General features: G+C 39.3%; 5 protein-coding genes, 1 non-coding gene and 2 pseudogenes across 58 annotated transcripts; 5 read left to right on the top strand and 3 right to left on the bottom strand.

Moving 5' to 3' along the window:
- Positions 1 to 6,686: 6,686 nt before the first annotated feature.
- On the bottom strand, positions 6,687 to 37,972 carry WDR12 (WD repeat domain 12). Its single transcript, NM_001246511.1, is given in 13 exon segments — positions 6,687 to 7,024; positions 8,806 to 8,878; positions 9,704 to 9,836; positions 10,294 to 10,399; positions 10,491 to 10,631; positions 18,397 to 18,482; positions 20,359 to 20,404; positions 21,837 to 21,991; positions 23,052 to 23,167; positions 25,292 to 25,398; positions 26,783 to 26,877; positions 33,638 to 33,732; positions 37,217 to 37,972. Coding segments are annotated over 13 exon segments (1,272 nt in total). The 5' UTR covers positions 37,258 to 37,972; the 3' UTR covers positions 6,687 to 6,946.
- A 36-nt stretch (positions 37,973 to 38,008) lies between these two features.
- CARF (calcium responsive transcription factor) lies at positions 38,009 to 125,604 on the top strand. 32 transcript variants are annotated; one of them, XR_010150213.1, is made up of 21 exons: positions 38,021 to 38,106; positions 43,341 to 43,507; positions 67,410 to 67,530; positions 68,289 to 68,516; positions 78,088 to 78,208; positions 79,866 to 79,995; positions 81,532 to 81,616; positions 87,117 to 87,306; positions 92,871 to 92,991; positions 95,804 to 95,947; positions 97,399 to 97,632; positions 100,230 to 100,392; positions 103,170 to 103,233; positions 107,436 to 107,566; positions 107,953 to 108,322; positions 109,388 to 109,565; positions 111,995 to 112,023; positions 120,356 to 120,476; positions 122,679 to 122,773; positions 123,691 to 124,877; positions 125,114 to 125,365. XR_010150213.1 is itself a non-coding variant. In XM_063791581.1 (17 exons), exons 4-17 carry the CDS (start codon positions 67,453 to 67,455, stop codon positions 109,504 to 109,506), a joined length of 2,178 nt encoding a protein of 725 aa, XP_063647651.1. In that variant the 5' UTR covers positions 38,021 to 38,106; positions 43,341 to 43,507; positions 49,837 to 49,895; positions 67,410 to 67,452; the 3' UTR covers positions 109,507 to 113,720. The 32 variants fall into 32 exon arrangements, 9 of the variants coding, with proteins under 9 accessions (XP_063647653.1, XP_063647651.1, XP_001173058.1 ...); XR_010150217.1 differs by lacking the exons at positions 120,356 to 120,476; positions 122,679 to 122,773; positions 125,114 to 125,365 and adding exons at positions 38,818 to 38,898; positions 49,837 to 49,895 and having other exon boundaries at positions 38,062 to 38,106; positions 123,691 to 124,476; XR_010150216.1 differs by lacking the exons at positions 120,356 to 120,476; positions 122,679 to 122,773 and adding an exon at positions 49,777 to 49,895 and having other exon boundaries at positions 123,691 to 125,604.
- LOC107973671 (UPF0729 protein C18orf32 homolog) lies at positions 113,133 to 121,459 on the top strand (annotated as a pseudogene).
- Positions 125,605 to 140,672: 15,068 nt separating the features above from the next.
- On the top strand, positions 140,673 to 351,026 carry NBEAL1 (neurobeachin like 1). Of its 17 annotated transcripts, none has more exons than XM_054680089.2 (56): positions 140,714 to 140,852; positions 142,026 to 142,306; positions 167,600 to 167,691; positions 175,660 to 175,821; positions 182,242 to 182,323; positions 183,436 to 183,563; positions 194,526 to 194,608; positions 203,860 to 203,945; positions 209,319 to 209,625; positions 210,571 to 210,677; positions 223,806 to 223,892; positions 225,888 to 225,971; positions 233,686 to 233,784; positions 233,874 to 234,454; positions 236,435 to 236,567; positions 238,266 to 238,385; positions 239,302 to 239,605; positions 242,268 to 242,353; positions 248,544 to 248,633; positions 251,643 to 251,811; positions 252,251 to 252,384; positions 252,848 to 253,007; positions 253,115 to 253,217; positions 254,072 to 254,228; positions 256,614 to 256,772; positions 258,269 to 258,428; positions 259,354 to 259,442; positions 261,976 to 262,551; positions 262,898 to 263,073; positions 264,466 to 264,619; positions 264,924 to 265,052; positions 268,711 to 269,016; positions 269,122 to 269,271; positions 273,094 to 273,251; positions 275,568 to 275,692; positions 281,782 to 281,908; positions 290,224 to 290,372; positions 291,304 to 291,437; positions 293,830 to 293,934; positions 296,024 to 296,119; positions 296,825 to 296,949; positions 299,249 to 299,389; positions 304,479 to 304,609; positions 307,371 to 307,480; positions 312,534 to 312,651; positions 314,342 to 314,439; positions 317,202 to 317,318; positions 323,451 to 323,540; positions 325,497 to 325,606; positions 327,700 to 327,872; positions 328,845 to 328,939; positions 333,351 to 333,467; positions 333,875 to 334,036; positions 335,681 to 335,829; positions 338,230 to 338,365; positions 350,854 to 351,026. In XM_054680089.2, the coding sequence occupies exons 2-56, from the start codon at positions 142,256 to 142,258 to the stop codon at positions 350,932 to 350,934; spliced, it is 8,151 nt and encodes a 2,716-aa protein (XP_054536064.1). In that variant the 5' UTR covers positions 140,714 to 140,852; positions 142,026 to 142,255; the 3' UTR covers positions 350,935 to 351,026. The 17 variants fall into 17 exon arrangements, with proteins under 17 accessions (XP_063647642.1, XP_063647646.1, XP_054536064.1 ...); XM_009444030.5 differs by lacking the exon at positions 350,854 to 351,026 and adding an exon at positions 341,962 to 349,913; XM_063791573.1 differs by lacking the exon at positions 350,854 to 351,026 and adding an exon at positions 178,817 to 178,950 and having other exon boundaries at positions 140,742 to 140,852; positions 338,230 to 338,604.
- On the top strand, positions 165,542 to 167,177 carry LOC107973893 (ribosomal protein uL30-like). The gene has a single exon (XM_054680095.2). The coding sequence runs from the start codon at positions 165,893 to 165,895 to the stop codon at positions 166,550 to 166,552; it is 660 nt and encodes a 219-aa protein (XP_054536070.1). The 5' UTR covers positions 165,542 to 165,892; the 3' UTR covers positions 166,553 to 167,177.
- LOC112208489 (small nucleolar RNA SNORA1) lies at positions 178,130 to 178,263 on the bottom strand. Its single transcript, XR_002942967.1, has one exon. It is a non-coding gene; the product is annotated as a small nucleolar RNA SNORA1 (small nucleolar RNA).
- An 11,101-nt stretch (positions 351,027 to 362,127) lies between the features above and the next one.
- On the top strand, positions 362,128 to 428,816 carry CYP20A1 (cytochrome P450, family 20, subfamily A, polypeptide 1). 6 transcript variants are annotated; one of them, XM_516042.9, is made up of 13 exons: positions 363,715 to 363,870; positions 370,588 to 370,637; positions 371,497 to 371,663; positions 376,708 to 376,850; positions 391,236 to 391,403; positions 397,413 to 397,491; positions 403,478 to 403,593; positions 404,964 to 405,018; positions 410,518 to 410,638; positions 414,695 to 414,806; positions 417,202 to 417,266; positions 421,394 to 421,483; positions 421,676 to 428,816. In XM_516042.9, the coding sequence occupies exons 1-13, from the start codon at positions 363,799 to 363,801 to the stop codon at positions 421,824 to 421,826; spliced, it is 1,389 nt and encodes a 462-aa protein (XP_516042.2). In that variant the 5' UTR covers positions 363,715 to 363,798; the 3' UTR covers positions 421,827 to 428,816. The 6 variants fall into 6 exon arrangements, with proteins under 6 accessions (XP_009442310.1, XP_054536068.1, XP_516042.2 ...); XM_009444035.5 differs by lacking the exon at positions 371,497 to 371,663 and having other exon boundaries at positions 362,128 to 363,870; XM_054680093.2 differs by lacking the exons at positions 370,588 to 370,637; positions 371,497 to 371,663 and having other exon boundaries at positions 363,609 to 363,870.
- An 11,483-nt stretch (positions 428,817 to 440,299) lies between these two features.
- Positions 440,300 to 440,795, bottom strand: LOC747143 (large ribosomal subunit protein mL50-like; annotated as a pseudogene).
- Between the last annotated feature and the right edge of the window lie 1,102 nt (positions 440,796 to 441,897).

Consider the following 441,897-nt stretch of genomic DNA (forward strand, 5'->3'; position numbering starts at 1 on the left):
CCAGCACTTTGGGAGACTGAGGCAAGCGGAGCACTTGTGGTCAGGAGTTTGAGAACAGCCTGGCCAACATGGTGAAACCCTGTTTCTACTAAAAATTCAAAAATTAGCCCCATGTGGTGGCGTGCACCTGTAATCCCAGCTACTTGGGAGGCTGAGGCACGACAATCACTTGAACCCAGGAGGCATAAGTTGCAAGCCGGGATTGTGCCACTAAACTCCAGCCTGGGCGACAAAGCAAGACTCTACTTGCACTAGTCTCTTAACAAAAGGAGGCAGCTCAGTCATTACATTTTAGTGTTGCATAAAACCTCTTTAGAAAGTGAAATAATTTAACACCTTTAAAGTACTTTTAAATTTCATTTAGAAGTACATTTATTGAACTGTTATTTAACTTTCTATCCTTTCTATCAACATATAATACACTTATACTAAGGGGAAAAAAGGGGTTTTCCTCCATTGTATATAGACTTTTACAAGCTAACTAGACAAGAACATTAGATGACTTGGAATGTAGGGCTCCACAAATGGGATCCAAACCTAGAGTCTTAGTTTCGTTAAAGACTAATGGTCTTCACTTTTGTTTTTGTGCAAACCTCTGGTTAATCTCCCAAATAAAACCTCAGTTGATATTAGAAAACACTAAAAATTATTCTACTGTTTTGTACTGTTTTACTAAGGATTAGAGGTCTATTGAATCTGACATCATACAAAAAGCTCTATTTCTTCAAGGCATTCCAGTTTCTTTGTAATCTGTTGGATTTTACCGAAGACGTCAGGAGAAGCATTATAGGTCAGTGACAGTGGGGCCATGGAGAGCTATCTTCCCAGATATCCAAATGAGTAATTAGATACTGCAAGCTAAACATTCTGTCTCTTCCCTACTACATTTCTGTTTATTCAAGTAAAGCTACAAACAGTATTAGAATTAGACACAATTCTAGAATTAGAATTATTACGATGATTTTAAATGTGAAGTGTTATCGACATCGTTTTAAAAATTATTTCCTCCCCCTGAAACCATTGAACTTCATCTGGTATTAAGTCTCAGCCATGTTATTACACTTTCACCAACTATACATAGAATTGTTTGACATGTTTCTAAACTTTGTATCAGATAGTACCTAACAAGATACTTTCTCTGTAGTCTTTATTACTCAGATGTATGTCGCACAGCTCCATTAATTGGTTACATACCTTCACACTAGGTACTTAACCTGTCTGGATTGTGGTTTCCTTTAAATAACAAGAATGACATAATTACATGAATAATAGGATAATTTCTAAAATTCATTTTTGCTTATATACAATTCCTATTAGAATATACAGAAATTGATCTTTATACATTTATATACTATTACAATAATACGTTTAGTGGTACGCTAAAATTGAAATTAATTTTAAAGGCAAAAAAATGCAAAGCTGAACATATTATTGTAATTTAGTACCCACAAATGTCACTTAAATTTATGTATTACTTTTTTTTTTTTTTTTTTTGAGACGGAGTTTCACTCTTGTTGCCCAGGATGGAGTGCAATGGCGCGATCTTGGCTCACCACAACCTCCACCTCCTGGGTTCAAGCAATTCTTCTGCCTCAGCCTTCCAAGTAGCTGGGATTATAGGCATGTGCCACTATGCCTGGCTAATTTTGTATTTTTAGCAGAGACGGGGTTTCTCCATGTTGGTCAGGCTATTCTTGAACTCCCGACCTCAGATGATATGCCCACCTCAGCCTCCCAAAATGTTGGGATTACAGGCGTTAGCCACGGCGCCCAGCCACATATAACCTTTCTGTTAGGCAAGTGAAGACACTTCCACACTCATTCTTTCCATTTATAAAAACATCATTCTTGTGCACGACATAAGATTGACAAAATATATACCAGTTAAGAGCTTGTCCAAGATAAGTCCAAGTTCAAATTCACTGCCATTTATTTCCTGCCTGTGTGACTGTTCAAAAACTTTAACATATATTTTTCTCTTCTATAAAATGCAAATAATTTATTACCTATAGAGGATTATTATGGTAGGATATAGTTTCATTGTTACTTTTATGGACACTGTAAGAAAATAATTTACTTCCTCAAATCTGCAAATCAATGGAACTGCTATTAGAACAACCATTAGGTTTAATTCTGTAAAACCAACCAGCCAAAAACGTTTCTCTCCTAAGTTATAATAAAGATATATTTGGTTCAGTCTGGATGCAGTGGCTCATGCCTGTAATCCTAGCACTTTTGAGGCCAAGGTGAGATGATTGCTTGAGGTCAGGAGTTGGAGTCCAGCCTGGGCAACATAGCAAGACCCCATCTCCACAAAAATAAAAAAAATAGCTGGGTATGGCAGCATGCAATTGTACTCCCAGGTACGTACTCAGGAAGCTGGGGCAGGAGGATCCCTTGAACCCAGGAGTTGAGCCTGGATGGCAGAGCTAGACTATGTCTCGTAAAAAGAGATATATTTGGTTCATATAACAAAATACTGTTATTGTGTTTGATACTTAATCTATGATAGTCAAAATGTCAACAATGAAGTGACTAAAATGTTCTTGCTGTTTCTACACCTGGCAGTTTCTGGCTAGTAAAATCTGGATTTCACTTGCCTAATGAAATCTGATTCTAATTAGTGGCTTTTTAAATAAAAAAGATATTATTGGAATATCCCTTGCATATAGTCTTAAAATGTCATATTTTTTCCTTTAAGAATAGGAGCCATAGTAATATCTATTAAAAATCTGTATTTTTGGCCAGGCACAGTGGCATGCCTATAATCCGAGCACTTAGGGAGGCTGAGGCATGAGGACTGCCTGAGGCCAAGAGTTCATAACCAGCCTGGGCAACACAGCAAGACTGTCTCCACAAAAAATTTTAAAATCAGCCAGATGTGGTGACATGCGCCTGTGGTCCTAGTTAGGAGGATGAGGTGGGAGGATCCCTTGAGTCCGGGAGTTAGAGGCTGCAGTGAGCTATAATCGGGCCGCTGCACTCTAGCTTGGGCAACATAGTGAGACCCTGTCTCTAAAAAATGAACAAAAATAAAAATTAGTATCTTTCAAAAAATTTAATATTTTCCTTATATTTGTTATATATAGTAAATTGTTACCTTTTTTCAAAACTACGATACATCAAAAGAATTTTAGACTGTGTGAACAGATTTCAATGTTACTATCAGAAATTCCCAGATGGTATATATATATATATTTTTTGCAGGGTTGCTTGTTCCATTATATGCATTTTATATCAATTTAAACTTTTGTTTGTTCTTTCTCCAATAATATACTAGGAAGCATTCTGATATATTATTATGCATTGTTGACAACAGTTCCAAAATGGTAATTCCAAATTCAAAGGAAAAGAAAAGAAAATATTGATCATCTTCTCATAGAAAAGCTATGTTTTTCTACAAAGGCCCCACTATGCCTGGCCAAGTAATTTCTTAAAACTTTATTTGGGCTGGGTGCGGTGGCTCATGCCTGTAATCTCAGCACTTTGGGAGGTCCAGGTGAGCAGACAGCTTGAGCCCAGGAGTTCAAGACCAGCATGGGCTACATGGCAAAACCCTCTCTCTACAAAAAAAGTAATAATAAAAATAAATTAAAAAATAAAAAATAAAAAATTGACTGGGTGTGGTCCCAGCTACTTGGAAGGCTGAGGTGAGAGGCCAGCTTGAGCCCAGAAGGTGGAGGTTGCAGTAAGCCAAGATTACACCATTGTACTCCAGTATGGGTGACATAGTGAGACCCTGTCTTGACAAAAAAACAAAAAAACCAACCTTTGATAAGAGAGCAAGTATCAACGTTTTAAAGAACTGCACTACTATGGCAAGACAGCATAACTAGTACTGGTCAGCAGGTTCTGAGCACTGCATTGTCAGGTTCCTAGCTTTTCCCCAACCATGGGAAAGCAGCACCACTCATTTATCCAAGTGATTCTTGGGAATATATAAGTCCATGTAAAGCAGGCATCTCTGGTGTTCTGGTAGAGGAACTGGGACCATTGAAAGGTCTCATGGCTTTTGAGGGAAAGGGTGTGGAGCAATATCAGAGGACTGAATAGTCTAGGCATGTATTGACCTCTCATATTCCTTCTGTTCAGGGAGTAAGATCTAACCACTTGAGTTAACCAAGGAAAGGAGTTTGGCAGGGATTGATCAGAGACAATATTTGTCCAAGAGACTTGGTCACTTACATTATATCTATCTCAAGGAAGAATGCCTGAACTATGAATGTATTCTGCTGTGGAACCAGGATTGGGAATAGGTGGGGACCAGTTCTGGATGCCATTTTATTCTTTGTCTATGCATCTGATATATAGGCTTCTTTATCTTTAACCATCTAGTTTATACAGACTACATTCGGTCAGCCTAGGTTGGGTGAGTTAAGAAAGACATTTTAAATAACTGCCCTTAAGGATCATTCGAAGACCATCCAAAACAGGACTAGGAATTCATCTTTGTCCTCTCAAAGTTAGAAGATTTCCAGAGACTACAAATACAATAAAATTTATACCAATCAGCACAAAATGAGAAAAACAAGGATTCTGTGCATGAATTTTCTGGCCACCTTTATTCACTATTTGGCATTAAAATATACTTTAAGAAATGGTAACTGGAGCTCTAGCTCTTGGTCTATATGAAAATGAGGACCACATACCAGGGATGGAGGGAGCCTAGGATCCTAAAGAATGTGGAACAAAAACTACATCAGCCCTGGACTGCCTCTGGTTTTCTACAGAGAACTAAACTCCTAACTGGTTCAATACACTGTTTAGCTCTCAACTGCAGCCAAGTTTAGATATTGTTTCGCAGACTTCTGCAACAGGAACATCATTTGAGATGTAATACCATCTAATAATGAGACCAAACATATTTCCCAAATATTACTAAAAGGTTGTGAATGCTCTACTTAAGGAGTATCAATCCATTAATAATGGAAATAACATTTAAAAAATAAATTTACTTTAAATATTTTTATATAACACATGCATAAAGATAAATGCTAATGATATCATAAAATCTGTAGAATGTTTAATACTGATGAAAGGTTTTGTCTAAAGAATTTATTCTTATCTACACATGAGGAAAGATTAGGAGGTTACAGTGAAAACTGTACGCAATGCAATTTTTTTTTTTTTTTTTTTTGAGACAGAGTCTTGCTCTGTTGCCCAGGCTGAAATGCAGTGGCACAATCTCAGCTCACTGCAACCTCTGCCTCTCGGGTTCAAGCAATTTGACTGCCTCAGCCTCCGGAGTAGCTGGGACTACAGGCACATGCTGCCACGCCCAGCTAATTTTTTGTATTTTATTAGAGACGAGGTTTCACTGTGTTGCCCAGGCTGGTTTCGAACTCCTGAGCTCAGGCAATCCGCCCGCCTCAGCCTCCCAAAGTGCTGGGATTACAGGCGTGAGCCACCGTGCCCAGCCAACTGTATGCAATTTCTAAAGGATCTGACATATATTTAATATAAAGTGCCTTCCTTAAAATATCTTGATGAATTCTTCAAAAATTGGCAATCTACTTGTCTTTATTTTGAGATAGAGTCTGGCTCTGCTGCCCAGGCTGGAGCACAGTGGTATGATCTCAGCTCACTGCAACCTCCACCTCCCGGGTTCAACCAATTCTCCTGCCTCAGCCTCCCAAGTAGTTGGGACCACAGGAGTGTGCCACCACACCCGGCTAATTTGTTTTGGATTTTTTTTTTTTTAGTAGAGACAAAGTTTCACCATGTTGGTCAGGCTGGTCTCGAACCCCTGACCTCAGGTGAGCCACCTGCCTTGGCCACCCAAAATGCTGGGATTACAGGCATGAGCCACCGTGCCCTGCCGAATCAACATTTTGTTATCGTTGTTGTTGAGACAGAGTCTTGCTCTGTCACCCAGGCTGGAGTGCAGTGGCACAATCTCAGCTCACTACAACCCCTGCCTCTCGGGTTCAAGCAATTCTCCCGCCTTAGCCTCCCAAGTAGCTGGGATTACAGGCGGTCGCCACCATGCCCAGCTAATTTTTGTAGTTTTAGCAGAGACAGGGTTTTGACATGTTGGCCAGGGTGGTCTCAAACTCCTGACCTCAGGTGATCCACCTGCCTCGGCCTCCCAATGTGCTGGGATTACAGGTGTGAGCCACCGTGCCCAGCCTACATTTTTTTTAATGTTCTGAGTACCCTCACAGCCTAATTTTCTTGAACATTTATTCTGCCAAAAGGAACTGAATTTCTAACTTTTTCTCTATTACAATTTTCATTAATCTTTTTGAATGCTTTTTTAAAATAGCTAACTTAAAAAAATCTAAGTCTCTAACAGAAATAAAAATCTCAACAATCAATTACTGGATTTCCAATATAACCTTTGACAGCATTTCAAAAACAAATCTTAATTTGGCCAGGCACAGTGGCTCACTTTGGGAGGCTGAGGTGGGCAGATCACCTGAGGTCAGGAGTTCAAGACCAGCCTGGCCAACATGGCAAAACCCCGTCTCTACTAAAAATACAAAAATTAGCAGGACATCGTGATGTGTGCCTGTAATCCCAGCTACTTGGGAGGTTGAGACAGGAGAATCGATCGAACCTAGGAAGCGGAGGTTGCAGTGAGTTGAGATTGCGCCACTGCACTCCAGCCTAGGCAACAGAGCAAGACTCCATCTCAAAAAAAAAAAACAAATAAAAATAAAAAAGCAAATCTGAATTCAAACCAATACCTTTAAAGAGAAATGTAAAACTCAGTTTAATTTCAAGTTTGTATAGAGAATGTATGCCACAGTTTGTATTTTATAAACACAACCTATCTTATTATAAATACAAAATAAGAAAAAGTGATACGTTAGCTGTTATGAAGGGTGAAAACATTACATAAACTTCAAAAGGCTGCTTTCTGCATCTGCATCTATGTAATTTCATGGTTCTCTACCAATTTCATTTACAGAAATAATCTCTATAGTCAAATTATTGTTCACTTTCATGCCCCAACATGGGAAGTGGTAGGTGAATATCTGTAGGAATACAATTTATTGTCTGCTCCTCCACTCAGAAGTAGCTGTGTAAAAGGAGAGAAAAAGACAAGAAAACATAAATAAATATAATTATTTCACATCATAGCTAAACCTAATTAAATACTAATGATTTTCATTACAAAAGGAATTATGGGTGAGCAGTTAACTTGCATTGAGAGTGAGTAAAGGGACCAACATTGTTTCACTACTATACTATGATACAGTTTATTAAAACATTAAAAGCTATCATTTAAATTTGGTTGAGACACAATATGCTGTTGCACTTTCTATAAAGCATCTGCCAAGATACATAAGTTTGAAAGGGATACAGTTTTACCTATTAAAGAAAATTAAAAATTTTTAAAGGACAACACATTAATTGTATATTACAAATTATTCAAGTAGCCCTAGGCCTTATATTTGGAAAGAATTCTTAGGCAGTAAGAGCTTACGTATATACATAAAAATAATTAAATTGTAATTCTTTAAACACATTTTATAATGCAGACTTATGCAAGATTTTTCCAACTGGTAAACACTTTGATCCAATTAGTCTTAAGTAGTGAGTTTTTGGATGTAAAATGTTTCATGAAGATACTCGTGGGGGCTAGGCACAGTGGCTCACACCTGTAATTCTAACACTCTGGGAGGCTGAGGCGGGAGAACTGCTTGAGGCCAGGAGTTCAAGACTACCTTGGGGAACACAGTGAGACCACGTCTCTACAAAAAATTTAAAAATTTGCCAGATATGGTGGCACCCACCTGTAGTCCCTGCTACTCAGAAGGCTAGGGCAAGAGGATCACCTAAGCCCAGGAGTTCAAGCCTCAATCTCTAAAAATAAATAAAGAAATAAAGAAGAAACACATGGGGGCGGGAGAATTGCTTGAACCCAGGAGTTAAAGGCTGCAGTGAGTCACGACTGCACCACTAACATTCCAGCCTGGGCAATAAAGGACCTTGTTTCTTAAAACAACAACAGCAAAAACAACAAAAAACCCACTATACTCACAAGAAAAAAAAATGCTCCAAAATTTCAAATTTACTATTCCTAGTATTATTATTATTTTGAGACAGGGTATCACTCTGTTACCCAGGCTAGAGTGCAGTGGCGCGATCATAGTTCATTGCATCCTCGACCTCCCAGGCACAAGTGATCCTCCTGCTTCAGGCTCAAGTAGGCTCAAGTAGGTCACACCACCATGGATAGCTAATTTTTTAATTTTTGTAGAGACATCATCTCACTATGTTGCCTAGGCTGGTTTTGAACTCCTGGGCTCAAAGAATCCTCCCCCTTTCCCTCCCAAAGTGGTAGGATTACAGGCATAAGCCACCATGCCTGGCCTATTAAAGGACAAATGTGTTTCTTCTTTGAATGAGAGGTGACATTTTATAAATAATACTAAGTGAAATAATACAGAATTATAAATATCAAATATATTGAAACTAATAAATGTTTTTTTTTCTTGAGATGGAGTCTATCTCCCAGGCTGGAGTGCAGTGGCTCGATCTCAGCTCACTGCAAGCTCTGCCTCCTTGGATCACGCCATTCTCCTGCTTCAGCCTCCCGAGTAGCTGGGACTACAGGCGACCGCCACCATGCCCAGCTAATTTTTTGTGTTTTTAGTAGAGACGGGGTTCCACCTTGTTAGTCAGGATGGCCTCGATCTCCTGACCTCGTGATCTGCCCACCTTGGCCTCCCAAAGTGCTGCGATTACAGGCGTGAGCCACTGCACCCGGCCCGAAACTAATACATTTTATAAACACAAACACCAGATTTATTCTAGTACACTTTCCTCTTCATCAAATAACTAATAAATTCTTACCCCTGTGTCTGTCCAGTCTACACTCAGAACTTTGTCTTCATGAGCAGCCAGATCATAGAGAGGAGCCTTACAACTAAAAGATGAAAATATTAACATGTTATATGCATTCACAGTGTTAAAACAAACATTTGAATAATCACTTATACTTATCTGAAAACTTTACAGGGTTTACCAACCTTGCCCCAATAACCACTTAATCTTAAAATTCTGTTTATTTGATCACCTCTCCTCTTTTTCCTGTATCATTGGTAGACCACAGACATTTATTATAATAAATATATTCAGAAAAAATGTTATTTCATTTTAAGAATTTATTTATAATTAGGCCCATTTTCACACTTCCTTGACTACTTTAACCCCCAAACTATGGCCTTATATACTGTTTGTCTAGCTATCTATATGCAAACAAAACAACATATTAACATGAATTTCTTTTTCTTTTTGAGATGGAGTCTTGGTCTGTTGCCCAGGCTGGAGTGCACTGATGCAATCTCGGCTCACTGCAACCTCCGCCTCCTGGGTTCGAGCGATTCTCCTGCCTCAGCCTCCTGTGTAGTTGGGATTACAGGAGTGCGCCATCATGCCCAGCTAATTTTTGTATTTTTATTAGAGACAGAGTTTCACCATGTTGGCCAGGATGGTCCTGAACACCCAGCCTCAGGTGATCTGCCTGCCTCAGCCTTCCAAAGTGCTGGGATTACGGGTGTGAGCCACTGTGCCTGGCCAAAAATTTTTCTGATCCTGGCTTTTCTTTTGCATATCAGTATTTGTCACATGAGGTTGCAAAACCATGAGGCTTTTTTTACTCTTCTGGTTTTAGATAAGAATTTCAGTATTCATTTCCTTTCTATAACAGGTAATTGATATGTTTCTCTTGTAGATCATAAATAGAATTTACCTTCTTGTATCCCACAGCTTAACAATGTTATCTAAAGATCCTGAAATCAGCTGCTGTTCATGGGTAGGAGACCATTTTACTGATGTCACCCAACCAGTATGTGACGTTAGGGACAGCGACACCAAAGAACCATCTGAACAAAGCAAAAAAGACAAGCGTTGAATTTTAGAAAAGGGAAGTAGGTAGAATGAACCCAAAAAATATTTGTAGAAATTTTTTTTTTTGAGATGGAGTCTTGCTCTGTCATCAGGCTGGAGTGCAGTGGTGCAATCTTGGCTCACTGCAACCTCTGCCTCTGGGATTCAAGTGATTCTCCTGCCTCAGCCTCCTGAGTAGCTGGGATTACAGGCACGCGCCACCACACCCAGCTGATTTTTGTATTTTTAGTAAAGGCAGGGTTTCTCTATGTTGGCCAGGCTGATCTCCAACTCCTGACCTCATGATCCGCCCGCCTCGGCCTCTCAAAGTGCTGGGATTACAGGCATGAGCCACCACGCCTGGCCAGAAATTCCTTTTTTTGTACATCTCCAGAGAGATGAGAAATAGATGTTATTCACACATATATTCCCCCAGTGGTTTACATGACTCACCTTTAGTTCGGGGATCCCACAGTCTGATATGCCTATCTGTGCTTCCAGATGCTAAACGTTTACAAAGTGGAGAATAGGAAATACAATTAAACACTTTATTTCCTGTCTGAAAAAGAAAAGGAAAGAACATTAACCATGGTAGACTAAAAACCATCTCTAGAAGTTTATCACTTAAAAGAACACTGAATTTGTCTTACCAAAGTTGACTTAAGACTGCCAGACTCAACATCCCACACTCTAATTGTATGGTCCCAAGATGCACTGCAGATTTCTTCAGCATCTGACCACAGAACTGAGGAAACTGCCTCCATGTGGCCAGAGAGGGTCACTATGGGAGTCTAGAAAGGAAGAACCCCAAAAGGGGAAAGTGTTTTCATTACAGAATAATTGAAACAATAATAGTACTTATTACTTACAAAGCCCACATGACAGAGACAAACTGCCCATCTTTCATATCCTGACTTATTTCTTCTTTCTTTACAATGGAATGGATATTTCTGTTTTTATTTTATACAAGACACTGAGGCTGATAAAGGTAACTTGCCCAAGGTCATAGAGCTTATAAGTGGCAGACTTGAATTTGACCCCAAATATTACTCGTCTGTAGTCTTTCCACTATATTCTGCTGCTCCTCATATGTTCTAATTTTCATTTTGATCAGCATTAACACAAACTTAACTCTCCCAGCTGACAAATGTTGTATTAAAGATTAGTGCTGGATGGTTTCCCAATGGCCTTGGACTGATGGATACAGTTTCTCCCCCCTCTTTTCTTCTTGCTTGTAGTTCTCAAAATGACTATAGAATATTCTGGGAATATAACATCCTGAGATAGGGAGCAACTGGCCAGCATAGCCTGGGGGCTCTATTCCAGCTCTTAGAAACAGGATGTCCTTCAAACTTTGCCCAGAGTCAAGTGACCCCAGGGTACAAAAACCAGGGCAGGCTGTTTTTTTGGGATCCCTCAGCTGTACTGCAAGTGAGGCATATGCAGTTAACACTCCATTTGCCCCTGGCAGCTTTCTTGAGCCTTGGGGGACTGGCTCACAATGGATCCTCGGCTTCTGTTGTCCCTTGCTGCCTATCTGTAAGTAATAAACCCGTTTCATGTAATGTGTTGCGTGTGTGCTCTTCCTCACCAGATTCAGGCAACTGGTAAAACTGCAGCCCAGGATGCGGTGGGTGAAAGTATTCACACTTCTATTCCTGGTGCCTGGCATACGATGACCTTTACTATCCTCCAACCAGTGGGAATCCTCCCTTAGACTGGTTATTAGTGAAACTGCTTCACAGTTAACACAAAAACCTTTGTGATCAGACAGATATAGGTTTCAGCACCTTCACACAAAATATGCTGCCAATTTCTACACAACTCCTCCAGGTAAATTAATCTCAGTAAGTTATTCTTACCACCTCATTCCTCAGTATCTTTAAGTCCTATTATTTAATCTTTAAATAATGTACACAGTTCACTTATTAATACTCCACAATCTCTAATGTCTTTCTAAACTAAAAGCCCCAAACTAGGTAACTAGGTAGAGTACCTACCTTAAATATAAGGAGTATATAAAAGAGAGTGGGAAGAGCCAGGCACAGAGGCTCATACCTGTAGTCTCAACGCTTTGGGAGGCTGAAGCAGGAGGATCACTGGAGCCCAGGAGTTTGAGAACAGCCTAGGCAACATAGTAAGACCCCGTCTCTACTAAAAATAAAATTAGCTGGGCTTAATGACACATGACTATAGTCATATCTATTTGGGAGGCTGAAGTAGAAGGATCACTTGAGCCCAGCAGTTTGAGGCTACAGTGAGCTACGATCACGCCATTGCACTCCAGCCAGGCCCACTCCTGCAGTGGGCCACTGCACTTGGCCCACAGTTGTTTTAATAAGGGGTTGTTTTTTACAACACTTTATAATTGTAATTTAGGTTTTTGTGTGAACAAGAGAGATCTTGTCTCTAAAAAAAAAAAAGAGAGGAGGCCACACACGGTGGCTAACACCTATAATCCTAGCACTTTGGGAAGCCGAGGTGGGTGGATCACTTGAGCTCAGGAGTTCAAGACCAGCCTGGGCAACATGCTGAAACCCTGTCTCTACAAAAAAATATAGAAATGAACTGGCTGTGGTAGCACACTCCTGTAGTCTCAGCTACCTGAGAGGCTTACATGGGAGGATTGCTTGAACCTGGGAGGTGGAGGTTGCCATTAGCTGAGATTGTGCCACTGCACTCTACCCTGGGCAACACAGTGAGAGTCTGTCTCTTAAAAACAAACAAACAAACAAACAAAAAAACTAGCTGGGTGCGGTGGCTCACACCCGTAATCCCAGAACTTTGGGAGGCCGAGGCGGGTGATCACCTGAGGTCAGGAGTTCAAGACCAGCCTGACCAACATGGAGAAGCCCCGTCTCTACTAAAACTACAAAATTAGCCAGGCGTGGTGGTGCATGCCTGTCATCCCAGCTACTCAGGAGGCTGAGGCAGAAGAATCGCTTGAACCCAGGAAGCAAAGGTTGCAGTGAGCCGAGATTGCGCCACTGCACTCCAGCCTGGGCAACAAGAGTGAAACTCCATCTCAAAAAAAAAAAAAAAAAGAGGAAAAGAATTCTGGAATAGGGGATAGTCAATCTACTTTTATATAACTTTGCTACATTTAACTTCCTTAAATATTGCCTCATCTGTAATATTTAGGAGTTATAACTGGATCAGAAAGCAAACTTTTTCAGTAAAGAACCAGCAAGTAAATATTTCAGCCTTTGGAGACCATATACAGTTTCTGTTGTATATTTTTCTTTGCTGAGTAGTATTCTGTTGTATGAATAATACCACAGTTTTGTTTTTTGTTTTTTTGAGATGGAGCTTCACTCATCGCCCAGGCTAGAGTGCAATGCACAAGCTTGGCTTACTGCAACTTCCACCTCCCAGGTTCAAGCGATTCTCCTGCCTCAGCCTCCCAAGTAGCTGGGATTACAGGCGCGTGCCACCACGCCTGGCTAACTTTTCGCATTTTTAGTAGAGACGGGGTTTCACCATGTTGGTCAGGCTGGTCTTCACTCCTGACTGCAGGTGATGTGCCCGCCTCAGCCTCCCAGAGTGCTGGGATTACAGGCATGAGCCACTGCTCTTGGCCCACAGTTGTTTTAATAAGGGGTTGTTTTTACAACACTTATAATTGTAAAAACCATCCTTAGCTCTCTGTAGCACAAAAATAGGTGACAGCCAAACTGGCTGTTGGGCTGTAATTTGCCAACTCCTAGACCAAATGATCCCTGAGGTCTCTTAGCATTTTCCTGAAAGAAGTAAAGGAACCTGATAGAGGAGTGAGAAACAGAACAATCTCTGATGTCATCTAAAACAAAATGAAAAGGTGACATAGAGGTAATCAGAAGGCTCTAGAATAGAAAATGACATGGTAAAAACAATAGGCAAACTTATCATATGAATAAGCTATACCATTCCTAGGCATTTATCCAAGAGAAATGAAAACAGGTTCACACAAAAACCTAAATACAAATGTTGATAGTTTTACTTATAACTGCCAAACTGGAAACAATCAAATATCCTTCAGCTGGTGAATGATTAAACCAACTGTGGCATATCCATACCACAGAATACTACTCAGCATCAATAACCCCCAACAACCTCAAAAAATGTCAAATGCTTTATGCTAAGTGAAAAGGGCCCGATACAAAAAGCTATATACACTATACTGTGTGACTGCACTTATATGACATTCTGGAAAAATTATAGGGACAGAGAACAGAGTAGTGGTTTTCAGAGGATAGAGGTGGGAGGAAAGTTGACAAGAAGGGGCAATATGAGTTTTCAGGAATGACGGACTGTTCTATATCTTGGTTGTGTAGCAGTTACATGATTCTATATATTCATCAAAACTAAATAGTTATACACCAAAAAGTGAATTTTCCTCTAATAAAACTTTTCTTTAAAAGTAGAAAAGTCAACATTGACATTGTCACTACAAACTAAGTGGAACAGAAGTACTGGAGGGAAAAAAGCAATTTTGAGAATTAAGGAGGAAAAGGCTATTGTATGTTAATATATCAAGCAAATGACAGGTAAATGAACTGGCAGCATTATTCACATTAACACATTTCAGGCAGTAGAAAGAAATGCAAAGAGAAGATACCTATTTTTGATATTTTTTTCTCTTTTTTCTATTATTTTGCTAAAATCCAAATTTTTCTTTGCTTTTTTTGAGACAAGGCCTCACTCTGTCGCCCAAACTGGAGTGCAGTGGTGCAATCGTAACTCACAGCAGCCTTGACTTCCTGGGCTCAAGTGATCCTCCCACTTCAACCTCTCAAGTAGCTGGGAATACAGATGCACACTACCATGGCTGGCTAATTTTTAAATTTTTAGAGATGGGGTCTTGCTATGTTGCCCAGGCTGGTCTCAAACTCCTAGGCTCAAGTGATCCTCCAGTGTTGGCTTCAAAGTACAGGTGTTAGCCACCTTCTCGGGCCCCAAATTTTTCTATTATTTCTAACGCAGCAACATTTTCATTGTAATTGGCACTTCAAAGGTTTCTGGCATGACTTAAATTAATAATTTATGAATGTATAAATGTAAACCCTATAAAAAGCTAAATGATTTCTCAGGAAAAATCAGTGAAAGGAGGAAAAAAGCTAAATGAGAAACTCAATATACTATTATTTCTCTCAAACAAAATGAACTATGGGAGCAAGCTTACGAAAGTATGCACCTAGAAATAAATGGTATCAGCAAAGTAGAGTGGGAGAAAATACTTAAATACATATATTCAGCAAAGAACTTGAATCCAGAATACATAAATAACTCTTACAAATCAGTAAGTAAAAACAAAGCAAAACAACAACAACAAAAAAATCAATAAGTAAAATAGAGCCAACACTCTTTTAAAAAATGGGCTATGAGGTGGGAGGACTGCTTCAGCCCAGGAGTTTGAGACAGCTCGGGCAACAAAGCAAGACACCATCTCTATAAAAAAATGAATAATAACAACTTAAAAATTAGCTAAAAATATGAACATTTCATAATTATCAAAGATCCAGGGCTTATTAAAAGTTAATCATGACTTTAATAAGTAACCATATCAAGTGCTGGTAAAGATGTGGAGTAACAGCCAGGCATGGTAGCTCACGCCTGTAATCCCAGCACTTTGGAAGGCCGAGGTGGGAGGACTGCTTGAGGTCAGGAGTTCAAGACCAGCCTGGGCAATATAACAAGACCCCATCTCTTTAAAAAAAAAAAATTAGCCAGGGCATGGTGGCATGCGCCTGTAGTTCCAGCTACTCAAGAGGCTGAGGCGTGAGGATTGTGTGAGCCCTGGAGGTTGAGGCTGCAGCTGAGCCATGATTATGCCACTGCACCACTCCTCTCAAAAGGGGGGAAAGAAACGTCCATCAAAAGAATAATAAATAGCCTGAGTGTATTGGCTCAAGTCTGTAATCCCACCACTTTGAGAGGCTTTCGGAGGCTGAGGCAAGCAGATCACTTGAGCCCAGGAGTTCAAGACCAACCTGGGTGACATGACAAAACCCAATATCTACAAAAAAAAAAAAAAAAAAAATTAGTTGGGTATGGTGGCATGCACCTATAGTCCTAGCTACTCAGGAGGCTAGGGTGGGAGGATCACCTCAGTCTGGGGAGGTTGAGGCTGCAGTGAGCCATGATCAGGCCACTGTACTCCAGCCTGGGTGACAGACTGAGACCCTATCTCAATAATGGATAAATTGTGGCATATTGATGCTGCAATGGAATGCTATATATTAATGAAAAGATCTATCTTACAGATATCATATGAAATTTTAAAAATAGGTAAAACTAATCTAAGATGGCATAACTCAAAAGTGATTACCTTTAGGGAGCTACTGGTTGAGAGGCAGGCTAGAGGCAGACATCTAGGGTACTGGTAAATCTATATTTTTATTTGGGTAGTAATTACTTGAGTATACATATTTATAAAAATTCATTGAGCAGGCCGGGTGTGGTGGCTCACGCCTGTAATCCCAGCACTTTGGGAGGCCGAGGCGGGTGGATCACGAGGTCAGGAGATCGAGACCATCCTGGCTAACAGGGTGAAACCCCGTCTCTACAAAAAAAATACAAAAAATTAGCCAGGCATGGTGGCGGGTGCCTATAATCCCAGCTACTCAGGAGGCTGAGGCAGGAGAATGGCGTGAACCCGGGGGGCGGAGCTTGCAGTGAGCCGAGATCACGCCACTGCACTCCAGCCTGGGTGACAGAGCGAGACTCTGTCTCAAAAAAAAAAAAAAAAAATTTTTTTTTCATTGAGCAACATTTAAGCTGCATGCCAAACTTTAAAAAGAGAAAAAATTGGCAGAGCATGGTGGCTCAAGCCTGTAATCCCAGAACTTTGGGAGGTGGAGGTGGGAGGATCACCTGAGGCCAGGAGTTTGAGGTTATAGTGAGCTATGATTGTGCCACTGCACTCCAGCCTGGGCAACAGAGCAAGACTTTGTCTCTTTAAAAAAAAAAAAAAAAAAAAGAGAATAAAAGAGCTACCTTCTCAGTAAAACATTTTTATAACTCAGGAAATCTTTTCCTACTCAGATATGTTCTTTAAAAGTTTGACCAGGGACATGCATGAATATAAACTCCCACTGGCACAATATCCAAATGGTAAGGCATTTCTAGCTGTATTTTTTATTTTATTTTTTGAGACAGGTCTCACTCTGTTGCTCAGGCTAGAGTCCAGAGGCGCAATCTTGGCTCACTGCAACCTCTGCCTCCTGGGCTGGGCGTAGCTGGGACCACAGGTGCAAGCCACCACATCCAGCTAACTTTTAAAAATTTTTTTGTAGAGACAGGGTATCACCATGTTGCCCAGGCTGCTCTCAAACTCCTGAGCTCAAGCAATCTGCCCGCCTTGGCCTCCCAAAGTGCTGGGATTATAGGCCTGAGCCACCACAGTCGGCCTCCATTTGTAGCTTTAATTTAGCCTACCAGAGTAAAGAAGTTGAGTAAGTGCCAGATCTTTCCTCTTGCAATTCATCAGTCTATGTTTAAATGTATTAAGAAATTATAAATCATTACTTTCAGCTGGAACCAGTAAGCGCTAATATTACATTCTATTTGATAAATAATTTATGATCCCATTTTATTCATTTTCAACAATTTTTACAAGATATTTTATTGGTGACTATAAGAATTAATGTGCAAATGTGTGCTTTATTTACTGCACATTCATTATAGCTATTAGAAAATGAATGAAAAGTGTTTTTCTAAACCTGACTCAGTATTGCCCTTCACAAAAAGTATATAAATACAGGTCAGGTCACATTATAACAAATATCTTTGTAACACGATAAATAATAATCTGCATGAAAAGTCAAACTCATGGAAGCACAGAGTACAACAGTGGTTGCCGGGAGCTGGAGTGTGAGGAAATGGGGAAATGTTGGTCCAAGGGCACAAACTTTCGGTTATAAGATGAACAAGTTCTGGGGATCTAATGTACAGCATGGGTGGTGATGGATGTGTTAATTAATTTGATTGCAGTAATCATTACACAATGTTTATGTATATCTAATCATGTAGTACACGTTGAATATATTCAATCTTTATCAATTAAGTATTTTTAAAAGTAAGAAAAAATCTGGATAAACTTTCTGAGTTTGACTTAATGGAATCTAACAGCTAAATGACAGAATCAAATCCCAAATTAAACTCTTGGTTTCTAGTGATTTAGAAGATATAACTAGGATCCCTTATAAAAATTACATACTCAGTGCATGAAACAGATAATATTATCCAACAGCCAGGTAATTAGATGCTTCACTTTAGTGTAAGTTTTAATAATTAAAAGGTCCAGAATGCAACATGAGATCAAACATAATAACTAAATCATCAACCTAGCAACCATAAGCCTGGCTCAATGCCACTACATTCAAAGATACAAATAAATGTAGCAACAATACTTTGCTTACAATAAAAATTTACAAGTCTACTGAAAAAAAGGATAATCATGGTTAAAGCAGCAAGGTAAGACAGAAGGCAACATAAACAAAAAAGACCATATTAAATTACCATATATTTGTCAACACAGGCCTAAGGCAAGTACAGTCAGTTCTCACAAATACTGACCCTTGTTAGTCCCAACTGTTCTGTCTTCTGTTTCTTTCTTGGTCGATTTGTGGACTCCTCCATTTCATCTTCTTCATCTGTAGGGACTGTGTCATAGAGAATTAGATTTGACATTTTAAAAACAGTATTAATCGTGAACTGTCTGAAAGAATTCTTTACATTTCCAGATATAGTTTTTCCACATTATCACACAGTTAGGGAATGAATATTCCTCATCATTTTGGTTAACAGAAAGTTATATATAAAATATTACCTAGATTACCAATCTCTAAAAATAAAAAATAAAACATAAACTACATTAGAAAACTAAAATCTAAGTAGTTAAAAATCTTGCTATCTTTAAGGTCATCATTATAAATATTTATCATTTTATCATAGCTATGAAAAATTGCTTACTGTTAGTTGTAGGAGAGTTATGACATTACATGTACATTATGAAGGAGGGAAGGATAAAGTAAACACGTGATAAACGCACATACATTTCAGCCATGTTTATTCTCTTAATTTCATTTTTCTACCAAAAATGTTTCTGGTTTTTTTGAGTTTTTAAAATCTTTGTTATACATCACTTGGTTAGGCAGCAAACCCAGACTGAAAACTACATAAAATATGCAACATTAAATATGTAATGTATGTTACATTATATGTTATAGTAACATGCATATTATGTTACATTAAATATGTAACATAAAATATGTAAAACATTAAAATGTTTTGTGGCTTTTATGGATATTAATATTTCTCAAACTAGATTATAAACCACTTAAAGTTAATAGCTAATCATATACAATCTCATTTACTCAGCCCTATCAAAAAATAAAAAATTCTACTAAAGAATTTTCTAAACTAAATCACTTTTTGCCACCAAATTATTTGCTTTCATCATTTTTGTAAAATCTACTAAAACGGATTATATATTTCCCACCATCTTACACATAATTATTCAAAACTGGTTAAGCTTTTCTTGCTCCCCCTCAAGTCTTTGTGAAATACATTTGGGGTATTATACTGTGTAACACAGCAATTACCTAAAAAGTAACAGAGGTATTCTGATCTGTTTACACCTATGCAATAAATAGTTGTAGCTACTAGGTCTTAAAATGTAAGTATCTATGGGTGTGTGTTTTTTCCTCTTTTCTTCTCATCAGTGTCTTCTTACTACTATGAAAGCACCTTCCTCTAAAAGTCCTTCCTCCTCCTCCCTCAATTTGTTCCTTTTAATCTATGCTTTCAGAGTAAAAATATTAATGTTGGTAAAACTGCATTGAAAAATTTTTTTAAGTAAACCAGCTTACCTAAGAAATTAACAGTAAAATGACTCAAAAGTCATTCTTACATTACTTAAGTCCAAATGGCTCGGAAAGTATTTTTATTTACTTCCAAGTTTCCTGAATAAGAGAACTTTGAGAATCAAGGTATTTATGTCCTATTGCACCAAACATGTTTTTGATACTTGCAATTCAGTGACACTATCCTGTAAGTAAGGGGGTGGTGGGGTAGGAAAAAAAAAATCTTGAAACACAAAGAAATATATGAATTTGTTGCCATACTGGTCTCTTTTTATGGCAAAATATGGGTTAAAAAGTCCCCTTTCACTAAACTGATTTTTTTTTTTTGAGACAGGTTCTCACTCCATCACCCTGGCTGAAGTGCAGTGGCATGGTATCATAGCTCACTGAAACCTCAAACTCCTAGGCTCAAACAATCCCCTTACCTCAGCCTCCCAAGGAGCTAGGACTACTGGTGCATACCACCACACCTTGCTAATTTTAATTTTCTACTTTTAGTAGAGACGGGGTCTCACTATGTGGCCTAGGCTGCTCTTGAACTCGTGGCCTCAAGTGATCCTTCTACCCTGGCTTCCCGAAGTGCTGAGATTATAGGCGAGCCACAATACAGCCTCCGAATTTAAATTTTTGAAACAACATTATTAAGTCAAGGTAAAATAAATATTTAATTTACCTGTAGACCAGATCTTTAGCATCTTATCCCAGGAGCCACTGCAAAACTAAACAGATGTATATGAAGGGAAAAGACATATGTAATATGATTCATATTATTTGCCTACAACAGTAGGTCTCTTCCTCATTCAGGACCTTTTCAAAGAACTTGTGTTCCACAGAACTGAAATTAGCCTTTTTCCAGGGGCAGATAGGACAGAACATAAAATCTGGGAAATCTTGAAGGCCAAGCTTATTGCCATGTCTTTTGAAGAAAGCCAATCTGAAGTGAGAGAGAATAAAGTCAACTTGAGGGACAAGACAGCGAGAGGGTGTGCGGACCACATTCAAGCCTCTATTCCACTGGTTCCTGAGGCCCAAATGCACCATTACCCTTCTTGTGATGTGGTTGTTCAATCTTTCCTTGGATCTCACAATCCATTTACTTTTAAGGTTAAATAAGTTCAAGTTGAGTTTCTATCTCTCCTTAACCAAAAAGAAGAGGTACAGTTAATCCACTAAAGTTTGGACTAAACAACATATAAAACTTCTCGGCTCAATATGAAAAATCATAAATCTTCACCTTTGAATACAAGCATCCTGTTACCCTAACTGTCAAAGAAACACTCTTAAGTCCAGAATACTTCAATGTGGCTTAGGAAACTTTCAAATTCTAAGTGGATTTATAACCCTTCATATTAATAAATCAATATGGTATTGCCCTCAGGTTTGTTACCTTTTAACTAACTTTTACCATTTTGTCATGATAAAGAGTAGATTGATACTATAGTAAAACTCTATTAGCACTAACTTTAGTGTATGCTAACGCTCAGACTATCAACTAGGCATTTTCAGTTGATGACAGCACTTAAGAGTAGCTGATATAGACTGGAAATATGTCAATTACTATGAGGTAAGAAGGTTATATAAATGAATGGCTTGTTTACTTCATTTCTTTTTTTTTTTTTGAGACTGAGTTTCACTCTTGTTGGGCCCAGGCTGGAGTGCAATGGCGCAATCTCGGTCACTGCAACCTCTGCCTCCCGGGTTCAAGTGATTCTCCTACCTCAGCCTCCCGAGTAGCTGGGATTACAGGCATGCGCCACCATGCCTGGCTTATTTTTTTTTTTTTTTTTTTTTTTTTTAGTAGAGACAGGGTTTCTCCATGTGGGTCAGGCTGGTCTCGAACTCCTGACCTCAGGTGATCCGCCCGCCTCGGCCTCCCAAAGTGCTGGGATTACAGGCATGAGCCACCGCGCCCGGCCCATACCTCATTTCTTAAAATTTCTGGAGTTTATATAAGGTTCTAAACCAGAGATTCAAACTGAGCAAGTGACTATCTCCTATTGTATGAGTATTTACTCTTGCTTTGAAATCCTATCTTTTGTCACCGATTGTTAGGAAACTAGGCCAACACAATGAATATATGCAGAAAAAAATGTTTAGCAACAAGCTCAAATTCAAATTTAACACAGTACTAATAATATTCTAGCTACTTACTTTAGTTCCTGAGCCATCAACAGCTATAGAATCTACACTTCCAGCATGACCTCTACAGCAGTGTAGGGCTTTCACTTTGTTTCTCTCTACATTCCACTCCCATAAGAGAATAGTCTGATCCATAGAAGCACTCAATAATAAGCAGGACAAACTATCTGGAGAAAGGAGAACACAAGAATAAGGAACAAATCAGTATACCATTTAGACTACATCATGTTCTGAAACCAAAGAACTAAATTTTTTTGTTGTTATTGAAAAAGATGTTAAAAAGATAACTCATATGGCCAGGTTTTAAAAGGCTGATGTGGTATAAAGAAAAGATTCTTCAAAAATAGATGATGATGGCTGGGTGTGGTGGCTCACGCCTGTAATACTGACACTTTGGGAGGCCAACACAGGCGGATCACTTGAGGTCAGGAGTTTGAGACCAGCCTGGCCAACATGGCAAAACCTTGCCTCTACTAAAAATATAAAAATTAGCCGGGTGTGGTGGCAGGCGCCTGTAATTGCAGCCACTCAGGAGGCTGAGGCAGGAGAATCACTTGAACTCAGGAGGTGGAAGTTGCAGTGAGTTGAGATGGAGCCACTGCACTCTAGCCTGGGCGACAGAGTGAGACTCTGCCTCAAAAAACAAACAAACAGGCTGGGTGCAGTGGCTCACGCCTGTAAACCCAGCACTTTGGGAGGCCAAGGTGGGTGGATCATGAGGTCAGGAGTTCGAGATCAGCCTGGCCAAGATGGTGAAACCCCGTCTCTACTAAAAATACAAAAATTAGCCAGGCGTGGTGGTAGGTGCCTGTAGTCCCAGCTACTCGAGAGGCTGAGGCAGGAGAATCACCTGAACCTGGGAAGTGGAGGTTGCAGTGAGCCGAGATCATGCCACTGCACGCTAGCCTGGGTGACACAGCGAGACTATCTCAAAAACAAAACAAAACAAACAAACACAGAAGAAAATAAAAGATGAATGTAATACATTCAATATTAACTTCAAAATGTATATTATCTGATGTAATTTTAATAAAGATACACTTCTAACAATTTATGAATTTTTTATATAATCTTTTTCTTCTTGAACACTATACTTTTTGAAAGACCTCATAATAACTGAGGTATGAGATACTTCCCACCCACTCCCCATTCTTCCCCAGCACCAAAAATGGCTTATTTCCAAATCCCTATCTAGGATTCCTCTAAGTGTAGGCAAACTGTCCTAACCTTTTTTCACCCAGGCCACATCTTTTACAACATCCGTATGTCCCACAATTGTCATTATTGACTTTCCTTCCAAGGACCAGATCCGAGAAGTCTTATCATAAGAACCAGTCAAGATCCTATGAGAAAAAAAAATCTTATGAAACACAAAAAGCAGTTTTTCCAAACCCTGAAATGTTTCTTTGGCAATGACAAAGTAACTTTGAGGATTATACTTTTAAACTTTTCTTTGATATGAAGATTGAGATTTCAAGCCATACTAGATCAGATCACTCGACGTTTCTCAACCTCCTAAAAATAATACCTGGCATGGCTGGGCGTGGTGGCTCACGCCTGTAATCCCAGCACTCTGGGAGGCTGAGGCAGGCGGATCACGAGGTCAGGAGATCGAGACCATTCTGGCTAACACAGTGAAACCCTGTCTCTACTAAAAATACAAAAAATTAGCCAGGCATGGTGGCGGGTGCCTGTAGTCTCAGCTACTCAGGAGGCTGGGGCAGGAGAATGGCGTGAACCCAGGAGGCAGAGCTTGCAGTGAGCCGAGATTGCGCCACTGCACTTCAGCCTGGGTGACACAGCGAGATTCTGTTTCAAAATATATATATATATATATCATATATATATATAATACATATATGATATATATATAAAATATATATGATATATATAGTATAAAATTACTTTCAGGCTAGGTGTATAAGCTGTATATGAAACATAAATGAATTTCATGTTTAGACTTGGATCACATCCCTAAAATATTTCACTATGTATATGTTAATATTCCAAAACCACCCCCCCCCCAAAAAAATCCTAAATCCAAAATACTTCTGGTACCAAACATTTCCAGATAAGGAATACCCAACCTGTAGTACTCTTTTTTTTTTTTGAGATGGAGTCTTGCTCTGTTGCCCAGGCTGGAAGGCAGTGGCACGATCTCAGCTCACTGCAACCTCTGCCTCCTGGGTTCAAGTGATTCTCCTGCCTCAGCCTCCCGAGTAACTGGGACTATGGGCACAGACTGCCATACCTGGCTAATTTTTTATATTTTTAGTAGAGACAGGTTTCAATATGTTGGCCAGGCTGGTCTCAAACTTCTGATCTCAAGTGATCCACCTGCCTTAGGCTCCCAAAGTGCTGTGATTACAGGCGTGAGCCACGCGCCTGGCTGTCCACCTGAAGTACTTTGTACTTAACCAGTGAAAACCATTTAAACTAAAAGTAAAACTAGGAGAAATATAACTTTATGTAATAACTCCAAGAAGGCATTCTTTGAAAGAAGCTCCTACCATAATCTACTCTTGAGGTGTTTTCCTACAAGTAAGGCCAGTGAGGATTTGCCCTAAGATATCTGTACCTTCTTTGCTGAGTCCAGTCTGCTCCTTCTAGCCCTAAAATAGTATGCTATGCATCTTTACGGTATTAGGCCAGGAGATCTATGGCTATAAAAGTTACTTTTTTCCTTTATGAAACAAACTATATCCTTGGTCTTAAAAGCAACATAATCGAACCAAATAAATTAAATGCTCTAAGATACATGACTTATTCAGAAGACAAATATTGCTGGGTGTAGAGAAATCCCACCTATTCAGGAGGCTGAGGCAGGAGGACTGCTTGAGCCCAGGAGTTTGCGACCAGCCTGGGCAAGAGAGAGAGACCCCGTTTAAAAAAAAAAAAAGGCAACAATAATTGTTACTACCACATATTGAACAGAACAGAAAAGAGTACCTATTAATAAATACCTGTGGTTTTTTGTTTTTGTTTTTGTTTTTTTTTGAGACAGAGTCTCATTCTGTTGCCCAGGCTTGAGTGCAGTGGGGCCATCTCAGCTCACTGCAAGCTCCACCTCCCAGATTCACGCCATTCTCCTGCCTCAGCCTCCCAAGTAGCGGGGACTACAGGCGCCCACCACCAAGCCCGGCTAATTTTTTGTACTTTTTTAGTAGAGACAGGGTTTCACCATGTTAGCCAGGATGGTCTCGATCTCCCAACCTCGTAATCCACACTCCTCGGACTCCCAAAGTGCTGGGATTACAGGCATGAGCCACTGCACCCAGCCACCTGTTTCTTCTTGAAGACACTGAATGAAAAGATCTTTCTGTTTGGCATGGCCACTGATACAGAGATCACAAAATTAATTTACACATAACATTAAATCACAGAAAAATATGTATATATGGATTTAAAAAGACTGAAGGAGGTAAAAACAAAACAAAAAAAAGAGAAGGGCATTAATCTGGCAATACCATTCCTCTGCCCCTTTAATTGAACTGATCCAGTCATCATGGAACATGCATTGCTCTGGCTGGGGCGCAGTATACTTCTCCACGTATTCTATTTCCACAACTTCTTCCTAATCACAAGAGAAACCAGCAACAAGTCAGGTGGTCTAGTTTTAAAATATTACATTATGAAGATAACCCCCAATTTAATATATCTCCTTTATATCCTTCATATTAGTCCCCTTTATAACTCAGCAAATTTGGAGCCATTCAAAAAGTCAAGAACTTTATTTGACCTAACTGTAAGCTAAGAGTGATATTAGGAAATAATAGCTTGGCATGGTGACTCACACCTGTAGTCCCAGCTATTAACATTAGGAAAGCTGGGGCAGGAGGACTGCTTCAGCCTAGGAGTTCAAGTCCAGCCCAGGCAACAAAGCAAGACCCTGTCTCCTAACAAAAATTTTAAAAAGAAGAAATATTAATCACCTTGTACAACTTATGCTGAAAATGGGGGGGAAAGGAATATAAGAAAGCCTTAGGCCAGGTGCAGTGGCTCACACCCATAACCCCAGCACTTTGGGAGGCCGAGACGGGTGGATTACCTAAGATCAGGAGTTCAAGATGTGCCTGGCCAACATGGTGAAACTCTGTCTCTACTGAAAATACAAAAATTAGCCAGGCGTGGTGGCAGATGCCTGCAATCCCACTACTTTGGAGGCTGAGGCTCAAGAATCACTTGTACCCAGGAGGCAGAGGTTTCAGTGAGCCAAGACTGTGCCATTGCACTCCAGCCTGGGCAACAGATGGAGACTCTGTCTCAGAAAAAAAAAAAGAAGATATAAGAAAACATTAAAATTAAGAAAAAAAGCACATTGTTTAATGGGTACAGGTCTTCTGTTTAGGATAAGGAAACAATTCTGGAAAATGGTGATGGTTGCATAATACTGCAAAGGCACTTAATGCCACTGAATTGTATACTTAAAAATGGTTAAAATTCTAAATTTTATGTTATGTATATTTTACCACAATTTTTAAAATCACAAAACAAACAACAATTATAAGTTATATTTTTAATCATAAAAGCAATATAAGGAAACTTTGAAAATAAAAGGGAAAAATAACAGTAACTTAACCCATAGTTTTTATATTTGCCCAGTTATTTTGTGCACCAGTATTTGTACACACATATTTGCTATTCCCTTTCTTGCCAGTTCTTCCACAAATATAAAGAATGTGTTCATTTATTTCTTGAATAAAACACTCTCACAAAAAAAGAGGGCTTCAAAATTGAATATACAGGAATATACATATATATACACACACACACTATATATATATTCAATACACACATAAAATATACACACAATACATGACACACACAATATATATAGCCAATATATTAAAAAGAATCTTTGCTACTAAAGATAGATTCAGTGTGATTCTAAAAGGAGTTTACCTACAATAGCCGATAATGCCTCAAGTGAAATACAGAAGGTAAGAATTTGAACTTACTGATGAGATGTTCTCCATTTCCATGTGTTTGTCCAAGGGCATTCGCAGAAACTGGCCCTTAATAAGGAAATCAAACTCCACATGTTTGTGGAACTCTGAGGAAAATACATAACAAAATTATCACTCTTAGTGTCTAAAGTAATATTGGCAGAGGTATATGAGAACTCCCAAAACAAACAGGTACCTATTATCCCAGTGTGGCCTCTGAGTTTCTCTGCGATTTTTAAGATCAGAAATACTTTGTTCTGTTAGTATAATGTCTTTTTACTGTTGTTGGTGTAATTATTTTGGTTTAGAAAACTTTTATTATTTCAAACATACACAAAAGTAGAAATAACAATGAATCTCATCACTATTGCCCATTTTGACATCCACCAACTAATGGAACATCATCTATATTCCACCCTCCATTCCCCGGCTGGTTTATTTTAAAGCAAATCTCAGAAATTATATCATTTCATCTGTAAATACTTTAGTATGTATCTCTAAAATATAAGGACTTCAAAAATTTGTCACAATATTTTAAAATTTAACAATCACTCCTTCTAATATTAAATAGTCAATGTTCTTTTACAGTGAGCTTTCAAAAATCAGCATCCATAATCCATACATTATATTTGATTAATGTTTCTTTTAATCTTTAACAGTTCCTCCTCCTTTTTCTCCTTGCCATGTATTTGTTGATGAAAGTGGGTCATCTGTTTTGTAACATTCTGGGTTTTGTTGACTCCATCTCCAAGGTGTCCTTTAACATGTTTCTTTATCACACAAATATCCTATAAACTAGTCAGAGGTAAATGGTAAATGCCTGGTTAGATTTCAGGGTTTTTTGGGGTTTTTTTGACAAGAATATTCACAGGCAGTATTGTCTATTTCCTGTTACATCCCATCAGGATGTAAATAGGTTCTGGTTGTGTCTCTTTTTAAGATATTAAGATCCATCATAGGGCTTGGATTATATCAGTCTGATTCTATCCACCATAATGCTCCTTGTCAGTCTTTTACCTAATTATCGGGATTAACAGCTATTGAGAACCACTACTGTACTTACATTCATTTCTTTCAGAGTTGCAATATGGTAACAGTCTATACAGAAGGAATAATGTTCGGTCTATATGTTTAGAAAAATGTTACCCAACTATTTGGGTAACATACTGGAATTGCAAAGCTACTCTTACAGGAATAATTCTTTCCTCAACAAAACACTTGCAAACCAAATTCAACAACACATTAAAAAGATCATCATGACGACGTAAGATTTATCCCAGGGATGCAAGAATAGTTCAACATACACAAATCAATGTAATACACTGTGATGGTTAACACTGAGTGTCAACTTGATTGGATTGAAGGATGCAAAGTATTGTTCCTGGGTGTGTCTGTGAGGGTGATGCCAAACGAGATGAACATTTGAGACAGTGGAATGGAAGAGGCAGACCTACCCTCTATCTGGGTAGGTACCATCTAATCAGCTGCCAGCATGGCTAGGATAAAAGGAGGCAGAGGAATGTGGAAGGACTAGACTGGATCAGTCTTCAGGCCTTTATCTTACTCCTGTGCTGGATGCTTCCTGCCCTCAAACATTGAACTCCAAGTTCTACAGCTTTTGGATTCTTGGACCAGTGGTTTGCCAGGGATTCTCAGGTCTTTGGCCACAGACTGAAGGCTGTACTGCCGGCTTCCCTACTTTTGAGGTTTTGGGACTCGGACTGGCCTCCTTGCTCCTCATCTTGCAGACAGCCTATCGTAGGACTTCATCTTGTGATCGTGTGAGTCAATACTCCTTAATAAACTCCCTCTCGGCTGTGCACAGTGGCTCACACCTGTAATCCCAGTACTTTGGGAGGCCAAGGCGGGTGGCCTCATGAGGTCAAGAGTTCAAGACCAGCCTGACCAGCATGGTGAAACCCCGTCTCTACTAAAACTACAAAAATTAGCCAGCCGGGTGTGGTGGCACGCGCCTGTAATCCCAGCTACTCGGGAGGCTGAAGCAGGAGAATTGCTTGAACCCAGGAGGTGGAGGTTGCAGTGAGCCGAGATCGTGCCACTGTACTCCAGCCTGGGCGACAGAGCAAGACTCCGTCTCAAAAAAAAACAAAAAAACAAAAAATCTCTCTTTCATATATACATCTATTCTATTAGTCCTGTCCCTCTAAAGAACCCTAATATATACATCATATCAACAGAATGAAGGACAAAAAGCATATGATCATTTCAATTGATGCTGAAAAAGCATTTGATAAAATTCAACATCCTTTCATGATAAAAGCCCTCAAAAAACTGGGTATAGAAAAACATACTTCAACATAATAAAATTCATATATAATAGACCCCCATACTAAGTGGGGAAAAAACTGAAAGCCTTTCCTCTAACATCTGGAACATGATAAGGATGCCCACTTTTACCACTGTTATTCAACACAGCAATGGAAGTCCTAGCTAGAGCAATCAGATGGAAGGAAGGAAGGAAGGAAGGAAGGGAGGGAGGGAGGGAGGGAGGGAGGGAGGGAGGGAGGGAGGGAGGGAGGGCATCCAAATTGGAGAGGAAGAAGTCACATTATCCTTGTTTGCAGATGATTTGATCTTATATTTGGAAAAATCAATGATATAATGTTATATTTGATATAATCTTTATTTTACCAAAAACCAATTAGGACTGATAAATTCAGTAAAGTTGCATGATACAAAAATCAGTAGCGTTTCTATATGCTAACAGCGAACAATCAGAAAAAGAAATCAAGAAAGTATTTCTACTTACAGTAGCCACAAATAAAATACCTAGGAATTAACCAAAGAAGTGAAAGATCTCTACAACAAAAACTATAAAACATCGATGAAAGACATTGAAGAGGGCTGGGTGCAGTGGCTCACGCCTGTAATCCCAGAACTTTGGGAGGCTGAGACGGGTGGATCACCTGAGGTCAGGAGCTCGTGACCAGCCTGGCCAACATAGTGAAACCAAGGCTCTACTAAAAATACAAAAATTAGCTGGGCGTGGTGGCAGGCACCTGTAATCCCAGCTACTCAGGAGGCTGAGGCAGGAGAATCGCTTGAAACCGGGAGGTGGAGGTCGCCATGAGGTGAGATTACGCAATTGCACTCCAACCTGGGCAACAAGAGTGAAACTCCGTCTCAAAAAAAAAAAAAAAGAAAAGAAAAGAAAAAGAAAAAAAGAAATTGAAGAGGACACAAAAAAATGGAAAGATATTCCAGGATCATGGATTGGAAGAATTTAATATTGTTAAAATGTCCATAGTACCCAAAGCAACCTACAGATTCAATGCAATCCTTATCAAAATACCAATGACATTCTTCACAGAAAAAAAAAATCCTAAAATTTACATGGAACCACAAAAGAACCAGAATAGCCAAAGCTATCTTAAGCAAAAAGAACAAACTTGGAGGAATCACATTACCTGACTTCAAATTATACTACAGAGCTATAGTAACCAAAACAGCATGATACTGGCATAAAAACAGACACATACACCAATGGAATAGAATAGAGAAGCCAAAACAAATCCACACATCTACATTGAACTCAAACCTACACTGGGGAACAGCCAGTCTCTTCAATAATGGTGCTGGAAAAACTGGGTATCCGTATGCAAAAAAAATGAAACTAGACCCCTATCTCTTGCCACATACAAAAGTCAAAACAAAAGGGATTAAAGACTTAAATATTTGTAAGACCTCAAACTATGAAACTAATACAAGAAAACATTGGGGAAACTCCCCAGGGCAGTGGTCTGGGCAAAAATTTCTTGAGTAATACCACACAAGCACAGGCAATCAAAGCAGAAATAGACAAATGCGATCCCATCAGGTTAAAAAGCACAGCAAAGGAAACAATTAACAAAGTGAAGAGACAACCCACAGAATGGGAATAATTATTTGCCAACTACCCATCTGACAAGGGATTAATAACCAGAATATATAAGGAGCTCAAAAAGCTCTGTAGGTAAAAATTTAATAATCTGATTAAAAATTGGGCAAAAGGTTTGAACATACATTTCTCAAAAGAAAATTCAAATGGCAAACAGGTAAATGAAAGGGTGCTCACCATCATTGATCATCAGTGAAATAAAATCAAAACTACAATGAGATATCATTTCACCCCAGATAAAATGGCTTTTTTTCCCCACCCCTCCCAAGACGGAGTCCTGCTCTGTCACCCAGGTTGGAGTGCAGTGGCGCGAGCTCGGCTCACTACAACTTCCGCCTCCCGGGTTCAAGCAATTCTCCTGCTTCAGCCTCCTGAGTAGCTGGGTTTACAGGCACCTGCCACCATGCCTGGCTAATTTTTGTATTTGTAGTAGAGATGGGGTTTACTATTTTGCCCAGGCTGGTCTCAAATTCTTGACTTCATGATCCACCCACCTTGGCCTCCCAAAGTGCTGGGATTACAGGCATGGGCCACCACGCCAGGCCAAAATGGCTTTTATCTGAAAGTCAGGCCATAAAAAATGCTGGTGAGGATATGGAGAAAAGGGACCCCTCATAAACCTTGGTGGGGATGTCAATTAGTACAACTACTATGGAGAACAGTTTGGAGATTCCTCAAAAAACTAAAAATAGAGCTACCATATGATCCAGCAATAGCACTGCTAGGTATATACTCAAAAGTAAAGAAATCAGGAAATCAGTACTTCTACACAATGGAGTACTATTCAGCCATAAAAAAGAACGAGATCCTGTCATTTACAACAACATGGGTAGAATTGGAGGTCATTATGTTCAGTGAAATAAGCCAGGCACAGAAAACAAACTTTGCATATTCTCACTTATTTGTGGGAGCTAAAAATTAAAACAATTGAACTCATGGAGATACAGAGTAGAAGGAGAGTTACCAGACACTGAGAAGGGTAGTGGGGGAAGTGAGAGGCAAGTGGAAATGGATGGTTAATGGGTACAAAAGAATTGAAAGAATAAATAAGATCTTGTATTTGATAGCACAACTGGGTGACTATAGTCAATAATTTAATTATACATTTAAAAACAACAAAGAGTATAATTGGATTGTTTGTAACACAAAGGATAAATGCTTGAGGTGATGGATACCTCATTTACCCTGATGTGATTATTACACCTTATATGCCTGTATCAAAATATCTAATGTACCCCATAGATACACCTACCACGTACCTACAAAAATTAAAAAGAATATTTCTTATTCTAGTTCAAAGACTTGTTCAACAAATAGACTATATAACAGTTTTGAAATTTATAAAGGTAACTATGCATCAGAATCTCTATATATCCATGATGAAAACAAAAACAAGGAGCAACAGGAAATGCTATGTAAATATCCTTGAATATTGAATATTGAACTGTAACTTGCTAGCAATAAAAAGATTGCAGACCCTGTCCCCTCCTCCCCCACCCCAAGCCAATAAAGTTGCTCAAAAACATCACCTCAAATTTCACAAAAAAATTATGTGATTATTTGAAGACGAAGATGGGGAAAATATTACACATTAGTTTATAACTCTTACCTCCTCATTCCTCCAACTACGGTAGAGTCAGAAGAGCTCTACAGCATTGGAAACATCTGCATAAAAATACACTTGCCTCTGGCTGGGCATGGTGGCTCACACATGTAATCCCAGCACTTTGGGAGGCCCAGGAGGGTGGATCACCTGAGGTCAGGAGTTCGAGACCAGCCTCGCCAAATGGTGAAACCCCGTTTCTACTAAAAGTACAAAAAATTAGCCAGGCATGGTAGCGGGCACCTGTAATCCCAGGTACTCTGGAGGATGAGGCAGGAGAATCACTTAATGTTTCATGTTTAAATTTTCTCTATTTTATGTAATGTTTCACTTTTTAAAAAATATTTTATTATAGAAAATTTCATACATATGGAAAAGTTCAGAAATATCAATCAAAACTACAATGAGATACAGAAAATAATATAAGGAGCCTCCTTACACCTATCACCAAACTTCAACATTTTTTTTTTTTTTGAGACTCCCTCTATCACCCAGGCTGGAGTACAATGGTGCGATCTTGGCTCACTGCAACCTCCGCCTCCCGGGTTCAAGCAATTCTCCTGCCTCAGCCTCCTTAGCAGCTGAGATTACAGGCATGTGCCACCACGCCCGGCTGATTTTTGTATTTTTAGTAGAGACGGGGTTTCACCATGTTGGTCAGGCTGGTCTCAAACTCCTGACCTCGTGATCCACCCGCCTCGGCCTCCCAAAGTGCTGGGATTACAAACTTCAACAATTATTAACTCATAGCCAATCTTATTTCATTGATATTTTTACATACATTGTTCATATTAATTTAATGGGTAAATAACTTATATTAGTACAATAGTATATATTTAATATTTGTATCTTTTAAATGTTTTATATTCTTGCATGTTTTGTTATATCCTTTTTTTATGAATTCTGGACACAAAAAATAAAATACTGGTATTCATACTGTCATTTTGATATTACACTAAACACTCAAATACTGATATTGTCATTTTGCTTTGTGCTTCACTAGTAAGTGGGGCCTAAGCACTAAAACGCTTGTTTTATGCCTGCATAACTCAGCCCTCTGTAGAACAATCAATGTCTTGATTACCTCTATATTACAACTTTATACCAAAATCTTTATTCCTTAACTACAACCACCATATTTCCACATGGCCTTAAAAACAGATTAAACAGAAATTTTTTTCTGAAAACTTTTCTCTCAAAGCAGTATTTACAGTATCATCCAGCAGAAGAACCTGTACTTTATAACTTACAAATTTTACCACTACAAAATTCATACAGTATCATAAGGCCAAAAAAGGAACTAAAAACTTAATGCATTTTAGAATAATTAGGGGCATTGTGCCCTCTCCTAAGCATATATACCCACCATTTTTGTCCTTTAGTAGTTTATTGATGATGTTACTAAGGTCGGCAATTTCAGAGGCAGCAGGGATTGAGAAGGGAACATCATCTACGGCATATCTATAAAAAGGAAATGATATGTCAAGATCAAGTCTACAGATATTTGAACAAACATGCTTTTACGAATTCAACATACATTTATTGGGTAAATAAATGCCAGACATCCAGACATTTTGCTACATGTTGTAAACAAAAATGAATTAAAACATGGTCTCTGTTCTAAGATGAGGTTGAAGTTTAGTAATCAAATAGAATGAAGTTATATAAGAACAATGCCATTAGGTGACGTGTATAAAAAGAACAAAGACACCATAGGTCATTTTAACCACAGAAAAGGAGGGCAGGGGAGCAGGGCCAGAAACGATCCACAAAAAAGATAACTGTTAAGCAACATTTAGAAAAGTGATTAGCCAGGCGTGGTGGCATGTGCCCGTAGTCCCAGCTACTTGGGAGGCTGAGGTGGGAGGACTGCCTGAGCCCAGGAGGTCGAGGCTGCAGTGAGCTGAGATTATACCACTGCACTGCACTCCAGCCTGGGTGACACAGCAAGACCCTGTCTCAAAAGAGAAGTGAGTTTTTGCCAGGTGAGGGAAGGGTAGGCTGGAAGAAGCAGTGTGGACGAAAGCAGAGAGAACATCAAAACAATAGCTAGGAGTTGTTAAACTGCCCAACCAGCCACTTCCAGAAAATCTGACTTTGCTCCAAAGTGACCAAAGGCTAAAGAGATACACATGGAGTGCTTTATATATCATGTGAAATCATTTTTACTTCTTTTTTGTGGGTAATGAAGAACTATCACAGCAGTGCAAATTAGAAGTATCATCAGATTTTATTTAGTTAGATCTTTCTGGCTGCACAATGGGCACTGAAATAGAGGAACAGATGACAGGAGGCAGATTAGGAGACTCTTATAAGAGAGACTGTGAGAAAATATTTGCAAATCATGTATCTAATAAGGAACTTGTATCTAGACTATATTAAGAACACTTACAACTCAATAATAAAAAGACAACACAAATTTTAAAATGGCCCAATAGGGACATGCAAATGCTCATTATTAGTCATCCGGGAAATGCTAATCAAACACAATGAAATATAATTTCACATCCACTAGGGTGCTATAAGTAAAAAGACAGCTAATAACAAGTGTCAGTGAAAATATGGAGCAATTGGAACCCTGATTATTGCTGGCAGTAACGTAAAATGGTGCAGTTGCTTTGGAAAACAGTCTGGCAGTTCCTCAAAAACTCAAACATGGAATTACATCTGACCCAAAAACTCCACTCCTAAGCATATATGCAAGAGAAACGAAAACATACATCCACACGAAAACTTGTACGAGTGTTCACATAACAACTATTCATAATAGCTAAAAGGTATAAACAACCTAAATGCCCACCAGCTGATGAATGGAAAAATATGGTACATCCATTCAATGGCCTATTATTTGGCCATAAAAAGGAATGAAGTGCTAATATATACTATGATATAATGAAACCATTTTTTAAAAATCATAGTAAGTGAAAGAAGCCAGTCACAAAAGATCACATTATATAATTCCATTTATTCAAAACGTCCAGAAGAGAGAAAGTTACAGAGCTAGAAAGTAGATCAGTGGTTGCCTAGGGCTGGGGGTATTATTTAACAAACAGCTCAAGGATGATGAAAAATGTTCTAAAATTGACTGTGGTGATGGTTGCACAACTTTGTAAATATGATGCTGATGATCCTCAAACCACACTTTGAGCAATAAGGCTATAGCTATATATTTATGTATATAATTCACATATATGTATATTCTTGTGTGTGTGTGACAATTATATTAGCCCCCCCGCCTCCATTTTACTGACCATAATATTAAGCAAAAAGAAAAAGCAAGAATTTTATTATTTATTTATTTATTTATTTATTTGAGATAGAGTCTCACTATGTTCCCCAGGCTGCAGTGCAGTTGCATTGATCCTGGCTCACTGCAACCTCTGCCTCTCAGGCTCAAGAGATCCTCCCACCTCAGCCTCCCAAGTAGCTGGGACCACAGGTGGGCACCACCATGCCTGGCAAATTTTTTGTATTTTTGGTAGAGACGGGGTTTCATCATGTTGCTCAGGCTGGTCTCAAACTCCTGAGATAAGCGATTTGCGTTCCTCGGCCTCCCAAACTGTTGGGATTACAGACATGAGCCACAGCACTCGGCAAAGAATTTTAATTTCTACGTTTTTTTACCTTTTGGATGGCCTAAATTCACACACACACATATGACATGTATCCATTCATTTCAGGGGTTAAAACACAGTGGCCTATTATCTCTTACAACTTCATGTGAATCAACAATTATCTCAAGGCTGGACGCAGTGGGTCATGCCTGTAATTCCAGGACTTTGGGAGACCGAGGTGGGCGGATCACTTGAGGCCAGGAGTTCGAGACCAGCATGGCCACCAAGACAATTCCTGTCTCTACTAAAAATACAAAAATTAGCCAGGCTTGGTGGCACATGCCTGTAATTCCAGCTACTCTGGAGGCTGAGGCGGGAAGATTGTTTGAACCCGGGAGACAGAGGTTACAGTGAGCCAAGATCCCACCACTGCAGTCCAGCCTGGGCAACAGAGTGAGACTCTGTCTCCAAAAAAACCAAACCAAACAAACAAAAAAAAGCCCCACATATTTCAAAAAATTTTATTTTAAGAAAAACAAAAAAAACCTACTTTCAATTAAAAAACACAGCGGTTACGTTAATGCATCACCACATTCCTAGAGAAGTATTAAGGCAATGTATGTAAGTACATATACTCAGGTGCATTGATAATACGATTTATGTATACTTTCAGCAACAACACAAGGGGAGAGAAGATGATTTACTAGCTCTCCTCATAAAGCTACAAACAAAACCACAGATATAACTCAGGTGGGAGTTTCCTAGTTTATGGCTAACTTTAGCTTATTAACACGACAAATATTTATTATCATTTTCACTGAAAAATTTGACATTTTTTGTTGACTCAGCCAATCCAAGAAGCTTAATATATAGTCCCTGCCCTCAAGAGACTTCCAATATAGTTGGAAGAGACCAGGCAAACACAAAGAAAACTAACAATGCAATATATACCACAAGGCAGCATATAATTAGTTTTCGAATGAGTGCTAACAGACCTTGAGACCACTGGTTAAAATGTTTATATATCTATATAGATATACATAAATGGTAAATATGTTTTTTCATTTTCAAAAACTTTTTTCCATTTTCAAAAACGTGTTTTCAAAAACTGTGAACCACCACTAGCAGACACCCTATAACAAGGCCCACTGTTCATTGTTAAATTACACATATAAAATGTTTCATTCAGAAAGCAAACCTGAAGCCCTTCAGCCTCCTCCACACTCACAATTCAAATTATATAGAACCTACGAAGCTGGTTAGAAAGGAGGTAATCTCAGAAAAAAGGGTGGGGGTGACAGCAGAAACAACCAGGGATCCACAAGGTCATACCAAAGGGGTGGTCGGAAAGGAACCTGGGGAAGGGAGAGAAGGGTGGAATGCTTACTTACTTCTTGTTATCAGTGTAGAAGCGTGTTTGGAGCTGAGCCATGGCGAGGAGTACACACGACTTGCCCACGGAAACGTACGGGTTAGCAGACCCACAACACGAAGCTCCTGCCTTTTAAGACTACAAAGACGCAGCTCAAAATTAGACTGCACAGGTAAGCGAGGAGCTGCAGTCTAAGCCTGGACTCTGCTTTCTGCCCTCCGGTCTCCTCTGCAGAAAGCACGCGGTTGCCCTTCTACAGACGCCCAGACCACAAACATCGACTACCTACTCCTAGATTTAGGAGTCATCGATTAGAAAAGCATAGTCGTAAAGGTAGCATGTCCCTTTAATCATTGTTAGAATTCTTCCCATACGTGTGGGCCAGTAATCGATTAGGAAAAAGATCCCACTCAAATCCGCTTTATTAATAAAAAAATTTTTTTCAAGAGGCTGTCCTGAGCCTGGATAGTTCAAACACAGCTCCTAGTTACTACAAGTCTCAGAAAGCATCGCTTCTCAAACGCTGTGACCACCGGGAATTGTAGTCTTTTTTTTGCCACGCTGCCCTCAGAGTATCTTATTTGCATTAAATCCTCTAGACTCCAGCCAGATATCAAATTTCCTCTGCCTTCAGCTTTGCTTGACTAACGCCTTGCCAGTTTTTTTTTCTCATACATATTCCCAACCAGAGGCTCACTCGGCAGAGGTTTTTCCCAAATCTCGCCTCTAACTGCGGCTTTTAGAGAGAGGCGAGAGGCGGAAATACGAAGAAAAGAACGGATGAGAGAGGAAACGGTCGACGGTGGCCGATAGTGGTCCTACTGTCGTGGGACTGCTCTGCGGGCTCCCGGTGGGGCGCGCCTGCGCATTATGCTGGTCTCCATGGCGGGGCCTCGGAGCCAAGACGAGGTTGAGTAGACTCGTTTTGAATTTTCTCCCCTCTGCTCCGGCGGACTTCCCATGTCGCCTTGTGGGGCTATCGGCGGCGGCAGGACTGGGGGAGTCAGAGGTCTGGCAGCGCTGTCTGCGCAGACCTACCGGACGCTACCTCCCAACCCCCCTTTCTTCCTCCTGCCTCCTCCTCCTCCCGTCACCTCCTGACCCGCCGCAGCTCCGAGCAACTGCCGGCCTCCGCCCCCAGCCGCAGCCGGTCACTGGCGGCGCCTTCCGCGCCAAGCTTGGGGGCCTTTTCGGGGTCCTACATGGCACGGCTTCCGACCCCCGGCCCGGGACGGGGCTCGCAGGCCCCAGAGGGGCAGGCTGGAGAAGGAGGAGGTTAGGTGTCTTCAGGAGGGTTGCTGAGCCCAAGGACGCGCCATCGCCGCGGAGAAGGAGCCGGACCCCTTGGGCGGAGCGCCCAATGTGTGGTCCCCTCACGCCGTCCCGCACCTTGCTTTTTAGGGTTCTTTTTCCGCTTTCTGAGCCCTTTTATACCTTACGTTTAGAAGGGGAAAATCATCCTCCCACACCTTCTCCCCGACTTTTTGCCTTTTTTGTCTTGAAGTTACCCAAAGGCCTGTGTATTGTTCTCAATGGTCCCAAGAATTACTCTAATATAGTTGTTTTTCTGAGGGAGGATGGATGGAGATAACTATCCTGATCCCAATGTCACTTTTTAAGGCATTCGCTTCAAGAGACAAGCAGTTTAGAATCAGGCAGAACTGGATTGCAAAATTTATGGGCAGACCGGTATGTGTGCAGGTGAAGACAAAGCTTTCCTTTTTTACGTTGTTTAAAGATGTCCTACTGTAAGGTAGACGCCTAATATTTAAATGAACGCCTAATATTTAAATAGAGAATGAGAAGAGATTTAAACAATTGGAAGAAAAAAATAATTTTTATTAGAGAGCAATGACAATAAAAGTAGGACTCTTTTCAGTTTACTCACCTTTGTAGCTCCGAATCCGGGCCCTGGAACCAGAATTCCTGGGTTCAAATCCTGCCTCTGCTACTTGATTAACCTTTTTGTGCCACACTTTTATCAACTGTAAGAATTAACTGCGGCATCGGAAGCACTCAGTATATGTTAATTATTATCATCAAATAGTTACTAATTCCAGTTTAACTAGAAGCTTTGCCAGCGTGAATAGATAAGGGAGAATAGCCACATTGAGTGGAGGAATAAAATTAGAAAACCTCTGTGCTGAAGTCCCAGGAGATCACTTATTAGGCTTGAGCTTGCTAATGGAAGTGGTGATCGTTTAACCATGTGGTTATTGTAGTGGTGAGAATTTACACATTAAATAAGTCTTGGGCATCTGAAGCTTGAAACACTTTCTTAATGAAATCTTGCCGTTGAATCTGTACTTACTGGTAATATGTCATTGGTTAAAATATATTTATAAAATGTATAATTGACCAGGTTAATACATTTTTATCATTAATTTGAAATTTATCAAAATGAGAATATACAGTACCTGACAGTAGAGTTTGATCTTAATTTGATTTGAAAATTATGATCAGGAAAATAACCTGAATATATGCTTAATAATATAAGACTTTCAGTTTGCAAAACAGAAATCCTGACTTGACTAAAATACACTTTTCATTTGACGGAGACCTTTAGTTAAGGAAAGATTAGTTTTAGCATTCAACATAACTAAATACCCAGCATTATGTTTTACGGTTTTTTTCAACAATGATTTATGTGTCGTGTTTGGTGTTGCCTCCAAGCAGTACTAGGATAGCTGATGCTTTTACTTTGAGTCTTTTTCTTTAGTTGGAACATTAATTGCAAGCTTTTGGTTGGTAATCATTTTTTATGGGATGTATTTACTATATGGTCCTCATGGAGACACATTGTTATCTGGAGAACCACAGTTTGGAAAACACATTTCTCTTTATTATAAAGTTTTTTGTTTTATATGTATAATGCCACAGTGTGATAGGATACAAAGACTATGCATTAGGGCTTTGGAGTCTTAATTGTTCTTTGTGTTTTTCTTTTTTTCCAATTTGATTATGGATCTGAACCTAATGCACTCTGTGATCTTAAGCAAGTTTCTTGACAGTTCCAGTTTTCTTATCTACAAACAGAGACAAGAAGATCTACCTCAGAGTCATTGTAAGGATTAAATAAATTTGTAAAGCTCTCAAAGAGCAGCCTAATCCCAGCATTTTGGGTGGCTGAGGCGGGCGGAGCACCTGAGGTCAGGAGTTTGAGACCAGCCTGGCCAACATGGTGAAACCCTGTCTCTGCTAAAAATACAAAAATTGGCCAGGCATGGTGGGGGGTGCCTATAATCCGAGCTACTGGGGAGGCTGAGGCAGGAGAATTGCTTGAACCTGGGAGGTGGAGTTTGCAGTAAGCCAAGATCATGCCACTTCACTCCAGCCTGGGCAAAAAGAGTGAAACTCCATCTCAAAAAAAAAAAAAAAAAAAAAAAAAATCAGAGCAAAAAGGTAAAAAGTTTGTGCAGAGTAAAAAATGGGTAGAAATGGATTACAGGGAAGCTTATAGTGAGAATAAACCATAAATAAAATTGACATTGTGAACACCAGCCTTAGATTTTTTTTCCCTGAAAATTAAAAAGTGCTTTTTTTTATTTTTTTATTTTTTGAGTTGGAGGGTTTTTTGGTGGTGGTGGTGGTGTTTGTTGTTTTGTTTTTGGTTTTTTGTTTTTTTTCAGAGTCTCCCTCTGTCGCGAGGCTGGAGTGCAGTGGCGCTATCTTAGCTCACTGCAACCTCCGCCTTCCAGGTTGAAGCGATTCTCCTGCCTCAGCTTCCCGAGTAGCTGGGACTACAGGTGCCTGCCACCATGCCCGGCTAATTTTTTGTATTTTAGTAGAGACGGGGTTTCACCATGTTGGCCGGGATGGTCTCGATCCCCTGACCTTGTGATCTTCCCACCTCGGCCTTCAAAAGTGCTGGGATTACAGGCGTGAGCCACTGTACTGGTTGAGGTGGAGTCTTGCTCTGTTGCCCAGGCTGAAATGCAGTGGCATGATCTCATCTCACTGCAACCTCTGCCTTCCAGGTTCAAGTGATCCGTGTTTCAGCCTCCCCAATAGCTGCGATTGCAGGCTCCTGCCACCACTCCCAGCTGATTTTTGTATTTTGTTTTGTTTTCTTTTTGAGATGGAGTCTGGCTCTGTTGCCAGGCTGGAGTGCAGTGGTGCAATCTTGGCTCACTGCAACCTCCAACTCCCTGGTTCAAGCAATTCCCCTGCCTCAGCCTCCCGAGTAGCTGGGATTACAGGCACACGCCACCACGCCCAGCTAATTTTTGTATTTTTGGTAGACACAGGGTTTTATCATGTTGGCCAGGATGGTCTCAATCTCCTGACCTTGTGATCCGTCTGCTCAGCCTCCCAAAGTGCTGGGATTACAGGCATGAGCCACCGCACCTAGCCTGTTTTTTTTTTTTTTTTTTTTTTTTAAGTAGAGACAGGTTTCACTATGTTGGCCAGGCTGGCCTCCCAACTCCTGACCTCAAGATCCGCCCACTTTAGACTCCCAAAGCGCTGAGATTACAGGCATGAGCCACTGCATCCAGCAGAAAATTTAAAAATTAATATAGGTTATTGTTTATATATAATTGCATGCATTTAAAGTTCGATATTTAACATAACTTTAAAAACTGATTCTTAAAAAATAAATTATCCTATTAAAATATTTGTGAATTAGTCTTGATTTCATTTTTGACACCACTGATTCATAGTAATTTTGTACATATTATAAAAGGAATGTTATGTCATTTACCTCTAAAAGATGCGGTAAATTTTATTTTCTAAAGTACTTTTGAGCAATATTTTATTTATTTATTTATTTATTTATTTATTTATTTTTGAGACAGAGTCTCACTCTGTCGCCGGCTGTAGTGCCGTGGCACAATCTTGGCTCCCTGCGACCTGTGCTTCCCAGGTTCAAGCGATTCTCCTGCCTCAACCTCCCCAGTAGCTAGGACTATAGGTGCGCACCACCACACCTAGCTAATTTTTTTGTATTTTTAGTAGAGATGGGGTTTCACCACGTTGGCCAGGATGGTCTCAATCTCTTAACTTCGTGATCTGCCCACCTTGGCCTCCCAAAGTGCTGGGATTACAGGTGTGAGCCACCAACATCCCGCCGAGCAATATTTTTTAATGTAGTTAATACGATCTGGCGCTGATAATGAATAGATTTAAAGATCTTTTACATCTTAGGACATTAACCAAGGTATCTGGAATTTGAAGAAACAACTTCAAACTGCTTTCTCTTTAATTATCCTATTTGGGGATTTATTCTAAGGTTATTGGTTGTAACAATAATATTTTAATACACAGAAGTCTGTGAAGGATACTCAACAACATGATTGGATGTTAAGACCATTTTTTTTGGATATTACACATAAGAAATTACCTCCAAAATTTTGAACTGATAGAATTGCTGTTGAATAAGATCCTAACAGCAGTGGCCCAAGTATGGTCCTTGAAGGAGACATGACAACAACCTGAATCGTCTCTACCCCTCTGCCATACATTCACTGTCTAAAAACAATAAAAAGCCCTTTCTTCCCAAAATAAAAACGCTGAGCTGCTAATTTTACAGATGCTTTCCAATCTTTACTTTTGATATAAGATAAAATCCACTTTTTAAATGTGATAACAAAACATTCTAGAAAGCAATTTGCCAGCAAAATTTAATGCTTTAGTGTGTTTTCTGAAATCCAATCATTAACTGTTTAGGCTCCATATTTAATATTTTCTTTTTTCTTTCTGCTCTCTTTAATTGTAATACGCTTGCTTAAGAAATAAGCCTGTCAATTCTAGGGTTTGGGAGGTAGGGCATGGGGAGAAGAGCTTTTATTTTCAAGCTTCTTGTGGCTCCAAAAGATACCCTAGTAGTATTTTCATTGATGAAAAATGTAATTTGCTAGAGATCTTTGTTTTAGTGATAGTTATAAAACGTGAGAATTTAAATATTCCAAATACCTGATTTTAGACAAGGAAACAGGCACAGAGAGATTGTCACCTGTCCCAAGATACATGTAGTTACCTGTAAAGTCAGTCCTCATCTTTAGTTCTCTTAAATGAATCAATTGATGGTTTTACCACACCAGGCTGATAATGGTTATTTTAAAATAAAACCTGCATAACAAAATGTAATAGTTATCTTTATGTGTAGGAAAATAAAATATACATTAAATACCTTCTCATTACAGAGAAAATGCTGCTGTGAAGACCCAATTAAAGCTTTCACATAAATGAAGCTACAGCTATCATGATTTAGTGCCCCCAAAAGGAAGAACTTCAGTGGACAAGAAAGGACATTTCTGGGGGTAGTAGAATGCTTGAGGCCTGGAATTTAAACCTGAGCCACTATCTGAAGGTAATTTTTTTTAACTAATTGAAAGTAACAACTTTATTTTGAAAAGTTAACTATTATCTATTACATGTTTAAAAAGTCAGATTACCCTTTGTATATAGGTGCTTTGTTCTATTTATGTTTATCAGTTGGAAAAAACATTTTATACTTAGCTATTTAATATTAATATCTGCATTCTTATAAACTTCACTTTGACAGGGCCAGGCGCGGTGGCTCATGCCTGTAATCCCAGCACTTTGGGAGGCCGAGGCGGGCGGATCACAAGGTCAGGAGATTGAGACCATCCTGGCTAACACGGTGAAACCCTGTCTCTACTAAAATACAAAAAAAATTAGCTGGGCATGGTGGTGGGCGCCTATAGTCCCAGCTACTCTGGAGGCTGAGGCAGGAGAATGATGTGAACCTGGGAGGCGCAGCTTGCAGTGAGCCGAGAGCTCTGAGAGCTTGCAGTGAGCCGAGAGCTTGCAGTGAGCGCCACTGCACTCCAGCCTGGGTGATAGAGCAAGACTCCGTCTCAAAACAAAACAAAACAAAAAAAACAAAAAAAAACTTTACTTTGATGGAGTTAATTGGCAGTTAGGGATAAAAATTTATAGCATATACTGACATTCAGGATAGTTGGGAAAATCAGCTATTTTAAGTCACTCTGCAGTTGTCAGGATTAAAGAAGGTAAAGCAAATTGATGGAAGAAAGGAGGAAGGAAGAGGTAATACTTTTCACTGCATCCAAATTATTTTTTTAAAGTGTGTCTGTAACTTAAAAATGTACTTTTAATCTTCATTTCAACAATGGGTTAGGTCAGTCGTCATATTAAAACCAACTTTTCCGTATAGAAACTACTTTAATATTTTCTCAATGTAACCACAAAAAATCTTTAACCCATAGATTTTCATTTCCAGAAGGCAGTAGAAATTATAGTTATTTTTATTCCATTGGCAAAATCTCAATATGGGCAAAATTCTGCAGTAGGTGATTTGTGTTTGGCAGTCTTCCTCTGTCAACATACTCCCCACCCCTTAACTAGTGTACTTACCTAAGCCAGTCATACTTCCCTCAGTCTTCACTGCAGCATCCTGTGCAGGCCTGCTGAATCCCTCTAAGTTCTTTGAGGCTCACCTGTACTTGCTTTCTCACCTCCAAGTAAAACTTTTCACTCCCTCAGGGTAGCTCTTTTTAACTCGTTTTAAAGGAAGAAATCCATCCTTACAGAAATTTATACCAATTTGTTAATGGCTGATGTTCCCTCCAAAGTTTTTTCTTTTTAAGAAAAAGGGCTTATTAACGTCAATGAAAATTTTACTGATGAAATTTCAGAGTGAGTGAGCAAAAGTAAATAAAGTAAAAAAAATAAAATTAGGCTAGTAAAGGTAACTTGCAGTAGGATCAGAGTACCTGTCAGGAAACTGGGAATATTTGGAATTCTTACCCCTAAGCTATTGGCACTTTTTACAACTTCTTCCTAAACTCCACTTCTCAATCTGTTCTACCTAATGTTTTTTCAGTGGCTACAATGCCTGCATAGTTAGAGCTCTAGCTTTTGGGTGGTGTCGGAGATAGAGTTTTTTGTATGTTACGGTACTGCTTCTAATTAAATTTCAACCGGCAAAAGTTGAAAACATAAAGGAACAAATAATTCCTTTTAACATCTTTAATTTGTTAACCTATCCAGAAAAAGATTTAAAGCTATGGATTTTTGACTAATAAAGGCAGAAGAGAGCTTTGTTTATTGGTTTGAAAACGTTCCTATTGTAATAATAGAGTACGGGCTTTGAAATAAACAGATGTAGGTTTGAGTTCTTGCTCAGCCACTCAGCATATTTGTAATCTTGGGAAAGTTACTTATCTGCCTATCCTATATGTAAATTGGAACAGGTAACTGAATCACAGCATTGTCAAAAGGGTTAAATGATATAGGTAAAACACTTTTAGCATAGTACCTTACTATGGTAAATGCTCAATAAATGATAACCTTATAATTTTGAGCAATGAACCTCATCATCTTTTTCTATAAAATGATGGTAATAATAGGTCCTATATCACAGAATAGTAGAGTGATTGTTGATAATTCTAGCTAATAATTATTTAGGATAGTTGAGATTCAATACATTCTATTTTATAACTATGACAATTAAATTCATAATCTTTTTTTTTTTTTTTTGAGACGGGGTCTCGCTCTGTCGCCCAGGCTGGAGTGCAGTAGTGCACTCTCAGCTCACTGCAAGCTCCGCCTCCCGGGTTCACGCCATTCTCCTGCCTCAGACTCCTGTAGCTGGGACTACAGGTGCCCACCACCATGCCCGGCTAATGTTTTTTTGTATTTTTAGTAGAGATGGGGTTTCACCGTGTTAGCCATGATGGTCTTGATCTCCTGACCTTGTGATCCGCCCGCCTCGGCCTCCCAAAGTGCTGGGATTACAGGCGTGAGCCACCGTGCCTGTCCTAAATTCATAATCTTAATTGATCTATCATAATAGTGCTTATATTTTAAAAGTCAAAGAGCTCTCAGAAATATTAAGAAATTTTTTTGATCTTGATGTCATCATGTTTAGACAGTGAATATTCAGATTACTTTAAAAATTAAGCCAGGTGCAGTAAGCCAAGATCGCATCATTGCACTCCAGCCTGGGCAACAAGAGTGAAACTCTGTCTCAAAAAAAAAATGGGAAAGAAAGAAAAAGAAAATTAAACTGTATTTAAATCGTATTCTTGACAATTTACTTTAGAATAGTAAATTGTATTCCTAATAGGAAAAAAGCAAGAAAAAGATAAATTTTTAAAACGTTATATTCCTAATAGATATTTCATTTTTAATAAGCCCCTCAATAGGACCTTATTTGCAGTTGAATCTAACTTTGTAAAAAGTTTCCTATTTTAATAGAGTTCTTTTGTATTTCTGTGTAGTGCATATTGGAAATCAGTCAATAAATAATAGTTAAATGAATTTTATAAATCAGGATAATCAACTCTTAGAAACATAAAATCTTAGTATTATTATTATATTTTTTGAGACGGAGTCTCACTCTGTCGCCCAGGCTGGAGTGCAGTGGTGCAATCTCGGCTCACTGCAACCTCCGCCTCCCAGGTTCAAGCAATTCTCCCGCCTCAGCCTCCCAGGTAGCTGGGACTACAAGTGCGTGCCACCGTGCCCGGCTCATTTTTTGTATTTTTGGTAGAGACGGGGTTTCACCATGTTAGCCAGGATGGTCTTGACCTCCTGACCTTGTGATCCGCCTGCCTTGGCCTCCCAAAGTGCTGGCTGGGATTACAGGTGTGAGCCACTGCACCTGGCCCAAAGTTCTTTAATTCCAGAAAATTTTAGATCTATGTAAACACCTCAGTAAATTGAAGAAATTTCTATTACCTTGCCATCAGACAGCTTTGTATTAAATTAAATCTCTATATTCAGGTCAGTTTCTTTTGCATTTTCCATAATTGCGTTAGTTAATTAGCAAACATGAGTTCACTTAAAATGTTCAGTTCCTCTGTGATATCATGAAATAAACCTGATATTAAAAATTCAGATATAGTTATAAAACACACAGAATATAAATTTTATACATAGAGACTTTAAGTGTCTTGATCATCCTTGTATCTCCAGCACATAGAACAGTCACTTGGATGTGTAGTAATAATTCATTTTGTGAATGAATATCTGCTTATAAATATATATGATTAGAAAAAATCTGGAAGAATATGCAAAAATGTCAATAGTGATTTCTATAAAATTATAAGTGACTTTAACTTTCTGATGTTGCTATATTAACATAATATTTGTTTTAATGACATAAACAATAAAACTTAAAATTTTATTGAAAAAATTTTTTTTCCTGAGATGGGGTCTCACTCTGTCACCCAGGCTGGCGTTATGACTCACTGTAGCCTCAAACTCCTGAGCTCAACCAGTCCTCCCACCTCAGCTTCCCAAGAAGCTATAGGGACTATAGGCACTCACCACCATGCCTGGCTGATTTTTTTTTTTTTCAATAGAGACAGAATCTCATTATATTTCCCAGGCTGATCTTAAACTCTGGCTTCAAGCCATTCTTCCACCTTGGCTTCCCAAAGTGCTAAGATTACAGGGATTAGCCACCACACTGAGCCCTTAAAAAGAAATTTTTAATCTTTTGAGACAGGGTCTTGCCCTGTCATGATCATGGTTCACTGCAGCCTCAACGTCCTGGGCTCAGGCAATCCCCCCACCTCAGCTTTCTAAGTAGCTGGGACCACAGACACATGCCACCACACCCAGCTAATTTTTAAAAATTTTTTTGTAGAGATGGGGGTCTCACTATGTCAGCCAGGTTGGTCTTGAACTCCTGGATTCAAGTGACCTGCCTGCCCCAGCCTCCCAAAGTGATGGGATTACAGTAGTGAGCTACCAGCCTGGCCTGGAACAAGAAAAGGATACCCACTCTCACCACTCATCTTTAATATAGTACTGGAAGTCCTACTAGCCAGAGCAGTCAGACAAGAGAAAGAAATAAAGAGCATTTAGGCCAGTTGCTATGCCTCACGCCTATAATCCCAGCACTTTGGGAATCCAAGGTGGGTGGATCACCTTAGGTCCAGAGTTTCAGACAAGCCTGGTCAACATGTGGAAACCTCTTCTCTTCTAAAAATACAAAAAAATTAGCTGGGTGTGGTGGCAGGCTCCTGTAATCCTAGCTACTTGGGAGGCTGAGGCATGAGAATCACTTGAACCCGGTAGGTGAAGATTGCAGTGAGCTGAGATTAAGATCTCACCACTGCACTCCAGCCTGGGTGACAGAGTGAGACTCTGTCTCAAAAAAGAAAAAAGAAATAAAAGAGCATCCCAGTTGGTAAAGAGGAAGTCAAACTGTCACTGTTTGCAGATAATATGATTGTTTACCTAGAAAACTCTAAAGACTCCTCCAGAAAGCTCCTAGAACTGATCAAAGAATTCAGCAAAGAAGGCCAGGCGAGGTGGCTCACGCCTGTAATCCCAGCACTTTGGGAGGCTGAGGTGGGCGGATCACCTGAGGTCAGGAGTTTGAGACCAGCCTGACCAACATGGTGAAACCCCATCTCTACTAAAAATACAAAATTAGCCAGGTGTGGTGGTGCATGCCTGTAATCCCAGCTACTTGGGAGGCTGAGGCAGGAGAATCGCTTGAACCTGGGAGGCAGAGGTTGCCATGAGCCGAGATCACGGCCATTGCACTCCAGCCTGGGCAAAAGAGTGAAACTCCATCTCAAAAAACAAAAAATAAAGAATTCAGCAAAGTTTCCGGATACAAAATTAATGTACACAATTAATTTTGTGCAGTAGCTCTCCTGTACACCAACAGCAGCCAAGCTGAGAATGAAATCAAGAACTCAACCCCTGTTACAATAGCTGCAAAAAAAGTCAAATACTTAGGAATATACCTAACCAAGGAGGTGAAACACCTCTGCAAGGAAAACTACAAAACACTGCTGAAACATAGACAACATATACAAATGGAAACATATCCCATGTTCATGGGTGGGTAGAATCAGTACTGTGAAAATGACCATACTGCCAAAAGCAATCTAGAAATTCAATGCAATTCCCATCAAAATACCACCATCATTCTTCACAGAATTAGAAAAAACAATCCTAAAATTCATGTGGAACTAAAAAAGAGCCCGCATAGCCAAAGCAAGACAAAGCAAAAAGAACAAATCCGGAGGCATTACATTACCTGATTTCGAACTATACTATAAGGCTGTACTCACCAAAACAGCATGGTACTGGTATCAAAATAGGTACATAGACCAATGGAACAGAATAGAGAACCCAGAAATAAACCGACATACATAACAGCCAACTGATTTTCGACAAAGCAAACAAAACCTTCAAGTGGTGAAATGACACCCTATTCAACAGATGGTGCTGGGATAATTGGCTAGCCACATGTAGGAGAATGAAACTGGATCCTCATCTCTCACCTTATACAAAAATCAACTCAAGATGGATTAAGGACTTAAATCTAATGTGATGTTAATTTTTGTTTCCCTAATGACTAATGCTGATCAGCATCTTTTGTGTGCTTACTTGCTAGCTATATATCTTCTTTAGTGAAGTTGTATCGTCAAACATCTTGCCAATTTTTTTAGTTGAGTTGTCTTACTGAGTTGTAAAAGTTCTTTAGAGTTTGAATATAAGGTCTTTGTCAGGTACATGTTTTGCAAATATTTTTTCCCATCTGTAATGAGAACACATTTTAAATTTTGACAAAGTCCAATTCATAGATTTTTTTTCTTTTATATTTTTTACTGTTTGTTTCAGGTTTAATATATCTTTGCCAAGTCCAAGTGTACAAAGATTTTCTCCTGTGTTTTCTTCTAGAAGTTTTATCATTTGATAGTCTGTGATCCATTTCAAGTTGATTTGCTATCTGGTGTGAGGTAAGGGTCAAGGTTTATTGTTTTACATACGGCTATTTAGTTGTTTTAGCACCATTAGTTAAAAAGTGTCCTTTTTCTCTTGATGTATTGATATATTTGTCAAAAAGCAATTGACTACCACCTAGAAATAGCTTCTCAGCTCCATCTCGAATCTGTTCAGTTCAGCCTGCTTGCCTCTACTCCATCCTCCACCATATCTATCAGGGTGACCCAGAAGTCCTACATGGTATCCACCTCTGGTCCCTTGGTGGCCAAGGGCCTCCTTGGCAGCTGCTTATACAAGAGTGGGCCAGATGTCTGCATCAACTCCTAGAATTTCTCCTGGATGGGCAACAGCAGCAGCTTCTGGGGTAGCCTGGACACTGGCATGGGTCTGGAGGGAGGCTATGCCAGGTCTGGTGGTATGGAGGAGCATCACAGCTGCCACAGTGACCCAGAGCCTCCCGAGTCCCCTTAAGCTGGATGTGCACACCAACACCCAGGCTGTATGCACCCAGGAGAAATTGCAGATCAAGACCCTAAACAAGTTTGCCCCCTTCATTGAGAAGGTACCCTTCCTGGAGCAGCAGAACAAGATACTGGAGACCAAGTGGATCCTTTTGCAGCAGCAAAAAGTAGCTTGGAGCAACATGGACAGCATGTTTGAGAGCTACATCAACAACCTAAAGCAGCAACTGGACACACTGAGCCAGGAGCAGCTGAAGCTGGAGGCAGAACTTGGCAACATGGAGAGACCAGTGGAGGACTATCAAAAGTGTGAAGTTTAAATAACCAAGCCTACAGAGATGGAGAATGAATTTGTCCTCATCAAGAAGGGTATGAATGTAGCTTACATGAACAAGGTAGAGCTGGAATCTCACCTGGAAATGCTGACTGACAAGATCAACTTCCTCATTCAGCTGTATGAAGAGGAGATCTGTGAGCTGTAGTCCCAGTTCTTGGACACATCCCTGGTCCTGTCCATGGACAACAGCCACTCCCTCAATTTAAATGGCATCCTTGCCGAGGTCCGTGCCCAGTATGAGGAGATCACCAGCTGCAGCTGAGCTGAAACTGAAAGCATGTACAAGGAGTATTAGGAATATGATCAAGTGTGAGGAGCTGCAGACGCTGCCTGGGAAGCCAAGGATGACCTGCGTCACATGAAGACAGATCTCTAAGATGAACCAGAACATCAGCTTGCTTCAGGCTGAGAATGAGGGCCTCAAAGGCCAGAGGGCTTCCTTGGAGGCTGCCATCCCAGATGCTGAGTAGCAGGGGGAGCTGGCCATTAAGGATGCCAGTGCCAAGCTGGAAGCCGTCCTCCAGAGAGCCAAGCAAGACATGGCCTGTCAGCTGCTTGAGTAACAGGAGCTGGTGAATGTTAAACTGGCCATGGACATCAAGATCTCCACTTACAAGAAGCTGCTGAAAGGCAAGGAGAGCCAGGTGGAGTCTGGGATGCAGAGCATGAGTATCCATACAGAAACCACCAGTGGCTACTCAAGGGGCTGAGCTCAGCCTGCGAAGGCCTCACAAGCTTTGGCCACAAGTATGACCTAGGGCCCCTTCCAATCCAGCTTAGACTCTGGCAGGGGCTCCACCTCCTTCAGCTGCACCAGCTCCTTCAGGGCCGTGGTTGGGAAGAGGATCAAGATCCACAATGGGAAGCTAGTATCTGAGTCCTTTGATGTCCTGCAATGAATGCCACTGCAACTCCTCCCAGCCTACCTACCTCCTCTGGCCGACCAGAGCCTGTGGGGGAGGCAACTGTGCAGGGAAGCATAGGGAACAGGAGACCACCTGAGGCCCAATTGTGGACCTCAGCCCACCCTTAAGGGAACCTAGGGTGGTTCCTAGACGACTGCCTCTTTTTCATGCTCACAACTGAAAACCAGTTTATACCTTTGGGAGCCTTCTGGTTAAAACAAAATTTTAAAAACAGACAAAACCTAGTTCAATTGTTTTTTCAAAATAAAGCCTCAGCTAAGCCAAAGAAAAAAGCAATTGGCCAGATAATGTGTGGGTCAATTTCTGGATTGTCTATTCTGTCCATTGATCTATTTGTCTATTTTTACGCCGATACCATAATATCTTGATTGTTATATCTTTGTATTAAGTCTAAAAATCAGTAGTAGTGTAAGAACTCCAACCTTGTCTTCTTTTCCAAAGTTGTTTTGGCTGTTCAACCTTTGCACTTCCGTATGAATTTTAGAATCAGATTCTCAATTTTAAAAAACCTACTGGGATTTAGGTTGGGATGATATACAATACATAGATCAAGTTGGAAGATATAATATCTTATTGAGTCTTCCATTTTATAGACACAGTATATGTCATCACTCATTCAGATATTCTTTAATTTCTCCTACCTAGGTTTTGTAGTTTACGATACATATATCTTGCATATCTCTTGTCAAGTTTATTCCTAAATTTTTATTTTTTTGAGACAGGGTCTTGCTCTGTTGCCCAGGTTGGAGGGCAGTGGTGCAATCATAGCTCACTGCAGCTCAGGCTCAGATGATCCTCCTACCTTAGCCTCTTGAGTAGCTGGGACTACAGGCATGCACCACCATGCCCAGCTAATTTTTATATTTTTTTGTAGAGATAAGGTTTCATCATGTTGCCCGTGGCTGGTCTCGAACTCCTGAGTTCAAGCAGTGTGCCCATCTCGGCTTCCCAAAGTGCTGGGATTACAGGCATGAGCCACAGTGCCTGGCTTATTTGTGCTTTTTTTTCTTTCTTTCTCTGGAGGCCTATCCTTCCCTTTCTCTACAGAAAACCAGTTTGTGGCGTTGTTGACATCTGCATTATGTCTTTTTATTCTGTTTCATTGAATTACATCCTTTAATATGGCCTTCATTTTTATGTGCTCACATTTCTTAGTTTCTGGCTTTTCAAAATGGACACATAGTTCATTAATTCAGTCTTTTTTTTTCCATAAAAGCAAGCTTTTAAAAATATTTTTAATTGACAAAAATTGTGTATATTGATGATATACAACATGATGTATGTATATATCCTGGATGGGTTAGAGCAGGCTAATTAACATATGTATTACTCATATACTTTTTTCGTGGTGAGAATATTTAAAATCTATTCTTGCAGCAGTTTTCAAGTGTATAATATATTGTGGGGTTTTTGGCTTTTTTTCTTTCATTATTTTTAATTGACACATAATTGTATAAGTTAATGGGGTATAGTGTGATATTTTGATACATGTATAAAACGTGTAATGATCAAATCAGGATAGTTAGCATATTCATCATCTCAAACATTTTTCATTTCTTTGTATTGGGACCATTCAAAATCTGCTCTTCTAGCTATTTGAAAATATACGATATATTGTTAATTATAGTCACCCTATAGTGCTATAGAACACTAGAACTTATTCCTCCTATCTAGCTGTCTTTTTTTTTTTTTTTTTTTGAGACAGGGTCTCACTCTTGTCCCCTAGGCTGGAGTGCAGCGGCGTGATCACAACTCCCTGCAGCCTTGATCTCCCAGGTTCAAGCAATCCTCACCTAAGCCTCCTGAGTAGCTAGGACTACGGGTGTACACCACCATGCCCAGTTAATTTTTTAATTACTATATTTGGTAGAGATGGGGTCTCACTATGTTGTCCAGGTTGCCTGGGGTCAAGCTTGACCTCCCAAAATGCTAGGATTACAGGCATGAGCAACCACACTCTGTCCTAGCTGTACTTTTGTAACCATCAACCATTTGGCTGTTCCCTTCCCTACCCTACCCTTCCCCACCTCTAGTAACCATTATTCTACTCCCTACTTCTATGAAATCAACCTTTTAACTTTACACATGAGTGAGAACATGCAGTATTTGTCTTTCTGTGCCTGGCTTATTTCTCAAACATGATGTCCTCTAAGCCCATCTACGTTGCTGTGAATGACAGAATTTCATTTTTTTTTATGGCTAAATAGTATTCTATTGTGTATATATACCACATTTTCTTTACCAGTTTATCTGTTTACGGATACTTAGGTTGATTCCATATCTTGACCATTGTGGAATAATGATGTAATAAACATGGGAGTGCAGCTTTCTCCTTGACTTACTGATTTCCTTTCCTTTAGATATTTACCCATTAGTGGAATTGCTGGATCATATGGTAGTCTATTTTTAGTTTTTTGAGTAATCTCTATACTGTTTTTCATAATGGCTGTACTAATTTACACCAACAGTGTATGAGTTCCCTTTTCTCCAAATCCTTGCCAGCATTTGTTATTTTTTGTCTTTTTGATAATAGCCATTCTAACCGAGGTGAGATGATAGCTCATTGTGATTTTGATTTGTATTTACCCGATTCTTAGAGATTTTTTTTTAAAGATATATACCCGTTGACCATTCGTATGTCTTCTTCGTGAGACAGGGTCTCATTCTATCGTCCAGGCTGGAGTGCAGTGGCTCAATCTCGGCTCACTACAGCCTCAATCTCCCGGGCTTAGGTGCGAGCAGCTAGGACCACAGGTCCGTGCCACCATCCCTGGCTAATTTTTTGTGTTTTTGTAGAGACAGGGTTTCACCATGTTGTCTAGGCTGGTCTCAAACTCCTGACCTCAGGCAGTCCTCAAGCCTCAGCCTCCCAAAATGTGGGGATTACAGGTGTGAGCCATCATGCCTGGCCTGTATATCTTCTTTTGAGAGATGTCTGTTCAGCTCATTTGTCCATTTCTAAATGAAATTATTTATTTATTAATCCCTCATGGAATAGTTTGCAAATATTTTCTTCCACTCTGCAGGTTGTCTCTTCACTCTGTTGCTTGTTTAGTTTGCTGTACAAAAGCTTTTTAGTTTGATACAAATCCATTTGTCTATTTTTGCTTTTGAGGTCTTAGCCATAAAATCTTTGCCTAGACCAATGTCCTGAAGCGTTACCCCTGTGTTTTCTTCTGGTAGTTTTATAGTTCCAGGTCTCACATTTAAGTCTTTAATCCATTTTTAGTTGGTTTTTATATATGGTGAGAGCTAGGGGTCTACTTTCATTTTACTGCATACAGATATCCAGTTTTCCCAGGACCTTTTATCAAAGGGACTGTCCCTTCCCCAGTGAATATTCTTGGTACCTTTGTTGAAAATCAATTGGCTGTAAGTGCGTAGATTTTGTTTGTTTGTTTGTTTTCTATTCTCTTCCATTGGTGTGTCTGTTTTTATGCCAGTACTGTGATGTTTTGGTTATATAGCTTTGTAATATATTTTGAAGCCAGATAGTATGATGCTTCTAGCTTTGTTCTTTTTGCTTAGGATTGCTTTGGCTAGTCAAGGTCTTTTGTGGTTCCATACAAATTTTAAGGTTTTTGTTGTTTCTATTTATGTGAAGACTATCATTGGGATTTCGGGGCTTTTGTTGTTGTTGTTGTTTTGTTTTTTAAGAGATAGGGTCTTGCTACAGTACCCAGACTGGCCTTGGAATCCTGGGCTCAAGCAATCCTCCTGCCTCAGCCTTCTGAGTAGCTGGGACTATGGATGTGTGCTATTGTACCCAGCTCATTGGTATTTTTATAAGGATTGCAGTGAATCTGTTGATCGCCTTTGGTAGTATGGTCATTTTCACAATATTAATTATTCCACTCCATAAATGCGATGTCTTTCCATTTTTTGTGTGTGTTCTCCAATTTATTTCATTCAATGTGTGTGGGGGGGTTTTTTTTGTTTTGTTTTGAGACAGGGCCTCAATCTGTCGCCCAGGCTGGAGTGCAGTGGCTCGATCTCGGCTCACTCCAACCTCTGCCTCCTGGGCTCAAGCGATTCTCATGCCTTAGCCTCCTGAATAGCCGGAATTATAGTTGTGCATCACCATGTCTGCCTAATTTTTGTATTTTTAGTAGACACAGGGTTTCACCATGTTGGCCAGGCCTGTCTCAACTCCTGACCCCAAGTCATCCACCTGCCTTGGCTTTCCAAAATGCTGGGATTACAGGCCTGAGCCACCACACCTGGCCTCGTTCAGTGTTTTACAGTATTTAATGGTATCCCATAATTCTTATAGACTTTCTTTGTTCATTTTCATCGTTATTTCCTTCTTTTCTCTCTCTGGGTAATTTCAAATGACCTATGTCCAAGTTCAGAAATTCTCTCTGCTTGATCAAGTCTGCTATTGAAGCTCTCTATTGTATTTATTTCATTCATTGAATTCTTCAGCAGCAGGATTTTTGTTTTGTTCTTTTTATTATTTGTATCTCTTTGTTGAATTTCTTGTTCATATTGTGAGTTGTTTTCCTGACTTCATTGAATTATCTATTTGTATTTTCTTGTTTCTTGTTAAGTTTAAGACCATTGTTTTGAAAAATTTTTGGCAACTCGTAGCCTTTTTATCATTAGAATCTGTTACTAGAGTTACAACTCCCTTGATCAACATGGGTTTAAACTGCACAGGTCCTGTACTCAGGTTTTCTTTAGCCTCTACCATCCCTGAGACAGTGGGACCAACCCCTCCTCTTCTTCCTCTCCCTTAGCCTATTCAACTTATATTTAGATGATGAGGATGAATACCTTTATGATGATCCACTTCCCCTTAATGATTAGTAAATACATTTTCTCTTCCTTATGACTTTTTTTCTTTTTTTTTTTTCTTTTTTTTTTTTTTTTTGGCGACGGAGTTTCACTTTTGTTGCCCAGGCTGGAGTGCAATGGTGCAATCTCGGCTCACCGCAACCTCCACCCCCCGATTCAAGCGATTCTCCTGCCTCAGCTTCCTTAGTAGCTGGGTTTACAGGCATGTGCCACCATGCCCGGCTAATTTCATATTTTTAGTAGAGATGGGTTTCTCCATGTTGGCCAGGCTGGTCTCGAACTCTCGACCTTAGGTTATCCGCCTGCCTTGGCCTCCCAAAGTGCTGGGATTACAGGTGTGAGCCACTGCGCCCGGCCATGACTTTCTTCATAAATTTTTATTTAGCTAACTTAATTATAAGAATACAGTATATAATACATATAACATAAAACTATATGTTAATTGACTGTTTATGTTATTGGTAAGGCTTCCAGCCAATAGTAAGCTATTAGTAGTTAAGCCTTTGGGCAGTCAAAAGTTATACACACATTTTTGACCGTGTGAGCAGTTGGTACCCCAATTCCTGCATTGTTTGAGGGTCAGCTGTATTATGTTCCTTTGGTAGCGTCATACTTCCTTGTGTTTCTGTGTCAATGTCTGTTTATTTGGTGGAACAATGGCCTTTTCTAAACTTTCTAGAGTAGCTTTGTAGAGAAAGACACTCACCTGCAGTTGGGTTTTATCGTGCCAGTCAGGAAGGGTATAGTGTCTGTTTGTGGATAGGTGCAGTGGTATAGTTTCCATGCAGCTTTTTCAGCTGCATTCAACGTCAGCAATAACTGGGTGCTCATTCTAATTTTAATTAATAACGTCACCAATAACTGGGTGCTCATTCTAATTTTCTCCCCAAAGGGAAGACTTAACCAAAATGTCAGGTCTGAATAGACTACAAGTAGCTACAGTAGCGCTGGGTTCCAGGTACTGGTGCTAGGCACAGGGTCTGTATTAGTCTGTTCTTGCAGTGATATAAACAAATACTTGAGACTGGGTAATTTATAAAGAAAAGAGGTTTAATTGGTTCATGGTTCTGCAGGCTGTACAGGAAGCATTGTGGCTTCTACTGGGGAGGCGTCAGGAAGCTTCCAGTCATGGTGGAAGGCAAAGGGGGAACCAGCATTTCACATGGCAGGAGCAGGAGGAAGAGAAAGAGTGGGGAAGTGCCACACACTTAAACAACGAGATCTCACTATCTCAAGGAGAGCTCTGGGCAGATGACGTTAAACCATGAGAAACCCCCACCATGATCCAATCACCTCCCACCAGGCCCCACCTCCAACATTGGGGGTTATAATTGAACATGAGATTTGGGTGGGGACACGGACCCAGACCATATCAGAGTCTCACAAACCTGTTATGGCACCTGAGTTTTGGGGTACAGGTTAGCACTCTGTGGCAGAGTTGAATGTAGATTGACCACAGAGCTAGGGTCTGTGACTCTCAGATACCCTCTAGCAGCTCAGGCCCAGGGAGCTAGGTTATAGCTGTGATTCTACCTCTGAGAGGCAGGGCACAGAACTGGCCCAAGCCCAGGGGAACGGAGGGGGTACCCTGGAGGTTTGGGAGCAGGGTACAGCTACAGTTTGGGAACATGAGCCAATAGGGCTCGGTGGTAAGTCAAGTCCCAGGGGGGATGAAGCACTGTGTAATAGTAACTGTAGTCCCTGGGAACTTGGCAGTATCTCAGACTCTGTGAGGCCAGTTGCAGCAGCAGCAGCAGCAGCAGCAGCAGCAGCAGCAGCAGCAGCAGCAGCAGCAGCAGCAGCAGCAAGTGCCCCAGAATGGTGGAGTACAACTGTTGTTTAGGCCCTGGGGGTGTAGGGAACAGCATAGCAATGACTGCACTCCCTACGGAGAAGGGTGTCTTAGCAGCTCAGACTCTAGGGGGCTAGTCCAGCTCTAGGGAAGATGAGTACTAGATAAGTTTGGTCTGTAGGGCAGAGTGTCTCAGCTCAACCACTGCTGTGTTTCCCTAGGACACAGGATACTGTCAGCTCAGCCCTGGGATGGGCAGCTGCTCAACTTGGCCACAGCACCAGTTCTCCAGGGGCCCATGTGCTGCTTCAGCTTAAGCCTGGGGGGCATGACTGTTCTGGGAGGCCCAGGCATCATTTCCTGGAATGTGGGTAGTTGCTTCACCTTATGCACTGGAGAGGCATGACTGCTCTGAGCAGCTAAGGTACTGTTTCCCTAGGAGGCAGGATACTGCTTCAGCTCTGGCCTGAGGGGGTGATAGGAGGGGGAGGTGGGGTGGCTCCACCTCTGCTTCCCCCGACCCCTGTACAGGGGTATAAGAGCTGTTTGCAGCTCAACTTGGGGATGTTGGGCCACTGGGCTAGTGTGGTTCAGTCTTGGCTTAGCCTCAGGGATAAAGGGGAACTGTGGCTACTCAGCTCCAGAGCAAGACACACTCCAGCCGTAGTTTGGATTCCAAGATGACATAGCACAGTAGCTACATGAACTACAGTGCCTGGGACACAGTGTCGGTTTCTTCTCTTGGGGTAGCACAGCAGTGTGGACTCCAGAGAGCTTCCTCAGCTGGGCTTGGTGCCTGTGAAGACTGCAGGGAACCTCAGTGGTGAGGTCTATTGGTAGGATTGGTTACTGGAATCCTCTTGCTTCCCTCCTTGCTGCAGGGAGTTCTTCCTGGTTCCTAGCTCTTCCCAGTTGGGGGATTGGGTGGTGGAGGCCGGATGCTTCCTTCCATTCTCTATGTGGCCATCCCGAGTTTCTGTGCTCGTCAATGCTCTCCCTCATTTATTTTTGTTAAAATGTAGTTGTTTATTCATTGTTTTGATTGTCTTTGTGGGGGAAATGAATGCTAGGGACTTCTAGTGGGCCATCTTGCTGATGTGACATGACTACAGTATATTGCTATTAACTGTAGTCACTATGAACTTATTCCTCGTAATTGAAATTTTGTATCCTTTGACCACAGTCTGCTTTTCTTTTCTTTCCTTTCTTTTCTTTTCTTTTCTTTTTTTAAATTTACACACCACTATACAATCAGGGAACACAGCTTTCTTTCCTAATATGAGGGTTTAAAGAAGGAGTGTCCAATCTTTTGGCTTCCCTGGACCACATTGGAAAAAGATGGATTGTCTTGGGCCACACATAAAATACACTAATGTTAGCTGATGAGTTAAAAAAAAATAGCAAAAAAAAATCTCATAATGTTTTAAGAAAGTTTATGAATTTGCGCTGGGCTGCATTTTAAGTCGTCCTGAGCCACACCACGGGCCACAGGTTGGACAAGCTTAGTTTAAAGGCTATAAATTTCCCTTGAAATTTTATATTAGCTGTATTCACAAGATTTGATACATGACATGTTCTTTATGGTTCAGATCTAGTATTTGCAGTTCCATGTGAATTTGAGAGGAACATACGTTCTTTAATTGTTTGGAATGAATTTTAAATATATCCAGTAATTCAAGCTTATTCTGTTTCCTTAACTTGGCTGAGATAATTATCATGAGGTCTTGCACTATGTAATACATTTGTCAATTTGGCTCTAAGTTCTATCCACTTTTTTAAAAGTTGGTTTTTCTTGTTGCTGTTTGATTGTTTTTTGAGACAAGGTCTTGCTTTGTCACCTAGGCTGGAGTGCAGTGCTATGATCACAGCTGACTGCAGTCTTAACCTCCCAGGATCAAGTGATCCTCCCACCTCAGCCATCTGATTACCTGGTACTGCAGGTGAGGGCCACCACACCTGGCTAATTTTTTGTGTGTGTAGAGACAGGGTTTCAACATGTTGCCCGGGCTCGTCTGGAATTCCTGGGATCAAGCAGTCTGCCTGCCTTGGCCTCCCAAAGTGCTAGAATTACAGGCATGAGCCACTGCACCTGGCCTAAAAGTTTTTAAAGGGAAATTTCAAAAATATACAGGAGTAGGCTGGGCAGTGACTCACGTCTGTAATCCCAGCACTTTGGGAGGCCAAGGTGGGTAGATCATTTGAAGTCAGGAGTTCGATACCAGCCTGACCAACATGGTGAAACCCCATCTCTACCAAACAGTACAAAAATTAGCTGGGCATGGTGGTGTGCGCCAGTAGTGCCAGTTACTTGGGAAGCTGAGGTGGGAGAATCGCTTGAACTGGAGAGGTAGAGGTTGCAGTGAGTGGAGATTGCGCCACTGCACCCCAGCCTGAGGGCCAGAGTGAGACCTTGTCTCAAAAAAAAAATACATATTATATATAATATATAATTATATATAATTATTTATAATTATATAATATAATTATAATATATACTCCTGTATATATTTAAATATAAATATAAATTTTATAAATATATAATATATATATTCATTTACTATACTAATATATATATTATATATTGTATATTATATATTTATATATTAGAATAGTAGAATATTCTACTTATATATATTATATTTATATTTATATATTTTTATATATATATATTAGTAGAATAGTAAATGAAGCCAGTGTACAATTATCAGTGTATGACCAATCTTGTTTTATTTATTTCTCTATCAACTGTACCCTTTTCTCTGACTTTGGTATTTATTTACTTTCTTGAGACAAGGTCTCATTTTGTCACACAGGCTGGAGTGCAGTGGCACAATCACAGCTCCTGGGCTCAAGTGATCTCCTGCCTCAGCTTGCCGAGAAGCTGGGACTACAGGCACACACCACCATGCCCAGCTAATTTTTTTGATCTTTAGTAGAAATAGGGTCTTGTTATGTTGCCCAGGCTAGTGTCAAACTCCTGGGTTCCGGTGATCCACCCACCTCTGCCTCACAGAGTGCTGGGATTACACGCATGAGTCACCATGCTCAGCCTGACTTTGATATTTTTTAAACAAATCCTGGACATTCTAATAATTTTATCTATAAGTATTAATATTATCATACCATTCACATACCTAAAAACACCAAAAATACTTTCTTTAGGGACAGAGTCTCACTCTGTTGCACACGCTGAATTGCAGTGGTACAGTCACAGCTTACTGCAGCCTCAAACTCCTGGGCTCGTGCCATCCTCCCACCTCAGCCTCCCAAATAATTACAACTACAGACATGTGCCACCATACCCAGCTAATTTGTTTTTATTAAGTTTCTTGTAGAAATGGGATCTCAGGCTGGTCTTGAACTCCCATGCCGGTCTCAAATTCCTGTTCTCACGTAATCCTCCCACCTCAGCCTCCCAAGTGTTAGGATTGTAAGTGTGAGCCACTGTATCCAGCCCCAAAATTCCTTTTTTTTCGTGGAATGCCTGAACATCCCAAGAAAAATTCCTTAATATCAAATATCTAGTCCACGTTCATATTTTCCTGCTTGTGTATACACATGCATATATATGTACACACACATCGTGGTGGTACTATTTTACTTTTTTTAATTGAGGTGAAATTCATATAACTTAAAATTAATCCCTTTAAAATGAACAATTTACTGACAGTTCATTCACAAAGTTGCAAAAGTGCCATGTAGAGCTTCAAAACATCTTCATCACCTCAAAATAAAATTTGGTACCCATTAGTCCATTATACCTTCCCTCAAGCCTCTGGCATCCACCAGTCTACTTTCTTTCTCTATGGATTTACCTATTTTGGATATTTTATGTAAATAGAATCATATAATATGTGACCTTTTGTGTGTGGCTTGGCTTCTGTCACTTACCATAATGGGATTTTGTTTGTTTGTTTGTTTTTAGACAGGGTCTTGATCTATCTTTGGGCTCTACCTTTGCCCATTTTGTAATTGGGTTATTTTGGATTGTAGTCTTTTTGTTGTTGAATTGTATGAGTTCTTTACATATTCCAGACCCTTATCAGATATATGATTTGCAGATATTCTTTCCCATCTATGGGTTGTCTTTTAACTCTTGTCATGGTGACCTTTGTACAAAAATTTTTATTTTGATGGTGTCCAATTTATCTGTTTTCTCTTTTACTTGTCCTATTGGTGCCATATCTAAGAAACCATCACCAAATGCAAAGACATGAAGATTTACCCCTATGTTTTTCTTCTAAGAGTTGCATGGTTTTAGTTCTTATATTCAGCTCTTTGATCCATTTTTTATTTTTGGTATGTAATATGAGGTAGGAGTTCAACATCATTCGTTTTCATGTGGATATTCAGTTGTCCTGGCACCATTTGTTGAAGATAGTATTCTTTCCTCATCAAATGCTTTTGGCACCCTTGTCAAAAATAATTTAACCATAGGTATGTTATTTCTGGACTCTCGATTCTGTTGTATTTATTGCTCTAAATTTCCCTCTGAGCACTGCTTTTTTGCAGCCCATAGATTTTGATATATTGTGCATATTATCATTGCTATATTTTATAAATTGATATATTATCTATCATCACACCCTCTAGAGTTACATGCATTTTTTTAGTTCTATAGTATTTTATTTCTGTCCTTAAAACACACATACAAAATTACAATATTGAGATTATTATTTTATACAGAGAGTGTTTATTTAGATTTTTATAGAGTTGTAATTTGTTTGCTTGCCATTTTTTCAAGCATTTCAGGACTTTTTTCTGCTATAATATTTGTTTTTTTGAAATTTTTTTTTTTGCTAAAATAATGTGCTTTATTCAGTTACCTAACAGGTAAGAAATACAGAGGTAATTCCTGTACCAAATATTTTATATTTGGTGTATATTTTTTCTCTTCCCTTCTATAATGTGCTTGCTTGTATGGCATGACTTAACTGTTCCTTTTTTTTGTTATTTGTTTATTTATTATTTTTTTGAGACAGAGTCTTGCTCTTCTTGCCCAGGCTAGAGTGCAGTGGTGTGATCTTGGCTCATTACAACCTGCGTCTCTTGGGTTCAAATGATTCTCTTGCCCCAGCCTCCCAAGTAACTGGAATTATAGGCGTGCGCCACCACGCCTGGCTAGTTTTTATATTTTTAGTAGAGATGGGGTTTCACCATGTTGGCTAGGCTGGTCTCGAACTCCTGACCTCAGGTGATCCACCTGCCTCAGCCTCCCAAAGTGCAGGGATTATAGGTGTGAGCCGTTGCACCCAGCCAACTGTAAAAAAAAAAAAAAAAAATGTTTTAATTGTAGTAGTTGTAGATATTTACGGGGTACATGAAATGTTTTGATACTGACATGCAATGTATAATAATCATATGTAAAATGGGGTATCCATCCCCTCAAGCATTTATCCATCCCTTCAAGCATTTATCCTTTGTGTTATAAACAATCCAATTATACTCTTTTAATTATTTTTAAATATAATTAAATTATTGACGGTAGTTATCCTGTTGTGCTATCAAATATGAAGTATGTTGTTTAGAAATGTCTTTCATATACGAGACATTGATTGTAAACTCTCAGTTTTTTGTTTTTATTTTTTATTATGATTCTTTTTGAGACGGAGTCTTGCCCTGTTGCCCAGGCTAGAGTGCCAGGGCACGATCTTGGCTTACTGCAACCTCCACTTCCCAGATTCAAGCAGTTTTCGTGCCTTAGTCACTCGAGTAGCTGTGGTTACAGGTATGCGCCACAACACCCAGCTAATTTTTTTTATTTTTTATTTTTTTTTATTTTTAGCAGAGACAGGGTTTCGCCATGTTGGTCAGGATGGTCTTGAACTCCTGGCATCAAGTGATCCGCCTGCCTCGGCCTCCAAAAGTGTTGGGATTACAGGGTGAGCCACTGTGCCCAGCCAACTTTCAGTTTTTTTTTTAATCTTAAAGTATCTTCCTTTCACTCTCTTTTCTGAAAAAAAAATGGGGGGTTTTGTGGGGGGTTTTTTTTGTTTTTTTTTTTTTGTTTTTGGTTATTCTGAAGGTAAGACAGTGGAAAAAAATAGTTTGGATCATATACAATTGTTTATTGATAGTTACTTTTCTTTTTTTTCTTTTTTGAGATGGGGTTTCGCCATGTTGGCAGGCTGATCTCAAACTTGTGGGCTCAAGCGATCCACTCTCCTTGGCCTCCCAAAATGCTAGGATTACAGGCATGAGCCACCACACCCAGCCAATCTACTTTCTTAAAACCTTAAATATTATTCCTATGACTTCTGCTACCATGTTGCTATTAAGAAGGCCACTGTACGTCTAATTTCAATACTCTGTAGGGAGTCTGTCTTATCTCTCTTTAATTTGTATTTTTTGTTACCTAGGCTCAGGGGTGTTTTTATGGTCTGTCTTATCTGTCCAGCTGCATTTTGCTGTTCCTCTTTAGAATGTTGCACGATCACTACATTGAGTATGGGTTTCTTTTTATTTCTCTTGGAATACTTAAAAGTAAGGCTTCCTTTATCTGTGGATTCATGTCTTTAGTTTTGAAAAATTGCCAGCCACTATCTCTTCAAATACAGATGATCCCTGACTTATATTAATTCAACTTATGATTTTCCACTTTATGATGGTGTGAAAATGATATATATTCAGTATACCCCTTAACCTATGATGGCGATGGCATTACATCTGGATAAACCCATTGTAAACTGAAAATACTGTAAGTCAAAAATGCACTTTCAACTTATAATAGTTTCCACTTAAGGTATTTTCAATGCACAGTGTGTTTATCGGGATAGTAACTCCATCATAAGTTTAAGAGCATCTATATTGTCTCTCCTCCATTTTCCCTTTTCTATTCTTTTGAGACTTATATGCATACTATACTATTTTTCTTATTTTTAAGTCTTTGTCATATATTTTATGTTCTGTTTTTGCTGTGATACAGTCTAGATAATTTAAAAATCTATCTTCCAATTTAATAATTATTTCTTCTGCATCTAATCATCTATTTAACTTACCCATTGCCTTTTTTTCTTTTTTTCTTTTTTTTTTTTTTTTTTTTTTGAGACAGGGTCTCACTATGTCACCCAGGCTGGAGTGCAGTGGCACGATTATGGCTCACTGTGGCCTCAGACTCCTGGACTCAAGAGATCCTCCCACCTCAGCCTCCTGAGTAGCTGGGACTGCAGACCCACACCACCAGACATGGCTGATTGTTAAATTTTTTTGTAGAGACAGGATCTCATTATGTTGCCCAGGCTGGTCTCAGATTCCTGGTGTCAAGCAATCCTCTTGCCTTGGTCTCCCAAAGTGCTGGGATTACAGACATGAACCGCTGTTTCTGGCCCATTGACCTTCTAGTTTCAGCAGTTTTTCATTGTTTTTTTGTTTGTTTGTTTGTTTGTTTGTTTGTTTGTTTGTTTGTTTTGAGACAAAGTCTTGCTCTGTCACCCAGGCTGGAGTGCAGTAGCGCCATCTCGGCTCACTGCAACCTCCACCTCCTGGGTTTAAGCAATTCTCTGCCTCAGCCTCCCAAGTAGTGAGGATTACAGGCATGCATCACTGTGCCCAGCTAATTTTTGTATTTTTAGTAGAGACAGGGTTTCACCATGTTGGCCAGTCTGGTCTCAAACTCCTGACCACAAGCGATCCACCCACCTGGGCCTCCCAGAATGCTGAGATTACCGGCATGAGCCACTGTGCCCAGCCTGTTTTTTTAAAAAATTAAACTTTTGATAGTTTTTATTATTTGCTTATCTCTGTGGTTCATTTTTTTAGACATTGAATAATTATATTCAATCTTAGATGTTTCCAATATGGGGAGTCTTTAGGGGCTGTCTGAATCTGGTGACTCAATCTCATGGTGGCTAATTTCCTGTTTTTTTGGTATTCTTTGATTGTTAGCTTATATTTGATTGATCTTAATATGAAAGGATACTGGAGTCTTAATTGGGTTTGTTTTTCTCCAAATAGTAGCTGCATTTTTTCTTACCAGGAGCCAGGTTACACTCTTCACCCAGAACCTTTCAGATTGTTATCCTTATCTTGGGAATTTTAAGTTTTCCTCCCCTACCAGCTATTTGTCCCAACTTCAGTTTCTTAGCCACAAAACTAATGTATTAGAACTACCCTTGGGGAAAGTTTCCTCTTTGTTTATGCTCAGCTCTTCTTTTTTTTGCTCTTTTGGAGTTGGGGGGAGGGGAGGGCGGTCACTGGAGTGGGGAATGGGCTTTGATTGTTGGCACTTCTTGTAGCAGAGCCTGGACACAAAATAAAGATTTTATTTTCGGTCAACTTTCTGTTTTTTGTTTTGTATGTTTTGTAGCAAGACAGTTTTTTTTACAGTATCTATTTGCCATATTGACACTAATGGGAAGCTCTTTTTATTTTGAAACTCCTTCTAAATAATTTTATTCTCAAATAATATAGGTATAATATATAAAATTCAAAAACCATCCAGAAAGTTATAAAATAAAATTGCTTTTACTTCTATAGCCCAAGGTAACTACAGGCTTTTTGGAATTTTTGCAATTGATTTTTTACTTGATTAGGATATAAGTGATAATTTAAAATCTTAAAAAGGAGAAGCAATTAAAAGATATTTTGTAGCCATATATTAAAAATGGACTGATTTTGTAGCTTTACAAAATTGCCCCAATTGAGAACTACTGTACTAGACCTAAGTGGCTCGGAGTTATTGGTATATATTTCTTCATTTTCTTTTTTTAAATATATCTTCCTTTTCAAAGCTTGTCAAACTAATGTTAAGTGGGATGCTTGTCTATTAATGGTAAAAATTGTATATATATAATCTCTGTCTACACCAGGATATCTATTTTAAAATTATATACTGCTACAATAGGGCATACCCAACTCATAAAGTTGAAAAACTTTATTTTCATTAAATCTCTGGTAATATGAGAATTTTAGAAGTATTTGAAAGGGTATACCAGTACCTTGTCACATAAAAGCAATCTTAAAAAGCCAGTACAGAAGTGTAGTTAAAGATAGGATGAGGGAACTATATAACACTAATTTTTGCCCTGCATTGAATGTATTCTGGTGCCTTGGCAAGTCATTTTAAAAAGTGTTAATTTTTTAATCTATAGAATGGAATTGATTTTACCTAAATTATATAGGGTACCACAGTAGTGAATATGAGAGATTTGTTTAAGATAAAACAGTCCACAAAAATACTAAGTGCTTTAGTTGATCAGCTATTTAAACTCTTTCAGCTATTAAATAATAGAAGAAAATGGAATTGAATATGATGTCAGCATGGAACAATCTAATGATTCATTAAGAGTCAACCATAATGACGGTGAAGAGTCAAAAACCAGTGCTCAAGTATTTGAGGTATGGATTCAGCTGGGAACTTTTTTCCATCCTAGGGTAAAACAGCATGCCATTTAACAGCTCTTTATGCTCAAGGGATAGCTGCTATATTTAGCGTATTCAAGAATTTTGAGCTGGGCGTGGTGGCTGACACCTGTGATCCCAGCACTTTGGGAGGCTGAGGCGGGCGTATCACCTGAGGTCAGGAGTTCAAGACCAGCCTGGCCAACATGGTGAAACCCTGTCTCTACTAAAAATACAAAAATTAGCTGGGCGTGGTGGTAGGCGCCTGTAATCCCAGCTACTCAGGAGGCTGAGGCAGGAGAATGGCGTGAACCCAGGAGGCAGAGCTTGCAGTGAGCTGAGATCACGCCACTGCACTCCTGCCTGGGCAACAGAGTGAGACTCCGTCTCAAAAAAAAAAAAAGAATTTTAATATTTAATTATACACATATTTTATGATATATTTAATATAATACAGAACTTAATGCTAAGATATATTCATAAAAATTTTATATACAGAGAAAAATCTATAGGTTGAATTATGTTATTTCAGGTTCCATTCCTGTGGACAATTTTGGTAAAATTAAGATAGTAAGTATAATAATCAACAATTTTACTTAAGAAATACTTTCTGTGTATAGCAATTTGTGTGAATTGACAACTCTTACAAAAAAGTAAAAACAACTGAAAAATGGATGTCTTTTCATTTTTATTATACACATCTTTAAAAAAAAAATGGTGATAGACTGAAGTGATTTTTTTTTTCCTTACAAAAGCGTCTAACCTGTATGGACTCCAGGGATTCTTCCTTTGGACAAAATGATTCTCCTACAGTTTTGCCCATCACTACTCCTGAAGCAAATAATTCACTCATATCACAGAATATACCAGGGCCCCTGACTCAGACACAGACTCTTTCTGCAGAGCAATTCCATCTAGTGGACCAAAATGGGCAGGCTATTCAATATGAACTTCAGTCATTGGGGGAATCCAATGCACAAATGGTGAGTATATTTTATAAGTAACCAGTTTTATGCCGTTTAGCAAAATGTATTAGTCTTACTAAATGACCTTAATTTCTTGACACTTTTGACTTACATTGTGTTTATTTATTTATTTATTTTTGAGATGGAGTTTCACTCTTGTTGCCCAGGCTGGAGTGCAATGGCACAATCTTGGTTCACTGCAACCTCTGCCTTCTGAGTTCAAGCGATTCTCCTGCCTAAGCCTCCCAAGTAGCTGGGATTACAGGTGCCCACCACCACACCTGGCTCATTTTTTTGTATTTTTAATAGAGACAGGATTTCACCATGTTGGCCAGGCTGGCCTCAAACTCCTGACCTCGGGTGATCCACCCGCCTTGGCCTCTCAAAGTGCTGGGATTACAGGCGTTAGCCACCATGCCCAGCCACAGTGTGTTTAAAATACTGTTTCCATGACTTTCATTTTTATGTAAGGATTTTAAAAGATTTGCATTCAGGACTACAAATAGTACTTTAAACAGTACTTATGAGTCTCTGTGTTTGGGCACACTTGTGCTTTGAGATCAATTGGAAATGTAACATATTCTGTAACTAGTTCTGAAGTGCCAGAGTTGACATGGAACTTACATTTAATGGAATGTACACACACACACACACACACACACACACACACACACATATTAGGCTAACTCCAGTTTTTTTTTTTTTTTTTTTCTGAGATGGAGTCTTGCTCTGTCGCCAAGGCCGGAGTGCAGTGGCCCGATCTCGGCTCACTGCAACCTCCGCCTCCCGGGTTCAAGCAGTTCTCTTGCCTCAGCCTCCTGAGTAGCTGGGGTTACAGGCGCCTGCCACCACACCCGGCTAGTTTTTGTATTTTTAGTAGAGACAGGGTTTCACCATGTTGGCCAGGCTTGTCTTGAACTCCTGACCTCGTTATCCACCCACCTCAGCCTCCCAAAGTGCTGGGATTACAGGCATGAGCCACCACGCCCGGCCTAAACTCCTGTTTTTGATTTATCAACATCTCACTGACCTGCAAGCCACTTTCTGGTATGTTTTCTTGAAGAAATAGAAAGTAATGGAGGTACTGCAATGGAGGTACTACTAGTATATGGGGAATTAGACATATCCTTGCTGATTTTTGTGGGTAAATGTGTGCCACGTGAGTAACAATGCATAAAGATAAAAAGATGAGGATGGCTAAATACTTTTCAAACTGTTGGCTAAAAGTATTTTTGACCAAGTTGATAGTTTGAGCCAAAGAGGTGAAAGATTGTTTTGACTGACATATGGAAAATTACTAAGAAAACCTCTAAGTTGCTCTCTGGTTATTTAGAATATACTTAACATAAGTAATACTGTGAAGGATAATGTGTTTCTTGTTTACTTGAATTTTCTGAATTTTCTACAATAAATATTTTATTACTTTCATAATAAAATTAATAATTTTAAAAGCATAGTAACTTTAATTATAAATTATACCACAGGTAAACATTTTACCTAGAATTAACCCTTGTTTCTGTTCATAATCTAGAGCATTCTAGAGTTAATCTATGCCATTTTGCTCCTTTATGATCCAGCCAAATTGAGTTTTCTAAATTCTAGGGTTAACAGTAATTGGTTGAGAGGTGACTGTGTGCAGGGGAATCCTTTTTGTTTATGTTCAGGTTTTCTGGGCCTATGCCCAGAACCATACTGCATCACCGGCAGAGTTTAATATTCAACAAATAATTTAAATGTTAACCAACTACATTTTAATTTTTCATGTCCAGAATGAAATACTTCTGTAGTTTCCCCTTTATTTGACATTTATTCTAGTTTCTATCAGAACATTTAGAAAGTTTGTTTTTTTTTTTTTTCCAACAGGAAGATCAAGGAGTCTGAATGTGTAAAAGGGTTGTCATTTTACCTAGGGTACCTTTCCGAGCAAAATTGTTTATTTGAGTCCAAAAAAAAGTTAATTAACACTCTTTGTAATTGGATTAAACTTTCTATACAAAGTAAGTACAAAGGTGGTTTTACATTGTTTAGGTAGGCGATGACACAGAAGGTTATTTGAAACCATGAAATAGGAAACATGGTATGAAGCATGGAAAAAAAATGTGAGAAACAGATTATAAGAAAGAATTTTCTTCAAAGAACTGAGGATCAGAGAGAGAATATTCCGGGAAACTTAGTGGAACTTTTGGTTTTGTTTGTTTCAGTGGACTGTATTTTTTAGAGCAACTTTAGGTTCATGACCAAAGTGAGCAGAAGGTACACAGATTTTCATATATATATATACTTCCTGTACCTGCACGTGCTACAGTATCTCCCTTTATCAACATCTCCTACCAAATGGAGCTATTTGGTGTTTTTTTGTTTTATTGTTTTTGTTTTATTTACTTTTAACTTTTACTTTAGGTTCGAAGGTACATGCGAAGGTTTGTTATGTAGGTACACTCAGATTGTACAAGTTATTTCATCCACCCATGCATTAGGCCTAGTACCCAATAGTTATTTTTTCAGCTCCTCTCCCTCCCACCCTCCACTCTCAAGTAGACCCCATTGTCTGTTGTTCCCTTCTTTGTGTTCATAAGTTTTTATCATTTAGCTCCCCCTTGTAAGTGAGAACATGCAGTATTTGGTTTTTTGTTCCAGTGTAGTTTGCTAAGGATAGTAGCCTCCAGCTCCATCTGCGTTCCCACAAAAGACATGATCTTGTTCTTTTTTATGGCTGCATAGTATTCTGTGGTGTATATGTACCACATTTTCTTTATCTAATCTGTCAATGATGGGCATTTAGGTTGATTCCATTTATTTGCTATTGTGAGTAGGGCATTAATGAGCATTCATGTGCATGTGTCTTTATGGAAGAATGATTTATATTCCTCTGGGTATATATCCAGTAATAGGATTGCTGGGTTGAATGGTGGTTCTGTTTTTATCTCTTTGAGGAATCACCATACTGCTTTCTACAATGGTTGAACAAATTTACACTCCCACCAGAAAGTGTATAAGTGTTCTCTTTTCTCCACAACCTCACTAGCATCTGTTATCTTTTGACTTTTTAATAATGGCCATTCTGACTGGTGTGAGATAGTATCTCATTGTGGTTTTGATTTGCATTTCTCTAATGATTAGTTATATTGAGCTTTTTTTCATATGCTTGTTGACTGCATGTATGTCTTCTTTTTGAAAAGTTTATGTTGAAACTAGATAAAACTACTTTAAATTTCATATGGAACCAAAAAAGAGCCTGTATAGCCAAGACAATCCTAAGCAAAAAGAACAAAGCTAGAGGCATCATGTTACTTGACTTCAAACTATACTACAAGGCTACAGTAACCAAAACAGCATGGTACTGGTATCAAAACAGATATACAGACCAATGGAACAGAACAGAGGCCTCAGAAATAACACGACACATCTACAACCATCTGATCTTTGACAAACCTGACAAAAACAAGAAATGGGGAAAGGATTCCCTATTTAATAAATGGTGCTGGGAAAACTGGCTAGCCGTATGCAGAAAACAGAAACTGGACCCCTTCCTTACACCTTATACAAAAAATTAATTCAAGATGGATTAAAGGCTTAAACGTAAAACCTAAAACTATAAAAACCCTAGAAGAAAACCTAGGCAATGCCATTCAGGACATAGGCATGGGCAAAGACTTCATGACTAAAACACCAAAAGCAATTGCAACAGAAGCTAAAATTGACAAATGGGATCTAATTAAAGAGCTTCTGCTCAGCAAAAGAAACTATCATCAGAGTGAACAGGCAACCTACAGAATGGGAGAAAATTTTTGCAAGCTATCTATCTGACAAAGGTCTAATATCCAGAATCTACAAGGAAGTTAAACAAATTTACAAGAAAACCCATCAAAAAGTGGGCAAAGGATATGAAAAGACACTTTTCCAAAGAAGACATTTATGTGGCCAATAAACATAAAAGTTCATCATCATCGGTCATTAGAGGAACGCAAATCAAAACCACGATGAGATATCATCACACGCCGGTTAGAATGGCGATTATTAAGAAGTCTGGAAACAACAGATGCTGGCGAGGCTGTGGAGAAATAGGAACGCTTTTACACTGTTGGTGGTAGTGTAAATTAGTTTGGCCATTGTGGAAGACAGTGTGATGGTTCCTCAAGGATCTAGAACCAGAAATACCATTTGACCCAGCAATCTCATTACTCTGTGTATACCCAAAGGATTATAAATCATTCTTCTATAAAGACACATGGACATGTATGTTTATTGCAGCACTGTTTACAATAGCAAAGTCTTGGAACTACCCCAAATGCCCATCAATGATAGACTGGATAAAGAAAATGTGGCACATATATACCATGGAACACTATGTAGCCATAAAAAAGAATGAGTTCATGTCCTTTGCAGGGACATGGCTGAAGCTGGAAACCATCATCCTTAGCAATCTAACACAGGAACAGAAAACCAAACACCTAATGTTCTCACTCATAAATGGGATTTGAACAATGGGAACACATGGACACAGGGAGGAGAACATCATACACCAAGGCCTGCCGGCGGGGGTAGGGGGAAAGAGGATGGAGAGCAATAGGACAAACACCTAATGCATGAGGGGCTTAAAACCTAGATGATGAGTTGATAGGTGCAGCAAACCACCATGGCACATGTATACGTATGTAACAAACTTGCACGTTCAGCATATGTATCCCAGAACTTAAATTAAAACAAAAAACAAAAAACCAGAAATGTCTGTTTGTGTCCTTTGCCCACTTTTCAATGGTGTTGTTTTTCTTTTGTAAATTTGTTTAAGTTTGATATAGATGCTGGATAATAGACCTTTGTCAGATGCATAGTTTGCAGATATTTTCTCCCATTCTTCAGGTTGTTTGTTTACTGTGTTGATAGTTTCTTTTGCTGTATAGAAGCTCTTAAGTTTATTTAGATCCCATTTTCCAATTTTTGCTTTTGTTGTGATTGCTTTTAGTGTCTTTGTCATGAAATCTTTGCCCATTCCCTTGTCCAGGATGGTATTGCCTAGGCTGTCTTCCAGGTTTTTATAGTTTTGGGTTTTATATTTAAATCTTTAGTCCATCTTGAGTTTATTTTTGTATATGGTGTGAGGAAGGGGTCCAGCTTCTGTCTTCTGCATGTGGCTAACCTGTAATCCTGGCACCATTTACTTAGCAGGGAGTTGTCTCCCTAATGCTTGTTTTTGTCAGCTTTGTTGAAGATGAAATGGTTGCAGGTGTGCAGCCTTGTTTCTGGGCTCTCTCTTCTGTTCCATTGGTCTATATGTCTGTTTTCTTACCAGTACCATGCTGTTTTGGTTACTGTAGCCTTGTAGTATAGTTTGAAGTCAGGTAACATAATGCCTCCAGCTTTCTACTTTTTGCTTAGGATTGCCTTGGCTATTTGGCCTTTTTTTGGTTCTATATGAGTTTTAAAATAGTTTTTTTCTGGTTCTGTGAAGAATGCCATTGGCAGTTTGATAGGAATAGCATTGAATCTGTGAATTGCTTTGCGCAGTGTGGCCATTTTAATGATATTGATTCTTTCTGTCCATGAGCATGGATTTTTTTTTCCATTTGTTTGTATCTTCTCTGATTTATTTGAGCAGTCTTTTGTACTTCTTATGGTAGAGATCTTTCACCTTCTTGTAATCCTAGGTATTTTATTCTTTTTCTGGCAATTGTGAATAGGATTGCCTTCCTAGTTTGGCCCTTGTCTTGGTTGTTGTTGGTATATTGGAATGCTAGTGATTTTTAAACATTGATTTTGTATACTGAAACTTTGATGAAGTTGTTTATCTTCTGGAAGAGCTTTTGGATGGAGAATATGGGGTTTTCTAAATGTAGGATCATGTCGTCTGCAAACAAGGATAGTCCAACTTCCTCTCTTCCTATCTGGATGCCCTTTATTTCTTTCTCTTGCCTGATTGCTTTGGCCAGGACTTCCAATACTATGTTGAATAGGAGTGGTGAGAAAGGGCATCCTTTTCTTGTGCTGGTTTTCAAGGAGAATGCTTCTGGCTTTTGCCCATTTACTATGATGTTGGCTGTGGGTTTGTTAGCTAAGCATCTTGTTTTTCTTAATTTATTTTAATTAAATAATTTATTTTTTAAGAGAAATGTCTCAGCTGGGCATGGTGGCTCACGCCTGTAATCCCAGCACTTTGGGAGGCCGAGGTGGGCAGATCACGAGGTCAGGAGTCCGAGACTAGACTGGTCAACATAGTAAAACCCCATTTCTACTAAAAATATGAAAATTAGCCAGGCATGGTGGTGCATACCTGTAATGCCATCTACTCAGGAGGCTGAGGCAGGAGAATCACTTGAACCCAGGAGGCAGAGGTTGTGGTGAGCCAAGGTCGTGCCACTGCACTCCATGCACTCCAGCCTGGGCAACAGAGCAAGACTCCATCTCAGAAAAAAAAAAGAGATATGTCTCACTCTGTCACCTAGGCTTAACTGCAGTGGCATGATCATAGCCTCCAGAGTAGCTAGAACTACAGGAATGTGCCACTGCCATCAGCCAAATGGAGCTTTTTAAAGAAATATACCTTCCTTTTTTTTCAATATGACTTTTTGTTATTTATTTATTATTATTATTATTATTTTTGAGACAAAGCCTCACTCTGTTGCCCAGGCTGGAGTGCAGTTGCGTGATCTCAGCTCACTGCCACCCGCACCTCCTGGGTTCAAGCGATTCTCCTGCCTCAGCCTCCCGAGTAGCTGGGATTGCAGGTGCCTGCCACCAAGCCCGGGTAATTTTAGTATTTTTAGTAGAGACGGGTTTCATCATGTTGGCTAGGCTAGTCTCAAACTCCTGACCTCAGGTGATCCACCCACCTTGGCCTCCCAAAGTGCTGGGATTACAGGCGTGAGCCATCGTGCCCGGCCCAATATGACTTTTTATATAAAAGTTATTAGTAAAGATTCTGTAGTGGGTGAATCTGCAGTGGATGAAGATGTTTTGGAGTGAAGCTGAATTGGTCTTTTGAATTTATTAGAAATATTGTACACAAAGGGCCTAGTAGGTAAAAGACCACTCAGCTAAAGTTTTCTGATAATTTTCATGGTCTGCCTGAAATAGAATGTGTTGTAGCACATGACTCTTCAAAACCATGTTTGCTTTCATAGCAAAGATTTTAGGTAATTAGCTGGGTTTTCTTTAAATAGGAAAAGTAATATTAACATTGTCATTGTCAGATTATATGAATTGTAAATAGTTTTTTAGGTACCGGGGGACTAAGCTAAGAAGGGAGAAAATAAATGAGACTTTTATCTACTATGCTTGGGAAACATAGTTTCAAAATTAAGAGGATATTCCACAGATCAGTCTTAATTATGAAACTTGTATATGATTGAATAACTTATAAAAACTTATTTGTGTTTAATTTTGATTTAAAAATAACCACAGCACTTATTTTCTAAGAATGAATAGAATATTTTTCATACCCCCATTCCTAAAAGTTAGAAAATTTGTATATACATATTTTTTTCACAGATATTTAATCTTATTATAAGGGGTAAAGAATTTAAAACAATATTATTACTGTTGCCTTTTAATGTCCAGCAGGGTTTTTTATATTGTTTTGCTTTTGTCTTTTCTTAGGTTAAGTAGCATTGTCAAATATTGGGAGCTAGTACAGAGGGGTAGTTTGAAGGAGTCAGATTGCTTGAGTTTCAATTATAGCCTACCACTAAATAGCTCTGTGTAACCTTCTATGAGTTTTGTAACCTCTGTGTGACAGTTTCCTCATTTATAAAATATATATACTTGAGATACACATGATGAGGATTAAATGAGGTAATACATCTGAAGTGCTGCCACTTCCTATGAACTGAGCACGTGTAAGCAGTTGTCATCAGTTTGCAGTTGCTGTTTCATGCTAAAGTGATAAGAGTTATGGCAGGACATTTTTATCTCAAGAAACTTGTTGAACATTGGGGAAGGAAGGAAACAATTCCCATTCTTAATTTTGGGAACTATCTATGATTATATTAATATTTAAAGCATTCTAGTTTGTTGAAGTTTTTCCCCTAACATTAAATTTTTTAAAAAAATTTTTTCAAATTTATATTTGCATTTTTTCAAATGGCCCTTTTTTTTTTGAGACAAGGTTTTGCTCTGTCACCCAGGCTGGAGTACAGCAGCATGATCATGGCTCACTGCAGCCTCGACCTCCCAGCCTCAAGTGATCCTCCCACCTGAACCCCCAGAGTAGCTGGTACTACAGGCACATGCCATCACACTCAGCTAATTTTTAAAATTTTTTGTAGAGACAGGTAGCCCAAGCTCAAACTCCTGGGTTCAAGTGATCCTCTCGCCTTGGCCTCCCAAAGTACTGGGATTACAGGCATGAGCCACTGTATCTGGCCTCAAGTAACTCTCTTAAAAGTTGGAATACAGTCCCTGTCAAGCATCAGCAATATTTTCATGTTTTACCTAGCAAAAGAGGAGTCTGGGAACGTGGGTTGGAATGATTAAGGATTGTTACCTGCACTAAAGAGGTAATAGGAGAGTAGTATGTTAAGTAATAAAATTTTTGTGGTGCTGATGGAAGTCTGATGCTTCCAGACTTTTTGGAAGTCTGGAAGCATCAGATAGACTTAAATTCAAATACTGTATTAGCTATACTTCCAAATGATAGGCCCAAAAGTTTTTGTTCAACTTCGTATGTCTTTTTAGTTGATATTGCTCTAAATTTGATAGAGTAGGTTTAGTTGTTAAACTGAAAAAAAGTACAATAAATATACTATTTTCCCTGTGTTTTCAGACTTTTGAGGCACTTTGTAGTACCGTTCTTTATGAACCATAGAGGCTATATATAAATGCTGAGATACCAAAATAAATCCTATTTAATTAGACATTTATCAAGTTACCTTTTTTTTTTTTTTTTTGAGACAGAGTCTCGCTCTGTCGCCCAGGCTGGAGTATAGTGGCGTGATCTCGGCTCACTGCAACCTCTGCCTCCCAGATTCAAGTGATTCTCCTGCCTCAGCCTCCTGAGTACCTGGGATTACAGGCGCGTGCCACCATGAGCTAATTTTTGTATTTTTAGTGGAGACAGGGTTTCACCATGTTGATCAGGCTGGTCTCGAACTCCTGACCTCGTGATCTGCCTTCCTTGGCCTCCCAAAGTGCTAGGATTACAGGCATGAGCCACCACGCCTGACCAACATGTTACCATTTTTAAACTAAGGAAGATGACTTTAAATATAAGACAAATGGTTGCCACACAAATAGGTGAAACATGTATGAATAATACAGTAAGTGGCAAAAGGTAAATGTATTATGTCCAGACAGACTTGTTCAGATTACCAAGTAATTAGACTTCATCCATGTGTAATGATTAAGACCATTGGTGGTTAAGACCCTAGGATTAGGGTCAAATTGCCTGTTTTTAATCCTGGCTTCACCACTTATAAGTTGTGAGACCTTGGAAAAAAATGTTTATGTGCCTCAATGTTTTCATCTATAAAATGGGGGAAATCATAGAATCCATCATAGAGCTAGGTATGTGTTTAATAATTTATTTAATTAATAATTTTTGTTAAATCAGTCTAGGCATATGCATTTGATTTTTTTTTTTTTTAATGCTTCCAAGATGATCGTTGCCAGCCCAACAGAAAATGGACAGGTACTTCGTGTAATTCCACCTACCCAGACAGGAATGGCACAAGTGATTATACCTCAGGGGCAGCTTGTGGATGTGAATAGTCCTCGGGGTGAGTAACAACGGGATATAGGGGATTTGAGAGTGTTTTAAAAACATAAATATTTTAGAAAAATCACCTTATGAAAGTCAGTGCTAAAGTTGATTTCTTTAGGTAAAAGATTATGAATTAAATAATTAGAAAACAGCTCTTTGCCCAAATAAATTCAAAGTTCATTTTTCAACTCCTGTCTAGGTTAGCTATTTCATTTAAGAATTCTATGAAGCTGGCCGGGCGCGGTGGCTCACGCCTGTAATCCCAGCACTTTGGGAGGCCGAGGCGGGCGGATCACAAGGTCAGGAGATCGAGACCATCCTGGCTAACACGGTGAAACCCCGTCTCTACTAAAAATACAAAAAATTAGCCGGGCGTGGTAGCGGGCGCCTGTAGTCCCAGCTACTCGGGAGGCTGAGGCAGGAGAATGGCGTGAACCCGGGAGGCGGAGCTTGCAGTGAGCCGAGATCGCGCCACTGCACTCCAGCCTGGGCGACTGAGCGAGACTCCGTCTCAAAAAAAAAAAAAAAAAAAAAAAAAAAAAGAATTCTATGAAGCTGATTGACTGCTGCTTCCTCCCAAATGACCAATGAGCATAAAATAAATTATTATTAATGATAACAGTAATAATAACAGCAACAATAGCAAGAATATAATGTTAATAGCTTCAGAAGTTTTTATTTATATCTTTTTTTTTGGAGGCAGAGTCTCGCTCTATCCCCCAGGCTGGAGTACATTGGTGGCATGATCTCGGCTTACTGCAACCTCCGACTCCCAGGTTCAAGCAATTCTCCTGCCTCAGCCTCCTGAGTAGCAGGGATTACAGGCGCCTGCAACCATGCCTGTCTAATTTTTATATTTTTAGTAGAGACGAGGCTTCACCATGTTGGCCAGACTGGTCTTGAACTCCTGACCTTGGGTGATCCACCTGCCTCCGCCTCCCAAAGTGCTGGGATTATGCACGTGAGCCACTTCGCCCAGCCATTTATATCTTTATCAATATTTTTATTAGCCATGTGACTCATTACTTTTTTTTTTTTTTTTATCCTCTTGCTCTTTTCCTCTTTCCTTGGCTCCTTCAGATTCAGAAAAGAGAATCATGCTCCCTATTTCTCCTTGTATAGTCTTTCTTTACCTGTTTGGTAATATGCCTATTACTCTTTTTTTGTTGTTTTTATTTTTTTGCTTTCCTCCCTTTTCCCTCTATTTGAATCTCTTTTCTAACCTCGTAGCTATACTGTTTTGTTGCTTCTTCATAGCTAATGGTTTAGGGCAGATATTTTTACCTTAGTGTTATCATTCTTTGTTAATAGTCATTAAGACATTAAGAGAAAAACATAGATTGCAGAAAACATTATGAGCACAGTATATAAACAAAATTAGTTTTACATTTTCCTATATATTGCAGAACTCTTAATATACAATTATTTCTACCACTTTTATATCCTGGCTGTTCAATATAAATTCTAAAACTTAATTATAAAATTACAGTAGTCAGTATTATAATTTAAAGTAAACAAGTGTCAGAGAAATTCTTAATAAAGCATTATTCCTTTATTCTCAATAAAGCATAAATTTTCTTTACCGATTACAAATACATAAGTTTTAGTTAGGTATATTCTTATGGTCTTATTCAAGATATTGACGTTACTTTGTTCTTGTTTTTGTTGTTAAGATGTCCCTGAAGAGAAACCCAGTGACAGAAACTTACCAACTGTAAGAGTGGATACTCTAGCAGACAATACCAGCAATTACATTCTTCATCCTCAAACATCCTTCACATTGCCCAAAAAGTCAGTGACCGGGTGAGTCCACGGGAAAGAGAAGCTCATCTTTTAATATCACCATGGAAATCTTTTTACAAATTACACATTTAAAGCTGGCAGACTGTAGAGAAAATCAGAAGATAGAAGGAACTATCATTGAATATATCTTTAGTTATTTTAAGGCATCTTGGTCATAAGGCGGCTATTCTGGAAGCTATAAATGTCAAAAGTGCCACTTTTCCTCAGTGACATCTGTTATCTTTTGAAACAGTATGAAAATTTTATTAGTTTATTTAGTCTGACATTAACAGACTTTTCAGAATAAAGAAACATTCATGGCCAGGCGCGGTGGCTCACTCCTGTAATCCCAGCACTTTGGGAGGACAAGGCAGGTAGATCACGAGGTCAGGAGTTCAAGACCAGCCTGGCCAAGATGGTGAAACCCCATCTCTACTAAAAATACAAAAATTAGCTGGGTGTGGTGGTGGGCACCTATAATCCCAGCTACTTGGGAGGCTGAGGCAGAGAATTGCTTGAACCCGGGAGGCGGAGGTTGCAGTGAGCTGAGATTGCACCACTGCACTCCAGCCTGGGTGACAGAGCAAGACATCATTTAAAAAAAAAAAAAAAAGACTGGGCACAGTGGCTTATGCCCGTAATCCCAACACTTTAGAATGCCAAGGCAGGCGGATCACAAGGTCAGCAGATTGAGACCATCCTGGCTAACACGGTGAAACCCCGTCTCTACTAAAAATACAAAAAAAAAAATTAGCCGGGCCAGTGGCCGGCGCCTGTAGTCCCAGCCACTTGGGAAGCTGAGGCAGGAGAATGGCGTGAACCTGGGAGGCGGGGCTTGCAGTGAGCCGAGATTGTGCCACTGTACTCCAGCCTGGGTGACAGAGCGAGACGCTGTCTCGAAAAAAAAAAAAATTCATTATAGTTCCTAAATTTTTAAAATTGTTTTATCACATTTTTATGCATAGAATTCCTCTGTGGCAAAATGTTTAAAATGCTTTTTGCTAAATTTTATTTCAGTTTTTGTTTTTGTTTTAAAATAATACTATGATATTTTAGGGAAATATGTACATGGCTTATGTATTGTTTATGTTATTTTAATTGTTCCATAAAAGTATTTTTGAATTAAGACATTATTTTTGACATTTAATTTCAGACCTTAATAATGTTGCTTTTCACTTGATCTTAGCCAAAAGTCCAAGAAGTGACACATAATGTTACTTCAAACTAGTCAAATTTATCAGTTTTTTGATAAATGAAAACAGTTATATAATAAGAGCACAAAATAAGCTTTGGGAGAGATATATAAAACACTTAAAGTTGTTGGGACTACGTGTATCTGGAAGAAGAAATTTAGGTCTTTGACTTAGCAGTTAATAAAATAGCAGTGGTTAAAGAAAATAATAACTAATGCACCCATCAGATCAATCTGTAGTTATTGTTAAAATTTCTTATTGATGACTTCAATATTTGTCTTTGATACTAAGAGGATAAAGCAGTTGAATGCATTTTGTGTGTTCATTGAACTGCATATTTATATATATTCCTCTCCTATCCCAGAATGCTGGAAGAACCCCTTCTGGCGCCTCTTCAGCCACTTTCTTCTAATACACCTATATGGGCCTGCCGTCTTAGGAGCTGTGAGGTGAGTTATAAATAATCATTACGTAGAATTACTTAACTGATTATAACCACAGGTCATCCCCAAATGCCACTTTTGAGTACAACTAATATAGGCTATAGTTACAGTATTTTGTTTGTGTTTATGTTAAATCTGATCTCATCTATTGTTGAATTCTTAGAGATTCTAAGCTCTGTTAAAGCAGAGGTTATATAAATCTCTTTACATTTCACTATTATTTCTTCTCTTGCAACTCTCTTCCCTCGTAGTCCATGAAACTTCACTATCATGTTTCTCTACTATTTACTTTTCAACCATTTATTTTCTTTCTTTGCTTGCACTTATTTTTTTTTTTTTCATATTATCAGTAGAAAATTCTTCAAGGCTCACTTTCTGACTTTGTCTTTTTTCTCTATATTTTGTCTTTTGGAGCACTTACCTACTTTGTTGACTTTCAGCTGACATCTACAAAAATGATTTTCAAGTCCGTATCACCAGTTTATTTATTTATGTATTTATGTATTTATTTATTTATTTATTGAGACAGAGTCTCACTCTGTCCCCCAGGCTGTAGTGTAGTGGTGCAATCTCAGCTCACTGCAACTTCTGCCTCCTGGGTTCAAGCGATTCTTGTGCCTCGGCCTCCTGAGTAGCTGGGACTACAGGCATGTGCCACCACACCTGGCTAATTTTTGTATTTTTAGCAGAGATGGGATTACACCATGTTGGCCAGACTGGTCTCAAACTCCTGAGGTGATCTACCCACCTCAGGCTCCCAAAGTGCTGGGATTACAGGTGTGAACCACTGCGCCAGGCCAGATTTTGAATTCTGCCTTCCTCTTGTCCCAGATATCTGGCTACTTGCTTGAAGGTTTATTTGAATTTCACCTCAAATTCACCATATCCCATACTGAAATCATCTACCATGCAACAACTAGCTCCACTTCCAAAATTCCATGTCTGTGTAATGACAAATACCGTTTCCTTAGATACCCAGGCATAAAGTTTTGTACTAATTTCTTGCTTTCCCACATTTAGGTAGTCACCAGATTCTTTTTCTTTTTTATTTTTTTGAGATGGAGTCTCGCTCTGTCACGCAGGCTGGAGTGCAGTGGTGCTGTCTCAGGTCACAGCAACCTCCACCTCCCAGGTTCAAGCGATTCTGCTGCCTCAGCCTCTTGAGTAGCTGGGACTACTTGCGCGTGCCACCACGCTCAGCTAATTTTTGTATTTTTAGTAGAGACAGGGTTTTGCTGTGTTTGTCAGGCTGGTCTCGAACTCCCGACCTCAGGTGATCCTCCCGCCTCAGCCTCCCAAAGTGCTGGGATTACAGGCATGAGCCACCGCGCCCAGAAGTAGTCACCAGATTCTTTTAGTTTTTCCTTTAAAGTATCTTTTTCTTTTTGGCCCATTTTTCAATAGGCCTTTGTCCTCTTGTGCTTGATTACAGGAATAGCCTGCCCCCTAACATCTTTGACCCTCCCATTTCTGGTCCCTAATGTATATTTTTCTAAGGCTACTTGTATTTGAAGATTGTTTTAATTGTCTTTTCTCAGTGCCCAATAAGTCATGTTATTTTTTCCACATTGTTTAGCCACTGTAGCTAGCTTCAAAGGCCTTTCATAATCTGGTATCATCCTACGTTGTCCTACTTTATTTCCTACTTTTCTCAAACTCATCTTCATTCTTGTTAGCCTAGTCCTCCTACTTATGACAGATACTCCAGAATTTTTCTTTAGCTCTCCCTTTACCCATTTTTATTTCCTTTTCCTATATGTTACTTTTTTCTTCTACTTACCATTTCTAACTATTCTTCAAATCCCAATGCAAGTCCTACATGTCTTTTCTATAAATTATCTAATGATTATTTTAGCCTTTATCTATTTCTCTCTTTAAATTCTTCAGTATTAATTGTCATTCTTAATTATTTACTAGCTTAGGCTGGGTGCGGTGGCTCACTCCTCTAATTTTAGCACTTTGGGAAGCCAAAGCGGGCAGATCACTTGAGGTCAGGAGTTCGAGAGCAGCCTGGCCAACGTGGCGAAACCCCATCTCTGCTAAAAATACAAAAATTAGCCGGGCATGGTAGTGGGCACCTGTAGTCCCAGCTGCTGAGGCAGGAGAATCGCTTGATTTTAGGAGATGGAGGTTGCAGTGAGCCAACATCACGCCACTGCATTCCAGTCCGTGACAGAGCAAGACTCCATCTCAAAAAAAAAAATTTAAAAATAAAATTATTTACTAGCGTGGGTTGTTCACTGTTACATAAAAATTAGACTTTTTGAGGAAAGGGACCATGCCTACTCTATATACAAACCATAGATGGTAGTGAATATTTAACTATCAGAATGCTTCATTGTTTTAAACAAATCTTAAAATGTGGGAAAGAAAAAATATTCTATTTTAATATTTTGAGAAAATTTCTCATAAAAAACCTTGTGCTATATGTATTACATTTGTTAGGACACTATTGTTGTTGCTTTTCTAAGTAGAGTACATGTATGTATATACATATATATGTGTGTGTGTGTGTGTGTGTGTGTGTGTAGTTTTAGCTTTTTCTCCCCCTACCTTTTGTTAGTCATGGTTTTTCAGTGGTTTCCTAAAGTTACTGTTGTGATTGTTTGATGAGGGTTTTAAAAATCATTATTACAAGCCTCATGGAATGCTATGGATATTAGAGCATTTATTAAAACAATCATGCAACCAAATCACCTTATGTTACAACTATAGTGCATTGTGTGGCTTACCTAAAATCATCGTATATCTTGTAAGAAACTGAGTACTCCTGTCCAACAGACTTGAGTATGGTTGTCCAAGATGAACCACTTCTTTCCCAGTGAGGGGTTCTTTCTCCTCTCCCAAGCTGTATCAGTGATAAAAAAATTTTTAAGTTGGCTGGGTGCGGTGGCTCACGTCTGTCAGCACTTCAGGAGGTTGAGGCGGGTGGATCACGAGGTCAAGAGATTGAGACCATCCTGGCCAACATGGTAAAACCCTGTCTCTACTAAAAATACAAAAATTAATCTGGCATGGTGGCGCATGCCTGTAGTCCCAGCTACTCGGGAGGCTGAGGCAGGAGAATCGCTTGAACCCAGGAGGCGGAGGTTGCAGTGAGCTGAGATCATACCACTGTACTCCAGCCTGGTGACAGAGGGAGACTCCGTCTCAAAAAAAAAAAAAAAAAAAAAAAAAAAATTGGGTTAATGGCTGAGGAAATATTTTCTGCATTTTGGTTCAAAATATTGTTTAGTAATCTTTTATTTTTTGAATTTCTCATTTAATGATGTTTTACTATAGGCATTTTTTTCAGATTTGACTAAAGTGTATTAACTGGACAAATGTCAATACTGTATTAAAATGTTATCTGTAAGCCTATTTATAAGTATATATAGTTCTGATTATATTATACTGATTTTTTCTTTATTGACATATATTCTAATTTTATTTATAAGTAAATTATAGTATAGCTAAAATTTATATCCATTTATTTGTGGTGAATATTTTGATAAAGAGTTGTCTAGGTTAGCAGAAAAATTATAAGCATTTTCATTATTTTAGAGGAAATTGCAGATAATGTATTGTTTGGCATCAGATTATCTCTTAACTATTATAACCAAAAGTACAGCCACAACAGTATTTTGATACCTTTCTATTTGTTAAATGTATTCTTCCTTTCTGCCCACATCTCTGTTCTTATTTCCTCTAAGGGGGAAACATACATGGAGTCAATTCTAGGTCTCTGCATTTCATTGTAAGAGATCACAGTTAACATGTTTTTTCTGTTGGTATTGAAAAAAAAGTTTCTCCCCAGCTGGGTGCAGTGGCTCATGCCTGTAATCCCATCACTTTGGGAGGCTGAGGCAGGCAGATCACCTGAGATCAGGAGTTTGAGACCAGCCTGGTCAACATGGCGAAACCCTGTCTCTACTAAAAATACCAGGCATGGTGACGCACGCCTGTAATCCCAGCTACTTGGGAGGCTGACGCAGGAGAATCATCTGAACCCGCGAGATGAAGGTTGCAGTAAGATGAGATAGCGCCATTGCACTCCAACCTGGGCAACAAGAGTGAAACTCCATCTCAAAAACAAAAAAAAAAAAAGAAAAGAAAAAGTTTCTCCTCTAGTACGAGGATACTCAAATGGTTGTATATAGATAATATCAATTAATTTACATTATTTATTTACACCTTTCCTTGTTTTAGAAGGAATTTAAGAGAGCTTACAAAAAATACGTAAAATATATTAGCAAGGTAGAAATTAAAAGTGGGAGCTAAACAATAAAGAAAGACAAGGATGGGAACATAAATGGAAGTAAGAAAATACATGTCTTAACCAACTGTGTGTGTGTGCATGTATACATGTACTTGTCTATAATCTAGGTATATGCTTTTCAAAAGGGGAAGCATAGTTACTAAATTCTGTGCCTTTTAGATTTAAAAATTATGCTAATTTCCATAAGATAAAAGCAAACCATTAACTATTTTTGGTACTAAGACCAGACAGAAATTTCTCTCAGAGAAGGATCTTCTTTTTTTTTTTAGACAGAGTCTTGCTCTGTTGCCCAGGCTGGAGCACAATGGCACAATCTCAACTCACTGCAACCTCCATCTCCCAGGTTCAAGGGATTCTTGTGCCTCAACCTCCCAGGTAGCTGGGACTACAGGCAAGTGCCACCACGCCCAGCTAATTTTTGTATTTTTCGTACTGATGGGGTTTCACCATATTGGCCAGGCTGGTTTCGAACTCTTGACCTCAGGTGATCTGCCCACCTTGGCCTCCCAAAGTGCTGGGATTACAGACATGAGCCACTGTGCCCGGCCTCAGAGAAGGATCTTCATAAAAAGAATGTTGATATAATGAGCAAATTTTTCTACAGCCTTTTTATCAATCACTCACAGTTTTCATTGGGTTTCTAACAGATGCATGGCATCCTATCAAAATTAATCTCAGGCCTTCCTGCCTTCCTGCCTTCCCGCCTTCCCACCTTCCCACCTTCCCGCCTTCCCACCTTCCCGCCTTCCCGCCTTCCTGCCTTCCCTCCTTCTCTCCTTCCCTCCTTCCCTCCCTCCCTCCTTCCTTCCTTCCCTCCTCTTTCCTTTCTCCTTCCAACCTCACTCCACCAAAAAAAATCAGTTTCAGTAAAGGAGGCCCCATAGGAAATGAGTACTTTGTGGCTAGTTTTACACTGATCTGGATTGATCCAGGATAAAGTTTTAAATATCTGAAAGAATTGATATACATTATATGTTCTTGCAAGTTATCTTTTCTAAATATTCTTTCTCTCAAACAAGACGTTGATAAAGATAGTATGGCAATGAGTTTGGCATTATATTCCCTAACAAACACCTGGTTGAACTCAAATCAGACCCACTGATTGTAATAGACCATTGATCTGAGGGCACAAATGACATTCTCTTGTGAAAGGTGATGAGTCTTCCATTTTGGACAACCATCTCATTACATTTATTATGCAATGAAGTGTATTTGCTAGTAATTTTGTTTAATTTCTACCACATGCAGAAAATTGGAGATTCATACCGTGGCTACTGTGTAAGTGAGACTGAATTAGAAAGTGTCCTAACATTTCACAAGCAGCAAACACAGAGTGTTTGGGGGACCCGTCAGTCTCCAAGCCCAGCCAAGCCTGCTACACGCTTGATGTGGAAATCCCAGTATGTTCCATATGATGGAATCCCATTTGTTAATGCAGGTACTTTTTTAAAGAATTATTTTAAAAGGTTCAGCAGCAGCCATAGTCCATTGTCAAAATGTGATTTTCCTAAGGTGATAACATTTTTATTTTGGTAGCTGACAATTGAATGCTAATTGATTAAAATGCATATTAAATTGAAAAAACTTATAGAAAATATAATCAATTACTTTATAATATTGCATTTTAATATATCAATGAATAAATAAGACTTCTTTCATATATTATACTGAAAAATAAAATGTCGAAGTTTCCATTAAACCTATTTAATAAAATGTTAAAAGAGCAATTTTATTTTAAATATGTACATCAGCTGTGTTTTTCCCCTTCAGATTAAATATTTTAGCCTTCTCTCTTAATTTGTATTGTGGGAGAAATTTATGTCTATTTTATGTAGCTTGTAACTCTGGAGTTACTGTATAGAATTTGTATACAATCTAGAGTTATAGAATTCTGATACTAAAGTTCTCAAGCATTAGGTATGTTATATACAGTATTCTCAGACACTGGGTTAGTTGTTTACTAAGGGAGTAGAGTTTCAAGCAAATCTCTTAGACTAGTTAGAGCCCCAAAGAATCTAAAACTAAGCAATTTATTTTAGGACTATGAGGGCACTAATTTAGCTGAAAGAGTTGCAGTTTCATCCTGGACCTCTGAGGTTAATGAGAAATACTTAAGATGAGATAAATGTAACCACTTCTGCCTGAGTTTCATCAGTATTCTATAAAAGAAATGCAGCATTAAAAATAAATGAGCTGGGTTATTTATTTATATATTTATTTATTTATTTTAAACGTGGTGGCTCATGCCTCTAATCTCAGTACTTTGGGAGGCCAAGGCGAGAGGATTGCTTGAGCTCACAAGTTTGAGACCCACCTGGGCAAAACAGGGAGACCTCATCTTTACAAAAAATAATAAATTACCTGGACATGGTGGCATGGGGCTGTAGTCCCAGCTATTTGGGAAGCTGAGGTGGAAGGATCACTTGACCCTTGGAGGTCGAGGCTGCAGTGAACCGTGATCATGCCACTGAACTTCAGCCTGGGTGACAGAGTAAGACCCTGTCTTTAAAAAAAAAAATTAACAAATAATAAAATGAACTTGAAATCCTATAGTCTTCCTTTTTCCCATACTAGTTTTAATCTCCTTAACCCTCCATAGGTAGCTACTACATGAATTTCATGTGTATCGTTCTAGTCTGTATTTTTATACTTTACCTTACATATTGTATCTACAATAATACATTTTATTGTTTTGGATTTTAAAAAAATGTATAAATAGTAAAGTGTAGATATTGTTTTGCAAATATTTTCATTCACCCTTTTTTTTACATCTATTGGTATTGATAGTTATAAATCCTAGTTAATACAATTTAATCATTGTATAATATTCCAGCATGTGACCAAACCACAAGTATTTTTCTATTGATCATCATTTAGGTTGTTTCCAACTTTTCATTATTACAAAGAATGCTGTAGTCAAACCTCCACACTATATATACTCTAATGAAAAGCTGTAATTAGTTTTTCTAGAGTATATGCCTTAAAGTAGAATTGCTGGTTGTGAATTATGCCCATTTCATCTTTACAAGATTATCTTAAAATTGCTCTCAAGGCCGGGCGCAGTGGCTCACGCCTGTAATCCCAGCACTTTGGGAGGCCGAGGCGGGTGGATCACGAGGTCAGGAGATCGAGACCATCCTGGCTAACACGGTGAAACCCCATCTCTACTAAAAATACAAAAAATTAGCCGGGCGAGGTGGCGGGTGCCTCTAGTCCCAGCTACGCGGGAGGCTGAGGCAGGAGAATGGCATGAACCCAGGAGGCGGAGCTTACAGTGAGCCGAGATCATGCCACTGCACTCCAGCCTGGGCGACAGCGAGACTCCGTCTCAAAAAAAAAAAAAAATTGCTCTCAAAAGTGATTGTACAGGTCCAGAATCCCTTTGAATTTTTTTGGACCAGGTATATTTCAGAATTCTGAATTTTTTGAATGTAATATGGTAACATTATGGAATACTCCTAGCAGGTATTCTATAGACCAGCAGTCCCCAATATTTTTGGCACCAGGGACTGGTTTTGTGGAAGACAGTTTTTCCACGGACCAGGATGGGGGATGGGGGATGGTTTTGGGATGATTCAAGCACATTACATTTATTGTGCACTTTATTTCTATTATTACTACATTGTAATATGTAATGAAATAGTTACACAACTCACCAGAATGTAGAGTCAGTGGGAGCCCTGAGCTTGTTTTCCTGCAACTAGCAGGTCTGAGCTGGAGGTGATCGGAGACAGTGAGAGATCATCAGGCATTAGATTCTGATAGGGAGCCAGCAACCTAGATCCCTTGCATGTGCAGTTCATAATAGGGTTCGTGTTTCTATGAGAATCTAATGCTGCCACTGATCTGACAGGAGGCAGAGCTCAGGAGGTAATGCAAGTGATAGGGAGTGGCTGTAAATACAGATGAAGCTTTGCTGGCTTGCCCACTGCTCACCTCCTGCTGTGTGGCCTGGTTCCTATCAGGCTACAGATTGGTAGTGGTCCAGTCTGGAGGTTAGAGACCCCTGTTATAGCCAATATCACATAATCAAACACCAATTCTTTAATTAGATAGATAGCCACACCAAGAGAAACAAATAAAGACTATAAATAACCTCACACAGCTCAGGCCTGGTTTCGCAGCCAAGTGAGTCCTGAAAAAACTGTTTTCTGAGCTTTTTGGATTTCAGATTTGTACATAAGGGTTTGACAGTTGTACCAATTTTCACTCCTGTCAGCAGTGTGTGAAAATTTCATTTCCCCACTTTTACTTCATGACTTAGCATTGCCAGATGTTTAAAAATCTTTTTTTGTTTGTTTGTTTGTTTTTTTGAGACGGGGTCTCACTCTGTCACCCAGGCTGGAGTACAGTGGTGTGATCTCAGCTCACTGCAATCTCAATCTCCTTGGCTCAAGAGATCCTCCTGCCTCAGCTTCCTGAGTAGCTGGGACTACAGGTATATGCCACCATGCTCAGCTAATTTTTGTATTTTTTTGGAGAGATGAGGTTTTGCCATGTTGCCTTGGCTGGTCTCAAACTCCTAAACTCAAGCAATCTGCCCACTTCAGCCTCCCAAAGTGCTGGTATTACAGGCGTGAGCCACTGTGCCCACACCTTAAAAAGGTTTTTTAAAGCCTTAAAAAACCTTTACATTATGGAAATTTTTACATGTGAATCAAAGTAGAGATAATAATATAAGAAACCCCATGACTCTAGGTATCTATCTTCCAGCTTCAACAACTATCAGTATACGGTCAATCTTGTCTCATACCCCTTACACTTCCTCATTCCCTAGATGGTTTTATAGCACATTTCAGATATATCATTCCATCTGTAATTACTAAAGTATATGGTGTATACTAAAGTATATATCTCTAAAAGATAAGGACTCCTTACATATGTATATACATATATGTGTATATATATATATATATACACACACACACATACATATATGAGAATCCTGTGATCACACTTAATAAGAAAATTAACAGTAACTTTGTAATGTTATAAAATGTTCAGCGTTTACATTTTCCCACTTACCTCACAGGTTTTTTTTCCTCTCCTCAAAGGTTGTTGAAATTCAAATCCAAACAGGGTCCACAGACTGCATTTAGTTAATAAATCTCTTAAACTTCTTTTCATTTGAAGATTTCTCTCCTCTTCTAGGTAGTTTGTTCTGTAATATTTGCCATATTCTGGGTTTTGCTTATTCCATCTGTGTGATGTAGTTTTTGTTCTTTATCTCTTGTATTTTCTGTAAACAGTTCTAGAGCCTTGATTAAATGCAGATTTGATTTTTGCAAGAATACCTCCTCGGTGTGCTGTGTACTTATTGCCATCTGTGTGTGTCTCTCTGTTTGTGGTGTTCAGATTGATCAGTGGATTCAGTTTTTATAGAGTATTATAGAATGTTTTTATTTTTGCCGTTCCAAGGAGTATGAAATAGTATTTTACTATTGTTTTAATTTGCATTTCCCTGTTTACTAGTAAAGTTGAACATCTTTTTCTTTGTTCATTTACTACCTTTTTTTTCTTTCTGACTTGGCTATTCATAGCCTTTGCACATTTTTCTGAGTGGTTGTTTATTAATTATTTATGATTGTTTGTAGTCTACATAGTAATTCTACATGGGGAATTACTATGTTATATATCTTATAAAATGCTATTTCTCACACTATTACTTTTATATTTACTTATGGTGTCTTTTAAACAGAAGTTTTTATATTTTAATGTCGGCTTTATTAACATTTGTATTAGTAATTGGTGTTTTTATTTTATATTTTAAAAGTTTGTTGTATCCTACAGTAGTGTAAGATATTCAACTTAAAATTTTAAGTTATATAATTTTCACATCTACTTATTTGTATTATCTATTGCTGTGTAACAAATTATCCCAAACGTAGTGGCTGAAAACGACAAACGTTAATTATCTCACAGTTTCTGTGAGTCAGGAATCCAAGAGTGACTCAGCAAAGTGGTTCTGCTGCAGTCGTCTCATGACTTGACTGAGGGAGGGTCTACTTTCAGATTCACTCTTGTGGCTGTCAGCAGGCCTTATTCCTTGCCACGTGGACCTTTCCACAGAGCTCCCTTACCACTTGGCAGCTGATTACATCCAGAGAGAGCAATTCAAGCAAGAGTAAGAGAGAGTACCCAAATGGTAGTTACAGTCTTTTTGCAGCCTAATATCAAAAATTACTTCCTACCACTTTGGCCATATTTATTAAACGTAAGTTAGTAAGTCTAGCCCATATTCAAGGGGAGGGGATTACTCAAGGACATGAATGCTAGAAGGCATGGATTACTGGGGGCCATCTTAGGGCTGGCTGCTGTATTAACAGCCCAAATAAAAACAAGAAAATAATTATAAAAGGAAATAAAATTTTAAATGATACCAATATTTATTAACCAAATGTAACATTTGCTCACTATTTATAAAATGGTATAAAAACCATATGTCAGGTGGGATGCAGTGGCTCATGCCTCTAAATCACAGCCCTTTGGGAGGCCAAGGCAGGCGGATCACTTGAGTTTAGGAGTTCAAAACCAGCCTGGACAACATGACAAAACTCTGTCTCTACTAAAAATACAAAAATTAGCCTGGCGTGGTGGCACACGCCTATAGTCTCAGCTACTTGGGAGGCTGAGGCAGGAGAACTGGTTGAACCCAGGAGGTGGAGGTTGCAGTGAGCCAAGATTGCTCCACTGTGCTCCAGCCTGGGTGACAGAGTGAGACTCCGTCTCAATAAAAAAAAAAAAAAATTATATGCCAGTAGACATTCAGTAAATGTGATATTCACTAATTTTCTTACCATAATTATGGTACCTTTGGTAAATTTTAAAATAAACTTTTAAATTTATATGTTTGTATATGTAAGTAAGACTTACTAATGTTTTCTTTCCTTAAAGCTGTATATTTGAAAGATTTTGACATTGCCACCACCAAGTTACTTTTAATCTAGTGTCTAGAATAGATGGACACTTGAATTAATATCAATAGTTGGTTTTGGCCCACAGGGAGTAGAGCTGTGGTAATGGAGTGTCAGTATGGGCCAAGAAGAAAAGGTTTCCAGTTAAAAAAAGTCAGTGAGCAGGAAAGCAGGTCTTGTCAGCTCTACAAAGCCACTTGTCCAGCTCGGTAAGCTTTATTTTCTTTTATTTGTTTCTTATTAAGAACTTATTTTTGAATAGCTAATACACATATTTTTATTAGGTTTATACAGTACCAAAAAGTATACAGTGAATTCTAAGTTTTCTCTTACCCACATTTGTTCTGTCTTTAAAGCAACAACTCTTACTAGTTTTTTGAGTCATCTTCCAAAGATATTCTGTGTATATGGATGCATATAAAGGCAGAGAGACAGAGATCTCCTTCTTTACCCCTATAAATGTTGTTGAAAATCTCAGTAAAGCTCACTAATATTTTCTTTCCTTAAACTTACATAGTAGTGTACCTTTTTTCTTGATATGAATTCACATAGATTTATTCTCAATCTGAATGCCTATTGTGGTTATCTGCTGCACAGATATGTTACATACTAGTGTGAATGTAATGACATACTTTCCTTTTTTTCATTCTCAGTGTATCTCAAAGCTGACTCCATAGATGTACATAAAAGTACTATTTTTAATAGCCATATAATATTCCATTTATGGATGAATTATCATTTAATTCATGTAAGATGTGAAAGGTATTCCTTATTAGTATTATACAAAGCTGCAGTTATTAACATTGTACATATTTGTGCACTCCTACAAGTGTTTCAGTAGGAAAAATTCCTAGAAATGAAATTGCTAGGGCAAAGGCTGTATCTTTTAAAAATGTTGACAAATATTGCAAATTGCTTTTTAGAGCGATTTTATCAATTTAGCAGCAAATTATGAGACCAACGTAGTAAGTTTTAGATAGATTAGGACTACAGAGTAGTCATTGCTCTTGGTAAGAATGAAAAATGTGAACCAATGAAAGATTTTACAATGTCCTTTATGAATGTAAATTTTTTAGACATTGAAAGTATTTTAAGACTTAAAATATATTGAAAGTGTTTTAAACTATTAAGTAAAATAAAAAATTTAAAAGATAATATGTAGTGGTTGGACTTAGTTGATCTTTGAAACACTTTTAGCATCACATCTCACATTATAAATACCTTAGCATTCTTGGCCGAGCATGATGGCTAACGCCTGTAATCCCAGCACTTTGGGAGGCCGAGGTGGGCGGATTACAAGGTCAGGAGTTCAAGACAAGCCTGGCCAACTGGTGAAACCCCGTCTCTACTAAAAATATAAAAAATTAGCCAGCCGTGGTGGCGGGCCCCTGTAATCCCAGCTACTCGGGAGGCTGAGGCAGGAGAATCGCTTGAATCCAGGAAACGGAGGTTGCAGTGAGCCGAGACTGCACCACTGCACTCCAGCCTGGGCAACAGAGCAAGACTCTGTCTCAAAAAAATAAAATAAAATAAATACCTTAGCATTCTCAAGAAGTTTTTAAAGCCCATTTACAAGGCTTTTCATATTTAATCCTGCAATATTAACTTTAGGTAATATTTAAACCTGACTGTGAAACAAACTTTCAGTTGCTTTTTTTTTTCCATTTAGCCTTGACTTGAAACTTATCAACTGCTTCTTAAATATAAGCATTATAAAAACTTTAGGTATAACTTGGGAGAAAACCTCTACATGTGAAGAAATAATTTTATTTTCCATCATTCTACAAGTACTTTTTGACTGTCTACTCTGTGCCCAGAAACTACATTGGGTGCCATAGGAAGGAGGGAAACCAAAAGAGGAATAAAATTTTACTTAATCCCGGGGAACAGATCAGGAAACAAAAACTAGTAGACAACATGATAGTATAGAATATAGTGTGAAATATATGATTTAACTACCTATTTAGGTATTTAAAGAAGGAATATATCCATACAAATTCATGGCAGGAAAGAAAGTACAATTTAAACTGGATGTTGAAGTTTAAATTGAATTTGGGTGGGTAGAGAGTTAGAGGGATGATATTGTAGGTTAGGAGAACCATATAAATAAAGCTATAGAGGCCAGGTGTGGTGGCTCACGCCTATAATCCCAGAACTTTGGGAGGCTGTGGTGGGCAGATCACTTGAGGTGAGGAGTTTGAGACCAGCCTGACCAACATGGTGAAACCCCGTCTCTACTAAAAATACAAAAAATATTAGCCAGGCATAGTGACACATGCCTGTAATCCCAGCTACTGGGGAGGCTGAGGCAGGAGAATCACCTGTGACATTGAATTATCAAGTGGATTTAAGTAATGAAAGATTGGAGGCACAGGCCTGGAAGGAGGCTATGAAAGTAATCCAGGGCCAGGCATGGCAGCTCATGCCTGTAATCCCAGCACTTCAGGAGGCCGAGGTGGGCGGATCACCTGAGGTTGGGAGTTCCAGATCAGCCTGACCAACATGGAAAAACCCTGTCTCTACTAAAAATACAAAATTAGCCAGGAGTGGTGGCACACGCCTGTAATCCCAGCTACTTGGGAGGCTGAGGCAGGAGAATCGCTGGAATCCGGGAGGTGGAGGTTGTGGTGAGCTGAGATCATGCCATTGCACTCCAGCCTGGGCAACAAGAGCAAAACTCCATCTCAAAAAATAAATAAATAAATAAATAAATAAATAAATAAGTAATCCAGGCATGAGGTGATTATGCCTTCCAGGAGAATGAAGAGAATGCAAATCTAGGGGAAAAAAATAGTGAAATCTGTAAGTACTTAGATATTTTTAAATAATGTTTACTTTTAATTTGCTAAGTATTAATACAACTGAGAATATGGCATATATTTTACATAAGCCTCTGAATACTTTACAGATAAATTGAATTTTCTCTAAGCTTAAATGCTTAAAGTAGACTTGTGGTTGATAAGATAGATTATCTTGAGATTATAATATAATGAAACAAATTCTTCTTTATCTTGTATAAAGGATTTACATTAAAAAGGTACAGAAGTTTCCTGAATATAGAGTTCCTACAGACCCCAAAATTGACAAGAAAATTATCAGAATGGAGCAGGAGAAAGCTTTTAACATGCTAAAGAAGAACTTGGTAGATGCTGGTGGTGTTCTTAGGTATGACATTTTTATAGTTCTTTTATTTTACAAATTAATTAGCTCAATTTCCAAGAATTATTTTGTAAGGGAAATTATAGTTTTCCAACTATATCATTAAGTAACAGTTTTATAAGGTAGAGATATCAATAGTTCCCTAGGTATTAAATTGATTTGCCACTGTGTAAGCCATTGAGTTTCTTAGCCCCAAGTTGTAGATAATTCAGACCAAAGAATTATTCCATACTGTATAGCATATACTCTGTATACCATATACCATGTAAAAGCTTTTTCTCAAAATGACAAAGACATACTTAATACACTTTATTATATATTTAGTACTTTGTTTTAGCTACTTACTATGAGCAGAAACTTCAGCCGCCTGTCATTTTTTAAAAACTAATCTTTGATTACTTACGGCAGCCAGAAATGAATTCCAAGCCGTAAATAAAATTCCATTTCACACCTTTTATGCTTTAGGTTTTAAATGTGAAATATTAGCATTCTTTTTTACTTTCCTTTATGTGTCAGTCTGGGTGAATAATTTGTTATTGTATAATGGATTTAAGTGTATGGAATATCGTTTTCGTGTGATCTTTAAAAAAAACTTTTAGGTATGTGAAAAATAAATTGAGTCAACAATTAGATCCTTCAATGAAAGTCAAAAATATCACTAAAAAAATTAGATCCTGCAGTTCGAAGAGCATTGCATATAATTTTTAAGTAGGCATTGTCAGTCATTGTAATAATTTTATACAGAAATATCAATTAAAGCAGTATCCTACCAGATTAGTTCATTTTCCTACCGTCTACTTTTCTTTTCTTTCTTTTTTTTTTTTTTTTTCATGGCTCTCCAAGAGATCTGCATTCACCTTTAGTTAATTCTCTTGCTCACTTGGCCAGCAGGAGCTGGGAGTGCTGTAGAGGCAGTATGTTGAGCTCCTGTGAGGAAAGAATCAACCATAAAGTTCAGTCTTGACAGGTTCTATCTTTGGTTGGAAGGATGGTAGGTGTAACAGAGAAGTGTAATTTGGGACGAATGTTTGATGAATGGGAAAATACACAGTTCAAAAGATGATGATTTACAATGTCTTCTCTTTATTTTGAGGTAAAATGTACTTAATATGAATTTTCTCATGAACCCAAAATAATACAATTAATATGAAATTTAAAATGCCATTTTCATATATACTTAAAATCCCTGTATCTCCCTCAACTGTAGGACCACAGTGAAAGTCTATAAATATTTACAAATATTTTAATTTAATTGGATATAAAGCAAATCTTAGAAGAGTTAAGAGATCATTTTAAATTTTATTTGATATGAAATAACCATATATAATTTTTTCTTAAAGGATTAATCCTTTTTTTATGAGTATTAACCTAAGTAATTATGATTCCTACTTTGGTCTAATAATATTAAATAATTTATTGTTTAAATTTTAGTAATTTTAAATATTTTCTCTTACCAGGTGGTATGTACAGTTACCTACACAGCAAGCTCATCAGTATCATGAATTAGAGACTCCCTGCCTCACTTTGTCACCTTCTCCTTTTCCTGTGTCTTCTCTTGAAGAAGAGGAAACTGCAGTTAGAGATGAGAATTGTGCATTACCCTCACGTTTACATCCTCAAGTAGCACATAAGATTCAAGAATTAGTATCACAGGGAATAGAACAAGTGTATGCAGTAAGGAAACAGCTAAGGTACAATAGAAGAGCATTGTTCTTTTACGTTTTTCAGTTTTGTTTGTTGCTTTAAATAATACAGTGAACATTGGAGATATTTTCCAAAATATATGCTATCAGGGTAGATAAGGAATATAGTTTATTAATTTATTAAAATAATCTTATTTATAAACTGATCGTTTTCTAACAAATGCTTGGCAAGCAATGGTGTAATATGGTTTATTATAATTCTGATTACTCACTTGAGACATTCTATATTTGGATTTGGCAAATTGGACTATGTCTAAATGATGTATAAAGTGAAATAGTTAATAAATACTTTTAGAGAAGAAAACCTTTGTAGCACCAAAGATTTTAAAACCCAGGCCAAGATACTATTTGAAATGCAGTTAAATTTTATTACAACACAATAATTTGGATAGTTCTTTGTCTAATGAAATTTTATTTGTAGTACTCTGGTCTAAGTTTTTTGATCCTCAGGAAATAATAATAATTATATAAGTAATTATATAATTACTTATTTTGTGTGTGCCAGGTACTGTGCTAGGCTTTTTACATGTATGATCTCATTTAGTCTAACAATAGCACTATTAAGTTGGTATATTTATCCCAATTCTACACATGAGAAACTGGAGTCTCAGAGTGGTTAAATAATTGGCTTAAGAGGCAGTGGCAGAGTCAGGCGCAGTGGCTCACACCTGTAATCCCAGCACTTTGGGAGTCCGAGGAGGGCAGATCATGAGGTCAGGAGATCGAGACCATCCTGGCCAACATGGTGAAACTCCGTCTCTACTAAAAATACAAAAACTAGCTGGGCATGGTGGCACGCACCTGTAGTCCCAGCTTCTCGGGAGGCTGAGGCCAGAGAATTGCTTGAACCCGAGAGGCGGAGGTTGCAGTGAGCCGAGATCGCGCCACTGCACTCTACCCTGGCTACAGAGCGAGACTCCGTCTAAAAAAAAAAAAAAAAAAAAAAAGGCAGTGGCAGAACTGAAATTTAGGCCTAACGCTATATAGCCTGTGCCTATTACCATGATTTATGATACTTAGCCTTGCTCTTACTGATTATTGTGTAATCTGATCTGAATAACAAAATAAATATAGTAAGCCCCCTCTTAAAGTCATGAATAGGTTCTTGAAAACTGCTACTTTAACCAAAAGGAAATACAGCAGGTCCTTGAGTTATATCGTTCTGTTCAACGTCTTTTCTTTTGTTGTTTTTTTTTTTACTTTTTTTGTAAAAGAAACAGGGGTCTTGCTATGTTGCCCAGGCTGGTCTTGAAGTCCTGGCCTCAAGTGATGCACCCAAGAAGATGGGATTGCAGAAGCAAGCCACTGCACCTGATTCAGTGTTTTCTTATAGCATTGGAGAAAATAATTTGGTTTTGTTGTATGTCCTTTCACTTAAGGTCTCAGTTTCCAGGAACCTAACAATGATGTTAACTGAGAGCTTACTGTAATTCCTAGAATTATTTCCTAATTAATACATGACTTTTCTATTTAGCAGTTTTCTTAGACATTTTATATTTATTTCCACTGGGGCATCATTAGCATAAGGCAAAAATTTAGTAAAGCCATTCACTATTTACTAAACCTGAATCTTAAGAATGGAAGTATAATACAGTTCTGCGATTTGGTCCACCAAATGTAATAAGCATATATATGTTAAATTTTATCATTTCTTTTATATATTGATTTTTTATACAATTAAATAACAGTGCTGCCTTCTATTTCTATCTTCTTTTGTCTCCGTGTAAAATTCAAGCCCATCATATTTCATATAATATTAATTGATACTTTTGGAAGCAATGTAACATGATGTTTACGCACATAACCTGGGTATAGGCCCAAGCTCTCTTGTTTACTAGGTAGGTGTATGATTTTGGGCAAATTATTTCACTTCTACAGTCCTTAGTTCTATCATCTGTAAAGTGGGAATGATAATTGTACGTATGTCGTTGATCATTAAGGGTTAAAGGAGATATTTGATGTGAAGTGTTCCATACAGTGCCTGACACAGCATTAAAAACATTATTATACTTAAACTGAAAATAATGATTTCTTTAAATTCATAAAAATATCAAAGCTCAGCTGGGCGTGGTGCTCACGCCTGTAATCCCAGCACTTTAGGAGGCCGAGGCGGGCGGATCGCGAGGTCAGGAGATCGAGACCAGCCTGGCCAACATAGTGAAACCCTGTCTCTACTAAAAATACAAAAAATTAGCCGGGCGTGGTGGCACACTCCTGTAGTCCCAGCTACTCGGGAGGCTGAGGCAGGAGAATCGCTTGAACCCGGGAGGCAGAGGTTGCAGTGAGCCGAGATCACACCACTGCACTCCAGCCTGGGCGACAGAGCGAGACTCCATCTCAAAAAATAATAACAAAACTCACTCTAATATATTTAGATGTTTTACCAATGAAAATATTACATTTCTATAGTCTGCAATAATTCTATGTTGTATGGAAAAAGTTTAAATAGGAAAATATAAATTACTTACAGGGCTATAAACCATACTTTATAGAAGTTTATACTGAAAGAGAACCTTTCTGTCTTTTGATCTAAAGGCATATTGCTAAATGGTTTATGTCTTTATTCCATTTTGTATTCTTTACAGAAAATTTGTGGAAAGGGAACTGTTCAAACCCGATGAGGTACCTGAAAGACATAATTTATCTTTTTTTCCAACTGTAAATGATATAAAAAATCACATCCATGAGGTACAGAAATCCTTGAGAAATGGAGATACGGTATATAACTCAGAGATTATTCCAGCAACGGTATGATTACAACCATAATTCCTTATTACAGAGTCTTTCTCAGCTTCTATTAATATTTAGTCTAATAAGAATGGCTAGTGTTAGGCCATCTGAATAACTGCAATATAAGCAAATACAATAGGCCGGGCGTGGTGGCTCATGCCTGTAATCCCAACACTTTGGGAGGCCGAGACGGGTGGATCACCTGCAGTCAGAAGTTTGAGATCAGCCTGGCCAACACGGTGAACCCCATCTCTACTAAAAATACAAAGATTGGGTGGGCGTGATGGTGGGTGCCTGTAATCCCAGCTACTTGGGAGGCTGAGGCAGGAGAATCACTTGAACTCAGGAGGCGGAGCTTGCAGTGAGCTGAGACTGCACCACTGTACTCCAGCCTGGGAGACTCAGCGAGACTCCATCTCAAAATATATATATATATATAGCATCTTTTTCTTAAAATGTAAATACTCAATGTTTAGAAAATGACTAAAAGTTTTTTATTACTTTCACAAGAAGAAAAATCAGTGAATTCCCAACTCCATAATAAAAACACTGGCCAGGCACAGTGGCTTGTGCCTGTAATCCCAGCACTGTGGGAGGACGAGGCGGGCGGATCACCTGAGGTCAGGAGTTCGAGACCAGCCTGACCAACATGGCAAAACCCCATCTCTACTAAAAATACAAAAAATAGCTGGGTGTGGCCGGGCTCAGTGGCTCACGCCTGTAATCCCAGCACTTTGGGAGGCTGAGGTGGGCAGATCACAAGGTCAGAAGATAAAGACCATCCTGGCTAACACATCTCTACTAAGAATACGAAAAATTAGCCGGGCATGGTGGCAGGTGCCTGTAGTCCCAGCTACTCTGGAGGCTGAGGCAGGAGAATGGTGTGAACCCGGGAGGCGGAGCTTGCGGTGAGCCAAGATCGTGCCACTGCACTCCAGCCTGGGCAACAGAGCGAGACTCCGTCTAAAAAAAGAAAAAAAAATTAGCTGGGTGTGGTGGCGTGCGCCTGTAATCCCAGCTACTCGGGAGGGTGAGGTAGGAATCGCTTGAACCTGGGAGGCGGAGGTTGCAGTGAGCTGAGATAGCGCCACTGCACTCCAGCCTGGGAGACTGAGACTTCATCTGAAAAACAACAACAAAAAACCACTAATCTTTATTTTAAAATCAACATGTATTTTCTCTGTAAAAATTATTCTTACTCATTTAACAGACATTTATTGAGTACTATTGTATATATTTCCCCTCCCTTTTTTTAATAAATGGGCAAATTTAAATACAGTTGTTTGGGCCGGGCGCGTTGGCTCATGCCTATAATCCTAGCACTTTAGGAGGCTGAGGCAAGTGGATCACCTGAGATCAGGAGTTCGAGACCAGCCTGGCCAACACAGTGAAACCCCATTTCTACCAAAAATACAAAAATTAGCCCGGCGCGGTGGCAGGTGCCTATAGTCCCAGCTACTTGGCAGGCTGAGGCAGGAGAATCACTTGAATCCGGGAGGCGGAGGTTGCAGTGAGCCATGATCATGCCGTTGCACTCCAGCCTGGGTGACAACAGCAAAACTCCATCTCAATAAATAAATATATATCCATCTATCCATCCATCCATCCATCCATACATACATACATACATACAGTTCTTCGTACTTGATTGCCCAAAGTGATAATGTTGGTTCCATATGCCATCTGTGGATATCAGTTTAACTCATACTTTTTTTTTTTTTGAGACAGTCTCTCTCTCTCTTGCTCAGGCTGGATTGCCGTGGCATGATCCTGGCTCAGTGCAACCTCCATCTCCCAGGTTCAAGCTATTCTCCTGCCTCAGCCTCCCAAGTAGCTGGGATTACAGGTTTCAGCCACCATGCCCAGCTAATTTTTTTGTTTTTATTAGAGACGGGTTTCACCATGTTGGCCAGGCTGGTCTCAAACTCCTGACCTCACGTGATCTGCCCTCCTCGGCCTCCCAGAGTGTTGGGATTACAGGCGTGAGCCACCACACCCGACCTTAACTCATAGTTTGATATGGTAGTTTCTCCCTGAATATTAGTCATCTCTGTGAACATTTTCCCTACTATGAAGAGATTAATTACCCAGAAACAACTAATTACAATACAGCCAGTGATTATGCCATTAAAATCTGAAATGTAGTATATTTTGCTTTCCTAACTTGTTATCCAAATGCAGTATCTGAAAAAATATGGATATTTTAAAAGCCAAAACTATTTCTTACAATCCATAACTCTTTGTCTTTTTTTTTTTTTGAGATAGAGTTTCACTGTCACCCAGCCAGAGTGCATTCACACAATCACGGCTCACTGCAGCCACGACCTCCAAGACTCAAGCAGTCCTCCCACCTTAGCCTCCTGGCAGCTGGGACTACAGGCACCAGCCATTACACCCAGCTAATTTTTTAAGTTTTTGTAGAGACTGAGTCTCACTTTGTTGCCCAGGCTGGTCTCAAACTCCTGGCCTCAAGCACCTCTCCAGCCTTGGCTTCCCAAGCCTTACGGGAATGACCCACTGTACCCAGCCCAATAACTCTTAATTATTCACTATCTAAATGTTAGAAGTAGTCCTTGTCATCTACACTGTTGTCTAAATCCTTGCTATCTGAACTCAGGAATTTAATGTATTTGTATAGTAAAGTATACTTGTGCTTGAAGAATATGAACAAGTGAAGAGAGTAGTTGCAGAATAAATCACATACTGTGAATAAAATATGACAGTCGTAATGATGTCTTAAGATATTTTTCAATATAAGAGCTTTATTTTTACTGAAATAAATGTTCCCATTTCAGCTTCAATGGACTACAGACAGTGGGAATATTCTCAAAGAGACCGTGACAGTTACATTTGCAGAAGGTAGGTTTTCTTGAATACCTTTAAAATATAAATTCAAATGGTGTTTAACTGGAAGGAACTTAAGATATTATCTCATCTAATCAAATTTTATAGATAAGGAAACCAGGATCCAAAGACGTAGGAGCAGCTATGTTATGGTTTATCAACATACTTCCTACTATTTTAATTTCCTCTTATACTTTGTTTTTAATGCTTTTTTATGACTGACATTTTGAAGCTGATAACTAGCACAGTTAACTGTAGCTAATTCATTATAAGTCTGGCTAATTCCAGTAGTAATAACCCTAAGATGCCCTGATCTGGGAACTATGGTCCATTTTTTATGGTTGCTTTTTCTCATGTGTTCTTACTGCTGGGCCCTTTCAATATTCCAAACTTATTTCCACCCTTTTGCATTTCTTCTCTGTTCTGGAAATGTCTTTTTTCTTATGCATGGCAAACTCCTCTTAGTACTCAAATTGTAATCTCTTTTAAGTACATTCATAACTTCACCCCCTATATAAAGTTAAACCTCTGAATTTCTTTTTTTGTTTTTGAGACAGTCTCACTGTGTCACCCAGACTGGAGTGCAGTGGTGCGTTCTCGGCTCACTGAAACCTCAGCCTCCCGGGTTCAAGTGGTTCTTCAGCCTCAGCCTCCCGAATAGCTGGGATCACAGGCGCACACCACCATACCTGGCTAATTTTTGTATTTTTAGTAGAGACAGGGTTTTGGCATGCTGGCCAATCTGATCTCAAACTCCTGACCTCAGGTGATCCACCCACCTTGGCCTCCCAAAGTGGTGGGATTACAGGCGTGAGCCACTGCACCCAGCCAAACCTCTGAATTTCTATAATGAGCATCTGACTGATAGCATTTACTGAGCTCAGCAACACTGGCAAAAGAATAGAGCATTGGTAGGACAGGAGAGAGAATAAAGGACTTACTAGATTTGTAAAGTTGAGTATCTGAGCCATTTCAGTGGCGTGGATTGGGAGGAAGCCATATTGGGGTGATTGAAGGGTGAATGGGAGATGAGGAAGGAGTAGGGACTCCTTAAAAAGTGTACCACTTTTTCAGGAATTTTGCAATGGCAAATGGGGTTGAGGGAACGTATTTTAAGAGTAGAGAACTGAAAAGATAGATGAAGATGGTGATGGGAAGTTGAAGAAACTTCTGTTGGCTTTCCTTTTCTCTGTAAGAGTGCTAAGGATAAGGAAAGGTTTCAAGAAGGGTGGCATGGATTTGAGGGAAATGCAAATTAGAAATTATCCTGGATAGAGAGTGAAACATTGCCAGATACAGGTGAAGGTCCAATCAAAGTTAATAGTGAATTGGTATTAGTAGAATTAGTGAGTTTCTTTTTCAGTGGCACTCAGCTTCCCATGTATTGGTGCAGGAAAGCCATTTTTATGCAGAGTTAGGGTTTTACTGGAGGGATATGACCAAAGGACAGAGAGGCAAGAGAGTTTAGGTACTTGTAAAAGAGTGACTGAAATTTTATAGACCTAGGACTGTAAGCTGGATGGGGGAAGAATTTTATTAAGAAAGAGGTTGATGGATCTGAAGAAAACTGAGGGATTAATTGACTGGAGGTTCACATGAGGTTGAAGAACAATTGTAGTGAAATACATGAGCAAAATCTCTGGAAGAATAAGAGGTTGTAGCTGGGCACGGTGGCTCACACCTGTAATCCCAGCACTTTGGGAGGCCAAGGTAGGCGGATCATTTGAGGTCAGGAGTTTGAGACCAGCCTGGCCAACATGGTGAAACCTGGTCTCTGCTAAAAATACAAAAACTAGCTGGGCATGGTGGCACATGCCTGTAATCCCAGCTACTCAGGAGGCTGAGGCAGGAGAATCGCTTGAACCTGGGAGGCAGAGGTTGCAGTGAGCTGAGATCATGCCACTGCACTCTAGCCTGGATGACAGAGCAAGACTCCATCTCAAAAAAAGAATAAAAATCTAAAAATAAGAATAAGAGGTTGTGATCAGAGAATGAGATGTTTGAACTTGAGATTTTAGAGGTAGGATCATCCAGAGTATGATGATAGTGGTGGGTGACTACAGTAGTGAAGTAAAAGGACATTAATAACGAAGAAGCCAAGAAATGCATGATTGCTGTTTAGTCCTCTCAGTGGTCCATTGAGAAAGGTCTCTTAAGCTGATTTTACAGATGAGGAAGCTGAAGTTTAGAAACTCAGTTATAGGATGGGTGCAGTGACTCAACGCCTGTAATCCCAGCACTTTGGGAGGCCAAGGCAGGTGGATCACCTGAGGTCAGAAGTTCGAGACTGGCCTGGACAACATGGTGAAACCCTGTCTCTACTAAAAATACAAAAATTAGCTGGGCATGGTGTCACACGCCTGTAGTCCCAGCTACTCAGGAGGCTGAGGCAGGAGAATCACTTGAACCTGGGAGGCAGAGGTTGCAATGAGCCGAGATTGCGTCACTGCACTCCAGCCTGGGCAACAGAGCAAGACTGTCTCAAAAAAAAAAAAAGAAAGAAAAGAAAAGAAACTGAGTTATATAGCGTATTGAAGGTGACACAGAAAGCCAGTGCTTAAATCCATTCTTCTCTGATACTCTGGCCATTTTAAAATCAGTCAGTTGTATTATGGAAGCAATAAATGTTCATTGATAATTAGGTTTTCTCTTTCTGTTTTGAGACAGGGTTTCACTCTGTCACCCATGGTTGAGTGCAGTGGGACGATCTTGGCTCATTGTATCCTCTGCCTCCTGGGCTCCAGTGATCCTCCCACCTTAGCCCCCCAAGTAGCTGGGACTACAGGCACATGCCACCACGCCTGGCTAATTTGTGTATTTTTACTAGAGGCAAGGTTTCACCGTGTTGCCCAGGCTGGTCTCAAACTCCTGGTCTCAAGTTATCCATCTGCTCTGGCCTCCTAAAGTGCTGAGATTACAAGCGTGAGCCACTTCGCCTGGCCGATAATTAGTTCTTCACTGACTTAAAGAGATTAATATATTTGGGTTAACATATAAGAATTACATGAGAATGATTCAAATTCCCTACAATTAGTTTAAATTTGAGATACTAAGAAAACAGAGTTTTTATTTTTATTCATTTATACCAAAATGAGTTATTGAAATAAATTTAATGCTGTTATCATTAAAGACCAATTTTTCCAGGTATTGTCCTAGTTACTAGGGCTACAAAAGGTGAATTAAGTTTGGTGTTAATTGAGAAGCTCCTTAGATTTCACACTTCTAGAGAAGTTTAGTATAGTCCAGCATTATAGTACGGAGAACACACTAGATTCGAGTTACAGATATAGCGTCTTTCAAGGTAAAATATATATATATATATATAGTTGTGCCTCTGTATCTATGGGTTCTGTATCCATGGCTTCAACAAACTGCTGACCAAAAATATATTTTTAATTGGATGTATACCAAACATGTACATATTTTTTCCCTATTATAATCTAGAGATGATTTAAAGTATATTGGAAGACTTCTACATTGTATTGTGTATTATAGGTAATCCAGAGAGGATTTAAAGTTTGTGGGAGGATATGCTTAGATTTTATGCAAATACGATGCCATTTTATATCAGGAACTGAGCATCTGCAGATTTTTATTTCTGATGGAGGTCCTGGAACCAGTCTTCCATGGATATGGAGGGACAATCCCATTCTAGATCTACCGAATTAAAATTAATGGAGGTTAAACCTAGGAATCTATGTTTTCTTAAACATCCCTTAGAGATTCTTATTATCTGCCAGGTTCTGCAAATAGTGGGCTACATCAGCAGTCCCCAGCCTTTTTGGCATCAAGGTCCGGTTTTGTGGAACACAATTTTTCCACAGACCCAGGGTGGAGAGTTGGGGGGATGGTTTTGGGATTAAACTGTTCCACCTCAGATCATCAGGCATTAGATTCTCATAAGGAGTGTGCAACTTAGATCCAAGAATCTAATGCTTCTGCTGATCTAACACGAGGTAGAGCTCACGCAGTAAGGCTTCCTCATGCAGTAAGGCTTGCTTGCCCCATGCTCACCTCCTGCTGTGCAGCCCAGTTCCTAACAAGGCACAGACCGGTAGGGTCAGGGACCCTTGGGCTAGATGACTTATTGAAGTCCTTTGCAAAACTTTGAAATTATTTCCTATTTTAGTTCTGATAGAAAGGGTTGTAATAAAGTATTTTTATGACTTCATAGAAGCCATAAAAATTATTTTAATAGTTTCTTTAATATAATTTAGGAAATTCACCAGGAGAATCAATTACCACCAAAGTGGAAACAAATCAGACCAGGGGTTCTTTGTCTCCTGAGCCAACCCACTTGCTCTCCTCACTCTCCTCATTTCAGCCCAAAATATTTACACAACTACAGGTAGGTATCCAGTAAAATATCCAAATTTGAGGTCCTTCTCTTTATTCCTCCATTTACCTCTTCTTCTCCTAGGGATTTTAGAGAATTGTTACAGAATTATAATAATGATGAAATATGTTTTCATTGTTAATTTCCTGATCTTTTTGTTTCTTGATTTAAGATAATTCAAACAGTATGTTTTTTAAAAGTTTAAGGTTGACTATGAATGCAGTAAATTTAGTTGTACTACTTTTCCCTTGATTCTTGTTTCTTTCTTCATTTAATAATTATTTTTAACCATACTCTTTTTATTTGTTCGGATTTTTTGTCAAAAGAATTGTATATCCTATGAGAATATCATACATAGGAAATTCAAACATTTTGATGTACTCTTTTTGGTTTAAAAGGGTTTGCAGTTACAACCAAGGTTCACCTCTCCTGATGAATCACCAGCTGTGGTATCAGTAAATAACCAGCCGTCCTCTAGTCCTTCAGGACTTCTGGATACAATAGGAAGTGCTGTAATGAATAATAATTCTCTACTGCTTGGTCAAAGTCATAGCCTTCAAAGAGATACATGCTTAACCCAAAACAATAGTACTGCCTCCACCATGGGTAACCTTCCAGAACCAGATCAAAATCTAGTTGCAATGGACGAGCTGGTAGAAGTTGGAGATGTTGAGGATACAGGGAATCTGGAAGGAACTGTTCATCGGATTCTGTTGGGAGATGTGCAGACTATTCCAATACAGATTATAGACAACCACTCAGCTCTTAGTAAGTTGAAATCAATTTATGATGTTATTGTTGTAACCTTTGTGGATTATCATCACTATATTATACTATAGATAAAACTATTATTTCTACCCAGTGGGTCTATGATATTATGTAAATGAAGCAAAATTATGAGAGAGAAGGAGGAGATTTCATTACCCTGGGTTTCAGAACTTTTAACCTTAAATTTTCTTCTTCTTATTTCTAATTATTTAGTACCATAGAAATTACTTATTCCCTAATTACCTGTTTTCCATGGAAAATCTGTGGTAATGTGAAATCAGGAAGGTCATTTTAGAGTACATGAAAAAATTAATAGGAAAAAATTAAACAAGGAAAAATATTTTCATGCAAAGGTTATTATGGAAGAATTGATGTATGCAGACATACACAAAGAAAAATGAAAGAAGTAGGCATATATAAAGGTTAAAAGGAAGATTTTCATTTTTGGTTTTTTGTTGTTTTGAGACAGAGTCTCATTGTGTCACCCAGGCTGGAGTACAATGATGCAATCACAGGTCACTGCAGCCTTGACCTCCTTGGTTCAAGCGATCTTCCCACCTCAGCTTCCCAAGTAGCTGGGACCACAGGCACATGCCACCATACTGGGCAAATTCTTTAATTTTTTTTTTTTAAACCAGCCTGTTGCCCAGGCTGGTCTTGAACTCCTGGGCTCAAGCAATCCTCCCACCTCAGCCTCCCACTCCTCACGCAGTGAGCCACTGCACCTGGCCAAAAGGAAGATTTGGAATTACAAAATAAATGTTGAGTTGAAAGGGAACTAGTAAGACTTGGGCATTTAGGTTTAGCCCAAGACCTTCTTACCTTCACTTTATTACTAATCTCTGTCAACATGGAAGTAAACTCTGTTAACTCCTACTTTATCTGTTACTTCTTTGCACACAAATTGTTCTGGATTGGGCACTTTTTGTGGGAAAAGATTTGCAGTTTGCTTTGAAGAACAAAAGTTTTCACAGAAGTTATTTTTAGAATATAAAATATTTTTCCCCTCTCTTCCAGTGTCATGAAATAGATTAACTTTTAGGATTTTTCTGTTTGTTTTTAAAGTTGAAGAAAATCCAGAAAGTACCATTTCTGTGAGCCAAGTTAAGCAAGAACCCAAAGAACCAGCATTGTCTATGGAAGCGAAAAAAATTGTGGACTATAAGAAATTATCTGCTACATAAATTATTGAAGCTTTTCAGAATTTACAACTCTGGTGACTTCTGATGTCTTAGAAAAGAAGGTGAATATAGTCAAAGCGTGGCATTGAGATAATTGGACTGAAGACCAGTTTGATGAGAAGCTTTTATTTAAAACTGATATATTTGTTGCCAGTTCCATATTTTTACCTTCCTTAAGAGATGTTTTACTCTTCTTATTTTGTATAATTTTTATGCTCTTTGATTATCTAATAAGGCCAGTATTTCAAAAGCTGTTCTGAATTTATCCACAGTAATATAGTCTGAACACAAATAGTTTACTTAACTTATCCTTGGAAATATTCAATTTTGGTTATTACAAAACAGAAAAGAACAACAGCAACAAAAACATTGTGTGAATGTATGTTTGTATGTGTGTATGTATATCATGAATTTTTTTTAAGTTCTGAAAAAGAACTTGTTCTCTCTTTAAAGTTGTGAAGAAATTGTTAATTGCCAGACAGGTAAGAAAATGTTTATAATCTATCTCATTAAGAAAGATGAAGTATTAGATTTTACATCATAACACAAAGTCCAGCAGCTACATCTGTGGAAACTGTGCAGTTGCATTTTAGCCTCTTCCCTTCTAATTTTTGTACTTTTAACTACAAACCAGTAGTATACTAATGGTTATCTAATAGAAATTTAAAGTGTCTTGGTAAGTACTGAGAATTTTTACTTGAATTAATCAGATAAGCAACAGAAATCAACATATGTAGCATGGATTTGTGCTATATTGGAAGTAAAACACTATAGGCAGAAAGATGTAGAAATTAAGAGAATTGAAAAAGAATAATAGAATTCCTTGGTGTTTACAGATAATTTGGAAAACTTTTTGATGACAGCAGAGGATTTTTTTCCCTCTTATTTTGTAATGAAGATCCAGCACTGGTTAAAAAATAATTTGATTTGTAGTTACATTTTTCTATGCCAGAGCTCTTACTGAATTGATGATATTAGGATTTCTAGTATTTTAAGGTAAGTATTTATAGTTTAAAATTTAGTTTATATTTAAAACTTTAAAACATCTGATCTGGGATTTTTTTGTTAAGTAAGTATATTAACTTCAAATACCAAATTACTGCTAAGCAGTATATTCATTATAAGCATCTGTTGTCTAAAGATTGGTACTAGGCTGGACATGGTGGCTCACACCTGTAATCACAACACTTTGGGAGGCTGAGGTGGGTAGATAACCTGAGGTCAGGAGTTCGAGACCAGCCTGGCCAACGTGGTGAAACCCTGTTTCTACTAAAAATACAAAAATTAGCTGGGTGTGGTGGTGGGCACCTGTAATCCCAGCTACTTGGGAGGCTAAGGCAGGAGAATCGCTTGAACACCGGAGGCGGAGGTTGCAATGAGCCGAGATCGCGCCATTGCACTCCAGCCTGGGTGACAAGAGAAAAACTCCATCTCAAAAAAAAAAAAAGATTGGTAAACTAGAAATATCAACTATAATTGTCAGGAAATTAACCTAAAGGCTTTTGTTTCTCCAGAGACCATTTGTGGGTATATTTTATATTTTAAAAATAAAGATTTTAAATGGATATCAATGTTTAATACTCAAAACATGCACAATATAATATCAAATTTAACATTAATACTTTACATGAATATGAGTCACTTTTGGCTTTTCTAAGTCCAGCCTCCCATTCTTAATTGACTTTGTTTCAGGTACATGACATGTATCTAAATATAAAGTACTGTTATAGTAGAGGTAGGTGGAATTCTAATATTCCTTGCTCTTTAGATTTATATTTTATTTAATATAAAGTTTATTATTTATACCCTTTTTAATGCAAAGCTAATATTTAGTTATATGTATGATTTTTAATAAAAATTACTTTACTTTTTCCTATGAATTTAAAACATTTGATGTTGGCATTTTATACAGGCAGGTTGCCAAATTTGATTATGTTACACTAAGTTAAACACAGCACTTAATTACCTCAAATCCAGATTTCTCTTAGTCTGTGTGTACATAAAAGGAATAAGTCCAAATTAATTTATAGTTTAGTGTTGCACTATAGGTAATATTCTTTTCATTTGTTATTTCTAGTTTTTATGGAATCCTTTTCTTTCAAGATTCTAAATAATAAATCTTTACCTCTCAATAGTGGTAATAGTGGTAATGGTTTATTATTAGCTATTTCACCAATTGAACTACATTCTTTTGGAGACATTCCTTTCTTTTTTGATGTTGATTTGCAAAGGAGAAATGCTTGTTAATATACAAACTCTAGTCAGTTACCTGTGAGGATGAGATGTGTCAGAGGACTCAGACTTTGGTATAGTTAGAAAAATAATATTTTTCTCACTTGATTCTGTGTGAATGTCTCTTCTGATACTGTTTTTTAATCAGAAAGTTACAGAGCAACTTTCCCACAAACAAACCAATAAAACAAAACCCCACAAAAACCAAGAGCATGAAGAAAAGTTTAAATCCCTAATTATATACTCTTTTGGTTTTTAGGTAGAAACTGGAGCTATCAATATTTTCATGTAAGTATTTCAATGAGTAGCTCTTTAAAAATGGTTTCTAAATTAGATTTTAAAAATTCATTGTCATCTAAATGCATGTTTAGTCACAATGTATCAGTATTGTGTTTAAAGGTGCTCAGCATCACTTTTTGAAAACTATGTTTACATATTTAAAATGTTTAATTATTTTGAAATGTATAGGGTATTAAATACAAGCTTCTAAAATTTTCAGTATCTATATTGGCTTTCTCTAACAGCTCTACAGCAAAGTTTGACATGTTTTTTGTGTGTGTCATGTATTGTAAGTTGTAATATCTGTAGGAGTGAGTTGGACATTCTAAATTAGCAGTAAAAAATTCACAATTACAGCTCGGCTTGTTTATTCATTATAGTTTCCACATTTCCAACTTCCAAGTGAACTTTATATATACTACAGTGAATTATAGATAAATACAGCCATGGTGGACCTTTCCCTCAATAGTGATTTTTTGTACAAACAGTTAGTATAATTAAAAGGAAAAGCTTTTATATTTTATGCAAGGTAAATGTTTCCTAAACGTCACAAAAGTGATAGAAAACATAGCTTTTGGGATCTGGTCCTGCATTAGAGTTTCTAATTCTGAGACCCACCAGCTTGTGTTTCATCTTCTTTATATCCTGTCAGAATACATACTTAATCATGTGGGTATGAGAAAGATGTTGTTTAACTTGTACCAGGTTTAAAAAAAGAGGTTTAAAAAATGTCTATGCATATATATATATATATATATAGCAACTTGATGTATAGTGTCCTTGTTACCATGTATTTTTTTCATTAAAAATCCTGCTTTTTTTTTATACTTGTTAGTTTTCTTTTTATATTTTTCTTAGAGATAGTGGCAATTTTGTTCATCTTGAAGATGCTGAATAAACACTTGAATACCCGAGAATTTTGGCCAGAGATTTATGTCCAATTTGGAACCTGAAAGTTTTAAGCATAACTACAAGTAACTCCTGTTAGCATTACATTTTGGGGAGATATATATGCATTTAATACCCTGCAACTCAGCCAAGCATCAACATTTTAAAACAATATGTGTAATAAGTAATTCTCCACGCCCACCCCCCCAGCCCCCCGACGTTTTGGCACCATGACATTTTCAAGTATAGCTTTATATTTTAGGAGTAATGACAAAGTATGTGATCAAAAGAGAAGGGATTATTAATTTTATCCCTCTTTGCTTTTTTTTAAACTTTATTCCACTCTGTACCTATTTTTGAGGACCTTGAAAATCTTAATCTCTCCAGAAGGGATACTGCATTGGTTCTTCTCCATCAGCTGGTTTAGACATCAAACATCTTAAATGATACACTGTTTTAATATCTAAAAATCTGTCATTCTACTTAATTAACTTAGTCATAAGGACAAAGCCTTAGTATATTTTTGCCACATACATGTTATGTATAAATTTTACTGTTGAATAATACAAGTATTCATTGCTGACTGAATTCTTAAAACTTTGGGAATAGAAAAAACACATTTATTAATGGATGCTAAAGTGATTCCTGAGAAAAATAATTTGTATGGTTAATATGGAAAACCTTTGGTAATGTGATTTGGGTATAAGAATACTAAAACCAGAGCACAGGGTGTGAATCATGTACCAGGAGGGATTTTATTTTTAAATATCTTTATTGAGGTATAATTGAAATACAATAAACTGTACATATTTAAAGTACCCAATCTGATAAGTTTTGTCATATGTATACAGCCATGAAATCATCACCATAAGCAAGGTAATGAACATATTCATCACTCTCAAAGTTTCATAGTACCTCTTTGTGATCCATTCTTACTTAATCCTCCTTACCACCTCACCATCACCAGACCACTGATCTGCTTTCTTTATGATCAGTTTGCTACAAATGAAATCACATAATATGAACCTTTTTTGGTCTAGCTTTTGTCACTTAGCATAGTAATTTTGTGATTTGTCTATATTGTTGCATTTATGAATAAATCATTTATCTGCTGCTGAGTAGAACTGCATTTTATGAATATATCAATTTGTTTATTCTTTTGATGATGGACATTAATAATTCTAGGCTATTATGAATAAAGTTTCCATGAACATCTATGTACAAGTCTTTGTACAGACTTATGCTTTCATTTCTCTTGGGTAAACATCTAGGAGTAGAATGCCTGGGTCATATGTTAGGTATATATTTAACTTTTTAACAAACTGCCAAAAGATTTTCCAAAGTAGTTGTAACAATTTATATTCCCACCAACAGTGTATGAAAGTTCCAGCTTCTCTATATCCTAGCCAACACTTGTTATGAACAGTTTTTAGGTTTTAGAGATTTTAATAGGTGGGTAGTACTATCTTACTGTGGTTTTAATTTCCATTTCTCTAATAACCACTATTGAGCATCTTTTCATGTTGTATTTGCCATCTTTATCTCTATATCTTCTTTATTGATGTGTCTGAATCTTTTGCCCACTTTTTTTTTTTTTTTTTAAGACCAGGTCTTGCTCTGTCACCCAGGCTGGAGTGTAGTGGTGTGATCTCAGGTCACTGCAACCTCCACCTCCCAGGCTCAAGCAACTCTCCTGCCTCAGCCTCCCTAGTAGATAGGATTACAGTCATGCGCACCATGCCTGGCTAATTTTTTGTAGAGACGGGGTTTCACCATGTTACCCAGGCTAGTCTCAAACTCCTGGGCTCAAGCAATCCACCCACCTTGGCCTCCCACAGTGCTGGGATTACAGGCATGAGCCATCGTGCCCAGCCTTGCCCACTTTTATTTTTGTTTTCTTATTTGTTTTTTATTCTTTTTTTTAACCACAGCCAGCATCATAGCTCACCCACTTTTAAATTGTTTTCTTTTTTTTTTTTTTTTTGAGATGCAGTTTCACTCTTGTCGCCCAGGCTAGTGTGCAATGGCATGATCTTGGCTCACTGCAGCCTCCACCTCCCAGGTTCAAACAATTCTCCTGCCTCAGCCTCCCGAGTAGCTGGGATTACAGGTGCCCACCACCACACCTGGCTAATTTTTGTATTATTAGTAGAGACGAGGTTTCACCATGTTGGCCAGGCTGCTCTCGAACTCCTGATCTCAGGTGATCCACTCACCTTGGCCCCCCAAAGTGCTGGGATTACAGGCATGTGCCACCACACCCAGCTAATTTTTGTATTTTTTAGTAGAGATGGGGTTTCACCATGTTGGCCAGGCTGGTCTCCGAACTCCTGATCTCAGGTAATCTGCCCGCCTCCCTAAGTGCTGGTGCTGGGATTACAGGCGTGAGCCACCACTCCCAGCTCCACCTGCACTTTCAACTGACTACAAATCTGAGAGGTTCTCACATCCCCTTTTAGGTTTGATAATTTGCTAGAACAACTCACAGAACTCAGGAAAGTACTATACTTACAACCACAGTTTTATTAGAAAGGATACAAACCAGAAATGACCAAATGAACAGATACGTAAGATGAGGTCTGTGAGGGTCCTGAATGCAGAACCTCTGTGCCCTCTCGTAGAATCAGGACATGTTATTCACTTTTCATATCAATGTATTCACCAACCAGGAATATCTACTGAGTTTCATGTCCAGAGTTTTCAGGGGGTTTTATTACATAGGCATGATTGGTTCAATCATTGGCCCATGATTGGACTCATTCTTCAGTCCTCCTGTCATTCCTGGAGGACAGGAGGCTGAGTTGATATCATTGGCTCAAAGCCCCAACCCAACCCTCTAATTAGATGTTTGGTCTTTATAGCATGACCAGCTCCCATCCTGAAGCTATCTAGGGGCCCACTATGTGTCATCTCATTGCATATACTCAGGTGTGATTCAAGGCGCTCATGAATAACAAATACACTCCTAGTACTTGGGAAATTCCAAGATTCACTATCAGGAACCACAGATAAAGGAAAGTCAAATTATTTATTATATAGCAGTGTAATGCATAGTTTTGTTGTTTTAATTGTGGACACCTACTTTAGTCTGAGATTTGTTACCATGTCACACTATACTAGGTTCATCTCATTTTTCTTCAAGGCTATTGTTTGAAGTGCAACATGTTTTATATATTAAGTGTATCAACTCTCTGCTACTTTTCCTGGTTTGTAGTTTGCCTTTTAATTTTGATGACTTCTGTGCTTAAACAATTCTCCTCCAACTAGATAGCAGATAAACATTTATCTAAAATTTCCTATAGCTTTCTTATGTGTTGTTTTTAGTATAGTGAAATTATTTTGTTGCAGAGGATAAGTTTAAGTAGATATTTTTTCAATTAACCAACTCTCCCAATATGATGGGTTTTTTTCCCCCTCTCTTCCAATAGAAACCTAACTCCCAACACAATGGAATGAATTTTTCACTTTTTAAATTCACCTTTGAAAGGAGTAGGCAGGTTGTAAGGAATTGGAGATTTTGTGTCCCATTTTTTTTAGATGAAGAGGTCCAAAGTGGTAAATAATTTTCCCCAGGTCATCTGGAAAGGGCAGAATTGTCTGACTCCAAAGTCTTAAAAAGACGTTTACTTAGTGTCACTATTGCATCACATGTAATTACCCAATGACTTCAAATGTACCTAACATTATCAAATAATTTGTTCTGATACGAAAATTGAAAATTAAGTGGAACACAGAAGAAAATATAGTTATGACATTAGACAAGACAATGACATTAAGTTTAAATCTGGATTGCCAAACACAAGGTAAGTTTCCCTTGAGTTGATCAATTTAAGTTAAATCAAGTCTCTATTACTGAATCATACAAAAATGACCAAAAATGTTCACCAAACTTAGGGGCATATGTTTATGATGATCCAACTTGTAGATTTTGTGGTTCACATGAAAATCCACTTTAGGAAGTTCAAAGAGCCACATCAAAAAGATAGCCATCTTCCAGAGCAGCTAAAATTCAGATACCCCTGTATAATAAAGAACTATTCAGAGACACATATCATGCATTAAGATAAAGAACTGGCCGGGCGTGGTGGCTCATGCCTGTAATCCCAGCACTTTGGGTGGATCACCTGAGATCAGGAGTTCAAGACCAGCCTGACCAATATGGTGAAATCCTGTCTCTACTAAAAATACAAAAACTGGCCGGGCGTCATGGCATGCGCCTGTAATCCCAGCTACTCAGGAGGCCGAGACAGGAGAATTGCTTGAACCCAGGAGGCAGAGGTTGCAGTGAGCCAAGATCACACCACTGCACTCCAGCCTGGGCGACAGAGCGAGACTCCGTCTTAAAAAAAAAAAAAAAAAAAAAGGACTGAAATAAGTGGGTTCACATAGGAACACCAAATTGAAGGTCACAGGGAAGATGCTGATTTGTGATCATGTGGCTTCACACAGGCAAATCCATGCATTGTGCTTTAGGGTGAGCAGCATGGATTCATTTGTTTGAATGATGTCGATGGTTAATGAATTTTAGGAGGAACTCTGAGGAAGCCAGCTAGTTGCTAATACAAATTTCAGTGGAATAATATCTTTTCCCTTTTTTCTCCTCTTAACTCTCAATGCCAGGGCACTTTGGGAAACATTTATACTTAAAACATTAGAATATTAAACTGAAAAGACGGAGCAAAATAATTCAAATTACAGCAGTTGAATCGAGTAGTTAAAATTCAGAGATATCAAGCCAATGAATAAGACAGCATTTGTGAAATACTACATTAGCAATATTGGGATGAGTTGAAGAACTTTTAAAAAGGTGAACTAAGGATGTAAGATTTTTGAGAAGTTGAATCAAATCCAGAGTGGCATGCAAGGAAAACCTTGTGTGTTTTTACTGCTGTACTAATAGTTAAAACTAGCTATTGTATTCTCCAGGGCAGATATGAAATGGCCTTCAGTCCTAGGAAACTAGCAGAGCAGTTTATCAGCTGGTATGCCATGACAGCATTGAAGCGTGGTTTGTAGAAAAACCTGTTATATATACTATACATCATTTGAGTTTTGTGTTTTTCTCATAAGATAGGATTTGTTACTTTATTTCAAAGTGTATTCACATGTTGCTCAATTTTTCTTCACAAAATTTCTGTGGATAGAGCCAAGTGTAAATATTATTTTCTTATTTAATAGCTGAAGACACTGAATTGTAGGGAATAAGTGACATGTTTATTAGTATTACATGTATAAATAATTAGGAGTTGAAATTATATAGACATAAGAACTTGCAGATAGTATCAGACAGCTACTACTAATACTTAGGTGAGTAATTTTTATATTTGAGATTAAGCCACAACCATTATATCTTAGATTCTTAAATTTCCTTACTTGGCCTAGATTTGAAATAATTCTGCTCATAATAAAGGATTGAAGACATTTATTTTACAGAGAAAATGAGCAGAAATGCACAGAATGACTTGTTATAAAAAGGGAATTATTTTAACTTCTGAAATATTGCATGGACTTTGTACATAGACATGAAATTACACAGCAAATGACAATATATTTAATGATTTATTTTTTCAGTAACATGTAAAACCTACAATACAGCCAGGGGCGGTGGCTCACGCCTGTAATTCCAGCACTTTGGGAGGCCGAGGCGGGCGGATCACGAGGTTAGGAGATGGAGACCATCCTGGCTAACATGGTGAAACCCCGTCTCTAGTAAAAAATAATAATAATAATAATAATAATAATACAAAAAAATTATCCGGGCATGGTGGCGGGCACCTGTAGTCGCAGCTACTTGGGAGGCTGAGGCAGGAGAATGGCATGAATCCGGGAGGCGGAGCTTGCAGTGAGTCGAGATTGCGCCACTGCACTCCAGCCTGGGCGACAGAGTGAGACTCCGTCTCAAAAAAAAAACAAAAAAAAAACCTACAATACAAACCTTAGTGTTTCAAAAAGTTGTTTAAAAAGAATTACCTAGCCAGGCATGGTGGCGGGCGCCTGTAATCCCAGCTACTGAGGAGGCTGAGGCAGAGAATTGCTTGAACCCGGGAGGCGGAGGTTGCAGTGAGCCGAGATCGCACCACTGCACTCCAGCCTGGGCAACAGAGCGAGACTGCATCTCAACAACAACAAAAAGAATTACCTAATGACTTGCTACCCAGCAACATGCACTTTCCTTTTAACTTGCCTACCCTTCCCTAAGCTTAGCAGCATTTGGACTGTCAACAATGCTGTAAAGTAAAGATGTTCTTCATTTAACATATATTACTTACATAGTTCCATAAAATAATAGATAACTTTTCCGTTTTTTAGAAAAAAATTCAGAGTCTCACTCTGTCTCCCAGTCTGGAGTGCAGTGGGGCGATCATGGCTCGCTGCAGCCTCAAATTCCTAAAGTCAAGCTATCATCTCACCTTAACCTGCTTTTTATTTATTTTATTTTTTATGTATATTTTCTGAGATGGAGTCTCGCTCTGTTGCCCAGGCTGGAGTGCAGTGGTGCGGTCACGGCTCACTGCAACCTCCGCCTCCTGGGTTCAAGTGATTCTTCTGCCTCAGCCTCCCGAGTAGCTGGGATTACAGGCATGTGCCACCGCACCCGACTAATTTTGTATTTTTATTAGAGTCGGAATTTCACCATATTGGCCAGGCTGGTCTCGAACTCCTGACCTCAGGTGATCTGCCCACTTCGGTCTCCCAAAGTGCTGAGATTACAGGCAGGAGCCACTGCGCCCGGCCCTTAACCTGCTTTTTAAAATTTTGTGTAGAGACAGGTCTCTCACTGTGTTGCCCAGGCTGGCATCCAACTCCTGGCCTCAGGTGATCCTCCCACCTTGACCTCCCAAAGTGCAGGGATTACAGGTGTCAGCCACCATGCCCAGCTAGATAACATTTTTTGAGTGCCAGATGCTTTATAACTTAATCCTCACATCTGGCCTGAATATTATTACCCCAATTTTATATAAAAGCAAATAAATTCAAAAAGATTAAATACCTTGCCCAAGATCATATATCTAGAAAGCCAGGAACCTAGGATCTGAACCCGAGACTTTTTATTCCATAGACCATGTTATAACCAGATTTAACTCTTAACAATTCATGAACTATTAAAATGCGTCATAAGGAAGAATACATTATTTATTTATTTATAGACTGAATCTTGCTCTGTCACCTAGGCTGGAGTGCAGTGGCGTGATCTTGGCTCACTGCAACCTCCATCTCCTATGTTCAAACGACTCTCGTGCCTCAGCCTCCCAAGTAGCTGGAATTACAGGCGCCCGCCCCTGCGCCTGGCTAATTTTTGTATTTTTAGTAGAGACAGGGTGTCACCATGTTGGCCAGGCTGGTCTTGAACTCCTGACCTCAAGTGATCTGCCCGCCTCAGCCTCCCAAAGTGTTGGGATTGCAGGTGTGAGCCACTGCGCCTGGCCAATAATTTTTTTTTTAATGTTTGTAGAGACATGGGTCTCCCTATGTTGCCCAGGCTGTCCTTGAGCTACCGGCCTGAAGGGATCCTCCCACCTCAGCCTCCCACAGTGTTGGAATTATAAGCTACCGCATGGGCTGCAAATTTTATGGTATGTATTTTACAATTAAAAAAAAATGTCCTACCCAGAGATCATGCAGATATGATCTGCTAAATCTTTACGGTTTTGCCTTTCTTATTAACGGTCTACTGTCTACTTGGAGTGGTTTCCTGCATATGGTTTTGCATGGCAGGTGGGCCCCAAAATCGGGGCTCTGCCTGGGGAGGTTCTTGGCTTTGCCTAGGAAGGAATTCAAGGGCTACCCTATAGGCATTGTGTGAAAAGTAGCAGCTCAGGGGCAGTTCTGAAGTCACATTTATACCCACTTTTAATTACATGCAAATTAAGGGGCAGGTTAGTCAGAAATTTCTAGAAAAAGGGTGGTAAATTCCAGGTCGTTGCCATGGAATGAGTAACTGTCATGGCACTGTTGGCTGTGTTTTATGGAGAAGTGCTTTCGCCTCTTCCCTGTGTCAGCCAGTCTTCAATCTGGTCCAGAGTTGAGTCCCGCCTTCTACTTTAGTATCAGAGGGGGTCAAATTTCTTTCTCTATTTTTTTCCCACATGGAGAGTAGTTTTATCACATGGAGAGCTTGGGCTCTCATGTCTAGGAGCTCAAGCCTGGGACAGTGGTGTGCATTCTTTGAATCATCATTCTAGCCCTGCTCTGGATCTACAAAAAATTCCTGGAGCCATCCACATACTCTCTGATTTCTCCTTTTGTTCATCATTTATGGCCTAGAAAAGCTATGCAGGAATCCAATGGCAAAGTAGACTGTAAGGATGCAGACATAAATGGATTACCAACAAAAGGGCCAACAGACATCTCTGATAAAAAGACTAAAGTGATTTTCCTAAAGGATTTCATCATTTTAAAAATGGACCTGATTGCCGGCATGGTGGCTCACACCTGTAATCCCAGCACTTCAGAAGTGTATTAGTTCGTTTTCATGCTGCTGATAAAGACATACCTGAAACTAGGCAATATATAAGAAAAAGAGGTTTAATGGACTTACCCTGGGGAGGCCTCACAATTATGGCAGAAGGCAAGGAGGAGCAAGTCACATCTTATTTGGATGGTGGCAGGCAAAAAGAGAGAGCTTTGTGCAAGGAAATTCCCGTTTTTTTAAACCATCAGATCTGGTGAGACTTATTTACTATCATGAGAATAGCTCAGGAAAGACCCACCCCCATGATTCAATTACCTCCCACTGGATTCCCCCCACAACATGTGGGAATTGTGGGAGTTACCATTCAAGATGAGATTTGGGTGGGGACACAGCCAAACCATATCAAGGGAAGCCAAGGCAGGTGATCACTTGAGGCCAGAAGTTCGAGACCAACCTGGCCAGCATGATGAGACCCCATCTCTACAAAAAATACAAAAATTAATGGATGTAGTGCAGCACACCTGTGGTCCCAGTAACTCAGGAGGCTGAGGTGGGAGGATTGCTTGAGCCCAGGAGGCCAAGGTTGCAGTGAGCAGAGATCACACCACTGCACTTCCGTCTGGGCAACAGAGCAAGACCCTGTTTCAAAAAAAAAAAGGACTTGATAATATGAAGCACCTTCTTTGTAATCCTCTCTGACCTTTTTCTCTGAGACCAGAATTCAGGATTGATGGATTAGATATTTACCTGATACTAATCATGAAATTGATGGAATCCATATTTAAAGTGTTGTTAGTTATATTTAATGACTTCACTCCTGAATTCCCTTTTCATTAAGGTAGCTTTCATTTCTATTATTGCTGTTTTAATAATATTATTAAATAGAAGGTTTGTGCCAGTAGATGCTCTTGTTACTAAATCAGTACTTTAAAATCTTTGGTCCTCTGTCATTCGTGCCTATGAATTTGACTACTGTTTGCTCTAATTTATTTGGGCTCTTCTAATTGGAGTGGAGCAGAGTTTTACTGTGAAACAGTGCAGTGAGTCTGTGCAGTGAAATGAAGGGTGGAGTTTTGGGGGGTGGTAATGATGTGAAACATAAAGATATAATTACCATCTAACACAATGAAGCTGCTTGTCCATAAGAGTAGTAATTATTAAACTTTTATTTTATTTTACTATTTTTATTTTATTTTATTTTTTTAATTTTTGAGACAGTGTCTTGCTTTGCCACCCAGGCTATAGTGGAACAAACACAGCTCGCTACAGCCTTTACCTCCTCAACTCAAGTGATCCTCCTGCCTCAGCCTCTTGAGTAGCTGGATATGCCACTGCACCTGGCTAATTTTTGTATTTTTTGTAGAGGCAGGGTTTCAACATGTTGCCCAGGCTGGTTTGGAACTCCTGGACTTAAGTGATCCTCCTGCCTTGACCTCCTAAAGTGCTGGGATTACGCAGGTGAGCCGCCAAGCCCTGTTGAAACATCTTCTATATAAATGTCTAATGTAATTACAAAATTCTAATTCTTGTTGCATTCTTTTTATCCCTACAAATGTATTAAACATTCGGTTTTAAAAAGTTTTAAGGCCAGGTGCAGTGGTTCACACCTGTAATCCTAGTACTTTGGGAGGCTGAGATGGGTGGATCACTTGAGGTCAGGAGTTTGAGACCAGGCTGGCCAATATGGTGAAACCCCATCTCTACTAAAAAATACAAAAATTAGTCAGGCATGGTGGTGCGTGCCTATAGTCCCAGCTACTCAGGAGGCTGAGGCAGAAGAATTGCTTGAACCTGGGAGGCAGAGGTTGCAGTGAGCTGAGATTGCACCACTGTACTCCAGCCTGGGTGACAGAGCAAGACGCCGTCTAAAAAAAAAAAAAAAGTTTTAAGTATACAGTTCATTGATATTCAGTACATTCACACTGTTGTGCAACCATCACCACTATCCACTTCCTGAATTTTTTCATCCCAAACTGAAACTCTTTATGCATTAAACAATAACTCCCCATTCTACCTCCACCCCAGTGGTTCTCTTTTTCTAAATAAAGTGATCTTTCAATATCCACTATAACATCAGAAATCTTTTAATAGGGTAAGAGTGGATAACTGCAAACACAAAAAGATATCATTGGGAAACTAGGCTTTTGTGATGTTATTTTTATTTCTAAAAAATATTCAAATAAGGACATGTCCTTTACAGAGGCTGTTTGATTTCTCATTGGGAAACTTAAAAAACAAGTTAAAAAAAAAACAATTTTTTTCTTAAATGTTCTATCCTTTTCCTTCTAAATGTACACTGAAACAAGCTTTTGGTTCATTCATATTTATTTTTCTTACAATTTCAACTTTTCTTTTCTTTTCTTTTTACAACACAGGCTCTCACTCTGTTGCCCAGACTGGAGTCCAGTGGCGTGATCATCGCTCACCGCAGCCTCTACCTCCTGGACTCAAGGGATCTTCCACCGCATCTTCCTGAGTAGCTGAGACTACAGATGTGTACCACCATACCCAGCTAAATTTCTTATTTTTTATTTTTTGTAGAGACAGAGTCTCACTATGTTGCCCAGGCTGGTTTCAAACTCCCGAACTCAAGCTGTCTTCCCAAAGTGCTGGGATGACAGGCTTGAGCCACCAAGGCCTGCCCTCAACTTTTATTTTAGATTCAGGTGGTACAAGTGCAGTTTGTTACGTAGGTATATCGAGTGATACTGAGGTTTGGGATACGAATGATCTGGTCCCACAGGAAGTGAGCATAGTTCCCAATAGTTTTTCAGCATTTTCCCCTATCCCACCCTCCCCACTCTAGTAGACTCCAGTGTCTATTGTTGCCATCTTTATGTCAACAAGTACCCAATGTTTAGCTCCCACTTATAAATGACAACATGCATTATTTGGTGTTCTATGTTAATTCACTTAGGATAATGGTGTCCAGCTGCATCCATGTTGCTACAAAGGACATGATTTCCTTCTTTTTTATGGCTATGTAGTATTCCATTGTATATATGTACCACATTTTCTTTATCCAGTCCACCGTGATAGGCATGTCTTTGCTATTGTAAGTAGTGCTGCAGTGAACATAATGGGTGCATGTGTCTTTTTGGTAGAATGATTTATTTTCTTTTGAATAGATGCCCAGTAATGGAATTGCTGGGTTGAACGTTAGTTCTGTTTTAAGTTCTTTGAGAAATCTCCAAACAGTTCTCCACAGTGGCTGAACTTGTTTACATTCCTACCAACAGTGTATAAGCATTCTCTTTTCTCCACAGCCTCATTTGTTATTTCTTTCTTTTTTTTTTTTTTTTGAGACAGAGTCTCATTCTGTCACCCAGGCTGGAGGGCAGTGGCGCGATCTCAGCTCACTGTAGCCTCTACCTCCCGGGTTCAAACGATTCTCCTGCCTCAGCCTCCTGAGTAGCTGGGACTACAGGAGCGCGCCACCACACCCGGCTAATTTTTTGTATTTTTTTTTAGTAGAGATGGGGTTTCACCATGTTGGCCAGGATTGTCTTGATCTGACCTCGTGATCTGCCCGCCTTGGCCTCCCAAAGTGCTGGGATTATAGGTGTGAGCCACTGCACCTGGCCCCATTTGTTATTTCTTTAGGGCACCATTTTTCATCTGATTATTCACAGCTGAAAAACCATAATCTTCTTGACCTACTAATCTATTTTATGGTGATGAATCATATGATAAACAAAATCTAATGGTCCTTTTGGCAGAAAATAAATATGGGAATGTAATAATAAACAAAGATCTTTTCCCCTACGTTAAATCCATTATAATAAAATAGGAGGCCAGGTGTGGTGGCTAATGCCTGTAATTCCAGCATTTTGGGAGGCTGAGGCAGGAGGATTGCTTGAGGCCAGGAGTTTGAGACCAGCCTAGGCAACCATAGCAAGACCCCATCTCTAGAAAAAAATTAAAAATCAGCTGGGTGTGATGGCAGTGAGGTGTGATCCTGTCACTGCACTTCAGCCTGAGCAACAGAGCAAGATCCTGGCTCTAAAATACAAGAAATAAAATATGTAACTTTGTTCAGAGATGTCTTTTAAAAATTGTGGCACATTTGCTATTTTAATCACTGTTGACCGCCTTAATATGTGTCAAACTGTCAATTTAAGTAGGAACTACTAGATCTCAGATCTATTCTTTTTAAAAAAGTGTTACCTATTTTATTACTGTTAAAATTTTGATGTAGTATGAAAAAGCCCTGAGTCATAGTTACAGCCATTTGCCACAGAAATTCTAAATCTCGTAATTTTAATTCCAAATAAATTGATAATTGTTAATCGCTTTATTACTCAAACAGAAAAACTAAAAGGAGATATTTACCTGATACTATCTTACCTGATAAATCAAATGAATATACAAGTCAAAACAAGTATCTAAAAAACTAGGGGCTGGGCTCGGTGGCTCACACCTGTAATCCCAGCACTTTGGGAGGCTGAGGCGGGTGAATCACCTGAGGTCAGGAGTTTGAGACTAGGCTGGCCAATATGGTGAAACCCCATCTCTACTAAAAAATACAAAAAAATTAGCTGGGCATGGTGGTGCACGCCTGTAGTCCCAGCTACTTGGGAGGCTGAGGCAGAGAATCGCTTGAACCCGGGAGGTGGAGGTTGCAGTGAGCTGAGATCGCACCACTGACTCCAGCCTGGGCAACAGAGCAAAACTCTGTCTCAAAAAAGAAAGAAAGAAAGAAAGAAAACACAGTGCCAGATGTAATTCCTAGGAATGCTGATAGATTAATGTCAAGAAATAATGTGCATTATTTGCTCTTACTATGGAAAGCAAAGGGAAAAACTAATTGAGATGAGCAGGTACGGTGGTAGAAATTACACGAAGGTTTTTTTGTGTTTTTTTTTTTAAACGGGTTTTTTTTTTCTTTTTAATTATCTTAGTATTATAATACTGAAAGGAAAAAAATGTTCCTTGATGCGTAACAAGAGATCTCAGATATCAATTAACTTAAATTTGAACTAGAATGGTTGAACTTCAAGAAAGCTACTTTTTTTAAAATTCATTTTAATTTTATTTATTTATTTATTTATTTTTTGAGACAGAGTCTTGCTCTGATGCCAGGCTAGAGTGCAGTGGTGCGATCTTGGCTCACTGCACCCTCCACCTCCTGGGTTCAAGCGATTCTCCTGCCTCAGTCTCCTGAGCAGCTGGGACTACAGGTGTGCGCTACCACGCCCAGCTATTTTTTTTTTTTTTTTTTTTTTTTTTTTTAGTAGAGATGAGGTTTCACCATGTTGGCCAGGATGGTCTCCATCTCTTGACCTCGTGATCTGCCTACCTTGGCCTCCCAAAGTGCTGGGATTACAGGCGTGAGCATCGCGCCCAGCCGAAAGCTGCTTTCTTAAGAGAACAAATGTCCCTAGTCTCAAATTTTTCTTTTCTTCACATTTGGAAAGAAGAATTTAAAATGAGAAAATGCTAATTTTTAAACAAGAATTTCCAGTAATTCATTTTTTTCTCTTGATTAAAGAATTTTTCCTACTGTAGAATGTGGAAGTCCTAACTTTCAATTAACTTCCCAGCCAGCATGGGAAGTTTATTACAAATGAAAGTGAAGTGGTTTTCTTTCATGTTTCAACTTAATTTTAATTACTGTATTCTATGTGTGTGCGTGTGTGTGTGTGCGTGCGTGCGTGCATGCGCACACACGCATGGTTACATGTTGCCCTGGGGAAGATATCAGAAGGTCTAGTACAGTAAATATATTCTTAATCTTATTACATCCCTGCCTAAAAACTTTAATTTTACACAAAGTGAAATGTAAATTACTGAGCTGTATTCAGGGACCCATGCTGAGTTGGTTGCAACCAAGCTGATTGCCTTGCTACTTCTACCCCAGATAGACTCATCAAGTAAATTATGGTTTTCTCAAAACACAGAAGAGAATTTTCTCAGGAGTCAAGCTTTTACCCAAGGCATTCTCTTTTCAGAATTATTATTTCTTTCTGGACACTGGAATTCTAACATTCCTTCAAGACCTAGCTCAGATACACTCTCCACTGGAAAGCTTTCCTAAGCATATGAATTACTTGGTGGTATCTCTCAACTCTCCCCATCCTCTATCCCCTGTGTTTTCTACAATGCAAATTAGCTCTGGAGTTTCACTGTCCAATACAGTAACCATTAACCTCATGTGGCTATGTACATTAAAATTAAATAAAACAAAAAATTTATTTCTTGGTTGCACAAGCCGCATTTCGATTGTTTAATAGCTATACATGGCTAGTGCCTACTGTACTGAACAGCACAGATGTGGAACATTTCCTTCACTGCAGAAAGTTCTATCAGACAGCACTGGTCTAGAGACTTGGTTAGATTCAGATTCAGGCCTTGATTTTTTAATATTTAAAATTGGGCCACTAAATTACATGATCTCTACAGTAACTTTCAGTTGTTTAGTTCTGTGATTCTACAGAAGAATACATAATATATTTTAGTTTTAGTTTTTTTGAGACAGAGTCTCACTATGTTGCCCAGGATAGAGTACAGTGGCATGATCAGGGATTACTGCAGCCTCAAATACCTGGGTTCAAACAATCCTCCTGCTTCAGCCTCCCAAGTAGCTGGGACTACAGGAATAAGCCACCATGCCTGGCTAATTTTCTTATTATTTCGTAGAGGCAGAGTCTTGCTATGTTGGCCAGGCTGGTCTCAAACTCCCGGCCTCAAGTGAGACTCCCACCTCCGCTTCCCAAAGTATTGAGATTACAGGCATGAGCCACCACACCTGGCTTCACAATCTACTTTAATAAAAGAGTCTGTAAATGGGTAACTGAGGAGTTCTGATAACACCCACATTCCAGTCAATGTAATCATACTCACAGTGTTTTCATGAGCATGTCTGACATTGTAGCGTAGACAACTGTGTGGTATCATATGGACAGCAATTCTGGTGTCCAGGAGCTTGGAAGACTCTATCCCAATAAATAAAAAGCTGAACAAATGGAGAAATCAACAATTCTTCCTAGATCCACCAGAGAAATGAAGTCACAGGGTAAACCCTTGCCACCAAAATTGGAGAGAGAGAGAGAGAGAGAGTAAAAATACAGAGAGCATAAAAAAATAGAGAGAGAGCATAAATCTCCACAGGAACTGGAATGAGGGCAGGCAAACCTGAACTGCAACTGACAAATTATTGGAGGCTCAGAGTGGACATGCCTGAGAGTAAAAAGCTCTTGGGGGAGGGAGGGCTAGTTATGGAGCAAGCCACAACACTCCTGTGAGTTTTACCTGTAGGAACTTGACCAGGTTCTTATGGTAATTATTACAGGAAAATTCCCCCTTGTTTTCAGCAGGTAGAAGGAAAAAAAAGGACCCACTTAAAAATAACCAGGGCAGCCAGGTGCGGTGGCTCTCACCTGTAATCCCAGCACTCTGGGAGGCCGAGGCAGGTGGATCACTTGAGGTCAGGAGTTCGAGACCAGCCTGACCAACATGGTGAAACCCGGTCTACTAAAAATACAAAATTAGCCAGGTGTGGTAACAGGTTCCTATAATCCCAGCCACTGGGAGGCTGAGGCAAGAGAATCGCTTGAACCCAGGAGGTGGAGGTTGCAGTGAGCCAAGATCACCCCACTGAACTCCAGCCTGGGCAACAAGAGCAAAACTCCATCTAAAAACAAAACAAACAAACAAACAAAACACACACACACAGAAAAAACCCAGGGCATTCTGTTTTTGTTTTTGTTTTTTGAGATGGAGTTTCATTCTTGTTGCCCAGGCTGGAGTGCAATGGCGCGATCTCAGCTCACTGCAACCTCCACCTCCCAGGTTCAAGCGATTCTCCTGCCGCAGCCTCCCAAGTGGCTGGGATTACAGGCATGCACCACCATGCCAGGCTAATTTTGTATTTTTAGTAGAGACGGAGTTTCACCATGTTGGTCAGGCTGGTCTTGAACTCCTAACCTCAGGAGATCCGCCCACCCCGGCCTCCCAAAGTGCTGGGATTACAGGCGTGAGCTACCGCGCCTGGCCTTTTTTTTTTCTTTTCTTTCTTTCTTTTTTTTTTTTTTTATAGAGACAGTGTCTCACTATGTTGCGCAAACTGGTCTGAAATTCCTGGGCTCAAGTAATCCTCCCGCCTTGGTCTCCAAAAGTGCTATGATTACAGGTGTGAGCCACTGCACCCAGCCATTCTATTTTTCTTAACAAGGCCTGCCCTCAAGAGAAACTGTCTTACCAGAGCCTAACCGTCTTAGGCAAAGGGAGATACCCAACTCCATTCAGCTCTAGACGTCCACATGGGAGAAGGGAAATAACCACAGCACATACTAATCATCCTGTACCAGCTAAGGTGGGGAAAAACTGAAAAGCACAGTTCAGAGGCACAGGCTCACTAAAAGACTGAGATCTAATCACAGGACTATAGGAAGCCTCCCTTTCCTCCACATTTTACCACTGCATTACTAAAGTCCTATTTACTGCAGTTCCGTTTACCTAGTACATCATGTTCAGCTATCAAGAAAAAATTACAGGCCGGGCCCAGTGGCTCACGCCTATAATCCCAGCCGAGGTGGGTGGATCACCTGAGGTCAGGAGTTGGAGACCAGCCTGGGCAACATGGTGAAACCCTGTCTCTACTGAAAAACAAAAACAAAAACAAAAATTAGCCGGGTGCGGTGGCACGTGCCTGTAATCCCAACTACTCGGGAGGCTGAGGCAGGAGAATTGCTTGAGCACGGGAGGCGGAGGTTGCGGTGAGCCAAGATTGTGCCATTACACTCCAGCCTGGGTTACAGAGTGAGACTCCATCTCAAAAAAAAGAAAAGAAAAAATTATTACAAAGCATCCTAAAAGGCAAAAAACAACCTGAAGACATAAGGCAAAGATCAGAACCAAATTCATATAAGACAGGCATGTTGAAATTACCAGACTGAGAATTTAAAACAACTATGATTAATATGCTAAGGGCTCTAATGGATAAAGCAGACAGCATGCAAGAACGGATGGGCAATGTAAGCAGAGATGTAAATTCTAAGAAAGAATTTTTAAAATGCTACAGATCAAAAACACTATAACAGAAATGAAGAATCCTCCTTAGTAGACTGAATGAAGATGAGCTCATTAGTAAACTGGACATGGCTAAGAGAACATTTCTGAGTTTGAGAATATGTCAATAGAAACCTCCAAAATGGAAAAGCAAAGAGAAAAAAGACAGAATAAAATGATTCAGAACATCCAAGAACTGTGGAATAACTACAAAAGGTATAAATGTGTGTGATAGGAATACCAGAAGGAAAAAAAAGGAAGCGAAGCATATTTCAAGCAACAGTGACAGAGAATCTTCCCAAATTGGCAATAGACACCAAACCAGAGATCCAGAAAGCACAGAGTACACCAAGCAGGATAAGTGGTTAAAAAAAACTACACCTAGGCTATCATTTTCAAATTACAGAAAATCAAAGATAAAGAGAAAATCCTGAAGGAAGCCAGAGGAAAACAAACAGCTTTCTATGCAGGAGCAAGATAAGGATTATATCCAACTTCTCATCAGAAATCATGCAATCAAGAAGACAGTGGAGTAAAACATTTAACATATTGAGAGAAAAAAAAAAAACACCAGCCTAGAATTCTGTATCCCATAAGATTATCATATAAAAGTGAAAGACAAAGACTTTCTCAGATGAACAATATTTGAGGGAATTTGTTGCCAATAGACCTTCCTTATAAGAAATAATTAAAAGAACTTCTTGAGAGAGAAGGAAAATGACACATAGGTCAGAAACTCTCTGCATAAATAAATGAAGAGCATCAGAGAAATAATAAGTGAATATAAAATATAAACTCTTATTTTTCTTATTCTCAGTTAATCTAACAGACAACAGTTTGTTCAAAATAATACTAGGCAACAATGTAATTGTGTGTGTGTGTATACACACAATTGCTTAGGTGTAAGTGAATGGCAGAAATGACATAAGGAACAGGAGAGAGGAATTAGGAATGATTAGGAATGCTTTGTGATAAGGTTCTTGCAATATCTGTGAATTGGTATAGTGCTATTGGAAAGTGAACTTGGAGTGGTTGTAAATGTATACTGCAAACTCTAGGACAACCACTAAATAAGGTAGGAAAAAAAAAAAGAGTAAAACTGGGCCGGGCACAGTGGCTCACACCTGTAATCCCAGCACTTTGGGAGGCCAAGGTGGGTGGATCACCTAAGGTCAGGAGTTCGAGACCAGCCTGGCCAACATGGGGAAACCCCATCTCTACTAAAAATACAAAAATTAGCCGGGCATTGTGGTGGGCGCCTGTAATCCCAGCTACTTGGGAGGCTGAAGCAGAATTGTTTGAACCTGGGAGGCAGAGGTTGCAGTGAGCCGAGATCACGCCACTACACTCCAGCCTGGGTGACAAGAGCGAAACTCCGTCTCAAAAAAAAAAAAAAAAGGTAAAACTGATATGCTACAAAAGTAGAGGAAATGGAATCATATTAAATAATTAAGATTTTAAAAGGCACTGGCCGAGTGCCATGGCTCATGCCTATAATCCCACCACTCTGGGAGGCCAAGGTGGGAGGGTCATTTGAATCCAGGAGTTCAAGACCAGCCTGAGCAACATAGCAAGACCCTGTCTCTACAAAAAATACAAAAGTTAACTGGGCATGGTGGAGTGTGCCTGCAGTGCCAAATACCTGGGAGGTGGAGGTGGGCAGATCACTCAAGCCAAGGAGTTTGAGATTGCAGTGAGCCATGATCATGCCACTGCATTCCAGCCTATGCAACAAAGACCCTGTCTCAAAAAAAAAATTAAAAAATATATATATGTATATGTAAAAGGCAGAAAAAGAGTGAAAGACAAAAATAGGAACAAAGAATAAGTACAATGTATAGGAAACAGTAATGAATATGGTATACATTAATCCAACTATGTCAATAATCACTTTATATGTTAATGGTCTAAATATGTCATTTAAAAGACATAGTGGATCAAAAAACAAGACCCAATTACATATTATCTACAAGAAACCCACTTTAAATATAAAAACACATATAGATTAAAAGTAAATGGGTAAAGAAAAACATACCACGTTAATACTAATCAAAAGAAAGAGGAAGTAAACATATTAATTTCAGACAGAGCAGACTTCAGAACAAGGAAAGTTATCAGTGATAAAGAGGACCATTACATAATGATAAAGGGGTAATTTCTCCAAGAAGACATAACAATCCTTAACACATATTTCCCTAACAACAGATATCAAAATATGTGAGGCAAAAACTGATAGAACTCCAAGGAGAAATGGATGAATCCACTATTATAGTTGGAGACTTAAGTACCCCTCTATTATATAAACGGACAGATCCATCAAGCAGACATAAGGACATAGTTGAATTGAACAGTAACATCGACATCTGTCGACTACTTATCCAACAACAGCAGAATACACATTCTTAAGCTCACAAGGGCTATTCACCAAGCTAGACCACATTGTGGGCCATAATACACATCTTTTTTTTTCTTTTTTTTGAGACAAGAGTTTCGTTCTTCTTGCCCAGGCTGGAGTGCAATGGCATGTGACCTCAGCTGATGGCAACCTTCACCTCCTGGGTTTAAGCGATCCTCCTGCCTCAGCCTCCCGAGTAGCTGGGATTACAGGCGCCTGCCACCATGCCCAGCTAATTTTTTGTATTTTTAGTACACATGGGGTTTCACCATGTTGGCCAGGCTGGTCTCGAACTCCTGACCTCAGGGGATCCATCTGCCTCGGCCTCCCAAAATGTTGGGATTACAGGTGTGAGCCTGCGCCTGGCCCATAATACATATCTTAACAAATTTAGAAGAATATATATCATATAATGTCTGCTCTCAGACTTCAATAGAATTAAGCTAAAAATCCATAACAGAAAGATAACTGGAAAATCCCAAAATACTTGGGAGATTACAAAACACTTTTTTTTTTTTGAAATGGAGTCTCTCACTATCACCTGGGCCGAAGTACAGTGGTGCGAACTCGGCTCACTGCAACCTCCGCCTCCCAGGTTCATGAGAGTCTCCTGCCTCAGCCTCCCAAGTAGCTGGGATTACAGGCGCACACCACCACACTGGCTTTTTGTACTTTTAGTAGAGACGGGGTTTCACTATGTTGGCCAGACTGGTCTCGAACTCTTGACCTCATGATCTGCCCGCCTCGGCTTCCCAAAGTGCTGGAATTATAGGCATGAGCCACCATGCCCAGCCTTTTTTTGTTTGTTTTTGAGACAGAGTCTTGCTCTGTCCCCCAGGCTGGAGTGCAATAGGGTGATCTCAGCTCACTGCAACCTCCGCCTCCTGAGTTTAAGAGATTCTTGTGCCTCAGCCTCCCGAATAGCTGGGACTACAGGCATGTGCTACCACACCTGGCTAATTTTTGTATTTTTTAGTAGAGATAGGGTTTCACCATATTTGCCAGGCTGGTTTGAAACTCCTGACCTCAAGTGATCCACCCCCCTCAGCCTCCCAAAGTGCTGGGATTACAGGTGTGAGCCACTGCACCCAGCTGACACAACATACTTTTAAATAATACATGGGTCAAATAAGAAACCTCAAGTGTTGTGGGAAGTCAGGGACCCCGAACGGAGGGACCGGCTGAAGCCATGGCAGAAGAATGTGGATTGTGAAGATTTCATGGACATTTATTTGTTCCCCAAATTAATACTTTTATAATTTTTTATGCCTGTCTTTACTGCAATCTCTAAACATAAATTGTGAGGATTTCATGGACACTTATCACTTCCCCAATCAATAACCTTGTGATCTCCTATGCCTGTCTTTACTTTAATCTCTTAATCCAGTCATCTCGTAAACTTCGGAGGATGTATGTCACCTCAGGACCCTGTGATGATTGCATTAACTGAACAAATTGTAGAGCATGTGTGTTTGAACAATATGAAATCTGGGCACCTTGAAAAAAGAACAGGATGACAGCAATGTTCAGGGAACAAGAGAGATAACCTTAAACTCTGACTGCCAGTGAGCCGGGCGGAACAGAGCCATATTTCTCTTCTTTCAAAAGCAAATGGGAGAAATATCACTGAATTCTTTTTCTCAGCAAGGAACATCCCTGAGAAAGAGAATGCGCCCCTGAGGGTGGGCCTCTAAAATGGCCCCATTCGGTGTGGCCGTTTTCTATGTTCGAGACTGTAGGGATGAAATAAGCCCCAGTCTCCCATAGTGCTCCCAGGCTTATTAGGACGAGGAAATTCCCGCCTAATAAATTTTGGTCAGACCGGTTGCTCTCAAACCCTGTCTCCTGATAAGATGTTATCAATGACAATGGTGCCCGAAACTTCATTAGCAATTTTAATTTCCCCCCAGTCCTATGGTCCTGTGATCTCACCCTGCCTCCATTTGCCTTGTGATACTCTATTACCTTGTGAAGTATGTGATCTCTGTGACCCACACCCTATTCGTACACTCCCTCCCCTTTTGAAAATCCCTAATAAAAACTTGCTGGTTTTACGGCTCAGGGGGCATCACAGAACCTACCGACATGTGATGTCTCCCCCAGATGCCCGGCTTTAAAATTTCCCTCTTTTGTACTCTGTCCCTTTATTTCTCAACCTGGCCGACGCTTAGGGAAAACAGAAAAGAACCTATGTGACTACTGGGGGCAGGTTCCTCGATACTCAAGAGATATTTTAATATATTTTAAAATAAATGAAAATGAAAATACAACTGATGAAAATTTGAGGAATGTAGCCAAAACAGAGGGAATTTTGTAGCATTGAATATTAGAAAAAAAAAGATCTAAAGTCAGTAAGCTTTTACTGTAGGAAACCAGAAAAAGAAGAGCAAATTAAATCCAAAGTAAGCAGAAGAAAAGAAATAACAAAAATTAGAGCAGAAATAAATGAAATTGAAATAAGAAATTAATAAAGGTAATCAGCAAAACCAAAGGTGTTTTTTAGAAAAGATCAGAAAATCTGAATGCATATAGACAGGCTAGCTAAAAAAGTGTGAAAGTGTGGATAGAAGAGAAAGAGCTTCGATGGGATTTAGGAAAGGAATGTCAAAGAACAAAAACTTGACCATATGTCTCCAGATCTGCCCAAGGGAAACTGCTCTATCTAGCAGAACCAAGTATCTGCTTCGATTGGCAGGTTGCACATAGTGGAAATGGCTGCATGAAAGCTATTATAAAAGATGATACTACCATCACATTAATCCAATTAGTTGTACTTGTTATGACTCATGATGAAAAAGCAACCCTGAGAATATAATTTACTTCCCTATACATTTTTTTCTATGGGGAGATAATGCCCTGACCAAGAGATATGAATAGTCCAATTGCCTTACCAGGGTTTTTTGTTTTTTTTTTTTTGTTTTTTTTTTTTTTGACAGAGTCTTGCTCTGTCACCAGGCTGGAGTGTAGCGGCAAGTTCTTGGCTCACTGCAACCTCTGCCTCCTGGGTTCAAGAGATTCTCGTGCTTCAGCCTCCCAAGTAGCTGGATATTACAGGCGTGCACCACCATGCCTGGCTAATTTTTGTATTTTTAGTAGAGATGGGGTTTCACCGTGTTGACCAGGCTGGTCTTGAACTCCTGTCCTCAAGTGATCCACCTGCCTCGGCCTCCCAAAGTGCTGGGATTACAGGCATAAGCCACCATGCCCGGCTGGCAGGTATATTTTTTCATTGTTAATAAATTTAGTGGCATTCTAAGGTTATATCTGGTGAGATGAACTGAAACTCATAGCTCTGACATAAACTGAGACGCTGAGTGCAAGACCATTTAAATTAATGTGGAGGCCTTTTTCATGAAAATCAGGCCACATATATACTTTTAACATAAAAGGACAGGCTATTTTAGAAGCTGCTGGGTCATATAGTCTTATGAAAGAAAATGTTCTGAAGGCGGTAAATGTGTTTATCTTAAGGTACACTGGGAGAAAAAGTAGCTGTAGTTTCATTGGTAGAGAAACATCTCAATGTTGTTGAGGGGCTCACTCATGAAACCAAAGCTTATCCCCACTCCTGGGAGCCATCAGAAGCCTCAACAGAGGAATAATGTTGGCATCTAGCTGACACCTAGATGTTACCTAAATGCGGCAGAATTTGCCAGGCTTAAGAAGGGGCTGGGATCCACCCTTTCTTATTCTGTGAGTATAATGCAGACATTATAGAGGGGAATGGTTTAAAGACAGGACTATGGGGAAGAGACACAGGCGAACTGAGAACCAAGAAACTAGGGATTATCCAGGAGGGACATCTTATTAAACCCATGCAGTGTGGTGTTGTAATTATTGCCTTGTATGTGGTACAAAGGAAAGAATTATCTAAACAAAGGCATAACTCCTCATCTCCCCTTACTCTCTGTAGCTTTAGGGAACATTTGCACCCTTCAGAAAAATAACTACTTAATTCTCTACTAATATCCATTGGGTATTTTGTCTAAAGGAAAAGGGAAAGAAGATATTAAACTGGGGTAATCCTGGTTCACAGAAGTTTGATGGGCACCAGCCTTAGTTGAATTATCATACGGAAAAGAGAATCAACTAGTAGACTCCTAGAGACAATACGGGTAAGTTTTCTGAGTTTCTCCTTGTCAATGCATAGCTTGAGATCTCCTAGGAGACAGAAAGAAGGGACACACAGGTTACATGTTTTAGTTCTTTGTGTGTTTATTAAGGGTCAGTCCTCTGGAGTCTTCCTATTTGCTGGCAAAGCTGAGGACTGCCTCTATGATAGACACCAAAGCAAAATACTGCTATCATTTGAGTCCCAGTAGGGACTGTCATGTGGCATCTTAGACAATGTATTTCTGTCTTTCTAGCTGTAACTGCAATAATGTCATGCTTGGAGATTCAATGCCTATATGCAGCAATTGGTTTGGTTTTGTGTCACAGCCACAGATTATACCTCTACAAATCTGTGTCACCAGTCAGACGCAAGGGGAAGAAAATAAGAATAGATGGATGAATCCATGCAAATCTATCAGTACTGCCTCCAAAACCAACCAAATGCATTTTGTATTAACTGTAGGAAACTTTCAAAGTGTGGTTGTGAATTAGCAGCACTGGCATCGGTTGGGAGCTTAATAGACTGCTGACCCACTGAATCCCAGCCCTACAGAATCAAAATCAGCATTTTAACAAGATCCTCAGGTTATCAGTATGCACGTGAAAGTTTGAGAAGCAAGTTGTACCATATTATCAACTTTTGTTTATAGACAACACATTTATTACTTTTTGCTCTAGTTTACAAATTATGTTTTATAGTGCTAGTCTTTTGAAGAGTCCAACATGCTGTAAATTAACAGTTTATAGAAAAACTGGACGGATTCAGGATATAGAGGCATATGGTGAAAAAGCTAATTTCTTTCATTCATATTAGCCTGGAAATATTTATTGAATTCCTACTGTGTGTTCCAGAACTGTTCAAGAACCTGAAGATATAGCAGTGAACAAGTCCCTGTTTTCATGGTGCTTACATTTTATTAGGGGGAACACACACTGGACCAACAAATGATATATTAATATCAGCTGATACGTGCTACAGTGAAAGAGAAGGAAGAGACGTTGCTATTTTGGCAAGAAGGGTCAAGGAATGCTTCACGGATACGGTGATTCTTTTCATTTTATTTCACTTTTTTAGAGACAGGGTCTTGCTCTTTTGCCCGAGCTGCAGTGCAGTGACATGATCATAGCTCACTGCAGCCTTGAACTAATCTCAAGTGATCCTCACGCCTCAGCCTCCCAAGTAGGTAGGGCTGCAGGCAAGTACCACCACACTGGGCTAATTTTTTTCTTAATTTTTTTATAGAGGTGGGGGTCTCACTGTGGTGCTCAGTCTGGTCTCGAACTCCCAGCCTCAAGCAATCCTGCCTTAACCTCCCGAAGTGCTGGGATTACAGGTGTGTGCCACTACACCCAGCCTGGATAAGGTGGTTCTTAAAGATTTTGTGCAGCCCGGGCACAGTGGCTCACACCTGTAATCCCAGCACTTTGGGAGGCCAAGGCTGGTAGATCACCTGAGGTCAGGAGTTTGAGACCAGCCTGGCCAACATGGTGAAACCCCATCTCTACTAAAAATACAAAAATTAGCCAGGCGTGGTGGTGGGCGCCTGTAATCCCAGCTACTCAGGAGGCTGAAGCAGGAGAATTGCTTGAACCTGGGAGGTGGAGGTTGCAGTGAGCTGAGATCACACCACTGCACTCCAGCCTAGGTGACAGAGTGAGACTCTGTCTCAAAACAAAAAAAAAAAAAAGAAAAAGATTTTGTGCAGACATCTGGGGAAAGAGACGTCCAGGTAGAAGGGTTAGCATGTGAAAATCCCTGAGGCTGGAGTGTGCTTTGTGCCTTTGAAAAGCAGCAAAGAAGTCATGTCTCAAGTAAGGTAAGAAAGGCCAGAATAGTTAGAGAAGTCAGAGAGGAAAATGTTGGAGGAAAATGAAGTAGGTCCTTGCAGGCCTTTTAAAGTGGAATGGGAAGCCATTGGAGGCTTTTTAGCAGAGAAGTGACATCTTACTTCCATGTTAAAAGATCTCTGTGTTTGCTATGTTGAGAATAATCCACGGATTGGGGGTAGAGTCACGGGCAGAGTCAGGGAAACAAGTTGGAAGGCTATTACAATAAACTAGAAAATATTTTGTATAACTTAAACCATTTTAAAGACAGTAGCCACGGCTAGGTGCAATGGCTGACGCCTGGAGTCCCAGCACTTCAGAAGGCCGAGGCAGGAGGCTCCCTTGAGCCAAGGAGTTCGAGACCAGCCTGGGCGACATACGAAGCCCCTGCCTCTAATTTAAAAAAAAAAAAGGAAAAGAAATAAAGATAGTGGTTACTACTACTATACCACCATCCATTTAAGGAAGAAAGTGTGGAGAGATGGTTAGGTATATTTTGGAGATATAGCTGAAAAGATTAGATTGGAAGTGAAGTACATGAGGAAGACAGCAAGCACACTTCCTAGGTTCTTGTACTGAGCAAGTACAAGAATAGAGTTGCTAAGTACTAAAATAGGGTATCCCAAAGGAAAAGTATATTTTCCCCCCAAAATTTTGACATATAAATTTCACATGCCTAATGGACAACCAAGGAGAAATGCTGAATGTAAAATGTAATTTCAGGATAAAAAATTGAAGGTGTAATTTGCAAGCAACTACTCTCAATTCTGCCATGGTAGAGTGAAAGCAGCTATAGGCAATACTAAAGGAATGGGCATGGTTGTGTTCCACTAAAATTTTAGGACACTGAAACTTGAATTTGAATTTCGTCTAATTTTCACATCTCAAAATATTGTTCTTTTGATTTTCGTTAAGCAAGTTGCAACCAGAATGGACTGCAAAGCCTATAACATTTACTGTCTGGCTCTTTTTATTTTATTTTTATTTTTTGAGACAGTGTCTCGCTCTGTCGCCCAGGCTGGAGTACAGTGGCGCCATCGGAGCTCACTGCAACCTTCACTCCCAGGTTCAAGCGATTCTCCCACCTTAGCTTCTAAGTAGCTGGAACTACAGGCGTGCACCACCACGCCAAGCTAATTAAAATTTCTTTTGCAGAGACAGGGTCTCATTCTGTTGCCCAGGCTGATCTCCTGGGTTCAAGGGATTCGCCCGCCTAGACCTCCCAAAATTCTGGAATTACAGGCGATAGCCACTGCGCCTCGTCTCTGGCTCTTCACAGGCAATTTGTGGATCCTTGTTACAAATGAAACAAGATGGGACATTAGTTGATCATTTTTGAAGTTGGGTGACGGTATACAGGGTTTCGTTATACTAGTTTACTTTTGAATATACTTGAAATCTTTCACAATACAAAGTTATGGAAATGTTTAGGTTTAACAAAGGTGAGTTATCTTACGCGTTTTTCTTTCCTTATACAAAAACCAAATCTCTCTGAAAGTTGTCTATAGTTAGTAAACGCCTTTTGCTTCTTTTCTGAAAAAGAAAAACCCTTTCGAAGTCTTTAGTGGTGGTAAAATAAGCCCTTTGGATATGACACTCGGTGACGACGAAAGCAGGCACAAAAGGAAAAGAGGAGTTTTTGGGGGGGGGTGTCTGTGTGTGTTTTGTCTTTTTACATTACTCTAAATTCCCAGAACCAATCCCGGTTCTACAAATAAGTGAAACAAAATCCCCTTTAACACCGTAGGGTCTCACGCCCTCAGATGACTCACGGAAATGACGCCATCAGCAAAAGCGGGGCGGGCGTAGACGTCAGCACGTCAGCCCTCCTCCATGTCCAGTTGAGGGAAGGCTCGTTTCAGTGCCGCGGTCGGCGCCCGCCAAGGGATGGGCAGCCAGAGCCTGTCGACTGCGGCTGCGCAGGTATGCTGGGGCGGGGCTTCAGGTCACCCCGCCCATCCCCAGCCTACGCGACCATTGAACAGCTGCCGCTCGAGGGCTGGGTAAATCCTCAGCGGCCGAAATGATTAGCCCAGGGGGAAGCCCCGCCCCTTGCTCCTCCCGGCCTCCCGCCCCGCCCCCATGTCCCGCCCGTCTGCCTGGCTGTGGGGTGACACGGGGCTTCGCCTTGGGAAGGGGTCGAGGGAAGCAGTTAGACGGCGGCCGGGCGGCGGCTGCCGCGCGGCACACAATGTGAGCGCGGTGATGGGGAGCGGGCCATTGGGAAGAGGGGGCGGCATGGCAAGAAATGGGAGGGCCCCGGTGTTTGGTGGTGGAGGGGCTGCAGAGTGAGGGGGGGCTGTGAGTGGGCTAGGCTGTCAGGGAGTGTTTCGATACTGTAGTGCAGGCTGGGATCGCGGTCGGGAGACTCCGAGTCCGCATTCCTCAGTTCTAGAGCTTCTCTTGGCAGCTCGGCACACCTTAAGTTTGCCTCTGTTTGGGTTGTCTTGGGATGTGAGGAGGAAATTAAAAGATTCCCCCAAACACTTCGATGCTTCTTTGGGAAGTTCCTCGCCGGTGTGTGCGTGCCCACTTCTCTTGGATGGAAAGGTGGAGAGGCCAGGTGGGCGGGTGGACTTCCACTCTCCGAGGATTGTTAGAACAAACGAACTGGGAATTCCTCCCCCGCCCCCACGCCCTGCCCTGCAACACAGCAAACAGTCCCAACTACTCCACCCCCACCCCACCCCAGACGGAGTCTTGCTCTGTCGCCCAGACTGGAGTGCAGTGGCGTGATCTGGGCGCACTGCAGCCTCTGCCTCCCAGGTTCAAGCAATTCTCCTGCCTCAGCCTCCTGAGTAGCTGGGATTACAGGTGCCCGCCACCACGCCCGGCTAATTTTTTGTATTTCTTTAGTAGAGACAGGGGTTCACTGTGTTGGCCAGGCTGGTCTCGAACTCCTGACCTCAGGTGATTCACGCACTTGGGCCTCCCAAAGTGCTGGGATTACAGGCGTGAGCCACCGCGCCTGGCCCCAACAACTTTGAAGAGGAGACCAGAACAAGAACATTCTGAGAGCTTTGATGTATTTGAAATGTCTGAGATGTGGGCCTTTTCCTTGTATCTGTACAAAAGGTATGAGTGGGAAGGGAGTCTTGCTCCTTATTCTCACTGGACGCATTCTTGGTTATGAACATGTACCCATCTCTAGGAGTCTGTCTGCCCTAGAGGATTCTATGGTGGACATACTGTGTTAGCTGTGATGTTTTCCTGAAACACAAGTTTCTATGAAATCTAATCAGTCCATGTGAAAGTATAGCGGGTTGTTTGTGGGAAGTGAAGAAGATACATCTTTAGTTTTTGATAAGTCTAGATTTTTTAATATGGCCTCTTTTTCTAACCTGTGGATGTTTTTCTCTTTCACAGATTTATTTAATTGCCCAACTACCACTGATGAAGATATATTGGAGTGACTGCTGAAATTGCCTTTTTGTTTTTAACCAGAGGACAGTCCATTTGTTTCACTTCTTTTTGCTTTCCTTACTGCTATGAGCTTTACTGTAACGGCTGAAAAACTTGGAAAATAAAATGGACATGCTGTAGTCTTGAACATAATTTTTTTAAGGAAAACTTAAAGTGCCAGAGTGAAAGCCAGAATGGCATCCAGAGAGAGGCTCTTTGAACTTTGGATGCTTTATTGTACAAAGGTAATTGCTTTCCTTTTTATTTTTATGTTTTAAAATACTTTATTATAAAATTTGTGACTGGCAGTAGTAACACTTTATTTAATAGATAATAGTGTATTTAGTCATAATGAATAACCCCAAACTTAAAAGCATTTAAAGGATTTTCTGTTTTCCTCTTTTTCAGGTTTGAACACACATACAATATTGGCATACTGTTAAAAACTGTAGGGTGCGGCTTTTATTTGATACTTATCCCCAAATGATCCTAAAATTATATAAGTAAAGTTATGCCCTTAAGAGAAAAATAAAATATTTTTATTTTTGTTTGTGCTTTTCATTTTCTCCCACAAGTGAGTGTAGGATAGAGACATTTTTATGAGAAGGGCATTAAGCATTTTTCTTGGAATGAACCTTTGAAATTGCATCACAAGGTTATTGATTGAACTGCGTGCTGTGTGACTGCCACTAAGTTAGCACTCTTTGAGCATTGTCTCATTTCCTTCTCACTACAATACTGTGAGGTGAATATTGTGATCATCCCCTTTTACTGATGGGAAAACTGATGCAAGGGTTACAGGAGTACTGAGTAGCCGAGAAACACAGTACTACCTGACTCAAGTGCATACTTTTATCCATTTTTACTCCTTAATATTTTTGTCACTCAGAAATAATGTTCTTTCCCCTCCTTGTCTTTATGTGAATTTTTACTTGATAGCTTTGATTTTAGGTTATTGAGAAGAGTACTCCTTAAAAACATGTTTTTCAAGTGAGGAGGTACATTATTACTTTGAAGATACTGGCAAGGGTCAGAGAAACACCCCTAATGTACTATTTGAGTTAATTTAAGTATGTGTGGTGAAATTCTCAAGTCACAGCTTCTGTTTCTGCATTATCCTTTCATGCTCCTTAAAAGGCAGATTATTATTTAACAGTGGTCTCATTTATCTGTCATATTAAATTTAGAGATTACACTGGAATTTTCTTTGACTTCCTGGTTTGATATATATTATAATTGCTAAAGGACATACACTTTGAAATGCTTAATATGAATTTTTAAAATAGCTTTTAGTCTTGCATAATTTAATACCAGAAATGTCTTTTTAAAAATAGACGCTTCCAATAAAAAAGGAATCCAAGTCACCACTTTTGAAAATAGTCACTAACACGTTAACCAAAAATTAAAATTAATTTTTAGTATGAATACCTAGTAGTTTGAAAATGATTTATTTAAAAATACATCAAACTTACTAGGTTTTACTGTTTTCAAAATGATATTGGTGAATGGGGTTACGTGTCTCATTAATAAGTTACATTCTTTTTAGGTATATTTACTATTAAATTTAATATTAAAGCTTATTAAACAGATAGTATAGTTCATTGGCATACACTGAATTTTATTCTTAATGGCTTTTAATATAAACATGCATCCCTTCTCCTTTGAAATGTTAATCCTCAATAATGAAGGCCCCTCACTGTCAGATTTTGAAGCCTATCTCTTCTTGGACAGGAATATAAATCTCATTTTTAGGTTTAATATTTAAATAATTTGTGTGCTTAATAAGATTTAAAATTTTTTCACTTGTTTTGAAAGAATATTTATTTAAAACCGTGATTTTATATTTTACCAGTTAACGGATAAGCTTTTTGTAAGGTAGACAACATTCTCTTCTGCAGACACCTTGAATCAGGTAGCTACCAAATATACCTCATAGATTTAAGTCTTCTTTCTAATGAGGATGACTACCAAATACTGTACCCAGTTGTTCTCTATACTTTTTGCCTTATTATTCTCACTCTAGAATTTAGCCTCTCAAACCAGCTGACTTTTTTTTTTCCCAGCTGACAAACTTTTAAGGCTTTTTTTTTTCACACTTTTAATGAGCTTTCAGACCACTTGAGGACTCAGATCTTCTTATGAAAATATTTTCTACCACTTAGTTTCAAAAGCTTCTTAGACCTCTTTGTGAGCTTGAAATTGTAGTTTAGTTTTGGCTCTGCTGCTGCTTTGTTTTGTAACCTTGAACAAGACTTACCTCTTTGGGTCTCAGTTTTTCTCATTTGTTGAGTAAGCATGTGTGCATGTATGTATATACAGGGAGAATGCTTATCTAACTCAGTATTCAGGTTTTTGTTTGTTTTTACCTCTGAGGGACAAGCAGTTTTTTTTGTTGTTGTTGTTCTTATTCTGTAGATGGTTATGTAGAACTTTTTAGTTCTTTCTTTTTAAAACTTTTATTGTGGAAATTCTCAAGCATGCACCAAGTAGAGATGTTATAGTGAACTCTTTTGTGTCTGTCACCCAATTTTGACTATTACCAGCTCATGTTCAGTCACAGTTTATGTATAACTGTCAATTTGCCCTATCTCCTAATTATTTTAAAGCAAATCCCAGACAATTTATGATCTTATCTGTAAATATTTAAATATGTGTAATAACTCCTCTTAAAAACAATCATGACACAATTTTTAAAATTATCAAATATGTGATCAATGTTCTTACTTTCCTGCTAGTTTCTTAATATTCGTATTTTCCCACTGTTTGGCTCAGTATTTAAAACAAAGTATACATGTATTTTGTTGAAAATATCCGCTAAACATTTTCATGTATAGGCTCCCCTTCACCATATTTTTATTCTTTGCTGTTTATGTGTTGAAGAAACCAGATTTTGACCTTAGAGTTTTCTACAGTTTGAACGTTTTGCTCATTGAATTCCCTTGATTTTATTTAATTGTTCCTCTCTTCTGGTATCTGGAAACTGACCGAACAGAGGCCTGATTGATTTGGGTTGTTTTGGGTGTGGAGGGCTAGAATAATTTATTAGTGTAGCGGCCATCTGTGATTTTTGCCTGTATGTGTTATTTTATTAGGATTTTGCAAAACTGTATAATTTATATTGAGAACTGTCTCTATCAGCATTTGATTACAGTTCCTTAAAGGGAAGGCAGGTGGCATATATGTTTGATTCTCTTTGTCAGTTTTCACAATGACTTAATTTACTAGCATCCTCCCAAGATGATCAATTGTTTTTCTTGAGTATAAAGTCCATCTTTAATGATTAAAGTGTCTGCTGTTTTGTTGCCCTGCTTGGTTTGATGTCTACACAAAACATTGTATACATACCTGATTAAAGAAGACACCTTGGAAGATTTATGAAGGACTGCTTCCGGGCAGTAAGGTTAAGACCTCCTCCACATTTGCCACAGTGCTAACCTTGGCACAGATATTCCACAGTGTATTAACAATAGGTCAATATTAAGGTACCTACCATCACAGCGTTTCTGTCAGGTTTTAAAGTTGTCCCTGAACATTGCAAAAGTTCAGTAGGTCTAGTAGTAGTACTACCTCAGAAATAACCCTTGGGTAATACTGCTTGGTCACAGCAATGCTAAAAGAACGCTAATGGAATATATATGTCTTCTGCCTGGGTTCAATTGTAAGCTTAAATACTAGTGACTAAAGTCCTTTAAGTAGAATTAAAATAAATTACCAGTTTCAGTTTTTAGCAGATGGAGTCCCAATATTTGAAAGAATTTGAGTATAAAACTTGGCAATTTATTTGATTTTATTTTTAATTGATAATAATTTTATCTGATAATTTTAATTGATAAATAATTTTAATTGATAATAATTTTAATTGATAATAATTTATGGGGTACAATGTAATGTTTTGATACATTGTGGAATCATCAAATCAGGCTAATTAACATATCTGTCACCTCACATACTTACCATTTCTTTGTGATGTGCAATTTGGTTTCTTACCAAACTTTTCAGGTCTAACTTCACTTTCTCCTTCTAGGAATAGGCTTTAATTAAATTGTTAGAAACATGTGTCTTCTTCCTAATAGGTTACTTTGTAAACCTTATGTTGTTATTGCATAATACAAGCAGGATGATTTCTAATCACCCAACAGTCCTGCTTTCTAAAGATTCTTTCACCAGTGTATAAGACTATGAATTCAAGTTGTATAGTCTGAACCTAGGCGCAGTGGCTCATGTCTGTAAGGCTCACTGGAAGGCTGAGGTGGATGGATCATTTGAGATCAGGAGTTTGAAACCAGCTTGGCCAGCATGGTGAGACCCCGTCTCTACTAAAAATACAAAAATTAGCCGGGCATGGTGGCATGCACCTATAATCCCAGCTACTCAGGAGGCTGAGGCAGGAGAATCGCTTGAATTTAGGAAACAGAGGTTGCAGTGAGCCGAGATTACGCCATTGCCTTCCAGCCTGGGTGACAGAGTGAGACTCTGTCTCAAAAAAAAAAAAAAAGAAAAACCCCAAATTATATAGTCTGAACTCTTCTTGCCTTCAAATGGTTGTCCCCACCCAGGGTCAAGGATTTGATTAACAGCACATTTCTTATAGCTCTTATAAGTTAAACATTAATTTGAACAGGTTTAATCTTGTATCTGGATTTTAGTTCAGTAGTTAACTACTTCTTGTCTGAGTGTATTTTTCTTAAGTATAGAAGTATTTTAATACTAGTACTTAAGTATACAGTTTTTTGTTTGTTTTGGAGACGGAGTCTCACTCTGTGGCCCAAACTGGAGTGCAGTGGCCCAATCTCAGCTCACCACAACCTCCAGCCTTCTGGGTGCAAGCTATTCTCCTGCCTCCCTCAGCCTCCCGAGTAGCTGGTATTTACAGGCACATGCCACCAGGCCCAGCTAAATTTTTGTATTTTTAGTAGTGACGGGGTTTCACCATGTTGGCCAGGGTGGTCTTGAACTCCTGTTTTTAATAGAGATGGGGTTTCACCATGTTGGCCGGGCTGGTCTTGAACTCCTGACCTCAGGCGATCCACCCTCTTCAGCCTCCCAAAGTGCTGGGATTACAGGCGTGAGCCACTGCGCCCAGCCCAGTATTTTTTTTAATGTCTAAAGATTTCAGGGCAGGTGTGGTGGCTCATGCCTCTAATCCCAACACTTTGGGAGGCTGAGGCAGGTGGATCACTTGAGCTTGGGAGTTTGAGACCAACCTGGGCAACATGGTGAAACCCCATCTCTACCAAAAATACAAAAAAATTAGCCAGGCATGATGGTGCACACCTGTGGTCCCAGCTACTCAGGAGATAAGGTGGGAGAATTGCTTGAACCCGGGAAGTGTAGGTTGCATTGAGCTGAGATCGTGCCACTACACTCCAGCCTGGGTGACAGAGTGAGACCCCATTAAAAAAAAAAAAAATTAGTTTATATATATGTAGTAGGCACCATGTTATTCACTGTATTTTTTGATAATTCACTTTTAACATACAGTAAGAGAGATGGGGTGCTGAGAACAATTTTTGTTTATTATTATATACAAAGTTTTGAGACTCATATATGTGTGTAGAAAAAGACATGTATCGGCTGGGCACAGTGGCTCACGCCTGTAATCCCAGCACTTTGGGAGACCAAGGTGGGTGGATCATGAGGTCAGGAGTTTGAGACCAGCGTGGCCAAAATGGTGAAACCCCGTCTTTACTAAAAATACAAAAAAATTAGCCAGGCACGGTGGCGGGCACCTGTAATCCCACCTGCTTGGGAGGCTGAGGCAGAAGAATCGCTTGAATCCGGGAGGCAGAAGTTGCAGTGACCTGAGATCTCGCCACTACACTGTAGCCTGGGCGACAGAGCAAGACTGTTTCAAAAAAAAAAAAGAAAAAGAAAAAGACATGTATCATAAATTCCCTATCTCAACTGCAACCCTTGGACAGACTTAAGGACGTATTTCTATTAGACACTTAGCCTTTTGGGAGTGCTGCAGTTAGTTGGTCACTAGAATATGTAGAAGAAAGAAACTGAGCCTCTCAAAGTCTTAGATAAGATTAAGCTATTTTTGTTCTGTCTGGTGTAAAGTATCAAATGCGTTAACTGAGTAAAAACATACAAAGTGACTCAAAAGCACAGCATTTTGAAATGTGGCAGTGTAGATTGAAAACCATGGTTCATTTTTGTCATTAGCTTTAAAAATTTTTTTATTTTATTTTATTTTATTGAGATTGAATTTTGCCCTGAACAGTTTTGTGAAGCTGCAGTATTAGAGGTGATATTTAGTCCCAATTCTGTGTCTGATCTTAAGGACCTAAAAGGTTAACCTAGTTTCTTTGTATCTCAGTTTTCTCATCTGTCAAATGGAAAAACATAACTATTTTACATATCTGTCAAAATTTTTTAGAAAAGAGATTTTATTTAAATGTATTTTAAGAGGAAGAGAGAGAAAAATGTAATCTTTATAAGTATTTTGCAGATGTGTGGGTGTGGACATGTGTGTATCAGGATTACTTCCATTTGCCCTTGTATTAATATAATAATAGAGGGCAATATTCTCTTACTATTTTATCAGTAGTAATGAAGCTGTATTCATTAATGTCTTAACCGAGAATGTCTTAACTGATTTTAAATCTGTACTTATTTTTGCTTTCAAGGATAGTGCTTAATTATCTTGAATAATGATTTGAGGGTCCTCCCTACTCTAAACCAAATTTATTTTGGATGTTGATGATGCTCCATTTCCTGCTGTTGCCCTTTGTCCTGCTAAATCTGGAATATGACTGAAATAGATAGTTTTGCAGTGAGCTCAGAGTAAACTTCCTTTTCAGAATAAAAGTTTTGTTTCAAAAAGAAAATAGAATTTAGAGGTGTTTTATTCAGTTAAAAGGCAAGTATCTCTTTTTATACATAGATTTGGGAAAATGGAATTAGTGAATATCTGTTTAATGAGAAAATTATTAACTTGTTAGTACAATTTTGGTTATAATCCTAAATAAGTTTTTAGTAAGATGGACCAATACATATCAACCCTTATAATTTAAGCCACATTTAATAAGTCTCTGGTATGTGCAAAGTGTGAAAATGGCTCTTGATTTTCTATGGCTTAATAACGGCTTTGTATGTAAGGAAGGTAATGTTCTTTGACTCTAAAGAAAAGAAAACAAAATCATTGACAGCCTAGTACTAGTAGTTACCACTTACATGTTTATTTTCAGAATTTAGGTATGAAAGCAAGAAATGTATAGTTTATATCAGTGGACCTGAAATGAAAAACGTTGTTAAGATGCATTAACTTTTTAAATTCTTTCCTTTTGAGCATCAAACTTTAAATTTCCCTGGAAGAAGGTGAAATTGATAGTACTTAAGTGTAAGTGTGGAGTATAATGTGCAGATGTGTAAGAGTCTGAAATAATTTCTTGTGTGGTTTTTTTTTTTTCTGTTTGTTTCGGACAAAAAAAAAACCGTGGTCTTCCCATGCACAGTTAGCTAGACAAGATCACTAACTAGGTTTTCAGGTAAGCATGCTGACTTTTCCATGTTTGTGGGACATTCAGGTAGAAATACTCAATATGTGGAGTTCAGAAGAGAGGTCTGTGCTGGAAATAAAGATTTGAGAGTTCTCATATTGGGAATTATTGGAGGGTTATTATGAGAATAAGAAGAGAAGAAGGTAAAAGGAAGTCCTGAAGAACATTGTCATTTAAGAAGAAGACAGAGTTTTGGAACCAGTCTGGGCAAAACAGTGAGATCACGTCTCTGTTATTTAAATAAATAAATAAATAGGTGACAGAGGAAGAAGAGTTTGTAAGTTTAAATGAGAGAGGAGCCAGGAGTGACTGGGTTGCCTCAGAAAGTACAGGGATATTGGCTGGGTGCAGTGGCTCATGCCTATAATTCTAGCTCTTTGGGAGGGCAGGGTGGGAGATTTGCTTGAGCTCGGGAGTTTCAGTCTACAGTGAGCTGGGATCATGCCACTCTAGTCCAGCCTGGGTGACAGAGTAAGACTCTTTCTCACACAAAAAAAAAAAAAAGAAAAAAAGAAAAAAGTAGTCAGGGGTGTCAAATTCAACATGGCAGTCAAGAAAAGTATTACGGTCCGCGTCTGGTGGTTCACACCTGTAATCCCAGCACTTTGGGAGGCCAAGGTGGGAGGATCATTTGAGGTCAGGAGTTTGAGACCAGCCTGGCCAACATGATGTAACCTCATCTCTACTGAAAATACAAAAGTTAGCTGGATGGGGTGGCATGCACCTGGAATCACAGCTACTTAGGAGGCAAGAGAATCACTTGAATCCAAGAGGCCGGGGTTGCAGTGGGTCAAATTTGTGCCACTGCACTCCAGCCTGGGCAATAGAGTGAGACTCTGTCTCAAAAAAAAAAAAAAAAAAAGGAAAAGCATTATGGAGCATGTATTGGATTTGACAGTTTACATATTATTGGCGGCCTGAGGTGGGCAGATCACTTGAGGCCAGGAGTTCGAGACTAGCCTGGCCAAAATGGTGAAACCCGTCTCTACTAAAAATACAAAAATTAGCCGCGTATGGTGGTGCAGGCCTGTGGTCCCAGCTACTCAGGAGGCTGAGGCAGGAGAATCGCTTGAACCTGGGGGGTGGAGACTGTAGTGAGCCGAGATCGCACCACTGTACTCCAGTCTGGGCAACAGAGCGAGACTCTGTCTGAAATAAATAAATAAATAAATTGATGGCTTTTCCAAAAGCAGTTCTGAAAAGAGTGAAAAAGTTAAAAATGCAAGTCCTTATATTATTAATTTTTTATTATTAAATTCAACAGACTTAAAATTACTACCAAACTGCTACTAAAGTTTGTAGATAGATATTTCCTCTTTATCTTTGTACTAACCTGGCCAAGGACCTTTATTGGTCTGTGTACCACACTTTGTGTGGCACTGCTGTAGAACATCTGAAAATTCTCAGATACCTTAGAATCCGTCTGTAAATCCAGAGATCTGTAATTTGAAACATACTGCTTTATAAATTGAACTGTCACTGATGATCCCTTGGTAGCAATCCAAATGTGACCTTTGAAATCGAGTAGCAATACTAGTCATGAGGTAGTTTTCCCTAATATGCTTAAAGTAATTTAAAAATTAATAAAAACAGGAGTGCAAACTTTAAAAATTTCTATATGGAGCTTATAGACCTCTGAAAATATTTCTGATAACTCCGAGCATTCTCGGACCTTAGTTTTAGAAACAAGTCTTGAACAATTATTATATCTGAAATACTTTGATTGCTCTACATTTGCTACAGCTTTTTTTTCCTTTCTGCAAAATTACGTTGCAAGTTTTGTTACAAGCAAGTAAAGAATTGGGACCAAAGATCCAATCTACTGCAGTCTTCTTTCTAGGCACAATTATTCATATTTCTCCTATATGCAAAATGTACTTCATATCTATCTCAAGAACTCCAAAACTCTCATCCAATCATGACACCAGTCTTGAAACATGGGATCTGTGGTATATATAGATCCAGTTGTGGTTTTTCTTGATATTATGGTCTGTGAACTCAGAGGACACTTGGTATCTGTCCTCTGCAAATCCAGTTGGGCAAATATTGCCTGGTTTCTCTATCCTCAGGGAAGAAATGTTCCATGATATGAGTCAGTACCTGCCCTGGCTACTCTTCTCTCTTGCTCTTGGCTGTGTTTTCTTGGAGGTTCTTTTTTTTTTCCCCATCACTTTCCTTTTGCTGTATCTGAAGTGGGCATTGGAGACTACACTTCGTTGTGACTGAGCAGCTCTCTCAGCAGCTTGCCTTCTGTGTTAGGAAGTCCCCTACAGAAAATGAGGACTTCTCTCCCCTTCTAATTCTTCTGCTTCTAGTTCTCTTTTGTTTAGTTATATTATCTTATAACTCCTACATAATATTCTATAGTAATGGAAATAAGGGATATACTTGTCTTGCTCCTCATTTTAGCAGGAAAAAGATTAGGTTTTCCTGTTATGTTAGCTTCAGAATTTGGGGCTGAGACATGTATATTTATGTCTGTTTTTTTGTGTATAACCACTTTAAATCATAGATCAGTGTAATTTATAATGTTAGATATTTTATTACCTTATTCATTTTTTTCTAGGTCTGCTGATATTTCTCATATTACCTGTTTGCACCTCTTAGAATATATTATACAATTACTAAGAATAGTTTTATGTGTGTATACATTAAGATGTGGATAATTAGTCTATTATGTTATAGAGAAATGATATTCTTAAGACTTCACATAATTGAAAAGAATCACTGTTATTACTTGCTTTAATTATTGGTATTCAGTAGTTGCCATTTTAATTTTTTTTTTTTTTTTGAGACAGTCTTTGTCTTGCTCTGTCTCCAGGCTCCAGGCTGGAGTACAGTGGTGTGATCTCGGCTCACTGCAACCTCCACCTCCCGGGTTCAAGCAATTCTCCTGCCTCAGCCTCTCAAGTGTCTGGAACTACTGGTGTGCACCACCATGCCCAGCTAATTTTTGTATTTTTAGTAGAGACAGTGTTTCACCATGTTGGCCAGGATGGTCTCAATCTCTTGACCTTGTGATCTGCCTGCCTCAGCCTCCCAAAGTGCTGGGATTACAGGCGTGAGCCACTGCCTCTGGCCTAAATATTCTCCTTTAGTAGAATCCTCATTATGCATTTTAAGTAGGTTCATTTGGAATCAGGTGTTCCACTTAATTTTCAATAGTCTTTCATTGTTAAAGACGTACAGTAAAATGCTTCTAGGTCAAAGTTTAATGCCTTGTAGTGTTTTAATATACGTTCAGCCTGGCTGTTGACAAAAACCCTTGATTTCTTCTTCTTATTTTTAACTCCTCCACCCCCAACTCTTGATTTCTTTTGTGGAAATATAATTCAGTTTTTTTGTGACAATTTTGTCCTGGTCATTCAAAATCTATTAAGATATAGGGAACTATGTAGACTGACTATGAAATGTGCCATAGCCATATTTGAAATCCTTTGAAGGTATCAGAATTCAGGCAAGGGTTAGTAACACTTGCTTCCTCATCCCTTTGTCAGCTTTTATTTAAAATAATGGAATTTACATTATAATGTGCCACTTTGTTTTCATTAATGGAAATGAGCTCTACTCAAATATATTTTATACAGACTCTGCTGTCTTAAAAAATGAAAAAATAACTTATTCTTAGCCATATCTAAGAGATATCAACATTTTTCTTGATGTTTTGTGACTTACCTTCAGGCTGGTAGTGGTATCTACCCAGATTTAAAGAAGATTAAATGATATACCCATTTCACACAAAAGTCAAGCATTTCAAAACAGTTTACCTCTGTAAAAAAAAAAAAAATGTTGTTTGATGCATTTAACTGCTACATAATTTTTACTGACACTGAACATTTGAATGGTAGGAAAGGTGTGTAATTTATGATGCCACTGTGAGGTGAATTTATACCTCTTTTTTATTGAGTGATTTTTGTCTGTTCAAAATACAAAATTTAACCTTTCTAGTGAATGAACTTTATTTTATGGAGAAAAATGAAAAATATATGGACTTTCTGTTTTAAGACACAGGGCATTGCTCTGTCACCCAGGCTGGAGTACAGTGGCATAATCGTAGTAGCTCCCTATAACCTTGGACTCGTGAGGTCAAGTGATCTTCCTATTTCACCCTTCCAAGCAGCTAGGACTACAAGTGTGTGCCACCACACCTGGCTATTTTCTGAACAATTTTGTTTTTTTTTAAATGGAGTCTCGCTCTGTCACCAGCCTGGAGTGCAGTGGCGTGATCTTGGCTCACTGCAGCCTCCGCCTCTGGGGTTCAAGCAATTCTCCTGCCTCGGCCTCCCGAATAGGTGGACTACAGGCACGTGCCACCACGCCCAGCTAATTTTTGTATTTTTAGTAGAGATGGTTTTTCACCACATTGGCCAGGAAGGTCTTGATCTCTTGACCTAGTGAGCTGCCCGCCTCAGCCTCCCAAAGTGCTGGGATTACAGGTGTGAGCCACTGAGCCTGGCCCAATTTTTTTTTTTTTTTTAAGAGACAGGGTCTTGCTATGTTGCCCAGGCTGGTCTTGAACTCCTGTTCTAAGCAATCCTTATGCCTTGGCCTCCCAAAATGGTGGAATTATAGGTGTGAGCCACTGTGCCTGGCCTGACTTTTTGATTGGATTTATGTTCTAAGAAAAAATAGTAATATTTTACTTTTATGCTGAGCTTTAATTTTTTAATTAAGATATATAACTTAATTGTAGAATATTTGAAAAATACAGGTATGCAGGAGGTCAGTTACAGAAAATCTCATTATTCAGAGACTTTTAGTTCTTTATGGATGTGTAAATTAATTACATTTACTACTACAAATTATTAATATATTTAATTTGAAAAACTTCAACTTGACATGAAACTTGAAGATCATTTCAAGTTTCATGGAATGTTTTAAACTCCATTTGACAAGTGTCAATGTTATATTAATATGTCTATATATTAATATATACATGTTAATATATTTAATACATTTATAGTAATAATATTTTTCTTTCCTAAAGAATTAACTTTAGTCCCGTTTGACTCATTTTTATTGGGTGCCTGCTGTATGCACATGTCCCTTGAATTTTATATTTTCCTATTTTTTTATTTGGTTAATTTTTTAAAAATTTATAAATTGTATTTTTAGAGCAGTTTTAGGTTCCCAGAAAAATTGAGCAGAAAGTATAGAGCATTCCCATATACCCCCTGTCCCCACACATGCACAACCTTCCCTACCATCTATATCCTGGACCACAATGCGCCCTTTTGATAACTCGACTGACTTCCCAGAAACACCTGCATCAGAAACTTTTGAGTCAGAGTCTTGCTCTGCTGCTCAGGCTGGAGTGCAATGGTGCGATCTCAGCTCACTACAACCTCCACCTCCCGAGTTCCAGTGAGTCTCGTGCCTCAGTCTCCTGAGTAGCTGTGATTATAGGGTGGCTAATTTTTGTACGCCTGGCTAATTTTTTTACTTTTAGTAGAGATGAGGTTTTACCATGTTGGCCAGGCTGGTCTCAAACTCCTGGCCTCAAGTGCTCTGCCCGCCTCAGCTTCCCAAAGTGTTGGGATTACAGGCGTGAGCCCCCACACCCAGCCTGCATCAGAAGCTTCTTTACCTGACCACCATGTGTGAAACTCCAAGATAAACAGAGAATTCATGCAAGAGGACATATTTTACCTAACATTGCAGATGTGGGCCAGTTCTGCTGATTTTAACTGTGATTTTTCTACAGTATATTGTTCAGACCTGGAACTTTATTAGTTATCTGAATGGATAGTTACATAAACTTTTAAGAAGTTCTAGCCTGGGGCAACATGATGAAACCCTGCCTCTACAGATAATACAAAAATTAGCCGGGCATGATGGCATGTGCCAGTGGTCCCAGCTACTCAGGAGGCCGAAGTGGGAGAATCACTTAAGCCCAGGTGGTTGAGGCTGCAGTGAGCCATGATTTTGCCACTGTACTTCAGCCTGGGCAATAGAGTGAGACCCTGTTTAAAAAAAAAAAAAAGCTAATAAAAACATACAAAAAGTAAAATTTGAAACCTTTCTCACTAGGAATTGGTGTATTCTAAGCCTATTTTGTATATATACACCTCTATTACAATATTACTACTTTTGTTTATGTTAAAGTGGCTTCCAAACCTCTCTTGGATGTGATGGGTTTTCCTTTCATTAAAATTTTTGCCTTCATCTATTTAATTGACTATGACTTCATCTGAGGGCATGCTTTTCCAGCTAGAATCAGTTTCCCACTTAGACTGTAGGTCCAGATAATAAGTAAACTAAAGCAAGATGGAGGGATGAAGTCATCAGGTATAGCTTAGTGGAAAAGGTAGCATCGATCAAGGTTTTAAAGGATGTATAGTAGCTTAATAGTTACAGAAGATGTTCCAGGCAAGCGTAAGGCATGACCGAACAAAGGAAGAGTGGTCCTTAAGTATAGATTTTCATTTCTGGTAATAAGGTAGACTTGGTTGTTTAGACTTATCCTTCTGAAAATTACTAGAAATTCTGGATAAAATTTAAGAAACATCTTAAAAGCATTGAAAAACTGGCAACATGGTAAGGCATCATGAAACCAAATCTTAATGAAAGCAGAAACTTAGGTAAATGAAAGTCTCTTTTGCTTGGTGAACTTGAGGTTTTGTTTTCATGGCCTTGTAAGTGGGTAGGAGTTAGAAGAGGCTTCTGTTCTTTTCAAGATGGACCTCTCCATAGTACTGAACTTCTAGATTCCCCCAGAGTAAGTGATCAAATAATAATAATAATAAAGAACAATTTACAATAATAATAACAAATATCAAATGTAAAGCCAAGGGACTAACCGGAATGAGAAATCTAAGAAAATTTCCCTTCTGATTCCCAAAGCTTACACCTTTGGCATAAGGATCAACTAGATTCTAAGCAAACACACTTAACTCTCCTCCCTCCACTAGGACTTCAGGGGAAAGTGCATGAGTGAGAACCAACAGAAGTAGACAGTAAACATGGATCTAGAAAGACTTCATATGTTGATATTAGAAGGCAGAGATTATAAAATAAATATACCAGGTACAGTGGCTCACACCTGTAGTCCCAGCACTTTGGGAGACTGAGATGAAAGGATCACTTGAGACCAGACTGCGCAACATAGTGAGGCCCTGTCTCTACAAAAAAATTCAAAAATTAGCCAGGCATGGTGGTGCATGCCTATAGTCACAGCCACTTGGGAGACTGAGGTGTGAGGATCACTCGAACCCAGTATGTTGAAGCTGCAGTGAGCTGTTGTTGCTATCTCAGAAAAAAAGTTGAACAGATTCTATATATCACGGAATCTGAAAACATGGATTGTAAGATATGCCATTACTTTATGTAACATTTAGAAAAATGCTGGCAGTTAAACTGCAGATTTATAACTTATTTCCTGATGTATGAATCGACCATACCAGGTTCTCATTGTTTTGAAATTTCTCTCATCTTTTCCTAGTGATTTGGCAGTTTCTCTTGTCTTCGTTTGCATTGTTTGGCTTATGATAGATAATCTTTTCACACGTGTATTTCCTTTTCATCTATTTGAGAGTATCTCTCATTTTCAAGTTTATAAAGCACTAAGCTTTTCGTCAGAAAACATACAATTGTGATCGTTCCTATGGTAATGAATATTTGCTTCGTTAATGTCAAATTATATCCTGTTGCTCTGTTCTCAATGCCTTTCTTTGTATACAATTTCATTTTATTGCCTAATCACAGTATAATTTTTTGAAGACATTTTGAATGGTAGTTAAACTTATGTGTAGTACTAACTATACATGTTAATCTAGTGAAGGAATGTCAATATGAAGTCTACTACCAGGTTTGCACATGAACAGGCAAGAGCAAATGTCAGCTACTTCTCTAAGGGCAATTTTGAGATGCATTTTAATTTCAAAGATGTCAAATGTTAAGAATCTTAGAATCATAGAAATATGAAAAAAGTGACCTGGCAGTTTTGAAAAAGAAATAGACTGTCTTGAAATGGGGGAAAAATTGGAATTTTAAAAAATTGAATGATAAAAGTACATTTTAGAACTTGGTAGCTACAGAATTACTTAGGAAAATTTAAATACATATGTTAGAAATAAAAAAGACTAAAACTTAATGAACTAGTCATTTGTGGTAGCCAGTCTTCAGATTCCACCTCCTGGTATTTACACTCTAGTGTACAATCCCCTCCCACATTGTACCATTGTTGATCTGTGTGATCAGTAGAATTTGGCAAAAGTGATAGTATGTCATTTCCGAAATTAGGCTATGAAAGGCACTACTGTTTCACCTCAGTTGTTCTTTATTATTTTTTGATTGCTTACTCCGGGGGAATCCAGAAGTTCAGTAATGAGTAGCCCTACGGAGAGGCCCATCTTGTAAAGAATAGAAGGCTCTTGCGAACTACCATATAAGTGAGCTTTTAAGTGGTTCCTTCAGCCCAGTCAAGCTTTGGTATGACTGTGTCCTTAGTTGGCGTGTTCATTACTAGATCATGAGAAATCCTGAGCCAGAAGCACCAACCTGAGCCACTCTTGAATTCTGACCATAAGAAACAGTGAGATAATAAATGTTTGTTGGTTTAAGTTGCTAAATTTTAGGGTAATTTGTTATGCAGGAATAGATAACTATTGCATCATCTGTTTAAGAAGATAAGAACAGCTGGGCACGGTGGCTCACACCTGTAATCCCAGCACTTTGGGAGGCTGAGGCGGGCAGATCATGGGGTCAGGAGATCAAGACCATCCTGGCTAACACGGTGAAACACCGTCTCTACTAAAAATGCAAAAAAAGATTAGCCGGGCGTGGTGTCGGGCACCTGTAGTCCCAGCTACTCAGGAGGCTGAGGCAGGAGAATGGCGTGAACCTGGGAGGCGGAGCTTACAGTGAGCTGAGATTGTGCATAAGAACAAAAAACCAAAGAAAGAGCGAAGGGAATTGTAGCTTTTTTTTTTAGACAGAGTCTCACTGTTGCCAAGGCTGGAGTGCAGTGGTGCCATCTTGGCTCACTGCAACCTCCACCTCCTGGGCTCAAGTGATTCTCCTGCCTCAGCCTCCCGAGTAGCTGGGACTACAGGCACACACCACCACGCCTGGCTAATTTTTGTATTTTTGGTAGAGACAGGTTTTCATTATGTTGGCCAGGCTGGTCTCGAACTCCTGACCTCGGGTGATCCACCTACCTTGGCCTCCCAAAGTGCTGGGATTACAGGCGTGATCCACCATGCCCATCTGGAAGTTGTACCTTTTTATTTTATTATTTTTTTAAATTTTATTTTATTTTTTGAGACGGAGTCTCGCTCTGTCGCCCAGGCTGGAGTGCAGTGGCGCGATCTCGGCTCACTGCAAGCTCTGCCTCCCAGGTTCACACCATTCTCCTGCCTCAGCCTCCCGAGTAGCTGGGACTACAGGTGCCTGCCACCACGCATGGCTAATTTTTTGTATTTTTAGTAGAAACGAGGTTTCACAGTGTTAGCCAGGATGGTCTTGATCTCCTGACCTCGTGATCTGCCCACCTCGGCCTCCCAAAGTGCTGGAATTACAGGTGTGAGCCACCGCGCCCAGCCAGTTGTACCTTTTTAAATGTGAAAGTTCCCAAATTTATTGTATGTATTTTCAGTTGTTGTGGGAAATATACATATATCAGAAAGTTGGCATGTACTAAGGAATAGGTTTATATTGAACAGGCCAGTATCCATTACATAACATCTTGGGATTAGTAGCATAAACACAGTCTGTATCTGGATATACTTTTAATTGAGAATCTGCAAGTGGGATTGAGAATAATAAATAGCTCTTTCTTCTGCAAATCTTTCTAGTAGTAATGGTGTTATTATGAGGAAATTATCAGGTTTTTGCAGAAATTACTCATAATGAAATACCAGATCTAGGAAATGATGATCAGTAGTTTCTAGTGTCACAACCCCCACCACCCTTTTTTAAAAAACTTTTCCAATTGTATCTATTATCATCCAAGTGAAAAGTGTTGGGATGAATACTTGGTTAGGAAATGCTGACTTCTCCAGTCTTATAATCCTATATGATTATCCACTGTTTCCTATCATTTCCACACTGGAATGATACCAAATGTTATACATCTTTGAACATATCTTGATGTTTTCTCTCTGTCTGGATTCCTCTCTTCCCCCGACCCTCCCTGAGAGTATCTGTTTATGATTCTTTGAAAACTTTTTTGAGCATTTGGGACTACACATTTACCTCCCAACCCTTGACAGAATCAATAACTCCCTTCTTTGTATTATTTCAGTATTTTTCACAACTGTTGCTTCACAGGCTGTTTTGCATTTACTTGTTTATACCTCTTTTCTCTTGAACAATGAGCACTTTGAGGACAAGACTCTATTTTATTTGTCTTTATATTCATGGTCTAGCATGGTCCCTAGTTCGTACATGGTTGGCCTGTACTTTTTTTTTTTTTTTGAGACGGAGTCTTGCTTTGTCTCCAGGCTGGAGTGCAGTAGAGCGATCTTGGCTCACTGCAACCTCCACTTCCCGGGTTCAAGTGATCCTCCTGCCTCAGCCTCCTGAGTAGCTGGGACTACAGGCGTGTGCCACCATATCCAGCTAATTTTTTGTATTTTTAGTAGAGACAGGGTTTCACCATGTTGGCCAGGATGGTCTCGATATCCTGACCTTGCGATCCGCCCACCTTGGCCTCCCAAAGTGCTGGGATCACCGGTGTGAGTCACCACACCCGGCCTTTTTTTTTTTTTTTTTTTTTTTTTGAGATGGAGTTTCACTCTTGTTGCCCAGGCTGGAGTGCAATGGCACAATCTCGGCTCACTGAAACCTCCACCTCCCATGTTCAAGCAATTCTCCTGCCTCAGCCTCCCGAGTAGCTGGGATTACAGGCATGCACCACCACACCTAATTTTGTATTTTTAGTAGAGATAGGGTTTCTCCATGTTGGTCAGGCTGGTCTTGAACTCCTGATCTCAGGTGATCCGCCTGCTTCGGCCTCCCAAAGTGTTGGGATTACAGGCCTGAGACACTGTGCCTGGCTGGCCTGTACTTATTAAACATTTTAAATAGTTGCTAGGTTGTATCAGAAAAACTTGAGGGCTGACCTGCAAGATTAGTCACTTTTACAATGTTTCTGTGGGGGGAATTTATCTTCTTTTGGTAGGATATTAGAAAATATAAATATAACTGACTTAAATGAACTTTTAAAATTCAATTCATATTTAAGTTAGGAACTGCCCATCATATCACTGAAATATTTATATGCATCTAAAATTTGATAGTTTTAAAACTTGAGTGAATACTGTAATCCAAATATCATTGCATAGAGCAAATAAAGCATTCCCCCTATTCTTAGCTGTAACCCTGTCTCTGAAGAACTAGGGGAAATTGCATGGATCATTTAATTCCATTATCCTCTCTAAAGCCTCCCAAAAGGTTAGTGGGTGTTATGAGAAGCTAAACGTCTGCTGTGCTTTAACATAATTTAAGTAATCACATGTGACTAGTGGCCCCCATATTGGACAGCACAGCTCTAAGTTAAGTGTTCAGACTTCATCCTTTACTAATAGGGAGCCATTGAAAGTATTTGGGCAGGACAGAGGAGAGGACTGGATTTAAATTTAACACATCTCATTAGTAGGTGTGTATAGGTGGGAGAAATTGTAGGGAGCTACCTAACAGTCCAAAAAGAAAGATTATTTGTCTTAATTAATGGCAGATGGGACGATTGGATGAATATTTAAGTACAGAATCAATGAACTTGATTTTGTAATTATTTTGCTTATTTTCTTATATTGGATCATGACCAACTTGATGGCAAAGTCTATATTATAATAATTGTGGTAACCAACATGTTTTGAGCATTTGCTAAATGTAAGGCACTGTTGAGTGCCTTTTGTGCATTATCTCATTTAGTGCTCTCAACAGCCCTATGAGGTAGGAAGTATTATCTTCATCTTACAGACAAAGAACAGCTCAGAGAGGTGAAGTAACCTGCTGAAAGTCACACAGATAGTAAATGCAAAGAGATTTGAGATGAAAAGAGTAAAATTTAAAATCAGGTGGCAAAGGAGATCATGAAACATTTAGATATGTGTAGCATAGAACATTACTGTTTTGTGGGAGTTTCCTGATTTGGGCACATAGTAGATTATGAATATATTTTTTATTGATACTTATTGAGCATATACTATGTGCTAGGCATTCTAAGCCCTTGACATGGGTTAAATTATTTAATTTTCACAACAGTCCTGTGAGACATCATTATGTTCATTTTTATAGAGGAAGAAAGTGATGTACAAACATAGGCTGACTTGTTTAAGAAAGTAACAGAGCAGGGATTAGAGTCCAAGTAATTTGGCTCCAGCACTCCTGCACTACTTAATACATTTGTGTGTTGTGTTAGTAAATAAATACTGTACAAATGGCAAGATAGGCCAGACGCTGGTGTTTCAATAAAGCAAACTCATCTTAACCATGAAAGTGACTCAGCTTGAGATTTAATTAATATTGTTTCTATGTGTGAGGATCTTTCTTTTTATGGCCTTTGGCAGTAAAATGATCTAAGCGTTTTTATAGAATGTATAAAATGTGGCTTTTTTTGTGTGTTAAATACTTTATGACCTTGAGTTTACTGATCCTGACGAAGCTCCTCTTTTCCTCTTTTTGCCCACTAAAGATCCATTTTATTTATGCACACAGTTAAAGCCACTGTAGTGTAGTGGAAACAGCACATACTGGATTTGTGTGTTCTTACATTTTAATTCCAGCATTATCCATTACTAGCTGTGTGACTGGACAAATTATACATCTTTAGAACTTCCCTTTTCTAACCTGTAAAATGAGGGAAATTAAATCTTCTTCATTGGATAGTTGTAAGGAGTAAATGGGATGATATATTTTTTAAATGCCTGCTGTACTACTTAGTGTATGGCAGATATTCAAACAATTGTGAGTGCTTTACTTCTTAATAAATGAAACACCTCCAAATTTAAGTACTTTTTTTTCCCTTATAGTTGCTCAATTTTGTAGGTGAACTCTGTGCTTGCCAAACACTTGGTAGCCAGACCTTTAGAATTTGAACCGGATACTATAGAGTTCCTAAATAAAATATGCATTAGAAGAGAAATGCATTAATTCTTTATGGTGTTGTGTGACTGTTTTGTGTCTTTTGCCAAGAGGTAATTCTCTGCTGTATTGGAGAGGAACAATGGTAAGGAAAACTTAAGCTTCTTGTGTTTCTGGAGTTCTATCTTGAATGGATAAATGAATGAATAAATGAATCACATTCTAGTTGGACATGTAAAAAGCAAGTAGTGAAACTTGAGAAAATTCTCACAAAAGGTAGCTCTTTTTCTAAAATATTTCCTTCTGATTTCTCAGTAATGATGTAGAGAGCTGTAGTTTACAAGCTGATTTTAGAACCGTATATTAATAGAAAAAGCAAATAGACAAAAGGTCAGTAGTCCCTGCATATTCTGGGAACATTCTTTTAGATTTTGATTTGTAGTGTAATGCTTTTATTTCGGGGAAATAAGTTCCTTGAGTTCGCTTTAACCAAGAGCAGTACTTAAGCAATGATATTTAATGACTACATAACTGAGACTCCTAAATCACATATTGAAATCTGACTGACATAAGGAAGTATTGAGGAGGCAAAGGAAAAGAATTGAGCATCATTTTTTGAGATACAGTTAATGTACTTAAAAATTTCCAAGGGATCATAGTTTTTTTTTGAATTCAGCTTTATTGAAATGTCACAAAGCATTAAAATGCACAGATTTTAAGTGTCAAATGTGATGAATTTTGATACACGCAAACATTTGTATAAACACTACTTTAGTCAAGAAATGGAAAATTTCCATCAGCTGGGAAAGTTCCCTCTGTGCCGTTTTGCAGTCAGTCCTCCCAGAGGCAGCCATGTTGTCTAATTTCTGTTACCATAGACTGCTCTAGAACTTCATATAAGTGATATCAGGCTGGTCGAGGTGGCTCAACCTGTAATCCCAGCACTTTGGGAGGCCAAGGTGGGAGGATCACTTGAGGCCAGGAGTTTGAGACCGTAACAAGACCCTGTCTCTACAAAAAATACAAAAATTAACCAGGCATGGTAGCTGTAATCCCAGCTACTTGGAATGCTGAGGCAGGAGGATTCCTTGGGCTCAGGAGTTTGAGGCCATAGTGAACCGTGATTGTGCCACTGCACTCCGGCCTGGGTAACAGAGTGAGAACCTGTCTCATAAATAAATAAATAAATACACAAATAAATACATGAATAAATAAATAAGTAGTATGTGCTTTGATGCCTAACATCTTTTGCTCAATAGATTTTTGAAAAATTTTTTTGTCATTGTAGGTATCAATAGTTCATTTTTATTCCTGGAATAGTATTCCATTGTACGAATGTACAACGATTTGTTTATCCGTTAACTTGATAGAATTTTTGTTTTCAGCTTTGGGCTATTATAAACAAAGTTTCCGTAAACATTTTTGTACCAGTGTTTTTGTGGATATTTGTATTCATTTATCTGGGAGAGGAATGGCTGGGCTGTTTGATATGTGTATATTTAACTTAAACTTTTCTAAGTGGTGATCCTATTTCATACTGCCACCAGTAATGTATGAGAGTTACAGTTACTGCACGTCTTCACTAACATGATATAGTTTTTCTACTTTTAGCCATTCTAGTGGGTATATAATAGTACCTTATTTGGCTTTAATTTGCATTTCTCTGGATAACTAATGATATTGATCACAGATTAGGATGCCGTTTGGCCGTTTGTATATTCCCTTTTGTGAAGTGTCCAAGCTTTTTGCCCATTTTTAAATCGAATTGTCTTTTTGTTATTGATTTGTAGGAGATCTTTATGTTTTTCATACAAGTCCCTGAGAATATTTTCAGCCAGTGTGGTTTGTCTTTCCATTTTCTTTTTTCTTTAGAGTCTCACTCTGGCACCAGAATATAGGTTTCACAAGTGCAGAGATTTTCATCTTTTCGTTTGCTGATGGCATGTGTCACTCAGTGGCACGATCACAGCTCACTCCAGTCTTGACTTCCTGCACTCAAGAATTCCTCCAATCTCAACCTCCTGAGTAACTGGGACTGCTGGCATGCGCAACCACACCAAGCTAATTTTTTTCTATTTTTTGAAGAGATGGGATCTCACTATGTTGCTTAGGCTGGTCTCGAATTCCTGGGCTCAAGCGATTCTCTCACATCAGCTTCCCAAAGTGCAGGGGTTACAGTCGTGAGCCACTGCACCCAGCCTCCATTTTCTTAATAGTGTCTTTTGATGAGTAGAAGTTTTAAATTTTGATTAATACCAGTTATCTTTTTTTTCTTTTTCAGTTTATGATTTTTTTGTCCTAGCTAAGAAACCTCTGTTTATCCCCAGGTAGAAAAGTGATTCAGTCTAATGTTGTCTTTCTTGTCTGTCTTGTCTTGTCTTGTCCTGTCTTTTTTCTTTCCTTTCCTTTTCTTTCCTTTCCTTTCCTTTCCTTTCCTTTCCTTTCCTTTCCTTTCCTTTCCTTTCCCTTCCCTTCCCTTCCCTTCCCTTTCGCTTCCCCTCCCCCTGGCCCTCCCCTCCCCCTCCCCTCCCCCTCCCCCTCCCTCCCCCTCCCCCCTCCCCTCCCCTCCCCTTCTCCTTCCCTTCCTTTCCCTTCCCTTTCCTGTCCTGTCCTGTCCTGTCCTGTCCTGTCCTGTCCTGTCCTGTCCTTTCCGAGACAGAGTCTTGCTTTGTTGCTCAGGCTGGAGTGCAGTAGCATGATCTCAGCTCACTGCAACCTCCGCCTCCTGGGTTCAAGCAATTCTCATGCCTCAGCCCCCCGAGTAGCTGGGACTACAGGCTTGTACCACCACACCTGTCTAATTTTTGTATTTTTAGTAGAGATGGGGTTTCGCCATGTTGGCCAGGCTCGTCTCAAACCCCTGACCTCAGGTGATCCGCCTGCCTCGGGCTCCCAAAGTGCTGGAATTACTGGCATGAGCCACTGTGCCTGGTGTATTTTCTTCTAGAAAATTTGGGTTTCAGTTTTTATGTTTACGTTAATGATCCATTTCCAGTTTGATTTCATTTATGCATGTTACTCTTAATTCATGGAACAAGTATTTATTGAGCACTGTCTCAGTACCAGCCACTATTTAAGGTACTGGTGTTCATTAGTAAACAAACAAATGAAAATCTCTGCACTTGTGAAACCTGTATTCTGGGGAAGTGACAAAAAATAAACTGATAAGTAAATTATAGATGAAAGGTGATAAAGGACCATGGTGGAGGGAACATGATAAGGTAAGGTAAAGGGGTGGTGAGGTTTCTGGTTTTAAGAAGGAGTAAAAATAGGCCTCATTGAGAATATGTCATTTAAAAAATGACTTGGGGTGGGGTTGTGCATGATCAGTCCTTCAACACTAGAAAGATGGCAGAGCAAGAGCAAAGAAAAATCCATTTGGTTCCAGAAAATCTCCTGAAAAAGAGGAAGGCTTATCAAGCCCTCAAAGCCACTCAGGCAAAGCAGGCACTTTTGGCAAAGAAGGAGCAGAGGAAAGGAAAAAGGCTCAGGTTTAAGCGACTGGAATCATTCCTACATGATTCCTGGAGGCAGAAATGTGACAAGGTGCATCTCAGACAACTAGAAGTGAGACCTCATGCCTTGGAATTGCCAGATAAACATGCCATGGCCTTTGTTGTACACATCAAAAGGATTAATGGCATGAGTTTACCGGTGGAGAGAACCGTTGTAAGACTTCGCCTGAAGAAAATTTTTAGTGGTGTCTTTGTAAAAGTCAACCCCCAGAACCTAAAAATGCTGCTTATAGTGGAAACTTATGTGACCTGGGGATTTCCAAATCTGAAGTCTGTGCGGGAACTCACTTTGAAACATGAACAAGCCAAGGTCAAGAATAAGACCATCCCTCTGACAGACAACACAGTGATTGAGGAGCACCTGGAGAAGTTTGGTGACATTTGCTTGGAAGACCTCATTCATGAAATTGCCTTCCCAGGGAAGTATTTCCAGGAGATCTCATAGTTCTTGCTCCCTTTCCACCTTTTGGTGACCCATCATGCTCAGGCTGGAGTGCAGTAGTGCGATCTCGGCTCACTGCAACCTCCACTATATAGCAAAAATATAGTGGGCTTCCTCAAGGAGATGGGCTCACATGGCTATCGGGGTGAATGCATCAGTCAGCTCATCTGCCAGCTGAACAAGACTCAGAATATTTGAAAGCACAGTGCAGTGGAAGCATGTGTTTTTGTTTTGGGGGGAATTATCATCAGGTATCTTCAGAGAAGATTATTCCCTGCCTTATCTTCAAAAATCGGAAAGGAAGGGTTAAAATATAGTGGCTTATGTTCATGGCAAGCACCTCTCATCACAGTCCAGTTCTAAGGAAAAAGTCCAGTGTTTTCTGTATTGGCTGCTGCCTCGTCAGAAATCAGCACATGCCATGGAAGGAGTCCTGCTTTGTTGCATTTTCTATCCTAGGGTTTATTGTTGGTAAATGAGTAACTCAAGCATTTGTACAAGGCTCCCTAAGACTCCCACAGCAATGGACCAAGCCCAGGGACATAATTTAATCTGGAGAGTCCTGGGGCCTTGTTTTGAAAAGACTTGAAATACACATAAGAAGAAAGGCACATAAATAAATGTTCAGTTGTCCAGAAAAAAAAGAAGATGAGGGAGTAGCCATTCAGACACCTGGGAGAAGAGTGTTCTGGGTAGAGAAAACAGCCAGTGCAAAGTCCTTAGGGTGGGAGCATGTCTGGCATGTCCCAGGAAACAGCCAGAAGGCCAGTATAGTACAGGGTAACAGTGGACAAGGTTACAGGGATATGGGAGGGCAAATTGTTTAAACTTTTATAGAACATTGTTAAGATTTTAGCTCTTTGAGTGACATGAGAAGCCATTTGAGAGTTCCATATACTTAATGTACATTTTAAAACAGCACATATGTCCTCCTAAATATCACTTGGAGATTTCATAGTATTGATTCTTTAGGTATCTGCTTAATAGGTGTAGAAGCATTTTTTTTTCCTGATAGGCATACTTAATATTATAATGGTTTTGTTATTTCAGAAAGATCCAGATTACCTGAAGCTGTGGTTGGACACTTTTGTTTCTAGCTATGAACAATTTTTAGACGTTGACTTTGAAAAGCTGCCTACCAGGTATGTAGAAACGGTAATTTGTAACCCCTGGATGAGTTTTTCATTTTTGGCACAAAGATTTCATTGATGACATATTACAAGGATGGCAATTATGTTACCCTCTTGATACTCATGAATAACCCTTTTCTCATAGAGACATAGCTAATTGATGACAATAGTCTTTCTTGATGATGCCAGACCTGGCTTCTAGAAAACTCTGCTTCTCTAGGACACTACCAACTGGTGTTCTGCAACACACTTCATTTCTGACACTAACTACCAGATCCCACAAGTAAAGGGCAAAGTCCTCCGTAAGACTGCCTTCACTTCAGACATTAGCCACTACAAGTCTTGGGGACCACCCATACTTCAGACCAACTGGCTATAAATTCTGGGTTCTCACACCTCCTCCCCACCTCAAGTTCAGTAACTCACCACACTGACTTGAAAAACTCACTGAAAGCACTATACTTGTGATTACGGCTTTATTGTAATGAATACACATAGGACAAGGTGTGGAAGGGTCTGGAGGCAGAGCTTCCACGCCCTCTCCCCATGGAGTCAGGTGTATTGCCCTTCCTGAACATCAGCGTGTTCACTAATCAGGAAGCTCTTCAAGTTTTGGGTGTCCAGAGTTTTATTGGAGTCTTACTACATAATTGATTATGTGGTTGAGCTCAATTTCCCTCTCCCTAGAAGTATAAGTGGTGGTGAGGCTGAAAGTTCCAGCCCTCTAATTAATGCTTGTTCTTTCTTTTTTTTGAAATGGAGTATTGCTCTGTCGACAGGCTGTGCAGTGGCACGATCTTGGCTCACTATAACCTCCACCTCCTAGGTTCAAGCAATTCTCCTGCCTCAGCCTCCCAAGTAGCTGGGACTACAGGCACGCGCCACCATGCTTGGCTAATTTTTGTATTTTTGGTAGAGACAGGGTTTCACCATGTTGGCCAGTATGATCTCGATCTCTTGACCTCATGATCCACCTGCCTCGGACTCCCAAAGTGCTGGGATTATAGGTGTGAGCCACTGCCCCTTGGCCAATGCTTGGTCTTTCTGATAGGAGCAGCCTTCTATTCAAACTAAGGGCTTACCTTGAGTCACTTCATTTGCATAGACTCAGGTGTAATCCATAGGGCTTATTATGAATAACAAAAGACATTCTGAATATCACTCAGAAAATCTCAAGGGTTTTTGAAGCTATGTGCCAGAAAACTGGGACAAAGACCAGATATATATTCTTTATTATACAATAGGCATGTGAGTTGAAACTTATTTTCATTCCTGGCCTTACAGTAGGACCTTAGAAAACATCTTAGAGGAGGTGAAGTGTTTAGATTTTTAGAAACTAGATTTAAAAATCATAAAATGGAAAAATTCAAATTTATGGAAAAGTACTACTGAAAGTACAAATCTTTCATTTTTCCACCCACCACCACTCCCCACTTCCATACCATTTCCCAGGCCCACTTTTTAGATAAAGTTTTTTCTATATCTTAAGCTATCTTGAAGGCCTAATAGTTGTTCAGTAAGAGAGATTGCCTGGGGTAAAATGCAAGAAAAATGGAGAGAGGCATCTAGCCACAAAAGGAGTGCCAGTTTAAGATAAGTGTTGTCCGGGTGCCGTGGCTCACATCTGTAGTCCCAGCACTTTGGGAGGTTGAGGCAGGCAGATTACTTGAGCCTAGGAGTTTGAGACCAGCCTGGGCAACATGGCAAAACCCCGTTTCTACAAATAATTAAAAATGGTGGTGTGCACCTGTAGTCCCAGTTACTTGGGAGGCGGAGGTGGGAGGATCGATTTGGCCCAGAGAGTTGAGGCTGTAGTGTGCTGTGATCGTGCCACTGCACTCCAGCCTGGGTGACAGAGTGAAACCCTGTCTCAAAAAAAAAAAAAAAATGTGTTGAGGGGAGAAGGGAGGAATGGATGGTGGTTGATGATGAGAAAGAGTATCTGGAGACTTAAATCTTCAAGGAGGAAAAGTGTTTGCATTTTGGGGATAGAGGTAGGCAATCAGAAGTAGTAAAGGAGAATTGAGTCTAGAGAATCAAATAGGGGCCAGATCATGAGGTACCATGCATGCGATACAAATGGACTTTGACTTTTTTGTTGTTGTTATGGAAAATAAGAGTGCTACTGAAAAATTTTCTGTGTAGAGTGTCTTGATCATCAAGTTTGTGTTTCAAAGTCACTTTAGTGGCTGGTGGAGAGGGTTGAGACTGAAGGCAAGGAGCCCAGTTAAGAGATAATTGTGATAATCCAGAGATGTGGCTAGAGCTTTGGACCAAGATACTGAACTCAAGTAAGGATGTGAGTGTACTAAAAAAAAGACTAGTACTTCGTTATTTATAAATCCAGTTTCAGATGTCTTCCTCATTAGAATATTATTCATGTTAGGTTTATAAAGTTTAGGGAGTATTAACTCTTGACCTTTTCTCAAAATAAAATTATTTATTACTACTTTTTACCAATAAAATAATATTCTTATGATTTGTGCTTAGAAGTACTTCTGTTTTAATAATTTATAGCTTGCTTTAAATCATGGAGCTAAGAATTTTATAGAGTTAGGATATGAGCCTTTAAATGTTTGGAATATTAGAATGAAGACTTCTAAAGTTTCTAAGGTGCAGTTGTTATCATCCGTACATTACCAGTGTCTCCTTTCTTGGGACACTGTTTCCAAAAACATTATGTAGACTTATATTGCCACTATGTTTAAAGTAACATGAAGAACGCCAAGAGCATTGCTGTATTTGTGATATAGTTTGTTTACTTAATACTGTGTTTCATGTTTTTGTCAAAAAACTGAAACATGAATTTAATTTTTCTAATAGAAAACATTCAGATTTGTAAGTACATGCTACGTACAAGATATTTTATGAAATTAGTCAAATCACCTTGAAGATAAGAGACATATGGCTAATCCTCATATAAAGTAAACTGACCTTAGAGAATTCATAATGTAAAGCAGAGATGGCTTTTACTAGAATATAAAGCCTTTGAACTTCAACCTAGGCTGCTTCCTGTAGTAGACACAGACAACCATTGGTTTACAGTAGACATTCAAGAGCCAAACAGAGGAATGGAACAGATTTGTGGAATTTGGGAAACTGCAACAAAAGAAGCATAGAATTTTGAACAGTAAAGTCCTAGAGGTGGGAAAATGCTTCCAAGTCCTTAAATGCTCATAACATTAGGAACATGGCCAAAAATTTCAACTTTATCTATAAGGCATGTTCAACCAAGCCCCAATTTTATAATTAAAAAAAATCTTTCTGAGGAGCTAATTTTTGTCCTCTTTAGTCATTTTTTAGAAGCTGATTTTTTGACTAATTATTTATTAAAACCAATGTGCATATAGAGAATGGGATGACCAAGGACAAGGAAATACTCTTTTAAATAAGTGGGATAAAATACTGGAAAATTGAATGTTTTCTTTCTTGTTGACATATGTTTTTGGAAAAGTGAGGAGGAATAGCTTTGCTTAATTTTGAAAATTGGTTATATCTGAATCTTTGTATATTATTTTTAGATTACCTCTTTTTAGCCCTTTAGCAGGAAAAAAATATATGTATATATGTATGTTAATGAGATATTTTCTGGTACTACCTATAAATAAGAGAATGAAAGAATCCAAAGCTACAAGTGAAATGGTGCCCCAACTAAAATGAAATATTTGTAACTGGGTTATAGAATTTGGCATTCCTTATAATATGCTTTGTGGCTTTTTTCTGTGTAATTTAATTACAATCAGGTGTTCATTTTATAAAACACTTTCTTAATTTATGTTGTAGGATGGTTCAGAAAGAAGCTAACTGTATTCTACATGTGACTACTTATGTGCTTCAGATTTTTCTGCATATAGTTAATTAAACAGCCTTTTACTCAGTGTAAAAATACTAGCAATACTTCATATTAAGCATAAGCTGAAGAAGAGGTAACTATAAAGTATAATTGTCATTTAATCATAGGCATGCTTTAGGGAGCTCCATTCAGATTTGGGCATTTTTCTTAAAGGGATAGGAAATTAGTATACAGTGGCTTATGAAAAGATTCTGAAGCTTTAGTGATAGCATGTTTAAAATATATTACATTTTTATAGATCTTTCAATATTTCACAGCTGAAAATGTATATTAACCTTCTGGTTTGAGACCCCTGTAAAATACGGCAGTTGATACTCAAATTTTATAGGTTGGGCACAATGGCTCAAGCCTATAATCCCAGCCCTTTGGGAGTCCAAGGTGGGAGGATAGCTTAAGGCCAGGAATTAGAGACCAGCCTGGACAATATAGCAAGACCCTATCTCTTAAAAAAAATTGCAGATTACAGAACTAGAAACTTTTTTTTTTTTTAAGGAACAACAGTAGATATTTATTTATTTATTTATTTATTTGAGACGGAGTCTCACTCTGTTGCCCAGGCTGGAGTGCAGTGGCCCGATCTTGGCTCACTGCAACCTCTGCCTCCTGGGTTCACGCCATTCTCCTGCCTCAACCTCTCGAGTAGCCAGGACTACAGGCACCCGCCACCACGCTCGGCTAATTTTTTTTGTATTTTTAGTAGAGACGGGGTTTCACTGTGTTAGCCAAGATGGTCTCCATCTCCTGACCTCAGGTGATCCATCCGCCTCGGCCTCCCAAAGTACTGGGATTACAGGCATGAGCCACCACACCCAGCCAAGAACAACAGTAGATATTTACTGTTCACAGTTCTGGAAGCTGGGAAGTCTAAGATTAAGACACCAGCAGATTTGGTGTCTGGTGAGGGCCTGTCTTCTGTTTCTTGCTGTGTCCTTACACAGCAGAGGGATGAATACTGTGTCCTCACACAGAGGAAGGGGCAGGGCAACTCCCTTCACTCTGTTTATAAAGACAGTAATCCCATCCATGAGGGCAGAGCCTTCATGACTTAATCACTTCCTAAATGCCTCACCTCTTCATACTATTGCATTGGGAGTTAGTTTACAACATATGAAATTTGGGGGAATACCAGCATTCAGACCACAGCAGTTCACATCGAAAGCTCTACCATTCCTTAAAAAGTAGACATATAGGTCGGATGCGGTGGCTTCTGCCTGTAATGCCAGCACTTTGGGAGGCCGAGGTGGGCAGATCATCTGAGGTCGGGATTTCGAGACCTGCCTGACCAACATGGAGAAACCCCGTCTCTACTAAAAATACAAAATTAGTGGGCGTGGTGGCAAGGCTGACCAACATGGAGAAAACCCGTCTCTACTAAAAATACAAAATTAGCGGGTGTGGTGGCACATGCCTGTAATCCCAGCTACTCAGAAGACTGAGGCAGCAGAATCGCTTGAATGCGGGAGGCCAAGGTTGCAGTGAGCTGAGATTGCGCCATTGCACCTCCAGCCTGGGCAACAGGAGCGAAACTCCATCTCAAAAAAAAAAAAAAAAAAAAAAACACATACAAGTAGACATGTAGTTGCCTGTAGAAGTATTGGCAACCACCTGTCATGTACTGGCAACCTACATGAGAATGGGTATTTTTTCATTCATGTTTAAAATTTTATTTTGTATCTGTTTTATTAAAATATTAACAGAATATTAAATATTGATAGAACATACTACTTGTATGATTACTTCCATTTTTTAGATGAACTCTAAGATGTTGGCCCCTTCAGTTGTGTTTCTACTGTCCTTCTCCTTAGGTCAATGTCTTCAGGTCTTCCACAAGTCTTTTGGACTTGCCAGGATATTTCCTATCTCTCATTTCCCTGGAAATATTAACCTCTCTCTGCAGGTCCCTCTGCTGTAATGCCTTCTGTGGCAGCACAGGAATTGTCTACCCATTCAGGTTAGGAGCAATTTTTAAGTATGGTGTAAAAATCTCTTTGAACACTCTATAATGGTGAGAGAAGTTGCAGTCACAATTTTCTATTTCTTTCTATTTTTTTTTTTTTTTTTTTTTTTGAGAGATGGTCTTTCTGTCTCAACCAGGCTGAAGTGCAGTGGCATGATCATAGCTCACTGCAACCTCAAACTCTTGGGCTCAAGTGAGCCTCCTGCCTTAGCCTCCAAGTAGCTGGGACCACAGACATATACCACTATACCTGGTTAATTTTTTTTTTTCCAGTGGAGATGAAGTCTTGCTATGTTGCCCAGCCAATTTTCTATTTCTTAGCTGATTTGGCATAGGTTTCAACCAGGTATAGACCTCAGGCCAGAAACAGGTTTATAAGAAATACTGCATTTTTTTCATTATCTGTGACTCAACATGCCTTGATTCTAAGCCCACATCTTTCAGGCTGGTAAGATATCCATGCTTTGAGCTGGGCATGGTGGCTCACTTTGGAGGGCCAAGGTGGGTGGATCACGAGGTCAGGAGATTGAGACCATCCTGGCCAACATGGTGAAACCCCGTCTCTACGAAAAATACAAAAATTAGGTGGGTGTGGTGGCACGTGCCTGTAATCCCAGCTACTCGGGAGCCTGAGGCATGAGAATCCCTTGAATCTAGGAGGCGGAGGTTGCAGTGAGCCGAGATCGCGCCACTGCACTCCAGCCTGGCGACACAGCGAAACTCCATCTCAAAAAAAAAAAAAAAAAAAAAAAAGATATCCATGCTTTGTTATGCTTTGGATTTTCTGCCATCCCCAGAGATGATAGGGTTTTATTTAAGCCACTGATTTTTGATGGGGAGGGAGGGAGGTATTCTCTGGTTTTGGTTGTGTGACCACAGGAGTGACCTTCCATACATCTCTTGTGCTCATCTGTGTAGCCCACTTAAAACCATCTCCTCTCGGAACACAGATTTATTATTTCATGAGGTTGGGTACTTCAGCATCCATAGGGAACTTCAAAGGTTAAATGATCAGCTCTATGTTACAGAGGTGAGATTTAGTACCCATGTCTTTAGACGTTGAATCCAGGTATGGGTTTTTATTATGAAAGAAACACCAGAGGAACCACTCATGTCTGATGTTGGCATTTGCCCTTAAAGAACCATATAGTCTTACATAGAAACCATTTGTCACAAAATGTTGATATATTACTTTTTAAAGTCTTCTGTTGATGCCCATGCTCAGAGCTCTACATTTCCTTTTTTTTTTTTTTTTTAATACCCTTTTATCTCTCTTCTTTCCTTTTGCTGGTTATCTTTTCTCCCTCTTCCGATCACATGGCTTGGGGAGTCTATACTAAAACAATGATGTTTAGTAAAGCAGTTGACAAATTTTTTTTTTTTGAGACAGAGTCTCACTCTGTCACCCAGGCTGGAGTACAGTGGCACAATCTCGGCTCACTGCAACCTCTGCCTCCCGGGTTCAAGCGATTCTTCTGCCTCAGCCTCCTGAGTAGCTGGGACGAATTTATAAATGTGGGAAATGTGATAACCTATAGGATAATTACACTTTATTTGGTAAAATGATACAATGAAACCAGCTAATTTTTTGTATTTTTAGTAGAGATGGGGTTTCACCATGTTGACCAGGCTGGTCTCGAGCTCCTAACCTCGTGATCCACCCACCTCGGCCTCCAGAAGTGCTGGGATTACAGGCGTGAGCCACTGCACCTGGCCAACAGTTGACATATTAAACTAGTTATGTAGATACTTCATTTTTACTTTACAGTTATTGTTTCTTTTAGAAATGGTATGCACACTGCTATACACAGTATTTAGTATACATAGTATTTTTAAGTGGAACATAATTTATTCTAAATATTTTCATTAAAAATAGTACAATTGAAGATATCAAATAGTCTGTCTCTCTCTTTAGTAAGCCTCTTCTGAAATAAGAAAAACCACTCTGCTCTAATAATCTTCTAGTTACTAATCTAGTTACTTCTAGTTACTAATCTAGTTACTAATCATCATGTGCTACATCTGTGTTGCAGACGAGAAGGCACAGAGTATCTGGAATGAATAAAAGAGCTTCTTTAGGATTTGGGCTGAAAATGAAGTTCATTTAAATGCCAGAGATTTTCTTCTTGTATTTCAACAGGCTTCTTATTTTTTTCCCTTTCTGTTGTAGGGTAGATGATATGCCTCCAGGAATATCTCTGCTTCCTGATAATATTCTGCAGGTTCTGAGGATCCAGCTTCTACAATGTGTTCAGAAAATGGCAGATGGGTTAGAGGAACAACAGCAAGCCTTGTCAATTTTGCTTGTCAAGTTCTTCATTATTCTTTGCAGGTATCTAGTAGAAAAAATAAGCTAGTTTTCACTCATAGGTGGGAGTTGAACAATGAGAACACATGGAGATGAGGAGGGGAACATCACACACTGGGCCTATTGGTGGGTAGGGTGCTAGGAGAGGGATAACATTAGGAGAAATACCTAATGTAGATGATGGGTTGAAGGATGCAGCAAACCACCATGGCATGTGTATACCTATGTAACAAACCTGCACATTCTGCATACATATCCCAGAACTTTAATAAATTAAGTAAATAAAAAAGAAGAAAAGAAAAAATAAGCTAATTATCTGTTTTAATATAATTGTTACATTACCAAAATAATAATTAATTTTATTTATTATTAGTGATGTTTGTAGTTGATATGGAGCTTTAAAGAGTAAGTGCACTTTTTGGAATAGGCTTGTGGTTTGTTAGTATGTTGGAAATCCTTTTAGTTACTATACCTAGTTATAGCAACATTAGCCAACATTTAAAAAAATTATATTAAAGTCAATGACAGTTTTTCTTCAGCAAGAAATTACTGTACCAGTATTTTTCATATGGTTCTCACCTGTAAATGTATATGCATTTTTATTACTCTGTGTTATTATCTGTGAAAATAAATCATTCAGATATTTCATTTTATTATTTTATCAAATAAAGTATAATTATCCTGTAGGTTATCATATTTCCCACATTTATAAATTAGGTCTGTGGTGCTTACATTTTGGTATGCATGAATAACAACAAGGAAACTTAGTAGAATATAGAGCTTGAGCCTTGCTTATGGAAATTCTGTTTCAAAAGGGCTCAAAATCTGGATTTTTCAGGCATTCCACATTCATCTACATATAAGAATTCAAGAACCATTAGTTTAGGGGCACTGCATATAAGAATGCAAGAACCATTGGTTTAGGGGCATCTGCATATAAGAATTCAAGAACCATTGGTTTATTGGTTCATATTCCTCTTGAAACCTATCTTCATTTCGGAAGCTACATTCTATATCTTTAAATCTATTTTCTTTTTGGAAGCCACTTTCTAAAACGTACATTATTTGTTTTATAAATATTTTATAATTAATTAGTGGATGAATAGGGACTTAATTTACCTCTTAGTCACCTTTGGCTTAATTTCTCATTGCCTTTGCAGGAATTATGGAATGATTGATCAATAATTGCTAAAACATTTCACCCCTAATTTATGCTCTCCCAGAGCCTTAGACATGTTTTTATTTGTGTGTTTTTCCTCATCCTTAAAATTTGGAAAAATAATACAAGAATTATAAGGGTTGAAGGATACAGCCGGGTACAGTTGCTCACACCTGTAATCCCAGCACTTTGGGAGGCCGAGGAGGTGGATCGCTTGAGGTCAGGAGTTTGAGACCAGCTTGGCCAACATGGTGAAACCCTGTCTCTCCAAAAAAATGTAAAAATTAGCCAGGCATGGTGGCGGGTGCCTGAAATCCCAGCTACTCAGGAGGCTGAGAGGCAGGAAAATTGCTTGAACCTGGGAGGCGGAGGTTTCAGTGTGCCGAGATCATGCCATTGCACTTCAGCCTGGGTGACGGAGCGAGACTCTTCTCAAAAAAAAAAAAAAGGTTAAAGGGAAAGGGTTTATTCAGGTAGTAAGACATAAGTTGATCTCTGATAATTTGCTATATTTTCTTGCTAGCTACCTACTACAATTTTGCTGAAATCAAAAATCCTACAGATATTTGTTTTCAATTCATTATGTTTAGATTTTGGTAATAGAGGGAAGCACTGAAATGCTCAACAAATTTTTTGGTTGAAAAAAAATTTTTTGGGTAGTAGATAGTTTCTTATAATAAATTTAATGTTCAATAGCTACCAGTCACAGAACATGTTTCTATTTCCAGAGACCTCACTTTACTTTTTTAAAGCTCCATTTAAAAACTTTAATAAACTTTATGTTTTAGAGCTGTTTTTATATAAATCTAGAATTCCCACATACTCCTTTCCCATACCCCTCAGTTTCCTCTATTACTAATATCTTACATTAGTATGATACATTTATTACAGCTGATGAACCAGTATTTATACATTATTAACTAAGGTCCATGTGCACATTAGGGTTCACTATTTGTGTTGTATAGTTTCATGGGTTTTGACTAATTTATGTTGTCATATATAAATTTGACATAATCATCATTATAGGATCATATAGAATAGTTTTCCTACACTAAAAATGGCCTGTGCTCCACCTATTCATTCCTTACACACCCACACACACACACCCCATACCCCTGCCCGCCCCAACCTCTGTCAACCACTGATTTTTTTTTTTTTAATCATAAGCATACCAAATGTTACAGGTTTCATTGTCACCACTGCAATATGTGTACTGTGATGGAAGCATAGCCTGTGTCTCAATTTAGCCACATTAAGTTTTTTGGACACCATGATCAGCAGTACCCATTCTCATCTAGAATGAGGCTTAACCACTGATATTTTAATGGTGTCTTTAGTTTTGCTTTCACCAGAGTGTCATAATTAGAATCATACAGAATGTAGCCTTTTCAGACTGGCTTCCTTCACTTAGCAATATGCATTTAAGGGTCCTCCATGACTTTTCTTGTTTGTTTGTTTGTTTGTTAGACAAGGTCTTACTCTGTCACCCATGCTGGAGTGCAGCTGCTTGATAAGGGCTCGTTGCATCCTTGACCTCCTGGGCTCAATTTATCTTTCCACCTTAGCCTCTGAGTAGCTGAGACTACAGGTACATGCCACCATGCCCAGTTATTTATTTATTTATTTATTTGTATTTTTGTAGAGAAGGGGTTTTGCCATGTTGCTCAAGCTGGTCTCAAACTCCAGGGCTCAAGTGATCCTTCCGCCTTGACCTCCCAATGTGCTGGGACTATAGGCATGAACCACCGCACCTGGTCCTCCTCCATGTGTTTGTAGCTTGATAGCCCATTTCTTTTTGTCACAGAATAATACTCTACTTATGGACATACCACAGTTTGTTTATTCATTCCCCTGTTGCAGGACATCTTGGTTACTTCCAGTTTTTGGAAGTTATGAATAAAGCTGCTACAAACATCTGTGTGCAGATTTTGCATACACATAAGTTTTCAACTCATTTAGGTAAATGCTGAAGAGTATAATTGCTGTATCATACGGTAAGCTTATGTTTAGCTTTGTCAGTGCAAAATTGTCTACCAAAATGGCTATACCATTTTGCATTCCCACCAACAATGAATGAGAGTTCCTGTTGCTCTTCATGGTTTCCAATACTGGATTATACTATTCTTTTATATTTTAGCCATTTTAATAGGTGTTTGTAGTATCTTATTGTTTTAATTTGCAATTCCCTAATGACAAAAGATGTTCACCATCTTTTCATATGGCTATATACCATTTGTATCTTCTTTGGTGAAGTGTCTATTTAGATCTTTTGCTCATTTTTAAAAATCGAATTGTTTTCTTATTAAGTTTTAAGACATCTTTGACTGTTTTGAGATGTAATTCCTTTATCAGGTATCTGGGATTTTTTTGTCATCGTTGTTGTTGTTGTTGTTTTGAGACAGGGTTTTACTCTGTTGCCCAGGTGCAGTGAGTTCTGTTGCCTGAGGTGCGGTGGCATGATCACAGCTCACTGCAGCCTCAAGTTATCCTCCTTCTTTAGTCCCCCCCACCCCAAGTAAGTGGGACCACAGGTACATGCCACCATGCTTGGCTGATTTTTTTAAATTTTTTGTAGAGATGAGGTCTCACTATATTGCCCAGGCTGGTCTCTAACTCCTGGGCTCAAGCGATCCTCCCACCTCACCCTCCCAAAATATTGGGATTACAGGCATGAGCCACTGTGTCTGGCAGGTATCTGGTCTGCAAATATTTTTTGATAGTCTGCGACTTGCCTTTTTATTCTTTTACTAGTGTTTTGTAAAACAGAAGCTTTTAATTTTAATGAAGTTTGACTTAACTTTTTTCTTTCATGGATTATGCTTTTTTAAAAAAATTGAGACAGAGTCTTGCTCCATCTGTACACTCCAGGCTGGAGTGTACTGACATGATCATGGCTCACTACAGCCTCAACCTCCCTGGCTCAAGTGATCCTCCCACCTCAGCCTCCTGAGTAGCTGGGAGGCACACCACTATGCCTGGCCAATTGTTTTAAAAAAATTATTGTCCTGCTGGCGGAGTGCAGTGGCTCACGCCTGTAATCCCAGCACTTTGGGAGGCCGAGGCGAGTGGATCACTTGAGGTCAGGAGTTCTGGACCAGCCTGGCCAACATGGTGAAACCCCGTCTCTACTAAAAATACAAAAATTAGCTGGGAATGGTGCCACATGCTTGTAATCCCAGCTACTTGGGGGGCTGAGGTGGAAGAATCGCTTTAACCCAGGAGGCGGAGGTTGCAGTGAGCCGAGATCATGCCACTGCACTCCAGCCTGGGTGACAGAGCAAGACTCAGTCTCAAAAAAAAAAAAAAATTTTTTTTTTTAAATTATTGTCTTGCTACGTTGCCCAGGCTAAGTCTCGAATTCCTGGATTCATGCAGTCCTCCTGCCTCTGCCTCTCAAAGTGTTGGGATTACAGACAGGCATGAGCCACTACACCCAACCTCTTTTTCTTTTTCTTTTGCTCAAATTGTGGGTCTGTTTCTTTTGTGTATTGTTTCTTTTGATTTTCAAACTTGTGTCGCGTTCTCATGTGAGTTGTTATTTTTGAGTAAGTGTTGGTTATTGTTTTTGAAAAATCATAGAGATACTTTTAGGATAATATTGTCTTTCTTCTCAGTTAATATACATTTGTTTCTGGAAAAGTAGGATCCCTCTAATACAGTGAATGATTGAGCTGACTTGGACTTAGTCTCTGTGACTACTAATCTATTTTCATTTCACCTTTACTTCTTGAGTGTTGTCTTTTGGGATCTTAAACCACAGCCTTAGAGACAGTTATTTTCGGGCTCTGAATTCTAGTTTTTGTCCCTTTTCAGCATTGTGAGACTGTCAGATGCAATCAGCAGCTTCTCATTGTTTCATCTACCTCTGTCAGGACTGGTAGAAGTCATGAGTGCAAAAATGGATCTAAATGCAGGTCTCATCTCTTCCTGTGTTTCCTTGTTCTGTATCTTGGATCTGTAATTTTTCACTTCCTTATTAATTTTCTCATGCCTTTAAACAGATTTTTAAAAAAAATTTTGTCCATGTTTTCTAGTTGTTCTCAGGGAGAGGACTGATCTTAGTCCACTATTATTGGAAGCAGAATTCTTGCAGAGGCTTCCAATTTTGCCTCTGCCTGTACCCTGTTTTCTCCAAGTTGTCATGCCAGTCTGACTTCTTACATTAAGAAGTCTTTTGGTTGGGTGGGTGTGGTGGTTGATACCTGTAATCCCAGACCTTTGGGAGGCTGAGGCAGGAGGATTGCTTGAGCCCAGGAGTTCAAGACCAGCCTGGGCAACAAAGTGAGACCCTCATCTCAACAAAAAATGTAAAAAGGTAGCCAGGCCTAGTGGCACATACCTGTAGTCCCAGCTTCTCAGGAAGCTGGGGTGGGAGGATTGCATGAGCCCAAGAGTTTGATGCTGCAGTGCACTGTGATTGCACCACTGCACTCTAGTCTGGGCAACCGAGCAAGATCCCATCTCTTAAAAAAAAAACCAGAAGAAGTCTGTTAATTCTGTTAATTTTTCTAAAATTAGCATTTACTGGATTTTAAGATATATGTTTTACAAGATCACAATGTCTCATAACAAAATTAATGAACGTTGCTCTTTTATTATGTCAAGGGAAAGATTTTAGGTATAGTAAATATTGTCTTGTTTTACCTCAGTCTTATAAAAAGGGAATAAAAATGAGGGACCATATTTTAGTTAAACACTAAGCACTTATGAACCCACTGCTTTAAACAAAATATGATACTGTGCCGTCTTAGAGTAAGTAAAGATGCTGTTAGCCCTTTTTCAAGGACTTTTAATGTAGTTGAGGAAATATGACATCCTTAAAAGGAAACCATAATTCAAAAAGCAAAGTGAAAATGATTATAGTGCACATGTTATAATGAAAACAGTATGTACAAAAAAGAAAACTAAGAATCTGCATAGGGACAAAAATCTGTAAGGAAATAATGTAGATGTACGTAGTTGCTTATTTTTAGATTGCAAGATATTGGTGTTTATTTTTTCTCTTCTGTTTCTACTTTGTGATATTTTCCAATTTTCAATAATAAATAGATGCTAATCAGCATATACTTTTTAAACATTATCTGTTTATAGTAGTTAAATGCTGCTTGAGTTATAGTTCACAGTTGGTGGGAAAGCAGTTATATAACCATATTGATTTTATGTTTTAATAAATGTCATTTGCATTTTGTTTGCCAGCATGTGTTCTCATAATTCAAGCTGAATTCATGAACATATGTTTTGTTCACCATTCTTATGTAAAAAATTAAAGTCTCTTTTTCTCACAGAAATCTATCAAATGTGGAAGAAATTGGGACTTGCTCGTACATTAATTATGTCATCACCATGACAACACTCTATATTCAGCAAGTAGGTGTGAACTAATCTTTTTTGTCACTTTACTGAGAGCAACTAGGTTTTACTTTTTGTTTGTTTGTTTGTTTGTTTTGAGATGGAGTTTTGCTCTTGTTGCCCAGGCTGGAGTGCAATGGCCCGATCTTGGCTTACCACAACCTCTGCCTCCCAGGTTCAAGTGATTCTCCTGCCTCAGCCTCCCAAGTAGCTGGATATTACAGGCATGTGCCACCACGCCCGGCTAACTTTTGTATTTTTAGTAGAGACGGGGTTTCTCCATGTTGGTCAGGCTGGTCTCAAACTCCTGACCTCAGGTGGTCTGCCCGCCTCGGCCTCCCAAAGTGCTGGGGTTACAGGCATGAGCCACCATTGTCTGGCCTACTATTTTTTGTATTATAGTTAGTATAGTTAAATATTTTCAGATGAGGTAATAATTGAGAAGAGACTTAAACTTATTGTTGGGTAATGCATATTTCAGAAATCTTGTACATATTACCTAAATATAGACAAGTAGTTATTATATATACTGTTATTTAATTTAAAATTTTAAGTGTTTTGCCTGTAATCCCAGCACTTTGGGAGGCCGAGGCGGGCGGATCACGAGGTCAGGAGATCGAGACCATCCTGGCTAACACGGTGAAACCCCGTCTCTACTAAAAATACAAAAAATTAGCCGGGCGTGGTAGCGGGCGCCTGTAGTCCCAGCTACTCGGGAGGCTGAGGCAGGAGAATGGCGTGAACCCGGGAGGCGGAGCTTGCAGTGAGCCGAGATCGCGCCACTGCACTCCAGCCTGGGCGACAGAGCGAGACTCCGTCTCAAAAAAAAAAAAAAAAAATTTAAGTGTTTTATAAGTGGCTTTTAAAATGATACAATTTGTTATTATTATGTATTATTTATTTATCACATATCCTTCTTACTGAAAACATATTACTTTTTCAAAAGGTGTTTGGCTATTTATTTTAAAGCTATCGTAGGACATATTTAAAATCTTAGTGGCTGTATCCAGTCCATATGATTAAATGACTCTTAGTCTCAAAGGGAAAGTTTGGCTTGTTTGAATACAAATGACTTATTGTTAGATGATAAGTAAGGCATGTCTTTAATTTATGTTTAACTTTGTTCTCAGTTAAAAAGCAAAAAAAAAGAGAAGGAAATGGCAGATCAGACATGTATTGAAGAATTTGTGATCCACGCATTGGCATTTTGTGAAAGCTTATATGATCCATATCGGAATTGGAGACATAGAATTTCAGGGTATGTCTTATAAATAATAACGTTCATTTAAAACCTGAATGTCATAATATATTTGATTCTTCAAAGCAGGTCTTCTCTATGAAAGCAATTGGAAAGAAGTATATAAGACCCACAGATTTAACTCTGAGCTAGAGAAATATGTTGGAGGGAATGAATTAGTGATAAATTCTGCTTCTGAATAATTACATATGCCCTGAACTTGTATTTTGCAATGCAATTTTGAATACTAATAATCTGATAAGAAATGTTAAAGGCATAGTAGCATCAAATACAGTATACATATTTTTCAAGAAAAGTTATTTTTTAAAAAACATACTTTATAATTCGAAAATGCTTTCTAGCAGTATTTTGTCCATTTTTTTTCTTTTTTCTTTTTCTTTTCTTTTTTTTTTTTTTTTTTTGTTTTTTTGAGACAGAGTCTTGCTCTGTTGCCAGGCTGGAGTGCAGTGGCACAGTGGCATGATTTCAGCTTACTGCAACCTTCGCCTCCCAGGTTCGAGCAGTACTCCTGCCTTAGCCTACCGAGTAGCTGGGATTACAGGAGTGCACCACTGCGCCCGGCTAATTTTTATATTTTTAGTAGAGACGGGATTTCACCATGTTGACCAGGATGGTCTCGATCTCCTGATCTCATGATCTGCCTGCCTCGGCCTCCCAAAGTTCTGGGAGCCACCGTGCCCGGCCTTTGTCCATTTACTTTTAATTGTAGAGCTTCTGTCATCAGGATCCCATAAGGAAAACATAAACGAGACTAAATATTTTTATTTTTAGACACGAGATCTCACTATGTTGCCCAGACTGGTCTTGAATTCCTAGGCTCAAGTAATCCTCCCGCCTTAGCCTCCCAAATACTGGGATTATAGACATGAACCACTGCACCCAGCCTCCTCACACTTGATATTTTAAAAGAGAGGATCTAATACAAGGAAATTGATAAATATTAGAGAATTGACAAAGCAAAGGTGGGACACTGACTTTAGGAAACAGCTACTTTCCCTGGGGTTATGGGAACAAAGGGAAGAGAATGGAGTTATCAGAATCTAGACTTTTGGAGAAGAGGCCCTACAGCACTGAGGTTCAGACCTCTGAGGAAGGAGCATTGCACAGCTGGTGCTGATATCTCTTGAGCAGTCAAGAGGCTCATTCTGGGATTGCCAAAAATAAGCTGAAGACAGGAACCAACTGCCATTACTACAATTAAGAATTCTTGCTGGAGTGATACTGATGAGTATAGAGAAAAAGAGCAATGTGGAACCAGTCGTTGCTCTCTTTCTTCCACGCTTCATCTGGTACCCTCTATTAGGGAGCCCAAAAGGGAGGCAGCTGGAAAAAGAAAGTTTGCATGATGCCTGCCGCAGCATCACAAAGCAGAGAGAATATAGAAGGGTGGGTTGGTAGCTTAGTGACAATAGCTGAATTACCAGTACAGAACTCAAAGAGAAGAATTTTAAAGTCACATATCATTCTTACCTGTGGGCACAGATTACAAAGAAGTGTTTCATCACTCTCAATCAGACCTCTTTTTTAAATCTCCTAAATCTCCTCAAGATTTTCCATTTTCATTTTCAACTTAACATGACCCATTTGTAAATAATTTCTACTTCCTGCAACACGATTGCAGCATTTCATTACTAAATTATTTTTGTAGGCTTTTCAGGGTTCCCATGGTAGTATAGCCACCATACCATTAGATGGTGGTGAAGAATTGATAACTGAGAGAACATTTATATATACTATGTGGTAACACCTTTTGTATGTTCTATATAGTGATGTAATATTTTATTGAAATCAGAATACATCCTGGGAGATGGAGATTGGAAAAATGTTGGTTAAAGATACAAAATTTCAGTTAGACAGGAGGAATAAATTATGCTTCAGTAACAAACAAGGGGCATAGAATAACAAAAGATTTATTACTTTTTCATGTTGTCTGTCTTTTGTGAATAGGCAGAGAGCCTCTACTCATCAGAGCTACTAAAGATCCCAGGCTAACAGAGCAGCCAGCATTTTAGCCTTTGCTGGTCACCATGTGTGAGAGAAAAAGTTTTGAAAGGTGTCAAATTGGCAATTTAATGTTCTTGTCTTGTCTGGTCATGCTACATGACACATGTCATTTTCATTCTGAACTCATTGTCCAGAACTGTGATTACATGTCCCCATCTACTACAGTGGGGCCAAGTTAAAGTCTACCATGTGACTAGAATGGGTAGAAATAGTTGTCAGTTAGTGCCGTGACTACCTTTTATCTCTGCTTATGCCCTGCTTATGAGTCTTTAAAGATACAAAGAGGGAGCCAGATGTGATGGCTCATGCCTGTTGTCCCAGCTACTGGGGATGCTGAGGTGGGAGGACTGATTGAGCCCAATAGTTCACGGCTTCAGTTAGCTATAGAGACCTGTCTTTTTTTAAAAAAAGTACAAAGAGACACTTAACAGTGCTTCATCTGTAGCCTTTATGCTCATTAGCACTTTGGTTCTAACTAATCAGTGTTCCCCCTGTTTTGACATGTATGCCAGAGATTTCTCTAAGGAAAGTATATCTCCTCCTCTTCCTCCTACTCTTGCTACTTCTCTATCCTCCGCCTTAGACTTGTCAGCAATGGCAAATCTAAGAGAACATTTTAAGTTTTGAAACAATGACATAATTTTTCTTTATAGACAGCAAGACAGATACAGAAAAAGGAACATAAAATCAGTCTGAAAATGGCAGAAGAGAGGCTTTTAAAGGAATCTTTAATAATAAGAGCAAAATGAATTTAAAGATGGGGAGAGAAGATTTATAAAAAGGCAGCTCTGATAACAAATTAAATAAAATTGGTAGCTAAAAACAGTTTTTGAAAGTCAAAAAGAAGAAAATTTTTTTGATAATAACTATTAAAAAGGAAAATATAATAAAGATTATTACACCAAAAAAGAGTCATTTTCCCATATAAAGTAGAAAACATATATGGATAACCAAAACTTGCCAGATGAGGCCAGTCAGAAAATTCCAAATATTAACAAAAACACATTTTTCACTGGCCCATTAATCAGAGAACTTTAAAAATTACATAAAAATTAAAATTACCTCCGTATAGGAATACATTTTAATTCACCCAGAGATCCAACACACTTAAGAGAGAAGAATTTTACTAATTTAATTTTTTAAAAAACCACTACCTATTAAACTCATGTAGCATTGCTAAGAATATCTACGGAATTTTCACATCGATGTTTTCTTGCGAAAGTGGAAATCAAAAGCACAGAGACCCTCTTTAACAATGAACCGCTGATAAGCAAAATATAATTATAATAACATTCCACTTACGTGCATTTGTGAGCATTAATTTACATCAGGCTTTCCAATTTACCAACATTTATAGAATTTCTTACTAGTGAGAGTTTTACAAAACTTTTGAAGTAATTGTTAAATTTGAAAACATTTCTGTATTTTCCAGACCACTGTGCTTCCAATCCAGAGTGCTCTCACATTTATAAGGTCCATCTACAGTTTGTTACCATGTATCTTTGAACATGTGTTAGACAAATGAAGGTATTCTCACACTCTGTACATTTATAGGAATTTTTCAAAAATGAGTTCTTTTAAGTATCAAATGAAACTTACGAACTAAAGAAATTACCACACATTTAAATTTATAAGGCTTGTCTCCACTGACTTCTTACATATTTCAAGGAAAAATGGAAAAACTGAAGGCTTTGCCACATTTCTTAGAATTACAGAGTTTTTCTCTATTGTGAACCCTTTTATGTCCTTGAAAGAAACTGGGAAAACTGAGGACTTTACCAGTTTTTTTACATTCATTTTTCCCCCAGTATGAGTTTTTCTTAGTTTTCAAAGGGAACTGGGAAAATTGCATGTTTTCCAATATTCCTCACAATCCCACTATGTGTTTTTTCATTTGTTCTAATAGAACTAGAACATCTGAAGTCTTTACCACATTTCTTCCATTCACATGGTTTTTTTCCAGTATGACTTCTTTCATGCTGTTGAAGGGATCTGGGAAAAGTGAAGGCTTTACCACTTTACTTCCATCCAAAGGGTTTCTCTTCAGTTTGAGTTCTTTCATATCATCAAAGGGAACTGGAAAATGTGAATGATTTACCGCATTTTTTACATTCCTAAGGCTTTTCTCCACTGTGAGCCCTTGTATGCTTATGAAGGAAACTGGAAGTTGTAAAGGCTTTACCACATTCTCTACATCTATAGGGTTTCTCTGCAGTATGAATCATTTCATGTTCTCGAAGGGTGTAGGAAGAAGCTAATAATTTATCACTTTTATTGCATGCATAGGGTTTCTCTCCACTATGAGTTATTTCATGTTTGTGACAGTTTCTGGAATAATTGAAGTCTTTACCACAATGTTTACATTTATAGGGTTGTTTTCTCCAGTGTGAGTTTTCTGGTGCATTTGAAATAAACTGGGGAAAATAAAGTTTTCCCCACATGCTGTACATTTATAAAATCCATTATCACTGTGCATTACCATGTGTCTTCAAACACCTGTGAGAGAATTAAAGGCTTTCCCACATTGTTTACATTTATATGGCTTCATTTCACAGTCCTCACACTCAAATAGTTTGTGTCCAGAGTGAGTTATAATATACCTGTGAAGAGATGCATGACATATGAAGACTTTTCCACACATTCTGCATACACATGGTTTTACTTTAGTAGAAACTTTCTTGTTCAGATTAAGATTTGAATTCTGGCTGAAGGTTTCTCCACCTTGACTATTTTGTTTACCTTCACACAGTCTCTCTACCATATGACTTACATTTCTCCCATATTTTCTGACTTGATCGTCAACATTCTGGTCTTCCCATTTGTTTCCTGTAGAAGCCAAATTCCTGAAGGTTTCCTGCGTCACATCTCTATAAGAGTTTCTTCTGGGAAAAATCCAGCAACGCCCGCTCCTGAGGGGTGAAGGTTACAGCCACATCCTCAAAAGTCACTGAGTCCATGTTCCAGCTTCCAGCATGCTCCGGCATCCTGCCCAGGGATCTTGCAGGGCCTGCAGGTCACAGGCAACAGAGGCTGCCCCAGAACCACCTAAGGCCTCTCAGAGCTGAGGAGAGGGAGCCCAAGCTAGGAGCGCAGCCCAGAGACCCAAAAAGAAGAAAATTTTATATACTATTAATATAATATAGGAAGATAATTCTGCATATGTAAGATGGCAACAGAAAGGGGGGCAAAGTAGAGGATGAGTAGCAGCATTTAATGAATGTATGCATATATTTGCCAGGAATTACATTAGAAGCTGTGTATGTGTTATCTCTAATATACACAACAATCTTGCCAGTAATGTAAGAACTGCTTCAAAGACAAATGGTAAAGCAGGGAATTCAGACTTGGATTTCTTTGACTTTGACAGGGAGATTAAAAAATGGAATTAGGAGAAATCCATTGCTCATGGAAGACCTATACAAAGGGATCTACAGCAATAATTTACACCTTATTTATTAATCTGATTCTGAAATTAAGTGGAAATTTAGAAGATATATATTTTCTTATTCATTGTGTTTAATGCTTACCAAAATAGCGAAAGCAGGTTAGAATAGATTTAATTAAAATTAACATAATTCCAAATACAGAGCCATGTAAAACTATTTCTTTTCTTATTTGATGACAACAAATAGATGCTTTTTGTAGATTTGATTAATCTGTTATCTCAATTTTGATTCTACTTACAGAATCTCAGAAAGTTAGAAAGATTTTCTCAAGTGGAACTAAAATAAGTATAGGGAAATAAATCAGCCAGGCATGGTGGCTCACACCTGTAATCCCAGCACTTTGGGAGGCCAAGGCAGGAGAATTGGTTGAGGCCAGGAGTGTAAGACCCCATCTAGAAAAAAAAAAAAATTGGCCAGGTGTGGTGATGTGTGCCTCTAGTTCTGAGTACTTGGGAGGCTGAGGTGAGAGGATCACTGAGCCCAGGAGTTGAAGCCTGCAGTGAGCTATGATCACACTATTGCATTCCAGCCTGGGTGATGGCAAAACCTGAAAGAAAGAGGAGGGAGGGAGGGAGGGAGAGAGGAAAGGAGAGGAGAGGAGAAAGGAGTGGAAAAAGGAAAGGAAAGAGGGAGCGAGGGAAGGAAGGAGAAGAGAAGTGAGAGAAGAAGAAAGGAAGAAAGAAGAAGAGGAGAAAAGAAAGAAAGAAAGAAAAAGAAATCTTCCTTCAGTATGACTTGTTCATTCATTTAAACATTGATTCAAAAATATACTTATTGAGTTTCTACTTTGTGACTAGTGCAAGTTTAGTAGGATTCCTTGCCTTGCCACAGAGAAAAATAATTTAATTATGTTAAGGTATGCCCTGTGCCTCCTACTTGTCAAACCTGGAACAATATATGCACAAAATAATTATAGTAATGAATTATTTAACCATTCAGGAAGAAAATTTATGAGTTCATACCAGTGATAGATAGATAAGGGAGAAGTGAAGGGTGTTGCTTACAGTAAAATTCCAAGTGCCAATTAGTAAATATAGAGGAGATGCTGGAGTTGGGGAAAAAAACACATTTTGCACACATCATTGTAAGATTGGATCAGGCAAGAATCATTCATGGATGTTAAACCTAGGGGGAAGTTTTGGTTGGGAGCATGATGTGTGTATGGTTTTTTTGTTTGTTTGTTTGTTTGTTTTGAGACAGAGTCTTGCTCTGTTGCCCAGGCTGGAGTACAGTACCGTGATCTTGGCTCACTGCAACCTCCGCCTCCCGGGTTCAAACAATTCTCCTGCCTCAGCCTCCCAAGTAGCTGGGTTTACAGGCACGCACCACCATGCCCAGCAAATTTTTTATTTTTAGTCAAGACAGGGTTTCACCATGTTGGCCAGACTGGTCTTGAACTCCTGACCTCAGTTGATCCACCTGCCTCAGCCTCCCAAAGTGCTAGGATTACAGGTGTGAGCCACTGCGCCCGGCCATGTGTATGCTTTTAAAATGTCTCCCCACGATTACTTATTACTTGTAATTGAAAAATCAGTAATTATTTTGGACAGTACTGGGCCAAATAATCCAGTTGGTTGGATGATCAAAATTAACTGATCATCAGTAAGAAGTAGATGGGTATCATGTGCTCCACATGTGATAACCCTAAGAAGGACACATCATTGCTTATGTGTTATTCCAGCCAAGCATGCATAGTCTGAATCTAATTGTGAGAAAACAAGCAAATCCCAAGTGAAGAACGTTCTAATTTTTTTTAAAAAAGGAGGGCTGGAGGACAACTTTCTTTGAAAATATCACAAAGTGGGGTTATGGAAATGTTTCAGATTAAAAGAGGCTAAAGAGACACTAAATGCAATACCTGACCCTGGCCTGGAAGCTGTATTGGAAGAGGGAAATGCTACAAAGGATGTTAGTGGGTGAACTGACAAAACTGGAATATGGTTGGTAGATTACATAGAAGTATTGTACCAGTGTTAAATTTATTGAAGTTTATAACTATACTGTGGTATTATATAAAACTATATCCCTATTAGTAAATATTCACTAAAATATTAAGAGAGGAAGGACCATGATATATGTAATTTCCTATATATAATGGGGCCCTGCACAGTGGCTCATGCCTGTAATCCTAACACTTTGGGAGGCTGAGGTAGGAGGATCACTTAAACCCAGGAGTTCGAGGCCAACCTGGGCAACATAGCAGGACCCCATCTTCACAAAAAACAAAAAAAATTAACTGGGTATGGTGGCTTGCACCTATGATCCTAGCTTTGCAGGAGGCTGAGGTGGGAAGATCGCTTGATCCCAGGAGTTAGAGGTTGCAGTGAACTGGGATAGCACCATTTCACTCCACTCTGGACAATAGAGCAAGACACTGTCTCTAAAAGAAAAAAAAAATTTGGGATAAAGTGTTAACAGTGAACTTGGGTAAACTCTATTTGATGTTCTTTGATCTATTCTTATTGTTGCATCTTTTGCCAGAACTTGAACTTTTTCCAAATAAAATTAAGAATAATGATTATGTCCTAGGTATTATGTGAGTACAATGATTATGTCCTAGGTATGATGTGAGTACAAAAAAGAAGCATGGTGGCTGGGGCGCGGTGGCTCACGCCCATAATCCCAGCACTTTGGGAGGCCGAGGCAGGTGGATCACAAGGTCAGGAGATTGAGACCATCCTGGCTAACACAGTGAAACCCTGTCTCTACTAAAAATACAAAAAATTAGCCAGGTGTGGTGGCGGGCGCCTGTAGTCCCAGCTACTCAGGAGGCTGAGGCAGGAGAATGGTGTGAACCCGGGAGGCGGAGCTTGCAGTGAGCCGAGATTGCGCCACTGCACTCCAGCCTGGGCGACAGAGTGAGACTCTGTCTCAGAAAAAAAAAAAGAAGCCTGGTTAAATCAACCAAAAACATAAACTTAGAAAACTGAGATGCAAATAAGCGTTTTACAGCCCTCTCAGAAACTGGTTGATATGTATTAGCATCTGCTAAATGCTAGATGCTTGGCCCAAATATCAAGTAATAATGGAGCAATTAACTATGCTATATTCTACAAATGGTATAAGACTAAAGTTCATTTTTAGCTCTACTAAGTTATTGAAAACATGCAGTACAAACTACTTGTGCTTTAATTTTTGTGTTCTAATATATGTAATAGTTCTCACCCCTTTTGTTTATGTTAGCATATTAAATTCTTACCACAAATATATTGGAAATTATGTTCATATGTTACATCTAATACAGGAACTTTAGAATGAGTCATTGATCACAAATTGTAGAAGTACATTTTTATTATGTTAATCAGGTGAGGATGTTTATTGTTTGTAGCATAGGTTGTTTGGATAGGATATAAGCAATCTATTAGTTAATACCATAATTTATAATGAATGCACAAACTGGAAATAATCTCGTGGAAAAACCTAACTGAAAGCTAAATTAAATTTTATCCTTTTTTTTTTTTTTTTCCATTTGAACCTGAGTTGACACAGCACACGTTTCAGAGAGCACGGGGTTGGGGGTAAGGTTATAGATTAACAGCATCCCAAGGCAGAAGAATTTTTCTTAGTACAGAACAAAATGGTATCTCCTATGTCAACTTCTTTCTACACGGACACAGTAACAATCTGATCTCTCTTTCTTTTCCCCACATTTCCCCCTTTTCTTTTCGACAAAACCGCCATCGTCATCATGGCCCGTTCTCAATGGTCGCTGTCTCTTTGGAGCTGTTGGGTACACTTCCCAGACGGGGCGGCCTGGCAGAGGCGCTCCTCACTTCCCAGACGGGGCAGCCGGGCAGAGGCGCTCCTCACTTCCCAGATGGGGCGGCCGGGCAGAGGCACACTTCACCTCCCAGACAGGGTAGCAGCTGGGCAGAGGCGCTCCTCACTTCCCAGACGGGGCGGCCGGGCACAGGCGCACCTCACTTCCCAGAAGGGGTGGTTGCTGGGCAGAGGCGCTCCTCACATCCCAGATGATGGGCGGCTGGGCAGAGGTGCTCCTCACCTCCCAGACGGGGCGGCTGGGCAGAGGCGCTCCCCACCTCCCAGACAAAGGGCAGCCGGGCAGAGGTGCTCCTCACTTACCAGGCGGGGCAGCCGGGCAGAGGCGCTCCTCACCTCCCAGACGGGGCGGCCGGGCAGAGACGCCCCTCACCTCCCAGAAGGGGCGGCTGGGCAGAGGCACCCACTTCCCAGACAGGGCGGCTGGGCAGAGGCGCTCCTCACTTCCCAAGCGGGGCGGCCGAAATTTTATCCTTTTAAAATTAATTTTTCTACCACCTGATTGAATTTTTTATTTGAAACTCCAGTGAATTTTGTACTGTTATAAAGACATGAAAATCTTTGATAATGGTCTTAATTAAATAGGAAGATCTATTAATGTTCTGACATGTTTTGTTTGAAATTAAAATAAATACAGCTGGTATAATCACTGTTCTGCCTTCCACACACTGGAAATAGGCATAGATTTAGAAAGCAGTGCAGTAGCAAATGAGGTCTAATATGATTTCTAATGAATTTGGATAGTAGATCTGGATCTTAGAACTCTCTATTTTGCTGTCACTGAGTCCAGCTATGCTTATCCTATGTGGTTTGTTCTATGATCAATTGACATTTCTTCTTAGGTTTGAAATAATTATAAGGAAAATAATTTCAATAGCTCAATTATGGTCATTAAGAAGAAAGCATCTTAGACCAGCGCTTTATCAGTACATCATATTTAGACGTACAGAATTTCTATGTGGCTGTCCTTTAAATATTTTCTATTTTTGTTGGCTTTATCTAGTAATTTTAAATGCTTTTTTTAGGGAATGAAAAAATATCTGTGATTTTAAAAAATTCACCATCTACTAGTTGGAAGTATCATCATAACACTACTCTTTATTCTCCAATCTCCACACCACTATGCCCATCTAAGAGATTCATTTTGTATCAAATTGAAATGTTCTTGTTAAAAGCACGTGCAATTTGTATTGGCTTTACCAAAGCCTGTAGAAAACATAACATCCATCAGAATTACTGGAATTGTCATTAAAAACAAAAATAATCCCAGCCCATACTGGATTTGTATCCTCAAGATGAAAGAAGCTAATGTATGGCCTCATTATCCATTATTATAAAGTTTCAGAAAGTGGCAGAGTAGCCTGGATTTCTGATAAATTTCAACTTTACTGTAATAATATGCTACTAATCTGAGCTGTCAGTTTAGCATTACTGCAGAACAAATTCTTTTACAGATTGGAAATTTTAAGGTCTGGCTTCTTGTTCATTTTCCAGTTATTTGGAGATTTAACCTAGCTGCCATGTTGCATAATTCAAAAAAATAAATCTTAATTGATGAACAGTTCAGTTACTGGCTAGACTTCCTTTTCAAGATTATGCGGATCCTAGAGATACATAGTTCAAGACACAAATCAAAAGTAAAATATTAAATTTGTTTTATAATTGTTTTTGTAATTGTGCCGTGTCTGCTTGCCCATGTTGTAACTTATTATTAACTTCTTTTTAATGATAGACGAATCCTTAGTACTGTGGAAAAGAGCAGACAGAAATATAAACCAGCTTCTCTCACAGTGGAATTCGTCCCTTTCTTTTATCGTAAGTAACACCTCTAATTTCTCTTGCTATGATTATCATCTTACTCTGATTACTTTTTATTCTTACTCTGATTCTGATCTTGATTCAGCTTTGTTAATTTATAAAATAATGGTTGTAAGAACATGTCACTGGAGTAAGGTACATGATTTGTGTTTGGCTGCAATTATTGTACTTGGTTTTATTTAATTTGCTGTTCTCAAAAATTTTTTTTAGAATAGCTGAATATTTTAATGATGGTGGTATATTTTATTTTATTTATTTACTTTTTTTTGAGACGAAGTCGCACGCTTGTTGCCCAGGCTGGAGTGCAGTGGTGCGATCTTAGCTCACCACAACCTCTACCTCCTGGGTTCAAGCAATTGTCCTGCCTCAGCCTCCCAAAAAGCTGGAATTACAGGCATGTGCCACCACACCCGGCTAATTTTTGTATTTTTAGTAGAGACCGGGTTTCACCATGCTGACCAGGCTGGTCTTGAACTCCTGACCTCAGGTGAACCACCCACCTCAGCCTCCCAAAGTGCTGGGATTACAGGCATGAGCCACCATGCCTGGCCACTGGTGGTATATTTTAGAACTTCAGAATTTTTATTGAAAATAGGAAACTTGAGAGAGTTAGCCCCTATATATGTGACTTATATATGCCATCTTTCAAAAATATAGTATAATTTGCAGACTATAAAAGGAACACTGTGTGTTCCTTGAGGATGTATTTCCCATTCAAATTTGTAACTTAACATTTTGCCATATTTGCTTCAGTTCTTTCTTTTCCCTGTGAAATGAAAGAAGACAGAAATAATCCTTTGATTGCTTGCTGAAGATGACTGCAGTGCTGACTCTGCTTGACCACCAGTAGTGATACTGGCTTTAGCTAGGTAATGAAGCTCCATAGTAGACCATCTCTGGAAACTGGCCTCACTTAGAGGATATAGGACAGGAAACCCAGCCTGCCAGTAGAACAGTATAAGGTGTTTCTATTCATCAGGAGTCCTCACAGCCATCCAAGGGCTATTCTTTGGTCCTCCAAGTGAGGTTATAAAATCAAATTGGTGTGTCAGGGAGCCACTTGGCTTAGAAGTAAAGTATCCCATAAAAGCCTTTGTCTCTTGTATTTTTAGGTTGTGCGCATATTTTGTTAATTTATCCCAAAGTATTGTATATTGTATGCTTGTAAATGATGTATCTTATTCATTTTTGGAGAGAGATGCGGTCTCATTCTGTTGCTCAGGCTGGAGTGCAGTAGTGCAATCATAGCTCACTATATAACCTGCAACTTGTGAGCTCAGGTGGTCCTCTCACCTCAACCTCCCAAATACCTAGGACTACAGGTATGTGCCACCATGCCTGGCTAATATAAAAAATTTTTTTATGGAGACAAAGTCTCACTATGTTGCCTAGGCTGGTCTCAGACTCCTGGCCTCAAGTGATCCTCCCACCTCAGCCTCTCCAAGTATTGAGATTACAGGTGAGAGCCACCATGCCCAGCCTGATTTGTTTTAAATTGTATTTTTCATTTTTAAAACTAGTATATAGAAATGTAATTTGTTTTTGTATATTGATTTTTATATCCTTGTTCCCCCATGTAGAAGGGAAAAAATTCAGTCTTTCACTATTAAATATGATATTAGCTATGTTTTTAAAAATAGATGCCCTTTATTAAGTAGAGGAAGTCTTATTTTAACCCTAGTTTGCTAATAGTTTTTATTACTGAATGGACATTGACTTTTTTTTAAATGTACTTTTACTGCATCTATTTGAGGTGCTTGTTAATTGGCAAAATACATAGATTGATTTTCAAATATTAAACTAACATCATATTTCTGGCCCAAACTACCTTTGGTTGTGATTATATAATTAACTTGTATTTCTCTCTCTCTCTCTCTTTTTTTTTTTTTTTTTTTTTTTGAGAAACAGGGTATTGCTCTGTTGTCCAGTCTGGAGTGCTATGGTATAATCATAGCTTACTGTAGCCTTAAACTCCTGGTCTCAAGTGATTTTCTTGCCTCAGCCTCCTGAGTAGCTGGGACTACATGAATGCACCATCATAAGCAGTGTGTTAGTTCGTTCCCACACTGCCATAAAGTAATACCTGAGACTGGGGTAATTGATAAAGAAAAGAGGTTTAATTGGCTCGTGGTTCCACAGGCAATACAGGAAGCATGACAGCCTCTGCTTCTGGGGAAGCCTCAGGAGCTTTTATTTACTGCAGAAGGCAAAGCAGGAGCAGGACCAAGAGTGAGAAAGCTGGGAGGTGCTATACACTTTTAAATGACCAGATCTCATGAGAACTCTGTCATGAGAACAGCACCAAAGGGATGCTGCTAAATTATGCATGAAGGATCCGCCCCTATGATCCAGTCATTTCCCACCAGGCCCCACCTCCAACACTGGGGATTACAGTTGAACACGAGATTTCAGTGGGGGCATAGATCCAAACCATATCAGCTGGCTAATTTAACAAAATGTTTTTGTAGATAAGGTCTTGCTGTGTTGCCTCCAGGCTGGTCTTGAACTCCTGGCCTCTAGTGACCCTCCTTCCTCAGTCTTCCAAAGTGCTAGGATTATAGTATATTATCCTTTTTATGTAATACTGCATTTGATTGATTTTTTGTTTAAAAATTTTGTGTCTCTGTTCAAGGATGGTAAGGGTTTCTAGGATTTTTTGCCTTATATGTCTTGTATGGTTTTTGTCTTAGTCTGCTTGGATTGTCATAACAAAATACTGTAGACTGGGTGGCTTAAATAACAGAAATTTGTTTCTCACAGTTCTGGAGTCTGGAAAGTCCAGCAGGGTTTATTTTCTGTTGAGATCTGTCTTTGTGGCTTGCAGATAGTCACCTTCTTGCTGTGTCCTCACATGTTAGAAAAAGACTGTTGTCTCTTCCTCTTCTTACAAGGGCACTAGTTCTCTTTGATCAAGGCTCTACTTTTATGACCTCATTTAACTTTAATCACTTCTTTAAAGGCCCTGTCTGCAATACAGTCATATGGGGAGATGTTAGGGCTTCCACATATTAATTTTGGGGGTATACAGTTCACTCTATACCACTCTGTCCTTGCCCCCCCATTCATGTACTTAACACATACAGAATACATCCATTTTATCCCAACAGCCCCAAATGTCTTAACTCATTTTCACATCAACTCTGTAAGTCTAAAGTTCAAAATCTTATCTAAATATCTAAATCTGATACTGGTGAGACTGAAGTTACAATTCATCCTGACTCAAAATCCCTTTCCAACTATAAACCTGTGAAAACAAATAAGTTATATGTAACCAGAATACAATGTTGGAACAGGTATAGGATACACATTCCCATTCCAAAAGGGAGACAGTGGAAGGAATAAAGGGGTGACAGGTCTCAGGTAAGCCTAAAACCTAGTAAGGTAAATTCTATTAGGCATTAAAGCTTGAGAATAGCCCTCTTTGGTTGATACTCTGTACTTCATGCGCACTGGGTTGCCAGTGTCACCCCCCACCCCAGGTCTCTGCAAGGGCCCCACACATAATGCTGTCTGTGAGGGCAGCTCCACCATTGAGGCACTAGGTAGGTCATCCTGGCCCACTGAAACCTGACCTGTGGTCCTACCCTTTGAAACCAAGGAAGAGGAAACAGCCTTGCCTCCTGGATCTTTGGTGGGAATGGCAGCTCTCATAATCTCTGAATTGCTTTCAGAGTTTTTCTTATCACACATTCAAACTGAATAGCTTTATGGTCTGATCTATAGAATCCAAGAAGTCCAACAGTCTACCTTCATTCCTTCCCACTTTCTCTGTCCCCTTTAGTTCAAAATGGTAGTGTCTTTTCTGGTATAATCCCATATCCATTCCTGGCCTCACTGAGCTGGCTGATTAAGTCCACTAGTTATACCCATGGTCTGTTTATCAGTCACACCCTCAGTATTTTCTTTAGAACAAGCTTTCTTGTTTGTTTGTTTGTTTGTTTGTTTTTTATAATTTGGATAGACTGAGAATTTTCTAAATCTTCAGCTTCTGGTTCTTTTGTGCTTGACAGTTTCTTCTTTAGTTTATTTCTGTCTTCTCACATTTTAACTATAAGCAGTCAGAAGGAGAAATTAAGCTGCTCCTTCAACACTTGCTTAGAAATTGCCTTAGCTAAATATCCAATTTCATTGCTTGCTGCACGTTCTACCTTCCACAAAACACTAGAACACAGTTCAGCCAAGTTCTTTGCCACTTTATAATAAGGATCCCCTTTCCACTAGTTTTCAATAACATGCTCCTTATTTATGTTTGAGAGCTCACCAGAATTGCCCTGAAGGTCCCTATTTCCAGCATGCACCTCAAAACTCTTCCAGCCTCTACCCATTACCCAGTTCTAAAGCTGCTTCTGTATTCTTAGGTCTTTGTTGTAGTAGCACTCTATTTCTTTGTAACAAAATCTGTCTTAGTCTGCTTGGGCTGGTATAACAAAATACTATTGATTTGGTGGCTCAAACAACAATACTGGTCATATTAAATGAGTTAGGCAGGGTTCTCTTTTCCTCTGTTTTCTGTGAGAGTTGGTTTGAGAATGCTATTATGATTTTCTTAACATTCACCAGCAGATCTGGACCTGGAGATTACCTTGTGGAAAGGTTTTGTTTTGTTTTTCATTGAGACAGAATCTTGCTATATTGCTCAGGCTCATCTTGAATTCCTGGGCTCAAGTGATCTTACCACCTCAGCCTCCTGAGTAGCTGGGACTATAGGCATGTGTGTTGTGCCCAGTGTGAAAAGGTTTTAAATTATGGAATAAATTTATTTACTAGGTAAAGGGCTACTCAGATTTTCTGTTTCTTCTTGTGTTAGTTTTTATAATTCATGTCTTTCAAGGAATTTGTGTTTTTCATCACATGAATTGTGTTGAATTTATTGGCATAAAGTTGTTCATAGTATTTCTTCATGTATCCTTCTTAAATCTGTGGAATCTAAATTGATGTCTCCTGTTTCATTCCTGACATTGATAATTTACGTTTTTCTCTCTTCTTTTTTCTTGATTGGTCTAGCTAGAGGTTTTTAAATTATATTGATCCTGGCACATGCCTGTAGTCCCAGCTACTTAGGAGGCTGAGGCAGGAGGATCACCTTAGCCCAGGGGTTCGGGGCTATAGTACACTATGATTGTGCCTATGAATAGCCACTGCATTCCAGCCTGGGCAACATAGTGAGACCCTGTCTCTTAAAAAATTATATTGATCTTTGCAGTGAACTAGCTTTTGATTTCATTGATTTTCCTCTATTGTTTCTTCGTTTCCTTTTTCATTATTTTTTCTATTATCTTTAATATTAACTTCCTCTTAATTGCTCTTCTTTTTCTAGCTTCTTAGAGTGAAAGGTCAATCTTTGATTAGATCTTTATTTCGACCTTCTTTTCTAGAATGAACATGAATCATTGCTTTAGTTGTGCCCCACAGATTTTGATATGTTTGTTTTAATTTTGTTAAATTAAAATGAAGTTTTCTTGTTTGGTTTAAAATATTTTCAAATTGGGGAAATGTTGGTCAAAGCATACAAAATTTCAGTTAGGAAAAATAAATTCAAGAGAGCTACTACATAACATTGTGACTGTAGTTAGTAACAATGCATTGCATACTTGAAAATGGCTAAGAGAGTAGCTAAAAGAGAGGTCACCACAAAAAAAGTTAAGTATGTGAGGTAATGTATATGTTAATTAGTTTGATTTAGCCACAGTGTATACATATTTCAAAATACCATGTTGTTCACCATAAATATATGCAATTTGTATTTGTCAATTAAAAAAGATTACATTAATAAAATGAAAAGGCATGTATTGTTTAATCTGCAAATGTTGGGGGAGTTTCCAGATCCTTTTTTCTTTCTTCTTTTTTTTTTTTGACATGGGGTCTTACTCTGTTACCCAGGCTGGAGTGGTGCAGTGGCACGATCTTGGCTCACTGCAGCCTCCGCCTCCCGAGTTCAAGCGATTCTAATGTCTCAGCCTCTCGAGTAGCTGGGATTACAGGTGCCTGCCATCATACCCAGCTAATTTTTGTATTTTTAGTAAATATGGGGTTTCACCACATTGACCAGGCTGGTCTCGAACTCCTGGCCTCAAGTGAGCCACCCGCCTCAGCCTCCCAAAGTGCTAGGATTACAGGCATGAGCCTCCACCCCCAGCCCTTTTTTTCTTTATGGTGAAAAAGTGTATATTTGGAATTAGCCTGCTGGACTCAGTTTAGATGATCCCAGTTTTGTAGGCAATATTGAAAGCATCATAGTCAGGAGGCAGTCTAACATATGCCTTCTCTCCAGCAGGCCTGATTGGGGTGTAGACCTGGCCACATCATTATCGGTAGAGCTTCTTCATGGCCTGTCTGATCTGTTGTTGGGCTTGATATCTACAGTGAACACAAGTGTTTTGCTGTCATCTTTTTCATTGGCTGACTTAGTGGCTTAAAGGGATTTTGGTGCTGGCATAGTAGTCAAGTTTGTATCTTCTCTGAGTGTTCCTCTGAGGATGTTTGGGCTGCTTTTGGAACCATAGTGTCTTGGGCCACCAGAAGGTGGTGATGTGCAGATTGTGTGTGTGTGGGGTGGGGTGGATGCCTTTTAGCCCTGCCTGCTTGGCCTTCATAGCCTTGGCTTTGGCTTTGGCTTTGGGAGGGGCAGGGACCACCTTCCTTTTAATGCCATCTTCATGAAAAGGATCTCCAGATAATCTTTTTTTCATTACTTTCTAATATATTTCCATTATGGCAAGAGAAAATACTCTTTATGACTTCAATAAACTTAAACTCATTGAGTTGTATTTTCTTATTTAAATTTATTGAGTTCCACTTTTCATCATGAATAACATTCCTTGCCTTGATTATATTTCTTGCCTACTTTGTCAGATACTAATATAGCCACCCAGCAATCTTATGATGAGAGTTTGCATGGTATATGTTTTTATGTCCTTTTTATGTATTATCTTTCTGTGTGTCCACTGTGGCTGAGTGGAACTCTGTCATCTTCTAGCTCTGTGTAAAATCAGAGAATTACTCAGCTTACAGTTTCTTTGTAGTTTTTTGCCGATCTTATGGGCTATCACACTATTGTGTGAGGATAGATACTGAGACACAAAATGAGCCCTGTGCATATTTCTGGAGCACTTCCTCTGTATAGCTTCCTCCACTCCAGTACTCTGCTTTACAAATTCCAGTTGCCTGGGCCTCTCTGAACTTTGATTTCTGTCTCCTCAACTCAGCAAATGGCTGTGTTCTTTTAGGGTTCCTCCTTTCCATGTAGCAGTTCAGAAAGTGTCTCCAAACAGGAATCTGTGGTGTGATCCTTGTGCTTACTTTGTTTTCCTTCTTGTGTGTATCACAGTTCTGTGACTCAGTTTCTGGAACTGATTTTCTCCAGTTTTCTAGTTGTTTATAGCTGAAAGCCATGCGTAGTACCAGTTATTCTGATATAGGTGGAACTTCTTATTTTTTTAATTATAAGTTTCTATCCAGGTTACCTCAAAGCTGTTTCTTTTTGGTAACATTTGTTATTGGAAATAATTTTATTGTTACAGTCTTGTCCCAGTGTGTAATGACATGTGCAAAAGGGTATTCATAACAGCATCAAAAGAAAGGGGAAAAGCAATAGCAGTTTATCAGTAGAGAACTGGATAAGTGAAGTTAACACATTGTAGTGGTGTATGCCCTCTAGTCATTACAAAAAATGAATTAGGCAGGTGTATCTGTTAAGATGTAGTAATGTCCAGGCTTGACGCAGTGGCTCACCCTTGTACTCCCAGCACTTTGGGAGGCTGAGGTGGGCAGATCACCTGAGCCCAGGAGTTTGAGACCAGCCTGGACAACATTGCAAAACCCTGTCTCTGCAAAAAAATACAAAAAATTAGATGGTCATGGTAGCGTGTGCCTGTAGTCCCAGCTACCTGGGAGGCCGAGGTGGGAGAATCACGTGAGCCCAGGCAGCCAAGGCTGCAGTGAGCTGTGATTGCCCTCCAGCCTAGGCAATAAAGTAAGACCCTGTCTCAAAAAAAACCAAAAAAAAAAAGTAGAAAGATGTAGTAATGTCCAGAATGTATTAAGTTAAAAAGCAAAAAAAGTATGATGCAGGAGTACATATATGTACTATGTACTTTTTTTTCTTTTTTTTTTTTGAGATGAAGTGTTGCTCTGTTGCCCAGGCTGGAGTGCAGTGGCACGATCTCAGCTCACTGCAACCTCTGCCTCCTGGGTTCAAGAGATTCTCCCGCCTCAGCCTCCCGAGTAGCTGGGATTACAGGTGCCCGCCACCACACCTGGCTAATTTTTGCATTTTTAGTAGAGACGGGATTTCACCATGTTGGCCAGGCTGGTCTTGAACTCCTGACCTCAGGTGATCCGCCTGCCTCGGCCTCCCAAAGTGCTGGGATTACAGGCATGAGCCACTGCGTCCAGCCTAGATGTCTCTTTACTAAGACTATTACACCTCTCATTAGTAAAAATTGACCATCACTAATCAACTAGAAAATGAAAGAGTTGGACAAAAACATTTCCTGGGCCCACTCCAGGACTAATATTCTAAAATTCTGGTACCAATAGTAACCTTTCTTTTAAAATTATAAATTATTTTATTTTATTTTTTAGAGGCTATACATGCATATGACAAAGAAAAAGCAGCATAAAGACCTGACAAGGGGCCGGGTGCGGTGGCTCATGCCTGTAATCTCAGCACTTTGGGAGGCTGAGGCGGGTGGATCACCTGAGGTCTCTACTAAAAATACAAAAATTAGCTGGGCGTGGTGGCAGGCGCCTATAATCCCAGCTACTCCGGAGGCTGAGGCAGGAGAATCGTTTGAATCTGGGAGGTGGAGATTGCAGTGTGCTGCGATCACACCACTGCACTCCAGCCTGGGTGATATAGCGAGACTCCATCTCAAAGGAAAAAAAAAAGAGAGAGACATCTAATTTTATGCCAGGTTTGGGTTACTTTCTAGCCCTGTCAGTTAGTAACCATGTGACTTCAGGCAAGATATTAACTTCTGACCTTCCTTTTTCTCATTTATAAATGGGGGCCAAATATCATCCTTATATGGAGAATTATGAGAACTAAGTGAGATGACGTAAATACCTAAAATGCTATCTGGTAGATGGCTTCTCTTTTCTTTTCCTAAGACAAAATGCATATCAACCTTGGCTTTTAACACAGATCAGCCTTTTCACAAATAGTTCTTCGCGTTTGCATCAGACATTCCTTAGAGATAAATCATACTGTGAAAGACAAATCTTATTTATTTATTTATTATTTACAGAATGTTTTCAGGAAAGTGAACATCTCAAGGAAAGTCTTAAATGTTGCTTATTGCATCTCTTTGGAGCCATTGTAGCCGGTGGGCAGGTAAGGAAAGTGTTGAAATTTAATAAATAAAATTATAATTAACAGTGCAAAAAGCTTTCCATAGATTTAGTATGTTCTTTGTCTTTTTATAATTTCATTCACCATACAAATATTGAACTTATATATTGTAACTAATCTACTTCTTTTATTTTCCAAAAAACCTAAGTAATATTTAGCACTGACAATAAAATTACTGAATAAATAAACAAATTTAACAATTTTTGGTATTGTAAGTTCTTATTTATGTTAGCTTTCAAGCACTAGTTTTTATTTCAGATGATAGAGGAAGTCAACCTCATCAGTCCACTTGATGAAATTGAAGTCTAGTAGTTTGGTTTCTAAAGACATGAATTTATTCACTCTTCTGTGTACTTATAATACTAAATGTATTTTTGTAAGTGTATATGTTTTTTTTTCAACAAATCCAACTAGTGTTTTAAAATTTACAAAAAAGAATTTCTAGTTTTTTTTAAGGTAAGCATCTAAGTGCTGTCATAAACTTTTCTGTTTTTGTTTTTTGAAATGGGGTCTTGCTGTGTTTCCCAGGCTGGAGTGCAGAAGTGCGACTATTGGCTCACTGCAACCTCTGCCTCCCAGGTTCAAGCAATCCTCCCACTTCAGCCTCCCAAGTAGCTGGGACTACAGGCACACACCACCATGCCCAGTTAATTTTTGTATTTTTAGCAAACATGAGGTTTTGCCATATTGCCCAGGCGGGTCGAACTGCTGGGCTCAAGCGATCTGCCCACCTCAGCCTCCCCAAGTACTGGAATTATGGGCGTGAGTCCCCCGTGCCCTACCACTGTCATAAACTTTGAATATAAATTCTAGTTGACGAAAGGATTATAGTTCAGAAAGTACATGTATAAACATGTGTTTTCTTAAACCACACAGTTTAGATCAGAGGTTCCTAACACTTGTACTTTTTATAGCACACATCCCCTTGGCAATCTGATAAAGCCCTTTGTCAGAATGTTTTAAATGCCTGAAATAAAGGAAACCAATTATACTGAAATGCAGTTACTAAAATATTAATAAAACAAATCTGTGACATAGTAATATGTGCTTCTTTATAATACATTAAATTAAAAAAGCTATAACAGCAAGTCTAGAAACTAATGTAACTTCCAAGAAGAAATTAGCATAAATGATATTTTGAGTGACTGTAACAGCTGTAATAAATGAAAATGCATATGATTTTTACTGATGACAAAATCACAAATTTGTTTTGTTTTGTTTTGTTTGTTGTTGTTGTTTTGAGACAGGGTTTTGTTCTGCTGCCCAGAGTGGAGTGCAGTGGCTCTATCATGGCTCACTGCAGCCTTGGCCTCCTGGCTCAGTCAGTTCTCCCACTTCAGCCTCCCAAGGAGCTGGGACTACAGGTGCACACCACCACACTCAGCTAATTTTTGTATTTTTGTAAAGACACTCTTTTGCCATGTTGCCCAGGTTGAGCAATTCGTGGCTCAAGCAACCTGCCCACTTCAGACTCCCAAAGTGCTGGGATTACAGGTGTGAGTCACTGTGCCTAGCCAACAAAATCACAAGTATTATTTATACTACTGTTGTTTTGTTGCTTACATTTAAACTTGAAGGAAATACTAAATTTTAGTTAGAAATTAGTAGAAATTAAGATATCTGGTTTTTTCCATCCAAGTTTATAAATCTCTATAATTCCCTCCCTCTGTTTCTTTCTCTATCTTAGGTCGAAAGTTTTTATCTTCTCTTTTTTAACTATCAGTTTTTTCTTTCACATTAAACATTCTCTTACTAGCATCAGTGTACTATGTTCTTAATATTGTTGTACCAAATTACATATTTAAATTATAATTTAAAAAACTTAGAAACCTGTATTTTTAAAAACTTAAGTAAATTTTATTTAAAGATACAAAATTATGCCAATAATACACTAGGCATATTACCTTATTATTTTTGGCATTTAGGAGGAAATCCTTGTCTACATTCAGGACAGCATCATGCAGTTTAATGCTTAGATATTTATTTGAGTTCAAGAGCCTTTTTATAAGGCTTTTTAACTTATAGCTCTAGGGAACTTTTAATCTTCTAGCAGTAAGCAACTGCTACTTGTTTGATAATGTATTTATCATTTCTTAGTCTGTTTGGAGATTTGAGAGAGTGTAATCTTCATTTCTCAAGTGAACTTCATAAACAGTTGACTTTATGTATTTGGGAGATTTCTTTTTATTTAATATGTCCAATTGAGATATATTTTATTGAGTATTAATTTTGTAAATACCATTCTGAGTTTAAGAGTTTCCTGGCCGGGCATGGTGGCTCACCCCTGTAATCACAGCACTTTGGGAGGCTGAGGTGGGTGGATCATGAGGTCAGGAAATTGAGACCATCCTGGCTAACATGGTGAAACCCTGTCTGTACTAAAAATACAAAAAAAAATTAGCCGGGCATGGTGGTGGGCGCCTGTAATCCCTGCTACTCTGGAGGCTGAGGCAGGAGAATGGCATGAACCCGGGAGGCGGAGCTTGCAGTGAGCCGAGATCGCACCACTGCACTCCAGCCTGGGCAACAGAGCGAGACTTCATCTCAAAAAAAAAGAGTTTCTTATCTGTTTGTATTAATGCAATTCCCCTTTCCTCCTTGTTTTTGCTCTGTTTTGTTTTCTCTCTGTATGTTTTTTTTTCATTGCATGGCCCTTATGCTCAATGGCCTTTTTAAAAAATATATTTTTATTCCTTTTTACTCTTGTACCTTGTTAGCCTCCAGAGCACTAGTGAAATTTCCATTTCTTTTGTTTTATTTGTCCTGTCCTTTTTTTGGCACCTAGCCAGAGTCCCTAGTTAGGTTTCCAGGTGGTCTGTGTGACCTTCTCCTCTTCACCCTAGTAGAAGAAAAGAGTCTCCTTGTAGTGAGAGGGATGGTGACCAGAATCTTATTTTTCAGTGTAAGTTTGCTTAATCACATTCCAGTATTAGCTGATTTCCTTCTTTTGGATCATTATTTCCCCATTTCTATCATTTCTCTACTACAGTGAAAAAATGATTAAGTATACAGGAATAAAAATGGAAGTGGCATTGTTATGACTAATGTAGAAGCTGATTGGATCCCCTTCTCTTTTCGAAAACACAGAGACTTGTTCTTGTTAGTGCCTAGGGGTAGTCAAACCCCAGGAGACCTCCATAATGAAACCTAACACTAAAATCAAGTAGATACTGGAAGTCCAATTTATTATTTTATGTACCAAAAATCCTTGTGATCCAGGCATAGCTATAGTGGGATTTATATCAAAGTTGGAAAGTTGTTTGTTGAATATGGCATTAGTATAAGGGTGTTTAGAGGAATTGAATATATAAAGGCTAAAGAATGGTCATGTCATAAAGATCAGAAAAATCAAAGTCTAATTACTGGTTTCCTTTCCCAAAGCATCATATCTGGGCTTCCCATTGGCATATTTGAAACCTGTCCTGTTTTGTGTTATGTTAAAAACAAAGATTTTGTAGCCAGACTGACCTAGGTTTGAGTGTCCATCTCTAACTAGTTATGTGACTTTGGATATACTATTTACATATGTTTTAGTTTATTTATTTATGATACAGAAATAGTAACATTTATGGGATATTTGTAAGGACTAAATGACATAATATATGTACAGCACTTAACAAAGTACTTGTACTTTTAAAAACTAAGTAAATAAAAGTTTTATCAGTTAGATCTATGATTTGCTTTATGTAGCAGTTAATAAAATTAAAACAGCTTAAGTTACTTTTCTAATTAAAAACAAAGCAATAAATAATTCAGAGTTAATCTGGTGCCTCTGGGATCTTCAGGGATTCAGTTTTCTTTTGAATGTCAATCTGTCATGCTTACTATTCTATTTCATGCTGCAAGATAGCTTCTAGAGTTCTGGCCATTATGTTCACATTTGGGGCTCTAAGATAGAGGGGGTAAGGAAGAAGGATACAAATGGCATGTGTCAAGTATCTTTTAAAGACATACTGAGGCCGGGCACGGTGGCTTACGCCTATAATCCCAGAACTTTGGGAGACCGAGGTGGCAGGATCTCTGAGCCCCAGAGTTCAAGACGAGCCTGGGCAACACAGGGAGACCCTGTCTCTACAAAAAAGGTTTTTAAATTAGTCAGGTATGATGGTGCACACCTGTGGTCCCAGCTACTCAGGAGGCCAAAGCCTGAATAGTTGAGGCTGCAGTGAACCATGATCATGTCACTGCATTTTAACATGGGTGACAGAGGAAGACCTTGTCTGAAAAAATAAAAAACAAAATAAAGAGGTCCTGAAAAGCTGACACTCCCTGTCTTTTGATCTCATTTGCCAAACTTGGTCATATGACTATAGAGAAGGAAAATATGTCCACATAAAAAATGTGATAAAACTTGCTTCCTTGGCCTCCTTAGCAGCAGGGGCGGCTAGGAAATGTGAATTTATTCTGGGTGGCCATGTGTTCAGGAAAACATCAGTTTCTCTGAATAAGGAAGGTGAAGGAAATTGAATATTGGGTGGGCCATTAGCAGTTTCTTCCATAGCAGTAATTATTGTTGTTGATATTATGTATTATATTGATAATTATTGATGAAAACAGTCCTAATGGCTTAAGTGCTAATTCAGATAATTTTGCATGACTATGTTCTGTTTCATTATGTTGTAATTTGACAATTTAGGGCAATACATATTGTTTATTTCTGTGTTCTTCTGGTCACCTTGACATATAGCTACCAATTACTTAGTATATGGAATTTCAGAAATATGTTTGTAGAATCAAAACCAAACCAGTCATCTTACATGTTTAAATCAGTTGTGATGGATTTTCTGTAACCAACCTGAAAACCTTAGAGAGACTTAATCGATTTGAGGTTGTTTTTTATGTTTCATTTTGCCTAAGAAATCCAGGGTTAGGCAGTTTTGAGCTGGTACAACAACTCAATAAGAACATCAAGGACTGAGGTCCTTCAATATTCCTATTCTTTCTGTAGCCTGCTACTTTAATCATGGACTTATCTCTTCATGATATAAAGGTGGCTGCAAGCATTATGTTTACATTCTAGGCAGGAAAAGGTGAAAGGCCTAAGAGCAAAGGGTCCTTCCCTTTTTGTTTATAAAATGATACCCTCTTCATAGTCTACTACCATATATCCTTGACCAGAACTATGTCACATGGCTACCCTTAGCCACAAGAGAGAGTGTAAAGTGAGTTTTCTGAGAGGAAGGGAAGATTTAATATGTATGAACCACTAGCAGTGGCTATCAGAGTATCTGTTACAAATTTTTATGTGTTTATTAAAAGAAAAGGTTGCCTGCAGATGTATTAAATTCTCATTATTGCAAACATACACAACTTCATTAGGTTTAGGTTTCATTTTTATTGTCTCTAATGTTTCAGAGGAATGCTTTGCAAGCAATTTCTCCAGCCACTATGGAAGTTCTTATGCGAGTATTGGCAGATTGTGATTCCTGGGAGGATGGAGATCCTGAAGAAGTGGGTAGGAAGGCAGAACTAACTCTGAAGTGCCTTACAGAAGTGGTACATATCCTTCTCAGTAGCAACTCTGATCAGCGTCAAGTGGAAACCAGTACTATTCTGGAGAACTATTTTAAATTGCTAAATTCAGATCATTCAGCTTTACCTAATCAAAGAAGGTCCAGACAGTGGGAAAACCGATTTATTGCTCTACAGATCAAAATGCTGAGTAAGTATTACATAATGACAACTTTTTCTGAGTCTGTTTTTTATTTTCATATCTACCACTTTCTTTTGAAATACAAGGCCATTGTATGGAAAGTATTGATTGTTTAATTCAGATATCATATGACTGCTTAGACTTTGACTTCAAAATAATTTATATAGAATTGATGTGTTTGTTACAACCTCTTTGCTTTAACAATAACAAAGTCAAGTCTCTATATTGTTTTGAAAGTGTAATCTCCTAAAAGCATCAATGTGAAAAAGAAAGTTAGCTAAGACTTTGAAATTCTAGGAAAAGTAAATTTTCAGAAAGCACCATTTGTAGTAACCTATGGTAAAGAGTCACATACAGTGAATTTTGTATGTGCCTCTATAACATCTCTGTAGAGGTCGCTTCAAAAATCTGCCCTTTCTCTAGAGGGCCTCCGTTTTTGTTTCTTTTTTTCCTCAGAGCCTGTGTGTGTGTGTGTGTGTGTGTGTGTGTGTGTGTGTGTGTGTGTGTGTGTGTTTCTCTTCCCTTCTCTTTGTGTTGGTTGTTTTGTGTCATTCTGCTTATTTATCTCTGTCTCTATGCTCTGCAAGCTCCTTCACCAATATATTATGATTTCTTATTGTGTTTCCATGTAAGGTTGTTAAATACAAATATTATTAACTGATAGTTCCTTTTAGAAGTAAAACGTTTTCATTAGAGCTAAACTAGGAAATTCAGAGAAGTAAAAAGAAAAGTTATTTATATCCTGCCACTCACTCATAACGAACATTAATTGTTTGGTGTATAGCTTCTAAAGGCATAAAAATGCTTTTATGTGCTTTTGTGTGTTAGTGTCATTTTAAAAATACTGAACATCAAAGTTGTTTTAAAAATTAAAAAGAAAAATGATTAGAGTAAATGTTTATATGATCCCAAATTTTCATTTTTACATGGATGATTTTCTTTTTATTTTCCTAGATACCATCACAGCCATGTTAGATTGTACAGATAGACCTGTTCTTCAGGCCATTTTTCTTAACAGCAATTGCTTTGAACATCTCATACGACTGCTACAGAACTGCAAGGTATTTTTCTATTATTGTTGTTGTCTTTGATTTTAAGAAGCTATTTTTTGTTTTTGTTTTGATTCACATTTGAACATATTTTTACTAATTTTTATACTTAATCTCTGTTTGCATTTAATTACATAACCAAGTTTTATCTTGAATTGAAACTAGTATTAAATCACTTGTAATTGTCTAAATACTTTAAAGGTAGTCAAACTGGAATTTCTTTGTATGGGAAGAATTTCAGTTCATGACGTGTATTATTTTCATTCCATCCAGAAATATCCTTGAGGCCCTTTAAGTAATTAGTTGCTTCTGAGCTCTTCTAACTATTTGTGTCTGAATATACTAAGATGAGTCTTTGAAAAACAATTGTTTCTCATGGAAACACTGTCTTCTACCACAGTTTGTAGACTCCAAGTTACATACCCTGTAAATACAGGCCACTGATTATAGGGAGTGTTATATAAAACATGTGGATTGCTTGGTGCAAACCTATTACTCTAACTCAAATTGTATGTCATTCACTGAATAATGTTTTTGTATAAGAAATAGCTTTTTTTTTGAGATGGAGTCTCACCCTGTTGCCAGGCTGGAGTGCAGTGGTGCAATCTGCAGCCTCCACCTCCTGGGTTCAAGCAATTCTCCTGCCTCAGCTTCCCGAGTAGCTGTGACTACAGGCGGGCGCCACCATGCCCAGCTAATTTTTTGTATTTGTAGTAGAGACCGGGTTTCACCATGTTGGCCAGGATGGTCTCCATCTCTTGACCTTGTGATCTGCCCACCTCAGCCTCCCAAAGTGCTGGGATTACAGGCGTGAGCCACCGTGCCTGGCCGAGACATAGCTTTTTAATTAAATGATTTATCTAACCAATATTTATTGTGTACCAATTGTGTATCAGACACTTTTCTTTTGAGGTCACAAAATATATGTTGTCTTCATAATGACTACTTTATAAATTAGGCACGAAGTTTCAGAGCGAGAGTTTCAGTTTAGTTCTTTTTGACTTCATGGCCATTATTCCTAACTTTTACACCATGTAATGACCTAAATGTTGATTTTGGGTGTTTATTTCCATTCTTCTCTCCAAATATGTGATATGTTTGTATAATTTAAATAAAATTCATAAATGATTTGGTGCCCTTTCAGGGTCAAATAACATTTTTTATTACAATTAAAGTAATACATACTCATTGTAAATGGAAACATTGATAGCATATTGATTCTCCCATACAATAATAAATATATGAATTCCAAAATTGTTGCTCATAGATGAAAACTGGTAATAATTCCCATACTTCCTAATGTAAAAATATATATTTCTATTAATGAAAAAGTAAGATCCCACATCAAGCTGAATAATATCAATAGGATACTTTTGTAAATATATTTTTGATAGCTCAAAATCATATTATAACATTAATACAAACAAAATTTTGAAGCAACCAGCTACTTGATAGCTTTTCCATTATCAGTGTTAACCTTTTCTGCAGTTGTTCAGAGGCTGTGGAAGTTAATGCAGATTTGTAGAAACCTTAATATGTTTGTAAGTGAATTTTGCACAATGTACAATTATATTTTGTTGCAAAACAATTTTGATGCCAAAATATGAAATATGGAGAACAGACTTCTTGAAACATTAAAAAAAAAATTTGTTTCTGAAATGTCAACACACTCATCTTCTTTTCTACCTTGATCTTTTTTACTGTGTATCACTGTGGCCCCTCTTCAGTCTTTCTGGAATATTACCCTTTCTAAAAATACTGGCATTCCCTGTTTGGTTCTAGGCTCTTTTTTCCAACCTTTCTTAATTTGCTTATCCTTTGGATGTCTCACCTTTGGATGTGTGGCTTTAGATATCATCTATAATACCCAAATTTCTTGTTGTTAGTTCAGCTCTCTTGAGGAATTCCACTTGAATGTCTCTCAAAATTTTCAAATTTGCCACATCTAAAATGGAACAGTTCATCCCCTACTCTTTAGTCTCCCCTTTCTTATCTTATCCCTACAGCTGCTTAAATCACCCAGGCTGGAGTGAGGTGGTATGATCTCAGCTCACTGCAACCTCTGCCTCCTGGGTTCAAGCGATTCTCCTGCCTCAGCCCCCCAAATAGCTGGGATTACAGGTGCCTGCCACCATGCCTGGCTAATTTTTGTATTTTTAGTAGAGACAGGGTTTCACCATGTTGGCCAGGTTGGTCTTGAACTCCTGACCTCAGGTGATTGGCCTGCCTTAGCCCCCAGAAATGCTGGGATTACAGGCGTGAGCCACCGTGCCTGGCCTGCTTTTCTTGTATTTCTAATTTAAGTCAAAGGCACCGTTATCGACCCAGTTTCTCAAAGGAGGAACTTGGAAATCAATCTCGGCTTTTCCTGATCTCTCATCTCCCACATCTGCTTATGTCACCAAAGTGGACAATTTCGTTTTTTAAACATTTCTCAAATACAGCTTTTTATTCTCACTGTCATTGCTTTATTTCAGGCTTTAATTTTTTTGCCAGATTATGGCAACATTTACTTGTTTTCTCCTTTTTCACTCTTTTTTTTTTTTTTTTTGGAGACAGTCTTGCTCTGTCGCCCAGGCTAGAGTGCAGTGGCGCAGTCTCTGCTCACTGAACCTCCGCCTCCTGGGTTCAAGCGATTCTCCTGCCTCAGCCTCCCAAGTAGCTGGGATTATAGGCACCCACCACCGTGCCTGGCTAATTTTCGTATTTTTAGTAGAGATGGGGTTTCACCATCTTGGCCAGGCTGGTCTGGAACTCCAGACCTCGTGATTCACCTGCCTCGGCCTCCCAAAGTGCTGGGATTATAGGCGTGAGCCACCGAGCCCAGCCCCTTTTCACCCTTATCCCCTTCTACATTGAAGCCAAAACTATCTCTTTGATACATCAATGTTATCGTATCAATCCTTTGCTTAACATGTTCTCCCAAACCATGAAAATATTCTAGTGATTTTTAAATCTCCATACCATGACTTGTGCAAGGCTCTAAGACATCTGACTCAAGGCCTGCCTATTAAGCCTTTCTTAGAAAGACCCTTATTAAACCCTTCATGTTTTCTTATTCATGCTTTTTAAATCTATCTCCTTGATGCCTTTATAGCTACTTGAAATAATTTCTTTTCTGCTCTTTTAAAAAAATTACTACGTAATATTTTCTGATGCTGCTGGGTCTAGATAGATACATATTAGTATCTTTTAGAAGTCTATGGGGTGACACTTAAACTTTTTGTGTTTCATACTCAACTGTGGTCTATTTGAAGGCAAGCAGGCTGACTTTAATCTCTTCTCTCCCATCATTAGGTATTTGGCACACAGTAGAAGCTTAATAAATAAAGTTGAAAATCGATTAAATTTGCAGTTCGTTGCCTAGAACAACAGGATTATGCTAGGGTAAGGGAGCAGAATAAATATCAGAAGCAAAATGTATTTGGTTTAAAAATTTGCTTGGCTGCACAACTCTCTGCCAAAAAAGGGGCATAAAAATGCTTTTCCTCTTCCCTTTTCATCTTTACTCTATAGCTAGTATTTTATAATCGAAAACTCAGGCTTATTTTAAAAGTATTAGAACAGCTACATCATGTATTAAATGATATAAACTCCAATGGGAGACTACTCTCCTTTTCTGTATAACTATGTTAACAAATTTTAAATTATTATGATATAGGAATATGATTAATTTGAAAATTAGGATTCATTACAATTTTTTTCACTACCAGTAAGTCTTTATTGATTGATTGTATCTTCCCAGGGAAAGGAGGAGGGGAGGGAAAAGAGTCAGCATGTGTATTACAGAATGATTAGGAAATGGGAAAGGAAGTACCCAGTACAGCAAAATCAACTATCAAATAAACCCCTCAGTGATGGGGTCACCAAAGCCCAAAGGAGCTCAGTCTCCTGCAGTTCAGGAATGAGGGGAAGGGATCAGGGAAAGAACACACAGGTACCCTCCCTCTGTCCCCATAAATTCAAAATTTCACACAAAGCTTTGGTTTCTAGCAGTAAACATGGAGTTATATCCTTCTATCTCCTATTAAACAATCTTGTGGCCACTTTGACATAAGTTTCTTATACCCACATAAAAGTTCCAGAGTGACTTGGATATATATTCATATTCCCTTTCTTGCCCTCCAGACCCCACTTTCTACATGGAAGGCCCCCATTTGTTTCTATCTGCTTAAGATGAAAGATTAAGTAGGTTTGATCCATCCAAAATACAGCAGTGTCCTAAGTATTTGACATGAATCACATCAAGAAAAGGTCTTGACTTGGGAGATTGGGAACAAGGGATGGAGAGTTCCTAGCTTCTTCTGGATTTTTGCATAAATCATTTAAGAATTGCAGAGATACCCCAAGAATTAACCAAGTATGTGTGTGGGTGTATAGGTTTCTTTTGGAGGAGGGGAATGTAAAAGAGGGCAGAGTAGGAGACAAGTTTTCAGGACAAAACATCTGGTCCAGTAGGTAATAGGGTAAGGAGAACAGAAAAGAAAGGATGGTTCAAGATCCTCACTTTAGGCCAGACGCGGTGGCTCAAACCTGTAATCCCAGCACTTTGGGAGGCCGAGGCAGGCAGATCATCTGAGGTCAGGAGTTCCAGACCAGCCTGGCCAACATGGAAAACCCCGTCTCTATTAAAAATACAAAAATTAGCCAGGCATAGTGGCATGCTCCTATAATCCCAGCTATTCGGGAGGCTGAGGCAAGAGAATCACTTGAACCCCAGAGACGGAGGTTGCAGTGAGCCGAGATCACCCCACTGCACTCCAGCCTGGGTGACAGAGTAAGACTCCATCTCAAAAAAAAAAAAAAAATAAGATCCCCACTTTGTTTCAGGTCTTTCTGCCTGTCGCAGAAAAGGTGTCAAAGATGCTTTGGCTATTTTTCTCTCAATACAAAAGAGAAACTTGTAAACAATAAAACTCTAAAGGAATATGGAGAGAAACCAACACATATTTGCACAAACTAGGCCATCTAGCGACCACCAACTCAGTGAAGTCTTATGAAGCTCAAACAAATAAAATAACTAGAGGCGGGTAGCATTTAAGAGACACGAGAACCTAGGATCACACACACACCACAAAATTAGGGGTCAGTTTAACAAACCTAAGCTCTAAAATACAAAAGAAGCACATTCAGCTTCATAAATCTTAAAGGTCAGTCTTATGTTACAATTTGAAACCACATTTTAAAGACAGTTACTTCTTTTTGCAGAATCAAATATTTTCACCATTTTTCTCTAGGACATCGTGGATGTTGCAGTAGAGGAAATGCTTGTGTTCAGATGAATAAATTTACTAAATATCTACTTTTGTCTCTTTTTTGAAAGTGATTCTTTTCATTTTCTGTTTTAACTTAAAAAGAATAAAATTTAATTGGTTAGAAATATTTTCCTTTGCCACTTTGAGAAAAATGTTTTAAAGTCAAATTTCAGAAAAATCTTTCTTTAACAATGAACATATCTTGCGTCTGCTATTGATGGGCATAATTTTAAAATAGGCATATTGAAGTTTATTTTATGACATATGGATTGATTTTTTAAATGCACATTTAAATTAATTATTACCCACATAACTGGCTTGAATGTTTGGCTGTAATTATTCACCTTATAAGTTCTCATGTAAGAAATAGGATGTCTTTAAAAAAAACTTTTTTTATAGATTTAAGAGGTACAAGTGCAGTTTTGTTACATGGATATATTCCATGAACTCTAGGTTTTTAGTGTACCCATTGCCCAAATAGTGAACATTATATCCAATGGATAATTTTTCAACCTCAAGCCTCCTTTCATCTTCCTACCTTTTGGAGTCTCCAGTGTCTGTTATTCTATTTTATATGTTCATGTGTACCCATTGATTAGCTCTCACTTACAACTGAGAGCATCCAGTAGAAGTAGCATTTTTTTACTTTTAAGGTAAAGCTTATTTTTTTCATTATGAAAATGTTACTTCTTATAGGAAAAAAGGTAAATATAGAAAAATAAAATAAATTATATATGATTATTTCTAGCCTGTAGGCATTTTTAAAGTCTTTTTAAAAATAATTGTGGGGCCAGGCACGGTGGCTCATGCCTGTAATCCCAGCACTTTGGGAGGCCGAGGCGGGCGGATCACTTGAGTTCAGGAGTTCCAGACTAGCCTGGCCAACATGGAAACCCCGTCTCTACTAAAAATACAAAAAAGTTAGCCAGGTGTCGTGGCACATGCCTGTAATCCCAGCTACTTGGGAGGCTGAGGCAAGAGAATTGCTTGAACCCCGGAGGCGGAGGTTGCAGTGAGCCTAGATCACACCACTGCACTCCAGCTTGGGTGACAGAGCAAGACTCTGTCTTAAGAAAAGAAAAGAAAAGAAGGAAAGGAAGGAAAGGGAAAAGGAAAGGGAAAGGGAAAGGAAGGGAGAAAGGAAAGGAAAGGAAAGGAAGAAAGGAAAGGAATTATGTTAAAATATATATAACATAAAAATTTAGCATCTTAACCATTTTTTAGTGTACACTTCAGTGGTGTTAAATACATTTACATTATTGTGCAGCCCATCTCCAGAGCTCTTCATCTTGTAAAATGAAAACTCTATACCCATTAAACAGCTCCCTGGTTTCCTCTCTCCTCAGCCCCTGGAAACCACTATTCTACTTTCTGTCTCTATGAATTTGACTACTCTAGATGCCTCATAAAGGTGGAATCATATAGTATTTTTTCTTCTATGACTGCCTTATTTCACTTAGCATAGTGTCCTCAAGATTCGTCCATGTCGTAGCATGTGTCAGAATCTCCTTCCTTTATAACACTGAATAATATTCCATTGTATGTATATACCACATTTTGCTTATTCATCCATCAGTGGACATTTGGGTTGCGTCCACCTTTTGGCTACTGCTGTTAATATGGATATAGAAATATCTCTTCAAGATACCATTTTCAGTTCTTTTGTGTATATACCCAGAAGTAGGATTACTAGATATATGGTAATTCACTTTTTAATATTTTTTGAGGAACTTCTGTATTGTTTTCCATAGTAGCTGTATCATTTTACATTCATACCAACAGTGCACAAAGTTTTCAATGTCTACACATCCCTGCCAGCAGTAGTGTTGTCTTTTTTCTTTTTTGATAGTGGCTGTCCTAATGGGTATGAGGTAGTATTTCATTGTGCTTTTGATTTGCCTTTCTCTAATGATTAGTGATATTGAGCATCCTTTTTGTGTGCTTATTGGCCATTTGTACATCTATCTTTGGAGAAATGTCTATTCAAGTCCTTTGCCCATTTTAAAATCAGATTTGTTATTGTCTTCTTGTTGATTTGTAAAGTCTTTTTTGTTATGCATTAACACTAGTGTGAGCATTTGATGCATGTAATTTTGTACTTTTGTTTCATTTAAGATATTTCATTATTTTCATGTGCCATAATTTTAATGTCTATATAATATTGTATTAAGTGGATGTACCATAATTTACTTAACTACACCCTGCTAGTAGGAACTTAATTTATTTCCAAAATAGAATTTTACTTCTAGTAGAATTACTAGGTCATAGGGCATACACTTTTCTTGTTTCTTTTTTAAATTAGGGAACAGAATATTGTGTAAAAACAAGTTGTAACTCATTGGAAAATATAGAAAAGTAGAAAAATAGCAGAAATATGGTTAAGGTTCTTGATATATATGCAATTTGCTTTTGAATTTTTTTACTAATTTATACATGTAGCAGCAATGTGGAAGAGTACATAACTAAGCTGGGCATGGTGGCTCATGCCTGTCATCCCAGCACTTTGGGAAGCTGAGGCAGGTGGATCACGAGGTCAGGAGTTCGAGACCAGCCTGGCCAATATGGTGAAACCCTGTCTCTACTAAAAATACAAAAAAAAAAAAAAAAAATTAGCTGGGTGTGGTGGTGCGCACCTGTAGTCTCAGCTGCTCAGGAGGCTGAGGCAGAACAGTTGCTTGAACCCAGGAGATGGAGGTTGCAGTGAGCTGAGATCGTACCACTGCACTCCAGCCTGGGCAACAGAGTGAGACTCTGTCTCAAAAAAAGAAAAAAGGATATAGGATATTTCCATGTATCATGATGGTATCAGAAATTTTTTAGAGAGCTTCATAAAGCCTTTGTAAATGAAACTACTTCAAAGAGCTTTTACCTTTCTATTTGAGGTATTCTTTTCATTGAATTCCTGCTGAGGAATACCAGGGGTTAATTCTATGAGAGTAATTCAGAATAAAGATTTTAGTATCAGCTCCTTGAATTTTTTCACACTGTTTTGAGGGATATTTCTGAAAGCATTTATGTCACTTCACTGTAGTAAAGAATAGCATCAAAATCAAATAGTAAAGAATATATTGGTGAAGTAAATTGTTATAAAGACAAATTCAGTGATAAAGCCAACATCTCACATGTGTAAAGAATCTGCTAATCCGCTGGACGCGGTAGTTCACACCTGTAATCCCAGCACTTTGGGAGGCCGAGGCAGGCGGATCACAAGGTTAGGAGATTGAGACCACCCTGGCTAACACAGTGAAACCCTGTCTCTACTAAAAATATAAAAAATTAGCCAGCCGTGGTGGTACGTGCCTGTAGTCCCAGCTACTGGGGAGGCTGAGGCAGGAGAATCACTTGAACCCAGGAGGTGGAGGTTGCAGTGAGCCGAGATCACACCACTGCACTCCAGTCTGGGTGACAGAGGGAGACTCTGTCTAAAAAAAAAAAAAAAAAAAAAAAAAAAGAATCTGCTTTATAGGGTCATCTCTAGGATACAATATAATTCCTACTAAAATTTGTTAGCATTGGTTTTTCTTCAGTGTATGAAACTCAGATATAACAAATTTCTGATATGAATATCTTTTTAAAAAATACAAAGCTGTTTGTCATAGCTATCATGATGGTGAGCTAATATTTGTTCTTTATAGGCCAAAGTTTATTAAAATTTACATCCGGAATCATGACCTTTAAAAGTTAATTCTTTGATACCACCTATCACATTTTGTTTTGAAACAAAAATGCTGGAGAAGAAATCCCTTTAAAGAGGGAAAACTAGCTGGGCATGGTGGTGGCTCATGCCTGTAATCCCAGCATTCTGGGAGGCCAAGGCGGGTTGATCACTTGAGGTCAGGAGTTCGAGACCAGCCTGGCCAACATGGCGAAACCCCGTCTCTACTAAAAATACAAAAATTAGCTGGGCATGGTGGCACACCTCTGTAATCCCAGCTACTAGAGAGGCTGAAGAATCGTTTGAACTTAGAGGGTGAAGGTTGCAGTGAGCCATCACACCACTGCACTCCAGCCTGGGTGACAGAGCAGGACTCTGTCTCAAAAAAACAAAAACAAGCAAAAAAACAGGGAAAACCAAGCTTTGGGACCTGGGCCTTCCCTGCTGGCAGCAATAGTCTTCCTTATTTCTGGAATTTTTTTTTTGTCAGAATTACTTTAGATTTATCACTATTCATTGAAGCCATTAAGTCTTCACAACAAAGAGGAATCTTTGAAATAAGCTTCTAAACTTCTTCATTATACAAATAAGGAAAAATGTCCTAAGGCATTAAATGATTAGCCCAAGGTCAACACTAATAATTGATGGAGGTAGGATTTCTAACCCAGGTTTTCTGACCCTAAGTCCATTGTAATATATAATTTTCTAATTGTATTACTGGAACTTAAGGTCACAGTTTAGTCAGTAGGGAAAAATGTTTTCTGTATATTAAATATAGGAGAATCAAAGGTTTTATTGATATAAAAACATTTTATGGACATAGTTGATATGATTCCTGAATATATAAAAATCTTTGAAATCTTATGAAAACCTAACTCCCCAAATATACCGCATGATGCCACAGATGTCCACGACTACTTTTTGTTTAAATTATTTGTTTGTTAGTAAAGAAATGAATCCTTTATGTTCTTTTTATATAGTAGTATAGAATAAAGACAGTTTTGCTATTTAGACCCATTGGAAACTTTGGCAAATAAAGTTTAAAATATCATAAACAATTTATGAATCAGATGGACAACCTTAAGCTGGCTGCTGCTGTTTTCATGCTTTCTTTTTGTATGAGATTCGTCAGCCTATTTAAGTATGCGTTGATTTCCGTAAGTATTTGTGTAAAGGCTTCTCCGCTTGGCAAATGAGTTTCATCATACTGTAGAGTACTTTACAATTCCATGGAATCATACATTTATGATTTTAAATGTATGATTTAAATGTATAAATGTATAATTTAATTAATAATAAATGTATACATTTAAATGTATAATTTAATTAATAATAAATTAAATGTATAATTAAATGTATACATTTAAATGTATAAATGTATAAATCATACATTTAACTTTTATGATAGATATGATGAACCTTAAGCATTTATCAGTTTTTTTGTTTTACCAAATTACAGGGATATGATTTGAATTAATGTAAATTTTTTAAGCTGCCCAAAGATACTTGAATTAATGAAAAGAATAGGCCAGGCTCAGTGGCTCACACCTGTAATCCCAGCACTTTTGGAGGCCAAGGCAGGCGGATCATCTGAGGTCGGGAGTTCCAGACCAGCCTGACCAACATGGTGAAACCCCATCTCTACTAAAAATACAAAAAAATTAGCCAGGCGTGGTGGCGCATGCCTGTAATCCCAGCCACTCAGGAGGCTGAGGCAGGAGAATTGATTGAACCCAGGAGGTGGAGGTTGCGGTGAGCTGAGACTGCGCCATTGCACTCCAGCCTGGGCTACGAGAGTGAAACTCCGTCTCAAAAAAAGAAGAGAAAAGCAAAGAAGAAAACTATTATCTTTAGTAGCAAGGAGAAGAATTCAAAACCATTACCTAGTCTTTACAGCTGCTAAAATCTTGGTGTTTTTGACTGTTTCTTAGGGTAGATTTTTAGAAATACAGTTACTGGGTTAAAGAATAAGAATTATTTGTTTGTTTGTTTGTTTTTGAGGCGAAGTTTTGCTCTTGTTGACCAGGCTGGAGTGCAATGGCTCGATCTCGGCTCACCACAACCTCCACCTCCCAGGTTCAAGCAAGTCTCCTGCCTCAGCCTCCCGAGTAGCTGAGATTACAGGCATGCACCACTACGCCCTGCTAATTTTGTATTTTTAGTGGAGACGGGGTTTCCCCATGTTGAGGCTGGTCTCGAACTCCTGACCTCAGGTGATCCGCCTGCCTCAGCCTCCCAAAGTGCTAGGATTACAGGCGTGAGCCACCGCGCCCGGCCCAAGAATTGTTTTAAAGATTCTTCTTACGGATTGCTATATTGCTTTCTGGAAAGATTTTACTCATTTTTACACCGACCAGTTTTATCTGACTATTTGTTTCCCTTGACCTAAATATGAAATATTATTCCTTTAAAAACCTTTGCTTGTAATAATACCACCTTTCATTTGTTTTTTGTTTGTTTTGTTTGTTTGTTTTTTTGAGTCAGAGTCTCACTCTGTCACCTAGGCTGGAGTGTAGTGGCTCTATCCCTGCTCACTGCAACCTCCACCTCCCGGGTTCAGGTGATTCTCCTGCCTCAGCCTCCCAAGTAGCTGGGACTACAGGCTAGTTTTTGTATTTTTAGTAGAGACAGGGTTTCACCATGTTGGCCAGGCTGGTCTGGAACTCCTGACCTCAGGTGATCCGCCCATCTCAGCCTCCCAAAGTTCTGGGATTACAGGCATGAGCCACCACACCCAGCTGACACCTTTCATTTGTTAAGTCTCTGTTATGTGCCAGATACTATGCTAATAAGCTAGCGTGGATTATGTCATTTAATATGTATAGCTATTTGATGAGATATTTTTCTCCCTATTTTTGAGAAAAGCTTGGAGAAGTAGTTTTCCTTGAAATCAGACAGCCAGTAAGTTGCAGAACCAAAATTCAAACTCAGGTCTCTGATTCCAAGGCCTGTAGTGTATATATCAATTTATTGTTATGTTAAGCCTTACATATACTCTTGCATAACATATAATACCATACCTCTATGCAGTTTATTTTATATTGCATATTTCAGCATGTAACTCGACCTTTTGTTTTCTCATTTCTGAAATAATAGAACTTCCTAAGAACCTTCTTCCTTAGCATGCTCTTAATAAATTCCTTTATAAATCTGTCTCTCCCTTTGAGTATCATTTGAATTTTTTTTCAAATTGTGGGCAAGTTGAAGGCCTTTTGGGATGCTGACTTTTATATACTGAAACTAAAATACTTGATTTCTTTATTTTACTCAGAAGAGGGTAATGCCCATGTATGCTAGAGATAATCTCAATTTTCCTTTACAGAATACAAATGAATATAAATGAAGCTCAATTCTTGATGACTTTGGAGAATACTTTTAAACTAATGTTTTAACAAAATGTGTGGTCAGATAAATTTTGGAAATGCTGCACCCTGACCTCCCTTGTCAAAGTACCCATTAGCATATTTGAGACTCTGAGGAAGTACTTCTAGAAAGAACCATTTTTAAAGTTAGTTTGATAGCACTTCACAAACTTCCTTAACTATAGAACCATACTGGGTGTTACGTACTACGGTATCTTTGGTTTGTGTCAGTAACAGCTTTCCTTCTTTTTTGTGTGTATTAGTCCATTTTCATGCTGCTCATAAAGACATACCGGAGACTGGACAATTTACAAAAGTTTAATGAACTCACGGTTTCTTGTGGCTGGGGAGGCCTCACAATCATGGTGGAAGGTGAATGACACGTCTCACATGGCGTCAGACAAGAGAAGAGAGATTGTGCAGGGAAACTTCCCTTTATAAAACCATCAGATCTAATGAGACTTATTCACTTACCATGAGAACTCCCACCAAGTTTCTCCCACAACATATGGGAATTTGGGGAGCTACAATTCAAGATGAGATTTGGGTGGGGACACAGAGCCAAACCATATCAGTGTGAGACATTCTCTGCTGATTCTTTAAGAATTTGGGAATATTAACTAGTCCTAATTATTGCCATTGTTTCTTATTTTAGTAACTTTGAATTCCAAGAGAGAAATATCTAAACTCCTATTAGTTCATAATCCAAAAAGTGAATAATCTTTAATTTCTAAAAGTGTAGTATATTTCACAAGGGAATTATTGGGTTTATTTTCAAGAGACATGGAAACCCATTTAAGCTTCATTGCTGCTTATAGGTAACAATTTAATGTTCTTTCTCCATTATTCTTGTCTCTGTTTTTAACAGCTATTTTTAAATGCTAACAATAAGGTGGCAGACAAGAACGAGAAAGACCTTGCCAACAAATTACTGACAGAAATGAATGAGGACCAGGTATCTACAAAGCCTGCATCTTGTTTCAGCTGAAGTCCAAAATCAGCCAATGGGAATAACTATTCCTGTGCTTTTCTTCTTATGTCCTAAAATACACAAACATTGTCAAATTCTAATATTTATTAATTATTTTTGAAAATTACTAAAAAGTTAAAAATTGCTTTCATCTAAAGGATAAATATCTTGGTGGTTGATACAAACAATCAGTACCATTCCATTCTCTCTACGTGTGTATGGTCTTTTCAATTTGAGGAGATATAAAGTACAGGAATGGGATCTCAGTACAATGCTGTCCACCTGGTGGTGACTTTTCTAAGCACTGTGGTATATTGGGACCTTAGGGCTTTCTTTGTGAATATGTATGGTCATTGTTAATATCTTGATTCTTTGCTTCTTATTGACAAGTGATGATTATAATTCAATGGACAACCTGAATCTTGGAGGAAGGGAAGAAGATGCTGAACTCTCTGTTAATTTAGCATAAAACTTGACTTTTTGTATTCTAGAAATTCAAGTCTATACAGGTATAATAAAGCAAAAATATGTGATTTATGTTGCTTCTCTCAATACATTAGGTAATTTAGTTTGAAAAAAAACTACCTTTAAAAATTGACGTTATTTTTCTCTTCCAAAATATTTCCAATAAACTTACATATTGTCTTTTATTAACATTGTGTTAATGTCCAAGTTTATAAATAGAATTTTTGTATAACAAGACACATTATCATCTCATTATTTTTTATTCTAGATGTGAAATGCCAATTTACAGAATATTGTTTTAGATTTCTGTATAAATGTTAATCCCTCTTAAGGCCTACTTAATGTAGATTAATAAAACAATTATTATAGTCTCTTAGAGGTTCACATTACAATTCCAAATTGTAAGTGATTCTATGCTTTCATGATTGTCTAAGCCTGATATAACAGTCATGTTCAGTTTTTCAATATTCTTGATGTTAGTTTTTGTTTTTGCTATAAATACACTGCCCTGGAATTTAACATATCTCTTCTTTTTGATGAAACTTAAACAGTAATAGACAAAATTAGGCTAGTTTTTATTTTTTCATACAACTTTTAGGATTAAAAGTTGCCTTCTCAAAAACATGACAATACTTAGAGATACGTATTTCATTTTCTGTGTCTGCCTCAAATTTTCCATTTAATATAAAAATAGATATATTTAATTGTTTATAAGTATAATTGATTGGCATATGCACATGCCATCTTAGTTTTAACACAGGGTTTGGAAGCTAGATAAACAAGATTATTTTAGCTGTCTTTTTATACATGCAAATGGAATTTAAACCTGGATGGTTCAAGTGTAGTTTTGAAGGGGAATTAAAACATAATAGGATTTCTGGCTGGGCGTGGTGGCTCACACCTGTAATCCCAGCACTTTGGGAGGCCGAGGTGGGTGGATCCACTTGAGGTCAGGAGTTCAAGACCAGCCTAACCAACATGGAGAAACCCTGTCTCTACTAAAAATACAAAAATTAGCTGGGCGTGGTGACGCATGCCTGTAATCCCAGCTACTCAGGAGGCTGAGGCAGGAGAATCACTTGAACCTGGGAGGCGGAGGTTGCAGTGAGCCGAGATTGCACCATTGCACTCCAGCCTGGGCAACAAGAACAAAACTCCATCTCAAAAAAAAAAAAAAAAAGTAATAGGATTTCCAATGAATGATAGACCTCCCTCCCTTCCTCTTGAGATTGTCCATTATTTTTAAAAAGCATGTGTTAAGCTTGTTTTTTTCTCAAAACATTTTAATGTAATAAGTGAATGTTGCCTTATCCTCCTTGACATGTGGTTTATTTTTCTTTTAAATAGGTAACTTTCCTTGCAGGTTATAGTGTTTCAGAAATCCATTTCATCAGAAGAGGAATGTAATGCATGTCAAGTAATTATTTTTTCAGGTTTTCAGACCAAAGGTTTCCTAACTCAATAAAAATCGTGAGCACATTTGTTAATTTCTTGTTTCCCCTTCCCCCTCAATAGGTGTTTCAAGGACAATTGGATTGTTTGGCCATATCAACCATTCAGGCTTTGACAGCAGTAATGAACAAATCTCCAGCTGCTAAGGTGAAACATATATCCTCCAGCTTTTTTTTTTTTTTTTCTTAACTTTTATTTTAGGTTCAGGGGTACATGTGCAGGTTTGTTATATAGGTAAATTGGATATCATGGGGATTTGGTGTACAGATTATTTTGCCACCCAGGTAATAAGCATAGTACCCAATAGGTAGTTTTTCAATCTTCCCCCTCCTCCTTCCTTTCATCCTCAAGTAGGCCCTGGTGTCTATTGTTCCTTTCTTTGTGTCCATATGAACTCAGTGTTTGGCTCCCACTTATATGTAAAAACATGTGGTATTTGGTTTTCTATTCCTGTGTTAGTTCGCCTAGAATAATGGCCTCCAGCTCCATCCACATTGTTGCAAGGGATATGAGGATATGATCTCATTTGTTTTTATGGCTGTGTAGTATTCCATGGTGTATATATACCACATTTTCTTTATCCAGTCTACAATTGGCTTTAGGTTGATTCCATGTGTTTGCTATTGAGAATAGTGCTATGATGAACATACATGTTCATGTGTCTTTATGGTAGAACAATTTATATTCCCTTGGGTATTTATCCAATAATGGGATTGCCAGGTTGAATGGTAATTCTGCTTTGAGTTGTTTGAGAAATTGCCAGACTGCTTTACATAATGGCTGAGCTAATTTGCATCCCACCAGCAGTGTATAAGTGTTTCCTTTTCTTCACAACCTTGCCAACATCTGTTACTTTTTGATGTTTTAATAATAGCCATTCTGACTGGTGTGAGATGGTATGTCATTGTGGTTTTGATTTGCATTTCTCTAATGATTAGTGATGTTTAGCATTTTTTAATATGCTTGTTGGCTACATGTTTTCTTTTCTTTTTTTTTTTTTTTTTGGAGGTAGGGTCTCCCTCTGTCGCCCAAGCTGGAGTGCAGTAGCACGATCTCAGCTCACTGCAACCTCCGCCTCCTGGTTTCAAGTGATGCTCCTGCCTCAGCCTCCCAAGCAGCTGGGATTACAGGTGTGCACCACCACAGCCCGGCTAATTTTTGTATTTTTAGTAGAGATGGAGTTTCACCACGTTGGCCAGGCTGGTCTTGAACTCCCAACCGCAGGTGATCCGCCTGCCTCGACCTCCGAAAGTACTGGGATTACAGGCATGAACCACCACACCCAGCCCTGTTTTCTTTTGAAAAGTGTCCGTTCTTGTCCTTTGCGCACTTTTTAGTCGGGTTATTTGCTTTTACTTGTTGATTTGTCTAAGTGCCTTATAGATTCTGGATATTAGACCTTTGTTGGATGCATGTTTTGCAAATAGTTTCTCCCATTCTGTAGGTTGTCTGTTTACTCTGTTGATAGTTTCCTTTGTTGTGCAGAAGCTCTTTAGTTTAATTTGGTCCCATTTGTCAATTTTTGTTTTTGTTGCAGTTACTTTTGATGGCTTCATCATGAAATCTTTGCCAGGTTCTATTTTACATTTAAGTCTAATCCATCTTGAGTTGATATTTGTGTATTGTAAGGAAGGGGTCCAGTTTCAATCTTCTGCATATTGCTAGCTATTATCCCAGCACTATTTATTGAAAAGGAGCCCTTTCCCATTGCTTGTTTTTGTCATGTTTGTCGAAGATTGGATGGCTGTAGGTGTGCAGCATTATTTCTGGGCTTTCTTTTCTGTTCTACTGGTCTATGTGTCTGTTTTTGTACCAGTACTATGTTGTTGTGGTTACTGTAATCTCGTAGTGTAGTTTGAAGTCAGGTAATGTGATGCCTCCAGCTTTGTTCTTTTTGTCTAGGATTGCCTTGGCTATTCAGGCTCTTTTTTGGTTCCATATTAATTTTAAAATAGGTTTTTCTAATTCTGTGAAGAATGCCACTGGTAGTTTGATAGGAATAGCACTGAATCTGTAAATTGCTTTGGGCAGTATGGTCATTTTTTTTCTCTTTGAGACAGAGTCTCGCTCTCTTACCCAGGTTAGAGTGTAGTGGCGTGATCCTAGCTCACTGCAACCTCCATCTTCCAGGTCTAAGCGATTCTCCTGCCTCAGCCTCCCAAGTAGCTGGGATTACAGGTGTGCACCAATGCTTGGCTAATTTTTTTGTATTTTCAGTAGAGACAGGGTTTCACGATGTTGACCAGGCTGGTCTGGAACTCCTGACCTCAAATGATCTGCCCACCTCGGCCTCCTAAAGTGCTGGGATTACAGGCGTGAGCCCCCACACCAGCCCAGGCAGTATGGTTATTTTAACAGTATTGATTCTTCCTATTCATAAACATGGAATATTTTTCCATTTGTTGGTGTCATCTCAGATTTCTTTCAGCAGTGTTTCGTAATTCTTGTTGTAGAGATCTTTCACCTCACTGGTTAGCCATATTCCCAGTTATTTTATTCTTTTTGTGGTAATTGTTAATGGGATTGCATTCTTGATTTGGCTCTTAGCTTGGATATTGTTGGTGTATAGGAATGCTGCTGATTTTTGTACATTGATTTTGTATCCTGCAACTTTGCTCAAGTAGTTTATTAGATCAAGGAGCTTTTAGGCAGAGACTATGGGGTTTTCTAGGCGTAGAATCATATTGTCTGCAAACAGGGAGAGTTTGACTTATTCTCTTCCTACTTAGAAGCCTTTTATTTCTTTCTCTTGCCTGATTGCTCTGGCTATGACTTCCTGTACTGTGTTGAATGGGAGTAGTGAGAGAGGGTATCCCTGTCTTATTCTGGCTTTCAAGGGGAATGCTTCCAGCTTTTCCCCATTCAGTATGATGTTGGCTGTGGGTTTGTCATAGATGGCTCTTATTTTGAAGTATGTTCCTTCAGTGCCTAGTTTGTTGAGGGTTTTTAACATGAAGCGATGCTGAATTTTATTGAAAGCCTTTTCTGTTTCTATTGAGATAATCTTGTGGTTTCTGTTTTTAGTTCTGTTTATGTGATGAATCACACTTATTAATTTGCATATGTTGAACCAACATTGCATCCCATGGATAAAGCCTACTTGATCATAGTGGATTAGCTCTTTGATGTGCTGCTGGATTCTGTTTGCTAATGTTTTGTTGAAGATTTTTGCGTCTATGTTTATCAAGGATATTGGCCTGAAGTTTTCTTTATTTGTTGTGTCTCTGCCAGGTTTTGGTATCAGGGTGATGTTGGCCTCATAGAAGGAGTTAGAAAGGAGTCCTTCCTCCTCAATTTTTTGGAAAAGTTTCAGTAGGAATGGTACCAGCTCTTTTTTATGTATCTGATAGAATTTGGCTGTGCATCTTTCTGGTTCTGGGCTTTTTCTGATTGGTAGGCTTTTTATTACTGATTCAAATTTGGAACTCATTATTGGTCTGTACTGGGATTCATTTTCTTCCTAGTTTGATCTTGGGAGGTTGTATGTTTCTAGGAATTTATCCATTTCTTCTAGGTTTTCTAGCTTGTGTGCATAGAGGTGTTCATAGTAGTCTTTGTGGGTTTTTTGTATCCTGTGGGGTCAGTAGTAATGTCCTATTTGTCATTTCTGATTGTGTTTATTTAGATATTCTCTCTTTTTTTTCTTTGTTCAGTTAGTGATCTATTTTATTAATTCTTTCAAAGAATCAACTCCTGGAATTGTTGATCTTTTGTATTTCTTTTTTTTTTTTTTTTTGGAGACAGAGTCTCTGTCTGCCACCCAGGCTGGAGTCCAGTGGCGCGACCTCAGCTCACTGCAACCTCCGCCTCCCGGGTTCAAGCAGTTCTCCTACCAGCCTCCTGAGTAGCTGGGATTACAGGCACATGCCACCATGCTTGGCTAATTTTTGTATTTTTAGTAGAGATGGGGTTTCACCATGTTGGCCAGACTGGTCTTGAACTCCTGATCTCAAGTGATCTGCCCGCCTCAGCCTCCCAAAGTGCTGGGATCACAGATGTGAGCCATTGTGCCCGGCCTATCTTTCGTATGGTTTTTGATGTCTCAATTTCCTTCAGTTCAGCGCTGTTTTGGTTAGTTCTTGCCTTTTGCTAGCTTTGGGATTGGTTTTCTCTTGTTTCTCCAGTTCTCTAGTTGTGATGTTAGGTTGTTGGATTTGCAGTCTTTCTAACTTTTTGATGTGGGCGTTTAGTGCTATAAATTTCCCTCTTAACACTGATTTAGCTATGTCCCAGAGATTCTTGTATGTTGTATCTTCTCATTAGTTTCAAATAATTTATTTCTGCTCTAATTTTATTATTTACCCAGGAGTCATTCAGGAGTAGACAGTTTAATTTTCATGTAATTGTGTGGTTTTGAACAATTTTCTTAGTCTTGATTTCTATTTTTATTGTACTATGGTTCAAGAGTGTAGTTGGTATGATTTTGGTTTTTTGAAATTTGCTGAAGATTATTTTATGTCTGATTGTGTTGTCGATTTTAGAATATGTCCCATGTGCAGATGTGAAGAATGTATATTCTCTTGTTTTGTGGTGAAGTGTCCTGTAGATCTCTACTAGGTCCATTTGGTCATGTGTTAAGTTCAGGTCCTGAATATCTTTGTTAGTTTTCTGCCTCAATGATCTGTCCAAGTATACTGTAGGTCTCTAAGAATTACAAATCTAGGTGCTTCTGTGTTGAGTGTGTATATATATTTAAGATAGTTAGGTTTTGTTAAATTGAGCCCTTTATCATTATGTAACTTCTTTGTCTTTATGATCTTTGTTGGTTTAAAGTCTGTTTTGTCTGAAGTAAGAATAGCAACCCCTGCTTTTTTCCGTTTTCCATTTGCTTGGTTGATTTTTCTCCATTCCTTTACTTTAAGCCTATGGGTGTCACTGCATGTGAGATGAGTCTCTTGAAGACAGCATACCACTGGGTCTTGGTTTTTTATCCAACTTGCCACTCTGTGCCTTTTAATTGGGGAATTTAGCCCATATACATTCAAGGTTAGTATTAATCTGTGCATATTTGATCCTACTGCCATATTATTAGCTAGTTATTATACAGACTTGTTGACTTGTGTGTGTGGTTGCTTTGTAGTGTCATGGGTTTATGTACTTAAGTGTGTTTTGGTAGTGGCTGGTAATGGTCTTTCCTTTCCATATTTAGCACTCCCTTCAGGATATCTTGTAAGGCAGGTCTGGTAGTAATGAATTCTTTTAGCATTTGCTTCTCTGAAAAGGATCTTATTCTTCCTTCACTTATGAAGCTTAGTTTGGTTGGATATGAAATTCTTTGGAATTTCTTTTTTTTCTTTTTTCTTTCTTTCTTTTTTTTTTGAGACAGAGTCTTGCTCTGTTGCCCAGGTTGGAGTGCAGTGATGCAATCCTGGCTCACTGCAACCCCTGCCTCCTGGGTTCAAGCAATTCACCTGCCTCAGCCTCCAGAGTAGCTGGGATTACAGGTGCTTGCCACCACGCCTGGCTAATTTTTGTATTTTAGTAGAGGTGGGGTTTCACCATTTTGGCTGGGCTGGTCTGGAACTCCTGACCTCGTGATCTTCCCCCCTCAACCTCCCAAAGTCTGGGATCCCAGGTGTGAGCCACTGCGCCCAGCCTCTTTTCTTTAAGAATGCTGAATATGGCTGGGCGCAGTCGCTCACACCTGTGATCCCAGCACTTTGGGAGGCTGAGGCAGGCGGATCATGAGTTCAGGAGATCGAGACCATCCTGGCTAACACAGTGAAACCCCATCTCTACTAAAAAAAAATACAAAAATTAGCCAGGCATGGTGGCGGGCGCCTGTAGTCCCAGCTACTCGGGAGGCTGAGACAGGAGAATGGTGTGAAACCTGGAGGTGTAGCTTGCAGGAGCTGAGATCGCGCCACTGCACTCCAGCCTGGGTGACAGAGCGAGACTCCATCTCAAAAAAAAAAAAAAGAAAGCTGAATATATGCTCCCAGTTGCTTCTGGCTTGTATGGGTTTCTGTTGAAAGATCTGCTGTTAGCCTGATGTATCTCCAAGTTTTAAAATATTTAAATAGATGTGCTGATTTTCACTATGTAAATTCTGAAGTGATGTATGAAAGTATGTAATACATGTGGTTTAACATCTGAAATAAAATCATTCACAAAATATCTTAATATAAGAATGAGGTTATTTATTGTTTGCCTATACTTGTGATAATTTTAAAGACAAACCCCTATAGGCACTGCTTTAAGATTTTAAAAGACATTAATGATTGAACTGCAAACTGATAGGATTTACAGTGTTGGCAAAGAATGGGACATGAGCACTGGTGTTGGAAGGATACTTTTAAGTGGTTCTGTGGTTCATGAGTTTAAAAAATTAAGTTTTATATCAGAGTTTTTCTTCACTAATAAAGTAATGACCCTTTATTTAGTCAGTTTATGACTGCCTAAAATATGACATTTTTCACATTTGAATAGCCTATCAATTTGATACTAGTTTTTCCAGGTTGTATGGCCATGGAAATTCTGCTTCTTGTATTCACTAACCCTTAGAGTTTTCTGTCTCTTCTCATTCACTGCCACTGACTGTTCTTCTGTCCAGTTATACTGATAGTTTCCTCATATGCTGATAAGATTAGTGAGGTCATCTGTGTGAAGTGGTAAGCATAGTGCCAGGCACATGATAAGTGCTAAATACATGTCAGTGACTTTTATTATTACTTTACACTCTTATCTGCCACATCTAATATACTTTATGCCTCACCTTCCTGGTACCAGAAGTGAATTAATTACTCCCTGTTTTCTGAAACATGCCTTTCATTGTATTCCTTAGATTACATTGGTTTGTGTTAGGAGACTCTAACTTTTGCCTTAGAAATGTTGACATAACTCATGGTTAGGTTCCTATTGAATAGGCTTTTACAACTTTTACAGTCTGGCTTGTGACTTAATCTCCATCTAATACTAGTTGCTGTACGATGGAAACCATTTTAAGTCCTAAATAACTGGTTTATGAGTATAATGGATTGCCTGTACTGTATTCTGAAATTCAAACATGAAAAAAGATGTTCCAGTCTTCCTTGAAAGTTGTTTTGTTTTTGTCCATATAATAGCTGGCATGTTTAAAATTCAAAAGATTATATAACAAAAATACATAATGGGAAAATATTTCCTATTCTTGACCCACATTCAACCATTTCTCTCCCTAAAGGAAACCAGCTTTACTTGTTTTGTTAAATTTTTTGATTTTGTAGTGAGTGTATATATTTCAACCTAAGGTAATGGGGCACTTTAGTATGTTCTCGGTTTTCCAGTTGTCTTTATATTTCACTTTATGACTTTGGGTGCCTACTGGTTCAAAAATACATGTGACATAGAACTTCCTAAAATGAACTTGATGTTCCAGATAATTCAGACCATTTAGATACAAGTAGCAGAGAGAAAACTCTTTGTACTCAGTTTCTTTCTGACTACTATTCAAAATTGGCAGGAACTCTTTAATTGGGTCTTTTTAGGCTGATATCTGACTCCTCTTACCTACAGTCTCCTCATTTTTTCCTCTATTTTTGTTTTGACTTAACTACTACTATAGTAATTACAAATCAAGTGAAGAAAATACAAGAATTGTCATATGCCCTAATCTGCAAATAATATAATAATTCTATAACACAGTTATTGTTAATTTCATTTATTTTGAATTTTGGTAGATAATTATAACTTCATTACTGCAGAAGTTATATGGAATCTATTTTAAAATGAAGACATGATTTAAGAAGGCAAATAGTGAATTCGTGTCTTTTCTTTAATATTAAGTTAATTAGCATAAATGAGTATTATTTAATATTTTTAATATTCCAACATATTCAGTCTTTGAAAATGTACTTTGATATATTGTCTTCCCATCCCCTAGGAAGTATTTAAAGAAAGAATTGGTTATACACATATGCTTGAAGTATTAAAATCCCTGGGTCAGCCACCACTGGAATTACTTAAAGAACTTATGAATATGGTGAGTTTATAACCTTTATTAAGAGAATTTCTGTTAATATCCGTTTTGAAAATGGTAACTAACCTTTTATCTTTTATGTTGCTTTTCAGGCTGTAGAGGGTGACCACACTTCAGTTGGGATTTTGGGCATTAGTAATGTCCAACCTCTCTTGCTTCTTATCCAGTGGCTTCCAGAACTACAATCCCATGACCTGCAAATCTTCATCTCTGATTGGCTGAAAAGAATTTGTTGTATTAATAGACAGAGTCGAACTACTTGTGTCAATGCAAACATGGGGATTAGAATCATTGAAACCCTTGACTTGCATTCTTCCCTCCATCAAACTTGTGCCGAGAACTTGATTGCAATCCATGGTTCCTTGGGGAGTCAGTCAGTGAGCTCAGAAGAAATCCGTCGACTACTGAGATTGCTGAGAGTGGATGAATCTGAGTCTGTTCACCCTTATGTCACTCCCGTGACTCGAGCAATCCTGACAATGGCCCGAAAACTAAGTCTAGAGAGTGCCCTCCAGTATTTCAATTTGTCACATAGTATGGCAGGAATTTCTGTGCCTCCCATACAGAAATGGCCAGGGTCTGCCTTTTCTTTCAGTGCTTGGTTTTGCTTAGACCAGGATCAGTTGACTCTTGGCATTGCTAACAAAGGAGGGAAAAGGAAACAATTGTACAGGTATTGGTAAAAATTATGGAATATAAATGAATACTGTCATAACAATATATGCTGTGATTCTTAAACAGGAAAACTGTTTCCAAGCATCTAGCTTTTAGATATACAGCTTATCTAAAGTCTCTTCATCCTTAGGCTTTATACAGTTTAATTATAAGTGCTTTATTGCTTTCATAGTAATAGCTGTTTATCTCAAATATTGCTGGTTAAGTTTTTTTTTTTGTTTTTTTTTGTTGTTTTTTTGAGACAGAGTCTGGCTCTGTCACCCAGGCTAGAGTGCAGTGGCGTGATCTCGGCTCACTGCAAGCTCCGCCTCCTGGGTTCACGCCATTATCCTGCCTTAGCCTCCCAAGTAGTTGGGACTACGGGCACCCGCCACCACGCCCGGCTAATTTTTTGTATTTTTTTTTCGTAGAGACGGGGTTTCACCATGTTAGCCAGGATGGTCTCCATCTCCTGACCTCATGATCCACCCGCCTCGGCCTCCCAAATTGCTGGGATTACAGACATGAGCCACCGCGCCCAGCCACAAGTTTCCTTCTTAAAAGTAGTGTAAAAGTGAAAGGAAAAAGGAGTAATAACCTTGAAAATGGGCCAGGTGTGGTGGCACACTTGTAATCCCACCATTTTAGGAGGTAGAGGCAGGTGCATTGCCTGAGGCCAGGAGTTCAGGACCAGCCTGGGCAACATGGCAAAACCTTATCTCTACAAAAAATATAAAAATTAGCCAGGTGTGGTGGCACATACCTGTAGTCCCAGCTACTTGGAAGGCTGAAAGGATCACTTCAGCTCGGGAAGTTGAAGCTACAGTGAGCTGTGATTGCACCACTGCACTTCAACCTGGGTGACAAAGCAAGATTGTCTCACACACACAGAAAAAAACACTATGAAAATGAATAATGTCCGGGTGTGGTGGCTCACGCCTGTAATCCTAGCACTTTAAGTGGTTGAGGTGGGCGAATCACTTGAGGTCAGGAATTCAAGACCAGTCTGGTCAGTATGGAGAAACACTGTCTGTACTAAAAATACAGAAATTAGCTGGGCGTGGTGGCACATGCCTGTAATCCCAGCTACTTGGGAGGCTGAGGCACAAGAATCACTTAAACCCAGGAGGCAGAGAGACTGCAGTGAGCTGAGATCGCACCACTGTGCTCCAGCCTGGGCAATAGAGTAGATTCTGCTTCAAAAAAAAAGAAAAACAAATGAGTAGTGATATGAGTAATGATTTCTATTCCATTGAATATGCTATAAATATATATTATATATAAATATGCTATATATTTATATGAAGGAACAGAAAACCTATGTGTCTGTACATCCAGACTTAAGTAGCTACTACTTTTTAATATGTCTTGTGATTTTTTTTTTCTTAGACAGAGTTTTGCTCTTGTCGCCCAGGCTGAAGTGCAGTGGCACGATCTCAGCCCACTGCAACCTCCACCTCCCAGGTTCAAGCGATTCTCCTGCCTCAGCCACCTAAGTAGCTGGGACTACAGGCGCCCGCCACCACGCCTGGCTAATTTTTGTATTTTTAGTAGAGATGGGGTTTCACCACGTTGGCCAGGCTGGTCTCGAACTCCTGACCTCAGGTGATCTGCCCACCTCGGCCTGCTAAAGTGCTAGGATTACAGGCATGAGCCACTGCGCCTGGCCTATATCTTGTGATTTTAAAGACCTTTATTTATGCTTACTGAATCTTATTTGGAAGAATTTTAAAGATTTGAAAATTAGTAGTTTTACTTTTTTACTTTTACTACTGGAATTCCACTTTACAAGGCTGCCTTTTATTTACTAAACTCTTATGACCAAAATGGATTTTAAAGGGGTCTTTGAAACAAGGTTGGACTTCTGTGTGGCAATAGAATTTAAGCCACAGAATTGTTGGTAAAGATGTTCATGATGGCTTTATGGTTTTATGTACTTTAATGATGATGAAACTGAACAACCAACTTTAAAAGTTCTGATAATACGTATTTTTTTTAGTTTTTTTACAGGAAGTGGCGTGGGTTTTGAAGCCTTTATTACCCATTCAGGTATGTTGGTCGTGGCAGTGTGCACAAAAAGAGAATATGCAACGGTTATGCTTCCTGACCACAGTTTCTGTGATTCCCTCTGGGTAAGGCTTTAGGGCATCACATTTAACTTCTAGTATGGTTAATGGTATTTCCCACCACTGTCATAAATTCAACAGCAGTCATTTTTTTGCTAAAAAATTTAAATGAGGCTGGGCGCAGTGGCACACCTGTACGTAATCCCAGCACTTTAGGAGCCCAAAGCAGGCAGATAACTTGAGCTCAAGAGTTTGGGACCATCCTGGGCAACATGGTGAAACCTGCTATCTACTGAAAAATACAAAAATTACCTGGGTATGGTGATTTGTGCCTGTGGTCCCAGCCACTTGGGAGGCTGAGTTGGGAGAATCGCTTGAGCCCAGGAAGTCAAGGCTCCAGTAAGCTGAGATGGTGCCACTGTACTCCAGCCTGGGCAACAGAGTGAGACCCTGCCTCAAAATAAATAAATAAATAAATAAATAAATAAATATGTATATAGAATGTTAGGATGTCTTAAGGTTTTCTATAAGTAAATTTTCTTTTCTTTTTTTTTTTTTTTTTTTTTTGAGATAGAGTCTTGCTCTGTCACCAGTCTGGAGTACAGTGGCACGATCTTAACTCACTGCAACCTCTGCCTCCCGGGTTCAAGCAATTCTCCTGTCTCAGCCTCCCAAGTAGCTGGGACTACAGGCACGTGCCACCACACCCAGCTAATTTTTGTATTTTTAGTAGAGACAGGATTTCACCATGTTGGCCAGGATGGTCTTGATCTCTTGACCTTGTGATCCGCCCATCTCTATAAGTAAATTTAATTTTGAATTTCAATTTAAAATGAGATGGGGTGGGTGCTGTAACTCACACCTGTAAACCCAGCACTTTGAGACACCAAGATGGGAGGATTGCTTGAAGCCAGGAGTTCAAGACCAGCCTGGGGTGAGACTCTCTCTACAAAAAATTGAAAAATTAGTTGGGTGAGGTGGCACACACCTATAATCCTAGCTATTCAGGAGGATACTGGGGAGTTCAAGGCTGTAGTGAGCTATGATTATGCCGCTGCACTCAAGCCTCAGCTATAGAGCATGACCCAATTTCTAAAAAAGGTTTTTTAAAACAATGATAAAATAAAATGAGATGATAGATTGTTTTGTGGTTTTTTTTTTGTTTTTTTCTTTTGAGACAGAGTCTCGCTCTGTCACCAAGGCTGGAGTCAGTGGCGCCATCTCAGCTTACTGCAACTTCTACCTCCCGAGTTCAAGCAATTTTCCTATCTCAGCCTCCTGAGTAGCTGGGATTATAGATGCCTGCCACCATGCCCGGCTAATGTTTGTATTTTTTAGTAGCGGTGGAGTTTCACCATGTTGGCCAGGCTGTTCTCGAACTCCTGATCCGCCCACCTTCCAAAGTGCTGGGATTACAGGTGTGAGCCACTGCGCCCAGCTGATAGGTTGTTTTAAATAATGCATTTGTATTGTTTTCTAAAATATAAAATGCTTCTCATTTTTAAAAATGATTCTAAGAAATACTAAAGCTTTGGAAATGCAGAAAAGGTACTGTTACAATTGTGTATATTTTATAGAATATGCTTACGTGCTTTTATACTACTATGGAAAAAATTGTTACTTTGAGAACATCAATTTAACATTTACGTTTAATCTTAATGTTCTACTATTTGTACAAATTATAGAGCAAACTTCTGAAAGCATTTGTCATTCTAAAGACATAATGTAATTTTATCCTTTTAAATGTGTGTTTCACTTTACCAGCACAACGTAACTGTTGTCCACATGCCTGGAAAAAGGCCTTTTGGTCAGAGCTTCGTCTATATCTATGACAATGGACAACAGAAGGTTTCTGCCCCTCTCAGATTTCCTGCCATGAATGAAGTAAGTATATCCAACCTACTCTTTACAGGCCCTATTGGTTGAGAATTCTTGAAATGTTTTAGTTAAGGTAGAAGGTTATGTTTATTGTAAATATGTGGCCCCAGATTTTAAAGTGTTTTCTATGTAGTAAGACTCCACACATTAATATTCAATTCTGTCAGCCTGTCATTATTAGATGAAGTCAGACAATGTGAAAAAAGGAAAACATTTAAGGAAGAAACAAAGGCTTAGAAAGAAAGACTTATAACAGGAAAGCCAAAGAAATGAATAGAGCAGATCAATCTATCGTTTAATAAAAGCTCTCTAAGTATGTGAAATACGTAAGAGAATATTATAGTGGACTCTTCTAACTTGATTATAATTGAAACAATAATGAAGAAGCTTAAAACCTTCATATTTTAGTTAGGTATAAAATAGAGTTTATGTATTGAAGTGGTTCTCAAAGAAGACTAGAGGGCCTTTTCTGAAGATAGTGGAATAGAGTAGATTATTTCTCAAGTCCAAGGATTCAAGTAATTTTTTGTTGGTTTTCATCTCAGTGACCATTTCAGGATAGTTTGTGATTAATATTTATACATCATAAAGAGAAAAAATAGTTTTCTCTATTTTCAAAAACAGTGAAGTTAAAAAAGTTCATAATCATATGCACTTTAAAAATTCAAAAATTACCAAAGAATATAAAATAGTCATAGAAGTAATGCATCCAAATGCTATAGGCCAAGGTAATTTTGCTAATAATTTCCTAAGTATACACATGCGTCTACACTTCATGATTCAGTAAAAATAAAACTGCTTCCACTTTTATTTTCAATTTATTTATTTGTGTAATTTTATGTACTATTTTATTGTGTAATTTTATGTTAAATATGAGGATATATGTTAATTAAAATTGTGTAATTTGTTTGTTTGTTTTTAGCCCTTTACTTCCTGTTGCATTGGTTCAGCTGGGCAAAGAACCACCACTCCTCCACCATCCCAAATCCCAGATCCACCTTTCTCTTCTCCCATTACCCCTCATCGGACATCATTTGGTGGAATTCTGTCATCAGCCTCCTGGGGAGGAACAATTGAAAAATCAAAATTGATTACCAAATTGATATCAGCTGGAACCCAAGACAGTGAATGGGGGTGTCCCACATCTCTGCAGGGTCAGCTAGGATCTGTTATCATCTTTTATGAACCACTACAACCTCCTCAGGTGAAGGCATTATATTTAGCAGGTAAGCATGTACAGTCATAATGCTTAAGCAAATTTAGAGTTTTTTTTGTTGTCTAAATATATTCTGAAGAATATATTTAGAATATAGAAGAATATATTCTGAAGAATATATTTCATGTGAAGAGTGTATTTGTTTTAATTGAAGCTGAAAGGGAAGAAAAAGCCCCTCCACATACCTAATACTTTTTGTTTTGTAGGCATAAATAAAGCAAACTTTTGGGAAATATTTCAGATATCATCCATAATACTGCCTGTATTTGTCTGCTAGGGCTGTCATAGCAAAACACCACAGACTGGGCGGCTTTAGCAACAGAAATTTATTTTCTCACAGTTCTGGAAGCTAGAAGTTCAAGATCGAGGTGACATCAGGATCAGGCTCTCACTTCTATATAAGTGAGGCTTCTCTTCTTCGCTTATGAGGTGGTTACCTTCTTGCTGTGTTCTCACATGGTCTTTTATCTGTGTGCATATGGACGGAGAAAGAGATCTCCTGTGTCTCTCTTTTTTTTTTTTTTTTTTGAGATGGAGTCTGGCTGTGTGGCCCAGGCTGGAGTGCAATGGCGCGATCCCGGCTCACTGCAAGCTCCGCCTCCCAGGTTCACGCCATTCTCCTGCTTCAGCCTCCTGAGTAACTGGGACTACAGGCACCCGCCACCATGCCGGGCTAATTTTTTGTATATTTAGTAGAGACGAGGGTTTAACCGTGTTAGCCAGGATGGTCTCGATCTCCTGACCTTGTGATCCGCCCACCTCAGCCTCCCAAAGTGCTGGGATTACAGGCGTGAGCCACCGCGCCCAGCCTCTCCTGTGTCTCTTATTATAAGGGGTTCTCTCAGACTACGGCCCCATCCCGATGACTTCATTTAATCCCAGTTACCACTTTAAAGGCCCTATTCCAATACAGTCACATTGGGGATTATGGCTTTAAATAGGAAGTTTAGGGGGACATAGTCAGTCCATAACACTGCCAGTACTTTTGACAGATTTTAATGAATTGATGAAACAAAATATAACCGTATCTCTAGAAGAAATTATGTAACTGCTTCCAAAATCATGAGCCTTATTCCAAAACTTGTCATTTTTTCAACTGATATATTAATATATCTGAAGAATTCATGAAGGCAGTAGAATTAGGGAACCTTGGATAAGTTTGCAAACTGTTTTTCATTTTGTTTTGGCTTTTTGTTTTTCTTTTGGCTATGATTTTAAACATATGTACTAATAGTTATTGGATCCTAACTACTTTCAAAATTATATGTATATTCTAACAGGATGTTCAGGAGTTAAGCTTTTAAGAGTTATGTAACTCTGCAGAATAGCTTCTTATTTGTCTAAATATCTTTTTTAGATTGCATGGGAATTTTGAGATGAATGGGATTGCCCACATTTCAGACTTTATATTAGAACCTTATCTTTTCTTTTCTTTTCTTTGTTTTTTTTGTTTTGTTTTGTTTTGTTTTTTTGAGACAGAGCCTTGCTCTGTTGCCCAGGCTGGAGTGCAGTGGCTGATATTGGCTCACTATAACCTCTGTCTCCTGGGTTCAAGTGTTTCTTGTGCTTCAGCCTCCCAAGTAGCTAGGATTACAGGTGTGTGCCACCACACCCAGCTAATTATTTTATTTTTAGTAGAGACAAGGTTTCGCCATTTTCGCTAGGCTGGTCTTGAACTCCTGGCCTCAAGTGATCCTCCCACCTTGGCCTCCCAAAGTGCTTGGATTACAGGCGTGAGCCACTGTGCTAGGCCTAAATGATCATTTTTAATGGTTGCATATTTCCTTGGATTCAAGACGTGTTATTTACTTAGGTTGTTTATAATTTCTTTCTTTTTTTTTTTTTGGACAGAGTTTTGCTCTTGTTGCCCAGGCTGGAGTGCAATGGCACGACCTCAGCTCACTGCAGCCTCTGCCTCCTGGGTTCAAGCGATTCTCCACCTTCCGAGTAGCTGGGATTACAGGCGCCTGCCACCATGCCCAGCTAATTTTTTAGTATTTTTAGTAGACATGGGGTTTTTACCATGTTGGCCAGGCTGGTCTCAAACTCCTGACCTCAGGTGATCCTCCCGCCTCAGCCTCCCTAAGTGCTGGAATTACAGGTGTGAGCCACCATGCGTGACCAGATAATAATTTTTGTTTGTTTTTGTTTTTGAGACAATATCTCACTCTGTTGCTGAGGACAGAGTGCAGTGGCACAATCTCAGATCACTGCAACTTCTGCCTCCCAGGCTTGAGTGATCTCTCACCTCCTGAGTAGCTGAGACTACAGGCACATGCCACCACCTCTGGCTAATTTTTATATTTTTTTGTAGAAATGGTGACTCACCATGTTGCCCAGGCTGGTCTCAAACTCCTGAGCTCAAGTGATCCACCTGCTTCAGCCTCCCAAAGTGCTGGGATTACAGGCATGAGCCACTGTACCTGGCTGATAATAGTTTGTTAATACTATATAAAAAAAATTTTCTGTAATGGAAATTGATTTATTTCCCAATTTTTATAGGTTTTAGATAAACTGGAATATGGAAACAAAGTAAATTTTAGCTTAATGAGTTTCAGCTGTGTTGTTTGAGTAGCTTGAAACAGCTTAATTTTAAATTTTATTCTGATAACACAGAACCAAGGAGACCATATATATTCAATGGTGTGTATGTGTGTGTAAATAATTTTCAGGTCCAAATTGTTTAAGCCCTTGGAAGTGTCAAGAGTCTGACATGGCCGACCTGCCTGGTAACATCCTTCTTTACTACACAGCAAAGGTCAGAGTAAATTTGTGAACTGTCCATCTAGTTATAACTATGTTGTGAACTGCAGTTCCTTTTCTATTCCTTTTGTCATTTCATTGGGTAATTAAAAGGAGGGGTTTGAATTGCCATCAAAATAATCATGAATTTTCAAAGGAAGGTGAGAAGCAGTAAAAATTAAGGTATACCTCCTCCACGAGGGTCCAAATATTATCATTATGTCATCCCTGTGGTACTAATGGCAATAGTTACAGTTGGAATTTGTACCGATGAATTGACTTCAGTAAGTGAAATTGTTTGTATTTGTATTCTCATAGTTTACTGGAATGAAAGATGAAACAGAATTGTTCTCAGTTTTTTAAATGTGATGTAGCCAAAAATTTTAAAAAAAGAAAGAAAGAGAAGAAAAAATGTTCACTTCAAAAGGAGAAAAAGGCCAGAAGGCACAGTGGCTCACACTTCTAATCCCAGCGCTTTGGGATGCCCAGGTGGATCGTTTGAGGCCAGGAGTTCCAGACTAGCCTAAGCAACATAGCGAGACCCCTGTCTCTATAAAACTTATGAAAAATGCCAAAAAAAAAAAAAAATAGCCAGTTTTAGTGGCATGCGCCTGTAATCCCAGCTACTTGGGAGGCAAAGGCGGGAAGATCCCTTGAGCCCAGGAGTTTGAGGCTGCAGTGACCTGTGATTGCACCATTGCGCTCCAGCCTAGGCAACAGAGCAAGACCCTGTCTCAAAAAAAAAAAAAAAAAAAGGGGGGGGGGCCAGCACAGTGGCTGTGGCTCTTGCCTGTAATACCAGCACTTTAGGAGGCTGAGGTGGGCGGATCACCTGAGGTCAGGAGTTCGAGACCAACTTGGCCAACATAGTGAAACCCGTCTCTACTAAAAATACAAAAAATTAGCCAGGCTTGGTGGCAGGCACCTGTAGTTCCAGCTACTTAGGAGGGTGAGGCATGAGAATTGATCAAACCCGGGAGTCAGAGATTGCAGTCAGCTGAGATCGTGCCACTGCTCTCCAGCCTGGGTGACAGACTGAGACTCCATCTCAAAAAAGAAAAAGAAAGTAATAAATTATTATCATGCACCAGCTGGCTAAACTAGAATACAAAAATGTATAATCTCGGCCGGGCACAGTGGCTCACGCTTTAATCCCAGCACTTTGGGAGGCCGAGGCAGGCGGATCACGAGGTTAGGAGATCGAGACCATCCTGGCTAACACGGTGAAACCCCGTCTCTATAAAAATACAAAAAATTAGCCAGGCGCGGTGGCGGGCGCCTGTAGTCCCAGCTACTCCGGAGGCTGAGGCAGGAGAATGGCACGAACTGGGGAGGCGGAGCTTGCATTGAGCCGAGATCATGCCACTGCACTCCAGCCTGGGCAACAGAGCGAGACTCCATCTCAAAAGAAAAAAAAATGTATAATCTCACAAAACCAAAACATTTTCTGAGTCCATGTAACATTGAGTATAATGGAAGCAATTAATATTTTTGCTACTTCTTTTCTTCCTCCCAGTTCTTTTGTTTCTCCCAGTTCTTTTGTCTTTTTTTCCTCAGTCCTTGCTGACCTCAGTTGCTTTTATTAGATAAGTAAAAGGAAAAAGGACTTTTTCCTACTCCACCACCCCACACCGTTTTTTTGGAGACAGGTTCTCAGTCTGCTACCCAGGTTGGAGTGCAGTGGTGGGATCATGGCCCACTGTGGTCTTGAACTCCTGAGCTTAAGTAGTCCTCCCACCTTCAGTCTCTGGAGTAGCTAGGACTACAGGCATGTGCCACCATGCTGAGCTTTTTTTTTTTTTTGTATTTTTTATAGAGACAGGGTCTTACTCTGTTGCCCAGGCTAGTCTTGAATTCCTGGGCTCAAGCAATTCTTCCACTTCAGCTTCGCGAAGTGTTGGAATTACAGGAATGAGCCACCGTGTCTGGCCTTACTTTTAAATATTTATTTTTTGTATCTGACCTAATAAAATTTGCTTATTAGTTTTATTTTCTCCCTTCTTTTTGCTGTGATACATTTCAAATCTAGAGAGGAGTCAAAAGAATGGTAAAGTGATATCCTATATACTCTTCACCTAAATTAACCAATTACTAATGTTTTACTGTACTTGCTGACTTTTGTCTCAAATCATTTGTGAAAACGAATTGACATAACTATCAAGACACTTCATCCCTGTATATTTCTACATAATCATCTACCTACCTAAGAAAATGGCCCATAATTCATCTAATATATACTCTGTGTTCAAATTTTTCCAAAAATATTTGTATAGCCTTTTAGAAATGAATCCTGGATCCAGTCAAAATTTATGCATTGCATTGGTTATAAGGTCTCTTGAGTCTTATATTTTTGTTTGCTTTGTATAACTTCTTTTCCCAAAGATACATGTTTGTTTAATATATCTTATGTTATTTCTTGGCAGGAATTATATCTTACACCTATTTTCATTCTCCACTATATAGCATAGATAGCTAAGAAATAATTGCATATAATCCAAACAGTATATTTAGTGGCAAGTTCTGGATGTGTGACAGCCAACTTTTTTTTTTTTTTTTTGAGACGGAGTCTCACTCTCTCACCCAGGCCGGAGTGCAGTGGCGCAATCTTGGCTCACTGCAGCCTCTGCCTCCCAGGTTCAAGCGATTCTCTTGCCTCAGCCTCCCAAGTAGCTGGGATTACAGGCACGTACCACCACACCTGGCTAATTTTTGTATTTTGGTAGATGGGGTTTCACCATGTTGGCCAGGCTGGTCTTGAACTCTTGACCTCAAGTGATCCGCCCACCTTGGCCTCCCACAGTGCTGGGATTACAGGCATGAGCCACCGCACTGGGCCTGACTGGTCTTTTTGACATTATGGTCATCGTATTCTTTTTACAAAGTAACTTTGAATTTGTTAACATTAAAGTTGGATTTTTTTTTTTTTACCATTGAAAGTAAAAAATTCTATACTACCAAAAAAATAGCTATTGTCTTGTTTTTCCCCAAGAAACTTAATATGACTATTGATAAATACAATAAAACAGATTACTGAAGGAATGTTTCTGCAAAATGGTGCTATGTCATGAGACAGGGACTCTATAGTTAAATAAATTTGGGGGACTGTTGGATTCTATTTTTTTTTTTTTTTAAGACAGGGTATCACTCCCATTACCTAGGTGGCCGTGCAGTGGTGCAATCATGGCTCGTTGTAGCCTCATCCTCCTGGGCTCAAGCAATACTCCCACCCTATTTTTTGATTTTTTGTAGAGACAAGGTCTCACTATGTTGCCTAGGCTGGTGTTGAACTCCTGGGCTCAAGTGATCCACCCACTTAGGCCTTGCAAACTGCTAAGATTACAGGCTTGAGCCACTGCATACGGCCTGTTGCTTTTTTTTTTTTTTTTTTTTTTTTTTTTTTTTTTTTTGAGACGGAGTCTCGCTCTGTTGCCAGGCTGGAGTGCAGTGGCGCAATCTTGGCTCACTGCAACCTCTGCTTCCTGGGTTCAAGCGATTCTCCTGCCTCAGCCTCCTGAGTAGCTGGGATTACAGGCATGCGCCACCACACCTGGCTAATTTTTGTATTTTTAGTACAGACGAGGTTTCACCATGATGGTCAGGCTAGTCTCGAACTCCTGACCTCAAGTGATCTGCCCGCCTTGGCCTCCCAAAGTGCTGGGATTACAGGTGTGAGCCACCGTGCCCGGCCCTGTTGCATTCTTTATATCCCTCTTGGAGGTTAGTGATACATTTTTAAAATTCTGCTATAAAGGAACCAGTTTACTTTTGTTTTGTCCTACTGTTTCACCAGCTATTTGAGCATAGAACATATTTTGTTATTATAACTTAGTTGTTAACAAATGCTAGTTTGGGAAAAGCTGCTCCAGAGGATTTTTAAAATAGTCAGCGGTTTTTTTTGTACTCAATTGTAGGAGGTATTTAATCATTCATTTGCTTAAAACTTATTGAATGTCTTCTTAGTGCCAAGAATTATGCTATACCCTTAGAATACAAAGATAAATAAATAAAAGTCTCTGTCTGTAAGAAGCTTACAATCTAAAGCAAAAGAAATTTTTAAAAAAATAAGTTCAACATAACTTTATGAGCATTTATTTTTCTTTTTAGCTACCATTTATGGGGTGTTAACAATATGTTAAGCACTATGCTAAGTGTTTCACGTGTATTGTTTCACTTAATCTTCACAAAAGCCCTGAGAGGTATATGGTATTATTGGTTATCTTTTCTAAGCTTTAGTTTTCTGAAGCTCAGTAAGATAAGTAACTTGCTTAGACTCATAATTCCATTGAATCCTGGAGTTAGAACCCAGCCTGTTTAATTTATATCCTTAACTAATATACAATATTTCTTTGTTGGAATAATGTACGGAATAATGTACAAATTAATAGTGAGGGTACAAATGAGGAGTGGTTTGTTGTTCCAGGAAGCTAGAAAATCATAAAGAAGATGGTATCATTTGTGTTTTAAAAGACAAGGTTGAGCAGGGATGCATGGTAAATATCACCTAAAAAGGCATAGACTGTAAAACTGGGTTCTACATGTATTTGGGTATAGGACACTGAGCAAGAGGAGATGAGACTAGAGAGCAAGGTCACATTATAGCAAACCTCCTATGTCAGAGTAAATAATAGGCAATGGATAGAATTTTTAGCAGAAGAGTAATATCAGATTTGCATTTTAGAAATGGTCTTAAGCTGCAGTGTGAAAGTTGGATTGGAGGAATGGATTCTAGAGAGTGTCATACCATTAGGAGATTATTCTGTTAAAACAGGTCATAGATACACAGTTTTTAGTTACAGACTAAAGTAGTAACTAGAGAAAGATGTGTCTGTCTCGGAGACGGATAACGTTTAAGTATTTGTTTTATTAAAGCAATTTTTCTCAATTGTTTAAGAGGAAAGCAGTAACTACATCATGTGCGCTAAAATTTGTAGGTTTACTTTCTTTTGGAATGGGGATTAGATTAGATTCAAGGATGCTGCATTACCTGAAAATTCGGATTGAATATGAAGTTAACATGCCTTTACGAATGGAGGTTAGCAAATAATATTGTTTCTAAAGTTACAGACTAAGCTCTTACTCTGAATGCAGCCAGAATTGTCTGGCAACAACATGAGGGAAAATAGTATCTTATGCCTGTAATTGTATTTTTATATTATGATTTTTTTTTTGTTCTATGGTTTATCTCTCATTTTAATCACACGTTTTATGTGTATCTTGAAATTGTGCCTAGGGAAGTGCTAATGGAAATAAAACATTGAATTTTTTTAAAGCAAAAAATCTGTTTTCATGTATTTGTTTAAAAGAGAAAAATTTAAAAACTATGACTGGCGAGGCCGGGTGCAGTGGCTCATGCCTGTAATCCCAGCACTTTGGGAGGCCGAGGTGGGTGGATCCCTTGAGGTCAGGAGTTCGAGACCAGCCTGGCCAACATGGTGAAACCCCATCTCTACTAAAATTAAGCCAGATGTGGTGGTGCACCACTGTAATCTCAGCTACTTGGGAGGCTGAGGCAGGAGAATTGCTCGAATCTGGGAGGCAGAGGTTGCAGTGAGCCAAGATCACACCACTGCACTCTAGCCTGGGCGACAAGAGTGAGACTCTGTCTCCAAAAAAAAAAAAAAACATCACTGTGGCTGGCGAACAAGTTCTGCCTATAGCTCATCTGTCAGATGACAAGTAGCAGTGACCTACTTTTCTAAGTGGGTGCTTTAGAATCTAATTCCTGATTCTTTCTTTTTGATTTTTATTTATTTTTTGAGACGGAGTCTCACTCTGACACTGAGGCTGGAGTGCAGTGGCACCGTGTCGGCTCACTGCAACCTCCGTCTCCTGGGTTCAAGCAATTCTCCTCCCTCAGCCTCCCGAGTAGCTGGGATTACAGGTGCCCACCACCACACCCGGCTAGTTTTTATATTTTTAGTAGAGATGGGGTTTTACCATGTTGGCCAGGCTGGTTTCAAACTCCTAACCTCAGGTGATCCACCTGCCTCGGCCTCCCAAAGTGCTGGGATTACAGGCATGAGCCACCACGCCCGGCCCTGATTCTTTCTTTTAAAACAGAACAGCAATACTAAAATTCATATTATGGGCATCTTATCTTTGACTATCCTATATTCCTTTTTGTATTATGGTGAAATGTTCTATATGTGGTTAAATTTATGTTTTGTTCTAATTGGTTGTTTGCCATATTTTTCTTTTATTCTTAGGCCTGCAAAAATTCAATCTGTCTTGATTTATCTACTAATTGTTTGCATGGAAGATTAACAGGAAACAAAGTAGTGAACTGGGACATTAAGGTAAATTAATAGTAAATGTTGGGCAACGTCTTACATAATTTACTGATACTCTTATTAAAGATTTTGTTTTTAAAGCACTGCCAGATTGATCTAAATAATAGGTATCAGTTACAGGGTTATGCAAACATACAATTTGAAGGGTAAACAAATGCAAAGTTAAATGACTAACATAGTTGAATGACTTTGGTTTGAAATATAGTTACCTTTGTAAGCTACAGCAGGTCTTTGGATAATGTCGTTCATTATAAAGTCAGTGAGAAAAAAATTGATTCCTGGCAGGGGCAACTGTCTGTGTGGAGTTTGAATGTTTTTGCCATGTCTGTATGGGTTCTCAAATCTTATTTTCCTTTTTCATTGGCCTCATATTTATGTCATAGCTGGAACTTTGCTTCCATCTAGAGGCTTCTACTTACTTTCCAAGACCAAACTGCTCTTATGGGTATCCCTAGCACTTTATTATTTCACTTACCATGGCAAATAGTAACTGCTTGGTTAATGCTCTAGTAGTCCAAAAGAACTTTGAAGGAAGGGTCACTGCTTTTTTCTTTTTTTTAATCAGTTCCTGGTACAGGGTTATGCAACAAATAAGTGTTGACTGAGTAATTAAATTAGTAAAGGTTGTTTAGGGTGAGAAAGGCTTAATTCTTAAATATAGTGTTTCCTTAAATGATATTTTAAATAGAAGTTATAACCTAAGTTAAATAAAAGAAATATAAAAGATAATTATAAGAGGGCTTGCTGGTAAATCAGGGAAATAAAAGATAATTATAAGAAGACTTGCCGGTAAATCAGGAAAAAAAAAAAAAACTTTTCTAATCAGTTAACACCAACCAAATACATTTATTATTTCAGTGAAACAGAAATCATTAAGATAATTTTGCCTATGTAGAAATTAATCTATCAATTAGTGTTAATTTCATGTTATTCATGATATATAAAGGATTTTTCTCCTTAATTTTGGTATAAGAACACTTGTTCTTTTTCTTTTCTTTTCTTTTTTCTTTTTTTTTTTTTTGAGGCAGAGTTTTGCTGTCGCCCTGGCTGGAGTGCAGTGGATCTCGGCTCACTACAACCTCTGCCTCCCAGGTTCAAGCGATTCTCCTGCCTCAGCCTCCCAAGTAGCTGGGATTATAGGCACCTGCCACCACGCCCAGCTGATTTTTGTATGTTTTAGTAGAGACAGGGTCTCACCATGTTGGACAGGCTGGTCTCGGACTCCTGACCTCAGTTGGTCCGCCCACCTTGGCCTCTCAAAGTGCTGGGATTACAGGCATGAGCCACCATGCCCAGCCAGAACACTTTTTTTATCTGTTACCATAGTAGGATTTATGACATGAATGACACTTCATAAGTTAACTTTTGCTTTACTTGTAAGACTGGTTTTACAAAGCTGATTCCATGTGGTATTTTATATATAGAAATCTGTTTATGTGTACCATACATACCTGAAAATCAAAGCCGTTTTTTTGTGGCCTGAGTTACACCTATGTGGATTATTAACTAGTTAGACTTTTGGCTAATGTGGAAATCAAAAAGCAACAGATTATCAAGAGAAAGGCGTATTTTTATACTGTAGCCAAATCAAAGACCAAAAAAGTTAAATGACAACTGGTAAAATAATATTTGCCTTCCAAAAAGTTAATTTACTTATTTACACAAAGAGCTCTTCAAAACTGGTATGACAAACAGTCAAAACAAAGTAGAAGATATGGGGCCAGGCACAGTGGTTCACACCTGTAATCCCAGTACTTTGGGAGGCCATGGCGGGCAAATTGCTTGAGCTCAAGAGTTTGAGACCAGCCTGGGCAACATGGCAAAACTTTGTACAAAAAATACACACGTTAGCTGAGTGTGGTGGCACATGCCTGTAGTCTCAGCTACTTGGGAGGCTGAGGTGAGAGGATCACTTGAGCCTGGGAGGTCGAGACTGCAGTGAGCCGTGATCAGTCCAGTGCACTCCAGCTGAGTGACAGAGCGAAACCCTGTCTCAAAAACAAACAAGAAAAACCCAACAAAGTAGCAGATATGTAGGATGAACAAGTCCAGAGATCTAATGTAAAACATGAGGACTATAGTTAATAAAATTACATTTTATTAGGGAGTTTTGTTAAATAAGTAGATTTTAGCTGCTCTTGTCACAAAGTAACTATGTGAAATGATAGAAATGTTAATCTGCTTCACTATAGTAACCATTTTATTATCTATGTGTATCCTACAACATTATTTTGTAAACCTCAAATATACACAATAAAATTTATTTCTAAGAAAACAAGCAAAGAATATGAAGAGGTTGTTTGAAGACTTAAGTTATGTCCACGTGGCAATTCAGAACACTTTAATAATTAATAATAAGAGCAAACCTTGTATGGTATCGACTGTATGTCAGAGACTGCACTTTTTATATATTAGCTTACTTAATCCTTGCAATACTTTATGAAGTGGGTGTTACTATTATCCTCATTTTACAGATGAAGAAACTGAAGCCAGTGATATTAGTAACTTATCAAAAGATATAGAAAATATTTTATTAAGCTACCCAAAATATCCAAAACTTTGAACTTTGCCTGAAATACCCTCTCTACCTTTTTGTTAACTAAAAGTCGAGGAGTCAGTCATATTTCTACCACCAACTGCATTTTTTTTCATTGTTTATTCTCTTGTTTATTATGCCTAATTGCCTAGTGACAGTTGTTTTTCCATTGTTGGAGTTACATTATAAAGTCCACTTATGGGGCTATGTTTCATTTGCCTATGTTCGAAATCCCTAAAGTTTGGAAAATGAAGATGGAGTAAAAATGGTCTGGCCTGATCTCTCTTGAGTTTTGATTATGGTGACCCTTGAGGCTGCCCTGTAAAGCATCTTCCTACACAAAAATTCCTTCAGCTTAGGTTATCCTGTACATTGCTTAAAGGTTTATCTAGCAGATTATAACTTCATACATGTGAAGATATTAAATGACAAAATTGTCCTCCTTTTATAAGATTTAAACATTATAATTTTCCCTTTAGGATATCATAAACTGCATAGGTGGGTTAAATGTACTCTTTCCTTTATTGGAACAAATCAGCCACTTTAGTGAAGGACAGATTCCTGAAGAAAAGAATGAAAGCACAGTTCCTGAATCAATAACACCTGTTGAAGGAGATTGGCTCGTATGGACTTCCACAAAGGCCTCAGGTATTAAGATGAAATTAACACAAAATAGTCATTGAGAAATTTGAGAATTAATTGAGAAATAAATGAAAATGTTTTACTGTCATTAGGAAGAAACTTAACCATTTGTAGCTGTAGCAGTTGTTTCTACTTTTACTAATATCATTCAGAAAGTTTATAATACTTTCATCAAAAAACTACAGATTAATCTCCAGTATCCTTAGTTTATACTCTTAGTGGAAATATGACCACATTGTTAAATTTGTGGTAGAGAAAATATGTGCACATAAATATACAATATTATAGTTGCTGCTTTTTCTGATTCTATTGTACAATAGAGCGTTGGAAGCTGACTGCTGAACCAGATTTCTACTTTGTGTAACAATGTGCATTAAGATATAGAAAATGTGATATAAAAGTGATTAGAGAAATTATGATAATTAATATGTTCCTGATTCCACAGAGTCAAGACTAGAGAGAAACCTAGTTGCAACATTTATCTTAATTGTGAAACATTTTATTCAGAGACATCCTATCAACCAGGACAATCTTATTCACTCCCATGGAGTTGCAACTCTTGGTGCTTTACTTCAGAAGGTGAGCCAGTCTAACATTGTGTTGATGTAGCTAATAATTGTGATTTGCAGTTGATGTTGGGATTTTTTCTTCCTAATAAATATATTTTTAAAGATTATTACAACTTGAATTATATTAATGGATATAATTTGTTTCACAGGCAGCTTTTAAAACTTGTATGGAATCATCTTATACAAGAAATACTTATTTTATGTAATAGTGTATAATCTTTGATGTATACAACCTTGTTTGATAGCTTTGATATTTGGGATGTTGAGAAATATAAGACTATTTTAGGAATATGACACTAGGGGAATATATTCTGGTCTAATATCAGAAAAACCAATACTTAAGTTTTTATTTTTCTAATGTGGGTTTTTCTATTTTTATACTTAGTAGATGTTCTGATTAATGATTTAAAATTATAACTTAATGACAGTTATTTAAACTGAACTATATGAAACCCTCTTCTGTTTGGTTTCAGGTGCCAAGCACCTTGATGGATGTTAATGTGTTGATGGCAGTTCAGTTACTAATTGAACAAGTATCATTAGAGAAAAATATGCAGCTCCTGCAACAAATGTATCAATATTTACTCTTTGACTTTCGTATTTGGAACCGTGGAGATTTTCCCTTTCGAATCGGTGAGAGCAGGCTTTCAGATAAACATTTTATAGTTGTTTTAGAAATTTGTAACTACCTATTGACTTTATTTTAGCTGAATTACTTACCATTGAACTTTTTATTTTAGGTCACATACAGTATCTTTCAACCATCATTAAAGACAGCAGGAGAGTTTTCCGAAAGAAGTATGGTGTGCAATTTCTCCTAGATACACTTAGGATTTATTATGGGTATGATGCCCTTGTTCTTTCTCAGTTTGATATATTATTTTCTGTCTGCTACTTGATTGGAATGTGTAGACTGTAGACTTTCTCTTTACCAGCGATTCTAGTATGTTTTAACTGGAGAGAGGTAGGATACAGTGGAGGTTAAAATGATGAACAGTGGATCGCATACACAGAGTTTGAATCTGGCTTTCATTAATTGTGCAACTGTAGGCAAATTACTCAACTTCTCTGTGCTTGGGTTTCTTCATTTTTGAAAGGAGATAAGAAAACTGTTACCTCCTTTGGTTGTTTTGAGGATTAAATTAATTAGTTAATAATGTAAAACACTTAAAGTATGTCTGCTATGCAGTGGGTGTTGTATTCACATAAGCTATTTTATTCACTGAAACTCTTAACTCAGAAGATTTTCCTTAAAAAGAAAAGCAAGCCAAAGTTACTATGAATCTCAGAATTACATGGAAATATTTTTTTAACACTATGAATTCTTTTATGTGGAAAATATAGAAATGTAAAAATTAGGCTGGGCGCGGTGGCTCACGCCTGTAATCCCAGCACTTCGGGAGGCTGAGGTGGGCAGATCATGAGGTCAGGAGTTTGAGACCAGCCTGGCCAACATGGTGAAACCCCGTCTCTACTAAAAATACAAAAATTAGCTGGGCGTGGTGGTGTGTGCCTGTAATCCCAGCTACTCAGGAGGCTGAGGCAGGAGAATTGCTTGAACCCAGAAGGCAGAGGTTGCAGTGAGCCGAGATTGTACCACTGCACTCCAGCCTGGGCAACAGAGCGAGACTCCATCTCAGAAAAAAGGAAATGTAAAAATTAAAATTTCAATTCTTATACTTTGTTTTGTCTTTCAGGAATGGTTGTAAATATAATGAACTATCTCTAGATGATATTCGAACAATAAGGACTTCTTTGTATGGACTAATTAAATATTTTCTGTGCAAAGGTGGATCTCATGAAGAGATACAAAGTATTATGGGGTACATAGCTGCTACTAATGAAGAAGAACAGGTATTATGCCTAAGATAAATCTACTTTTCCTTTTTAACATTTGAGTTGCTACATCATCTTCTGAACGTATGTTTGTGTCTAGTTAAATATTTTGAGAGTAAAATATGTGTAGTGTCACATTCAATATTATGCACTTAAGAAGTAAATTTTATCTTTTTTTTTTTTTTGAGATGGAGTCTCGCTCTGTCACCCAGGCTGGAGTGCAGTGGCACGATCTCGACTCACTGCAACCTCCATCTCCCAGAAGGAGAAGTGGTTCTCCTGCCTCAGCCCCCTGAGTAGCTGACATTACAGGTGTGCACCCCCACACTGTGCTAATTTTTTGCCTTTTTTTTTTTTTTTTTTTTTCCAGTAAAGACAGGGTTTCACCATGTTGGTCAGGCTGGTCTTGAACTCCTAACCTCAAATGGTCTACCCGCCTAGGGCTCCCAAAGTGCTAGGATTACAGGCGTGAGCCACCACGCCAGGCCAGAAGTAAATTTTATCTACTAACTAAATTTTTCATAAAATAGATGGCAGTGTAATTTAATATTCCAATTAGCTAGAAAATTTAATATATAGAAATGTTTGCTTTGTCTGGCAATTCTGAAGCCTGTTTTCATAGTCTACGTGGTGTGTGTTTACTTAGCATCGAAGTTATCATCAAAGTTAGTGGGTAGATTTCTTTCTTTTTTTTTTTTTTTTGAGACAGAGTCTTGTTCTGTCACCAGGCTGGAGTGCAGTGGCACAATCTCGGCTCACTGCAACCTCCGCCTCCCAGATTCAAGTGATTCTCCTGCCTCAGCCTCCCGAGTAGCTGGGACTACAGGCACGCAGCATCACACCCAGCTAAGTTTTGTATTGTTAGTAGAGACGGGGTTTCACCATGTTGGCCAGGATGATCTCCATCTCTTGACCTCGTGATCCGCCCGCCTCAGCCTCCCAAAGTGCTGGGATTACAGGCATCAGCCACCATGCCCAGCCATTAGTAGGTAGATTTCTAACCTAGGTTAATAAAATATTACATAAAGAGTAAATTATAAATGTGTGTCTAGTTTTACTTACATTATCCCATTTAATCCTCAGAACTACCCTTTAAGTTAGTGGTTCTCTTTGTTTGGCCCCTAACCAACTTTACCTGAAAACTTGTTAGAAATGCAGATATACTGCTGATTCAACTGCTGAACCAAGCCCTCCAGATTATTCTCGTGCACATGGTAAAATTTGAGAACCACTGCTATAACATATACAGACCAGGAATTACTTTTTGCATGTATGCTTTTGGAAATTTATATTCAGAGAGATTATGTGACTTAAAAAGTCACACAACTGATAAACCTGAAACTAGAACCCAAATGTTAAAAAAAAGCATTTTAGAGCCATTTTTGTGCTCTTCTGGTATAACCTCCGCAATACCACAAATTTAAGTAGATTTATGTTGACTAGGCTATTTTGCCCTCTATATGTAATATTTATTATTTACTCAGTGGTTACGTGACTTCATTATCGGTATTAGATGAGTTAATGCAGGCTGTTTCCCTATAAGGTTGCCGCTCAAAAGCTTCTCATTATTCCCATCTTATTTCATGATAGTTGTATCTATGATTCATTGCCAACAATATTTTTTTTGGTTATTTCAGTTAAAGAGTTATTTGTTGAGGACTTACTGTTTACACACAATAATATTAGACATTACATGTAATATAATGATGAATTATTATTCTTTTAAGCTAATGGGGCAGGGGTCAATAAGAGAAGTTTACAAATAACTATAAACAAAGAAGAGTATGACAATATCTGTAAGAGAGATACAAAGTTCTATGAGGTTTTCCCAAGAGGGTTTTACATGTTGCAAAGACCAGGAAAGACTTTATGGAGGAGATGTCTTTTCATATGGATAAAAGAGGATAGATATGGTTCCAACAGGTAAATTTGAATAGTGAAAGGATATACTAAAGGAAATTGAATAAGACAAAAGCATATCTGGTTCAAAAGATATCAGAGGCCAGGTGCAGTGAGCTGGGTGGATCGCTTAAGCCGAGGAGTTTGAGACTAGCCTGGGCGGCATGACGAAACCCCATTCCTACCAGAAATACAGAAAATCAGCCAGGCATGGTGGTGCACACCTGCAGTACCAGCTACCTGGGAGGCTGAGGTGGGAGAATCAGTGAGCCTGGGAAGTCGAGGCTGCAGTGAGCTGTGATCACGCCACTGCACTCCAGCCTGGATGACAGAGGGAGATTCTGTCTCAAAAAAATTTTTTAAAAAAGACATCATATCAGATATAGTGAAGTTAAGATAAAACATTATATAGGATTTAATTAAATAACTTTTGTGGCTTATGACCTTATTTGTGCTTGTATATATGAATGTGGTGGTTTGTTTTGTGTTGTTTAATTTTAAAAGCTCTTTGGAATTTTGGATGTGCTCTTCAGTCTCCTACGTACCAGCCCAACCAGAGGTCAGCTTTTCTTACTGCTTTTTGAACCAGGAAATGCTGACATACTGTACGCATTGCTCTTAAATCAGAAGTACTCTGACAGACTAAGAGAAATCATTTTTAAGGTACAAACATTTCTTAAACATCTTTGTATTTTGGGGCGTTTGTGGGTATATGAATTTTCTTGCAATATATCCATTCTGTGACTATAAATTATTTTTATATCTATTTCTCTAAGATGTTCAACTTATTTTTATATATAGTTTTCATGTTTCAGTTGTTTGCATATTAAAAAACTAATTATATTGTAATCTGACAATCATCTCAGTGGAATATTCACTTTGTCATACCATCCTCAATATAAAACCTCTCATCTTCTTGACTTGGTGGGTCTATGTGGCAATTCAGAACATTTCAACAGCTAATAATAATAGCAAACTTTATGTAGCAACCACTATATGTCAGGAACTAAGTACTTTTCATATATTGGCTTACTTAATCTTGCAATAACTTCATGAAGTGGGTATTATTACTATTATCATTTTACAGATGAAGAAACTGAGTCCAGAGAGATCAGTAACTTATAAAATAAATAGAAGAGTTGCTTCACAAATGTTTACTTATCCTTGAAAATTATTTTAATTTTAATAACTGTTACTTAAGTGGATTATTAGATTGATCCAGAGGTGTACTGACACACATTTGTTCTTGCAAACTGCATGGTTTGTTTCCATCTAAGCCTTTCTCATTAAGAAACAAAATTTTAAATTATTTCTCTTTAATTTGCCATGTAATTAAACTAGAGTTTTAAGCATACCAATTATACAACTACAGATGAATTTCAGTCCAGTTTTTTCTTTTTTAAAATTTGTTTATTTTTTTGAGACGGAGTCTCGCTCTGTCGCCTAGGCTGGAGTGCAGTGGTGTGATCTTGGCTCACTGCAACCTCCGGCTCCCATGTACATGTGATTCTCCTGCTTCAGCCTCCTGAGTAGCTGGGACTACAGGCATGCATCACCACACCTGGCTAATTTTTGTATTTTTAGTAGAGACGGGGTTTCACTATGTTGGCCAGGCTGGTCTCGAACTCCTGACCTCAGTTGATCTGCCTGCCTCAGCCTCGCTAAGTGCTGGGATTACAGGCATGAGCCACTGTGCCCAGTCCAGTTTATTCTTAAATCCATTTTTACATTATACTATAATAGGGAGTGCCTATTCTTTTATGCCTATTGTTCCATTATTGGAACACTAAGCATTTGGGAGTTATTTATATCCCACTGCTCAAGGTCATCACCAAGTTCTGACTTTTCACACATGTCTGCAATTCAAAAAATTGCAACCTCCGGCATAAATGGGTTAATGCTGAAGTTTTTGTACTTAAGGAATAAAATGATGCTCCAAAAACAAAGTATAGCAATGTTTTATTCTATAAGTTAATAGCATTATTTTATTCTATAAGTTAATATTGCTATAAGTTAATAGCAATACTTACTAACATTAAATATTAATGCTAATAAATACTAACATTAATATCTAATGTTAATAAGTTAACATTTTTAATGTTAAATGACAAACTATTCTTAATTTTCTATATTGAGAATATATTACTTGTCGTGACCAGATTATGGAACAAATGTTGAAATGCACGAACGTTTATGAGCGTAGTAAACAACATATTCGACTCAGAGAAGTTGGCTACTCAGGACTGGGACTCCTTCTTAATGAAGCACTTGTTAATACTTCTCTTATTAAAAACCTCACCCATCAAATCATAAATACAGGTATGAATAAGGCTGATAAAGCTAACATATTTAAGAAATGTTTTTTCCTGTAAGTTTTTTTCATACCTTTCTCAGGCTGCTTTTAAAATATCTGTTATTTGATTCAGCAGGGCCTTCCTTGGATACCATATCTTACGTAGTTTTGTTGTTTTTGTCTCCCTGGGGCATAGCACAGTTCCTTACTCAGTAAATGTTTATCGACTAAGTGATTAAGTTAATAAATGAGTCCACGGAACAAGAAAAGGACACTACAGAAAATATGTGCAAAAGATTGTTTTTTCTTAAGGAGCTTAAATTTTTAAAGGCAAATGAAAACTAATTTCAGATATTCTTTGTTGTTTCTTTTGTTTGTTTTGTTCTGGTTTTTTGGTTTTTCTTTTTAGAAACAGAGTCTTGCTGTATTGACCAGGTTGGTGTGCAGTGGCTAGTGACAGGTGTGATCGTAGCTCACTGTAGCCTCATACTGGATGCAAGGGATCCTCCTACCTCAGCCTTCCAAGTAGCTGGAACTACAGGCATGTTTCACCATGCCCTGCTTCTAATTTTTTTAAATAATTTTTTTCAGTACTTAATGACAGACAGTAGAATTTATGCCAGATGCTGGGAGTTTGGGGATATAAGATTCTTTGTCTTGATTAGTTTACAATCTTGTTGATAAGACATGTATATAAAAAGATAAATAATAATATAAGAGCCATGCAGTATGGACAGTATGTTCAAGCAATCAAAAGGAATGATTATTTAGGGTTGACTCAGGAGGATGTCAAACATGCTAAACCTATTTTTTCTTTAAAATTTGAACATACCTATAATTCATATTTTAAAATGAAATAATTATTTCAGCATTTTATACAAGTATTATCCACAGTTCTTTCTTTGGTTATCTCTGGTATTTAATTTTAACTTTTTGTTTTTCCTACCATAGATCCTGTTATTAATTTCAAAGATCTACTGTCTGTGGTATATATATCTCACAGAGCACATATAAATGTTAGAGTGGCCATCTGCAGAAAGGTCAGTAAACTCTTAAGATATATTTTAATGATAGCAGCATCACCATCATGCTATAAATAACTTTGCATTATTTTGCAGCAGATACAAGTTTTCATTTATTTTATAAATGACGTAATTTTATAAGTAAACAATTTTCTTTTTGAAGTAAATTAACTTCATGTTATCATAAGAAATTAGCATGTGAATGTTTTCTTAGTTCTTCGTGGTCTCCTGCAAATATGTTCTTTCCAGAGTCAAAAATGTATTACCAGAGAATAATTTTCTTATTAAGAACCTTCAATGATTGTGACCATTTCTAATTAATATACCGTATTATAGAGTTTCTGAATCTTTTGAAACTTTCTGGAAATAATTTTCTATAATTTGTTTATGAGTATTCCAACAATGATTTGTCTTTAGTACACAGTTAACCTTTAACTAAGTCAAGAGATAGTTATCCTGTCTTCCCCTTTCAGATCATAACTTTCTCTGTCCTCCACTAGTAACCATTGACCTATTTAATTTGCTTCCTTGCTTTTCTTTTTTTTTATTTTACCTCATGATTTTGTCACAGTTCTTGATAGATAGATATATATATATGTGTGTGTGAGAATAAGAGATCTCTATATATAGAGTTTATATATATGTACACATATATACACACACATATATAATTTATTTGTTTAACTGACAGAAAAGAAAAATATATGTATTTGTTGTATAATATATATGTATAATTTCCTTTTCTCTTTAATGGAAATGCATAGTGTTTCATTGTACGGCTATTTAATAAAGTATTATCTGGTTCCTTATTGATAGACATTTAGGTTGTTTCCTGCTTTTCCATGTTATAAACTGCTGTTATGAATGTCTTTTTATGTTTTCCAATTTGTGGTAATACATCTGTAGGACATACTCCATGAAATAGAATTGCTGTTTCAAAGGGTATTAATGTTTTACATTTTGATGGATTTTTCCACATTGTCCTTCAAAATAACTGTACCAGTTTACATTTATACAAACAGTGTATGTGACAGTGATTATTTCCCTATGTACTTAGCTCTGAGTATTTGGAGCAGGTCATATAAATTGATCCTTTCCTTTTCACGTATAATTAGAAACAGCTCTCAGTGCAGCTTGGTTTTATCTATTATTTATGTATAAAATAGATATAAAATAAGTCATATTTTATGGAAACTTTAAAGTCAGCATGAAAAGTTTCTTTGCCAAGTAAAGCTTAATCTGGAAGAAAAAAAATTGTTATTCTGCCCCTATAAAGTAACAGTTGCTCACTGATTGATATTGTATTAATAAAGAAAGAATCTTCGCGTCATTGTGACTCCTTGCCTTCTGTATCAACATGTATTAGTACTAGTAATATTGAAGTCCTTACCAACATTGTTCATCTCTTGCTCTGAAAATTGTCAGAGCTAAAACTTCTGTTAAGAGAGATACTCAAAACCCTGGAAGCTAGAGTTCTTTTCATCTACATAGAAGTTTTTTTGACTTTGTGATAAAATTGTCTTAAAAGATCTTAACTGAATGTCTAAAGCTTTTTAAGAACTTGTTTTTATCTAAAAATTTTAATCAATTGGATAGTAGAGATCATACGTATTCTCATGTCACTGTTTACTATTCTAGCTAAGCAGTGGCATCCATCTTGCTGAAATTCATTTTCTGGAATTAAAGTTTAGTTTTTGTTCTGTTTGTATAATATAGACTTACTAAGCAATGTAGACTTTAGTGTAGACATACTGAACAAAAAAGTTTTTGCAAAAGCAACCATGGTTCATGCCTGTAATCCCAGCACTTTGAGAGGCCGAGGCAGGCAGATCACAGGAGGTCAGGAGTTCGAGACCAGCCTGGCCAACATGGTGAAACCCTGTCTGTACTAAAAATACAAAAATTAGCCAGGAGTGGTGCTGTGTGCCTGTAGTCCAGCTGCTCGGGAGGCTGAGGCAGGAGAGTTGCATGAACCTAGGAGCCGGAGGTTGTAGTGAGTCAAGATCGCACCACTGCACTGGTGCGACAGAGCAAGACCCTGTCTCAAAAAAAAAAAAAACTTAACTTTCCCTGAAAAAAAACGAGACAGAAAAACATCCTTGGTATACTCAGGTTCTATCAAAATGTCTTATGTGTCCTATTCACTCCCCTAATGCTAGTGCCTAAAACTGTGCCTAGCACATAGTAGGTGTGCAATAATATTTCCTGAACAAATGTAGGGGGCTCATGGAAAGTATTTAGTTGAGAGGATATTACTCTATTATTTAACATATACCATCATCCTATTCATTTTAATTTTTCTTTTTTATCTTCCAGCAGATATTTTAGTGTACTCTTACTCTGTACAATGAGTAATATGGAGATTAGTTGGAAACACAGTGCCAGTCTTCCAAATAGTTTATAATCTAATTAAGAATATAATCTTTTGAAAGTATATTCTTCTATAGTTTCTCATTAAATTACCTTATCATTAAAATAACTGAAAATATTATTTTTGATATAAAGTACTTTGTACTTTTTGAAGAATTTTGTATTCTAAATCTTTTTACAGGTTTTGCAAATTTTGCAGTCCCAGCCAGATGCAGCACATCAAATATCACAGCAAGTGGGTTGGCAAGACACCTTAGTTAGGCTTTTTTTAAAAGCAAAATTTGAAAACGGAAATACTCTTCATAAGCACAGTAGAGCTGTTTTAATGAAAGACAATGATAAAAATATGTCAACTGAAGATACTAAGAAGAACTCTGATGAAAAAACAGATGAGGAAAAAATCACCTCTTTTGCCTCAGCTAATGTGTCTTCAGATCAGTGGAGTTTGGAGGATAGACACTCTTTAGACTCAAACACACCATTATTTCCAGAAGATAGCTCTGTGGGAGAATTGTCTTTCAAATCAGAGAATCAAGAGGAATTCTGGCATAGTAACCCTTCACATTTGAGTTTAGACCTCAGTGGAATTGACTCATGTGAAATGAGTGATAGTGGAAGTCAAGTGCCAGACAGTCTGCCTAGCACACCATCCCCAGTAGAGTCTACTAAATCGTTTTCTGTGCACTCTGACAAAGAAAGCAGCATCACAAATGATATGGGCTTTAGTGATGACTTCTCTTTACTTGAAAGCCAAGAGGTAAAATTGCTTATTTTTCCAAATGTTGTTTTTATTTTCATGTCTGATATATACTTCTAATCCTTAGAAATATGTGAGCAGTTGTTAACAATTTCATATTGTATTCATGTTCTAAGTTTCATGATCTAAGGTTTAGAAACCTGGAAGTCACTAGATTGTGAGTTTTTTGAGAGCAAAGCTAATGTCTTACTCATCTTATATCTCTAGGGCCTAGTAAAGTTCCAGGTTCATTAAGGACTTTAAAAATATGTTAAATGATTACAATGAGTATATGTAATGGTTCTTATTATGTGCTTTGAACAACTACACCCTCTAGTTATTTAAAATTACTTTATATTTTCCATAGAGATGTGAGGAGGAGCTTCTTCAATTACTGACACATATTTTGAATTATGTAATGTGTAAGGGACTAGAAAAGTCTGATGATGATACTTGGATTGAACGAGGACAAGTGTTTTCAGCACTAAGTAAACCAGGAATATCCAGTGAACTACTTCGACCATCAGATGAAATAAAACTAACGTAAGCATTTAGTTAGTGATTTTCCATCCTCCTTTTGGTGACAGCAGGAGTCTAAAATAACGTTAGTTATTGAACATTTATTCAGTATTCCGTGGATATAACAAGGGAGAAAAAGAGAAACTTTGTGCTCAGTTCTTTTTCCTATCTTTTGCCGTATTAGTAGGATCTAAAGAGGAATCCCAAACTCATTCCAGTATGAGGAGGTTTAAGTCTTAAGTAAATTTGGATCGTAAGTGATTACAGATTTTTTGTTTAAACTGTTTTCTTGCAGTATTTGAGGACTTGATACATTGTTTTCTACAGGCTTGTCCAAATTTGAGTGTTTCCGTGCTAAGAGAACGGAGTTGGGTTTTCATGATAATTATTTCTTTGAAGGATTTAGGGTTCCTTGTAGATCAAGTTTGTCCAACCCACAGGTTGCAGGCCACACATGCAGCCCAGGATGGCTTTGAATGTGGCCCAACACAAATTCATAAACTTTCTTAAAAAATTATGAGTTTTTTTGTGATTTTTTTAAGCTCATCAGCTATTGTTAAAACATATCGTTAAAATATCATTAGTGTATTTTATGTGTGGCCCAAGACAATCCTTCTTCCAGTGTGGCTCAGGTAAGCCAAAAGATTGGACACCCCTGCTGTAGATAATAGGACTCTGTAATGGTAGCACACCGGGGAAGTAGTACATCTTTTTTCCACAGGGCAAGACTCTCTGTAAGGCATAATAAGGCTTTCTTCCCTAACCTTGCCAATTTCCAGCTTTAAAGAAACTAATTTAAGTATCTCATGAAGGATGGAATATGAATTATTGTCATAGCTTTTTTATAGTCAAGTAAAACAGGAAACTTTTGACTTTTAATACTATGTATATTAAAGATAAATACTCCAAACATTTCAACGTTTCTCCATTGTTGTTAAATTCCATTTATAGGCCTGGCATGGTGGCTCATGCCTGTAATCCCAGCACTCTGGGAGGCTAAGGCAGGTGGATCACCTGAGGTCAGGAGTTCAAGACCAGCCTATCCAACATGGCAAAACCCCATCTCTACCAAAAATACAAAAATTAGCCGGGCATGGTGGTGCATGCCTGTAATCCCAGCTTCTCGGGAGACTGAGGCAGGAGAATCGCCTGAACCCAGGAGGCAGAGGTTGCAGTGAGCCGAGATCACACCATTGCACTCCGGCCTGGGCGACAAGAGCGATCTCTGCACTCTGTCTCAAAAAAAAAAAAAAAAAAAAATTCAATTTCCATTTACAGTATCTTAGGGATACCTGCTAGAGATAGTATATCTTTAGAGATACAATGCTGCCTCTCAAGCTATTTTGTTTTGTTTTTAATGTCCTACTGTTTTTCTAAGCTCACAATGGTTTTAAGAGGACTTTGTTTTCCATTTAGTTTGCTACAAAAGATGTTAGAATGGGCAATCTCAGAAAACAGAGAAGCAAAAACTAATCCAGTAACTGCTGAAAACGCCTTCCGACTAGTGCTGATCATACAGGACTTTCTTCAGTCAGAGGGACTAGTTAATTCAAACATGTGGACCGAGAAGGTGCAGTAATATCTCTTTAAAATTATATTTTGGGTAGTTAAGAACTTTATTCAAAGAAAAATTTTGCACCCCCTCTTTTTAGAGCGTTAATGCTTAATCAGATTCAATAAACAAGGATAAGATGTGATGAATAGTCACAGATTTTTGTTAGCTATTACTAGGATTATTCTTTTGGCTTTTGTCAACTGAACATTGGACTAGCTTTTGAAATATTTGTGGTTTGTATTAATGTTGGGGAAAATTGATCATCAGTAAATTGAAAAACTGAATGTTTTTATTTCTCAATTTTTTTCCTTTGTGATAGCTTTTAGAGGATATGATGCTGCTCTTTGACTGTCTGTCAGTCTGCTATTCTGAAAGTCCAGTATGGGTAAAACTCTCTCAAATTCAGATCCAGTTGCTTCTAGGATTCATTGGAAGGGGTAATTTGCAGGTTTGTCCATTCTTTTATATTATTTTCTGTGCTTGCATGCAGCATAGGTATTATTTATGTAACAAGCCAGTTAGAATGTCTTTTTGGTATTTTAAGTTTTTCATTAGTTCTAAAAGTATCCATGATTTCATTTGGAGTTTTGAGGAGCTTGAGAGGCAGTTAATTTGTTATTTCTTCCTGATATTAATAACTTTATATAATTTTAAGGCTTCCTTTTACAGGATTTATACATAGCTTATATTAGAAACATTGCTCATATCATCTGTATTGAATGTAACTACTCAGATGCTAGGTAGCCTGTGTAGACTGTTTATATATGTGCAGTTTAGGGCTGTGTGTATTTATTTAGTTCACAATGAAGTATTCAGTGCCCATTCCATAATAGGGGCTTTATAAGTACAAGCACAGCACCTACAGATAAGACAGATTATTATTATTATTATTTTTTTTTTTTCAGACGGAGTCTAGCTCTATCACCCAGGCTGGAGTACAGTGGCACAACCTCGACTCACTGCAGTCTCTCCACCTCCCAAGCTCAAGCAATTCCCTAGCCTCAGCCTCCCAAGTCGTTGGGACTACAGGCGTGTGCCACCACGCATGGCTAATTTTTGTATTTTTAGTAGAGGTGGGGTTTCACCATGTTGGCAAGGCTGGTTTCAAACTCCTGACCTCATGTGATCCGCCCGCCTCATCCTCCCAAAGTTCTGGAATTACAGGTGTGAGCCACCGCACCTGGCCCAGATGAGACTGATTCTGTCTACTAGTGGTTAGTGACCTAAAACATTTCTCACTAGCCTATTGTGTAATTTTATTCTCTCAGAAATAAAAACATATTTCCCTGAGGTTGTACACATTAAAGGCTAGAACAGGAACCTCTTTCTGTATAGGGGTTATAATAGAGCTGCCTGCAAACTTGTTTTATTTGGCTCATACGTGTTAATTAATTGCCAGTATTTAAGTATTAAAAATTTTACATAAAAACTAAGATTTCCCAGCTTCTTTCAAAAATAGGACTGCATGGTTGTTGATTCATTTAGTTGTATATAGTGTCTCCGGTTAGCCTGTTCCCTACTCCCCCTGTTGCCTTAGCTCAGCCAATGATTCCCATCCCTGGGCTGCACATTAAATCACCTAGAGGAGCATTCTAAAAATACCTATATAGGGCATCACCCGTAGTAATTAATTCAGAATGGGGTGAGACTAGGGCATCAGTATTTTTTTTTGTTTTTGAGACAGAGTCTTGCTCTTTTGCCCATGGTGGAGTGCAGTGGCACAATCTTGGCTCACTACAACCTCCGCCTCCTGGGTTCAAGTGATTCTCTGGTCTCTGCCTCCCAAGTAGCTGGGATTATAGGCATGTGCCACCTCTCCTAGCTAATTTTTGTATTTTTAGTAGAGATGGCATTTCGCCATGCTGGCCAGGCTGGTCTCAAACTCCTGACCTCAGGTGATCTGCCCGCCTCAGCCTCCCAAAGTGCTGGGATTACAGGTGTGTGCCACTGTGCCCAGCCTGGGCATCAGTATTTTTTGTAATTCCTCAGGTGACCCTAATGCAAGACTATTTATAATGAGGGAAAAGAAAGCAATATATGTATGTAATATGTCAGTATCCAAAATTAAAGCAGTACTCAAGTAAATTATCTTATATTCATTAAAAGTACCTTGGTACTTTTAAATAAATCTGTAAACTTAGTGTTTATTTAATTTAATGACATTAAGTTAAAAGCAAAACATTGGATATTTAACTTTTTATGTAAATAGTATTTTCTTAAACACATACCAAAAAAAAGCCCATAATATTAACATTGGTATTTCCTGGATGTAGGGATTGTATGACTTTTTTTTCTTTAATTTATTGGACTCTTGGAATTCAGTTCCTTTAGTCGGATTCAAAAACTAAAAGGTGGGAAGAGGGATGGGTTGGGGGAAAATATGAGCAGGGTAGAGAAGTCAGAGCTTTGAGTCATGTTAGAGATCGTTTCCTCCAATGCTGTTTACATTGCTAAGATTTACATGGAAAGAGTACCTGAAGTCTCTTGTTGCCTTATCCTGCAAAGACCTGTGTGTACAGCCCAGACCAGCTTTTGGCACAAATACATTCTTGAAGTGGTTTCAGGTTCTAATACTTTTTAATTTTATTTTGCTTTTATTTATTTGGGAAGTAATATAGATCCAAGTGAGGATATAGGGTTAAGGGAGAAGGAGTCACAATATGTCATTTTTCCTGCTTTAATTTTAAGACTTAGATCTTTCTGTAGCCAAGGAAAAAGGAAACCCCTAGTGATCTAATTTACCTTTCCTCACTGGGGATTAAGGCCAAAGCTTAGTAGTAGTATACAGTATTTCTTTGTCTGGGCTTGTGCCCTGACTATGTATATTACTCGGGAATTTTAAGGGTAGTTCGGTTTCTGATCAAGGACTTGGACTCCTATATACCTGTTCTTTATGTATCAAAATATTTTGATTTCAAATAACAGAAACATCAAGCCAAATTGACTTAGTTAAGAAGATTTTTTTGCTCATATAGTTTAGAATTTCATAATTAAGGTGAGTTTAAGCAGGATTCAGTCAGGGCTCCAGTTCCATTTATTTGCTGTTCTCACAGCACCACTCTCCATCATCTGTCAGCTTGTGTTAAGCTGGCTTCCCTTATGGACACAGAACAGCTGCCAATAGCAATTAGGGCTGTATGCTACTTCTTTCATATCCAGAGAAAGAGAGTGCTTTTTCCTACAGCCATTGTTGGTAGACAGTTCTCCATGGGTCTCTTGTGTTTCTATATATCTTGAATAGTGACTCTGGCTGCCTTTGTTATGAACTAGATTTTCGAGGTTGTTCATATGAGCAACTTTGGAAGATAGAGGTTATGTCTTCCTCCAGAGAAAAGGGAAGATTTGTTTACTATCCAATATAATAAAGATAATGTCTCCCTCCATAGCAAAATCAGACAAGTTTGCTGCCCAGTATAAAAGATTTGGGTTCCCTTTGCTGGACACGGTGGCTCACGCCTGTAATCCCAGGACTTTGGGAGGCCAAGGCAGGTGGATCACGAGGTCAGGAATTCAAGACCAGCCTGGCCAACATAGTGAAACCCTGTCTCTACTAAAAATACAAAAAATTAGCCGGACATGGTGGCGGGCGCCTGTAATCCCAGCTACTTGGGAGGCTGAGGCAGGAGAATCGCTTGAACTCAGGAGGTGGAGGTTGCCGTGAGCCGAGATCAAGCCATTGCACCCCAACCCGGGCAACAGTGTGAGACTCCATCTCAAAAAAAAAAAAAAAAAAAAAAAAGATTTGGGTTCTCTTTATACTGGTGGTTTCTCTCCTAAAATATGTCTACATGTGCAGACATCATCTAGTCCTCTTCATCTCTCACTGTGGGAATTGCACTTTGAGAAAACAATGCAAATGCTGATACTCTGGCTACTGCTATTGCTGTAGATCTTGGTCTCTGACTCAGGAGTCTTGTGTCTTCTGCCAATACCTGTGAAACTGTAGCAGCTAACCCTTTAGCTTGGAGGCAAAGTAACATCTGAGACCTTTCACAGTTCTTGACAGTTATGTAAAAATTCTGAATCCACAGAGCCAGGCAGAACTTGTGCTTTCACTAAATGTTTGCTTTAGTCTGCTCTTTCTCATCCAAACTATTTTCCTCCAGGTTTGTGCAATGGCATCAGCTAAGCTAAATACCCTTCTTCAGACCAAAGTGATTGAAAATCAGGATGAAGCATGTTACATTTTAGGGAAGCTGGAACATGTTCTAAGTCAATCAATCAAGGAACAGACTGAAATCTACTCATTTCTGATTCCCCTTGTTCGTACCCTGGTTTCCAAAATTTATGAGCTTCTCTTCATGAACTTGCACCTACCTTCTTTACCTTTTACCAATGGTAGCTCCTCATTTTTTGAAGATTTTCAAGAATATTGTAATTCAAATGAATGGCAAGTTTACATTGAAAAATATGTAAGTTTTATCTTTTTTGATCAAGATTTTTCTGCTAATTTACCATTTTTATAGAGGTGAAGTCATATATTAAATTTTATGTATCTTTTTTATTTTTTTGGTAAGATTGTACCTTATATGAAGCAGTATGAAGCTCATACATTTTACGATGGTCATGAGAACATGGCACTTTATTGGAAGGATTGTTATGAAGCTTTAATGGTAAATATGCATAAACGAGACCGGGAAGGAGGGGAAAGCAAGCTCAAATTTCAGGTAAAAAGTAAATGTTTTAATATCTAGTTTTTCTTGTTGATTTTAGGCATTTAATATTGATTAAGAGTAATACAGGCCCCAAATTTTAAAACAAGCAATATTTCTTTTATTTGTCTAAAAATTATCTTAGAAGAAAAACAGCTAATCAGTAACAAGATCAATTAATAGTAAAATGTTCTATATAGTGATTATGCAAAAAGTTTATTAAGCTGATAGTACATTAATAGATCCCTCTAAGGAGGCTGGATACATACCATCACTTAGAGGGAAATTTACAGGACATAATGTTTATATTAGAAAAGAAAAAGGCATCAAATTTTAAGTTTCTACCTTAAGAAACTAGAGAAATGGCCGGGCGAGGTGGCTCACACCTATAATCCCCACACTTTGGGAGGCCGAGGTGGATGGATCACCTGAGATGAGGAGTTCGAGACCAGCCTGGCCAACATGGCGAAACCCCACCTCTACTGAAGATACAAAAATTAGCTGGGCATGGTAGCATGTGCCTGTAATCCCAGCTACTAAGGGGGCTGGGGCAGAAGGATTGCTTGAACCTGGGAGGCAGAGGTTGCAGTGAGCGGAGATCATGCCACTGCACTCCAGCCTGGGCAACAGAGTGAGACTCCATCTCAAAAAAAAAAAAAAAAGAAAAGAAAAACAGAGAAACAGAATTAATCCATATCCTTATAAGCAAAAGTAAGGAATGAGTAAAGATAAAAACAGAAGTAAATAAAATTGAAATCAGAAAAATAATAGAGAAAATCAATGAAACCAAGGTCGAATTCTTCAAAATATCAATAAAACAGATAAACTTCTAGCAAGATTGACAAAAAAAAAAAAGGAGAGAGAGAATGATGTGAAAAATTATTTATACCAGGAAAGAAAGAGGCAGTATCACCACTGACTCCCCGGACATCAACATTGTAATAAGGGACTACTACAAACCACTCTATGCACATAAATATGACAACTTAAATGAAATGGATCAATTTTTTGACTGACACAAATTTCCAAAACTAGTTCAAGAATAAGTATGTAACCTGAAAAGTCCTATATTTATTAAAGAAATATAATTTATAGTTAAAAACCTTCGTAAAGGGAAAACTTCAGGCCCAGATGGTTTCACTGGCAAATTCTACCACACATTTAATGGAGAAATTATGCCACTTTCTCAGTCTCTTCAAAAATAGAAAAGTAGGAACATTTCTAGCTCATTTGATGAGGGTAATATTACCCTCATAGTGAAATCATAGAAAAATAGTACAAGAAAACTGCAGACCAGTATCTGTCAGGAACATAGCTACAAAACAAATCTAGCAATATATTTTTAAAATAATACATTAGATCAAGCACAGAGGCTTATGCCTGTAATCCCAGCACTTTAGGAGGCCAAGGTGGGAGGATCATTTTACGTGAGGAGTTCGACACCAGCCTTGGTAACATAGGGAGACTCCATCTCTACAAAAAAATTAAAAATTAGCTGGGTGTGGTGGTACGCACCTGTAGTCCCAACTACTGAGGAGGCTGATGTGGGAGGAACACTCGAGTATAGGAGGTCAAAGCTTTAGTGAGCCATGATCCCACCACTGCACTCCAGTGTAGATGAGCAGCAAGACTCAGTCTCAAGAACAATAATAATAATGGTAATAATAATATTTGACACAACAAAGTGGAATTTATCCTCAGGATGCAGGACTAGTTCAACATTTGAAGATTAATTAATATACTGAACCGCATTAGTAGTCTTAACAAGAAAAACTACATTATCATATCAGTAAATGCAGAAAAAGCACTTGAAAAAACTAAACATCCATTTGTAATCAAAGCTCTCAGCAAACTAGGAATAGAAGGGAAATACTTAAACCTTTACAAAAATCCTACCACTAGCTTCATATTCAGAGGCGAAACCTGAGTACTTTTCTCTAAGATAGGGAACTAGGCAGGGATATTCATTCTCACCACTGTTAGTTACTGTTGTACCACAAATCTTAGCAAGTATAGTAAGAATAGAAAAAATATATAAAAAAGCATTCACATTGGGAAGGAAAAAATAAAACTATCTAAAGATAACATGATTCTCTGTGTAGGAAGTCTTAAGGACTCTGTTATACCAATAAATTACTACAAATAAGCAAGGTTAGCAAGGCTACAGGACATAAAATCAATACACAAAATTTAATCATATTTCTGTTCACTAGCAATGAATAATGAATGGGAAACAGATTTTCTAAAAATACTTTTACAATAGCTCTAAAAATAATAAAATGCTTAGGTATCAATCTAACAAAATATATACAGCATCTGCTGTATATATGCCAAAAACTAAAAAACACTTGAAACAAATTAAAGAAGACCTAAATAAATACAGATAGACACTGTATTCATGAATTGGAAGACTCAATAGTCTTAAGTAATTTTAAGGTGTATATATTTGGTTAAGCCAAAATGAGAACATTGTTCCTTTCTTAACTTAAAATATATTGTAAACATCTTCCCATGCCGGGCTGCAAAGTATTCCATTGTTTTATATATTAGTACATTTAAATTTATTTCCCATTGTTAGACTCATTTACTAGTTTTTTTCTTTATTATAAATAGTATTGAACATCCCTATAGTTATATTTTTGTGGCTATCCAAGAAGATTTCTCTAGGATAAGTGGAATTACTAGTGTGTAGTCCTTATGATAAATACTGTTATATTTCCCTGAGAGAAGTTCTACCAGTTTGTATTCTCATCAACACTTTCCCCTTAACTTTACCTTTAGGTTTTCTAGAAATACCTAATTTAAGAATATCCTCATATTATTGAACCTCAAAACTGTGGAATTTATGTTTAATTACCATGGAGCTGTCATGACTTCCTTAGTTTTCTCAGCAATGATCTGTTTTAAATATTTAGTAACATTGTATTCCAAAACAATTGATTTCCTACTAAGTCTAATAATAGTTAACAATAACAATTATAATAACGACAACCACAAGTTATTGAGAACTTGCTATTTTTCTAGCACTATATTAAGTACTTTAAATGTTCATCTTTATTATGACAGTTATTGTTAACCTCATTTTACACATGAGAGGACACTGAGCCTCAGAGAATTAGCTAAGAGAAACAACTAAGCTAAAGATAAAGTTAGATAAGAAAATTAGCTCAGAAAAGCTAAGATTTGTATCCAGGTCTAACTCCAAGGCATGTATTTTTAACCACACATTGCTGTAGTGTCTCTCTAAAACTGTTTAAAATTTTAACTGTTCTTTTTAATGTAATTCAGTGCTGGTTTGTTTGAAACAAATTAATGCTGTCATTTTAGTTTCTAATAGATGAATATTGATGTGAGTTAGATAAGCCAGTCTTTGGTTTGTTTCTTTGAAACCTATAAGCATTAATTTCACAGATTAAAATTATGTCTTTGTAGTATACAATTTTTACTTTCTTTCCTCTTGAGTCTCATTTTAGATGCCTTATAAATCAAAAGATCCCAGAGGAAAATTATTTTACTTGACAGTAAGTAGGAGGTTAATTATCTTGAGTTTAAAAGTTCTGTGTTGAGGCACTTTCCATTTTTGAAGTTCTTCACGTGTTTATTGTTGGTTGGTTTTTTTTTTAAGTTTTAAAAAATATAAATAGATTATAGGTAAAATTATATCACACTTCATCAAAGAAAATGATTCTAATGGAATAAGAAAAGCCTATTGGTTACTTAGCTTCTTTCTCATAATGCAAGATTTTATTGGTCAAAAATTTTAAATTATGGAATTAAAATGTAAATATACCTGTAAATATGTGAGTCAGTGACCTTATTTTTTATTGTTTCTTTCAGGAGCTGTTTGTGGAGCCATTTAATCGAAAAGCACGCCAAGAGAACCTGAGGTATAATAATATGCTTAAACAACTTAGCAGTCAACAGTTAGCCACTCTTAGACGCTGGAAAGCAATACAGCTCTATCTTACATGTGAAAGGGGACCTTGGGCTAAAAGGTAAGAGGATATAATTTTATTAAGTACTCTTTTTTCTTTAGTACTCTGGTCTAGAAATTTTTGAGCAAATGCCCCCTTTCACTCCAATTTCTTAAATGTTCAATTCATAAAAGGGTGCTTTTAATCTTATTTATTGTCTTTCCGTGAATTATAGGTCTGGGATGATTCGAGGTTGTATTGTTTTTTATCATACAGTTATTTGCCTTCCTTTGACCCTTTGATATGAAGTTTATTGGACTTTAGACTCTTAGAGAGTGTTAAACCAATTTACTTCTGTCTTTCTGATACCACCTCTTTGAGCTAGGGCTAATGCTGTTGTATGTTTGAATATTTTACAATTCACTTAACTGATCCTCAGTTACTTCTGTTTTGCTTAATTATATTATCTTTTTTTTATACAGCCCTTTTTAAAATGTGGTAAAATGTACATAAAATTTATCCTTTTAACCATTTTAAAATGTACAGTTCACTGGCACTGAGTATATTCATAATGTTGTACAATCATCACCACTGTCCAACTTCATAACATTTTTATCACCTAAAAAGGAAATGCTGTACCTATTAAAAAGTCACTCCTTATTATCCTCTGTCCCACTCCCTAGCAACCACCAATCAGCTTTCTGACTGTATTTATTGCCTGTTCTGGTTATTTCATATAAATGGAATCATACAATATGTGGCTATTTGTGTCTGCCGTCTTTCACTTAGCATAATGTTTTCATTATGTAGTAGCATGTATCAGTACTTTATTCCTTTTTATGGCTGAATAGTATTCCCTTATAAGGATATATCCCTTTTCTTTATCTAGTCAGCAGTTGATAGCATTTGGATTGTTTTCCATTTTTTGGCTAATTTGAATAGTGCTGCTGGGAACATTTGTGTACAAGTGTTTGAACACTTGTTTTTAATTCTCTTGAGTATAGACTATGAATGGAATTACTGGGTCGTGTGATAATTCTGTGTTTAATTTACTAAGGAACTGCCAGACTGATTTCCACAGCAACTGCATCATTTTATATTTTCACTAGCAATGTGTGAGAGTTCCAATTTCTCCACATTCTTACTAACACTTGTTATTTCCTGATTTTTTATTATGACCCTCCTAGTGAGAGTAAAGTGGTATTTTATGATTTCATGTTCCATTTCCTAATGATTAATGATGTTTAGCATCTTTTCACATGCTTGTTGGTCATTTTTACATCTTCTTTGAAGAAATGTCTGCGCAAGTCCTTTGCCCATTTTTAGATTGTTTGATTTCTTTTGTTGAATTGTAAGAGTGTATATATAAATATATATATATATCGAATAATAGACCCTGATCATATATATGATTTTCAGATATGTAGATTGTCTTTTCACTTTATTAATAGCAGCCCTTTTGATACAGGAAAGTTTTTAATTTTAACGAAGTCCAGTTTAATCTATTTTGTTGTTGTTTTTATTTTTCTGTTTTTTTGGGTTTTTTTGGTGTCATATCTAAGAAACCATTGCCAAGTCCAAGGTCATGAAGTTTTATCCTTATCTTTTCTCCTAAGAGTTTTATAGTTTTAGCTCTTATATTTAGATCTTTGATTCACTTGCAATTATATTGCCTTTATTTGTAGTAAAATTATTTTTTACTTTGAAAACTATTGGAAATATCAACCATCTGTATAGCTAATTAAGAACTCCCATTTAACAGTGAGAGAGTAAAGGTATCAAGCTGTTAAGTCTGAAAGTCCATGTTCAAATCTTATTTCTGCTACCTGTAAACCTCATGTCATCTTGGGCAAATAATGTAGTCTGTTTTAGATTCCTCATGTATAAAGTGCAGCTACGCATACTCACTTTGGTTCTATCAGAGTTATTTGGATTAAATGAGATAAAAAATGTGAGCAGTTTTATAAAATGGTGCTAAATAGGCTGGGCATGGTGGCTCACACCTGTAACCCCAGCACTTTGGGAGGCCAAGGCGGGAAAATTGCTTGAGGCCAGGAGTTTGAGACCAGCCTGACCAACATGGCAAAATCCCATCTCTACTAAAATTACAAAAATTAGCTGGGCGTAGGGGCACATGCCTGTAATCCCTGCTATGTCAGGAGGCTGAGGCACGAGAATCACTTGAATCCAGGAGGCAGAGGTTGCAGTGAGCTGAGATTGTGCCACTACACTCCAGCCTGGGTAACAAAATGAGACTCTGTCTCTGAAAAATAAAAATAAAATAAAATGGTACTAAACAAATGTAAAATACTTGATACTTTTTTACATTATTTAAATCAAACAATCTTTGTAACTTAAGCTAAATAATTTTACTTATTTGCTTATGAATATTCTTAGGAAACAGAATCCAATTCACTGGAAGCTAGCTAATGTAGAGAATTATTCCCGCATGAGACTTAAGCTGGTACCGAATTATAATTTCAAAACCCATGAGGAAGCTAGTGCCTTGAGAGATAATCTGGGTGAGTTCCAATGACTGTTTAATTATTTGTTGAAGATAATGAGAGTGTTCGTGGGGTTGACGATTGTTATTTTATTGTTTTAAATGTGTTTACTTATGAAGGAAGGGTGGCATTTTATAATTGATATTTAAATGAGTATATGTTTTCAGTCCTGTTACATTTGGCCTAAATCCAAGGTGATTTAATACTTCCATTGATTGTAATTTCTAAAAGAAAAAAAATTTTTAATTATAAAAGTATACTGTACTTCATATCAACTGTTATGTCTCTTGCAATGAAACAATGTTCTTTTCTCTTTAGTTTTTTTGCTCATCAAGACTGAGGCTAATACTAATGTTAGAATTCTTAGCAATCCTTTTTTTTTCTTTCTTTTCTTTTTTTTGAGACAAAAGTCTCACTCTGTCGCCCAGGCTGAAGTGTAGTGGCGCAATCTCGGCTCACTGCAACCTCTGCTTCCAGGGTTCAAGCAATTCTCATGCCTCAGCCTCCCAAGTAGCTGGGATTACAGGCATATGCCATCACACCTGGCTAATTTTTGTATTTTTAGTAGAGATGGGGTTTCACCATGTTGGCCAGGCTGGTCTCCAACTCCTGACCTCAAGTTATCCTCCCAACCTTTGCCTCCCGAAGTGCTGGGATTACAGGTGTGAGCCACCACACCCAGCCATAATTCTTAGCAATCCTTTATGCCTTTTATTATAACCTATTTTTATAGTGCTCTAGACCCTTAGTATCTTAGATTGGCCAATGCCTTTTTCTAGAAAAAAAAAAAAAAACTACTTGAGGTCAGGAGTTCAAGACCAGCCTGGCCAACATAGTGAAACCCCGTCTCTACTAAAAATATAAAAAATTAGCCAGGCATGGTGGCGGGCACCTGTAATCCCAGCTACTCAGGAGGCTGAGGCAGGAGAATTGCTTGAACCCGGGAGGCGGAGGTTGCAGTGACCTGAGATCAGGCCACTGCATTCCAGCCTGGGCAACAAGAGCAAAACTCTGTCTCAAAACAAACAAAAATTTAGCCTGACACTATTTCAAAACAGATCTTAATGGGTTTCTGCAACTCTTTAGGAAGCCTTTCCTTTATAACTGTCTCACTTGTCTTCTCTCCCTTTTTTAAGATAGGTCTGTGAAATACCCCAAAATGTTGTTTATCAAGAATCACTGGGCCCGGCACAGTGGCTCATGCCTGTAATCCCAGCACTTTGGGAGGCCGCGGCAGCAGATCACCTGAGGTCAGGAGCTCGAGACCTCGAGCTGGCCAACATAGTGAAACCCTGTCTCTACTAAAAATACAAAAATTAGCCGGGCATGGTGGCGGGCACCTGTAATCCCAGCTACTCCAGAGGCTGAAGCAGGAGAATCACTTGAACCCGAGAGGCAGAGGTGGCAGTGAGCTGATATCGCGTCTTTGCACTCCAGCCTGGGTGACAAGAGCAAAACTCCTCCTCAACAACAACAACAACAAATCATTGGTAGTCATAGGCATATTATGTTGTAGTTTTAGATGACAGGAGTACCAACTTTTAGATGTTATTTTTAAACTATTTTTATTTTTTTGAGACTGGGACTCTCTCTGTTGACCAGGCTAGATTGCAGAGGCTTGAACATGGCTCACTGTAGCCTTGACCTCCTGGGCTCAATCGATCCTTCTGCCTCAGCCTCCTGATTAGCTGGGACTACCAATGCATACCACCATGCCATGCCCAGCATTTTTTGTTGTTGTTGTTGTTAGAGACAAGGTCTCACCATATTGCCAGGCTGGTCTTAAACTCCTAGGCTCAAGTGGCAGTCCTTCCACCTCAGCCTCCCAAAGTGCTGAGATTACAGACTTGAGCCGGCATGGCTGGCCAGATCTTATTTTTTTTAATTGCCCTAACATATGGCCAAAACACTTGATGCCATAAAATGAATCAAGAGAGCTATGATGCCTGCCATTTAGAGTCTTACATTTTGAAATAAATCAGATACAGTAAGTGGTTTTCCTTAATTCAAAATAATGACCCTGTCCATGATATAAACACTAACTTTGAGTGTTATCTTACATAGCAATAGCCAGTTGTGTATAGCTTTTTCTCTGAAAGAATCTTGTATCCTCTTCTGTAAGTATCTTTCTCTACTCTTTGAAATGTAACTATCATTAACACCCAACAAACATCTTTTGGTAAATGACTTTAATAGTTACTTAAGACATAGTGTTCCATATTATTTTCTTGACTTTTGCCAAGAAATTTCCTTCCATAAAGTTCCCTCTGTTTTTTCCTCTCCTTCTCACCCCTCGACACATGCACACAGATGTAATTTTATGTCCCTTCTTAGTCTCAGTTGTTCTTTTTGTTTGTTTTTCTCACTTTAAAAATTTACTCCAAGTGAGCCGGGCGCGGTGGCTCACGCCTGTAATCCCAGCACTTTGGGAGGCGGAGGTGGGCGGATCACGAGGTCAGGAGATCCAGATCATCCTGGCTAACATGGTGAAACCCTGTCTCCACAAAAAATTAGCCGGGCGTAGTGACGTGCGCCTGTAGTCCCAGATACTTGGGAGGCTGAGGCAGGAGAATGGCATGAACCTGGGAGGCGGAGCTTGCAGTGAGCCGAGATTGCGCCACTGCACTCCAGCCCGGGTGACAGAGCCAGATCCCGTCTCAAAAAATAAAAATAAAAAATTACTCCAAGTGTAATAGTGACAATAAAACTGTACAGAAAAAAAATATATATATTTCAAGGTGAAATTGGAAATCATAAAAAAAGCATCAGTCTTTAATATCTTTAAAGTTCTTTGAAGTATACTTCAGAATTAACTGCAAAATGTTTTGCCTACTCCTTAGTTTTGTCTACTCCTTAGTTTTGTCTATATTTTCGTTAACTGCCAGAATTCATGGTTTTCTTTTTTTAAAATATTATCTTGTTTTGTTTTACTTACCCCAAAACTGCTTTTTATAAGCAACCCATTGCAGATGTATAGAATAGTGTTTTCATTATGGGCTAACCTGCAAAGCTAACCATGATTTAAAATATTATTTTGGATGGAAAATCCATTATTAATTTCAAACAGCTGACTTATGAAGCACCTTTTGGAACACACCCACTTGTAAATTAGGGAATTTGAAGAGTGAAAAAGTAAATATATTCTTAAATGTATCAGTAAAAATATTTGGTTTGTAGTATGGGCAACATAGTGATACCCCATCTCTACAAAAAATACGATTTTTTGTAGCATGGCACATACTTGTAGTTGGAGCTACTCAGAGGTGAGAAGATCGCTTGAACCCAGGAGGTCGAGGCTACAGTGAGCCACGATCGTGTCACTGCACTCCAGCCTGGGCAACAGAGTGAGACCTTGTCTCAAAAAAAAAAAAAAAAAAGGTTTGGTTTGGCTAGGTGTGGTGGCTCATACCTGTAATCCCAGCACTTTGGGAGTCCAAGGAGAAGAGTTGCTTGAGCCCAGGAGTTCGAGACCAGTCTGGACAACATAATGAGACCTCATCTCTACAAAACAAATTTTAAAAGTCAGCTGGGTGCAGTCATGTGCGCCCATGATCCCAGGTACTTGGGAGGCTGAGGTGAGAGGATTGCTTGAGCCCAGGAGATTGAGGCTGTAGTGAGCCATGATTATACCACTTCATTCCAGCCTGGGCAGCACAGTAAAACCCTCTCTCAAAAAAAAAAAAAATTGATTTAAGAAATTTTTTTTTGTCTGTACTTCTTTATTAGACATGCTGTTTTCTGATTGGCAAACTTAACAACTTATTTTTGGTCCTCACCTTGCTTCCATTGTTTCTGAAGCATTTAGTGGTTATCCTTCTCTGTAAGTGTATTTCTTTCCTTCTTTCTTTTCCTTTTTTTGTTTGTTTGTTTGTTTTGTGAGACAGGATATCTTTCCATCACCCAGGCTGGAGTGCAGTGGTGCAGTCACCACTCATTGCAGCCTTGAGCTCCTGGGCTCAAGTGATCCTCCTTGCCACAGCTTCCTGAGCAGCTGGTACTATAGGTGTGTACCACCACACCCAGCTAATTTTTTAATTTTTAAACTTTTTTTGTAGAGACAAGGTCGCCCTCTGTTGCCCAGGTTGGTCTTGAATTTCTGGGCTCAAGTGATCCTTCCACCTCAGCCTCCCAGAGTGCTGGGATTATAGGCATGAGCCATCACACTCAGCCTGTAAATATATTTCTTTCTTAGCTCTGCTGCTTAACCTCCTACTTTTTATACCAACTTTTAGTCTTTTTTTCTAAAACTTTTTTCCTGCACACCTTTAAATGATGATGTTCCCAGATCCATTCCTAGAATCTTGCCTTTTACCTGTGTTCTTCCTGAGTGATCTCATGGCTAACCCACCATATATGTAATGCTGCTTTCCCATCTGTATTTCTAGTTCCAACCTTCCTTTTGAACTCTAGAACAATGTTTCCAGCTGCCTGTTGGGATATCTCTTACACAGTCTCCGTATGACATTTCTGAAACTGAATTTATTATCTTTTCTCATATGTGTATTCCTTACCCTAGTTTCTACTTCTCTTGTATCTGGTATTGTAGTTATCAGTATCTCCATATATTAGTTGCTGAAATTAAAATCTACATTATCCATGAGTCTCTCCTCATATCTCTGAAATTCCTACATATAATAGCTCTTTAGGTACTGTGTCTGGTTGATTCTATCTCTTACATAACTTTTGAATGTTTTTCCTTATTTTCATTCCCTTTGCTATTGCCATGGCTTAGCTTGGTGCTTTCTCCAAACTTACAGTAGCTTGCCAGCTGGCCTCCTTGCTGCAGTCCATCCTTCATTCTCCATCCTTCACCAATCTTTCATCAGATTTTCAATTCATACTGTTAACAGAATAGTACCATACATCTATATAAAGTCAATTTCCTGTTTGTATCAGACTACCTAGGCTTCCTTCTTTTCACTTTTTATTGCATTGTCATGTACTTCGTTAATTAAATGTTTTAATAAATTAGACCTCATGAAAAAACATGTTCAGTAGAAATAGTTACTAACTTGTTCTAGGGAAAATGTGAATCACTACTTCCCAATGTAGAGGGTATGATCAAACAGATTTACACAGAAAAATGCAGCTGTACGTTACGTTGATTCATCGTATGTCTGAGCAACGGTATCATTTGAGAAGTTAAGGGAGGATTTGTCGTCTTTATAGTGTTTTGTTATTTATAGTTATTTGCAGTATTGTGTTATTTTATATATTGTGTATGAATTATTTTTGCCATAAATGAAATGTCTTTATTCCTCAAGTTAAGTATGTTAATTTTTTTTCCAATCCTATAAATTATGCATATATTTGTATTGCTGTTCTTATTTCAATCAGATAGTTGGAAGATAAATATATAATAGTAGCTATCATTTATTTTATATTTAATGTGTACCAGATGTTTCACATATATTACCTTTCATATACATAACAACCTTGTGATGAAGTCTCCATTTTACAATTTAGAAAACATAAATTCAGAAGGGTCATTGGCTTAATAAATGGCAAAACTAAATTTGAGTCTAGGTTCACCACTTCATGTTCTTTTCATTATACCAGACCTGCCTTTTTACAGGATGTTTAGTTTATAAAATACATTACATGTATTGCATATAATTGCCTCGGAATTATGTATTAAATTCCATGTGGTCCAGAAAGTAAACACTTTCGCTCTTGGTCTGTGTATTATTTCCCAATTAAAGACAATTTATCATATATTCTTAGTATTGCTTTTGTACAAATGCTCAGTAAAAATGGTTCTATTACATTAATACAATTAGAATATTTCTTCCTTTGACTTAATTATTGGCAACCTTTAGAATTAAATATAAATAAAGAGAGTACTTGGCCTATTTCTGAAACAAATAATACTGTTATTAAAAATAGATACTATTATTTTTTAAACATTTATTCTTTTTACCTTATGAATAGTAGTGGTCAAAATCGCCATCAAATGTCAAGGATTACTCTAAATCAAAGTACCGTCTTTACTTATAATATACATATTGTCATATCTAACAGGAACACAATTAGCAGTCAGAAATTACAGAAAGGCTATAATATTGTTTTTTACTTTATGTTTAATAGATATTTTGTGTTTAAAACAGGTATCCAACACTCACAGCCTTCCAGTGATACATTGCTTTTGGAAGTAGTGAAACAAGTAAAAGTTAGTGATATGGTGGAGGATAAATTAGACCTTCCTGAAGAGGATATAACAGCCAGAGTAAATGTGTATGTATAAATATTTAAAATTATTTTGTTCTGAGAAAGGGGATTGCAAAATCGTGGAAAAGATTTGCTTGAAATTCTAACACCATGTATTTCCAGGGTCCAACAGTTAATGCTGTATCAGCTGTTAGGATTTTATCAGTATTAACTGAGATTATTGAGGAAGGCTTCTTAGAACTGGGATAACATGGAACTGGACCTTGAAATTAGAAAATATTTAGAACTGTATGATAATGAAAGCAGTACATCGAATTTGTGAGATTCAGCTATACCTGTGCTCAGATGGAAATGTACAGCACAAAATATAAACTGTTAAGCAAAAGAAATAGCATTATAAAGACAAAGCAGAAATTCATGAAAGAGAAAAACAAAAAGAAAGATTAAAAACATTGAAGCCTGGTTATTAAAAACAAGCAAACAAAAAGCAAAAAACATAAACCTCTAGCCAGACTGATTAAAAGAAAGACAACATAATTTGCCTATATTAGGATTGAAAGAGGAGATATTGCCACAAATAATAAAATGACTGAAAAGAATAGTAATAACTTTATGCCTGTAAGTTTGACAGCTTAAATGAAACAAATTCTTTGAAAGATACAAATTACCCAACCTCTGCAAGAAGAAACAGATAACCTGAAAAGCCTTAGATACATTTTAAAATTTTTAATTTGTACTTCAAAAGCTCTCTTTAAGCAAATGTAAAATGTATTAATTTCCTCATCTCCTCTTTGTGTCACTACTGTCACACGTATTACATTTCTTTGTATAAGTTCAGTAATACAGTTTCATAGTTGCTGTTTTATGCAGTTGTCTTTAAATGAATTATAGGAGGAAAACAAATATATGTTATTTATGCTTTGTTTGCTACATAATTATCAAGTATCATACTTGTGCACTTTATTTCTTTGTGTGTACATTCATTTATCATCTGATATCATTTCCTTTCAGCCTAAAAGACTTTCTCCAGTTTTTTTTGTGTGTGTTTTTCTGTAGGGTTTTTTGTTTTTTTTTTTTTTTGAGACAGGATCTCGCTGTGTCACCTCAACTGGAGTGCAGTGGTGTGATCACAGCTCACTGGAGCCTCCACCTCCTGGTCTCAAGTGATCCTCCTGCCGCAGCCTCCTGAGTAGCTGGGATTATAGGCACACCACCATGTCTAGCTCATTTTTAAATTTTTTTACGGAGACAGGGTCTCACTGTGTTGCCCAGGCTGGTCTCGAACCTCTGGGCCCACATGATCCTCCCGTCTTGGTTTCCCGAAGTGCTTGGATTACAGGCCACCAGAGAGTGAGCCGCTGCACCCAGCCCTCTAGTATTTCTAATAAGGAAGGTCTGATTGCCACAAACTCTCTGTTTCTTATCCAGGGAGGTCTTTATTTTTGTTAATCCAGGTATATCTCACAAACATAAAATTTACCATTTTTAATGCATACAATACAGTGGGGTTTTTTTAATGTTTTCACAAATTTGTGCAACCATCCCTACTATATAATTCCAGAACATTTATGTCACCCCAAAAGGAAATCTTGTACCTTTGAGTGGTCGGTCCCAGTTTTCCCTTTCTCACATAACCTGGCAACCACTAATTACTTTGTCTCTGTGGATTTGCCTACTTTGGACATTTTCTGTAACTCCTACAATTTGTTATCTGGCTTATTTTCATTTGGAATAATGTTTTCAAGATTCATTCGTGTCATAGCATATGAGAGTACTTTATTCCTTTTTGTGGCTGAATAATATTTTAAATAATTTTCCATTTATAACCATTTATGGTTATCCAGAATATGGATAATCACATTTTGCTTATCCATTCATCAATCAGTGAGCATTTAGGTTGTTTCTACTTTTAGGCTATTATGAATAGTACTTCCATGAATATTCAGGTACAAGTTTTTGTGCAAACATAAGTTTTTAGTTGTCTTGGTTATCTACTGAGGAGTATAATAGTTAGATCATATGATAATTCTGTTTGAGCTTTTGAGGAATTACCAAACTGTTTTTTACAGGGACTGTGTCATTTTACATTTTCACCAGCAAGGTATGAGTGTTCTAATTTCTCCACATCTACCTCAACTCTTGTTATTTTCCTTGTGGTTTTGTAAAAATTCATTATAGCCATCCTAGATGGTTTGAAGTCATATCTATCTTATTTGCATTTTCCTAGTACCTAATAATGTTGAGCATCTTTCCATGTGCTTGTTTGCCATTAATATATATCTACTTTGGAGATTATATATGCAAATCACTTGCCCCCCGCTATTTTTTTTTTTTTTTTTTTTTTAGACAAAGTCTTGCTCTTGTCGCCCATGCCAGAGTGCAGTGGCGAGATCTTGGCTCACTGCAACCTCTACCTCCCAGGTTCAAGCAATTCTCCTGCCTTAGCCTCCTGAGTAGCTGGGATTACAGGCATCTGCCACCATGCCCCCGCTAATTTTTGTACTTTTAGTAGAGACGGGACTTTGCCATGTCGGCCAGGCTGGTCTCAAACTCCTGACCTCAGGTGATCCACCCACCTCGGCTTCCCAAAGTGCCTGGATTACAGGCGTGAGCCACCACGCCCGGCCTGGTTCTTTTTTTAAATGTTTTTAATTTCTGTCTCTTTATTGATAGTCTCTATTTGATTAGCTTCATTGCTGTAATTCCCTTTAATTCTTTAAACATAGTTTCCTTTTGTTCTTTTGATGTATTTATGATAGCTACTTTGAAGCCAATGTTAAATTGAACATCAGAGGTCCCCCAGAGACAGTTTCTTTTTACTGCTTTTGTGTTTATGGCTCATACTTTGCTTTTTCTTTGTTTTCTCATAATTTTTGTAAAAAAAACTATACATTTTTGGTAACAAACTGTAGCCAATCTGGCTTCTGATCTCCCTCTGTTATGGTTGTTACTGTTGTGATTTTGTTTGTTTGTTTACTTTCCCGAACTAATTCTGTAGAGCCTGTTTTAACCGGCTGTGTGTTGCCAATGACGTCTCTATTCATTGGGGTTTTTTTGTTTTGTTTTTTGTTGTAAAACCTGGCCTAGTAGGGATTGTCTGTGGGTCAGCATAGCTTGGTGGTCAGTCATTGGTTAGAGGTTGTGTTTAACCCCCCTGATCCAGCTGAGTGCTATGGCTCATGAGTATAATCCCAGCTATTCAGGAGGCTGAGGCAAGAGGATCACTAAAGGGCAGGAGTTTGAGACCAACCTGAGCAACATGGTGAGACCCTCTCTCTAAGAAAATAGGCCAGGGAGGCTGGGCACGGTGGCTTACACCTGTAATCCCAGCACTTTGGGAGGCCGAGGCGGGTGGATCACGAGGTCAAGAGATTGATATCATCCTGACTAACACGGTGAAACCCTGTCTCTACTAAAAATACAAAAAATTAGCCGGGTGTGGTGGCAGGTGCCTGTAGTCCCAGCTACTTGGGAGGCTGAGGCAGGAGAATGGCATGAACCTGGGAGGCAGAGCTTGCAGTGAGCCGAGATTGCGCCACTGCACTCCAGCCTGGGTGACGGAGCTAGACTCCATCTCAAAAAAAAAAAAAAAAATAGGCCAGGCGTGGTGGCTCACGCCTGTAGTCCCAGCAGTTTGGGAGGCCGAGGCAGGTGGATCACAAGGTTAGGAGATTGAGATCATCCTGGCCAACATGGTGAAACCCTGTCTCTACTAGAAATACAAAAATTAGTCAGGCATGGTGGCACGTGCCTGTAGTCCCAGCTACTCAGGAGGCTGAGGCAGGAGAATTGCTCCAACTCAGGAGGCGGAGGTTGCAGTGAGCTGAGATCACTCCACTGCACTCCAGCCTGGGTGACAGAGCAAGACTCCGTCTCAAATAAATAAATAAATAAATAAATAAATAAATAATAGCCAGCATGGTGGTGGTGTGTGCCTATAGTCTTAACTATTGGGAAGGCTGAGGCAAGAAGATACTTTGAGCCCAGGAGTTGAAAGCTGCAGTAAGCTATGATCACCCTACTGCAGTGAAGCCTGGGTGACAGAGCCAGACCCTATCTCTAAAATAAATAAATAAATAAGCAAGACCCCCCCCATCTCTAAAATAAACAAACCCCTTGATCCAGTAAGACTGCCATCCTTTGCCAGTGGATCTGTACATGGCTTAGGGATTACCTTTGAAGTTCATGATTTGTATATCTGCCCTAATGTGAGTTTTGGGGGTTTTGTTTTGTTTTGATTTGATTTGATTTTTTTTTTTTTTTTTTTTTTGAGATGGAGTCTTACTCTGTCACCTAGGCTGGAGTGCAGTGGCGCGATCTTGGCTCACTGTAACCACCACCTCCTGGGTTCGAGTGATTCTCGTGCCTCAGCCTCTCAAGTAGCTGGAATTATAGGTGTGTGCCACTACGCCCAGCTAATTTTTTGTATTTTTTGTAGAGATGGGTTTCACCGTGTTGGCCAGGCTAATCTCAAACTCCTGACCCCAAGTGATACTCCCACCTTGGCCACCCAAAGTGCTGGGACTACAGGTGTGAGCCACTGTACCCAGCCTAATATTTAACTTTCTATGTTGATAAAGCCACATATTCAGCCAAGAATGAGTAGCTATGTCCCAAATATATTATTTGTTTACATTATAAACTACATATGGCAAATATTTCTTTGAAGCTCATTTTAATATTACAAATTGAGGGCCAGGCATGGTGGCCCTCAATTTGTCAGCACTTTGGGAGGCCGAGGTGGACAGATCACTTGAGCTCAGGATCTCCAGACCAGCCTGGGCAACATGGCAAAATTCCATCTCTACCAAAAATACAAAAAATTAACTTGGCATGGTGATGTGAGCCTTTGGTCTCAGCTACTTGGGAGGCTGAAGTGGGAGGAATGTTTGAGCCTGGAAGGTGGAGGTTACAATGAAGCAAGATTGCAGTGATTTTATCAGATTTTCTCTAACAAAAATATATTGTTTGATAATAAGTGATTACATGTAGGACTTCAATACTGTAGCAAATTAATATAATATCAAAAAGCACAACATCGTATTCAAATAAATAGAGCAGTGACCAAGTCTCACAAAAAATATATATATAGTCTTCCTCAGCCAGGTGCGGTGGCTCACGCCTGCAATCCCAGCACTTTGGGAGGCCGAGGTAGGCGGATCACCTGAGGTCAGGAGTTTGAGTCTGGCCAACATAATGAAACCCGAAACCCAGTCTCTACTAAAAATACAAAAATTAGCCAGACATGGGGGTGGGTGCCTGTAATCCCAGCTACTCAGAAGGTTGAGGCAGGGGAATCTCTTGAACCTGGGAGAAAGAGGTTGCAGTGAGCTGAGATTGCACCACTGCACTCCAGCCTGTGTGACAGAGCAAGACTCCATCTCAAAAAAGAAATAAACAGATAAATAAATATAGACTTTCTCTTTAACATATTTGTAACTCCTTCTCCACAGGTGAAAAACCTGGATACCATTACTCTGAATAAGCCTACTTATTTAGTCAAGCCTAGAATACACAGAAAGTGCTTTAAGAATTGCTTAACTCATATCATTAGTTGCTAACTCATTCCACTGCAAAAAAGCAAACAGATTTCAATTTTGTTTAAAGTCCTTTTTTCTTTAGGTAAAATTTACAAACAGTAAAATATAAAAATAATTTTATATTCTTTTTATATATTCTAAAAACTGTAGAATTTTATGAATCTTGACAAATACTCATAACCTGTGTTATAACCCTCACCCCAAAAAGATACTGAAATCACCTTCTCCCCAGAAAATTCTCTGTGTTCTTCCCAATCAATCCTTCCTCCTTCATCCTCCCAAAGGCAATTTAGACTTTTTTCCACTACAGATTAATTTTACCGGTTCCAGAAATTCATATAAATAGAATCATACCATGTTTCTGTTGTTCCCAGTTCTTTTCACTCAGGAAACTCAACTGTATATATCAGTAGTTCATTATTTTTTATTGATGAGTGGTATTTGTTGTTTAAATATACCACAATTTCTTTAATCTCCAGGGTTATTTCAGTTTGGGATTATTTTGAATAAAGCTGTTATGATCATTCTCGATGTGGTTTTAATCTGCAATTCCCTTATGTATAGTTGTTGGGTTCTTTTTTATGTGTTTGGTGACCCTTCCTTTGTGAAATGTCTGTTCAAGTCTTTTGCCCATTTTTTAATTGGTTGTCTTTTTTCTTATTCAACTGTAGGATATTTTCATATATTCTGTATACAAGAATTTTTTCAGATGTTTTGTGCATATTTTTACTCAGTCTGTTCTTCAGTTTATTTTCTTAATTGCTTTATAGAAGTTTATAAATTTATTAATAGATTATACCTATTATATTAATACATGTGATTAAAAACTAACTTTTCCTTTTTTGGCATGTCAAATAAAACTTTATACAATCTTTGAGAGAAAAAAAAAGATTGCACCACTGCACTCCAGCCTGGGTGTCAGAGTGAGACCCCATCTAAAAATATATATATATTACAAATTGACTAGATTCAGTAGTATCCTTTGGTGGCATAATCAGGACTTTTACTTGTATTAGTTCAGTAATTTTTTTTAGATTTCCTTTATTATTTTCAGGGTACTGGGTAGGGGCAGTTATATAGGGAACTATCTTGATAGATACTCAGTTGGCTTTGTAATTGGGATTTTTTTTTCTTTCTTTGATGACTAGTGAATTTAATGGATGTCAGACTCATTTGTTTTACACTGAAGAACCAAAATACTTTTTGTCATTTAATATAAATAACCCTCAGACTATTTACTTTTTTAGGGTTACTCATTGCTCTATTTATCACTGTAAATATTAGTATTTCAGTGTCTGGGAAAACATTCTTTCCAGTAATTATTTTTTAAAAAAAGAAAAGCTTAGTTTTAAATAAATGATTGCAACATTGCAAACTTAAATTGGTGATACAGAACTTCTCATGGAAACCCACTAAAAATAAAATTAGACTTAGTCATTGGTACCCTGGACATGAGGCAGATATGAAATGTCTAGGACCAGAGAGTAGCTGGCTTAAAAGATTTACTTGAATAACATTCTGTGAGTGATAGGAGCTCCCATTTCTCTTTTTTTTTTTTTTTTTTTTTTGAGATGGAGTTTTGCTCTTGTTGCCCAGGCTGGAGTACAGTGGCGTGATCTTGGCTCACCGCACCCTCCACCTCCCAGATCCAAGCGATTCTTTTGCCTCAGCCTCCCAAGTAGCTGGGATTACAGGCATGCACCACCACGCCTGGCTAATTTTGTATTTTTAGTAGAGACGGAGTTTCTCCACGTTGGTCAGGCTGGTCTTGAACTCCCGACCTCAGGTGATCCGTCCACCTCTGCCTCCCAAAGTGCTGGGGTTACAGGCGTGAGCCACCGCACCCACCCAGGAGCTCCTATTTCTATACTTGGCAGTTAAAGTCACCTAGGCCACCAAAAGACTGTCTCTCCAGTTACTTCCTCCAGCAAATATAAATAATATTCCTCCTAATATATGGTGACTTCACTTTAAGTAAGGTATGGCAATAGTAGCTCTTTGCATTATCTCTAGTTCCCTTGTTAGGGGAATGCTATGATGGTAATGCTCTCTAGTTTTAGTTACTCTTGAAAGTCTCATTTTATAGTTTAAGATTCATATTTAGTACTTCTAATTATTATTTACAAACACCACTACAATGCAGTCTTAGTCACAGATTCCTGTATTTTGTGGGTCAATTCATGTCTCCCAGAATATAACTAAAATGACATGACCAATATTGCCTTATTTTTCAGCTGTCCTCTGCTAATTGTTTTACAGGTTCACTGTGTTTTATTATAATGGGTCATATAAAATCAGGATGTAAAGCTTATTTTTAATGAAACTGAATCATTGAGTAATAAAAATATTTGGATACTGTTTAAGTAATTTAATATGCAGAATACTTCTTGAGGGTAATTCAGATATTCTTTCCTGGACATTAATTTGACAGATAAGTGATTTATATTTGAGGCCAGGCACAGTGGCTCATGCATATTATCCCAGCAGTTTGGGAGACCGAGGTGGGTGGATCCCTTGAGCTCAGGAGATCAAAACCAGCCTGGACAACATGGCAAAACCCCACCTCTATAAAAAATATAAAAATTAGCTGGGCATGGTGGCATGCACCTGTATTCCCAGCTACTTGGGAGGCTGAGGTGGGAGGATTGCTTGAGCCCAGGAGGCAGAGGTTGCAGTGATTGAGCCGACATTGTGCCACTGCACTCCAGCCTGGGTGACAGCAAGACCTTGTCTCAAAAAAAAGAAAAAAAAAAGGAGATTATATTTAAATGTGGTATTCTTTTCTATTTAAGAAAAATAAATGGTTGAATTTTTCTGTTTATTGGCTTCTTGTTTTTACAGTAATGAGAAAGAAGAACAGGATCAAAAAGAAAAATTGGTATTGATGGAAGACTGTGAACTCATTACAATAATTGATGTAATTCCTGGCAGATTAGAAATCACTACTCAACACATTTACTTCTATGATGGCAGCATTGAAAAAGAAGATGGTGAGGAGTTCTGGAAAAAATAATTTTTGCTGTTCAATAATTAAGTATCTAATTTATCAATCATGAATGAGAAGAAGAAAGCAGTAAGATATAACTGTCTATCATGTAAAGGGAGAAATGGAAAGCCAGTAAGGGATCAAATTTGTTATTCACCAAGGTGTGGAAGGGAATGCTTTTTAAAAATTATCAATGCATTTTTAAGGGTTTGGCTAGAGGGAATTGCTGTAAACTTAAGTTACAAAATACAGTGTTTATTATTATTATTTTTTTGAGATGGAGTTTCACTCTTGTTGCCCAGGCTGGAGTGCAATGGTGCGATCTCGGCTCACTGAGACCTCTGCCTCCCGGGTTCAAGTGATTCTCCTGCCTCAGCCTCCCGAGTAGCTGGGCTTACAGGCATGTGCCACCACGCCCAGCTAATTTTGTATTTTTTTTTTTTAGTAGAGACAGGGTTTCTTCATGTTGGTCAGGCTGGTCTCGAACTCCCAACCTCATGTGATCCGCCCACCTCAGCCTCCCAAAGTGCTGGGATTATAGGTGTGAGCCACTGCACCCAACCTAATACAGTCTTCATTTTATCATACCTTTGTATGTGTACTTATTCCTATAGGCTTCTCATGTCATCCTTTATGTGATAATAAAAGGATGATTAAATCTAAGATGCCAGCATACAGAGAAAAGGAAAACTGTTTCTGAGATGTATTCAGAATTATATTGTATTCTAATGGGAAGGCAGTAGAATAGTTATAGAACTTTAAAATAGTTTAAAAGAACCAGTTTAAATATCCAACACATTTAACAAATGGTTTATATGGTACAGAAATTGAATTCCTTTTTCCTAAAACCTTTTGTCAAGAACTAAGAGGTATTTTCTACTTAGCATGAGTAACTTTATATGGTATCTCAGTCACAAGATTTCTTCTGTTTTCAGGAGTAGGCTTTGATTTCAAGTGGCCTCATTCTCAAATTCGAGAGATTCATCTCCGGCGTTACAACTTAAGAAGATCAGCCCTTGAGATTTTTCATGTTGACCAATCCAACTACTTTCTCAATTTCAAAAAAGAGGTATGTATTATGGTTTCAGGAAATCCCAAAATGCTAGCTTTAAATACGTTTCCAGCTAGTGAGCTCTAATGGAACTTTGGGCTGTATTCTTTTATCAAGACAAAATGTTAGAGGAAAAAATATATACTTTGGGGGCTAATCAGTGTATGAATTTTTGTTGAGATTTATTTATGTTTGAGTTTTGGGGAAGTTCAGTTTTTATATATATGGCTAGATAAAGTAGAATTTTTAGTGCCTCATTACATTCACTTGTGACGTAATATACAATATGTAAGCTATGACAAGATTTATAAAATTAGATTAGTTTCAAATTAAAAAATAATGAGGAATCTATTTCTTCTAGGAATATAGTAAATTCTTAAGTAATGTAAGTTGTTAAGTGCATATGCTCTAAAGCCACATTACCAGGGTCCGTGTACTGTCTCCACCAGTAGCTGTGTAAGCTTGGGCTCATTACTGAGAATGCTTGGGCCTGGCCTTCCTCCCCTCTCTCATTCACTTGAGGTCAGACAGGTATTATTACAGTTTGACAGCTCTCCCCACCTTGCATAGCCCTCCCATTTTCTCTCGTAGGCATCTCCCCTAGTAAAATATTTGCATTTTAATTGTGTCTCGGCATCTGCTTTTCAGAAGACTCACATTAGCACACACAATAACTAATTTTCCATTCTTCTGTGGAACCTAGGTTGACTTATTGATGGATTTGATTAAGATGTTTAAAGACCATTCTTCTAGTTTTACAAAAGTCTTTTTACTATTACAAGAAAGTTTTCCTTCATAGGAAAATACAAAGCATGTGTTTTATGGAAAGCTGTGTCATGTAATTAAACTAAGTCTGCCCCTGCTAAGTATTGGGTGTTTGTATAACTTTATTGTCTTTAAAGTACATTTGTATAAAGTAGCTAATCTTTATAACAACCATGAGATTAAATGTGGCAAATTTGGCCAGACACAGTGGCTCACGCCTGTAATCCCAGCACTTTGGGAGGCTGAGGCGGGTGGATCACCTGAAGTCAGGAGTTCGAGACCACCCTGGCCAACATGGTGAAACACCATCTCTACTAATACAAAAACTAGCTGGTCGTGGTGGCACATGCCTGTAATCCCAGCTACTTGGGAGTCTGAGGCAGGAGAATCACTTGAACCTGGGAGGCGGAGATTGCAGTGAGCCGAGATCACGCTATTGCACTCCAGCCTGGGCAACAAGAGTGAAACTCTGTCTCCAAAATAGGTAAATAAATAAGGCAGATTCTGGCTGGGTACGATAGCTCACGCCTATAGTCCTAGCACTTTGGGAGGCCAAGGTGGCTGGATCACTTGAGGTCAAGAGTTTGAGACCAGCCTGCCCAACATGGTGAAACCCCATCTCTACTAAAAATACAGAAATTAGCTGGGCATGGTGATGCACACCTGTAATGCCAGCTACTCGAGAGGCTGAGGTAGGAGAATTGCTTGAACTCTGGAGGCAGAGGTTACAGTGAGCCAAGATCACGCCAGTGCACTCTAGCCTGGGTGACAGAGCGAGACTCCATCTCAAAAAAAAAAAAAAAAAAAAAAAGGCAATTTCCATTATTCCTTTTTTAATAGTTAAAGAAACTATAAGTGAATTTTATAACTTTGCATTTGTATAGCCCTGAATAATTCACAGTACTATAAGGATAGGTATTATGTTTAATTTAATTTATTTGCCAAGATGATTAGTAAATTGCAGAACTAAATTTGAAGTATACTTGAGCAAGTTTTCTAATTCCAAGTCTAATAATATTTCCATTATACATGATAACTTTTGTAAACATACATAGCTTGATTTCAGCAAGTACAATAGAGAAATTAAAACCATAATCTACTGTTTATATGAAATGTCCAGAACAGGCAAACCCATAGAGACAGAAATTAGATTAATAATTGTCAGGGCATGGGAAGGAGGCAGAATTGAGAAGTAGCTGTTAGTGACTATGGGATTTCTATTTGAGGTGATAAAAAATTTCTGAAGTTAGATAATGGTGATAGTCACACAACTGTTTGAATATAGTAAAAAAAAAAAACAACAAAAAAAACCACTGAAGCCAGGTGTGGTGGCTCATGCATGTAATCCCAGCACTTTGGGAGCTTGAGGTGGGAGGATCACTTGTTGCCCAGGAGTTTGAGATCAGCCTGGGCAACATGGTAAAACCCCATCTCTACAAAAAATACAAAAAAATTAGCCAAGATCACACCACTGCACTCCAGCCTGGGCAACAGAAACTGTCTCAACAAAACAAAACAAAACACACAACACTAAGTTGTATACTTTAAAAGGGTGAATTGTCTCTCAATACAGCTATTGTGACTACCATAATCTTCCAAGTTTGTCTTGATTCATTTTTAAAGTATAAAATGGTGTTTTTTATAGGTTAGAAACAAAATATATAGCCGACTGTTGTCACTTCGTTCCCCAAATAGTTATTATGGAAGCAGATCACCACAGGAGTTATTCAAAGCATCAGGATTGACACAGGTAGGAAATTGTAATAGTCTCTAATGAACTGTTCTGCTCTTCATTTTAAGTAAAACTTGACTTCTTCTGATTTTCCTTTGATTTTTACAACTGCTGTTCTTCCATTCAGACTGATCTTTTGAATTATCTTTGAATCTTCCTTTGTTTCCCTCACACAGACAGTGCCCTCCCTGCCACCTCCTGTATCATTCAGTTCATGGGTATATCCGTTAATAATTTTCTCTTTTTAAAAAATAAGGCTGGGCGCAGTGGCTCACGCCTGTGATCCCAGCAATTTGGGAGGCTGAGGCAGGCAGATCACCTGAGGTTGGGAGTTCAAGACCAGCCTGGCCAACATGGTGAAACCCCATCTCTACTAAAAAATACAAAAAGTAGCCAGGCATGTTGGCGGGCGCCTGTAATCCCAGCTACTCGGGAGGCTGAGGTGGGAGAATCGCTTGAACCGGGGAGGTGGAGGTTGTGGTGAGCTAAGATTCGTGCCACTGCATTGCAGCCTGGGCGACAGAGCAAGACTCTGTCACAAATAATAATAATAATAATAACATGGGTTTTAAAATCTTAATAATAAAAATAATCAATGCATGAGGTTTAAAAAAAAGGAAAAAAGCGCCTGGAAAGGGCCAAAAAATGCCAATTCTCCTACCAGCCAAAGTGAATTAATGCTCTCATGAATTACATTCTTATTTATATCCCAGTGTCACTTGGATTTGTTCTGCCAGGACGCAAAGGAAAGCCGTTGTTTTTGGCTTTCCAGGACTGTTCATAGTCTCTTAATCAGGGTCTTTGCTTCCTGGCTGTCTCCTTCCTCCCACAAACACATTAATCTTTCTTAAGTGTTGCCCTTATTCAAGACCCATCAGCAATTCTTTACTATTGCCAGTGAAAAAAGTTTTATTTAATAAAGTACGTTTCCTGTTGCCTCTGCAATAAACTTTATTCTTTAAGTGCCGATCCCTCAACTTGGCACTCAAGAACAATTGGGCTACACCTAAGTATCCTCTGAGGATAATTAATGTAATGTTTCATTAAAATAGTTGGATAGTTTTAATATATCAAGATACTGTTTTTTAATATGCATACTTATGAAAATTTCAATTTGTAACAAAAATTTCTAAGTGGAATAGTCCTAAAATTCGAAATTTTAGGCCACACGCAGTGGCTCACAGGTGTAATCCCAGCACTAAGGTGGGTGGATCCCCTGAGGTCAAGAGTTCGAGACCAGCCTGGCCAACATGGTGAAACCCCGTCTCTACTAAAAATACAAAAAATTAGCTGGGCATGGTGGCGGGTGCCTGTAATCCCAGCGACTCAGGAGGCTGAGGAAGGAGAATCACTTGAACCCTGGAGACAGAGGTCACAGTGAGCTGAGATCACGCCATTGCACTCCAGCCTGGGCAACAAGAGTGAAACTCCATCTCAAAAATAAAAAAGTAATTTAAAAAATGAAATAATAAAATAAAATGTGAAATTTTAAGACATTTATTCTGGGCATGGTGGCACATGCCTGTAAACCCAATGCTTTGGGAGGTCAAGCCAGGAGCGTCACTTGAGGTTAGGAGTTTGAGACCAGCCTGGGCAACAAAGCAAGACCTCATCTCTACAAATAGTTTTAAAAATTAGCCAATGTAATAGGGCATGCCTTTAGTCCTAGCTACTTGGGAGGCTAAGCCAGGTAGATAGCTTGAACCCAGGAGCTTGAGGCTGTAATGAGCTGTGATTGCTTCACTGCACTCCAGCCTGGGTGACAAAGTGAGACCATTTCTCTGAAATAAATAAATAAATAAAATAAAAATTTTAAGGTATTCAAATAAAACATGTAATTGAAGAAAAGACAAGGTTTTTTTTTTTTAGGAAAGAATTTTTATCAAGACCTAGACTGTGGTATAAGATTTATGTTGAATTTTCTGTTCCTTTTTTAGAGACCAATATTTTAAAAGAAGTAAATTTAGGAAAAGTATATTGATTTATCTCCCTGTTGTACCTTTTTTTTTTTTTTTTAGCCCATTCTTGGTACTGTCAGTAATAGCTACCAATGTCTAAGAGATGTAGATTTTTAAATTTTGATATTGCTCTTTTTTGTGCTGTCTAGAAATGGGTAAACAGAGAGATATCAAATTTTGACTACCTCATTCAAATAAATACAATGGCAGGACGAACCTATAATGACCTTGCACAGTATCCTGTGGTAAGTTTTGCATAAACCTTATAAATGTGGAATTGCCCTACAGTTTTATAAATCACAGAAGTATATACATGATACTTATTTTTTATTTAAAAAATATAAAAACACTTTGGCCTTTCTGTATGTTTTCTACCCAGTTATTTTCAAAAAGTATATAAACATGAAAACTAATTTAAATAAAAGCCTTTTTTCTTTCACTTCCTTGAAAATATCCAGTGGGGCAGGTGCGGTGGCTCATGCTTGTAATCCCAGCACTTTGGGAAGCCAAGGCGGGTGGATCACCTGAGGTCAGGAGTTTGAGACGAGCCTAGTCAACATGGTGAAACCCCGTCTCTACTAAAAATACAAAAATTATCTGGGCGTGGTGGTGCACACCTGTAATCCCAGCAACTCAGGAGGCTGAGGCAGGAGAATCGCTTGAACTCAGGAGGCAGAGGTTGCAGTGAGCCGAGATCATGACACTGCACTCCAGCCTGGGCGACAGAGCAAGACTTTGTCTCAAAAAAAAAGAAAAGAAAAGATTCCAGTGGAATTATAGGAAATAATGCTTCTGGTTATTGAACTAAAGATGAATGGATATTTACAACAGGGAAAAAATATTTTTAGAGACTATCCCTTTTTGTCTTTAGATAACCATTTGATATTAGATATGAGGATATTAGCTTCTCTAGGAAGGAATGTCTAAATTGTAAATTATGGCTTTTTTAGTTTCCCTGGATTTTACAAGATTATACTTCGGAAGAGTTGGACCTTAATAACCCTGCTGTATTTCGAGATCTTTCCAAGCCAATTGGGGTAGTTAATGAAAAAAATGCCAAAGCTATGAGAGAAAAGTAAGTGCTTCTTATTCCTTTTATAAAATACACATTGCTTCTTTGAATTTGTATTGATTTTTTACTATGGCCAACCAAAATTTTTTTTTTTTTTACCGTACTACTACTTTTGATAATCAGAGTCTGATAATTACTTCACTAAGTTTTCTTGAAAATAACTTGGTTGCCTTTCAGAAATCTTGACTATACTTGTGTTGATTTCCCTTCATCACCAAATTTAAATTGATATTGCTCAGAATTTCTTTTTACCATGTAATAAGTATGTGCTAAAGAGTAATAAATTCTTGAAATTTTTCTTCCCAGATGTTTTAAACTTTATAACTTAATAATCAAACATATTAAAGTATCTGTCTAATATAATATTTGGGTAGATATACAACTTATACTGATGTGTTTTCAGTAATAATGTGAATAAAGAAGAGAGAATGTGTGGCAATTTAGAACATGTCATTTTGATAAGAAGAAGAAGATTTTATAGTTCTGTTTATGATCTACCCTGTCAACTTCTCACAATTAATTTTTTCAAGGCAAGCTGCCCACAGGCAACAGAATAACCTGATTTTAATTTCCCTTTTTCTCCCTGTGAACTTAGGGATGACTTTTGAGTTTTGAATTCTAATAATAAGGACAAAACTATTTTACACATTAACTTAGTTATAGATTGATATGAAAGTAGATGGTACTTTTTTTTTCTACTTTTTCTTTGCAAACCTTCCCTAGGATTTTTATAATGTTTGATATTTGATTTGACTTGATTTACCAGTGGAACTTTGCTGTGTATATATGTATACCATCACTGCCATTAGTCAAACTTTTTTTTCTGATAATAACCAAAAGAAGATTTTATAATTTTTTAAAACAGTGTTCTAAGGAAACACTCATATAAATAACTTATTTTATTGGTAATTAAAGATACAAGTTGTTTTACATTTTAGTGGTACATTTTTGCATAGATACAAATGGCTTTGACTTGAAAACTTTTTTATTCCCCTGAATATTAATGAGTAGTATGTAAAAGGAAATTGGCCTCAGCTTAATGAACCCATTACTATTTTGGTTTTTGAAATTCAGTGTTTATGGCCTACAAAAATCTTTTATTCTTATTTAGATTTTATACACGCTAATTCAGATGTCACCATTCAGACCAATTATGCATGTATCAGTGATAGACCTTGAAGAATCACTGTATATCTTTTGGTAATAATCTGGTTTAGGCCTTTTTCCTATCCACCATCTCTTTTTTCTTTTACCTTTAGATTTCTAGGTATTAATTTTCACAATTCTTGACTGGTTCTTCCTTTTTTTTTTTTTCCTGTTACCTTGGCCACGAAAGGATGTTTAATTATCACAGTGCTTTATACTAGCAAAAAAAAAAAACAAAAAAACAAAAAAAACAAGGAAACAATCTAAGTGTCTAAAAAGTAAAGAAATAGTTAAATTGTGGTACATCTATACAGTATTATGTACCTGTTAAAAATAGACTACTCAGTCATTTGGAAAGATGTCTGTAGAAAATTGTTAAGTGAAAATTTGTTAAATGAAAAATATATTGTTATGAACAATATATGTAGCACTTTTATGTGAAAAATATTTGTATATTAATTCATACATTAGGATAGATATTCACCAAAAAATTTGTGTTAATTATCTCTGGGATGTGGAATTATAGTTGATTTTAAGTTTCTTCTGTTTTGATTCTCTATTTTCTAATTTTTCTACAATGAACATGTATTATTATTGCATAACAAAAACTATTCCAGGCTGGGTGCGGTGGCTCACACCTGTAATCCCAGCACTTTGGGAGGCTGAGGCAGGCGGATCACGAGGTCAGGAGATCGAGACCATCCTGGCTAACATGGTGAAACCCTGTCTCTACTAAAAATAGAAAAAATTAGCTGGGCGTGGTGGCAGGCACCTGTAGTCCCAGCTACTTGGGAGGCTGAGGCAGGAGAATGATGTGAACCCAGGAGGCGGAGCTTGCAGTGAGCCGAGAGCGAGACTCTGTCTCAAATAAATAAATAAATAAATAAATAAATAAATAAATAAATAAAATAAAAATGAAAACTATTCCAGAATTAAGTGTTTATGATATTTTGTTGTTCAGAAAAAAGTATTAAGGAATAAAACTTTTTTCGTTTTCTAGTATGGTATAATGATATGAATACAGAGTTTGATAATGAGGCATATGAAGAAGGATGGACTTTTTAAAAACTGTATTTTCAGAAATAAAATACAAACTTATGCCCCCTTATGTACTTTATTATTGTGGTTTTAAAACTTCAGGATTTTTTCCCCACAGATATGAAAATTTTGAGGATCCTATGGGAACTATTGATAAGTTTCACTATGGTACTCACTATTCAAATTCTGCGGGGGTCATGCACTATCTCATTCGTGTAGAACCGTTCACCACCCTCCACATCCAACTTCAGAGTGGAAGGTATGTTTTGAGTAAATAAGCTATTTTTTTATGACTATGTTAGTGTTGAAAACTGTTTGCCTTCATGTCATGTACTGTGTAACATGTCTTTTTTATTCTCCTGTATTAAATTTTGATCAGCTAAAAATAAACTAGTTTGAGAATGAGTCACTCAAACTGTCTCACACAAGTGATTTAAGGAGAATTCCTTTTTCAGTGTTATCCCAGTGTACCTTTGTGATTCTTACTGTTTTGAGGAATCTACCAGAGATTTATAATTAGATCTGATTTAGAGCTAAATCTAAGGCATCACCGGAGAGTCAAACCAATCCAATGCCTATGCCTATGTAGTCCTAAAAATATGTATCATGAGGAATCGAAGGAGGAGCAATAAGAGACTCTTACATTATTACAGCAGCTCAAACAAGTCTTTGATACCACTGTATTTACACTGTGGGTATTATAACTTACCTATGTTGTACATTTTCCTAATCCTAAGGAAACCAGCTTTTCCATGAATCTTCTGTTCCTCAGTAAATCCTCCACATAGCTCCCTATTTATACATGTTTTGTCTCCATGTTGCCTTACTGTTTAACAGCCATTTTGCCTTCCCTACCCAAACCAGAGCTATGTAAATATTGCCTTTTCTGTTCTCTTTCCATGTAGCTTTTATCTCTCACAGTTAGCCTGGGTTCCTTATTTCTGTTTATGTACAATAAGCCTTGGCTTTCAAGAAGAGACTCTGGCCCTCGGATCACTAAACATCCCCAGATTTTACATGTCCCATGTAACCTTTGATGGTGACCTTTGAAGTATTATATAGTCTATTTTTGAAGCTTTGTAAAAATTCATTTAGTCATAAAATTATTAAAAGCTGAAAAGATCCAGTTATACTTTATTGCATCTTTTTTTTTTTTTTGAGACAGAGTCTCACTCCTTCACCCAGGCTGGAGTGCAGTGGTGCAATCTCAGCTCACTGAGATGCGTGTGGTGTGGTATGGTGTGCCACCACACCTGGGTAATTTTTTTGTATTTTTGGTAGAGATGGGGTTTTGCCATATTGCCCAGGCTGGTCTTGAACTCCTGATGTTAAGTGATCAGCCCACCTTGGCCTCCCAAAGTAAGTATCTGATAGAAGATACTTTTCTCTCCATAAGATACCATAAAGTAGGCCAGGTGTGGCAGTTCACACCTCTAATCCCAGCACTTTGGGAGGCCAAGGTGGGTGGATCACCTGAGGTCAGAATTTCAAGACCAGCCAGGCCTGGCCAACATGGTGAAACCCCGTCTCTACTAAAAATACAAAAAAATTAGCCAGGCATGGTAGTACATGCCTGTAGTCCTAGCTACTCAGGAGACTGAGGCATGAGAGTCGCTTGAACATGGGAGGCGGAGGTTGCAGTGAGCTGAGATTGTGCCACTGCACTCCAGGCTGGGTGAAGGAGTGAAACTGTCTCAAAAAAAAAAAAAAATGCAATAAAGTATAACTAGGTCTTTTCAGCTTTTAATAATTTTATGACTAAATGATTTTTTTTACAAAGCTTCAAAAATAGATTGTATAATACTTCAAAGGTCACCATCAAGAAAGTAAAAACTGGCCAAACATGTTGGCTTATGCCTTTAATCCCCAACACTTTGGGAGGCCAGGTCAGGTGGATCACTTGAGCCCATGAGTTTGAGATCAGCCTAGGCAACAAGGCAAAACCCCATCTCTACAAAAAATAGAAAGTTAGTCGGGTGTGGTGGTGTGCACCTGTAGTCCCAGCTACTTGGGAGGCTGAGGTGGGAGGATAGATTGAACCCAGGAGGTCGAGGCTATAGTGAACCATGATTGCACCACTGTACTCCAGACTGGGTGACACAGCAAAGCTCTATCTCAAAAAAAAAAAAAAAAAAAGGAAAAGAAAAGAAAAGAAATGAAAACTATACCTGATAAGGGACTTTTATATATTTGTACCTAGAATATATAAAAAACCCTTACACTCAAGGTGAGGTGGCACACACCTATAACTTCAGCTACTCAGGAGGCTGAGGCACAAGGATTGCTTGAGCCCAGGAGTTCAAGTTCAGCCTGGGCAACATAGTGAGACGCCCATCTCTATTAAAAAAAAAAAAGAGGAAGGGGGAAGAGTTCTTATATCTTAATAATAAAAAGACAACCCAATTAAAACATAGACAACAGATCTAAATAAACATTTCTTCAAAGGAGATATGCAAATGTTCAGTAAACACATGAAAAGATGCTCAACAGCATGAGTCATCAGGGAAATTCAAATCAAAACCACAGTGAGATGCCACTTCACACCCACTATGATAGCTATAATAAAAAAGACAAATAATAACTAGTGCTGAAGAGCATGTGGAGAAATTGGAAACCTTATAAATACTGCCAGTGGGAATGTAAAATGGTGTAGCTTTTGTGGAAAATAGTCTGGCAGTTCCTCAAAAAGTTAAATATAGAGGGGCTGGGTGTGGTGGCTCACACCTATAATCCCAGCACATTGGGAGGCTGAGGTAGGCAAATCACTTGAGGTCAGGCGTTCGAGACCAGTCTGGCAAACATGGTAAAACCCTGTCTCTACTAAAAATACAAAAATTATCTGGGCGTTGTCGTGGGTGCCTGTAATCCTAGCTACTCTGGAGGCTGAGGCAGGAGAATTGCCTGAACCCGGGAGGCGGACATTGCAGTGAGCCAAGATCATGTCACTGCACTCCAGCCTGGGCGACAGAGCAATACTCCATCTCAAAAATAAAAAATAAAAAAGTTAAATATAGAATTGCTGTATAACCTAGAAATTCCGCTTCTAGATACATACCTAAGATAATTGAAGACATATATGCACACAAAAATTTGTACATAAATTTTCATACCAGCCTTTTTTTTTTCTTTTTTCTTTTTTTTTTTTTTTGAGACAGAGTCTCACTCTGTCGTCCAGGCTGGAGTACAGTGGCTCAGTTTCCGCTCACTGCAACCTCCATCTCCTAGGCTCAAGCGATTCTCCTGCCTCAGCCTCCAAAGTAGCTGGGATTCTAGGTGTGCACCACCACACTCAAGTAACTTTTTTGTATTTTTGGTAGAGACGGGGTTTTGCCATATTACCCAGGCTGGTCATGAACTCCTGATCTCAAGTGATCTGCCCACCATGGCCTACCAAAGTGCTGGGATTACAGGTGTGAGCCACCTCACCTGGCCATACCAGTATAATTTATAACCAAAAAGTAGAAAGAAACAAGTGTCCATCTACTGATAAATGAATAATGTGATATATCCATACAATGGAATATTATTTTGCCATGAATGAATTCAAGGAATGAAGTATTGATACATGCTATAATATGAATGAACCTTGAAAACATTATGCCAAATGAAATAAGCCAGACACAAAAGGGCACATATTACATGACTTACATGAAATGTCCAAAATACACAGATAGTCAGAATAGGCAAAATGAAATAAAAATAGGCATAGAGATATAAGGTACATTAGCAGTCTCCAGGGGTGGGAGTAGGGTGAATGGGCAGTGACTGCTAACAGGTACAACATTTCTTCTTGGAGTAATGAGAATGTTGTAAAATTCACTGTGATGATAGTTGCACAATTATGAATATACTGAATTAAACCTTTGAATCATCCACTTAAAACGAGCAATTTATATGTTAATTTTATCTCAAAACTATACCTCTTCTTGAATATACTATATACTGAAATGTTTTAGATGGTCAGATGTCTATAATTAAATTATAATTAAATTCAAAATTCTGTTAAGATCAGCTCTGCTTCAAACCAAGATTAAATAGGTGTAAAACACAAGAGACAAATTGGTCATTAATGTCACTTTTTTTCTTTGTAGCATAGCCTTACCTTAGACTCAAGGCCATTAAATACTTAATAAATCCAGGAAAACAATATCAAATGAAATAAAACAGAAGGGATTTATACTGTTGTTTTATTAGGGAAAGCATAATACAATTGCAGCATATCCATTTGAGCTTCATTCAGCTACTATAGACGCAGTGCCCATGATTAAATTTAAATAAATAAAATTAAGCCAGGAGCAGTGGCCTGGGCCTCTTAGTCCCAGCTACTTGGAAGGCTGAGGTGGGAGAATCTCTTGAGGCCAGGAGTTTGACACTGTAGCACATTATGATGGTGCCTGTGAATAGCCACTGCACTCCAGTCTGGGCAACATAGTGAGACCCTCATCTCTAAAATAAGTAAATACATAAAATTAATTAATTGAAAATTAAATAATATTAAAATAAGACTATAGATTATGCAAGTAAAACATAAAAGCTTTAGCCACAGAGTTATTTCCCTAACTCACTCTCTGGTTTTAAGAGGAAGAGTTTGTAAAAATATTTATATATCAGTGATTAAATCAGCAGCATTCCTATAGATCTGTTAACCAAGTATATTGATACTATAATGTTTATAATCATATTTATACTCTGATTTTCAAATATTGAAATAACATTCACTTTCTATAATAAATTTTATTCAGCAAAAATGCCTCTTTTTTTTTGAGACAGAGTCTTGCTCTGTCGGCCAGGCTGGAGTGCAGTGGCACAATCTCCCAGGAATCTCTGCCTCCCGGGCTCAAGCAGTTCTCCTGGCTCAGCCTCCCGAGTAGCTGGGATTACAGGTGTGTGCCACCACGCCTGGCTAATTTTTGTATTTTTAGTAGCAACGAGGTTTCACCATGTTGGCCAGGCTGGTCTTGAACTCCTGACCTGAGGTAATCCACCCGCCTCAGCCTCCCAAAGTGCTGGAATTACAGGCGTGAGCCACTGTACCCAGCCCTAAAAAGACTCTTAAGATTATATTTAATTTATTTGAAATTTTTCTCCAGTGTGATTTGGTTTTCAACTAATTCAACTAAGGTGCTACTGGTGATTAAAATTAGAGTATTTAGTTCCTGACAACACAATATGAAAGATAGAGATTATCATAATAAGGAGAGTAAATTGTACATGTAGGCATCAAAGAGGAGATTCAGAAAACAGTACCTCTAATCATTAGGAACCCTGAAGGGAGTTTAAAAGTTTTGTTTCATGTCCTGTTGTTGATTTCATTCAATATTTACTTCTCTTTTAATTTCTACATGCAGGTTTGACTGTGCAGATCGACAGTTCCATTCTATTCCTGCTACCTGGCAAGCTCTTATGGATAATCCATATGATGTTAAAGAACTTATTCCTGAATTCTTCTATTTCCCAGAGTTTTTGGAAAATCAAAATCGTAAGAAATAGAGGATTAAAAATTTGACTAGCAGGTCCCAATGGAGGAGCCTCAAAAATGTCTTTCAGGACATTTTTGTAATATCCTGTAGATTATTTAAGATTCATTCTGTATGTGGATTACTTAGTGACAGGGCTGAACTAATGCTATGAGTCTTACCTTCCAGGGAAGTGCTATAGGGAACTAAGCCAAAGGAGTCAAATTTGAATCAGTAAGAGAATTTATCAGACTACAGTGTTTACTAGGGAAGCAAAAATGACCATATGCTATTTCAGCTATATATACCACTTAGGTTAAAAGTGTTTGAGTTAGATAAGGTGAGGATTTAGACTAATCATCAGCTGACTACAGGTCTGTTAACCAACTCCATGGGCAAACTCATGTCTTTATATATACAGTTTCACTGAACACAGCCAGTCAATTTTTTTTTTTTTTTGAGACAGGGTCTCGCTTTTCCCTTAGGCTGGAATGCAGTGCTGTGATCACTACTCACTGCAGCCTTGACCTCCTGGGCTCAAGTAATCCTCTCAGCTCAGCCTCCTGAGTAGCTAGGACTACAGGTCTGCACCACCATGCCTGCAATTTTTTTTTTGTAGAGATGGGGTCTCACTTTGTTGTCCAGGCTGGTCTTGAACTCCTGGACTCAAGTGATCCTTCCACCTTGGCCTCCCAAAGTGCTCGGATTACAGGTGGGAGTCACCATGCCCGGCCAGCCAATTCATTTTTGTATCATAGAAGGTTTCTTTCAAAGTAAGCATAGTGGCAGATTTGAGTAGTTGCAACAGATGTGATAACACTCACAAAGCCAAAAATATTTATTCTTTGACTTTTTATAGGAAAAATTTGGTAACTCCTGATTTAGAGCATGCAAGAGTAGGCAAATTAAAATGACAGGATATAAGTTACTGTAATATTTGAAAATTTATGTTATGTTTTTGAAGTAGAGAAGTATGGAGTTAAATATTAATACCTTTTTAAATGTCCAACTCCTTTTTCTGTGAGGTAGTTTTACATTTACTTTTAAGTACAAATAAGGAAATTAGCAATATTTTTATTATTGGTGTTCTTTAGGGAGGTTCCACAGTATTAAAGGGTTATTACCAACTTTTTTCCCTGCCCTAACATGTAATGTTAGTGTTTGACCCTTCATTTATTCAGTACAATTATTTGTCATACTGTGGAGAATATATCCAGGGCTTAACGTCACTTTGACCATGAACTCTGGAACAAGCTGTTGGAGGCAGGGCATCACAGTAAGGCAGTCAGAATTGGTGACTTTCAGAAAATGAGGTAAATCTGTTGTCTGAGTCTGATCCTAAACTCTCAGTCAGCTATTGGACTGGATTCTTCTGAAGCAGAGTGTCTAGAATAGGAGGGATGAGCAGACTACATTTGGATAAAGAATTTATAAGGTACTCTTTAACAATTTATATCAGAGTTAGTTGCTATCTTTAGCACCATTGTCCTGATGGCCTCCACTTCTAGCTATACATTGCCTCTTTGAAATGAGCCATTTGAGAAAGCAAATATATCAATTAGAATGCCTTTAAGAATAAAAAACTTAAAAAGCAAAGAAAAACAGAATGCCTTTAGGAAAAAAATTTAATAAAACCAACTCAAAATTGTGCAAATAAGGAAATTTTAGTGTTTCCCATAATAAAAATCCTGAGGTATGGTAGTTTCAGATAGTTTAGCATCATCAGCACCAACTTTTTTTCTGTATTTTCACTCTGCCATTCTGAGTATTTTGGCTTTGACTAGTTCCTCTCATGGTCACAAATGCCTAACGCAGTTTTAGGCATCATAGGCAGATCCAACAGTATCGCAGAAATAAGTGAGGCTGTTAATCCACTGTGTCCTTTCTTAAGAGTGAGAAACTCTTTCTCATAAGTTCTCCTCACTCTCCAGAACTGGGTCATATACCAACCCCTAGACCAGTCACCTGGAATGGGCATGAAATATAGGGCAGAGATGGACACTTGAATGAAATAAAGGTTCTGCTAGCAAATAAAAAGAGGGAATGACTATCAGGTGGGCAACAAATAACATCTGCTACACTGTAATGGGTTTAACATAAAACCAAAGACCCTGTGCATTCTGTCATTTTATGACATTTAAACTCCTCTCCAACTTGTGATACACTGGTATTTTAAGGCAGCATACTGGTATTTTGAGGCCTTCTTTTTTGAAGTTCTTTTGTGTTAACAGTCCCCCTTCTCCCCTGCCACGTTGTGTAAACAAAAAAAAAACTCATATTTGGGGAAATTTTATCAAAATGCCATGTTCTAACCTATGAGCAAATCTTTATTATGCAAGTATCTATTTAGAATAGTGGTATGTAAATATTATTCTTCCATCAGACAAATATAACTCTTCCAGTAGGTGAGCTTAAGGTATGAGTTACACCAAAAAGCTTTAAGGAGCTGTATTTTACTATTAGAGGGACTGTGTCCCTCTCATTATTTTAAGTGTAAGAAGAAAACTTAATTTTGCATTTTGGTCTGATTAAAATAAGGGTTGTAGCTATAGTTTCCCCCACTTTTTTTGCTTAACAACTTAATTCTTACTCTGATTTACCTTATAATAGCTAATTTAAAACTAGTTATTTTTGTTTTTAAATTAACTGGTATGTACTCCAATAGATAAGAATTTTAAAAGAAAAAATATGTTTTGCTTAGGAATGTGCCCTCATTAGTGTTTGTTTTACTTCGTTTATTATAATCTAAAATGATTTGATACATTTTCTTTTTACATGTCTTAGAATTTAACTTGGGTCGTCTACAAGTTTCCAAAGAATTAGTAAATGATGTCATTCTCCCGAAATGGGCTAAATCAGCTGAAGATTTCATCTATAAACATAGGAAAGCTTTGGTAAGAGTTTTGCATTTAGTTATTAGACAGAATAATAAGATAAAAGATATGTTTTCCAGAGGATGGGATAATCTGACTTAGTTATTTTTCTAGATTAATTTGTAATCTATTATATATGCTGACTTTAGAAAGTACAATATAGCAATTTATTTTGAGGATATGAATCTTCTGATATAATGAGACTATAGTATAGTACCATGAATAAATATATATATATATAGCAAAATATTAAACATTTCAGCTCTGTAAAATGTCCATCTGCTGTGTATGTAAATATTCCAGTCACCAAGCTGGTGTAGTTTGGTGTTTTACAGTTTTCACATTTATTTCAAATCTAATAAGGATGAGTACATTTTTGTTTGCTCTGAAAGATTTCACTAAGCTTCTAAAAGAAAGGCAGCTAAGCCAAGCACAGTGGCTCACGCCTGTAATCCTAGCACTTTTGGAGGCCAAGGAGGCCAAGGCCTCACCTGAGGTCAGGAGTTCGGAGATCAACCTGGCCAACATGGTGAAACCTCATCTCTACTAAAAATTTAAAAATTAGCCAGGCGTGGTGGCACATGCCTATAATCTCAGCTACTCGGGAGGCTGAGGCAGGAGAATCGCTTGAACCCAGGAGACTGAGGTTGCAGTGAGCTGAGATCACGCCGTTGCATTCCAGCCCGGGCGACAGAGCGAGACTGTCTAAAAAAAAAAAAAAAAAAAGAAGCAAACAAAAAAAGGCAGCTAAACCCTAAATGCCACTTGAAAAAAATGGTGGGCACAGTGGCTCACGCCTCTAATCCCAGCACTGTGGGAGGCCAAGGCGGGCAGATCACCTGAGGTCAGGAATTTGCAACCAGCCTGGCCAACATGGCAAAACCCCATCTGTACTAAAAATACAAAAATTAGGTGGGTGTGTTGGCGGGTGCCTGTAATCCCAGCTACTCAGGAGGCTGAGGTAAGATAATCTCTTGAACCCAGGAGGCGGAGGTTGCAATGAGCTGAGATCGCACCACTGCACTCCAGCCTGGGAGACAGAGCGAGAAGCCATCTCAAAAATAAATAAATAAAGTATTAGTTTTTAGTTAAATTTCCTAATTTGGAATTGAAGGACTAGTGAGGGTTAGTTTAACATTGGTTATTGTGTTGCTATCTTGCAGATGATATTGATGGCTCCACTTTTCCCCACAGTAGCTCACTTTATTCTTTACCTAAACTGAAATGTTGGAGGACTCTGAAAATAATTAAGCCAGTACTTGGAAACATTTTCTATCATTATATATTTATAAAATAAGTATATATTTATAAAATTCAGAATTTGATTATAATATTTGTAAGCCTTAACCCTATGCATGAATAAGGAATTTAGAAAAAATTTAGAAAAGCAAAAATGAGTATAGCCAAGTGTGGGTGGTGTGCACCGGTAGTCCCAGCTACTTGGGAGGCTGAAGTGAGAGGATCACTTGAGCCCAGGAGTTTGAGACCAGCCTGGGCAATATAGCAAGACCCTGTATCTTTAAAAAAAAAAAAAAAAAAGAGTTTATTTGGGAATGAATGATGAATTGCAGTCTGATAATACCTGTGCCCTGGTGAACCATTAGGGACCAGAGATGTACCCAGGAAGGCAAGGATTTTTAAAGGTAAAGTGAGGAAGTTTACATGAGTTGTTTTGAAACAATTATCCTTGACCACACGGATTAATAACAAGGATGGCATTAGTCCAAGGTTGAACAGGCAGTTGCTGGGCAGACATCCTCGCAGAAGTATTCTTGGTGTATGGTTGTGGTTTTCAGAGTGTCTTTGTCATAGTCTTTATTGTAGGCATGTAGGCATGTATGCATAAGAGCTCCTCCTTGATGGACTCTCCACTGGATTTTGTTAGGTTTTGGCATAAGGGACTCCATTTTTATCCATACAGCTTTCACAACCCTATTAATAAGATATTAGAATTATATATTTCAATTATGTATTACTGAGTAACAAACTGTTCCAAAATTCAGTGGCTTAAAAGTATAGCCATTTTAAGGGAGGGATAGCATTAGGAGAAATACCTAATGTAGATGACGGATTGATGGGTGCAGCAAACCACCATGGCATGTGTATACCTACATAACAAACCTGCATGTTCTGCACGTGTATCCCAGAACTTAAAAGTATAACAATAAAAAGAAAGTATAGCCATTTAATCATCATCTCCCACAGTTCAGTGGGTTGGCTGGCCTCAACTGAGGAATTCTGCTGCTCTTGCTTGAGGTTCTCATGCAGTTAGTAGCAGTCATATCGCAGCTGGGATTGGAGTCATCTGAAAACTGCATCGAAACGGTAGGATGCTAGCTTTTCTCCCTCTCCATGTAATGTCAGGATATCTCCTCTCCAACTGGGTAGTCAGACTCCTCACCTGGCAGCTAAGTGCTCCCCAAAAGTGGAAGCTTCCACTCTTTCTTCATAGCATAACTTCTGCCACTTTGTAATGTTTAAGCAGTAACAGTATCAATGCCAGATTGAAGAGGAGGGAAACTGAGCTCCATCTTTCAGTGCTAACAGTGAGAAAGAATTTGTAGCTATCTTAAATCAACATGTATTCTGCCCTCTGGTCACAAATTATTTTCCTCCTACATGCAAAATATATTCACTTCCTCTCAAGACACCCTTCCCCCAAAACTCTTATCTCATTAGGGAAGGAATTGGCAAATTGTTTCTGTAAAGGGACAGATAGTAAATCTTCATTGGTCATAAGATCTATGTCACAGGTACTCAGTTCTGCCATTGTACTGCAAAAACAAATGGATGTGGCTGTGTTCTACTACTAATCTACAAATCTGGCAGCAACTCAGATTTGACCCACAGACAGTAGTTTGCTATTCTGCATTAAGGCTTGAGGCCTAAAATTCAGTATCTCATTATCTAAGTCAAGTCTGTGTGTGGATGAAACTACTCAGATGTGGCTCCTCTTGGATCTGAAGCCTGAACTAAAGAGAAAAGTTATTTGCCCCCACATAACAACAGTGGTATGAAAGGATAAGAGAACTTATAAACAGACACTCCCATTCAAAAGGAGGAGAAAAGCAGGAGGCTCCTAGCAGTCACAAATACAAATACTGTTTTATAGCAATTCAGAATTCCAGTAAGGACATGCTCTCAGATCTTCTGTTAGGGTCCAGTCCTGTCTCCCGAGAGGGGTTCTCAGTGGCTCTTGGTTCTACCTTTGAGCTTTTGGCTCCCCACTAAGTCATTCTTTTTATTCCATAAAAATAAATAAATAAATAATAAAACTTTGTTTACAGGAGTATCTTTGTCAGCCTCTTTCCTAACCACAGTGAATTGAAAGCCAAAGGTCTCTCTTCTTTTTTAAACAGTTTCTCTCTTTTACTCTAAACTAGTCTAATTCCATTTAAAGCTTTATAGGTTTCTTATGTGTCAGCTCTATTGGACAAAAGCCATTCAACATTACCAAACAGTCCCTTCTCTACTTTGGGCTGGATGGGTGGCTACTATGGAAAAATGCTCTTAAGATTCCTAGACACTCTATTTTCTAGTTGAGTAGGTCTGTGGGACACAACCTTAAATCTTTCTGAGGTCTCAACAGATTATTTTACAGCCAAACCCTTGAACTAAACTTTTATCCAAGACCATATTTTATTGGTGACATTCTGATTTGATAGTTGCCTTAGGCAGTTTCTCATTTTGAGAGTCTTTGCCCTCTAGAGATCCCGGGACTGAGAAATGTCCCCCGACTGGAGTGCAGTGACATTATCACAACTCACTGCAGCCGTGTCCTCCTGGGCTCAGGTGATCCTCCCACCTCAGCCTCCTGAGTAGCTGGGACTGTAGGTGCATACCACCATTCCCAGCTAATTTTTTGTAGAGAGTGGGTTTCGCCATGTTGCCCAGGCTGGTCTTGAATTCCTGGGCTCAAGCGATCCACCTGCTTTGGCCTCCCAAAGTGCTGGGGTAACAGACATGAGCCACCATGCCTGGCTCTTGCAATGGTTTTTTTTTGAATCCAGCAATATCTGGCTTTTTTATATTTTCTTTAAATTGTGCTTACAAATCACTTTTGGCTGGGTGCAGTGGCCCACACCTGTAATCCCAGCACTTTGGGAGGCCAAGGCGGGTGGATCACCTGAGGTCAGGAGTTCAAGACCAGCCTGGCCAACATGGTAAAACCCCATCGCTACTAAAAATACAAAAAATTAGCTGGGCGTGGTGGCAGGCGCCTGTAATCCCAGCTACTTGGGAGGCTGAGGCAGGAGAATCTCTTGAACCCATGGGAGGTGGAGGTTACAGTGAGCCAAGATTGTGCCACTGCACTCCAACCTCAGCGACAGAGCGAGAGACTTCGTCCCCCCCCAAAAAAAATCAGATAGTTCACTTTTTAACCGATCTTACTGCTCTCACACTTTATCATAGGCATCTGAAAGAAGCCAAATGGCACTTTAAAATGTACTGTTTGGAAGTCTGTACACCCAAATTCATGAGTTCATTCTTTCTTTCCTGTAACTGAAACATGAGTCCCATTTTTTCCTGTCTCCACTAACAATTTCCTCACTGTCTTTCAAATTATCACTAGTAATTTACAGGAGGTCTCTACCTGCCACCCTGGCCTCCTCTTAGTAAGTGGTTATTGTGAGGGAGAGAATGATTTGCAGCCATTTTTTCCACCTAAGTGTGGTTTCATTGTTTCCTTAAATTGATATTTTTTTCTTGAATTGAATTTCTAGACAACTATTTCAATGGAAATTTTGCCACAGAGATGCATTCCATATCTATCTTTTAGCTCTTTTGTTGTTGTTTTTGGGCTGTTATAAGCATATTTGTGTTTTATTCACCTATTAGGAAATGCATATGTTAATATTAATAAATATATCTACATTATAGTAGACAGGAATAGTTAATATATGTAGTATATATTGAATAAATGCTTGCCATTATTTTGAGATAATTTTATTTTGCTGCCAGAAAGATTTGTGTGTGGAAATGTTTCATTTGTCCTTACTTTTTTAAAGAACTGAATTTACAATGTAGTTGGAAGATATCTCTATATTAATTATTAAATTTATTCTTTTTCTAGGAGTCTGAATATGTTTCAGCTCATCTTCATGAATGGATAGATCTGATCTTTGGCTATAAACAGAGGGGACCAGCTGCAGTAGAGGCACTCAACGTTTTCTATTATTGTAGTTATGAAGGTATAAATCTATACACTTTTTCTCTTGCTTTACCTTGATAGAAACTGTTGCTTAATATATGTTTACAGTTATTTGAAGCCTATTTAATATCAGAAAGACTACATTTTAAAAACATCTTTTTACTTGAAAGATTAAGAGACCGCTGCTTTTTTTGTAATAGTAGTTAAGTGTATATATGCCAATCTAATTATAAATGTCACTTATTAACATCATAAAAGTTTTTGATCTCTAATATATTTGTCCTATCCAGTTGAGTCAAACATTAAATATTCAGTATTAAACAGTAGCAGATTTTGAAACAAGGCCTTTGAAGTTACAAATAACAGATTCTTCAAATGATACATATGATGGCATTATTTAGCTCAGAATCAAGAATATCTTCTGATGGCCTTAAAATGATTTTTAAAAAGTAGTTCTTTACTAATCTTTAAGAAGACTAATAGTTCTAAAGATTGTGAATAGTGTGAAGTTATGAGAGACTTTTAGTAAATGAGCATATTTTTGCCATACCAGATCCATTCAGGTAATAGGTTTGTAAGGAGAAAGTATTGCATGGCTGTTAGAAGCTTGGACTTACCTAGTTTAGCCAATTACTAGTCGTGTAACAATCCATATTAGGTGTGGCTGAGTATAATCAGTTAACCAGAATATTACCTTTTGAAACCTTTGTTTCAAGCAATAACTTAAAGCAGTATTTTTGTGTAGTTATTACTCTTATTTGAGTTTGGCTATCATAACCAAAACAATTAGGTGTACTCTGAGTATAATTTGTATTTTTGCAAAAGAAAATTTTATTTATTTATTTTTTTATCTTGTGACTGGGTCTTGCTCTGTCACCCAGGCTAGAGTGCAGTGGCATAATCATAGTTGAGTGCAACCTGGAACTCCTGGGGTCAACCAGCCCCTGCTGCCTCAGCCTCCTGAGTAGCTGGGAACTGCAGGCATACCACCACACCCAGCTAATTTTTAAAATTTTTTAGAGAGATGAAGTCTCACTTTGTTGTCCAGGCTGGTTTCAAACTCCAGGTCTCAAGCAGTCCTCCCGCCTCAGCCTCCCAAAGTGCTGGGATTACAGGCGTGACCCACCACCCCTGGCCCAATAGAAACCTTCATAGAATATCATTTAACTTTCAATTGCTTAAAATATTTTAGCTAATTTTTATATATATTTAATGTTTGATGAGTTGCTGATTTTTTTGAATTACCTTTTCACAATGTTGTAAATTGAAGAATGGAATAATATTTTATTGAAACTATACCAATGAGGTCAGGGTGGTGGCTCACGCCTGTAATCCCAGCACTTTGGGAGGCTGGGGCAGGCAGATCACCTGAGGTCAGAAGTTCAAGACCAGCCTGGCCAACATAGTGAAACCCCGTCTCTACTAAAAATACAAAAATTATCTGGGCGTGGTGGCACGCACCTGTAGTCCCAGCTACTCAGGAGGCTGAGGGAGGAGAATTGTTTGAACCCAGGAGGTGGAGGTTGCAGTGAGTCGAGATCATACCACTGCACTCCAGCCTGGGCAACAGAGCAAGACTCTGTCTCAAAAAAAAAAAAAAAAAGATGTGTGTACACACACACACACACACACACACACACACACACACCAATGAGCCTGATACATTAATCAGTGATGTGGCTTGCTGATTTGTTTTCACTCTATAGTAAGTTGACTTCTTCTGGTTTTAGGAGCTGTGGATCTGGATGCCTTAACAGATGAGAAAGAAAGAAAAGCCTTAGAAGGGATGATTAATAATTTTGGGCAAACACCCTGTCAATTATTAAAGGTAAGTCATATGCGTTATCAACAACTTAAGAAGTAGATTTAAGTCAACTTAAGAAGTAGATTTAAGTACATAACAAAATATTGCAGTCAAGATCCATGTATATAGCCAATTACTCTCAGTCACAGAAAGATTTCTATTTGCTCAGAAAGTCTTATATTATTTCCAAGAGGAAAAACTGAGTACCTATTAGGGTATGCCATTAAAACTGTCCTCATGCTGGGACTCATTCCACATGTAAAACTTCTAATAGCTAACATCTGCCCAAAAAGGCACTTGCTTTCCAGAGCCCAAACCCAGTCTTAAGAATCAAATTATAGAATATTTAAAATGTAGAATCAAATTATTAAATATTACTACATACATTTCTTTCCCTATACTGGTATCTGAAATTAAATCATTATCTTCCTGATGACACACAGGTTTAGATTAATGGAAATTAATCTAATGGTAGTTTTCAAAGATGTCTTGATCTTTTTCAGTATATGAATTTAGTGATGTAGAATGTACAAAAAAATATATCATTTATTAACTAGATATGTTCTTAAGCAATCACTGTGTTTGTTAGGTACTTTACCTAATCTTCATAGTAAAAATTCAGCTATCCTCATTTTTTAGGAGTTAAAGCCAAGCCTCACAGAAGGTAATACCTAGCCTATAATGCCTTTGAGAAATTAAATACTTTTTCTATGTTTACACAACAAGAAAGTGACTAGGATTATATGCCTGACCATCTAACTCCAAAGCCTTTCTAGCATGCCATGTTTCCTCTGAATGAGTAGTTGTAAGCCCCCGTTAAACTAGATCTCTTAACATGTTCTTATGGGCCTTTATTTGCTACCTAATTAGGACACTTTCTGCCTTAAGCTATATATTTATCCATTTGCCTCAGTACATTATAAATACATTAAAGGCAGCAACTTTCTCTTAATCATCTTTGTATCGCTCTTGAATACAGTATTGAATTGAAATCGCCACAGCTATTACAACAGTAGTGTATCTAAGCTCTAACTTATAGGTGTACTTCTGTCAATACAGTAATTGGGCTAAGCTTTGTAATTTTTACTGTTCCTTAGCAACAGTTTGCTCGGAACCTCCAACATTGGTTTTTACAGAATAGTCATATGTGAAGTCAATGCTTTATCCCTTACCTTCTGGTACAATCAGAAGGCGAAAGTAACAGACTAAAATAGAATGCTTCACAGGGCTTTGAAATAGATGCTATCATATTTTCACACCTGTTTTACCTTTCTTTTTGTTTTACAAGTGGTGCTAATTAGTTTTTATTGTGATGAAAATGATACAAAAATCAGCCTTTGATTTGAAATAAAGTGAATAATATTTATTAAAAGCTAATTTTTTTTTATTGAGAGGGAGTTTTGCCCTTGTTGCCCAGGCTGGAGTACAATGGCACAATCTCGGGTTACTCCAACCTCTGCTTCCTGGGTTCAAGCGATTCTCCTGCCTCAGCCTCCCAAGTAGCTGGGATTACAGAGGCCCGCCACCACACCTGGCTAATTTTTTATATTTTTAGTAGAGACGGGGTTTTGCCATGTTGGGCAGGCTGGTCTTGAACTCCTGACCTCAGGTGATCTGCCTGCCTCAGCCTCCCAAAATGCTGGGATTACAGGTGTGAGCCACCGCACCCAATCTAAAAGCTAAATATTTTAGTACTTACAGCTTTCACATCTATTGCCTATAATCAATTTTTTTTTGTAGAGATGCAAGAATTTACTTTAGATAGAATTCTGTTTTGCCTTTTAACTGTGCCTTTGAAATGTTCATTTTACTTGCCATTTATTTCATATTTATAGATGATACTGTTCTGTGTTTCTGACATGAAAGTTGAGGAAGAACAAAATTTACTTGAAAAGTATGCAGCAGTACCTATAATTTGATTCTGACAGTATTGACTTTTTTTCTTTCTTTTTTTCTTTTTTTTTTTTTTTTTTTTTTTTTTGAGATGGAGTCTTACTCTGTCACCCAGGCTGGAGTGCAGTGGCACGATCTTGGCTCACTGCAACTTCTATCTTGTGGGTTCAAGCGATTCTCCTACCTCAGCCTCTCAAGTAGCTGGGACTATAGGTGAACACCACTATGCCTGACCAATTTTTGTATTTTTAGTAGATACAGGGTTTCACCATGTTAGCCAGTATGGTCTTGAACTTCTGACCTCAAGTGATCCGCCCACCTCAGCCTCCTGAAGTGCTAGGATTTCAGGTGTGAGCCAGCACGCCCAGCCAGTGTTGACATTTTGATCTTGTCAAGGAATTAAAGATTCATCCAAATTATACATTCTGAATTTTGAATACTACATTTAATTTTACCAAGCATCTAACGTGTAAGATACTAGTCTAGTATGGAAATCCAAAAATGAATAAGGCTTCTCTAGCTTTAAGGCACTTATAACCTAGCTGGGGAAGACAGACCATAAACAACTATATGTAATCCAATATAGAAAGAAATAAATTATAATTAAAATATAAATTATTTGCCAAGGAAAAATAATAAAAGAGAATAATACATTCTGACTTAAAAATTTAGGAGAGATATCAGTAAGAAAAACTTTAAAGTAGAAGTGGGGTTTCCAAAGAAATGAAAAAAGTAGTATCTCTGCTAAGAGAATAGTCTGAGCCAACACCTGTAATTGTCAACAATGCATGGTATGTAATTCATTGTAGCTAGAGCCTAGTGTATATGAAGGAACATAGTGAGAGATTAATAATATAGATATGGAATTGTTTTTCCTTAAAATTATTTTGAAGGAACCACACCCTCCAAGATTATCAGCAGAAGAAGCAGTGCAGAAGCCAACCAAAATAGACACTTCAGCCCTAAACCTGTTTCAACACCTTCCTGAACTCAAGTCATTTTTTATAGAGGTAATATCCTACTTGGTAATATCAAAAAGAGTTTTCTCTAAATTCTGTACATTTTAAAGTTCTTTTATTATTTAATGGGAAGTAAGGATTATAATATTTAATTCAAGATAGTAAATTATACTGTAATAATCTGTTGTTGGATTTTTAAAACATTTTTATTGGAAGCTTTTGTTTGCTGCTGAGTGGTAGTCTGAACTGTTTTTCTTGGCTTTCTTTCATCTACTTCACATTTTCCTGACGAAGAAGAATAAATAATTTGACTTAAAATGCTTCTTGTGACAATCGAGATGATATGTAGATGGAGATAATAATTTAATAGCTCTTAATTATAATGTCTGCTCATATATAAAATAGATCCTAATAAGTCCATTGTTAATTGATAGAATGAGTAGTCTAGTAAAACAGGAGTAGTTAATGGTGTAATTGAAAGAGTTTAAATAAAAAATTCAAATGTTTAAATATACATATTAAATTGAGTAATTCAGAATGTGATTATAAAATGCATTCGACCACACCCAGCCTGTAAAATCTTTATGTAGAAAATTATAGCACCCCCTCCCCCTCCCCCTCCCCCTCCCTCTCCCCACGGTCTCCCTCTCTTTCCACGGTCTCCCTCTCATGCGGAGCCGAAGCTGGACTGTACTGCTGCCATCTCGGCTCACTGCAACCTCCCTGCCTGATTCTCCTGCCTCAGCCTGCCGAGTGCCTGCAATTGCAGGCACGCGCCGCCACGCCTGACTGGTTTTGGTGGAGACGGGGTTTCGCTGTGTTGGCCGGGCCGGTCTCCAGCCCCTAACCGCGAGTGATCCGCCAGCCTCGGCCTCCCGAGGTGCCGGGATTGCAGACAGAGTCTCGTTCACTCAGTGCTCAATGGTGCCCAGGCTGGAGTGCAGTGGCGTGATCTCGGCTCGCTACAACCTCCACCTCCCAGCCGCCTGCCTTGGCCTCCCAAAGTGCCGAGATTGCAGCCTCTGCCCGGCTGCCACCCCGTCTGGGAAGTGAGGAGTGTCTCTGCCTGGCCGCCCATTGTCTGGGATGTGAGGAGCCCCTCTGCCCGGCTGCCCAGTCTGGAAAGTGAGGAGCGTCTCCGCCCGGCCGCCATCCCATCTAGGAAGTGAGGAGCGCCTCTTCCCGGCCGCCATCACATCTAGGAAGTGAGGAGCGTCTCTGCCCGGCCGCCCATCATCTGAGATGTGGGGAGCGCCTCTGCCCCGCCGCCCCATCTGGGATGTGAGGAGCGCCTCTGCCCGGCCGCGACCCCGTCTGGGAGGTGAGGAGCGTCTCTGCCCAGCCGCCCCGTCTGAGAAGTGAGGAGACCCTCTGCCTGGCAACCACCCCGTCTGAGAAGTGAGGAGCCCCTCTGCCCGGCAGCCGCCCCGTCTGAGAAGTGAGGAGCCTCTCCGCCCGGCAGCCACCCCATCTGGGAAGTGAGGAGCGTCTCCGCCTGGCAGCCACCCCGTCCGGGAGGGAGGTGGGGGGGTCAGCCCCCCGCCCGGCCAGCCGCCCTGTCTGGGAGGGAGGTGGGGGGGTCAGCCCCCCGCCCGGCCAGCCGCCCCGTCCGGGAGGTGAGGGGCGCCTCTGCCCGGCCGCCCCTACTGGGAAGTGAGGAGCCCCTCTGCCCGGCCAGCCGCCCCATCCGGGAGGGAGGTGGGGGGTCAGCCCCCTGCCCGGCCAGCCACCCCGTCTGGGAGGGAGGTGGGGGGTCAGCCCCCCCGCCCGGCCAGCCGCCCCGTCCGGGAGGGAGGTGGGGGGTCAGCCCCCCGCCCGGCCAGCCGCCCCATCCAGGAGGTGAGGGGCGCCTCTGCCCGGCTGCCCCTACTGGGAAGTGAGGAGCCCCTCTGCCCAGCCAGCCGCCCCGTCCGGGAGGGAGGTGGAGGGGTCAGCCCCCCACCCGGCCAGCTGCCCTGTCCGGGAGGTGAGGGGCGCCTCTGCCCGGCCGCCCCTACTGGGAAGTGAGGAGCCCCTCTGCCCGGCCAGCCACCCCGTCCGGGAGGGAGGTGGGGGGATCAGCCCCCCCGCCCGGCCAGCCACCCCGTCCGGGAGGGAGGTGGGGGGGTCAGCCCCCCGCCCGGCCAGCCGCCCCGTCTGGGAGGTGAGGGGCCCCTCTGCCCAGCCGCCCCTACTGGGAAGTGAGGAGCCCCTCTGCCCGGCCAGCCGCCCCGTCCGTGAGGGAGGTGGGGGGGTCAGCCCCCCGCCCGGCCAGCCGCCCCATCTGGGAGGGAGGTGGGGGGGTCAGCCCCCCGCCCGGCCAGCCGCCCCGTCCGGGAGGGAGGTGGGGGGGGTCAGCCCCCCGCCCGGCCAGCCGCCCCATCCGGGAGGGAGGTGGGGGGGGTCAGCCCCCTGCCCGGCCAGCTCCCCCGTCTGGGAGGTGAGGGGCCCCTCTGCCCGGCCGCCCTTACTGGGAAGTGAGGAGCCCCTCTGCCCGGCCAGCTGCCCCGTCCGGGAGGGAGGTGGGGGGGTCAGCCCCCCGCCCGGCCAGCCGCCCCGTCCGGGAGGTGAGGGGTGCCTCTGCCCGGCTGCCCCTACTGGGAAGTGAAGAGCCCCTCTGCCCGGCCAGCCACCCCGTCCGGGAGGGAGGTGGGGGGGTCAGCCCCCTGCCCGGCCAGCCGCCCCGTCCGGGAGGTGAGGGGCGCCTCTGCCCGGCCGCCCCTACTGGGAAGTGAGGAGCCCCTCTGCCCGGCCACCACCCCGTCTGGGAGGTGTGCCCAACAGCTCATTGAGAACGGGCCAGGATGACAATGGCGGCTTTGTGGAATAGAAAGGCGGGAAAGGTGGGGAAAACATTGAGAAATTGGATGGTTGCCGTGTCTGTGTAGAAAGAAGTAGACATGGGAGACTTTTCATTTTGTTCTGTACTAAGAAAAATTCTTCTGCCTTGGGATCCTGTTACCTGTGACCTTACCCCCAACCCTGTGTTCTCTGAAACATGTGCTGTGTCTACTCAGGGTTAAATGGATTAAGGGCGGTGCAAGATGTGCTTTGTTAAACAGATGCTTGAAGGCAGCATGCTCGTTAAGAGTCATCACCACTCCCTAATCTCAAGTAACCAGGGACACAAACACTGCGGAAGGCCGCAGGGTCCTCTGCCTAGGAAAACCAGAGACCTTTGTTCACTTGTTTATCTGCTGACCTTCCCTCCACTATTGTCCCATGACCCTGCCAAATCCCCCTCTGTGAGAAACACCCAAGAATTATCAATAAAAATAAATAAATAAATAAATAAAATAATAAAATAAAATAAAATGCATTCATACCTATGAATGTGGTTAGGACAGATAGCATTAACCCTTCACAAAAAGAAAATTGAAAATAAAAAATTACTAAGATTAGTTTGAAAATATACATTGAACAGTCTCTGCAGTACAGCAGAGGCTGGTAAACTCTTTCTTGTCTCAAATAATAACTTATTTGAAAAGTATGCAGCAGTGAGATAGGTCTAACTGGTAAATATTTTGTGCTTTGCAGGCCAAAAGGCAAACTCAAAGATATTCTGTAGATACATATATAACCACTTAAAATGTAATCATCTAAAAATATAAAACCCATCCTTAGCTCACCCACCGCCTACAAAACAGGTGGTGGGCTGGCTTTGTCCCACAGGCTGTAGTTTGTAAAACCCTGCATTGCAATATCACTGCAGCGTGTTTCTCAGATTCAATACCATGGGAAAATGAATTATCAAAAAATATAATTTTTTGATAATGTAGTGTAAAAAATGTTTATGGGTTTTATAACAGTTAAAGCTTTGGCCGGGCGCAGTGGCTCACGCCTGTAATCCCAGCACTTTGGGAGGCCGAGACCGGCAGATCACGAGGTCAGGAGATTGAGACCATCCTGGCTAACATGGTGAAACCCCGTCTCTACTAAAAAATATAAAAAATTAGCGGGGCATGGTGGTGGACGCCTGTAGTCCCAGCTACTCGGGAGGCTGAGGCAGGAGAATGGCATCCAGGAGGCAGAGCTTGCAGTGAGCCGAGATCACGCCACTGCACTCAGAGCGAGACTCCATCTCAAAAAAAAAAAAACAGTTAAAGCTTTATAATACATTTTACTCAAATGAACAATATTGTAGAAAGCATCACTGTATTTTTTAATTGATGTAATAATTAAACAGTTTTATGGGGTACACCACTGTATTTTGGTACATGCTTTCACGTGTTTGTGAAAGCACTTCAAAATTAATCTGTCACTCTTTTCCTAAATCCATGTTTACTGAAATAGTTATTTAGTGTTGCAATACAAACTCTACAAACTTGGTTGTTTCCAAAAGTATCTAAGTTAGTTGCATAGAACTCAGAACACATAAAAACAATGCTCAGAAATTATGACTAATTCCCAGGATGTGTTGGGAGTCTCCAAGACTACCCCCAGGTTCAGTGATTTGCCAGAAAGACTCACGGAATTTAACATGTAGTTGTAGTCATGGCTAAGATTTATTACAGTGAAAGGATACAAAGCAACATCAGCAAAGGGAAAAGGCACATGGTGTGCAGTCCAGGGGAAGCCAGGCACAAGTGTCCAAGAGACCTCTCCTAGTGGAGTCACATAAGATCTACTTAATTCTTTCAGTAATGAAATGTGGAAACACATTTTTTTGTCGTCAGAGAAGCTCATTAGAGACCCAGTGCCTAAGGTTTTTATTGGAGGCTGGTCGCGTACACACCCCTCTGCCTAGCACATACCAAAATTCCAAACTCCAGAAGAAAAACAAGTGTTTAGCATAAACCATACTATTTGCACAAACACTCTAGGTGTAGTGAGCCACCCTTGTCATTGAGGGAAAGTTTTATGTCAGTGTAAGGATGAACTGTTCGCCAGCCAAGTCCCAGATGCCAACCAAAGGCCAGTCTTGCAAGTAGGCCTTTCTGTAACAATGATGGCAGTCTCAGGCCTGCTATGTTAACTCTTTACTGCATGTAAAACAACACGAGACCCTATTTGACCCATAATCTGATGGACATGCAATACTATATTTCTTCTATAATGCCAATAGAACTATTTTCATCTTATCTAATCATTTGTGACTTTTCTTGTAATATAGTACATTCCAAGTTCCATCTGCAGGTGCAGCAACACCTTTGCCCTTCTCTGTACCTACCATGTCACATAGTAGCTTTCTCCAGGACACATTCAGTATCTGGATCAGTATAAAGAACACAATAGATTTCCTTGGGTACCAATAACTTGTTAATCCCTTTTCATCCTCGTAAGAGGTATTTCCCCATGTATTAATATGAAAAGAGAAGGCCTTTTGTAGGCCATCTCTTCATAGGTGTTCAAATTGTGAAGAAAGTAGAGATAGTAGTGAAAGCAAGGGCTTAATAAATGGGTTTTTTTCAGGTACCATTTTCATTTTGCCTTGTTCAAATGCAAGTCATTCTTCTCTGGATTAATTCACAACGTGAAGAGAAAAGATAATCACCAACTTTTTAAAATTTTATAAATTATAATGAATTTTATAATTTGTTACTTAGTCCCTATTAAGTTCTTAGAACAACACCTGATACATAGTACATACCCAATAATGTTATCATTTACCTAGTAAATATTAGGTATCACTTGTGAACAACTGTCACATCAGGGAACTGAATTCAAATTATTGTTCTCTTTCACATTGTTATAAGATAATGGCAGATGTTTTCTGAATGCTGTCTTTATTTTCTGGTCCTACTGTGGCTTTCAGGAAGTACCCTAGTTAATGGGTTAGAAGTGTTTTTTAAAAGTTAGACCCAAAAGGAAATTTCTATAAATGATGACCAATTTTCTCATTTGACTTATTTGAGAAACATGTTCTTATATGATCCATATTTTCTACTTTATATGTATGTCAGTATAACTTAGGATAGATCCTAAATCATTGGCTGTTTTAAATTATTGCTGCTCTTTGAAATCTACATCTCTTTTTAAAAGCAGAATAGTTGAATAGAAGGTGATAGGTTTCAGAAATTTCAAGTATGCCATATATACATGGTATATAATTCCTTTCCTTCATTTTAAATTAATTGATTAGATGTTTCAAGAGAGTAAAATGATGTATCACAGGATTCATCCTTATTTAAAGAGACGGTTTTCAGTAATTTGTACCTAATAAAGATGAGCAGAACCAGCCACTAAACCTCTTTTATTTTATAGGGGATTAGTGATGGTATTCCACTATTAAAGGCCACCGTCCCCAAAAATCAGTATCGTTCTTTTATGTCTCAAGGCAGCCCTGAGTTACTGGTAAGTTGATTTTTACCTTTTTCACACTGCTATGCCTATATTCATTACAACTTAGAAAAAAAGAGGAAATAAATATTTTTTAAAAGCCACTTTTTGGCTGTGTATGGTGGTTCATGCCTGTAATCCCAGCGCTTTGGGAGGTTGAGACAAGCAGATTGCTTGAGCCCAGGAGTTCAAGACTAGCCTGGGCAACATTTGCTCAGAAAATAAAATCTGAAAAGATATATAAAAATAGGCTGGGCACAGTGGCCCACGTCCGTAATCCCAGCACTTTGGGAGGCCAAGGCAGGTGGATCACTTGAGGTCAGAAGTTCGAGACCAGCTTGGGCAACATGGTGAAACCCTGTCTCTACTAAAAATACAAAAAATTAGAAAGGCGTGGAGGCAGGTGCCTGTAATTCCAGCTACTTGGGAGGCTGAGGCAGGAGAATCACTTGAATCCAGGAGGTGGAGGTTGCAGTGAGCCAAGATCGCGCCACTGCACTCCAGCCTGGGTGACAAGAGCGAGACTCCTTCTAAATAAAAATAAATAAATAAATAAAAAGATACACAAAAATAGTAGTAGTACTTTTTGAGCAGTGGCAATCTTGTGAATTTCAATCCTTATATATATATATATATTTTTTTTTTCTTTTCTTTTCTTTTCTTTTTTTTTTGAGACAGAGTCTCACTCTGTCACCCAGGCTGGAGAGCCAATCACAGCTCACTGCAGCCTTGACCTCCTGGGCTCAGGTGACCCTTCCACCTCGGCTTCCTGAGTAGCTGGGACTACAGATACACACCACCATGGCCAGCTAATTTTTGTATTTGTTGTAGAGATCAGGTGTTGCCATGTTGCCCAGGTTGGTCTCAAACTCCTGAGCTCAAGTGATCCTCCCACCTGAGCCTCATAAAGTGCCTGCGTTTTTTAAAGTTACCAGAATTTCATTCGTCAGGGGTTGCTTGTTAACTTTTATAATCAAGAAGATAAAAGCTTTTCATTTTGAAGAGAGGAGAACTTACTATGACTGTCACTACAGGGAGACCTTAACAGTTCATTGCATTCATTGTAAATTATCCTACTGGTTTATGTTCTAAATGATATATATTATATTTTTATGGTAAGACTGGTCCCTGAATTTCTTCCATCTGCCAGCTGATAAGTGCTAATAAACTTTGAGAAATCATGAGAAAAAATAATCTTCCTAGAGAAAGATAAATTGGGCTGAGCGCAGTGGCTCACACCTGTAATCCCAGAACTTGGGAGGCTGTGGGTGGATTTCTTGAGCTTGGGAGTTCGAGACCAGCCTGGGCAACATGGCAAAACCCCATCTCCACTAAAAATACAAAAAATTAGCCAGGCATGGTGGTGCATGCTTGTGGTCCCAGCTACTCAAGAGGCTGAGGTCAGAGGATTGCTTGCTCCTGGGAGGTTGTAGTGAGCTGAGATCATGCCACTGCACTCCAGCCTGGGTGACAGAGCAAGACTCTATCTCAAAAAAAAAAAAAAAAATTGGACAAGTTTTCTTACAATAAGATAAACAAGGCCAGGTGTGGTGACTCACGCCTGTCATCCTAATGCTTTGGGAGGCCGAGGTGGGAGGCTCACTTAAGCCCAGGAGTTGGAGACTAGCTTGGGCAACATGGTGAAACCATGTCTCTACAAAAAGTACAAAGAATACAAAAATTAGCCAGGCATGGTGGCGCATGCCTGAAGGTTGCAATGAGCTGAGATCATGTCACTGTGCTCCAGCCTGGGCAACAGAGTGAAACCCTGGCTCCAAAAATAAAAGATAAACAAAGAGCTTTTTCTGTTTGAATTATCTTAAGATGTGCTTAATGAGTTTCATGTTTGAAGTACACAGTCTCACAGTGTTCCCTAAGTGATAAATGCCAATGTCATGTGAGCATCTGGTTATTCTGGGCTGCTTTCCTTAATATTTCATTTAATTTGAGTCTTCATATGTTCTTTTCCAGATAACAATAAGCATGAATTATGTTATTGGAACCCATGGATGGTTGCCTTATGACAGAAACATTTCTAATTACTTTACATTCATCAAGGATCAAACTGTGACAAATCCAAAGTAAGTAAATGAATATGTAAAGCAAAATAGCTATACCAGATACCTTATTGCCAGGAAAAAAACTAGATTAATTGATTCATTTATTCTGAAAGAAATATTTTTTATTTTTTTTTGAGACAGAGTCTTGCTCTGCGGTGCAGTGGCGCAATCCCCACTCACTGAAACCTCTGCCTCCCGAGCTCAAGGGATTATCTGGCTAATTTTTGTTGTTAGTAGAAATCGAGTTTCACCATGTTGGCCAGGCTGGTCTCAAACCCTTGACCCCAAGTGATCCGCCCACCTCAGCCTCCCCAAGTGCTGGGATTATAGGCCGCCTGGCCCTGAAAGTAATGTTTTGAGATCCAGATTATCTCTTCTTCCCTCCTTCCTCCCTCCATTCCCTCCCCAACCTTCCCTTATTTTTAAGTTATGTCCTGAATTTATATTGGTTTAAATACAAAACTTAGTTTCCATAATATGAGTTATAGAAATACAATTACATTAGGAATAATAGACTTCCTTGTAATTTTATTCTACTTTATTATGTAAAAATAAGACCTATGTATTTTAATCTCCAAAAGTTATGTTCTCACTTAAAGTGGTGTTTCCCTTACACTGAATTGTCCTGTTTGTTTGCTTATATTTTTTTCTAGTTAAATCACATTCATGGCTGGGCACAATGGCTCACGCCTGTAATCCCAAAACTTGGGAAGCTGAGGCAGGCGGACCACCTGAGGTCAGGAGTTCAAGACCAGCCTGGCCAACATGGCAAAACCCCATCTCTACTAAAAATACAAAAATTGGCCGGGCGTGGTGGCTCACACCTGTAATCCCAGCACTTTGGGAGGCAGAGGCGGGCGGATCACGAGGTCAGGAGATTGAGACCATCTTGGCTAACACAGTGAAACCCCATCTCTACTAAAAATACAAAAAAATTAGCCAGGCATGGTGGCGGGCACCTGTAGTCCCAGCTACTAGGGAGGCTGAGGCAGGAGAATGGCGTGAACCTGGGAGGCAGAGCTTGCAGTGAGCCGAGATCACGCCACTGCACTCCAGCCTGGGCAACAGAGCAAGACTCCAACTCAAAAAATAAAAATAAAAATAAAAATACAAAAATTAGCCAGCCATGGTAGTGGGAACCTGTAATCCAAGCTACTCGGGGGTCTGAGGCAGGAGAATCGCTTGAACCCAGGAGACAGAGGTTGCAGTGAGCCGAGATTGCACCACTGCACTTCAGCCTGGACGACAGAGCAAGACTCCACCTCAAAAAAACTAAAATTAAAATAAAATTCAAAAATCACACTCCATGTTGAGGATCAAATTACACCATATATTTGAAAACTATTTAAAATGATATAATTGTTATCACTGTATCTTTGTCTTCCTCAACTAGAATACAACTTCATGAGATTAAGGAAAATGTTTTTTTTCCTTTCTTATCCCACATAGTACTGTTATGTTTTGCAAGAAGCATATTCTCAGCAAATTAATATTGAACAATAAAGTTTTATAGCTAGAGTATGAGAATTAGCCCTCATTTTCTATATACACACTGAGTTGCAATCACTTGTCTTTCTGCAGAATCTGGATTGGCTAAGCTCACAGGTATTGCACTTGGAAGCTGATAAAACCAGCATGCTTGCTTTGGTTCAAATGGAGAACAGTCATCATAAGTGTTGTTAGATACACACTTATCTGCCTGATTTATCTCCTATGCATCACCTTGTGTAGGACATCCCTGGTTTAAGTTTATTTCTGATATTCCTGGTCCTGGCATATCCTGTCTTGTCTTTAAACTTTAAGGCTGTCATTTACAAAATTGCCAATTTTATTAAATTGTCTTTGAAATCCAAGATTTAAGCTTTCTTCACACCTTCACTGATTTCACCTTTTTTTGCTTACCACTTGAGATTGTTATGTATATTCTTAATTTATGAAAAATATTACAGTGAGATAACATGTTTTCTGAAAGTCTATCGTTTATTAATAGACATTTCAAATAGGACATTTGGGACTAATTTTTTATTTCTTTTTTAGAGAGGTTTAAAAAGAATAGTTCACATCAGTATACGTGATCTTGTAAGGAAAAGTCTGATATTTAATTGTGTTTACAGAACTCAGCGCAGTATAAATGGTTCTTTTGCTCCTGGGCTAGAGATCACTTCTAAGCTATTTGTAGTATCACATGATGCAAAGTTGCTCTTCAGCGCTGGATACTGGGATAATAGCATTCAAGTGATGTCACTTACAAAAGGCAAAATTATCTCACACATCATCCGGCATATGGGTAAGCATTAGCTTTTTTTCCAAAAATGCTCAAAAATTTTCTTTTTTTCTTAAGTATAAAAGTAGTACATGCTCTTTGTAAAGAGCATTAAATTTTACCTTTGAAGCTGAGTGAACTTTTTTATTGTGTAGGATTATAAATATATACTTTCTATAGGAGTGTCTCATGTATTTTGGGTATAATAAAGCACCACATAAATTAAATACATCTTCATAGTATCTGGAAAATGTTAGACTAAGTTGTTTTTTTTTTAATGAATGATAAAAGTAAGAATTTTAAGACAAAATGGTAATAAAATCTGCTGTCATTAGATAAGACATCAACTGCTCTATTACTTTGTTAACAGTTAAACATGAGAGTGATGAAATTGTTGAATGTAGTTTTAACTTGCTACTTCTTAGTGTATTAGTCTTCAATATAAGAATAAAACATTGAGTAGGTTTTTTTCTAATAAACCTGTTAGGGAAGGAAAATGGAGTCTGCTGCTAATTCTGTACCAGTCAATCCTAAGATAACACTTACGTCTGCAGTTTAGGAAAAATATATTTGTATTGTGAATTTATAGTATAGTATGTGCAGTTTTTCTAAGGACATACATTCTATAGGATTACAATTCCCAATGGGAGTAGAAGGTGAATGGGGATGAGAAAGCAAAGTAGCATATGAAAATTAACTGGGGATCTATCTCAAACTATCTAACCTCCTCCCAAGATTGGGGTAGTCATTCCCCACACTGCGTGTCGACTTCTCATGCTCAGAGAAGGGGGATTTCAAAGAAAGCTCTCCGAGGTGATTTTGACACTGCTGCTTTCCTGTGTCTCTCTTCCCCAATGCTTTTCCAGTACCATGTCTACATTCCTCCCTGTTGGCATAACTGATTTAGGAATAGTTTGAACATTAACAAAAATTGCTCTTAAAGTTCTATTTTAGCAAAACGAGGCATCTCATTTTATTTAATTCCTTTTCTTACAGATATTGTGACTTGCTTAGCTACAGATTACTGTGGAATACATTTGATTTCTGGTTCCAGAGATACTACATGTATGATATGGCAAATAACACAACAGGTAGTCACACATTTAAATGTTCTTGAATTAGGTCAGAGATTCACCCTGAGAATACTAGCAAAATGTTCTACTAGGACATCGAATTGTTTTCTGGCAGTGACTCAGCTCCTTTGTATTCTTTTTACCCACATTTTGTCCTGTTCAAATCACCACATTTTTTCCTAGGTTTACTGTCTGATTCATTACCTTATTCCCTATTGCTTTCCAAAGATTCTTCCTTCTTACCTTTCCTAGGAAAACGGGAATTATTTTATTGTCTTTTAGCATAGTAACATTTCTACTTTCTTTCTTGTGGGACTACTAGAAATGATAGATTTATAGTTTTCATCAACCTGATTGCATTCTCATAATAATATTGGTCCAGGAAGTATCATTTTTATTGAATAGCTTCTGTTTTCTTTTCTTTTCTTTTCTTTTTTTTTTTTTGAGATGGCATGATCTCGGCTCACTGCAACCTCCGCCTCCCGGGTTCAAGCGATTCTCCTGCCTCAGCCTCCCATGTAACTGGGATTACAGGCACAAGCCACCATGCCTGGCTATTTTTTTTTTTTATTGTATTTTTTGTATTTTTAGCAGAAATGGGGTTTCGCCATGTTGGCCAGGCTGGTCTTGAACTCCTGACCTTCAGTGATCCACCTGCCTTGGCCTCCCAAAGTGCTGGGATTATAGGTAGGAGCCACTGTGCCCGGTCAGCTTCTGTGTTTTCTGCATTGTCTTAACAGGCTTTCTCCCACTCCAAATTTATAAAAAGTATCTAGAAATTTTCTTCCATTTAAAAAACCCAGCTGAGCGTGGGACATGCTTGTGGTCCTGGCTATAATACATGGGAGGCTGAGGTGGAAGGATTGCTTGAGCCAGGGAAGCAGAGGCTGCAGTGAGCTGAGATCCTGCCACTGCACTCCAGCCCGGGTGACTGAGCAAGATCCTATCTCAAAAAAAAAATTGTTTTCTTCTAATTTTTTTTGTTTTCTTATATTACAATCTTTAATTTCTTGGTAATTTATTTATCTACATTGGATAAGGCTTTGTTTACTTCTGAATAGGAAGCATTACACTTAAAGTGTAATGTTCTCAGATAGTCTTATATAGGTATTTATTCTTACATATGAACTTATGTTTTAGCCATACCCTCTTTTGTTTTTTGTTTTTTTTTTTGTTATTTTTTGTTTTTTTGAGATGGAGTCTTGCTCTGTCCTGAGCCCAGCTAGAGTGCAGTGGCGCAAGCTTGGCTCACTGCAACCTCCACCTCCTGGGTTCAAGCGATTCTCCTGCCTCAGTTTCCTGAGTAGCTGGGACTACAAGCGCGTGCCACCATGCCCAACTAATTTTTGTATTTTTAGTAGAGACGGGGTTTCACCATCTTCTCCAGGACGGTCTCGAACTCTTGACCTCGTGATCTGCCTGCCTTGGCCTCCCAAAGTGCTGGGATTACAGGTGTGAGCCACCGCACCCGGCCCCATACCCATTTAAAAAAAAAAAAAAAACAACTCCATTTTAGTCTTACTGAAATTGTATTTAATTTATATGTTAATTTGGTTTGGGGGTTTTTTGGTTTTTTTTTTTTTTTTTGAGGCAGGGTCTCAGTCTTTCGTCCATGCTGGAGTGCAGTGGCAGTGGCACAATCATGGCTCACTGCAGCCTTGACCTCCCAGGCTCAAGCAATCCTCGCTTCTCAACCTCCCAAGTAGCTGGGACTCCAGGCATGCACCACCACGCCTGGCTAGTTTTTGTGTTTTTAGTAGAGAGAAAATGCTTGTCTCTGCCATGTTACCCAGGCTGGTCTCGAACTCCTAGGCTCAAGCGTTCTGCCCACCTCGGCCTCCCAATAATTTGGCATATTTTTATAGTTATTTATTTACAGAAATAGGAAGTGTCTTTTCATGTTTGTTTCAGGTCCTTTTTATATCCTTTGATAAAATTTCTTTCTTTTTCATTTAGATCTGATACCTTGTGATACTTACTTCAAATTATGTTTTTTATTACTATTTTTAGTGGGGTTTTAAAAATCATTTTTGTGTCTGATTATTGTTAATATAAAGAAAAGCTATACAGTGATTTGACTGATTTCTGTACAATTATATCGAATTACTTTGCCAAATCCTCTTATCAACTCTCATGGTTATTAGTATTTCTTGGATTTTCTGAAAATAAGGTAGATAATACAATCATGTGATCTGAAAATAAAAGTAATTTGCTTTATCTTTTCTAATATACTAATTATTTCATTTTCTTATATTATTAGCTAATACAATAAGGTAAGCAAAATTATAGTGAGCATCCCCGCCTTATATCTAATTTTGATGAAAATGCCTTCCCAGTGTTACCATTTAGTATAGTGTTTGCTGTTAGGTTTCACTAGTTGTGTTTTTCACATTTAAGTATTTAGCTTACTTCTATTATTTTTTTCTTTTGGTAACTTTATAGTTTTAATGAAATTTCAAACTTGTAAAAAATTTGCAAAAATAGTATATTTTGTATCATGTGTCTTAGCAGTCTCTTTTAGTATCTCCCTCTTACAGCATCTTTTTTTTTAACCATTTAAAAGTTTGAGATATCATGTTCCTTTACCCCTAAATAGGTCAGTGTGTATTTTCTGAGAACAAAGACAATCTTGTACATAAACCCAGTGAAGTTACCAAAATCAGAATGCTTAACATTTATACAATACCATTAGCTAATCCACAGTCCATGTTCTAATTTTGTATTTCCAATAATGTTCTTTACAGCTGTTTTTCCCAGTTTATCTTATTTATAATTTTTCTCTTTTTCTTGATGTAATGTATTACGTTGAGAACTTTCCTAGGTTTGAACCATCCTTGAATTTTTATAATAAACCCACATAGTTTATGGTATATTGTTATTACACTTTACTGATGTATCTTATTAGCTAGTACTTTAATGATTTCTCTACTCTTAAGTAAGATAGATCTTTTTGTTCTGTCTTTATCGTGTTTAGTATGGGGATATGCAATCTTTACCAAATAAATTTAGGAAGGGCTCCTCTTTCTCTTGACTTGGAATTGCTTCCATAATATAGGAATTACCTGAGTTTTAAAAGTTAAATATAGTGCACTACGCACTCAGACTGATACTCACAGGGAAAGACAAATTTGTCACAGGTAGCAGAGTGTCAAGGGGAATCAATGCACACCACATGGAACAGGTGGAAGGTGTGGGCAGAGTTGTCTAGGATAATCACAAATACAAATAGCAACTATTCAAATAAAACAAATAACATACAACTATGTGTATGCTAAAGACAAAGCACGCTAAAGACATGAAGAAAGAGTCTTCTGGAAGATGACTCAGAGAGCAATTTTTTGCAATACAATTGTGTCATTAGGAAAACATAAGAATGGCAGTTCAATAAAATGGAAGATCAAACATGAAATGATAAAATAGCATTATAAGAAGAAAACGAAGGTTGCAGAAGAATCAAGTTGAGATTAAAACCAGTACCATTACATACTCCATAAATATATATACCTACTGTGTACCACAAATGTTTTTTCAAAGGGCTGCAGCCAAGACATATTTAAAAATACCATTACAAACACAAATAAACCTGAAGCAGAAACTACAAGAAAGAGATTTGATGTGGCTGCAAATCAAATTAGTGGCCTGGAAAAAAAGATGTAATCAAAGTGAATGCCAATAAAAAGGTAACTTTAAAGCAGTTAGAGAAAGAATGATAGCTATAAAAATCAAAGACAGTCAGCATAAAGATAATTGATGTCCCTGAAGCAGCGATCCCAATAAATGGAAAAATTATTCAGCCGGACATGGTGGCCAATACCTATAATCCCAGCACTTTGGAAGGCTGAGGCGGAAGGATTACTTGAGTCCCAGAGTTCAAGACCAGCCTGGGCAACATGGCAAGACCCTCATCTCTACAAAAAATTTTAAAAATTAGCCAGGCATGGTGGTACATGCCTGTGGTCCCAGCTACTCAGGGAGGCTTAAGGTGGGAGGATTACTTGAGCCCAGGAGGTCGAGGCTACAGTGAGCCGTGTTCATGCCACCACACTCCAGCCTGGGCAACAGAATGAGAGACCCTGTCTCAAAAAAATAAAGTTATTCAGAAATATAACACAAAAAGTTTATTTGAAGTTAAGGAATAATAAATCTGTAGATTAAAAGGGGAAATAACATACTTGGAAAAATTAATCCAAGACTGTCAACATTGCAAAAATTTATGTTAAGGTTTTGAGCTTAGTTAAGTTTTTGAGATGGAGAATAATTCAGAAATCCAAGTAGAAATGTAAGAATGAGTACTATTATGAATAGACTCAGTGGTTGTAATTAGTTGCAATGTTAGTTTGTGATTAGAAGGTTTAAATGCAATATAAACCTTGTGAAAAACAGGAAACAAGAAACCACCTTTACCTTTGCTTTTCTCTTGTATTATTAGGGAGGTGTTCCTGTGGGCTTAGCATCTAAACCTTTTCAGATTCTTTATGGACACACCAATGAGGTACTGACTGTCGGCATCAGCACTGAGCTAGACGTGGCAGTGTCAGGATCAAGGGTAAGATTTCACCTTTAAGAAATACTATTTATTTTGTCTACAAATTTATTACCAACACTTATAACTAAAAAGGTTTTCAGAGGAATTGATAAGAGTATAGAAATGTTATACCATATTTGTATAGGACTTTGCAAAAGTAGAATAGACTTTGCAAAATAAAGAAAACACTGAATGCCATTTTGGGATTTTATTCGTTTTATTATTTAAGGGAAGAGGACATTCTAGGAAATAAAATACTATTTGAAATTTCGAAGTTGGAATTTTTCCTAAGGTGCATGTATCCTTGATGGAATAATCATTTTCTTGGTTCCTTTCCCACATTTCTTTATCTGGCCCACTCTACTTTTATTCTTTTTTGCTGTTCTTTTCCTTTGTCTTTTTCATTTTCTGATATATCCTGTGTGTAGGATGGAACGGTGATTATACATACCATTCAGAAAGGTCAGTACATGAGGACTTTACGACCACCTTGTGAGAGTTCTCTGTTCCTGACCATTCCTAATTTGGCTATATCTTGGGAAGGACATATTGTTGTCTACTCCAGCACTGAAGAAAAGACCACCCTCAAGGTATATGACCTTTCATGCAATAGGGGTAGACTCCCAATAGCATATCTTTCCCTCCCCACATTATAGATGAGGTTTATTGAAGAAGGAAAGAACACCATATTTTAAAGATGATGTTTTTCTTTCATCATTCAGTTGTTCGTTTCTTAACATTAGATGGACTTCTACCACAATCGTAGCCTCACATTAGTATTTTATTATTGAGATTTCTATTGACTTGTGTAATATATGATTTCAAAATAATTTCTGATTATGTAGGATTTTTTAAGCTTAAGTGGAAACTGGAAATGATAGCCAACTGAAATTCCTTTTGCATAAGGCAGGGTATAAATAAACAAGCCCTCAATTTTATGTTTGTTTCCTGTCAGTGACATCACTATTTATTTATTTAATTAATATATGTGTGTGTGTGTGTGTGTGTGTGTGTGTTTATTTTTTTTTTTTTTTTGAGACAGAGTCTCACTCTGTTGTCCAAGCAGGAGTGCAGTGGCGCAATCAGTGATACAATTATAGCTCACTTTGGCCTCAAACTCCTAGGCTTATGTGATACTTCTGCCTCAGCCCCCTCAGTAGCTGGGACTACTGGCATGTGCCACCACACCTGGCTAGTTTTTTTTAATTTTTGTTAGAGACGAGGTCTCCCTACGTTGCCTAGGCTGGTCTCAAACCCCTGGGCTCAAGCGATCCTCCTGCTTTGGACTCCCAAAGCACTGGGATTACAGACATGAGCCACCATGCCCAGCCTAAGCTTTTTCAATATTAAGAGTTTTGGGGGGCCGCGAGTGGTGGCTCACACCTGTAATCCCAGCACTTTGGGAGGCTGAGGTGGGTGGATCACCTGAGGTCAGGAGTTCCAGACCAGCCTGGCCAACATGGTGAAACCCCATCTCTACTAAAAATACAAAAATTAGCCAGGCATGGTGGTGCATGCCTGTAGTCCCAGCTACTAGGGAGGCTGAGACAGGAGAATTGCTTGAACCCAGGAGGCAGACGTTGCAGTGAGCCAAGATTATGCCACTGCACTCCAGCCTGGACAATAGAGCGAGACATGGCCTCAAAAAAAAAAAAAGTCCGGGCGCAGTGGCTCACGCCTGTAATGCCAGCACTTTGGGAGGCCGAGGTGGGCGGATCACAAGGTCAGGAGATCGAGACCATCCTAACTAACACAGTGAAACCCCGTCTCTACTAAAAATGCAAAAAAAGATTAGCTGGGCGTGGTGTTGGGCACCTGTAGTCCCAGCTACTTGGGAGGCTGAGGCAGGAGAATGGTGTGAACCTGGGAGGCAGAGCTTGCAGTGAGCCAAGATTGTGCCACTGCACTCCAGCCTGGGTGACAGAACGAGGCTCCATCTCAAAAGAAAAAGAATTTTTTTCTTTTGTTTTAAGAATGTAGAGTTTTAGGGAGGGCTGAATGAGATTTTAATTCTTCTTTGGAGAGAGTGAGATTTCTCGTTTAATATTTACTTGGCAATCTGATTTGAAATCACTTTAATAATATTGTCTACACACTTGGTCTTTAAATATAGCCATATTTTTATCCTAAAATGTTAAGCCAAATAATTATTCTGTTATAGTCAGAGTTTTAACTAGTAATATAAAAACTCAGTTTTTATTTGAAATTGTTGAATTTTCCTTAATTCTTTTCAGGATAAGAATGCATTACATCTGTTTTCTATAAATGGCAAGTATCTAGGGTCTCAAATCCTGAAGGAACAAGTATCAGATATATGTATAATCGGAGAACACATTGTCACAGGCAGCATACAAGGATTCCTGTCTGTAAGAGATCTCCACAGGTAAGTAATAAAAACTAATGAAGTATCACTTAAGAAAAGGGGCAGTACTTCTAGTCTAGAGTGAAAATCAGGAATCTAAGATTTTTAATCTTTTGGTTTATCATTGATTATAAAAGTTTCTCTTTTAGCAAGTATAAAAAATTGGAGGAGCTAAAGTATTCCTAGATTCATAAAGGAAATATATATATATACATTTTTTAATATGTAGAAAATTTTACATTATATATATTTTACCGCAATTAAAAAATTTTTTAGGCTGGACATAGTGGCTCCTGCCTGTAATCCCAGCACTTTGGGAGGTCAAAGAGGGAGGAATGCTTGAGCCCAGGAGTTTAAGACCAACCTGGGCACATAGCAAGACCTCATCTCTACTAAAAATAAAAACTTTAAAAATTAGCTGAGCATGGTAGCATGTTCCTGTGTTCCCAGCTACTTGGGAGGCTGAGGTGGGAGGATTGCTTGAGCCCAGGTCAAGGCTACAGTAAGCTATGATCATACCACTGCACTCTAGCCTGGACAACACAGCAAGACCCTGTCTCAAAAGAAATGTTTTAAATATGTAGAGCTAGAAAAAAATGTTCATAGTACCAAGTCTGTATTATGGATTTGGAAATTTGTCCAAATGATGGTTTGAATTTTTGTAAAGTTTTTCTTAACTGTGGTAAAATAAAGTAGAGTATATTTAACATATTTAAGCATGTGTGTGTATAAAATTGTTATGGGGATCTGTTGTCATTTAATCTAGTGAAGGAGAGAGATACTGGAGTAGTGGATACGTGTTTTTGTTTTGTTTTCTTTTTTGAGACCTAGTCTTGCTCTGTCACCCAGGCTGGAGTGCAGTGGCATGATATTGGCTCACTGCAGCCTCTGCCTCCAGGTTCAAGCGATTCTCCTGCCTCAGCCTCCACGTTAGCTGGGAATATAGGTGCGTGCATCGTGCCCAGCTAATTTTTGTATTTTTAGTAGAGACGAGGTTCCACCATGTTGTCCAGGCTGGTCTCAAATTCCTGACCTCAAGTGATCCACCCACCTCAGCCTTCCCAAAGTGCTGAGATTACAGGCATGAGCCACTGCACCTGGCCCGAGATTTCTGGGCTTCTTACCCACCACTCACTTATGAATCAACAAGGCAAAAAGCATGTAATGAGAGGGCCTAGGTGCTCAATACTGTGATGCTTACTCATAATAATGGTTTTTAAGGGGTTTAAGACTAGTTGGAAGCTGGGTGTGGTGGCTCACACCTGTAATCCCAGCACTTTGGGAGGCTGAGGTAGCTGGATCATTTGAGGTCAGGGGTTCAAGACCAGCCTGGCCAACATAGTGAAACCCCATCTCTACTAAAAGTACAAAAATTAGCCGGGTGTGGTGGCGGCCACCTGTAGTCCCCAGATACTCAGGAGCCTGAGGCAGGAGAATCACTTGAACTCAAGAGGCAGAGGTTGCAGTGACTGAGATCGCACCACTGCACTCCAGCCTGGGTGACAGAGCGAGACTCCATCTCAAAAAAAAAAAAAAAGACTAGTTGGGGAAATATCAATATTTGTGTACTGTTGTGAACAGTTTAAGAGCTAAATTATATGATCCCAGTTACATGTGCAAGATGAGTTTTAAAGACATTAAGGATTAGCACGGATCTGAGTAGTCAGAGGAGTCTTGATGAAGGATTAGTAGGAATTAAATGGACATGAAAAGACAGGGAGGGCCTTCTTTTGGAGATGGAGGTAGGCAATATGTGAGGAAATAAAGCACAAAGACGTAGGAACAGCAATGAACATGGTGTGTACTGTGCTGCATTTCAGGGATAAGATCAGAGCAAGACTAGAACAAATGCCCACTGAGAGTCAGAGGCTCAGAGAACGGTGACTAGTATAGGAACTTTATTTCTATCTGTTTTAGGAAGAACACTAAGGATAAAAATCTAGTTAGTATCCATATAGAATCCTATCTAACTGTTGTGTTCCTTACTTTGTCTCTCACCTTCCCTCTAATCTCTCTAAAGGGAACGTAAAGACTATTTACCTTAGATAAATGATGAATGTAATAATAAGATGTAAAAACTGAAGTAATAGAATGGGTTGGAAAATTGAAAAAAGAGTAAGATTCTCTAGGAAGTCAAAATTCTTATATTTTAGCTTCATGGTTGCTTTATTTGATTATATATGGTTAGAAGAAAAATAGATGTCAAAAATAGAGAAAAAATCTATTTATCAAGTATCTTAACTAATGCTGTAAATACAGGCCCTTGTGTGGAGTCACTTAGACTTTCTGGACACAAGTTCCCACATCTGTAAAATTAGAATGCAGAACTAGATGAGCATTAATTTATTTTCCAGATATAAAATTCTGTGAATTCATTATAAATCTGTGTAATTATGTCTGTATTTTTTATTTCTTTTCTAGCTTGAATCTCAGCATCAACCCATTAGCCATGCGACTGCCTATCCATTGTGTTTGTGTCACCAAAGAATACAGCCATATTCTTGTAGGTTTAGAAGATGGCAAATTGATTGTAGTGGGTGTTGGCAAGCCTGCTGAGGTAAAACCTAGCATCAGTAATTTCATTTCTCATGCTGTTGGGGATTACTTTGGTTCTCCTTCATTCCAACTGATTGAGAAGTCACCATTAGGGATAAACAAATTAAAAGCCAAATTTGATTTTTCAAAAGGCAGTAAATAAAAACAGGATAAAGCTATTATTCAAGAATCATGTTTATGTTATTATTGAAAGCCCACCTTTGGCAATTCTATCTACCACTCTATAGGAATAAGAAAGTTCATTTCTTCCAAATCTAGATTCAAGACCACAACTTAGATTTTCAATACATAAGAGCCTTTGCAAAAGAATAAAATATAGGCTCAAACAATAAAACTACTTTAGTTTTAACAAATACTCATCATAACTATTTGTCAGTTGTTCTTTTGTAAAAGCATCATTTTTTATTTGTAACTACAAATATCCCCATTTAGTGTGCTTATTCTCAGCGAGTTTCCTATAGTTAAATTTACTTGCTAATGATTTATCAATTATTGAATATTCAGATATCATAAATCTAACTCTCACTCTTAGGAAAACTTTGTAGTTATACTCCAGTAACTTACTGATTCTTCCAAATAATTTGTGTTATTACATAGTTAAATTAAGCATTATAAATTTTTTTAAGTCACTGTTGGTATTTTCTGAGAAATCTAACAATATGGGATCTGTCGGGGTTATTTCAAGGGAAGAAATTACCGTCACACAGTCAGTGGCTATAATAACCTGTTAAAGATCGTAAAAACCTGTTTTATAAATATTTGAAATTTCTTTAGTCCTTATGCTTTTTTTCAGCATATTATTTTACCAAAAAAAAAGTGTCATTAAATTAATGTTATTATGGCTGGGCATGGTGGCTCACGCCTGTAATCCCTGCACTTTGGGGGACCGAGACGAGCGGATCACTTGAGGTCAGGAGTTCGAGACCAGCCTGGCCAACGTGGTGAAACCCCATCTCTACTAAAAATACAAAAATTAGCCGGGTGTGGTGGCATATGCCAGTAATCCCAGCTACTCGGGAGGCTGAGGCAAAAGAATCACTTGAACCTGGGAATTGGAGGTTGCAGTGAGCGGATATCGTGCTGCTGCGCTCCAGCCTGGGTGACAGAGCAAGACTCTGTACTACAGTTTAGAATATGAACTAGATCCATATTTAGTTACAAAAAGATATTTCTATTTCAAGATCTATTTTTATCTAAAACATCAAAATCTTGATTAATATGTATTTTTTAATCATGTACCAGTTTATATATTATTCTATTAGAGTGAAAATCATATGTAAAAATCAGATGGTAAGGTAGTAGTGCTTCGGAAAATACATCTGCAAATGTATTTGGCAAAACAAGCATGCCAAAGCCACTAGTACTTTGTATGAGGCTTATCTTTTATCACTCCAATAAATATACCCTGGAAAAGCAACCATTAGGCCGGGTGCGGTGGCTCACACCTGTAATCCCAGCACTTTGGAAGGCCAAGGCGGGCGGATCACGAGGTCAAGACATCCAGACCATCTCAGCCAACATGGTGAAACCCCGTCTCTACTAAAAATACAAAAATTAGCCGGGTGTGGGCCAGGTGCAGTGGCTCACACCTGTAGTCCCAGCACTTTGGGAGGCTGAGGTGGGCAGATCATGAGGTCAAGAGATCAAGACCGTCCTGGCCAACATGGTGAAACCTCGTCTCTACTAAAAATACAAAAAAAAATTAGCTGGGCCTGGTGGCACGTGCCTGTAGTCCCAGCTACTCTGGAGGTGGAGGCTGAGGCAGGAGAATTGCTTGAACCAGGAAGGTGGAGGTTGCAGTGAGCCGAGATTGTGCCACTGCACTCCAGTCTGGTGACAGACCAAGACTCCATCTCAAACAACAACAACAACAACAAGAACAACAAATTAGCTGGGTGTGGTGGCGCATGCCTGTAGTCCCAGCTACTTGGGAGGCTGAGGCAGGAGAATCGCTTGAACCCAGGAGGCGCAGGTTGCAGTGAACCGAGATCGTGCTACTGCACTTCCAGCCTGGCAACAGAGCGAGACTCCATCTCAAAAAAAAAAAAAGAAAAGTGACCATTAAAAAAGGTGGCAAGCTGGGCATGGTGACTCACTCCTGTAATCTCAGCACTTTGGGAGGCTGAGGTGGGTGGAGTACTTGAGGCCAGGAGTTTGAGACCAGCCTGGGCAACATGTCGAAACCCTGTCTCTACTAAAAATACAAAAATTAGCTAAGCATGATGGTATGTTCCTGTAGTCTCAGCTACTTAGGAGGCTAAGGTGGGAGGATTGCCTGAGCCCAGGAGGCAGAGGTTGCAGTGAGCTGAGGTTGCACCACTGCACTACAGTGTGGGCAACAGAGTGAAACCCTGTCTCAAAAAAAAAAAAAAAAAGGTGGAATCACCATTAAAAAGTAGGTTGCACTTGAGAAAGTAATTGCAACAAACCATAGGGGATTTTTGCCCCACCTGGATGTATAAACACTTTTAAAAGACATTTATTCATTCACTGATTTAATTACTATTTGGTTAATATTTATTATACACTGGGAAGGATGGTAGGTGATGCAAATTTAATGGTGAACAAAATGCAATTCCTGCCTTCAAGGGGCTTATGCTCTCCTTGTTTTCTACATTACTTTTTATCATTCTGTTGTTAAATATTATTTTTGAAAGTCTTAAAATATTTTAAAATTACTTTCTTTTCATCAAAACTTTATTTTACTTTCTTCTTATCCTTATGATTGGCATTAACAGTACTGCAAATTCTAGAAAAGAAAATCTCCAAACCTGTATGTCTTGTTAGCAAAATTAAGAATAATTTTGAGCCAGGTGTGTTGGCTCACACCTGTAATCCCAGCACTTTGGGAGGCTGAGGTGGGAGGATTGCTTGAGCCCAGGACTTCACCAGCCTGGGCAATATAGTGAGATCTCATCTCTACAAACAAATAAAAAATTAATTAAAAATTTTAAAAAAGAATAGTTTTGAGAAGCTTATTTTGATGAAGTAATACATATTTTTGATAATTTATAAAATAAAGGAATCTGGTAACTTTGACATAACTAGGCCATTAATTGTTTAAATGTACACACTGACATTAGAGCTTTCTCAAAGACAAAATAAGTGTAAAAGTCTTTCATTATTATTATTGTTATTATTATGTGTGTATATGTGTGTGTATGAGAGAGAGAGAGTTTCACTATGATGCCCAGGCTGGAGTACAGTGGCACGATCTTGGCTTACTGCAACCTCTGCCTCTCAGGTTCAAGCAATTCTCATGCCTCAGCCTCCCAAGTGGCTGGGATTACAGGCGTGCGCCACCATGTTGGGCTAATTTTTGTATCTTCAGTAGAGACAGAAGTTTGCCATTTTGGCCAGGCTGGTCTCAAACTCCTGGCCTCAAGTGATCTACCTGCCTCGGCCTACCAAAGTGCTGGGATTACAGGCATGAGTCACCACAACTGGCCGTCTTTCTCTATTATTGATAACCTTTAAAGTGTTAATAATTCTGCTAACAATTTGTTTCTTTTCACTCTGCAAAATCAGTGTCTTACATATCTTTTTTTTATTTTTTCTTAATACTTATTCTTCATTTCTTTGGATTACTTTACACAGATGCGTTCAGGTCAGCTTTCTCGAAAATTTTGGGGATCGAGCAAGCGGCTCAGCCAGATTTCAGCTGGAGAAACTGAATATAATACTCAAGATTCCAAGTGATTGTTATTTCCATTTTCTGTTATGATTACTGAAACCTGATTTATTGCTTTGTCACTTTAACCACATCTCTCAACTCTCTGCAATGTTGCAAGGCTTTTATCCCTGAAAATCATTTACAGATAACCACAATTTGCTGTGGTATATAAACTAATTCTTGGTCTATACTAAGATGTATTTGAGAAAATACATTTGATTTGATTTTGTGGCCCATTCCTAAAGGTCATTGTATCCATTTTTAATGAGAACATTAGGTTCAATTTTCTTATTATTCCAAAGGATAAAATTTAAGATTTTTCTAATAAAAGAGTACAGATAATGGGACAGTTGAGAGAGATGGCTTTAAATACATTCTTAAGTAATCATTTTCCTATTTACTGACCACTGTAATGAAAATATATCAATTTATTTATGGAACTCCTGATTGGGGATAATATTTTAAAGGTATCTGTTGCACACTTGGATTTTCAAAACTCAGTGAAAGTTACAGGTTTGCATGGTAAGAATAAAATAAGAATATTGAAACTGGTACATTAGCTAATTCTATTACTACTTAGCGTGTTTCTAATGAGAAGTTACTGAAATCTATTACTGTCCTTAAATAATAAAAATTGAGTAGAAAAAAGTGGAACTAGAGATACATTTTACAGTTGTATTTCCTTAATAATATAATTAAGCAAAAGTGCTAATTGTGATTTTGACAGTTGGGCCTTTTAAGTAGCATTTGCAGCACAATTTGCATTTGCAAAGTTCAGAATTTCTTGACTCTTTCTTCACTAAGCAAATACTGTTTTACTCTAATAATTAAGAGTTAGTAATACCCAAATATGTTGAATTTTTACTTAGGATATCTGTGTGATTGATGAATGAATTGAAAAGATATGTATAACTTAAAATAATCATTTATATATAGTAATTTAAAAATTTCTATTTCATGTTTTAGGATTATAGCTAATTTTATTATATAGTATTAAATGTTGTGGTTGATTATTAAGATCTTAAAGTAAAAGTCTGATTTATTTAATTTGGAATTCAAAGACATTGTTAAACTTAGATTTTTTGTAAGATTATCTTTTGAGTTAGGTCAGAGAGCTTTTACAACTACCAGTGTTATTAATCTGAGATTTCATGTGTTTGGGAGAACTTGTGAATCCCTCTGAAATTGTGCAGAGATTTTGTATGTTAAATGCATTTTCAGGAAGGAATGGTTACATGGCTTTCTTTAAAGGGATCTGTGACCAGTAATAGTATTCTTTTTTGTTCCACAAATCATAGATGTCCTTAAATCCAATTGTCTTCTCAGTTGAATCTTAGAGAAATTTTTCTTTTGCAATTTCGCTTTCCTGTTGACCACAGTATCCAGTGCCCTTTTCTTTATAATCTTTTGAGTGAGTAAAAAAATTTTAAGAAATAAAGGATTCTGTTTAGGGAAACTTTTGAATAGATTTGATTTGATGTGAGTCAGGGCTAATAAAAAGCTATAGAAGAATTTTCTTTCCAATAAGTAAAAATCCTGTTTTATTAAGGAAAAAATAGCTATGTTTTAGGTAAATAACTCTGAAATAAACTGGTACAACAATTGTAAAATAGAACATATTTAAATGTCAAGGTGTCTTTTCTTAAGACTTCAGGAATTTGTATTGAAAAAAGTCTCAAAATAAGTTCAGTAGCAATAATTATGATGCATAACTGAGACTGGCATCTATTCATTTATTTTATTCTTTTTTGGGGTGATGGGAGGTTTCAATCCAGTGCTTCACCCGTGGTGCCACCGTGGCTATCTTTTTTTTTATCTTACAGTTTTTTAGGAGATTTCAAGTCGGCAGAACTAACATGATTGATTTTTAGTTTTTAAAATACTGATTTTTTTAGAAACTTTTTCTAAATCAAAACCTACTAAGTTTTATTTTGTTACTTATCCAGAGATTTTGATGTAAAAATGCCTTCTTTATTTTTAAGGTTACTTAATACTAGATTTGAAAATTATTTTGGATGCTTATAAGTTTTCTAAAACTTAGATAATTAGAAAAAATGCCTAAGTTTATGATGTTTTACTATGCTGCTTTTTAGATGGAAGAAATAAGCAGTTTTTACTTTATAGTACAAATAAGTTTTGTTCACAATAAAATAGATATCCTACCTGGACTAATACTAGATGTACAAGGTAGTGGAATTATTTCTTATATTGCTTTTTCCAAAAAGTAAAAACCAAAAATGTGGGCCGGGTGTGGTGGCTCATGCCTGTAATCCCAGCACTTTGGGAGGCTGAGGCAGGCGAATCACAAGGTCAGGAGTTCAAGACCAGCCTGGCCAACACAGTGAAACCCTTTCTCTACTAAAAATACAAAAATTAGCCAGGCATGGTGGCACATGCCTGTAGTCCCAGCTACTTGAGAGGCTGAGCAGCGCAGGAGAATCACTTAAACCCGGGAGGTGGAGGTTGCAGTGACCCGAGATCATGCTACTGCACTCCAGCTTGGGCAACAGAGTGAGACTTTGTCTCAAAGAAAAGAAAAAAAAATATGGAATTTAGAGAAAAATCTTTGAGAATACTAGCAACAGTCTAGAGAATGGAACTTAAATTTTATCTATTAAAAGAAGCAAACAACTATTAGCGAATAATATATTACTCATTTAAAGAGTATAGCCTACTGAATTAAAAATCACTAGATAAAATAATTGGAAAGAAGTACTTTTGAGGATTCTGGTATATTTAGATGTTACCCATAGAAATTAGTTATATATTATATAATGGGAGAAATGAACAGTATCATTGGAATGAAATAACAGGTGGACATTTCAGTTGGTGAATATAGTATCTCAAGTTGGCTCTTACAAAGTCTGTTATCTGGCCAATTGTGGTGGCTCATGCCTATAATCCCAGCACTTTGGGAGGCCGAGGTGGGCGGATCACAAGGTCAGGAGTTCGAGACCAGCCTGGCCAACATGGTGAAAACCCTGTCTCTACTAAAAATACAAAAATTTGCTGGGCATGGTGGCAGGTGCCTGTAGTCCCAGCTACTCAGGAGGCTGAGGCAGGAGAATCGCTTGAACCCAGGAGACAGAGGTTGCAGTGAGCCAAAATCGCACCACTGCACTCCAGCCTGGGGAACAGGGCAAGACACCATCTCAAAAAAAAAAAAAAGTCTGTTATCTTTGCAAAACTTTTTGTATGCTTTTGTTTCTTGATACTGGTGATGACAAAAATAAAAATCTCAGCATCCTGGTGATAGGAAGAGATTTATACCAAGATAATTATTTTACTTTTGGAAAATGAGATCAAGTACTAAAACATGTAATAGCTGTGCACGCTTAGAGAATAAAGAACCTTTATAAAATTTTTTTACAACTGTTTGCAATCAGTATTCTGGCATTACTCAGATAAAATTGTAAGAGAGAAGGAAAAATAGATCAGGGCATAAAAATCAGGAAAGTATATAAAAATGAAGTTTGACAAGTTGGTTTAGTCTTTCTTTTTAGCCTGTGAAGCTCACATCTGTTATTAAGTTAATAACAAAATTAAAATCTGTTAACTTTTTTTAGGTCACAGTGCAGTGCATCCTTTTGTAGAAGAAAAAATACCAAGTGTTCATTCTGTCATTGGCAAGGAACACCAATGAGGTTTCTTTTTTTTCTCTATTTAGGGCATATTAAAATTATCCTTCAGAGTACTTGTATTGAAAATCAAGTTTATGCTTCTGAAAAGAATAAGTGGGCTCTCAGAATTAGAATTCAGATTTGACAGTTGAAATGTCATTTTCAACTGTCATTTCAACTAAGACATTTTATATTTTGTGTGAAAAGGAGTGGTCAGGGGAAACTGTTAACTTGGATACCAGATTTTTATTTAATGATGATAGAGATATGACCTTTGCCTTTATGTATATTTTATATTGTTACTACTAAAGAGACCACTGAGGAAATCTTGTAATTGAACTTAAGGAAGTTAGCTCCTTTTATATATTTATAAAATGAGTAGCATTATCTTTACCACCTTTCCACTGAAAAGATGCAAGTCCTAGGACTATATTAAATATAAATATTATATTATTAAATAATATATGTAATATGGGTGTCTGTTGGGGTTATGTGTGTGAAGATTGGTCTTTTCAAATATGTATATTTAAACCTGTCTTCTGGAAACAGGTTCTTGAACCTATCTTTAGGATACAGTTTTTGACTGGGATATAAGAAATGAAACATGTTTGTTTGTTTCCTTTTTGTTTGTTTGTTTGCATCATCAGCCATACTCATGGCTTATCCTACGCATTGTTCCTCTCATCAGCTGAAACTGTTTCTCCCCAATAAGTGAGCAATCTTAAACATTTTCATCACTCTTTAACAAAATCCATTCTCAATATTCTTTTTGCTGAATTCGTATATTGTATATGCTCAACATATTATTTGTTTTAAACTTGACTCCATCCAGAGCATTGTTCTATAGAGTTTTCCTGTATTTATCAGAGTCATGTGGTATTTTTCTTGATGACCTTAAGCAACAATATAGTGTTATCAGTCATCATTTTAATATGATTTAAAATGTGGACCACAGCCTGCCTTCTTTAGTTTAAATCTAGGCCAAGCATGGTGGCTCATGCCTATAATCTCAGCACTTTAGGAGGCTGAGGCAGGAGGATCACTTGAGCCTAGGAGCTCAAGACCAGCCTGGGCAGCATAGTGGGCTCCACCTCTACAGGACATTAAAAAATTAGCCTTGTGTGCTGGCAAGCGCCTGTAGTCCTAGCTGCTCGGGAGGCTGAGGCAAGGGGTTTGCTTGAGCCTAGAGATCAAGGCTGCAGTAAGCTGTGATTGCACCACTGCACTTCAGCCTAGGTGGCAGAGTTAGACCCTGTCTCCAAAAATACATTTTTTTAAATTTAAATCTAGCAGTTTCTAGGCCAGTGGTTCTTAATGGATATTGCAGATCAGACTTCTCTGTGGAGTTTATAAATATACAGATATGTAGGCACTGCTTTGGACTTCATGAATCTCTTTGCTTGATATTCTTGGTATTAAAAAATTATGTCTGAGGACTATTATGTTATATCCTAAAAATTTTTCTGTATAGAAATTTGTCCATTTATCTTTATATGCCAGATCCAGTATTCAGACTTATTTGAAAATAGGCTTAATCATTATCCTGAGGGACATTTTGTCTAAAATTTGCTTGGAATGGCTTTATTATCTTTGTTTTGCCTGCCACAAAAATAACAAAATCTCCTTTCAGTTGAATTATTTTTATCATGAACTCTCTTTAGACTGTTCACATTTGAAAATTATAACTAATATTTGCCTCCAGAAAAGTACATCTGTTTGCTAATATTAGTTCCTGGTGACTTTCAGTGAACGTTTTGCAAACTTGAATTAGGCAACATTTTAAAGAAGAAAAAAACATGACTAACATGCTAAAGTTAAAACATAAAAGTAGATCTCTTAGAGCCTTGAAGCTTGTAATCAATAGAATTTTCCTAATTAAAAAGCATTGGGTAAATTATCTACTACTTCCAATGACTTTTGCAGGTACAGCCTCTGTATGGAAATAATCTTTAATTTTTTATAGGTATAACAGAGAAGAACGCATTAACATTTAAGATGTTTAATTCCAAATAGGAAATAATTCAGTTTTCTGTGTTAAGAAATGTAAGGCCATCCTAGAGTATAGGAGTTACGTGATTTTCTTCTGTATAAAAATCTCATTTAATAGTGGCTGTATTATCAGATACTTATTTGATTATAGTAATTCATCAGACACATCTCCTTCGTTTGGTGATTATCTCATTGACCTTTGTCACACGTGAGTGATTTCTAAACACATTGCAGGATTTGGACCTGTAAAGCCAGTGGCTTTAGTGATAAGTTAAAGGGCACATTCAACAATATTTACCTTTGTCTTAATGCCCATAATCTTATGAACTGAAAATTCAGAAGGAAAAGAACAAATAGAAAGCTACTAATTCAATATTTGTTTTTCATGGTACGGTTTTCATGTTTCCTTGGAAACATATTTTGCAAATATAACAATAATAGTAATAACACAATTTTGTCATTTAAAAAATTACCCATTCATTTTTCAAACTTGACTGTTAGTGGAGGGGTATATGTGTGTCTGTGTTTCCACTTATGTAATGGCTGTCTCATTATTTAAATTAATTTATAATTATTTTTCAGTGTACAGAGTGATTAGCGGCTTGTAATGCTGTTACAATGTAGCATTGTAATGTAAGATGAAGAAAAATTAGGATTTAGGTGGGATTTTTAAAAATTTATCAATTCAACTACTTTTTAAAAGAAGTCCTATTCCAATTGGACCTTTAAAATTTTTATTTTGGTAATATTTCAACTTAAGATGTATTAAAACTAGCAATTCTGTGGTAATCAGTGTACTAGTCAACATTAAAATGCTATTTTGGGTTGTCTTCTTTTGGTAACATATTCTGACACTAAGCAACATGTTTTACAATTTAATGGGATGAACCTACAAATTCATAAATGCTTCTCTTTATTTTGAAGGAAAAAGATACTTGTCTGTATACGACATAATTGTTTTACTCTTCAGAATGTGAAAGTTATATTAATCACTAAACACTTTAAGAAGTGGTTCTGGTAGGATATCAGTAGTCAGACTTAATTGAAAAACTGTCAGCGTCTGTTTTGTATGTAGGGATTAAAGAGGATAACTTTATTTTTTCCTTTGGAAAGAATAATTCTTTTGGAATTTTGGAATTTTGATTTTCTTAGATGACTTTTTAGCAATTTAATGATAATAATGTCTATTTTTCTTCCAAAACTATGGCATGTTATAGTAGATCTTACTATTAAAGACCTTTTATATTTTAAACTGTTTTTTTCCTATTCTGCTTTTTGCTGCTCTCAAAGACTGTGATTGATGAACATCACCAAACTTTTTTTGTGGCAAACTGCTTATTTTATAAGTAACTTTATATAAGAAAACTTCTTAGAAAACTATGTGGCTGGTTGGTTCCATTTAGAAACTCTTAACAGATATGGCTTTCATTCCTCCAATTGTTTGCTTTTATAGACTTGGAGCAAAAAATATAGCAAAAAGTAATCATATCTGGCTAGATAGCCATTTCTCTCAGATTCATTGCTATAAAAATGAATCTACTGAGGCATAAAAATATGAAACATATTTAATTCATCTCTTTTGTCAGTTTTTCTGGGACTCCAATAGCATTTCAGTGTTATAGAGAGTGACAGTGACTTGAATGCATGTATATGCACATAGTCAATTCAGAGCGTAATAACTAAAAATTCAGAATGACTTGTTTTTTAAAAGTACTTGGAAATTGTGCTGCTACTTAAATATTGAAGGAATTCAGAAAGTTGTGTATTTATCTTAAAATGTTCCTTCTCACTTATTCTACTGGAATTGACCATGAAAAAGAAAATATTATGCCTTATTTATATCTAATTATTGACTGTGCAAACTGTGACTCAGTGGATATTTGTATGCCCCCAAAAAACATTTTAAAGTTGAGCAATTTTTAATAAAGATGTATAAATAATTTTGATTATTCTCATTGTAGTTAAGTTACTGTTAGTTTGGTGCAATACATTCTTTCCTTCCTCATCCTTTTAAAATTAAATATATAAGATGTATGTTTTGTTTTATTACATTAAGTGCTATTTTTAAAAAATTCATTGTGTGTATATGAGCTAATACTTGATTTGTTTCTGTATAGCATGATTAAAGATAATTGAAAATTTTGCACTCATTTTAGGCCCTTGGAAATTTGTATTCTAATACTTTTTAAGAATGTCCATTTATTTTGTACATAATAAATTAGCTTTGTATATGAAAATGGGTTTGAATCAAATAAAAAAAGTGATGTTACTTTCTTCAGTTGATTTGTAATTCTCAGTTCATAGAGTCTGATTAGAACTTATCCTTGGCTAAGTTATTTGGGTAGACAAGAGATTGAATACAGTATTTGTTAATTAGAAAATTGATCAATGTTTCTTTCTCATATGAGCAGAATTTCTTCTGTAGTCCTATGTGCACAAGATACATGTCAATTGACTATTTTTTTGTCATATGTAACAACAGATATTCTGCCTTTCACTTTAGAGCTACCTCAAAAACATTGTTACAGGCTAGGCACAGTGGCTCATGCCTGTAATCATAGCACTTTGGGAGACCAAGGCTGGAGAATAGCTTGAGCCCAGGAGTTCAAGACCAGTCTGGGCAATATAAAGAGACCCTGTCTCTAAAAAATTTTAAAAATTAGCCAGGCATTGTGGCATGCACCTGTAGTTCTAGCTTGAGCCCAGCAGGTGGAGGCTACACTGAGCCAAGATCACACCACTGCACTCCAACCTGGGTAACAGAGAAATACCCTGTCTCAAAACAAACATTGTTTTAGTTTTTCCCTTAGCAAATGATTATATGCCATAAATCTCTGTTTGTAGTTAACCAAATAATATATTAGGTTGAATTTTTTAAACCTACATTCTTTCATAATTATAATCTTTAGGGCCAGTCGTGGTGGCTCACGCCTCTAATCCTAGCACTTTGGGAGGCCAAGGCAGGAGGATCACTTGAGGCCAGGAGTTTGAGGCTGCAGTGAACAATGATCACACCACTGTACTCCAGTCTGGGCAACAGAACAAGACTCTGTCTCTAAAAATAAAATAAACCTTTTATCCAGTCAACTTTGACAATCTAAATGTTGACCTAATCCTTCTGGTTTTGTCAAGGTTAATAGATTCTAATCCATAATAAGACAGAAGCCAAACTCTGTTCCAGGTTCTTGTTTGTACTTTTGTCTCTAGATCCAGAATAACAAAACAACAGAGATGAACATGAACCTTTACCTACTAGCACCATCCATTCACTATACTACACTTTATTGAAGACACTTCATTAGAATTGGAAACTTCCTGCGTTAATTCATCTGGTAAGATTCTCAGTCACTGGACAATCAAAGCCATGTTAGTTACGTGCTTCATTAAGACTGCCTTGCTTTTGTAAAACAAGTTCATAACACCATTCCAAGCATCAAATAAATCTGTTTGTTTCACACAATGATACTGGAGCTTATATTTTCTTACCGTATACAGTTGATCCTTGAACAACTTGGGTTTGAACTGTACAGGTCCACTTATATGCAGATTTTTTTTCAACCAAATACAGATCTAAAATACAGTATTTGGCCTGGGAAACATAGACTCTTTCTCTACAAAAAAGTCAAAAATTAGCTAGGCACAGTGGTGCATAGCTGTAGTCCCAGCTACTTGAGAGGCTTAAGCCTAGGAAGTCCAGCTGTGTGATCACACCACTGCACTCAGCCTAAGTGACAGAGCAAGACCCTGTCCCCAAAAAATAAAAGAAAATACAGTATTCATGGGTTGTGAACCCCGTGTGTATGCAGGACAGACTTTTTGGTTTTTTGGGGGGGTTTTTTGGTTTTTTTTTTAGCAGAGACAGAGTTTCACCATATTGGCCAGGCTGGTCTTGAACTCCTGACCTCAGGTGATCTGCCCGCTTCGGCCTCCCAAAATGCTGGGATTACAGGAAGGAGCCACCATGCCTGGCCAGTGAAGGGATTTTTTTAAAGGCATAAACCTATAAGGACAAAGAAAACAGGAGAGAAGATGATACAATTTGGGGAATTGGAAAATCAATGGATGAATGGTTAAAAAAAAAAATTCCAAATGGATGGATGAATACTTACAGGGAGCCTAAGATAAGGACAGTTACCTAACTTCAAATCTTTCCACATGTCCTCTTAACCGTACAGATGAACAAGAAGAACAAATACAGCCTCACAACCCTATGCCTTCAAGATATCTAGAAGACAAACAGTACAGACTTCAAATTAAAAATACAAAAAAGCCAAATTCCAGCAGAGCTATCTCAAGTTTCAACAGTAAACCTCTGCAGAAAGGAAGGTGGGTCCAAGAAAGCAGGGAGTAGGGAAATGGAGGGCCTAACATTGAGTTTTTTAAAAAGAGACTCCCAGAAAGAGAAAGGCCATCCTAAGTGCAAAAGTAATGAAAAGTGAAAGAATGTGAGTGGATCAGAATACCGTATATTAAAAATGGACTTAGTGTGCAGGATTCGATGTGGCAGTCTCAGGAAGGCATTGTCTCTTGAGAAGAGTATAAAAATGTCCGGAGACTGAATAGTGAAGTGAAAGGGGAAAAGAATGGGGAAATTTATGATTTAAGATCCTACGGACAATAAAAAATAAATTGGGGCTGGGCACGGCGGCTCATGCCTGTAATCCCAGCACATTGGGAGGCCGAGGCATGTGGATCACTTGAGGTCAAGAGTTCAGGACCAGCTTGGCCAACATGGCGAAACCCCATCTCTACTAAAAATATGAAAATTAGCCAGGCATGGTGGCACACACCTGTAATCCCAGCTACTTGGGAGGCTGAGGCACAAGAATCGCTTGAACCTAGGAAGCGGAGTTTGCAGTGAGCTGATATCATGCCACTGCGTGGGTCTGGGTGACAGAACAAAACTCCATCTCAACAAAAAAGGAAAGAAAAAAATTGAAATATGTATAATCCCATCCCTCACCCTCACCCTCACCCCCACCCCCACCCCCACCACCACCAAAAAAAAACTAAAACTAAGCTATTGTCTCATGAGCAAAGATTCAAAAATCCCTAAGGGAATATTAGCAGGTCAATGCTAGCAATGTGTAAGAAGGATAATGCATTATTATGGTGATGGTTAATATAATGTGTCAAATGATTGGGCTAAGGGATTCCCAGATAGGCGGTAAAACATTATTTCTGGGTATGTCTGTGAGGGTATTTCCAGAAGAGATTAGCATCTGAATCAGTAGATTGAGTAAAGGAGATGTGCCCTCACCAGTGTGGGCAGGCATCATCCAATCTGTTGACGGCCAGGATAGAACAAAAAGATGAAGGGCAAATCCCCTCTATCTTCTAGAGCTGGGACATCATCTTCCACCCTGTGATGTATGTTAGAGCTTCAGTTTCTTGGGCCTTCAGACTTAGATTGAACTACACCACACCATCGACTGTCCTGGTTTTCCAGCCTACAGATGGCATATCATAGGACTTCTCAGCCTCCCTAACCTCATAAGCCAATTCTATTGGTTCTGTTTGTCTGGAGAACCCTAACACAATAACCAAGTACAGTTTACCCAAGTAATTTAAAGTTAGATTAACATTTTAAAATTAAGGCTGGGCATGGTGGTTCATGCCTGTAATCCCAGCATTTCGGGAGGCCAAGGCAGGAGGATCACTTGAGCTATAAGGCTGCAGTGAGCTATAACTGCACCACTGTCTCCTTTTTTTTTTCTTTCTGAGACAGAGTCTCACTCTGTCGCCCAGGCTGGAGTGCAATGACGCGATCTCGGCTCACTGCAACCTCTGCCTCCTGGATTCAAGTAATTCTTCTGCCTCAGCCTCCCGAGTAACTGGAATTACAGGCACCCGCCACCAGGCCTAGCTAATTTTTTTGTATTTTTAGTACAGACGAGGTTTCATCATGTTGGCCAGGCTGGTCCTGAACTCCTGACCTCAAGTGATCCACCCGCCTCAGCCTCCCAAAGTGCTAGGATCATAGGCGTGAGCCACTGCACCCGACCATAAAACTTAAATGAATTTGTACAGTTTTTCTTTCTTTTTTTTTTTTTTGAGATGGAGTCTTGCTCTGTCGCCCAGGCTGGAGTGCAGTGGCACAGTCTCAGCTCACTGCAAGCTCTGCCTCCTGGGTTCATGCTGTTCTCCTGCCTCAGCCTCCCGAGTAGCTGGGACTACAGGCACCCACCACCACGCCCGGCTAATTTTTTGTATTTTTAGTAGAGACGGGGTTTCACTGTGTTAGCCAGGATAGTCTCAATCTCCTGACCTCGTGATCCGCCCGCCTCGGCCTCCCAAAGTGCTGGGATTACAGGTGTGAGCCACCATGCCTGGCCAATTTGTACACTTTTTCTTGGTAACCTGTCCTTTGTTGTAGGGGGCTCAGCCATGAACCTAGTGATAGGTAAGAAAAGAAATCTTTCCTGCTCTACAAAGATAGATTTGGGGCAGGAGGATAGAATATCATTTATTTGACTAATTGTTAACTTGATGGGTGACTGTTGAGTATTTTGACGTGTCAAGCAAATCCACACCAATATTTCCATCTCCCTAAACCTTTGTACTTCTTCTATAGCAGGAATTCACCCACTTTTTCTATAAAGGGACAGGCAATAAATATTTTACACATAACTCTGTAGCAATTATTCAATTCTGCTGTTGTAGCCATATATAGAACATAAATGAGTATAGCTGTCTTCCACAAAATTTTCTTTACAAAAACAGGTGAGGCCAAGCATGCTGACTCATGCCTGTAATCCCAGCACTTTGGGAGGCTGAAACAGAAGAATTGCTTGTGGCCAGGAGTTTGAAACCAGCATGGGCAGCATAGAAAGACCCTGTCTCTACCAACAAAACAAAACAAAACAAAACAAAACAAAAAAATAGCCAGGTGTGGTGGCACATGCCTGTAGTCCTAGCTACTCAGGAGGCTGAGGCAGGAAGATCACTTGAGCCCAGGAGGTCAAGGCTGCAGTGAGCTATGATTGCACCACTGCACTCCAGCCAGGAAATTTCTGGCATCCCAACTTGAATGACTGTAGGCCGACATTGAATCCAGACTTCAGTTAACCAAACAAGCATATGCAGATTCAATCTCAAGTGCTCAACTGATATGGTTTGGCTGTGTCCCCACCCAAATCTCATCTTGAATTGTAGCTCCCACAATTCCCACATGTTGTGGGAGGGATCCAGTGGGATGTAATTGAATCACGAGGGGCAGGTCTTTCCCATGCTATTCTCATGATAGTGGATGAGTCTCACAAGATCTGATTGTTTTATAAAGGGGAGTTTCCCTGCACAAGTTCTCTTGTCTGCTGCCATGTGAGATGTGCCTTTCACCTTCCACCATGATTATGAGGCCTCCTCAGCCACGTGGAACTGTGAGTCCATTAAAACTCTTTCTTTTGTAAATTGCCCAGTCTTGGGTATGTCTTTATCTGAGCATGAAAACAGACCAATATGGTAAATTGGTTATCAGTACAGTGGGGTGTTGCTGAAAAGATATTCAGAAATGTGGAACCGACTTTGGAACCGGTTAACACGCAGAGGTTGAAACAGTTTGGAGAGCTCAGAAGAAGACAGGAAAATGTGGGAAAGTTTGGAACTCCCTAGAGACTTGTTGAATGGCTTTGACCAAAAATGCTAATAATCATATGGACAATTAAATTCAGGCTGAGGTGGTCTTAGATGGAGATGAGAAACTTGTTGGGAACTGGAGCAAAGGTGACTCTTTTTATGTCTTAGCAAGGAGACTGGTGGCATTTTGCCCCTGCCGTAGAAATTTGTGCAACTTTGAACTTGAGAGAGATGATTTAGGGTATCTGGTGGAAGAAATTTCTAAGCAGCGAAGCATTCAAGAGGTGACTTGGGTGCTGTTAAAGGCATTCAGCTTGAAAAGGAAAACAGCATAAAAGTTCAGAAAATTTGCAGCCTGACAATGTGATAGAAAAGAAAATCCCATTTTTTGAGGAGAAATTCAAGCAGGCTGCAGGAATTTGCATAAGTAATGAGGAGCCGAATGTTAATCTCCAAGTCAATGGGGAAAATGTCTCCACTTTTGCAGCAGCCTCTCCCATCACAGGCCTGGAAGCCGAGGAAGAAAAAATGGTTTCCTGGGCTGGGTACAGGGTCCCTCTGCTGTGTGTAGTCTAGGGACTTGGTGCCCTGAGTCCCAACTGCTTCAGCCGTGACTAAAAGGGGCCAAGGTACAGCTCAGGCTGTGGCTTCAGAGGGTGCAAGCCCCAAGCCTTGGCAGCTTCCATGTGGTGTTGACCCTGCAGGTGCACAGAAGTCAATAATTGAGGTTTGGGAACCTCTGCCTAGATTTCAGGGGATGTATGGAAATGCCTAAATGTCCAGGCAGAAGTTTGCTGCAGGGGTAGCGTGCTCATGGAGAATCTCTGCTAGTGCAGTGCAGAAGGGAAATGTGGGGTGAGTGCCCCCCACACACAGTCCCCACTGGGGCACTGCCTAGTAGAGCTGAGAAGAGGGCCACTATCCTCCAGACCCCAGAATGGTAGATGCATTGACAGCTTGCACTGCACACCGGGAAAAGCCACAGACACTCAATGCCAGCCCGTGAAAGCAGCTGGGAGGGGGGCTGTACCCTGCAAAGCCACAGGGGCAGAGCTGCCCAAGACCATGGGAACCCACCTCTTGCATCAGCACGACCTGGATGTGAGACATGGAGTCAAAGGAGATCATTTTGGAGCTTTAAGATTTGACTGCCCCGCTGGATTTTGGACTTGCATGGGGCCATTAGCACCTTTGTTTTGGCCAATTTCTCCCATTTGGAATGGGTGTATTTATCCACTGCCTGCACCCCCATTGTATCTAAGAAGTAACTAACTTGCTTTTGATTTTACAGGCTCATAGGCAGAAGGGATTTGCCTTGTCTCAGATGAGACTTTGGACTGTGGACTTTTGGGTTAATGCTGAAATGAGTTAAGACTTTGGGGGACTGTTGGGAAGGCATGATTAGTTTTGAAATGGGAGGACAGGAGATTTGGGAGAGGCTGGGGTGTAATGATATGGTTTGGCTGTTTCCCCACCCAAATCTCATCTTGAATTGTAGCTCCCAGAATTCCCATGTGTTGTAGGAGGGACCTGGTGGGAGGTAATTGAATCATGGGGGACAGCTCTTTCCTATGCTATTCTCGTGACAGTGGATGAGTCTCACAAGATCTGATGGTTTTATAAAGGGGAGTTTCCCTGCACAAGTTCTCTTGTCTGCCACCATGTGAGACACGCCTTTCACCTTCCACCATGATTGTGAGGCCTCCCCAGCCACATGGAACTAACTGTGAGTCCATTAAACCTCTTTCTTTTGCAGATTGCCCAGTCTCAGGTATGTCTTTATCAGCAGCATGAAAATGGACTAATATGTCAAGTTAACACATTGACTTCCCAAATTCTGAGTGAATGAAACCATATAAATAAATTTAGCCCTTACCATCCTTTATGTTTTCTTTTCCTTAAACAAATATCTATTTCCATACATGCTTCTCAGTATCCCTCTAATACAAATTAGCAAGGTCTCATTGCTCCTTTGATGTATAAGCCAGTGTTCTGCTCCAGGTCCAGGCATTATGAGTAGAGTATTTTAAAACAACAATAGAACCAACCAAATGTGTTCTACTTTTTATGATCACTATGTGCTGGCAATAGTAAACTGTGAGTGACAAATTACCCACCCTGCTGTACCATCACCTGTCCCCTTTCTCTTGCAGTGCCTCTGTTCTCTAAGAACTAAACTGGTAATTATCTCCCTGGGCTATGATGGGTTTGACTGTTTTTACCCAGACAGTCCATTATTACCTTTATTATTTTATTAGTTTATTATTATCAGTCTTTTTTTTTTTTTTTGATATGGAGTCTCACTCTGTCACCCAGGCTGGAGTGCAGTGGTGTGATCTCGGCTCACTGCAAGCTCCGCCTCCCGGGTTCACGCCATTCTCCTGCCTCAGCCTCCCGAGTAGCTGGGACTACAGGCACCTGCCACCATGCCCGGCTAATTTTTTGTATTTTTAGTAGAGACGGGGTTTCACCGTGTTAGCCAGGATGGTCTCCATCTCCTGACCTCGTGATCAGCCCGCCTTGGCCTCCCAAAGTGCTGGGATTATAGGCGTGAGCCACCGTGCCTGGACTATTATCAGGCTTTATTGCCTAGAAAAAATGAGAAGAAATGGGAATTCTTCCTCAGAGATAATGGGCACCACCTTGTTATATAACTGACCCAAAAGAAGTTTCTGAAAGACTCATGTGAGGGAAGTTAGTTTCCTCAGACAGGGGAGATAGGCCCACTCCCATTGACAAGGAGGGTTCAGCAGGACTTGGGGGTTTCAGCTTTGTCTTTCTCTGACCAAATGTACTCATCTAAGAGTCCTATTCCTTCTCAAACAGTGCCCTGATTTAGAATAAAAGACTTGGCAAGATTCTGCTTTTAGCTGGCATTATAACTCTACAACCTGCACAATTAGATTTTAGGGCCTGTAACCCAGCCGTATCTGCCCTGCAGCTGCACAAAATGTTCTTTTTTTTTTTTTTTTTTTTTTTTTTTTGAGATGGAGTCTCGCTCTGTCGCCCAGGCTACAGTGCAGTGGTGCGATCTCGGCTCACTGCAACCTCTGCCTCCTTGATTCAAGCAATTCTCCCTGCCTCAGCCTCCCAAGTAGCTGGGATTACAGGCACCTGCCACCATGCCTGGCTAATTTTTGTATTTTTAGTACAGATGGGGTTTCACCATGTTGACCAGGCTGGTCTCGAACTCCTGACCTCAGGTGATCCGCCCACCTCAGCCTCTCAAAGTGTTGGGATTACAGGCATGAGCCACCATGCCTGGCCACAAAATATTCTTTTGAGAAGAATGGAAGCCTTCTGGTCCTTCATCTATACCATCTTATGTTGGAATGTCAAGGCCTAAAACTTTTTTTTTTCTTTTCATAAGCTCTATAATGCAGTCAGAAATAGCCATCTAGCCCATCATCTTTTTTTTCTTCTTCTTCTTCTTCTTTTAGACAGAGTCTTACTCTGTCGCCCAGGTTGGATTACAGTGGTGCCATCTCAGTTCACTGCAACCTCTGCCTCCTGGGTTCAGGGGATTCTCCTGCCTTAGCCTCCTAAGAACCTGGGATTACAGGCATGTGCCACCATGTCCAGCTAATTTTTGTATTTTTAGTAGAGACAGGGTTTCTGCCATGTTGGCCAGGTTGGTCTTGAACTCCTGGCCTCAAGTGATCAGTCTGCCCTGGCTTCCCAAAGTGCTGGGATTACAGGCATGAGCCACTGCGTCCGGCCTATTCCACAATCTTTTGCAATACCCATTGTTGCTACCAATAATCACTTGACCATGTAAAATTTCTTCCCTACTGACATTCCATCCCATGTCACCACTGGCAATAATTTGAATAATCTTGCTGTCATTGCATGCTACACATTATCACTATCAAGAATGAATCTCATCATGAGGTTGTCAAATATGTGTTTAAACTGGTCCTAGAATTCCAACTTGAGGAACTGTTTGAACTGTTTCTGGGAGCCACTCCTTGTGCCAACTAGAGTCAGGTCTGACAGTAAACAGTATCTCACTCCAATGGTTCAAAAGATTTTAAGGAAGAAACTATATACAAAAGTGTGGGGAGGATTAAGGGAACGAATAAAGGATGCTGAAGTCTCCAGAGACTACCAACAGGGGAAACCATTGTCACTCCTAGGTCTGAAGGGGCAAGGAGAGAAAATATTACTGTTGCTCAGAGAGGGTTGGAGGATCATAGGAGGAAGTTCTACCTCAAAAGCTATATATATATAGTGGGATGTAGCTCCTGCCAGCAAATATGGCTCAGAGCTGACAGGGAGCAAAACAGGAGGCTTCTAAAGCTGCTCTCTTCTCAGCCTTAGCCTATTGATGCCTCTTGGTGGAATTAGAAGCAAGCTCATAAGAAGCCCAGGTGGCATAGTCTGAAGGAATGAACATCAGTGGTGACAGTTGCATGGTAGACACACCTGACAGTGATAATGTGAGCATACCCTGAGAATGATCCTATATTCTAAGAAGATTGTGTGTTCACAATTCCAATCTAAGGAATCTAGTAGTAGCCAACCAGAGATTCATTTGGAGGTTGTTGTCAGCTGGGACTCCAAACTGCACTGCAAAGCTGGGACTCGCCACTGCACTCCAAACCTGGGTCACAAAGTGAGACTCCGTCTCAAAAAAGAAAATTAAGGCCAGATGCGGTGGTTCACGCCTGTAATCCCAGCACTTTGGGAGGCCAAGACAGGTGGATCACGAGGTCAGGAGTTCGAGACCAGCCTGGCCAATATGGTGAAACCCCGTCTCTACTAAAAATACAAAAATTAGCTGGGCGTGGTGTCGTGTGCCTGTGGTCTGAGCTACTCAGGAGGCTGAGGCAGGAAAAACACTTGAACCTGGGAGGCGGAGGTTGCAGTAGGCCAAGATTGTGCCACTGCACTCCACCCTGGACGACAGATGGAGATTCCATCTCAAAAAAAAAAAAAAAAAAGAAAAGAAAAGAAAAATAAATAAATTTGTAGGAGTTTTTAAAGCCACAGAGTTTAAAACTTTTGTGGTTTTTAGACTTTTTTTAGAGACTAGGTCTCACTATGTCACCCAGGACAGAGGGCAGTAGCACAACCATAGCTCACTATAACCTTGAACTCCTGGGCTCAAGTGAACTTCTGAGCCTCCCAGAGTCCTGGGATTATAGGTGTGAGCCATTGTGTGCGGCCCAAAAACTATTTTTTTTTAAGAGACGGAGTCTCGCTCTGTCGCCCAGGCTGGAGTGCAGTGGCATGATCTCAGCTCACTGCAAGCTCCGCCTCCCGGGTTCATGCCATTCTCCTGCCTCAGCCTCCTGAGTTGCTGGGACTACAGGCGCCACCACCACGCCCAGCTAATTTTTTTTTGTATTTTTAGTAGAGACAGGGTTTCACCATGTTAGCCAGGATGGTCTCGATCTCCTGACCTCGTGATCTGCCCGCCTCGGCCTCCCAAAGTGCTGAGATTACAGGCATGAGCCACCACGCCCGGCCCCAAAAACTATTTTTTAATTCAACATGAGTACATGTTGAAGAGAAGAAGTATGACAGGTGATGAAGAAAATTACTTTCAAGGATAAAAATAATTTCATTAGAATAAAATTCTGTCGGATAAGTGCAATAAAAATAAGTTCAGAAAAAGGAACCATGGAAAATTTCTAGTTGTTCACAAAAAGTGTATGGGTTTTTTGTTTTGTTTTGTTTTGGTTTTGGTTTTGTTTTTGTCCAGGCTGGAGTGCAGTGGCGCCACTTTGGCTCACTGCAACTTCTGCCTCCCGGGTTCAAGTGATTCTCCTGCCTCAGCCTCCGGAGAAGCTGGGATTACAGGCGCATGCCACCACACCCAGCTAATTTCTGTAATTTTAGTAGAGGCGGGGTTTCCCCATGTTGACCAGGCTGATCTTGAAGTCCTGACCTCAAGTGATCTGACCGCCTCGGCCTCCCAAAGTGCTGGGATTACAGGTGGAGCCACCGTACCTGGCCAAGTTTGTGTGTTTTTAAAAAAAGTCTTATAGTTATCACATCACTATTATATTTACATTCCTTTTCATACACTTAAAAGAGAGCTGTAACAATTTCAAAACGTGAATATTTATAATATGCCAGAAGTTTAATCCTTTAAAGTCAAGATAAAATTTTAGATGTCAATACAAAAAATGTGTGAAAAGATATATATGTGTGTATGTGTATATATATATATAATATATATATTATTTATATATGCTTTTAGGGAGTATCTGGGCAAAACGTTTTAGGAACACAGGAAGAGGAGGTAGATGTCTAGTTTAGAGACTCACACTATAAAATATGGTGCCCTGACCAATTTCTGGAATTTTTGTCTCTTTTTTACAGCCCTCAAAGTTCAGAGAGTCTCAGGATGTAGGTCAATTTAGGACTAAAAGAGAATTCTAGATATCCTGAAGGATTGGTACCTAAGATTACGGTTTTATGGCTACCTTATGCAGTTAATGGCTACCTTATGCAGTTAAAACTCTTATGTTTGGCCGGGCGGGGTGGTTCACGCTTGTAATCTCAGCACTTTGGGAGGCCCAGGTGGGCGAATCACGAGGTCAGGAGTTAAAGAGCCTGGCCAACATGGTGAAACCCATCTCTACTAAAAATACAAAAATTAGCTGGGCATGGTGGCGCGTGCCTGTAATCCCAGCTACTCGGGAGGCTGAGGCAGGAGAATTGCTTGAACCTGGGAGGCGGAGGTTGCAGTGAGCCGAGATCCCGTCACTGCACTCTAGCCTGGGCTACAGAGGGAGACTCCGTCTCAAAAACAAACAAACAAAACAAACAAACAAACAAACAAAAGACTCTTACATTTACTGTTTCGAAAACCTATTGGGAACATCAGTTTGACAAGAAATATCTTTAAAATTCTGAACAAGAGACTTAAAAATGAACTTTGAACATATGACAGTTTAAAGCACATTTATATGCAGAGAAAGACTTAAAAATACAATTTCTGCCAAGTGAAATATTAAACAGCATGTTTCATTATATTTGCTATAGATGCCAAAAGAGTTGCCATTTTCAATGAGGTATGTTTCCTGCTTATGTAACAGTCATTTATCATAGAAGCTGTAAAATGCAATCTGGAATTTCTCTTGCCAAATTGCTGCCTGTTCTTGACATTTTATATTATTAAAGCTATAAAATCTATAAATACTTTTAGCACACTTTCACTAAAAGCAGCACTAGTAAGTAGCAGGCCTTGTCTTGTATTTCAGTAGCCACGTCAAAACTTCTGAGCCATGCGAAATAGAAAGAGGGGTCCTAGGGTATTTTATGCCCAGGGCAACAAACGCCAAATGCTGACGTAGATAGCACTTATTCGGTTTTGCCAGGAGCTGTGCTAAGTGATTTTCATAAAATATGTAATTTAACCTACAGGCAACTTCATGTGGTATTATTTTCACTTTTTTACATAGAAGGAAATGGAAGCTTAGAAAACTGAAGCAATTTACCGAAAGTCAGAGTTAACAGAGCAAGGAAACCTGAACAGTGTGCAGCCTCCGCTCCCCAGAAAGTGTCAAAGAATCACATTTACTAGTACTTCAGACAGAAATTCTGCGAAACAAGGCGTATCTACTCTTGTTTTACTCCCAGACACTTCCCTGTCCCGCTTAGATCAGTGGTGGTTTTCACTCAAATTTAAGTGTGTAACAGTGTCCCCGGGAGGGCTCTGTTCAAACAGATTGTTGTACGCGCCCCCTACCCCTGCCCACCCCGAGTGTTTGATTCAGTAGGTCTAGTTTGGGATCGAGAATCTTTTTATTTTGTTTTCCTTTTGTTTTGTTTTGTTTTTGAGACAGGGTCTCGCCCTGTCGCCCAGGCTGGAGTGCAGTCGTGCCATCTCAGCTCACTGTAGCCTCTGCCTCCCTGGCTAAAGCGATCCTCCAGCCTCAGCCTCCGGAGCAGCTGGGGCCACAGGCAAGCGCTACCACTGTAGGCTAATTTTTTTTTTTTTTTTTTTTTTGTAGAGACTGGGGTCTCACTATGTTGCCCACGCTGGTCTCAAACTCCTGGGCTCAAGCGATCCTCCCGCTTCAGCCTCCCAAGGTGCTGGGATTACAGGTGGAGCCACCGCGCCCGGCATCGATAATCTGAATCTCTAACGAGCTCCCGGGCGACGTTGATGCAGCTGGTACCGGGACCACTCTTCGAAAATCATCGGTTTAGAGGTTTTAATTCTGAATCCATTGCGAAAAGTGTTGGGCGGACAGAGCACTACTAACTCCTAACTTTTCTCAGAAACCTGGGCTCTGCTTTCGCCAGCAACCCGGTCCGAAGTCGCGGGCATATTCTGTCTGAAATCGTGTGCACCGCAATCCCCGCCTTGCGGTGGAGGATGGCGCTAGGCGGCCTCAGCCTCGGCCTGCTGCGCTCAGGAACCCGCGCCCCGGCTCCTCGGCGATCCATTGCTCTTTCCGCTGGCGCCGGCCGCAGGCCTCGGTCACGCCCCCAGCGGCCCGTTGGTTCCCGGGTCCCGCGGGGTGCCCCCGCCCACACGCTATGCCTTAAATTGGGCCAGGCTGAGGCGCTGCTGCTCGAGCGGCCGATCCGAGACGTGGCTCCCCGGGCGGAAGAACCATGTTGGACTTCGCGATCTTCGCCGTTACCTTCTTGCTGGCGTTGGTGGGAGCGGTGCTCTACCTCTATCCGGTGAGCGCCGTCTTGGCTCTCTTGGGGCCCCGGGCGCCGCCCCAGTCTCTCTGTCGCCGGCATCCAGGCCAACCTGCCCGCTGCGGGCCGCAGGGGGCGGGCCTGAGAGGAGGGTTCGGGTTCCCTCCAGAGCTTCAGCGCGGGGACCGCACCCGGAGTCACGTGACGCCCCTCCGGGCAAGCTCTGAGAGCGACGTGGGCTGCGTCGCTACCCCTCAGGCGCCGGGCCAGGCGGGCGTAGAGCTGCTGAGGAAAAGCCCGCGCCCCCGCAGGCCGGTCTCACCTTGCCAGGCACCCCGCGCCACTCTCCAAGGCGGCTCTCAAGTACTTTGGGCAGCTTTTTGGCCATAACTCGCCAAACCCAGATTTCATTTCCCAGTGTGTCAGGAGGAGACTCCTGGGCGCGCCACTCCTTTCTTGAGGATTCTCCCAGCACTTGTGTATTCCTCTTTTCCATCTGTCCATCGATCTATCCTGACTGGAATCCAAAGTGCTCGAGGTCCAGGTCTTGCTCCTCTTAGGGGCTCCGGGCAAATGCTTCTTTGGGGAGAGCGCCGCGCTGCGGGTTCGGGTGCGAGGTTTCCTCGGCCGCTGACGCCTCTGCGAGCCTCCGGTCCTCCTCTCTCCACTTGCCTCCGTCAGCGAGAGAGGGAGGGTCTGAAAACAAAAGTGTTGATGGCTGAGGACCGTCTTTAAAACCTGTTCTACACACTTTGGGAGGCTGAGGCGGGCGGATCACGAGGTCAGGATATCGAGACCATCCTGGCCAACATGGTGACACACCGTCTCTACTAAAAATACAAACATTAGCTGGCTGTGGTGGCGGGCGCCTGTAATCCCAGCTACTCAGGAGGCTGAGGCAGGAGAATCGCTTGAACCTGGGAGGCGGAGCTTGCAGTGAGCCAAGATCGCACCACTGCACTGCAGCCTGGCGACAGAGCCAGACTCTTATCCCAAAACAAACAAACAAACAAACAAACAAACAAAAAACACCTGTTCTACAAAGCAAGGTGGTGGTTTTACAGTGAAAGTTGAAAAGTAGCTGAACTGCTGGAATTGACCATATACCTTCTTAAATGTTCTTTTCCAAGCAGGTAAATGGATTAGACTAGAATCTTGCAACTACACAATCAGGGACTTCCTGAAATCTTATTTTCTGAGAAACTAAACAATTTTAGTGGTTCTTGAATTTTTGGTGATTTTAAAATGATACTCTTCTTTGATCAGCTCATAGAAGCACACTGTTTATTCTTAGCACTAGGTATGTGCCAGATACGGTTCCACGTGCTGGGAATCCAGCCGTGAAACAAACCGGACAGAAAATTCCTGACTCTTGGAATTTATTTCCTAGAGAAGGGGAACAGACAATAGAAACAAATAACATAGGATTGTGGGTAGAAATAAAGTTGGGGATAGGTAGATTGTTATTTTAAAGTAGGATGGCCAGGAGATACGGAGACATTTGAGTAGAAACGCGAAGAAGGTGAAGGTGCAAGCCATTCTGAGAAAGAGCATTCTGGGTCGAGGGAGCAGCAAATGCAAACCTTCAGAGGGAGACACGCCTGGTGTGTTCCTGGAAAGCAAGGGGACCAGTGTGGTTAGAGTGTAGTAAATGAGGAAGATACCAGAGGAGAGAAAGTCAGAAAGATGGGAGTGAAGGACAAATTTTAAATGACTTGTAAGGCTTTTTTAATGGACTTTTGCTGTGTGCCACTGGAGGATTTCAGCAGATGAATGCCATTTGAAATTGGATAGAATTCAAATTTAATTTTATTAGATAAATTTTAAAAGAATCATTGTGGTTGCTAAGTCATGAATTGACATGGGTCTCCAGGTAAGGATGGAAGCAAGCCAGGTAATTAGGAGGATATTATCATTTCAGCTTGGATCATGGTAGTAGTGGCACAGATAATGAGAACTAGTCAATTGTGAAGATAGTGCCAATGGGATTTCCCAGTGGATTGGATGTGAAATGTGAAAGAGAGGCATCAAGGAAAACACCAGTTATTTTTAGCCTGGTATCTGGAAGGATAGATTAATTCCAGGGAAGATCAGGGGTTTTGTTGGTGGTGGTTGTTCTTTAGTTTTGTTTTGGTGGGAGGTAGTGGGGATTTATAGAGATTAGGAGTTGGTTTTGGGTAGGCTAGGTTTGAGATGCCTGTTAGACATTCAAGTGGAGATGTTGAGGAGTAACTGAATATATGTCTTGAGTTTATGGGAAAAGTCCAGGCTGAAGATACACATTTGGGAGCTATCAATGTATAGATGGTATTTAAAGCGAGGAGAACTGGTTGCTATCTCCCAGACAATTTAGATACAGGAGAGAAGAGGTCCCAGGGACCATTCCCTGGATTCTCCAATGTTAATGGTTGAGGAGAGAAAGAAGAGCCAGCAAAGGAGACTGAGAAGGAGCAGCCACACAAATAGAAGGAAGCCAGATGTTTTAAGCAGAAGAGGATAATCAGCTAAGTCAAATGCTGCAGATATTTTAAGTTAAGGCCTAATAATTTGATAACATTGGTAATCTTTTTTTTTTTTGTTTTGTTTCATTTAAGAGACAGAGTCTCATTCTTGCCCAGGCTACAGTGCAGTGGTACCATCATAGCTCATTGTAACCTCAAACTCCTGGCCCCAGGCGATCCTCGCACCTTAGCCTCTCAAGTTGCTGGGACTACATGCTCATGCCACCACACCTGGCTAATTTTTAAATTTTTTATTTTTTATTTTTTGATACAAAGTCTCGCTCTGTCGCCCAGGCTGGAGTGCAGTGGCATGATCTCTGCTCACTGCAGCCTCTGCCTCCCAGGTTCAAGCGATTCTTCTGCCTCAGCCTCCCAAGTAGCTGGGACTGCAGGCACACATCACCACACCCAGCTAATTTTTTTATTTTTAGTAGAGACAAGATTTCACCGTGTTGGCCAGGCTGGTCTCGAACTCCTGACCTCAAGTGATCTGCCCACCTTGGCCTCCCAAAGCACTGGGATTACAGGCATGAGCCACCGTGCCCAACCTAATTTTTAAATTTTTAAATTTTTTATAGAAATGGGGTCCTGCTTTGTTGCCCAGGCTGCTCTCGAACTTCTGGGCTGAAGTGATCCTCCTGCCTCAGCCTTCCAAAGATCTGGGATTACAGGCATGAGCCACCGCAACATTTGTAATCTTAAGAAGAGCGGTTTCAGTGTAATTGGGGTGATAAACCTAAATGGTGTGGATTCAGAGATATCAAGTATAGATAGCTCTTTAGAGTTTTGCAGTAAAGGGGGCTGATAACTAGAGAAGGAAGTGAGGTGAATTTCTCTTAAGGTAGGAGAAATTACATTATGCTGATGAGGGCTGTCAAGTCATAAAGGAGAAACTGATGATGTAAGAAGCTTATGGCCAGCACGGTGACTCAAGCCTATAATCCCAGCACTTCGGGAGGCTGAGGTGGGAGGATTGCTTGAACTCAGGAGTTTGAGACTAGACTGAGCATTATAGTAAGACCTTGTCTCTAAAATAAATAAATAAATAAGACATGATGGTGAGCGTCCGTGGTCCCTGGTCCCAGCTACTTGGGAGGCTGAAGCAGGAGGATCGCTTGAGCCTGGGAGATCGAGGCTGCAGTTAGCCAAGACGGCGCCATTGCACTCCAGACTGGGTGACAGAGTGAGACCATGTCTCAAAAAAAAAAAAGCTTAGGTTGCATGGTCTGTTACTATAACCACTCCTTTGCATATACCTTCAATTCCTTTGCCCTGTATCCATTTGTCATAATCATCTAGCAAACCCTAATTGTGATTAAATCAAATGCTCTGTCAATTCCGCCCCTGAACCCACACAGCTGGAAAACAAACAAACAAACAAACAAAACACAGGCAGAAAAGAACACAGCCATACTGACTAGTCTCATTTTAATTCATAAACCTTAAGTGGGGTGTCTGGAAATCCCCTGGTGCATTCACTCTCCAAATCTTCTAGATAACTTTTCATTCCTTCCCTGTCTTCAAATCTTCTGTCTTCACCAATAACTGATAATCTCTTTTTTGTTTTTTTGAGACGGAGTCTTACTGTGTCACCCAGGCTGGGGCTGGAGTGCAATGGTGTGGTCTCGGCTCACTGCAACCTTCACCTTCCGGGTTCAAGCGATTCTCCCACCTCATCCTCCCGAGAAGCTGAGAGTACAGGCATGTGCCACCACAGTTGGCTAATTTTTGTATTTTTAGTAGAGACGGGGTTTCACTATGTTGGCCAGACTGGTCTTGAACTCCTGACCTCGTGATCCACTCTCGCCTCTCTTTCTTTTTTTTTTAGACGGAGTCTCGCTCTGTCTCCCAGGCTGGAGTGTAGTGACGTGATCTCGGCTCACTGCAACCTCCGCCTCCCGGGCTCAAATCCCACCTCAGCCTCCTGAGTAGCTGGCATTACAGCGCCCACTACCACGCCCTGTTAATTTTTGTATTTTTAATAGAGACGGGGTTTCAACATGTATGCCAGGCTGATTTTGAACTCCTGACCTCAAGTGATCCGCCCACCTTGGCCTCCCAAAGTACTGGGATTACAGGTATGAGCCACTGCGCCTGGCCTCTTTTTTTTCTTTTTTTTTTTGAGACAGGGTCTCACTCTGTCACCCAGGCTGCAGTGCAGTGGTGTGACCTTGGCTTACTGCAGCCTTGACCTCCCAGGCTCAAGTGATCCTCCTGCCTCAGCCTCCTGAGTAACTAGGACTATAGTGCTGGCCACTGCACCCGGCGAATTTTTTGTACTTTTTAAAGAGACGGGGTTTCCCCATGTTGCACAAGCTGGTCTCAAACTCCTGGACTGAAATGATCGTCCTGCCTTGGCCTCCCAAAGTACTGGGATTATCGATACAAGCCACCACACCTGGCCTATTTCATTGAAAAAATGAAACCAATCTGGAGATAATTTCCACACCACCCTGCCTATCTGCCTAAATTTGTGCCCTTATATTCCACGTTACCTCCTATTACTGTGAACTGGCTATGCTCCCAATTAAATGCCCCCACCCCCCGTCTCTTCACTCCTGTACTAGATCTCCTACCTTCCCACCCACTCAAGAAAATGGCTCCGGCACAGCAGTTTTTCCTTATTTTTCTTTTGAGACAGAGTCTGACTCTGTCATCCAGGCTGAAGTGCAGTGGTGCAATCACAGCTCACTGCAACCTCCGCCTCCCAGGTTCAAGTGATTCTCATGCCTCAGCCTCCTGAGTAGCTGGGACTACAGGAGTGTGCCACCATGCCCAGCTAATTTTTGTATTTTTAGTACAGATGGGGTCGCCATGTTTGTCAGGCTGGTCTTGAACTCCTGACCTCAAGTGATCATCCACCTCAGCCTCCAAAAGTGCTGGGATTACAGGCAGGAGCCACTGCGCCCGGCCCAGCACAGCAGTTTTCTTCTGTTTCTTGCATCATCATAATGAAAGTGGTAGAATGGACCTTGATTTTTTTTTTTTTTTAAGCCAAACCAGCTGGGACCATATATAAACTCACAACAAAGAAAACAACGAAAAATGTACTGGATATGTGTTAGTTGATGTAGAGTGTATATTAAATTTTTCAAACACCTTAGTTTAACTGACAGAGGAAGAATAATATCCTGAATGAAATAATTCTTTTGTTTTTTTTTTTGAGACGGAGTCTTGCTCTGTCGCCCAGGCTGGAGTACAGTGGCGCGATCTAGGCTCACTGCAAGCTCCGCCTCCCAGGTTCACGCCATTCTCCTGCCTCAGCCTCCCGAGTAGCTGGGACTACAGGCGCCCGCCACAACGCCCTGCTAATTTTTTGTATTTTTAGTAGAGACGGGGTTTCACCATGTTAGCCAGGATGGTCTCTATCTCCTGACCTCGTGATCCGCCTGCCTCGGCCTCCCAAAGTGCTGGGATTACAGGCGTGAGCCACCACGCCCAGCCTTTTTTTTTTTTTTGAGATAGAGTCTTGCTCTGTTGCCCAGGCTGTAGTGCAGTAGCACGATCTTGGCTCAGTGCAACCTCTGCCTCCCGGGTTCAAACAATTCTGCCTCAGCCTCCCGAGTAGCTGGGACTACAGGTGTGTGCCACCACGCCCGGCTAATTTTTTATATTTTTAGTAGAGAAGGGGTTTCACCGTGTTAGCCAGGATGGTCTTGATATCCTAACCTCGTGATCTGCCCTCCTCAGCCTCCCAAAGTGCTGGGATTACAGGCCTGAGCCACCGCGCTCGGCTGAAATCATTCTTTAAAAAAAAATTTTTTTTTTTTTTTCATTTTAAGTTCAGGGGTACAAGTGCAGATTTGTTACACAGGTAAACTTGTATCAAGGGGGTTTGTTGTACAGATTATTTCATCACCCAGGTAATTATTAAGCCTAGTACCCATTAGTTGTTTTTCCTGATCCTCTCACCCTCCGAAAGGCCCCAGCATGTATTGTTCCCCTCTATGTGTCCATGTGTTCTCTTCATTTAGCCCCCACTTATAAGTGAGAACATGTAGTATTTGATTTTCTGTACCTGTGTTAGTTTGCTAAAGAAAATGGCCTCCAGCTCCATCTGTATCCCTGCAAAGGACATGGAAATCATTATTTTCCATGCAAAGAACCCCTTTTTTTGTATTTTAATATGGAAATAATTTCTTAGATTCAGCTTAATTGGAAAGCTATTATTTAAGGTCCTGCAGATGTGTTGGTGAAACACATCTGACTTATGGGATATATGATAATTCATTATTATAAACTTTTTTTTTGTAAGGCTTCCAGACAAGCTGCAGGAATTCCAGGGATTACTCCAACTGAAGAAAAGTGAGTAATTATTTTCTTGGAATTAAGTAGAGTTAATTCTTCATTATTGATATCAAAACTAAACCATATTTTTAGCCAATCATGGTAGCTGTTGCCAGCTACTGAGGAGGTTGAGGTGGAAGATCGCTTGAGGCCAGGAGTTTAATGCTTCAGTGAGCTATGATTGTGCCACTGCACTCCAGCCTAGGCGACAGAGCCAGACCCTGTTTCTAAAAAAAATAAATAAGTAAAAAGAAAACTAAGGTTATTTTGTGGTAGGACTAGGCAGACAGATGGAAGAGAGTAGGTAGTTCAGAAGACAAACCAAAATGATAAACCATATTTTAAGATCACTCATCTTATTCAATTCAATTCCTTTGATTGCCCTAAATTTACCTTGGCATGTAACCTAAACTTTGTTAACAGAAAGGAGGGTTGTGTAAATCAAAACATTTCATTGCTTTCACTTCCCCTTGCCAGAGAAAGCTGAAAAGAGGATTAAGATAGAAGGAAAGAAGGAAAAGATTGCCATAGCTGATCTGATGATTTTCACCAGCCGATGATGTCCATTGTCATCTCAGAATTAGGTGCTGGGAAAGTGGGATAGCTTTCCAGTATCTAAGTCGGATGTTCCTATGGAGCTTTCTTATTTGGTTTGAAGTGTTAAGAATTCTTAAAATATCAGACAAATCCATATCTAAATATAACTATAGAAATATAGCAAGAAGGCAAATATAATTGAGTTTTGGATTTTGCAGTAATTTGAATTTCATGAACCTTTGTTCTCATTTATTGACACAGTTAATTCAGAGTCAACTGTTGTTTTTCTCATTTTTCCAAATTAAATTGATTATTTTGTCAAATGTTGCTCTTTTGCCAGAGATGGTAATCTTCCAGATATTGTGAATAGTGGAAGTTTGCATGAGTTCCTGGTTAATTTGCATGAGAAATATGGGCCTGTGGTCTCCTTCTGGTTTGGCAGGCGCCTCGTGGTTAGTTTGGGCACTGTTGATGTACTGAAGCAGCATATCAATCCCAATAAGACATGTAAGTTTAATTTTCTTTCTAATTACCTGATCCTTACCTTTTAAGAATGAATGTTTAGGCCGGGCACGGTGGCTCACACCTGTAATCCCAACACTTTGGGAGGCTGAGGCAGGTGGATCACATGAGGCCAGGAGTTCGAGACCAGCCTGGCCAACATGGTGAAACCCCTTCTCTACTAAAAATACAAACACTAGTCGGGTGTGGTGGCACACACCTGTAATCCCAGCTACTTGGGAGGCTGAGGCATGAGAATCTCTTGAACCCCGGGGGCGGAGGCTGCAGTGAGCCAAGATTGTGCCACTGTACTCCAGCCTGGGCGACAGAGCGAGACTGTCTCAAAAAAATAAAAAAACAATTAATGTTTATAAATAAAAACTGTATATATATATTGTTCTTGGATAGGAATAGCCAACATTTATTGAATGCTTTGTACTATGTGCTAGGCACTGTGCTGATGTCTTATTACCTAATTTAAGATAGTATTTTAAATAATTGTGTTTTTCCTTAATTTATAAGCATATATGATAAAATCTCAGTGTAAATTCCAACAGGATTTTTTTGGGACCCTGAAAAAATAGTTCCAAGGTATATCTGGAAGAGTAAAGAGTAAATGTACATGAGCAACCAGGAAACAATCCTAAAAAGAGTATTAATGGGCTGGGCATGGTGGCTCACACCTGTAATCTCAGCACTTTGGGAGGCCGAGGCAGGTGGATCATGAGGTCAGGAGATCGAGACCATCCTAGCCAACATGGTGAAACCCTGTCTTTACTAAAAATACAAAAATTAGCTGAGCGTGGTGAGGTGTGCCTGTAGTCCCAGCTACTCGGGAGGCTGAGGCAAGAGAATTGCTTGAACCTGGGAGGCAGAGGTTGCAGTGAGCTGAGATCGCACCACTGCACTCCAGCCTGGGCAACAGAGTAAGATTCCATCTCCAAAAAAACCAGAATATTAATGAGGGAAATACTTGTACCATCAGTTAGTATAGAGTATTATAAAGCTAGATTAAAGAATCTTGTACTGGCCAGGCATAGTGACTCACACCTGTAATCCCAACATTTTAGGAGGCCAAGGTGGGAGGATCACTTGAGCCCAGGAGTTCAAGACCAGTCTGGGCAACATAGTGAGACCCCATTGCTACAAAAAAAACAAAAATTAGCCAGATGTGATACATGTGCCTGTAGACCCAGCTACTTGGGAGGCTGAGGTGGGAGGATTGCTTGAGTTCAGGAGGTTGAGGCTTCAGTGAGCCAAGGTTGCTCCACTCTACTCCAGCCAGGCAGCCAGGGGACAGGGCAAGAACCTGTCTCTTGAAAAAAAAGAATCTCCTGGCCGGGCGTGATGGCTCCTGCCTGGTGTCCCAGCACTTTGGGAAGCCAAGGCAGGCAGATCACATGAGGTCAGGATTTCGAGACCAGCCTGGCCAACATGGTAAAACCCTGTCTCTACTAAAAATACAAAAATTAGCCAGGCCTGGTGATGTGCGCCTGTAATCCCAGCTACTTGGGAGACTGAGGCAGGATAATCTCTTGAACCCGGGAGGCAGAGGTTGCAGTGAGCTGAGATCATACCACTGCACTCCAGCCTGGGTGACAGAGGGAGACTCCATCTCAAAAAAAAAAACTCTCATACTGTGGTCAAGCTAGGCAAACAGATGTAAAAGAGTAGAGAGTTCAGAAGACAAACCAAATATATATGATAAAGATAGCATTTTATGACAAAAGGGAAAAGTAATAAATGTTTTGGGGAATATTGATTAGCTATTTGTAAAAAATAAATCTCAATCCCTGCCTTATTCTATTCCCCCCGCCCCGCCCAGCTTTTGCCCAGGCTAGAGTGCAGCAGTGCTATCATAGCTCACTGTATAACCTACAAGTCCTGGGCTCAAGCAATCCTCCCACCTCAGCCTCCTGAGTAGGTGAGACTATAGGCATGCACCACCATGCCTGGCTAATTTATTTACTTTTTAGTGGAGATGAGGTCTCGCTACGTTGCCCAGGCTGGCCTCCAACTCCTAGACTCAAGCGATTCTCCCACCTCTGCCCTCCAAAATGCTGGGATTATAGGTGTGAGCCACTTCACCTGGCCTCTGCCTTATTTCTTATATAAAAATAAATTCTAGATGATTAAAATATCAGGTCATAAAGGTAATACAAGAAAACATGGTTAAATATTAAATTTTTTCTCTTTGGTTGGAGAGAATGTAGATAAACCTCTTACAATGGTACAAGATCTAGAAGCTATAAAACACAAGTTAGATAAATCTGTCTACATAAAAATGAAAAATTTTAGTACAATAACAAACATCTTGAATGGATGCGGTAGCACATAGCTGTAGTCCCAGCTACTCAGGAAGCTGAGGTGTGAAGATCGCTTGAACCCAAGAGTTGAAGACCAGTCTGGGAGACACATTGAGACTGTCTCTAAATTAAAAACAAAGTCAAAATCACCTTGAGAAAGGAAGAAAGAGAGATGGTAAAATGTTGGCCACACATTGCTACACCTGATGTGTAGTAATTGATTACCATATTTTTGTTAAATAAAAAGGCACCATGACAAAATTTAACAGAGAAATGGAAAAGTAATTTACCACCAATATGTTAAATATATATAGTCCTTAAAAACTAATAAGAAAAAATAGGCCAGGCATGGTGGCTCACGCCTGTAATCCCAGCACTTTGGGAGGCTGAGGTGGGCAGATCACCTGAGGTCAGGAGTTCGAGACCAGCCTGGCCAACATGGTGAAACCCCGTCTCTACTAAAAATACAAAAATTAGCTGAGCATGGTGGCAGATACCTGTAATCCCAGCTACTGGAGAGGCTGAGGCATGAAAATCGCTTGAACCTGTGAGGTGGAGGTTGTGGTAAGCCGAGATCAAGCCATTGCACTCCAACCTGGATGACAGATCGAGACTCCATCTCAAAAAAGAAAAAAAAAATGCCCTTTTAGAAAAATGGGCAAAAACAAGCTCATTAAGAAAGGAGTAAACAAATTTAAAGATTTCAGCCTCACTAATATTCAGCTGGGTACAAATAAAAATGAGAAATTTTACTTATCTCCCTAGAAGAGATGAAGAATACTGGCAGAACACACTGTTGATGAGGGAATGGGAAATCATGTGGTGTACATGTACTATACAAGCTCTCTGGAGAAAAAGTTGACAGTAACCATTGACCTAACAATAATATCTTAAGGAGTTGATCCATAAATTGATCATCACAGATGTGAGAAAATATTTATATTAGCATTGTTTATAAAAAAAAAATTTGAAGCAACCTAAATATCAATGACTGAATAAATGAATACTTTCAGGCCTGAATATGATGATGTAGATTGATTTTATCAGATACTTATATAGCAATTATGATATCTCAGCACTATTCCAAGCCCTTTACAAATATTAACTCATTTAATTCTCAGAACAACTTCATGAAGAAGGTATTATGGTTATCCCTTTTTTGCGGAAGAGAAACCTGAGGTACAGAGAGGTTAAGTTACTTGCCTAAGGTCACAGCTAATTAGTGATGGAGCTAGGACTTGAAGTCAGGCAATCTGGTTCAAGATTGTGCTTTTGTAGAACAAGGATCTCTGAGGAAGAAAAAAAAAAGATTGTGCTTTTAATTACTAGGCTTTATACAACATGAAAAGATGGCTCTGTCGGGGAATATAATGAGGAAAACCAGAATGGTCTCTGCTCCTATGGAGTTTCTAGGCTAATGTTGGAGAGTGAGGGCAGTATGTAAACATTCAAATTATCACACTAATGAACTGAGAGAAGTGCTCTGAAAGAGGAGAATGTAGTTCTTTGTGAAATCTGACAGATTTTTCTGTCTCTCTCTCTGTTAAGAAATGATAACAGCTAGGCCGGGTGCGGTGGCTCACGCCTGTAATCCCAGTGCTTTGGGAGGCCGAGGCGGGCAGATCACGAGGTCAGGAGATCGAGACCATCCTGGCTAACATGGTGAAACCCCATCTCCACTAAAAATACAAAAAATTAGCTGGGCATGCTGGCAGGAGCCTGTAGTCCCAGCTACTCGGGAGGCTGAGGCAGGAGAATGACGTGAACCCGGGAGGCGGAGCTTGCGGTGAGCCAAGATTGCGCCACTGCACTCCAGCCTGGGGGACAGAGCGAGATTCCGTCTCAAAAAAAAAAAAAAAGAGAGAGATGATAACAGCTGTGAAAAATGTCTAAAATGTTAACAGTATCTCGGATGCATTTTGCTGTCTTTTCTGTATTGTTTGAATTGTTTTAACAATGACAGTGTATCTTTGTATGCGTGTGAAAACAATAGTCATTAAAGAAACAAGAATTGGAGAAAATAAATTTTTGAATCCAGCTAAATAATTTTACTGTAATACTTGATAACCACAAATCACAAACTTATCCATTTTGCTTTAAAATCAGGGGAATGTGCTTTTTTTAAAAAAATTTGAAGACATTATAGTTATGTAGGTAGAAAATTTATGTCTGTATTAATGACTTAACAGTGGAATTCCCAGTCAGGATATTGTGTTCTTGCCAATTTTCACTGACTCTTAAATTGTTCATATTTTAAAAACAGTTTGCTGGGTGCGGCAGCTCATGCCTGTAATCTCAGCACTTTGGGAGGCTGAGGCAGGCGGATCACTTGGGATCAGGAGTTCGAGACCAGCCTGGCCAACATGTTGAAACCCCGTCTCTACTAGAAGTACAAAATTAGCCAGGAGTGTTGGCACACGCCTGTAATCCTAGCTACTTGGGAGGCTGAGGCAGGAGAATTGCTTGAACCTCGGAGGCGGAGGTTGCAGTGAGCCGAGATCATGACATTGCACTCCAGCCTAGGCGAGAACAGTGAAACTCTGTCTCAAAAGAAAAAAATATATATATATGTGTGTATATATATATATATATATATAAAATAAAAAATAAAAACAAGGGAATTATGAAAAACAGTTGCCATGCTTTCAGCTACAATTCTTTACCTCCCTGATCTCTTGTTCTCTTACAGGGTATCTTTTTGAGTGATTATTTTGATACAGAAATATTTAATTTGTCTGTTTCAGCGGACCCTTTTGAAACCATGCTGAAGTCATTATTAAGGTATCAATCTGGTGGTGGCAGTGTGAGTGAAAACCACATGAGGAAAAAATTGTATGAAAATGGTGTGACTGATTCTCTGAAGAGTAACTTTGCCCTCCTCCTAAAGGTAAGGTGATAAGTAGTTTGGTCTAGTGTTCTACAACATAAATAATAGTATTTATTTTTTGAGTATTGGTGTGTACTATCTTTGTTACTCTTTTCTTTCCTGTCCCTCTAAGCTAATTTTATTCTGAAATTAAAAACAACAACAATAACAAAACACACACACACAAAAGAAAAGAAAACAAAAATCTTAACATCCAGACTCACTGTATAAGTTGGAATGATGAGAGTAGAGAGCACCTGAAGAAGTTTCTGTATGTATGTATGTGTATATATGTATATATTTTGTTGTTATTGTTATTGTTGTTGAGACAGAGTCTCACTCTGTCACCCAGGCTGGAGTACAGTGGTGTGATCTCGGCTCACTGCAACCTCCGCCTCCTAGGTTTAAGCAATTCTCGTGCCTCAGCCTCCCTAGTAGCTGGGATTACAGGTGCGCACCATCACACCGGGCTAATTTTTGTATTTTTAGTAGAGGCAGGGTTTCACCATGTTGGCCAGGCTGGTCTCAAACTCCTGACCTCAAGTGGTCTACCCACCTCTGCCTCCCAAAGTGCTCCATGATAGGAGTTTTCAGATGCTGCTTGGCTTTGGAGAGTTCCTTATTCCCACTACACCTCTGAGCTGTAGGGCAGCTCCTATTAGCCGTATGCAGATTGCCACTAGTCTTAGTCGGCCCCACACTTTCTCGGAGCACACAGTCCATGCTAAGAGATCTGTGACTCCCCACTTTGCGGTTGATGAGCCTAATTAGGGCCCTCCATTCACACACTTTCACACACTTCCCCACTCCTAGTTCCTGTGTTCATAATTGGGGTGGTGAGAGTGGCCACCCAGTTTCCCAGTTGGGGTGGCGAGCCATTCTCGTCACCTCCAGTTTCCTAGTTGGGGTGGCGAGCCACTCTCGCCACCTCCAGTTTCCTTTTTGTAACTGTCTTAGCAAGCCACTCTCACGTCCTGTGTTGGTTCGGGTGTGAGTTTCATATGAATTGACGAGCCACTCTTGTCACCCCAAGCCCCTCTGGGTCAGACTATTCGGCACACCCCAGGAGGTGATCAGGCTCCCCTTCTGTCCCCACGGGTCCTGCCTTGGGCCCCAAAACCTTACTGCGGTTCCTGAAGCGCACTGTTTCTGAAATTGTCCTATAGCCCCTCTTTAGGTTCTGTTGTGCTGCTGGGTAGGGGCGCCAGGTCAGGGGAGAGCTGATCTCCCCTATGGGCTGAAGTTCTCCCGGCAGTGCCTGGGGTGACAGGTCTCCCCTGGCCCAGGGCTCCAGCCTCCAGAGGCAAAGGAGACAGTAAGCCTGCCATCTCGGGTCCTTTCATGGTCACCAAAAATGTTGTGGGGAACTGAGGACCAGAGAGACTGATATGGAGAACAGGAGGATTGTTTATTTTAAGGTACGCACCGGCTCAGTGGATTCACATCCAAAAAACTAAACATTGAACAAAGACAGAGCGTGGTTTTTATAAGCAGATTTACAGAAGCAAAACAAAAGCAGTTAATCATACAGTGACAGGTCACATAATCTATAGTATAACATAAGTTGTGGCCTTGCATAGCTGGTGAGCTTGTAGCTGCATTGAAAGAAAAACAAGAACTGGTTAAATACAGACATTTGTAATACATAATCATGCTTAAGAAGCCAAGGAAAGGAGTAACAGTAAAAAAATTTGTCTTTTTCTTTTTCTTTTTTTTTTTTCCTTTAACCTTGCTCTGGATGGGGGTGGTGGTGTTTGAAGCCTATTCCTTTGGCCTTGGCTTTCTGGACAGTGTTATCTTATAACTGTTCTTGAAGTGAGCTTGCTAGGCAGAGGAAAACTTGTTCTTTTCTTTCTTTTTTTCTTTTTTTTTTGATACAGAGTCTCACTCTGTCGCCCAGGCTGGAATGCAGTGGCGTGATCTCGGCTCACTGCAACTTCCGCCTCCTGGGTTCAAGCAATTCTCTGCCTCAGCCTCCCGAGTAGCTGGGATTACAGGCGCCTGCCACCATGCCCAGCTAATTTTTTGTATTTTTAGTAGAGATGGGGTTTCACCATCTTGGCCAGGCTGGTCTTGAACTCCTGACCTTGTGATCCACCACCTCAGCCTCCCAAAGTGCTAGGATTACAGGCATGAGCCACCATGCCCGGCCTTGTTCTTTTATTTTTAACCCTTGCCTTCCCTGTTACTTAGAGTGAATGAATGCATATTTATTTTTAAATTTCTGCCTCAACTTGAGGTCAGGAGTTCGAGACTGGCCTGCCTAATATGATGAAACCCTATCTTTACTAAAAATACAAAAATTAGCTGCGTGTGGTAGCACATGCCTGTAGTCCTAGCTACTCGGGAGGCTGAGGCAGAAGCATCACTTGAACCAAGGAGGTGAAGGTTGCAGTGAGCCAAGATCATGCCACTCACTGCACTCCAGTCTGGGCGACAGAGCTAGACTCGTCTCAAAAAAAAAAAAATTGTTATCATTCCGGTGTTTTGTGTGCACAATAGAATTTTAATGTAATCAGATTATACTGCGTGGATAGTCTTTGTGTTTTTTATTTACCATTGTATTGTAAGCATTTTTATAGCACTTAGTATTCTTTGAAAATCACATTTGATCTGGGTGTAGTGGCTCACACCTGTAATCTCAGCACTTTGAGAGGCTGAGGTGGGTGGATCGTTTGAGGGGAGGAGTTCCAGACCAGCCTGGCCACCATGGTGAAAGTTCATCTCTACTAAAAATACAGAAAAATTAGCCGGGCGTGGTGGCACGTGTCTGTAGTCCCAGCTACTTAGGATGTTGAGGCATGAGAATCACTTGAACCTGGGAGGCGGAGGTTGCAGTGAGCCAAGATTGCGCCACTGCACTCCAGCCTGGGTAACAGAGTGAGACTCAGTCTCCAAAAAAAAAAAAAAAGAAAAAAAGAAAAGAAAATCACATTTGAAAAGAATCTCTAATGTCAATTTTACCTTCTAAAGGCCTTTCTAATTGATCTACTTCTCTACCAGCATTGCCATCACCCTGGTTTAGATTTCCATGATCTTACCTGGATTGCTTATTTCTCTTTCCCCTTTCCTTCCCATGTATTTTCCCATGCTTTGCAGTTGACAGATACCTCTTGGCAGTCTGATGAAACCTTCGACTCCTGAGAATAACATTTTTAAATGCATAGCTAAAGCAAACCAATATAGTTACAAAATATTAATACTTTTTTAAAAAACTATGATATTATGTTTGCCTCTTTGTTAACGTATTAAATAGCAAGATCTAATAATCCTTCCAGAAACTTCCATGATTTTAAAGTAGTGATGCAAGGGCCAAAATTATTATTATGAGATTTTTCCAGTATTTATAATCGGAACATATTTTGAGATTTGTATTGGTTTAAAAAGTCAGAGCCTATACTCACAATTGAAGGAAATGCTAAGTTTCATTCAGAGGTTAGTTAAAAAGAAAGATTGTTTTTTCCCCTGATCCAAGTTCATGGACTGCACTGGATTCCATGAACAGACCCTTTGGTATCTGTGGACTCTAGTTTGAAAACCCCTTTGTTCTTGGGACAAACTCCAAATTTTTAATGTAGTCTTCAGGACTTTTTATGATTTAGCCTGGCTACTTTTCCAGCCTGGTTTCCCACATTCTCATTTGGCTTATAGTCTAGCCATACTTGTTTTCTTTTAAGTCTTCAGATGTACCCTGTTCCCTCCTATCTCAGGGCCTGTCTATGCTATTCCCATTGCGTGGAATGCACCTCCAGTCATCCACACACCAAGCTAATGTGTGTTCATTTTTCAGCTCCTAGTTTAAATGTCACTTCCCCAGGGATGCTATCTCTGATCATCCCACATTGCTTGATAGGTCCCCTTTTATTTATTTTGTTTTAATTTTTTAAGACAGAGTCTTGCTGTGTTGCCTAGGCTGTAGTGCAATGACCTGATCATAGCTCACTGTAGCCTCAAATTCCTGGGCCCACGGGATCCTCCCACCTCAGCCTCCTGAGTAGCTGGGATTACAGGCATGTGCCACCATGCGTGGCTAGTTGTTTTTAAAATTTTTTGTAAAGACGTGTGTCTCATTATGTTTCCTAGGCTGGTCTTGAACTCGTGGCCTCAAGTGTTCCTCCCACCTTCATCTCGCAAAGTGCTGGGATTGCAAGCATGAGCCACTGCACCCGGCCAGTTTCCCCTTTTAGATGCTATCATAACACCCCGTGCCTTTCCTTTACAACACTTTTCCCGGTTTATAATTCTGTTTTATTTATTTATTTTTATTTTTATTTTCTTTTTGAGATGGAGTCTCGCTCTGTCTGCCAGGCTGGAGTGCAGTGGTGCAATCTTGGCATACTGCAACCTCTGCCTCCCGGGTTCAAGCAATTCTCCTTCCTTAACCTCCCTAGTAGCTGGCATTACAGGTGCATGCCACAACGCCCGGTAATTTTTGTATTTTTAGTAGAGGCAGGGTTTCGCCATGTTAGTCAGTTTGGTCTCAAACTCCTAGCCTCAGGTGATCCGCCTGCCTCGGCCTCCCAAAGTGCTGGGATTACAGGCGTGAGCCACCGCACCCACCAGTAATTCTATTTTTTGTAATCCTTTGAGTGTCTGTCTCCCTCACTTAAGTGTGTGCTCCGTGAAGGTAGGGACTATTTTATTTTGATTACTGCTGTATACTTGGCTCTTGTTATAGAGCAGGCCCTCAGTCAATATTTATTACATCAGTGAATGAATACTGATAACTTAATGTTCCTAAATTATTTGACTCCTCTCTTACTTCCATAGGTCTGTCTTTTTTCTCCTCTGAAACATTTTTCCCAGCCTTGCATGGCTAACTTCTACTCCAGCCTCCAGTTTAGTTAAATATGCTTCCCTCCATGTACCATCTCTAAACTTCCATAACAACTGGATATATTTACATAAAATTAAGATTTTTTTTGGTTTTTTATTATTTTTTAAAATTTTCACATACAGTTGGGGTCTCACCATGTCGCCCAGGCTGGTATCAAACTCCTGGGCTCAAGCAGTCCACTCACTTCGGCCTCCCGTGATGAGACCCTGTCTCTACAAAAAAAAAAAAGAAAAATTAGCTGAGCATGGTGGCGTATGCCTGTGGTCCCAGCTAATCGAGAGTCTGAGGCGGGAGGATCGCTTGAGCCTGGGAGGCAGAGGTTGCAGTGAGCCAAGATTGCGCCACTGCACTCCAGCCTAGGCGACTGTGAGACACTGTCTCAAAAAAAAAAAAATTCCATTTGGTCAGTTTGGGTTTATTTTCCTTTCCCTCTTCTATAACTTTGTTTATTCTTCCTAAAAATGTTCTGACTACACATTGTAAGCATTTTTGTATTTAAATATCTGGTAGTTCTCTTAAGAGTATGCCTTATTAAATTTAAAAATATCCATTAAAAAAATTTTTTTTTGCTGGTCTCAGTGGCTCACGCCTATAATCCCAGCACTTTGGGAGGCCGACGCAGGTGGATCACAAGGTCAGGAGTTCAAGACCAGCCTGGCCAACAAAGTGAAACTCCGTCTCTACTAAAAATACAAAAAATTAGCTGGGCGTGGTGGCAGGCGCCTGTAATCCCAGCTACTCAGGAGGCTGAGGCAGGAGAATTGCTTGAACCCAGGAGGCAGAGGTTGCAGCAAGCTGAGATCGCTCCACTGCACACCAGCCCAGGCAACAGTGCATGACTCCATCTCAAAAAAAAAAAAAAAATGTGGTTACTTAGTAGGTGTATATATTTATGGGGTACATGAGGTATTTTGATACAGACATACAATGTGTAATAATCACATTAGGGTAAATCAGGTATCTTTTTTTATTTTTTTCAGTCAAGGTCTCGCACTGTTGCCCGGGCTCAAGTGCAGTGGCACAATTATAGCTCACTGGAGCATCGAATTCCTGGGCTGAAGGGATCCTCCTGCCTCAGCCTCCTGAGTAACTAGGACCACAGGCACGTGCCACCCTGCCCAGCTAATTTTTGTATTTTTATGTAGAGATGCGGTCACACTATATTTCCTATGCTACTCTTAAAATCCTGGTCTCAAGTGATCCTCCTGCCTCGGGCTCCCGAAGCGCTAGGATTACAGGTGTAAGCCACTGTGCCTCAGGCCTTTACAGTATCCACTTTTAAAAATTACATTTGGAAGCTGGGCATAGTGGCACATGCCTGTATTCCCAACTACTCAGGAGGAAGGATCGCATCAGCCCAGGAGTTCAAGGGTATTGTGAGTGATAATTGTGCCTGTGAATAGCCCCTGCACTCCTGCCTGAGCAACATAGCAGGACCCTATGTTTAAAAAAAAAAAAAACGGTTAGTAAATGTTGAATGCCATTTTTCCCATATGGAAGTTCTAGCTGAAAATCACACTTTCCATTTAAGACTTGAGACTGACTTTCTCAGTCCACTGTAAGCATTAATTAATACATTGGTTCTACTCTGCACACTTCTGCTTCTAAAAACAAACTGAACAAGACCTTCCTTTGCCTATGGTTGCTGCTGATTAGTTTCTATCTTTTCCAGCTTTCATCTGTAACTGATAGCCAGTATTCTCAGGGCTATCAGGAGGCTTGTGCACCCAAATTCCCATTCTCTCATTGTTACCATTCCTGTTTTGTATCTCAGGGTTCTGTATTGGTTGTACATACGTCGTGTTCTTTGAAGCTCTCAGGCTGCCTGCTTTTTGTTTGCCATAGCTGTTCCTGTTACCTCTCATTTTCCTCCCTAGAGGCAGTTATGTTGCCTCTATTTAAGCACTCACCAGTCAGAATCTTCCTATTCTGCTTAAATACCCAACATTTGTCAGTAAGAAATAATTTTGTATTTAATTGTGTATCCCCAGGAATTTTGCCCATTTCTCTTTGCCTTGCTTTCAATCATGATAGAAGCACCTTTTTCTTTTCAATAATATTATTGTTAAAAGCCTTAATTATTTTGTCTTCTCTGCTTCAAACTAAGTAATTCTGACTTCCTTAATCTTTTATCACAGGCTCTGTTCTCCAAACTTTCAGTCTTTTCTGTTGTTCCATATTCCATTGTTTTCTCCTCCTACTCATTCAGAGGCAAATTAAGGTGGTTTTTTAAGTTTTGGTTTGTAGACTATGTCGTTATGTGAGAAATTTACTTTAGGTTTGTATTGTCAACCCCATAGCACAAGCCAGGTACTTAATTTAGGCATTAGTCAGTGATATAGTTTGAATATTTGTCCCTGCGCAAATCTCATGTTGAATTGTAATCCCCAGTGTTGGGGGTGGGGCTTGGTGGAAGGTGATTGGATCATGGGAGTGGAGTCCTCATGGCTTGGTGCTATCCTCACGGTAGTGAATTCTTGTGAGATGTTGTTTAAAAGTGTGTGGCACCTTCCCCCCTCTCTCTTGCTCCTGCTTTTGCCATGTGACCTGCTACCTCCCCTTTGCCTTCTGCCATGATTATAAGCTTCCTGAGGCCTCATCAGAAGCCAGGTAGGCACCTGGCACCATGCGTTCTTTATAAATTACCCAGTCGCAGCCGGGCACAGTGGCTTTTGCCTGTAATCCCAGCACTTTGGGAGGCCAAGGCGGGCAGATCACGAGGTCAGGAGTTCGAGACCAGCCTGGCCAATATGGTGAAACCCCATCTCTACAAAAAATACAAAAATTAGCCAGGCGTGGTGGCACATGCCTGTAGTCCCAGCTACTTGGGAGGCTGAGGCAGAAGAATTGCTTGAACCCGGCTAATTTTTGTATTTTTAGTAGAGACGGGGTTTCACCATGTTGGCCAAGCTGGTCTCGAACTCCTGCCCTCGTGATCTGCCCACCTCAGCCTCCCAAAGTGCTGGGATTACAGGCATATCCTTTTATTTTTTTTTTGAGACAGAGTCTCACTCTGTCATCCAGGCTGGAGTGCAGTGGCACTATCTCAGCTCACTGCAACCTCCACCTCCCAAGTTCAAGTGATTCTTCAGCCTCAGCTTCCTGAGTAGCTGGGATTACAGGCACCGACCACCATGCCCAGCTAAATTTTGTATTTTTAGTAGAGACAGGGTTTCACCATGTTGGTCAGGCTGGTCTTGAACTCCTGACCTCAGGTGAGCCACATGCCTTGGCCTCCCAAAGTGCTGGGATTGCAGATGTGAGCCACTGTGCCCAGCCTATTTATTTATTTTTTGAGACAGTGTCACTCTGTCGTCCAGGCTAGAGTGCAGTGGCGCAATTTCTGCTCATCACAACCTCCACCTCGCGGGTTCAAGCAGTTCTTGTGCCTCAGCCTCCCAAGTAGCTGGAAGTATAGGCGTGTGCCACGACGCCCGGCTAATTATATATTTTTAGTAGAGACGGAGTTTCACCATGTTGGCCAGGCTGGTCTTGAACTCCTGACCTCAGGTGATCCATCTGCTTCGGCCTCCCAAAATGCTGGGATTACAGGCGTGAGCCACCGCATCTGGCCTGTTTTTAATTTTTAGAGACAGGGTCTCGCTTTGTCACCCAGACTGGAGTGCAGTGGCACAGTCATACCTTAATACACCTTCCTACACCTCGGCTCAAGTGATCCTCCAGCCTCAGCCTCCCAAGTAGCTAGGATTACAGGTGTGTGCCACCATGGCCAGCTAATTTTTAAAATTTGTTTTTGGTAGAGAGAGGGTCTCATTTTGTTGCCCACCCTGGCCTTGAACTCCTGACTTCAAGCCATCATCTGTCCTTGGCCTCCCAAAGACCTAGGATTACTAGCATGGGCTACCAAGCCCAGCTGGTATCTGAGATTAATGATAATTTATTTCCTTTTTTCCAACTTTAAGATTTTTAGTTTGTTTTCCTGCTTTATTGCCAAACATTCCATTATATATTTAACGTCTTTAAGATTCATAGTGCTTTCTCTCTCTCTTTTTTCTTATTCTTTTTTTCTCTTTTTTCTTGATTAGTGTTTCCAGAGGTCTTTATCTGTATGGGTCCATTGGGAGAGAGAAGGCATATAATTATTTGAACAGAGAAAGTTTTATATAAAGAATTATAGGCTGAGCATGGTGGCTCACATCTGTAATCCCAGCACTGTGGGAGGCCAAGGTGGGAGGATTGCCTGAGTCCAGGAGTTCAAGACCCACCTGGGCAACATAGTGAGACCCCACCTCTACAAAAATAAAAAAAAATAAAGAATTATAATAGGGGCTACTCTAAGGAGAACTCTAAAGAATATAGGAATACAGCTGGGCACAGTAACTTATGCTTATAATCCCAGCACTTGGAGAGGCTGAGGTGGGAGGATTGCTTGAGTTCAGAAGTTTAAGACCATCCTGGGCAAAATGGCAAGACCCTGTCTCTACAAAGAAAAATTTAAAAATATATATTAGCTGGGTATGGTAGTGCATGCCTATAGTTCCAGCTACTCAGGAGGCAAGGCAGGAGGATGGGAGGATCCCTTGAGCCCAGGAGCTACAGGATGCAGTGCTCAGTGATCACTCCAGCCTGGGCTGGAGTGCAGTGGCATGATCACTGCGCACTGCATCCTGTAGCTCCTGGGCTCCTTTGTCACCTAAAAAAAAAAAAAAAAGGAATAGCAGATATAAGGAACAGTCACAAACCCCAGAGCCAAGACAGAGGGCACTAAGAAGACTCCTCTTCCTCAGGACTCAGATTCAGGCTTCTTGGAGGAGCCACAGCTGCTGTGAATGGCAGAGGGGTTGCTATGGTGCCATATTAGCAAAACTTGTTGCAAATCTGCCCTTTGGACCTGGTTGGAAATTTGTCCTCTAGTATGCTGTCCTCTAGGGTGGTGGGGAAAGCTGTTCATGGAGAGGTGTCTCACCTGAGGCACAACTGTTTTCGGGGAGTTGGCAGGGCAAGCTGCTGGCCACTCCATGCTGCAGGAGGTGCTGCAGGGTTGGAGGACATCTCTTACAAAAGCATCCAAGGGGAGGGCTGATGGGGGAAGCTGCTGACTGCTTTCCAGTGCACTGCAGGACCCTGACACTGGAAAGCTTCAGACATCACAGTGGCCTGCTCTGTGACAAGCAGGGGAACAAAGAAGCAAAACTCTTCTTACAAATGTCTTTCTAGCACCTTATACTGAGAAAGCTTAACATCATGCCAGGTGGCAAAGGAAAAATATGTAAAGGACCCAAGTCGATTTTTATATTATTTTATTTTATTATTTATTTTTAAATTAGAGATGGTGGTCTCACTATGTTGCCAAGTCTGGCCTCAAACTCCTGGCCTCAAGTGATCCTCCTGCCTCAGCCCCTCAAAGTGCTGGGATTACAGATGTACACCACCATGCCAGACCTGCAAGTCTATTAACAGCGAGGCAGAAAGAATGAATTTATAGGTCGGGGCAATACATTTGTAACTGATATAGTGTCTTCGAATTTTGTTAAATTTTTTTACATGAACCAACTTTTTTCTCTATATATTATATTTGTTTTCTAATTTTGTTTATGCTCTTATGTTTATTTCCTTCCTTCTGCTTTCATTGGTTAACTTGCTATTCTTTTTCTAGTTTCTTGAGATGATTGCTTAGATCGTTAATAAACAGTGCTTTCCCTCCCAATATATGAATTTAAGTCTATACATTTCCCTCTATATTTCTGTCATATACAAGTTTTTGTTGTTGTTGTTGTTTTTTGTTTTTTGTTTTTTTTGAGACGGAGTCTTACTCTCGTCCAGGCTGGAGTGCACTGGCGCGATCTCGGCTCACTGCAAGCTCCGCCTCCCGGGTTCACGCCATTCTCCTGCTTCAGCCTCGTGAGTAGCTAGGACTACAGGTGCCTGCCACCACGCCCTGCTATTTTTAGTAGAGATGGGGTTTCACCATGTTAGCCAGGATGATCTCAATCTCCTGACCTCGTGATCCGCCCGCCTCGACCTCACAAAGTGCTGGAATTACAGGCGAGAGCCACTGTGCCCGGCAAGTGCTTTTTGTTTTCTGTTTTTTGTTTTTTTTGAGACGAAGTCTTGCTCTTGTCCCCCAGGCTGGAGTGCAGTGGCGCGGCTCACTGCAACCTCCGCCTCCTGGGTTCAAGCAATTCTCCTGCCTCAGCCGCCCTAGTAGCTGGGATTACAGGCTCCTGCCACTATGCCCGGATAATTTTTGTATTTTTAGTAGAGACGGGATTTCACCACGTTGGCCAGGCTGGTCTCGAACTCCTGACCTCAGGTGATCAGCCCACCTCGGCCTCCCAAAGTGCTGGGATTACAGGCGTGAGCCACTGCGCCTGGCTTTTTTTTTTTTTTTTTTTTTTAATTTTAGGCGGAGTCTCCCTCTGTCGCCAGGCTGGAGTGTTGTGGCGCGATCTCGGCTCACTGCAACCTCCGACTCCGTGGTTCAAGTGATTCTCCTGCCTCAGCCTCCCGAGTAGCTGGGATTACAGGCGCCTGCCACCAGGCCTGGCTAATTTTTGTATTTTCAGTAGAGAATGGGTTTCACCATGTTGGCCAGGATGGTCTCGATGTCCTGACCTCATGATCTGTCCACCTCGGCCCCCCAAAATGCTGGAATTACAGGCGTGAGCCACCGCGCCCGGCCCGTATGCAAGTTTTGATGTGCTATATTCCCATTATCATTTAGTTCAAAATAGTTTCTAATTTCCATTGTGCTTTCTTCTTTAGCTTAAGGGTTATCTACAAGTATAGTGCTTAAATTCCAGAAAGGTAGAATTTTTCTAGTTATCTGTTTTGTATTGATTTCTAGCTGAATTGCACTAATGGCAGAGAACCAATGATTTCAATCCTTTGAAATGTCTTTGAGACTTGCTCTGTGTCCCTGCATATGGTTGTTTTTGGTAAATAAAATGGTGTGCTCTGTTACTGTTGTTGATCTTTTTTATACGCTTGTTCTTTTTAGCTGCTAAGAGGAGTTTTCTTCCTCTGTAATTGTGGATTTGTGTATTTTTTATTTTAGCTCTGTTGAGCTCTGTCAGGTTTTTGTGTGGGGGGCGTGGGTGTTTTGTTTTTGTTTTAGAGACAGGTCTTGCTCTGTCACCCAGGCTGGAATGCAGTAGTGTGATCATGGCTCAGTGCAGCCTTGAACACCTGGACTCAAGCGATCCTCCCAAGTAGCTGGTACAGGTGTGCACCCCCATGCCTAGCTAACTTTTAATTTTTTTTGTAGAATTGAGGTATCACTATGTTGCCCAGGTTTGTCTCAAACTCCTGGCCTCAAATAGTCCTCCCACTTTAGCCTCCTAAAGCTCTGGGATTACAGGCATGAGCCACTGTGTCTAGCCTCTGTCAGTTTTTGGTTTATATGTTTGGAAGTTAGGACATTGAATGTTTTCCAACTTAGTCTTATTATATATTCTTGGTACTGACTACTTTGTCGTTATGAAATATCCCTCTTTATCTCTAGTAATCTTTCTTGCCATAAAGTTTATTTTTCCTGATATTAACTCCACTAGCTTTCTTTCAGTTAGTGTTTAATGTTTTATTGTTTTTCATTATTTTACTTTCAACCTCTCTGTCATCATAATTGGAGGATTTCTCCTGGGACTAGTATATAGTTGTATTTTTTTAATCCAGCCTATTTTAATCTTTTAATTGAAATATTCTGTTCATTTATAGCTAATGAAATTTCTGATGCATATGGGTTTAAATTTTACTCTTTGTATACCATTTGCTACTTGTTTTCTATTTGAGCTACCTCTTTTATACTTTTATATTTTTTTATATTTCCTTTCTTTCGTTTTTTAGACGGAGTCTCACTCTGTCGCCCAGGCTGGAGTGCAGTGGTGCAATCTCGGCTCACTGCAAGCTCTGCCTCCTGGGTTCATGCCATTCTCCTGCCTCAGCCTCCCAAGTAGCTGGGACTACAGGTGCTTGCCACCACACCCGGCTAATTTTTGGTATTTTTAGTAGAGATGGGGTTTCACCATGTTAGCCAGGATGGTCTTGATCTCCTGACCTTGTGATCTTCCCACCTCGGCCTCCCAAAGTGCTGAGATTACAGGAGTGAGCCACTGCGCCCGACCTCTTTCATGCCTTCTTTAGAAATAATAAAATATTTTTGAGTATTCCATTTTCTCTGTTAGCTTATTAGTTACATATTTTAACTATTTTAATATTTGTTTAGAGTAGGACTTTTCACTTTTGGCAGTATTCAAACTTAGGCCTGTGATTATTTATTGTAGAGGGCTATCCTGTGCATGGTAGGATATTTAGTAGCATCTGTGGCTTTTACCTCTAGATGCCAGTAGCACCTTACCCCAGTTGTGACAATCAAAAAATGTTTCCAAACATTTCTGAATGTCCTTTGGAGACAAAATCACCCTGGTTGAGAACCGCTGCCCTAGAGATTACAATAGGCATTCTTGGCTTATTATAATCTAATGTCAGTGATAACTTTTACCAATTACTCAACAATGCCAGGGCCTTACTAACTCCATATTCTCTCTCCCACCTTTATACTTTGATTTTGTACACTAATTATTCATTTGTCATGCACCCACATTCTGTTATTCATTTTCTGTGTCTTTCTTTCAGAGCTCTTTACTTTCTGTGTGTATCTATGTCTTAAATTTTCCTTCTACCTTTATTTTATATAAAGATAAGGGATTTTGATTCTATCGTAAATCCAGGATGATCTCATTACAGATCCTTAATTTAATTACATCTACAAATGTTTTTTGTTTGTTTGGTTGGTTGGTTTTTTGAGACAGAGTCTCGCTCTTTCACCCAGGCTGGAGTGCGGTGGCATGATCTTGGCTCATTGCAGCCCCGGTCTCCCAGATTCAAGCTATTCTCCTGCTTCAGCCTCCTGAGTAGCTGGGATTACAGGCGTGCACCACCACACCTGACTAATTTTTGTATTTTTAGTAGAGATAGGGCTTTACCATGTTGGCCAGGCTGGTCTCAACTCCTGACTTCAGGTGATCCACCCACCTTTGCCTCCCAAAGTGCTAGGATTACAGGTATGAACCACCGTGCCCGGCCTAAAGCTTGTTTGTAATCTTTTTACTAGACTCTGTTTTTATTCCATAGGTATTTAATAAATATTTGGTGAAGGAAGGAATGACAAAGAGACTCTGAGAGGTTTCTGTCACTGAAGTATGTTTAGGACTTTTATATATATTCATATGTTTATTGATTATTATGTCACAGGCATTCTGTGGCAGACTTTTCATTATTTTTAATTAGATACCAAGAGTATGGTCTTTTAATTTCCATTGGGTTTAAGTTTTTTCTATCTTTGAGTTTTTAATTTATATTTTCTGTTTTTATTGTCGTGATAGTGGTTCTGTTTTGTTTTACATATCAGCCCTTTGCCAGAAGCTGAACCTGAACCATTGAGGATGCAATTATAGGTGGAGCTAGTGTTAGTCTGACAGATTCGTACCTGAATGTTAACTTTGGTTACAGAGTTTAACTGTTTGCCATTAAATGAATCTACTTAGTAACATTTTCTGAGATTTAGAAAGAAGAAACAGTAATCATTGTGCTTTTCTGTTCTCTTTCAGCTTTCAGAAGAATTATTAGATAAATGGCTCTCCTACCCAGAGACCCAGCACGTGCCCCTCAGCCAGCATATGCTTGGTTTTGCTATGAAGTCTGTTACACAGATGGTAATGGGTAGTACATTTGAAGATGATCAGGAAGTCATTCGCTTCCAGAAGAATCATGGCACAGTAAGTCTGGGGCTAAATTTAAAATTACTCTTTCAGGCTGGGCACGGCGGCTCACACCCGTAATCCCAGCACTTTGGGAGGCTGCAGTAAGGAGTTCAAGACCAGCCTGCCCCACATGGTAAAAACCTGTCTCTACTAAAAATACAAAAATCAGCTGGGTGTGGTGGTGGGTGCCTGTAATCCCAGCTACTCAGGAGGCTGAGGCATGAGAATCGCTTGAACCTGGGAGGTGGAGGTCACAGTGAGCCAAGATCATGCCACTGCACTCCAGCCTCAGTGACAGAGTAAGACTTTGTCTCAAATAAATAAATAAAATTATTCTTTCATCATTAGCCAGGCATGGTGGCATGTGCCTATTGTCCCAGCTACTGAGGCTGAGGCAGGAGGGATTGATTACTTGAACCCAGGAGTTCAAGGCTACAGAGAGCTACGATTGCAGCACTGCACTCCAGCCTGGGAGACAAGAGTGAGACCCTGTCTCTAAAAAATAATAATAATAAATTAAACAATTATTTCATCATACTGGGTAGTTTAATAATGCAGGTTGTTGCCTATCAAGAACAAGGCTTGGCTGGTTGTGGTGGCTCACACCTGTAATCCCAGCACTTTGGGAGGCCGAGGCAGGCAGATCACTTGAGATCAGGAGTTTGAGACCAGCCTGGCCAATGTGGCAAAACCCCGTCTCTACTGAAAATAAGAAAAACTAGCCAGGCATGGTGGCTTGCGCCTGTAATTCAAGCTACTTGGGAGGCTGAGGCACGAGAATTGCCTGAACCCAGGTGGCAGAGGTTATAGTGAGCCAAGACCGCACCACTGCACTTCAGCTCTGGGTGATGGAGTGAGACTCTTGTCTCACTCCAAAAAAAAAAAAGAAAGATCTTGGCCGGGCGTGGTGGCTCACGCCTGTAATCTCAGCACTTTGGGAGGCCGAGGCAGGTGGATCACAAGGTCAGGAGTTCAAGACCAGACTGGCCAAGATGGTGAAACCCCGTCTCTACTAAAAAATACAAAAATTTGCTGGGCATGGTGGCAGGAGCCTATAATCCCAGCTACTTGGGAGGCTGAGGCAGAGAACCACCCAAACCCGGGAGCTGGAGGTTGCAGTGAGCTGAGATTGCACCACTGGCACTCCAGCCTGGGCTACAGAGCAAGAGTCCATCTCAAAAAAAAAAAAAAAAAAAAGAGCGATCTCACCGCTGTTTCCAGGATTTTCTTCCAGTTGCTGATATTTATCCTGCATATTTTTATGCTGATGTTTTTTTTCTTTCCTTTCTTATAACCTCAAAATAGAAATAATTTCAAACTTCCAGAAAAGTTACAGTTAATACAAGGAACTCCCTCCCTCCCATATATCCTTCACCCAGGTTCAGCAGTTGTTTACATCTTGCTCCACATGCTTTTGTCATTCATCTTCTATCTTTATCTATCCATCTATCTATCTATCCATCCATTCCTCCCCCTTTCCTCAAACCATTTGAGAGTAAATTGAACATTTTGCCTGTTTTCCTCTAAATATTGCAATTGATATTTCCTACTAGCAAGGATATTCTCTTATGTAGTGACAACATAGTTATCAAGTTTCTTTGGTTGTATCAATAATAATCTTGTGGATTCTCAGTCTCCTCCCCTCCAATTCCAGGACCCAATTCATGATCACTCAGTACTTTTAGATATCAGATCTCTTTAATCTGGAACAGTTCCTCAGCTTTTCTTCATTTCTAGACCTTTACATTTTTGGATAGTACAGGACAGTTATTTTGTAGACTATCCCTCAATTTGAGTTCGTCTGATATTTCATGAGTAGATTCAAAATACATATTTTTGGCAAGAATGTGATGTTTTCTTAATATTACTAAAAGCTGTCAAAGGAAACTTTTCAGACTATAAACAGGACTTATTCTTCCTCAAATTATTTGTTTTTTTTTTTTTTTTTTTTTTTTTTACATCCACAGCCTTGCCACCAGAGTGGGCTTTCAAAGATTTTTTTTTTATTTGTATAAATTTATGGGTTATATGTATAATTTTATTACATGCATAGATTGTGTAGTGGTGAAGTCAGGGCTTTTAGTGTATCCATCACCCAAATAATGTACATTGTACCCATTAAGTGATTTCTTACCCTCCTGCCCACCCCTGAAATGATCTTTTAATGTCTGAAATACCAAGGGATGGCCATTGTCCAGTCATGCCACCAGGAGTAATAACCAATTTGTGAATTCAGAGCCAATGACGACTGCATCATGACTGCTACTTAGATGAAAACAGTTGGGAGATGTCATCAGTTGTAAGATGCATACTGATTTCACAGGTGTTAAAATGTGAAAAAACATACATCTTTCCTTCAGTTGCATATTGTATGTCCTAACTGCCCCCTACAAACATTGTCCCAAGTATTTTTCCACCAATATTAGTGTGCTCTTACCCTGTACTTTTGACAACATTTAGAATTGTTGGTCCTTAAATATTTGCCTTTCTAGGCCAGGTACGATAGCTCATGCCTGTAATCCTAGCACTTTGGGAAGCCAAGGCAGGAGGATTACTTGAGCCTAGAAGTTCAAGACCAGCCTGGGCAACACAGTGAGACCCCTGTCTCCAATTTTTTTTTTTTTTTTTTTTTAAATTAGTGAAGTGTGGTGGCATGCACGCCTGTAGTCCCAGCTACTCAGGAGACTGAGGGGAGGATCACTTGAGCCCAGGAGGATCACACCACCGCACTCCAGCCTGGATGATAGAGTGAGACCCTGTCTCAAAAAACAAAATTTTTGCCTATCCAGTAAGCCAAAAATAACATTTTATGATTGAAATATATAGTTCTTTTTTTTTTTTTTTTTGAGACGGAGTTTCGCTCTTATCGCACAGGCTAGAATGCAATGGTGCAATCTCGGCTCACTGCAACCTCCACCTCCCGGGTTAAAGCGATTCTCCTGCCTCAGCCTCCCCAGTAGCTGGGATTACAGGTGCCCACCACCACACCTGGCAAATTTTTGTACCTTTAGTAGAGATGGGGTTTCACCATGCTGACCAGCTGGTCTCGCTCTCCTGATCTCAAGTGATCCACCTGCCTCGGCCTCCCAAAGTGCTGGGATTATAGGTGCTTGTCACCCCGCCCAGGTAATTTTTGTATTTTTAGTAGAGATGGGGTTTCACCATGTTGGCCAGGCTGGTCTCGAACTCCTGACCTCAGGTGATCTGCCCACCTCAGCCTCCCAAAGTGCTGGGATTACAGGCGTGAGCCACCATGCCCATGTTGTGTAATTCTTTTATTACTTGTGAGGTTAAACATCTTTTTGCCTTGGTGCAGTGGTTCACCCCTATAATCCTTGCACTTTGGGAAGCTAAAGCAGGAGGATTACTTGAGCCCAGGAGTTTAAGACCAGCCTGGGCAACATGACAAAACCCCATCTTTGCCAAAAAAAAAAAAACGACAGGAAAATTTGCTGCATGTGGTAGTACATTCTTTTAGTCCCAACTGCTTGTGAGGCTGAGGCCAGAGGATTGCTTGAGCCCAGAAGGTGGAGGTTGTAGTGAGCCATGATTGTGCCATGGCACTCCAGCCTTGGAGACAGAGCCAGACCCTGTCTTAAAAACAAAAAACCAAAAATCATATTTTTATACTTTTGTTAAACACTTGGGTTTTTTTTATGTCCTCTGCCTATATTTCTTCATTATTTTATTTACTTTTTTGTGACACAGTATCACCATGTTGCCCAGACTGGTCTCAAACTTTTGGGCTCAAGGGATCCTCTGACCTTAGCCTCCCAAACAGCTGGGATTTTAGGCCCACCTGGCCGTTTTGCCTATATTTCTATTTTTGTGTTGCTTTTTCATACTAATCTAGAACAGCTCTTTATTTCTAATCTCAGTTTTCATTTCCTTTTACATTTATTTATAGTAAATAAAAGTTTTGTGATACTTTTTCAGTATCACAAATGTTAATGTTTTTATGTAGCTAAATCAATTTAACTCTTTCATTGTGAATTTGTGCCTTGTGTTCTGTCATGTTTAGAAACTGCTTTTGAACTTTAAGGGTCTTATATAAATATTTACTTTTTTTTTCTTTTTTTTTTTAGGCTGCAGTGCCTCAGTCTCAGCTCACTGCAGCCTTCACCTCCCAGACTCAAGCTATCCTTCCACCTCACCCTCCTGAGTAGCTGGGACCACAGATGCTCACCACCACGCCTGGCTAATTTTTTGTATTTTTTGTATTTTTTGTAGAGACAGGTTTTCACCATGTTCTCGAACTCCTTAGCCCAAGCAATCTGCCCACCTTGACCTCCCAAAGTGCTGGGATTATGGGTGTGAGCCACTCCACTCGGCCTACTATTCATTTTTACAGTAGTTTTAATAGTTTGAGTGTATATATATATATATGTATATGTATATATATGTATGTGTGTGTGTATATATATATATATATATATTTTTTTTTTTTTTTTTTTTTTTGAGACGGAGTCTGGCTCTGTCCCCCAGGCTGGAGTGCAGTGGCGCCATCTCGGCTAACTGCAAGCTCCGCCTCCCGGGTTCACGCCATTCTCCTGCCTCAGCCTCCCAAGTAGCTGGGACTACAGGTGCCCACCACCACGCCCGGCTAATTTTTTTGTATTTTTAGTACAGATGGGGTTTCACCATGTTGGCCAGGATGGTCTCGAACTCCTGATCTCGTGATCCGCCCCCCTCGGCCTCCCAAAGTGCTAGGATTACAGGCTTGAGCCACCGCACCTGGCCAATAGTTTGATTTTTTAACATTTAAGTAATCTGAAATATTTTCATTTAAGGTAAGAATTGAGGACTTTAAAAAATCTATTGTTTTTCAAATACAGTATTTAGCCATTGTTTAATAAGTGTTGTGTTCTTTCCCTAAATTCTTTTTAGAACTTTTGAATTAAAATCAGGTTAAAGTTTTTTCAGGGGCTATTGACCAAATTGTGAAAATTTGGAAGCCTATTCTGCTGCTTATCATATCCAAATCTCAGACTTTTAACCTTTTTCTTTACCTCAGCCAATGTTTATCAATATTACAGGTGAAACAGAAATTTGTAATTACCTGTGAATTTTATTTTTACACTTATGCCAGTATAATACAAAAATGAGGGCTGGGCGCAGTGGTTCACACATGTAATCCCAGCACTTTGGGAGGCTGAGGTGGGTGGATCACCTGAGGTCAAGAGTTCAAGACCAGTCTGGAAACCCCATCTCTACTAAAAAATACAAAAATTAGCTGGGCGTGGTGGCGGGCACCTGTAATCCCATCTACTCAGGGGGCTGAGGCTGGGAGAATTGCCTGAACTCGGGAGGTGGAAGTTGCAGTCAGCCGAGATCACACCACTGCACTCCAGCCTAGGCAACACAGTGAGACTCTGTCTCGGCGTGGGGGAAGAAAAAATGAGGATTGACTCTACTGCTGTGTCCTTTTTCTTCTCCCTACTCCTTTTATAGAAAAGGAATTTTTCACTTTCCACTTCTTATTAGTTTGAAAGTGCCTTGACTGAAGTCATCAAAATATATTTGTACCCTCCCCTCTGAAACTGTGGAGTAAAGGATTGTGCAGCCAGTTGAGAGGGACAGTTTAATTATTAGATTTGTTGGTGAGAAGAGTTCCTGCTGGGTAGGTGGCTCACGCCTGTAATCCCAACACTTTGGGAGACTGAGATGAGAAGATCACTTGAGCTCAGGAGTTCAAGAACAGCTGAGAAACATGGTGAAACCCGTCTCTACAAAAAATAGAAAAATTAGCTGGCGTTGGTGGCACACAACTGTAGTCCCAGCTACTTGGGAGGCTGAGGTGGGAGAATGGCTTGAGCCTGGGAGGTGGAGGTTGCAGTGAGCTATGATCGTGCCATTGCAATCCAGCACTCTAGCCTGGGTGACAGAGCCGGAACCCTGACTCAAAAAAAAAAAAAAAAAAAAAAAAGAGTTAAAGAGTTCCTAAGTCATTAGGTTACATTGCTCTGTATTATTTTTAAAATTCTACCTATTAGATAATAGTTATGTATATTTACCTATTTTCAGGTTTGGTCTGAGATTGGAAAAGGCTTTCTAGATGGGTCACTTGATAAAAATACGACTCGGAAAAAACAATATGAAGATGGTAAGTTTGGTCACTTAATTTTTAGTGAGGACAAAAAATAAATGTGCCCCAGTTTTAATAAAGTAATCTCTGAATAGTGAGATTAAAGGTCATTTATATTTTCTTTTTTTTTTTTTTGAGACAGAGTCTCGCTCTGTTGCCAGGCTGGAGTGCAGTGGTGCGATCTCAGCCACAGCAACCTCCGCCTCCCAGGTTCAAGCAATTCTCCTGCCTCAGCCTCCCGAGTAGCTGGGACCACAGGTGGGTGCCACCACGCCCAGCTAATTTTTGTATTTTTAGTAGAGACAGGGTGTCACCCTGTTGGCGAGGATGGTCTCGATCTCTTGACCTTGTGATCTGCCTGCCTTGGCCTCCCAAAGTGCTGGGATTACAGGCATGTGCCACTGTGCCCAGCCTATTTTTATTTTCTTTCTTTATGCTTTTTTCTATATTTTCTACAATGAAAGTTTTCTTTAACAGAAGCGAGGAAAAATAAGTTAGTAAAAGAAACTCTAGCACTGACTGCAGAATGAGAGTGTTGTAGAGCTGGTATACTCTACAGGATTAATGGAAAGTATAAGTGTACAATCTTAAGAAAGCAGTTTAATAATGCACACTAAGAACCATAAATAATGGATGAAATTATATGAAAGAAGACAATATTCATGAAGATATTTTTGTAGTACTGTTTCTGCAAGTAGAAAACCAGGAACAAACTAAAGGTTCAACATTATAGGAATTAGTAGGGAAATGTCAACATGATTAAATATTACGGATATTTATAAAAAATGGCAGCCATGGCAGCACATGCCTGTAGTCCCAGCTACTTGGGAGGCTGAGATGAGAGGATCACTTCAGCTCAGGATTTTGAGACCAGCCTGGGCAATGTAGTGAGAGACCCCATCTCAAAAAATTTAAAAAAATTAGCAACATAGGCCCAGTGCGGTAGCTCACACCTGCAATCCCAGCACTTTGGGAGGCTGAGGTAGGCAGATTACTTGAGGCCAGGAGTTCGAGACCAATCTGGCCAACATAGTGAAACCCTACCTCTACTAAAAAAATACAAAACATTAGCCGGGTGCAGCAGCGCACACCTGTAATCCCAGCTACTCAAAAGGCTGAGGCATGAGAACCGCTTGAACCCTGGAGGCAGAAGTTGCAGTGAGCTGAGATCGTGCCACTGCACTCCAGCCTTGGTGAGAGAGTGAGACTCTTATCTCCAAAAAATAAAAAATAAAAAATTAGCAACCTAAAAAATTCTTGCCATTATAACATTGAATAAAAATATTTTCAATGTTGTTTGGCATTGATTTCAACTTTATACAATTTACACAGAAAAATAGCAATTTTAATGTAATGTAGTACCCCCAAATTAATTATTCTCCCTTATTATTTTTTTGTTCTGTATTCTCTGTCAGTGGTTGAACAATTATAAAGCTTTAATACTTTTTTTTTAAATAAATTTTTTTTTTTTTTTGAGACAGAGTCTCACTCTGTTGCCCAGACTGGAGTGCAGTGGTGCGGTCACGGCTCACTGCAACCTCTGCCTCCTGGATTCAAGCGATTCTTCTGCCTCAGCCTCCTGAGTAGCTGGGATTACAAGCGCCTGCCACATGCCCGGCTCATTTTTGTATTTTCAGTAGAGATGGGGTTTCACCATGTTGGCCAGACTGGTCTTGAACTCCTGACCTTGGGTGATCAGCCCGCCTCAGCCTCCCAAAGTGCTGGGATTACAGGTGTGAGCCACCACGCCCGGCCAATACCTTTATTCTAAGCTACCTCAATTCATTTTTTTGGAAGCATGCAGGATAAATTAAAATACAGAGGCTGCATTAGAATACTGGATTGTTTTCTATACATTATAGTATTGCTTCACAGGATTCTCTTTCTTCACCCTTTCAACAAACATTTATTGAGGCTGTGCTAGGCCCTATTCTGTGCACAGGAGACAAAAATCCCTGTCCTCATTAGCTTACTGTTTTAGTGATTTTCTTGGTCCAACAGAAGTAAAAAAAGAAAAAAAAAAGCCAGTTTAATTGACACATTTCCTGCTATCTTGTTTTTATGACCATTATGATTATCTTGATCAATGCATTTGGATTAATTCCCCTTGATAAAAAATGTATTTCAGAAATATTGGTTAAATTAACATGAAATGAAAATAATTTATATTCTTTGATTCTAAATAAATTGTCTGGCATAATGTGTTCCTTGGGCTGTAACATGGGCATAAATCAAATTTGAGCTTTTATTAGAAATGATTATGTTCTAGTATTTATAAAAATGGGATCCCATGACTGGATCAGAGCTTCCTTTGTTTAATTCCCAACCTGCTTTGCACATTAGAATCAGTTGGAGAACTTATAGCACAAAACCTGAAGATCAGACCTTATCCTAGACCAGTTTATTCAGAATCTGAGATCAGGGTGTCGTGGGCATCAGGTATTTTTGTAAAGGCTCTCCAGATTATTCTACTGTACTTGTAGGGTTGAGAATGTACAACAGTAGTTCCCAAACTTTGCTACACATTGAATCTTTTTAAAAATATTGAAGCCTGACTCCTACCTGTAAACATTCAGATTTAATTGATATGAGGTGTGACTTGTGCTTTACTGTTGTTTGAAAAAACTTCTCAGGTGATTCTAATGTGCAGCAAAGCCTGGGAACAACTTCTTTATAGTGTTAATAATTTCTTCTTTTCTTTTCTTTTCTTTTTGTTTTTTTTTTTTGAGACTGAATCTCGCTTTATTGCCCAGGCTGGGTGAGATTGCAGTGGCGCAATCTCAGCTCATTGCAACCTCTGCCTCCCGGGTTCAAACGATTCTCGGGCCTCAGCCTCCCAAGTAGCTGGGATTACAGACGCCTGCCGCCGTGCTCAAATAATTTTTATAGTTTTAGTACAGACGGGGTTTCACCATGTTGGCCAGGCTTGTCTCAAACTCCTGACTTCAAGTGATCCACCCACCTCGGCCTCCCAAAGTGCTGGGATTACAGGCGTGAGCCACCGTGCCTGGGAATAATTTCTCATTTTAATCACTAATGTGTATTATATTGATTCAATTCTATAAATATTTAATGTAGATCTGTGATATCCTGGCATGTTTTAGGTGCTGAGGAACCTAAACAAAATTTCTTGCCCTTGTGGCACCACATTCTAGTGGGAAGAGACAGACAGTAATCTAAATAAGTAAACTGAATAGTACATTAAAAGGTGAAAAATGCTGTAGACAAAAATAAAACCAGAAGGGGATAGGGAGTGCCGGGGGTTGGGAGATTGCAATTTTAAGTAATTATTAGGAAAGGCCTCACCAAGATGAGGTGACTTTTGAGTAAACACTTGCAAGAGATGAAACCACTCATGCAGAACATGTGGATACCCAGATGTTCAAAGGAAGAATATTCCATGTAGAGGAAAAGTAATTACAGAGTCCTTGAAGTAGGACTCTTCTGCTGTATTTGAAGTACAACAGGAAGGCCAGTATGGCTGGAATGAAGTGAGTGAGAAGAGGAGCAGAAGATGAGGTCAGAAAGGCTGGAGACAGGAATGGGTTTTGTATGGCTTACAGACCATTGTGTGACTAGGTTGTTACTATGAGGTAGGAAGCCACTGGCAGGTTTTGAGCAGAGTTACAATCTGAGTTATGTTATAAAAGGATCACTTTGACTGGTATGATAGACTGTATGGGTCCAGAGCAAAAGCAGGGAAACTAGTTAGAAGGCTGCTGCAATAAACCAGGCATGAGAGATAATGTGGCTTGGACCAAGTGGCAGGCAACAGAAAATATAGAACAAGAAAAAAAAAAGGAGGAAGAAAATAATTTGGTACTTTGAGGGTAGACCTACCAACACTGGCTGACAGATTAAAATTAGGGTATAAGGGAGAGGGAGACACCAAGGTTTTTGGCCTAGTTGCAAAAGGAGGTTGTCGGGAAATAAGATGGGGAAGACTATGGGAAGATCCAGGATTTGGGGGAAAGCTCAAGAGTTCAGTGTTTGGTATGCTTCAGACAACCAAGTGCAGAGGTTGAGTTTGTTATTAGAGTTAGATACATGAGTCTGGAGCTGAAGAGAAAGAAGTCCTGACTAGAAATACAGATTTGGAAGTGCGCGGTACGTATATTGCACTGAAAGCCTTGAGATTAGAGATCACCAGGTAGTGAATATAGATAGAAAAAGGAAAGAGGTCCCAAAACAGCCCTGTCCTTGAGCATTTCATTACTGAGAAATTCAAGAGATTGAAAAAGAATCAAAAAAGGAGACAGAATGAGCAGGCAGTAAAGTGGGAGGGAAGTGTGGAGTCTAGGGGAGTATAGTCCTGGGAACCACATGAAAAAGTGTTTCTTGGCCGGGCGTGGTGGCTCATGCCTGTAATCCCGGCACTTTGGAAGGCTGACATGGGCGGATCACAAGGTCAGGAGATGGAGACCATCCTGGCTAACACGGTGAAACCCCGTCTCTACTAAAAATATAAAAAATTAGCCGGGCGTGGTGGCACACGCCTATAGTCCCAGCTACTCAGGAGGCTGAGGCAGGAGAATCGTTTGAACCCGGGAGGCGGAGGTTGCAGTAAGCTGAGATTGCGCCACTGCACCCCAGCCTGGGTGACAGAGGAACACTCTGTCTCAAAAAAAAAAAAGAAAAAGAAAAAGTGTTTCTTGGAGAGTACGTTATCAACATCATCAGTGATATGATAGGTCAAGTAAGATGAAGACTGAAACATTTGTGTATAATTTTATGGGCCATTGGATATCAGTTATTGATATCTTTTAGGTTTTTATTTTATATATTTATTTATTTAGAGATAAATAAAATATTTATTTATTTAGAGATAAATAAAATATTTATTTATTTAGAGATAAATAAAATATTTATTTATTTAGAGATAAATAAAATATTTATTTAGAGATAAATAAAATATTTATTTATTTAGAGATAAATAAAATATTTATTTATTTAGAGATAAATAAAATATTTATTTATTTATTCTCTCGCCCAGGCTGGAGTGAAGTGGCACAATCTTGGCTCACTGCAACCTCTGCCGCCCAGGTTCAAGCGATTCTCCTGCCTCAGCCTCCTGAGTAACTGAGATTACAGGTGCCTGCCACTGAGCCCAGCTAATTTTTGTATTTTTAGTAGAGATGGGATTTTGCCATCTTGGCCAGGGTGGTCTTGAACTCCTGACCTCATGATTCACCTGCCTTGGCCTCCCAAAGTGCTGGGATTACAGGCATGAGCCACTGTGCCCAGCCTCTTTTAGGTTTTTAGAAATTTACTTTTCTGATTATCTCACATCTGTTTCTATCCCTAAATAAGTGATTCCTGATTTGGGAGAAGGAATGGAGTTAAGAAGACAGAATTTAGAAGGAAGGTGGATGATATCAGAGAAGAAAGGCTTATGTGTTTGGAGGCCTCTAAAGTGCTGGTATTAGGCCAGGCGCGGTGGCTCACGCCTGTAATCCCAGCACTTTAAGAGGCCGAGGCGGATGGATTCCTTGAGCCCAGGAGTTTGAGACCGGCCTGGCCAACGCGGTGAAACCCCGTCTCTACCAAAAATACAAAAATTAGCTGGGCGTGGTGGCATGTCTGTATTCCCAGCTACTCGGGAGGCTGAGATGGGAGAATCACCTGAGCCTGGGAAGTCAAGGCTGCAGTAAGCCAAGATCACACCACTACACTGCAGCCTGGGCAACAGAGCAAGACTGTGTCTCAAAAATAAAAGAAAAAGTCAAGTGCTGGCATTGCTCTACTTCTTGACCTAGGTGGTTGGTGGTGATTTATAATTATTCCTTAAACTGTACTTACATGCTTTGTGCACTTTTTTGTATGTATGTTAAATTTGGCAAAAAAGGAAGAAAATGATGAGTTTAAACATAAATTAGCTTTCTTTGTTGTTGGTTACTAACTTTGAAGGTTTTCTTCATATAGTAACATTGCACAGAATTATTTTTTTAAAGTTCAGTCTCCACTAATGCTTGTATTCTAAAATTATTTTGTTTTTTTCTCTAAGCCCTCATGCAACTGGAGTCTGTTTTAAGGAACATCATAAAAGAACGAAAAGGAAGGAACTTCAGTCAACATATTTTCATTGACTCCTTAGTACAAGGGAACCTTAATGACCAACAGGTGATATAATTGTTAAATGTTTATCAGGTAAAAAAATAAGCCAGAGCCAGGCACAATGGCTCATGACTGTAGTCCCAGCTACTTGAGAGGGTGAGGTGGGAGGATCACTTGAACCCAAGAGATCAAGGCCAACTTGGGCAATATAGCAAGACGCCATCTATAAAAAATAATGATAATCACACATATATACAGTGTGCTTTTCATTCACTTTAATCCAGATACCCTCCTAGAGTTCAGTGGCTTAAGAGAAGCATCATACATGTTTTTTTGGGTTTTTTGTTGTTGTTGTTGTTTTGAGATGGAGTCTCGCTATGTCGCCAGGCTGGAGTGCAGTGGCACGATCTCTGCTCACTGCAACCTCCACCTCCTGGGTTCAAGCGATTCTCCTGCCTCAGCCTCCCAAGTAGCTGGGACTACAGACGCGCACCACCACGCCCAGATAATTTTTCTGTATTTTTAGTAGAGACGGAGTTTCACCTTGTTGGCCAGGATGGTCTCTATCTCTTTCACATCATGATCCGCCCACCTTGGCCTCCCAAAGTGCTGGGATTACAGGTGTGAGCCACTGCACCGAGCTGCATCATACATCTTTTATTGTACATCATTGGTAGTACAAGTACTTGGTCTCTATTATTTAGCTCTTTGAGGCAGCTGTATATTATTTAATATTATTAAATTGAGCCAAAATTCTTGAATTACAAAAGAGGAGAAGGACTTGTGTTAGGTGTATTAGACTAAATCACTTTGCCTGCTTGACCAGGTGTGGCAGTGTGGCTTGTTGACAATACTGCCAACATACCACTGCATTTGTGGTATTGTCAGGCCAGTGAGGTGAGTTGTTATTGCCACACCTCTTCATTGTAGGAATCTTCTGCCTCACTGTACACATGCAAGTCCTTGTAGCCAGAAGTAGTTTGATATATGTTGGTGCAGAAATTGAATTTGGCTTCCAGGACAGGGATGAGATCTTCTGTCCTATTTCTGAGGCTTCATTGCTGTTTACTAGGCTAAGCCAGAAAAATAGGACCGAGTTTGTTTACCAAAGTAGATCATGAACCAGTAATATTCACAACAAATACCCTGATTTGATCATTACATGTTGTATACATGTACCGAAAATCACTTGTACTCCCAAAATACATACAACTATAGTTTATCAATTTTAAAAATATTTTTAAAAAGCAGTGTGGTATTTAGGTTGGTATTCACATTATACAGATTTGGTTTTTTGTTTTAATGAAAACATCAAAATGAAATAATATACTTTTTTTTTCATTGACACTAATTTTATGCTGTAGATTATTTTAGCAGGGCCTAATATAGGCTACCTTACATTTTTCACACTTTCTAAACTTAGTTTTGTTTCCTAGATCCTAGAAGACAGTATGATATTTTCTCTGGCCAGTTGCATAATAACTGCAAAATGTAAGTATAAATTGATTTCTTTTTCAGAGGAATTACTAAATATATAGGCTGAGCACAGTGGCTCACACCTGTAATCCCAACACCTGGGGAGGCTGAGGTGGGAGATTGCTTGAGGCCAGGAGTTGGAGGCCAGCTCAGAAAACAGAGACCCTCTCTACAAAAAAAATAAGTTAACTGAGCATGATGGCCCGTGCCTGTAGTCTCAGCTGCTCAAGAGGATGAATCACGAGGATGGAGGCTACAGTGAACTGTGATTGTGCACTCCAGCCTGAAAACAGAGTGAGACCCTGTCTCAAAAAAAACAAGGCCAGGCATGGCAACTCACACCTGTAATCCCAGCACTTTTTGGGAGGCCAGGGCAGGAGGATCACTTGAGCCCAGGAGTTCGAGACCAGTCTGGGCAACATAGTGAGACCTCGTCTCTGCTAAAAATAACAATTAGCTGGGTGTGGTGGCGCATGCCTGTGGTTGCAGCTACTCGGGAAGCTGAGGCAGGATCATCACTTGAGCCCAAGAGATTGAAGCTGCAGTGAGTGATGGTCACACTATTGCATTCCAGCCTGGGCAACAGAGCAAGACTGTCTCAAAACAAACAAACAAAAATAAAACACTGTTTAGAGGACTTCTTTATAATTTTTCCCTCTTTTTTAGTCTTGTTTTAAAGGGCTGACTCACATAAGTGCTTTTTTTCTTAACCCCAAGTGCTTAAAGCCACCTCTGAAAATAGCCATAAATTTCTTGACACATTTTATGGATTGTGAATTCTTGTTAGTGCCTTTAAAATGAACTGCTGTTGACACCTTTCCAACCAAAACAGTGAGCTTTTCATTTCCTGCTGCTGCTTTCCACTTTGACTCCAAGCTAGTCTGCTATTACTAAGGTCTACCAACAAGAGTATATAGGCCACAGAAATCACGATTTAAAAGAACTCCTCTCGTTGGAATTGAAGGTGATTTTTATGTAAAATTGTAAAATATTTGATATGTTTCTAAGTTTCCTCACTTGGTTTTTAGATTGGTGGAGTACCATTTATTTATATAGTATTTATAAAAAATACTTCAATAGGCATAAAAATATACTAAGATAAAAATACTTAAAGGAAGTATTAGGGGACCAGGCAAGGTGACTCACAGCTATAATGCCAGCACTCTGGGAGGCCGAGGTGGATGAATCACTGGAGCCCAGAAATTTGGGACCAGCCTGGGCAACACAGCGGAAACCCATCTCTATAAAAAATTCAAAAATTAGCCAGGCCTGGTGGCACACACTTGTAATCCCAGTTATGTAAGGAAGGCTAAGGTGGGAGGATCACCTAAGCCCAGGAGGTTGAGGTTGCAGTGAGCCATGATCGCACCACTGGACTGCAGCCTGGGTGACAGAGTAAGACCCTGTCAAAAAACAAAAGGAGGCCAGGCATGGTGACTCATGCCTGTAATCCCAGCACTATGGGAGGCTGAGGTGGGCAGATCACAAGGTCAGGAGTTCGAGACCAGCCTGACCAACATGGTGAAACCCTGTCTCTACTAAAAATACAAAAATTAGCCAGGTGTGGGGGCACATGCCTGTAATCTGAGCTACTGAGGAGGCTGAGGCAAAAGAATCGCTTGAACCCCAGAGGCAGAGGTTGCAGTGAGCTGAGATCGCACCACTGCACTCCAGCCTGGGTGACAGAGCGACACTCTGTCTCAAAAAAAAACAAAAAACAAAAGGAAGTATTAGGACATGAATTTAAATTTTAGAAAATTTGTGTTCACTTGAAGGATTTCATTTATATCCCTTAATGTTTAAGGAAGCTTTCTTTAAAAGGATACAAATGTAAACTTCCCATAAATTTTTCTTCTTTAACATATAGAAATGTCCAGATACTATAGATGACTAAATTGAATTTAGGTAAGCATATGTCAAAAATAATGTATTCAACCTTTTTTTTTTTTTTTTTTGAGACGGAGTTTTGCTCTTGTCACCCAGGCTGTAGTGCAATTGCGCGATCTCAGGTCACTGCAACCTCCACCTCCTCGATTCAAGTGATTCTCCTGCCTTAGCCCCCTGAGTAGCTGGGATTATAGGCGCCTGCAACTATGCTTGGCTAATTTTTGTATTTTAAGTAGAGACCATGTTGGCCAAGCTGGTCTTGAACTGACCTCAGGTGCTCCACCTGCCTCGGCCTCCCAAGGTGCTAGGATTACAGTCGTGAGCCACCACGTCCTGCCTTATTCAACCTTTTTTTAAAAATGCCTATTTGTTTGGTCCAGTGGTGCACACTTGTCCCAGCTACATTGGAGGCTGAGGTGGGAGGATTGCGTGAGCCCCAGGAGTTTGCCTAACTTGGGCAATAAAACAAGACCCCAGCTTAAAAAAATTAGTATAAAAATAGATTTAAAATCCTTGTTTTTAAAACGCATTACATTAAACCTAATATGTCTTTGCTAAAGACCTTTAAAAATCTAAATCACTTGTGCTCCGGACACCAAGAAAAGTGACTATTTCCAAGGTTGAATTAATATTTTAATCTTATTTTCAGTTTTTAGGGAGATTTTAGGAGTATTGCTATGTATTTGGATGTAGGTTAGTGGTCTTTTAAGGCTCCTCCGAAGTTTTCGAGAGAGTAGATAAATAAGAAACCTTAATAAGTCCTTACTCTGCCCCTTATTAGCCTTGGGCAAGATACTTATCTCTGCATTTTCCTCCTTTTCTAAAATAGGAGTTTAGCTCCAGATGACCTTCCAAGTTATCTCTAAGCTATGAAATTGTGTCTGATTCAGTATTGTATTTAAAACACATTAAGTGGCTTAAAATCACATTTTAAAGCTATTTTCAGTCATCATTTTTAAGAGTCCTACAAAGGAACCAGTGTGACAGGCTGGGCAATATAGTGGGACACAATCTTTACAAAAAAAATAATAAATTGTAGTTAACTGTGCATGGTGGCATGTGCCTGTAGTCCCAACTACTTGGGAAGCTGAGGTGGGAGGATCAGTTTAGCCAGGAGATCAAGGCCTCAAGTGAGCCGTGATCACTACCACTGCACTCCAGCCTGGGTGACAGAGTGTGACCCTATCTAAAAAAAAACCCACAAACCAAAAGTCAATGTGAGAATTTTTTTTTTTTTTTTTTTTTTTTTTTGAGGCAGAGTCTCGCTCTGTCGCCCAGGCTGGAGTGCAGTGGTGCAATCTCGGCTCACTGCAACCTCCACCTCCCAGGTTCAAGCGATTCTCCTGCCTCAGCCTCCCAAGTAGCTGGGACTACAGGCGCCCACTACCACACCTGGCTAATTTTTTGTATTTTTAGTAGAGACGAGGTTTCACTGTGTTGGCCAGGCTGATCTCGAACTCCTGACCTTGTGATCTGCCCACCTTGGCCTCCCAAAGTGCTGAGATTACAGGCGTGAGCCACCACACCCAGCCAATGTGAGATTATTAAATTCATATTGTTATATTAATTTTTTTTTTTTTTTTTTTGAGACTGAGTCTTGCTCTGTCACCAGGCTGGAGTGCAGTGGCGCCATCTCAGCTCACTGCAACCTCTGCCTCCCGGGTTCAAGCAATTCTCCTGCCTCAGCCTTCCAAGTAGCTGGGACTAGAGGCGCGTGCCACCACGCCCAGCTAATTTTTGTATTTTTAGTAGAGACAGGGTTTCACCATGTTGGCCAGGATGGTCTCGTTCTCTTGACCTTGTGATCTGCCCGCCTCGGCCTCCCAAAGTGCTGGGATTACAGGTGTGAGCCACTGCATCCGGCCTGTTATATTAATTTTAAGTGATAATATAGTCAAACAGAGTACAGGATTGACCACTGTGTGCAAATCTTTGTGGTGACTCCTTCAGTTGTATATTACTCTATGTTGTAAAATTGTGTGACATACATATTGTACACTGCACAAGTTTTCACATCACTTGTAAAATAGCAATTCTACAGTTCACTCAGAAGCCATAATGAAGAGGCATATGTAGGGAAAAGTTAAGGACAGGCAGTCACTCATGTTTTTTGTGAACTCTAGATATAAGAAAACTAATTAGAGTAATTGCGTACCAGGTTACTACTGATTTTAATGGTAACAATATTGGTAATAAGGTGAATCAGGCAAACTTTTTTTTATAAATTAACTTTGAGATAAGTTTAAGTTAACCCTTAGCGCAGGAAAGAGATCATTGGTAAGTAAAGTACAAGTTACTAGAAGGATATTAAAAAGTATTTGACACAGGAACAATAGAGCTACAGATGGTGTCAGCTCAAACATATTCTAGGGAAAGAGGTAGTATATATGTTCAGAAGTTTCCATTCTTTTAATAGTTATGATCCCAGTGTATTACTAAAGGAAATATAACTACTCTTTTTCCTCTGTTTTTTTCTCAACATGTAATTTCTTTACATTTTCATTTCTTCTGGTTTTTTTCTCAACATGTAATTTCTTTACATTTTCATTTCCTCAGTGAATACAATCCATAAACCAGTTTAAGCTAAAGTAAGCCATGAGCCAGTGATCTTCCCATTTTGGCGTTGAGATAAATTCGATATTCCATTTGTTAAAAGTACAGATGTTTGGACATTACCACAAACCTACTGAACCAGAATTTGTGAATGTGAGGTTATAGCATCAGCCATCTCCCAGGTGGTTTTTGAGAACCACTGCTTTTTTTTTTTTTTTTTTGAGACAGGATCTCACTTGATTGCCCAGGGTGGAGTGCAGTGGCACGGTCACAGCTCACTGCAGCCTCAACCTCCTGGGCTCAAGTGATCATCCCATCTCAGTCTCCCAAGTAGCTGGGACTATAGGCACACACCACCACACCCAGGTGATTTTTGAGTTTTTTGTAGAGATGGGGTTTTGCCATGTTGCCCAGACTAGTCTTGAACTCCTGAGCCTACGCAATCCCCCAGCTTCAGATTCCCTCCCAAAGTGATCCCCTCCGTGTGATCCCCTCCCGAAGTGCTGGGGTTACAGGTGTGAGCCACCACGTCTGGTTGAGAACTGTTGTAAGCAATAACCACTCACAAATTTTGAGCCAGTGTATTTACCATCACAAGTAAATATTTTAGAATATTGATTTATCGATAAATCTGCTAGCTTGATTTGTCTGAATTATTTCATTAGTGCTCCTAAGTGAACTGATAAATCGGCCTAATAAGGTTGAGTGCATGAGATAATCCATTGCAATAGCCAACATTGAGCACTCCTACAGATATGATATTTATTTATTATCATAACTATTTTACCTAAGGTAAAATTAAGTGGCTCCAGTTACTTACCAGTTTTAAGAAAGAAGGCATCCAGATTACACTATGTCTGTTGGAGGGCATTCTGTAAATATTGATGTTCCATATAATGAAATATAAACCCTGTGAAGAATTTTACTTTTTAGTAGCACTTATATATCTTCTATATCATGGGAGAAAAAAAGCAAATACAAAAATCCCACCCTAAATAAGTAGTTTTTTTCTTATTCTATACCCAAGCCACGAGTTAGCTATTTTCATTGTTATTCATATAATGTTTGACCTAGTGTGTACCTGGGCAATCTGTTTTTTAACCACCTCTGAAGAAGTTCAAAAAAAATTATATGAAGAGATAAACCAAGTTTTTGGAAATGGTCCTGTTACTCCAGAGAAAATTGAGCAGCTCAGGTAAGAACACAATAAAAAGAGGAGATTATTAAAAGGTAAATTTGAACTGGTTTATCTAATTTAAAGCTATTGTTGCTATCTAGGAAAGCTACATATTTTTATAGGACTTAAAGTATTTATATGTAGATTTTATTAGGTAAATGAATCTGCTTTTTAAAATCATAAGGTTGTGTGGGAAATGTTTAACTTAGCCTGTGAAATAGTACTAATGAAGTCAAGCAAGTATGACACTCATACTTTGTTGATGGTAATAAAAAATAGACAGCCACATTAGATAATAATATAGTAGGCTTGACCGGGCGTAGTGGCTCACACCTGTAATCTCAGCACTTTGGGAGGCCAAGGTGGGTGGATCACTTAAGCCTAGTAGTTCAAGGCCAGCTTGGGCAACACGGAAATGCAAAATATTGGCCAGATGTGCTGGGACGTGCCTGTAGTCCAAGCTACTCAGGAGGCTTAGGTGGGAGGATCACCTCAGCTCAGGAGGTCGAGGCTACAGTGATTGCATCACTGCACTCCAGCCTGGGTTACAGAGCAAGACCCTGTCTCAAAAGAAAAGAAAACAATAGAAAACAATATGATAGGCTCTTAAAAAGTTCAACATACACTTATATGACCCAGCAGTTCCACTCCTTGGAATTTCATTCCAAGATAAATGAAAACATGACTACACAAAGTCCTGTTTGCATATATTCATAGCAGTATTATTCAAAATAGCCCCAAATTGGAAGTAGTTCAAATGTTCAACTGGTAAATAGATAAACAAATTGTGGTATTACCATACCATAGAATACTACCAAGTAATAAAAAGGAACACCGTATCAATACACACAACAACACAGATGAATCTTAGTGATTTAAGGGAAAGAAGTGAAACATAAAATACTGGCTACTGTATGATTTCCTTTGTGTGAAATTCTAGAAAAGGCAAACTGTGGTGATAAAAAGCATACTGTTGGAGGCTAGGAATGGGGATCAACTACAAAGGGGCATGAAGAAAATGAAACTATCATATATTACTTGTGGTTGTAGTTACACAACTGTATACAATTACTAAAATTCAAACCGTAGAGGTAAAATGGGTTAATTTTATTGCATATAACTATACCTTAATTTAATTTTTTTTTAAATTGCAACTGTGATTGCTTCTGGGTTAGAAGTCTGAGACTGGGTAGCAAGCAACCCTATCTTGGAGCATAAAATCAACTATAGAAAAGATAGAGTGGCTGGGCGCAGTGGCCCACACCTGTAATCCCACCAATTTGGGAGGCCAAGTTAAGAGGATCACCTGAGCCCAGGAGTGCAAGACCAGCCAGAGCAACATGGCAAAACCCTATCTCTAAAAAAAAAAATACAAAAAATTAGCCAGGGATGGTGGTGCATGCCTGTAGTCCTAGCTACTCAGGAGGCTGATATAGGAGAATCACCTGAGCCCAGGAAGTCCAGGCTGCAGTGAGCTACGATCACACCACTACACTCCATCCTGGTGACAGTGAGACCCTATCTCAAAAAAAAAAAAAAGAAAAAAGAAAAGATAACCACTGGAAAGAACTAGGAGGCTTTTAAATGTTGGAAGTTTTATTTATTACATTGACTGTAACTATTATTTTAAAAGTAATACTAGTTGTCTTTTGAAGTTTTTATCATACCAAAGTGTATGAAGTAGAAGGTGAGGTTCCTTTGTAAATGTGCCCTTAAGCCTGTAACAGTTGGGCTAGGCGCAGTGACTCATGCTTATAATCCCAGCAATTTGGGAGGCTGAGGCTGGAGGATTGCTTGAGCCCAGGAGTTTGAGACCATTCACGGCAACATAGTGGGAGCCTGTCTCTACAAAATATTTAAAAATTAGCCAGACATAAAGGCATGTGCCTATGGTTACAACTACTAGGGAGGCTGAGGTGGGAGGATCACTTGAGCTTGGGAGGTTGAGGCTGCAGCATGATAGAGTGTCACTGCACTCCAGCCTGGGCAACAGAGCAAGAACCTATCTCTTAAAAATAAATAAGTAAATAAATAATTTTTTAAAGTTTAAGCTCTAATATAGCTTATGAAGCATTTCAAAAGCTGGGCCTTGTGTACTCCCACCTTATCCTCACTTGTGCCTCTTCATAGCTTTCAGTTTAGCTCTACTCAAAGTCTTCAGTTTCTCATCTCCTGTCCTGGCTTTTGCACAAACTACTCCTCTGTATAGATTCTCTTTTCGTCTCTTCTTTAGTTAAGTCCGGGTTTTGGTTTTTGGTTTTGGGGTGGAGTGTTTTTTTATCGTCGGTGGTGGTTTGAGTTTTTTTTTTTTTTAATGTTGTTGTTGTTGTTTGCAGGTTTCAGCCTGTGTTTATTTCTCTCTCTCTCTTTTTTTTTTTTTTTTTTTTTTTTTTCAGATGCAGTCCCTTTCTGTCACCCAGGCAGGATTGCAGTGGCGCAATCTCAGCTCACTGCACCCTCCACCTCCTGGGTTCAAACGATTCTCATGCCGCAGCTTTCCAAGTAGTTGGAATTACAGGCATGCACCACCACACCTAGCTATTTTTTGTACTTTTAGTAGACACAGGGTTTTACCATGTTGGCCAGGCTGGTCTCGAACTCCTGGCCTCAAGTGATCCACCCGCCTCTGGCTCCCAAAATGCTGGGATTACAGACATGTGCCACCACGCCCCAGCCCAGCCTGTGTTTATTTCTCTACAAAGCCCTTTCCCTAGAGTAGCTGCTCCTGCCTTATATTCCAGTAATACCCTGAACTTCCTTTATAACATGTGCTATACTTAATTGTTCATCCTTTATGTCCTATCCAATCTGCCTCCCCACTGCCAACTAGATTCTGAACCCCTTTGATGATGTATCTCTTGTTTATTGTTGTAGCTCAGTATCTAGCACAGTGCTTCACATGCAGCAGGTACGCAATAAATATTTATACAGAGGAAAGGAAGGAAGAATGTTTCCCCTTTTGATTTTGTTGTTTTTGATGTTACAAACAATTAACACTTCTGTGCTTACATCTTTACTAATATTTCCAAATATTTCTGTATAATAAGGTCCTAGAAGTGAGCTTCTAGTTGAAGGATGTATGCAGTAGGACAGTGGTTAAGATTTGAATCCTGTCAACACAACTTACCTGCTATGTGATCTTAAATAACTGCCTCTGATTTTAATCTGTAAAATTAGAATAATAATAGCACCCATGGGTTTCTTGTAAGGATTCGATAAGATCCTGTATATAAAGTATTTAAGTGAACTGACTCATAGCAAGATTGCAATACATTTTAGTTTTTATTCTCGTTGTGATGTACACTTAAGAGTTTGATATATATTGCCAAATTATGCTTCTGAAAGGTTTTACCAGTTTATACTTCCACCAATTGGATATGAGAATGTCTTTTTCTCCATCTTTTTCTAGTAATATCTGCTCTCATTCTTTTTCATCTTTGTCAATCTGGCAAGTAAAAAAAATGCTATGATTGGCAATCTTTAAGTTGTTAATTAAGTTGAGTATCATTTCATATGTCTTCAGGCCATTTGTAAGTTTTTGTGAATTGCTTTTTGTATTCTCCGTCCCTGTTTCTATGGGATTGTTGGATTATTTTAATTACTTTTAAAGAGGTTTTATACATTAAAGATATATTTACTGAAAATATTTTTCCTAGTTATCTTTAGAAATATGTAAACAAAATGTTTCTCTAGTTAGGTTATGTATATTTTTCTTTATAATTTTCTGTCAGCTTCGTGCTAAAAATAAACTTTTTAAAAATTGTAGAAACATTATTTTGAGTTTTCTTCTGGTACTTTTAAAAGTGTTTTTATTTGTTGAAATCTTTATCTACCTAGAGTTATATACAGATTTATAACAAATCTTATAAAAATGTATTTATTTTAAAATTTATAAAATTGTTAATCTTTATATACTTCTAATATATAACATATCTTTAAGCAGGTAAGAATTATGATGGGACTATTTCAAGTTGGGAATGTTTGAGCAGTTGTTGAAGAACGTTTTTTAAATGTATGTACATTTCTAACTGCCTCCCAAAATAAACATCTTCAAAAAAAATTTTTTTAAAACAGATATTGTCAGCATGTGCTTTGTGAAACTGTTCGAACTGCCAAACTGACTCCAGTTTCTGCCCAGCATCAAGATATTGAAGGAAAAATTGACCAATTTATTATTCCTAGAGAGGTAGAAAACCTTTAATATGTTTAATTCATTCAGCTATTCTCAACTCTTTTGGTGTGTGTGTGTGTGTGTGTGTGTATATATATATATATATATATTTTAGACGGAGTTTTGCTCTTGTCACCCAGGCTGGAGTGCAATGGCGCGATCTTGGCTCACTGCAACCTCCACCTCCCAGGTTCAAGGGATTCTCCTGTCTCAGCCTCCCGAGTAGCGGGGATTACAGGCGCCCGCCACCATGGCCAGCTAATTTTTGTATTTGTAGTAGAGACGGGGTTTCACCATCTTGGCCAAGCTGGTCTTGAACTCCTGACCTCAGGTGATCTGCCAACCTTGGCCTCCCAAAGTGCTGGGATTACACACATGAGCCACTGCACCCAGCCTGGTGTGTATTTTAAATTTGTTTAAAGTGGCAAATAAATGCTACCCATTATTAAATAAAAGACACAATTATTTTAGTTACAAAATAATATGTGCTTGTTTTAAAGTTCAAACAATATAAAAGTCTTCCTTCCCAAAAGGTACTACTGTTAGCAGTTTAGTATGTATTTTTATAGACCTATTTCTGTGTATGTATATTACTCTGTGTATATATGTATAGAAACACACATATACATATGTATTAAACAATTTATATGTGAAAAGTTACTCTTTCTATATTGTTCTTTAATTTTCTTTTATTGAGTGTATCATGGCTATTAGTATACCTAGCACTTGATACAGATTTGACTCATTATTAATGGCTGCATAATATTCCATTGTGTGAATGTACCATGATTTATTTTTTAATTTAATTTTTTGAGACAGAGTATCACTCTGTCACCCATCCTGGAGTGCAGTTGTGCAATCTTGGCTCACTGCAACCTCCGCCTCCCGAGTTCAAGTGATTGTCCTGCCTCAGCCTCCTGAGTAGCTGGGATTACAGGCTTGTGCCACAAGGCCTGGCTGATTTTTATATTTTTAGTAGAGATGGGGTTTCACCATGTTGGCCAGGCTGGTCTCGAACTCTTGGCCTCAAGTGATCCACCTGCCTCCACCTCTCAACATGCTGGGATTACAGGCATGAGCCACCATGCCCATCTAGCATAATTTATTTAAGCAGCCCCCGCTAGTGGAAATTATGATTGACATTATTTTTTTTAATTATATACTGGTACAGGTGTTGAGTAGAGTCTGAGACACGGAGTTTTTGTGTCAAAGTCCATGTATATGTTCAGTTATTATTATTTTTAGACAGGGTCTTGCTCTGTTACCTAGGCTGGAGTGCAGTGGTGTGATTGCAGCCTCGACCTCCCAGGCTTAAGTGATCCTGCCACCTCAGCTTCCCAAGTAGCTGGACTAAATTTTTTTATTTTTTATAAAGACAGAGTCTCACTATGTTGTCCAGGCTGATATGGAACTCCTGGGCTCAAGTGATCCTCCTACCTCAGCCTCCCAAAGTGGTGAGATTACAGGCATTAGCCACTGCACTGGGCCATGTGGACGTTAAATTTAAAATGTTCTCTAAAAGGCATTTTATACTTCTAGCAACAATGTATGAGAATGTTTTTTCTTTCCAAATCCTCACTGCCTCTGAATTTGAGTCTTATGTATATTTTATGAATCTTGCTTTTCTCTGATCATTGGAGAGATAGAACAAATTTTCATACATATATTAACAGTTTGTGTTTTTCTTTTGTTAATTCTGTCTTTATAACTTTCACTCATTTTTCTAGTGAGCTTATATATATTTGTATATTATACAAATTCTGTCAATTATATAGCAAATAACTTTTACTGTTGCTTACTTTTTTTGTTGTTTTTTTTTTAACTGGATGCAGATTTTTTTTTTATACTTTAAGTTTTAGGGTACATGTGTACAACGTGCAGGTTTGTTACATATGTATACATGTGCCATGTTGGTGTGCTGCACCCATTAACTCGACATTTAACATTAGGTATATCTCCTAATGCTATCCCTCCCCGCTCCCTCCATGCCACAACAGGCCCCGGTGTGTGATGTTCCCCTTCTTGTGTCCATGTGTTCTCATTGTTCACTTCCCACCTGTGAGTGAGAACATGCGGTGTTTGGTTTTTTGTCCTTGCGATAGTTTGCTGAGAATGATGGTTTCCAGCTTCATCCATGTCCCTACAAAGGACATGAACTCTGGATGCAGATTTTAAATTTTCATATAGTTAAGTCTGTTATTCCTTTATGGTTTCTAGATTTTGTGACATGCTTAGGGAGGCCTTCCTCATTGTAAGATCACCAAAATAATCACTTGTGGTTTCTTGCATTATTTTTAAATTATTATTTTGTATTCAATATCTATATTAAAAGGAGTTTGGAATAAGTTGACTTTCTAGGAGTCATTTTATCTCTGTTAGTCCTTGACTAATTGGATTTTTTTTTCCACAGACCCTCGTCCTTTATGCCCTTGGTGTGGTACTTCAGGATCCTAATACTTGGCCATCTCCACACAAGTATGAAATATTTGTCATTGTATTTGTGACTGTCAGTTTTTGTGTTTGCACGTTTTGCATTCCTTTCCTAAGTGTTGAGGAGAAAACTCAGTATGTAGCAATGATACAACAAAAGAAAACTAGTGAATCCCCTTTTCTTCTCTTTCTTTTGAGACAGGGTCTCACTCTGTCATCCAGGCTGGAATGTAGTAGTGTAATCACTTCTCACTGCAGCTTCGACCTCTCTGACTCAAGCCATCCTTCTGCGTCAGCCACCTAAGTAGCTAGGACCACAGGCGCGCGCTGCCACGCCTGGTTCATTTTTGTACTTTTTGTACAGATGGGGTTTCACCATGTTGCCCAGGCTGGTCTTGAACTCCTGAGCTCAAGCCATCCTCCCACCTCTGCCTCCCAAAGTGGTGGGATTACAGGCATGAACCACCAAGCCTGACCTGCATCCCCATTATATCTTCTGTTCATTGCTTTTTCTGTTATGTGAATCTGCTATTTGCTACTCTTTGTCTCTTTTATTACCACTTTTATGCTAAGTGAAAAGTAATTAACATCTGTTTTAAGAAAATGAAAGCAGGCCGGGCACCGTGGCTTACGCCTGTAATCCCAGCACTTTGGGAGGCTGAGGCGGGCGGATCACAAGGTCATGAGTTCAAGACCAGCCTGGCTAACATAGCGAAACCCCGTCTCTAATAAAAATACAAAAATTAGCCCGGCATGGTGGCGCATGCCTGTAATGCCAGCTACTTGGGAGGCTGAGGCAGGAGAATCACTTGAACCTGGAAGGCAGAGGTTGCAGTGAGCCAAGATCATGCCATTGCACTCCAGCCTGGGTAACAAGAGCAAGACACAAGACTCCATCTCAAAAAAATTTTTTTAAAAAGCAGAATTTCTCTCTTTTTTTTTTTTGAGATGGAGTCTCGCTCTGTCGCCCAGGCTGGAGTGCAGTGGTACGATCTAGTGTCACTGCAAGCTCCGCCTCCCAGGTTCAAATAATTCTCCTGCCTCAGCCGCCCGAGTAGCTGGGACTACAGGCACCCGCCACCACGCCCAGCTAATTTTTTGTAGTTTTAGTAGAGACAGGGTTTCACCATGTTAGCCAGGATGGTCTCGATCTCCTGACCTCATGATCCACCCGCCTCAGCCTCCCAAAGTGCAGGATTACAGCCACTGCGCCCGGCCTCTTTTTTTTTTTTTTTTCCCCAGTGCATTTTTCTGTTCTTTATTGCTTCTCTTTTTGCTTTTTTTAAATTTATTTTTTATTTCAATAGGTTTTTGGGGAACAGGTGGTATTTCTTTGGTGGTGATTTCTGAGATTTTGGTGCAACCGTCACCCAAGCAGTGTACACTGTACCCAATGTGTAGTCTTCTATCCCTCATCGCCCCACCCTTTCCCCCAAGTCCCTAAAGTCCATTGGTATCATTCTTATGTCTTTACGTCCTCATACCTTAGCTCCCAAGAATTTCCCTTTTTTAAAAATTCAGAGTTTAAGTCGTTTAAAAATACTTGTTTTTGCGAGGAATTTTTTTGTTCTGTGGTACGTGGGTTATTTGTTTTGTTTTTAATATATGCATTTCTTCAATGACTTTACAGAGTGAAATTCTATAGAACAAAAAATGTTTCTTAGGCCCTTCATTTCCCTGACTTTATTTTTTATTTTTATTGTTTCTTTAGGGACAGAGACAGGGTCATGCTCTGTCACCCAGGCTGGAGTGCAGTGATGTAAACACAGGCTCACTGCAGCCTCAACCTCCTGGGCTCAAGTAATGCTCCTACCTCACCCTCCAGAGTAACTGGAACTATAGGTATACGCTACCATGCCTGGCTAATTTTTTTTAATTTTTAATTTATTTTTATTTTTTTCGAGACAGAATCTCGCTCTGTTGCCAGGCTGGTCTTGGAATAAGCAAGACGCCAACTATGAAAAATAATGGGCTGGGCACAATAACCTGTAATCCCAGCACTTTGGGAGGCCGAGGCAGGCGGATCACCTGAGGTCGGGGGTTTGAGACCAGCCTGACCAACATGGAGAAACCCCTTCTCTACTAAAAATGCAAAATTAGCCAGGTGTGGTGGCGCATGCCTGTAATCCCAGCTACTCGGGAGGCTGAGGCAGGAGAGGTGGAGGTTGCAGTGAGCCGAGGTCATCTCATTGCACCCCAGCCTGGGCAACAAGAATGAAACTCCATTTCAAAAAAATAAAAAATAAAATAAAAAATAATGATAATAATCACACATATATAGAGTACGCTTTTCATTCGCTTTAATCCAGATACCCTCCTAGAATTCAGTGGCTTAAGAGAAGCAACGTATATCTTTTTTTTTTGGACAGAGTCTCAATCTGTCACCAGGCTGGAGTGCAGTGGTGCAATCTTGGCTCACTGCAACCTCCGCCTCCCGGGTTCAAGCGATTCTCCTGCCTCAGCCTCCCAAGTAGCTGAGACTACAGGCATGCACCACCACGCCCAGCTAATTTTTATGTTTTTAGTAGAGACGGGGTTTCACCATGTTGCCCAGGATGGTCTCAATCTTTTGACCTCGTGATCACCTGCCTCTGCTTCCCAAAGTGCTGGGATTACAGCCTTGAGCCACTGTGCCCAGCCTTTTAAAAAAAAATTTTTTTTTTTTTTTTTTGAGACAGAGTCTCACTCTGTCGCCCAGGCTGGAGTGCAGTGGCGCGATCCCGGCTCACTGCAAGCTCCGCCTCCCGGGTTCATGCCATTCTCCTGCTTCAGCCTCCCTAGTAGCTGGGACTACAGGCGCCCGCCACTGTGCCCGGCTACTTTTTTTTTTTTGTATTTTTAGTAGAGATGGGGTTTCACTGTGGTCTCAATCTCCTGACTTCGTGATCTGCCTGCCTCGGCCTCCCAAAGTGCTGGGATTACAGGCGTCAGCCACCGCGCCTGGCCAAAAATTTTTAATAGAGATGAGGTCTCGCTATGTTGCCCAGGCTGGTCTCGAATTCCTGGGCTCAAGCAATCCTCCCACCTTGGCGTCACAAAGTGCTAGGATTACAGGCGTGAGCCACTATGTCCAGCCTCTCTCACCTATTAATAAATCTGGATGTAATATAATTGATAAATATAGTTTTAAGGCTGGAGCCTCCAATTTTAAGACATAAATTTCAGTTGAAGAGGCAATATAAAATGTCTTACATATTGATAAGGTGGTCTCATGTAACAGGTCTTAAATTTATTTAAAAATTCATTGTATGATTTTCTATGATTTATCCTTATATTTCACAAAATAATATAAACTGATGTAACAATCTTATACCTTGGTTTTCTCGAGAAATATATTTTGCATCTATCATTTAGAAATAATAAAGTAGGCCGGGTGCCGTGGCTCATACCTATAATCCCAGCACTTTGGGAGGCCAAGGCAGGTGGATCACGAGGTCAAGAGATCGAGACCATCCTGGCCAACATGGTGAAACCCCGTCTCTACTAAAAATAAAAAAATTAGCTGGGTGTGGTGGTGTGCACCTGTAGTCCCAGCTACTTGGGAGGCTGAGACAGGAGAATTGCTTGAACCTGGGATGTGGTGGTTGCAATGAGCCGAGATCACGCTACTGCACTCCAGCCTGGTGACAGAACAAGACTCCGTCTCAAAAAAAGAAAAAAAGAGAGAAATAATAAAGTGCCAGTCGCGGTGGCTCACACACCTATAATCCCAGCACTTCGAGAGATTGAGGCAGGAGGATCACTTGAGCCTAGGAGTTCAAGATCAGCCTGGGCAACATAGGGAGAACCTGTCTGTACAAAAAACTGTTAAAAGTAGCTGGGCCTGGTGGCATGTGCTTATAGTCACAGCTACTCAGGAAGCTGAGGTAGAAGGATAGTTTAAGTCCAGGAGGTCGAGGCTGCATTGAGCCTTGATTGCACCATTGCCCTCCAGCCTGGGTGACAGAGCGAGACCCTGTCTCAAAAAATGGAATATAGTAAGAAACAGCAATAGACTAAATATATGTTAAATAATTTGGGAACATAAAAATAAGTGGCATTTAAATATAATGTAAGAGCACTTTCTATTTTCAGTTGATTTTTAACTTTGTTACATACTTGTGTTCTTTTAGTGTCAACATGTAAGATGCCAGTGGAGCTATATTGTGATTAACCTCAAATTTTCTTTGTAGGTTTGATCCAGATCGGTTTGATGATGAATTAGTAATGAAAACTTTTTCCTCACTTGGATTCTCAGGCACACAGGAGTGTCCAGAGTTGAGGTGAATAATAGAATGCCAGACTCTGTTCTTAGAATTTTGATGATCACTGTTGATGAGAATGGGCAATCTGTATGATTAAAGTATTTTTTTTATTATTATTGTACTTTAAGTTCTGGGGTTCATGTGCAGAACGTGCAGGTTTAAAGTATAATTTTTAATCTTTAGTAACTAATTGACTTTCTTCCTGACTAGGTTTGCATATATGGTGACCACAGTACTTCTTAGTGTATTGGTGAAGAGACTGCACCTACTTTCTGTGGAGGGACAGGTTATTGAAACAAAGTATGAACTGGTAACATCATCAAGGGAAGAAGCTTGGATCACTGTCTCAAAGAGATATTAAAATTTTATACATTTAAAATCATTGTTAAATTGATTGAGGAAAACAACCATTTAAAAAAAATCTATGTTGAATCCTTTTATAAACCAGTATCACTTTGTAATATAAACACCTATTTGTACTTAATTTTGTAAATTTGGATTTTTATATATCATATTTTCTTAATTCATTGTACACATTTGACTTACTGCACAGTATATTGATCATTTTAATGGGAAACTTTAGCTTTCTACTTTTTATTTTTGTTTTTTCACTTTCTATGCCATTATTTTTGTATTCTTTTTCTTAGTGTGAGCTCTAAAATCAATGTTCTTGAAAAAGAAATTATTTTGCAGAAGTTGGGGAATCATGTTTGTTGAATATGTATAAAATAGAAACATAGGCTGGGCGCGGTGGCTCACACCTGTAATCCCTACACTTTGGGAGGCTGAGGCAGGTGGATCACCTGAGGTCCAGAGTTTGAGACCAGTCTGGCCAACATGATGAAACCCCATCTCTACTAAAAATACAAAAAATTGGCGGGGAGTGGTGGCTCACGCCTGTAATCCCAGCACTTTGGGATGCTGAGGTGGGTGGATCACCTGAGGTCAGGAGTTTGCGACCAGCCTGGCCAACATGATGAAACCCTGTCTCTACTAAAAATACAAAAAAATTGGCTGGGTGTGGTGGCCCACACCTGTAATCCCAGCACTTTGGGAGGCCGAGGCGGGTGGATCACCTGAGGTCCGAAGTTCGAGGCCAGCCTGGCCAACAGGATGAAACCCTGTCTCTATTAAAAATACAGAAAATTGGCCGGGTGCGGTGGCTCACCCCTGTAATCCCAGTACTTTGGGAGGCTGAGGCGGGTGGAGCACCTGAGGTCAGGAATTCGAGATCAGCCTGGCCAACATGGTGAAACCCCATCTCTACTGAAAAACACACACACAAAAATTAGCTGGGCATGGTGGCACATGCCTGTAATCCCAGCTACTCAGGAGGCTGAGGCAAGAGAATCGTTTGAACCTGGGAGGCGGAGCTTGCAGTGAGCCGAGATTGCACCCCTGCACTCCAGCCTGGGCCACAGAGCAAGACTCTGTCTCAAGAAAAACAAAAAAAAAAGATAAATGGACAAAAGACCTGAACAAACAGCTTTTATAGGATAGTATGGCTAACAAACTTTTAGAAAAGTGTTTAGTCTCACTAGTAAGTAACAAAATATTGGGGCAGGGCACAGTGGCTCGTGCCTATAATCCTAGAACTTTGGAAGGCCAAAGCTGGTGGATTGCTTGAGCCCAGGAGTTTGAGACCAGCCCAGGCAACATTGGGAGACCCTGCCTCTACAAATATACAAAAAAATTACTGGGCATAGTGACACACACCTGTAGTCCCAGCTGTTCTGGAGGCTGAGGTGGGAGGATCACTTGAGACCAGGAGAGGTCAAGGCTGCAGTGATCTGTGATCACACCACTGCACTCCAGCCTGGGCAACAGAGCAAAACCCTGTCTTTAAAAAAACAAAAAACAAAAAAGGCCGGGCTCGGTGGCTCATGCCTATAATACTTTGGGAGGCCAAGGCAGGTGGATCAATTGAGGTCAGGTGTTCGAGACCAGCCAGGCCAACTTGGTGAAACCCCGTCTCTACTAAAAATACAAAAAAAAAAAAAAAAATTAGCCAGATGTGGTGGTGCACATTTGTAATCCCAGCTACTCAGGAGGCTGAGGCAGGATAATCGCTTGAACCTGGGAGGCAGAGGTTGCAGTGAGCCAAGATCGCACCACTGCACTCCAGCCTGGGTGTCGAGTGAAACTCACTCTCAAAAAAAAAAAAAGGAGGTGGGGGGAGCTATTTCAAGAATATTTTAAGTAGGCCGGGCACGGTAGCTCATGCCTGTTATCCTAACACTTTGGGAAGCCGACATGGGCAGATCACGAGGTCGAGAGATTTGAGACCATCCTGGCCAACATGGTGAAAGCCCATCTCTACTAAAAATACAAAAAATTAGCTGGACATGCTGGCGTGCGCCTGTAGTCCCAGCTACTTGGGAGGCTGAGGCAGGAGAATCCCTTGAACCTGGGAGGTGGAGGTTGCAGTGAGCTGATGTTGTGCTAGTGCAATCCAGCCTGGGCGACAGGGCTGAGACCCTGTCTCAAAAAAAAAAGGAGTATCTTAAGTGTCTTTCAAAATTACACTTTAGCACTTATAAATTTTATATATAATACTTTACTGATAGCATTGTATATTAGTCCAACTTTTTTGGCTACACTATTTGTGAAGGATTCCTTTTTTTCTTTAAGACAGCCACTGTAGGAAATATGCCAAGTACAGATAGTGAGGAAAGAAAGGAAGAAAAATGATAATTGTCTGCAAGTGGGCTTATTTTTAACACTGCTGAATTTCATTTGTAATTTTGCTTTCAAGAATATACTCTAGTAGACTGAGGCGGGAGGATCACTTGAGCCCAGGAGTTGGAGGCTTCAGTAAGCTGCGATCACACCACTGCCCTCAGCCAAACCTGAGTGATAAAGTGAGACCCTATCTCTTAAAAAAAAAAATCCCTTTGTTGTTGAGTTATTTTATGTCATTTATTGGTAAATACCTAACATTTTAGACCTAGTCATTACCAGTTAACATAGAATTTAATTGGATGCAGTCTGTATTTTTGAAAAAAAAAACTTTTTTTGGAATAACTTAAATTCTAAAACTTTGGCCGGGCGTGATGGCTCATGCCTGTAATCCCAGCACTTTGGGAGGCCGAGGCAGGCAGATCACCTGAGGTCAGGCGTTCAAGACCAGCCTGACCAACATGGAGAAACCCCGTCTCTACTAAAAATACAAAATTAGCCAGGCGTGGTGGTGCATGCCTGTAATACCAGCTACTCGGGAGGCTGAGGCAGGAGAACTGCTTGAACCTGGGAGGCAGAGGTTGCGGTGAGCCAAGATCGCGCCATTGCACTCCAGCCTGGGCAACAAGAGTGAAACTCCGTCTCAAAAAAAAAAAAAGAAAAATTCTAAAACTTTAAGTGAAATTTATTATCCCTTCCCACTTATTTTCTGTGGTTTTGTGTGTATAGAGCATCTTCCTTTGTTACCCAAGTACCTCGAATGGGTTGGAAACTGGCAGAGTAGCCAATTGATATGTAAACCAAGTGTCAGATCAGATGAGATGAAAGAGGTGGAGTTTAAAGCAAGTGAGATATGATAAACAATGATGAGAGCAAAAATAGGGCAGTTGAACCAGAGTCAGCCAGTTGGCATAACTGCCAATAAATGAGGCAGTGTAGAATAACTAATAATGATTGGAATCAAGGAAAAGAGAGCATAGAGGAATCAGCTAAATTAGTATGTTTTATCCATAGTTACATGACTAACAAATGATTAAAAAGAAGTTATTCTCTAGATAATTTTTTAAATAAAAGTACTGTTAATATATAAACTAAGTTATTCATTCACTGTTTTTCTTCACAGTAAGAATGACAAAAATCTGTGTTCTTTGTATTTATCAAATGACTCAAATTTTGGCCACTTCACTGTCACTGATGGCTTATAGAATGATTCTAGCAGGAGTCAAGTTATTGCACTATCAGATGGGTTTTTAATTGATATTGAAGTAAGTAAGTTTTGTAGCTTTTGGAGTTTTTAAAAACTACTTCAGTGATTTTGATTTATATTCTTTTTGATAGTTCAGAAGTGTATTGTTAAAAAACATAAGCATGGCCGGGCACAGTGGCTCACACCTGTAATCCCAGCTCTTTGGGAGGCCAAGGCGGGTAAATCACCTGAGTTCGGGAGTTTGAGACCAGCCTGACCAACATGGAGAAACCCTGTCTCTACCAAAAATACAAAATTAGCTGGGCATGATGGAGCATCCCTGTAATCCTAGCTACTTGGGACGCTGAGGCAGGAAAATCGCTTGAACCCATGAGGCAGAGGTTGCGATGAGCCGAGATCGTGCCATTGCACTCCAGCCTGGGCAACAAGAGCAAAACTCCGTCTCAGAAAAAAAAAAAAAAAAAAAAACGGCCAGGCGAGGTGGCTCACACCTGTAATCCCAGCACTTTGGGAGGCTGAGGCGGGCAGATCACCTGAAGTCAGGAGTTCAAGACCAGCCTGACCAACATGGAGAAACCTCATCTCTACTAAAAATACAAAATTAGCCGGGCGTGGTGGCACATGCCTTTAATCCCAGCTACTGGGGAGGCTGAAACAGGAGAATCGCTTGAACCCAGTAGGGGAAGGTTGTGGTGAGCCAAGATTGCACCATTGCACTCCAGCCTGGGCAAGAAGAGTGAAACTCTATCCAAAAAAAAAAAAAAAACCATAAGTACATAACTTTTTTTCTTTTTCTTTTCTTTCTTTCTTTTCTTTTCTTTTTTTTTTGAGGCACAGTCTTGCTTTGTTGACCAAGCTGGAGTGCATTGGCATGATCACAGCTTATTGTAGCCTCCACCTCCTGGGCTCCAGCAATCTCACCTCAGCCTCTAGAGTAGCTGGGACTACATATGCATGCCACCATGCCCAGCTGTTTTTTTGTTTGTTTGTTTTTGGTTTTGTTTTTTTGAGACAGGGTCTCCCTGCGTCGCCCAGTCTTGTCTCAAACTCCTAGGCTCAAGCGATCCTCCCACCTGGGCCTCCCAAAGTGTTGAGATTGCAGGTGTGAGCCACCGCACCTGGTCCATAAAACATTTTTTTATGAACTAAAGAGCTCTCTCAAACTTGTGCTAACAAAATTTAAGGCAATATTAATTCTGTGCATGTGTTTGGGAAAATTAAAAAAACTTACATAGTGCTTATTTGGCCCACAAAAGTACAGTTCCATTTTTTATATAAATAGATTCTACCTAACTTATAACCCCTATGTCAAAATTTGTTTATCTTAAAATAGTTTGTGTAAAAAATCTTTACTGCTTTATTATGAAATAATAATGTTTATTATAGAAAAATCTAGGAAAACACAAAAATGTCAAACTCAGTCAGTTAATAGTCATAGTCTCACTATTTGAAGTTAACCACTGTTAAGATTCTTTTTTTTTTTTTTTTTTTTTTTGAGACTGAGTCCCGCTGTCTATTGCCCAGGCTGGAGTGCCATGGCACCATCTCGGCTCACTGCAACCTCTGCTTCCCAGGTTCAAGTGATCCTCCCGCCTCAGCCTCCCAAGTAGCTGGGATTGCAAACATGTGCCACCACACCTGGCTAATTTTTGTGTTCTTAGTACAGATGGAGTTTCACCATGTTGGCCAGGCTGGCCTCGAACTCCTCAACCTCAAGTAGTCTGCCCACCTTGACCTCCCAAAGTGCTGGGATTACAGGCGTGGGGCACCATGCCCAGCCCCACTGTTAAGATTCTAATGTAGGCTGGGCACAGTGACTCATGCCTATAACTCCAGCACTTTGGGAGTTCAAGGCGGCCAGATTGCTTGAGCTTTTAGAAGTTTGAGACCAGCCTGGGCAACGTGGCAAAACCTTGTTTCTATTAAAAAATATAAAAACTTAGCCAACCTTGGTGGCACCACCTGTAGTCCCAACTATTCAGGAGGCTGAGGCGAGAGGATGGCTTGAGCTCAGGAAGTCAAGGCTACAGTGAGCTGTGGTAGTGCCACTGCACTCCAGCATGGTTGACAGAGCAAGACCCTGTCTCAAAAAAAAAAGATTCTAATATAGATACTCTTTTTATGCATATGTAATTTATATATATTATACAAAATATTATTTGCATTTAACATATTCTGAACCAATAGTCTTTTCTACAAGCAGAACATTAGTATTCTTGTCACTCTGAATGTAGGCACAGATTTTTGTCATTCTTTATCTTTTTTGTGTGTGTGTGACAGAGTCTCACTCTGTCACCAGGCTGGAATGCAGTGGCGTGATCTCGGCTCACTGCAACCTCTGCCTCCCAGGTTCAAGCGATTCTCTTGCCTCAGCCTTTTGAGTAACTGGGGTTACAGGCGCGTGCCATCACACCCAGCTCATTTTTGTATTTTTAGTAGAGATGGGGTTTTACCGTGTTGGTCAGGCTGGTCTTGAACTCTTGACCTTGTGATCTGCCCAACTCAGCCTCCCAGAGTGCTGGGATTACAAGCATGAGCCACCGCGCTCGGTCCCTTTCTTTTTATTTATTTATTTATTTTGAGATGGAGTCTCGCTGTGTCACCCAGGCTGGAGTGTGGTGGCACGATCTTGGCTCACTGCAACCCCTGCCTCCCAGGTTCAAGCAATTCTCCTGCCTCAGCCTCCTGAGTAGCTGAGACTACAGGTATGTGCCACTACACTCAGCTAATTTTTGTATTTTTTTTTAGTAGAGACAGGGTTTCACCATGTTGGCCAGGCTGGTCTTGAACTCCTAACCTCAGGTGATTCACACCCCTTGGCCTCCTGAAGTGCTGGGATTACAGGCATGAGCCACTGTGCCCGGCCATTTTTTTGTGTTTTTAGTGGAGACAGGTTTTCACCATGTTGGCCAGTAGTGTATTTAGTTATTTAAGGAGGGCTCAATCAACAGGTTTAAATGGTGTGCTATTCATAATTATTGCAAAAATAGGCCGGGCCTGTAATTCCAGCACTTTGGGAGGCCAAGGCAGGTGAATCACTTGAGGCCAGGAGTTTGAGATCAGCCTGGCCAACGTGGTGAAACTCCATCTCTACTAAAAATACCAAAAGTAGCGGGCGTGGTGACAGGTGCCTCTAATCCCAGCTACTCGGGAGGCTGAGGCAGGAGAATCGCTTGAACCCAAGAGTCAGAGGTTGCAGTGAGCCGAGATCGCGCCATTGCACTCCAGTGTGGGTGACGAGCGAAAATCCGTCTCAACCAAGAAAAAAGAAAAAAAGAAAAAGAAAACTTAACTGGCCTTTGGGGCACATGCCTGTAATCCCAGCTTCTTGGGAGGCTGAGGCATGAGAAAAAAAATAAACCTGGGAGGTGGAGGTTGCAGTGAGTTGAGATTGTGCCACTGCACTCCAGCTTAGGCAATAAAACAAGACTGTCTCAAAAAAAAAAAAAAAAAAAAAAACTTATTGAGAGAATAATATACCATTAATATTTAAAGAAATTTTTGGCTGGTGCCGTGGCTCACACCTGTAATCCCAGCACTTTGGGAGTCCAAAGTGTGCGTATAACTTGAGGTCAGGAGTTCAAGAACAGCCTGGCCAACATGGGGAAACCCCATCTCTACTAAAAATACAAAAATCAGTGGATGTGGAGGCGGGCGAATGTAATCCCAGCTAGTTGAGAGGCCGAGGCAGGAGAACGTCTGGGAGGTGGAGGTTGCAGTGTGCCGAGATCGCACCACTGTACTCCAGCCTAGGTGACAGAGTGAGACTCCAGAGGTCTCAGCCAGACTCTGGAGGTCTCAGCCCAGGCTTGAGTGCAGTGGCATGATCTGGGCTCACTACAACCTCCATCTCCCCAGTTCAAGCGATTCTCCTGCCTCAGCCTCCCGAGTAGCTGCGACTACAGGCGAGTGCCTCCATGCCCAGCTAATTTTTTGTATTTTTAGTAGAGATGGGGTTTCACCATGTTAGCCAGGATGGTCTTGATCTCCTGACCTTGTGATCTGTCCACCGCGGCCTCCCAAAGTGCTGGGATTACAGGTGTGAGCCACAGCGCCCGGCCAAAAAAAGGAATTTTTAAGAGGAAAAAGAATGCTACCAACCTAACCACATTTCTATGACTGTTTATATTTTTCCCTGTTCCACATACATACATTTTTACATAGTACGTTCATTGCAGCATGAGCTACTTTTCACTTAATAAATTTTAAACATTTTCCAGCTGGGTGTGGTGGCTCATGCCTGTAATCCCAACACTTGGAGAGGCCAAGTCAGGCTTATTGGGTGAGTCCAGGTGTTTGAGACTAGCCTAGGCAACATGGCGAAACTGCATCTCTACAAAAAATACAAAAATTAGCCAGGTGTGCTGGCGCACACCTGTAGTCCCAACTACTCAGGAGGCTGAGGTGGGAGGATTGCTTGAGCCCAGGAAGTAGAGGTTGCAGTGAGCCATGATCATGCCACTGCACTCCAGCCTAGGTGACAAAGCACAACCCTCAAATAAATAAATAAATACATGTTAAACATATACCTTTATTACTTCATTTTTGTAAGAGCTTCAGGGAATAGGCTTTTTTAAAGGGAATAGACTTATAGATCAATTTTAATATTTGACTTATAGAATTTTATGACGCTAAATGGATAATTGTAAAGTTTGAGTTGGGACCCATTTTGTAAGACATTCAGGCTATAAACAAGGTAATAAATCACACTCTTCCAGTTCTACTCCCAATTTAATTGGTTTACAGTTCGGTGGCTGTCTTTTTTTTTTTTTTTTTTTTTTTTTTTGAGACCGAGTCTCCCTCTGTCACCAGGCTGGAGTGCAGTGGTGCAATCTCAGCTCACTGCAACCTCCCCCTCTCAGGTTCAAGTAATTCTCCTGCCTCAGCCTGCCGAGTAGCTGGGACTACAGTCGCACGCCAACCACCCCCAGCTAATTTTTTTATTTTTAGTAGAGACAGGATTTCACCATGTTTGCCAGGATGGTCTTGATCTCTTGTGCTCATAATCTACCTACCTCGGCCTCCCAAAGTGCTCGGATTACAGACGTGAGCCACTGCGCCCGGCCCGTTGACTTGCTTTCTAGATACTGGGAATAGATCTTGTTATAGTATGTGATAAATAGATCTTGTTATAGTATGTGATAAAATGCCATGATCAAATAAATTACTTATATCCTGTTTGGTAATTTTTAGAAAAACATATTTATCTACATCTAAAATACTTATTTTAATTTTAAACACTTGATGGTATGAAATGAAATTTTGTTACTTTACCATTGTAACTATGTCATAAAGTCATAAAGTACCTGTCCCCAAAAAGGCAACCAGTAAATATTTTTGAGTAAATGAATGAAATCTTTATTGCCGGTGTTCTGTGCACATAGAATAAAGGAAATTATTAATGTTACTTAATAGTTTAAAAAAATTCAGAAGCCAAGCTATCCATAAAGCTACTTTGTGATGTGCTGAATACTCCATTAATAGAAGTGTTTAAGAGGATGTTGTATGCCTGCCTTCCACTCATGCCTGTGTTAGATGTGAACATAGATTTATAATATAGTACTATACAAAATACAACTAAAATAGTTGGTAACCAAGTAGTCATTTGTTCCTTCTATATCTTTTTCCTCTTTTTCTTTTTTTTTTGAGATGGAGTTTTGCTCTTGCCGCCAAGGCTGGAGTGCAATGGTGCAATCTCAGCTCACTGCAACTTCCGCCTCCCGGGTTCAAGCAATTCTCCTGCTTCAGCCTCCTGAGTAACTGGAATTACAGGCACGCACCACCATGCCCGGCTAATTTTGTTTGTTTGTTTGTTGTATTTTTAGTACAGACGGGGTTTCTCCATGTTGGCCAGGCTGGTCTCAAACTCCCAACCTCAGGTGATCTGCCCTCCTCAGCCTCCCAAAGTGCTGGGATTACAGGCGTGAGCCACTGCGCCCGACCCCATCCTGTTCCTTCTATATCTTATTACTAGATGATCATTGAACCAAGAAATGTTTAAAGATAAGGGTTTTTTACAAGGTTAGTGAGAGCATTATTTCCCACAATGTCTCATGAAACACCATCCTGTAAGATACTCTGAGAAGTTTTCTTGATATTCATTCTCAGATTCTCCATACTATATTCTTTCTCAGATATTTATAATATATATATTAATATTGGAAGAGCCGAAAAGTCCTACTGTAAAGGAACCTACTTTAGGCCAGGCATGGTGGCTCACGCCTGTAATCCCAGTACTTTGGGAGGCCGAGGTGGGTGGATCACGAGGTCAAGAGATTGAGATGATCCTGGCTAACAACGGTGAAACCCCGTCTCTACTAAAAATACAAAAAATTAGCCAGGTGTGGTGGCGGGCGCCTGTAGTCCCAGCTACTTGGGAGGCTGAGGCGGGAGAATGGTGTGAACCTGGGAGGCAGAGCTTGCAGTGAGCCGAGATTGTGCCACTGCACTCCAGCCTGGGTGAAAATGCGAGACTCTGTCTTAAAAAAAAAAAAAGAAAAAAAAGAAAGAAAACTACTTTAACTTGGTTAAACTCTGAATGTTCCAAATGTATTTGATGAAGGTACTCTTTTTTCCAATAACATCTATGAAACCAGTTCCTGTAAAATCCAGATTTCATAGAAGTAGTCTCTTATAAAACAGAACTCATTTTGCCCGACATGATCTAGAGACAAATTCCTTAAACTATATATGGTCCAGAGATTCTCTAGTCTAAGAATGACCATAGCCTTAAAAGTGAACCACCTGAATACCATATTCTCTCCCTTACCTCCACCTCTCTTCTGCCAGAGCCCAGTGTGTCCTCTAGCTCCACTGACTCCTATCCCTGTCCTGATTTTTCCATTCCCACCCAAAGATATGGAACCCATTTGTCATACAACAGTTGCTTATTGACCATGTGTGCCAGATCTTATGCTACACACTGGGGATATAGCAGTAAACAAAACATACATGGCATTATTACTGTGTTCTCTGTCTTTTCCTGTGTTTCACCCCAGGAGGGAGAACCCCACAGTCTCACGTCCTAGAGCTTTACCACCTTGAATCTTCTAGCACCCAGAGCTCTCCAGGTACTGGGTTGGGAAGCAGCTTGATATGGTTTGGCTCTGTCACCCCCCAAATCTCATCTTGTAGCTCCCATAATTCCCAGGTGTTGTGGGAGGGACCCAGTGGGAGATGATTGAATCATGGGGGCGGGTCTTTCCTGTGCTGTTCTCCTGTTAGTGAATGGGTCTCATGAGATCTGATGGTTTTTAAACCGGGAGTTTCCCTGCACAAGCTCTCTCTTTGCCTGCTTCCAACCACGTAAGATGTAACTTACTCCTCCTTGCCTTCCACCATGATTGTAAGGCCTCCCCAGCCACATGGAATTGTAAGTCCAATGAACCTCTTTATTTTGTAAATTGCCCAGTCTCAGGTATGTCTTTATCAGCAGTGTGAAAACAAACTGATACAGTAAATTGGTACCAGTAGAGTGGGGCACTGCTGAAAAGATACCCAAAAATGTGGAAGCAACTTTGGAACTGGGTAACAGGCAGAGGTTGGAACAGTTTGGAGGGCTCAGAAGAAGATAGGAAAATGTAGGAAAGTTTGGAACTCCCTAGATACTTGTTAAATGGCTTTGACCAAAATGCTGATGATGATATGGACAATGAAATCCAGGCTGAGATGGTCTCAGATGGAGATGAGGAACTTGTTGGGAACTGGAGCAAAGGTGACTCTTGCTATGTCTTAGCAAAGAGACTGGTGGTGTTTGCCCCTGCCCTAGAGATTTGTGGAACTTTGAACTTGAGAGAGATGATTTAGGGTATCTGGTGGAAGAAGTTTTTAAGCAGCAAAGCATTTAAGAATTGACTTGGGTGCTGTTAAAGGCATTCAGTTTTACAAGGGAAGCAGAGCTTTGGAAAATTTGCCCCTGACAATGCGATAGAAAAGAAAATCCCATTTTCTGAGGAGAAATTCAAGCTGGCTGCAGAAATTTGCATAAGCAATGAGGAGCCAAATGTTAATCCCCAAGACAGTGGGGAAAATGTCTCCAGGGCATGTCAGAGGTCTTCACAGAGGGCTCCCGTCACAGGCCCGGAAGCCTAGGAGGAAAAAGTGGTTTTGTGGACTGGGCCCAGGGTCCCTGTGCTGTGTACAGCCTAGGGACTTGGTGTCCTGTGTCCCAGCCACTCCAGCCATGGGTGAAAGGGACCAACATAGAGCTCAGACTGTGGCTTCAGAGGGTCCAAGCCCCAAGTCTTGGCAGCTTCCACATGGTGTTGAGCCTGCAAGTGCACATAAGTCAAGAATTGGAGTTTGAGAACCTCCGCCTAGATTTCAGAGAATGTATGGAAATGCCTGGATGTCCAGGAAGAAGGTCGCTACAGGGGCAGGGCACTCATGGAGAACCTCTGCTAGGACAATGCAGAAGGGAAATGTGGGGTCAGAGCCCCCACACAGAGTCCTCATTGGGGCACTGCCTAGTGGAGCTATGAGAAGAGGGCCATCATACTCGAGACCCCAGCATGGTAGATCCACCCACAGCTTGCACTGTGCACCTGGAAAAGCCACAGACACTCAATGCCAGCCCATGAAAGCCGCTGAGAGGGCGGCTGTACCCTACAAAGCCACAGGGACAGAGTCGCCCAAGGCCATGTGAACCCACTTTCTGCATCAGCATGACTCGGATGTGAGACGTGGAGTCAAAGGAGATAATTTTGGAGCTTTAAGATTTGACTGCCCCACTGGATTTCGGACTTGCATCTGGCCTGTAGCCCCTTTGTTTTGGCCAATTTCTCCCATGTGGAATGGCTGTATTTACTCAATGCCTGTATCCCCATTGTATCTAGGAAGAAACTAACTTGCTTTTGATTTTACAGGCTCATAAGCAGAGGTACTTGCCTTGTCTCAGTTGAGACTTTGGACTGTGGACTTTTGAGTTAATACTGAAATGAGTTAAGACTTTGGGAGGACTGTTGGGAAGGCATAATTGGTTTTGAAATATGAGGACATAAGATTTGGGAGAGGCCAACAGTGGAATGATATGGTTTGGCTGTTTCCCCACCCAAATCTCATCTCGAATTCCCACGTGTTGTGGGAGGGACTGGGTGGTCGGAGTTAATTGAATCATGGGAGTAGGTCTTTCCCATTCTGTTCTTGTGATAGTGAATAAGTCTCATGAGATCTGATGGGTTTTAAAAAATGGGAGTTTCCCTGAACAAGCTCTCTTCTCTTGTCTGCCAACATGTGAGATGTGCCTTTCACCTTCTGCCATGATTGTGAGGCCTCCCCAGCCATGTGGAACTGTAAGTCCATTAAACCTCTTTCTTTTGTAAATTGCCCAGTCTCAGGTATCTCTTTATAAGCAGTGTGAAAACGAACTAATACATAGCTCAAGGACATTTTAGGTTAGTGGCTGAGAGGAACATAGGAAGGAACTTGGAGATAACTACATGACAAAGGTCACAACAGGCTTCTGTCATAGGCTATAATTGGGGAAGAAGCACAAGGAACTGCTGGAAGTGAAACCATCACTGTATTGTCTTTCTCCTTTCTTTTTTTTCCAGTCTTTCTTTTCCCTCCCTCCTTCCCTCCCTCCTTTCCTTCTTTCCTTCCTTCCTTCTCTTCTTTCTATGACAGGGTCTCACTCTGTTGCCCAGGTTGGAGTGCAGTGGTGCCATCTCAGCTCACTGCACCCTCTGCCTCCCAGGCTCAAACAGTCCTCCTACCTCAGCTTCCTGTGTAGTTCAGACTACAGATATGCATCTCCACACTTGGCTAACTTTTTAATTTTTTTGTAGAGACGGGGTCTCACTCTGTTGCCAGGGCTGCTCTCAAACTCCTGGACTCAAGTGATCCTTACACCTTGGTCTCCCAAAGTGCTGGGATTCCAGGCATGGACCTGTCACTTTTCTTTTCTTTTCTTTTCTTTTCTTTTCTCTCTTTTCTTCTTTTCTTTTTTGAGATGGAGTCTCACTCTGTCGCCAGGCTGGAGTGCAGTGGCATAATCTTGGTTCACTGCAAGCTCCAGCTTCTGGGTTCAAGCAATTCTCCTGCCTCAGGCTCCTGAGTAGCTGGGACTACAGGTGAGTGCCACCACCCCCAGGTAATTTTTGTATTTTTGTAGAGATCGGGTTTCACCATGTTGGCCAGGATGGTCTCCATCTCTTGACCTTGTGATCCACCCACCTTGGCCTCCCAAAGTTCTGGGATTACAGGCATGAGCCACCACGGCTGGTCTCATCACTTTATTTTCAATGTATGAGCAAGATGATTAAACTAGGTATCTGATCAAGGAATGCTTTCAACATTGATGCTGATTAGGAATACTGGAGAACTTTCAAAGTAAGAAGAAACAAAGCTAGGAATTGGTTTGGCTAAGTTACCGGGCAGTATTTATTGTAGTGGTCTGTATTAATTGTTGCTTAATTACACTGCAGCACTAGGTGTGTTGAGTTTCCATAATTTGTTGCATATAGCAAGGTCATCAACTAATAGCTAATTGATTTTTAGAGCGTGAAAGGACCTTGTAGAGATTATATGGGCATAGCCTGCTCACAATTTAACATTTTAAAGGGAGAAGCCTAGGGATTCTGGGGGTAGAAAAGTAACGTTTTTACCCTTTCACTTTGGATTTTTCTCATATAGGGCCTTCTGCAAATATGTGCTTAAGTCTATGATGCTATTATATTCATAGGATTTTTTAAGCTTTCAAGGAAGCGTAGATTCAGAAGAAATTTGAAAACAATTTTTAAAAATATTCTTGATACAGAACCTTTGAGGGAGATGCAAATGTTCTGAATGCCAAATTTACTTAGATTTAAAAATACATATCTTCAAGCAAAGTTGCCATGACAACCTTTCTTAATGTGTGTATAAATTTTATCTCTGTCTCTTTGCGGTTTTTATATTTTCCAGTACAGGGTCTAATTACAAGAATTGAGCTCTGTGGTATATTTCTATCTGGATGGTGCCCTGTAGAAATTATGTAATATTAGAAAATGCAAATCAAGCAGTAGGGCAGTCCTATAGCACAGTGTTGCCACAAAGGTAAATGTCATCTTGTTCTCTCTGTGATCAGAGATTTTTCTGGTTTCAAACCCAAGATGAAATTTGGGATTGAAGTAGAACTGTGAATCTGTTCTGTTTCTCTTTTTTCATATCTAGAAGATTCACAGGGTGATCTTAGGAAGTTTGGTACATTCTGGACCAACTCTCTTGGTTAGCCCTAAAACTGATCCAGCTACCTTGGGCTCTTCTCAGTCTAATCAGTAGCTGATACCATAGGATGTCTCAGAACCACAAGACCCTTCTCTGCAATGGCATGCATGTGCACAGAGATCATCCAGAAGCAGCTTCCGGCCTAAGCCCCAATCCAGCAAACGCTCTGGGTATACCTCTTCACTTCCTTTTACACAATTTCCATGCCCAGCCTTCAAACAAAACACTTGAAAGATGTCCCACAGTCCATGTTATGATGTTTATAAAGGTTTTTGAGTTCATTTTTATTGTAAGAGGCACAATCACTACTGGCTATATAATTTGTGAGACCTAGTCGAGGAGGAAATCTCCTCTTCTCATGGCCCTGCCTTTTCAACATTTGGTGTATGCGACCCCAAGGAACTGAAATCTCCTGCACTGGGACACTTTACTGACTGGGGTGGTCTAAAGAGCCCTGCCAGTCACATGGTGAACATGCTGTGGTGCTGCCAGCCCAAAGCAGATGTTTCCTTGCCTTTCCTGAAAATTCTCCAAAACAGACTGCTTGTGGGCCCCCTCCAAACTTCACCCAGATCCCCACCGGAGGCTGAGGGTGACCACAGGGAAAAGTGAGCCTCCCCTCCACTCTCCTGCCAATGTAATCCAATGACTGCTCAGAGCAGAAGGCAATAGTGGTTGTAGTAGTGAGCAGAGTTGGGGAGAGGAAGGCTGGGTGGGGATCAGGGCACCAAGGAGCAGGCAGCTAGTCACTGAGAACCTGTAGGGGAAGGCATGCAGGTGGGCTCCAAGTCCCTGGTGCATGCTCCATGGTCCCATTGGACTTCACTTACAAAACACTAATTCAAAAATGAAATTATTAAGAATTTAAAGCCGGCCGGGTGTGGTGGCTCATGCCTGTAATCCTAGCACTTTGGGAGGCTGAGGTGAGCAGATCATGAGGTCAGGAGTTCAAGACCAGCCTGGCCAACATGGTAAAACCCCGTCTCTACTAAAAATACAAAAATTAGGCGTGGTGGTGCATGCCTATAATCCCAGCTACTTGGGAGGCTGAGGCAGGAGAATTGCTTGAACCCGGGAGGCGGAGCTTGCAGTGAGCTGAGATCAGCCACTGCACTCCAGCCTGGGCGACAGAGCAAGACTCTGTCCAAAAAAAAAAAAAATTTAAAGACAGTGCCCCCAAAGCATTAAACCCCAAGCACAGTGTCCCTCTGAGAAGTGGAATTTGAGCAACTATGTTGATTGGAGTATAATTGGCCCCTGGACATGTCTGACTTTAGAGGGCATGGTACTTGTGACTCGGTGGTTTTTGAGGGCTATCCTTCTTGGTTGTATGCTAGTTGTTCTTGCAAATATCCATAAATGTCTCATTCACGATTTTTCTTTTAAGTGGTTTAAATCTCTCTAGAATGTCTTACAATTCTTTACAAAATAGGCAATGAATAGATGCCAATCTTTTTGTAAAAAAAGAAAAAAACAATTTCATAATACACATTTATTAAAGTTGCAAAAGTATATATATATATATATATATATATATTTTTTTTTTTTTTTGAAACATGGTCTCTCACTCTGTCGCCTAGGCTGGAGTGCAGTGGCATGATCATTGCTCACTGCAGCCTCAACCTCCAGGGCTCAAGTGATCCTCCCACCTCAGCCTCCTGAGTAGCTGGGACTACAGGCTCAAGCCACCATGCCTGGCTAGTTTTTGTATTTTTTGTAGAGACAGTGTTTCACCATGTTGTCCAGGCTGGTCTGGAACTCCTGGATTCAAGCTATCCCCCCGCCTTGGCCTCCCAAAGTGCTGGGATTACAGGTGTGAGCCACCACACCCTGACAAAAGAATTCTAATACACTAAAAATCTCTTTTCTTAAACCATTTCACTCATGAAATTCTTACTTTCCTGTATATTAACCATAATTGCCAGAAAATTTTCTGCTGGAAGTTAAAATGATGTTTTCCCCTGAAATATCATTATAAAACCCTATGAAATATTTCAGTGATATGAATCATTCACTTAGTCATATGGGTAGACATTTAGATAATAGAAGTAGTTAACAGAAATCTGTGAGAAATATATATTGTTAATTCCTGTGGAGGAGGAAGGAAGAAATCCTACTGAAATATTTTAATTGTAGTTAAATTCAGTGTTCCCTGCCATTTTAAAATATCAAGATTATTCTGTTCTACTCCTTTCCTTCCAAGAGGATACATGAAATAACTTTGATAAAATCATGAATCAGTTTTTGTTTGCTGTTAACCTCTTCTGTATTCTATTTCATGAAAATAGCAATTGGTGGCCAAGAATACCCTTATTCTTATCAACCTTGTACTACATAAATGAGACATTATTACCAAGCATCATAGTATTCAGTTAGCAATTTTGTCAAAGTATAATCTCTTTGTTTGCAATATTATTGCAATGGACAGGAAACAAATTGTTTTTTAAAAAATTAGCAAGGTTTGAAAATTATAAATTTGATAGGTCAGTTAATATTTAGCATACAGGTTCTAATGGTATTAATGCGTAATCAGAAAAACTATTACATTTCAAACTCTGTAATTCATATTATTAAATGAAGGTTAGTATACTTTTCAGTAATAAAAACCCAGTTAATACATTTTGAAGCTTGAAGTTTAAGAAAATCTTCAACATAATTTAAAACAAAAATATGAATAGGCTAGACACAGTGGCTCGTGCCTGCAGACCCAGCTACTTGGGAGGCTAGGGCAGGAGAATGAGGTGGGTGGATCACCCAGGAGCTTGAGGCTGCAGTGAGCTAAAATGGCACCACTACACTCTAGCCTGGGAGACAGAGCAAGACCCTGTCTCTAAAAAAATAAATAAATACAAATTTAAATATAAATAAACTATTTTTGAAAGATACATTTTCTATCCTATTCTTTTTTCTTTTCTTTTCTTTCTTTTTTTTCACTTTAACAAATCTACTTTAATTCCAAAAGAAATTAATCTAGGATGGTCAGTAATATACAACATACTTTTATGTTTCTTTTATAGGTATCTAATACAAGCTTATTTGTATATGTGCAATGTATAATAACTCTATCTTAGATATGAGTCCTAACAGGATAAAAATATTTTCTTGCAACTACTACTTTATGCCTATGAAGGGTGTGAGCTTGCAATGTCCTCCTGTCTTAAACCCAAGTTAATGACAGTGTCCTCTCAAAACTTTTCATAAATTATTAATGACCTAATTTCATTTAAAAAATAGTTTCAGCAGGCTGAGCACGATGGCTCACGCCTGTAATCCCAGCACTTTGGGAGGCTGAGGCAGGCGGATCACGAGGTCAGGAGAGCAAGACCATCCTGGCTAACACAATGAAACCCTGTCTCTACTAAAAATACAAAAATAAAATTAGCTGGGTGTGGTGGTGGGCACCTGTAGTCCCAGCTACTTGGGAGGCTGAGGCGGGAGAATGGCGTGAACCCAGGGGGCAAAGGTTGCAGTGAGCTGAGATCGCACCGCTGCACTCCAGCCTGGGCGACAGAGCAAGACTCTGTCTCAAAAATAAAAATAAAAAAAGGTTTCAGCAAATATGAAAATAGAAAGTCCTGTTATTTGTCCACTCATAATATGAGAAAAAAAAGAGATGATACATTCCTCCATAGAAAAAGTGGGTTTAGAGAACAGTTCTGATAGTATTTCACATGGTGAAGTATCAAAAGGTCTAATAAGTAGCCCCCTTGCTCAGGGAAAAAAAAAATGATGTTAATGTGTTTCTCTTCCAAATTGCTTAGTAACTCCAAGTGATTTTCAAATTGGGGGGCAGATTACTGGCACTGAGTTCATCAAATTTAGATCTATCTTGAATAGGGACATTATAGAAAATCAAGAACAGCTCTAACCCTGCATATCTGGTGGAGTCTGGAGTTAGGGACTACATGACCCAAGCCATCAGCTAAATGTGCCAAGAGATTGAACCGTAGATGACCATCTTCCAGGGAGATGTCTTGCCAATTACTAGAAAGAGATGAACCAAAAACTTCTTTAACATAAGATTCCAAACAACTCTGGAGATCTTCAGGTGGTGTGTATGCTCGGCTTTGTGAGGGTAGACACACTGAGGATAGATTCCTTTTTCACCTCTTGTACTGTCTCAGCAACCACTGGCTCTTTCTATTTTCTGGATCGAGGCCAAAATTCTGTATGTGGTGCCCCTGAGACTGTCCACATGAAGACTTTTCTGGTAATGCCGGACACAGATTGCGCTGCCATCTTCGATGAGATCCACGGGCCTCTCTTTTTTTTTCTTTTTTTGAGATGGGATCTTTTTCTGCCGCCCAGAGGTGGGATCATGGCTCACCGCAGCGCCTCAACTCCCTGGGTTCAAGTGATCCTCCTGCTTCAGCCTCCCCAGTAACAGAGACAATAGGCACATGCCACCAAGCCTGCCTAATTTTTTTATTTTTTGTAGAGACTGGGGTCTCACTCTATTACCCAGGCTGGTCTCAAACTCCTGGACTCAAGTGATCCTCCCCAGTCTGTCTCCCAAAGTGTTAGGGCTACAGGCCTGAGCTACCGCACCCAGCTAGCTACCCCATTCTTTTTTTTGAGATGGAGTCTTCCTCTGTCACCCAGATTGGAGTGTGGTGGCGCAATCTCGGCTCACCACAGCCTCCACTTCCCGGGTTCAAGCAATTCTCTTGCCTCAGCCTCCTGAGAAGGTGGGATTACAAGCGTGAGCCACCACACCCAGCTAATTTTCTTTCTTTCTTTTCTTTTTTTTTTTTGTATTTTCAGTGGAGACAAGGTTTCACCATGTTGGTTAGGCTGGTCTCGAATCCTTACCTGAAGTGATCCACCCGCCTCTGCCTCCCAAAGTGCTGGGATTACAGGCGTGAGACACAGCACCCAGCCTACCCCATTGCTATACATAGAACTACATTATAGTGCATAATTTAAAATTTACACTGTCCACTCTCTTATGGTTTCATGTTTAAAAAATTTTAATCTCTTTATCGTTTACAAAGAAGGGAGCTCTTTATTTTGGCATTGCTGATAAGGAAACCACTATAGATTACAAAATATTACAATATAATCCCTTCAGGTTGTGTTCCGGGTATACAGTGTGTCTTCTCTCTCTTTTTTTTTTTTTTTTTTTTGAGACAGAGTCTTGCTTTGTCGCCCAGGCTGGAGAACAGTGGCATGATCTCAGTTCACTGCAAGCTCTGCCTCCCAGGTTCACGCCATTCTCCTGCCTCAGCCTCCCGAGTAGCTGAGACTACAGGTGCACACCACCACGCCCAGCTAATTTTTTTGTATTTTTAGTAGAGACAGGGTTTCACTATGTTAGCTAGGATGGTCTCGATCTCCTGAC

The sequence above is a fragment of the Pan troglodytes genome, chromosome 13 (genome assembly GCF_028858775.2).
Source record: "Pan troglodytes isolate AG18354 chromosome 13, NHGRI_mPanTro3-v2.0_pri, whole genome shotgun sequence".
Lineage (NCBI taxonomy): Eukaryota > Metazoa > Chordata > Mammalia > Primates > Hominidae > Pan > Pan troglodytes.

What these genes read in the sequence shown, in the direction of transcription:
- CYP20A1 (XM_009444035.5), top strand. Translation starts at nt 363,557, where the DNA reads ATGGCGCTAGGCGGCCTCAGCCTCGGCCTGCTGCGCTCAGGAACCCGC. An exon ending in ATTACTCCAACTGAAGAAAA is followed by an intron (nt 370,638 to 376,707) that starts GTGAGTAATTAT and finishes TGTCTGTTTCAG; the next exon opens with CGGACCCTTTTGAAACCATG. An exon ending in AATTTATTATTCCTAGAGAG is followed by an intron (nt 414,807 to 417,201) that starts GTAGAAAACCTT and finishes TTTTTTCCACAG; the next exon opens with ACCCTCGTCCTTTATGCCCT.
- LOC107973893 (XM_054680095.2), top strand. Translation starts at nt 165,893, where the DNA reads ATGACTTGGGGTGGGGTTGTGCATGATCAGTCCTTCAACACTAGAAAG.
- CARF (XM_063791581.1), top strand. Translation starts at nt 67,453, where the DNA reads ATGGAACAATCTAATGATTCATTAAGAGTCAACCATAATGACGGTGAA. An exon ending in GGATGTGAATAGTCCTCGGG is followed by an intron (nt 78,209 to 79,865) that starts GTGAGTAACAAC and finishes TTTGTTGTTAAG; the next exon opens with ATGTCCCTGAAGAGAAACCC. An exon ending in GATGCTGGTGGTGTTCTTAG is followed by an intron (nt 95,948 to 97,398) that starts GTATGACATTTT and finishes TTCTCTTACCAG; the next exon opens with GTGGTATGTACAGTTACCTA.
- NBEAL1 (XM_009444029.5), top strand. Translation starts at nt 142,256, where the DNA reads ATGGCATCCAGAGAGAGGCTCTTTGAACTTTGGATGCTTTATTGTACA. An exon ending in ATAACAGCCAGAGTAAATGT is followed by an intron (nt 281,909 to 290,223) that starts GTATGTATAAAT and finishes TTGTTTTTACAG; the next exon opens with TAATGAGAAAGAAGAACAGG. An exon ending in ACACATCATCCGGCATATGG is followed by an intron (nt 327,873 to 328,844) that starts GTAAGCATTAGC and finishes CTTTTCTTACAG; the next exon opens with ATATTGTGACTTGCTTAGCT.